This window comes from Rhamphochromis longiceps, linkage group LG22 (assembly GCF_057381845.1).
Source record: "Rhamphochromis longiceps isolate RC_006_pf linkage group LG22, R_longiceps_female_GT1.1, whole genome shotgun sequence".
In the NCBI taxonomy this organism is placed as follows: domain Eukaryota; kingdom Metazoa; phylum Chordata; class Actinopteri; order Cichliformes; family Cichlidae; genus Rhamphochromis; species Rhamphochromis longiceps.
Genome location: NC_140577.1, coordinates 9,419,089 through 9,995,804, shown reverse-complemented (window position 1 = coordinate 9,995,804; position 576,716 = coordinate 9,419,089). Strand labels below are relative to the sequence as shown.

General features: G+C 40.9%; 27 protein-coding genes and 2 long non-coding RNA genes across 69 annotated transcripts; 14 read left to right on the top strand and 15 right to left on the bottom strand.

Moving 5' to 3' along the window:
- Positions 1-41,928: 41,928 nt before the first annotated feature.
- On the bottom strand, positions 41,929-44,685 carry LOC146643411 (uncharacterized). 2 transcript variants are annotated; one of them, XR_014909291.1, is made up of 4 exons: positions 44,662-44,685; positions 43,658-43,810; positions 43,200-43,287; positions 41,929-42,598 (listed from the first exon to the last, which is right to left on the bottom strand). It is a non-coding gene; the product is annotated as an uncharacterized LOC146643411 (long non-coding RNA). The 2 variants fall into 2 exon arrangements; XR_014909290.1 differs by lacking the exon at positions 44,662-44,685 and adding an exon at positions 44,184-44,636.
- A 1,427-nt stretch (positions 44,686-46,112) lies between these two features.
- Positions 46,113-50,624, bottom strand: cdca8 (cell division cycle associated 8). Its single transcript, XM_085396089.1, has 11 exons — positions 50,525-50,624; positions 50,098-50,190; positions 49,445-49,573; positions 49,206-49,246; positions 49,014-49,089; positions 48,859-48,926; positions 48,662-48,744; positions 48,426-48,524; positions 47,656-47,785; positions 47,194-47,280; positions 46,113-47,053 (listed from the first exon to the last, which is right to left on the bottom strand). Exons 2-11 carry the CDS (start codon positions 50,186-50,188, stop codon positions 47,018-47,020), a joined length of 840 nt encoding a protein of 279 aa, XP_085252215.1. The 5' UTR covers positions 50,189-50,190; positions 50,525-50,624; the 3' UTR covers positions 46,113-47,017.
- Positions 50,625-50,707: 83 nt separating this feature from the next.
- Positions 50,708-53,141, top strand: airim (AFG2 interacting ribosome maturation factor). The gene is made up of 4 exons (XM_085396090.1): positions 50,708-51,153; positions 51,416-51,595; positions 51,672-51,790; positions 52,537-53,141. Exons 1-4 carry the CDS (start codon positions 50,885-50,887, stop codon positions 52,575-52,577), a joined length of 609 nt encoding a protein of 202 aa, XP_085252216.1. The 5' UTR covers positions 50,708-50,884; the 3' UTR covers positions 52,578-53,141.
- Positions 53,142-60,086: 6,945 nt separating this feature from the next.
- On the bottom strand, positions 60,087-61,356 carry cldn35 (claudin 35). Its single transcript, XM_085395466.1, has one exon. The coding sequence runs from the start codon at positions 60,939-60,941 to the stop codon at positions 60,252-60,254; it is 690 nt and encodes a 229-aa protein (XP_085251592.1). The 5' UTR covers positions 60,942-61,356; the 3' UTR covers positions 60,087-60,251.
- Positions 61,357-67,975: 6,619 nt separating this feature from the next.
- ago4 (argonaute RISC component 4) lies at positions 67,976-91,140 on the bottom strand. Of its 12 annotated transcripts, none has more exons than XM_085395162.1 (21): positions 90,885-91,140; positions 83,729-83,900; positions 83,490-83,610; positions 82,580-82,761; positions 82,057-82,193; positions 80,445-80,579; positions 79,772-79,859; positions 79,455-79,602; positions 78,873-78,992; positions 78,431-78,592; positions 76,684-76,758; positions 74,716-74,757; positions 73,716-73,849; positions 73,104-73,288; positions 72,849-73,008; positions 72,427-72,598; positions 72,127-72,270; positions 71,880-72,014; positions 71,693-71,794; positions 71,270-71,469; positions 67,976-70,984 (listed from the first exon to the last, which is right to left on the bottom strand). In XM_085395162.1, the coding sequence occupies exons 1-21, from the start codon at positions 91,111-91,113 to the stop codon at positions 70,876-70,878; spliced, it is 2,952 nt and encodes a 983-aa protein (XP_085251288.1). In that variant the 5' UTR covers positions 91,114-91,140; the 3' UTR covers positions 67,976-70,875. The 12 variants fall into 12 exon arrangements, with proteins under 12 accessions (XP_085251288.1, XP_085251289.1, XP_085251296.1 ...); XM_085395163.1 differs by having other exon boundaries at positions 78,464-78,592; XM_085395170.1 differs by lacking the exon at positions 90,885-91,140 and adding an exon at positions 89,948-90,142.
- Positions 91,141-92,279: 1,139 nt separating this feature from the next.
- Positions 92,280-107,155, top strand: clspn (claspin). 3 transcript variants are annotated; one of them, XM_085396121.1, is made up of 24 exons: positions 92,280-92,526; positions 93,270-93,387; positions 94,360-94,769; positions 95,555-95,698; positions 95,964-96,020; positions 96,100-96,172; positions 96,635-96,737; positions 96,899-97,494; positions 97,983-98,171; positions 98,368-98,531; positions 98,616-98,818; positions 98,939-98,991; positions 99,107-99,300; positions 99,602-100,133; positions 100,255-100,288; positions 100,483-100,579; positions 100,688-100,839; positions 101,358-101,519; positions 101,639-101,760; positions 102,154-102,284; positions 102,499-102,625; positions 103,442-103,521; positions 103,861-104,019; positions 106,523-107,155. In XM_085396121.1, the coding sequence occupies exons 1-24, from the start codon at positions 92,503-92,505 to the stop codon at positions 106,646-106,648; spliced, it is 4,050 nt and encodes a 1,349-aa protein (XP_085252247.1). In that variant the 5' UTR covers positions 92,280-92,502; the 3' UTR covers positions 106,649-107,155. The 3 variants fall into 3 exon arrangements, with proteins under 3 accessions (XP_085252247.1, XP_085252248.1, XP_085252246.1); XM_085396122.1 differs by lacking the exon at positions 92,280-92,526 and having other exon boundaries at positions 93,243-93,387; positions 100,486-100,579; XM_085396120.1 differs by lacking the exon at positions 92,280-92,526 and having other exon boundaries at positions 93,243-93,387.
- A 5,772-nt stretch (positions 107,156-112,927) lies between these two features.
- On the top strand, positions 112,928-115,936 carry c19h1orf216 (chromosome 19 C1orf216 homolog). 2 transcript variants are annotated; one of them, XM_085396217.1, is made up of 2 exons: positions 112,928-113,055; positions 114,418-115,936. In XM_085396217.1, exons 1-2 carry the CDS (start codon positions 113,051-113,053, stop codon positions 115,487-115,489), a joined length of 1,077 nt encoding a protein of 358 aa, XP_085252343.1. In that variant the 5' UTR covers positions 112,928-113,050; the 3' UTR covers positions 115,490-115,936. The 2 variants fall into 2 exon arrangements, with proteins under 2 accessions (XP_085252343.1, XP_085252342.1); XM_085396216.1 differs by lacking the exon at positions 112,928-113,055 and adding an exon at positions 113,062-113,360.
- Positions 115,937-132,876: 16,940 nt separating this feature from the next.
- cdca5 (cell division cycle associated 5) lies at positions 132,877-134,644 on the bottom strand. The gene has a single exon (XM_085396101.1). The coding sequence runs from the start codon at positions 134,506-134,508 to the stop codon at positions 133,720-133,722; it is 789 nt and encodes a 262-aa protein (XP_085252227.1). The 5' UTR covers positions 134,509-134,644; the 3' UTR covers positions 132,877-133,719.
- Positions 134,645-134,651: 7 nt separating this feature from the next.
- On the top strand, positions 134,652-154,936 carry psmb2 (proteasome 20S subunit beta 2). The gene is made up of 6 exons (XM_085396102.1): positions 134,652-134,871; positions 136,328-136,450; positions 136,587-136,657; positions 152,120-152,282; positions 152,582-152,631; positions 154,700-154,936. Exons 1-6 carry the CDS (start codon positions 134,781-134,783, stop codon positions 154,799-154,801), a joined length of 600 nt encoding a protein of 199 aa, XP_085252228.1. The 5' UTR covers positions 134,652-134,780; the 3' UTR covers positions 154,802-154,936.
- Positions 154,937-160,660: 5,724 nt separating this feature from the next.
- Positions 160,661-173,979, bottom strand: tfap2e (transcription factor AP-2 epsilon). Of its 2 annotated transcripts, none has more exons than XM_085395757.1 (7): positions 173,844-173,979; positions 170,482-170,925; positions 168,679-168,733; positions 165,178-165,409; positions 162,693-162,811; positions 162,048-162,186; positions 160,661-161,737 (listed from the first exon to the last, which is right to left on the bottom strand). In XM_085395757.1, exons 1-7 carry the CDS (start codon positions 173,880-173,882, stop codon positions 161,476-161,478), a joined length of 1,290 nt encoding a protein of 429 aa, XP_085251883.1. In that variant the 5' UTR covers positions 173,883-173,979; the 3' UTR covers positions 160,661-161,475. The 2 variants fall into 2 exon arrangements, with proteins under 2 accessions (XP_085251883.1, XP_085251884.1); XM_085395758.1 differs by lacking the exon at positions 173,844-173,979 and adding an exon at positions 173,052-173,294.
- A 1,218-nt stretch (positions 173,980-175,197) lies between these two features.
- On the bottom strand, positions 175,198-180,853 carry ncdn (neurochondrin). Of its 2 annotated transcripts, none has more exons than XM_085396555.1 (8): positions 180,796-180,853; positions 180,368-180,585; positions 178,097-179,162; positions 177,533-177,702; positions 177,129-177,367; positions 176,819-177,034; positions 176,545-176,681; positions 175,198-175,775 (listed from the first exon to the last, which is right to left on the bottom strand). In XM_085396555.1, exons 2-8 carry the CDS (start codon positions 180,569-180,571, stop codon positions 175,354-175,356), a joined length of 2,454 nt encoding a protein of 817 aa, XP_085252681.1. In that variant the 5' UTR covers positions 180,572-180,585; positions 180,796-180,853; the 3' UTR covers positions 175,198-175,353. The 2 variants fall into 2 exon arrangements, with proteins under 2 accessions (XP_085252681.1, XP_085252680.1); XM_085396554.1 differs by having other exon boundaries at positions 180,697-180,839.
- Positions 180,854-181,488: 635 nt separating this feature from the next.
- On the top strand, positions 181,489-223,280 carry kiaa0319l (KIAA0319-like ortholog). Of its 5 annotated transcripts, none has more exons than XM_085395681.1 (25): positions 181,489-181,626; positions 183,706-183,842; positions 188,355-188,525; positions 189,412-189,518; positions 194,120-194,388; positions 194,579-194,665; positions 195,167-195,413; positions 208,318-208,407; positions 208,831-208,928; positions 209,062-209,149; positions 211,033-211,125; positions 211,208-211,340; positions 212,518-212,623; positions 212,743-212,865; positions 212,962-213,085; positions 215,169-215,301; positions 215,525-215,673; positions 217,418-217,569; positions 217,698-217,836; positions 219,218-219,377; positions 219,511-219,653; positions 221,035-221,157; positions 221,409-221,499; positions 221,607-221,698; positions 222,429-223,280. In XM_085395681.1, the coding sequence occupies exons 4-25, from the start codon at positions 189,425-189,427 to the stop codon at positions 222,623-222,625; spliced, it is 2,931 nt and encodes a 976-aa protein (XP_085251807.1). In that variant the 5' UTR covers positions 181,489-181,626; positions 183,706-183,842; positions 188,355-188,525; positions 189,412-189,424; the 3' UTR covers positions 222,626-223,280. The 5 variants fall into 5 exon arrangements, with proteins under 5 accessions (XP_085251807.1, XP_085251806.1, XP_085251804.1 ...); XM_085395680.1 differs by having other exon boundaries at positions 183,706-183,866; XM_085395678.1 differs by having other exon boundaries at positions 183,706-184,300.
- Positions 223,281-227,303: 4,023 nt separating this feature from the next.
- Positions 227,304-241,936, top strand: cap1 (CAP, adenylate cyclase-associated protein 1 (yeast)). The gene is made up of 13 exons (XM_085396942.1): positions 227,304-227,459; positions 233,098-233,202; positions 234,167-234,267; positions 234,804-234,881; positions 235,304-235,447; positions 236,699-236,784; positions 237,310-237,415; positions 238,014-238,197; positions 238,677-238,858; positions 238,994-239,117; positions 239,299-239,381; positions 239,721-239,864; positions 240,725-241,936. Exons 2-13 carry the CDS (start codon positions 233,100-233,102, stop codon positions 240,806-240,808), a joined length of 1,419 nt encoding a protein of 472 aa, XP_085253068.1. The 5' UTR covers positions 227,304-227,459; positions 233,098-233,099; the 3' UTR covers positions 240,809-241,936.
- An 11-nt stretch (positions 241,937-241,947) lies between these two features.
- Positions 241,948-251,885, bottom strand: ppt1 (palmitoyl-protein thioesterase 1 (ceroid-lipofuscinosis, neuronal 1, infantile)). 4 transcript variants are annotated; one of them, XM_085396946.1, is made up of 10 exons: positions 251,669-251,885; positions 249,806-249,928; positions 248,522-248,631; positions 246,288-246,415; positions 246,034-246,104; positions 245,123-245,225; positions 244,942-245,032; positions 243,840-243,938; positions 243,335-243,406; positions 241,948-242,408 (listed from the first exon to the last, which is right to left on the bottom strand). In XM_085396946.1, exons 1-10 carry the CDS (start codon positions 251,682-251,684, stop codon positions 242,286-242,288), a joined length of 936 nt encoding a protein of 311 aa, XP_085253072.1. In that variant the 5' UTR covers positions 251,685-251,885; the 3' UTR covers positions 241,948-242,285. The 4 variants fall into 4 exon arrangements, with proteins under 4 accessions (XP_085253072.1, XP_085253071.1, XP_085253075.1 ...); XM_085396945.1 differs by lacking the exon at positions 251,669-251,885 and adding an exon at positions 251,125-251,264; XM_085396949.1 differs by lacking the exon at positions 251,669-251,885 and adding an exon at positions 251,060-251,199.
- rragcb (Ras-related GTP binding Cb) lies at positions 251,029-260,832 on the top strand. Of its 2 annotated transcripts, none has more exons than XM_085396943.1 (7): positions 251,029-251,208; positions 257,524-257,727; positions 257,817-258,016; positions 259,042-259,156; positions 259,245-259,387; positions 259,465-259,610; positions 259,759-260,832. In XM_085396943.1, the coding sequence occupies exons 1-7, from the start codon at positions 251,029-251,031 to the stop codon at positions 259,914-259,916; spliced, it is 1,146 nt and encodes a 381-aa protein (XP_085253069.1). In that variant the 3' UTR covers positions 259,917-260,832. The 2 variants fall into 2 exon arrangements, with proteins under 2 accessions (XP_085253069.1, XP_085253070.1); XM_085396944.1 differs by lacking the exon at positions 251,029-251,208 and adding an exon at positions 253,162-253,442.
- A 2,624-nt stretch (positions 260,833-263,456) lies between these two features.
- On the top strand, positions 263,457-288,573 carry fhl3b (four and a half LIM domains 3b). Its single transcript, XM_085396162.1, has 6 exons — positions 263,457-263,635; positions 277,680-277,863; positions 281,877-282,051; positions 282,910-283,079; positions 285,062-285,248; positions 287,999-288,573. The coding sequence occupies exons 2-6, from the start codon at positions 277,708-277,710 to the stop codon at positions 288,148-288,150; spliced, it is 840 nt and encodes a 279-aa protein (XP_085252288.1). The 5' UTR covers positions 263,457-263,635; positions 277,680-277,707; the 3' UTR covers positions 288,151-288,573.
- Positions 288,574-299,519: 10,946 nt separating this feature from the next.
- On the bottom strand, positions 299,520-304,748 carry meaf6 (MYST/Esa1-associated factor 6). Of its 2 annotated transcripts, XM_085396320.1 has the most exons (8): positions 304,641-304,748; positions 303,866-303,981; positions 303,443-303,530; positions 303,310-303,355; positions 303,021-303,213; positions 301,414-301,443; positions 300,517-300,550; positions 299,520-299,978 (listed from the first exon to the last, which is right to left on the bottom strand). In XM_085396320.1, the coding sequence occupies exons 1-8, from the start codon at positions 304,728-304,730 to the stop codon at positions 299,964-299,966; spliced, it is 612 nt and encodes a 203-aa protein (XP_085252446.1). In that variant the 5' UTR covers positions 304,731-304,748; the 3' UTR covers positions 299,520-299,963. The 2 variants fall into 2 exon arrangements, with proteins under 2 accessions (XP_085252446.1, XP_085252448.1); XM_085396322.1 differs by lacking the exon at positions 301,414-301,443.
- Positions 304,749-304,755: 7 nt separating this feature from the next.
- On the top strand, positions 304,756-308,217 carry stpg1 (sperm-tail PG-rich repeat containing 1). Its single transcript, XM_085396319.1, has 8 exons — positions 304,756-304,902; positions 304,976-305,086; positions 305,180-305,281; positions 305,868-306,038; positions 306,129-306,237; positions 306,316-306,484; positions 306,569-306,759; positions 307,251-308,217. The coding sequence occupies exons 2-8, from the start codon at positions 305,018-305,020 to the stop codon at positions 307,322-307,324; spliced, it is 885 nt and encodes a 294-aa protein (XP_085252445.1). The 5' UTR covers positions 304,756-304,902; positions 304,976-305,017; the 3' UTR covers positions 307,325-308,217.
- Positions 308,218-314,541: 6,324 nt separating this feature from the next.
- Positions 314,542-371,436, top strand: LOC146643393 (uncharacterized). 12 transcript variants are annotated; one of them, XM_085395291.1, is made up of 17 exons: positions 314,542-314,882; positions 339,225-339,443; positions 344,602-344,670; positions 347,520-347,683; positions 351,890-351,998; positions 352,787-352,891; positions 359,320-359,439; positions 361,620-361,747; positions 362,624-362,766; positions 363,255-363,508; positions 364,318-364,630; positions 364,942-365,122; positions 368,007-368,111; positions 368,222-368,272; positions 368,366-368,420; positions 369,318-369,596; positions 370,787-371,436. In XM_085395291.1, the coding sequence occupies exons 1-17, from the start codon at positions 314,816-314,818 to the stop codon at positions 370,795-370,797; spliced, it is 2,373 nt and encodes a 790-aa protein (XP_085251417.1). In that variant the 5' UTR covers positions 314,542-314,815; the 3' UTR covers positions 370,798-371,436. The 12 variants fall into 12 exon arrangements, with proteins under 12 accessions (XP_085251417.1, XP_085251416.1, XP_085251418.1 ...); XM_085395290.1 differs by having other exon boundaries at positions 359,320-359,445; XM_085395292.1 differs by having other exon boundaries at positions 314,543-314,882; positions 363,255-363,502.
- Positions 371,437-384,277: 12,841 nt separating this feature from the next.
- thrap3b (thyroid hormone receptor associated protein 3b) lies at positions 384,278-405,950 on the top strand. Of its 2 annotated transcripts, none has more exons than XM_085395155.1 (11): positions 384,278-384,579; positions 393,203-393,357; positions 396,683-397,507; positions 399,619-400,224; positions 401,405-401,571; positions 401,716-401,827; positions 401,935-402,010; positions 402,602-402,783; positions 402,897-403,128; positions 403,570-403,719; positions 404,684-405,950. In XM_085395155.1, exons 2-11 carry the CDS (start codon positions 393,236-393,238, stop codon positions 404,909-404,911), a joined length of 2,700 nt encoding a protein of 899 aa, XP_085251281.1. In that variant the 5' UTR covers positions 384,278-384,579; positions 393,203-393,235; the 3' UTR covers positions 404,912-405,950. The 2 variants fall into 2 exon arrangements, with proteins under 2 accessions (XP_085251281.1, XP_085251280.1); XM_085395154.1 differs by having other exon boundaries at positions 384,278-384,650.
- Positions 405,951-406,922: 972 nt separating this feature from the next.
- eva1bb (eva-1 homolog Bb (C. elegans)) lies at positions 406,923-416,502 on the bottom strand. Of its 2 annotated transcripts, XM_085396476.1 has the most exons (4): positions 416,115-416,502; positions 415,913-415,968; positions 411,312-411,452; positions 406,923-410,699 (listed from the first exon to the last, which is right to left on the bottom strand). In XM_085396476.1, the coding sequence occupies exons 3-4, from the start codon at positions 411,376-411,378 to the stop codon at positions 410,266-410,268; spliced, it is 501 nt and encodes a 166-aa protein (XP_085252602.1). In that variant the 5' UTR covers positions 411,379-411,452; positions 415,913-415,968; positions 416,115-416,502; the 3' UTR covers positions 406,923-410,265. The 2 variants fall into 2 exon arrangements, with proteins under 2 accessions (XP_085252602.1, XP_085252601.1); XM_085396475.1 differs by lacking the exon at positions 415,913-415,968 and having other exon boundaries at positions 406,931-410,699; positions 416,115-416,498.
- A 1,253-nt stretch (positions 416,503-417,755) lies between these two features.
- On the bottom strand, positions 417,756-422,854 carry lsm10 (LSM10, U7 small nuclear RNA associated). Of its 2 annotated transcripts, none has more exons than XM_085396765.1 (2): positions 422,766-422,854; positions 417,756-421,381 (listed from the first exon to the last, which is right to left on the bottom strand). In XM_085396765.1, exon 2 carries the CDS (start codon positions 421,373-421,375, stop codon positions 420,962-420,964), a length of 414 nt encoding a protein of 137 aa, XP_085252891.1. In that variant the 5' UTR covers positions 421,376-421,381; positions 422,766-422,854; the 3' UTR covers positions 417,756-420,961. The 2 variants fall into 2 exon arrangements, with proteins under 2 accessions (XP_085252891.1, XP_085252890.1); XM_085396764.1 differs by having other exon boundaries at positions 422,721-422,835.
- A 1,039-nt stretch (positions 422,855-423,893) lies between these two features.
- oscp1a (organic solute carrier partner 1a) lies at positions 423,894-431,955 on the bottom strand. Its single transcript, XM_085396080.1, has 11 exons — positions 431,844-431,955; positions 431,629-431,658; positions 430,148-430,302; positions 428,279-428,446; positions 428,112-428,192; positions 427,908-428,011; positions 426,853-426,981; positions 426,714-426,768; positions 424,567-424,712; positions 424,420-424,480; positions 423,894-424,166 (listed from the first exon to the last, which is right to left on the bottom strand). The coding sequence occupies exons 1-11, from the start codon at positions 431,953-431,955 to the stop codon at positions 424,041-424,043; spliced, it is 1,167 nt and encodes a 388-aa protein (XP_085252206.1). The 3' UTR covers positions 423,894-424,040.
- A 34,372-nt stretch (positions 431,956-466,327) lies between these two features.
- On the top strand, positions 466,328-478,266 carry zc3h12ab (zinc finger CCCH-type containing 12Ab). The gene is made up of 6 exons (XM_085395841.1): positions 466,328-466,607; positions 467,372-467,918; positions 473,169-473,308; positions 475,107-475,341; positions 475,435-475,535; positions 476,002-478,266. The coding sequence occupies exons 2-6, from the start codon at positions 467,407-467,409 to the stop codon at positions 476,946-476,948; spliced, it is 1,935 nt and encodes a 644-aa protein (XP_085251967.1). The 5' UTR covers positions 466,328-466,607; positions 467,372-467,406; the 3' UTR covers positions 476,949-478,266.
- A 7,239-nt stretch (positions 478,267-485,505) lies between these two features.
- Positions 485,506-488,757, top strand: smim13 (small integral membrane protein 13). The gene is made up of 2 exons (XM_085396603.1): positions 485,506-485,967; positions 487,601-488,757. Exons 1-2 carry the CDS (start codon positions 485,892-485,894, stop codon positions 487,789-487,791), a joined length of 267 nt encoding a protein of 88 aa, XP_085252729.1. The 5' UTR covers positions 485,506-485,891; the 3' UTR covers positions 487,792-488,757.
- Positions 488,758-490,931: 2,174 nt separating this feature from the next.
- Positions 490,932-493,482, bottom strand: LOC146643386 (uncharacterized). The gene has a single exon (XM_085396979.1). It carries the CDS (start codon positions 492,726-492,728, stop codon positions 490,932-490,934), a length of 1,797 nt encoding a protein of 598 aa, XP_085253105.1. The 5' UTR covers positions 492,729-493,482.
- A 16,396-nt stretch (positions 493,483-509,878) lies between these two features.
- Positions 509,879-516,863, bottom strand: LOC146643385 (uncharacterized). The gene is made up of 2 exons (XM_085396978.1): positions 514,930-516,863; positions 509,879-511,736 (listed from the first exon to the last, which is right to left on the bottom strand). The coding sequence occupies exons 1-2, from the start codon at positions 516,711-516,713 to the stop codon at positions 509,879-509,881; spliced, it is 3,642 nt and encodes a 1,213-aa protein (XP_085253104.1). The 5' UTR covers positions 516,714-516,863.
- An 11,274-nt stretch (positions 516,864-528,137) lies between these two features.
- LOC146643384 (uncharacterized) lies at positions 528,138-530,687 on the top strand. The gene is made up of 3 exons (XR_014909442.1): positions 528,138-528,234; positions 529,232-529,317; positions 529,486-530,687. It is a non-coding gene; the product is annotated as an uncharacterized LOC146643384 (long non-coding RNA).
- Positions 530,688-540,462: 9,775 nt separating this feature from the next.
- Positions 540,463-576,444, bottom strand: nedd9 (neural precursor cell expressed, developmentally down-regulated 9). Its single transcript, XM_085395230.1, has 7 exons — positions 576,198-576,444; positions 559,756-560,166; positions 547,861-547,959; positions 545,600-545,737; positions 542,658-543,833; positions 542,420-542,509; positions 540,463-541,443 (listed from the first exon to the last, which is right to left on the bottom strand). Exons 1-7 carry the CDS (start codon positions 576,207-576,209, stop codon positions 540,898-540,900), a joined length of 2,472 nt encoding a protein of 823 aa, XP_085251356.1. The 5' UTR covers positions 576,210-576,444; the 3' UTR covers positions 540,463-540,897.
- Positions 576,445-576,716: the final 272 nt, after the last annotated feature.

The following is a 576,716-nucleotide window of genomic DNA, read 5'->3' as shown; positions in this document are numbered from 1 at the left end:
TTCCTCCTGCGCGTCCAATCTCATTGTTAAGTTTGCAGATGACACTACAGTGCTCGGACTTATATCCAACAATGATGAGACAAACTATAGGACAGAGGTGCAACAACTAGAGTCATGGTGCCACGACAATAACTTGGTCTTAAACACCAAAAAGACCAAGGAGATCATTGTAGATTTCCGGAAGAGGGGCCATAACAACCATCTGCCTCTCTTCATTGGCAGTGAGGCGGTGGAGAGGGTGAGCAGTTTTAAATTCTTGGGGGTAACTGTGACCGAGGACCTGTCCTGGGGCAACCATATCACCTCAGTTGTACGGAAGGCCCAACAGCGCCTCTACTACCTGAGGAGACTGCAGAGCGCACACATTCCCAGATCTCTGATGTTGAACTTCTACAACTGTGCCATCAGCAGCGTTCTGACGTATGGATTTCTAGTGTGGTTCCCCAGCTGCACCAAGGCCGATCAGCAAGCACTCCAGCGGGTGGTGAAAGAAGCTGGCAGAATTATTGGAACAAGTCTGCCAGAGATCAGTAATATCTTCCCCACTCGCTGTCTGAGGAGGGTGCACAGTATCCTGCGGGACCAACATCACCCTGCGCGCCACCTTTTCCACCTGCTGCCCTCAGGGAGAAGGTACAGGTCTATACAGGCCAGAACATCCAGACTGGCCAACAGCCTGTATCCACAGGCTGTGAGGCTCCTGAACTCTCTGCCCCCCTCTCACGGACAATAACCATATCCAACTTCTTAATAGCAATGAACTGGTCTGCATTGGTGCATCATATCTTTATTCTCTTCCCCCTCCTGCCCCCCCCCCCCCTCTTTCTTAAATAGATAACTATCATATCTGATATCATATCTCACAGTACAATAATATTGAATGGGTTGCATTGTTGTATTTTGTCATGTTTCTCAGGTCTTTGTCTGAATTTCTACGAACATTATTGCTAAGGATTGTCTTATTGCATTGGAGTCACACTGGGTTAAATATGTACACTTGGGTTTTAAGGGGTATTTATTATTTTCTTCTTTTTTTGGGGTTGTATGGAAGCCCCAAACGCAATTTCATTGTTCTTGACAATGACAATAAATAAATAAATACTAAATACTAAATACTAAAGAACTGCATGTGGTGACCTATAGTTAAACACTCATGGTGTCCTGTGGTGACTCAAGCTTGTGTGCAAGGTTGCCTCTTGCTTCAGCTTCTGATTGGTCTGTTAGGGTAACTTGATTTGTGGCTGCTGCACGCCACACTTTTTTTTTGCAGCTTTTCTCATTTTGTTTTTCAACTCTGGGAGAGGATCCGAAAAGACTCAAGAGGGGCTTATTCTTAATTTATTTCGGGCTCCTAGAGGAACACTTCTGAGGTGTGAGGTGTTATTCCCTCTCTATAACCCTTATTCTCCTTGCAGTGGCAGCGCAAAAGTATTTGGGTGTTGTTTGGACTTAACTGTCGATTGTTTGTTTCAGCTTAGAAGTGAGACACAGGATCTTGCCAGACCACGTCATGCTCTCCTGGCTGTCATTCTGTGAGCTGAAAATATTTTAAAAACGTAAAATAAAAATGTCACTTTACTGCCATAACAGGTGTTAGTTATTAAAAGCAAAGGAAATAAGATATGACCAAATAGAAAATAACATTAACTGTATAATGCACCAGACCATAAGGGGAAAAATGGCACAAATATAAGGAATTACAACACCATTAGACAACAATGCCGTAACTTTTTGAGGTTAAAGTAAAAATTGCCTTAATGAGATAGTTGTGTCACAGAAGTATGGCTGAAGTGGGCTTGCAGATTAAGACTGACAGTGGAAGGTTTCATTAAAAAGCATAAATGAAGCCACATTCGTGCCAATTTAGCTCAATTTACCATCTACCTTGTTTAACTCAACTCAACTTTGTTGTAACACCTCCTTGCTGACAGCTTCTTGATTCCGTTAATTTGAATTATTTTCTTGATGTAATTGCTATCACTTGTTAAAAATTCCGACAATAATTTACCACAAATCCACTTTGTGAATTTCATTCAAATTATTTATTGAGGTTTCAGGGTACAGCTTAGCTAAACAGGTCAAGAAGGCCGTGAGGCTTATCTTACAGCCCAGCACTGAGTCTGCCCTGGGTCATTTGTTGAGCATCTCCCTGCCTTCCTGCCATGTCCTCAGCTGTTCCCATCATGATTGAGGTGAAAAAGTCATGTGCACATTGCTCAAGCGTTGTCACTACCACGCTAGTGACCAAAAGAATCTTAAGGAGGTTTTTGTCAGCCTGTTGTGGAATACATGTTTTTCCCTAGCAATGGGTATTTGCCAGGGGGTCACCGACCAGTCTTTTGGCCTGTGTGCTGGGACTTTAGCAGTCATTTTCGGTTGTTGCCAGATAGTCGCAGACCCTTATTCACTTGATCCGATGTTGTCACCATGACTGTCACCCATCCAAAAGGCAGACAAGTTAGCGTCACATATCTGCAAAAGCTTGATAGAAGTTGTCATAACTCTGTTATATTAATCTGACAGAGATCATAAAATACCAGGTTTAACTGCCCTTGCTTCAATTATTTGCTTGGAGTGATAAAAGTCCCAAAAATATGAAATATTTTGACAAGCAAATAAGCAGATCAAACTTCAGGTGGACTGCAGCAAACAGAGAGAAAGTAACAGACAGGCAATCCAGCAGTATGCCTCCTCATGTATTGACAGAGCAGATTCCTATCAAATTGCCCTCTGCCCTCTGTAAGGAAGGAAGAATAAATGAGCAGATAGCTGTCACCACCAACACCTGCGTGTCTGTCCATCCACTGACAGGCTGAATAGGAAAGATGCGGTGTGTGTGTGTGTGTGTGTGTTTGCATGTGTAGGCAGCTCAATGAAAGAGGATGGGGTCAGACAGGCAAGCATTACTCAGATGCAGAAGAATGTAATAGCTCTAAAGGAATACTGGGTAAAATAGCCACAGACAGAAAGGTAGGAAGTTGTTCGTGGAAAGTCGAGCCACAGGTGAGGAGTTTGTCTGGTAGCCAGACACAGAGAAAAAAGATCATACTGCAAGCAGCTAAAAGGAGAGACAACCATTGCTCTTGTAACGATGCAGATCAAAAGGAGAAGGTCAGATAGAGAGGATTCAGGTGGAAGGAAGTGGATAAAGCTGTGATTTTTTTTAGTATCATTTTCTTCTTTTGAACTGTAACAGACAGATGGGCTGTCTGAGGTAATTTTGCAGGAAATAAAGTCTTTGTTCAGATGAAGAAGAAGACAATCTGATGTGAGGAAGGCTGCGTTGAGCCTTGTAGGGTACTGGACTGCTGTACAATGATAACCAATATGCTTGAATAATTCAGAGGATGGACAGGCAGCAAAGTTAAAGAAATAACAAAACTCAGCAGTCAAACGGAAAGAATATACTTTGTAATGATACAAATCAATACAGTGGAAAGACAGACTTTTGTTGTTTCTCCTCTCTAAGCCCTTTTGTGATGTTAGGCAGTTTGTTTACTTGTTCTTGTTCTGGTATGTATGGTCTTGTTTTTGTGGCTATTGTCTTGTTTTTGTGTTTTATGACAGTTAATGAGTCTTCAAGCATTTGGTGCCTATTGTTTTTCCAGATACTGTCATAAAAGAGGCAAAAGCAGAGACGAGATGGTATATTTTTTCTGTATCTGTGCACAGTGGAAACCCCTTGAGAAAACGATTTCCTGCGATTCACATCTGTTGTTTACCAAGTCGCATTAGTATAATGAAGTTAAAGTTTTATTATTGTACAAAAAATGTAACTATAGCAATGAATCTTCATACTTTGGTTGCAAATTTTCATGCAACTCCCACAATCTGTTATGCTTTCTCGAGGAACTCCAACAACCCGTGCTTTGTGCTTGTACTCTGTGCTCCTGACTGACTAATACTTTGAACTGGGGATGTCATGCTCTTCCGGATCTAGGCCAGATCAGTCCACACAATCCTTTGTGTCTATGTAGTTTAAGTAATTGGTTGAGGTCTGGGTTGCCTCTCTTTATAAAAATACAAGACTTATAAATCTGTGCAACAACAAAAAACGTCAGCATATGGATCAGTAATCATTATGAGCCAAAACTCAGACTACAAACTGCTTTGCCCACACACTTCCTTTATGATTTCAAAAGATGCCTAAGCTAGTCATTTCAAGCACACAGCTGTGTCCCTGTGAGCAGAAACTCCAGCCACCCACTGTTCAAAGTGTTTATGAGGGCCAGCCAATCAGAAAAAAGCTGGCTTACACTGAGAGGAGGTAAAACTGTTTGTTTCAGGATAAAAGGAGGAGGATGAACCAAGGGGCTTCACCGATGTCCATAATGATAAATAAAGGTTATTAAGAATGAGTTTCAGATTGAGAAAGAACTGAGGGATTGCTCTAATGCCCAATATAAAGTGAATAAAGATTATTCTGAACTGTGAATCATGCAAAGCTACTGTAAATATGCTAGTAGAGTCCAAGTGTCGTGATTTGTGTGGATGTGGACCCCAACTCCAGACTCAAACACTGACAAGCAAATTTAAATTAAAGCATACCTTTAAAGGAACCTCCAGGAAACCACAAGAGCCAAGAATAAATGCACTTCTCACAGGGTGGAAGTAAATTAAATTTTTCTGTTAGTCTTATTAGTTTGGTTTTACTGTTGCGTGTTTTTACGTTTCTTGCATGCCTTTATTTTGAAAAGTCCTTACCTCCTACCCACGTTCTTCTGATCTAGAAAATTTTTGACACCTGCTCACTCACTGTATGAATAAGGGGGGGTCAGCACAGTTGAGAGGAGTCAACAGAGCAGGGACACAGCAGAGTTTCAGCAGAGCAAGTGGAAGCAACAAGATGACCGTTACAGACAAATGCCAAGAATCCTGGGATTGGAACAAGGAATTGCTTTGGAACTAGAGTTGGATGTGGAGGAGGAACTGGGCCCAGTGAAAGACTGATTGCCATGATGGTTGGTTTTAGAGCATTTTTTGGAAGACTGAAGGTTTTACTGCTAGCCTGGTTTTTGTTTTGTTTTGTTAAATGTCCCAGACCGAAGCAATTAACATGAAGCAATTAACAAAACGACCTGGGTCAATGACCCAGGACATAAATGGGAATATGGAGCAGGAAATGGGCAAACGTTAGTAAACCTGTGGGTTCAAGAGCTCAGGGAACACACTGGGGCCAGGTGGCCTTCGAGACAGGCCAGCTAATTTGAAATTTATCAATTGCACGGTTCAGTACAAACACACCGACTGTGTGTGGCTGTGTGATTTTAAAACATTTAAGAACTCCAAGCACCATTCCTCTGCAGTGTAATACAACAGTTGTCCTAAAATTCCTGTAATAAGTTAGTAAACTCCTCCGTATGACAGTGCAAAATGACAACTAATCACATGCTAGCAGCTTGATCCTCAAGCTGTCCATGCATTTAGATTTTCATTAAAGGCATTAAATCCCAAACTGCTCATGATGTGGGACAAACATAAGTCAGTTTGGATAAACATTCCTGCCCAAAGACACGTCAAACACCACCAACCTCAAAGCACACAAGTGGGATTTACATACAATAATACAACCTCTCAGAAACATTTGCAGCACACTAGATCAATTTATGTTAATGTCACAAAGCATCAGTTCATTCATTTTAACACCAAGATCTCCCCTAAATGCCTGATTAAAGTTACATTTTCATTATAATACTCATATTTTAAAGGAAGATGTAGATGTAAAAGAAGGAACTGCCAGAGTTTCATATTTTCCAGCAAGTAATAAAAACATTTTAAACAATATAATATGTACAATATGCAATTTTTTCAGACCAAAAGCCACAAGTGTTTTACTGAGAAAGGAAAGTCAAATACTGAAACAAAACAGGCAAACAGGCAGAGGATGAAATGTACTTAGTTTAGCTGACGCTGGAGCACATTCTCCACCTGTATGTGGGTGAATTAAACCATTTCCATATCTCAAAATATCCCACAGGAAGCTGATGGCAGTGAAACAGTTTGCTGGAAAATGTGTTACTGAAAAACAAGGGAATTAACTCAGTGTTTCAGTGAAATTATATGAAATTATACTGAAATAACTTTTTTATTTCTTTGTTAGAATTTAGATCTTTAATTTCTCACAGTGTCACAGTGGACTGCAGGTGGCTGCGTTTGATGATTGTTTTTTAATTAACTTCACCTGGATTCCCCTCACAGATTACAGGAAAACCAGCCATTAAAATGAGGAGTGCTGTGTCACACGTTTGAAGACATCATTGAAAGCCATGCATTAGATAAAAGATGGGTTATATCTTTTAGCATTTTTTGCATACTTGTGACTTAGTTTTCTTTGATTCTTGAGAGAAAAAAGGGGCAAAATGGTCAGGACTTCTTGAGCAACTCAGGGGGTTGGAGAGTGAATGAATAGTGGAATTGTAAAGCGCTTTGAGGGTCTCGAAAAGTGCTATATAAATGCAACCCATTATTATGATTATTAACAAGGTCACCCACTATGGACCACCACTAGAATACCCTAGTGCCCCAAATGCCTCTGTCTACTGCAACAATAATTAATAACTCTTTTATGAGCTCCTCACCCAATCTCTCTTAGAGAAAGGGTGAGGAGTTTGGTCATTCAAGAGGGACTTGGAGTAGAGCTGCTCCTCCTCCACATAAAAAGGAGTCAGCTGAGGAAGTTCGGATATCTGACTAGGATGCCACATGGATGCCTCCTAGGTGAAGTACCCTAACGGGAGGATACCCCGGGGCACACGCAGGACTGGCTGGAGAGATTACATGTCTCAGCTGGCTTGGTGTCCTCCTGAATGAGCTGCAGGACATGGATGGACACTTGGATGGATTTCTTCATAAAAGATTTAAAGTTCACCTTTTAATTGCCCCTACTCCGAAAGGTGTTTAGCTGGTTCATTGGGAGGCTGTATAGTTTGTGGCGCTACTGAGTTGTGTCTTACTAAGAGGGAATTCTAATAGCATTTTCCAAACCATATTATATTATTGAAATTTTATAATGGCCATAAAGTTGTAGCAGGAATGTTGTAATTAACCCAATAAACTGGCGAAGTACACCTCTAAAGACATTTCTCCAGAGTTAATTTAACATCTCTGTTACAGAGTCCAAAAAAAAAGGTAATTAAAAGTTTCACTTGCAAGGCTGCATTTTATTGCTCGAGTAATAATGATGATACTGCACATCTAAGCTGTGTGGATTATTCTCACTGGCATGGAAGACAAGCCTCTACTCTATCACCTGTTCTTATTAGAGATGAATGAGTTAATTTAGTGGTTAATGTAGAAAATAGTGAGAACTATCCATCATTGGATATTTGCACTGTGCTGGATATTGATACCCAGAAAGTTAAAAATGATGAACATTTTTTACTTGATAAATGCTAATTACAAAAAATGTTCCTAATTAATTTTCTTTTTGCTTATTTTCATCCGGTCTGTGTTATTCATAAAATGCCCATTCGCAATAGCATGAATGTCAGGGTAGCACGTTGTTGTTTTAAGTTAATAGGTCTCGAGCTGAATGATTTATAGCAGGCAGTCAACATTTTGTTTGACGAACCAATCACATTAGAGATCCCACCCCAAATCCCCTGTTCCCATTAGGCTGAATGACACACAGTTTCACACCACGCAGGCTTACTGTCATTCTCAGAGGTTAGTTTTAGTCACAAAAGTAAGTCAGAAAATGAAGAAAGTCCCTAGAGCTGTTTTAAAATACCCTGACATACCCGCCAGATTCATGGACTTTTAGATCATTCAGAATTATTTACATCATGTTTACCCCCTCACAGCATTTTTCAGTCAGTATCTTAAGAAAGATTTTCTTCCCTGTTGTAAGGTAAAGACCTTATAATAATACAGAAAGAAGCTCAACAATGTCCATGGATCGAGTACTTGGGGACAGTAACTGTTCAGTCGATATTAATGCCTTCTCTTTTTCTTTGTTTTCTTTGTTTTTCTCCCTTGCGACCACATTCTTGCACCTCCTCCACATCTCCACCTCTCACATGTTGCTCAGGCTCCATCCAAGCCTCCAATTTTATCTCCACCACCAGCATCTGGACTCTGGGTGGTGATAGGGATCACCATTGGGATCCCGATACTGTCTGCTATCAGAGTCTAATAACCAAATAGCTTAATTGAATTCTGTATGTCAATAAACCATGTTCGATTCCTTCTAATTATCTCTCCTTACTGAAATGATTTTAAAACTGCTTCTTTTAAAGATACTTCCATTCTTATGACAAGACTTTATCTGATTACATTCAGTCTTAACCAGTGTTGGTCAAGTTACTTGAAAAAAGTAATCAGTAACTAATTACTTCCCCAAAAAAGTAATCCCGTTACTTTACTGATTACTTATTTTCAAATAAGTAATTATATGCAACATTCTCTGACTGGAAGAAATTTGTTTAACATTTAAACCTATTTTCTGCACATTCCAGCACATAAAATAAAATATTTTTTTGTGTTTACACTCACTCTTTCAAATAGATGCAAGTGAAACACAGCAGAAAATAAATAAAATAAAAGACTCAGCGGTCCTGTTGCTCTATTTTCACCTGTAAAGCAGGAGTGGGGTAGGCGGAGGTTTGCCCTGGTGCAGGTGTGCCGGAGCGGTCAGTTGAAGAATCCGTGAGTTTCTCTGTGAATTTCCCATTACGTGGTAGTGTACTGTCGGTGCTTGCTTGGAAGTTTAGGGGGTTTTTTCGCTGTAAAAAGAAGTTTTCTTCCCATGCACAACTAATGTTTTTGTCACTTTTTATGGAATCGAACTCAAAGTAAGGTCAGTACTTCCACGCTTAAAACGCTGCACGCTCATACTCTCTCCCTCACTCGATATATTATCCATTGTTGAATGCGACTTTTCCCCTGCTTCAGATCAACCACAGAATCTTTTCAAGTATGGAGCAGATTGCTCATCAGGTTTATCACAGGAGACTAGTGTGTGTTTTAATCAGCCTTAGTACCCTCAACAACTCTGAATGCTAAGTGAGAAGTTTTCAGAAAAACTTTGTTGTAATTTATTCTTGTTTCGGTGAGCCATCATTTTAATCTTCTCCAGTAAACTTGGTAAAAACAGTAAAAGAAGTAAGAGAACACGATGAAACTTTCCAGCATCTGGAGGAAGTTGCTGAAATAGCTGGACAGTAATGAGATAACAACATAGACATTTTGCTGAGGCAGGTAGGAATCTTCACACCAATTAATAATAATTACACCTACACACCCAACCCTGCATATCCCATGCTCTACTTATTATGAAACTGATTTTAATTCATGCTCAGGGGGTGTTGAGCTCTCATAAGAAAACCTACAACAGTTGCCAAAAAAAGGTCAAAGAAACTTGAAAGGGCATCAGTCCCCAACCTTATCCACTCACAGATGATTTAGTTCCTGTGTCTGTATGCAGGGGCTACTCCACAGATCAAAGTGGGACAAGGGTAAAGGTGCTGTGGCAATAAAGTCAGATTGGTAGTTTATTAGAATAATAAATGATCTGAGGTCAGTGAAAGGGGACACGTTAATGATATGCAGCGCATAGAGTCCATGTAGGAGAAAAATCTGTGTAGGAAGTTTGTTCGAAAATGTGTACGTTTGCATATATTTTGCCTTTATAAAATTTCATCAGTATATGATCCTGAGTGCTGAAGGCTGAATAGTTCTGATTTATTTTGAAAATTTACAACTATTTGGTTTTACTGTTTTATTAAAGAAGCTCCACACGTGTGCACTTGTACAGGCACCATTTAGAGGTAAAAGATGAAAGCCTGTAAAGTATTAGAAAAATACCCACTACCATTTTTGTCTGGATTTGTTTAAAGCCATGTGAAAAAAAAAGTTTTCAAGGGCTCTCTGTAGTCTTCCAACTAAGTACACCCTATGATTCAATAGCTTGTAGAACCACCTTTATCAGCTATACCTTGAAGTAATCATCTTTTCTGTGACTTTATCATCTCTCACTGCTCTTCTTTACCATGTTGCATCAATTCATTCAAGTTTTTCCAGGCATTTGTTTATGCACAGCTGTCCTAAGATTAAAACAAAATAAAAGGCTTGCTGCTAATTATTTAAGGCTCATTATTCTACAAGCAGGAGACAAAAGTGAGAATCCTTTAATATGTGCATTATTATAGGAAAATTGAATATGCACTTATTTCCGTTCTCGCTAAGAGCAGGCTAGGAAGACCGATATCGTGAATTGTAGGTATTAAAATTTTATATAAAACTAACGCCAGCAGCTGTTTACCTTCAATAACCTTGAACATAGGAAGATGAAAAACAAGTTGGCTGTTTGCAGTGGTAACAGTTATTCTTGTAGGAGTGCACGCCAAACTTTTTCCTGGAGTGTTCTCATCAAATTAAGGTTGCAGATATCAAGCAGGTGCAGGTGACTAGGTCTAGCCAAGAAGTATTCCAGCACATAATCACCATTATAATAATGATTTCTTGGGTTTGCACAGCCAACATATTCCCACAACGTCCAGTCTACGTTAAGCCTGGAAAGGGGTAAGCTAAGAAATCAGCTCACATAACCCCAATAGGAAAAAATCGATGATTTGATGATGTAACAACTAGATTGTGTGTATAGAGGCTATAATATATGCTTTTCTTCAACTTTTTATCCGCTACCATTATCAAGATTCCTTTAACAGATGCAATGTTTACCTTCTGCGAAAGACCTGCAGGGAAAGTGAAATTCATTTAGAAGCACCAACATTTACAACTGCTGACTTTACTGAATTTATTGAGCTAATTTACTTCGCATGGCTGCTTTGTACTATATTCAGTTTTTCACATAGTACTTTCATGGTACTGTTTGTTTTCATAGTATTGTTTGTTGATGTATATTTATAGAGCACTTTTATTAAATTTTTTTCAATTTAACACATTTTTTTCCTTAAAAATTTAGTTATAAACTATATAATTTAATCCTTTATAAAATCCGTAAATCTTAAGAGGAAGTGGTGCCAGAAGATATTGCTTCTTTCTGGTTGTAGTGTGAACACCTGAATGACGTACAAGAAGAAATGGTCAGAGACCACATACTCTGCAAGCGGAGGTCAAAGAGCAGTGTGTGTGTGTGTGTGTGTGTGTGTGTGTGTGTGTGTGTGTGTGTGTGTGTGTGTGTGTGTGTGTGTGTGTGTGTGTGTGTGTGTGTGTGTGTGTGAGGCTTGGTGAACAGACGTTTAGAAAGACAGGAATTACTGGAAGTATTTGTAACATTAGAGGTGAGAAGAGGTTATGCAGCCTAGCGAGCAGCAGTTTTGAGAAATGAGCAGTGAACTGGCTTAGGTCAAAGGTTACTAGCTCTGGGCAAAGTAACCTCGAACCTGTTCTCTAGCAGATTTGTGGCTTTGCAGAGCGGTAAAAACCCCACCCCGCTAAATCTTTAATACCTGCTGCCTCATAGAATCAGAGGTATGATAGATTGGACTAGTGCTGAGCAGGTGACTGCCATCTGGGAGTGTGTGATACAGAGAGGAGTGATTGACTGGAATTTAGAGGAAACTGGCCCGGCTGTGTGGTCTGACAGGGACTGATAGCCTTTGTAACATCATTCTGGGTCACAGCAGGGGAGGTCTACACTCTGCCTGGGAGGTCAGGAGGGAAGTACAGCAGCAGTGCGGGTGAAGGGACATAGATGGCTGTTCTGAGAGGATTATAGAGAAGTTTTTATTAACGGAGTTTTGGCGCATTTATAGAGGTGAAAAACATTTCAAGTGCAGAGTGCGAGCAGCTTATCACAGATAGGTTTCATCAGATTAGAGACCATCATCAACAAAAATGTGGACTTTAACTTCAGAGGCTGTTTCTACTCTGATACTGAATGTTTAGTTTAACTCTCATTGTTCTACAGTCCTAACCACAAGTGCATGCAAAAACTTTAGCATTGTATCCAAATTTTTGACTCCGTTTACATCCTGCTCTTCATGAGATCACATTATTAGCTAAAAGTTTGGAAGGAAAATGCGCAACGTCAAATCTCAGTTGAGGACTTGAAATCATCTGGTGCTTGAGCTCATACTCGGATTAACAGATTATAATTGGTTAATACAAATGTATTTCAATCTCACAAGCTACCACAGAACAATATAAATACACCAGAGTGCACAGTGAAGGTAGAAAGATTTTGTAAAGAGGACTGTCAAGTGGAGGCCAAGAAATGCCTAAACACAGAACATGCTATCATTAACCCAACCACTCCAAGGTAGCAGTTGCTTCTTTTGCCTCTGGCTCTCTTCAGTGGTCCAGCTGACTGATCACTCGGGTTGCATTACCACCAGTCACAGCAGTGAACACTGGAACATCCACAGGTTGTTCAGTCTTACTCAAGTGTCAAACCGTTGATAATTCAGTTGCTTTGGATTCCAACGTCAGAGATCGTGTTAAGATTCTGGTTTTGACTTTTAGAGCTGCACGGACAAGCAGTTTGTACATCAATGAACTTTTACATCCAAACATCCCCAGGAGGTCCCTGAGCTCTTGTGCCTGCAGCTGGCTGTGCAACTTACAAGGCTGGGAGTGTGGCTCCCAGAACCTGAGACTCTTCCGCAGGGGCTTAGATGTTCGAACTCAAAATTTTGCTTTTGGCTCATTTTTTGATGCTCAAATATGGGATATTTATCTTGAAAGGTGCTATATAAATACAAATGTTACGTACTTACACTGTACACACCTGTTTTTCATCTTCCCACTTACATGCTGTACTTAAAGTCTTTTCTGTCCACTTACCCCAGAGCATTTCAGCTGCCAAAGTGATAATGTCAGGCTTCTTAGGATTGCACCTCTTTCATCCATGTGTATTAGATTACTTACCTTTCGTCTTGTCTGTGCTCCTTATGACCCTTCCAGTGTGTGTGATTGCTGCTTTGTAGCCTGCCTGGAACTGTCTCACTGCAATTCTGTAAGAGGAAAAAGATGTTCATGAAAATGATAGCTCACATGCCTATGCAAGTACATTATAAATACTACTTTGTTGCACATCCCCCTTATTATAATAAACCTATGATAATTTTACAGCACGCAGTCACTGAAGTGTCAGCTCCTAAAGCAGACGCTGTGTAGTTTGTGTGTCGGTTTTGGCAACAGGGTGCTTCTGAGAGGCATGAATGACTTTGCAGTTCTTAACACAGGGTGCAAGATGCCCCTCATTGGACTGGGAACATGGAAGAGTGAGCCTGGAAAGGTGAAACAAGGAGTTATTTGGGCACTGGAAGCTGGGTATCGCCACATTGATTGTGCACCCATCTATGGCAATGAGGCTGAGATTGGAGAAGCCCTGCAGGAAAAGCTCAGAACCAAAAAGTCCCTAAGAAGAGAGGATGTGTTCAACAACTCACACTACAAACTGAATTTGTGCCTTCAACAACCCCATCAGCACACCTTCACCTTCCCATATCACTGATAAATGTACCTGGGTCCTGCCATCGAAGTTTGTCTTTAGATTTTGTTCAATTCTGCACTTACTGTTAGAGTAATTCAAGTTACTATTGGATGGTTGAGACTGAAAAACTAGTAACTGTAAACACACCGTACAGTATGTGTTAATTTTTTTTAATAAACATTTTGTTACTTCCCTTGCAAAAAAAATTAAATAAATAAATAAATAAATAAATAAATAATAATAATAATAATAATAAACCTATGAAATTGTCTCCCGTGTCCGTCTGCTTTAGAGGTCTTTCTGTCTCGGTGTCAACATACGCAGTGAGTACAGTCCATTTATATCAGCTGTTTTGCTTGTGTACTACAGCGAGGTCACATGTCAAACCACAGAAGGACTGTAAAAATATTACAGTTTTAAGATGAGTATAACTTGATTCATTTGTTTCGGTTTACCACCTCTCTTCCACACTGCTCCTGGCTTCCCTTTGGTTAGGACCCAGGAACTGCCAAACCATTCGAGATCCTTACAGACTCCTTTTGAGGTCAGTGTCCTGTGCAGGCTCACCAAGTGTCATGTGAAAGAGGGAGAGACTTGATGTTTAGAAGGATGCATTGATTTTAAGCAGTTTAAGGTATCTTAATTTTTAATAAGACTTGGATATGACTTTTTCTTCTGCTGTTAGCTTAAAACAGTTGGCTCTAAGTTAATTGAGTACTAGTAGTACTAGTAGTTATTTCCTGGAGTAAAATGAGCTATACAGGCAGGAGATGTTGCTCCTCTCAAGATTCATTGTGTACCAGGTAATGCTGATGAGCAGGCCACAGTGGCTGTACTGCCAGAAGCCCAAATTAAATGTGATATAAATGTAATACATTTTGGATTGTCATTTTTAAGTTGGAGTTTCCGGGTTGTTTCTCGTTGTTATTTAGTTTTCACTCCTGCGGTTTCTCTTGAGGTTATCTTCATTATTTACCAAACTGGCCTGCAGAGTAAATATGCTACATCAGTCCACTGCTGTAAAAGAGCTAAAAACATTTCTCTGAATATAGTCAGGCACAATGTAAAAGAAAAAGAGAAAAAAAAAAAGAAGCTAAAGACAGCTTAACAGCCCTGCATTTCTGCCTTCAACACTCAGGTATTCTTTACAAGGACAGCATGCCACACGAGAAGATTATGTCGAGAGAAATTTTAGTAGATTAAACCTGGATTATTCTCAGGTTGAAATGAATCATAATAACCCTGAACAGTGTAAGTGTCATGGATTTGGGGGGAAATTCATGCACTAAATGTTGCATGCTAGATAAGATAAGTGATGTCAAACTTTTCCCTAAAATCGCTATAAATCATTGTCTTGTAAGCTAGTAAAGTGGAAAAATATTGTTAATGGGAGTGATAACATTCTGTGTGCTACACAAGAATCGAGGATATGGATTGCCATGTGTCAAATGCGAGTTATCTCTTTCTATTATCATGGCCAGTGAGCATAAAGACTATATAAAAATGCTTTTGGAAACAAGAAAAGCAAATAACCATTTGTTACAAGCAGTGTCTGAAGACACAAGCATTAGCATGCGGTGGGGACAGGCTCACCGAAATTGGACACTGAAAGATTGGAAAAACACTGTGTGATGTGATGGGTTTCGATTTCTGCAGAGACATTCAGATGGTTGGGTTAGAATTTGGCCTAAACAACAATAAAGCTTCAACAAAGATTCCTGCTTTGTATCAGCAAGTCAGGTTGGAGGTGATAGCATAAAGGAGTGGGGCAGATTTTCTTTGGCAGACTTTGAGACCCAATTCAGCAACAACTAATGTTCTTGATTGTCCCGGAGTTAAAATTTAGTATAACCACCTTTACTCTTCAACGCAGCCTGAACTCTCTTAGGCAAGCTTTCTTGTCATTTCTTAAAGCAGTCTTTAGGAACAGTTCTTCAGACTTCTTGAAGGACATTCAAAGTTCTGGATATTGGCTGGTTTTTAATCTGTTCTCTGTAAAGGTGATCCCATGTTGCTTCGACATTGTCGAGCTCTGGGTGCTCTTCTTCTGTCCTCCACTTGTCCAGTTTCCTTAGATTTAGTAAGGGCACACTGCCGAGATGTTTTCAGCTAGAAGTTCTTTACAAATAACCTTTTCTCTGCAAAAACTACTATTGTGTCTGTCAAGCTATTATCTCTGGTAGATTCAACAAAAGAATTATGTGTTTATATGTGCTAAAAAATAATATTTACTTCACTAAATTGTCTGGTATGTGTATATAAAACATTAGTTCATCCTTTGAGTTTGGTGTCTTTTTATGCTTGAATGATTTATAAATCAGTTTTAAGTCATTTTAAGTTGATTAAAGAACAAAAGATAAAGCTAAAGAAAAGCTTCAAAAAGTCCAAAGAACTACTGGTCAAGAGCACTTTGAATATTTCTGAAGCTGAGATTCAAACAGGGGTTTTCAACTCTTTCTTTTTAGAGGTTTAAGGGCAGAACCTGCAGGTCAGTGTCAATAGGTCGGGTAAGGACAGATTAGCAACCAAGCAAACAACGTATCAAAGGTAAGAGACCCGAATTACTCTAACCCTGTAGTCTGGTAAAGACTGCTGGTGACAGTAGATGTGCCAGAGGAAATTGGGGCAGCCACGCCTAATCCTGGGTGGATGCGAACATAGTTAATCACTCGCACATTCACATGTGCAGAGGTAGAGAGAGAGAGTGGCAGTAAACACCTGAGAGGACAGGAGGACCATGACAGTTATGTCCAATATTGAGCCATTAAACTTCTCCCTAAACAGCAAACTCATTGCATAAAGTGAAAGTTTCCTCATTACTATCACTGGCTCCATATAATATCTAAATGAACAAACCAGGCAGATAATGTCAATCAGCATAAGCCTATTAGTGCATTTAAGCCAATATGCAATTAAAAGCTGCAAGTGATGTTGTGATGCAATGAAAGAAATCAATCCAACATTACCAATTAAATTGTGTGAATATGATGTCATTGGGACATTTTGCACTAATTTACGGCCATGCCCTTTCAGTCTGAGATGTTAATCCATTTGTAATAAAGCTAATCAACAACGCAGTAATGAATGAGTGGTTATTGTAGTTTCTCGTGTGGGAATTAAAAAATCGTCTCTATTTCCTCTCTCTCGTTCTTTCAGCCCACTTCCTTTTTTTTCTTTTCTTACCTACATCTGCATTCCCGCTCTCTACTCCTTCACTCTCCCTCTCTCCTCCACACCCACCGCGTAAAGCTTATAAATCACACAGTGAAAGACTGACCCCTTTGGGAATGTCTCAACCTGAGGCTCGGAGCAAGGGTAGCTCACCAGAGATGCTAGTCTTTGTTCTGAAAGCACATCACCAGGGAATATTTACATGAAGGGCACAGATCCCTATCATCCCAACTTGAAAGAAGGGAAGAAAGGGGTATACTCAGAGAAATAGTCCAAGGACAATAAAAGGCTACAATAACAGATATTTTCAAGGGACCAAATTGCAGGTTATATTCAGACTGAGACCTCTGGAGGGACAGAACACAACGATTGTCTCTATTTATATTTCAGCTGTGTGACTTCACTGCCATTGAGGCAAATTGTGTGTCTTCGTTCAAGAGGAGTAACTCAGAAAGTGAAGCACATTGGTGCTGTTTGAAAGCCGAACTAGAAGAATATGAGCCTGATCTGTTATAAGTGGCTTATTAACAAGGAGCAAGACACTCTAAGCATCGATGTTTTGCTGACAAGGGCTCAGGTTAACTCCTGTTTCACACAGTAAATTTGACACTTCAGTTTCAAATGACCTTCATCCCTACACGCTGCCTCACTGCTTTCTCTTGCCAGCGATCCACCACGGTAAGCTTGCGAAAATGACACGCTGCGAGGGGCTCGCACCATCCATCACACCTCGCAGGAAACAGTGCGGTAGCTGTCACACAATCCTAGACACACGTTTTACTTTTAATGCATTTATATCTGTACGGGAATGCCAAAAGCAACAAGGTGACCTCAAGTCATCAACACAATTTGCCAAAAGCTCCCTCTGCCATAAGTCACTCATCCCAGAATTTCAGCACAGGCGTCCTCTCTCAGTAGGATTAAATATTTATACAGCGCAACAGGGGTTCACAGTGAGCACAGGAGGAGCAGCACAGTTTAACACAATGTCAGGTAGTGTTATCACCTTATTGTTAATGACTATAGACCTTACAGACATCCAGGCGACAGAAAGTTGCCAAGCAGAAGCACAGTTGTAGGATACAGCCAAGTTTCTTTGCAGAACTGCCAGTTGGATATTTATGCCTGGCTCCTCCTACAGTATTCCCCCCTTAAAAAGTCCAAGAAGTTACTACTGTTGTTAATATTTTTGCCATTCAAAGCAAAATTGGCAACTGTTCCATCATTATTGAACAGACCTAAAGAAAAAACACATTTTGTACAATTGGAATTGGGATTGTAAAATCATATTTAAGTGGTCTTGACTATGTTTTGTATATAAAACATATAGCCATTAAATTGTGGACTGGAGTTACTTACATCTTGGTTTTTTAAGCAGGATGAAAACACGTTTGGAAAAAGAGGGTTTCATCCTCATGGTGAGCTTTCTGTTAATGGTACTGTCATAGAGGATATAAAAACTAGACATAGCAACTGCTTTCTGAAGTTGCATTGTGAAGTCTTGAAATTAGTATTTCTGTGATGCCATCTTGTGTCATGGTTGTCCAGTCCTCCTGTGCATCTCTCTCCTCTTTTGTTTACCTCTTTTTCATTATGAGTGTGTGGGTGTGTTTGTTTGTGTGCCTCTAACCAACCCCTTAATTTGCAGGGGTGGGATCCTTCAGGGATTTCCGCCCTCCGCTCCAGCACACCTGAAGTAATCAAGCTCCCCTGTTTGTCTGCTGATCTGCCTGCCACTACTTATGCTGGGAGAAAATCTTCAGTCTTTGCCTGACCGTTGAACTAATCACGTTAGTGAGACTGTCTCCAGTCTGTACGTCCTGTTGCCTGATGACCCCACTGATCATTTACCTGCTCCCCTCTTCTGTGCACTGTCATTTCCTTGGTGAGAGAAAACTGTGAGAGAGAGCGGTAGAGGATAATTTGTTCTGTTCATGTGCAATTGGAGCTCAGGGAGCTCAGCTCATTAACAGACTTTCCTCTCCAAAGGACCTTGCAAATAGTGGATTTGTCTCTTTATCAAGATTTGGTGAATTGTTACTTTTCAGAAGCACTGTAAATAAAAGCACTGAATCTGATCTCCTAAGACCCGCATTTTGAATCTGACCTGCTTCAATGGTTATGACATCTTGATTGCAGAATAAAACGGAGGCATGAGTCTAGGCAAGGATTGCGTGGTCTCATACCATAAATAGTCCTCCATTCTGAAACATGGTGTGACCAGGATTTACAAAATAGACTATTTGTCGTTTACTCTGACCAAAAGTATACAACTTTGCCCTTAAACACCAAAGTATTTACGGAGGCCAAGTCAGAGAGCTGGCTCCTCACAGACTTGCATATGAACATGTCTTTTTACAACCACAGCTATCGCCATCTGGTGGCCTTTAGATAAATTGCAGGTTTAAGGCACTTCCACACTGGTTATTCCAACCCAGAAGCTATGTCGACCGTTCATAAACTAGTTTGTTTAATAAGGCAGATCCTCATCACATCACTGTGATATTTAATGGGATGCTAACTAGGTGTGACGGCCAAACCCATGGACACAGTATCAAGTCGGTAACTCTTGTGTATTTTCATTTCTTCATTTGAACACAGTAACACACTTTAGTTTCTCCAGTTTCAATAAGTTTATTGATTGGTTTGGATACACTTGTTCTATTTTTAAGCGCGCACATTTAGTTTACTTATTACTTTGATTTTTGACTAACCTTTGTTTCTTTTACTTCTTACCTGCCATGATTACATGCGAGTTGCCAGGCAAAAGGTGTTGACCGCACCACCACTTGCTGCTGACGGGGAGAATGTGTGTTTTCTTTAATTAAGGAACAAAGTATTTGTACTTAGTTAATTATTGAGTTTAGGGTTTAGTAATTTTGATTTTCTTCTTTGATCTTTAGATTGTTAGCAAACCAGACTGTACTACTGTCACGGTCTGGCTGGCAGACCGTGGGGATGTGGGGAAAGGAGGACCCAAAACGCAGACTCTGCGATGCAAACAGTGCTCCTTATTTACAGTGAAAAGGCTGTAAATACAATAACTCCCCGTTGCTCCCTCGAACCCCGTGTGCGTGCTTCCCTCCGATATCTGTGCTCGTGCTCCCCGCTGTTGTGTTTCCGCACCCCCGTGCGTGCTGCCTCTCCGGACCACTCCTCCTCCTGTAGGGAAACCAGAGACGCAGCCATCAACACTAACCCTCGGCGGGCATATACGCACAGCACAGACCTACGCTAACACACACTGACTTGGTAAGATAACTCAATGATCCCGCGTCGGTGGGAGCTCCAAGACTCTCCTAAGTAGCTCCCCCGACGAGCCCTGATCAGCGGCAGGTGTGTGGCTTCGGGTGTGGCCAGTCCCTCCGCAGGGCCACACCCCTCAGGCCTGCAGGTGGCCGAGCTCCATCCTCCAGGCACACCCGCAGACATACACACCCATACCTCGCCTAAACATATGAGTGGGACACAGACTAACACAGCACAGAGAAACACACATATGTACACGCACAGAGAAGGGGAAACGACACCAAAAATACATAATAATAATAATAATACACAGGTCCATGACTGCCCAGGGATCCTGGGTCGCCCAGTCCCAGGACCCTGACAACTACATTGTTTGTTTACGATTGTATTTTGTTTAGTTACCCCCTCATGTGTCATAGTGGTCTGATCAGCCATTATATATTATATCTGTGTCATTTCATGTTCAGGTCAGTTATGATTTTTGGGCAGTCATTGGGTTTGTCAGGTTTGTAGTTCTTTGCCTGAGTTCAGTTTGTTTCTTTGACCTCTTTTATGAGCTCAAATTTATTGCTTTTGTAAATGTAATTTTTGGTTAAATGAATGGCAACCCTTTTTTTCTAATAATTCCTGTGACTCTTGCTTTTTTTTTTTTTTTTAACTCGGCCCATCACACTAGGCATAGCAAAAAAACAGCAATAGAAAAATTTAATAATTGAGTCCTTAGATCAGGGGTGGTCCCCATTTTTCTCAGGGACATAGATACATTTTTAAAATGGTGATGGTGTTGTTCATCAAAGAAAACTTATTTAAATTATTTTTATTTGAGGGAAGTTCAGGTTGTTGGACTTCAGGGGCCCAACCATACTTTGCTCATGTGTGCCTTTGACTCTCTTTTAGTATAAAAGATAAACATGGGATGAAGTCACACTTCTCACTCAAAGTGAGTGGCTTAGTTATATATATATATTTTTTTTTTTTTTAAAAACACCCCTTACAGAGCTGTCACCAAGCAAGACATGCTACAGAAACCTTGACTGATTTGCTTGGGCAGCGAGCCTCAAGTGGCAATTTAAGGAACTGCAGTTTTTAGCATCTCTACTAAGATTTAATTTTTGATTCGCGAGGGTTGCCACACCAGGTGTGTCTCAGTATTTTAGTGCCGCTAGACGCAGGGCTCTATGGATGGCTGTGCTGAATAGTCAGCAGTCACATTACCTCTTTGGTCCAGATTAAAATTAGTCAGTCAGCCGTAAGATGTTCTTTACAGATTTTGCACAGCTGTCACAAAGAGCGTCCCAAGCATGGCCGTAGATTATTAGACAGTAATGTTTCTAGCTGCAGGAAAACATCAACACAGAGTGGCTTTGCAATATCCAGGGTTACATTTGGTTTACAGATTTCAAGTTTATGGAACAAATATGCCTCTGTGCAGACATATTTGTTTGTCAATATCCTTTTGAAGTTTGAGCAAATGTCTCTCGTTTATATAGCCAATCAACGGGCCGACTTTTAGCTTGCATCTGGAGAAATATAAACATTGCACAAAGATGCTTTGAAGAAACCTATAAAAACTGACACTGAAGTCAGTGGAACTATAAATTAGAAGTCACTTGCTCAAAACTGCCCTTGACAACATGCATTAGGCTTCCAAGACTACTGGGGTCTCAGATAAATAAAGAAACAAACTCCCTTGCCAAGCCTGCCTGCAATTGCTTTTCTTTATTAAGTGGTCAAAAGCAAGACCTCATTTAAAAGCCTGAAGTTTCATTCTTCCTTTCCTCAGTGCCCTCCCTCCATTAGCTCCAACATCTCTTGGGAGAAAGAAATCTGGTGCAATAATGTACAATGCACGGTGACAAGAAATAGGATTTTTAATAAACAAAAATAAGAAGAAAATCCTGCCAGGAGACAGGACCTGCAACCTTTCACAGGCTGTCTGTTGAAAGTGTCCTGATCTGTATTATACTGTAGAGTTTTCAGGGGGTCTGCTCCAGATAAAGGTAAATAAAGCCTTTTATTGCCTTGATTTCTTCAAAGATAGACTCAGCTGTGTAATATAGCGACTGAGATACCAGGGGATTGAAGCCAAATAAGAATAGCAGCAAGGTAAGGAATATATCATATGAAGATTTTTTTATTATTATTTTCTTGTGATGATATTGATGCAAAGAATAGCTTGGCAGCAATATTGGAGTATTTCTTTTACTATCCCAAGGCCCAAAAAATCACCTAAAAATCATGTTTTCTTCTGTTATGTAATACACAGGTTTTATTAAGAAATGCACAGGTATAAAAATACACTTGTATAAACTCTGTGTTCGGCTGATTATCTGAAGATTACATTAAAAGTGTATTTTGGCTAGAATATAGGTTTATCCCCTGCTGGCTGTGCCAAATTTAACAATTACACCTTATCTCATAACCTGCAGCCATGCTGACCTATCTGAACTTGGCTTGGTAATAAGGTCATACTGTATCTGACAGCAGCTTCCTTTCATTACTTCCATCTGTCACTTTAAGCACTGGTTCACATACAGTAGCTCCAACACATATCGATCGGTATTGAAACCGCCATAGGACTCAGCTGCCGATCAATACACAAATACTCTAACAGCTCTAAGATAATTCCTTTACGCTAATATGAGGTCCTCAAGTGGTTCAAATACCTTCTGTTGGCACAGGTGAATGTGCACCGAAATTCCTCTTTTATTTATGTCTTATTACCAGTTATGTAGTCGTATGGCCTGATTTATTTCTCAACTTGGACTCGCTATTTATTGATATTTTCTGAGAGAGCGCCTTGTGCAGCACCTGTCATGAGGAAGGTCACTGAGAAGTCAATGTTTGTGTCAGTTTAGTGGCTCGCTTGATGTGCAAGCTGCTGTGTCATATGGATGACTGATGGGTGCTCCCCCTCTCCTTTAACTAACATGGCAGCTGGTCTGCAAACTTTCAAAGTGTTTGGGCAAGCAGACATTGATGGAAATTTCCTCACAGACCTTTTTGAAAGGAGAGGAAGCAACCGGAGAAACACATCACCTTTCAGCACTACGCTCATCACGAGGCACCAGAGGCGCAACCGTAAGAGTGGAGGTTAAATTTTAGGTGACTTTCAAAAGAGAAATGATGGTTCTTCACAGATTCACACCCAAGATGTAATAATAAGGGGGATGTTTACATTTGTTCTCCTGGTTGTTCAGTATGAGACATTTTAAGTGAAAATACTCTGATGTAGTTTTGTGTTTCATGTTTAATTGAAATAATAAATTATTCAGTAGACACTATACTGCCAAAAGTATTTGCTTGTCTGACTTCATATGCACATGAACTTGAGTGATGGCCGCCTACTTTGCAACTATAACAGCTTCAACTCTTCTGGGATGGCTTTCTCTGACGTTTAGGAGTGTATTTCTGGGAATTTCTGAACATTTTTCCAGAAGCATTTATCAGGTCAGATGTTGGATGAGAAGGCCAGTCAACTTCTTCCACACTAAACTCATTCATCCATATCTTTATGGGCCTTGCTTTGTGCACAGAGAACACGTCTCCACGGTTCTAGAGTCCAGTGGTAGTGTGCTTTATGCCACTGTATCTGACAGTTTGCGTTGTGCTTGGTGATGTGAGGCTTGGTTGCAGCTGCTCGGCCATAAGAACCCACTCTGTGAAGCTCTATGCACTGTTCTTGAACTAATCTGAAGGCCATGTGAAGTTTGATCACTGTGACCGTGATACTGTGTCTAAGTTGCTTATCAAAATTAACCAAGATCATTCTGATTGGTAGTTGAAGTGTGAGGCAGAGGAAGATGTGCAGGGAACAGGAGAGTAAAAAGTAATAAAGTAAAAGATACTAGATAAAAGTCTTGGATTTTCTGAGTTCCGTGTGCTTCCTTATGCTGCGTGAGAATAAAGAAATGTAAAAAGGATGATAAAAGGCTCCCCCAAGCCTACAGCAAAGACTTTTTTGCTGTGCCTGCAAAGGCACTTGGTGCCAAGTGGCCTCCATGGGGGTCACAGCCTGAGGACCTTTTTCCTCCTCCATGGGACACCTGAGGACATCTGCGTTTCAGCTCATCTTTCATCCAACTTTGCTGCACAAAATCTCAGGAGATCGTGAAGTGGAGCAGGATGAGATAAACTGGGACTAGGGGTTGATTCACTTTTACTGATTTTATTTCTAACTATTGAGGGATTTTTTTTTTATTGATTATTGCTGTTACTTTTTGCAAGAATTAATAAATGCTTGGAGTTAAACTTTTCTGTATGTACTGTTTATTTGGGTTTCTTCAAATGTGACTAGTGTGTGTCTATGCCAGATCCTTAGCTGAAGGTTCTAAGAGGTCATCTCTGGATTCTGAAATTAACATCTCATTAGCAGTAAATGCATCTTCACAGTAAACCACACTGTTTTCAAGGGCATTCCTGGGTTAAGCAGTAGGGTTAGTGATGAAACAGAGAGGCTTTGAGAAGAAGACAGTTGGCAGCTGGATGGAACTCCTTTAACTCAGTCTTTTTCTATATTAAAGACTGTACATGTAACATATAATGTAATTGTAAGGAGGTATTTCTGTAGTCTATCAATTACTAGATAGTGGAAAGGGGGTGGGATTAAATAAGCTTATGCTTCTTCCTGCTCCTTTTTGAACATGAAAGTTATTTGTAGTTGTGGTTGCTCGTTTTCCTTTTGTTGTGCTTTGTTTGTTTCTCTCTTTTTAATTCTATGTTGTTATACCTTTTCAACATGTTCAAAATAAGGATTCAATCAATCAATTCAAATCTTGCACTGTTGCGTAGTCAAGTAAGCATTTTGATATGAAGGCTGAACTGGGCCCATGTACTGAGCTGCTGGGGTAACAAACAAAACATTCCAGTCAAATGTATTTCTGACAGAATTCAATTGAGAAGTATGAAATGTGTTAGATATAAAGACTAGATTTAAAGTTTTTTCTAGAGTTTCCATGGAGTTTTCACCAGATGCCCCTGATTTGCATAAAGAAGCCTTCCAGACTTTATGCAAATAAGTAACAGGCGACTGAATACCTTAGCAGCCCTGTTTGAAACAGTGCAACATTACCTGCTTCCTCTTAGAGAATAAATGGAAAAGAAAAAGAAATCTGTATGTATGTTGGCTTGTTGTGTTGAAGCTAAACGCATTTGGCAGCCTAAAGGTGACTTTTAGAATGTAATGTTATCAGGGCCAATCAGGGTTTAGAAATGAGTTAAGTCCAGCATTTTTATGTATTTCTGTATCATATTTATATGTCCTTTCTGAAAAGTCCTAAAGTTACAAAACAATCATAACCAGAAATTGAAACTATAACAGACAATATTTTTCTCAGCTGTACATCACATATGTATACCATTATGTAAAGACTCTAGCATACTGAACCACAGGTAACATCATCATCATCACACATCCATTTATGCTTGTCTATATGGGGGCAGCTAGTCGCTACAGTATTCTCCTGAACCACAGGTGTCATCACTCAGACGGTACCTTCACATCAGCGTTGATGTAGGAGGAGAAGAGATCAAAACCAGAAGCAAAGAAAAATTTTGTAACCCTTAAGTCTCATCTTTTCAAACTGTTAGAACATCTCCCTTTGTATAACTTTGTATAATCTGTAAAACGCTGAGCTTCTGTGCCGATATATTAGGCACAAATTCCAAATGTATCTTAACAGTAGATTGGACTGGTCAGAAAACACTCATGCTGTGTACAAGGGCAAAGTTGGCTGTAACTGCTGGGCAGGCTGAGGTCTTTTATGACACAGTGATGGCTTCTGCAATCTTTTAGGCAGTTGTCTGCTGGGGAGGTGTCAGCATGACAGGAAGCGACTTAATAGACTGGTGAAGAGGGCCAGCTCTGTCCTGGTCAGTCCCCTAGACTCCACTGAGGAACTGGGTGAGAGGAGGATGTTAGCAAAGCTAATGTACATAAGGGATGACATCTTTTAACCTGCTGCATGAGACTTTGGAGGCCCTGAGCCGCTCTTTCAGCAGGAGACTGTTAGAGCCACTGTGTAAATGGTGCACTATTGTAACAGCAGTCAGACCTGCTCATGTGTATGTACAATAAATATTTATGTATATACGTATATGTTATCACTTGTTTTTTGTACACTATTTTGTCTCCCCCCCCCCCCCCCCCCCCCCCCCCCCCAAAAGGGAGAGAGTATGTAATCAGCAGTCTAGATATCATTTAAAATTTTTGAGTGTTTGCCGACACTAATAACTGCTAGAGCTCGTTACATTTTGATATTAATCGGGTCAAGGTCAAGCTCAAGGTCACACCAAATTTCAAACTCAGTAAAAACTTTTTTATCACCGCCAATTTTTCTATGGATTTTCTTCAAACTTCACAACAATATACTTGGCCTCGGGAGTCATGAGTTCCTAGGTTGGCCAAGCATTTGACCTTGATGTTCATTGTAAGCCTTCAAGGTCAAAGTTGAAACCATATTGAGTAATATATCATATAAAAGAGCGCGAAGAAAGCTGCACAACACTTTTTTTTTTCAGTACGACGCCTATGTGACATTAACTTTGTCACACGATGGCAACTTGCCAGGCGCCGCGAAAGCCCTACCACCAACTCAGTATGCATTCTCTCACTCATTTCTTATTTTTTACTTTAATACTAGTTATTATTAAACCATTTTTTTCATCTTCAGTCTTGAACTTACAGCAGCTGAAAGTAAAGCAACCAGTCCTAACAGTTGGAGAAATAAGACGTGGCTTTAATTACAGCAGCTGCCACATAAAGAGCCAACTGAGAAGGACAGAGAGATGGTGTGATTCATTTATGGCATAATATATTTGCAGATGGCCATATGACACTGCATATGGGACCATCACTCTACTTTTATATATGGAGTCGCTGAAACAAGCGCACGACACACTGCAAGCAACTGTAGAATGAATCCACTTTCTTCACAAGGTTTTAACCATGAGGTAAGCATCATCAGCACTTTTTTCCTCCAAGTTTGTTAATTTAATAAAATTTGAGAACACATTACAATGAAATACACCAAAATAAAATGGATTAAGGTTGAGTATTCAGTTTACTGCTGAGTGAGAGTGACGAACAGACTCAGAGCAGGAGCCACCTGAGACTCCACACTACCCTCAGTCAATTTAAATCACATTCTACAGAATCTGTCTTTCTGAGCACTAAATTGAAATAAAGATTACTTAAACTTTTTTCCCCACAGTGTTTTTATTCTTTTTGGTTCTTCTGCAAGAATGTAGAACTTGTTTTACGTGTAACGGACTGTGTCAACTGTCACTACTTGAAAAAGGAGTACAAGACGGGGGGGCGGAGAGAGAGAAAAGTGTCTTTTCAGCAGGATACCAGCAATAATCTGTGTTAAACCTGCTGAGCCGCTGTATTACTGAGGCTTTTGGCAGGTGCAACCACAATGTAGCCTTGCTCAGTCAGTTTGAATAAGCTCTGAGATGATCACCGTGAAACTATAGATTAGCATGACTGGCGCACAGACGTGCCAGGGGAAGGCTGGATCTGCCTCTCTTGCCGCTGCGATCTCAGAAGAAAAAGCAATCACAATGCAAATATGACGGCGTGGTTTTTTTGCAGCACCGGAATCTGCAGTGGTATTGTTTTCATGGGAGCAGGTGACACACGTGGAAGGGGAGAGGATATTCAGAGGCATTAACATGAGCTAAGCGTGTTGTTTAAACCTGAAGTCCTTACTTTGAACTCATTTATTCCCATCATTCAAATGAGATTTCCATAATCTGTTCCATCAGCAGTGGCTGTCCTTCTTAGAGGCCGCACAGTAGATTACACTCAAATTAATGCACCCCAGTCGCCGCTGTTAATGTGATCTACTGATTATGCAGGAGGGAGAAAAACAGCAATTCAGCAGCTTACTATAGCAGCCATAAAATGCTTCTCAGGCTTTTTAATGTTGTGTTAAACATTAAAAACTCTATTTCCAGGGAAATAATCAAGAAGACGGGCACCTGCTACTAGAGACTTGAGACCCAAGCACTTAAAAACACTTTGCACATTTTTTTGCGGCTGACCAGTCAGAAACAGGGGTCTAAGGGGTCAACAGCTTTGTGATGCATGACACTGGAACAGGGTTTTCTGCTAACAGCACGTCAGTGTTACTTACAGCGAGGTCAGCATTTTACTCACTTCCCTCTGCACACAATCTCAGGATTTCTGCTCCAAGACCTCAGACACACATCAGCAGGCTGATGGGCCAGCAGTCTGTCTTCACTCAGTCGGACGTGCGTTCATGTGTCTGGGTTGTTGCTCACACTGCGTGTCCATATGGTCGTACATTTGTTGTTGATGATTAGCAACTTGTAGAGAAGAAGGAAAGTAAGATACACTATGCAATATTTTATATTAATGACTGATCAACAAGAAGTTATGAGCACACAAACAATTATCACCTAATTCTGCAGGTTTTCTGAGTTCGGGGGACAATTTTAGGCCCTTTCCGATAATTGTTTTGATTTTCTGACCTTTAAGGAAGCATGCTTTTTCATTGGTTTCTAATGGGAGTGACAAGCAGCTGGGTTTCTTTTGCATTATGAGGACTGAAAAATTTTCCACTTCAGGAAAAATTGTGCACCCATTTCTTTCACTTCCTACCCAGCTGGTCCAGTAACAGTGGAGGAGGGTCGGGATAGATGCTACATCAACCAGCCATCACATCCTACTTGTACAAGTGGTAAATGGTAAATGGCCTGTATTTGTATAGCGCTTTACTAGTCCCTAAGGACCCCAAAGCGTTTTACACATTCAGTCATCCACCCATTCACGCACACATTCACACATTGGTGATGGCAAGCTACATTGTAGCCACAGCCACCCTGGGGCGCACTGACAGAGGCGAGGCTGCCGGACACTGGCGCCACCGGGCCCTCTGACCACCACCAGTAGGCAACGGGTGAAGTGTCTCGCCCAAGGACACAACGACCGAGACTGTCCAAGCCGGGACTCGAACTCGCAACCTTCCAATTACAAGGCGAACTCCCAACTCCCACAGTTTCTTCAATTAAGCAACAGTTAGCTAGAGTCACTAAACATCAAAGCATTTCTACTGATAAAATCCTGCCAATTGGGCGTTTTCCTGCTGTTTTCAGCTGGGCTTAAAAAATAAAAAATAACATACAAATACTTTGGTATATATCCCCCATATCTATTCTCTTATGAAATATCACCAGTGACTGGCTGGTGAACATGGTTACAGCATTTAAATGCTGTCTCTCACAGTGGTAATGCACCTACAATGTGAATCTAGACCCCTCCATGATTTCTAAGTGGGAGAACTTGCAAAATTGCAAGGTGTTCAAATACTTGTGTTCCTCACTGTGAATGTGAAGGCCCAGATATTTATTTTGACAATTAGTGTGATGTAAACACAGCTTGTACTGGAGTAAACATTGGTCTTGAATGCTTCAGGTTGACATCAGCTTTGAGCGTCCTAAACAGGACAGTATCTACACCCATCTTTAGTCCTATCTACGCCCTCCCTCTACTCAACTCTTTCGTGACGCCATAAAATTCCCTGAAAATATTGTGAACATTAAACGTGTATTGGCTATGAAAAGACTCAACTGATGCACTTTGATTTTAGTGGCCCTGGTTTTTAAATATCTAATCTAATACAGTGAAGGAGAATGAAAACTAATTGTCTAATTACTTAGTTACAGAAAACCAAAGACAGCCTGTGGATCATGCAGGGAAAAACCCATCCAAGGTGTTCAATCGCACTGGAGCGGAGGCGTTTTTTTTAAGATAAGACCAAACCTTTTGTGTGGATAAATATCACAGGGTGGAAAAATGTGTCTGGTATTTGGGTGGTGAAACGAGCTGAGCGATGTTGTTTATAAAAACTTCTTTTGACAATCCTCAATTCTAACTCATTCCCTCTTTGAAAGGCAACTATTAGAAAGGAAGAGACTGGATCAATGAGTTCACAATGTTCAGCTAAAAAGTTAAACATCTTCTTTCATGGGGAGAGATTTATTGATGGAAGACGTGTACCATAAAACTACTTTCCAAAGGGAGGTAAAGAGGAGTTTTCAAAGTTGCCTGATGCCATCCTTCAGAGGCAGAACTGTTGTCAGCCTTTCCTCTGTTTTTGGCTTCATTTGATCTCTTTCTCTAGAGTGTGACTGCTTAATGAAAACAGCTCTGATGTTCCCCGGTGACTCAATCTAGTGGCACAAATGCAATGTACTCTCAATTACATGGAATTAGATGCTGGCTTAATGGTGCTTTATTATCTCACTTCTTAAGTTTGCACTTTCTGCCTCCTGTCTGTATAGAAATGCAGTGTAGCTCATTTAAGTAAATGAATGTCACAGTGAAATTAAAATTTCATTAGAAATCAATAAAGTAAGCACCCACTTACATTAGTGTTCTTCAAAGGCAATGAGGTTTTGGTTCCAACTAATAAAGTCGGTACTGTAATTTGACTGGTAATATCTTGTATTGGCACTAAATATATTTGTAGCTCCAGTTCCAACAAATATTGCAGTTAAGAAACACCACACTAACTTTTCTATCAACTCTGGAAGCACTGAGATAAATATTTTATATGCAATATCCATAAATGATATTAAAAATTGAGATAGCTACCAAACGGTGCCCAGTGTCACCCACTGGGTTTTGTCTCATTCAAAGCGACAGTGTTTACCAGTTGATTAGCTTGGTTAGCAAGGTGACTGCGTGGGTGCATCACAAATACCTGCTAATTAGTGCTAACATATTTTTAAAAATTAATTATAATTAACAGTTAACTACAACATTAGATACTTGCATTAAAACATTGTATAAGGCATCAGTTGTCGTGATATCTGGTAATGGGTATGTCTTTTTCACAAGTTTTGAATTGTGAACCTTTTGTCTGGGTTTCTGGGTTTTTTTTCTGTATTCTTGAAGCTTTGATTTATGTATTTGGTATGTTGAGTTTTGGAATCCTGTTTTGTATATCCTAAGTTTTTCAACATTCACCAGCCACTTTATCGGGTAGTGCTGGCTTAGACCCTTAGATTTTCCATTCATAACTGGCTTATTTCTCCCTGATATTGATTCAACAAGGTGCTGGGAGCATTCCTCAGAGATTTTGGTCAATATTAATGTAATAGTATTCATCCACATCCATGATGTGAATCTCTCACATCCCAAAGGTGCTCTATTGAAATAAGATTTAGTGACAGTAGAGGTCATTTGAGTACAGTGAACTCATTGTTATGTTAAAAAAACAGTTTGAGATTATCTGAGCTTTGGCCTGCCTAAATCAGCCGTCAGAGGATGAGTACACTGTTGTCATGAAGGGATGGCCATTGCCAGAGACAACTCAGGTAGGCTGTGGCACTTAAATGATCCTGAGGCGTCCATACTGTGCCAAAAATTAATCACCAATCAATTACACCACCACCTTTTTGTTCCCTTTTCATGAATCTATTATCAGATTTTGGATAAAGTTTTACTTTGTGTCCAGTTTGCATTTGGGTCTACCTTTGACACTAGTTACTTTCAGGAGGTCCATTTCATTGACTCAAATTAGCTGAGCTGAAGCCTGTTAGATAGCATGGGGTTAAACCTACTTATGTCTCTACCTGGCTCAAAGCAGCCATATCGCTAATAATGCATAACGCTAAGCTGTATGGAAATTAAACAATAACAAAAAAAGAGCAATAACAAAAACAGATATCACCCTGTATACAGTCGTTAGAAAGCAGGAAACTGTTTTTTGTTGGGGGGTTGTTGTATGAGACTGTAAACATGTCTATTTCTGCTGTAAAGTTGGGTATTTTAACACTGGACTCAATGACAGTGGTCCCCAACCCCCGGGCCACGGACCGGTACCGTGCCGCGAGAGTTGAGGCTCAGGTGTGAAATGCATGGTTTTCGGGGTTTAATCAGTTTTTATTGTTATTTTTTTATCGTTTTTAACATTAACTCGATTTCCCTGGGTCTTTCCCGTGTGTTATGAGTACATCTTCTGGTTTTTTGGTACCGGTACTGGTTTTATTTTGTTGTATTTATCCGCAACACCTTGAAGGCCGGTCTGTGAAAATATTGTCGGACATAAACCGGTCCGTGGAGCAAAAAAGGTTGGGGACCGCTGGTCTATGAGGACTCACTTTTGGAGTTATCCTTAAGTGGTGATCAGAGGAACTGCATTTTCTGGCTCTTTAGCATCAGCTTAATTCCTTAGCAGCAGAATTAATTGTTCTGCTTGAATTTATCACATAACTGTCTCATCCATACATTTAACTGGTAATGAAAAAACACCTTCAATAGATCATTCAAAAGCAAATATTTATTCATATCCAACTCAAAGAGAGAAAGGAATTTGAACCAGTAAAGATAGGCTCTAGTTGTTGTTGTTGGTAGGAAAATTTGCTAGCTGTGTTCTTCCATGTGTTTGTGTGTTGTGAAAAATGGAAATCAGCAGGGCAAATGTGCAGTAGCTCTTGAAGCAGACCCCTTAATCATATCACTCATCACTGCATCTAATAAAAAGACAGCCTAGAAATGAAGATAAATTGATCCCCCTACTTATTTTATAATGTAGGTCTGGTGCTGTGAATCCAAGAGAGACAGGTGTTTCTCAAACGATCCAAGAACCACTGTGTGTGTGTGTGTGTGTGTGTGTGTGTGTGTGTGTGTGTGTGTGTGTGTGTGTGTGTGTGTGTGTGTGTGTGTGTGTGTGTGTGTGTGTGTGTGTGTGTGGTACACACATTATAACCAGCACTGACTTCATCTCAGCATTGTTTCTGCATCTACTACACACCCGGACAGAAGATGCCGCCACAACTGTCTGCCTGTGGTGAGCATGCAGACACAGTGTGGTTTTTCTCCAGGGCTGACCAACTTAGCAACTGCTAGAATAAAAAGACTTTTGTCTTTGGTGGGTGTTATAAAATAAGCATACACCACATATGTTTTATTTAGGGGAGACATAGTGGCTGTAAGTGCATCTAATAAAATCACCCATAAGGGACCAGTTAGAGGAATACCGCAGAGCAAAACTCATAGCTGAGCAGCAATCTCAAGGCCTCTGTGACAGCAGCACTTTGGGAAAATCTTTTAGACGTAACCTGAAGTAATAACAGAAATGAAATCTCTGAACCCAGCCCTGCATCAAAGTTGAAAACCATCCAAACAGAGTGTCAGCTCCATTCCTTTTGCTGTTCTGTCTCTAAAAATGCAGCTGAGTGTCCCCAAAAACTCAATAAGAAACTGTCAGCTTGGCTTTTCATTTATTTTCCCACCATTTGATGCACCGCACAGTGTTTCTCCTAACCTCAAAATATGAGTTAAGATGTAGAAGGGGGTAAAAATGTTTGACTTTTGGCTGAAACTGCCCGATCTTTGTTTTGTTCCTGCTTGTTTTCTCACAAAAGAGGTTTCAGAACATTTTCTCTTCATTCCACTGAAGTCCTGTTTTTTCCTGTGAATCGACTTCTCTGTACACCTACAAGACAATATGAAAAATTATGTATGTGGCTCCATCGTGTTGTAACAACTGAAAACAATCAGAGAATGGAGAGAGCAGAGAATGTGTTCGTAAAAAAACTACTGGTCTCAAAACATAATGTGAAGCTTGAAAGGTAGTCCAGAAAGAATGCCCCCCTATGGAGCTGTTGTCCAAAATTGTAACTTTCATGGAATAGAAAAAAAAATTTCATTATGTTTTAAATAGGAGTCCAGACAATAGATCAGATTTCATTTTATAAAAATGGAAACTTCACAAGCTGTTTTCCATCATTTCAGTTTTCCACTTGCAGTTTTCCTTTTCTTATAGTGATCCCAAGCAACATGATTCAAAGACCCAACTCTAGTGCAACAGAGCCTGCCACCTCCTGAATTGGATAAGCATAAGAAAATAATAGGATGGATGAAAGGTGTGTGGATGCTACGATTCCTTCTTTGGGAACCAAGGATGTCTGTACCAAATTTCATTACATTCCATCCAATAATTATTCACACATTTAATCCCAAATAAGTATTAAAACCGCTCAACAACCATTGTTTCAAACCTGGAGGCTTAAAGTTTACAGGCTTTCTGTCTACTAAATGTTAGATATAGAGGATATGTCAAAACATAAAAATATGTTTCCATGAGGTACTCTCTGTCTCACCACAGCCACTTCAGTTCACCAACTTGAGAAGTTATTTAGATTTAACAACTTTTATAACAGATGTCCTTTCAGAAAGGCAATAGTTTGACACTAAATCTAAGCCATCCCAGTGAAAGACTTTTGCCTATACTGCCTCTGCCATAGACTGTACATGAAAGACAGACCTAGAAACCTTAGTCTCACCTATTGATTAATGAAGCATCGCTCTGAGCATTTCAGTCTCTGCCATGTTGGACAAACAACAATCTGACTGAGATGCCAAGAGATACTGTTGACTCTAAGGTAAGGCATCAATTTATCAATCACAAGGGAGAGTCGTCCTAAAGCAAACCCTGCTTTTTTCTTATTATTTACAGTAATGAGGGCCATATTTAACAAAAATTAAGTAGTGAGACCATAAAACTGCTTTCTTCTTGTTTCTAGAGGAGACAGGCCCCCTGCTGGTCACTATAAAAAATGCAGGTTTAAGACACTTCCACGTTTGCATTTGTTCCCACCTGGAAGCTACATCATTTATTTACAGTCTATGGTCTCTGCTGACAGTACACGTCATCACTATCCTGTGATGTGACCTTTATTTGTTGTTAACATTATGTGCTGTTCTGAGCCGAGTGGCTGAAGCTGTATGTATCCAGTTTGATTAATATTTGTCTAACAGCATTGTTTTGCACTAACATATAAGATCAAACTCATCAGTCTCCTCACTCATCATCTGTTAGTGCAACCTGTTCTCCCAAACAATATATATGAGTCATACTAACTGATAAAAGAAGCATTCAAACACAGCCTGTGACAAGGTGAACAGTAAGGCATCTGAACTTAATGTAGGATTTTCTGTTGGAGGACAGAAACGGACCCTTTGTCTCCTCCCCAGTCTCCTAATAAATTGGTTTTAGTCTGTTTTGGAGCAAATTATCCTTCCCTCTCCCCCTAATTTTCCAATTTGCTGTGTCATTTATACCTAATTGAGGACCGCACTGGGCTGCATTACTCTCACAAATTGGGTGATATAGTTTATTGAAGGTCTGCTTTATACAGAGGGGCTGGTAAACCAAACATCAATTGTAGACCATACAGAAGATGGGGATTTTTCCTGCAGGCTGGGGAGCATTGCAAAGAGGCTTTAATTATTTCTCAAAGGCAATCCTGGCCATTGCTCCACCACTCATTTTATGGTCACTTTCTTTTTCTTTCTTTGATGGAGGTAATGAATGGGGTGAAAATTCACTTCATTTCATCCCTGCTCTGTCGCCCTTCCTGGTATTTGCATCTCATATTCTTCTAACCAAATAAGAAAAGCTTGTTTTCAACCTGCTCAGGCCAGGTCCAGCATAGGAATGAACGAAAGAATAAAGCACAGGTTAGTGCCTCCTCCATTAGCGTGTGACTCCTCCTAATAAGGAGGTGTAGGTTTGTGCCCTTGACTGTCAAACTATTTACTGGAAGAAATTCCCAACAAAGTTTTGTATTTATTTGCAATACAGAAACACAATTTATTGGTACACTAAAGTGAAAATGTAGGAACATAATAAACAAAAATGTGGTTATTAGTTAAATTCATGTGATGATAAAGGAAATACTTCAACAGTTTAAGATCCTTTTTTTTTTTCACTTTTAAAGATGTCACAGAAAGAAAAAAAGGAGTTAACAGCAGTTAAATACATATTGTATCTCCTGCAGGTTTTCCAATCAAGCCTAGTTGACTCAAGTCAAGTACAACATCCACACAGAAAACTGTAATGGTTTTGAATAGCTAATCAGCTAGCATCATGTCTTATTCTTCAACTGACATCTCAGCCTCTTTCGGTACTAACCAAATATTCAGCTGCTGACTTTCTATACATAAAGCACCACGAGACGTGTGAACTATTCAGAGTGCACGGCTTGACAAATGACAGTTTGACTGCTCTTATCTCTTACACAAAGTGTCTACATAAACACGTCTCCAGTGTAGACTTTACTCTTCAGCTGACAGTTCAACCTCCTTCTGAGCTTCGACATTACCTGGCACTTTAGCTGTTTACACTTAGGCGTTTGTTTTTTTTAACTCCAGTTGTTACAAAGTGACAGCTCCACTTCCCACAGCACTTAAACTGAAATCTGACAGACTTTATGTTATTGCACTTCTGCTCATTAGCAGTTCTGATAGTGTAAAGGCATTCACTTCTTGAGAGTCTCTGAGTGCGTCCGTGTTTTAGAAGGGCAAACTGCAATCCTGGAGGCATCTTCTGTAGCAGGAGCTATACCACAAAGGCCGTTTTGTGATTTTTGTCTGTATGCTGGTTGCTAGAGTGGTGCTCCTTCCAGCTGCTTTCAACTCACATTTGAAGTTCAAGATGGTTTTTCCCCTTTGTTCAGTTTTCATACTTTAAGTGAAAATATCGGATATTTCACTTGCTTTTATGGCGTAGACAGTGATTGCTATTATATGACTTCAACAAACATGTTAACTGAAGACCTTCAAGTTCCTGGGTACAACCATCTCCCAGGACCTGAAGTGGGAGACCAACATCAACTCCATCCTCAAAAAGACCCAGCAGAGGATGTACTTCCTGAGACAACTGGGGAAGTACAGTCTTCCACAGGAGCTGCTGATCCAGTTCTACACTGCGGTCATTGAGTCTGTCCTGTGCTCCTCCATCACAGTCTGGTATGGAGCAGCCACTAAACAGGACAGGAGCAGACTGCAGCGGACTGTACGGGCAGCAGAAAGGATCATCGGCACCCCCCTGCCCTCCATCCAGGATCTGTACCTCTCAAGAACCAGGAAACGGGCAGGGAAAATCATCGCAGACCCCTCACACCCTGCACACAGACTTTTTGATCTGCTGCCCTCTGACAGACGGTACAGAAGCCTGCAGACCAGGACCACCCGACACAGGAACAGTTTCTTTCCCCTCGCCATCTCCCTTCTTAACAGTTGACCTGTCACACTGCTCCCACTGCCAGACTGCAACTGCACCTTATGTACATTTTGTAGTATTCATTCCACCTCATTCATTTCTGTATTTTATGTATATACGTTTAGATTCGTTATTTATAGTTGGTTTACATAGCTTTGTGTATGTATGTGTAATGTGTATATATAGACACTTGTGTGTGTGTGTGTGTGTGTGTGTGTGTGTGTGTGTGTGTGTGTGTGTGTGTGTGTGTGTGTGTGTGTGTGTGTGTGTGTGAGATTTACATTGCTGTGCTTGAGAGCCACCATCTACCGGAACCAAATTCCCTGTATGTGTCTGCACATATACTTGGCCAATAAACACGATTCTGATTCTGATTCTGATTCTGAACTGCTTACAGAGCTGCTCTACTGTGACATAAAATTATGGTGAAAACCGCTCCTACAGGACCTCAAAGTGAAATTTCACATGGTTCCAGAGGCCACGGTTCAATTGTTTTGATCTGTTTTCAGCTCTAATACTTGAAATCATTGCCAGGGATTCAACGACTGCCCTTCTGACATTTTACATATAAATACAAGCTGTCCTGTGGCTTTGCTGACTGTCCCAACTGATCTATTACAAAAAAAGATGCAGGTCACGCTCTCACCTTTTCAAATATGGACATTTGTAATGAACCCATTGGCACCATTTAAGTGTCATTTTTCAAAAGCATGATTATCACCCTAATACATGATCTTTTGCTCAATGTTACTAACTAGTTTTATGTCTAAACCTAACCAACTAGGAAATGTGAAATTAAAAAGTGACTGAAAACAAAGCTTGAAAAGTGCAAAATAAAGCTTGATCAAATTACAATCTCTTACAAACTTGTGGTTTAATTTATTGGCACCCCAACAATCTTTAAATGCCACTCTTTAACCTCCTGCGGGTTACAGGTGAGAACCCTGTTTTGTACTGAAGAAAACAGTCACAGCAGCAGTCACCTCAAGGCACTTTATATTCTAAGGCAAAGACCTACAATAACGCAAAGAAAACCCAACAATCATATGAGCAACTTTGGGCAAGCAGTTGGCGGAAAAGCTCCCTTTTAATAGAGAGAAACACTCAGTACATCATGGGAATCCCCTATCAGCCCAGACCTATTGCAACCACAAGATTTATTTAACAAAAAGGAAAGTTTTAAGCCTAATCTTAAAGTAGAGAAAGTGTCCGTGTCTCAGTTGCAAACTGGGAGCTGATTCCGCAGACGAAGGGCCTGAAAACTGAAGGCTCGGCCTCCCATTCTACTTTTAAATTCCCTATGAAAAACTACATGTGGTTTTCCTGGTCAAAAACAAATCATTTGATAAAATGAAAAAGAAAACAATGAAGGAAAAATTTGATATTCTGATTGCGTAGAGTTGGGGTTAGAGTTGGAGCTGGCACTGATGAGTTAAATAGCACAGTCACTGTCCAATAATGCCACTACTAGTGTGCCAAAGCACACCTCTGCAATACCAGAACAGCAGTATCTGACACTCTAGCACGAGAAAGCACTTGACAACTATACAGGTAAAAATGTTTTCTATCTCTAAATGGCAGAATGGGTTTAATACTTAGGTCTTGTTTTTGTATTTAGTGCAAATAGATATCTGAATTTCAAAGCCATCAAGAGGCTTCTCAAGCAAAAGTTTGTCTCTGTGCAATCAGCAAACAGCATTAACTTCCCACCTCTCCTCAGGGTATCCTGTTATTTTCTTTCCACAGGAATTTTTTCCTTTTTTTTTTGGCAGCAGATGTTCCTCTCCACCCTGCCCATCGTTGCAGGTGCCTGAGTGACGGAGAGGCCGCCCATCAAAATGCCATCAGGACCCTGCTGGCCACCAGATGAACGCATGCCCAGAATGCATCATGTGGGGGCTGTTAAGTCCCATTTACCTCTTCCTCCCGTCTGCCACTTTACCATCAGCTTGTGTCCTCGTAACTCTCCATCACCGAAGCAGACATAACAAAGCATTCAGCGACACTTTTTCTGGTTTGTGCTGACAAACCAACTTAACAAAAGATGAGTCTCGACCCCTGGCTGGCTCAGTATAAAAGACCGCGGCAGACGGAGGTGTGGGCATGTGAATAAATCGATTAGCAGAGCGCTTGACGGATGGGATTTACAGGAGGTCTCGACGCACCAGAGAATTAATTTTGCTGGGAGAACATGGTTCTGCCAGGTTCATTCGTCTTGGCGGGGAGTTTGGCAGTTTCCCCAGGTCTGGGGGCTCAATTAACGAACGGCTGCAGCGGTTTGGGGAGGAAACAGCTTTGTTGAGGAATATGCCACATCCATGTGTCAGGCACATTTTAACGATAACGGATTTTGGGAATGCAAAATGAGAAAGGGAAAGGGGAGGTTAGGTGGGTGAGGTTAAGCTTTCAATGCTGGATTGGTGGGGGATGGGGTTTTAAGAGGAACTACAGGACAAAGAGAGAGGTAAAAACATCTTGTGGAACATTAAGCCAGCACGATGTGTATGTGTTATTAAACAGCTGGCTAATTTACACAGCATTACACCATGGACCCAACAAATACACTGTACTGCAAAAAGCACTTGCTTGTCTGCCTTCACATTGCCTTCAGTGGCATCCCATTCTTAGTCCATAGGGTTTAATGCGATGTCAGCCCACCGTTTGCAGCTATAGCAGGTTCAACTCTCTGGGATGGCTTTCCCTGAGGTTTAGGAGTGTGTTTATGGAAATTTTAGGAGCATATTTGTGAGGTCAGACACTGATGATGACAGTGATGAAAGCCTGGCTTGCAGTCACAGCTCTAATTCATCCCAAAAGATGTTCTATCAGGTTGAGGTCAGGACTCTGTGCAGATCAGTCAAGTTCTTCCACACCAGACTCACTTATCCATGTCTTTATGGGCCTTGCTTTGTGCACTGGTGAGAAGGAGCCATCCCCAAACTGTTCTCACAAAGTTGGGAACATCAAATTGTCCAGTCTCTTGTTATGCTGAAGCATTAAGAATTCCTTTCACTGGAACTAAGAGGCCAACTCCTGAAAAACAACCCCATGCTATATAAATTAGCGACCTGTGTGTACTATGCGCCTCAACATCTGCTGACCCCGCTTTTACGTGGCCTACCACGTTGTGGTTGACTTGCTGTCATTACCAATTGTTTCCACTTTATTATAATACCACTAGCAGCTGACTGTGGAATATTCAGCAGTGAGGAAATTTCAGGAATGGACTTCTTGCACAGGTGGTGTCTCATAAAAGGACCACTCTGGAATTTAGTGAGCTCCTGAGAGCAACCCATTCTTTCACAAATGTTTGTAGAAGCAGCACGCTTCTGTACTTGATTTTATGCACCTGTGACCATGGAAGTGATTGAAACACCTAAATTCAGTGATTTGGATGGGTGAGTGAATACTTCTAGCAGTATAGCATATAAGGCCAATATTCATTTTACTTTTGATGCTGCCTCCACCACCTCTACACTCATACAGTATGTCAGTCGCAGAGTAGTTCACTGTAAAGCATCCAGTGTTTTCTCCTCCTTTTGCTGTAAATGGAACCATAATGAGAAGATGGAAATGCAGATTTAAGCAACTTAAAACAAAAGATGGGGTTTTTTTTATCTTCTGTATACAGTCAGTTATTTATGCAGTAATATAAAATATTAAAAATTATTAAAATTATAAATATTACAATTAAATTACAATTTTAATATAAATTATAATTATGAATATTAAAATTATTTGAAGCTTTGTCTTTCAAAAAAGAAAAAGATTTTCCATATGAAATTTGCACAAATGTTACTTTAACAGGATGTGGTCTGTTCATTTCAAGATGAGTATTTTCAGTGCATGGGCTCTGCAGAGTAGCTTTGGATGATTAAAAGGTCAAAATAATCTTCATTTACTGGGCCTTCAGTTAATCTATTGTCTAAAACAATCGGTTTTAGCACCTCTGCCTTCAGCCAACTTTCTTCTGACTGGAGGAGTTAATTGAAAAGGCCTCTGTGGTGACCAGATTGGGAATATCTGCTGTCTTTGACATCATACAGACATCCAAAATCAAGCTTCTAAAGCAGCCTCAGATAGCCTGAAAGAAGGGATTCTTTTTATTATTTGAAGATGCGCTTGAACATGTATATGCATCCACCATTGTTAAAGTATAAGTAAATATATATATGTATATATGACAGAAACTAAGGATAAATACACTGAAAAAAATATGTTGTTGGATTTACTTAATTCAATGGTGGACATTTGTTGCACACAGATGTTTTGCTTTGGCAGCAACTTAAACAATTGAGTTAAATTAACACAATTTATTCATGTTCAATAAACCTGTGCAATTTGTGTTGATAAAATGTGACTTAAACATGTTTTGATGAAGTAATTTGAGCTCTTGGAATATTTTAATCCTTCACAATTTTTTCACTTTATCCCAACACCATTCAATAACTTTTACCCAATACTACTTGGTCACTTAAATACTACATGTTATCTTCAAATTACATTTTGCTATTATATTCTAGTATCAAATACACAATTTTCAAATGGAGGCCTTATAACAGATTGTATTGTTCTCTTCCAAGATGGTTGCTGGCATCCACCAGTAACCTTTAAAAACAAAATGTCTAATTTCACTGCATTGACAGAAGGTAAAGAATTAAACTGACATTACTCCTCCACTGAATCTACATAAATCAACAGTTAAATAATGTCAGTTCTTCCGTGTTCTCTGGAATCAATCACAGCAAAGAAATTAGACTGTTTCTTTTGAAAAATGTTACAGGACAATACAAAACATTCTATTTAAGGCCTCTGACGTCAAGATTCAGTTAAACAACAATTATAACTAAACAATTTGAGGAAATGTTAGTTTCCATTAACATTAAATTAGGTTACTGAATTGGCAAACACCTTCCTATTAACATTACCCATTTTACCCCAATAACTAAAGAAATTAGCACTTGCAGGTCAAAACCTTTATTCAAGAGACGCAAAAAAAACATTGATACAGTGACTGTCAAAAATTACAGCACTGATCATACTGTGACATCTTGGTTCAAAACAAGCACACTTAGAAATATTCAACGTTCTTTACTTCAACTGAATGAAACTGAAAATACCATTTCACACGACCCATATGGGATATTTAGACTGTATAACTGTTCACGCTACATCTCTTCACTAGTAAAAGAAAGAAAAAATACAAACAGAAATTGAAAAATGCTGCCAAACAGACAAACAGAGAACTTGTACAGAGCAAAAGGAAAAACAAACAACAACAAAAAACGGCTCGTCCTCATGGCAGTTGCAGAGTATATAAAAATGAACCCTGCGATCTGCTCCTGGAATTGAGCTTCAAAAATGCAGCAGAACAAGTGTGAGATTTAAATGTCCTCTCACCTAGAGCTGATCAGCTTGCATGCATAACAGTGAGCTTTCCTTGCAGGAGCAGTTTTGTCTTAGTTGTGAGCTTTTCTTGAGAGCTGAGTTGCATCCAACTCCATTACCACCCAATGAATCACCTCAAAAGTGTAGCAGAGTTGTGATGGGTAACTCATATTGAAGGAATAAAAAAGGTCCAAACAGCATGGCTACTGCAAAGGTCACGTTATCCAGATCTTGAAGAACTACTATACCCTCGATGATGATGCCAACATCAGAAAAGTCATTGCCTGGCGCATCTCTGGAGACAGATGTTCATTGTGGTTTTCTCAATCTGTGCAGTGGCCTCAGTCAAGTCCTGGTTAAACACAAAACATTTTTTTAAGATTCCCTTTTAAACTCATCTCTTTTGAATCTACCAGTTCTAATGTTAGAGTAATTTAAACCAATGCAAGCAACATAGTAAATAGCTATAGCCAAAGAGTGGCCTGCCATGCTGCCATTCATGGTCTAACAGAGTTTCTAAGAGAGGGTGAAAAACATAATAATTTCAAATGCTTTACATTAGTTTTTGTTAGAAAGACACCGGCCCATCAGAAATCCAGGTTATGTCACTCAGAAGATGTTAGAATTTAGACTTTCAGCCCCACAATTTGGTTAGCTGTTGGTCAGTTGGTCTTTTTTTTTTTTTTCAAACAAAAGCTAATGTAAATATTGGTGGGATTTTTCTTTGTTCACTAGAATGACAAATTTAAAGTTTTTTCACACTGATGTGACCCCTAATACAGGGGTAGGGGTGGGGCCTCAAGGGCAGGCGGCCGAGTTCACTACCAGGCCTCATGTGAACTTCAAATTATTAAAGAGGACTACTGGTCCTAACCAGTCCAATGAGGATCAAGTGGATAACTAAATGCATTTTTAAATGTTGCAAAGCCACAATCTACTCATAAAACACTCACCATGAACTCCTGCACCAAGATGTTGCAATTGTCTTTCACACAGATGCGGAGCACTTTGATGAGACTCCCTTTGAGCATTAATGTCATCCTAAAGTATTATAACAAAGAAAACAGAGATTTGTGAACTTTTCAGTAGCACAGAAGAAAATGATCCCAGACAAAAACTTGACTTTTTAAACCAGTCAACATGCAACACCAGCATCTACAAAGCAATAGCAAAAGTTCCTGTTTGACATCAACTTTATGGATATATAGTTTCCAGAACATTTATTTTTTAAAAAAGATAATTTTTTCTCAGTGGGCCAGTAAATGCATGACAAAAAAGAATGGCATCCTTTCAGTGGAATCAGTACTCACAGGTAATAGTTGACTGTTTCAATGGATGCAGCATAAAAATCTTTTACTGACCTAATGCAATACATATACACTTTGTAGTTAAAGAATTTTAAAGTTCTTACTGTCATCATGGCAGCTACATCCTTTAGCTTTGTGCCCTGTTCCCCCGATCACTTTGCAAACACTTTCAGCAGACTGTCAGAGAGAAACTCAGCTCCGTCAGAAACCTTGACTGTAAAGGCATGGTTGGGATGCACTGGAATGCTGCATTTTATCTGAAATAACATTTTGAAATTTTGAAATAACAGCAGGCACTGTGCTTGGTTAATCAGTAATGTTTTGTTGAATAAAAACTGTGTTTCCAGATCTTATGGGATTAAAAAAATCCAAAGATGTTTGTTTCTGATTTGCAACCCAAGAACCCACAAGTTAAAACCTCATTTTAGTTCAAGTGTGCATTAATGTGAGTCCAGTAATCACCTTTCTGACAATACATACAGGTATAAGTTAAACCTATGGCAGATTTTGGATTTCTCAGTTGTATTAATAGGGTGGTCTATTTGTGTATGCATGCACCTAATAATTATACAAAACCTATTATAATTAAGTTACAGAAACCTTAAGCGAAAATAGAATATACTTTCTTACCATAACACCTTGAACCCACAATCCATCAGCTGACTCCTGGTGAAATGCAGAATAGATGTGGTCTCTCAATGTGCAGCAAAAAAAACAAAAAGAAAAGGACAGCAGGTGAGGGCAGGAGGGGTAGGGATGTAAGCTAGCATAATGCCGCTAATGATATTAGCTAAAGCTGTTCAATGTCCAAAATCTCACTAACACCACGGTGCAGTAAATACACAATGTAACTGAAGAGTCAGTTGGCAAATCTATTCACACAGAAAACCAAATTATGTTATGAGTGCCTCATAATTAGGTTTAATGTGATATTACGGCTCTTGTGCCAAAGACAAATTCAAATGAAAAAGCGCCAATTCTTTGACAACAGATAAAACAGCAAATAAGCTAATGGCTCTTTTTTAGCATGTTACATGGCGACACTCTAGACGTTTAACTACATTTGGCTGAAATATGGTAAATATTAATTAAAAAAATCAAGACATACCAAAAACGTAGAGTTGGCTGCTCGACTTGACTGAGATGGATGCCTTTTTTGAACCACGATCCAAAGCCCGCGAGATGAAATCACGCGTGGTTTCACGAGATTTAACGTTGCTATCTTATTGACTTACTTCACCTGAACATGATATGAACAATTTAATACACCCTTTCTGCATATCATGTAGTTTTTACACTATATAGTTACATTTATCTTTAAAACATGAGGTAATTGTGTTAAATACATGCAAGATGCTTACATAAATCCAAGAGATGGCCAGTCCCTTTTTTTCAGTGTATGATGGGCCTGCTTTAAATTCTTAAGTACCTTTCTTTGGAAGTAAAAGGCAGGTGAATCTAGACTTCCACAGACTGAGCATTAATGCAGAGTTGCTTGTTATGTTGAAGCATCTTTGCACTCACTCTTCCCTTCCCACTATCTCAGGTTCCAATCCCTCAACCTGAACATTTCAGTGGATGATTTATGTAGTAGTGTTGCTCTGTGACCTCAAAATCCGCCCCATCCATACCGCACCTGTCACTGCGCCACAGCCTGCATGCTTACTGAAAAGCAAGCCATCCATGCAAAATGGCAATTTTCTACTCACCTAGAGAATAAAAAAAGGATCCAATCCATTCAGAGGCAAAACAAGGAAAATTCTATGATATATAGAGCAGGTGCGCGAGGCCTTGGCCCACTGCTAACGAGGGAGCTGAACTGCATGCACCGTTGACCACAACATCTGTCGTTTTCACTGATGCAGAGTTTGGTTTTACCTTTGCAGCACAGTTTGCACGGCAAGAGACAGGAGATGATAAAGTACATAAGATGGATACAGATGGAAGAGACCCGGCCCGATTTCAGTTGGGGGGCACAAAGTTCCCATGCTGTGCCTTGGTAGCATATGATGCATGAGAATCCACCACGAGCAGCAAAGAGTTATGCTTGTCTACCTGGGCCCAAGGTGAGGCCCGGCCTGACCCAGTTCACCATCCCAGGTGGAAACCCTAATGAGCTCATCAGGCCTAACGAAGCTTAACAAGCTTCTAATTGGCAGCGTTATGATGTCCCCGAAGGTCAGAGTGCAGGTTCCTGTGCCAAGAGCAGGAAAGGCTTTCACTTCCTGCCAAGAGCAATCACGTGACTGACTAATATCCCTTTGTGTAAACAAAGTCGGGAAAGGGCAAGAGGAACTTCTTACATAAGCAAAAAGAGTGCGGTAGCTTACAGATAAAAAGTTGTGGTGAGGTTTGAAAACAACGCTGCAGCCTCACAACTGGAAAACAAAGATGTAAAATAAATATCACCAGTATAAATCATGCTTGACAGTGTAATCTAATACAAGAGAGAATACAGACACCTATAACTTTACAGATTATAAAATAAAAATCAACAAACATATAAAAATTTGCTACCAGTAAATAACAAGCAGTTAAAAAAGTTTGATCAGATACAGAAATCTTTTTTTTCCTTTAACAATAAAAAAAAAAAAAAAAAAAAAAAAAAGCAGAGGCTGTTCAGGTGCCTGACAAATATTTCTGTGGTGAAATGCTGCCACCTACTGGTCACTATGCACAGATACAACTTAAAAAAAAATCTGTCCACTGAAAGAAAGAAAAAACGAATTTCCACATTATGGCATAATTAAAATAAAAATCAAACATGCCATCTGCTATATTTAAGAATACAAAACCCCAATAAACCAGAAAATAGCCACATCACACAGTTATGAAGACAGAGTGCACGATGTACACGACGTATACATTTTAACTATTGATGTAACTACAAGGTTAGTGATAGAAACATGGAGGGGGTTTATTGCAGCAATGACAAACCACACAAATAATATCAGAAAATGTACTTTTTAAAAAAAAAAAAAAAAAGAATAAAGAGAAAGTTGTATCTGATAAGCACATACTGCATGTTTCTGTTGGATATTATCATGCAAGTCCTATTAAGATCCATTAAATCCAGACTGGCCAGGAATAAAAGACTGGAATAGCACTAAAATCTATCCAATTTCCCCTGCAACAAAAAAGCATCTGAAACTACATAAAATTAAATTTTTTTAAGTAAAGAGATAATTTAGGAGAATGTAAATACAATGAAATGAACAGTTTAACTCCTAGATTAATTCCAGTGAATGTGAAGGATCTCAAGAAAACAGTGTCCAGCGCAACAAATATTAACCTTACACTGTATCCTAAAGTATTAGTTAAAGTATAAACTGTATAAAGGCAAAAAAAAGAAGAAGAAAAAAAACATGCCACATTGTAGAATGATGAAAGCTTTATAATAGAGATAAAACTTGTTTTTAAAAAAAAAAAAAAAGTATAGTACACGTCCGTGGCAGACTGTTTGGTCACTCTGATGTCCCACACAATGTTGTGAGTCGATTCTGTTGGGAAAAATAAAAAGAAATGATGAGAATCAAAGCATATGCAAATATTTCACATCAAAATTTGGCTAAAGCTGCAACAAAACAGTGATGAAAAGCTGATGAAACTGCAAGTAACGCTGTCCTGCTGGAATTTTTACCTGCAGCTGCCGAATGCTCCTCATGGCGGTTTCGTCCAGCAGTGACAGATCTACTGAGTCCATCTGACTGGCCAGCAGGTGAATGCTCTGGATCAATATGTTAAGGACACTTGTGTTAGTGATTTCGTTTTTGAGAATTAGCCTTCTAATCAAGAGTTTTGTTAGACAATTAATTACTCAAAAGCCATGAAGTCATCAAATGTAACTAAACAGTCATCAACATAAACACAGTATAAAATCAACATGAAAGCAGAAGACTTGAAGGCCGATTTAATGCATCTTTAAGCTCATTTTCAATAAACCATATATAACAAAGTATTCAATGTTTTATCTTCCTGAAAATAGACATCTAAATTTCTTCAGTAAATATCGTTTCCTCTGCTGCCTTGTTAAAATCATTTCTTAAACAACTGACTGATCAATAGTACCTGAAGCTCTGAGCCTGACTAAATGTGCACTCACCTCTCCATTCCCAACGGGAACATTGATGACAATATCCTCATTTCCTGCTGCAATGGGAGAGCCGTTGACTGAAATGCTATAGACCCTCTCCTTGTGGCGGGGAACTCTCACTGCGGGGGTCTTGGGAAGCCTGAGGTGTAGTGAGTAATATGAAGCCTTCTTTGTAGGAAATGTCAACATTACAGAGTAAATAGCAGGGGCTGCCAGATTACAGCAAGTCTCCAGTCCCCACACACTTTCTAACACTCAAAGACACTAGATCCACTTACAGCTCTATGAGAGCAGAGATTTTGCTTTAACGAGAAGCCTGAGCTTTAATACAATACTTTGAGCATTTGTTTGTCTGTTTGCCCATGTTTTCACAGAATCACTATCTATTCAGCATGAACTGTAAATGAATTTGTGCTAGTAAAAATATCTCAGTACTATGTCTCAGTAATAAATCACTGAATATAAAGACATAACAATGCAGAAGTCTTCAGTGAGCTGCACTGAATAACCACATTCAGCACAGGTGTAGATGTCAACCTGTGAGGACGACTGGTGCACTGCTAATGTTATTCACACACAGCAAACTAACCTGACCAGTATGTGAGTCTAGTATCTTATGCACAATATAAATCTGACCCGTCTTCATCTGTGCTCAATTTTGAATCCTTTTTTTAACTGTTTTATAAATACGTTTTCTCCCCTCTCAATCAACTAGAACACTAATTGCCATTGACACAAACACCATCTTTAGAGTGACACAGTATAATTCTAAGGTGTACCTTGGGTCAAAGCGGGGGGTAATAAGAGGAGTGGGTCCCATCATCACAGAAGAATCCAGCAAGCTTCTGGCAGGAGTAATCAGGGGGTTCCTGTTTGATCTGAATCCAAACAATGACAATGTGTTAGCATCACATTTGTTAGCCACCAAACTTGCTTCCAAAAGTTTTTAGCACGGGAGGAAAGAAGAAGAAAAGAAAGAAAGAAAAAGAACAATACAAAAAGTAAAAGAGCTTACCGTCTGATGGTGGAGCTCTGCTTGCTGATCGACAGCGCCTTTGCCCTCTTTGTTTTAGTCGGGGGCTTTCTGGTAGTTCTCCCCTAAATTATAAACAAGCATTTAAAACACCACAAAAGAAGCAAACAGAGGATCCTGCATAACAACAGCTGTATGTAGTTGCTCTCATGTATGACTGTATGAAAAGCAGTCATTACCTTTTTTGTTGTGCTTGGGACGTTTTCATCCTCAGAGCTCAATGTAGCCCCACCTTTCATCTTTAATGCTGTGGATTGGACAAAACAAATTGCATTGGCTAAAGGGAAATGGTTTTCTTGTTTCAAGGGAAATGTATAAACTACTTTTAACTCACTTTTCTCAATTGTTTTTAGAAGAGATGTATGATCCTTAGCCACAACACTTTCCACGAGTGCAGCTTCCTCTTTTCTCTATAAAAGCAAATATAACTGAGTGTTTATGCAGAACAGAGCATCCTTGCACAAGCATGAAACTTATATATACTTAACGTATATTAAGTATAATTTGAGAAGGCTAATCAACTGACCTTTGCATTATCGAGTTCTGGTGTTTGTGGTTTCTCAGACTCTGCAGAGATGTAAATATTCTTTATTTAATGCTGTTTAAAAATGAAATTCATCCAAGATCAAATGCACAGATTTTTGAAAATGTACCATTAGCTTTTTTAAAAATAGGAAGCAGAATGCTGTAAAAGTCTCTGTGGCTCAAGAGCATTTCTTCTTTATAGATTTGGGATTTGTTAGTCAATAATCTATGTATACTTACTCCAATGCTCCAACCAGTTCATTTGTCTGACAGCCTTGGGGAGCTTAATTATTGCCATGTTGTAGCTGTTGTCAACATCTTTCAACAGCTGGTTTATCTTCTCTTTCACCTGTCCAACTCTAGTCTTCACTGCAGAAACACAAATGTTGAGTTCCGCTTCAGTTATACATTGTCACTTCAGCTTAAGTTATACAGTGTCAGGGTGGGGTGGATGGATGTTAGCATCAGTGGTGATTTGTAGCAGTAGGTTAGCAGCAAGAGTGAAGGCAAGATTTCCATTGGTAGTGACCAGAAAGGACAGATTAGAAATTAGTACATGTGAAGGATGGTTGAAGTTGAGTGGTTTGGAGACAAAGTTAGAGAGGCAGGGCTCAGATGTCATAAACATGTGCAAAGGGGGGACAGTGGAAATACTGGACAAATTATGTTGAATATTGAGCTCCAAAGCTGGAGGAAAAGTAGAAAAGGTTCATGGATGCAGTGAAGGAGGACGCTCAGAGGGTTGGTAAGACAGAGGAGGATGCTAAGGATATAGTGAGCTGGAAGAAAATGTTCTCCTGTGGCGACTCCTAAAGTGAGCAACCGAAAAAAGAACAGGGAGTATTTCTGTAGCATTTCTATGGTGAGTTAAAAAAAATAGTAATAATAATCACCCTCGCTGTCAAAATCCTCCATAAAAGCTTCCAGTTTTGCCGTCTTGGGGTTATTCTTGCGTTGTTTGGTGGTCCTTTTCCTGGGAGCCATTTCTGACGGACACGGAGTATATTAGTAATTACAATATACCCTAGTACAGTACAGTGTAGTGCAGTATAGTGTGGTATATTAACACCCCATAGACACCATGAAATGTTAACATTGTGGCCTTAATCGGGAACAAAAGAATGCAAAAACAAAAAATCAGCCTACATGCGGCTAACTGTTGGTGAAGCTAACGTTAGCAAGTAGCTTTAGCTGAGTTAACGCTTATTTTCTGACCTTATTTTCGACAGCTGTGTTTACATCTACCAATATGTGTTATGGTCTTTTAAATAACTGTCCCGAGATGTATTTACATAAATTTTTTAAAGTATATATCATTACCTAAATGTGTTTTTCCTGTTCGTCCTCGAGACTCGCCTTCCTTCCTTCACAAAGCCGTTTTCAAATCTTCGCGCGGGGAGGGGCCAACACACCAGATCAGCCAATTAGGACGCGCATGTGCCATGCGTCGCAACAACTTTGTTTTCAGCCTATCGTAGCGCCAAACGTCAGTGTTTACATCAAGAGAACGGAAGTGGTTCAGGCAACATGGTAGAAATGTGATGTTCTGTAGCTGCGGGAAGAATCATTTAAAAGTCATTTTTCATAAAGTCGCCTTCATGGAAAATAAGACATAAAGCTGACTTAATGTATTTCGTGTTTTTCCCTTTGAACACCTAAGTACTGAAATCGTTTGCTGAAATGTCCACGCTTGCGGTAGCTACGCTTCATCAGGCTCTGAGGAAAAGCTTCGCGACACTTGAAAGCAACCAAAAAGTATGGAAGAGTGTTTTAGCCGAGTGCAGCCCTCTGATGGTGTCTCTCGGGAATTTGGCGGAGCAGTCGAGAGCACTGTCCAACGTGCAGATCTCCAACACACCGCTCAGAGGTTTTCCTGACCTGGAGGAGAGACTCCGCTTTAAGCTCCTTGAAGCAACGGATATAGTGCTGGGAAAACTCAACGAGAAGATGTGAGTAAATCGGCTATTATATCTGATGAGGATGCTGCGTTATTGGTATTCACATCCAACTATGTATGTTTGATCGGACAGGAGTACAGCTACATCCTTTTTAGTAATAAAGATCAGTTTATTTTTTTAGTAAGTAAATGGATCTTTGGAGAAGAACCTTATTAGTACCAGTTTGCAGAAGCTGCTCAGAGTATGCTTAAAGTATATATTATACTATAATTTTTATCTCACCCTCCCTTCTTTCCTTTCCTCTTTCTTTCAGGTCTTCCCTCCAGTCTGCGAGGGATGCTATCAGTAACCAGGTTGCTTCAATCCTTCATCTGTACGAGCAGAACGCACACAGTTTAGATCTGCTTGCAGTAACTGAGGGATCAACCACCACCCCGTCGGTTGCTGACATGCTCGAGTGGCTTCAGGATGCTGAGCGTCACTATCGGCAACAGTATCCTTTTCTCTCTTCAGTTTTGGATGTTTATGTTATATACTGGTATTTTTTTCCCCTCAACTCTTGTGTTCAGATTCCTGAGGAGGAAAACTCTGCTTCAAACACTGAGAGCAGATGACCTCTCTCTTCTGGAATCTGCTCCCCAAAGGTGGAACTCATTGGAGTCTCCCAGTGCTGAGGACCACATCACAGGTAAAATGTATATGACTAGTATGTCTGTGAAGGTTCTCAGTTATCCACTTCATTGTAGTCTAAGTAGCTTGGAAAGAAAAGCGTCTGGACTTCTTTAAGTTGCTTTGCCCCTCTTTGGGGGGATACTCCCACTGGGTTTAAATCTGGGACTCTCCACCATTTGACCCTTAGAACTGAAGAAGCTTCTCGGATGAGAGGTGAAACGTCTTCAAGCAACTTAACTTTTCTTTCTAAGCTCCTTAGATTATATGACCTGTACTTCACTATACCATTCAGTTCACATCTGTAATTAATGCTGTATAATGGACTAGTTCTTTCAACATAGAAAGAAGCTGAAGATGTTTATAAATGTACTTAAATCCAGAACAACACAAGTACTGACAGACTGTCGTCTAGCATATATCTAAAGTCATGTAAAGATTTGAAAACAATAGATTAGAAAACAACTGTAAAAACATAATTCGGGAAATATTATATCACGGCTTTAAACTTAAACTTTTTTCCCATTACACTACAGGGCGTCTTTAAATATTCTTTTTCTGTCACGTATAATCAATCATAAAGGGACCTACCTTTATGGCCAGTATTCATAACACTTTTAAAATTCAGCTCAAGTAGCAAAATTTAACTTGATATAATTTCACTTTTAATAATTGAGTACACATTGGCCAGAGACCAGTGCTCTGATGGATCTAGAAGTGACTGTTATTTATTAAACGAATTATCTTTCTCTCTTTTCTTTTCAGATACACTTTGCAAAGTGTCTTTCTTTGTGGAGTCGCAGTGAAGATTGTTAAGGACTTACCTAATCGTGAATATAACTGCATTTTAATGAAGACAATGAGAAGAAAGAGATCCACAAGAATGACTGAATCTAACTCCACATTGACTTGAACTGATGCACACAAACGTCGCTTGGAGGACAATGGTGCAGTGAAAGCTCCTGGTTCAAACCTCCTGGTTAACTGTTGGTTTTTGTGTGGAGCTTGCATGTTATTCCTGAGCCTGCAGGGGTTCCATTGGCTTCTTCCCACAGTCCAAAAACACAAACTTGTATGTAAATTGGATGCCTGGATGTGAAAGTATAAATAGTTCTGTCTTCCCTGATGAACTGTTAAGCCCAGATAGGATCAGCAATTAAAAATGGATGAGTGGACTTAAACTGCTTCTAGATCTATTTTGAAGGGAAATCAGGGTGGCCTAAAAACTACAAATAAGTATTTACAAATAATGGGGCCAATGTAAAATATTGATTTATCTTGAATTCAGTTTGGATGGATTGAAATGTTTAATCCAGTACGTATGAGAATTTTGAGCACAAGTGAAATTAAATGTATTGATTGAACAGAAATTCTTGGTGTGTGTGTGTGCTGTTTTATTAGCTACAAAACTAGCAGTGTAAAAGAGACTCAAGAGCAGAATAATATCAAGTATAACAAAATGTACAGTGGGGCAAAAAAGTATTTAGTCAGCCACCGATTGTGCAAGTTCCCCCACTTAAAATGATGACAGAGGTCAGTAATTTGCACCAGAGGTACACTTCAACTGTGAGAGACAGAATGTGAAAAAAAATCCATGAATTCACATGGTAGGATTTATAAAGAATTTATTCGTAAATTAGGGTGGAAAATAAGTATTTGGTCACCACAAACAAGGAAAATCTCTGGCTCTCACAGACCTGTAATGTCTTCTGTAAGAAGCTTTTCTGTCCCCCACTCGTTACCTGTATGAATGGCACCTGTTTGAACTCATCATCTGTATAAAAGACACCTGTCCACAGCCTCAAACAGTCAGACTCCAAACTCCGCCATGGCCAAGACCAAAGAGCTGTCGAAGGACACCAGGAAAAGTATTGTAGACCTGCACCAGACTGGGAAGAGTGAATCTACAATAGGCAAGCAGCTTGGTGTGAAAAAATCAACTGGGAGCAATCATCAGAAAATGGAAGACATACAAGACCACTGATAATCTCCCTCGATCTGGGGCTCCACGCAAGATCTCATCCCGTGGGGTCAAATCTAACTAAATTAAACCATATCCCACTTTTAAAGAAGGTAGAAGATGATCTGGCTAGATGGAAATGTCTACCCATATCACTCATGGGAAGGGTTGCCGCTATAAAAATGGTCTTACCAAAAATAAATTATTTATTCTCAATGATCCCAACTAAACCGCCACAAGATTGGTTCAGATCTCTAGATTCATGTATGTCCAAATTCCTTTGGAAAAATAAACCCCCACGTATAAGCTTAAAAACACTACAAAAGACCAAGGATAAAGGAGGACTAGAACTGCCTAACTTTCAGCACTACTTCTTAGCCAACAGGCTTCAGTTTATCTCAGGATGGCTAAAACATACCCTCTTAGATGAACCTTGGCTAGATGTAGAACAAGCACTTTGCAATAATCTAGAGATCTCAGACCTACCATTTATCAGCTCAAACATCCAACGACATGAATGCTTTAAAAGCATCAACATCAGCTCTTCTCTGACAGCATGGTGGGAGTTTCTAAAATTGACGGCGTCTTCATTAATCCCATGCAAACGTACACCTATCTGGAACAACCCTGACATATTACAAAACAATAATATGATAAACTTTTCAGATTGGAGTGGTAAAGGAATCAAATATTTAGAACATATACTAGAAGGAACAGAATTTATCTCATTTGACGGACTAGTTACACAATATGGGATCAACAAGAAAAGATTTTTAGAATATCAACAAATTAAATCCATAGTAAAAAAGAAATTTAAACCAGGTCAAGTTGAACTACAAACCCCACCAAGTGTGTTTCAATTTCTTACTCTTAAAACCCCCAAATTACTATCCAAAATATACAGAATGCTTTCTAAAACAGATGAATCAATATCACTTCCTATTGCAAAATAGGAAGCGGATTTATCAGTTAACTTAGACCAAAACTTCTGGTCTCAGATTTGCTTAAAAACCTTTCATCTAATTAGAAATCCCAGTCTTCAATTAATTCAATACAAAATATTACATAGAGTGCACTATACAGGTCATCGGATGTTCAAGATGGGCTTTACGTCTACCAACAACTGCTCACACTGCCAAACCAATTCACCGGACAATTATATCCACGCTCTTTGGTTCTGTCCACCAGTTCAGAAGTTTTGGCGCGAGATATGTGAAGACTTATCGAAGTGTCTGAAATGTAACATTCCAACTTCCCCCTTAGTGTGTTTGTTGGGCAGCTTAGATAATGTCACTTCAGAAAAGAATATCGCCCATATGGTTTTCACTGCCCTATGCATAGCCAAGAAAACAGTCCTCATGAACTGGAAAAATAAAAATAATCTTAATTCTAACCAATATAGAAATTATCTATTAGATTACATTAGTCTTGATACAGCCTCTGCCACCACATCAGATCAATTGCTCTGGGCTCCTTTGATCAGCTCCATCACCTAGTGGGGGTGGGGGGTCATAGTTTGGTCCCGCCTTCACTGTTGTGATTGGTGTGGGGGTAGGGACAGGCTTAGGGCGTCGGGGGGTTCCCCGGAGGCATCTTCCTTGGGGGGCTCAACCCGGGGTAGCGGTCATGTCCGGTTAGGGGCTCTGTTGGCTCTCAGGTGACTGTTTCCTCGCGGCTGCGTGCAGCGGGGCTAGGGGAGGGTCTGTGCTGACGGACGTGGGTTACTGACCTGGTAGCCTGGCTGCCCCTGGGTGGGTCCGGGATGGGCGTGAGGTTCTGGGGGCGCTCCGTCTCTGGGCTGGGGCCCGGGCCGGGCCTCGGGGGCTTGGGTCCTGGTTGGTGTGTTGCCGGGGTTGTGGGCGGGTGGGTGCATGGGGGCCCACCCCTGGAGCAGGGTGCCGCCGGTGCATCGAGCCACCTGGGGGGCTCTTCAACTGGTGGGGGAGATTGTCACATCTTGCAGGAGCTTTCCTCTCCTCGGGAGCTCTCTCTGCAGGAGGGGGAGATACAGGAGAGGTGGAGGAAGATCTCAGCCTGGGTGTTTATTGTCTTATGTAGTCTGGAAGATGAGTGGATGGTGGGGTGGGTGCAGTTTTCTCTGTGGTGGGGTTGGGTGGACTGTCCCGGGCTCTGTGGGGCCGGGAGGCGCTGCTGCACTGGGCCCCGGTCTGGATGGGCCTGGGCCCCCTTTCCCTGGCGGGTCGCGGAGTATGGGGGTGCCTACTGGGGTCAGCGGGGGAGCTGGCCCCAGGGAGGGGTCACTAGCCCCTCCCTTCCTTCCCTCCCCATCTCCAGCTGCCTCCCTCTTCCCGCTCCACCACAACCACCCACACATGCAGGACCTTGGAGTAGGGGTATGTCACCAGGGTGCAGAGGAGGCTACCCCCCCCCCCCCCCCCCCCCGTCCCCTTCTGGCTGCCTCTGCCTCAATTTTATCCCACAACTTGGACATTCACATTACTCACACTCTCATTACACATACATATAGGATCTTGGGGGTGGGCACGATACACGGAATCCAAAGTACCATCAGGGTGTACACCCCACCCCTGGCGTCGTTGCCCACCTCTCAAGGTTAAATACACGTAGTCATTGAGGGCTAGCAGGAGGGACTATGCGCTTACCTGCTGCTCTCTGGCAGGTAGCTCCATGCCCTCCTGGGTTTTAAATGCACCTTAGAACACACATGCATCAACACTACAATAAGCGGGTGGAGGGAGGTTTGGAGTCTTCTCTCACCCCCGTTCTCTGCGACCTGCTGGAGCAGGGGGGCTAGGAGGAGGAGTTGGCCGTCCGACTGCGGTCTGGAGTGTGGGGCCTCCCTGCTGCTGCGGAGTCGGGGTGGTCTGCCTCCCCCCACCGCAGGGAAAAGGGTAACACCACCTGGGTCTGGGTGCAGTTCCCCCTCCAGGGGTAAGGGTACCTAGACCCGGTTTGTAGAGTACGCTTGGGGAGTGTGATCGTGTGTACAGCGTCTCTTTATGTCTGTCTCCACGTTGGTTGAGTGTGGAGTAAGTGCATATGAGAGCATGAGGGTGTGCCTGTATGTCTGTGTCTATATGTCAGGTTGGGTGTCAGGCGCCACCTCTCTGGGGACATCTCAGGCCCTCCAAGGTTTGGAGGCCTATCTCCCCCTACCACCACTTCCCCTGCCAGTGGCGGACTCCCTCAGGTGTCGGTGCGTTGGTGGTTCTTTGTGTCCGGGGATGGGCGTCCAGGTACACACCGGCTCACTCCTTGGCGGCCGCTTATCGGGGCCTGGAGCCTGGGGCTCGCTCGGGCCACTTCAGAGGTGGGGTGCCCCCGGCCTCTCGGCCTGGGGCTCGGTCACTCAGGCACGGCTGGCTGCCGGCGGAGCTCACGGGCGCGTCACTGCAACTCCCCCTGGCTTCTGCTCCGCGGCTGCTGAGTGAGCCCTCATCTGGGACTCTCCTCAGCTCTTTCTGGGACAGTGGCGCGGCTGCCCCTCTGTTGGTCTTTCTTGGTCTCTTGTGTTCTGGGGGCCTCTGGATGTCTGGAGTTTTGTTCTCCTCCATACCTGCTTCACGCCCTGGAGGACGGGGCTGTGGCCCCCCCACACCCTCTAGCAGATCATTACATGAAGGAACCTTTTAAAAAAACAAAAAACAAGCGCGTCCATGCTCACAGGTGTACACACGGGTGATCACACCCACAAACTACACCCTTTTTGGCTCCTACCTCAAAGCACACTGTGTTCTGTTGATCTTATGTGCTGCACAATAATGTTTAATATTTAGTATTTACTGTCATATTCCCATATATCATTGTGATGCTGTTTATTCTATTACTCTTGTTCTCTTCTGCTTGTTTTCTTTTTTCTTTCTCAGCAGGTGATCCAGGTGATTGATATATGCATTTTTTTTCTTTCTTTTTTTCTGCTCATTCTGTTGGTTTTTGTCTTTTGCCCTTCTCCCCCGTCCCTCTTCTCAGCTGTTTCTCTTTCCCTCTTTCTTTCTCCCCTTCTTTCCCCCAGTGAAGTCTGTCCCGTATTCAGTAAGTGAAAATAAAATAAACAATAAAAGGTGAATCAAATGGACCATTATGGCAAGGCTGGGATGGTCAATTTGGTAAAGTAAATCCGTTGGGCATCTTTCTTTGCCTTTAGACAACAATTCTGATGGCAAAAGAGCCAAACGGGACAGGCAAAAAAAAAAAAGAAAAAAAAAGAGAGAAGTAAAAAAGCGCAGACAGCATAGGATCAGTGAAACCATCGTATTGTTACACATATATAAGTTAGGTCCTGTGATGAAGTCTGTTTAAAATCTTAATGATGATGGGTGTTAGAGTGAGCGAACCCTGGATAATCCTCCTTTTTGTTTGGAAAGATGACCAAAATTTACTAAAATAACTTCATGTTATTTGACATGAAACTCATGACTAAACCAGTAAAGTCATCTGGAGCATAATTACTGAGGTCAGAGAGCAAAATAAATTATAAAACCAGACGTCTTTTGGCAACCACAGGAGTCGCCTCCTGCAGGCCACCCCGCTTTGGCTTCAGTTTTCAGACCCAGAGACTATGGCCATCTTTTATACAGTGTATGTAAAGAACAGAGTGAAAAAAATGTTTAGAAAATGGTAGTGAGAGCAGGCAAAGTACATGGGTAACAGTGCTGATGAAAAGGGAGGAGGTGGAACCAATGGCTGCTCTGTTAAAGATAATAAATTTGCACTGAGAGTGACAAAGACTGACAGGATTAGGAATGAGTACATCAGAGAGAAAGCTCAGAGATGGACAATATGCCCCAAACCTAGCTTCAGGTGAAACATTACCTTAAAAGGGACAGCAAACCTCCCTAGACCTCTGATCTCTGAGTAGTATAATTCATTTTGATGTTATTAGGTTACTAAGTTGATACTTTGTTAACTCAGTAGACATTTTTTTGTAACTTAATAAATAGGGTGTTACAAGTTCACAGAAAGCTTTATTTATTGTAGAACATAGCTTGTGTACTGCTAAGTTAAAATGGGAGAAGTGTATCATTTATCAAACCTTTTTAACAAGACTGTTTTAGGGATTTATAATCAAGTATATGTGTTGTTCTTATTAGGATTTCGCCTACTTCAGTATCAGTTTAAATGTATTACTAAGACATACACAGAAAGAGAGAAAAAAAAGAGAAGAAAAGAAAGAAAAAGGAAAAAAAGAAAAAAGAAAAAGAAAAGAAAAAAATGTACAGGTATGTATTTTCTGCATCACCAAATTAATACATGTACATTTCCATGAGTATATAACACTTAATTTAGTGGTTTTAGTGAGGTACGGCTTAACAACTTACACATATTAAAAAGTATTCTCCTAGAAACTTAAAACGTAGTCTAATTTAAAGCTGAGCAAAAACATGATACTTTCTTTTACTTCATTACTGTACTTAAGTAGAACTTTGAGGCATCTGTACTTTTCTTACAACTTTTTACTTTTACTCACTACATTTTTAAACATATATTTTTGAATTTGGATTAACGGATCTGACGGGAGTTATTATTTCACAGTATTTCATCATCTAGCTAGCCCTACAGAAAACAAGCAGGTAATTTTAAATTAAGAGTTTCTATCAGCTCAGCTCAGCTCACTCAACCGTTTGTGTCTCCAGTTTGTGGCACAGTGTGTTGCTAGCTAAAGGTCCAGCTACTGTATTTGATGGAGAGAAAAGAAAGAAAGCTAATTTCGCTCAGAGATGGATAAAGGTAAGAAAGACGACACGAGAGGAAGAAAAGAGGTTAGAGTTAAAGGTAAGGAATGCTCAGTGGGGTCTGCTGCACTGGAAATGTAAAGCTTGCATGTAAGTCCTCGTGTTTTTAAATCAGATATTGGGTCTGTACATGCGGCATTGTGTGTTTTTCGTATTGTGAAACATGCTGCAAAACAAAACGGAGGTAGACTGTGTTATTTAAGGCTCAGTCAGCTTTGCATAAGAATAGCTGGTAGAAATATTCCTCAAGGAGCTTTTTTTACCTTTTTACTTTAAATACATTTCAGAGCTGGTACTTTTTCACTTTTAGAAGTTTAATTGGTGCTTCAACTTTTACAGGAGTTTTTTTTTTCAACACTAGTAGGTGTACTTCTACTTAAATACAGAATGTCTGTACTTTTTTTGGGTTTGTCATATGCATGTCGACAGAGTGACCCTAAATAGAACAAAAGTCCAGCACACACAAAGAAAAGCAACTACTTCAAAATACTTTAAGCACACTTTGCCAGATTTTTTTTTTTAATTTCACAATGTTCTGACTTAAGTAATCACTGCAATCTTCAAAACACAAGCCATCATTAAAGCCATCATCAAGTCATACTGTTACAGCAAAGACTAAAGGCTTTCTTCAGGCACTGCTATGACTCAGAGAACAGAAAACATCAAATCTCAACGTACTGAAGACAAACATGACAAAGAGATATACAAAATACGTATTCATAAATATATGTTTGAATTTATACCTTAAAATTCATGATCTTTGTACCATTTTTAAGAGTATCAGCTCTTCTGTCCTTCTTCCTTTCCTACACATACTCCTTCAGTGGTAAATTATTAGAAGTGATAGGCTTTGGGAAATCTGGTGCTGTAGCAGGTGAATTTGCAAAACTCCGCCCTATGTAGCCCCTCCGGTACCTGCCTCCCCTCTCCATGAGCGGGCAGGTGCTGCTCAACACAGCTCCGCTGATCATGAGAATAACCGCAGCCGCCCAGCCCAAATAAATAGCCTGGCCCAGCTCTCTTTTGTACATCACAGGCACGTTGGGGTTGTAGAAATCCTGGATGACTGTATTGGCAGTCCAGGAAACTGGAATTAATACGCACAGGCCTGTCAAAATGAAGAGAACTCCACCTGAGAGCGCTATACCCGCCTTGGCCTGGCGATCGTCCCCGGCACAAGTGGTGCACTTCATGCCGCAGCAGGACACGGTGCAGGAGAGCCAGCCCATGAAGATGGCCAGACACATAAGAGCACGGGCTGCCTGGATGTCGGGAGGCAAAGCCAGCATGGAGTCATAAGTCTTACACTGCATGTGACCCGTGGTCTGGTAGATGCAGTTCATCCAGATCCCTTCCCACTTGATCTCTGAGGTCAGGATGTTGCTGCCTATGAAGGCTGAGACCTTCCACTGAGGCAAGGCTGTGACAGCGATCGCCATGATCCAGCCGGTCACCGCACAGGTGAAGCTGATCAGCTGCATCCCGGTGTTCACCATGATGAAAAAACTGGATGTGAAGCTATTTCTTAATGTTTAATTTGTTCTCTGTCTTTAGCTTCTTTGACAAGATCTTTTCCTTATTATCAGTCTTCCAAGTTGTTTTTTATTTAAGTGTTCTTCTCTTTTCCTTTTGTTGTTTGGCCAAGCGTCTTATGGTCTTTGCCCTAATGTCACTTTGTCAAAGTCATGTTCTTCTCTTTTTCTTTTCCTTCTCAACATCTGCTCACAGTTTCCACTTCCACGCGTCTCAGTGCGCTGCGTTATCCAGAAGTAATCGCTTGCTTTCCCTCAACAGACACCCAGCTTTTCAGGGGATCAGAGGCTCGCGCACTTTCTCCTCCTTTTCAAGTTTGAGTCGGTGCATTATTGAGTAGCCAATACCTGTGCAGCCACCTGTGGCAGCCTGCAGATGTGGGATCAATCAGGCTTTATAATGCAGGACCGGTGGAAGAGAGATCTCTGCCAGGAGTTTTTCTTTTCTTTTCAGTGGAAGTGCTTCTTTTTTCCTTGAACTCAGGACTCCTGAGCTGCTGTTTACTTCAGTGTCACTCTTGGTTTTGGTGTAGCCTTACCTAGATGGATCAGACTGATATAACCTGATACCTGGATCCGAGGCTACTGATGATGCTATGAGTGTATCCTTTCACAGGAGGTTGAATATAGTGACTCTCAATTACACAGAATAAAACAGCGTAGCTTTTTACCTCCTGGTCATCGAAAGCCAGTTTCTACTCCTTATGCTTCCAGAAGGATGGACAAAATATGAACCGTGATCAACCTAAAGAGGGTACTCCAGCCTCCTTTTTCCTCCAAAGAATCCCAAATCCACATTAAGCCTCAAAGCAACGGGTTTTTGTAGTCTTCGTCCTCTGAAAGAACAGCTTTCCTGTAGAAAACAAGCTGCAGAATTTATCTTCAGACACCGCTGCTGTTGCCAGCTGAAGTGTCTCTTAGCTGACAATATATGGCGCTGGGGTCCAAGCCTTGATGAGGCCACTTCAGGCTTCAGCTGCTGCACAGCTTCACCCTCCCTCAGCCACTTCCTTTAGTAGCAGTGCAGCCCAGATGGGTCAGTCCAGATCTAACAAGGGTATAAATAAGAAATCAGGCCTGCAAAGTCAGACTTCTGGGTAAGTAGAGCATAAGATCCCTCCCCCTTACCTTCATCCCCTCTGATATCCAACCTGTGGAAAGCACCACTGAACCCCACAAAAAAAAAAAAAAAACACAATAAAACAGGCGAGTGGGAGGGAGAGGGCGAAAGAGGGTGAGACAACAAAAGGGAGGGAGGCATGGGCAAACTCAGGATGGAGCGGTGTCTGTAGGTGGATCAGCTAACACAAAGACAACATGGAGTGGGCTCCTACAATGGGGATTACAAACTCTATTGCTCCATACCACACGTAATTACGTGAATTTTAAAGAAGACAACACAAAAATAGCTTTCACTTGCCTCTTTTTGTCTGCAGCGAAAGGGCGAAGCAGCTTTTCATGGTTTTATTTTTTTGACTGTGGATAAAATGTTGTGAGGCTACACAAAAAATAAATAAATAAATAAATAAATAAGAGATCACAATTTGTTTGGGGTTTATTTTCAAATTCACTTAACTGCAATTTCTTACTAAACACTTTCATGTTTTTCAGTTAGACACAGACTACTGAAACATTAACAAGCTGAAATACCAACTGCAGTTATTATGGTGAATTGTTTGGCACATAAATAGCTGGGGGCAGTGTAACAGAAGGATCTGACAGCAGGTCTTTGTTTTCATTTCAACATATTTTCCACCCAAGAAAGAATCCTTATTCCCTCTGCATTTGGCCTTAGTGGTGTGTTGTGCTGATGAATTAAATATCGTGGCATCAAGATCTGTGGTTCAGGTTTCCTTTCTTCTGTAGCCTCCGCTCGCCTTGGTAACAGTGGTCATGACAACCAGCCGGGACACAGGAAATGCAGCGGAGACAGATGATACACAAAGGGGGGGCAGAGGAAGGTGGCACATACCGCTAATGGCGAGTCACAGTGAACAGATAAACAGACAGATGTGTGTGTTTGAGTTTTCCTTTAAGGGAGCAGGCGGCAGTGAAATTACTCTAAACTTAAATCTTAAATACACATGGGAAAGACAAATACTTTAGAGCTTAAATTTTGAAAATATGGTTTAATGGTGGAATGCTTCAAGTCCTAGCTTGGGACTTTATAAGCAACCAATTCACTATCCCAGGTTTATTGCTTGCGTTACAGGTTGCATTTGCTGACTGCTGACCTCTTTACCTGAGGTGCACAAATATAACAGGCAGCCACCTGGTTATTTGACCAGTTCCTTCTTAGTAAATGTTGTGTTGTTGTTTTTTCAGTATATAGTAATGCATCTTAAAAAAAAAATCTGAATATCATGAAAAAGTTTAATTCTTTCAACAATTTTCTTCAAAAAGGGAAACAATGATATAGTCTTTATTCATTGCATGCCTTTTAAGCCTGCTAAGGTGTTGTTGAAGGTTGATTTGATAGCTGCCATAACTTGAGATTTATAATAGTTGTCACTGTGGGCAGTGCTAGGTCCTGCTGGAAAAGGAAATCAGCATTCCCATAAAGCTTGACAACAGGTGGAAGCAGAGGTGTGGACTCGAGTCACATGACTTGGACTCGAGTCAGACTCGAGTCATTAATTTTATGACTTTAGACTTGACTTGAAAAAATGTTCTAAGACTTGTGACTTGACTTGGACTTTTACACCAATGACTTGGGACTTGAATTGGACTTGAACCGGTTTACTTGAAAAGACTTGATATTTTACCCCAAATACAAAATTTAACATGCATATTATATAGAGATTGAAAATGTGACGTCATTCACGGGTAGAACCGCAAAGGATTCTGGGAACTCATGGCAAGCGGTACTAGCGTACGCAGGCTTTCAATTAAAATCAGTTATACAGCGATAAAAAGAAACACAAGAAGCTGTTGTATTATTAACTGCAATAGCCGGTCGCATGACAGCCATGGGAAGCCGACGGGTAAAGAGATCGGTTGTTATCGGATTACCTCGTTGAAGAGAAATTGTTCGAGCCATGTTTCCGAAGTAACAAAGAGGCGACGGATGGCCTGGATTGCAGCCATTCAAAGGTCAAATATAACGTCCCAGAACCCTCCAGCTCACAGGTTAGTCTGCTCCAAGCATTTACACAAAGGTCAGTGTTTTTTAGTAGTTAATACGTCACTTTCATAACATAACTGGTGATATAGGTTACAAGCAAGTCTGGCGCTGAACAGAAATTGTCGCGCTATGCTCCTTTGTTTATTGTGCATAAATAGTGAATTGTCCTGACAGAATATTGTGTTTCGCTTCTGTTATTATGGTACATTGACAAAAACATATACTTTTATTCACAGGATAAAACAGTTTTTTGTATCACTAATTGCCCAGTACGATTACAGCATACAATATTATTGTCACTGCTACATTTCTGTGATGCTACCAGAAATTATTTCCACTACTAATTAATTACCGTTGAGCTCAAAGGTCCTATTAATAAACGGTTAACGAATGTGTATTTATGACGACGATTTGTGAGACTGGTAAACTTATGATACGTACGATGGTCTTTCGTTCTACACGGTGCATTTCAAGGTCCTGTACCCATCCGTCGGTAAACTGTACCTGGGCTTGTTGCAGTGACCGGAAGTTACTAAACTTCATGAGTGTATGCACTCACTCCAAGAACCGTATGATTATAAATATGCATATAAATATGCTACGATGAGATAGCTGACTTCATCTAACTAGCAAATGTTGTCCAGGCTACGTTGGTGATACAGTTTTTTTTAATGTGTATGATATTTTTGTCATGCGATTTTAAAGCTGGTCCTACAACCGCATCCAAGAATAACATGCAGCTTATCTCAGAACTGTCGGTGAAAATTATTCTTGGAGCTAAGTTTAATTGAGCTGCATTTTAAAGAGGTGCAATTTCACAATTTGTGTATATTTTCTAAGTTCACTATTTTGTCATGTGTTGAGAAAAACACAGATTTTAAAATTACATGGTCTAACATTTACATTTAGCATAACTGCAACATTCTTTTTTCGTTGTTTTTTTTTTTTTAAAGACTCGAAAGGACTTGAAATTCAAAGTTTCAGACTTGTGACTTGACTCGGACTTTTACACCAGTGACTTAAGACTCGACTCTGACTTGCCTGACATTACTTGAGACTTGACTTGAGACTTGAGGATAAAGACTTGAGACTTACTTGAGACTTGCAAAACAATGACTTGGTCCCACCTCTGGGTGGAAGCATAAAGTGCTATAAAATCTCCTGGTAGACAACTGCATTGACTTTTTGATAAAACACAGTGGACCAATCAACCATCAAAACCCACCAGCACTTGATACACAGACCACACTCTCCACTTTTCCTCCAGAAAAGCGTGGGCGATCGTGGCTCAAGAGTTGGCAGTTTGTCTTGTAATCGGAAGGTTGTCAGTTCGAGCCCCGGCTCGGACAGTCTTGGTTGTTGTGTCCTTGGGCAAGACACTTCACCTACTGCCTTCTGGTGTTGGCCAGAGAAGCCCATGGTGCGATATGGCAGCCTCGCTTCTGTCAGTCTGCCCCAGGGCAGCTGTGGCTACAACTGTAGCTTGCCTCCACCAGTGTGTGAATGTGAGAGTGAATGAATAGTGGAACTGTAAAGCACTTTGAGGGTCTTGAAAAGCGCTATATAAATGCAATCCATTATTATTTGAAAAGGACTTGATTTCCAAATGTAGTTCAAAACGTACTTTTATCTGAAAAGAGGACCACAGAGCAGTAGTCCACTTCTAAAGTCTCTGGTTCAGGGTGGTTTGACAGCAGTAGTAAAGCAACAGCTATACCGCCTGTTATGAAGACGTCTATATACACTGACACCAGCCTCCGTTCACTCCTTGTGATGTTCTTGAGTCAACTTTTCCTGACAGTCCTCTCAAGTCTGTGGCCATGCTCTTTGTCTCCCTCATACTTTTTCCCCTTCAGCCAACTTTATTATTTACACACCTCCATACAGCCAGCCTTTTCAGCAAGACCTGTGGCTTATCCTCCTATTAGAGAACATCAATGATAGACATCTAAACAACCATCAAATAAGCAGTCTTCCCTCTGATTGTGTTTGCAGGTATTTACCAAGGTCTGCATACCAAGACAAACATTTATGTGAATAGTTTGTTCTTTAAATTTAAACTGGCTTTCTGATTTTCATGAGCTATAGGCATGGTCATCACAACAACAAAAAAGTCATAATGCTTGCATCATGTATAATGAATATAAAATATAGTTAAGTTTGTAGTTAAAGGTTTTATAGTTTAAAAAAAAAAAAACCAAAAAAACCAAACTATTTACAATAAAGGACAAAGCGTCACATTTTTTGACAATGAAATCATTAAGAGAAAATATCCTACTTATACTGTTAAATATGCCCCCACAACAATTTCCATTAATCTTTGGACCCTTTTCTGTATTGTACAGCATGTATTTTGTTTGGGTTTTTTGTTGAGAAAAATAAAAATTTATCCCATTACTTGCACTACATTCTTAAACTTTCAATTTCCAAAACTGCATTCTATTTTTTAAAAAAAAGAAAAAAAAAAAAAAAAAAAAAAGGGATATTTGTTTAATTTTTTTTTTTTTTTTTTTTAAAATACTCAACATTTCAAGTCACTGTTCACATACAGGACCCCATCCCTACACTCTTGCCAGGACTACTAACTTAACACCTGCTTTACTAAAGCAAAAAAAAAAAAAAAAAAATTAAATGTGTTCAGATTTCTTCAGGCTACTTAAGACAGAATATATCTGATATTGTTACACTATTCAGCTGCATCCAAGGACAGGAACAGCTTACATCATTAATATTTTACCAAGTGCCATCATCCTGTAATCTGATTTACTTTGGTAAAGAATGCCATCTAGTGACAATAAATGCATATGTAGGCTTTGGTGTCAAGTGCAGATCTAGCTCTGTGGGCATAAATCCACCTTTTAATCAATATTACAGGCTAAATGTCAATGACGAGCGCACACAGTTATGTTATAGGCATGAAATACCCATTTATTACTTTGCACATTAACACAAGAATTCCCTGCAGGCGAACAAAAACAACAAAAACCAATTCAACATGTCACATAATAGCAATAACAGCAAGTGAATGGCCTTCTGAGGGCAGGGACAGAACGAACCCTGCCCCTTTACAACTTAAAGGATTCCGTTCATTCACAGAATCTGAACCACCAGATTCCCAGAATCGGATCGCTCAGATTCTGTGATTCTATTGCTATTAGACAATCACACAGTTTCAGAGACCACTAGCAGGAAAAAATAAAAATAAAAAAATAAAGCAGAGCTATAACAAACCTAAAAAAGAAAAAAAAAAGTGGGAAAAAGGGTAACAAAAAAGGGGGAAAAAGACATAATACACAATGTCAAATTACAAATCTGTCAAGATATAATATATCAAAGTGAGAGGAATTTAAAAATAATTCATGCTCTTTCCATTGGGGCACAGAAAGAATTATGGATCTTGTTTTAAAAAGGTTAAAAAGAGGTAATCCTGCTCCGTCAATGCCTTGGGGACCTCTACACAAAAGAGGAAGTATATCTGTGAAGGGTCAGCGGAGTTGCCATGGAAACAGGAGAGCGCCCACCAATAGGCGTGGCAATAGGTACAAACCAGGAGCGAGAAGACGAAATGGATGCTCTCTACAGTAACCTGGCTCAGAGGAAAGGAGTTCGGTCTTTAACGGGTCCACGTTTGAAGAAAGTACCTCGTTTGATTTGGAACACGACGCAAAGCGCAGAAGCCCTCACCTCAAAAAACAGCTTGTACCTCCCAAATTACTGACATTTGTGTAGGAATCTTTAAAATACATCTTAAAGAGAGACAGACAAATATTGCTAGCCTAAAACAGTCCCACTAAATTGATAAACATTTACCCCGCCCCAAAAAAAGGAAGTTTATATTTTTTTTTCTCTCATAATAAATATGACTCCAAAAAGGTTTTCAGTTTTTTTGTTTTTTGTCGTTTTGTTTTTTTTAAAGGACAATACTCTGGCATGCAGGCGAGCAAAGTCTACATTTTGTTACTTGAAAGAAAGAGTCTAAAGCCTACACAACTACTCCACCGAATGCACATTCCCACTGATTGATACAAGCAAATCATGTTTACAAAAAAAAAATAAAAGTAAAATTAAAAAAAATAAAATACAGAGATTTGATAGCGAGTGACCAACAATCACAATGAGTAGAATTATATCTTTGTTTTTAACCATATTTGAAAACTTGGGTTAATATTGCTTTGTAATATTTATAAACAGGGAGTGAGCCTTTATCTGACTGGATTTTAATGACCAAATATTGTGATTTAAACATTCCCCCTTGGAGATCCCAGATGAATATTTAATCAAATCTGCTAACAGAACTGCACACTGTAAAAACTAATCTGCATCATTTAAAACTTATTGCAAGCAACGCCTGGAAAACATCCTCCCCAGTCCCCCTTCTGCTACTCATTTCCTGCTTCTCCACTTGATGCCCACGCCCACATCAAGACGGAGCTCAAACTCATTCATAGTAAACCTGCTGCTTTACGGGTGGTTTATTACAAAAGGGTTTTCACTGAGCTGTCCCTCTCGATGAGGCGTGCACATTTCTCCCAAAGCCTGCTGTCCTGCATTATTATCCAAAAGCAACATTAGGGGGAGCCAATTGTACGTCTGTCACCATTAGTTTCCATGTTAAAAAAGGGAGGGCGGGGGGGGGGGTTCCCAAGGGCAGCGCTTCTATTTACCGTCAATTTAATCCAGTGTTGAAATGCATAAAAAGCACAAAGAAATACTGTTAAATAGAGAATTGTAAGATGGATATAACTGACATACACGCCGAGTAAAATTGTTTTTAAAAAAAACAATTAAATTCAATTCATTGCCTACCATAACAACATTTCCCGATTGTCTCCATCTATCGGATCAAAACCAGCCAACACCCGGTGCGGGACGTACACCACCATGGCAGACCTGTTACACCAGTCTGACTGCTACAAGACAACTAGAGTCGGCCACCGTTACATCAGAACCTGCAGAAGAGGCGCGAATTCATCCATCCTGAGAACTACCTCTCACCAGAATGCTACAAAAAAAAAAAAAAAAATTTCCAATCTGAAAACTCAACCCCTCAACCTGCAGCTCAACAACTGAAGTCTATTCCTGAAATCACACTAGTAGCTATATAACTGGCTTCGCTGCAGACCTTAAAAATTTGATCACAATAGTAACAACAGTGACAACAACGAGAACAACAACAGTAAACTACTAGGTCTAAAACAGTTTAAGATAACCACAAAACATCTTATATTAAACTTTTACAAATCTGCTTTGTTGATTCGTATGTATAAATGCATAAAGGTAAGAGATTGACAGTGCCCTCTGGTTCCTGCTTAGCATCCCTGGTCAGTGCAATGAATTGGCCAACATTAGCAAAGGAGACCTTAAAAATCAAAATTAAGTTGGTTCCAGGTTCCTTGAAAACAAATTTAAAAATGTCCAGCAGTGTCATAACCCTTCTTAAAAAGTTTTAAAAAATTGGATACCACTTTTCACACAGAAAGCAAGACTGATAAAAACATACTGTGTTTAATGCCTTCAGCTTTTTAAACAGGTCCCAATGCTGAACCAGTCACAGGCCAGACCATGGTTGCTACTGCTACACATCAGTCCTGGCTTCAGTTACTACTTGAAATGGACTCTGGGATTCAAGGATGTTTAGAGGCACAAGAAAGCAGCCGTCTCCCAAAGGTGCAAATCCCTATCCAGCCTGTGCAAGCAGCAGGCTAACACAACCACTAAATGTAATAAAGCATTTCATTTAATAAGTGACCCAGGACTGCTACAAATACCCACACGTGCCTCTATGAGGCCTGTTTAAGTCATATGTCTCAAAGTTGCTCTATAGATGTAAATATATGCTTATATGTACTGTATGTGTGAATATAAAACACAACAAATCTGAGGCATTTACAGCAGTTATCTCCTTGATTTCCCTTTACAATTCAGTGGCCTGCCATGAAACACACACAAACACTCTCATACAGCAGTAAATGTATATACAGAGATGCGCGCGCACACACACACACACACACACACACACACAGACTTGCGTATTCTTCGCTAAGATGGGAGGAAAGTCGCAATGGGTATGGACACCCAGGTCACCTCGCTTGTAAAAGACCGAAAAAGGAGAAAAAGTTAAAACACACGCTCATAAAAAGGAAAATATATATAGATATAATTCTCAAAAGGTCAACCCCCCTCCATCTCTGTTCATGTAGAGCTCCCTCCCCACCACCCGATAAACCCAAGACCTTGTGACAGATTTTGCCCAAAAGGGCTTTGAGGTAAAAGTAGATAAGAGTCCTGCTTAGCTGGGAGAGCTAAAGAGCTGTGCGGGCACAGTTTGCGCCTGCCCACTCTCTCGCTCAGTGTATCTTATAAACACATGAGTACAGACATTCAAATAGAAAAAACAAAAACAAACGCAAAATAATGGCTCAACTCGTAGATGTGTGTATGGTTTGTTTTTGTTTTTTCGCGTTTTTCTCTTTTGTGCATTGTAAACCCCTGTGGGTTCGCAGTGCTGGATTGCTGGTTAAAAGGGCGGCTCGATTGGGAACGCTGGTTGGAAATTGTTCCATGAAACAGAGCCTGCTGGACGTTGGGATGTAGATGAATCCCCCTCCACGAGCCGCTTTGGTGCAGATTCAGAAAATGTAGAGTGAGTATGAAGAAAAGACTACAAGGAGAGAGGGAAGAAGGAAAACGGGGAATGGGGCAGATGGATTTAAAAAGAAAAAAATATATATATATATGGGGTAGATCCACAAGTGGACTGGCTGACAGGCTAGTTCAGGCAAAGTACATGGTGTGCTGGGTATCATAGTGGATTTGAACTGCCTTTGCCAATGCCTGGGGGTCTCGGCCATTACTCTGGCCTGAGACATGGCTGCCTTCGGCGCTGCAAGACAAAAAAGTAGTGTCAGTACGGTTTTCCTTTCTGTACCATCAATACAGATTAGAAAGCCATTTAATAATTTAGCTTTTAGGTGCTTTAGAGTTTTAAACTAATAGGTTAAAGTGAGTTGATGCACAGACTTCTATATTAAAAACCAATTAAAAAAAAAGTTTTACATTAGAACTTAAACAATGTGGTTAATTTGAAAGGTTTTAGAAACATCTTAAACACTCATTTATGTTTTATCTGATAATGACATTGTTGTAGTTACATACGAGGCTCCCTTACCTGTCATGGTCTTTGTCCACCAGGTGGTAGCGGGCTCGGAAAGCCACCAACCTGGCATAGTAGGCTGGGGCCGGGATGGAAACTGAGCGTGTGCAGCGAACATAGGTGTGACACAGCTGGTAGGTAAGGAGCTGCAGTTCATCGGCCGTGAAACAGTTGTCATCCCACAAGACGTGGTAGTGGGAGGGGCGACTGGTTCCCTGAAAGAGAAAGCAATGCAACAATGTCAATACTGCATTACAACTTCATGAAATGACTTCCTGCTCTATTCCAGCTCACTCACAACCGCAGATTTGCCTGGAATCTGTTTGTTGCTCTAATCTTTGTCCACCCTCCCAATGCTCTGGAAGCTATTCCACTGCAAAAAGTTAATAACCTGGACACAAATTTCACTCATTTTCCTTTATTATCATGTAAGCTCACCTGGATCCCAGCATGGCTGCACAGGTAGAAATCAAATTCGGACGGGTGTGTGATGGTGCTGTCCACTGTGGTGCCAGCTGGAACGTTACCACTCTTCCCAACCTGCAAGGGGTAATAAAGTCAGACTTAGGGAACAGATTGACCAATAGATATCCCTTAAATGCACACATCTGGGTAAACTGCTAACCCTCTCAGCTTTGTCAGAGCAGAAGAGACGAGTATGGTGACGTTTCTGGACCACAATGTAGGTAATGCCAGGCCTGTAATCCTCCTCCAGACTGATGCAGGCCTTCCTGATGGCTATCAGCTCGGGCCATGCTACCTGAAATACCAAAAATAATTTAATGAGTTTACACAAAACTCAAAGGCGTTTGATTTTACATATCATTCTGTTAGCTTTATGGTTTGTAATTTCTACATGCTGCCAGTATTACCTGTTTCATTTGTCCCTCTGATACACCACCACGATAATAGATGATGCGTGTGGGCTTGAAGCGTGTCGACTTGTAAAACTGGATTAGCAGTTCTCTGACCATGTTGGTAAGGTCTTGGATAACTTCCTGGCTGAAGAGCTGCTCCTGAAGATGCAAAACAAATCTGGAGTTAGTACAGGAAAGTATTAAAAAGTGAGCAAACTTTGGTTTAATGGACGTGAGCTGGGTCATACTGAGGTAAAACATTAGATCTGTTTTATAAAGACCATCTGTGTCAGTTTCAAGCACATCTGTAGTTACCTGGGACATGTCTTGTCGAGACGTCTGGACTCGCACCGTGGCGCAGTACCGGCTTGGGTGGCCATCCATGCTTCCCACCACTGCTGCGATGGATGGTTTTTTCCCGTCACCCGCTGGAGGATGTGTGACATCAGCACCCAGGAAGATGACAGGCTGCTGGAACACAGAGGGCCTGAAAAAAAACAAATAGGAGTATGCTTCATTTTTAATTTCATACTGCATAAACAGCACTAATACTGTAACAGTATAATTAATAATCCTCGCATGTTTGCAAAAAAAAAAAAAAAAAAAAAAAAAAAAAAAGTCTTTCTGTCCCACATGATTACCAAGGAAGATTTCATTTTCCAGAGAACATTTAAACAATCTTCACCATTCAAGAGAAGAAATTGCATCTCTGTGACCAAATTAGAATTCTTTCTGACCTCTGATGAGGCACCAAGACATTGTTGATGCCTCCTAGCTTGGCGTTAATCTTGAGGCAGAGGTTGGAGAGGGTCTGAGGGGAAGTCTTCACCACGTTCTTCACTTGCACGCACTGGGTGGCCATACCGAGGAGGGTGTCTCCCACCCGCTTTACCTCAGCTGCACAAGACAACCAACATGACCAAGATTACAGTCACAATATTGTTTAATCCATATAAGAAAGAAGAAAATAAAAATGAAGAAAAGTTCCTTACCGTAGACCGGTGTTTTGCCAGGAAGGATTACCACAATCAGCTGCAGACCAACGTAAGACATCTTAAGGTGTTTAAACATGGGCTCCACGCTATCAGCTCCTTGGGCATATTTACAGAAACAAGGCTGGCCTTGAATGGGCATCCCAGCATCCTTTGAAATTTTTCGCAGCTGGTCAGTGAAGCTCCTGTTAAAACCCCAGAGTTTATTATAAATCAGTCCCTTATCCAATTCAAGGTCGTGGGCAATTCCCATCTACTGCTGTGAAAAACCGCTTGCATATAAATATTCTCGATTTGTAGTTTAGAGTTAGTAGTAATGGCAACATGTTATATCAATGATCGTTAACATCATATTTAAAATCGTTGCACTCTTCAGAATCTGGGTTTTCTCATGCTGCACCCAAACAGTGATGATGCCGTGGGGGGGGATTTGAGCAGCTTAGTCTAAAGAGTTGGAGTATTAAAAGTGAGTTCTCATTTACAGAACTTAGTTTCATATTTTTGTGCACAGAATTAAATCCAGACATTTCACTGTAACACTGAGTGTTTAATATAAGCGTAAATGTTAGATATTTCTTTAAAATGTTGCACTAACAGCTGTTAAAAGCTTACTTGAGCAGGTCCTCACGACATTGTTTTTGTGGAGCGAAGCAGGCCACAGCCCAGACCTTGATCTCTATGCCAGCGTAGAACTGCTTGCCCCTCATGTCCCACACGCCCTGATTGGGCGTCGCCACTGTTTTATTCTGCGGAGAGAGCCCCTACACTCTTAGTCAACCCTGCAGTTGGATGAGCCAATACAAAAGCTGCAACAATTACAAGCAAACAAAGCATTAACCCTCTGAAGTCCAATCATCCTTAAGGTTAACACTAACCCTATGTTGAAGAGGGGAAAAAAATAAATAAATAAATTAAAAAAAAAAAAAAAAAAAAAAAAAAAAAGGACTTTGTTTTGTAAAAATGTGTAAAAAAAGTTTGTGTGTATGAGAATTTTGTCCACTGGTTGCCAAAACATGTGAAAACATTTTTTTTTAATCCAAAAATGTAAAAATGAGATAGGGTTAGAGTTATATGCACACTGACCACTCAAAAAATAAGGGAACACTTCAAAATTACACATTGGCACTCAAATGACATTTCGGAGCCAAAATCTTTCACTGTGTAAGTTGTTGAGAACATGAGGATGTAACAGTCAGTGAAAAATATAATTTATTCCCTTTAAGGGCTTAGATAGATCAAATATAAGATTTTCAAAGTGTTCCCTTAATTTTCTTTATCCACATCCTTTGACCTCAGAGGGTTAACACACAGCTGAACATGCCTGTAAACACTGTACATTGGCTAGGAACACTGTACAAGTGTTAAAAGGCTTAAATGTTTGATACCTCAATACCAGTTTTACCATTGCTTATAGAGGGAGGGAGGGGGGGGGGGGGGGGGGGGGGGGTGTTAACACATGACATTTATTTTGGCATCACCAGACTTGTGTAAGAAAAAAAAAAAGTCTCAGTTTTGAAGGCTGCAGTCAACCGAACAAAGTCCTGGCCGACTGAAGTATACCTACTCTTCAACCAAGTGTTTGGGGCAGTGGGTGTGGTGGGATACGCTTTACCTCTACATTTAGTAAGTCTGCCACAGCTGCTTGCATTTTATCCTAAATGAATTTGAAACAGACATAGAAAGTCATTATTTGCAACATATTCACTCTGTAATGGTTCACTTTTAGCTAAAATCTGGGAAACTGTCAGTTTAGATAGGAGCAGGAAGCCCATCCAAATTGGTCTGGGTTCATCCTTGCTGCCTCTGACAGATGATGGGGCTGTTGAAACAGTGGTCAAGTACAGATACATAGTTAAATATCTTCCTTCTTTTATGCTAAAGCTCAATGTGTTAAAGGCAAATGTTGAGACACTGTAGTACAGACTAGTTAACCATTTCTAAAGATATCATGCTGTTGAGCTGTGACATGCAAATTACTGACAAATTTAATGAGTTTAACTTAATGTGGCTACAACTGTAACAACATCAGTTGGTTTGCTGCCAATTCTGAGTACAAGTTCAACAAGTTGATTCACCAATTAAAGCTAGCAGTATCTAGGTTTGCCTTGAAGTCACCAGGGCTGGGTGAGTCCATAGTTGTGGTGTGGGGGGTGTTTCCGAGGTAGATTGTTACCCTGCTGCCAAAAATAATGACTTGGTCCCTCAAAGGCTAGTGCCAATTTGGTCAGTCATGTAAACGTATTGCGCGCAAAAAAATATAAATAGATTTAAAAAAAATAATAAAATCAGAACTTTTGATTCTTTTTAAATTGCCAAGAAATAACCGGTTTTCTTATATTGCTTCATGTCAGGGGTCCTAATGAGTAATATGAGTATAATGAGTATTGCATCCACTTAAAGAGACACCGAGCACTTCCAGTTTCAGTTGGGTTGCGACTGGAAATTCAAAGGGAAGCTTTCAATTAAGTTAATAAGATTTGCCAAAGGCCATTAGGAGCTTTGTTCTTCAAACTGAGTGGCCACATGGAACTTCAGTCAAATGCCAAAAGTTTAGTGGTTCTCCATCTCTTTTCAACACAACCTGAAAAATGTATTTAAAAAAAAAAAAAAAAAAAAAAAGAAGATAAAAATACATATTTACAGGTTGTTCAGACTAATAAAAACTTCAGCGCATATTACACAGAAAAAAGGCGGCACGATTATATCACATTGAATAGAATGAAATGTGCGCATTTCATTCATACAAAGTGATCACAGAAATTGGAAAAAAGCTTTCTGTATGCATTAAGGGCACTTATGCTAGAAGCTGATTAGACTCAATATCCCAGCAGGCAAATGGCCAAATCATTCAGTGTTCTTTCAGGATCTTGGGTTTATGACGCAATGTATAGTTGAGGCAGTCAGAAGTGGATTTAAGCTTGGCACAGGTACTCCCCCCCTCCCAAATGAGAATATGCCTCTTTTTTTTTTTTATAAAAAGTTTAAAAAAGGCGCCAGAGAACTCTACGAGAAAGCTGGCCAAAGACTGAGCCAATATTTCCCCACAGGGATGATTAAAATGTAATCTTATCTTAGCAGAATCATTGCACACTGCCAGTGAGTGGCGAGTTTTAATCCAGCCCCTGTAGTATTTATATTAACCTTCTAATTTTCATATGAAAAATAGATTCACATTCACTCCACAGGCACAAACAGTGGAAGTGAAGACTAATTTTACTTTATTCCTGCATGGATAAGAGTCTTATCGTCTTCCGGTTGGCAGCATTTCCATTACCCCCCACCTTTACACACAATCCTTGAATCCCAATTCAGCCTCACATGCCTTCCCAGGCAATAGTCAAGATATTGAAGGCGAATAACTTATTGCTATATGGCTATTTATTAAATTCCTTATTTTAGCTAGGTAGATGCAAATGATGCCATCTAGCATCACAGATCCTAACAGAGCGGTAAACAAATTGAACATATCCAGGCTTTCATTGCATTAGCTGACTTGACACAACCTAAAACACCAGTCAGAGATAACAAATATCCCGACGGTGGGTATCAACTTTGTTAACTCAGGGTTTTTGCGCCTCACATAAAAGGGGTCGTTTGATGGGTCATTTGACTCTTCCTCTGCACAAAGTGGATCAGCTGAAGCACTGTCTGAAATCTATAAAGAACAAAAGAAATAAGTGAAATGACACACTTGCTACACATGACAGTAATGTGGGAGAAAACTGCTAACCTTGTGATGTGATCACCACAAGTGCACAGAGTGCTAAAATGTATAACCTCAAGTTGATTATTTTAACCACTCAGTGCATTGTTACTGCAGCCATTTACTTCTAAAAAGGCAGCTGCACATTAGAGTTCAGAAACTTTAACATGCATACATCTAAACAGCCACATTTGACTGTCTTAACCTTTAAAAAAAAAAAAGAAGAAAAGAACAAAAAAAAGATGTGGAAAAATCACTTTGATTTGTGAAATCAAAGTGAAATTGAAACAGCTGAATGTTCTGTGATTAACAGCCTACAAATGTGGCTGATTATTTTAACTACTCCAATAGCAGCTAATGGAACAGATTCATTCAGTGGTGTTGGTTAAGGCACAACTTAAAGCATAATTTATGGTCGAGCAAATATGTCCGTCTGTGTAGACGTTACCACTCGTACAGCGGGGGAGAGGGGCTTTCACTCACTGCAGATGGGCTCCCATGCAGTTCTCCAAAATTCAACTGCACGTCGCTGGAAGCAGATGCTGTATGCCACTGCCAATGCCGACTGCTTGACAAGTGAGCCGGAATAGAGAAGTGAGCGACAGCGGAGTTCACTGGGAAAAACCGCAAAACAACAACATTTTGCTCTATATTCATGCTGTACTTTTTTTAATTAAAGACAAAAAGCATGAAGAGTACCGACAGTGGCTGCAGTGGAAACTTCATGTTTAACACTCCGTTTCACTTTAGCAGTTTGTATGTTGTAACTTCGCTCTTCTCCACTACTGGCTGACGGACCAACAACAGCACAAGCAAGAGTGGCCCGCAGACCGGCTGTACCACATACTTTGTACACTGCTTCCATACACAGAGCCCTCTGCAGGCAGATGGGCCATCCCCAGACCGCCCGCTGTCTGTGAACACGCTCTCCCTGCTGAACCATAAATTCTGCTTCAGTTGCTTATATACACTGTGTTCCTCCAGGAAACAATCAGTTACAGGATACAGCAAAAAGATGACAAAATGAAGATTTAAAACCAAAACTAAATGCTTCTAGCCAGGTCAAAAGAGCCACCTTCGTGACACTAAAAACTGACTTTAGGCTTCTCAACTTTAGATCCTCAAATGGCTGATTTGAAATTCAGTGGGCATATCTCAGTGGTCCACAGGCTCCTCATCTCATTTCTTCCACTTACAAAAAGCAGTCAATGCAATATCATTTAGATCTTTACATCCTGAAGCTGTCTTAATGAGGGGAAGAATATGCAAAAGGAGACACTTAATAGACATCTGAGATGCACCACAGGATTATAACATGGGAAAGGTCCAGGTCTTACAAGTGTGCATATGTTAAAGCCGACTACTGTATCACCTATACTTCCAGTTTAATGTATATGTAATGGGTATACTATTCAGCATGTACTCAAGTCATTAATCACTTTGGATATTTTAATTTAACTGTATTTACAAGATTATAAGCATCTCAATCCTTAGCTGTAAAACCTCTGCAAACCTGGAACATCCCCATGTCACAGCATTCACTCTGAAGCCCCGTCCCACGCCCACCCTGTGCATTCCCAACGGGCTTGCGCCCTGAGAATGCAGTCCCCTGCCCAGTACTCACCCTGCCACAGTCCCTCCCTGTGTCTGTACTCACCCGGCCCCCATACTGTAGCATGGGCGCTGGGAGGACACGCCCTGTCACCTCTGTCATGTCATTATGCACAACAATGCCAAATTCCTTCAGGTAAGGGTCGGGGCCCCCGACCATGCTGTTACTTTTGACCTGAGAAAGAGAAAGGAAGACCAGTTCACAGGAATCACAATACAATCAACCTGCCAGGGACTGGCATTTGAAAATGTACAGATAAATCTAGTATACTGACAATGACAACTGTGTTTATTTATTTAAAAGGGACAATGCACTCAAGTCAGACACTCAAATTTCTAATTTTCCTTTAGACATGGTTGGGTTTGAAGCAGTTGCTATAACTAAGCAAACAATTAAAAATACAGCATGATGATCCAGCCCCCAATGCCTCCTCAAACAGGGAACCAACTCTCACCAATCTGCTGATCTCTTCCTGTCTGTCGGGGGCTGAACGAGCTGTAGCTTTAATCATGGTTGATGTCTGGTTGTCGGTCAGTTTCTTGATACAGCGCTGGCCTGCTACTATGTTACAGACCTGCAGGAGGAGGAATGGGCATTTCATTAATTAAACAAAAATCAGATAAGAGGAGCAGCAGTGGGCAATCTGAAAAGGAAAAAATGTCACAACTTTTTATTAATTTTATTATTATTATGGGGCAGGGATAGCTCAGTAGGTAAAGTGGTCGCCCCATGATCGGAAGGTCGGCGGTTCGAATCCACTTAACGGCTACCCTGAGGTACCCCTGAGCAAGGTACCGTCCCTACACACTGCTCCCCGGGCGCCTGCTTAGTGGGCTGCCCACTGCTTCACTGAGTGAATGGGTCAAATGCAGAGAAAAACAAGTAATTTCCCCATGGGGATCAATAAAGTATCCATTATTATTATTATTATTATTATTAAAGGTATACTGCGTGAGAACATTTTCCATCTCCCCCCCCCCCTCCAAAAAAGGGAAAAAAAAAAAAAAAAAAAAAAAAAAAAGGGGGGGTTTCTCACCTCTAGGGGAAGGTAGGTGTGCTTCTGTTCCTGTCCTACTTGCAAACAGGGTAAGTGTGGATACTTGAGCTGTAGATTGTACTTCTGCTTGAAATACTGAGCTACTGTGCACTCCATGGCCTGGCCGTTCTCAAGCTGTAAGGGGAACCTGTGCATAAATGGAAAATGTGTGCAAGCCACATTGAAGTCTCCGTGAGTATGAATAAATAAGAAAATGTTTGCCTAGTTTAATTCTACATTTACAACACTTATAAGGGTATGACTTTGGTACACTTTACTACAGTGCCTTTGCTGATGAGTGCAGGATTGCTACTTACGTCTGATGGCTGGCAGGTCGGCGCGTGACATTGCAAACTCGATACTTCCTCTTCATCTGACCACAGTGTGTGACCTCAACTTTCAAACCTGTTTAACAACACACCAAGAATAATTGCAATGTCTGGATAAAAAAAATAAAATAAAATGTAAAACACATTACTGTGTTTGCCTTTAGCAGGTTTAGCAGTCTGGTTTTTTGAGGCCATAATATCAATGCTGACACTCCAGCTAGCTATGCCTTTTCTTTAGACAGAAAAGTGTGCTTATACAAGCCCCACAGAGGCTAGAGAAGTGAAGAACAAAAAAAAAAAAAGTTTAATTTCAAGTTTAACTATCTGGTTCTGAATTTCAACAAAAACATGTCAGCAGCTTCTGCTCTTTGTTGTGCAACTACCAGTTACAACATGTGAGGCTAAAGAAAGATCAAAACTGGTCAAAGAAATGTTTCTGTATTTTTGCTTAAAGAGAAAGTACTTTGATTTCCGCCAGTTGATTTAGATATAGCAGGACTGCATGACCCAGTTACCAGAGTGGATTTCTTTGTAACTTTTTATGGAGTGTGGAAGAGTTAAAGAGTCTAAAGTCATTCATAACGTGATAATGTGTGTCACTGACCTCCCCGGTCTGGCAGATTCTAAGCTCTTAATTCAGTTGGTGGTTGTGAGTGCTCACCTCTTATTTCCTTGGTGAACTTGACACGTTGTGAGTCAGTCAGTGGTTTGGTCTGTTCATTGATGTTTTGTATATCAAGCACCTCGCACATGAACTCGATCACAGGCTGAGCACGGTAGAAAGCAGTAGCTGAGACTGTTAAGGAAAAAAGAAAGTTATTCAACTGGTTTTATAAATCAGTAACTGAGGAAAAATGAATAGCAGTCAATACAGAAAAGCAAAGATGAACGAACCAATTAAAAATCCGGACCCGACAGAAATTTCTTTGTCAACTTCGCTATTTAAAGACCAAACACATAACAGCCTTGTGCGCTTCTGTGACCCAATACCTTGAGCTGTACTTTACAGGTGCAAAAGTTCAATGGAGATACTTGTGTTTAGGGCACCTTTCACTTTTACCCTTAATTATCTACCTTTATTTACCTTTTCAGATTCATATTATAAACACAACATGATTTGTAATGCATCTTATAAAGCAATATATTATGATGCTTTGCTAACATACTGAAACTTCATATGAATTGCATTGTAATACTTACGACTGTTTCCGCCCAATCATTTCTTTACAAGTTTTTACTAAAGAAAGTCAGTGTTTCTAGTCTAATGGGAGTCATGACACTGTACGAAATATTAAAGAAAGTATTCTAGTTGTAAGCACTTTCTTATTTCATTAGGCACATCTTGCTAGTACTGTGGTGGACCCTGTTTTTAATTCAGAACTGTTAATTCTTGGTGGCAAAGATTCAACAAGGTGCTGGAAATATTCCTGCAGCATTTTCATCCATAGTGACATGATAGCATTGCACAGTTGCAATTTGTCACTGCATCACATCTTTCTATTGGGGATTGGACTGAGACCCACTAACTGAGGCCATTTGAGTACAGTCAACTCATTGTCATGTTCAAGAAATCAGTTTAATGCAAGATTCGAACTCTCATTCAACTGTCACGGCAGAAATTAAGATTGATTGATCAAAGCAACATTTTTCCAATCTTTTGTACAGCTTCAGCAAACCTGTGTGAACTGCAACCTCAGTTTCCTGCTCTCAGCTGACAAGAGTGGCACGGTGTGGGTTTTTTTGGCTGCTGTAGCCCATCAGCTTCAAACTTTGAAGTGCACTTCCTGCTCTTGTTTGATAACAAGTGGTTATTTGAGTTACTGTTGCCTTCCTCAGCTCAAAGTAGTCTGGCAATTTTCCTTTTACCTCTGGTATCAACAAGACATTTTCACCCAGAGAACTGCCATTCGCTGGATATTTTCTCTTTCAGACCATTTGCTGTAAAACTAGAGATGGTTGTGTGGGAACATCACAGTAGATGAGCAGTTTCAGAAATACTCAGATCAACCCGTCAGGCACCAATAACCATGCCACGTTCACTCATGCTTGTCACTTTTCTCCATTCAGACACTGAACTTCAAGAGGTACTCTTGACCATGTGTACATGCCTAACTGCAGTGATATGCTGTCAAGATTGGCCAGTTAGATATTTGCTTCAATTGGCAGTTAACTGGGTGGCCAGTGAGCATCCTTACATCACATAAAAATCTCATTTTGGATGTTTTCAAATCAATAAAATTTCAAATCATAGCTGCAGAAAAATCTGTTTGTACCATCGATGTTGAGCATCATGTTCCACATGGCAGGACGGACAGACTGATGGAAACCAAACCACACCTCCCTGCCTCCACCAAGAGGATGGTAGTAACCCTCCGGAGGAGAGAAAAACGATCGCCCCACTGGAGTGTACCTGTGTGTAACCGAAAAACAAATTTTAGGTTTTATATTATCTAATTTTTGTATTTATTAACAAACCAGATGTTCACTTAACCATTAAGGTATATTTTTAAAACATGCAATAAAAAAAAAATCCAGACGCATTAGTCTGAAAGACAAAAGTGGGCATATGAGCATGCTAATAACTGCTCTATTGATCTGGATATTCGTAGTACAATGAATTCTTGATATGTTTAAGTCCTTCTCTTCTAAATACATCTGTGTTTACATTACTAAGTTATAACAGCTTTCAGGGAAAATTTAAGCCATTATTCTGACATTAGATTACATCAACAACACTGCAGAAAAGACGTGAATAAGCTGGTGATGCGTTTGTAAGTCATGGGTGAAAAGCCGTACCTCATGGAAGGCAGATGCCTTGTGATGACATCCAGAGCCTGAACGGAGTCCTCTGGCACCTCGTTAAGGTGACCCGACAGGGCTTCCAGCAGCATCTGAAGACTCACCACAGAAACCCACTGCAAGGACACCTTGAACGTCTGATCTTTCCCCTCACCAGGTAGGGTGACCTCCAGATCCACCTGAGGGCAGAAGAGGGCCAAGAATGATGAAAACAAAAGCTCAGCGAAGGGACATTGGTTGTAGAATGTGTGACAAGGGGTGATCAAAAAACCCAGAAATGCAAAACAAAGAATGTAATCATTTTTTGGATTACAAATAGATGAGCTAGAGTCACCAATGAAGAATCAAGGGGTATAAACCAGACAAAAACTGAAGGAAAGGACTTTAAGTTACCAAAATAAAGCAAATGAAATGTCAGTAAGTCATAAAAATGGCACCAAAACACTTTTTTAACTGGTCATGCAGATATTAGTAACCCACTTTGTATTACTGAGATCTCATTTCCACATATACTGGCCAGATACAAACAGATTAAATTATTGGAGTGAAATTTATTGTTTCCTTTAAACATAAATTTTCATCATCAGGCTTTTTTGTCAGCTTAAATTACATAGTCGATGAAATATGAATGCCTGCATACTGCATTTTCTATTAGAGGTCCTATCTAAAAGACCCCTCAGACCAGCACAGATCGCATTCCTGTTCCAGACTTTCCTAGAAATCCAGTTGGAAACCTTTCACTCAATTATGTAGTCTGCCTCCTTAAGCTGAGCCAGTAACCCATTTAATACGCCTGCCATTTCCTTCTTAAAATATGATCTACAATCACTGAGGTATGCCATTAAATACAAAACTTATCCCTTTATGGTGCATTAGAGCTGACAGTTTATGTGCCTGAAATACCAACCCTGTCCCTCCCTATTGGCAGTGGATGTGCTGTGTACATGTTCCTCTTCCCATCATAGCCAGGCTGTCGGTCACCAAAAATCTGCATCTTGAAATGCCGGACCATGGTATCCACCACCTCCCTACAGAAGCGAGGTCCAACAGGATAGTCAGGGCACATAATCAACATTCAGAGACATTTAGGCAGTCTGGTTGCAAAAGCAACAGATCAAAACGATCAGTATCTTCATGAATCTTTACCTGTTAACCCTTCGTGGTCGTTTCTCAGGCTTGATCTCAATATCATAGTGATAGACATCAATCTTGGGAATCTGCACCTGGAAGTGGTTGGCAAGGAGCCGGATGGGTTTCCCCACCGTGCCAAGGCCGGGACGCCGTGGAGGCTGAAACAGAGAGGTAGGGGCGGGCGGGCCTGAAAGGAAAAGAGTAATAATTTGCAACACAATAACAATAAATTGATTCCCTAACGTCCACATTTGAGACAAGTCTCATTTTAAACTTCGCATAAAGCACATTTGGCATTTAACTGTTTATAAAGGTGGTGACAGCTTGTTTAGCTTGCCATTAAATGTCATGTCTGATGGATGAATGTGCACTGCGCAACGCCAAGCTCATTGGAAACTCTCATTAGTGACACCTGCTTGAATGCACTAAAATGGTCTCGAACCCTGAAGGGCACATGCATGCTTTGATTGATCCGTAACTCTGGCCCCTGACCTACATGGGTCAACAAGGGGCTGGCGAAACAATGACCTCCAATTATCCTTCAACCCGCCCACTGCTCCACCCATACACACAGGGTGCCCACCCTTTACGCCGAGACAAAGACAGCGCTCTTCTCAGACAAACAGCAGTGGGACCATATGGAGGGGTGCCATGCGGACAGTCTGGGATTACCGTTACAGTCCGCATCCAACTCCCATACATACAGAAACGTACATATACACAATTTACGCTAGTACATGAGCCTCAATTTTAATCATAAAAGCCGCAAGTACCGAGGAACACAATATATGCACATATACGTGCACAAGACCTCAAGCTTCCTGTTACAGTGAACCCAATAATGATTCATCTCTCAAATATCAACACTACTGATTTGCATCAACACGGGAGGAAGGAGGGAATGTGGTGCTTATTCTGTCAAAATCATCAGCTGATATGGCTAGCCAAGCATTACTTGGCACAAGAGCGCCTAAAAGGCTTAAAAATCAAATATCCTAATACAACTCTCTACAGGAGGGGAAAAAAGCTTTTGAATGCTTTAGCCAAACTAAAGCATGCACAAAATTTAAGCACTTAAAAGGAAATATATATACTTATGTGTAAATATAATAAGTGCTGGTAGCACCAAATGTTGCCTAATGCTTTTGTCAACTGCCAGCTAAGGGACTGCGGGGGTCCTCCTAAACTCCGTGCACCCACACGCTCCAGTTAACAACTGAAGCGTGAGAGCACAGACAACTGAGACCCTCCCCATCGCTTCCTAAAAACACGCTTCCCAACATGCCCTCATCTAGCCTGCGCACCCCAGATCACCCTCCTCCTCCCTCCTCTATTCTACCCACTCCTCCTCCATCACATGAACAAGCCATTAGTTCTTATGAAACATTATGTTTGACGATACGTGCTCAAGTAAGAAGCCATTTGTTGCACGTCTGCTTTTCTCTGCCACGATCTGGAAATACTCTGATGAGTCATTTAAATTTGTCCTACTGGCCTTGTTACAGATAGCAACAAAAGGCATACCAAAAGTTCCACATTATGCTTGAAGCTACACGTCTCTGCATATGTTGTACTCATCATTTGTGTTGGTGTATGTCACAACTTACAGGCAGGATAATTTGCTTATGTAACATTTTGTCTCCAACGTGGGATTTTGTCACACTTGATCCTTCAGTTCTGCAAAACCAACACCTTTGATGCAGCTGTGTTTTACTAGGGAAGGAATAGTCCTCATTGAGGTACTTTTATTCATTGCTGCCTTATACTATCATTTGGCAGCTCCAGCTTTTCAGATTTGTTGATGCATATATTCTAAAGTCAAACCAATGTAATAAAGTACAACTTTTGTAATTTAAAACAGAAAAATATGAATGACTTGGCAGAAGTAAAAATGGATTTGGTGAATCTTATATAGCACTTTTCTACTCTGACTAACCCAAAAACTCTATGCTCTATATAAACGCTATCTAACAATCACACACATTCACTGTCCGATGGACACATTGGAGAGCAACTTGGGTTAGCATTTTGCCCAAGGACATTTGGCATGCAGACTGGAGGGATCGAACCAACAACCTTCCAATTAGCAGATGACCTGCTCTAACACCTAAGCTACAGCCAACCCAAAGACATTGTAAGGCATGTACAATAATTCTTTTAATGCAACAAGTAATAATGACACATTATAACAAACACAGCAATAGAAAATGGGCCCATTTGCCAAATTATTTTAGTGCAGGCTTAGCATGGACTAAATTTCAGCATTCAGCCATCTGCATAAATAATCCACTTTGTGTCTATGCAGCTAACAGACGACCTGCAGTCAACTGCAAAAACAACTTCTATTTCGTCTACCTTTGTGCATATGCGCAGATACCTTTGCACACAGATTTCTTTTGTTTTCAGCCCACTGTGTGAAAGTAGCAGAAAGTGTTTTTAGTATAGACATGATGCACAGCAACTTTGAGGGCTTCCTCTTCCACCAAAAACAGAGCTGTGCCTATATTTAGCCTCCTCAGCTGCTACATTACTACACTTAGAAATGTGTCTCAATGTGAAATGCCTAAAGTCATCCTTCCTCCACAACCACTCTTCTCTCCACTAACACCCCCCCCCCCCCCCCCCAACTTGACCCAACATGAACTTTAAAATTGTAAAATATGAAAAGCACCCAGCACGAGATAGAAACTGATAGTTTTGTCTGACCAACTGTCTAAAGCGCAGCTATTTTCCAAGTACTTGTAATCCAATAACTAACAACTTATAGCAAATCTGAGTGTAACTGCTGGCTTTGCTGCCACAGGCAAGAAAAATATAGATCTACTTTTAAATTTAAACATAAATAATTAAGTTAGTATTGGATGACAATCCTAAAGTAAATCCGTTGGGCATGTTTCTTTGCCTTTAGACAATAATTCTGATGGCAAAGGAACCAAGCGGGACAGGCAAACAAAAAAAAAAAAAAAAAAAAACAAGTATTGGATGACAATCCAGGCGACTGAACATTATACAAAACTTAAGCCACACATGTGGATAACACATTTCACTTTAAAGAACTTCTAAGTAAACATGGTCTTGTATTTTGTGAATGTCACAAGCTCATTCTCAGTAACAGCACTTTCAACTGCACAAGGGGTCGCCACAGTGGGCAGCTCCAAATGTTTGATTTGGCAGTTTTTACACCAGACGCCCATCCTGACACAACCCCGACGGGATCCGTCTTTCCTCCTGGGATCACACTGGGGTATCTCTCTCTTGTCTGGCAAATATGTAAACCACTACACTATGGAGCTACGAGGCACAGTTTCAATAAAAAAAAAAATAACTCAATATTTAATACAGAGCCTACATATTTTAGCAAACCTGTCAGCTGCACTAACACAAGACAGCAGTGACAATCTGCACAGGTCTTTTAATTCATTTTTTCAACCAGAACATTAATGAAGTACTTAAACAGTGCTGAATACCATATAAATAGCAGCTCTCACATTTACAGCGAGCTTCCTCCATAATTTGTGCTTCTGCTCCAAATGAGACAGAGTTGCATCTACTTTGAGTCAGAGGAAGTGAAATTAACTTTCCCCCCTTACACACAAAATGACAGATGCACTAAAGGCAAACAAGCCTTCCTTTTCAAAACTTAAATCCAAACTGACCATAAACATTTCGGCCTCCCTATCTTACTGTAACACCCCACCCCCAACTCTTCACTGATCTAATTTAGACAAACCATTAGATCGTGTGCAGTGTACTCACACTTTCTGAGTAGGGTTTCCTACTAATGCACTGTAGAGCCTACTAATGCTATGCATGTCCCTGGTAACCACAGTGGAGCATAGACAGCTGGGCTTAAAGCTAAGCACGAGGATGATGGCTTGGCCCTGCGATGAGTCAGAGACTAAGAGCACCGAACAGGGAGTACACTGACGCCCACACCTGAAAATCACCCGGATTAAGGTACTACACCGAACAGGAGAAAGAGGAGATACATTAAGAAAGGCTTAGTGACCATTCACAATGTAGAAATATCCACACATCAGTGTAGAGATGTGCAGAAGAATCAGGCGAGCTGACTTAGATGATTTTAAATGTAACACAGGATGTCTTACTGACCATGTTTACCATTACGAATTAATGCATTTTCCAAATGGGATCTTATACTTCTACACTTCCTCTCAGTTTCACTCAGTGTCCTCCAGGCTTTTGTCTTTTCACTCATCTCTGCATACTCATGTTGTGTGACTCCACCACAATTTCGAGACAACAACAACCCAATTCAGAATTCTGTCACTGAATAGGCCACTCACTGCTGCATTTCACACCTCTAAGAACAGACAGTTGACCGTCTGCTTTACATCTTTCCTGTGTTTGAAGACATCCCCACCACTGAACAAGAGTATTGTTGAAGCACGACTAAACGTGAGACAGCAGACACACAGACTGGGCTACAAGACATTACTGTAACTGTAATTTAGAAGAGTTAAAAACTGCAACTAAGGCCGTCACAATATTAAAGCTTTGCGTTTATTTTGGTCATAAAGAAAAGAACGCGATTAGATATTAAGCATGTATAGAAATTTTGAAAAAGAGTCAAACTTATTTCTAATACATTCAGATTTACTTCACACCTGCACCGTGGCCAGTTTGCATTATATTAATATTATATTATTATTAATAATTCAATATTAATAAAGATTAAGCACTGCCTTTGAAAAGGGCAGCAAAGCTTTACAAACATGCCAAAAAGAGAAATTCTAGAGCAGTGTTCACAGATCATATTTATATTCATCACAAAAAAATCTCATTGTTACGTCTGTATCTATGAACGTGTAAACAAAGGCTTTGATAGAAAATCTCAATTCAAACTCCACAACCTAAACACTTGCTGTAGCAAAGTACACACAGCAGGCACAATAAGCAATCACTAATGTATAATAATAAATGCTGATTACTTGGGAGTCATTATTTCATTTCATTATGTGCAGCAATGATCCAAACACACCCCTGAAGGATAGATAGGATGCATTGTCCCCAATAAGCCTGGACCCTCACAGCTTCTTGCATCCATTTAACATTTTCTGCAGGAGCACATTTCCTGTTTAAATAACACATCTAGTGCTTCCTAATGCCACTACCTTTCTTCTGATTCTTGCGGGGAAATGTGTGGTCATTTAGAAAGTCAATAAATAAATAATAATAATAAACCATGTCAATGCTGTCGCATGAAGACTTTTCTGTTGAAAGATGCTTCGTTTATGAAAAGGCGCGTTTCCCACACACAAAAAAAAAGAACACAATGTCTCCAGTGGGGTGGGGGGGAATATGACCTAAACATATTTTGCAGCTTTGTGACAATAACACTGCATATTGGACTGATGACCGCACAGGTGCATGATTTGACTTCCCACTGCATGCCTTTATTGCATCAAAATACGTGCCTTTGTTATCATATAGGAGACTATAATGGAGCTGGCCTGCAGATCTGATCGATAAGAGCGCCATCCATCCCTGCTGTGCTCTCACGGGCGCATGGCTGCTGCCCAAGGAGAGGCGCGCAAACCGATGACCACCTCACATTAAAAAAACCCACAAAATCACCACATCTGCAGAGTAAACGTGTTTTGTTGGCATTCATTTTGTCTTCCCAAACCATCGCTGTCATCTTGGACGGGCGGGGAGGGGGGTGTAAGAGACGAGCTTGCCTGCTCCTGATGGCGATGCAGGCAGATTTATATGATTTAACTGAGAGGGGGATTTTGCAAAAACACGTTACATTCCGCCGTATTTCGACGCAAACGCGCAGTCCCCTTGAAACAATCGGGTCGTAAAGGCGTGAAACGCCGAATAAACACAGCGAAACCAAACAACGTAAACATAGCACGACGCGGAAGGAAGGAAGGTCCCAGTTAAATCCCCACTCACACAATGCCAGCCCCGACACGACGAGTAGAGCGTGCCTGACATAAATATAACCCTCGGACACGGCGGGAGAGTGGATAAAAACAACCCCCTCCGGTACTAACAGGAAGAGGAGCCCCCCTTGGTTCGATGTAATTAACGTACTACGAGTACGTACACAAACACGGGCTTGGGCCTCGGCTTGTTTTCCCGTCACAGCGAGGCCTCGCTGCAGCCACGGCCCCCAGTGAAGCGACGCATTTGCGCACACGCGCCCCACACACGGCTCGCGCTCACAGCTCCTCGCTCCGCTCTCGCTTTCTTAAAAATCCTTACCGGGTCCGAGCGCTTCCATGGCCGAGGCCTCTCTCTCCGTCTCTGTCCCGGCCTGGCGGCTCCGTACCGACGCTGAAATTGGGGGCGGTATCTCGAAGCTTGAAAGTGGCTAAATTTAAGAAACGGGAGTATAGATAGACGCGTGGACGACTGCTGACTGGGCTGACCTGAACTGAGCTACCGCCGCTGCCGATGCTGCTGACGGTTTAGATATGCGCATGCGTCGGTTACAAGTGGCAAAATACACCGTAGGCTACCGCAGAGATGCAAGCAGTTGTTTTTACTAGTTATACTCAAAATTTCTTTGTTTGGGAGTTAAAATTAAATACAGCTTAAACAATATAGCATCAATAAGTATAATAGCATTTTTACACTATACAAATTACCCTTGTATTCATTCATTTTTCTATTATATCTTCAATTCATTTTCTCATTCATTCGACGCCTGAACGCCTCCAGTGTGGGATTAATAAAGTTTCTGTCTGTAAGCAGAGTATATACTAAATATTTGTTACACCAAATAAAAAAGATCAAAGTTTCTTAATGCTTAATTGTGCTGTGAGACATCAAAACATTTAAAGCAAATCTTGTGTAAGTTTTTTTGTTTTGTTTTTTCAAACTGAGAAGCTTTTTAAGTGATACTTTCCAAGCAAGGTGCACATGCCCTGCTTTATTTTATCTGAATAAAGCAGAATAAAAGGTAGCAGCTTTTCATCAGTTTGTGTTTTTGTTATTTACTTGGATTATATCATAAGAAATCTTATTTTTTGAGAAGGGGTTAAGACCCCCAAACAGGTTGCTGTTCGAGTTTAAGATTTAAATTTGAATGTTTTTGTTTTTCCTTTGAAGATTTAGTTGGGACTTGTAGAAACATGGTCACAAAATAAAAATAAAGAAGAGAAACCCAAGGCAAGATATAAAATCTGGGCATCCTTACCTCTTCTAAATCCAAACCGGTCTTCATACCTCCTCCCTTTTCCGTTGCCTTGCTTTGGTAGTACATAACGCTCCAGGAACCGCCTTAAAATATAACCGTATTTTTTCTGCAACAACTCCCAGTTCATGGTTTCTGCTGTCAAGACGCTATAATTGGACGATACGCTCAATAACAGCCCCACACGATTCTCGCTCCGTGGTACCAGCTCGTTGCTCTTAGGCAGTACCATTGTTGCTACTCTACCTCCTCCAGTAGGATACCTCCACACTGAAATAAAAACCTGCGCTTAAACCCCTGCTATATACCTTTTTTCACCTGGACACGCATGCGCAGTTGTCTTAAGAAGTCACATCTGAAAAACTTTGTGTCAATAAAACTGAAACAATATTAGAATGATAAAATGTTTTTTTTAAATGCTGTAAATTGGAAATAAAAACCTAATGGCCAAGTATGTGCATTCAAGAAGTAGGACTCCAGTTTGGTTCTTGCTCTCTGTGCAGTGGTTCAGAGTGCAAGATGTTGAAATAAATTCGCTTATTGGTAAGTACATTTGGAGTGGAACATTGTGTTAGTGTCAGTTGTTGATTGATCATTACGAATCATCTGTTCAACTATATAGCAGAGCTGAAAAAACTGATTAAAGAATCAATGTCGCTTGTTGATTAACCTGGAGTATCAGCCTTTGGGTGGGGATGTGGGGGTGGGGGTGTCAGTTTCGGGGGTTATTGTTTGGTCTAACAAATGAAACTGTGGGATACTGCTAAAAATCCAAATGTTTCATTCAACCTTGCAAAAGACACAAATGTATTAAGCTGCAAAAACCTGGAAAAAATACTAGTTAACAGAAGTCAAGGTTATGCAACTAATTTTGAGAAACAGACAACTCTTGGATTGGATTAATTAGTATCAACAAAGCGCCGACTTTAACACTTGATTGGGGATAGTGGGTTTGTAAGTAGAATTGCACAGAAAAATCTGTGTAGATGGACAAAAATGTGGAGAAATTTAATGGTTTTGAAATGTCTGGGTAGTAGGTCTTTAAAGAACAAATAAGCGATAAATGATTAAATAAAGATATCACTCCATTATGCAATGCCATTTTCCTTGCAACGGGACAATGGAATAGTTGCAAAACGGTGCATTTTCAATAACTGTGCTTTATGATTAATTACCATTACAATAAGTGTTAAAGTTGTTCTGATATTTGGAATTTTTTCCTTTTTGTTTCTTCTCCAGCAACAACCCCCACCCGCCGGAGAGGTCCCGGGGATTAAGCAAACGCTTTTGCATTGCAGCGTAGTCAAATTAGGCGGGACAGCTGCGCCAAACAGACCAATAGGAAATCGAGAACACTGTGATTGACGTTCCGGTGACGAAAAACTGTGGGCCAGCTGTCACGGCGCGCGAAACATCAAAATTTCTATTCGGTGTGTATGGAACAGGCGGGAGGAAGATAACTTTTCCGGCTAAACGCTAACTAAATGTCAATTAAAATACAGAAGCACCACTGGTCGCTTTGACTTGTCCACGTTTTTCTGTGGCTAACACGAGAGTACGAGGTACCGTCTGAGCCTGTTTATTTTGCAAAAAAAGAACGTAAACTAGCCAGCGGACAAAGATGAGCTTGCTTTCTCAACAACAGGTCAGGCAATGCTTTGGTTTGTCAGTGATTATCTTGAACATCTGCCTAACCTTTCTAGACTTGCATATATCGCTCTGTTTGATTGGGTCGTTTTTGTTTGGTGGAGATTGGCAAGATCGAAAGAAATATGCTAACTGCACATTTCGTTAGCCACCTAGCTTCCTGGCTAGGTTAGGTTTAGCTCAGCTCTTTTGGATAGTGATAACTGGCCTGGGCCTTTAAAGCGTGTCAATTTGACATTTTAATTTTAAATCCTTTTGTTAAAGTAAGACCTAGGTGACGGACAGCCTTATCTGTTGCCTGAATGGTGATAATTAGAAACGTCGAAAGGCAGACATGCTGCTCATTGTTTGGTTTACTTCAAGGCGCCAGTCCTGTCAACGAACAAGCGTTTCGCTGCTCAAAGTGACAAAAGTGACACCCATCCTCTGTGTAAACACCCTCTCCTCTGTGTTTTTGTCAAATGCAGAAACATGCTATCCTGGGGTACTTTTTTTTTTAAATTAGCTATGCAGCAATTTGGGTTGCCCTCCATTTGAAACGAATTCCTAGTGTTACTAGATTTAACAAAAGCAGTCCCACACTACATGGATCTCAATCAAGTAGCCTAAACTGAACTTCTACCCTTGCCTTAGATGAACTGTTTTTCAGTTGATACTTAACCTCAAGTTTTTTTCCACTAAATACCTTTTACTCCCCCCATGCAGCAACAATTCATGTGTATTGTCTGCTACTGTATGCAGGCTGAGGCACTCCCAGTTGTGGCCCAGACTGCAACAGAGAGTGATTCAGACAGCGGGGTGGGCTCACCAGCAGAGGAGATGGCTACAGACACCTCTAACAAAAGAGAAGGTCGTTCAGGTAAAGCAGCATAACAATGAGCCACTCTGGCTGTGTAAATGAGGTATGCATTTATGCAACTGCCTGTGACACCAGAGTAGGCAGAGAAACACTAGTTATCATAATGAGCCAGTCTGACCAAAGAATCAAAGCTGCAGTGCTTTAGAAAATATACATTCAAAGGTTATAAATGAAAGCAAACCAGTATCTAAAAGATGTCCAGTTTCCAAAGGACCAAATTTATTTGAAAAATAATAAAGACAAAGAGTAACGTATCAGTCCAAGGGAAATTCTGTAGGAAATAGTATAAATACTTTAATAATGAAGTATTTCACTCTCCCTGGACTCATATTTGTTTTTCTTCAGAAGGGTTTATATCAAGGTGTTCTGTATATAATTGTCCTGCATATAAGAACTCTTGGTGCTCACTGAAGATGTTTTTTCTCTTCCATCAAAGAAATTTCATCAGGGCTGTGAGCCAAACCACTCTCTGAGGACATATGTTGTTTTTGACTTCTGCTTTTTCTCCTGCCTTGAAGCTCCATTTCCCCCTTTTTTATTTTGTGACCAATATGTCCACTCTCCCACTTTAACCACATTAAGTTTGCTTTACCTGTCTCTTAACTTTGTCTCCAAACTACTCAACTTGCAGCTTATCTGTTTAGTCACTCCCAGAGGCCTGTTTCATGTTGAAAATCTCTTATTTAAATTACAAAAAGACATTACCGGTACATTTTTAAAAATACCTTTTATGTTTTGGTCTTCCTTTTTTATTTTTATTTCATTTATTTATTTATTTTGGTTAAACAAAAATATGCATTAGAATAAAATTCTACTTGAATTTATTTTTCTCACTGTTTAGTGCAAACTCGAGTATTTTGTTTCATTACACATTGATATGAGCTGGGATTACCACTCTACCATTTTCTACCATTTTCATTCTACTCTATTCTAATTTTCTAAATTGGTTGGTTTTGCTGTCTTATTTATCAGATTCTGATGACGACGAAGACATCACGGTGCACAGAAAGCCTCACCGTAATGCCATTAGAGACAGTGACAGCGAGGAAGAGGCGGCAGCTGCAGATAGCAGCGTACACATGGCAGAAGCACTAGTCTTATCTGCTTCCAGTGGAGAGGAAATGGAGACTAAGAAGGAAAAGGGACGACAGAAGTGCAAGAGAATAAGCCGAGCTCCTGTTGATAGCGAGGACAGTGAGCCTGAGGAGGAGAAAAGTGGAAAAATGGAGGAGGAAGAGGGGAAAGTGGTGAAGAGGAAAGTGAAATCCACAAAAGAAGTGAAGGAAAGAGAGAAGAGCAGGAGACATCATGAGAAAAAGGAAAAGCGCAGCAAAGCGGTGGAAAAGCTGAAGAAGAAGGAGAGGTTCTCTGAAAGGGATGAGGTGAGTTCTTTAGTGTCTGAACTCTTTTTGGCTGGTGTTTGATACATCAAGGGTTCTCACACACATGGGCAATAATCCGTCCTGTGGACTGTCTCAGCCCGGTCTATAACATATTATTAAAAATAATAAAATCAATAAAAGGTAGAATTATGTTTTTGAACCGCAAAGTGAATGATTGTCAGCAAAGTGGACTACGCTTACATAGGTGAAGAAAGATTTTATGTCAAGTACGTTACATGTTAAAAGTTATATACCATTTAAGTAGATTTTTTTAATGTAATCATGTGGCCTTTCGATCACTTTATTTAAGTCAGTGTGACCAGAAAAAAGACAAAGATGGCGCACTCACAAATCCTCAAATGATTGTGTTAAATGTGTTGTCAAAATTAGTTTTTCAAACATTATTTTATCTCAAAATTGGAAACCTTTGACATTTAAAAAAAATGTATTTATTTTTTTTATGTCCCAGTCAGATGATGCTTTTCAGTGCATGTCCAACTACTAGGCCAAGTAAACAGATCTGCTTCTGGAAGAACTTTGTTGTCAGGAAGAAAGGGGGGAAAAACACTTCCTACCACATCAGTGTGATGGTCAAACTACTGTTGTGGAAGCATTTGTGTTTTGGTTCCCCGAGCACTATAATAAGGTTTAAACTGCAGATCAAACTGAACAAAGTTTTAAAATTTAGATCTTGTGTGTTGTGCAAAATGTTGAAGCCATAAAAACAGCATACAATTTGGGTAATGTGTGTGCAACTAAAATCAGCTTTACTCCCATTTCCTCAGGAAATGCCTCATCCTGGGACCCTGAATGACAGTGGATGTCCGCTCGGTGACACAGAACTTTTTGACAATGGTCTGGATGATGAGGAAGAAGAGTCTCTGGATGCGATCCGTGCTGCGGTCAAGCAAAAGATGAAAAAACATAAGGTGCAAAAACATCAAGTAGTTTAAAAGAGGGGCTCTCCACCCATTTTCCATCACTATAAAAGATAAACATTTGGAATTGGTATCATTTATGTTTGGCCTTTGACTTATTTCCTTAAGAAAAATTAAAACAGCTGTTGAATTTATGTCAGTGACTTGAGATAAATTTAAATCCTTCAATTTTATTGTAACACTTTGATTTAATGTTGTGGTGAGAATAGTTGGACCATGTTGGGCATTGTGTCCTTTTGTTTCTATGTTACTACAGGATCCCCTCTCCAATGAGGAGGAGGATGAAGAGGTGCCAGAGAAGCCCCAGCGTGCGGTATGCAAAATCAGAAAATAAATAAATAATTACTTTAAATTGTAAGCAGTTTGTCATTGCCACTATGTGACTCTTTCAGGAGAGAAAGGCTGCACGTGCCAGCAAAGAGGCGATGAAGCAGCTCCACAGTGAGTCTCAGAGGCTGATCAGAGGTCAGTTGATAAGACACGTTTATTTAACCCATAAAGTTTTATTGTGGGTAATAATTTGAATAGAGGATGGTATTCTAGTTTTCTTTCCATACTTGCAAACATTTCTGGTTTTTCTGGTTTTCCCGTACTTTAAAATCTTCTCATGGTGCCCATCTTGCTGTTTCTCCTGTGTATTTACACTGCAGTGCAGACTTTATTATAAATAACTGAAGTAGATGCATCTTTAAGGTTTTAGTTTATTCTAAACCTTAATTGCTAATTTCATTTAAAGAAAATGGAATGAATTTCACCATCTGATGTTGACTTTGGTAAAGGTGGATAATTTTTCACTTATTCAAGCCACTAGAATCAATAACAAGTGAAACATTGTAAATATTTTCTGTGGAGATTATTGCATAGATGTTGACAGGTGTAATTTAATGACTTATCTGCTACTAAAACTGCATTCTTCTGCCTTTTTAGAGTCTTCTCTTGGCCTGCCCTACCACATCCCCGAGCCAAAGACCATCGACCAGTTCTTTAAGAAGAGAGCAAGGCCAGAGGGTCCTGTCATGGCATTGTTGAAGTAAATACTAACATGACATTTAACACATTTCAGGTCAGACACAAGTCATGTAAGGATGGCCGCTGGACCTGCTCATTTCACACAAGTGCAGATTTAAGTAACTGTACTTTGATTCTGTCAAAGTAAAATCTTTACATTTATAAAACTCTTTCTGCTTTTAGATCTGCAAAGTACTCAGAAATGATGTTGGAGACACCGTCAGCTCCTCCACCTTCTGTAAACCCACCCAGCAAACTGCCATCCACTGAGCAGGACTGTAACTCTTCTTTGGATATGTCGCCCAATCAAATCCAGCCTTTACTTCAGCCAGCAGCAACCTCATCCCCGCAAAAGCAGAACCTCAACCAGGCCGGAGAAACTTCGGTTACCTCGGATCCTGAGCAGGAGTCAGGCCCAATGCTTTACCTCTCTGAGAGTCTGCAGGACTCGGTCACAGCTGATGCTGAAGACAAGCCTGCATCTGACTCAGGAGAGGAAACCTCAGCTGCTCCTTTACCACAAAATCCAACTGCAGCAACATCTGACTCTGAAACCCTGCAGAAAGAGACTGTATCTAGGGCTGTGGTTGATCCTGCAGCTCCTCAGTGTTTGAGTGCTGATTCAGCTACAACAGAGCCCTCGGTACAGCAGCCTACCAAACCGAAGAAAGACAAATTGACCAGACTAAAGGAGTTGGGACTGGATCCGCCTCCTATTGCAAAATTGTGTCCAGATGATGGAGCTTTTGTACAGCTCGACCCTCCACAGCTTAATCCTGGTGAGTCACAAATATTTCCCAATCTCAGCAAGAAGACATGGAGAATCAAGCCTTTTGATCCTTTGCCATGGTCACTGTGATAAATTAGGTGATTTGACTTCAAAATGTGCATAATCTCATGGGGGAAAGAAGTACTAGCAGGCAACTTTTCCCAGGAAAAATATGTGCACGATGTTACTTCATTTCATCTAGCTACACTGGCAACATCCTTCCTCTTTGTTTTTATCATGTTTATTGTTCTGAGCAGCAGAAATCTGAACACATGGCTGAGCGCTCTATGGTTTGGGAAGGCAGAAAACAATTAGAACATACTGTCCTTCTCTCAGGACCTCATAACATGTCCCAGATGCAGTTTTAAATCCTTTGAAACATGATGTGAGATCAAACGAAGTGTTGTGCACTACAAAATTTTTGTCCTCATCAAAAGCAAGGCCCGATGTCTTCTGTGCCAAAGAAAACCTCTCTTACCTCTCCTCTTCTTCAACTAGGTGTGGAGGCTCTGAAGGAGCGTTATCTGCGTCACATTATTGCACCCACACGACCCCAAGGGGAGCGCACTTTGCAGCTTGACATCATCCGTAAGGACAGCACCCCATCTGGCCAGGAGGAGCTGCACACGGAGTCTCTCACTGTGACTGTCAAAGAAGGAGCAGAGGAGCCTGTGACCACTAAACCAGGTCTGGATATGTAGAAGAGATAGAAATTATACAATTTTAAATTGTTTAGCATTTCTGTGAGTGTCATCATTTCACTTTAGATTATATAATTGATTGAATATAAGTAGTTATGATGGGCTTACGTTTACAATCATTAACCACAACTACACGTGGATCAGCTGGAAATGATATGACTCCCTTGCTCATCTCTGTGTAGGAGAGAAGCTGCTGACTCTGAAGCAGCGCCTGCAGCTCGCCATGGCCCAACGGAGAAAAGAGGAGAGGGTGCGCAAGGCCGAGCTGAATCGCCTAGACAACGAAGACTGTGGGGAGGATGAAGAGGAGGAGGAAGACATGACGGATGAGTCAGAGGAGGAAGAAGTACGTGGATGATTTTGTTACGCTGCACAAATTTTTGCTTTTACCCTCTTTGCACTTGCATCAAGCTGTTCTTCTGTTCCTCAGGGTGTCGATGACTTATTGGGAGGTGGTGATGGTGAAGAAGACGATGTGAAGGACAATGAAGATGAAGAGGAAGAAGGCAGCATGGCTCAGAGTATGAGGAGCCCTTCTCCAGTGGCACTGATCGGACCCTCGCCAACTCCCGACCTCATTAACACAGATGGCACTCTCATGCTGTTCCCTGGAAACTCTTCCTCGCGCACCAGGTATGTTTGCAGTTTTGTAGAAGCACTTTTAAAGTCTCTTATATTTGGCTGCAAGATGTCACCTGCAGCAGCTTGTTTAATGGATAAAATTAAAAATATTTTTGGTTTTTCTTTTTTTAGTGATGGTGTAAGAAGGTCTGGGCCTTCTGGACATGACAGTGGCAGTAAGATGGGTGGGTAAAGTGGAAGAGCTCCATTTAGTTTGACCGTATTTCCTCTTTTTTTTGTTTTGTTATTGAGAGAAATTGAAAGTACACTCTTTTCCTCTCCTCTCCCGCTCGTCTCCAGAAGAGGATGACTCCCTGTCCCTGGTGAAGGACAACAGCCACAACAGCAGCTTTGAGCTCCCAGGGTCCATGATTACATCATACCAACCAGTGAATAACCAGCGTGGCACAGGACGAAGTGTCCTCAACTCGTCCATTTTCCGCTCCCCTTCACCGTGCCTCTTCAGGCCGAGCTTCCTCGGCTCCGCCTCAAAGGTGAGAAGAAATGTTTTTCATTCACTCTAATTATTGCAGCATCAGACAGATTTCACGAGGGGTTTGAATTTGGGCCAAACATGCCCTTGGTTACATACATGCATATGTAGTTAAGTCCAAAAAAATTGACGAATCAATAAGGCTCAGAGAAAATCCACGAATAAGACTGTATCTGCAAATAACCAAGAGCTCATCTGCAAGTGCATTTTATACAAATAGAATAAAAGAAAATAGAAACCAAACTACACATTCAACATTAGAATGAGTACTTATATTTTACTTTTAAAAAATTCTCTTTCAGAGTTCAGGCAAGCTCTCCGAGCGTTCTCTTTGCCTCCCTGTTGAAGACTCCCAAGACCTGTACGCACCTTCTTCTCCCAGTGCAGATTCAGGCCCCCTGGATGGAGCTGCTTCTGGTCCTGGTCTAGCAGGTGACTCTCAGGGTCGTTTTTCGCTTGAAGATGATGCTCAGTCCCAGTTACTTGACGCAGATGGTTTTCTAAATGTGGGGCCGCGCCCCGGTGCACCCACCTCTCACAAGAGGCAGCTGATCTTGGGCAGCCTGGATGAAAATGCAATGGATGCACACATGGGGGAGTTGTTGGGGTTGTGTTCAGGTGGTTTTGGATCAGGGAAGAGCAACTCCATAGGGGGAGAGGGCGTTGGAGCAACACAGGAGGATGAGCTGCTTGGGCTGTGCTCAGGAGCGTTTCCACCGACACAAGCTGAAGGGGAGCATACAAAGAAAAGGAAAGAGGGAGAAGACGATGAAGACTCTGAAAATACTATGGATCAGCTGCTGGGTCTATGTTCAGGCAAATTTTCGAGTCCAGGTAAGAGTGGTGTGCATTTCTGCTTTTTTATAAATGACATTGCATCATTGCAATTTTTTTTGTCACTTCCTCTACAGCTCATGTTTTTACACAATCCTTTTTCATTTGCTGCCAAATTTAGGTTCTACTCACACAGCTTCACCATCACAAGACAGGTACGGTACAAATATCGTCAGTATCATTTTCTGGTTTTGTTAATAATCTCTAAAGTTTGATTAGTTTCCGTGATCCTTTAAGCTGCTCCTCTCCCTCATTACCCCCAAACTGCTTTGATTAGAGGATTATAGGAATAATAACTGAAATATTTACTTGCAATGTAAGATTTTCACTTTGATTTTACACTATTAAGTAGAAAGAAGTTAGAGGCTAGAGAGCAGCAGGAGGAGGAGGAGGAAGAAGAGGAGGACTGCGAGTTCCGGCTCCTATCAGATGTTGAGAGTGAGCAGGTAAACAAAGAAACAAACAAAAAACACTTCAAGTGCTTTGGATTTTTTTTTTGGGTTAAATATATAATGCAATTACTAAAGTATTAAAAATGTCTTGTGGGTGTAAAGGACGACAACGAAGATGATGATGGTAATGATGAAGAGGAGGAGGAAAATGATGAGGAAGATGAAGCAGATGCCAGCGAAGAGGAAAACAATGAGGTGGAAGAGGAGGAACTGGAGGGTGTGTTCGCGCCACGGGCGAAAAAAAAGAAGAAAATGTAAGTGAAAGTGCTTTCATGCAACGTGATCGATGGAAAGTGGCAGAGTGTTGTGGCCAAATCCTGCTGTGGGAAGATTTTTGGTGGCAGTAAAATACGTCTGTATTTGGATGTAATCCAGCAAACATGATGCTTTGTTGAATAAAGCAGCCCTTCTTATAAATAAGTACAGAATTGAATAATACTTTTCATTGTGGCCTAACTAAATGTCTGTGCAAAATTGATCTGAGCAGCAGGCCTTTTTATGCAGTTTAGAGACCAACAGATAAATGTGTTGGATGTTGTTTCTGGCTTTGAAAGTTGTTTAAACTTCACTGACTGATGGAAAAGAGTGCTTTTTTTTTTTTTTTAAGTTAATGCAAAGATTCTCACTTAAAAACTATTAGATTTTATTTTTGCCATTTGAATTAGGTCATTGGCCGCTAACCATCAATTTGCAAACTGTAGAAATGCTTAATTTTCACTGCTAATCCACACCTGCAACACAGCTTGAATGGTTTCTTGGATCTCCTTGGCAGGCGACTGACCGACTATGTGGACTCGGAGGCCGAGCTGTCTGGTAGTGATCTAGGCAGCGATGATGAGGACGGCGACAGAGGGAGCGAGTATGAGGAAGAGGAGCTTCTGGAAGACCTTCCCTCTGACGAAGAGCTGCAAAACCAAGTCAACAAGATCCACATGTGAGCAAAGACTAATTGATTTATAAGATGTCTTTTGTGTGAAGTACATCAAGCTGGAGATGAACCTGTGGCACAAAAACGATGTAAAAGTTGTTAAAATGCGTCTCTTGTTCTTACAGGAAGCAGATTTTGGATGATGACAAGCGTCGCCTGAGGCTGTATCAGGAGCGCTACCTGGCTGATGGAGACTTGCACTCTGACGGTCCTGGACGAGCGCGTCGCTTCCGATGGAAGAACATTGGTGAGTTTACAGGATGAACGATTAGATGCCTGGATTACCAAATACCGATAATGAGTGTTGGTAGGACTCAATTGGAGTAACCGCAGTAATAAAATGCACAAATCTAAATGAATAAAAACATTATTAGCTATTTGTTTCAGGTTTTATAAGAATTTAGCAGCATTATCTGTATTCAGTTAATTGCAACTTTAATACTGTCAGGACAAAATATTTTTTTAGCATCTAGCACAAGACAGTGGACGCAATATAGAAGAAAAGATAAAGTAAAAGATAACTAAATTACTTATTTTAATCAAAGCATCCTAAATATGACAAGTGATGATTTCTTCTGATTATTGGGTCTAACTGTACACATTTGTCATTGAGAGATTTTAATTGTAATTTTTGGTCCAGATGATGGTTTCAGCATGGAGAGAACTGGAGCCGAGGGCGAGGAAGACTGGGAGAAAGAGGATGATGTGGACCAGGCTGAGGTCCAAAGACGGATAGAGAGACTGGAGAGAGAGCAGTGGCTCAGGGAACAGGTGGGTTTTATGGTTTGCAGTTTTTTTGCACACACACATGAAGGAGGTGGCACTAATGGAAAAATATACATTTGAAGAAAAAAAAGTGTGATGGTTTTCGCCAAGTTCTGTTAAAAGGATTTCTTAGAAATGGGCTGTGTGCGCCTTGTGAATTGGCCTCCTCTGTGAGGGCTGCTGCTGTTTTGTGTTCATTCTTTTGTCACTCTTCTCACAGTCTGAACAGAAAGCCAAAAAAGGAGAGGATTTGGAATTGGATCCAGATGATGAGAAGATTGGAGAGGAAGACAGTCAATTCATGAAACTTGCCAAAAAACTGACTGCCAAGACTCTGCAAAGAAAAGGTTAGTTTGATAAAAGTCCCCATGAATAGAATCCCATCTACTTAAAAACACCCAGAGGAGCTTTTGTCCAGCAGTTATTGGCACAACTGTCTTGCATAGCAGGAAAAATAAAAGATTAAAAAAGAAAAATATGTGAATTAATTAATGGTAGTAGTTAAGACACACAGTCAAACTGTAGAATAAAGCCAAACAACAAGAAGCCAATCTGAGGACTTTAGGACCTATGAAGAATACAGAGGGTTTAAATCATAAAGTCAAGAAAGGTTTTAAAGTTGGTATTTTAAACTATTTCAAAAAGGATAATTTAATGACCCCCAAGATTAGTGTAGTTTTTCAGTTTGTTGCTGAATTGTTAATAGAAAATATAAGAAACATACATTTTCATCTACTCAGTGTTGAAAGTTGGGAGTACAGTTGGATAGATGGGTAGATTCAGATAATGTGCTACATGGCTGTAGTAACGACGGCACTAAAAACACCAACATGTGTCCCAGCAAACAAAACTTGACCATTCGCAGAAACAGCTACAGAAATTCACGTTCTGTAAAAGAAAAAAAAGGAATGTAATCAGTAGCTAGATCTTTTATTTATTTAACTGGCTGCTTCGTATCGTCACAAAACAAAGTTCTACATTGAGATATGAATCATATTTAAAGGGTGTTTGAACTGTTTGCACTTAAAAGTATGAAGTTTTTCTGTACTTAATTCAACATGAAAACACTTAAGGAATTCATATGCAACACATGCACAACCACGTCATTCTTGTTAAATAAACTGGTGCTTTACTTAAGCTAACTGTGTAACTGTTTAAACCAGAGCCGCCTGTGGCACCACAACCAGAGAAGAAGACAGCAGCAGCTCTCAATCCCTTCCAGAGGCCCTCTCAGCCTTTACAGGTAATTCAAACACCCTGTGAATAACTTTTCTTTCTTTTAATTTTTTTTAAAAGTCTAAATAATACCTGCTTTTTGTTGTCTGTGTAACAATGTACAAAGAATTCAACATTAATCACGGCGTGAACAGTGTTGGAGTCTGCCCCACTCTGTCACTGCTTTCTTCTCTTCTCCATGCTGTCCTATAAAGAAAAGGCTAAATGGCAAAAAGATGTTTAGTTATTGCTTTTTACTAAATAAAACAAATATTTTAAACTGTCACACAGTGGGTGTTTGCAAGACTTCATCATGTGTTCGTCCATAATCTGCACAAGGCCGGTCTAAGATCTGTGTTTCTCCCAGGTGAGGAGAGGTTCTCTCCTGAGTCAGCCTCAGTCCGTCCTCCAGAAGCTGGCTTCCATCTCAGAGGGAAATCCTCTGGCCCCCAGAAACAGCCGTGGATTCCTCTTCCAAACACTCTCTCCTGAGAAGGTTAACTCATCAGAGGCTCCACAGAAACAGGTGAGTCAGAATTATGATGCTAAAAAAAACCCCAACTATTAATAAAACCCATTTCATGAGTACACGTGACAGAAGTTCAGCAGAATGTTCAAAGAGTACTTCATTTTACACTCCCAAACACTCAGCCCCACTCTTCATGTACACTGAATAGGCTCAGTTGTGTTATGTAAGTTAATATGGCTGCAGTTTTACTGCTGTAGTTATTTTTAGTCATTTATTTTTTTTTAAATAATCATGGATCAGTCATGAATAAAATTTTCTGTAAAATTCCCCCAAAACTGTTAAAATGAGAATCTGTAGCCTGCGGTGAAGCCTTCAAACTGCTTGTCTTGTTTGATTTTTAATCAGGTTTAAACAAAACCGGAGAGGTCAGTACATGAATAAAAATAACTGTTTAAATAGTTGAAAATTCAGGTTGAACCAAGGTTATACTTGTAAATTAGCAGAACTAGAGCTGAACTCAAAATCTCACTTAACAAAAGGAACTAATTTTTAAATGGATAAAAAAAAGCAAAATGTAAAGCACTTATTCAGATTAAGTATAAAAGTGCATGTCTCCACTATATGCACTGTTATGAAGTGTTGCTGCAAAAACAATGAAACTCTGGGAACCAGTCCTGTCCTGTGTGACCATTTAATGAGCATATGTCCTACTGATGAATATTCTGCCTGACGTCAAGGATCAGTGGCCCACAGCAGCAGCATGCAATGACCCTCACTGCTAATTTGTAAAACAATAGTCCAGCATTCCTGCAGGCCCCTCTGGCTTCAATCGGTTCAGTCTTAAAATGCAAAATAAGGCTTGAATTGCTCTTTGCAATGATTAAGTACTTAAATCAACCCTTAAACTGCCTTTAAAAATAAAACAAATGAAACACAGAAGACACTTTTTCTTGCATTGTGAAATCTTGTTAATAACCATGAAAGTCACATGACCTCCAATCGATGTCTTTTTCATGAGACATTAGTGACTCCCGAGGAAAAATGTTGTAAATGTACTAAGTGGAAACTGGAAAAACAGTCGATTAACCTCTCCAAAAGTTGATTCTGTTCATCTGGACGTAGCGTTTTGTGGGAGAAACGTTTCGTCACTCATCCAAGTGACTTCTTCAGCCTCAGCTGACTGCAGGTTTCCCCAATCTTATAAACAGTACATTTGCATAATGACTGAAACCAGCCCACTGAGGAAATAATAGGCTGGGAGGTCAGTTCCTTGATCTTAACTCTATCAAGATTAAGGAACTGACTCAATAGTTGAACAGAATCAACTTTTGGAGATTTACTTACCTGGATGATATAGCATGCATCAAGAAGTCGATTAACCTCTTTAAACCACTTTAACTCACAGGCTGATTAATGTAACATACAACTAATTATAACAATAACAAAGGTGGTTTTAAAAAAAATTAGTATTAAATTTAACTGACATCGTGCATTTCAATTTCCAGAGTCCAGAAAACTTTATATTCAGTTTGGGAACTGCAGGGTTTAGATCTCACCCTGGGTCAACACAACTGAATCAAATGATTAGTTCATTACCAGTCCTCTGGAGAACTTCAACACATGTTGAGGAGCTAATTTAGCCATTTATATCAGCTGTGTTGGGTCAAGGATCTAAAATCTGCATGACACCCCACCTTGATTTGACAAAAATCTCTACAATTTCCTGTAAATTCTGACCATTTGATAAGCAGAGATGTCTGTTACAGTTGAAGCCACCATGAATAAAAATATGGTCAAATTCAGGGGGAATGTTTACTCAGCCTTTAGAAGCTTTGGGGAGGCCACCAAAGGTTTAGATGGATGGACAGGAAATTGTATTGCAGCAGGAATCACATCACTGTGGAGGAATTTTGTCCCACTCTTCTTTGCAAGATTGTTTTAATTCAAGAAATCGGGAAAGGCAGCAAATGCGTTATTACCTCAAGGAGTTCAAAAGATTTCACAATAAGTGCGACTGGTCTAAAGTCGTTGGCGCCTGAAAGTCTAGGGGAACTTTAGAAGAGGAACAATTATGGACACATTTCAAATAATTCTTATTGTGTGATGGTTTAAAAAAAAATCTAGAAATTTCAGTTTTTAAAAAAGATACTTTTGTCTTCTTTTAATAGTCACACAACAGCAAACTTTCCCATCTCCTAACAAGCACAGGTGGCCTTAGAAATCAGGCTGCTCTCCTTAAAGTGTCATTTCCCAACTCTGTCTGCTTGTCTCTTTAGTGAGGTCTCGCTATTCTAAAATAAATGCAGAAACGAAATGTTTTCCACAGAGCTCGGGGCTTCTCTTAAGTATGAGAGTCATGTGAATGTGCTGGGTGAAGTCATGGTATCTGGTGTATTCTCAATATTGGACACTATGTGGCGGCAAAGCCCACATTTCTAACAGTAGATTAAAGGCTGACTTTTACACTGTCAGTCCCAGTGCACATGCAGTCACTAGCCGGTATATTGTTTTATTTTGTACGGCAGTTTTGTAAAAAGACAAACTGATGTTTGTTCCTCAGACGATGAAGAAGAGGGGGCAGATGGGGGCAGCGAATCCAGCAGCAAAGAGGGTCTGCAGAGAGAACAAACCTGCAGGACAGACCAAAGGGTCTCAGAGGAGCATCTTCAACTTCCTGGACCACTGATGATGCAGCGCACTAACTGAATGAAGATGAAAAGCTGGCTGGGAGTCCAAGTTTTTCTCCCAGCTGCTACAGAGGCAGTGAGGAGGCAGAACTGACCTTTAACTTTCAGTGTTTCACTTCACAATAAGACTGAGAAAAACGAAGCTAGTGGCAAAACTCTGGGTGGTTTCAGGATTATGAGACGTCTCCCTACCTGTGCCCATTTTGTGGTTGAGCATAAATCACCAGCAAAACACACCACTGAAGATCCTGCTACTCTTTTACTCGATGACTTGCACACTTAATCTTCCCTTGTTCAGCTCGTGTGTTCAAATATTTAATCCGTTACGCCACTAGCGACATTCATCTGATATGACTTGACCTAATTTGGACCACATGATTGAGGTCTATCTAGAAATGTTTTATCATGTACATATGGTTTTTCTTTTTAAGAAGTAGGGAATTTATTTGTGTGATGTTTTAAATGTATTTGTTTTACAGTGTAAATAAAATATTTTAAGACATAAATCTGATTCTTTTCTTGTCTCGTTAGACCAGATTCTTGTTTTCAGTATGTTTTGAACGTCCTAAGAAGATTAAAGGAATTGCAAAGATGTGCATGTTAGGTTACTTGATTTATCTAAACAGAAATCAATGCATGGCCCTATGATAGACTGCCCACTTGTCCAGATTGTACCCCACATCTTGCTCTACAACAGCTTGGATAGACTCCAAAATTGGAGGAGCTGATTCTGATCTGCGGGGGCCAAACCTTGGTAAATTTCTTGGAGAAGCCCCTCCAGTGTGCTAATATCAGTGCCAACAACTTTGGACCAATCGGCTTCATTGTAGCATGCTGTTTCCAGCTTTTTAAATGTATCTATGTAGTGGAAATCAGTTCTCCTTGGATATTGACACTGTCTGAGATATGTGCTCCGAATTTCAGAATTTGGGAGGCCTTTTTTTTTTTTTTTTTAGTCTTGTGCTACATAAAGTTGTTAGTAGGACTTGTCTGGGTTTAAATATTTACAAAAATGTTTCATGATTTTTTTTTTAAAATGTGTCCATGCACAGCATCAGTTGTCTAAAAACAGCAGCTAATTTATCATCTCGCAAGAGTACTGGCCGGAGATGCGTAAGACGCAGGGTGGGTGATAAAGGCTCTCTTCTACTTTATAAAACATTTACTTACAACACTGAATTCCTTACACAATAAACCCATGATTTTGGCAGCAAATATGATTGCCCTTCCTCGAATGTTCAAATCCATTTAAGCTGAACATTGAACTAAAAGGTGGAACACACTGTCAGTCATATCTATCTGTGACAGATTTCCAGTCTTTCAAGGACTCTTTTTGACTCTTCTTTTCACTTTTTCCTCCTATTTTAAAGCATAATTGCAATTTGGAGACTAATGATTTGGTAAGTGGCTAATAATAGGCTGGCATTAAAGGGATGGTCTTCTAACGAGCCCTTTCATGTCTCTCCATCTCATTAGTAGCCACGGTGATTAGCAGGAGGTCCTGGGGTTAGGATCGGTCGCAGGAGGCCCCATTACACATCATTAGGGGCCAACGCCAGGAGGGTCTGGAATGAGCCCCGCCTGCAAAGAGCTGCTGTATACCTGCAGGCAGGCTGGCTTAATCCTGGTGTTGTTATGGCAGAGAAGGCATCTTTTCTCTTTTTTTAGCTTTTGTCAAAACATTAATGGTAAGTTTGAATGTTAAAATGTAAAGGGCAGAGAATCACTGGATATATTTTCAGCAGTGAGCAGCATCCATCATCATTTCCGTGTCATTTATATGCAATTAACTGACATAAAGACTTGACTCCAAGTCCTGAGGCCCGATGAGCGGGGGTCAAGAAATCAATTTTAATTAGAATTTAATAGGAATAATGTCTGCAAGTCCTTTCTTCTTTTGCATCAACACCATAGCCTCCTCTCCAAACTGAATTTCACAACTTTGTTTAACCCCCGAGAGGGAATTACGAGGTCAGCGCAGTGAAGCCAACCCCCCCCCCCTCTCCACCCTGAACTCCACATTCACTCTACACTTGAAAGAGGAGGAAGGTTACATGTTTTGGCATGGAGGCCCAGCTTCTAAATATCTAGAGGACATGGATCTGGCGTTATTCAGATTATGAGGAGGAGAAAGGGCAGAGGGTGGAATAATTGAAGAGAAACATGAGCTGTAGCACCCAAGGGTTTGTGTGCTTGTGTCAGCACTGTACGTGTATATGTGCGTACTCGTATTTAAAGTAAAAGTGTATAATTAGAGTGCAAAGCGACCTCTGTGCTGGATTAGTGGTTCAATTTAGCACGTCTTGGGTGATTTGGCTGATTTTAAAGAGTGCTGGCTGTGAGCTGGAGGTCCAGCGAGCTTCTCTTTGCAGATTCTCTTTGCATCTCAGGACCAGGGATCTGACAGCGTAGCCCATGGGTGCTGCCGGCTGCCCTCGGCCACTGTCACAGCCGAGACTGGTGCCGGAGCAGATGTGGAGCTGAACTGAGGGAAGTGGGTCATGGTGCTGCAGGCTGTGTACAATTCAAACAAGGCCTTATTATGCACAAGGTAAGTCACGCTCCTTTTTTACTCTTTTCGTGTGTTTGTCTGTGTGTGTGTGTGTGTCAAATGAAGGCATGGCTGCTGTGTTAACATTACAATAATCTTTCTTCCCCCAGGAGGCCTCGCAGACGACCCTCAGTCAGCCGAGTTCAGTCTATCGCTCTTTCCATCAGTGTCCTCTGCAGTTGTCTTTTGTAACTTGGGTTTTTTCTTTCTTTTCGAGAGAGGGGAGATGGAAAAAGAGATGATTTTGCGTGTGACGAGGCCTTGGGCACACGGCTGTGTTTGATGTATTTTTTATGTGCTTAGGCTACTGGTGAACGATGGGGAGGGCGAGGGATGGGGAAGGAGTGAGAGAGGATGCCTGAAGCTGATGCAGTTGAATGGGAATGTTGTTGAAGGAGAAAAGGGAGGGAGGAAAGAGATAGAAGTGTGTGTGCGTGCGTGCGTGCGTGCGTGCGTGCGTGCGTGCGTGCGTGCGTGCGTGTGTGTGTGTGTGTGTAGGGGAGGGAGGGAGGTTGAGTTTTTTTTATTTTATTTCTGCCGGCAGCAACATTATGTCAGGGGGATGAGTGCAGGGAGGAGAGAGACAGCGAACACTTGTTAAGTCTGTCTGATGTAGCCTCTCTATACCAGACACACACCTCCAGAAAACACACTTACACACACACACACACATATTCAGACACACAGAAACCACTGCCATGCCCCTCTGATCTGACAGTTCCAAAAACATTCAGTCACCAGCTTGGAGAAAATATCACATTGCAACAAATCCTGCAGTCCTCCCTTTTGTGAGGACCGGGGGTATGATGCCGCCTGTCGGTGTTGCATTCTCCGTAACATTTTGCCTTAAACACACCTGAGACTGTAAATGATGAAGTGTGTTGTCCTAAGACTAAAACATCCCCTGTTAGCTTTATATAATATGCACTCTTATCAGCCCTGATGATGACGGTGTGTTCGGTGACTAACTGGAGGATTTGGGATTTACTGACGTGATTCTACTTACCTTAAATTCGCTTGAGTGATTTCCTCCATTTCCCAGAAAGTATTTTAACAACCACCAGAAGATGGGCATGGCTTTTTTCTTGTTGAATCCAACAAAAGGGAGATAAACTGATTATACAGTTATCACAGTGAAAGCATCACATGATGATTTGTGTGTGTTTTTGGTGAATTTAAATTCCCCAAAGCCACGCAGGGAAAAAAGTTGTGATTGTGTTGATATGCACGGTCACAAGTAAAAGTAATTAGCACTAAAATATACTCAATAAATCAGCTTCGTCATAGTATATTCAAGATAATTGTGATTTATGCACATTATTGTTGTTGCAGTGGGTGGTTTTGGTGTAGCTGATTACATCATATTGACACTCATCTGGGGAAAACCAACCACAGCATATCAGCACATATACCTCATACCAGCTGTCAAACACGGTGGAGGAGGGATGATGATTTAGACTCGTTTTAAAGCCACAGATTTGGGCACTTTGGACTCATGATGAACTCCTCTGTATACTAGAGTATTCTAGGCTCCAGCGTGTCTGCCAGTAAAAGCTAAACCCAAACTGGGTCGTGCAACAGGACAATGACACCAAGCAGAGCAGCAAACCTACAACAGAATGGCTGAAAAAGAAGAATCAAAGAGTTGCTATAATCCAGGTAAAGTCCAGACCTCAACCCAGTTGCCGTGTGGCAGGCCCTTAAGAAAACTATGCATAAATCAATTCCAAAAAACTTCAATAAACTGAAAAAGAGTAGTCCAAAAAGTGTTTTTTCAGATGGTGAAAGGTCAGCCCTGCAGGTCAGTTTAGCACCCAGACTCTTCTACTACAAAGTCCTGCTGTTGTAATAGCCATAGGTCTTGCATATTTTGCTGAAATATGCAAGACCTTCCCTGGAAATGTCATCTAATGGAAGTATGTGAGATGTATATGTGATGATGTCTTTCCAGATGTACAAGCTGCCAATTCCAATAGGCGCTAATACCATCAGAGATGCAGGCTGTTGAACTAAGCACCGATAAAAAGCCAGATAGTCCCTCTCATCTGTAGTCCAGAGGATGCAGGGTCCATTGTATTTTCAAAAACAGTGTCAAATATTACAATTATACTGTTTTGAGATTCCCACATGACCCTTCAAAGGATAGCAGCAAGTGCCTGAGTCTGTGGGAAGCTGAGTAAATGTGTTGGTGACAGAGTTCTCATGACGTTATCAAGGTTCCCCTTGACTTCTGTTACCACAAACTTCTTCGTTTCCCTTAAAATGAATCTAAAATCTATCTCAGTAGATATCATATCGTTATATCTGACAGAGAACAGAATGTGTGCACAAACATTTAAACAAAAGTATAAAATTTTCATTTTTGTGTGTTTTATGCATTTCTGGCAACGCATCAGGGAAAAAAGAATAACATTTATGGTAATTTTAATGCTGTCCGATGTCAAAAGAGGTAAAAATGTGACCTTAACGCTGTGCAAAGGTTATGTATGAGTGCAATTTTGGTGTCAGTCACTGATCCAGTTTGCATCTGTCCTGCAAAACAAGACAATATGGAAACTTAGAACATCCAGCATGTGGAGAACTGACTTTTTAAAGTTTGGTATGAGACACAGATTTGTCACGGGGAGAGATTAAATGTATTTGCAAGACTTAATGAATACATAACTGTTATACCGTGAAATTCCACCAGGCCTACAACTGTAAATTACATCAATGTTAAGCTTTTTACACACTTTATTGTTTTTGTGGTTTTAATTTTGACTGAATAAAACTGTCCCTTTCTCATATACTAAAAAACTAAATATAAAACAGTGAAAGAGAGTTAGATGTTCTCTAACAATTAAAACCCCCATATCTCTTATTTTATATCTCACATATGCATAGCTATATATTGTGACTCATGTAGTTATTATGTATTTGCTGGGTGATCTCCCCCACCGCCCCACCCCACCAGCCAACCTGGAAAAAGTAAAGTGACATCATAACATAAGGGAGTTTAAACCATGATCTAAAACAGTTATAGCATGTAGCATAATACTATTTCAGCTGATAGTGCAGTTTGACCAGCTTCACATTGACATGATGTCAACAAAATGTCATTTTAACAAGAGTAAAACCACCCCCTCCAAACTCCAGCTGCAGCCAGATGTAGAAAGAGGGAGTGAATGGCACTACAGTAAAACCGTGTTGGTTATATTAAAGAGATCCTATGGATGGATTATAAACCACTTTTTAAACTTCTACATTGTGTTTATGAATGAGGATTCCCATAAAGGTACCCAAGAATTATTATTCTTTTTTGCCCATTTTGAGATGCTTTTATTTCTTTTTATTTGTTCATTTATTTTACTTGCTGGATTTCCTCTATGGAAATAAGTTTGGTAGCTACCACCCACAGAGTTACAATCCATTGTAATAAAAAGACGCTCGTTTCTGGGAATTCAGACCCATTGTTGAATAAACAACAAACACAACAGGCTTTCTGTCCGCGCACCGATTCATTCTCCACTGTTTCCTTTTTTCTTTTTCAGCCGCAGCCCAGTTTAGGAAATGCTTTTAGTCACCCAGCCTTTTCTTTTTTCTAGAGCTACCGCGTTAGACTGAGAGGAGGAGGAGAGAGGAAGAGGAAGATAAACATCACACAGAGGAGGGTCAGAGGAGGGGAAAAATTGGGAGGGCGCAGTGTCCAGCTTGTCTATCGAGCAACAAACCGGCAAAATAGGTAAGAAAAAACTGGAACCTCGTGCAAATAGATTCACATGTCTGACTTATGCAAGCGGTGAAAGGGAGATGAAGGGCAGGCTCTGAGGTTGTTTTATATGAGAAGGGCTAGAGTGGAGACTGCACAGATATGGGGTGAGCGTTACATAACGCAGCGCAGATTAAATATCCCTGCTTTTTCCTCTACATTTCTGAGTATATTTTTATTATTATTATTGTTTGAGGATGAAACTCTGAGGCGTTTTTGAGCTTTAGCAAAGAGCAGTGCTCGGATGAGGAAGAAGAACTGTCGCGTTTTAGGCTTTATCATCCTGATATTCTCCAATAAGCCGTAAAATGCAGCCACTGGGCGGCATTGGACGCCTTTTTCACGTTTTCTACAGAGCCAGGCGTCCTCATTTCAAGATTATAGGCATCCACCCAGCAGCAGGACTGCTTAGGTATTATTTTCCTTTATTTCCATCGCGCTTACGGCAACAAATATGGTGTTTTTGCACTCAGAGCGAAAAAAATACAAACCACTCGTTATCAACATGAGAATTATTTTATTCTCCCATTTCAAGCGCCAGCACTGCGGCCAAAAACGCGTCGATTTCGGGCGGTTTGTCCCCGTTCCTCTCGCCGTGGTTAGAGCTTCAGCATGCGCGCTCGCGACACCGCCACCATCGCTGTCCTTCAGCACCACGTGAGCGCGCGTGCATAGGAAGAGGAGAGGGGACTGATTGACAGCAGCCTGGAGTCAGGATTAGAGAGATTTCCATTCTGAGGAGACATGTAAATATTTGACGCTAATAGAAATGGAGTGCGCAGACCAGCCTGTAGTTATAGACGTTATAAACAAGGAAAGTGTGTGTGTGTGTGTGTGTGTGTGTGTGTGTGTGTGTGTGTGTGTGTGTGTGTGTGTGTGTGTGTGTGTGTGTGTGTGTGTGTGTTTGGCCCCAGTGGGCTAGGCATTGAATTTTCCTGTTTTTGTTTTTGTTGCTTTAGCTCATGACTGCATTTTAGCTGTTTTGATCTTTTTTAATCCTCCTCCTTTCGCCCATGAAGAACTTTTCTTTGTTGCTTTGTTCTGCTGCCATGTGATGACAGGTTTAAGCAGCTACACACTGTGCAGGCCTGCGACACAGATTTTATTTATTGTTTCACTGTGATTTGGCTTGACTTTCTTTTGTTAGAGCATACTGCACATTTCTCAATGCAACTTCTGATTGATGTTCTGTTTCTTTAACACACTAAGATGTTTTTCTGCAAAGGAAGCCAAAAACCTTAAATGTTATAGACTGAAGCTATAAGCACTAGAAACTTAACTATGGATCTCAAGTAAGTCATGTCAAGTAGATTTTCATCTTCTATCTAAATTTTTGGCTCCAGGAAGTTGGGAAACATTCAAAGTGATGTACACGGTGGGCAAATGTCCAGCGGTGCTGTGTGTAGAGGTTATTTGAAGTAAAGAATGGCACTACCAGTACTTTGATGTTATGTTCTTTGTCATTTCAGTGAGAATCAGTCGAGGCCAGTGATGCTTCATCATCAGGACCAGCCTCTGAACTCAGCCTATGGAAGCTCCAACAGTAGTTCCTCGTTCCAAAACAGGAAGTGCGACAAAGACGGCAACTTCAACTTCCTGCCAAGGAAAGATGATGAGGACTACACGGGCAATGTAGAAAGAGGAGGAGATGAGAACCGAAACCAGGTGCGGCCCCGAAACTTGGGCCCACTTGGGCGTGACCCCCCAAACTCAGGGGTTCTGTCGCCGCGCTCCCGCATGTCCTGCTGGAGCCGCCTTGAGCCTCTGCCTGAAATCGAAGGTGGGGACGATGGTTATGGTAGAGTGCCCCCTGATGGAGCGGAGGAGAGGAGGATGGAGGAAGAGGAGGGAAGGATGATGATGAACCAGGATGATGAGAAGCAAAGAGAGAAGAGGGAGCAGCAGAGGAGGAAGGGCAGCACAGACTTCAGAGGAAGACAGGAAGAGGATTATGATGCACTGCTGGACGACGAATGGGGAGACAGTGACTCCGAGTCGGAGTACAGCTACCGGTCTGGCGGCAGCATGTCTTCCCTCAACATGGAAAGCAGGGGAGAAGGGATGCTCATGGGAGGCCTGGACCGCATCGGTGTCGGGGAACCAAAATCGAGTCATCCGGAAAGTGGCCCAGCAGGAAACAGAGACCCAGCCACGAGACAAAGAAGCTTTAGCCGCAAGTCCCTCCCAGGAAGCAACCTGGGAAATCTGGAGGAAAGAGCGGAAGATCAAGACGATGATGACGATCAGTCCTCCGACTCAGACGGCGAGATGCCAGAGCTGATGGACACCGTATGGACGCTGCGGGACCGTGAGCGCTTCAAGGCTCAGGAAATGGAGAAGCACCAGGTGCAGCTGACCATGTATCGCCGCCTGGCGCTGATTCGCTGGGTCCGCACCCTTCAGGGCCGCGTCCAGGAACAGCAGAACCGCCTTCAGTCCAGCTTTGATGTCATCCTCACTCACAGGAAGGAGTTGCTGCGAATGGGCGCCGCCGCTGCCATAGCCAACACTGCTCCCGCTGCTGCTGTCAGCCAATCGTGAGAGGAAACAAGTGTTTATAAAACTGCACTTTTGCTCATAAATTTCCCCTGGAAAAAGGAAAAAAAATCTCCCATCATCCCGTCAGACATTTTTAAGCTTTATGTTGCTTATTGTTGCTCATCTTCCCCGTTTTCCCATACAGAGCATCAATTACTGTATCAAACTCATCTTTGGGCTGCTGAAGACTGGTTTTAACTTCAGCTTCTACACAAAAACCAAAATGTCACATGACTTAGGATATATTCTCATTAAAGCAATGACTGTATGAACTCTTGAGTGTTGTTATAATATGATGTTTATATCAGAAATGTCCTACATGCTGTTGTTACCTGTCTTGACCTCTGCGTAAAAAAAAATCCCTAAAAGTGTTGGAAAACATCCATGTGTTAGAGATGATTTCTACCAGGAGATGCTGTATATAATTATGATCGATTAAAAGAATAAAGTATCCTTCTATCTAATGTTTTGTGTGGATGTTTTTTTAATTTAACTTTTAAACAGCTTAATCTAGATTGAGCTCATTTCTAATAGACACATCTGAGAGAAAGACTAAGGCTGATAACTCCACTTCAAGAGCACAGAGGCTTCTTTTGATTCCTGAGGAACATTTTAAGAAGCTGGTTTATCAAAGTTCCCTCAGAACAGATATGACTAAAGAAGGCCAGTTTTTATCTTCTGTAGCTGTACTTGCTGTACTTGAAGCCTTGGGCCAATGCCCTTTGAGCTCACAATTGCCTCTTTGTCAGCTGAACAAAGTTGTTTTGTATCTGCTCATCACACGGGGCTGGGAGCGTGTGTTCTGCAGGCAGTGTGATAGCCGTGTGAGGGCTCAAGCCTCAATCTTTACGGGCTGGGCTTCCGCCGCAGGCTTTCCGAGATCATCTCACCTCTTTCTAAGTGCGTGTATGTGTGTGTGTGTGTTCAGAAAGATACCAGCCACGCTGCCACCCTGTAATCTCCGTCCTGGGCGAGTCGATGGGAGTCGCTGGAAGCCCTCGGGGAGCTTCAGTCTGCGCCCCGGGCCGCTGCGGGTCCTATCCGGCCTCGGTGAACAGACGCCGGTCCGGTTGCGCGCAGGAGCCAAACCCCGGGGCAAGTTTGGGATAATCCCCAGCTATGCCTCCAAACCAATTCCAGTTTATTTATTTTTTTCCTAGCTTATCGCTTTTCTTGGACGCGCAGGCACCGCACAGAAAGTCTGAGTCCATTTCCATATTGATCCGCTGTTCGTTGTGTTTGCGAGGCGACAAATCTGAGCGGATAACATGTTTACAGCAGAGCAGTGACTTGTATACAACGTGATACAGAAAACATCCTCAAAAAAGGGACATCTGGGAACAAACGTGCCTTTGATGGGGATTTTGTAAACCGCGGAGACTTGATTTCAAGGTAGTTAGAGGTTATAAATGAAGTGAGACAAAGCTCACGAAGATAAATGAAGCTGCAGGGGCGCGAAGGGGAAAAAAACACGGCTGATCAGTTTTACCTCGGGATAAAGGAGGGTTCCAGTATCTTTAGAGCATATGACAATATTTTAGATGTGTGGTTCAGTATTAAAATATCCGCTGGTGCTAAGCTTATTAACTGTTTCCTCCATTTAAAAAAGAAGGAGGCTTTGTGTAGATTAAATGTAACTAGTGACTTTATTAATGGTTAATAAATGACTTATTATGCTTTTATTAATGCGTTGTAAGCAGTGATTAGCACGAGACAGGTTTATCTTGTCGGCCTATATAACGTTTCAATAACAACTCAAAGACGTTAAGGATTAATACAAACATTATTTAATGACGTCATTTTAACAGTAAGTTAACCAATAAAGATTTGTAAACTGTTTTTAATAGTTAGTGTTAAAATCTATCTATGACTTGTTTTTATTGTTAAACTGCTGAAAATTTGATTTAAAAAAAAAAAACTGCTAAAAAAGTTTGTAACAAATAGACTCACATGTTCTCATTCAGTATTTTTCCAGAAGTTCAGAGGTCAAAGTGTTCAATGAGATCTCCAATGAGACCATTAGAGTGTCCACGGCTGGAGGAGAATAAAGGCCACGAAGGGACCTGGAAAACTCAGTAAATTGTTTATTAGAGACAATGAGGGCTTTATTTTCGAGTTTCCACCGCTGTAAATAGTGGCATCATGCAATATTTCCAGGATAACGACTATTTATATCCGACTTTCATGAAAAACACTATGTAAAGTATGCAGGGTTATTATTATTATTTTTTAACTTACATTCCTTAGACTAAATACGTTCTTCGGCGTGACCGTCGGGGCCCTGCTGCGGGCGCATTGCGCACATCTTCTGCAAACTCGGTAAATCAGTCGGTTACTAAAAATAAAAAATAAATAAGTAAATAAAAAAAAACCCTACAAAAAAACGAAACCCTGGAATGACAGGTATGGCGTTAGATGACTTTTTTTCAGAGCAAAGCTTCCCGGGGAGCAGAGAGGTGCGCACAGCTGGGCCTTGTGGCACATCCCCAAGGCGAGTGGGAGCGCCAAGAGGCTCATCTGCATTTTTCTGTTTTGTAACACACCACTTTTTTTTCAAACAACCAGAGCACCCAAATCCAAATGTTTTAATGTCTGATGGAAGGTTTCAGGGTCTTTGCTTTGCGATATATTTAACCCACAGAGAAAGGGTTGTAACACTTCTCCTTGAAGTTTAAGACGCTTAATCGCGAGTGTTGTTAAAAGAATTATACTGTTTTCTTCTAAATTGTATTTTGGTGGTATCATCATGTATTCTAATAGCAGACATGTGGTTACCTATAAAATACTGACTGTGAAAACAGATTTTTTTAAATGAGCTTTTTTACGCTTACATTTAAAGACGAATGTGCACTAAAAGAAAATCTATCGATTGTTAAAATATATATTTAAAATATCAATTTTGCGGCCTGATTTTCATGCCCTTTGGTGATATATTCTTTCTCGTGTAGATTTTGGTAGCTGTGCATGTTGTGCCATCGATCAGTGGTTGCAAACCTGGAATTAACTGATGTATTTGTTGATACTTGTGTATTTTTTTTTAATCGATGCTTTGCAGAAAACATATCCAAGGTTGCCAGGTTTGCTACACTACCTTGTGACGTTTTTTCCCTTCGAGCAACGGGCACTCAAAGTCTTTATAGCTTCCACAGCGAGATTCTTCACACCTGCATATTTTTTTGTGATGAATCATTTACAGGAAACAGAGCCGCATGTAACCATTCACAAATGTATTAGATTAGCCAACTTCTCAGCACAAAACGCGTTAGAACCTGTTAAAAATAGTATCTAATCATCAAGATGGCGCAGGGACGGAGGAAAACATCCTCCCTACCAGACTATGAAAGAAAATAGAGCTACATATACTGGGGGGGGGGGGGGGGGGATAATTTTTGAAGGTCAGTTTAAAGATGCTCTCTAATGTGATTAACTTCAGCTTTGAGGGAAGATTATTTTAATGAAGTACAGCAGATAAAAGATGTGTGATGATGAGTCATCAGCCAGTATTAGGATAACTGGAACACTACAGACTAAATGTAGGGATAATGTGAGACACATTACTAATAAATGTGCAACTTTACAAACAATCTATGTGGGCTAAATGTTCGACATGTTTTATTGTTGTCTGTGTGTCTTTATATGCTTGTGTGTTCATCGTTTCTATCCTAATAATTGTTAAGACTGTTTTTTCAGGTTCAGCTAAACATCTTTGGGTTTCACTAACGATCTTTCTTGAAGGTGTTAACTTCATTTTTCTTTTAAGGAGGGGACACAGGGGACAATATTAATACTTAAACCCCAAACTAAGTGTACATGCTACTGTGTGGTGTGAGGGAGTGATGGAAACTGTGCATCATTCTATTAAATCCAGAAGTAATTAGAAGGAAGAAATGGAACAGCAGAAGATGGGGAAACAGTACATGTAGTACAAGACAGAATTCACCACAGGGGACCATGGCAGGTCACGAGGGCAAGGTTTCACAGGCCTGCTTTAATATCCACCATTACTGTTGTCCATTTTATTTGTTTAGACTGGTAGCAAACCCACGGCATGACCCCCTGCAAAGAACAGCCTCAAGACTCTAAGGAGGGAGATTTTTTGTATTGAGATCACGAGTCTCAGGACCTTGATGTTAACTAGCAATTCAAAGAGTGGAGATAATAACCCAGCTGTCCTCGTATCATGCTGACCATTCATGAGGAACACAAAGTGTTTCGTATATGTGTTCCACTTGTCTCACAGAGGGGGATTGTGAACAGAAAGGAAGGGGGGAGAGAAAAGTATTTAAATATGTGTTCAGTTTTTTTCATCTTGAGCCAGTTACAATGTGAGACAAGGGCTAAAAATGCTGTGCAGTCCCACAAGAAGTGGGACACCTGATCACCCTGGTGGGATGTTATTAAAGGAGACCTGAATGGACTGACTTTAGATTGCCTGAGCAGGAACAAGGAGGCTCCAGCATCCACTAGGGGGGGATACTCCATCACACACCCACTCGGTTCAGACCGTCACCTCCTTTTGTTTCTGTGTTCTGACACCAGAGGTCAGCAGCGTGCACATGGATGGCTCATGCAGCGGTGTGTGCAGCAGTGGTGCACTTAATGGGGGACCACCAGGGATCTGCAAAGGAGGGTTTCTATTGGGACATATTTTCAAACAACCCCCATTTTTTATTCTTTTTTGTGGAACAACAACAAAATAAATAAATAATTAAGATTAAAAGCTCTCTTTCTAACCTTTCTACAGTTTGGGTTTAAGTTTACTTAAAAAGAAAGAAAAGAAAAAGCACTAAAATTATTTTGTAGCCAGTGCTGAATTTAACGTGTTTGCTCAGGAGGTCATGGGCTCAAATGTGGAGAGCCACACAGGAAATGCAATACCAAAAATAAAAACATTTGTGACTTCTTCTTCATCAAAATCATACGTGTAGCACAATCTTCTACTGTGTGTTTTTTGTGTTTCAGCTTTATTTTAAACATTTTGGAATCTCGAGCTGAATAAAGTTACAGGATCTGAGCCAAACTCACTCGACACACAGAAACAATGTAACACCAAAGTTTGACCCAGGATTTTGTGTCATTATTTGAACACTGTTGTTCCGTCACTTATCCAAACTGATGCTCTCGTGCAGATATTTTTTGGAACTTACTTATCTCTGCTTGTTGTTGTTCGTTAACACGTATTTGTTTCGGCCCCTCTTCATAAATCTGCCACGCGCTTTAAAGTAAAACTGCATGGATGTACCCAACAAAAGGTCAAACTCATCATATCTGATCTTGAATAAAAAGTCAGTCCAAAAAAAAAAAAGGATGTCAAAAGTGAAATGATGAATTAAACCAAGATGTACTAACCAAGTGGAGAGCTATTAATTGAAGCACTGCCTGGGTTATTAATCCCATTTTAGATCAATAGGCTGTTTTGGTGCTATCATCTGTGCCACTGTTGGTTGTTTACTCAAGAATATGATATGGGTTTGCTCTTTTTTATTATTATTTATTTAAATAATCTCTTATATGTTATACTTTTTTAACTGGTTGTTGTCTAGAAGGTTCATATCCTAAAACATACCATTTTTTCTTTCTTTAAATAATAAAAACAAACAAACTGTGGATCCAAGATTTTTTTTTTTAAGGAAATAAAAGCCAACACAACAGCATTTGTCCCCCTTGTTGTCCTCATCAGGCCTGCAGTGGATCTGCGCCCCACAGTTTGAAAACCACTTGTTTACCATCTCTTACGAATTTACTATTGTTGCATTTTATAAATTGAAATGTAATTTTTACACAAGCAAATATTAAATTGTATCATGTTTAAAGGGAACCTGAGCTTGTTTTGTTTGTCCATTCGGTTAAATAAAAAGTTATATAAAATTAAACAAATACCAGTGCTCTTGAATACAGTTACATTATAACACTGATCCAAACTATCTCAATTTAGAGCCAGTGACGTTAGTGTGCTGTATTAGTTAAACAGTCCTTGTGATTTATTATCTGATGGTTACAAAATCTCTGTCAATATAAGAGCTTGTCAAATATCAACAAGACACTGATAAAAACAAGTAAAACACTGTGTCTTTTGCCTGGATTCACTTTATTTCTGGACTCTACTGACAGCAGCCCCCTGATGTTTTGTTCATTCATGTCTGTGTAAAGCTGTAAATCCTTTCCTGCTGTCACATTTACCTCCCTGTGTACGGTAGCTACAGAGACTCATATCTCTCTTTCCCGACACTAAAATTCCCCACAGATTAAGATTCCTCAGGACAGGATCTGCAGTCTTGTATCCAGATGCCCTTGACATGCAAAAGTTCGGGAGTCCCTGCTGCAGCCACGGCTTTAGCTGTTGCATCGGGCTTTTTTTGAACACAGAAATACATATATACCCTATCATACTCTCTCTCCCCTTCTTCCCTCTGCCTGATGTAGTGTGACAGTGTGTTCGCCCGCAGCACTCTGCTGGCGTGGAAACAATCAGCTTTGACAGAAAGGGGGTGGCGGTGGAGGGGATAGAGGGAGGCAGAGGAAGAGGGAGGGATGGTGGGTGAGGAAGGGTGGAGGGGAGGCTGCGGCCTGAGGCCTGTGTATGATGAACTGGATAGAAAGACCCGTCATGAGAAGAGAAACAACACACAAACATAATAGATAGATAGATAGATAGATAGATAGATAGATAGATAGATAGATAGATAGATACTTCCTGTTTTTGTCTTTTCCTCTGTCCTCACTGTTGCCTTGATTGAATTCACCTGTGCCTTGTTATCCCTCTTTGTGTGTTTTTGTTCTGGTAGGTAACTTTAGTTAGTCTTCTGTTTTTGCTGTTTCTCTGTATTAAATAAAGTGTCTTCTTCTTTTTGTCAACACTTGGGTCTCCATTATGGACCTTATTGCCACCTTGATATTGATATAAAGAAAAAAGATACACTCCTGAGTCCAGCTTATTTAAGACATAAAAATACTTGTTTTATGTTTGTCCCTTTTATAATCCCTTCATCTCTTTTCTGAATGTTTATGTTGTCCCAGCCTTTTCTGTTAATTCGTTCATATGGGTACTTTCAAAGCAATATTACTCTCAAGAGACCCACACCTATGCGTAAATTATCAAATACCCTAAAATGTGTTAAGTATAATTTAATGAGTGTGGAGAAACTCTCTGTATGAATTACAGCAGAAGTTTAATTAAATGTCTCAGTGTGTTTAACTATCAGTTATCATTACTTTACTCATTCCTGCAGAGCCCAATTATTAAATTTAAATAATTTACAGTCTCATTAACAATAGATTTACTACATCTAAATGTTCCTGGCTAAGTTCACACTGCAAACCTTTGTGCTCATTTCTGATTTATTGCTCATATACGTTTTTTTCCCCCCTTTTGCTTTGCTCTTAATGTTGTTCTTGTCCTGAACTATTCTGCAATGTGCAAATGAGCAATACTGTCACAGAGATCATGCTGCTTTGCAGAAGTCAGTGTGCAGCGCTGTGTTTGTAAGAAGCCAGTGAATTTGTGAGAAGGTGACAACGAAGATGTTAATTATGGCTTGGTGTTCCGGTAAGCAGGTGAGTGGGATCATCACATGAATGGCTGCCACGGCCAATCAAAATTGTGGATTTGATCCAAAATTTTAGGATGTGACTTTCAACAAGATTCAAAGGAAAACTGTCCATTCAGACTTTCCCTCGGCGATGATGGAGGACACAACAAAGAACGTAAGTAAACTGAAGGTTTACATACACAAGGAGATGAGGGTGGAGTGGAGACACATAGGGAGAAACACACAGCAGAACTGAATCTAACTGAGGCAAGGGATACACAACTAAACATAATGCACATTAGCGGCTCTCAAAAGCAGGAAGTCTCAACACTGAGACAGACAGCGACACAAAATTGACATCAGTAAACAGACATGACTGACTACACACAGGGGACGCTGGGGAGGACACACAGAGAGGAGAATTAAACAAACTGGACACGAAAGGGAACAAAATTAAACAGAGAAATGAGATCTAGAAACATGAATAACTAAACTAGGAAACAGTGGAAATACTGAACCAGGAGACTAAACAATGAAAACTAGAATGCAATCATAATAACTCAGAAACAGGAGAGAAAAAACATAGGAATCATAAAAATTCACAGAGGTGATTCAAAGTGGTTACCATTCATCTGTTTTATAAAATATAAAATATATTGAATACACAGTGATAACAGTGAATACAAAGGACAAAAAATATTCTAAAGAAGAATATTCTTTATCCACTGCTTCAACAGTGTCAAAGTCCGGGCACTGGGGAGGCCAATTCATGACTGATAATGTTCCACTGTGTGTTTTTCCATCCAGATATGCTTTTACTGCAATCGCAGTGTGTTTGGCATCTCTTTCATGCTAGAAAATGAAGCTGATGTCAATCAGAGACTTCCCAGATGGCATTTCATGCTGGAAATCTGATAATACACTTTTGCTTTTACAATTCCATCAGTTCCAACAGATCCCCAACACCACTGACTGAAACATAGCCTCAAACCATGATAGATCGTCCACCGTGTTTTACAGATGGCTGTATCTTTCTCTAACGATTGAAACCAAAATGTTCCAAATTGGATTTATCACACCGAGAGACCTGTTACCACTGATTTTCAGTTCAGTTCTTGTGTAATTTCGCATACCCCAGCTTTTCTCCCTCTTTCCCTTCCTGTTTCCCTTCCTCTTGACAGCCACCCTTTTTTTTCCTATTTCTTAAAGACATGACTTTCAGATACTGTTTACCTGCTGTAGGTAGTTTTTAAAGGCTGTGTAGACACAACACTGGGTTCCTTTTTACACTTGAATGAAGAATCACAGCTACACATTCCTCCGAAAATGGTGACCAAGGACTGGACTGAAAATAAGTGATAAAGCAGCCAATGTCTAAGAAAACCTTAAAAACTTTTGCTCAAGACCACTTAAAAACATTATAAGAATGCCTGCCTCTGTAAAAGCAAAACACATAGAAATGAGGGGTGGCTTAAGACTTTTGCACAGTACTATAGCTGGATGGATTGACGAGTTAAGTTTAAATATACAAATAAAGCATGATCTAAATCCTCTGCACTACATATTAGCAAACAGTAAACATCTACTGATGTGTTGTAACAACCTGTTGAAAGGCGCAAAAAACTTCAGATCATTTAAGGCCTTCCTGACCTGAGTGTCGCTCTCCCACTTGACTCTCTTTTCTGATTTAGTTAAAGCCATCAGGTCCTTTAAGAGGGTCTCTCTCAACCTCTTCAAACATCTTGTCAGGCTCTGATTCCAGGACTTGAAGCTTGTGTGTGAAGAGGGGTGTGTGCGTGTGTTGATGGTTCAGCTGCCTCGTCTGCTATAACCAGCTAATAAATATGAAAACAGCAGGTTAAAACTTTTTTATTCGTCCCGTGCCTGAAAGGATTATACCCTTCTATAGAGTCCCGTGAAAAATCCCCCAAACCTCATAATGCCCAATGTTGTCCCATAAAACTGTGTTGAACAAAAGATGGAGAAAGGGGGCTTTTTCACGCATAAGGGGTTTTCTCAAGAGCGCATTGAGAGGAGCCCCGGCCGGGATCCGCCCATAGATTATCTGGCTGTCGGTGAAAGCCCGGCTGGGAGAGGCAGGTGCGTGTGCCAGGCACAGGGGGGTCGTGGGGGCCCGGTGACCGAGCAGAGGGTGGTGAACTATGGGGAGTGCTGCGCAGCTGCCAGCAGGAATGTTTGCAGATTGTCACTTCCATTTAACTTGCTCTTTTTCTCTCCTCTCCACCCACCCACCCCAGCCTAGAGATGGAGCTGGTCTCCCAGGTTTCCCTCCCACCTCCGAGCCGCAGAGATCGGACTAAACGGTGACACCACGGCCACAAAAGCGACAACCGGCGCGGGTCGTCTCCGCCCCTGCAGCGTGAAATTGTGGATTAAACTGATAAGGAGGAAGAATGATACTGATCCCACATTTTTTGAGGGCGCTTTAGAAGGCTAAGCGAGTGCGATGTAACTGGTAAAGCAGGGTTAACACACTGTAGTCCCCAGAGGCTTCTTTCATACAGGTTATTGGATTTTAGGCTTCTTTTTTTTTTGAAGTGCAATCTTCAACATATGGTGGCCTGTAGACAGAACTGAGGCTCTTTAATAATGCAGCTCATAAATTTATCTCTGCAACTTTGCCAGAATTTACCAAAATAAAATAAAAGATGCAAATTGCATGTCCCCTGAACTCAGAGAGCATTCATTTGTCACGTGGAAGCATCACCTCTTATCTTTACTTTCATGCATTCGCAGGAAAAGCCTATATGCAAAATTAGGAAAATGCATTTATCACAGAGGATAGTCGTCCGCCATGTTGACCCACACAGGCTGCATCTTTGCCTGGAAATGGCCCTCTTTGCACCCTACCTTAGTCTCTAATCTCTTCAGTCCAAACTGTGTCCTCTTTCCAAACTGTGGCCTGAGGCTACGTGTGGGTCCTCAACATAATCCCCTTCAAAACTCTGCAGTCCCTGTTATTCCACTGGGGTTTGGCAAAAGTGCTTCATGTCAGAGCAGCACAAAGCTCAATGCTTTTTCACACCATCTTCCAGCAAAAAGGGATTAATGTCCTCACCATTATGAATAATGAGAATGAATAACAAACAGCTCCCTATTTATCCCACTCGATTAAATAAAGGAAAGAGTGTCCTTGTGCTTTTTTATTGAACTGTCTTGAGGGTGCGTATGGAGGTCGCATATAAATAAAAGAAAAGCCTAAAAGCCATAAATTTAGTCAGCATGTGATGCTTCAAAGTGTTTGCACTGATTTCATCTAGTGACTAATGTCTCAGCCAAGAAATTTGATTTCTCCATATTTCTGTACACAAAGAGCTCAAGAAAATGTTACGTAATTCATTGTATTTAATTTGATAATTTGACCCTGAATTGGATAAGTGATGGAGAATGGATGGATGGATAATTTGACCTTGCTGTGTATGGCTTTTAAAATAAAAAAATAAAAAAATAAAATTACTGATGATTATACTCGTATTTTTTTTTAACTTGTGTTGTTTAATTTTGAGTCTAGCAAAATGGCAATATGAAAAAAAAAAATGCTGGGCGCATGAGTGCGCATGAGAATTTTTCAAATTAGTATCAAATAATCAGGTCAGTGTATGCTGAAGTAATCTACCTGAACCAAAAGCTCAGGCTCAGACATCCTTTCTGCTCCTGACTCTGTTTGGTGTCAGAACGATGTGAAAGGAGATATCCCTAATATAGATATCACTGCAGTAATGCAGATATCACTCAGGCACAGCGGCTCCACCTGTTCAAACCTTCTGTTTGTGAGGAGCAGCCAATCAGGAAAAAAGTTCTCTTAAAGGCAGAGTAGTTTAACTGAGGGCATATCTCAGAAATAAATAATAATCAATAAGATGACAACCCATAAAACTAAAAAAAATCCCTAATTTTAGTGTCAACATTTGCCGTTTGTTTTTCCTTAAAGTGTCTCTTCTGTATCATACTTATATTACATTTATCTTTCACTTATGGTCTCAGATTATCCAACAAGCACAACTCTGCACCAACATCTGCCAAACAGACAGTGATTCATGGAATAATGAATGAGAGAAGCATTTCTCTTAGGAGACATAAACGATGATCAATGTGACAAATCAGCTTTAATACCCCCCCCCCCTCCCCCACCCCACCCAAAAAAAGGTGGAATAATGAACACTTTGAGCCGTGAGTGACAAAACATCTCCTCTGCATCTCCTTAAAGTGCCCCCTGTGCATCGTGACCTTAACATTTCGCTTCTTCGCATCTGTTCCTCCTCTTCTCCTCCGCACGCACTGGATCACAGCTCCTTTACCACAGCTGCCAGAGCGGACAATGGCGGCTCAGAATGAGAATATGAAAATGAAATATGAAACAGTGGTGTGATAAACTGGTAGATAATCATCTTTTCATTAAACTTTCATCCCCAGTGACTTAAAAATTCAAGAGCCCAATTACAGAGCTTGTATCTCTCTTTCTCTCTCTCCCTCTCATTTCTCCCTCACTCTTGCTTTTCTTAACAAGAGCAGTCAGGGAGAGGGGGTGAGTGGCTTAAGGGATGAGTGAGAGCATCATTATGAAGCGGTCACGGGGAGGATGGGAAGGCGGGGGGTGGGGTGGGGTGGTGGGGTGAGATGACCCATCGTCCTGAGTGGAGGACAGGGAGCAGCAGGCCTGATTTTAGCCTGTCCAAACATGGAGGAAGAGGAAGAAGAGATGGTGAGAGAAAGACAGACAGACATGTGGAGCGTACAGCCATGCGGGTCTGATGGATGGATGGATGGATGGATGGATGGATGGATGGATGGATGGATGGATGGATGGATGGATGGATGGATGGATGGATGGGTGGTGGTGGTGGGAGGCAGACAGGCACACAGACGAGCTAAGAGGAGTATAGATTTTCCAGGCAGATAGTGGAAAGATGTGTGCATCCTGATGAGTGCCACAAACAGGGCGCATGACTCTCTCGTCTGCCTGTTTCTGTGTTGTGTGTGTGTGTGTTGTGTTTATGTGTATATCTGTGTGTGTCAGTGTATTAGCAGTCAGAGCACTGAAGCCCACGGGCGATTCCTGTGTGTGCTTGCGATAAAGGGAAAAAGGGAGGAAGTATAACGGGGGGGAAAGCGGGGCGTAGAGGCGGGGGTGAGGGGTGGGTGGGTGAGAGTAGAGATGAGGAAGTTGGATGGGGGTATGGGAGGAGGTGGGGGGGGGATAGAGAAAGAGAGAGAGAAAGAGAGCATCTAGCAGAGCATTGAGCTTCCTCTGTGCTGTCAAAGCCTCTGGATCATGTCCCCATCGGTCTCTCGCTCTCTCTCTCTCACACACACACACACACACTTTCCCTCACCCAATTGCTCTCTTTCCCTCAAACCAACCCCTCCTCCCCTCCCTCTCATGAAAAGAGTGTCTTGGCAGGGTAATTAAGAATGGCCTCTAAACACAGGAGTATGGCAGGAAAGCTCCAGATGAAAGTAAATGATTAAAATAATTACAGGCTGAGAGCTGACGAGCCGGAGTGTGGGGTGGCCGCCGGACATTTGTCGGTAATTAGATAATTAATCTGAATGCAAATGATGAGCCCTAACGAAGCAGTCAAGCTGAACCAGCGACAACTGCCGTGAGTGAAATGTAAGGTGGGGGGGAGAAGAGAGAGGGAAAAGCAGGGGAAGAGATTTGGGCTGGGTGGAGAAAAAAAACAAAAAGAAAAATATGAATTTTAGTATAAAACCTCCTGAAAGTCAGCATGAGCAGACTCAACTGCAAGAAGAAGAAGCAGCAGCAGAATTGCAAATCAATAAGTGTTTCTGGCAGTGACGGCGGAAAAACACCCCCCACACCTCGCCTCACTCTGTTTGTAACTTTCACTCCTAATGACAAGTAGACATGAATATCTTGTTAAAAATATACAAAAAGGCACAAGCCATGTGTTGTGCAAAAAATAAATAAATAAAAAATGTCTGCACTGAAACACCAAATGAAGGGTACGAACATGAAATGGCACCTGAGGAAGAAAACAGAGCGCGCTTTGCACACCCTAAAATGCGTGAGCAAATTGTGGATTTACTCACTCGCTGCAACACATCCAAACACACACTCGTTATATCTCCGCACCTCTTCCTCATACACACTCTCAAATACTATCAGCAAGTGTATGTGCTCTAAGCGGAGGTAAACACTGAACTTCAGAGCTTATTCGGAGGCAGGGTTGTGTTTTTTTTCTCTCTCCAAGGTTGGTATCTGTGCAAGAGTGTGGATCACATCTTTAAATTTAAATAAAGATCTTCGGGGTTTATTCATCGCAATTCTGAGCAATAAAGCTGAAAGTCTTACAGAATATAGCAAATATTATATATTGCTAAAGATGTGGCAATTCTGTCTTCATTAACAGCAGTGGGCATTAAAGCACCCCACAGTATTATAATAAATAACTTCCTGAGTGGGCAAGAAAAGAGCTTGAAAAGGTAAAGCTGTGATTATTTTAATGGTATTAAGAATCTCATTTGAAATCAAATAAATAAAACAACTCATGTGATGCAAGTGATGGTGATGGTTTCACATTTTGCAAATTCCACCACCAAGAAGAACACAAACACGCCTTCCTGCAAAACCTTTAACTGTCATAACTTGCAGGTTTTACATAAAATATAAATACAAACAAATCTTTATTAAGGCTATACAGGTGAATCAAGAAGCAGCAAGAGATAGCATAAATTTATAGGGTACACACACACACACACAAGTGGGAAACAGGCACACAGTTGGAACTATTTAAGATGATAACAAAAGAAGAAAAGCACACAGCAAAGCTACAGAGACAGATTACTAACAAACTAAAACAGCAACTAACTAAATGGAGAAATTACATGGCACAGTTGAATACTTGACATACTTGAGATGCTAAAAGAGCCTAATAAATTAAAGCACGAGGGATTAAATATCTAGAACTAAAGAGAACTAAACTAACCAAGCAATTCAAAAACTAAAGCATAAGAACAATTGAGAAATAGAAGACTCAAATTAACAACAAAATAACCAGAAAAGCACAGACCATGGTGTGAATTTAACTGAAAAAGCCAAATTTGTCTTTTATTAATGGTTTTCTAAACTCAGTGAGCACAACAAGGGCAAAAAATGACTCCAAAATTGTGGCTAAATTGTGGTTCACATTGAAATCTAATGAAATAAAGAACTTTCAATCCCAACTGTTAGTGTTCAGCATCTATCAGTAATCCAGGTTTCGGTGCTAGGTTAATTCTAATACCTAAACACCAAAACATTTCAATTGCCATCATGTAGAAGGGGACATGGGGGAGACAGAGAGACATGTTAAAATAACAAATAACATCCACATGAATACTAAGACTCTTTGAATGGTAAGTTTCCCATCAGACTCCATTTGGAATTTTAAAAAATAAGATACTGTTTGGATTATAACATTATACAGAATACTTTTGTGTTTTCCGACAGTCCTTAAATTACATATTTGGCCTGCTGTATGTGTCTAACACAACTACACAATATAAGTCATCCACCAACTCACCTGCTTGATCTTCTGTAGAAGCCACACAATCTCTGTCTCCTGCAAACAACCAGGTCTCCAGTCTTCACTGTCGTCTGATGTCCAAGGGAGGAGCCGCATTTACCTATGCATTCATATCTGCTTTACTAAATAAACTGGAAGCAATATCTATTGATATCCTTCATTATTCTAGATTCACCAATTAACCTGAAACGAATGTATTTGCACTGTGGAAGGAAGCCAGAGTACCTGGTGAGACCCCACCCATGCACAGGAAGAACATGCAAACTCAACACAGAAAGGCCCGAGCCAGCCAGAACCTGAACTTGCTGTGAGGCGACAACGCTAACCAATGCACTAACTTACATATAACCTAAAAACAAACCCTAACTTGGCAACCCTCATATTAAAAACTTCAGCTTCTCTTTGTGGGTTCCTTTCCTGACTGCCTTGACAATACTACTTTTTTCTCCTCCGATATTTAACTAAAAGAACTGTTGATGGGTTTTCTTGCTATTTTGGGGTACAGAGTGGTACTAAATGAGAGCATGGGTATGTGCCAATTTTTTAGCATCTAAAATCAGTAGCTATCACTGCAACATAGCAACAGATATCTCGGAAATTTATATTTCACATTTTGGACAATATCATTAATGTTTTAACCTGAAAGTCTCACATGTTGGATCTGTATGCAGCAGTAGGCTGATGTGTTGGGGTAGTGGGTAGAACAGTGGTTAACAGAGTTGCCTCACAGCAGATATATCCTGGTTTGACTTTTTTGACTTACTTGGCTGTGTGAAGATTGCATATTCTCTCTGTAATCCTAAGACTGGTGATTCTAACTTGTCTTGTCTGTCTCTCTGTGATAGGCTGGCGCCCGGTTAAGGGTGTACTTCACTTTTGAAAATGTGGATGAGGATACTCATCTATTCAAAATCTCCCATTGGTCAGCTGTTAAATGTAAATATATGGACTTAGATCGGTTTAATACCAGATGAATCAACTTGGTGATCTTTTGTGTCCTCTATTCAAACGAGTGTGTCTGTCAGCAACAAATGTGTCATTTTGTAAGTCAGATCTTCTTATTTTAGCTGCTCCCTTTAGGGGTCACTACAGCAGATAGTCTAATGCCATCTTGTCCTATCCCTAGCATCTGTCACACCAACCCTTAACTCACAGCCATACCACCTTGAACATGCCTGGTCTCATGGCAGGTCCTGGTTAGTACTTAGATGGGAGACTGCCTGGAAATACTATGTCCTGTAAGTTTGTGGGGTGACTATAACTCAGGAAGTAGAGCAGGGTCATCCACATATTGGAATGTTGTCACATGGATCCCTGGCTGCTCCAGTCTGCATACCAAATTATGCTTGGGGAAGATACGTAACTCCAGTGGCTTTCTGATGTGCTCATTGGAGTGTGAATGTTAACTAGAAAGTATTTTTCACACATTGGCTCATGTGATGAGGCACACGATCAATAGTCGGTCAGTGACCTTCTTAAGATACAACTCCCACTAGGGCTTAAAGACCTGGGACTCTCCAATATTTGGTTTTAGAAGTGAAGAAGCTTCTTGGATGAAACGTCTTCACAAATCTTAAGGAAATCCAGTTGCTTTTCTTTCTGAGCTCCATGACCTAGATGACAGAGAAACCTACACAGACAGCTCCTTCTAACCTTTTTTATACTTCTCTAAAGCAAGCATCTCACATATATTGCTCTTTCTCAGCATGAGGCTGCTGCTCACCAATCATAGCTTCAACAACTCTTTCCCATATCTTCATGGTGTGGCTCACCACCTTGATCCCTCTGAAGTTACTACAGCTCCTCACGTCACCCTTCTTCATTTTTAAGTGATAAATAAATCAACAAATCCTGACATGTTTTCAAGAAGCACTGGTTACTCACAACATAGCTCCTTGTTAGTGCAAATTATCCTCTCTATCCACTCCTTTAAAAGACTCTGGAGGAAAAATGTCCACCACTCTCATTAAATAGAGACAGTTTGCCCACTCAGTCATTCAGTTCACCTCATCATAACCACTGGAGACCACCTCTTTGCTGTCAGCATGCTTGGTTGGCACCTTGTTAGTCTGTTCTGGCTAATCCTGAGTGCCATCATCAGGCAATAACTTCAAAACACAAAATACTAGTGACAGATTAAATAAACAGATTTCTGTGAAATATTCATTTTACAGCTGGAATAAGATGAAAATACCATTTATAATGTTGCTAGTCTGTGATGGTCATCTTTGTTATTTTTTATTTCTTCTTTTGTTTTATAAATTAAGATATTGTGTGTAATTTGGGGAAAATAAAGGATAAAACACTATACTTTGACTCAGACGTCAGATCTGGCATTAGCATTTATTTACATGAAAATTTCCAAGAAAAGACACATAAGAAAACAGTTCAGGACAAGAGTATTGGCAACTGCTATTGAACCTTTGTGTCAATAAATGTGGATTCAAACACTCTATAAAAGAGAAAATACCCTGGTTTTAGATATAGAAAATAATACCAAAATCTTTTGTTTGCAGCCTCTATTAAAAACATTAAAAGAAACAAAATGTACTCTACAGGGTAGAAAACTGGCCCTTTGAAGGCTACAACTCCCCCCGTATTATGCGTCCAGGGTGACACAAGATTCTTTTTGTCTTTGTTTTATTCTTATTTATTCAACCCTTATGCCAGGGGAGATAATGAAATATTCATAATAAGATTAAAATAAGAACACAACTGTTTTAAAAGCCTTTAAGATCCCACCAGAGTAAAAGCGATGGTCACACACCAGATAAAAATCAGTGAAAGGCATCTTATTTGAAAAATACCAGCACCAGTCAACAATCCTGATATATTTGTGCATCCTGACTGATTATGCTACAGGTGAATGTATCTAAACATTTTAATTTTGGTCTTGTTTATGTAACTATGGGGCCATTATAACATCAAAAACTATCCTGTCTGTAAGCATCCACAAAATGACTAGCAATCACATTAAGAGCAAACTCCAAAATGATCAAACTTTACAATAAGAACAAATAGAAACAGATAAAACTTTAATGTTTTGAGTAAGAAAAGCACATTTTCAGCAGAGTCCTCCCAGAGTCAGTGTTTGTATGCATGTCTGTGACAAACACAAGCATGCTGCCAAGTCTTTCTTTTTTCCCTTGAATATTTACTCCACGACCAGTTCAAACTCCTCAGCCTGGTCAAACTCTGCATTCATCTTTGCAGCCAGAGCGTCCAGTTCCGTGGTGTCTATCTGCTGGACCTTCTTCTTCCTCCTCCTCCTCCTCCTCTCCTTCACCACAGCCACTCCGGGGATGTCTGGGTCCGGCTCGGGGAAAGCTGAACCACCGCAGTCATCAGCCTCAAGCAAAGACGTGAATGAGTTCAGTCCTGTAAAGGATCCTGCAGAAACCTCCAGGCCAAACTTGGACACCCCGGCTCTCCGGACCTCTGGGGTTTTCAGCTTCTCAAAGCCGAATAAAGTCTCACGAGACTCGGGGCTGTTGAATGAATTCTCGCTGAGCTTGCTGTAAGATCGGCGTACCTTCTGCGACCACACCGCGTCCTCTGGATCCATCTGCGGGGTGTGAGAAGCGGGCGGCGGTGATGAGGGGAGGATCGGTGAAGGCATAGTGGCCTTTTTCTTCTTAGCCGAGGAAGAGCTGCTCTCTCGGCCCGGGACGGGACCGGGCGTGGAGACCTTCGGCTTTTTCTGCTGGATGCCCTCAGAGCTGGACGGCCTCGGCGTGTTCTCCTTGTTCTGTTCCGATAACGCGACTGTTTTTCTGGGCGCTATTTTTCTTACGGTGATTGAGCGTTTAACAGCGAGAGACGGCAGCGCCATTTTGTTGTCACTTTGAGCTTGCGGAGAGCTCAGCCGCGGGGAGCGTCTCCGCTGCGAGCTGTCAATGCTATTAGAGTCCGTCATTATGCTCCGAGGAGTCCCTTCGTTCATCCCAACAGTCTCTTGAAGAAACTCCAGATACTTTCCCCTTCTTACAGCAGATCAGACTGTAACTCAACCAACACAGGTCACACAACAACAGCGAACGTTCAAATTGCCCGCCCGCGTCGCGTGAAAAATATGAGCTTCCTTTGCTGTGACGTAAACACTGTGCGCCGGCTATCACAAACTTTTGCTGTGTAATCCATACAGGCGAGGCTAAGAGACTGCTCATAATTTAATCTGTTTTATATAAATACTCCAACTTGTATCAGGTCAACAGAATGGAATATTTAATCGGGATACAGGGACCGGATTTTGTCCTCGTCGCCGCTGATAATGTTGCAGCAAGCAGCATCATTCAGATGAAACACGGTATGACAACGCGTTAGCTTATAGCGTTAGCCGCATAGCCGGTTATTTTAGACAGATTTGCTAACATAGCTACATTTTAGAGTCTCTAAATGCATTAAATCGGCTTTCTGCTTCTAATAAGTACTACTTGAACCAATTTTTTATTCATTTTGCTAAATATTTACATGTAACTACACACTGAATGTGACTAAAGCTAGCCAAGCTAACAGTAAGGTAGCAAATAATATCTTCTATCGCAGTTTGATGTTTTTTCTCAGCATTATCATAACCTTTTCCTAGCTAATAGATCAACTCTACATTTCATTCGTAACTAAAGTTGGCAACCTTAGCATGAGTTGCCATAAGAAGGTTACTGACAACGAAAGTGAAAGTCACTGTATCACTGTGGAAATGGAAGTTTACTTACACTCACCATGGATAATTTTAGCCTATTAATAAGATTTGTTTGATCTGTTCTTTTTGCAGAGTGAAATGATTGTACAGCATGTGTCTTTAATGAATATAAAAATGAGAGTTGGGAGAACAAGTTTGAATTTACTTCGTATTTGGTTCACTTAGCAAGTTGTACCTTGATCTTATATTTTTGGAAGGCATCAACAGACTTCTGGCATAATTCTGACTGAGTTTTGACCACAATTCTTGATGCTTCAACCTGCAAGCTGTTAAATTGGGTTGAGGTTGAAGAATTTGGAGGTAGTCCTTCATTATTATTCTGTGCACTTTGTTTAAAGTACCAGCACCACTGCCAGCAAACTGCCCCAGAGCATGATGCTACCACCAGGCTTAACAGGTCATGCAGTGTTTTTACATCTGAAAGCCTCACCTTTACTCCTCCAAACAACATCTTGTCATTGTGGCCATATACTTAAATTATTGTCTTGTCTGGCCGTAATACTTTGATCGTTGAGTGATCCATGTGGTCAGCAATTTTGGAGCACGGGCTTCTTTTCTGGTGGGCACCCTCTCAGTCCATGGTGATGCAAACACCCTTTGCTGTGCATTGTGCCACCAGCAGTTTTAATTTCATGGTTGGCTTGAGCCTTGGTGGTTCCTGAACAGCCTAATTAGTTTCCTCTCATCTGAAAGTGACTATTTGGGTCTTTCCCCAGGTGTTTGCAAAGTGGTGACACATCCATACAACTTGTACTTGCATTCATTTGTTTCAACTGATGATCTTGGAATCTGTAGTTGTTCTGAGATGGCTCCAAGAGATCTTCCTAACTTGTGTAAATCTATAGTTTCTTGGGCTTTTTCATTGTTCTGAGTATTTGCCAATCCAAATAGTGGTGTCAGTCAAATCCTTTTTATGCTGGAAAAAGAACAGTTCAAAGAAATCATCAATAGCCCAAAGTTACCATGGTCATGATTAGTGTGTGTGTATAAAGGTTTGACTACAAACTATAAGACAATTTAGGAACAGACTAATGAATTTGTGTTCTTCCTTATATTTTTTCAGACTATGACAAGATGTTCAAGCTCAGTGAGAAGATTTTGCTGCTGTGTGTGGGAGAAGCTGGAGACACAGTGCAGTTCGCAGAGTACATCCAGAAGAATGTGCAGCTCTACAAAATGAGGAACGGTAAGAACCTCAGACATGATTGTTGTGATGCTGCTGGTGCTTATAGGTTTTAAGTTTAACTCTAAAATGTTTTTGGGAAACCAGTTTGCTTGCTAAAAACATTTATATTCAAAGCTTTGTGCCTTCTTTTTCTTAGGTTATGAGCTCAGTCCATCAGCAGCAGCAAACTTCACGCGAAAGAACCTGGCAGACTATCTTCGGAGCAGGGTAAATGTCCTGATATATTTATTAAAAAAAAGAATAATATAGTATGGCTACACAGATATAAAGTCAAAGTGATCAATTTTATTTTAATCTTTGTGTCTCATTAATTTTTGCACCGGCTAATCGAAGACGGTGTGGTAAAGAGTTGGAAAACTGTAAAGTATTTAAGTTTGTTTTTTTTTGTTTTTTGTTATAATGAAGTTTTCTTTATTTCTTTCGCACTGAAGAAGTTTGGAGGTAGCACATAACAGAAACCAGATAAGTAAGAACAAACTTTTGACAGATTTTACACATCAACATTGACCTTGAGTGGAATGGAGATGATCTGTACATCCCCAGATACTACAGTCCATTTTACTGTGTGCTTTTTTTCTTTTTTTTAATTGAAGAAGAATGGCTTCAAGCATTGTCTTTTAATATAAGAATTAGCTTGAAATTATAGGTGTATTCGTTATTTCGCCAAGTAAAAAACTTTGTCTGAGTTGTTAATTTGTTGGCACAGTGAAGATTACCTGATATATATAGTCATTCAATGCTGAAAACAATAGGGTTGCGCTTGAATCCAAGTTATATCAGTAGAATCAGATTTGATCATAATATTCTCGCGTCTTTTTTTGTTTTTGTTTAGTCGGTTTTAGTTAATTGTATTTCTTTTGCAGTGACCAGTCATTCTTCTTTAGTTTGTGGTTCCTTGTCCATCCACTTATTAGTTGTTTGTTATAAGTAATACTTTAGGAAGATATTTTTTCTTAAATGTACAAATCAGTTAATATATTACCTAAATGTCAAAGGAAGCTAAACATTTTTAAGCACTGACTTGACTAAGTCAACACCTTTATGTTTATCTGTGGAGGAAAGTGTTGAGTTTCCAGCAGTATATGCCACACCATCAGGACCCCACTCTCTATTTTGGGTCCATTAATGTGCCAATTTAGACTTGTGAAAAAAGAGATCCTTAGAAAAGTGAAATTCACAAACAAGTTCATAAGTTTGGATAGAAAAAAGATTAAAAAAAAACAATTAACAAAGTGGAAAAACATTTTTTTACTTTACCTTGTGTATCAGAAATCCACACGTTTTTTATTATTATTATTATTATTATTATTATTATTATTATATGTTTGATATTGTAAAAAATTATTTGTCCCTGTTGAATGCGGCCTCACCTAAGTGCTATTTTTTTTTTAACTGTCACAGCCACGAGCTTGATGTAAAGCAGTGGTCGTAACCTGTGTTTTGTGAGAGCTGCTTTCTCTTGCCCCGGGGAAAATGTGGTCTGTTGAGACTAGAGAGCAGAGACTACAATCATAACCAGCATAATTGTTTGACTTCAGGTGCCTCATACACACTATGCAGACATAAAGAAGTGATATCTTTTGTAGATGAAAAAATTTCTCCACTCTGCTTATTCAGAGTTTGATCATTGTAACTGATCCTTCGCAGGTGAGTCTCCACAAGTCCGTTAAGTTTTGTCTTAATGAGTGAAATCATAATTGGTGTAAGGGTTTAACGTTTCAAAAATGAGTGCAGATAAAACAAAATAAAGAAATCAGCAAAATAATGCAACATATATCATATTTGGTCTTTTGCTAAACATTTTTTCGTCACTAGTTTCAGATGTGATTGAGCCCAAATGACTATCATGTCTAACAGAAAACAACCTGCGCTCGCTTAGTTTCCCCACACATATGTCATCTTGCAAAGATGCATTTGTTCTGCCTTGGACTCTCTGTCTTCCTCCATATTTTACTTTTTGCTTCAAGTATACTTCTACCCTTTTGCCCATTTTCAAATCATCTCAACACTAGTATCCTTGTATATTTTCTCTGTTAACAAAACAGTTGCTAATTAATCCCAAGTTCTAGTGGTCACCGTCTGAATTAAGCATATTCATCCTGGAGTAATGAATGAACATACCTATAAATATTTTAATTTCTATTTTAAATTTATTACACTCTTCTGCCAGTATTTGCAATCTCATTTGGCTTAAGGGAACAAATGATAAAATCACCAACTAATTCAAGTAAGACTAACCATATAAGGTAGGTTTACTCATCCAATTTAAAAATGTATTTTAGTTTCTACTTGAAATTCATTTTCTTTGCTCAAAATGAAAACATAGTAACAGAAGCCCTAAGTGTGTTGATGACACGGCAGTGCTGTGGTGGTGCTGAAGAGGTGGTATTACCAAGGAGCTCAGGTGGGAATGAACTCCCACTTGAGTTGGCACATGTGTTTGTATCATTGTCAGCTTGAGACACTCATGTTAAACCAGCAGATGCATTTTGACAGAGCCAGGTACATTTGTCAGCTTGTTGTGAAAGGTGACTGAGGGTTCTCCCTCTGAGATTTCCTGTAACACCTGAGCCTGCAGGCCTGTCTCTCACCCTCACTACGCAGATCTGCTGAATGTCTTATCAAAAAATTCTGGTTTTGACCTTTAGTTCTTTATTACATCTTTTACACAACAAGACAGCCAAGCCTGAGAATGAGAAACACGCAAATTACTGCTACTTTATCTGTGTTACTTCATGCAGATGTTATATTGCAATATATAGAGCTGGGGGGGGGGGGTCAGTACCTTAACACTTTAATGTTAATTAACCATTTTATTTGTCTTTGTGTTAAAAATGTTCCTGGTGACTAATTTACTAGTAGCTAAAATATTTTAAAAAAGACTAGCCGAGTAGTGACTGTTCATGCACAGTGCAAGCTATTGGAAGAATGAACACTTGAGCTCAGTCAGGGTTAAATGCAGTCTGTAGAAAGATTGCATGTGTTTTTAAGAGTCCTGAGAAACTATTTATCACTTTCTTCTGTAGTCAGTTTATCTTTTCACATTCTTCAATTATCAAGTTCAATTTTAAATTCCAATGACATATGTGGCACTTCGGGCCATATATAATGAACCAATCCCAAGTTCAGTCTCCTGATAGCCTTATGAGTAAAGCGGGGATTACAGGGCAATACTTAACGCAAGTGCACTAAGGTCCATTTGGGTTCCAGTGACATAAATTTCATCAGTCAGTTTTTGCAAATGTCCCTCCAACATCCATTTGTCTGCTTTTTTTTTTCTTGACTGCACAGACTCATCTGCAGAACATTTACATTACAGTGCACCAACTATGCGGACTTTAAAGAAATATAAGAGGAATGACCGCTGAGCCATCAGGTCTCCAGCTGACCTAAGCTTAAAGCTGTTCAGCAGTCTAACACCTGGTTTCACTTCTTTTCACTTCACAACTTAAACCAGTTGTGGAACATGGTTGACAACCCCTGAGCCTGATTCTGTTGGAGGTTTCTTCCTGTTAAAAGGGTTTTTTCCTTCTCACTGTCACAAAGTGCTTGATCATAGTGAGGGGGTTTCGTATATCATATCTTCTCTGTGGCTAGGCGATGGACCAACAACAGCACAAGCATGACTAGCCCACAGATTGGTTGTGTTTTGGCATGGCCCCCCATCTTGACAACAGACACTCTAAAGGTAGACGAACGGTCTACACGTTACCACACCCGAATCATCATTTCCCCATATGCACCAGATCTTCCTCATGCAGGTTGTAATACCAAATTGACTAAAACAAAATACCTTTACTACCCTTTTTTTTTTTTTTTTTTTTTTTTTTTTTTTTTTAAATTACAGTTTTGTATTTTTATGTATTTTCTTGCATATACAATATGATGTCAGTTAGTTCTGGTTTTCTAGTTTTATTTTTAGTTCTGTTACCTGAAATTTTATTCCGCACATAGCCAAAACTAAATATTAACACTAACCATAATAATCCTGCTTGTTCATTATTAAGTCAAGAATGATTAGTTTAACTAACTGTGAGGGCAGCATCCCACACTCTTACTTTTGTGTTGGGGGGGCGTTTATTTCTCATTTTAAGAAGTTGACAAACATCTCTCTGATTGGCCTTAAGAGCTTTACAGTTTATCGTGCACACAGCCTTCCCTGTCCTTAAAGCCTTAATACTGATGTAGGAAAACTTTTTGACAAGAACAAAATATGCCAAAGGGTTTAACTCATCAATGTTACAGACTTTGGCCTAAAGTTAAAATAGTGTCCTGATCGGGAAATCGTGAAATCAAAATATGTCTGTTTCGATACTTGATGCGTGGAAACTTCTCTAACTCTTCACAGAAATGTTTGGATTTATAAAACCTGATATTTTTTTTTCCCCTGTCTCTCCAAAGGGGAATTTCTGACATCCCCCTAAAGAAGTTTTAGTCAGAGCTAAAAAGTTTTATAAATAAAGTAACATATTCTTGAGCATACTTTACATTTTTGTTCTCAGAAAGTCAGAAATGACAGGCAAATTAATAGGTGCTCATCAGATAAGGTCACACGTTGCTCTTATGAGTTACTGCGACTTTTTTGATTTTACAAAAACAAAATCATTTTTCTTTATCGAGTTTTGATTGTTTTTCTAAAAACATGCTATTATCTCATAGCATTTAATAGATTGAGATTTCATTCATGGTTGTTCGTTTGTAGCCCATTCAACCAAAGTACAGTTGAGCTCATGCCATTCGCCTGTCCTTCCATAGTTCACAAGAATCACTCCTACAGTACTGGTCAGAACTTAATCGAACTATAGCCTGCTGTAGGTAGGAGGAGGTAGAGAAGGTCATGTATAAGGTTGGTGGTTCGATACCTGGAGTCTTTAATCTGCATGTTGGACAAGAAACTGAACCGAGTTTTCCCATCCATTGATCTGTGAATGTTATAAAAGTGCTTAGGCAGAGAAAGTGTGGGTACGAATGGCTGAATGAGGTGTTTTGAGTGCTCATATGGAGTAGAAAAGCGCTATACAAGTACCGCTCCATTTACAGTTGGGTCTTCAGCCAAACTGCTCATATTTATTTTCAGTGTTGCCAGATTTTATTTGTCCTAGAGATGACTGTCTGTGATGTGATGAGAGTCGTGGACTACTCATTGGAGTTTAATTCTCCTTTGTTTTTGCAATACAGCCAAATGATAACAGCAAAACTTTTCACTTTCTTTCTGTACTTCACATATTACAATAACATGTGAATTGCAATATCTTTCCTGAGAATGTTTTAATCTATGTGTCAAGTTCTTTTAGCACAGTAAGAGGAGATGCTGAAGGTTTCTTCCTGTTAAAATGGAGTTTTTCCTCCCACTGTTGCCAAAATGTGTTTTGTAGGCTCCCGACCTTGTAATATAAAGCACTTTGGGGCAACAGTTTTTGTGATTTGGCGCTATATAAATAAAATTGAATTGAGTCAAATTACAGTTTATTTTTCTGCAGAGATTGCAATGTCTGAATCTTTGTTTTATGCATTTAGCTTATAATGTGAATTTTCCTATGAAACCAAAGCATTATACTTGAGTAGCTGGAACTAGAACTGCATAACATTTGGATCTTTGGTTTGAACAGTTGCTTTGAAGTTCAAACTAGTCTAAAAACTAATGATTTAATTTGTTTTAACCTGCAGTACACATGCACAGCTTCGTTCTTTTTCTTTTTTCTTTTTTTAAACTCTCTACTGAAGACATCTGTATGGTCCTCGATGCATCTCATGCAGTAATTTGTTAAGAGTAGTGTAGCTGCTGCCTGTCACAATAGCAGGAGGGTGAAAATAATTACAAAAAACAATTAGTGTGGCAGAGAAGGGAATGTGGGACACATCGAACGGGGGATAGGGGCAGAGGAGCAGCAGCAGGAGGAGTAGAAGAAGTGGAGGTCTCGAGGGAAACGGCTAAACCCAGTAGACAACAGCACACTGACTGGAGTGCGAGAAGGAGTAGGAGTCAACTTACTCACAAAATACAATATACATGCACACAGAGGGACCTATAGGATCGAGATGGTTTTATTCAGTCAAGGTTGTGCATGTTGTGGGATAACATTTATATTCATGTCTTGCCATAAGCTGCAAGTGTATCGTTATTTTTGTGCCTCACGGATATGAATTTGGCTTTATGAGTGCAGGATTTAGTAATGCTGCGTTCTCAGGAGTGCTCAGAAACTGAAGCAATAGCACTTTCTCTTCTGCATCCCACACCTTCCTCCAGCTATGCTCTCCTCACATTCATCAACCTCCAGAGTACACGGACATTTGCAAATTATGTTGTATAAACAAGTTTTTTTTTTCATGCCGCTACCCACCCCCCCACCCCCCGCAGAACATCTTGTATATGTAGAATAACTAATGTGTCTTGTCTTTTTGAGAGTGAAACCGAGAAAGAGATCCTTGGCTGAAGTCTTGAACAGTCTACTGGGTGGATGTTATGATACATATTGCCATTCTGTGTTGGCCCTGAAGTTTATTTTTGGGTCAGTAATCGCTACCTAAAATAAATCTGAGCAATGCAATTAATGCAGCGTTTATGTCAAGACTTCAGGTCATTGATTATTTGTAAACAATTTTTCTGTTTAATCTGCCTTTTTTATTTTTTTATTTTTTTTTTTAAGATGAACAAAAAATCAACAGTGATATACAGAGGAAAGGTCAAGTTTCACAGAGGTATAGGTATAAACAAATGATTCGGGTTATTAAGAAAGAAAAGGAAATTTGAATATCATTTGACTATATGAAATCAGGGAATTTGGGATCATTTACCTGAAAAAATAAAACAAAATAAACAGATTTTTTCCTTCAGTAAATTTGGCTGATATTTCTGCCCACTATAATTATTAGTCAGGATTGTTAATCTGGTATTTTTGCTTTGATTTGATTTGACTAATGTGTTAACTCAGTGCCGACAGATGACCAGTTGTGTGTCTCTGTTTGGTCATTAACGTCCACAAAACCATATGAAGATAGACATTATTTTGATCCTACAGGCCAATTTCTCATATGTGGTTTGAGAACCCATTTGTTGACTAAATCTAAATTAGATGTAGATTAAGGTGAAAAATGCCAGGAGTCCAAGGGAATATGCTGCATATGTTGAAATATATTTTAATTAATATGATTAAATCATGTATAGCTATTTTTTTTCTCGTTATGCCATCTTTAAATTATCTTTTTACCCTCCTAAAAAATTTGTGATCCCACTTCCATGTCCAGAGCCCTAGGTTAAAAACCAGTGGCTGATAAATTAATCAGTGGTATATTGTTAATTCACATGGCTTTATTCCTGCAGGATAAATTAGAGATGAGTCCTTGAGTCTGAAAGATGTCATTCCCCAGTGGCCGCAGACCTCCGGGAGGTATAGTTAGCTAAAGTCAGCAGAGCATGTCGGCGCAGAGACATTGAAACCCTGCTCATATACGACTATGTGCTTACCAACCCGTTGCATAGAAAAAAAACAACCCTGGTAACCTCTAGAGTACTGCGTTCACTCAAGCTATAGAGAGGAGACAAAGGAGGGGGGGAAAGCAGCATAATCACCTGAGGCCTCGGTCTGCTGCATGCATATTAGCAATGATATGTGTGAAACTCACCGTAGAGCAAAGATCCAGGGCTGAATGCTTTGCCTCTGTTTGTTTTGCTGTTCCTCTTCATGTGCTGTGATGCACAGACAGGTCTCAAATTAAAGGAAAAAACCTGACCCTCTGACACAGTGAGAGGATCCAATGGCTCTGCCTTGATATGAGGAGTGGTTTACAGTCCACTTGTGCCTTTTATCAGCAGTTTATACTCACTTTTGTCATCCTGTTTTGATGTTGTGTATCAATCACAAATTAATCACCAGGATTGTTCTGGATGGACATGGACACTGTGATGTCACTCACTGATTTCGGTTTCTGTGTTTTGGCACATCACAATTAATGAATGTAAAGGAGAGTCAGGCTTGGTGAGATTTAGCTTAAATAGTTTCTAGATTGCTTTTAATATTTACAGCTATGTGTGATCCCGGCTGTTCAGATCTTTTGTAAATAAGAATTTTCCCATTTTTGTTTGCAGTAAAAGTGACTAAAAATGATAAAGTTAGAAGGAAATATGGTTGATCTATTGCTTTATAGAAACAAAAGGCAGGCTTATTTGACAAAAGCAAACTAAGTTAAGGAGGAACATGTTTTTAGTCCCAGGACAAAATAGAAGGAAATTCCTCAATCATGGATAAAGACACTGCAGATTGGGATTTTTGATACTGGTAGCTACAACAGGCCAAGACATGATGTTAATTTAATGGAGGGAACATCAAAAGGTTTGTAAATACAGCATTAAGCTGTTTTGAGGCTGATGAGGAACCTTAAATGTCCCATTTGAACAAGTAGGTGACATTCAGTCTGTTAATTTTTTTTACCATTTTCTATAAGACTGCTGCAACAGTTAGATCGCTGCAGTGCAGTGGTGATCTACAGCTCACCCCGTATGGGTTTGTAAAATATTTTTAAGCATGGGCACACAGTGGGTACAAATAATTACTGGCACCATATTGCACGCGGCTCCCCTGCTCCTGCACAGATGAACAATTAATACAGCAGATTGAGGAGAAATGCCAATAAAGAGAACATGCCCCGGGGCAGGGTGCAAAAATAAGGGGAAGGGAGGGAGGGGGGAGAGATGGCAGGAAGGGAAGTGCTGGAACGTGGCAGAGGAGTGTTTAGGGATGACTTTGTGATGGTTTTTTAGAAGCCTGACCTTAATTTGTGTTCACAACTACAGAGAAGTTTCTTCGTGGTTTAGACGAGAAGACGGATGCCTCTCTCCTGCCTACAAAAAATAGTTTGCTACGTTTAAATCGCACAAAGACTGGAAATTGGTAGGAAGAGCCAGATTAGGGCTTTGGAGTATTTATAAAAATGCAGATATCTGTAGGCAAGCTACCAGAAGTTTCCTGGTTTGTGTGTCTAGAGCAATATCAACCAGTCAAAAAAAGTTAAGTGTTTCTACATTTGTAAATAACCACTGCCACAGGATTAGGAAGTTTAGGGTCAGATATATGATGCCTAACCCTGGGAACTCACAAAGGGTGTTTCTATTAGGCCGTGTGACCAACAAAAATTTGGTCGATCATCTTCTAATCACACCAGGAGTGTTTCAGAAGTTATTTTACTACAGGTGAGCAGATCTACCCAATATTCATAGTATCAAAACGAAACATGCACTATGAAAGATGTCTGAACCTTTTTGTGCTGACTGTCACGTCTATTTTATTTATAGGCTAAAGAACATTTACATGAAAGGTGTGCTTTGTTGGTTAATAAGTTGTGGAAAGTAAAAATCACATTGGTTTAGTGGTGATTGAAGTGTCCAGAATTTCAAAATTGACGATGATTCATCTCATAAATCGTGACACACTGTTCTCTCCTCACTATCGGTAATACTGGCCCTCTATGTACTTGGTATCAAATTGATACTGGTCGTGTTCGTGTGGTTGTTGCGGGCTGATTATTAGACCTTGCGTTGTTTAGAGTGAAGTACACCTTCTGAAGTGCTCTGCAGCACTTTTGGTAGAAATGCAAACATTGTCTTGAGTGGTGACTGATTGGTTGGAGAAACGTAACACTGCCCAGGCTGTTCTCCGGATTTGTCTTCAGGTTATAGCCAGCTGGTACCCACTTGGTTCTATGTGAGCAAAAACCATTTTAAAGCTCACTGAGAAACACTAGAGCTGTTGATTATTTTATTTTTTTTAGTAAGGTGGTGGACACATTGGGGAACATGCTGTTAGGGCTGGGCCATATTATACCGTTCACGGTAATACCGGTATAATGTTAGGCAACGATAGGAAAAAGAAATATCGCGATAGAATATGAGTAAAACGCGCATGCGCAGTGCCTTTGTTTTCATACGCACATGGCCGATTGTTGAGTGAAACAGATGAACCAGAATTGGTTTGTAAAAATGGTGCAACTTCAGTGATGTGGAACTGGTTTGGTGTTTGTCCGTCAGATACATGACAAAGCACATTTTTTTGCAGAACATGCAAGCGGCCGTCGTTATTGTCGGACTAAGATGCTCTTAAATCTGGGAGTAATCTGGGTCCTAAACTCCATATACTTCAGGTCAAATGAACACTGCAACATCACTGAGAGTTAAAAACTGTCTAAATTCTTTCATCTTTAATAAAACGATCAGCATTGCTGCTTTACCAGGTGTAACTATGAAGTTTAACTTCCAGGCATCCATGAAAACAAAATTTATTACATTTAACGAGTTAGAAGTTAGCAGGAAGCTAGCGGAAGCTAGCGGAAGTTAGCTCGCTAGTTTCGCTAGCATGTTCTGACTGAGAGACAGAGATTTCTGAAAAAAATCAAACGTACAGCTCTGCTATCACTTCCTACATAAATGAAGACAGGAAACTAAACAGCAGTGACGTTTATAGGGTTACTGAAGTTGGGCTAGCTGGTATTTAATGATGTGCTACGTGATCGCTAGCAACACAGCTATGTTAGCATAATATAAACAGTGAAGCTGGAGGACGAACACTAACACTTTTCCACTTAAAAAAGTTAACGTTAAGGTTTCTGATAGTTAGAGACAAATGCAATCGCATGGCAGGATGCTGTAAACGGACCAAACTTCAGTCAGAAGAACAACTGAGATAATCCATCCACAATACGAGGTCAGTCATTAATATACTGCAACAACATGGGAATAGAGAAGCTGCCAGAGAATTCAACATTAATGAATCAATGGTACAGAAGTGGAGGAAGCAAGAAGAATGAGTTTAATAAAGTTTGATTTATCTGACTGCTTTGTTTCGCTTAATGTGCCTTATAATCCCGTGCACCTTATGGTCCGAAAAATACGTACTGCACACTGCAGTTTAATGTTGCAAAGCACCTCTTTTTAACTTCAGTGGATATTATACATGGTTATGCTCAGGATATGTCAGCCCATTTCTACTGGAAATGCCTTTTGGTTAAACTTTCAGCAAGGAATTTGCATTTGCACTGTTACATTTTTATAAAGCTTTAATGTACATAAAAACCAGCTTCTTGTTTAAGTGAAAATAAATGGAAGGTTGTGTTTTTGCGCTAGTAATGTTGTGGAGTTGTATTTTGTCTCGCCACAATTATATCGTCAGTTATATCGTTATCGCAAATTTTCAAATATATATCGTGATAAATATTTTTGGCCATATCGCCCTGCTCTACATGCTGTCGAGTCTGCTGACTTGGCCTGACTTGGGGAAAACACCCAATATTTTACGACTTCCTGAACAGCCGCCTTTAAATAGCAGATAAGAGATATAAGCACTTTGTTTTAATGGTTTGTTTGCCGTTGTTGTTAAGGAACACACATAAATTCTTAAAACCAAAAACACTGAGCGAGAGACTAAAAATTATAATTAGCAGATAGCCTGTGGCATTTCCAGATATGGATTAAGCCCATTTGTTGACTAAGGCTGAATTAGAAGTAGAAAAGGTGAAAAATGACAGTCGTTTGAGGGAACTACCTCCATATGTTAAAATTTATTCTAATTAACTAGATTCAATCGTCACAAATTAAAGACCAGTTAATGATCTGCTATGACAAATACTCATGGTTTTGAGACTGAAGTTCAGCAAACACGTGGACTCGTTACCTCAAAGCAGGTAAAGACCGCTCAAACATGATTGGTCAGTAGAACTTGGATTACAAGCAGGAACCCGAAAACGTATCCCTTGACTACAGACCTGAATATTATTACAGTTACAGTAAAATCCACCATAAGTTTGTAAAGTCTGTGTTGAAGCCTCAAGCTGAGTGTGTTCAAAGAGCGAGGGACAGATGTGACCGTTAGATCAACTTCATGTGTTAGTCAGTATGACCTGAAACTATCAACTGAGCCCTTAAACTCTGAGGTCACAGGACAGCCGTTTTACCACAGATTTTTACATAAATAAGTGTTTGCAGTCAGAGGAGTCGCCCCCTACTGGCCAGTAGATAGAACGTAAGTTTAAAGCACATTCACATTTGTTTACTTTTCACTTTCAGAACTAAAAGCTACATGTGTCTTTTATACTCTCTGATGATACTTACAGGGTTTGTTTGTTTGTTTGTTTGTTTTTAATTATTGCCTCTTGAAATTTTTGTGCATGCTTTAGCCTGTAGGTCACACACTTAAATTGGTCCTGCAAATGAAAATGTGCAGTTTCCATGTTACTGTGTCACTCGCAAAAGCCAAATTTGTAAAGTTACACATTGGAGCTATGAAAGGAGGGGCAGTGTTGGAGTAATTCTTGGCTAGCTGTTCCTCCATCTAAAGCAGGTTTTTGTCTGCTTAAGGCGATGGCATGGGTTACGGGTGAAGCCTTTTGTCTCATGGCCCAACAGTCGCCTTGCTTGGCTGTGAGCAGGAGTCACGGCAGGGAGGATTAAAACATATGATGTGTATTGTTTGCGTATTAACTGAGGTGTGAGTTCAGGTGGTAGGGTTAACAAGGTGCCTGTTCCCTCCGAGGTGACATGGGAAAGGGAAGGTTATTTTGATGCCAAGACTGTATCATTGTTACATGTAACCAGTGAGACAGCTGTCTGGTGGGCGGGGGTGACGCCACTGGGGCGTTTGCAAGCTCACATAGGAGTTAAAACACACACACATAAACACACACACATTAAGATATTCATCCTGAGATTCACGCTCATTGTGCACTCCTGCAAACACCATTTCTCAGTGTGTGTGTGTGTGTGTGCGCATTCGAAACCATCGTTAAAATACACCCACATTAAAGCCTGCTCCCACAGGGAGCGCAGCGATCATCGTTGCCCTCATGGCACACGCAGCGCCAACCCACAAGTCACAGAAACAAGCAGGTTGTCTCAGACATGAATTAAAGCACGAGGGCAGGTGCCTGGCGTAATGCGAGTCTTATTGTCGTTAAGACTCCCCATTTTCCTCCTCGTGCGACACATTACCCTTCTGCTTCTACTTCAGTCAAGAATTTAGGCCACAAGTTGTTTTAACCCCCTCCCAAAAAAATTAGTCCTGGTTTAAAGGGATTTTTTTTTTCTATTGAAAATGAGAAACAAGAGCTTGCAACAGCGAAGATAGAAAGTTGGTGTTTTGGAGGAAGAGAAGGGAGACGAGGCTGGGAGCGTTAAAGATGTAATTTGAAAAGAGAGAGGGGGTAGGGGCAAGAGAAACGACTTTAGAAGTTTTTAATGAGCCCTGGCGCTACTCCAGGGCACAGGGTGAAGGCAGCAGAGAGAGGAGGAGGAGTGGGGGGGCAAGGGAAAGAAGGGATGAAGACAGAGGGAGGGGGTAGGGATGGGGGGCGCTGGCTCCCAGCAGATGTCACACTGCCGATGACACCCTGATTCCTTTCCCCCCCCCCCTAAACACACAAAACACTCACCTCCTCTGTCCTGTGACCCACTATCACCTTTTCCGCTCCCTCCGTTGCACAGCCGCTCTCTGACTCCTCCGCTAGCGTGTCTCTCTGTCACACTGCTGCTTATGTTTTCTTAATGTTGCCGCTGTGTGCAGCACGCCACGTCTCTGCTAAGTGGAAAAATCAAAGTCGATAATTAGGAGCAATTTATTTGGGATAAGTTGAGAAAGAGAAGTTGCACTTTTCAAGTGCCGTCTTAATCTTGTGAGCTGGCTCCTGGAGTAAAATCATCTATGGAAGTGTTAGCACCTCTAATTGGAGCAGAGAAGTAAACTTTTTAAATGGAGACAGTAAACATAGCACCGTGTTTAAAATCGTACCACATGTGATGCCCGATGAGAGTAGAGGCCTGCAGCTGGTGGATCCAAAATTCACTCCTCAAAAAATATCCGAAAGCTTCTTAAGACACTTGTATTGTGTCTTCAGTGTTTCTGGAGCAGCTTTCCAGTATCTGAATAAATGCATCCAGTTGGCTTGTCAGAGGATTTCGATGGATGAGCAATAAAAGCAAGGATTAAATGCAGTAACCACTCGTAGGGCTGCTCAATTAATCGAATTTTAATCACGATTACGATCTGGGCTTTCAACGATCATTAAAAATGACTGAGCCGATTATTAGCCCCTCCCTCATTTATCCGCGACACCTTAAAGGCCGGTCCGTGAAAATATTGTCGGGCATAAACCGGCCCGTGGCGCAAAAAAGGTTGGAGACCGCTGATTAAGAGGACCCGAGGGAAGCTCGGAAAGCTAAGCAGAAGTTATTTGGAGAGTGACTGCCGTTGGTTGAAAAGAGAGTTAAAAAAAAAAACTTCAGTGGTGTTGCACACTATTTTATATTATTTTTTAAAGTCATTGTTAACCCTTTAAAGCCGGTCAGAGCAGCATGCTACGTTTTGCGTAACTATTTTTAAATCCCTGTAGAACCTGAACCGTGTAAGCTAGCGCAATAATTTGTTTTGCATATGAAACCGGAGGAGTTGTACTTACATCTGATGCCATCAGCTTGTCCTCGGTCACGGTTTCGTTCCACATATAGCTTTGCAAAAATTGCATAAAAAGCGCTTGCAGGAACAAAAACATAATATTCCAGAAACACGCTTTGCCGTTCCTATCAGCTGTTCGTAACACTTCCCACAGTGAAATGATGCACATGCTGTTTTCTTTGCAAATTTGCATCATAGGATTGTTTTTTGTTTTTCCTGCAGTGTATAAAAATTGCTGTATCTCCAAAATAAAACTATGAAGACACTCAAAATAAATTTCCTGTGGTGGGAAACTATTTTTTGCAACTTTATTGTATTTAAAGTTTTGAGGGATAAACCTCTTAAATTTCTCCAAGTAGAAATATATGTAAACAAAACAAAAGCGATTTTCAATTTTTTTTGTAGTTTATTGCACTTTTTTGCAATTTATGTAATTACTATGGACTTAATGCATACATATTATTAAAATATGGGCTATAACAGTTGTATTGATGTATAGCAACTTGAAATGCTCCCACAAATGGCACTACAGCATGTAAAAAAATAATATAAGCTCTGGTGGACTTGGTTCTATAGTAGGTCTTAAAGGGTTAAATAAATATCGTCAAATAATCGTGATCTCAATTTCAGTGAAAATAATCGTGATTATCATTTTTGCCATAATCGAGCAGCCCTAACCACTCGCCCTTTTGATGCTTTGGTTTTAAGCACTTTAAGCAATAAAGTTAAAAAAGGAGGAACAAATATGATAGAAATATTAAATATTATTGTACTATTCTTAGTTAGCGTATTGTCTGTCTTGTCTTAATGTTGGTTTAAAATGGAGCACTGTAACAAAAAATAATTTCCCCCAGGGATCAATAAAGTATTCTGATTCTGATATGATATCATATCTCATATCTGTCTTCCAGACTTACCCATAAATCTTTTAACAATCAGGCAGTCTAAACGAATCATAAAGTGTCCTTGACAGAGGTAACTGAGCTTATAGTCTCTGCATTGGTTTCTGACAACTTTGAGCTGCACGCGGGTGAATGTGAATGTGAAGTCTTCCTACAGGTGTTCATGAGCACTGATTTATGACATTTCTGATCCTGCAGCTCTGAACTAAATCGCACGTAGGAACCTGTTTCTAGAGGTGTTGCGTTTAAAACTGAACACATTTAGTTTGTTTTGTTCACGGTTATAAACTTGAATATTAATCCTCGGCTGCCTCCTCCTCCTCCTGCGTCTCCAGACTCCATACCACGTGAACCTGTTGCTGGCGGGCTATGATGACACAGACGGCCCGGGTCTCTACTACATGGACTACCTGTCTTCCCTGGCCAAGGCCCCCTTCGCTGCCCACGGCTACGGAGCCTACCTCACTCTTTCCATTCTTGACCGATACTACAGACCAGGTCAGTGCATACGGACGCCTCGTATCTTGTTGTTTTCTCTTCTTCTCATTGTTCCTGTGAGACAGAGAAATGGAGAGGATGATGAAATCACCGCGGAGGTTATAGAGTTTGTTCACACTCGGGTCAGGAGATTGGCTCGAGGTGTGGTGATAAACGACTTTTTCCTGGTGGTGATAAATGACTTTTTTTTTCCTCAGTCTTACAGCTCAAACTTTTTATGTTAATTCCAGCGTTTGTTAAAGTAACCTGTGACCCCTGTATAATGCACCACAAACTGTATTTTCTTTTTTTTGTTCTAGATCTGAGTCGGGATGAAGCGGTAGATCTGCTGAAGAAGTGTGTTGAAGAAGTGAGTTGAAGCAGTTTCTTTTTTCATTCGCATAAATGAAAGCCGATATTTATTCAAATATTTATTATGTCAAGACTAACGTCTGACAGTTCCACACATACTCTTGGGTATTTAATAGCCATACATGTATCTCCGCAGTATTTACAGCATCCATTTCCTGTCAGAGTTATAATACTTTTGTGAAGTTATTTCTTATTTCTTCTTCTTATTTCTTAGATTTTTCTTGTTTCCAGAGTAGATATACTTGTTAGTTTTTTGTTTCATTCCACATTTTTACTTATTTCACTCTGTTTTTGGTGATTATTTAAGTGATGTGGGAGTACTACAGTACAACCTCTTGACTCACAGTCATGTAGCTGTCTCAGCCTCGTACTGATGGTTGTGTTGAAAAAGACTGAATACAAGGACAGATGTTTTTGAGTTGACTGTAATACCTCTGATGTGGATTACACCTGAGAAAGGACAGCTGTGGAAAGTGTCCCGATCTAATTTCTGTGTGAAAAACATTTAAAGTAGCATTAGACAACTTCTACTACCCCCTGTGCTAATGTCCCAAAGCTCACACTGTTGGCCATTTTTAAAACACTTAAAACATTTTTAGTTACTTCGATTGTTCCAGTGTCCACAATTTCAGCGAGCTCGGTAACCTGGAAAGGCCAAAGCTCTGTCCACCTCCTGATTTGATTGGTTGAGATTTCTTACATGATCACAGACTGATTTTTTTTAAGATGTCAGTATTGTTTCACAAAGGTAAATCAGAAACACCTGATAATAATGTATTCTTACTTTTGATCACTCTTATGATCATAATCCAGTTTTTACATGAGAAAGCTGTTTCTGTTCTACTTATTATTGATTATTTTGCCTCTGTGGCCTCTAAGTGTTGCACCTGGAATTAAGATTCCAGGTTATCCGCCCATCCCAATCTTGTGGTGGTGATATCTTAGGATATAAATGGACTGATAGCGCTATTCTACTCTCCTGGAGTACTCAAAGCGCTTAATACAACATGCCACATTCACCCATTTAAACAAGCACTTTGTTGTACAATTTTAAGTTCTCACTAACATTCACACACATTCATATTCTGATGGACGTATCAGAGAGCAACTTAGGGTTAATATCTTGCCCAAGGATATTTGGCCTGCAGACTGGGGGGAGCCAGGGATCGAACCACCAACCTTCCGATCAGTAGATGACCTGCTCTACTGACTTAAGAGAAACTATTCAAATATTCCACAAGCTTACTGTCAGCTTAGCCTGTCATATTTTGGGGATGACTTATGAGTCGCACATTTATGAGTCAAGTCTTTTTCCTTCGGGAAGTCTGTGCATTTACTTATAATTTCTGGACATCTGATCGACGGTTATATTTTATGCATGAATAAATTAAACATAGTAATAAACTGGTTGGGAATCATTTTATTACAATCCTCCTAACTGTCTTATGTGACCGCACTTGTTCTCGTCCATAAATGAAGAAGAGATGAAAATATTGTGTGTTGTATTTACACTATAACTCAACAACAGAAGAGGCTTCTGACCATATTATTACATCTGCGTAGGTTTAGATTAGATCTGGTAACCCATGTTTTGGTGCCCACGCTCGAAGCTGTGACGCAGCGTCCCCATTTTAAAACTCTCTTTGCAGAAACATTCATATTTAAAGCTTTGCATATTTTCGTGGCTACAGATCAGAATAAAAGAGGAAATGCACTTAACACCTTTTACTGAAATCCTTTGAAACGTTCGCGTCACGTGTAATGGCAACTTGGGAGCTTTGATCAGTCTTGACACATTAATAGGTTCACATCATACAAACAGCAGGATATTTGAGTTTTTTGAACAGTGGCATGTATAGATTATTAAATATAACAGAGGTAAAAAAAATAGCTGGAGTGTAAATTATGTCACTTTTCACCTCTTTTCTTACCCTGCTTCTCTGCATCTATTTTTTATTTTATTTTTTTTTTAATAAAGTTTGATTTTCTGTAACTTCACCCCAAATCCTTTCATCTTATTTTGTTGTTAAATTTCCTCCTGTGTCTGCTCTCTCTCCCTCTCACAGCTCAACAAACGCTTCATCCTGAATCTCCCCTCCTTTACCGTCCGTTTGATTGACAAGGAGGGCATCCATGACCTGGAGAAGCTCACCCTCGGCGCCAAGTGACCGCACTGCAAAACTACCCACCATCACAATCGCTTCTCTCTCGTTCTCTCTCTCTTTTTTTTTTTTTTTTTTTTGTACCAGTGACCTCCCTGCTTTTTCTGTTCCAATAAAAAGTGACACACAGTTGAGATACAAGCTCTTTGTCCCTGTGGTGCTTTCTCGTTCTCTCGTGTGCTCATCTGCACATTGAATGAGAACAGCCTTCTGGCTGTGTACTTTGCACTTGTACTCAGTGAGAGGGCATGTGGGTAATGTACACTTGCTTACACTCCTCGTACACGTGTATTAAAACACGCGTGCACATGTAAAGAGAAAAGCAGCTTTCTTTTGATTGTGAGATTTATGGTAAAGACAAACACGTGTAGCACAAGCGAGAAGTAGTACGATCACACAAGCTGTGTGCAGGGTGACCACATGTCCTGCTTTATGTGGTGCTACACGGCATTTTTTATTCCTCGTTCGACTTTTTCACATCTCGAGACAATGTCGTACATTTTCACTGATTATGCAAGACGTACATAAAGTCTGGCTTTTACCCAGAACATGTGAAGGGAAAGCTTTTTATTATTATCACCTAGCACCCTGCCCTTTAAAGCGCCAAGAAGTCACAAGCTTTGCAGATTTTGTTGGACGTGATGAAAATGAAGCAACAGTATTTTCTGAGAAATAGATGGGTTATCTATTTTGTTGTTAGACATATTATGAACAGAAAAAGTGTAAAATAAATAAATGCATTTGGCAGTCTGGGTGCATCCTCTATTACTGTTGCCAGGCTAGAAAGCAGCTAAGCTTCCTTTTAGTTTTAATGCATTCACTTAGCAAAAGAGTTGCAAAAGTTGCATTTAGATCAAATAGATGTGCCTTCCTCCCACCACTGTTAACGTGTCCCACACAAACACTCGGTTTGTCCCACATGTTTTTCACCCCCCAAAAAGACTTTCAGGGCAGGGGAAAAAGGTCAACAGCAAAAATGGATGGTTACAATTATGTTTTTATTATTATTATTTCCCTAATTGCAAGCTTTTAAGAAGAATTAAACACACACACAGGACATATTCTATTATTATAGGGTTCAGTTGACCACCAATGATCAATTTGACTTCACATGTTTAAGAGAATGAAATGAACAAGAGCCCAGCACAGACATACAAACAACAAACTGCTCCTTCATTTCCACACGTTACAGTCCACATACCAGAAAACAAAAGAAAGAAAGAAACAACAACCTGCAGGGTTACAGCAAACTATTCTGACACTCAATAAAATCCAAAACATTCACTTCTTTAATAAACCTTCACAATCATGCACTGTTTGTCTGTCGCTGTCCTAAATTTCATTGAGTTTTTCTTTTCTTTTTTTAAGTAATGGTATTAACCTTTAAAAAATGCTTATTTTGTGGTAATTCTTTCTTCTGGATACAAATACATTAAAAGTAGTCTTTTTAAATAATCTTCTCTTTCTGCCAAACACAAACTTTTCCTTTATCTGCACACTTGTGTTCATATCTCCAGTATATATTTTTATTTTAACAGCTTAACTTGGCAGATGTTAAATGTGCTCAGCCAGTTATGGTGTGTTAATCTCAGGTGTGTCTACACAATCCGAGCTGCAGCACAAGCTGATTTCCAATCCTCTGCTGAGATTTCACTCAAACATTATTCACTGATTTAATTATGTATGTCGGTAAATGTATCGCCACGCGCATCTGTTAAATGATATTTACCTTTGAACAAGCTGAAATTGTTTGCTAGTGAGCCCTGTGTGTGGTTTGTTAAATATGAGCTGCCACATTTTGATTTACCTGTCAGGAAGAGATTAAACATTAATTATCAGTCAGGTTACATTTTACAGGTGTCCTGATTGATCACGTGAGCAGGTATTTCAAAGCTAGCACAAAAACACAACTTCCCCTGAATCTGATTCCATTTAAGATGATATAACAAGGTTATACCAGGGCAGCTACTCTGGTGTTAACAGAGAGACCAGTCAAACCAGTCAATGGGCTTTCAAAATAAAGTGTTCATATTGTAATCAGAAGAAGGGTTAACAACAAAGAACAACTGACTTCACAACCTCACATACAAATAAATTATAAACTACATTTTCACTTGAAATTTGAGAAGATTGCATACGGCTGATTGGTTCAGTTTGATATATACACCCTGAGATTGTCATTTCAAATTTTAAAGAGAAGTATTCTCATCCAAAGGCAATTTCGTGCATTTGTATAAAATAGTTATGAAGTTTTTTAGCTATAAATTTCCATAAGAGGACTTAAATTTAACCAATTCAGTCTACATCAAGGTCCGAACAGTAGATAAAGTTTGGGTTTGTTTTTTTTAAAGAGGGGCACAAAGAAAAAAAAAGAAGTAGATGAACCTCGTAAACTTTTGCTACAATAGCTAAAACAGTTTCAGATCGATGTTGGTCTGCTCAGTCTCAGTTTTTTCTCTCCCTAAATATTCAAAGATGGTGTTTAGAAAGGCTAAAAAAAGCAGTTTATCTGCTCAGAGGACGGTGGTTTATGTTGCTAATTATCTCCACTGTCCTGGTTTTTAGTTTTTCACTGGTATTGAGGAAGTGGTTACTTTTCTGGACATCAGCTGAGTTTTTAAATACTTTTTTCTATTTTTTTGGCAAAAATACTAAAGAGAAATACATCCTTGGATCATTCTGTGCCGCTGCAAAAGTATAAAATATCCTTCATTTACACCAAAAGTTTAAGAATTTCTGTTACAGTAGCCAAACCCCCAAACACAGCCTTAAATATAAAAGCTTAAAGAATAGCTCAATAACAGCAAAGTTTGGCAACATAAATACCTCAATGAGGAAAAACTAAATCATGAAATGCATTTAACTAATTAGAGACAACAAAATACAGTAGAAGGCTTTATCAAGTGAAACAGCTCAAATTTATATAAAGAAAAACAGATTAAAAATGGATTTCTAACTGTAAAAGTTTAATATAAACTGAGAATGAATCAAGTGTATTCAGGCTTGCGTTCAGTAAGCATTAAATGGTTTAGAGGGCCACCACTGGACCACGGTCCACACTTTAAACCCTGGATATGTTTATTTTTACCTTTTTATATCTAATTTAAATCCTTTTATTGCTAAAAAATTTGTCCAGTACTGAACCTTTAAGTGGAAATAAAAGAAAGGAATCTTTGTGATTCACTAACAAGAAGCTGAAACAAGAAGTTCATCGGTTTTGTCTGCGTATCAGAAGCATTACAGTAAACGAGCACACTTGCATGCAGCTGGAAATAAGAAAACCAGGCCAACCTCACAGCTGAGCTGGTGTGTGTTAGAGCGACTGTAAACCCATGTGTATGAGAGAGGGAGAGGCAGCGTGTGTGTGGCTCCATCATCCCATCTCCTCTCTCCGCCACAGACAGGTGATTAATAAACATTAAACAATCCCTCCTCTCTCAAACACACCGGAATCTGACGGGAAGAGCAGCATATGTTTGCCTGGAGGCACAGAGAGAGATGGAGAGCGGCCCTGCTGAGTGTCACATAGAGGGAGAGAAAAGGCGTGGTGGGGGGGGAGTTAGGTTACAGAGACGGAGATGAAGGGATGGGGTGGGAGGGGTGAGGGCGCTCACACAAGAGGGTAATGAGATGGGAGGAGAGAAGGGGAGATACGGCAGGTAGAGATGTTTGAGAATGTATGAGCAGGCGACATGTATGTGTGCGTTCCCTGGAAAGCAGTAATTGTGCTTAGCGTCTCATTCTGGTTAAATAAAGTGAAGGACTGAGCATGAGCGGTGGTCTGTGGGAGACGCGTGGAACAGACAGATGGGTTGAGGGGAAGCTGAGGTGTGCCTAGTTGGGCGCTGGAGGTCGTACTACTCCCAGGTACAGCGCTCAGGGCTGCAGCTGTGACACTGCTGTCTCCACAGGGGCCTCTGATGGAGGCCTGCATGCAAAAGAGGGTCACTGACGGTTTTTGGGGCCTTTGGGGAGCCATAGAAAGTATAAAAGATGGACATAGCTTCCAGGTCCGAAAGTTATTCCAAGGTATAAGTGCCTTAAATCTGAATTTTATTGAACCTCCACCAGAGGCTGAATCCTCTTGAAAGGCTTGGAAGTCTTTTTGTTGGAACGGTCTTTGGCTTCCTCTCTCTGTGATCTCAGTAAACAATTTTTCGATTAGTTTATATTCTCATTTAGGAGATTATGTACATGTACAATTGGGGAAAAAAAGACATTTATTTTGGAAATTACTGTCATTTTTAGAATCAGAAAGGAAAATGATCCAGAATGTGGTTTTAGAACAAAAGCTTCGAGGATTCAGATCAAGGATTTAAAACATGGCTTCACTAACCAAAAGCTCTCTCTGGCTTTTATTAATAATAATAATAATAATAATAATAATAATAATAATAATAATAATAATAATAATGGTCAGAGACAGTCACAACAGTGCTGCTGGAGGCCATTTTTTAGGTCTGGCAATTCAAATCAATTCAATTCAATTTTGTTTATTTTGTGCCAAATCACAACAACAGCTGCCGGAAGCCACTTGTAAATTATAAACTCGAAAATAATACAAAGAAAATCCCAACAATTAAACAACCCCCTTTGAGCAAGCACTTGGCAAGAGTGGGAAGGAAAAACGCCCTTTTAACAGGAAGAAAAACCTGGCAGAACCAGGCACAGAGAGGGGCAGCTATCTTTTGAGACCGGTTGAGGTGAGGGGAGGAAAACAGGTGCAGTGCTCATCATTTTCCTCTTTGGACAAAGGAGCAGATTCCGGTGCTGCTAATGGGTTAACAACATTTCCCTCCCCTCTCCAGCTCTCTTGGGTAACTGTCCTTCTTTTGAGACTGTGGTGAGACACAGCTAAACTTGTGGAAATGACCTCTATTTATGTGCCATCCCAGAGGAGCCAGATTACCTAACACACACTCTGTAGGGTCCAAGTATCGCCTCGTGCTATAGGTACGCTGACCCCTAGCCACTGTTTTGGGGGTTGTCTAATTGTTGCCCCTCAAGTGCACCTGTTTTTAATTTCATTAACACCGAAGCAGCTGAAACTGATTAACAACCCCCTCGTCTACTTAGCTGACCACATCAATATCCCAGAATATTTACTGACTTGATACTCTGATTAAAATGTTTTCCTTTCATTTTCTTTTTTTCTTTTTTTAGCAGTATCTGGCTGCTGTTGAAATTTGTCAGTGACAGACTGATCCTAACATCTACTGATTTTCTGTTTAATAATGTAAATGTAACTTTTCTTTTGGGTTTGGGCTTTTGGTCCTAACGGCGTCACTTTGGGCTCGGGGTGATTGCTTTGTGACATTTTTTCTGAGAGTGAAGTAGACTCCTGCATCTCCTCTGGGCTCTGCTTTCAAGCTTTAGAAAAACCAGCCTGTAACTGAAGATTTTAGCCAATTTGGTTTGACACTCTGAAGACTTTCACCTCTGAGAGCAGGGTCTAAGTCATGCGTGAAGCCAGGAGTCAGTATGCTCTTATGCGTTACCTCTTATAAAGCACATACATTGTCCCTGTGCTCATCTGGTGGGAGGTAGAGGAGCACAGGCTGGTTTTTTTTCTTTGTTTCTTCCTCAAATTTAGGATTTATTGTGCCTCGTGCAAATTTTTGCCTACTGCAGCTTTAGGTGTTGGATGCAGTCCTTGCTATGACATTTCTGTTGGAACTTTGCCCATGGGGATCAATAAAAATAAAAGGCACAGAGATTTACAATCAAGGCAAATAAAAGCAGTGGCCAGTACCATTCAGCTGCACCTCAAGGTGCTGTTGTTGTTGTTTTTATACTGTATCAAAAACGAGAAACTCCACCACTCAGTTCTTAATTCTTTAATAATATATTACATTTATGCTGTAATACAATAATAATAACAACAGTAATAACATTAATAATAAACATACACAGAAAGTACAAAATGATTTGTGTTATTTTCTTAAGTTACCAACACGCAGTACTTCAAAATAAAAGAAAACAAATCTTCTTTAGCTGCCTCTCGTGCCTTCCTTCACCCTTGCTGCTAGAGAATCCAGAGAACTCGATTTCCCATGACCACCCACCATGAAGGACTGCAAATGGAAGCTGGGTTTGTCCAATCGGATGGATCAAAAAGGCTTCCAAAGTTCCAGAGAGGGGCAAAGAGCAGGTTTTTGTCTCGGATATGGCTTATGGCGCTTCCCAGATGAGTTCAGTTAAAACTTTCTTTGTGTGTGTGTGTGTGTGTGTGTGTGTGTGTGTGTGTGTGTGTGTGTGTGTGTGTGTGTGTGTGTGATGACAGCGGGGGCTTCTAACACACACATAATAGTGGCATGTTTACCAAAGTAAATAAAAGGCAGGGGGAAATAACCAAAAGCATACTGCCATAAGTGAAAACTCATCCTGAAAAGACGCCATCGTGACACCAACCAGCTACTGAGAAGAGAGGTCCATGCGTCATTTTGAGCGAGGTGGCTGTGGACACACATTACAGTACAGATATCATCATAAGCCCCGCCTCCTCAGTGAGAGGGGAGGGGCTATAGAGGTTTCGAGGAGGTAAAAGTCTCAGTTTGTATCCTGAGGGCAAAGGTAAAGATGCAGAGGGTGTCAGTCAAGTCTTTTCTCCCTCTTTTCTCTTCCCTTCTGCCTCTCATCCATCCATCCATGCATTCATCCACACATGTGTTCCCCTCCCTCTATTTGCGGTGCTTCATCTCCTTGTCGTGGTGGCTCTTCCCTCCACCCTCTCCTTTGTCCAGCAATTTGATCGCCTCCATCAGGTAGCTCTGGAAGGCGGAGAGCGCCGCGCAGATGGCGGGTGTACCGAAGCCATGGGTGAGCAGGCTGAAGTGGGTGAGGCTTCCCTGGACGCCCGGCTCCAGGCAGGGGGTGGGTCGACTGGCACCTAGCGGGGAGCGGTCCTGGGACATGAGGTCCACAAACTCTTTACAGATTTCCCTGAGAAGAAACAAGATCAGCCTTTTAGAAGCATTCGACCGTGATCTGTTAGACCTTCATACCTAACAGGAGTTCTCTTTAAATGGCAACTATAATGATCTCATCATTCTTCTTGCAGTCCACAAACAACACACAAACTAACTTTTTAAATCTTCATGTCTGACCACTTCTGAGAAACAGAATGGCGCTGGTTTTTGTTAGTTGAAAGCAAGAAGAAACGCTGAATATCACCAGCCTCATGCTTTAAAAGCTATTTCATGCAAGATTAATTCAAGAGTGAAATGAGCAGAAGAAGAGACCAGCCACTCACTTGGTGGCGAGCAGCATGCTGCGTCGCGTTGGGAGCTGGTCCGGCTCGCTCTGCCTGCACAGATACTCGGCCGTGGCTCTGGCTGGGAACTCTGTTTCACACACGTAACCGAAATCGCGCGCCAGATGGACGGCCTCACCTGAACGAGGAGAAGAGGGAGTTTGGATTAAAAAGAAGCTCGAGCTGAAATTTGCACATGGATTTATGGGTTGTTGTTTTTTTCACGTTCAGGGCTTCAGTTTAGTTTAAATCAAGTAATTATTCAGATAAAGACTTTTAAATATACACAACTGACTGTTCGGGTCAGGTCAAGATAAACTCACTAACCACTTCGCTCACTTTCACCACTCAAACAGTTCACTGCTCTCTGGCTACAGCTGCAGTTTTTTAAAGGACACCCTCCATGTGTGTGTGTGTGTGTGTGTGTGTGTGTGTGTGTGTGTGTGTGTGTGTGTGTGTGCGTGCACTTGTGCGCACGCATGCAGCCATCCATGCTGTGGCTGTTTATTCATGTGTGCTCACGCAGGGATTTTGCTGTGTGAATATGTGTCTCTATCTGTCAGGATGTATGCAGGTCACTGTATATGTGTACGTGCCTCTGTGTATATATGTGTGTGTGTGTGTTTGCATGTGTGTTTTTCCTACCCTCCACTAGAGATGTTAGCAGAGTGACGTTGGCTGCCTTGCGTCGCCCGGCGGGCAGGTTGAGGCCAATCTTCTCCAGACGCTCTCTCAGACAGCGGCCACCATTCTTTGACTTCGCCCTGAGGGGGGGACAGGGAAACAGAGGGAGCAGTTTTAGGAGATGCTTCTTGTGTATTTGTGTGTGTGCGTGCGTGCGAGTGTGTTTGTCTTTATGACTTTTGTTGTGGTGTGCTTCTTTGTGTCCCTCTGTACGTGTGTGTGTGCACGAAGCTAAACTCTCCCTATGTTCCCTGTCAGCTCTGATGCTATCCAGTATTCTTCTCAATGTTTTTCTGCTTTGCCTCTTTATATTCAAGTAAAATTTAAAGCCAATGAATCCTGCTCATTGTTGATTTACTAAAGCTCTTCAGACCTCAACACATAATTCATATAGACTTTATGTTTGGAGACACATACGATTTTCTTTGCAATAACCTTTAAATTTAAGGTAGATGATGGGCAGTAATATATGAAATAAGTAATTCTACAGTGTAAAAAGATATTCTGCATTAAAAATACTACTTTAGAAGAAGCATAGTAAGGCAGTGTTATCAAAAAATCCCTTAAATATTTCTACATTTCATATTAATATGAAATAGGGACTGATTTATGCATCATATGCGAGTTTAAGCCACTTTACAAACTGTAATGTTTTACACGTTAAAATATTCATTTCTCATAAATTCATTTATTCATAAAAATGAACCAAATCATAACAAACATACAGAATAAAACAAATATCTTCAAAATCTGCAACACTGCACCAATTTCCAAAGTAACCAGGTACCAAATAATTGGAATAGGGTTCATTTCTTAATCTGCAAAAGCATAAAGTGGATTAAGCAGCGGTACCTCAAAGTGATAGGCAGCGATGTATTGTTATCACTGGGGTATCTGTATCTCTCTGCAGGGGAGGCACTGGGTTTTTACAGCCCTTTAGATCTTTTAATTATGTCCTCTCAAAGTATTTCAGCCTGCAACTCAAATCATGAAGTTGTTCTCTCGCCCCGAGGCCGTAGTTCATTAAACCGCATTGCTTCTCTTGTGATTTAGTCTCATGACCTATTTTGGGTCCTCGGCGCTGGTCCTGTAGTTAGACTAAAATCAATCTTATTCTGAAAAGCTGAAAGCAGAAACGTCCCAATGTATGGCGTGTATTGTAAAGAGTGAGACCGTTACAATAACTAACGCGACATGATTAATGTGGCCAAAAAGAATTCACAATAGAGATATTAATGAAGTGCAGAAGAGAGAACTGAAATGACAGCTGTGTGATTCATAATTCATAATATCATAATATTAAACATTATTAGACTCTGTTTATTATTGCCATTATATAAATATTTCATTTTTAAATATCATGGTCATTGTTGGTCCTCGTTTATTATTTCTCCTCTATTTGATGATAAAAGAGCCTGACTGGAGTGGTAACTTGATCCCACGCTCAAAGGTCAAAAATACGGAAAATGTAGTTCCTGTGTAGTTTTCTTGTGCTGTTGTGTTTCTAGACTACATTTCCCATAAATCCTGGTTATTGTTTGGTTTTTTATACCTCTCTGAAGAAGATAAACAAGTCACATGTGCATTTTCCTGCTTTGTGTTGTGTCATAAAGCAGCACCTAGAAGGTAAAGCGTATTATATAGCAGGGGTACCAAACATAAGGCCCAGGGGCGAGAATGGGTCCAGCAAAGACTTCAATCCGGCACAAAGGGCGGCCCATGAAAATTTAGAGAAGAGCAAATATTTTGGACTTTAAACTGTATTTTGTATCATGTTTTAGAGCTTTTTCCTACAGATGAAGATCTCCTCCATGGACACTCATACTATACCAAAGAAATTTATTAATTATAAACATTTAAATGACAGAATAGTTCTTGTTTTTTCACCGTCAAATGCAGAAATTTATTATTATATACAGATTTTTTATTTTTATTTTTTTACATTTTCTGTGAATTAACAAAAACTTTCTGTTTTATAATTACCTAACAGTCTTGGACTTGAAAGCTACCAAAATCTTTTCTGTAATTTTACATATTAATTTCTTACAAATTAAGTCCAAAGAGTCGGGCTGTCGGAGCGTCTTCTTATCTCTGGGATTAAATGTGTAGTTGAACTTCTTTACACTGACAGAAAGAAGAGTTTCACTGGCCTGACGCCTTACTTAAGATCAAACTAGGTTTCATGTAGCCCATGATGTAAAATTAGTGTGACATCCCTGTTACAGAAGATCAAATTCAACCAGTTCAACCAGTAACAGATGCTCCTGCTGGGGACTGCTCCGTTTTACCGCATTTTTGGGTCCTAATGAGGTAAAGTTAGCATTTTTCCATTCATTAAAAAAAGAAAAGGTTTGTATTTTTCTTATGCTTTAATCTTTAAAGCCCAACTAAATAAAAACATCTTTACATCTAAGTCGCACCCTCTCGTTCCCCGTCTGCTTCTCACCTGCGGAGGACTCCTCCCAGCAGAGAAGCGTTGAGGCACTCAGGTGGGGAGAGGCGTCTCTGCACCTCCCCAACTGTCACCTTGTACTTGGAGGTGGAGCTGAGCAGCGACAGGCGACCCGGGACTGAACAGAAGACCTCTGCCGGGTTGGAGACACACCCCACTCCGAGACCCTCCTTACCGATGGACAAGGCGGACAGGGACGAGCCGTTCAGCTTGGACGGGATGGGAACTGTGGGGCAAAAGGGGGATGAAAGGTGATTATTAAAGCAACAAAGACTGGATGAGGAGGGATAAAAGGATACAGATCATCAATCTTAACATATGTCATGTGTGGCGACGATTGTGTTGTGTGAATGACTGTGTGACAGCGTGCTCCTCCCCTCCTGATTAATCTATTCAGTGCAATGTTCTCCCCTGCGTCGACAGCTCTAATTCTGGAGCGCTGCTTGTTGATTCTGTTCCTTAAGCTGCAGGTGGTTGCATTTTAACTGCGCATTCTTAAATAGCTTCACTTCGCACCTCGAAGAGCTCAATTTGCACTTAACTATTTTAAATCGAGCTAAGAAGTTACACAGAGAAACCTTCAGGTGACTGGCCAGAGTCAGCAATCGAAGGCTACTCGGGTGTAACACTCAGTGTACCTGTTGCTACCTGAGCAGCAGGGGCAGGGGCAGATTTTGTTTTCTCCAATGTTTATGTTGGGCGATGATGAAATTACTTTCTATTTGAGCAGAAATCCTCTGAATTGAGAAGAGTGAAGGAAGTCAGACGATTTGCTTTAAGACTGCATTTCCTTGGAAGGATACAAAGAGTCCTTAGATCTGCTCCTCGTCTGTTTAATGTGTTCTCATTGTGCTTTAATCTTTAGTGTTTTCAGATTTATATGTCTATAATTTTCGCCTCCTGCCACAGATTCAGTTTTCTCCGTATTCACACACTGTGGCCAAATGACTTTTAAAACATCAGCATGCTCCTTTAGAAACGATTTATGTGCACAGTAATAAAAACTGCTAACTATATGTCATCCAGAGTTATGAAGAGACTGTCTTTGGTGAATTATTTTGCTTTTAAATTTGAATATAAGCAGCACAGACATATTTCCATCCTCCTTCACTGCAATGTTGTGCGTGCAAAATCAACAATAAACTCAAACTGTTGGGATTTAGTGAAGCGATGTGAGAGAGATAGACATGTTTATATAGAGTTAACGGTAGAGAGAGGACAGGAAATGAAGACAGAGAGAGCGAAATGAGGGCTGACAGGCTATAAAGGTCCCTGGATAGTCTCAAAATGGGGATTATGTGGTTTGTGATGAGCGCTTTAAGTGACCAAAGAACATGGAAATATGTTGTTTTATTTTATTTATTTTAATTTAGGAGATCCAGTCCTTTAAGGTGAGATACACACAGTTAAATCTCTAGTCTGAGTATCACCGATGACGATGATGATGACGAGAAACTTTAAATCCTAAGCCAATATTTTTGTGGAGGGGAGCATAAATAGATTTTGATGCTCATCCTTTTGAGTCTTATAATTATTAATAATTATTCAAAAATCTCATATTCAGATACCAAGGACATGCAGAGGGTTGGTGTGACAGAGGATGAGATGGATGCAAATCAGTCAAGCAGGCAATCCCTGAAGGGAACATCCGAAGGAGGAGAAGAAGAAGGCATACTGCGATAACACACAGTGTTAGGCTTAGCTGTCCTCAATGATCAGGACTCAAAATTTTGAAGGTTAAGGAATAAAATGAAGCAGTCAAAGATCTTAGAAATCCAAAAGAATCTCTGGTTAAAGAAACCTTGAATCAATCTGCACGTATGTCTCTTTCATGTGAAAGAATCAGATCTTTTAGTTGAAGGTTGAAGTTGAGGACTTATTTAACTCATGTAATAATAATTCCCTCAGCCTCACTTCCTGTGGTCGTTCCATGCCTCATGGCTCTGCAATCTATCTTCTCCTTTCAGTCTTTTGAAAGAAACATTGTCTGTAAAACTGTACTAACGCTGGCATGCCAGCTCCCTCGTTGCACTGAGAGGGTGCTCAACGGCGGGTGGCCTCTTTGCAACTCCCTGCTGTGCAGCGCAGATTCCCCCAAACTGCACACAATCTCTAAAATCGCCTCATTCACAACGAGCCGATTAGCCAGGCGACGAGGCCGCAGAGCAGCAGAGTTTTTCTCCAAAGCTCCCCTCCTTTGTCATCTCCCTGCCCCTCCCTCTCTTTCTCTTATCATCTTTCACTCTCTTGCTTGACTCTTTCGTGTGCCTCCCACTTGTCGTACCCCCCCCCCCTTCTCCCTCCTTGCTTGTCTTCTTCCCCCCTTATACTCTATCTCATTTTTTTCTCCCCCATGGATTTTCTTATTCATGAGGGCTCTAGGTTTGCTCTGCTATCTGCTGCGAGTGCTCGCCGTGGAGAGTCTCGCTGCGGTAATTGATCAATTCTAAGCGTTTGGCAAACAAGTGGAATCACTGTCACTTCATCAGATGACTGCAGCAGAGAGCTTCAGGCAGTCTGAATGAAACCAGAAATGTGTAAAGCCGCTCCCAGGGCTTGATTTGGAGAATTACACCAAATCAAGCAGCAGTTTCGGGGGAAACTTTAAGGTGTGGACGGCCAGACCAGTTAGGATTTTTAAGGTTTTGTGCAGTAAAAGAAGCACAGAATGTTTTTGTTTTGTTTTTTTATTGTGCATGCATGTTTAAATTTGAAGTTTTTCTCGTTCTAAAGAAATACAACAAAGAACCAATGTTGCTTAGTGTTATTTCTCTTATTCTGTCAGTCATTTCATAACACAGTGGGTGCCATCTTTAGCCTGTTTTTGTGCAAAACCTCCCTTTTTTTAAAAATGCACCTGAGCAGGGCGTCTATCTGTTTTCAAAGCATCGCGCTCGACACCAGCTACAAATCCAACATGAATTTTCTAATCGCGCCCCTGTGTCTTCTGCCACTCGGAGTCGGTAATATTAGTGTGATCGTACTCTGCAAATTTCTCCACAACTCCTCTTTTATCATGTTCCCCTCCCTTTTCTTCCTTGCCCCACTTCTCTCTGCTCCTCACTCTAAGCCTAACACACACACACTCACAGACACACACGTACACACTCTCATATGACCATGAACAGTTCATTAAGAATGTGTGCCTTTGGGGTGAAGTCTGCAGCTGAGTATTAGAGGACTTCTTGACTTCAAATGAAATAGCAAAACAGAATTATTTATAGTGTGTGAGAGAGTGTGTGTTCATGTGTGCGTGTGTGTGTGTGTGTGTGTGTGTGTGTAAGAGAGAGAGAGAGTGCAAGAGAGTGAGAGAGGCTGGTGTTGGAGTGCCCCTAAACACAAAATCCCCTTCAGCGTGTATGGCACAATTATATAGGTGCACACTTAGACACAAATGCACACATACACAATTGATCTTTTCTCTCTTGCTCTCTGACACACACACACACGCACACGTGCACACACAGACGCACACGCAGCTCTTCTACCTCTTACCTTTTTTAATGACAGAGTGGTCGAGGATGCCCAAGGCTGATCCTTCCTCCATTCCCTGTGTCAGACAGACAGACAGTCACTATCATTTATCCACCGGCCTCAGAGCCACCACACACTCACACACAGAGACACACACAGAGATATACAGCTTGTCTCTCTCAGGCCAAAGCAAGATGGAAGGTCCAACATTTACTTTCCCCTCACAGCACATATGAGCACCATCAATATCGAAGTAAATAATAAAAGCAAATTTGATTTAGTGCAAGTTGTTTTGTGCAACAGAGAAAGTAAATGAGTTGAAGTTGTGACGCACAAAGCAGTTTACATTTCTGTTTAATCAAAAAGAAGACATGTCACTTCATTTCAATTCTTTTAAGCCTAAAGCAATAAAACGTTTGGAACAAAGGCTATTTTTTGGACAGAAAAAGCAACATAAAGCAACATAAAAATCATTAATACATCTGCATAATATGTGTTAGGTAAAAATAAATAAATATATCTTTTTAAATCTTAAGAAAATGCGATTTACTGATAAGTGAAGTGTGGCTCAGCGATTCAAAGACTAAATTAGAAACATTTGGAGTTTTCTCTGATTGAAAGTAAAATCATGTTGCAGGGCCCGAGTCTCATGTTGCCTCCTTTGTGCTGACACTATGAGAGGGTTCAAACGCGGAGGATATAATCCATTAATCAAATAAAAGTCCCTGTCAAGTGGGAGCGTTTAACAGCAACATGCCCGGGTTGACTCCTCGCCCGGCGCTCCTCTCAGACGTTTCTTTTCTATTAATGACCGTGCAGATCAATTGGTCTCGGTGTGTGTGTGTGTGTCTGTGTGTGTGTGTTTTTTTTTTCTTCTGCGAGGAGGCAACAAACAGCGTCTGCAGCTGCACCTGCTGCAGGGAAGCTGACTGCTCAATAAACCATAGAAACTATTCTTCTCCCCCTAAAAACCTGCAGAAGGCAAAAAGGCTGCAGAATCACTTTGTGTCTGCGCGAGACGGAGGATAATGCTGGAGTGGATAATAAAATGGAGTGAGGCCAAATTGCTATCATTCATTTAACGAATGCAGTTTTTTATATTCATATTTTAGGGTATCGTTTTTATTGTGGATAATCCATTAAAAAAAGCTTAGAAAAAAAACGTATATACAAAAAGATTTCAAGTAATAAAACTGAAACATTAACTGATATAAAAACCATCTAAGACATGTCGTTATTGATCATGTCCAGCACAAACGGATAAAGCAGGAAAACAGACAACTGTAAGATGTAGAGATTTAGAAATTTAAAGAATATTTTTCTCTTGTCTTGAGAAATCAGCGTGCTGCTGTTTCCTTTGCTGTTTTTGTGTCAGACGCTAAAATTAAAGTATCAATTTTTAGGGAAAAATATAAAACTGCAGCTCTGAAGGTGTTTTAAAAAATAAAAAAACAAATAAATAACATAAAAAATACTTTTAAATTAATTACCAGAGTTGTAAATTACACGTTTCGCTTTTTATGTAGATGTTTTAGTGTGGCCTGCATCTTTATAAACTCTTATTTGGAATTAAAGATAAATTGCCCTGAGGCCTTTTCGCCGCACTGCGCGTTTTCTAGTATTTAGTAGAATTTAGTAGTATTTATTTACATAAGCTAATTTTAAAATATTTCATTGTCGTAAAGGATAATTATTGAAGCACAACAAATACGAGCGTTTTAAGAAAAAACGCGTGCGTCTTTATCGTGTGCCGATTGACTTTTACGCACGGACTTCTCGAGCAGCAGTGCCAACGCAACACAAGCGGAAAAACAAAAAAGTCACCTGAAGATCATCCAGGCCGTGATGTCCCAGGTGCATCCCGAGAGGACCGTCTCCGAGAGCTGCAGCCCCTTCCCCGAGACCGTGCAGCAGCCGCGGGACAGCTGGATACTCCCGACGGGGGTCCAGGCTCAAAGCCCGGTGAGACTGTGATAGTAGCCCCCCTTCCTCGGAGCGCGACCTCTGCGAGTGCCACGCTGCTTGCTGGTGCTGATGGATGGAGTTGATGGAGGGGTAGGGGTCTGACAGGTGGGAATAAGCAGAGTCCTGGCTCTGAGAGTATGGCAGTGAAGACTGTGGATAGGGGGGTGGAAAGTAGGGAGGCTGGAAGTCTGAGGCCGGAGTGTGGCAGAGCGGGGGAGCCGAGGAGTAGGCGGCCTGGTTCAGGGAGGACAGCTGGGAAAGGCGCCCGCTCGGCGAAGAGCCGCTTAGTCCGTCTGCGCGGTCCTGCAGAGAATCAGAAAGTTTGTTTCATATCAGGAGCTCAACGTGCTCAGAGTTTCAGGGTTAAAAACATTGAGCTCAGAGAAAAAATATTTTAAACCAAAGCGTTATTTCCATAAAGGAATCGAGATTTTAAAAAGGAAAAATAAAAGAAACAAATAAGTCACAAAAACGCAAAATTAAAATATGAAAAAAAGTTTTAATGTGTCCAAAATAAAAGTCGTGAATCCATAAATAAATATTTCCATTTCATTAGGGAGGGATGGAAATAGCAGCTGCGCTTGAAGTGATGCGCCGTGGCAGAAGACGCCCTTGGCATCGCTGTTGAAAAGTGTCAGAAAGGTCACTGCCACCAAGGAACTGCACAAAGGACAGGTAACGCACAGCAACAATAACAACCGCAGCACGTCGCTCCGGGAGGAGGCTCCATCTGTAAATAATCAGGGACTGCGTCAACAAACACAAACTGACCCCACGAGTGAAAATTAAAGCAAAAGAGGGGTTCATTCAGGCTGGCAAGGCGCGCGAAACCAAACGATAATTCAATGTGACTTCACAAGTTTGACCTCTCTTATTAAAAGAGATGCCAGTATGTTCACGCTGTGTGTGTGTGTGTGTGTGTGTGTGTGTGTGTGTGTGTGTGTGTGTGTGTGTGTGTGTGTGTGTGTGTGTGTGTGTGTGTGTGTGTGTGTGTGTGTGTGTGTGCGCGCAAACATGTAGTCCCCTAGCCTACATTTGGGCTCACACACACACGCATCCCGGTGAAATTTGATTTTTTTCTCAAAGCTGGGTCAACCTGATCGATGCTGTTGTGGTGGAAACAATGTCCATTATCTCCCTGCCAAAAATGCCGCCTTAAAAGCAGATATCGGTCAGCCCGGCACAGCTTTATTCGTGCACCGCCTTTCACCCACAGATGAATGAAAAAGTGCATTTCGGGCAACAAGGAAAGAATGGGCAAAACAATTAACAGACAAACAGATATTTGCAAAAGTTTTATAACAACAAACAGCAAAATGTTTTTTTTAAATTAAAAAATACACTGTAAATATCGAAAATGTCAACAAACGAGAGTCATAAATAATAAAGAAAAAATAAAGAAAGAGAAGAAAGGTAAGATTATAAGGTAACTGATGGGCCACAAATGAGAAGACACCTTAAGTAAAAGTGAAAATAATTATGTCTTCGGGTTTCTTCTTCTTCTTTCTTTTTCTTTTTTTTTAAATCTCCACTGAGGTGCAGTCCACCATTCCCTGAGGCAGACTGTTCCTGAGACTGGGACCACAGTGGCTCAGGGATGGTTCCCCATGCGTTTTTATTAAGATCCTTGGGAGAACCCGGAGGCCGGCTGCACAGAATGTAAGCCGGGATCCGCTTTGGTACATAACTATAAAACATGTCAGAGAGACTGACTGCTGCCAGGCCATTAAAACCCACTCAAATCATCTCTCAAAGAAATGCAACCTAATAACTTTAAATTAATATTATTATGGGCTTTCATATTTGTGATCAAGGTCGATATTCAGTACTACAATTACTCATACTGATTGTGCGTACTTGTGCATTTCAAATTTTATTCCCCAAATTCTCTCTATATAAAAAAACTGCAAAACACAGAAAAAGATGAGCATCTTTCCACCGTGTGGACTCCTCATGGTCACTGTCTCAGCTGCTGTGACCGTGTGCAGACAGACAAAGAGCATCTCTGGGACAGATGCGCGGTGCAGTGTCAGTAAAGTCAAATTTTTTGAAGTATCTGTGATTCTTTGGAACCACTTCTACAGGAAACCGAATTAACAGCAACGGTTGAACCACAAATCTTATATGATTTAGAAAACAATAAACATGAATTACTATTATTCTGTAAGCTGACAGCTGCTGTAAAGAATTCAACGGACTGTTTAAGTCTTTTTCTGTATCTTAATATACTCCAATTTTGTTAATTTGTTTTACCGCCAGCTGCAATTGTTTTACGCACGTTCTATAAGGTTTACTGACATTTCTAATGCAAAAAACAAAATCCTTGTAAATTTGTGTTACAGTAACGACTAACAGACACCAGCAGCCCTGAAAATACTAAAAAAACAAACAAAAAAAAAAACAACCCAGAACGACTCTGTCCAACTTACCATAGCTGAATAGGTGTGGATTAACATCTGGACCAGTCTGGACAGATCCCCAAAATTTAAAATTCAACGGGAGTCGAAGGCTTCCCACGGCTCATAAGGTGTCACAAAAAATGTTCCCAGATGTAATCCAGGCCTTTATTAAAGGTCCATTCAATTCAGAGGTGCTGATATTTACTTTTCCTTATCTCTCTGTCTGCCGGAGCTCTTTACGCGCAGATGAAAAGCAGCTGCCAGATACGAACACGCGCGTACAACACAACACAGAGTCCTGCAGCCTCTCCATGAGCGCACTACTTATAGGTTTTGCGCGCACCCGGCAGAATAAGGGGAGGGGTCGAGAGGAGCCACTTCTCTTAAAGAGATATATTCCTTCGCTTGCTTGTTTTGCCCCACGCTGATTGTACCGTTAGCCTTATTGTTGCCTTTTAAAATAGCATCATGCAGGCTTTGCGCACGAAGTAAGACCCCAGATGGGTTTTATTAGTAGTAAATATCCCTCAAAAATTCACATTTTCAACAAGGAAATCATCTCCCGTGATTCTTTTAACGTCTACGTTAAAAAGTTAGTCTTTTTACGCACGAAATTTTAGAGGGATGGTTTAAAAATCTAAATTATTTTAATTGTTTCAACTTTTTTAATACACCTTGAGTATTTCACGGTTTGAACCGACTTAAATTATCTTCTGTCATAAAAAAATAAATACATTTTAAAAAGACGTGTGCACCTTTTTACGCGCTTCTATATAAAACATAACAGACTCACAGAGCCCACCAATGAAAATAAAACTTTACCTGCGCGTTGTCAGTTTTAGTTCGGGATTTCCAGAGCATGATGGCGCTCGGGCTGTACGTCAAGCTGCAGCTGAGGGGTTAGAGATGGATGGAGAGAAGAGAGGAGACAGGCTGAAGGTGCAGAGGGGAGTGAGTTACTTTGAGAGACGATGCAGTAGTTTGTATGGATGAGTCAGAGAATAGAGCCGGGTGTGAGGAGGGGGGGGGTGTTAGAAAAAACACAAAAGAGGGCGGTAGGTGACACGAGTCGAGGAGGGGGGCAACTGAAAACTTTTGTCACGGTTGGTGTGAGGACCATAGGATCAGCGGTGGAGGGGTTAAACATAGCTGATTGGTGATAATGGCCTGACAAATTATCAACCTAATCAAAAATTCACTTTAATACTTAGAAATATTCCAGAACTCAAATAAAAATAAAATTTTCCCCGCATTTCTGAGTAAGTCTAACATCCGCTACAGCATTTAATTCTTGTTGCTAGATGACTGATATGCGCCAATTTAAGACTTTCAGCGTCCAGTAAAACGATGTCATAACTAAACACTTTGTTCTCTGTGCTGAGGTTTTTTTTTCCCACCACATATTGTTTTATTAATAGCTTCACTATAATTTAATTACCAGCCTAATAATTGAAACAACTAAAACTCTGGAAATGTGGATAACGGAAGAAGTTTGCCAGTAAACAAGAACTTCACCACACATTAAGTGTCATTGCGCCATCTAGTGGAAACCGACTGAATGCCTGTTCAGTGATATAAGGAAAATGTGCTTGGTATAAATGTACACCAGCCCAGTTCGCATTACACTGAACGTTTGACATAATACTTAAATTACAAGATTCTAATCAAATGATTTAAATTTAGCATTATTTTAAGTTCATGTAATGGCCAATGCAATAATATGACCTTTGAACAGGAAATTTAAATGTTCACATCCAACCTCATAATGCAGACCTGCATCATATTTAATTTATGATGCAATTACGGCACAAAACTGTCCTCAAAGCAGCAGCTAGTAACAGACAAAGCTGTAAAAACAAAAAAGCAAACCCAAAACACAGCGTTCTCTAACAAAAATAGTTCTTTATTAAAGGCATTTACATTTTCAACAGTTGCATTTAAGAAACAGCTTGTGTGCATTTTCAGCTCCTTGTGACAGGTATAGCCGTCTCTGTAAGGATTTACCTGCAGAGCTCTCAGATGTTTTCAATGATTTATGATGAAAACAATAAAGTAGGTCAGTCAAACGGGGCACATTCAGAGAAATGTGCACAGAAATGCATGATCCTCCTCATTCCTATTAAAACTAGACATTTCGGCAGACATCCCCAATTTATTAATAAAAAAAAAAAAAAAAAAAAAAAAAAAAAAAAAAAAAACATCAGAGCAAACACATTTATAATACGAGTTTGGTTTCAGCAGTTTCCCTGGTTTATTGGTTTCATTGTGCGGTTTCACTAAAAGTTAAAAGTACTCGATTAGAGAGTACACCATTTCTCCAGAGCAGCTGGTTTTACTTCACTCCCACCGACTTCTTCAGCTTCTTCATACTGCTCAAAGCTCCTTCGCTGGATCTCGTCATCATGTCTCCGATTTCTTGTTTGCACACCGGGCACCGCTCTGCCAGGGCACACAGAGCCTCCTGCAGCGCATCCTGGGTCAGCTGGTCAGGCAGAGCGCTACACTGATGAAGCATGGCGAGCATGTGTCTGAGCCAACCCTCCTCTCTGATCAGGGTGGTGATTGAGGGTTGGGCACGGGCACAGCCTCCCAGGGCCTGCAAACTCAACCTCCAGAGCTCTGCAGCGTCGTCCCAACTGTCCTCCCAGCTCAGGCTCACCTTCGCTGGACCTGGACTAGAGCTCGAGTCCAGGGCGCTGCGAAGGAACCGGAGAGCTGAAGAAAGGAAACGCCGCTGGCCCGCTTCCACTGAGCCTGCAGAGAAGAGCTTTGTTGAAAACTATTTAACAAATAACTAAACCATTAATTTATTTGTTCATATCTAAATGGGTCACATTCGTCATGTTTCACATCATAGACCAACATTGTGCAAGGCTTAGGAATCTTGCAGGACCACTACGAGAAAGACTGCAGCTAGATTCTTGCAAGTTTTCCTTCTTGTAAATTTCCAGCAGAACTGCTGAGCAGAAGCAGAAGGAGCTTTGGGCCACATCTGCCTGTGTGTGCAAGAGTTTGTTCTGTGGGTGGTGGTTCAAAACAAAGAAAACTGCACAATGTCAACAACTCAAGGTTACTTAAGTTTGTGATCACCTTATCGCAAAGGATTGAGATGGGAACATTTGTTGGCTAGCTTGCTAGCATTATGGTGACACAGCTTTGCCAGTCAGTGCAGGGTAATCTCTATAAACTGGTTCTGTGTATAAATAAATACAAACTGTAGGGAAGGGAAAATTTACCATCTTTAGCCTTTTAAATACATTTACACTTGTAAACTATGAGCAGTTTGAGCCAACACTAAGTGGAGGAAAACCGAGGTCATGGCATAGATTCCCGTGGTTACACTGGAAAGCCCTGAAAAACTAGCTGTTGTTCCAGTAGCTAATAGCTTTAAGCAGTGTGCAGATATGTCAATGGAGAATCTCTATACAGAGCGTTTCTAGATTAAATGACTTGAAGGTTATGCAAAAATAAATTACACCCCCCCCCAAACCTAAGAGTATAAAGAACCAAAAACCACTTTCACCTCCTTCCTTTAATCTGCCAATCATGAGTCCCAGAGTGCAGCAATTTGCTGTTAGGACCAGGAGGCGGGGCTTATTCACCAAGAGGGGGAGTGCTTCACTCAGAAGGACCTCAAGGCTTCTGAAACACGAGTCCTTTCTAGAAGACAATAAGTTTACAGGTTTGCATTTTTAAACACAGATTGTGTGATAAGTACTGCTCATAAACATTTGGCAGACACTCAGAAACAGACGGTTTGCTTGTCACATTGATGATTATGATGATAAACCAGCTACCTGACTCTCTCTGGCTCTGTAACAGTGAAGTTGAGCAAAGCAGAGCAGGCTGTCTCCATGCTGGGATCCCTTGTGGATGCGACACTGGTTTTTCCCCTGAGGAAAGTCCAGCTCTGAGACAGGAAGTCCACCAGCAGGGCCGGGGTGTCGACATCGAGCAACACCTTCCTGGGAACTTCCTCTGCTGACAGGTGGCACAGAGCTGGGAGGAGATACCTAGGGAGGAGGGAAAAGGAAAAGAGGCAGTGCAACATAAAACCAGCAGATTTTCTCTAAATGTTACCAATCTCCTCTCAGACTTCATCTTTACCTGAGAGCCTCTCTGCCCGTCCACGCGCCCCTGTCCTCACCAATAGACATCTTGACCATCCAGTCAGCGAGGCTATGCTCTAAGATACCACCCTGCAGGTGGCTTCGGGTGTAGTTTATCAGAAATGGCAGGAGTTTAGTCACTTCCTCCTTAAGACAGGAAGTCTCCTCAGCCAACCACGAGCACAGAGAGCGGAATGTGGCGAAAACGAAAGGGTCGCCATAGCGGCTCGGCTCCACCTTTAATATCATGAATAAACGAGTCATTTATTCACATTTAAATTTTCTCTTTACTCCTAGGCTCTACACGTCAGCACAACAGAAATAATTTTGTGCACAATAAATGATCATATTTCTAGTATCACCAACAGATAGCTTGTTATGTTAGTTTTCTCATCTCTTTACCTGCTGCAAGAAGTACATCAAGCCAGAGAAGGCCTCCTCCAGGACCCCGAGGACCTGCCTGCTCTGCTGCAGACTGAGGGTAGCAATTGAGCTCTGAGAAGGTGCAGCAGCCTGCGGGACTCCCGGACTGCAGGCCTGCTCTATGGCCGCCTCCATGATTCGGTAACAGCCTACGAGGAGCACAGTTCAGATTAAATGACTGAGGTGGTTAACTTTGATTAGATCTCAATACCTAGAAAATGACTTAAGGAGTCAGATGATGCCTGTTTATTTAATTAAACTTCAATTGTACTTGCTCCCAACAAGAAACACTGTTACATGACAACCAAAACATGCAAATGAGGACACCAAGATGACTACTTTAAATCAGCTGAGTGAACAGTTACATGCAAATCATACAGCAGAAATGAGATTCCAAGTCAACTTCAGCTCTAAGATTAAACTGAAGTAAGAAAGCTTTACAGCAAGATTTAATCAACCTTTTTCCTTTTTTATGAAGTGTCATCCTGGAAAATAATAAACTTAAAGTTCCAATCAACATACTATTATGAGTAAGTACACTACCTGTTATTGTGTGTTGCACCTCAGGGGTCAAATCATTACCAGGCAGTTCTTCCAAACCCATTCTGACCTCCACGCAGGCCCGGTTCACCAGTAAGCAACAGAACTTTGGAGGTCCCGCCATCTCCCAGCCATATAAATCCAGCAGGCAAGCACTGAGGACCAGGATTGATCCGATATGTCTCGGTGTCAATTTAGCCTGCACCATAGGTCTCAGTATCTCCCATAAACTGCCCACGACTGCCTTCAGCTCCTCACTCTCCACTGCCACGCCTGCTGGGGGCAGAAACTGCGCCAACTGACCACACATGCCTAACCTGGTTTCGTCTGTGGACTCGCAGAAATCTTTGGAGAGTCTGACCAGCAGCGAGAGGAGCTCTGGAGTGTGTTTGCTCCATGCTTTGTCCTTGTTTTTACCAGAGAGGAGCGAGCCCAGCAAGGTGAGCCCTTTCTCGTGGCTCAGAGTCTGGTTCAGTTCCACCGCTTGGCACAAAGCCGAGATGGCGCCCCTGCTCAGGAGCTGCTCCGGGCCTCTGGGTAAGGCACACACAACTGTCAAAACCAGGTAGCAGTCAGCAGCCAAGGCCGCATCAAGGCTAGACGAGGGAGGGTTCTCCTGAGACGTTGACACTCTGTTTGCTTCACTGCCATCATCGCCTTTTTTCCTGCTGCTCTCAGTCTCTTCTGCAGATTGTGCCACACTGGCAGGATTACAGTCTGGGTTTGAAATGATTGCTGACTGGACTTCACCGTCTGGACTCTGCCCTACTTGGTGCTGCTCCCGGTCTTCCCGTTTCTGCTGGTTAAATACAGGACCATTTGCTAAGATGCCCAGCAGGAGGGGGATGGTGGTGAGGAGCTGGGGACTGGAGGCCATGTCTGGCTCTGTGCTCAGGGCAGCCAGCAAAGCCGTGCCCAGCGAAAGGAGCTCATCTGGGGGTAAGCCAGAGTTCTCGTCCCCTCTGACTGCTGTGACCAGAAGCCGAGCTGGAAGATTGAGGCCCACCGCCTCAAAGATGCGCCTCAACGTGGGTTTGTCCAGTTCACTGGCTGGGCACAAGCGACTTATCTGAGGATGTGAAGATAGAGTAGAATTAGTCTTTGTTGAGGCACAATTTAAAATATAACATCAGTAAAATCTGTCTACTTAAAAAAAAAAACAAATAAAACAGTGTTATAGCGCGCAATTTTTAATGATACTTTGATCTGTTTGCAATTCCTTGTTGTCCATTCATCCATCTGGCATGCCAGCTGTTCCAGTGCAACCTAAAGGTGTTTGATGGTGAAGGCTTTGTTCCAACCAGTCAAGTTCTTGCCCACCAAACTAATCCAACCATGCCTTTATGAGACCTTGCTTTCTGCACTGGGGCAGACATGCTGGAACAGAGGAACCTCGATGCTAACTAGTCCCACAAAGCTAGAAGCGTAGTTGTCCAAACCTTCTTGGTGAGCTTAACCATGAAGATCTCATTCACTGGAACCAAATACTCCAAAGCAACAGCCGTCCAAACTTTACAGTTAGCACAATGCAGTCAGGCAAGTAACTGCTGTGGCATTTGCAAACCTAGACCCGTCCATTAGATTACTCACCACTTCTCCAGAGCAAGATTCCTGATTTCCTTGGAGTAACAACAAATATAAATGTCTTGTTTCTGTTCAGTTCTATAAAATAATATCTAGACATCCAGCAGTTAATCTCATCAGTGCAGCTCAGTGTGTGAACAGGGGCTAGATTAGAGGGAAAAGATAAGTACAACTGTGTACCATCTGTATAAGAATGAAAGGTATTATAATTCTTTATGACAGTACCAAACAGAAGCTTTAAATTCAATCCAAGAAAAGACCCTTGAGAAAACACTGTTTCAGCTTTTAAATTGGCTGGTTCCTTGATTTTACACACCTGTGACGATGAGACTGAAAACCCCAAAATTCAAAGATTAAGAGGTGTGATCCAATACTTCTGCCCATTCCTCTGCTGCAGAGGTAGTTTTAAGGGGAAAAAAACAACAAAAAAACCCCCACAATGTTTGCAAATAACCATTAGTTTGGTAAACGCAACTGTATTTATAAAAATAAATAAATAAATTTAAAAAAAAAAAAAAAAAAAAAAAAAAAAAAAAAAGGGAACATGCAAAAAGCTCCCATAATTTCTTAGTTTTATTTTGGGGAAGCTTAACCCCCAAATAGTTGAAAATCAATTTTAAAACAGTTTTATATGAACTCCTTTAACAATATTTGTTTTTATCTCGATTCTTAAATTAAACGAATACTTACCAGAAGAAGAGCAGCCAACGTTTGACTGTCGTTTTTAGCGTGCTTCAGCGCATGCACACACTTCTCCAAGACGCCTCTTTGGGCATCAGTCAATCCGTCTTTTACATCCCCTTCTGAGCCTCCTCCACCTTCACCTCCTCCCTGCTCCTCTTTAGCAGGAGACTGGCTGTTCACGGTGGGTGTAAAGGCAGCACTGTCAGCCATTATGAGCCCGGTAACTATGCGACCGAGAGAGATGTAAAGAGGAGAAAAACTTTTTCAATGAATTTCCAATCAGTCTTTCGAGCACTGATTGCAAGAAACAGCGCCACATCGCTGGGCCAACTTACCAATTTACTGGCTGTCAGCTGTCCCGCTAACGGCTGACAAAAATGTATATGTATATCAATTTAACATTTGAACAGGTGAACGTTAACAATGGAACTTACTTTGTTGACAACCCTCTTGCACGCCGCAACTGCTCGTGCTCACTCCCCCCGGAAACACACTGTCAAGCTAAAGATGTCACGAGCCAATAAAAAGGCTCGAAGAAAATCAGGCAACCAATCATCAGGCGGATTGTTGGAAGGCGACACCGCCATTTTAGCCCGTGTCATAACGTCAGATAAACGAGGTTATCCAGATTTATCGTTTTAATTTTATTTTTTTAAAATGTTATTATTTTTTTTAATATAAAAGAGAAAAAGTTTATTAGCACTCGTTGAGTTGAGCATTTACCTTTTTAAACGGCTCCTCGTTAGGGGGCGTAAACCGGAACTAGCTGGATGAACGTTGAACGTTTTCAGCTTAAGACAACAAATTAATTTAATTTGTATTGTGTTTTCATTACGTACCAAAAATCCACGTGTAAATAAATAAATAGATTAAAAAATAGAAAATGATAAAGAAATGCCAACTGCTTAAAAAAGAAAAATTAAGAATAACCTGTATCGCAAGAAATAAAATGAGCTCATATCCAGGTTATTAAAACTATATAGCTATTTAGTTAGGACTTTCGGTTTTACTTACAGATGTACCACGTAACTGCTCTAGCTAACCATCGCATAACTGCTGTTTTCACTGCCTACTTTGTTTTGAAAATCTCATCACCGGAACCTTGCGTAAAACGTATTGCATTGACAGTCAAGCACTCACTCACGGCATATCAGCTGTATCAGCGAGAGGAGTACTGACCTAATTTGGAGAGCAGGGGACAACAAGAGACAAGGCTACACATCGGAACGAGCAGCTGAAGAGAAACTCTACCATTTTTTGTTTGTGTAAGTCCGTGCACGCATTCTCTCTCTTGTGTTACTGGGGGCAGTTGCCGTTAAAACGCATTGTGTAGGGTCCGATGAGAGATGTCAGCAGCTGTTAGCCTCAAGGTGCCTTGGATGCGAGTGATCCCGGGATTAAACAGGTGAAATACCTTACGGTGCACTACTTCAACCTTCCCGTGTCAGTGCTTGGACGTCGACATGCCTTGTAAAAACATAACATCTGCTAAATGCGCGCAAGTGGCACTTGGGTTTATACATCAACCCCCCACACAGTTGTTTATAATATTATGACAGTGCAGCAGACTGTGCTGTGGGCAGATACCGGCCTGTATTGAATTATCTGACAGCTGAACACGTCTTGTCCTGTCTTGAGTAAATCTGAGTGATTTGTCAGTTTCGCAAGATACATAATGCACGAGCCCACCATTTTGTCTTAGTAGTGTGAGGGTTTTTTTTTGTTTCTTTGTTTTTGTTTTTTTCAGTGCGTTTACTCACGCGTCTCATTTGACTTGACAGACTTTCATTCATATAGTCAAACATGCACCAATTTGCGCTTTAAGCAGTCCATTACGCGCTGCACGGGAATAAGAAGAGACAAGAGTGGAGCTTAGTCAGCAAATCAGGGTTATTTTGTTTGTTTTATCAGTCATTTAGTTGACAAAATAAAATAGGCCAGCAGAGGCTGAAGTAATGTTCTTTATTTAGTCCCTCTACGTTTCATCTCTGATATGAAGCTGGCAGTTACTGAACGTCTTTTATTCAGTGAGGCAAATACTTGGTGTTATGAAATTACTAAGAATGACTTTTAGTTGTTGTTGTTGTTATCATATGATTAAAATGTGTACACATGTCAATAAAAAACCTAGAACAGGCAAAATAGACCATAAACAAAATAACTGAAAGCAGATAAACGGACAGTAAAAAGATATCACTGATGACAAGACATAAAAGGCCAATTTAAAAGTATGAAAAGGACTTTTTAAGGAGATTAGCAAGCATTCTCTCCTCAGGCTGGTCACTCCAAAGCCAAGGGGACTTGATGGCAAAACCATTAGATTTAAATCTAAGGAGCAACCAAGAGCTCAAACGGGGGTCAACATTTCTGCTATGTAACTTGAGACCCAGACCCAGATGTACTTTAGAAGTGAATCCAGTTTCAGTTGCTCCGTTTAAAATACATGATAATTTCACGGAAATCATATGAGTGCTTGCAAATGGCACACGTTTGTTACCCAAGATTAACTTGAACTAGAATGATGTGAAGAGAAAATTATGGAATATGATCCAAAGCATACATTATCTGTCTAACATGATAGAGGCAGTGTTGTGGCATTGGTGTGTATGGCTGTGGAACAAAGTCACTAGTGTTACCTGAAGATGTGACTGCTGATAGAAGTAGCACCCTAACTTGATCTAAACCCAACAGAGTGCGCTTTTTCCATTGTCAAACACAAACAAGCAGCAAGTGAAGGTGGCTATAATAGAGATCTGATGGAGTAACTCAAGCAAGGAAACTCAACATTTGGTGTTGCCCACGGGTTTAGACCTCAGGTGAAGTTTTTCTTTTCATAAAGGTATTAAAAAGAGTGTTTAAATTTATGTTCATTAATTTTGAATCTCAGAATTTGGGGGACTGTGTATAGCAATCGCTGTAATTCTTAAAAAGTGCATGTAAAATTGTTATAAAGCTCCTTGAATTAAAGCTGAACGTCAGCACTTCAGTCACATATTGATTGATTTGCAATCCGCTGTGATTGGGGCAGAACTACAAACTGTCTTTGTCCCAAACATTATGGAAGGCGCTGTATATGCAATAAGTGAGAAAACCCTAAAGCCAAGATCTTGGCAAAGAGTAAAGTTTAAAGTGAGTTAAAGACTAATGTGATGTACTCGTACTTTCTGTTGGGTCTTTGATTTGTAATCTTATTTTAGGATTAGTGTAGTTATTGCTCTAAGGATATTTGTAGAGTTGTCACAACAAAATAAGCAGTTTGTCATGATTATTCATTTTATTAAATGTTTTCCTGGGTATGCTGCCTGAAAGAGACATAAAAACTTGATTTTCCTTCCCTGTGGCAGCCGGAGGAAGCTGTGCGTGGGACAGAGAAAAGCTACATCAGCCTGTCTGCGGAGAAGCCGATGCAGAGCTGACTGCTCCTGCTGAGAGAGGAGGAGGAGGAGGAAGAAACAAGTCAAAGGGAGAGAATTTGCCAGATGTAAGAGGAGGAAAGAGAGAGAAGGTGGGCGAGGGTTTCGGTGACAGAGATCATTGTTCTGCAACAAACCCCTCATGGGTGAACTGGCCATTAAAAAGTCAGTAATGGCCAAGCTGTCATCAGCCCAGGTGACCGTGTGCACCTGAGCGTTACTGCTGCAGCACAGTGAAAGTCACCACGTGCCTCGGGGCAGCTGCTGCATGGTTAAAAAAAAAATCCAGGCTGCCGGATCCTAACTGATTCCTGCACGTTTTCTGCACTGGATCATTTTCACCTGGAGCTTTTTCCCCTTTTGGGAGTTCACTAGGGAGAGAAAAATAAGCAAAAGCGGGATACGGAGCAGTTTGGATATTTGGACAGACTGAGCCAGTGACTACAGCAGAGAAAGAGACTGCTCGGTGCTCCAGTGTCACGTGCAGGAATGCAGATTTGAATAAGGAATCGGACCAGCAATCCAGGTTTGATACTACCACGTTTTCCTTTTAAAAAATACAGTAAGTAACATAGTTGTAGGTTTGTCTCAAGAAAACAGTGCTGCTTAAGCTTTTAATGCTTGCCTTTGTTTAAATAAGATCATTATCAGTTTAGTAAAAGCATCAGGACATTTGTAACAGTGCCTTACACAAACATGACTTCTTTCTCTCAAACTATATTTTCTGTTTATTCAATTTTTGCAGAGGCTGGCACCGATGGCACAGGGTAATTACTAATGTGGAAGATTAGGGATGTGCTTCCAGCCATATGGATACAGCATCTAGCTAACCTCTTTAGAGTGTGATCATAACAGATAGATATGAAAGCTTGATTTATTACTATATTGCCCCACAGTAGTTTCCTGGTGAGGCCATGTTGAGAAGAGGCCTGGCCGTGCCTTAAACATTGTGTTTCAGGAGCTTTGGTATTTATTTGACAGGGACCATGCACAAAAACACTGACCTCACAAAACAAAGCATGCTTCATACCTAATTTCCATATACAGTCCCCAGAGGATGGCAAACACAATATTAACTAATCCAGCAGTTGAGGTGGGCTCGAGTCCAACTTGGAAGGGACCTTAGGGCACACCCAGGACACACTGGAGTGATTATATCTCGGCTGGCATGCAAACTGTTATCTGGGTATCTCTGCTTAGACTTTTGCCAGCTGTTTCCTGCTGCTTATCCAGCAGAAGGAAGTAGGTGGATGTTTGTATACATGGACAGACTTATCCAACTTAACAGTGAGGATGAACCTAGCCGAGCTGTCACAAGGCAAGAGACGTGGTACAGCCTGTCTCCTAGAACGTTGAATTAAACTAAAGAATGCTCAGGACCGGCCAGGAGGTTTAAACTTCTAACCTTCTTCCTGTGGGACACCAGATACAACTTAAAAATGTATATACATACGTACCTCCAGCCCACTCCCACTCCCACACACAAACACATACACACTGTAAAACCTTCCTATATACACCCCCCTCATTCAATATTCAGGATGTTCCATCAGTGTATATAAACCTATCATAAAATGAGGGTATTATAAGGAAATCTTAGCTTCACTGGTTACCTACAAGCTTTTTTTGGATCATGAGAAAACATACAAATCTGCACCAAACTGTAAGGGAGCGTTTCCCATTGATTTCTTAAATGAAAACCATTTTTCCATAGCAGAACGTCTTTTAGGAACTTCACGTCCACGTTTCCCTTGAAGCTCTGCTCATCTGTAATCATCTGATATGCACACAGAGGTCTTTGCAGTGGTGGAGGTGCATTCATTTTTATATATTTTGCAGACAAGAACATCAGAGTACAAGATTAGGCTTTCGTAACTGAACATTTTGTACCTACTCAGGATATCACAGTGGTGATAATGCTGTGGTTTCCTTGTAGAAATGTTAAGGAAATTAGTTTTAAAGTTGTCACACCTTCTTGACACTAGCAATAGACACAATAGTGTCAAGACTATTGACACTAGTCTATTGACACTATGTTCCCAACATATCTGAAGATAACTGTTTAGTGTTTCAGTGTGCTACCACTCATGCTTAACCCTACTTTTATGATTTCTGCTGCAATAACCTAAAGGGAACCATGTGTACCAACACAGCGGTTAAATATTGCGCATTCTCAGATTTTTATCTTTGCATCAGACGAAAACCACCGAAGCTGAACAACATGAGGATTACACCTTCCCTTCAAGCAGCACAGTAATCTGAGTCTTGCCTCTTTTTTGGTGACTCATTTAGTCATTATTCTGGAGGTAAACATTAAACTAAAGGCTTCCTCCTCACACTTCCTGCACAACGGGATATTAAAGATGAGGAAGTTACTCGGGGTCCCGAAGGCCTGTGACTAAGGGTATTTGTAGCTTGAATTTTGGGTCATGGTTTTGTTCTTTTTACAACAGAAGGGCGTACTATGAAGCAAGATTATTGGGTTAGCAAGCTCCGTCAAGTTTAAAGTCAGAGTTGTCTCTCTCCTTTTACCTGGTTAAATCACCATGGTAACTTACGCTGAACACATGACCTAGCCAGAAGCAGGTTATGCTTTGACTTTCACTTTAGAATCCGGTTGAAGTGCCACATTTATGCTTTTATTTGCAGCATGTTGTAAAAGCAGTACAGATTCTCTGCTGGGGCGAATGTGTTTTATATGTGCACCCTTTTAAGATGTACCTTACTAACACCACTGAATCAAACTCATATTGTCACAGGAAGGTGCATGTATTAAATGTTTTCATTCTCGATTCTAATCTGCCGTTAAGTCTCTGTTACACTTCTGTAACCGCAGTTACTAGAACAACAGCGCACACACCAAGAATACCTATCCAGTCAGTAACATTAATTTGAATTAATGTTCAATGAATTTCTTTGCTCCACCAACAAAACAAAGCAATTTCCACATCTCCTTCCTTATGCTGTGGGACAGGAGCACATAATGTTTATCTCTAACCAGTTTAAAGCAAAGCAGAGAGAGCACTCAGTGATCAAATAATTAACTTGAATTAAAATGTTGAGTTTACTACTCTAATATTAGTGATTTTCTGCAGCATTAAGCTATTGCCGTCAATGCAACTTTGTTGCTTAATCTTTAATGTTCTTTATAGAGTTTAATCCCCCTTTTATCACTATCTTCATCTGAGAAATTGTCTGAATGGAGTAGGTGGCACTCAGGGATCTCATTTTGTGTGGAAGAAGAATCCAGAATCTTACATCATTATTGGAAATAAATAAATAATGTGCTTAGTACCAGTTTAGTCAGAACCTGAAGGATTTTTAAATATTACAACTTCCACTAGACTGGCTGAATTTAGCCAGGCTTTGGGAGTGCTACATGACGTCACAGTACGAGATGATGCAACAGCAATTTGTCTCTCTTTAAAGAATTGTTTTAGCCCTTACGTGTTTCTGTGTCCCAATCATAGATTACCATACGATACATTGTTTTTATATTTCTGGTGTTAATACCTTTTAATATATTGTACTGATGAAATTGTCTCTCAGAAAAGGTCAATGTGATTTCTGCAAGTTGTTCGTTTAGACGGGTCCTAAATGAAGAAAGGACAGAAAACAAAAAATGTCTGTTGTTCCCAATAACAAAACCTTTTATCACTTACAATCCTCTTTGGTTAACAAACTGGATTCTTTGAGTTTTTTCTTCAAAAAGTATAAATAAGAATCTGTATAGTTCAGCATGATTCAGGCCTCTGTAGCCTCCCTGGAATTGAGCAACCTTTTCTTGGCCTGAGCTGAAAAACAAATGAACAGTGAGAGGGTCAGTGAAGACTCTAGTCATGTACTAAACTTTTCCCCCCTTTTGGCATGTAGAAATTCTCTAGTTATTGCCAGATATTAACCAGTGTCTACTTTCATGTTCACATAGGCTAAAGATTTGCATAACTCATAATGTTATCAAGTTTGCCTTTAGGCATACAGAAGGAGTAAAGAACTGTTGTATAACTTCAGAAATTTGCTTATGATTAATTTTCCTGTTTCAGTTCTGCATAGTTACAAGGACATAGCCCAAAACTGTGTGAATCATTTTACACCTCCTTAGGTGTTGCTGTCAACAGGATATTGACAGAATTGCTGTGTTAGTTACACCCTCAAACCGATGACAGATTATAGAGGCAGACAGAAAATTCCTAGTAAGTGAAATCTGCTGTGTATTTATGGTAATAGAATTTGTGGCTTGTTTGTTCTCTTTTGCAGAAAAGGCCAAAAACAATGAAAGGTCCCTACAGTTTCAGTGAAGGTGCCTTTTCTTTAGTTTCTCAGCACAGTATCTCCCGGTAAAGAGTCTCATTTTCATTAGCTTTTCTTATCAGATTTAGAAATTACAGACTTAAAATTCTTCTCCTCTAAAAAGCCGAGGCAGCGTTGGACATAAGCAATCAAAGAAGAGAAGGCACAAGACCTGAATAATTTAGAATACAGATGAAATTTCAGAATATATAATCGTGTATGTCCACATCCATGTGATGTGAATGATATTGAATGATCAACAGCTGAATTCATTTCTCTCTCTAGCTTAGTGTTGGAGCAGCTGAGCCTGTGAAGGCCCCTGAGGCGGCCATGTTGGATCTCTTCGTCAGAGTGCTGGTGTTGGCCCGTCTTCACCTGTCACCTCACAGCACCTTCCTGCCAACCTAACTCCTCACTCCTTTCTTCCTTCACCTTTCTTCCACTGCTGGATTAGGGGAAAGGTAAATCTGACAGTTTTTGGTTTCTTTTGTTTTTTTTTGTTTTTTTGTAGCTATACTTTTTTTGTTTGTTTGCTGTTTTGTTTTTTGTTTTTCTCAGATAATAGTTGACTATATCTGTGATTCTGGTTCTGTATTGATTTGGGTAAACATAGTGAGTCAGACATCAGCTCTTGTCTAAAGATAAGAAACAAGAAACTTGGGAAATTACTGTGCTACAGTAGCAAATTAAATAGAAAACACCAAAAATGTGGAGTCCAGTGAATCAAAATCTTTGTAGGTGTATTGTCAGCAGAGCTGAAACAGATGTTGGAGTAAGCATTCAGCTGCATGTGCAGTTAGTGGCGCAGAGGGCAGTCTGAATCCATTAAATAGCTGATGCAGAGGTCATCCAAATGACCTCTGCTTAGAAGAAGCCAAACAGTGAGTTGCACTTAATTGATAATTATACAATGATTAATTCTCTTGTCAAATAAAACAGATGCATAGTAACAACTGTTTGCAGTTCAGTATTTAGGCCACAGAACTTTAGACAAATGTGCAGGATTATACCACAAACAAGTATTTCACCTTTGCAATATCACAAAGAACAAGAACAAAATCAATGTGATAAGGTGATAAAGTCATTTAAAATAGCAACAGCATCAGCATTGGATTTGGGAAGTAAAAAAGTTGGGGTATATCCAATGGATACACTGAAAAGGCTATAATCTACCTTTTTAAAATAAAAGAGTGGTTTTATTTATCCCACACTGTCTGACAAATCCAGTTTACTCTTTCAACGTAAACCATAGACATTTGACCAAAATTCAGTGTTTTGTGGGAGTCAACCATGTTAGCGTATGCAATGACTGAGCTGCATTTAATTCTTCCTCTGTCTGCTTCCCAGGTCCTTGTACAAAATGTCCTATGCACACCACAAGCTGCTCACCTGGTGCTTACCTCACCTCCTCCTCCTACCGCTGACCTACCTCTGGCTCCTGGCTCTTCCCACAGGTAAAGTAAACCAAACATCACCCTGGACTCAAAATACACATGGCGTGAAACTGATAAAGAAAAACATGTGTGCGTGTTTTGCTTCCAGCACTCATCTTTACACGCCTTTGATTACTCAGGGTGGGTCTACATCCTTCTTAGTGTTATTATAATGCTAGGGTACTTTTAGCTTGGTTGGTGTTTACTGTCCCTGTAATCTTAGGCTGAGAGATGGACGACTGTTGGCATCCCTGCTGTGTGAGTTCTTTCTGATGCCACTCTGCTCAGTGGGTTACAGTGTGAAAGAGGACAATAAAGGCTCTGTGAGTAGACATAGTGTGTGTGTGTGTTGAGTGGTGGGAGACAGAAGAAAAGAGGACAAGGGGTAGGATGACTAAACAGAGGCCAAAGGGGGGTCCTTCCTTTCTCAGACAAACCACAGAGCCTTTGTGTGTTGTCATATGAGGTAAAATCCGTTTTTTCCAGACTTGAGTTACACTGATGCACCACAAAGTCACCCTTGCCTCTCGTGTTGCTATGGTAGCAGTAGTTGCCGGTTGCTGTAGCAGGGTCTAATATGATCTGATGAACTGTGTTTTTGTTTGCTTTTGCTTTTGATGCTACCGTAATATATTAATAGATATGCCAAGCTTTCACTCAGTCAGTGCACACTCAGCTGAATGTTATCTTATAAACATCTAGAAACATTGTTTTTCCTGTTTTTGCACAACACCGGATTTTAGAAAAGGGTACTATTATACTTCTGATCATTTTATGAATGTGCTTTATTTTTTTCATGAAAGGTCCTGTTACCTTTAGGTATTTTGCATTCTTTAATTACCTCTATATATTACACTTTTTATTGTAAGTGGTGGAGTAAAAAAAAATGGCATCTAACTCAAATGATCAAACATTGTTATTTGCACATAGTGGGCATTCTTGGCAAAGAACCAAATTTAAATTGTCTCAACAATATATCACTTTGTTACTAGATAATTAAATGGATACTTTGATCCCACAAAGGGAAATGTTTTGTTACAGCAGCATGATAAAGAGTAAAAATAGTACAGTCTACTGTAAACTGTGAATAATAAAGATAAAATAGTGCCACTAGCACCTGGTAAGGACCTTATAATATGAGATAATACAAATACAACAGTGATTAAAAACAAAAAATATATAGTATAAATGAAGTTAGTTAAAATAGAAAAAGTAAGACTGACATTGTGTAAGAGAGAAGTGGAAATTGCATTAATAAATAATATGCAGCCTGATGCAACAACACTTAATTTTTTGCCCATTTCTTCAGTTGAACCTATGAAATTCTACAAACCTATAATAATTCTACAAACTGACAGGCATTAAAATTGTGTTTTTACCTCAACAAGGTGATTCCCAAAAACTATTAGGTGATAACTTGGCACATGTCGACATGATGTGCAGTGTGTTCTACAAAGTTTGAGGAAACTGGAGAAGCAGAGAACAAAAGAAGAATCGGCAGACCTAAAGATCTATCTACAACAGATTACCAGTATTTGAAAGTCATGTACTTAAGAAATACTACTGTTTCTTAAGTACTGTAAGAGTGGCTGTCAAAAAAACATTCTTCAGTAATGGAAACTGTGGAAAAAAGGGCCAAGGCATGCCAAATGACACAAAAACCAAACTGTAAATCAGTGGCAACAAGTCTCATGGAGTGATAAATCCAAATTTGACTTCTTTGGTTCAAATTGCCATCAGGATTTACAACATGGGTCAAGAGAGAGGTACAACAGCCATCTGTGGAACACAAGGGTGTGTCATGATTTGTGGCTGCATTTCTGCCAGTGGTGCTGGGGATCTAGATTTTGTTCTGACATCTGGAATGCATCTGATTGACAACTGCTTCATTTTTCAGCATGACAAGGATCGTAAACACACTGCTAATGTTGTCAAATGCATAGACCGGCCTACCCAATGCAATTGAACAACAGGCAGCCAAAATAAGACAAGTTAAAGACATTACGAGAAAACCTGCCTAACAGAGTTCATGCTGTGTTGAAGAATAAATGTGGGCATTCTAAATATTGACTTTCAAGCTCAAAAGAATTGTACAAACTGTTTTTGCCTCATATACTTCATTTTCATACTTTTGCACAGTACTGTAGATTCTCTGCTGAAAGAATCCATTAAGGTGTAGCATACTAACACCACCGATGGAAGCCTGGTCATCACAAACTGTATGTGTTGCATTTTTCCACTGGAAATTGCAGTTAGTAATGGAGATTGCATATCCACATGCTTTTATTCTTGGCCCTAATCAACCATTTGAAAATTGGTCAGTCTATTTGAAAGCTGATTACCAGGAATATTCAATCACTAAAAATGATTTCACTTTAATCTGGCTGCAAACTAAAGTGATTTCCATGTCTTCGTCATTGGGCTGTGGGACTGTGCAAGTCCTGAGCACACAGCATAATCTGTAATACTTAAAAAATGATCTAGTTTAAATTTTCAGACCTCTAATGTGCACCTGGCTGTCACGTTAGAAGTACATGGCAGCATCTTTTACGTAAGCACACACAGCCTGAAGCGGAAATACTGGCTTAACAAAGAAAGTTGATTAGCTTAAGCCATCCACTGCAAAGAGAGCCTGACTGTGTTGAACTTGCAGCTTAGTGCACTGCTCAGAAACCAAATCTTATAGACCGTAACTTTCAAAATGCTAGCTGGTGTGAACATGAGCCTTAAAAGCATCAGAGAAGATAGCATTAAACACAGCGTTTAACAAAAGTGAATTTAATGATATGGACATTCACATTAAGTGTGCGCAGTTGGCCTCAGTAAATAGGAGCATGTTTGAGTTATGTCTGTGAGTGGTGTGCCTCGGAATATTTCTTGTATATCACAAATATATTTTGGCATGGCACGGACCTGCTCATGAGCGTTTACTGAATAAGATCAGTAACAGAAAAATATTTAGTTGTCTCTTTATCGTGTGTTGTACTCTGCAGGCGGAGGCTTATAAACAGAGGCCACTAAGCATAGTACAGTAACCAGTTCTTGTGCTATATTCATTAACAAACCTTTGCAGAGGAATGCTGTGGGTTTCAGATAAATTACACTGGCGTGTATGTGTGTGTTTGATCTGCTGCAGCAGTGAAGAACTTACAAGACAAGATTTAAAAAGCATTTTTATTATGTTGTAATGCCGCTTAGTTCACAGTGACTTGGCTGTACCATTTTCGTTGCTCGTTTGGCCTCTTTGTGCTGGTGACATATAAATTCCCTTCGCTCCCTCTCTTACTTTAACAGTCTGTGGTATTTTAAGGGTTGTGCCCTTTTACTGTACCTGGCTGCAGAGTAAATCGCTTGTCAATGATAATGGATGGATTGACCTGAACCCATTTGAGACTATAAAAGGTGTAGGACAGTAATGTAATGCTCTTGAAAACAAATGCGCGCGCGCACACACACACACACACACACACACACACACACACACACACACACACACACAGGGCAGCTAATCAGCTCACTGCGTTGCTGATATTAGTCTGATAATGTCTGGCTCAGAGGGCAGACTTTAGTTTGTACTGAACACTGTGCTTTGGTTTTTAATCAGCGTCCTGTTTTCTCAGGGAAAAGCTGCACTTCCTCTCTCCGCTGTAGCCTTGGTTGGCTCCTCAAACTGCTGCCTGTCGACTTTTCTAAGAAATGTTCAGTCAAAGCTGAATCTGAAAGTCTCAGTAGCTGTGGCTGGAAGCCACTACCCTTTTCCCTTTTTTAACAATGTTGTTGTAGTCATAAACATGTGAAATGGTGAAAAGAGTAGAGGTAGCCCTATGATGTCACCTTCGATGCCGTTGATTTATTTAATAAATTTTTTTAATGAAACAATCCATCAAGGACTAGATGTCCATGAAGGTTGTTTTTTCCAGGCTAAATTCAGTCAGCTAGGCATGGCCTTTATTAGCCCCAAACTACTTTTCCTGATCTCTTAGCAACTTTTAAAGGTGAGAAGTCGGCTTTTCTTGTTCTTTAAGAGATGCTGTTGTTCACCTATATTGTACTGAAAGGTGAAGTGATTTCATCATTTCTGCTGTCCCTGTTGGTTGTATAATAATGTTTGGGCTTAAACAAAGCTTTCTTCAGCCTTCATTTCTGTCTTTCAAGAAATCGGGTTCAGATTTACATATTCGGTTTCTCTGTGGTATTTTCGATTGGCATAGTGGTGTAATGATTAGCACAGTTGCTTCAGAGAGGTCTTTTTCCCTGAAGCTTGCAGAAAGGTATGGACACGTTGAATGATTTCTGTCTCTCCAGGTTAAAACTGTGATATATCAATCCAGGTTCAATCGGGACAGGATAAGTGGTGAAGAAAATTAGGGACGTCCTTTCAATTTGCTGTCCAATATAGATGTAAGAGAGAGGTGTTGTTTTTCTATGTTACGAGAGGTTGTCTTATTACCTTTCCTTTTTAAACCAAATGTCATCTTCTTTTCTGCTAAGTCCTTTCCAGAATGTATCTGCAGTGAAACCTTCAGTTGGTATTTCAGAAGAATTTATCTTCTTTCCTCAGTCTGATTTTGAACATGGATACAGTCCATCATAGATCTCGACTTCCTTCTGTCCTGGTCCAGGTGTGTCAGCAAATCACTGCCGGGTCACCGGTGGAGTTCTGGGCATCCATTGGAGCAGCATCATAAGCCTGGGTTGGTACCCTCTAGCAGATGGGAGAGCCGGAGCGAGGTGTTGGGAGTTCTGCTGCCTGGAACCAAAGTGCAATGCTGTTTGGAGTCTCGGCGGTCGCTGTGTGTTTCTTAGCTGCTCGCGTGAAGGAGGCTGCCCCATCTCCATCCTGCCTCAGCCCCACGAGGAGTCCCTCGGTCTCCTACAGCTGCTCTCCAAGGTATGGTTGTAAAAGAAGAGATTGTCTGTTCTAAGAAAACAGCATCTGTCTGCCTTTTTTGGATGATACAGTCATTGATTGTGATACTGCTATCAGATGAGAATTTTTTTTATTTATTTATTTATTTATTTTAAAGACAGATTAGGGAACTTTTGTCTAAATGCCACTGTTTTTGTAACTTCACTTTAAGGTCCCTGTCAGTGTGAGGCGGAGAGCGATTCGCCGTGCACCACCTACAGGAAGCCACAGAATACACAAAAGACCCCATATCCGCTCGGTAACGTGACAGAAAACTGTTGTGAAACTCATGTTAAAAAGTTTTCATATGACTCAATGCAGTTCTGTACAGCTGCATTTTCTGATTTCAGTAGAACATTTTCAAATTTCATAATACATTTGGAGATGCTTTTCCTATTCTGTGATAGCATTTAGTATGTCCTACTCGTAAACTGTATAAGTTATTTGTACACAGGTACAATTTCAATGAGACAAAATGTTAAAATAAAGTACGTAGTTTTTTTTTTTCCTCCATTAAAATTACTAGCTAATGCACTCTCAGTTTTATAAAGCAGGCCATTCCTCCTACTCTTTTTGACTTGTCACATTTCTACCCTCTTCCCTGCAGTCACACTTATTGGTTAATTTGAATGATACATACATATCTGCAGATATGAACCCATACATTTCTGATGTGATTCCTCAAATCTCCCCAATTCCAGACACAGATCTGCTCTGATTTCTGACTTTATAGCCTGAGGTTTTTACTTTCTGCCTACAGGGAAGCTCCAACACAGAGGCAGCTCAGCCAACATCAGCAGCACCCAGCACCATCGCTCTCATCCAACTCTCCCAAAAGAACATAAGCCAAATAACGAATGGGAGTTCAGGCACGCCTCCTGCTCCATCGCCGCAGAACTCAACGATCAACGTCGCCCTTGATGCTGCTGCGTCGTCTTCCAATGACAGCGATGTCAGCACGCCCACAGCAGCTTCTTCGACCATCAACACAACCCCGACACAGGCCGGTAAGTGAGGAATCTGTGGGTAGCAGTGGGTGTCACGTCCCCTGACAGCCATCGCCTATTTTTGGCTTGTTCAGTAATATGTCTTCATGTATTAACTATGAATTAATTAATAATGTAACAGTACTGAACTGGTGTGAAGTCAGACGAAAATTCCTCTTCTAAATTTGGTTTAAGCTTTCAGCTTGTATATTTCAGGCTCACATACTCATAATGTACAGAAGACGCTTCACCGTCCTGTTTGAAATAGTTTAACAGAATGCAACTGTTTACTTTGCCCACACATTTTATGGTAGACTGCTCACATGTTATTTTTCCCAGATGAAATCGGTGTGCTCTGTGGGTGTGTAGCTGAATGAGAGTAAGCTGGAGGAATGTGTTTTGAGAGAAAGCGGCTGGGCTTCTACAGACAGGACTAACTTGTATGATCAGTCTGTCCTCACTTACAGAACCGTCTCTGTAGAGAAACTGGAAAAAGAGCAACAAACCAATCTCTGCATGTCCACACTGAAAAAGCCTTTTGACTTTAACAATAGAATTGCTACACTTTAAATGCGGCTTGTGGTTTTATAGCCACAGTCAGTTTATTTGAAATTCATAGTAGTTACACTTTTACACAGTCAGTGTATTATTCCTGGAGAAAACTAGCAAAACATTTTTGAAAATTGATATTATAAACTCTCCAGTTTCCCTGGAGGAGCTTTAAAACATCTGAAGAAATCATCTTGATGATGCCACCAGAGTTTTAAAAAAATAGTGTTTTAAATACAAAGCCTGTTGTGTAAACTGGGCCGGTGGATTGAAGGGCAGAGGTGTTTACCAGGCAGGGAACATCTAGCACTAGGGTTCGTAATGCTTGGCCTGGGGGCAAATGGCAGCTTTTGGTAAATTTTTGTGTGCCCCGCGGGCATAACAAGGAAACATTTCACTGCTGATCATTAATTAGGGTTTCTCCTGGTGTCTTATTTCCTTGTATTTTAAATAGGGCATAAAAAATATGACTAATTCATTTACTCAAAATTGACCCTGATTCTTCAGAAAAGATTCTCTGTGCAAATGTTGTGTATCCATATAGTGAGTGTGCCACAAAGAAATTACAGTTTTTCTCAAATGCTAAAACACATGTCACAAACGTTACCACCAGGTCCCCCAATGTCCAAACACAACACCCTTCTCTAAAGCTACATAAACACAACCACACCTTCCCACTGCAAAACTCAAACTCCCACACCAAGAGAGCAGCTCGAAGCTGTCAAAACTGTAAACACTATACACAGCATTACACACTACAGCAAAACAATTGAAAACACAATGCTCAATTTGTGAGAAGGTTCTTTGGTTCATAACTGCCAATGCATATTTTTATAAACTGTACAGTAACAGATCGTCATAGAACCCTGCAGAGGATTAGGCATTTAGATTTGTGAGTTTCACATGAAGACTATAAATCTATAAAAACATCCTGCATGTACGTACACTACTGTAACACAACTCAATGCAAAAACAGAATCTATCGCACACAACAGTACTCTCGGAAACATGATCAGGGTGTGAAGTCTTTTTTATTGTCTACACGGTCTTTTTACAGTATTACACACAGTCACTGTGCGGCATCATGTCGCCGAGCTGCATTGGGCCACATCACCTCATCCACATCACAGGCTATATTGTCCCTTGCTAGGCACCGCGGGAAAAACGCCCTGGAATGGCGAATCCATCCCTGGAAGGCCTCCACTGGGATGTCAGCACAGGCCAGCTCCATTGCCCGTACGAGGTTCTCTCTTGTGTATGGCTGTCTGTCATACACCTTCCATCTCCATGATGAGAAGAACTCCTCTATAGGGTTCAGGAAAGGGGAGTAGGGTGGCAGACAGACGTTTAAAAAGTGGTCACTGTTGGTGGTGAACCACTCTCTGATTTGGTGTGTTTTGTGGAAGCGGACGTTGTCCCAAATGATCACATACATGTGATGTGCTAGCCTAGGATGGTGTTGTTGACGGTCCAGGAGGATGTCTTTTAGCTCCTCTAGGAAGGTGAGGAGACGTTGGGTGTTGTAAGACCCAAGGACAGCATGCCGGTGGACAAGCCCCTCCGTACCCATAGCTGCACAAAGAGTAATATTACCCCCCCGTTGGCCAGGAACCTCAGTGATGGCTCTTTGGCCAATGATGTTACGGCCTCTTCGCCTTCGTTTCTGGAGGTTGAAGCCAGCCTCATCCAGGAAGAGGTACTCATGGGGTCTGGCCATCGCGTCCAACTGCATTATCCTCTGTGAACATGGAAAAGCGTACAGGTGTTCAGAACGGTCAATCAGGTAGCACAGTATTGTCCAGAAGTAATGTAGGCCACTAAGCAACACAGTATGTCCACTAACTGTACTGTGGACATGGATGTATACGTACTTGCACATACTCGTAACGTTGTTCTATGTGTCGCGCAGAGTTGCGCTCAAAGGGAACCCTGTAGACCTGTTTCATCCTCATCTGTTGGCGCCGGAGAACTCGGTCTATTGTGGACACGCTGACAGCATCAATGTTCTCAAAGTTGACATTATCTGCAATTAGAGCAGGGCGATATGGCCAAAAATATTTATCACGATATATATTTGAAAATTTGCGATAACGATATAACCGACGATATAATTGATGTGAGACAAAATACAACTCCACAACATTACTAGCGCAAAAAGACAACCTTCCATTTATTTTCACTTAAACAAGAAGCTGGTTTTTATGTACATTAAAGCTTTATAAAAATGTAACAGTGCAAATGCAAATTCCTTGCTGAAAGTTTAACCAAAAGGCATTTCCAGTAGAAATGGGCTGACATATCCTGAGCATAACCATGTATAATATCCACTGAAGTTAAAAAGAGGTGCTTTGCAACATTAAACTGCAGTGTGCAGTACGCATTTTTCGGACCATAAGGTGCACGGGATTATAAGGCACATTAAGCGAAACAAAGCAGTCAGATAAATCAAACTTTATTAAACTCATTCTTCTTGCTTCCTCCACTTCTGTACCATTGATTCATTAATGTTGAATTCTCTGGTAGCTGCTCTATTCCCATGTTGTTGCAGTATATTAATGACTAACCTCGTATTGTGGATGGATTATCTCAGTTGTTCTCCTGACTGAAGTTTGGTCCGTTTACAGCATCCTGCCATGCGATTGCATTTGTCTCTAACCATGAAGAACCTTCACGTTAACTTTTATAAGTGGAAAAGTGTTAGTGTTCGTCCTCCAGCTTCACTGTTTATGTTATGCTAACATAGCTGTGTCGCTAGCGATCACGTAGCACATCATTATATACCAGCTAGCCAAACTTCAGTAACCCTACAAACGTCACTGCTGTTTAGTTTCCTGTCTTCATTTATGTTGGAAGTGATAGCAGAGCTGTACGTTTGAATTTTTTCAGAAATCTCTTAGTCAGAACATGCAATATCATGCTTAGGTAACTAGCGAAACTAGCGAGCTAACTTCCGCTAGCTTCCTGCTAACTTCTAACTCCGTTAAATGTAATACATTTTGTTTTCATGGATGCCTGGAAGTTAAACTTTATAGTTACACCTGGTAAAGCAGCAATGCTGATCGTTTTATTAAAGATGAAAGAATTTAGACAGTTTTTAACTCTAAGTGATGCTGCAGTGTTGTTTGACCTGAAGATACGGAGTTTAGGACCCAGATTACTCCCAGATTTAAGAGCATCTTAGAACGGCCGCTTGCATGTTCTGCAAAAAAAATGTGCTTTGTTGTGTATCTGACGGACAAACACCAAACCAGTTCCACATCACGGAAGTTGCACCATTTTTACAAACCAATTCTGGTTCATCTGTTTCACTCAACAATCGGCCATGTGCGTATGAAAACAAAGGCACTGCGCATGCGCGTTTTACTCATATTCTATCGCGATATTTCATTTTCCTATCGTTGCCTAACATTATACCGGTATTACCGTGAACGGTATAATATGGCCCAGCCCTATCTGCAATGACTTTGTCTCTGATCTCTCGGAGTCTAATGCAGTTGTTCTCACGGACCATATCCGCAATGAGGATTTCTTGTGCCGCTGTGAATATGGCAACCCTCCCACCTCTATGTGGCATTCTTTCAGCTCTAAAGAAAGAAACATGTGTTGTCAATTGACTGATTTATATGTAAAACTACATGTAAAGTAACAGACCACTTTCACAGGCCTGTAAAACTGTAGTGTGAAAAAGAAAGCAATAGCGTACTATACCTGTTGTGTTGTCTAAATGCCTTGATAATGGTGGCCACGGTGAACCTACTCAGGTTTGGATGTACTCTTCGTCCCGCTTCAGCCATTGTCATGCCATGGACAATGACATGATCAATTACTGTTGCTCGCATATCATCTGTTATGATGGTGCGAGGTTGTCTTCTTCTCCCACCTGGACCTTCTCCTCTCTCTTGTTGGCCTCCTTCTCTTCCTCCTCTACTCCGAACTCCTCTTCTTCTTAGGCCTTCACCTCTTCCTCCTGTTACACACCGGCCCGAAGCCGGGGTGCAACACAACAAAAAATAAACCCGATACATAACAACGACAAACAAAAAAAAAAAAACACACCACGGCAGAATGACGAGTTTGGTTAATTTATTCACTGAACAGGTAGCGAGCTTCAGGGTGGGCGATGCCAAAACAACAAACAAAACACACTAGAAAGAAAAACAGAACTAACTTACCTCCCACGATTCCAAAACAAAATACAATTCTCTAACCTGTCTCCCTACCCGAAACAGGAAAAAAGAGGGGAATAAAAGAAACGGCTTCCCACCCCTACAGCTACCAAGCCCAGGTACAACCCTTTTTCAGCATTAATATTGCAGCCCCGTGCAGTCACACGCCACGACGGTCCCCAGCCACACAGCTCACGGGGAACCAGGAAAAGTCTCCTCACCGGCCCAGTCCAACCCCTTTTGTAGCTGGCCTCTTTCCTTCCTCCACCAATGGGCGGCCTCCACCTGGAAACAAGCATCGCTGAATACAAATACAAACAATAACAACCCCGTACCACAAATAATGACCCTGGGTCATAACACCCCCCCACCTAAAATCAAGCATCTCATTAGAGAGATGCTAGACCTAGGTCTCCACCCGGGATAGGGCATCGGCCACAATATTATCAGCCCCTCTAAGATGATGGATGTCAATATTAAAGTCCTGCAGCAGCAAAGACCAACGCATGAGACGCTGATTGTTATTCCTCATGCGAGAGAGGAAAACCAAGGGGTTGTGGTCCGTATACACAGCAGTTGGAGCGGGGCTGGAACTGACATACACCTCAAAATGTTGGAGGGCTAAGAGTAACGCTAAAGCTTCCTTCTCGATGGTACTATAATTCACCTGATGTTTATTGAATTTTCTTGAGAAGTAACACACGGGGTGATCAATACCCTGGTCATCCTCCTGCAGGAGTACAGCACCCGCACCATGCGCACTGGCATCCACCTCTAACTTAAACACCCGAGTGAAGTCAGGGGCACCTAACACTGGGGCACTGCACAACAGGGCTTTGGCTGAGTCAAAGGCATCCTGACAATCAGAGTTCCACAAAAACAGGCACGACGGACTTGTCAGGGCTGTCAGAGGAATAACCACGGTGGCGAAATTTTTGCAGAACCCTCGATAGTAGCCACACATTCCCAAGAAACGGCGAAGCTGACGCCGCGTAGTTGGTATAGGGAAATCCAAGACGGCCTGGACTTTGGCCATGAGAGGGCGTACCTGCCCCTGTCCCACCTGCTTCCCTAGGTAGGTAACCACAGCTTTGCCAAACTCGCATTTGGCCAAATTGACTGTCAAACAGGCACCCTTCAATCGGACAAGAACCTCCCGTAGCGTCTCCATGTGCTCTAGCCAGGTCAGCGAGTAAACCACAATATCATCTAAGTAGACCTCGCATCCCTGAACACCCAGTAGCACCATGTTCATCAGCCTTTGAAACGTGGCGGGAGCATTTCTCAACCCAAACGGCATCACCGTGTATTGCAGGAAATGGTCTGGTGTCACGAAAGCTGAAATCTCCGCCGCCCGTTGCGACAGGGGCACCTGCCAATAACCTTTCAAAAGATCTAGCTTGGTGACAAATCTGGCTGAGCCCACCCTATCAACACAGTCATCCATACGGGGGAGCGGAAAGGAGTCTGGCTTGGTGATGGCATTTACTTTACGGTAATCATTACAAAAACGTGGGGTTTGATCAGATTTAGGCACCAAGAGGGTAGGAGAGCTCCATGGACTGAAGCTGGGCACCGCAAAACCATTCTCCAACAGGTATTCCACCTCCTTTCTCATGATTGCCCGCTTTCCGGGATTGACCCGATAGGCATGCTGCTTAATGGGCCGGTGTTCGCCAACATCTATATCATGCTCAAGCATAGTGGTCTGAGTCGGCTTGTCACTAAAGAGCACAATATGACCACAGATCAGATTGTAAATATCCTGCCTGTGGGGCTCACCCAAATAAAGCAAATGAGCCTCAAGGTCCTCCAAGATCTTTGAATTCTCCAAGCGGGCCCCTGAGCTGGGTCCCTGGGGTTCACGCAACCCATCCACCTCCGGTTGGTAGGAGGGTGAACCCACCGTCACCACAGGGGAAACAGAGTTAGTCTGGCTCTGGTTCCGGTCCACATATTTCTTGAGCATATTAACATGACAAACCCGGGACTTCTTCCGCCTATCCGGGGTTTTAATCAGGTAATCCGTGTCACTAACTTGGCGCTCGATCTCATACGGACCACTAAAACGAGCTTGGAAACATGAACCCACAATGGGTAAGAGAACTAAAACACGCTCACCAGGCAAAAAGGTGCGCTTGAGGGTCTTCCTATCATACCTCTCTTTCATCTTCTCCTGAGCACCGGAAAGCGACCTGCGCGCCAACTCACATGCAGCGTGCAGCCTCTCCCTAAACGAACTTACATAGTCAAGCACGTTGTGCACGGGCCGCGGCTGGTCGGGCTGCGCGAGCCACCCCTCTTGGAGCAGACGTAGGGGTCCACGCACCGTATGCCCAAAAACCAACGCCGCCGGGCTAAAACCCAGGGACTCTTGTGTGGTCTCTCGAATGGCAAATAGCAATAACGGCAGGCCCACATCCCATTCGGACTCAGTTTCAAAACAGTACTTCCGTAACATGGCCTTCAAGGTCTGATGGAATCGCTCCAAAGCCCCCTGTGTTTCTGGGTGATAAGCACTAGACACCCGGTGCTTAACCGACAACTCAGTCATCACCTGAGCAAAAACCCCCGACAGAAAATTAGAGCCCTGATCGGTCTGAATGTACTTCGGTAACCCAAATATAGAAAAGAACTGTACTAAGGCTTTCACCACGGCCTTAGCCCTAAGCGATCGCAGGGGAATAGCTTCTGGAAACCGTGTGGCCGCACACATTATGGTGAGTACGTACTGGTAACCCGCCTTAGTTTTCGGTAAAGGCCCTACACAGTCCACAATAACATGCTCGAAGGGCTCCCCTATTGCAGGAATTGGATGTAACGGGGCGGGTGGAATGACCTGATTGGGCTTACCCGACACCTGGCACACATGACAGGACCGACAATAGCACGCCACATCAGACTTAAGCCCCGGCCAAAAAAAGTAACGAAGCACTCGGTCATAAGTTTTTTTAATCCCCAAGTGGCCTGACAGATGATGCTCATGGGCCAGACTCAAAACCTGGGGTCGGTACTCCGTCGGCACCACCACCTGAGTGACCACCTCACCCCCCAACCCACCCACCGGAGCCCAATTGCGTAACAGAACCCCGCGATCAACCTCATAAGAAGCAGCACCAGGCACCGCCCCTGGCTGCAAGGCAGCAGCTCGACAGGCAGACAACGTATCATCAGCCTGTTGGGCCGCAATGAGCTGCTCCCTGTTTACCGCCAGGCGCAAATCCTCCGACACCACACTAAAAACCTTCGCCGTCCCACCATCCACCCCCGGAACAGAACTATCATGCGGCTCAGAGCCGTCCGGAAACATTCCGGATATGTCCACCTCCCCACCCAAGCGACGAGCTTGAGCACGAGTAACCACACATGCCGGAAAAACCGTGGAGTCACCCAGCTCCGACGGAAAGTGGCATAACCGATCCGAGGTAGGACACTCAATAACTTCCGGAGTAGCCGGAAACACTTTTCCCCCGGCCAAGTCATTCCCCAAAATAAGATCAATACCTTCAATCGGCAGCTGATCTCGAACCCCCACCCGCACAGCGCCCGATACAAAAGACGAGGTCAAAGTAACCGTATGGAGAGGCATGCGTAGAATACTCATCTGTATACCCCACACCAGTAAGTCAGAACCACAATACGACTGCTGAGAGAAAGGCACGACTCCACGCCGCGCCACCGAATGCTTCGCCCCGGTATCCCTCAAGATAGTGATCGGAACCCGGTCCCCCGCATCACCAGACAACGATAAAAACCCCGACGAAATAAACGGTCGAAACACCTCATCTATCCCCCGCGGAACGACGCCAATCGGCATTAAGCTAGGGCGGGTTACCGCGGAGCAACACTGCACGGCCCCCCCCCCCCGAAATGTTGGCCCGCGCCCCCTCCCTCGCCCTCAGCACGGGACAAGAAGCAACGAGATGACCGAGCTCATGACAAAAAAAACATCGGCGGTCCCCAGCGGCCACCGTAGGGCTACGCCGCGAGAGCGGGGGAGAACGCCCCCCCCCCCACCTCCGGCAAAACTCTAGAACCCCGACGTAACGGAGGGGAAAAACCCCTCCTATGCGTCAAAGCAAACTCATCTGCCAGAACCGCCGCTTTCGTGAGGGAAACGACCTTCTGCTCGTTCAAATAAACAACCACCCGCTCTGGCAAACACCCTTTGAAATCCTCCAATAACACTAACTCCCTCAGCTGTGCAAACTCCTTAACCTCACTAGCCTGGCACCACCGATCAAAGAGCAAACCCTTCTCGCGCGCAAACTCCACATAAGTCTGATCCCCCCCCCCTCACACACTGCCGAAACTTCTGACGGTACGCTTCAGGCACCAACTCAAAAGCACGCAATACAGCAGCCTTAACCACACCATAATCCAAGCTCTCAGATGCCGACAGGCTAGCCCACACCTCCTGAGCCCTACCCACCAGCCGACACTGCAACAGTAAAACCCAGACCTCCTCCGGCCACTGTAACGCGGTAGCCACACGCTCAAAAGCAGAAAAAAACGATTCCACCTCCGATTCACAAAAGGGCGGCACCAATTTAATGTGCCTCCCAATATCAAAATCCTGACGGAGAGCCGGGGCGGGACCAGGCGCCGGCGGCGCAGGGAGCACAGAGGGCGCAGACGTGGGCGGCGTAGAGACAGGGGCACGCGGCGTAGAGTCAGGGGCACGCGGCGGAGGTCCACGCTCCAACTCCAACGCCCTCACCCTCAGATGCATCGCTTCTACCTCCAACCGGTGACTACTCAACTCCACCTCCTTAATGCGGAGCAACAACTGGAGCTCCTCCGCCGACGACCCCACCACCGGAGCCGGAGGAGCCACAGAGGGGGTGGCCACAGGAGGAACAGACACCGGAGCCAACGGCTCCACAACCGCCCCGCCCGTTCCACCAACAAGCGGCACGCCCGACAATAAACCCCGCTCGCTCAAAGCCACCGCGACAAGCTGCCGCAAATCGTCCTTCTTTACCCCCGCCGGCGCTCGCACATCAAAACGGCCCGCAATAAGCAACAAATCCTCCCTCCGACACCGACCCAACTGCTGCAAGGAAGGCGCCTCGGCAAACTTGTCCACATCGAACTCCATCCGCGGCCACCCACACCAACAACCCCCAAACACACAAAAAACAACCCCACACACCCACACGAGCCCCACGACACACAAACGAACCCGAAATCCCTCAAACGGACGAGCCCCCATTTATGTTACACACCGGCCCGAAGCCGGGGTGCAACACAACAAAAAATAAACCCGATACATAACAACGACAAACAAAAAAAAAAAACACACCACGGCAGAATGACGAGTTTGGTTAATTTATTCACTGAACAGGTAGCGAGCTTCAGGGTGGGCGATGCCAAAACAACAAACAAAACACACTAGAAAGAAAAACAGAACTAACTTACCTCCCACGATTCCAAAACAAAATACAATTCTCTAACCTGTCTCCCTACCCGAAACAGGAAAAAAGAGGGGAATAAAAGAAACGGCTTCCCACCCCTACAGCTACCAAGCCCAGGTACAACCCTTTTTCAGCATTAATATTGCAGCCCCGTGCAGTCACACGCCACGACGGTCCCCAGCCACACAGCTCACGGGGAACCAGGAAAAGTCTCCTCACCGGCCCAGTCCAACCCCTTTTGTAGCTGGCCTCTTTCCTTCCTCCACCAATGGGCGGCCTCCACCTGGAAACAAGCATCGCTGAATACAAATACAAACAATAACAACCCCGTACCACAAATAATGACCCTGGGTCATAACACTCCTCTGATCTCAACCCCTCTTCCTCTTTGGCCTGCAGCTCTTCTCCTTCCGCACGCTCGAATGCCTTCATCCATTGTGATTGTTTGGCATCTTCACCAAACTATGCTTTTATAGGTGGGGTCACATCATTAGCAACAGGTGTCTTCAATTTTGTGTGTAGTGACTGACGCCAGGTGTGTTCCCTGTGTTCAAAGATTGGTGACTGTGGCAAGCATTTTGCATCACATGGGCTTTCATTTGAGAATATGAGCAGAGTTGTTTTGCAACATGTGTTTTAGCAAGGAAAAATGTGTTTAGATTTATGAGTACAGAGGGTTGTGTTTTGTGAATTGTGTCTTCATGTGACATGTGTTTATGGTACTGGAATATGGTGGCTACATTTAGTAAATGTGTTTAGACTACTGGTCATTTGGGTTACAGGATTGGCTTTTGTGTTTTAACATTTGAGAAAAACTGTAAGCAGGTTTTTTGGGGGAAAAAGGGCAAATTTGCAAGAACAGAACTCTAAAAAAAAGAGTCCAGGAGCAATATATTTGAACATCTTCTATCAGAAAACCAAAATCACCCATTTTTACGTACATCACTACGACAGGAACAAACTACAGGCTTGATTTCATTGAAATGAGTCATCCTCAGGGTGTGCAGGAACTGTCAGCATTTCACAAAGTTGGACCTTTTTTCCTTTACTCGTTAGATTAACAGCTGTTAGCTCATCTGGTTAAAGGATCGATGAGCTTGTGGAATGGTGATGCATCTTCCACAGTTCACAAAATCTGTCCACAGTTCACAAAAATTGCAGGCCTAAAACCTAATGGGTCTTCACACAGATGTGTGTGACTCAGGGTCAATAGATGTTCATTCGTTTGTGCCTTAAAACTAACCACTGTTTTATGCCACTGTATCAGACTAAATGCAGCATACAATAATTAATTTTCTTCGGGAAAGAAAGTTTCAGAGTCAGTTTTTAGTCTTTAGAGTCAACAGATGTAACAAACTGACAGTTGTTGAGTTAAAATGGCAAACAGTTGCCGACATGCACATTAAGTTCAAATATTACAACTGATTTTGAATCTAATGTTTCTATTTGTCATGCTTAACTCCAATATTCACCCTCCTTTTAGTTCTTTATGTGGTCTCCATCTGCTCTCGGGGAAATCTTTGTATCTTAAACTGCTAAATGCTCCAGTCTGTTCAGCAGCGAGTTAATCGGCTCGTTAATCTTTGTGCACTTGGTGTTTTGTGTACAGTTTGTGTACACAGTTTTTGTCTCTGCCTGCTGCTTCTGCAGCAGTTACTGCTGTCAGCATTAAGAGCAAATCGAAATGAAGACAAAGACACTGAAATGATTAATAAAGCTGTCAGAAGCTGCGCAGTCTGTGTATCGCTGTGAGTTGTGCCTGTCACATCTGTTTATTGCCTTCATTGTAGATATCTGATTACTGATAATAGCAGTTTTAACCATTGCAAACAGTAGATAACACTCGTTTATGTCGTCTATGGTACATGTGTAAACTCATATATATTCATCTCTTCCTTGAAGTGACTGAGTGCTGTCCAAATCACTCAGAAAGGAACAAAGGAGGGAAGTTCATCTATATTTGATCTATATTTTGGTGTTAAAATGTCTAATATATGGCCACGTTACAGTACTCTGTGCCCTGTTTGAGCTGTTAGCAAATTTATTTAGTTAATCACATTGAGAATATTTTAATGTATTTGTTTTTTTAGGGGGGGTTAATGTAAAAATGTATTATTTAAAAAAAAAAAAAAAAAAAGAAAAAAAAAAAAAAAGAAGGTAATTTTACCCCATTGCCAGGTGGTTTCTAGGCAATGTGATGAAAACTTGTCATGCGCAGTTTTTTGTGTGGATTTTGTGAATATAAATATGATTCTGTTGTCGGGAAATAAAAATGATCCTGTCCTTTTTATCAAGTGTTACAGGCACATCATGTCATAATATCTGTTACATATAAGAACCTCCAGGGTTCTACGGTGTGCCCGAGTGCCAGTTCAGGTTGCTTAACCACTGGTTAGAGGGGTTCACAGTCAAAGAAACAAACCAACACATACACAAAGTTTGTTTTGCAAGAAAGAACAGATAAGGATTGTGTAAACAAAGGCAGTGTTGTTTACACAATTTATTTTTTTAACTCCTTTTTGCATGAAAAAATGTTTGGAAACCATAATTAATGACGTTATAACATTATTAGAATATTTGTTACAACACAGAAAGAGCCAATGGAAAAAAACGTTCCTGTGTAAGATAAAACTGACCCTACTTGGGCATTTCTGTCACCAGTACTGGTTGGTTGCTTGAGGGTTAATTCTATCCATTTCAGTATTCATTTTCTAATTAAATATAAGGTTTTCGATTAAGTGACTGTTTTTTGGGGGGTTTTTTTAATGTTAAATGTTCTGTTTTTTATCACAGTGAGGGAGCTGGTGGTATCAGCAGGAAAGAGTGTGGAGGTAACGCTGCCCCTCAACGAGGTCAAACTTTACGCCTATGTGGTCCCAAATGGTGAGACCAATGGAACGCTGTATGAAATAATGCAGTCTTTTCATCAGTTTCCTGACACCTGAGGAAAAATGAGTGTGTAGGAGGAGCTAATTATGCATGGAGTGGATTTTTCTATGTGTACCAGTTACTAATTATTATTAAACTGTGCGTTATTTGTGCTGTTCAGTAATGCATGGACTAAACTGCGCTTGACATGAGTCTTAATCATTTTGTACGTCATGCTGAACGCTTGTCAGAGAATTTCAAATCTATGCTGAAAAAGATTATAGAGTTCAGAAGAGTAACACACATCATGAGTCTGTTAATCCCTTGAGCCCTCCTTAACATGCTGCAGTGTAAAAACATTGTATCTAGTAGATTTTATTTGAATGCGTACATTTTTATTACACTTGGGTATTTATTTTTATGTATTTTTCTCTACAGGGACAAACTATGCATTTGACTGGCGTCTAAAAACTCATCCCAAAGATTACAGCGGGGAGATGGAGGGGAAGCACAGCAAGACTCTGAAACTCAGCAAGGTGCAGATCACAGTTTCATATTCATGTTTGCTATAAATAAAATCATGCAGGTGGCACTCTGTTGACCATGTAACCAAAAAGGATCACTTCTTCTTTCTGGTTGACTCGATTCCTTCTCTTTGGGTCTCCTCAGCTGACCGTGGGCCTGTACGAGTTTGAGGTGACAGTGGACGGGGAGGGCGCCCACGGAGAAGGTTACGTTAATGTTACAGTCAAACCAGGTATGAAAACTCTTTAGTTCCTGTCATGGCTCCTGATTTAGCTTCTTTTTACACTTGTTCTCAGTGGAATATTTATGATTTACATTTTTTTTTCCCTCAATAATATGATTTTGTAAGACTTTTGGGGTCTCTTCCTCCAGTTTATGAAGTGACTGTTTGTCTGTGAAGGTTCTCAGTCATCCAGGTCATCGTAGTCAAAGGAGCTTGCAAAGAAAAGCGTCTGGACTTAAGTCCAGACGCTTTTCTTTGCAAGCTCCTTTGACTACGAAGTGACTGTTTATTCTACTTTTGAAACCACCTTATAAAATCAAGGTCACGTGAGGACTGTAGCCAACTGTCACAGAGTAAAAGGCAGGGTGAATGTAGTGTTCACACCCACGGGCAGGTCAGATTTACCAGTTAAGCTAACGAGCATGTCGCAGACACTGGAAGAACGTGGCACCGCCACGCCGGCTCATCACTGTGCAGCTGCTGTAAATCACAAATGAGAAACGGTGTCAAATAAAGCTACACAGGAGAGCGATGTTTTAATGCTGAAGCTTTTATATATTAGTTGCAAAATTATGTAGTACTGTTAAAGGGTGTGGAAAATTAACTCTCTTCTGTAGCACCAAAACATCTCAAAACAGCTCTAAGCAAGTGATAATTCACAGCAGGCGCGTTCTCACTCCTGTAAATTAATCCTTTGTGTGTGGTGCTGCGTAGCTGCAGAGCAGTCAGTGTGGGGTTTGGGTGGGCGAGTGTGACTACACCAATCAGGACAATTCACTTTTACCTGTGCTACCCCCACACATCATCAGCAGGTTAATGTTACTGTTAATGTAATTGTTTAATGTGTCAGACGCATGCTCACGGGCACCTCCATGTGGTGACGTGTAGAAAGTTCGTGGTGTGAAACCCATAGACCGTATACAAAGTTGAGCAGTTAGAAGCAGGAAAAAATGGAAAGCGTAATAATTTGAGAGAGTTTGACAAGGATCAGAGCATCTCCAAAATGGCAGCACTTCCTGGGTCTTCCCGGTCTGCAGTGGTCAATATCTATATGGTTCTGATAGAAAGGTGTCAGAAAAACCTGTGCAAAGCAGATTTATGGGCCTGCATAGCTTCAGACCAGTCAGGGTTCCTATGCAGACCCCTGTCAATCGCAGAAAGCCCAAAAAATATGAGACATTTGAGCATTAGAACTGGACTTTAAACAATGGAAGGAGGTGGTTTAGTCTGATGGACCATGTCTTGATGTGGATGGCCAGGGTGTGTGCACTGATTACTTGTGCCACAGCACATGTTTGGGTCTAGTGGGTCCAATGGAGCTTTTGCACATCTGCATTCGCTTAATTTTGCAAAAGTGGACATCAGGACTTGGTGGAAAAACACTGGCGTGAGAGATGTAAATGACTGTTCGTGTGTGTAGTAAGATTATAATGTTGATGCTGCTTTACATAGCCATATTTGATTTGCAAATTACATGTGCTTTTGAATTATGCCAGGACTATTTTAATGTAACCTGTTTAGTTTATTTTAATTCATATCCATAAATCTTCATTGTGTTTGTTTCTTTTATAAAGATTTGCAGTTGTAATGATCTGCATGTTGCATCTAATGAAGCTAAGCAGTCATGTAAGGTGGTTAATCTTCTGCAGTGTTTTGAATGTACTGGTCCCCCCCCCCCTTGAATTAATACAATTGCCCGCTAAAAAGCACTCATTAACCACTTATAAGGAAAAAAAACCCTTATTGCTGGAAGACAGCCCGGCTTTTCTCCCACACATGGTTGTATTTCTGTATTTGCCAGGGTATCCTCTAACCTGTTCTTACTGCCTCAGTCACTAATGCTTAATGTGCAGCTCAGTAAGCGAGTTAATTCCTTATTTTCCACCTGACAGAGCCACGGGTAAACAAGCCTCCTGTTGCCGTAGTTTCCCCAAAGTTCCAGGAGATCTCCTTGCCAACCAGCTCTACGGTGATAGACGGCAGCCGTGAGTCTCCCACATGGTACACACACAGTCATTTAGCACCAGTTAAAGAAAGGAAAACCAAATCCTTGTCTTCCCTTTACAGAGAGCACTGATGATGACAAGGTGGTGGCGTGGCACTGGGAAGAGGTCAAAGGTCCTCTGAGGGAGGAGAAGGTCTCTGCTGACACCCCTGTACTCACCCTCACCAGCCTTGTGCCTGGGAACTACACATTTAGGTAAACAGAAATCACACTTATCTCAATGAGATTAGTTGTGAAGTCTGAAAACGCACACCTGTTTTGTTGAAGTGTTGGCCTGCAGACAAATGCAGCTGAGTAAAACTGACTTTACAGATGTTACAGAGGTGTTGGGAAGCTGGAGGAAGTAATTATGCACAACCCGTGTAAGTGAACAGGAAAATCCGTAGTTTGATGTGAAAACATTTGGATACTGTAGCACATCTCTAAATACACTGGGCAACTAAAGGAAATCCTTTTTGTGATGTTCTTTTATTTAGCATGGACATAAAAAAGAAAAAGAAAATTCTCTCCTTGTTAAATAAATAACAGAAAAAGCAGTCCCTTTTGAAAATATCTGATTGATTCTTTGGTACTCAGCTTAACAAGTGCATTTTAGTTTCTCTAATATGGCCTCATTATGTGGGCAAGTGCGTGTCTTCATGACCTACTCGTATTTTTGAAGTGCCTCCATCTGGATCATTTTCAGAGAGAGATTTATGATTTACTTGACAAAGTGTTCTTCTTTTGATATGCTGGCAGCAGCAAATAATAACAGTGAGCTTTCTTTAAAACAAATTAAGAAATATAGACCCGGAGCACAGCTTTTAAGTTATGGAAGTCCGCTAGAAACCTCTGTGTCTTCTAAATTTATACAGTGGGAAGGTTAAATGTGATGCGACCAGTAAGTATAACCTCAGAGATCAGTTTTGTTAAATTGCTATTTATTTGGGTTTATATTTGAGTAGCATATTACAAATTGTGATATTTTTTTAAAATATAGTTCAAAAAGCAAAGAATAAATACTAAATACTTGTTGTGTAATTGACCTAAAAGCTAAAACAAAAAAAACAACAACCCCAAAATAGTGATGCGCTGGTTCTGAGTTAACGTCCATCATTTCACTGCTTGGCTTATCTGGGTTGACATCATAAATTTGTAGGTTTATATTTGTGCTATTTCAAATAAGGCTTGAATAAGGGCTGAAAGTCTTCAAACAACATTGTTATTTATTTATGGTAAATAATGTTTTCCTGGCAGAAAAGTCGAGATGAATCAGAAAAGAAATGCAAAACTAAGCATCTTCTATGAAATTTTGGCAAAAAGATTTTAATTTCTGCAGCACACATGTCTATGGTTGTCCCATAAATGCATCTCCATCTTCCTTTTGTATCAGTTTGACAGTAACTGACTCGGACGGAGCTACAAACTCGACACAGGCCACTCTCTCCGTTAACAAAGCCAAGGACTATCGACCTGTGGCCAACGCCGGCCCAAACCAGGTTTGTCCTCTCTGTTGTATGATGCCCCAACCTGCAGGTGCTGCTATCACATGAAAATAAAGTAAGTTATTTACGCCAAACTGCGGCAATCCTAATAACTTTTCTCTTGCCTCTTCCAGGTCATCCAGTTACCACGCAACTCCATCACTCTGTATGGCAACCAAAGCACCGACGACCACGGTTCTCTGTCCTATGAGTGGTCCCTCAGCCCAGAGAGCAAAGACAAAGTGGTGGAGATGCAGGTACAATACTCCACACAGCTGAATTCACGTGTTTTGGGTTATTTTTCTGTGGATAAGATCATCGTAGCTAACAGTGGCGTATACTGTGCTTTTCAGGGTGTACGGACTCCCATCCTACAGTTGTCAGCAATGCAAGAGGGAGACTACACCTTCCAGCTGACTGTGACGGACTCAGCTGGACAGCAGGACACTTCTCAGGTCACCGTCATCGTGCAGCCAGGTAAACAGCTGGAGAGTTCATGCCACCTCAGCAGATATCACTTCCCAGCCATCACAGATGTCACACATTAGCTCAGGATTTTTCAGTGTTTGTTCAACTCTGAGCTATTGTTCACCATATGGAGCGAATAAATCTCTTTAACTTGACATTTAAGAGATGCCGTATCTGAACACAGTGTACCCTGTGTGGCTTCTTGCTCGCCCCTTGTCTCTTCCAAATTTACACATCAAAGAGCAAATTGAGCCAGTGTGTAAGTCGCCATTAATTTGTGACCTTTCATGACGTGTGAGGAGAATGTCGGCACTTAAACTGCTCCTGTTTAGCAAACAGTGACGGGTAATCATATGAGGGAGCAGAGTGCACTCAAGGTGATAAGCACTTTGTAGACTGGAAATGTACTGTTTTATGTTGGACCTCGAATGCGAACACACAACAAGGTCAAGGTCTGCTAGGTTTAGACCGAGGCTATCTTGTGAGTCATCGCACCTGAAAGATATGACGATGTTATTAGTCAGAATCTAATTCCAGGTACTTCAGAACATAACTGCTGTGCTTTAGTTACTGTCAGAAAGACACTGGTCCTTTATATCATAGAAGGGTTTTCATTACAGTGATGTTATTAGCTGTGTTATACAAATATTGGGTTTTCTTTCGTCTCAAGCTAGCTCGGCTTGAAATACTGGTCAGTCTCTCCAAATCACTGAAAATTTTAATATTGACCCCCCTGAACGCCCAGAGCTTCCTAGTTTGAGGAGGCCTGCTCCCCAATCCAGGTTTTTCGGACAGTAATTGTAGCTCTGTGCTTTAGTAGTTTTCTCATAGTCTCATTATATACAACTGGACTTCTTTTTGTAACCAATGGAACCGGACTCTTCTGGTCATTAGAGAGATTGCAGATACAAAGCACTTTGTAATGCCTTCAGTTTTCTGATTTGGATTTCCATCTTCTACAACCTCAATTCGGAAAGAGTCGGAAGTCTGTGCAAAATGTAAATAAAAACAGAATTGAATCATTTGCAAATCTCATAAAACCAGACTGTTGTCACAATAGAACATAGAAAACACATAAAATGTTTTAACTGAGAAAATGAAATTTGATTTAGGTAAAACATCTAAAAACGAAATTGTGTCTTTGTTTAAATGTATTGCCTCTCTTCTATTAAGAGTCGGTGAACATTTGGTGACTTTCAGCATATCTTGATGGTGCCTTCCCAGATGTGCAAGCTACCAATTCGATTGGTACCGATACACCTCCGTACCACCAGACTTTTGAAAAGAGGGTTGATAATTTTCCTCTTTCGTCCAGAGGATGCAGTGTTTGTGTTTCCCAAAAAGAATTTCAAATTTGGATTTATCTGACCACAGAATAGTTTTCCACTTTGCCTCAGTCCATTTTAAATGAGCTTTGGTCTAGAGATGACAGCAGCATTTCTGGCTCATGCTCACACGTGGCATTACAGACCTTTAATCTGCAACCTTTGACCTGGCACACGATGATTTCTCCAAGTCTTCCTAAGTCCATGCAGTGATTTCATGACATAATCATGTCTGTTTTTGATGCAGCACTGAAGGCTCAAAGATCACAGAATTATAGATATATAGATAGAGCCTACACTTTTGATCATATTTTGTAATACATTAGATATTTTGCAGTCTTTGCAAATTTATGTTGAGAAAGATTATTGAAGTTTCACAGTTTGTAGATGTACCTTTTTGCCAGTTAACCTAATGAGCTGCAAAATGTTCCCCCAACTCTTACTTTTCAAATTCAAAACAAACTAAAAATTTTCATATAACACTACTGGTTTAAATAAATTCGCTTTGGGGATCTGCTGATACCAAGAGCAGATCCAATGTTAAGTCAACAAACTAAACAATTCACACATTTGCAAAATAACCAAAGCACTGCTACAGATGCATTGTAAACGTGGAACAACATAGATTTAAATAGAATGGTTTGACCCGTTGAGGCCTTGCCCAGTCAAGCTGATCCAAACACTAATATTGAATCTGTCCTTCTATACTGTAATTTAGTGTGGTCCAAATAATGGAGTTGTGTGTGTCATTTTCACATTTCATTCAGAAAATAATAAACCACCAGTAGCAGATGCAGGACCTGAGAAAGAGCTGACGCTGCCCATGGATCACACCACACTGTATGGCAATAAGAGCCACGATGACCAGAAGATAGCCACCTATCAATGGACAAAGAACAGGTCAGATGAATATGGATTAATGCAGTTTGTATTTTTTGTTGTTAAAGTCTAGAATAATAGTTTACATGATACCTCAATCATAGTTACTGAGAGGTTTATAATATAAAACACTTGAATTCACAGGTTTCAGTCGCTGTCACTAACATTTCCACATCCTCTTTAATTCCCCTTGTCCCTCCCTTCATGTTTCGATCTTTTTTTGGTCCGTCTGTTCCTCTACCAGTGGTCCCGATGGTGTGAAGATTGAAAATGCAGACAGCGCCGTTGCCACGGTGACAGGTCTCAAGGTCGGCACATATGAGTTTACCCTGACAGTAACTGATGAGAGGAAGCTGGAGAGCAGCGACACTGTCACAGTCATCGTTAAGGAAGGTACGGAGTTGTGTGTTTGTGTGGGTGTGGAATAAGACTTTCCCTTTAAGCAAAATAGCTGCTTTATGTCAAAGTCAGACAGCTGAGTATTACGGATGTTTTGAAATTTACATGTTAATTACAGAAGCAAGAGCTCAGTTATTATCTGGAATAACATAAACACACTCGGATATGTAGACAAACGTATGGTTTAATGCATGCACATACACACAGAGATCGATATAAATATAAACTAATTCACTCTAGTGCGGTATTTAAAGTATTTGTGCTAATGCATGCCTTATTGCATCAAATGCCTTAGCTTTATCATTATATTGAATTTTAAATTTTAAGCACTTGGTAACAGCAGAAAGGAAGAACTCCCTTTTAACAGGAAGAGACCTTCTGTAGGGCCAGTCGGTTACCCAATATGGGATAAATATGATCTCTCTCTTTCTAGTCCCTATCCAGCTCTCAGTGTAGCCTTTTGGATCTGCTGAAGGCTTTCTGTTTAGAACAGCCTGATTAAAATGGAATTACAAGAATGATTGTCCAATATTACTAAAATTAGGAGCAATCTGTTTATAAGCATTATCTTAGAATGCTTATTGGTCCTTCAAACGTAGGAGTGTTGTCCAACTATTACCTTAGGTGCCATTCAGAGGCCTGTTCTCTGTATATTTTTTTAAAAATAATCCCAGTAATCTGGATTTTGTTCAGATCTTTGAACCCATAAGAGAATTTGATTAGGAAAGCTGGAGATTATTGTGCACTCCCATTATCGGTGACCAGAGTATAAATATCAGTACTGGAAACCATAATCGGGTGGAGTAATGAGTGGAGGAAGCAACAAAGAGGGGGGAGTATATTCAGATGAAAGGTTAAAAGCAGCACAAATGTGACACACTCATTCATTCATTGCTTGGAGAACAATAGTAGGAAACTAAATGATGAGTTACTTTTGTCAGTTACTCCCTCTTGACTTATGCGCTAACTCTAATAATGACTCACAATATTCAGCAGTTTTTCCTGTCACCTGTGCACAAAATGGAACTGGTCCCCACCCTTCCTCCAACCTTGGTTGAGCAATATTTGCACAACCAAGGTTGGGCTGATTTCCGTTAAACAATTCTGGTAATTCTTGATCTTGTTTACAATGAACAGACCTGAGACAAGCAGGTTTGACCTCATGGATGTGTTGCAGTAAAATCCAATCCTATAGCTGAAGAACTGAAATATTCCACATCAAACCAAATCATCAGCAGTTTAAACCAAATAATGTGCCGATCTATGCGCTAGAACAATGAGAACAAGCCCTCTGTGAGCTCATCCTGTTATATTGTATAAACAAAAGACTGTGCTATTAATGGGAAACAGTCCAGAGGGAGTGACAGCTGCACAACAATCATAAACATGTGAAAATGGTCTGGCTGGAAATGTGCAGTGAAGTGGTGTAGTTGCATATAAGCTTTTGATTCTCTGAGTATTTAGAGGGAGAAGATATAAGGTCTCCTGTAGATCTGAGTGATCTGAATGTGCCTCAGTTTGAATGAGAAAAAGCATGATTGTGTTACTGAGATGCTGTTTTTGTTTGTGTGGTGCTTTCAGACAAACTGTAGGGGTTACAAAAAAGATGTATCCTGTGTCTTTGAAAGTGTGGGATTCTCTCTAAAATACTGTAGCGCATGTACCAGTGACCAGCAGGGGGCTCTAACAGAGACACATTGTAAAGAAGTTTATGAAATTTTAATGTTTTTTTCTCCAGAAAAGGACCAACCGCCAGTAGCTCGTGTTGTGTCGAGTCCACCCATCTCTTTGCCTGTCAGGACCGCCACTTTGGATGGATCTCAGTCCACTGATGACAAAGGTGGACTCAGCTACCTGTGGACCAGAGAAGACACCAGTCCTGCTGCTGGGGTGAGACGGACCTTTATAATCAGGCCTTTAACTGATGTTAGTTCTGGTTTAGTTTATTGCAGGGACCATGAGATTTATAAATAAATAAAAATGTATTGTTTTTTGTTTTGTTTTGTTCTGTTTAATAGGATGTGCTGAACAGCTCCGACCACCAGGCAGTGCTGTTTCTTGGAAACCTGGTGGAGGGCAAATACAGCTTCATCCTGACTGTAACTGACAGCAAAGGACAAAGCAGCAAGGGGAGGGGCACAGTGGAGGTCAAACCAGGTAAGCAGACCTACAAAAACATGCATATGAACACATCCCCAAGATATACTCATTATTTTTAACAATACGTTTCTTTATTTCATATAAAAATTACTCTTTATGTTCAACTAAAGAGAACACACATTCTCAAAAACAGTTCAGAAAACACATCGACATTCAAAAACGTCTCAAAATGGGCTCAGGTGTGACTACATGTCATTGGTCCACATATAGTTGAGTCAAGAAGCCTGTGCTAACTGAATAAACAGAAGGCTGCTGGATAGATGGACGGGCAGTCAGTCCATTTTAGACTTTAATAAGTTAAACAGCCAACTGTTAAAATATTCACACAGTGATGGTGATTTTTTTTCCCTATGATGAAAGGAAAAAATTATATCAAAATTGATATGAAAATGGATTCATATCAACCAAAAACACCACTTCTTTCTTATCCAGTCTGTATCATTTGGTTTACTTTTTTTTAATCCAAAAACAATCCTATAAGCTACTTGTGTAGAAAAAAAAAAAGAAAAAAAAAAAAAGAAAGAGGTTCATCAGTGTTTTATCACAACTTTGACCTTCCGGATCCAAACCAAGTAGAAAATGCTTTGAATGAAGTGAAATTTCTTTTGAAATAATCTTCTTATATGCCACTCTGACCCCTTCCTAAAACGTTTTAATCTTTTTCCACTAACTAAGCAACCTATGCATTTGTCTCTCGACATACAATTTGTCTGGTTTATTTCATACTGATTTAACTGTTTTACCAGGAGTGGATATCTAGGTATTAACCATTTATAGTGTTAGAGTGAAGGATGTTGAAGTGTAAAAGCTTAAACATTTAAAATATTTTAAAACTTCCCGGTTTGGGGAAAAACTATATATTTATTTGTATAGTGTAGCAACGTAACTTGATACTGATGCACTTAAAACCTAATAAAACTGCTGATTATTTTCCAGTGATCAGTTTTTTGTGGTGCAGTGTCCCAATAAAAGACCTGTGGTTTCTATTCAGGCTTTTATTTTGTAGCCAGATAAAGATTCAAACGAGGGGAAAATAAATTCTTGTGATCGTTAAAAGACATTGTAGAAAAATATACTGAAACACAACTGCTGCATGGTTTATTTTTTCTTCAAACGACTCTGTGCATGCAAATGCTTTCCACACAGCAGGAGCCTCAACAACCAGCAGCAGAAGGTTGAGCAGGTCAGCACAGCATACGGTGCACAGACACACACTCGGCCAGAAACTAATCCGTCACTTGGCGCTCTGGACTCTCTCCCAGATTTCAGGGAGTCAGATGGATCCTGCAATCTGCCCGTTTTCCTCATGTCACTTTTTCCGTCTCACTGTCACCTCATGTGTCTTCCCTCTTCCCTATTTTTCCCATCTATCCATCAGACGTGCGGGAGCGGGACCTGGTGGAACTGGTGTTAGAGGTCTCCGTATCGCAGGTGTCCCAACGTCAGCGCGACATGCTGCTGCGACAGGTTGGGGTTTTACTGGGTGTGCTCGACAGCGACATCATTGTGCGAGAGATCAGTGCGTTTAATGAGCACAGGTGACTTTGTCTCCAGATTTTAGACAAGTGTGCAAACCTGATGATGAAAGTCATGAAACCAACTGTGAACAGAGCTGGAATTATCCTTTGACAGTTTGTTTGTTTGTTTTCCACCCTCTTCCTCCATTCTCAGTACTCGTTTGGTCTTCCTGGTGTCCGGAGGCCCAGGGCGCCCTCCGCTGTCGGGCCGTAACGTTGCACTCGGCCTGCGCAACAAACTGCGTAAACAGAAGAATGACTTCCTCATCTTCAAGGCCCGACGAGTGGATACAGTCAGTGAGTACCACATAAACGTTACGAAATGGAACAAGGAAAGGGGGAAAAGAGGTTTGATGCTTCTATGTTACAGCAGACTCTAAAAGCCTTGGTTTTTGGACATTCAAGGTCACAGTTGCATTGATTAATTTCTGATAAGCTCTTGAAATCATCAAGACAGTGTCTCCCAGTTTTGTTTTGTTTTTGCAAAAATGTAAAAATTTGTCCTATTATTAGATTCCTCCTAAAAATTCCTGGATCCATATTTTGATCTGCATTGACTCCTAAAATGAATCACTGCTAAGATGGGCCAGACCTCACTTCGGCTAAAAACTCCTCCTATGCCTGAATAGCTCTACAGCTTTGTCGCCAAATTGTAGCTGTGGGGAGGTTTCTCTCTTTAAGTTGATGAATTTTCTTTCATTAGCTGTCAACTGACTAAACCAATCAGTCGTTGCATGCTGTTTTTATGATGTAGATAAACCATAGGTTTAATGCAGAAGAATAAATCTCACCGGATTCATCTTTGAAGACTAGATGTAACCCTGACCCATAATCTTATGTTTTGGGGGGTCGTTATTAGAAAAAGTATTTTGATGGGAGTCAGTTACAATGTCTATTCTTAAAATATCTATTCTTGTCTTTGATTTCCAATCTTTTGTCTTTTTTTTCAAAAGCCTAAAATCACAAATTTTGTCAGCAAAAGGTTAAAATAAGGCTTCATATCAGATCAATTTGATTTATCTCAAAAGTATGGAAATTACTTTTACAGCAGCTAAAATAATAAACACAGTCTGTAAAAAAACTAATGTAGCTCAATAAAACAGAATATAACAAAAAAGCTCAGTTTGATCAAACGGAAAGATTAAAGAGCTCCATTAAACAGAATTGAAACCAAAAATTCAAATAAGATTGATCAAAAAGTAAATAATTGAATACAAAATAACAAAATGGCTCTATAAGGTAAAACAAATGCACTAACACAAATAAAATAAAATAAATTAGAATGAAAATAAACTTACTAAATGTAGCAAAAATAACAACAGTAAAAATTTTCCTTGACATTAAAGTGTACACAGAGTGTAAAACATGGTGTATTGATCACAGAAAATGACTCAGTTCTCACAGGGTTATGTTTTTGAGTAATCCCACCTACAGACAAACTGAACTTATCACAGACACACTGTTTAATGCATAAACCATAAAAATCAGACTGCTATTATTCAGTCATGCTCGTGCAGTCTGCAGTCTTTGGCTCGGTTAATGATGCAAGGTCAAAGTTTTAGATTTCTTAGCTATTTCTAAGTCATATAAGTATTTCTTTAGCACTTTAAATCTGCTGTTTACCAAGTTTTAAAGCTCTGACGGTTTATTGAACATTGCTGTCGCTCTCCCTCCTCAGTCTGCCAGCTGAACTGCTCCGGCCACGGCGAGTGTGACTCATTCACGCGGCGCTGCGTCTGTCACCCTTTCTGGATGGAGAATTTTATCAGAGCTCAGTTCGGAGACGCAGAGAGCAACTGCGGTAAGAAGGGAGGCATTACAGTAAAATATAGAGTCGATAAACAAAAATCAATAAATAATCAATTTTATTGTTGTGAAAATCTGACCCAGCAGATTATTATTTTAATTCTGTTTATAAGAATCAGAATAAACTCTGTCGCTGTATTCAGGGACGCACGGCGAGTCTTTTGTGAATTTGTTGTCGAAGCTGCATTACTTTAGAGCTGTTTTAATATTACACACTTTTTACCACATCATTTTTTCTGTTTTCAGAGTGGAGCGTGCTCTATGTGACGATAGCATCCTTTATGATTGTGGTTGCTGCGGCAACATTTGTATGGGGGATAGTTTGTTGCTGCAACAGGTGAGTTTTTTACCTAAATTCTTTTTTAATATTCTGTCAGGGTTATTGTTAAATAACTTTATGGGGGTAATGGTCATTGATTCCCTGTGTGTTTATTTTCCTGTAAGGCGTAAGAGCAAAGTGCGCAGGAGTAAAAGTCGATACAAAATGCTAGAAGCTGACGATCAGGACTGTTTGGAGCTGCAACTGCCAAGAGCTGGTAAGATGGACGCGTTCACGTAAACTCGCACCACCGCCTGCATTTAGCCTGTTAACACTCACAGAAACAGGCAGACAGTAAATTCTGCTGCGTCTGTATTTTGACTGGAACTTGAACATCTTGAATCAAATTTTATAGAGATAACAACGATACCAGTACTTCCTTACTTTGTAATATGATTGCATGCACAGCTACGGTTTTTCTTTTGTGTATTTTTCTAAGATTATTTGTTTGGGACATTTTTTTTTTCCTTTATTAGATTAGATTAGGAAAGTATATAGACATGAAAGCAAGGGAATATGCAGAGCAAAGGCCTGCAAGTTGACCCGAGTCGATGCTTTTGGCCTTTGTGGCACATTGCAGCATGAGCTAAACACTGTTTTCCAACTTTAGCAAAACTTTTTTTTTTTTTTTGTAAATGATGAGTGTGAATGTTGTTAGGTTAGTCATATTTACAGTTAATTTACCCAATGCCATTCAAAAATAACTGCCCAAATAAACACTGAAGGTGTTAACAAATGGTAAGACTCGACTTTTTTCTTGTGAAGATTTCTTTTGATAATTAACACTGATGTAAATGTTTAGCCAATGTTTCTATTTTAGCCACAATACAAAAAACTTGATGTTTCAAAGACGTTTCAAAGATGTTTTAAATTTTCTGCCTAGTCGATGTTTAGGACAGCTCCATCACACTGTTTCTTTCGCTTCTGTTCTCCTCTTTCTCGTTCAGCACGCCTGAAGCCTGTTCCTGCTCCCACTTCCTCTGCCCTCATGCACTCGGACTCTGACCTGGACAGTGACGAAGGGCAGGGCGGGATCCCGTGGATGGATCAGGAGCGCGGGCAGCTCCTGAGGCCTCAGAATGGCTCCCTGAGGAATGGCCAGGGGCCGGTGAGGGCCAAGAAGCAGAGAGAAGAGCAGCTATAGCAAGAGAGGAGGGGGGAGCTCACAGCTGCCCTCACACAGCTCTTCCCCTTCACGCCTCCTCTTTCCCCTTCGTTGGTCTTCAACACAAAAACCTCACACTTCTCCTCTGTGAAGACAGACTGGGAGATACCTGAGTTAGGAAGAGGGAGAGAGAAGGAGATGTTGGGACCGTGTTGTCCCACTGTCACAGAAAAAACACCACGATACTGAAGCTTCCCTGCACCCACACTGAGCCAGAACGACGTGAAAAAGAAACTGCCATTACACTGAGAACCAGGGGTGAGCGCTGTGTTTTGAATGATATAAAATATTAATTAGACCCCTATTATTTAACACAGAGACATAAAGAATGTAGTGCTGCCCCTCTCCTGCTGCTGGCTTACAAAGGTTGGGAGACTGTGTGAGAGGAAGTAGCTCGAGTGACTTTTTAAGATGAGGAAAAACAAAACTGCTTCAATGACACGAAAACCAGCCACCTGGCACGCTAACACCTTGCCTCTTGTAGACACGCATGTACAAACACGTTGTATTCACGCCGTTTCAGGTCGACCTGATGCTACCAAACACTGCCATTTTTAAATTAATGGTTAACTTTGCTCTGATTGTTTCTGTTCATCTGAAGCATGACGGAGAGGAAAAGAAAAAAAAAAGACAACCAACCAACAACCAAAACTGATCTGAGCTGCCATCGGCTCGGAGAAACCACCTCAGAAAATATTTTAAATAATTTATGTGCATGAAGAGCGACAGATTGCAGCTCTGGTACAACCTGATACGATCGGCTGCATGTTTGTATGTCAGCTGTATGTGTGGATTTCTGTGGCTGCTGTGCCAAAAGATGTTTCCTCAGAGCAGTTTGTATGCTTCTTTTTTGTTTTTTGCTTTTTTTTTATGTTTTTATGAACCCACAGAAGAGTCACAGTGTTGTAAGGTTTTATTCTCAAGGCTTCTCTGTGGATTAAATAACTGGAGTACACAACTGTAACAAAAGTGGTCTCAGTGAGGAAGGCAGTTGGGAGAAAGATGAAGAACAGGAGATTGAAGGACAGACCGCTGCTTCCTCATCACCTTTGGTAATGTGATGACTGCTTCAACCCTGAAGACCACAGAGTTTTTGTTACTGTTTTTACAAACAACCTTTTGGCTGTGATTAGACGTGGATGCACTTTGATTTTAATGTCTGCTGTCTCACTTTGTCTCTTGTTGGTTTAAAAAAAAGGGAGAGGTTCGTATGTGACGGTTGGAAGTTGGGAGGTTCAGCCATAAACGCAGGACTTTGCGGTACTGAATATGTAGGAAGAATGTCCATCAGTAATGTAATTCTCATGCTTTACACTCATCTCCATGATGCAAGCAGCTCTAAATTTTGCAGACTCGCAGCACACTTGGACAAGCATGCTCATTTTTTAACAAACTGAATGTTTAAATCCATCAAAAAGCCAAGTCACAATATCATTTTTCTGGATTTAATGGTATTCATCCTCTTCAGTCTGACCATTAAAAGATCTTCTTTTAAAGTGATTTTGATGTTATGGAGTTGGAGTAAAAATCCACAGGCCCTGTGCTGTGCAAAAACATAGAAACACAGTGGGGTTTTTTTTTAGCAAGGTTAAAACAGTTAAATCAGTTTATTTCTTCCAGAGTTTTAATTTTTTAATTATAGTCAACTCTGTGTTTTTTGAACAGTGTCATTATTAGGTATACAGAAACATTAAGAGTTTGTACTCTAATGGTTGTAAAATTAAGATATCTTAAAGTTGATGGAGTGTTAAAGTTGGCCGGGAGATGCAGATTTCAAGCTGACTCGGATGTGAGGAAAATCTTTGAAAAGGTAAAATATGTTTTCTATTTTCTAATGCAAACTTACTGTAAGTATACGAGTGAGCTGCGCATCCGATCGGAGATAAAACTGTACTAAATCCCGAAAACAAATTATTTCTTCCCACGGACAGGACATAAGCAGGAGGTTAATCTGAAGGATGTTTGCGTACGCTTTGAGCAGATTACCAGAAATAAACCACGAACGGGGCCCAGCAGGAAGGCTTTGTTTGTTCATCAGCAGTAATCTGAGGTGTTTCTTGGCTGGACCGTACCGACAGACAAACTTTAGCAGAACGACTCTCCCCGACGTATCATCTCACAGTGTGATTGCTTTGCATGCAGAATGTGAAACAGACACATGTAAGTCCTCATCTGGAGGCACACTTTTCTATGTTCGTTGTTGAATGTTAAAAGGGTACATCATTGATTCAGTTCAGCTTGTACTCTGTGCGAAATAAGCTGGGGTTTGTTTTTGGGTTGTTTTTTTTCTCAAATTACTGCAAAAAGTCATCTCATGCCGATGTTGGATCTGCTGCACTAAATGTGTTTTATTCGCACCTGCTGAATTTATCGGGCCATCTTTTTTTGACCTCCTGTGGGAGGCAAATTAAAATCAAGCACACCCAGGTGCCAGCAACGTCAAACCACTGAAAAAAATCTGTTGTCTTGTCTTGTTTTGGTTTTCGTTTTTTGGGTTTTTTTTTTTTTTTTTTTTTTTTGGAATAACAGCCAAATTGTTCTGATGGACTCATCTTTTTTTCTTTTTCTTTTTTTTTTCTTTTTTTTTGTCTCCAAAGCTCCTTTTACAGTTAAAAGGAGGACACAAAAATGTTGCGTTGTCTGCTGTTACGTTTGGGATTTGTTTAGATGCAAGTGAACTGACCTTGAGTCCACTGTGAAGGCAGAGATAAATGAGGAGAAACTGTTAAATGAAAGGGGTGTAATTGTTTTTGTTTTTAATATTTTATTATTAATAAAGTTTTAGTGAAGGATGACCCCTTCTTTTGTTCTGTGATCCTGCTGATGCAACTGGATAATGTGTAAATTAAAGTTAAAAAACAAAAAAACAGTGTTGGCTTGTTCTTGCTTTGTGTAATCTGAACAAAATTACCTCTGATTAAGGTAAAAAAAAAAAAAACTTTTATTCTTTTTTTTTTCTCTGTGCTTTCTCTGTGTCTTTGTATTAGTTGTTTTTCTCCACAGCCTGCACAATTCAAAGGAAACTCCTTTGTGTGATCTGAGAAAACTTTGTGGGAAAAAGTTTTGCCTGGATAAAACTTTTGAGGAGTTTGTTTTACTCTGAAATGGAGATGAGTCATTTTTTTATATTACACAAAAATTCTGCTTCATCACCTGGTTGGGGAAAAAAAATCTAATTTCTTTGTTGCGCGTTCATTACATATTATAGGGTTGGTATAACATTTACTTTTCTGATTACAGGGGATCCAAACACCCATGTATCGGACTGATCCTCTGGTTGGTCTTTTCATTTACTTTTATAAGCCTGCTGCCCTCGATGGTTTGTCCTTTGCACATTTTGGGAGATAATGGAGTCCTTAAAAGATTATAATCGAGATCTCCCTTCTCTGTCCTGTTATTCCTCCTCACTGTGGATCGATGCCTGTTTATAACACTTCCTATCACTGGATGGATATTTATTTTTAAGACTAGACAAGTGACATGTAAGATAAATACAAATGTGCTTTTAGGTGATCTCTGTGAAAATGGGACTTCTTTTTTGAAATCTTTATTTCGGCCAAAAAAAATAAGGTAAATAAGAAGACAGGATAAATATTTGCATGTTTTCAACGTCTCTGCAGTCAAAGTTTTGCTTCTTTTCTCAACTATTCGCAAATACAGTGTCTTAAACATGAAATGGGACAAATCATGAATGTGCAGCTGACAAATCTGTGTGATGCTATCATGTCGATATGGACCAAGATCTCTCAGGAATGTTTCCAGCACCTCCAATTTCACATGAATACAGTGTCTTAAACATGGGACTATAGAGAATTTATATTTATGTTATCATAATGTTTGTTTGTTTGTTTTTTCACTTAAATTTGAGTTAATTCGCAGAAGTATGATAGTGACTCTGACCACCAGCTTTCTTCAGTGAGTGAATGAGTGTGTGGTGCTGATGATCCACAGCCACACTCCAGGATGGGGGCCTCTCAGGAAACCTGGGAAAGACTCAAAGAGGCTCCAGCTCCAGCAACACTTGTAGTGTAAAGAACAGCTTTATCACTTGACCAAGTAATAATTAATACTTGGCACGACAAGTGTTGCTGGAGCTGGGCCTTTTCAGATTCTCCATTCACACTGGAAGCAGGTGAAGTGCTAAAAGCATCTTTAGTGACTCCACACAGACCATATATAAATATATTTGTTTGTTTGAATATTTGTGGGAATAACTAAGGGGGGTTATTATATCCCGTTCTGTATAAAACAAACGCTAGATTGTTTGGTTATAACAATAAGAACCCTTAGTTGTCGCCCTTATTTGAATCAGTGAAGTCACTTCATTGCTTTTGTGCACATTTACACAGTTGTGTCCATGTTTTCTGTATGTGTGACAGCTTTTTTCCAGTCTGTAAAGTGGGGCAAACATGCCCAGACAAGAAAAAACGCACCACATGAAATACACAACTCTGCGTGTTTTTCCTGCAAATGTTCGGAGGAACATCTCCTTTAGAGGCGCTGCCTCTTCTGTTATTTTTATGATGTCATATCTCACTGCCTGCAGATATGTTGTTACGAGGGGAAGAAAAGTACTTAGTTCTTCTATGTTTTCCCCTCTGCCTCTCTTCGTATATTGCTGCCCTCTGCCTCTCGCACTCCTTATATGGGAAAGGAATTAGTTGCGCGAACAAGGGCGGAAACGTGGCGCGGTGAGCGCTGGGTAAATTCAGCGACATACAGGAAGAAAGAGACGAAGCCCAGTCTGCTTACTGCACACTCCCACAGCAACGACAACATAAAGGACCGAATCACTGCTCGACCAGTTTAGCAGGTAAGCAGCCGGTGTGCTGTCCTTTTTGGTATTTGCACTGCGGGGTTTGTGACTCGATTTACGGCTTTCTGCAGAAGCGGAAAATCAAATCTGAGACGAGAGAGAGAGAGAGAGAGAGCGCACAGCCGCTTCCTCCTTCACCGAGAATCATTCAGAAATTACATCTTGAGTTCGGTGTGATGCTAACGCAGCCGGCTAGCCGAGGTTAGCCGCAAAAGCTGACGCTGGTCTGACTTAAATCGTTAACATGTCTGCAGCCCTGTAGTCAGCCTTTACTTCGTCTTGCTGTGCTCTCTTATTAAAAGTGGAAACTTCTCTTTTTAGTCTTTTTTTCTTCCCTTTCCTCCTCTGCAGAGTAGTGCAGCATTAGCTGACACAGGGAGGGGTGTGTGTGTGTGTCTCAGAGGAGAGAGAGAGGAAAAAAATCCAGGAAATAGTCAAACTGACAGCAGACGCTCAACGGCAGGGAGGGGACGTATAAAAACACCACCCCAGCTTTTTTAAATATGTGTCGACTTTGAATAAGGTGGTGTAATTAAAAAAAAAAAGAGGTTTATCTGGGGTTACGTTAGCTAGCTCTGGTTGTCGGCGTTGGTGTTGTGGCACATTTTGTACCCCCTTTAAATAATTTCTAAGCGGTGTAACGGCTCTTCAGGACGGCTTAACGCTATTTCCTAATCTGTAACTCTTCAGGACACTATAACGTTACTTGAGAAAGGTGTTTCTTAACCTCAAGAGCCACGAGTACACAATAAAACTGTTTAACTGAGGTTTGAGTGGTGGGGCTAAAGTTGTAACGGCTAGCTTTAGCCGGTGATCGCATTATCAGCAGCGGCTTGAGCGCGATTTGTTTGAGCTTTGAGCCCACCGAAGTAGGTCTGGGAGGGCGCCCTGCTTTCCATGTCTGCCACGGTTACAAACAGTGTTTCCCTATGCAAATAGATTTGGAAGAAAAGCTAAGGTTGCAAATGCAGGAGTGGACGCTCGCTCCTTTATGTCTGGACGTCTTGCCCCCAGGCAGACACACAAACCCTCACACAGGCCTAACTAACCTACTTCACTGCCCCTGCGTGCTGATGGGAGCTCTGTGCACAACATTTCTTCCATATAGACAACAAATGAGGTCGATGAGATCAGTTTGATAGGGTTATAGGCAGATTTCAGATTTTTAGTTACAAAGGTATTATTCATTAGTACAATACACTAGAGGACTAATGAGAGACTGCCACTCCTCATCTAAAGACTACTTGGAATTTGTAGTCAGACGTTAAGATTTTGCATAGACTGGGGTCACTATTTGCAAGGAGACAGGTAGATTCATTTTAAGCTAATTTCCCATAGTGCACTGCGTGGAAATGTACAAAAAGCTAAAGTTGCTTAAGGCAGGCTTTTGGCCACACCTGCTCTTGTTTGTGCAGTGGTTTGTTCTGAAAAACCAGCCCAAAAGGGAATAAAAAGGGGAGTAAATGCACCTGTTGGTTGTTGATAGTACTAATGTGTTTGAGTTTTAATATTTGCATAAGTTGAGACAAAAAAAAAAGAAATGCAATATGTAAACTACGTGAGGAAGACCATGCTGATTGAGCTTTATGATCACTTTACACCAAATGATTGAGATAAGAGCATGCAACAACTTTACAAAACTCCCAGTTTTATTGCAGCATCAGTCATTTGTTTGCACTGTTTGAAAGTGTGCCTTCATACTCCTGGTATGAACTACAAGCTTCTATAATTGTACATGCTACAGATTTAGCTTTAATCTAAGGAAAACAGAACTGAAGGAATGACTCCCTGGCTGCCGTCACGTCTCTGGTTTTGTCTTTGTCTGTAGCGTTTCCTTGGTGGTCAGCACTTGGCCCGAGCCTACGCCGCCACTTTGCTTTGGTGCACATAAAAATAAGCATTTGAAGTGAAGTAACTGGGCATAAAGTAAACTCAAATGTGCTTTGCTCTGGGATTTGCAATTTGCTAGATATGGATAAAGTTTGTTAGTGTTGGTGTAAACAACAGTTAGCCATCTACAGGGCTGGGTTTGTGTTGTTGTTGTTTTTTTCCAGCTGTTACACCATTTAGGGGCCGCTCCCTCCCTGTGCTGCAGGTGAGTCATGTCTCATGAGACCAGGAAGTGCTGGACTCTGGTATATGCAGGTATAAATGCTCACTGCCGTGGTGCTAAACAGAATGTGGGTCAAGGGTAGAGAGGGCTTTTGTTTCCTGCTGTGATCTAATTCATCTCAGAGTCTGCTGCACAAATTAATGCGTAACTCTCTGTGAAAGACAGAGGAAAAGGGGAAGTTTAGGTATTGTGTGCTTCTTATTCAGTCTGCTGTAAAAGGAAGAAATAGTGCAGTCTTTTAAAAATAACTTCATGTAATGTCTTGCCACCTCACCTGCTGATAACTCTATTGAATGGATTCACCTAACAGCCTCAGGGTTGATATAATGCATAACTGCCTCTCCTATTTAATGATCAGAAATCAAGTCGAAAGGCTGATTTTTAGTGATGCAGTATTTTACCTTTATTTAACCAGGAAGTCTGACTGAGGTAGGAGTCATGCAGACTCAAAGCATTATTAAAACTGCAACAAATGCAACATAAAATATCAGATCCACACATGATACACACCCACATACACAATAAGTTGGTTCTTAAGGAAAAAGACCCATGCATCTTGTTCACCATGTTCCTTATGATGGTTTTAAACTTAAACAAGCTTTTGCATTTATTTATTTTTTTTTAAGTTTAAGATGTGGGGTAAGAAAATGCTGTTGTCATCAGATCTGTCTAAAACCTCAGCAGATGAACAGTCAGCTGTTTGGAAGGGAAAAAAGAAGTATACAAAGTTAAACTAAATGGCTGCTTGAGTGACCATAACTCAAATCTCAAAATAGTTACTGATTATTTTGCTGCTGATAAACCGATGAGTGACTGTGGCTAATTGGAACAGTATTGAACACCCATTGATATGACTTCAGAGCATCTTCAGAGTGCCGCTTCTCAACATGAAGGATTTTATAAGCTGGTCACAGCCAAAAATTTAACATCTCGGTCATTTGATATGTAAAGATTTCACTGAGGAGTGAAAGTGAGATGTTGGCTGCAGCATTATCTTGCTCATTAGTGAGAGTGGTCTGTGTGGATCCATTCAGCGACAGCCAGGTATAAGGACCCGAGACTGGAGGGGCTCTCAGTGGCCCAGGTAAGGGCAGTGTCAGCTTTCAGCTGCCTCATGTAATGTTAGCCTTTCTCTTCAGGTGTGCGTCTGGATCTGTGAGTACTCCTTTATGTGTTAGACTTGGAGTCAGTTACGGTAATCATGTCTTTTGAATAGTTAAATCAGGAGTGTGCATGTTTTTTTGCTTCAAAGGTGCTGCTGACCTTAAGTTGTTTTCTTGTGCGATGTACCTGGATGTTTAAAACTCATAGCTGGGATCTCTCTGTAGTAACTCGCAACGATCTACATAGCTTTACGCAGCAAGTTCTGGCCTGCTCTTCCTCTTTTGTTACTCAACCTCAACACTAATAGGTGGATTTTTCTGTGACTTCCTTAAAGCTTGCAAATGAGCATATTTACATCTTTTGGCTCAATTTATTCAAACAGTCGAGGGTTCTGTCCTTGTGGCCGATTCGGCACAAAACCTTCATTATGTCTGTGCAGACGGTTTGATTCCCAGCTGAAATTCACTCTGTGCTGTTTCTTAATGGGAGGATTTTATCATCTCATGACATCATTGTTAGTAAAGTAGTCATTACTGTTATACTCCAAAGGTGGAAATGTGGGTGTAGGGTTGTCCAGAAAAAATGTGCCAAAATCACATTTGATTGTGTGATGCCTAAGCATCAGGCAGTGTTTTGTTTTTTTTAATTAAATATTTAAATAGCGCTCCGTTTCGGAGGAAGTAAGACAAATTAAAACAGACAAAACTTAAGAGTTTACCTGAAGTTGTTGAGCTACATGTCATCACTAATGAAAGCGCCTAACCTTTCAGAGTCCTTTCTCGTTGCCAAAGAAAGAGGCGACAATGTAACCCTTGTCATAAAAATGCTGGACAATCGGAAGCTATCTGGTGGTTGCCAGGTAGTGACTGACTGGTCTTCAGACCTGACTGAAGCTTCAGTATATGTGCAGGTGATCTATGTGAGCCAAAAAAATTCAGGCTTTAGAGTACTCTAAATACTCAGTTTTTCCTAATATTGGCTCTTGGTGACATCATTGGCTTCATAGTGTAGTTAACACATTCACCTTACGCACAAATGGTCCTGGGTTTGACATCCAGATTTTAAAATCACAAATGGTTGTGATTTTAAAGTCACAACCATAAAAAAAGGAGAGGAATAAAATGTTAAAAGTTTAACAGTGTATAGGTGTTGCTTTAGCAGCTGGTGCATTTTGGAGCAGTGACTCCGTGGATGTCCCCACAGAGCCTTGGGCTCAGGACTGATGGAATTTACACCACATGAACGCAAGCAGACAGTCGTGTACTCATGGAAACTTTAACCTGTGGTTAAAGTAACCTAGGGGTTAAGAGTAGAGGCTAATCTCTTTATCTAGTACTCCTGTGAAGCTAGTACTGTCTGGTTTGTAGCAAGACAGAAAATTCATGATTACAATTTAAATCTGTTGTTGTGGTCATTGATTAATAGTGGTGTGGAGGGTACATTATATTGAGGATGAGGTCTAATTAACTTGAGGGATTTATTTATTAAATGAATAAATAAATGTCAGCACTATGTCAGATGGGGGAAGGATCCAACTGTTTGCCGTATGTGGTTGAAATGTTAGTTGTGACCTGTAGGAGGTTGTTATGCACGCAAAATGTTGTTAAAGCTTTTAAAGTTTCTGCAAAAGCACCTGTTGGAGACCTGTTGGATTAAGCAATAAATGCTTTGTTTAGTTTTAGGAGAAAAAGAAAAGCTTCAAATGATCCGCCACTGATTTTATCCTATATTATAATTATTAATATTGATAATCAGAAACATCAGTTTTTTTGGACTGTTTTCCCCACACAGTTTCTGGACAATATTGCTATGAAGGAGTTTAAGAGCAGCAATAGAAGAGCCCTTCTATTCTATTGCTGATATTCTATTGCAACATGATCTAAACCTGAAATATGGGACTTGTTGAAGTAAATGCACACATGTAAACTTGTTTCTGGTACAAAAGACAAACATGGGCAGCATTCAGAGCACTGTTGCTGTTTTTAATTTTTTTTAAAAATTGCATTGTAGTTTTAACACAACAAAAACAGGTTCTGGGATCGCAATACTGAATAAAGTTGTTTTTTCGAATCGAAACTGATGAAGGATAAACTGAATGGCAGTTAGTGATTCAGTTTAATGTAGTTCTGCACTACAGAATTTCCCAGAGGAACCCACCCGAGGGATTAATAAAGTTCCATCTAATCTACTTCACTAATGTAGGTTCAGATTGATGCAAGCAAGCACTTCTAAAGAAATGCATCCTCCTGTCTATGTTACTGTTGACTGTATATAAATAGGACGGATCAATGATCATTTTCTATCATGATTTCTTTCTTCCTGTGTTTTAGTCCCTGGGACTTCTCTCCCAATAGTGGTAGCCAGCGTGACACAGCTAACCTTTTTATCAAACACAAAAATGTCCTCTCTTTCTGACAGGTATGGCAGAGTTGGCGAGTCTGGTGCAGCGGTTGGAGGTGGCGGTGGGCCGCCTGGAGGCCATGTCAGGCCCTGGAGGCAGCGCTGGAGGTTCAGATGGAGGAGGTATTACTGTTAAAGAATACACTGAATAATATGTGTAGAGATCAGTGAGTGAAGTTTGCATTAATACATGAAAATGTATCACTGCGCTGAAGTCAGCTTCTGGCAGTGTGGACAGCGAAACCGGAGCCTTTTTGAAAACGATGACAGATTTTAGTCATGTGATGCAGTCATGTGACCAATTAAACTAAGATAGCGGAGGGCATTATATAGCTGTTGTTTTGTTTGCGCTCAATTTTGACAGCCCTATTAAAGATTAATATCAGTTTGTAAATGCTCCAGATAGCTTTTCTTCAAATTCTTTAATTCTCACTCACTTTTGCAACTTTGTACTTTTGTGTTACTCACAGCAACAACTCCACCTCATTGTTAGTCCATTTAAAAAACTGTGCTGAAGTCAGCTTCTGAGCTCACAAAAGCCACTAGATTATTTGACTGAGTGGGGTCATTTATCACTAAAATGTTCTGATGTTGATAATTATGGCTTTCAGTCAGTTACTGTTGGCGTTTGCAGCTAGGCTTCTGCAGCGGTAGATTTAGCTGCTCTTGGTGTGTTAGCCATGGTTCACTGCAATGTGTTGCTGTGCTGAGCGTTACTTGGGGAATTTCATGCAGATTAGACCCAAGTAGTTGTTAGTAAAGATATCAGTTCCACATTAATGTAATGTAAATGGTAAATGCACTATAGCGCTTTACTTAGTCCCTAAGGACCCCAAAGCTTTATACTACATTCATCCACCCATTCACACTGGGGATGGCAAGCTACATTGTAGCCACAGCTGCCCTGGGGCGCACTGACAGAGGCGAGGCTGCCGGACACTGGCGGCACCGGGCCCTCTGACCACCACCAGTAGGCAACGGGTGAAGTGTCTTGCCCAAGGACACAACAACCGAAACTGTCCAAGCCGGGGCTTTAATCTTTACATGTATTTCTTTTTAATCCCCGTGGTCTTCTTTATCTTTGCAGCTGTATCTGCGCACGTCGAGGGCTTCGATGAGATCATCAAGGGTCCTCTGGCGGAGTACCTCTCCCTCAGCCAGAAGATAGGGGGCGACGTCCAGAAACATGTAGGTCACAAGTTCAGACATTACACATTTACATGAGGCATTGGTCACCAGTCCTACTGGAGCTGAGTTTAATTCTTTCCTAGGAAAGATGATTCCTGAAAGGTTACTTTAACTGCAGCAGCCATTGTAGAAATATTTACTGTCTACAAGTAAACGTTTCTTCTTTCCTGATGAGCACATTGCAGTGTATCTTGGTTTTTTGCCTCCACCTGCAGATCAGAAGAGCAGGTGCAGCCTGTGGAAGGACTAACGCAGCCTTTTGTTTGTGCTTCATGCAAAACTCTGCAGGGAATCTCGTAATTGCAGTTGACGCTGCTGATTTAATCGCTTCTTTTATACAGCATTGTTTTACATTTACAGTGATATTCCTCATTTTCCAAGTCCATGATTTTTTATTTTTTTTTTCCCCTGCTGGCAAGACTTGAATATTTCTAAATATGAAGCCCCTTGAAAGCAGTTTCTGTTAAGTGTTCGTGAAAGATGATTAAAAAATGGCACAATGATAAATTAATGTAACATTTCTTTCCCTCTTTTAGGCAGAAATGATGAAGCAGGGGTTCACCACTGAGAGACAGCTTCTCATCACAGCCTCCACTTCCCAGAAGCCCTCTGATGTGAGTTAAACACACTCCGTAAAACTTTAAGTTGAGCAAGCACCGCATTGATTGATCAATTTCAACTTTGTGCATTATTTATTGTGTTCGTCTGCAGTTTAAATGGACGAACCCTTCTTTCTTTTTCCCTCTCTGTACAGGTTCTGTGTTGTGATATTTCTGCCTCATTTTATTTCGATTTAAAAATCTGCTGTAAAGATTAAATATTCAAGCTCGGCTTAGTTGTGATGGAGAAAGCTTAGTGGGATTATTGGCCTTGTTAATTTGCTTCAGAAGTTGGAGAATTTGAAGAGGGTTTTTTTCTTTCTTCTTCTTCCTTTTTCTTTTTTCCTCGAGTTGTGACTCAATTCTATACAAATTCTTAAGTTTCAGGTATCTGCTGATATCGAGTGCTAAACTTTTGTCCTTTTTCGACTCTTCAGGCAGTTTTGACGACTCTCCTGCAGCCCGTGTCCAGCGTGATCCAGCAGGTGCAGGCGTTTCGGGAGCAGAACCGCAGCTCGCCGTTGTTCAACCACCTCTCCGCTGTCAGCGAGAGTGTGCCTGCCCTTGGATGGGTTGCCATGGTGAGTCCAGGGGCTGAGAGAGGTTAACGGGTAGGAAAAGAGCCGTTTTGGCACCACTCTGTGTATGTGGATAAATGAGTGTATAATGGGCGGAAACAGGCCTCTCTTTGATTCTGTCAACAGTCTCTGATGAGCGACGGTTTCTTGGCTGACGTTAAAGCACCAACAACAGAGCTTTGCTGTTACAGTAAATGATTCATTCATTGTTTGCTGTTGTGTTTTTTGAGACTTATGAATAATGGATCAGATTTTCAGATACACATGATGAATGTCTTCATTCTCTGTCCGCCTACCTCTGTATCCTTAAACTTCTCATTTGCTTTGCAAAACATTTGTGACAGCAGTACATATTTCAGAAGAACAGTCATTCTTTTTTCTTTATTGCTAATGAGAGCTAGACAAGGAAGCTGATTAACTGATTAATACGTCTTTATCTTAGTTATTTATTTTTTTAGTCATGTTGAGACTGATTTTTTTTTTACCTTTGGACAAAGCCTCTTTTTGCAAAGATTGTGGGTGTAGCTTTATAGCAGTAGGATGGATTAGTCTTTAATTAAAGGCTTCACTTGTGGGGAAGCAAAGATTTTAAGTTCTTAAAATGTTGAGCTTTAGTTTTATACTTCCCCTTTCTTTAAACATACCTGACTCCTCTGCATCCATTTAATCCGACTCTAAAAGACAGACAGGAAAAACCTGGCCCACAGAGTCCTAAAGGAAAACAAAACATTAAGGGGCAGGAGGCATGTCAAAGCAAATGACTGCAGTGATTCTCCACTGCTGTTTAAGTTGATTTTAATACTGTTTATTTCATCAAGTGACCTCTTTAGTGGTACATGTCAGGTAGGGATCTACCAGCAATCTAAATGCTGACATGGTGCTTGTGCTTTTAAATTGTTAGCTACAGGTTACAATTAAAATCTTACTAAGTTCAAACTTAGTTATCCAGTGTTTGCGGTTTTTGTTTGTTTGTTTTTTGTTTTAACGTTCTCTGTGGACATTTGGACTAAGTGGTTTCCCACCCATGATATACGAGATAAGACTGGCTCTATTTATCCCAAAATTTGGGGAAGTTCCTGTGTTACCGCAGCCAAGAACACTAAGTACAACCTAGATCAAAATGCTTAAACAAAGTGGACTGGACTGCTCAATATAATAAAAGCAATATGACAAAACAAACTGGCTCAGTTAGGCAAAAACTACACACAGGGTATGTTTTACGAAATGAATCTAAACCTTTTTACTTCGTGTCAGGCTCCCAAACCAGGCCCGTACGTTAAGGAGATGCAGGACGCCGCCACGTTCTACACCAACCGTGTGCTGAAGGACTACAAGGACAAGTCAGTAAAACCTCCACTATTAAAGCCTGTTTCCCTCATTGTCCGCAGCAGATGGGCCGTCCAAATTTAATTTGTATACAAAGCTGCTGGGATTTCTTCCAGTTTGTTCTTATCATTTTAAACTGTATCATATGTTTTTATTTTTTATGTTGAATCTAATAAACAAAAGGGTCAAAAGAACTTTTAAATGCAGCCAAACAGTTTGCTCGACCCATCTGTCTTCCATCCTTTCTTTTCCTTTTTCAAGTTATGGTGCCCCATGGTTTTACTGAGTCAGCACTGCCACATGATACACTGAAGCATGTCGGTGGCAGACTTCCTGGGTTTAAACTTGTAATAAAAGCCTGAAAGTGAGGCAGACTGTTTGTGCTCTCAGCTCGTGTTCACATGTCATACAGCAGGCAGGCAAATTGCACAATGAGAAAATCTGAAATAAAAAATAAAGTTGTGTTGAGTTCTAAGTAAAGGAAGAAAAACTGCTAGAGCTAAAAAACGATGCCATAAAATCATATGTCGTCTTCACAGGGACAAGGTGCATGTGGACTGGGTGAAAGCCTACATCTCCATCTGGACTGCGTTGCAGCATTACATCAAAGAGCAACACACCACCGGACTGACCTGGAGCAAGACTGTGAGTTTCCAAAGGAAGGAGGAGGAGGAGAGAGAAAAAATAAAAAAAGGAAATTACTGCAACTTGAAACATAAAAAGCAGCTCTCAAATGATCAAATGCAACCTGACTCATGAATTAACACATTTACCTTAGGGCCAGTTTTACTAATACTTTGTGCCAGAGCAAACTGGTCTTTGGCATTAGAGAAAATTGTACTGTCTGTACTTAGAGTTATAAGGTTGCATGATTTCTGCAGCTTGCCCTGTTGCATATGTATTTCTGGGACTTCCTTTCTTGTGGTGCACAATGAAGGAAAAGCAGGAGCTTTTAGGGTACAAAACAATCCTGAAACTGAACTTGAGCTCTGTTTTTGCTAAACTAAATTTAGCCCTTCAGAATAAACTTTATTTTTGTTTACACACAAAGTTGAGGCAAACACAGGGAGAAGTGGTGTAACTGCCCCTGATATGCAAACAGTCCTGTTTTAAATTATAGAGGGGAGAATTACTCCAGAGTTTGTCTCGTGAGTGTGCTCTCCTTTGTCTGCTTTAAAGGCTAAAAGTGTGTCCTTCATGACCTCATTCACCCTGTTAACCGTTTTCTTCTCTTCTTCCTCAGGGTGCAGTAGCTTCAGCCGGTGCTGCTCCACGCAGCGCTCCTGCTGGCGGTCCTCCCCCACCTCCCCCTGGACCCCCTCCTCCCGCTGACCTGAGCGGACCCACTGGCGGCGCTGGGGACGCCGGTGCTGATAATCGGAACGCCCTGTTCGCCTCCATCAACAAGGGGTCTGACATCACCCGGGGTGGGTAGCTACAGCTCCAACCAACAGTGATGAGAGGAGCTGATACTTTTTTTTTTTTTTTTTTTTTTTTTTTTCTGGCCTCAATTTTGAGGATTTGAGTGCAGCAGTAGTCATGTAGCAGAGCTACATGAATCAATACAAAAAGGCTTTGTTGATGTAAATCATATAAAGGAGTCTCTGGTCCTTCGTTCCTTTTGTTAATCATTACTCTATGTGAGGAGTAGTAATCAGTATTGATGAACCTCTCTGGACAAATAAGTTGATGGGAGAACGTGGTATGAAGGGCAGACAGTGTATTAAGACGGACCTTTTTATTTCAGTTATAATCTTTTATGCTCATTTACACTTACTAATATATGGGTTCCATTCCTTTTATTTATTTATTTTTGTTATCACATAAATTAGATGTGCTTTGGATTAAGTAACGCTCCCTCTCTCTCAGACTAACTGCATGTTTCATCTCTCCCTGACCCCTGCAGGACTAAAACATGTGTCCGATAACCAGAAGACCCACAAGAACCCCAACCTGAGGAGTCAGGGCGCTCCAGTGCGCTCTGGACCAAAACCCTTCGCTTCAAGCGCCGCCAGACCTGCTGCATCCGCCACACCAACCCGTACGCTCCCCCCTGTGCTGGAGCTGGAAGGAAAGAAGTGGAAAGTGGTACGTTGAAGGGGCCAAAATGACCAGAATAGATTTTTAAACTTGCTTCTGGCTCAGACAAACAGACCTTCTTTTTTTTTTTTTTTTTTTTTTTCTTAATTCTTTTTCTCTGTTTTCTTAACTTGCTTTCTGCAGGAGAACCAGGAGGATGCTCAGAACCTGGTGATCAGCGACACTGAGCTGAAGCAAGTGGTTTATGCTTTCAAGTGTAACAAGAGCACCCTGCAGGTCAAGGGCAAAATCAACTCCATCACTTTAGGTAAGAAAGGAAACTCACTCCTCAGAAACACACACGTCGAGGGCTCTCGTATTGCCCCTGATATAATGCCCAAACATTTATTTATATTTGCCGACACAGCCGCCATAAGTGAATAAAAGGCAGAAGAATGAGCTCGGTGCTTAGAGTCTCTTAAATATACTTATTTATTTTTCTCTGACAGACAACTGTAAGAAAATGGGCCTGGTGTTTGATGATGTTGTGGGCATCGTGGAGATGATTAACTGCAAGGATGTCAAGATCCAGGTGTGATTATTTTATTTTATTTTGTTTCTTTTCACTGTTTGTTGCATTTCATGAGATCACTGAATGATTTTTGCTGCCCCGTCATTCTTCGGCTCTTTGTAGTTTCTCTGCTGAGGATTTATACATTTTTCATGAGCTCTGTTTATTATTCATGTAGTTAAATATTGGAAACTACAAGCTGCTCAGTTTTTGGCAGCTTCACTGTCAGCTGGGTGCAGTGTTGGGCTTGAGGAGATTTGTAGAAGCTGATTGTAGATCGGCATTGTGTATCATCTACCTGATAAAGTTACTGGCTTTTAGCCAAAGGGTCTACTGTTTATTTTTTCCTTTTGTTTCCAGGTTATGGGGAAGGTCCCAACTATCTCCATCAACAAGACAGATGGCTGCCACATTTATCTGAGCAAGGACTCTCTGAAGTGTGAGATCATCAGCGCCAAGAGCTCAGAGATGAACGTGCTGGTACCCAACAAAGATGGAGAGTTTGTGAGTATCTCTGATTTCATTTGTTTAGCAGAGGAAGTTTAACGTGACACAAACAGGACCTCACCTGACTGTGATAAGAAACCTTACTGCTTCTGTAAACCTTATGGGGTATTTTTGGCTTTGTAAATGCTGTCATCACTAAGTTTTCAGTGCTGCTGCTTTTATTTAATCCTTATTTCAACCAGAAAGTCAATTGAGATTAACATCTGTTTCTCAGGGAAGACCTGGACAAGTAGGCACATACCTCAAGTTAAAAATCAAATATACTATGAAAATAAAGTGAAAGAAGTCAATCGAATAATACAAATAGAAGGAGCAGTAAGTCTTTATGAGAGCTTTGAGCTCTCCTGGGTAGACAAACACGTTCAGCCTCGTTAGGTACTTGTTAGTGTCTGTGAGGCAATCGTCACATCAATTATGAATTTCTCTATAAAAGGTCTTGGATAAAAGTCCAGCCTTGCAGAAGTTTGAAGTCAAAGTCGTTAACATGCAAACGGTCACATTGGTCCAGCGAGTAGTGTGCATTTGATCTTTTGAGCTGCTTTCAGCTTCGCATGCACGGCATGTTTAATTAGACCATGAAGTGTTCCTTGAACTGTGCATCTTTGAGCAGGTTTGTGGTGTAGTTGCTTTTAGGATTTTTGTTAAATAATGAGAACATGAGGTTAAGAGCAAGGGGGCAAAGCTCTCCCATCCTCGTTTTAGTGCTGCTAGGAACCTTTGACCAGAACAGCCCGTTTATCGAGTCTTCATCCTGAGCCGAGCTGATCAGCTGCTGACTATAAACGACAAGAATTCAAAGCTGGTCTGAAAAAGCTTGTTGATCTGACAAAAAACCCCCGTGTGTCTCTCCCTTTCAGACGGAGATCCCTGTACCCGAGCAGTTCAAGACAGTCTGGGACGGCAGTAAGCTCGTCACCACAGCAACAGAGATCGCCGGATAAACTGGGGCAGCATATTAAAACGGCCGCCCCTCCTCAACGCCATCCCCACTCGTCTATTTTAATTTTTTTTTTTTTTTGCAGAGTCCTGTCTGACTGATCGACAACCCCACCAGCTAACTCTCACACTGTACACTGAGATTCAGACCTTTCCCCTTCTTCCTTATCAGCCAATCACAGTTTAAACTGTTCCTTCTGTAAGCCAATTAGAGGGCTGCTTGCCTTATCTGGAGCAGATCCTCCAGCCAATCAGCAGGGAGCAGCTTGTCATTCAAATTAGGGTTTCCCTGCAAGCACTTGAAAAGAGTTTTGCCAACAGCTGGGAAGCTCTGTATGCTTTTTTTTTTTTTTTTTTAATTTATCTGGATGATGCTGAGCAAATTTTAGAATAGGCAATGTTGATTCCTCTGCAGCCAATCAGGCTCATTTCTTTCCCTTCTTCCTGGTCAGCTGGGGGGCTGGCGTGTTTAAGTTGTGGCCTCAAGGTTTCTCTTCCATTATATGCAATTCACTGGTGAAGCACTCGTCAAAAAGAGCCCTCTTTAAAGAGGATAAAGGCATCCATATCATCTCCACTGATGACTGCAACCATGAGACTCATAGTGGATAATGGTGTAAAACAAGTTCTCTGAGCACATAAAACCAGAGTAAAAGCAAGCTGTGCAAAAACATTCTCTCTTAAATCATTTTTAAAGCATAAATCCATCTAGATGATGATGTTTGAACGGTTTAAAGTACGTTTTCACTTAAATCTACACAGGACATTCCTGAATGAAAGGAAAAAAAAACATTCCATGTTAGGAGGCATTTAAGAAAAGTGTGATAAAGAGCAAAGATGTTGGAAGTCGGTGGAAGTGAATTTTAAAAAGTAAAGGAAAACAGACTGGAGTAAGTGATTGGAAACACCTGCTGTAATCACCTGTACAGCTATGAATAGTCTTTGAATATCAGCCTGACCATCAGCATCCTGCTCCTTCTCATGTCTGCAGCTCGCGTAGCTGTGGAGCTCTTCGCTGAATTTTCTTGTGTCTCTTGTTTTTGTTTACCACTTTAATTTCTCTTTTTTGGGGGGGTCCAAACTCAAATCTGCTCATTAGTACTGGAGACATCATTAAAAATATATAAATCCAAGTATATGGGTGTCTTTATTTTGATGTTTTATTTGTACAGAAGCATTATTTCACAGTTAAAAGATCCAAATGAGGCAAAACGAAAGTGGCTTAAACCGCCCCCCCCCCCCGTAAAACCTGCCAACAATGATGAATAGTGTTTGACCTCATCAGTAAACTGCACCTGTGACTGCTAAAATTATGATGGCATCACAAGACACAGATTAAAAGCCAACACGCTGGAAATGATCAGTGCAAAAAGAGTAAATGATGCTTTCTGCTAAGCTTGAGCGTCCTGTTAAACTGGCGTTATATTGCTCTTGATTTCAACTGCAGCTACAGCAATCTGAGACTATCAGTATGGAGCTGCTTTAGTGTAAATAAGGCAGCAGGTTGGCTTTGAACCACTCTTCTTTGAACTGGAGGTGGTCGCCTTCGGTGGCCAGAAAAACCAGCTTCCCTGCTTTGTCCATCGCCGCCAGACCCAAACGATCCTACACACACACACGGGGTCTGTTTTACAACCGGCATGTGCAACAAAGTTTGATTAATAAACATTTGCTGATGGAAAACCGAACTAAGATATGTCCTACTACATGCAGAACCATCGTAAGGTGGTTAAGGCAAAAAAAAAAAAGAATAGCTTCTGAATTTTTGGAAAGGCGAAATAAAAGCAGAGATCTATACTTATCAAGGTAATCCTAAGTGTTACAAAGGTGGTTCTTTTCCATTGCCATGGTAACTTGTGCTGCAGCTAACCTGCTCCAGGCCTTCCGTGTACTACAAACCAAGTTCACCAAACCCAGTTAGGCTCAGTGCTCGCCTCAACTCGATAAGTCAACCCAAGGTCCATAATCTAGCTATAAGTACGTTCATAAAAAACATTTAGCTTTAGTTGTTGTTCTTGAGTTAATTGTAATTTTGCAGCATTTTAGTCACTATCTGTTGAGTTTCTACGAGTCATAAATAAATTGACTTGACAAACAGTCTGATACCAAATAATGAATAAAAACAGGGTTAGTCTGTGCGCAGACTTGCAGTATAAATATGTCCTGTTCTGGATTCTCACATTAATGCCTACAGAACAATAAAAGTGTAAAATTGCAACCAACGAGGGAAAAAAAAAAATAATTAAGGAATAAAGTTGCTCCTTTAAAAAAAAAAGAAAAAGAAAAAAAAAAAGTCTATATTGTTGGAAATGCACACATATCTTCCGTGTGTCTCATTGGCAGATGCTGCACACCAGCAAACAAATAAATATACTCAGATACAGACTGAGACTACGTTTTGACAAATAAATCTGATTACCACCTTCTTGTGACTGCTTAGCCTTCACATTCACAGGAAACACTGGATAATAAAGTGTGTACTGCTCACACCGTCAGCTCTCTTCCCTCATCAGAGGACCTGCAGTGATTACCTCCTTGTAGAGAACGCTCTCCTGTAGAGTCTCGGTCTCTTTGGCTTGGCCAGTTTTCAGGAAGCCGAACCACTGCGAGAAGAATCGGGACAAGACTGTGACTGGTCTTTAATCAGCACCTTTTTTTAATAAAAGTATTTTTTGAAACTGACTTGTGCAGAATTTTGCTAAAACTTTGGCCATCAGGGGACAGAATTTTACCAGTGTGTATGCTGGGATGATTTCAGTTAAGTGCTACTGCTCTTTCCTTACAAGGTGTTTCACCAGACCACTGGTATTGTACTTAATGGTAAAATAAAGGTTGCACTGACTCACTGCACCATCTTGTGGTGTAAACTGGTATTACATGAATGTACAGGCTGGCTCCAGTTCATTCAACTTAAACTTACATCTCTTCAACACATTACACAGACACTTTCAATAAGAAGTCGCTGAAGTTTTTTCTTCACATTGTGTTTTTAGTTCTGTTCATTTTTAAAATAACTACGTGCATTATGTTTGGTACCTCAGTATCGACAGGATCCACCACAGAGTCCTGCAGGAACTTGACCATGACGAACTTCTCTAGCTGCTGAAGATTCTTCTTGTAAGTCTCGTTCACCGCCTTTAGTAGAAAACAAAAAAATTTTTCAACAAACAGAAAAAGAACTTTGCAGATGTGCACGAAGAGTTAAAAAAAAAAAAAAAAAAAAATCAGATTCAGGAATTATATAAATACAATTAAATGTCTCCATGTGTCTTGTGTGGCTTTCTCTACCTCAAACAATCCCAGGCTTCTTCTTTAAAATGAATTAGCACCCTGCTCTAATAAAGAACCCTTAAAGAGTTTAAAGGACATAATTAATGTGAACAAATCATTCTCTTCTGCGTCGTAGCTCAGTATGAAGAGAACCAAATTGTGAAATAGCTCTTTGACTGGTTTTTATTAAGCGATTATTCAGAAGTTGATTGATTTATGGATCGGCAGAGATAACCCTGCAGGTCAGTTTGTAGCCACACAGTCTAATCCGATCCTGTCTATTAATGAAAGGTTAAGCTCTCGATCTAAACAGCAGTTTACGTCAGTGGGCAAACTTCAGTTTGATGGCACGACACAGACTTTCTTCTTTCTGGAAATGTTGACCCTGGAGCAGACTGTTAAGCACTAATAGGGTGTAATCTCATTGTCTTTTAATTAATACCTTTCACTGGACTTAAGTATCTTATACAGTAGCAGCAGCCATCTTCCTTCTGTGTTGCCTTCTGTTTTTTCACTTGTTTATAGTTTTAATGGAGAATAAAGAAATCTAAACGTGTATAAAGGTGTGTTGTACACCGAGAACATTGCATGGTTATAACTCATCTTTGAGACGACAATAAATCATTTATTAACGATTAACTAAACTCCTTAGGCACCAAAGTCCACTTCTATAGTTATTCATAGCTGCATCTCTTTGTCTCCGTCAGCAGATGGCAGAGACAGAGTAGATTCAGTCCTCCAGCTGCCGATAAACACCGAAATGCTGAAAAAAAACCCACAATCTCCCTTTTGTTTTCCTAACACAGTCACTGTTTACACTTCTGCGACCTCGTTGTACTGACTACAGGGCTGTTCTGGCTCTACCGACCCGCTCTTGATTGATGTCGGCCAGGAAGCGGCTGTACTTCTTGTAGAGATCATCGTTCAAAGGGTCATGCCAGTACTGGGCCTGCACCAGGCTGATAACCACAAACACAGAAACGATTCGTCACAAGATGCTTGACATGACTTAACAGGAACAACAGGCTGATGCAAGACGGAAAACTTACTGCTTTTGAAACCAGCCCAAGTAAGCTTCCTTATTCAGAGCTTCACGAATCATGTCACAGATTTTAGAGCTCTCCCCAGGACACCTGGGCAGCCCGTACACACCTGAGGATTCGAAAAACACACGGGGTTAGGTGCCAGCTTGTTTGGAAGCTGTCAGGAATTAGTAGGCAGCATAGAAAACTGTCAGGAAATAACCTGGACCATTCACTCCCATAGCTCCCTGGTCTGGCTCACAGAGCACTTGAGGCTCTTAATAAGTCTCCAGTGGGAGACTGAGCTGTTTACATCTTTACATAGAGGCTTGAATGTGTTTAATTTGAGGAGAGGAGTTCTGTTTTCAAAGATCACCTGTGATGTGTAAATAGAGCAGAACAGAATAACAAGTCTGACGTCAAAGAGAAGGACCTACAGAGTCAGGTTAAACTTTTATGTGCAGCTGATTTAATGACAATAGACTGAGTTTTATTTTACAAGTTAACTACATCATAAAAGAGCTTTTAGTTTTGTTTTCAGTTTAACTTTCTTTGCAACTACTGAGTTCAGCTCTGAAAGCGAGGCCCTTCAGCCTCCTGGTAGATGCACTTATCGAATAAGTTTGAACATAGTAGGTAAGTTCCTTCGTTAGTTGATGTCCGACCTTGACATTTATATTAGGGTCACTGAGATTTAAAGCTGATACACCTGTGGTATCAATTTGAAAATCCTACGTCAACCTGTTCTCTAGTTATCATGTTCACGGCGCCAGCCCGCTTGGCAGGGTGATGGCAAAACCTCAGCCTTTTTTGGCTGAAGGGTAAAAAAAAAAAAAAAAAAAAAAAAAAAAAAACCCTAAACACTACTTTTACATCAGAATATATCTGGTCAGCTCTGCTCACAGGGAAGTGAGCTAAAGTTATCATTATAGTATCACCTTGGTGCTGACCGCCAACAGAGATCAGGTTTTTCATTGGTGGAGAGGCACAGCGCTGAGCCACAGCCCTCCTGCGAACAGAGGAACCGGGTCAAAGAGTCAGAGCGAGCTTCCTCATTTCAGTCAGGAGACAAAAACTACGAGCGGGAAACATGCCGAGGCCCGAGAGTTGGTTTTTTTTCAAACGCACAAAGCTTCCAATTTCTCTTGCATAACAAGTAAGAAAACCAGAGTCCAGAACAGGAGTTACATACAGAAATTGCGCCCCCTGGGAGAAGCCCATCGCATTGTATCCTCCCTTCAACTTGGGGTCCAGAGCCAGCTGATTGCACACCATGGACACCTGCTCATTCACATCTGAGAAAAACCCATTTTCTGTGTCCTGCAGGAGGAAAAACATGAAAAGTTCAAATCACAAGTGACAGATTAAAAGAAGAAAATGAGCAGAGAGATAACGTTACGGCGTCACCACGGATCAAAGCCGTACCCGTGCAGGTTTGGTATAAATATTAACACAGAGGAGTCACACAGTGAAGCTGCAAAGGAGCCATTTTTCTGATGTAACTTATGTCACTACTACTGCAAATACCACAGAATAGGAGCCATCACACATGTGGAAAGCTGCTGTGGGACTGTTAAAGAAAGAAAAAAAAAGGCGTTCTTTATTAAACATGTCATATTCACTTTTACTGTGTGTTTCTGTGAGAAGACGAGTGGCCGTGAGTCATCTTCTGAAGGTAGTGAAGCAATGCTACGTCTTAATAGGATGACAGCGATTTTTTTTAGCTGCGAAATAGCATTACAGGAAGTTTTATCTATGCGTCCAGTCTGTACAACAGCTTCAGCGTCTTAAAAAGGTACAGGAAGTATGTAATCTTTTGAAGTTTTTTAATTTAAAAAAATAAAAAATAAAAAATAAAAAATAAATAAATAAATAAATAAATAAATAATAATAATAATAATCCATTATCATTCATTTAGAATGAATATCAAAAATACACAGGAGTGGGCGCTTGTTTGTGGAAGCTGCCGTGTTGCCTCACCTTGTAGAGACTGACATATAATACAGAGGGCGAGATGAACATCCGCCAATATTTCACAATTACTTATCGTCACCAGATTAAACATGTAACCCTCCCATTGCTGGACAAATGAGCCAGCTAAACAACAAGAGCTGGTTTTAAGCTAACGTTACGCCAGCTAACGTTAAGCTAGAGTGTCCTTAAAAAATGTAATTGTTTTTTTAAAGTTATCGCATTTTCCCTCTGATAAAAAAAACTTGACATTGTCACATCATACGAGTGTCTGACACAATAAAAACATTAGATACATTTCAAAGAGTTTAACTAATGCCAGCTAATGGCAGCAAATGCCAGGTAACAGCACTTAACAAAGGCTAACAGCAGCTAATAGCAGCAAAAACAGCAGCACTTACTGACAGAAAAGTTCAGCATATCCTCAACAACTCATCTCGGTATCGCTGTCAGTGGACAGAAGTGGGCTTCACTGACTCGTTTCGGACTCCTTTTACTAATTTTTACAGAATCATCCAATAGTAAATCGTAAATACATATGGACATCCAGTATATTTCTAAGGTAAAGTAAAGACTAACAGCCTGCAGTCACTGTGAATCATGCACTTTAATAGGGAAGGTTAAGAAAGGTTAAGAAAGCTGAATTCTACAGTCTGCAATCTATTAAATCTAGTGGTGAGATTTCACACACTCTACCTTTAATGCCATTTAAATTTTTACTTTCATACTATTAATATTCCACTAATTACAGAGATGAGGGGAAAATTTTGCTTTTTAAAAATTGCACTTTTCAAAAAAGTGTGAGTCTTCATAACTTCTTAAGTACAGAGCAGAAAAACAGAAAACACATTCAAGCTCTGTTAAAATCTCTCTACCACTGCCACAATCTAAAGCTAAGTTATTGTTTGTTGTTTTTTTTAAATCAAAAAGAAATATTCTTTAATGAGCTCTGAGCATTAATATAATGAGAAATATCATTTTTTCAGGCACAAAGCTGCAAAATTTAATGTTTATGATGTAGAATTAAAAAAGCAACGATCGGTATTTCGTCTGTTTCCTGATGATTCACAGGAGAAAACTTCATGGGGTGTTTTTGGGTTGCATGCTCATATTAAATTAAAGCTTCCAACAATGAAATCAGATATTTCATTGTTTCTCTTCGTGACTCTGTAATACGGTCATCTCTGTCCAGAAACCTTCTGTTTATGAGGGGCAGCCAATCAGAAGAAAGTTGTCCTTATATAGGGAGGAGCTAAACTATCTTATTTCAAAGAGATGCATCGAGGTAAAAATAAGGATTATTTTGAACAGCGCAAACGTAGAGCCCAAAAATACAAATTCATACCTGAAAATTCCTTGAACTGTTCTAACATTACCATGTGACTAATGCAAAGACCATTTTATTCACAGAAAATATTTTCACTTTCATAAATGTCTTTACAGCGTGAGGTTACCTCCACTATGTTTTTCCCAATCATCACTGAGAACACGTAAACTCCTGGGATCTCCTGCTCAATCATTTTCTTTATATAGCCCATGCTCAAAGGGTTGCAACACGAGTCACCTGATGAAGAAAATACAAATAAACACAAGCCTTATCGTCCAACTTTATTGAAGGGAATCAGGCATATCCACAGTATTTTTATGGCTTATTTTAAATACATATAAATCAGGTAGAGGCTCAGTGCAGAGCACAGTCTTCTTTGGTTTAAGCTCTAAAATCTTCTGCACTCTGAGTTAGAGGTAGTGTCTTTTTTTGCCTGAGGAAGAAGAGAAAGTGTTTTTCTTTTCACTTCCTCAGGTGGGATTTCTCCATCTAGTATAGGATTTAATGAGCAGCCTATCAGTTTTAAGCACAATCCTCATCTCTCACATTACAGCTCAGGTTTTTATCTCACTGCAGTGTTGCTGTAAACATGTGGCTTTCACTTTCGTCAGCAGGAAGTGACGTGAATCGATGAATCACATGTTACCAAGGTAAGTTATTCAAATGTGTACTGAACAGTGGGGGCAAAGGCATCACAGTTAACCTTTTTTTGTACTATTCTAGATTATTTTGTGTAAAACACAACACAATCCCAATAACTACACATCTGTGGATGCATCTTTTAAAACAAACAAACAAACAAACCAAAAAACAGGATTAATTACCACACATGAGATTTTAAAGATCCTTTTCATGGCAGGTTTACATAAAAACATGCAAATTATTCAGTTCTATTTACATATTGTGGAAAAATGAGCTGAAGATTAAATGTGCATCTCAGTTTAAACATAATAGAGAAACTATGTACAGTTGGGTGAGTTTTTTCAATCTTAAAGCTTCTTAAGCCAAAATAAAAGAGGAACACCGGATGTTTCATGGTTTCATAAATCAATCTGGTTGTGATTTTGTCCACAATAAAATTAATTTTCGTTCATAGTTTTGATTAAACAACTTGCAGTACTTGAATTGAAAAACTGAATTAGAAAACAAATGACACAATTGCATGGGCCTCTACATATCAGACCTTTAACAGTCAGCAACCCCTTATATATGTCTCTGGAACTTAAAACACTCTGCATCAGCTCATAAGCTGGTGTACTGTGTTTTTATGGTTATTATGAATACTGGTTTGTAGTGTGGTTTCAGAAAGGTGGCTTATGCTTAATTTTTTTTTCTGTGAAGACTATAAAGGTGCCATTTTTAAGATTTTTTCCAATATATCCCTACAGTAACAGAGAACAGAGTCACTTACCCATCCCATGCCAGAGCACTAGTGGTACAGTCCCATTGTCGGAGTCATGAATTGGGCTGGAGGTAACAAGCAGCACTGGCGCAGCCAGGAGAAAACACAAAAGGACAGCTGCCATTCTGAGTCCTGACACATGGAAACAAAATGAACTAGTTTTTCCTATTTTATCAACATCCAAGAAATAACAGACCCCTGGAATCTCTCGGCAATATGAATTTATTAATGCTATCTCTATATAAGCAATATTTGCTGTTATTCAGTTAAATGCTGTATGCTTTTATTTATTACAAATCCCCTTTGTCATTTAACCTTTTTTCTAAACCCCTGTATGTCATGGTTGCTAATTGCACTGGTCCATGTTTGTCAAAAGATATCTGCTGTATGTTTGTATACAGTCAGTGGTCCTTGCATGTGAATGAATATCAAATAAATGGGAAAGTACAATAAAATGTTCGACAGGAAATCATCCCTGTGCTTCCTAGTATCCCCAGAGCTTCCAGTTTATTAGAGCTGGTCATCCCGGGTATATTTATATCTGTATTAGAAACTCAGCTCACTATAAGTGCGTCTATGAATTATCCTCATGTCACTTCGAACAAGCTAACTACAAACGAAAGAGCACATGATTTACATCAAACGCATACTTATTACGTACATTTTGGAATATGCAGTAGCGCATTGGTGCTGTACCAAAGGTTTAAATCTACGCAACGTATTCTTTAAAATATGTATGTAAATATAGTTAGATTAAATTAAATAAAAGATGTCCAAAATTCCCCCAAAACACTACTCACCGCTTCCGTATCCTTACTGTTTGTCTGTTGGACTGCTTGTCACATGATAATGTTTGGAGCGTGTAACCAATCACGTGAAAGGGGAGGGGTTAAAAGCTAAAGGGGGCGGAATCTCCAAGTTACGTTAAAGTTAGCCTTTTTTTGTCATTTCTTATCCATTTAGTTTGATTTAACCAACTTTACGCCTGTATTAGGATTGCTGAAGATTATGTCCACTTGTGTAGCAAGCTTCACATGGATACTCTAACATCTGGCCTCTTATTTTGAGACCTAAATACCGCACTCCAGCTACCTGCTAACGCTTAGCTTGCCATGCTAGCTCGTTGTGAAATTCCTGGACAACAGCATTCCTGCTCGGATTATTCAGCGAGTTTTCTGGAGGCTTGAGGCGGAATTGAAGAAGAACGAGCAAGTGAGATAATAAAGGACAGGATGAATATTCAGTACGAGGATACGACATTACCGGGGAGCTACGGCGTCGTGGGGTCGTTCCCCAAAAGTTTTGGTTATGGAGTGGAAGTGTCAGACCTTGAGGAGAGCCCGACATCAGCTGATAAACCCAGGATCCTGCTGATGGGGCTGCGGCGCAGCGGCAAGTCCTCTATACAGAAGGTATGGTCATTTATCTGTCCCCGAACACCATCCAGATCACCACAGGACAAGAACATTCTGAGTTCATAGTAAACAAAAAGCGAACAAAGGAAACAGTTTGGTTACATGTACACCTAAAGGAGATATCACCGTGGGTAGGGCTGCTCAATTAATCGAATTTTAATCACGATTACGATCTGGGCTTTCAACGATCATTAAAAATGACTGAGCCGAGTATTAGCCCCTCCCTCATTTATCCGCGACACCTTAAAGGCCGGTGTTCCAGATCTACTGGCGTTTAGATCAACTGGCGTTGGTCGAACAGATGTGTGGCAGTCTTGCGTTTCAGTAGCTCCTACCGACAAACCAGCAAAAAAACGCCAAATGTGTCACCTGTGACACTTGTGAGGTTATCTCAAACACACTCCGTCAGTCTTGATGCTGTTGAACAACAAAATGTTTAAAAATGTGGCGAGTTCACCTGGTGATATCCTCATGCGCGACGCGATCGCGAAAACAGCAAACAAGTAACACCACGCCGTTGTTGTTCACGGGACAGCAAGAGTAAACGATCGGGAGACTCTTGTCGTCGTTATCGTTCCCCTCGCACGGTTTATTCCTCCGAATTCAGCGTTTTTGCTTCACAACTACAGCGTGCTGTTTACTTTGTGCACTAACATGGAGTCGAGTCAACCAGCGCCACCTCTGGCCAAGTGCCACAGCCTACAGCCAGATCAACCTGTGACACACATCTGCACCACGTTTGAATTCGTGTCATGCACATTTGTACCTTTCAATTGTGTCTGTTTGTGCGTCATGCAAACAAACCTTTGAAATGAATGAAATGATATCATATATTTATTATCAGCCTACATTTGTACAAAATGCCAAATGACATACACATAAGAATCACCATCCTGATATCAATACTTTTGCCCATACGAAAAATGTCGTGAACACACTAATATTTCACCAGTGTTGTAACATCACATGTCGTTAGCATAGTCTGTCTGTGTCTGCCCTCTGCAAACAAACATGTTAGAGTTGGTTGTGATATACAGTCTGCATAAGTGTGGTCAATCTAATAAACATTTATAAGGAGATGGCAGTTACTGTGAATGTACAGCAGGTGATTAGTAATAAACAGCCAGACAATGACTCTGACAATCTCATTCAATCTTGCAGATTGCACCTTCTGTGGAAAGTGGTACCACACGGTGTGTGTGGACTTCCCTTGTGCAGAAGGCGACTACAAATGTTGTGGGTGCTAAATAAACAGAAAAAAGTGATCCCTGTTGTCTTTGCTTACTGATTGTTTTTAGTGTTGACAATCCACATTGCTGGCATTGCATCTTTCAACATGTTTGTGGGCAGATTTGGATGTACCAGGGGTAAGTGCAGCCACTCAGCCTCTACTCACTGTGATCATAGCAGCAGGTGCAGATGTGTCACAAGTTAATCTAGTAGTGGGCTATGGTCATGTGTTAGTGGTGGGAACAGTCATATCCACTCACTCTCACTGGCTGTTTATTACTAATCACTGTGTAACTGCTGTGAATTCACAGTAACTGCCGTCTCCTTACAAATGTTCATTAGATTAACCACACTTATACAGACTGTATATAACTCCAGCCATGTTGATGAATTGCCTATATTGGCTGGAAATATTCATTTTCAGGGTAAAGACACAGACAGACTATGCTAGCGACATGTGATGTTACAACACTAATGAAATATTGATGTGTCATATTTGTCCAAGGCGTATTTCATTGTTATGGAAAAAGAGAATATCAAAATCATGATGACCAATTGGAGTGGTGATTTCTATGACTTTGTGTATATAATTTGGAATTTTGTACAAATGTAGGCTGATAATAAATATATGATATCATTTCATTCTTTTCAAAGGTTTATTTGCATGACGCACAAACAGACACAATTGAAAGGTACAAATGTGCATGACACGAATTCAAACGTGGTGCAGATGTGTGTCACAGGTTGATCTGGCTGTAGGCTGTGGCACTTGGCCAGAGGTGGCGCTGGTTGACTCGACTCCATGTTAGTGCACAAAGTAAACAGCACGCTGTAGTTGTGAAGCAAAAACGCTGAATTCGGAGAAATAAACCGTGCGAGGGGAACGATAACGACGACAAGAGTCTCCCGATCGTTTACTCTTTGTGTCCTGTGAACAACAACGGCGTGGTGTTACTTGTTTGCTGTTTTCGCGATCGCGTCGCGCATGAGGATATCACCAGGTGAACTCGCCACATTTTTAAGCATTTTGTTGTTCAACAGCATCAAGACTGACGGAGTGTGTTTGAGACAACCTCACAAATGTCACAGGTGACACATTTAGCGTTTTTTTTGCTGGTTTGTCGGTAGCAGCTCCTGAAACGCAAGACTGACACACATCTGTTCGACCAACGCCAGTTGATCTAAACGCCAGTAGATCTGGAACACCGGTCCGTGAAAATATTGTCGGGCATAAACCGTCCGTGGCGCAAAAAAGGTTGGAGACCGCTGATTAAGAGGACCCGAGGGAAGCTCGGAAAGCTAAGCAGAAGTTATTTGGAGAGTGACTGCCGTTGGTTGAAAAGAGAGTTAAAAAAAAAACTTCAGTAGTGTTGCACACTATTTTATATTATTTTTTAAAGTCATTGTTAACCCTTTAAAGCCGGTCAGAGCTGCACGCTCCGTTTTGTGTAACTATTGTTAAATCCCTGTAGAACCTGAACCATGTAAGCTAGCGCAATAATTTGTTTTGCATATGAAACCGGAGGAGTTGTACTTACATCTGATGCCATCAGCTTGTCCTCGGTCACGATTTCGTTCCACATATAGCTTTGCAAAAATTGCATAAAAAGCGCTTGCAGGAACAAAAACATAATATTCCAGAAACACGCTTTGCCGTTCCTATCAGCTGTTCGTAACACTTCCCACAGTGAAATGATGCACCTGCTGTTTTCTTTGCAAATTTGCATCATAGGATTGTTTTTTGTTTTTCCTGCAGTATATAAAAATTGCTGTATCTCCAAAATAAAACTATGAAGACACTCAAAATAAATTTCCTGTGGTGGGAAACTATTTTTTGCAACTTTATTGTATTTAAAGTTTTGAGGGATAAACCTCTTAAATTTCTCCAAGTAGAAATATATGTAAACAAAACAAAAGCAATTTTCAATTTTTTTTGTAGTTTATTGCACTTTTTTGCAATTTATGTAATTACTATGGACTTAATGCATACATATTATTAAAATATGGGCTATAACAGTTGTATTGATGTATAGCAACTTGAAATGCTCCCACAAATGGCACTACAGCATGTAAAAAAATAATATAAGCTCTGGTGGACTTGGTTCTATAGTAGGTCTTAAAGGGTTAAATAAATATCGTCAAATAATCGTGATCTCAATTTCAGTGAAAATAATCGTGATTATCATTTTTGCCATAATCGAGCAGCCCTAACCGTGGGTCAACACACCTGAATGAAATGATTAGTTCATTACCAGGCTTCTGGAGAGCTTCAAGACATGTTGAGGAGGTAATTTAGCCATTTAAATCAGCTGTGCTGGATCAAGGACACATCTAAAACCTGCAGGATACCGGCCCTCGAGGCCCGGAGTTCGACACCTGTGATTTAAAAGATGGAGAATGAGACCTGCAATGCTGTATGATTTAGAGTGGCAGGCATGTGCAGAGGAGGGCTGGAAAAGGGTGTTGAAGGTGGAGCTGCCAGGCAGGAGGAAAGCTTCATGGATGTAGTGGAGGAGGACGCGTTGGTGTGACAGACGAGAAGGTTAGGGATAGGCTGAGATGGAGGCCGATGATCCACGGTGGCGACCCCAAAGTTAGCTTTGAGAGGTGGATAAACCTTTAGATCCAGGGTAGTGGTGAGAAATGACTCTTAATAAGTCACATGAAAATTTTGATTGTCAGCTTCATTTGTTATGGATTTAGTCAACTCAATTCAACAAGACATATGCAGAAGTTTAATGTTTTAAGTATTTCAGCTTCTTTCTGATCTCTAGGCAGTGTAAAGCTGCAACAAAAAAGGGAGCCTTTAACTCATGAAAGTAAAGAGCATAATCAGCTGAGCCTTGTTGCCTTTGATCAAGAACAACACAGCCTGCTCTGGATCAGTCTAACAGAATCCATTATGTAATGGATTTGTATTATTATTATAGCGCTTTTCCAGTATTAGTGACCACTCAAAGTGCTTTAGACTACAAGTCACATTTTAACCATAGATACATATATCTGTTATAAGTCCAAACAGGCAAACTCGACACAGAAAGGCCCGAGCTGGGGTTCCAACCAACAACTTTATTGCTGTGAGGGGTCAGTGCTGACCACTCATAATAAGGATGTTGATAACTGATAATTCAGGATGTTGGAATGCTGTTCCACGTCATTCTTCCCACTTTAACCTTTCTCTGAACTCCATCTTCCTCCAGTTTCACAGTCATTAAAAGTTTCAGTCTTTGTTGTTGCTGCATTTCCGTTTATTTGTGAAAGATTTCATCACAGGCCTCAAAAATCAGCATAGCATGTGACTTTGTGGTGACTTGGAGTTTTTCACCCAGGATTTAGCGGACGACATGTTAGAAAAGTTTGTGACTTCTGAGAACTAAAGCCAGTCGAAATGTGGGAGTTTGTTTCAATATGATATATATATATATATATATATATATATATATATATATATATATATATATATATATATATATATATATATATATATATATATATATATATATATATATATATATATATATATATATATATATATATATATTTACAGCGAATAAAACAAGTATTGAACACATCATCAATTTTCTAAATATATAGATATTTCTAAATGCCATTATGTCAGTAACAACCCATCCAATTCAGACATGTAAAGACATGAAACCATAGATGTTCATCAATTATGTGTAATAATGAGAAATGACCCCAGAAAAGATTATTGAACACGCTTACTGAAAATGATTTAGTGTTTCGTACTGTTGAATTCTCCCAATTCTTTGAATCTTTGGGCTGAAGGAAGGACAATACTCGGTGTATAAATGCTCAATCAACAATCATTTATTTCCATACAATTCAACAATAAGAGCATTACAACGTCCGGACGGGAGAGATGCTACCAGAGGGTCAGGCACATGTCTCAAAATGGTGACTGGTTGCTCAGCTTTTTATAGTCTCTAGTGGCCCCCAGCTAGTCGTAAAAGCCAAAACATCACATTTTTTCTCTGTTACAGCGCCTAAGTTATGACCTCGGCAGTTGTTTCTCTGCTTTCTGTAAGGTGGGGGTGTGGAATGTGGTCTATCTATCTCCCCTGTCTTTAGACACAGAGTCTCCTGCTTACAACCTTCTCTTCATGATTCAACAATTAAGCATGTCAAGAAAACAGTGTAACACATTCCCAGCAGATCAAGGATACAGAGTGATGCACATTTATCTAATGAACTACAAATGATTATGTTTCTTTTATTCAAGAGTATAATAGAGACTAAACTACATACATAGCACACCATTAGATCTAAAGGATAATATATGGCCTGCAGCTGTTAAGCTAATTTACTACATTGACTACTGGTCATAAAATGGCATATGTTTAACTACTAGTCTTTAACAGTACAAAAGCCTTTATCTGTGACAGTTTAGGCGCCTCCTGTGTGGAGAAACCAGTCACATGAATGAGCCAGAATCACGCCTGAGCAAACAGTCTTCAAATCCCGTGGGCCCCTTCTATGACCTCTGACCTTTAGTTCTTTCCATAGATTTTCACTTGGATTCAGGTCAGGTGTTAGGCTGGGCCATTCTAGCAGCTTTATTTTCTTTCTCTGAAACCACCTGAGAGTTTCCTTGCTGTGTGTTTGGGATCATCGCCTTGCTGAAACGTCCACCCTTGTTTCTTTTTTATCAAGAATGTCTCAGTACATTTTTCCAACTTTGATTATATGAAGCATGCCAGAACACCATGGTGTTTCCACCACCAAACTTTACTGTTGATATGGTGTATTTGGGGTGATATGCAGTGGCGTTTGACAAACATGGTGTGTATTATGGCATCCAGAGAGTTCAGTTTGCCTCTCATCTGAGCGGACTATATTCTCCCAGTATTTCATAGGCTTGTCTAAACGTTGTTCAGCAAACTTCAAACGCGCTTCAGCATGCTTTTTCTTCAGCTGTGTGGTGAGTGTGCGTACAGTTCATGGTGGTTGAGTGCATTACTTGTCGTTTCCCAAAAAGTTGAATCTGTTCATCTGAATGTAGCAAATTGGTGATGTTTAAATTTCTGAGAGTAACTGTAATCTTTGTGCATCACTACTCAGGTTGTTTTCCACAAGATGTCACCCAACGAGACTTTATTCCTCGAAAGCACCAACAAAATCTACAAAGATGACATCTCCGGCAGTTCCTTTGTCAACTTCCAGATCTGGGACTTCCCCGGCCAGGTGGATTTCTTCGACCCCACATTTGACAGTGAGATGATCTTCAAGGGAGCTGGTGCTTTGATCTTTGTCATCGACGCTCAGGTACGGTGACTTAAGTGTGACTTGGTGCTTTGGGTGGTGAATTAAATCATGTGTTAACTAAATCAGCACATCCTGTCTTCTGTTACCAGGATGACTACATGGAGGCTCTCAGCCGGTTACATCTAACTGTATCCAGAGCCTACAAAGTGAATCCAGACATCAACTTTGAGGTGTTCATCCACAAAGTAGACGGTCTGTCAGACGACCACAAAATCGAAACGCAGAGAGATATTCACCAGAGGGCCAACGATGACCTGACAGATGCCAGCCTGGAGAAGGTTCACCTCAGGTGAGAGTCTGACGTGTCTACACAGGTGAAATACTACAGAGCTTCTTGTCATGGTTAAGGTGTAGTTTAGCATTCATACTAGTAAGTCAGACAGCTAAGACTGATCCCATTCAGTGATAGACTGTCCAGTTAGTCCCCTAACACAGTCATTCCTAAAGTGTGGGTCCCCCTGGTGGATTGTAAAAGGTACTGCAGGTGGGCTGAAGTAATAACAGAAATTCAGTTTTAAAGTGCTCACATGTATGAACAGTTACATGTTTATATAAATGTGTTTATTTATATAAAAAAATGAATTAAAACTGGTAACAGGAGGTGGTTAGTTTGTAATATTATTCACTACTCTGACCTAAATTTACTGCTTTTGTATTTTATTAAAGTTTGTGTCCCAGTGACAGGTCGGTCACACATTGGCTGTAACACTTTACATATGACTGGGTAGCATTAGCTGTTTATGGCCAAAAGCTGGTGATCATGTTTCTGTTTTCTGTTTGTTGTTGTTGTTGTTGTTGTTGTTGTTGTTGTTTAAATAAAATTTTCAACTAAATGAATCACTTTCTGTTGTATTTTCAATAGAGTGAACATTTAAGATTGGACAAGTACAAATACAGATACAGTATTTGAGATTTCTCAAGTTATTAGTCAGAGCCATCGTGCAAATATTCAACTATTTTAGGGGTAGGTATTCAGTTTTCAATTTTGGGATTCTCTGTTGTTGAAAGTACAGCACAGCCAATCTTTTAACTGTGAGGTCTACCAAACCTGACCCTCATCTCAAACCTGACCCTAGTCCTTTCTTTCTAAATAGTTCTTTTGTAACCTGATTGCCCAGTCCTGGGAGAACATTTTAAAAAGAACAGATGTTATATATTCTGATGCTTAGAGTTAGAGTTACAGTCATCTGTGGTGATAATTAGGCCTCAAAGGTTTTAAGACACCCTTGGAAAGCAGACGTGCTCAGAAGCTAAAATTAAAGCTTCTATCTCAGTTTTGGTAACTGTCTCGTCGTCTTTATTTTGTGTCCTCAGCTTCTACCTGACCAGCATCTACGACCACTCCATATTCGAGGCCTTCAGTAAAGTCGTCCAGAAGCTTATTCCTCAGTTGCCAACACTGGAGAACCTTTTGAACATTTTCATATCTGTATGTTTCATTTATGTTATTTGAACCACAATAAGAAGCCTCATTGTATTTTCTTTTTCGTATAATAAACATCCCTCCTGCTTTGCAGCACTCCGGGATTGAAAAGGCCTTCCTATTCGATGTCAGTAGCAAGATTTACATAGCCACAGACAGCGCCCCCGTGGACATGCAGTCCTACGAACTCTGCTGCGACATGATCGACGTGGTCCTCGACATCTCCAGCATTTACGGGTGAGAAAAGCTATCAGATTTGTTTTGAGCTTTGGCGAAGAGCAGCGTTTAGAGGTGCTTTTGTCTTTGCCTGCCAGGCTGGAGGACGGCAGCGGCTCTGCCTATGATGAAGAGTCTTTGGCGATCATCAAGCTCAATAACACCACAGTGCTTTATTTGAAAGAGGTCACGAAGTTCCTCGCGCTCGTCTGCATCCTCAGAGAGGAGAGCTTTGAGAGGAAAGGTGTGTACTTTTATTTTTTGTAATTGCTAGTGTTGGCTTTATCAGGAAAATCTTTCTACGTAAATGTGTAAAAACCTGAAGAAATTCACATAATAAACACACAAACACTATACACAATTGTAAACATGCTCACTAATTTTCTTTGCAGGTTTGATAGAGTACAATTTTCACTGTTTCCGAAAAGCCATTCACGAAGTGTTTGAAGTCGGCAGTTCGAACGACGGTGCCGCCTGGAGACCAGCGAGCTCGTCCAGCAACAGCCAACCAAGCCTTAAATATGCTTCTCTGAATGGAAGTGATGTTTAGAGGGGCCGTAACTCTGCGGTTTACATGAAGTCCAGTGAGGCTGATGAACGATGACTCTTACGTTTCACAGAGTCTTATCTATACGTGGTTCCTCCATCAAACGCGAGAGTTTTTCTGTTGTACCAGCAAGATTGTGAAAAAACTACTCGGCTGAATGTCACGAAATTTGGTGGAGAGGCCGAACGAGGGCAAAGGATGTAGAGGATTTACTTTGAATCTGAATAATTTTCTGGAAAACTGTGAGAGAACGCATTGGCCATGATTGAGAATGCGCTCTGCCCAGTGCGGGAAATACTGTCGCGTACGAATCGTATTTTTTCTCTGCCATCCTGCAGAAATGTTCAAATTTTCAGTCAACTGTGTTTACCTTCTCGGCCAGTACTCTGGAACGTAGAAACACTTGTGGCCCAGTTTAAGTAGAAATGCTCTAAAGCCATCTGAATGTGTATTTCCTCCACATCCCGCAGGAGCACACACACTCCTTCCTTGTTCCTCCTCGCTTTGCTGTGAAATCTTGAATTCTTTAAGTAATCCTTAAGTTTAGGGGGGGGGGATACTCCTGTGCCTGTGGAGCACCATGTTCATTCTTCTGTGTGTTTCCTTGATAATGACATGTAATGGATCTCCTCCAATCAAAACTGTGCCAGTTACACCATCGCAGCCTTGGGTGATTAACAGAGAGGGTGATGGTGTTTTGGTCTTAATGGAGTCTGGGACTAACTTACGATGGTTTCACTCGGACAGCCTGCCAAACCTTTGGACTTTTGTAGCTTGATGAGTGTGTAGGCCAAACTGTTTGTAGCAGATGTTGAGGTTTTCTGTGTGAGCGCTGAGTGGGACCTGAATGATGTTTCAGAAGCCATGCAGATGTGTTTTCATTACTGTACATAAATCTTTAATAAAATATGTTTTCATACTTTGCTCAGTCACTGTTATCTTTGTGTAAGAGATGCCACTTCACACAAGACATTTAATTATAATGGGGAAACTTAAGCTTTATTATTATAATGTAAACAGACTCATAAGCTACTGGGCTGCACTTGTGTTTAATCCTCTACTAGCAGCTGCTTCCTTTAATGTCGCCACCACAGATCATCTCACTCTATCCCTACATCCTATTGCATGACCTCCTTCACTGTGTATCTCCTATACCTCCTCATCATGCATGTCCAAATCATCTCAGCCATGCCTCTCTGACATGCTACTCTGAGCACTCTCCACACTCCTCAGCCTAAGCTGCAGTTTTCCACCTCCTGTGTGCTAACATGCCTCACTGAGTGAGCCTTCCACTTAACTCTTGCTGTCTCCACCCAGCCTGCACTTTCTTCTTCACCTCTCTTGCTTTGGATGGTTGACTCCAGGTGTTTAAACTCCCCTACCTTCACTATCTCTGCTCTTCATAGCTTCACTTTTCCACCTGTCTACTGACTTCTCTACAGAGCATACCTCCACCTCTCCAGGCTCTCTTTCACCTACTTTCTACTCTCACGACCGATCGAAATGTTATCTCTAAACATCATAATGCGCAGAGTCTCCTGCCTGACCTCATCTGTCAGCCTGTCGGCCTCCACTGCAGACAAGAAGGGACTCTGACCCGATCTGCATGAACCTGTCTGTCTGTCGGTCCTTTTGCATATCCTGCACAACCCTCACATACTTCTCTGCCACTCCTAATTTCCTCTCTTGGCACGCTGTCACGTGCCTTCCCTAGATCGACAAAGACTCGGGCAGCTCTTTCTGACTTTCGTTATACTTTTCCATCAACTCTCTCAAAGCAAACATCACATCTGTATTGCTCTTTTTTACCACAAACAATTCATCGTCACACTATAACATGACGTCCTATTCTTATGATGGCACATGTGGATGAAGGAGCTGGACTACAGGTACCATGTTGTGATACCAGTAGCAGCAGAAATAGGAAAAAAAATCAAGCAGGAGCGGCAAGGAGAGAGCAATGGTCTGTGGACACCACCTGCAAAATCTACTTGGGGGCTTGTCTTGTTGCCTCTCTGGTATACCAAAGCAGGTGGTGGGGAAAAAAAACACACGAATTTAATTTATTTCTCATGTGTTTTTAATTTAAATGGCAGTATTACGCTTCCAGAGACTTGAAGTTAAGAAATATTAGGTGAAGACAGGTTTACAGGTATATTTTCCAGGCTTTTAACTTAATTTATTTTAAATTTAATGTCACTTCTCCTGAAATGCTGTAACTATGAAGCCTGAACAGCAGATGGCATCATATTTGCATCTAAGAGTTTCATCCTAATTTAGCTCGGTCAGTTCAAATTAAATGAATGATAAAAAGCCAAAATGTCTGAGGCACAGAAATCTTTCAACAGGTCCAGTAAATAAGTAAAAGCTTTCATCATACCATGCTGTGTACATCCTGATGTAATGGGTAATGGCAGGATGGAGCCACAGCTGAACCCTCTAATCGTCCCCAGACCTCCTGCTCACCACTGTGAAAAGTGAAGGTCAATGAGAGGGAAAATGATATCATGCTGTCCAGGATTTTCCTCTGTCTTTTATTCCAGGACCCTGCAGTTTGCTTCTAACCACAAATTAAAAAAAATGCATCAAACCGAGAAAACTCAGAAGAAACCGAATACTGTAAGGTGAAAGATAGCGCAGAGAGAAAGTGTGTGTGTGTGTGTGTGTGTGTGTGTGTGTGTGTGTGTGTGTGTGCAGGCTTTAAAGCTGATCTCAGCTCCTCATTTGTGTTTGATGGATGAAAAGTGTGCAGAGAGAGGACAGCTGTGGGGGTGATGCTCAGCTTCTCGGTAAGAGAAAATCACTTCCAGAGTTGAGATTAAGCCCCAACTCTGACTTTTACTGTGGTATTAAATCCAATAAAAGTCACAATAAAGCGTTCCTGCTGGAAAATTTATATTTAGATAGTATTTTATATGATCAGCAGGGCAAGGGAGTGTCCAAAGGCAGGCACAGGGTGGCACTGCCCCTTAGTGTATTATATTGATTTATTGATTTTAGATAGCAGTGTATAAAGAAATAAAGCACCCCCAACTACGCTGAAGTGACAAATAAACACTAAGTAATGAATAATTATGATCCAAAGGGGTACTTTTACTTTGGGTCTTGTAATTAAAAGTTAAAGTTTTTTTATTATTAAACAGGACTGTAGTTTTTACGTAAGTCTAAACGCGTTTCGTCACTTTTTTATATACATAACCCTGAAACTCTTGTGCAGTATCACTTTTCATGTAGTAGACCTGTTTGAGGACACATGGGGCTGCTGCACATGAGCCTGAAAATCGTGCCCAGTTTTCTCCACAGTATTTATTTCCCCGCTTTTTGCCATCCCAAACAATCCCGGAAACGCCCCTGCACTAGCCCGAGGATCCCTTAAAGTCTACCATGTATTTAAAATATTCAGTTACGTCCAGAAAACACATGGAGTCTACCGTCTTTCAGCTCCCCGCAAAGTGAAATAAAGAGGGAGTGTAAGGACAGAGGTGGGTGGGGGAAAGGGGCGGGGTTTTGGAGGAATCGCTTTGGTTTTACGCACCAGAGACGGCGCAGATGCTTCTGTCAGTGGAAAGCCGTCAGCTTTCAGCTCGCTGGAGTCCACGGTGGATTTAACTATCTGTCATCTCAGCAGAGCAGAGCAGAGCGGCTGGCTGAGGCTGCAGGTCCTGCAGAGGCTGTAGAGTCTCCTGTGAGCATCTCCAAAAACTGCTGGTGCGCCGAGAGCGGTACGTGTACATTTACTGACAGCTTCACAGCATAAGGAGGGGGGTAAAGGAGCAGCTTTAGGTAGCTTTACTGTGTGAAAAATGAATGTTTTTGTGAGGTCTAGTTTTATCCGCGGAGGCATAAACACCTGTCTTCGCCTGCTGCAAAACTAGTTACTGACATGTTTTAGTCATCGTTAAATATCTGCGTGGATTGAGGCTTTAAAATGAAAGGTTCCACTCTTTATGAAGACTCTCTTCATGACCCACTCATGGCTTTACTAATAGTTAGTAATTGATCAATTAAATGAGAAGCTTGCAGGTTGCCAGGTTGTAATAACTCACTCTAGTAATTAGGTTTAAAAGTGAATAACTGCTTAGTTGAATTAAAATGTGATAATTCAATGTACTCTAAAGCTGCACTGTTATCTTTAAAATGTGCCTTATTAGAAAGTGGACTCTAAAGTTATGTGGGACCGATATAAACCAAATCTTTGAAGCCAAAGGAAGTTCTTTTAGTGTGAGGAAATAATGATGCTATTTGGGGGTTTGGGAGCCTGAACATGGTCCAAATGAGTAACTGATACTGTGAATAAGTGCTTTTGAAGTCAGATTTATGAGAAAAAGAACAAGGAGACCCTTGAGGAAACACTTCCCCCCTCAAGAGCTGAACTGGCTCAGATGCCGGAGGCACACAAAGTAATATCTGGCCAATAAAATCCCACACAAACAAACATGTTTTGCACTCTAGTCTGTTTCGTGTTAACGAGGCCCTTCGGTCCTGTTCTGTTGGAGTGATGTCATGTCTCCATCAGATTACAGATTTTGTTCTGGAGACTGAGCAAACAGCTGCCCCCCCTGCCTCCGGCACTCATAGTTTCCATCACCGCACACCATCCCCATGTTCCAATCCATTAGGTCAAATTAATACATTCATTGAAACAATCATCTCCGATTGCGCTCTCACCCTGAAGAAAAGTGTTTTTGTTTCCTGCTGAATGGAATTCCTGACCTTTGTCTTTTTTTTAGAAAACAGAGGGCAGAAGAAGAAAAATGCCTTTTTGTTTTCTTTTCTTTCCCCTTCCCTTCATGGTGGAACCACACAGTGTTGCCACGTTTTGACCACAGTCACATTCCTCTGAAATTCTTGTGTTGGGTGAAGGTTGGTTGGCTCCAGCTCAGTGGAGATAAACCCCAGACTTAGAAAATAAAGGGAAAACTGTCAGAGAGGAGATGATTTTTACGACTGTCTGCCACACGTTCAGACCGTCAGTGTCATCGTGAGTCAGTCTCACACACATGCCTGTCTTTTCCATTTCCTAGTCCTGTTGTGCAGCTTGTGATGAGTTTGTTGGAATTTCAGGAAATTCTTCTTGCATAGCTCTCCTAAAAAAAAGGTTAAGCCAAGAGGCAGCTATCACTGTCATAATAATAAAAAACATTTAAAGTGTTTCACATAGATACATTAAAGAAGTGGACAAATCTCTCCATAAAAAAACACATTTAAGTACATGTTCATACATAAATTCATAGAAACAAGAAAGTGTGTGAAGAAGAGCCAAAAGTAAATGGTCTGGTTCTTATATAGCGCTTTTCTACTCTATTTGAGAACTCAAAGCACTTTATATAACTAACTCATTCACACAAGCACTTTTTCTAATCTGTTAGTGCGTATCTAACATTCATACACATTCACACTCCGATTGATGCATCAGAGAGCAACATGGCCAAGGATAGTTGACATGCAGACTGGGGGGAAGCCAGAAATTGAACCACCAACCTTCCGATCAGTGGATGACCGCCTGAGCTCCAGCCACCCCAAGTAAAGCGTGAATTATTTGGAAAATATTTGGTTCACCTGGACGCAGCGTTTTCAGCAGGAGGAACATTTCCTCACCCATCCACGTGACTTTTTCAGTCTCATCTAACTGCAGGCTTCACCAAACATAACTAGATCAAAACCAGCACCGTCACATACAACGTGAGCGATGAGATCAGTTTCACATTTGCTGATCAATGGCCAAGAACTGGAGGATGGATTAGCTCAATCGTTCTAAGATGGTGAAAGATACACTTTCCCTTGGTTCACTCCCATTTCTATGGCTTCACTCACTGCTGAAACCAGTGTTTGTCCACGATGTGTACAACCCCATCACTGACAGAGTGGCCCCTTGGCTGTAGGTGTAAATAGATATCTGGGGAGTCCTGACACAATCAGGCATCTTTTCAGTGTTGTCCCATTTGTTTAGCGCAGAGGTGTCAAACTCATACAGCCCACTTTCACCAGACCAGTGAAGCTCCCTTGACTGTCAATGTAAAAGAGTTTTTAACTTTTTCGTTAAGTTGCTGGAGAAGAGAAAGAAGTCCAGTTTTAACATTACGTCTCAATGTTGCTGTATTAAAGAAAGAAATCTGTGAGCACATCTCTTTTGGGCTTAAATTATAAGAAACCGTTGTGTACAATAAAGCAAAAAGTATCTGTTAATTCACAGAAAATGGCCTTTTTTAAAAAATCATTTTGAAACTAAAAAAATAAATAATTTATATGGAAGATAGTAGAAAATAAAAAAAAGATTTTTACTGTCATTTAATTGTTTGTCTATTACTCTGATGCAGTATGGCCATGGGTGAGGCTTTGACAGGTGGATTCTGGTCCCTAGACCTTATGTTTGACACCCCTGGTTTAGTCAGTGGTTGCTTGATTTCTCTTTTGTATAATTCAAAGCAATTCTTCTGCCACTTAACCACACAGGTATTTAACAGTTTACTACAACAGTTGCCTCATGGCAGTTAATATCATGAGGAAAAGAGGCTAAAATATCAGAGAAGGAGCCACAAAACCTGTGAGAAAGGAACTGGTGACAGTGAGAAGGAAGAACTGGCTTTTAACAGGAAGAGGCTTCAACCAGAACCAGGCTCAGAGAGGGGCTGCTGTCTGCTGCGACCTGTTGGGCAGTGAGAGGAGAGAGAAAAGAAGAAAGGAGGGTGGCAGCATTTCAATCAGGTTCAGGACTTTGACTGGAGCTTTGTAACTTCCTAATTCTTTTCATTTTCAGCCTTTCTGTTTTGTTCCTGCTTAGGATCATTGTGCAGTAGGACGATCAAATATGAGCCAAGCTTCAGCTGTCAGACAGATGACCTCACTGTTTGTTCAGTCTTTTTCTAATTGTTCTGTAACTTTAACCTTTAACATGCTAACTGAGGCCTGCAGAGTCTGAGATGTAGATCTGACCGGCTGCTACTTATCTTCTTAATTCCTGTGGAAACAGTGAAAGTATACTGAGTTTATACTGTCCTGGCTGTATTTAGTTAAGTGATGCGTATGACATGCACTTATGCATCAATGCTGCAAACAGCTAGCTTTGAGGCTGTGAGACAGAAAAAATACTTTTGACTATAACTGTCTCTACTTATTTACTCCGCAACACAAAGATGGAGCCCTGAACAAATAAATCCAATCCGTTTTCTTTTAACTGCTCATCCATCTCAGAGTTGCAGGCGTGGCTGGAGCTTATCCCAGCTGTCAGAGGGCACAAGGAAAAGCTAGACCGTGGACCGGCTGCCAGTCCATCGGGACAAATAAATCAAACAGTAAATATGAAACAGAGACAGCAGCTTCGGCACTCTGTCAGAAAACAGTTGTTACATTAACACCCAGGACTTGAACTCGATGTCCTCTGCTCGCTGACAGCTGATGGGAAAGTGTTTACTCGTGTATTTGTGTTGGATTATAGTCTTCTGTAGACTATTTAAGATCAAGCTTACTGTTTATTTTTTTTTCAGTCTTTTTCCAAGTTAAACAACCGCGTTGCCAAAACAAACCTAGTTTTAAGAGACTCCACAGGTCCACTTGATTGTAATCTTTGTTTTGAATCCTTCTTTCTACTTTCTTTCCTTTCATCTTTATTTCAGTGTAATATTTAAATGTTTTAAGTCGATTTTGGGCCGTACTGCTCAGCTCGGGGGTTTGCAGTTTCAGTACAGACACTGATGTTTCCTGAGGGATGAATTATAATGTCTCTTTGATGATCTCCTGACTGCTGTACAGTCAGTTTTAGTTAAATATCTCACAAACTGTTCAATTAATTGTCAAGACATTTGGTACAAACATTCATTTCCTCTCAGGATGAAGATTCCTCAGCTTTCTTCCAACTCATCATTCATTGTTTTAACCGTGTACTGAATATCAGAGGTTCACAGGTACTACATCAGGAACAGGTTTTGATACAGGTGAGACTCAACAAAATGATGCGGCAATGGGAAAGGAATGTAAGCTGCACCTTTAGCAGGTGGTGCGCAGGTGGGTTGATGTAACTGGGATTGGTGAAGCCGTTTGTGGGCATTTGGTGGTGGATGAATGGGGCTGTTGAAACATCCATCCATCCATTCTCTTCTGCTTATCCTTGTCAGGGTCATGGGGAGGCTGGAGCCTATCCTAGACCCTGGACAGCTGCCAGCCTGTCACACGGCTAAACAACCATTTGCACTCAGTTTCACACCTATGGGCAATTTAGAATGACCAGTTAACCTAACCCCACTAACTGCATATCTTTGGACTGTGGGAAGAAGCCAGAGTACCTGGAGAGAATATGAAAACTCCACACAGAAAGGGCCCAGCCAGGTGGTGGAACTCAGGACCTTCTTGCTGTGAGGCAGCAGCGCTAATCACTGCACCACTGTGCTCCCCACACCATAAATGTACAGTTATTTAATCGCAGAGTCATTTAGTCCATGTGGATCCCCAGTGATCTGGAGCCTGTAGCCACTGGGTCATAAAAATAATTTGGAATAACTCATAAAAATTGTTTAATTTTATTAAATAGTGCAAAAGTCTTGCACCATCCCTAATTTCTTTATATTTTTCTTCCAATTACTTTCTTGTATTTTTGAAAGTGTTGTTGAGAAATATGTTTCTTTCTGAAGTCTTTAACACTTTTTCTTTAGACGCTGGCTGTTTTAAGTCCAGGCCGTGTATCTGACCGCTGATCCCTGACAGATGAATTATTCAAACAGAAAAAGGCACCTAACACAAGAGATGAACCAGTGTGTCTGCAGTTTTAAATGATATCTTTAGGCACTTTGTTAATAGCGGCCTGATGCAAAACAACAACAACACATGTTCCCATTTCTTTAGCTTCTGTAAAAACAAAAATGTCAAAGTTAACCCATTTAGACAGGAATGAAAGAGTAATTTTGGACAGCTTGACACGATTGTGACACATCACATCATTCTGTTGTCAAATCCTTCTCAGGGTGGAAAAAAGCTTTCTTGCTGTGTAGCAGTAAAGCTCTGAGTCAATCGACAGAGACGATGATGCTAACACTTAATTGGTGTTAAGCTTTTGAGGGGGACCTTATAAGGGATCCCTGGCCACAAAAACTTTGAGAACCCTTGATTTAGTCTGGCCAGCTGTAAAATCTCCAGAGACACCAGCAGAAGGCTAAAAACAAACTGATGAATTGAACTTAAACTGCATTTTTCCACTGTTCAGCAACATTTCCAGAGTCTTGTCAGTGGTTAAAGTTTGCTTGCGTGAACTTAAAGGAACGGAGTGGAAAATGTGGCTAATTTAATTTTTTGAGTAAAATTTAATCAACAGTGCTCATAAAATAAAGCACTTTAAAGGTTAAACTGGTTAAAATCATGCAATATTTAGCTAAATAATTACAAAAGGTTTGATACAAATATATGTAATATATATAAGTATGTGTATCAAACACCTCTTAAGGAGTGCAATCCCTGGAAGCACTCGTGTGGCCGTCACAGACCAAACAGAGTCACTAAAATCTGAAGAATTAAAGCAAAGAGAGGTAAAGTAATCTTTATGAACAAGTGATTTTATGTGACTGTGAATGGCAGCATAACACTGAGTGGGCTATGACAGAGTGGGAAATATAGAGCCAGAGCCTGCACCGTCCTGCGTACGTGGACAGGACCGCTCCTTTGTGTGCGAGTCCTTCAGGTCCGAGGGTGAAACACGTTTGCAGTAGTGACTCTTTCAATTGTTTGACTGTGAAATGTTTGTCAGCTGAGTCGACAGTAGCAGCTGCAGCCCACATTGTTTCCACAGATAAACAAACAGCCAGCTGGAGACTGAAAACTAAGCTACACACATCTTTAAAAGAACTTTATTTCCTCGTGTTTTTGGATTTAATGACGCAGGCTGGGTGGCATTAATATCTAATGATGCCTAATTAAATCACAGGTTTGAATCAAACGAACCAGACAAAGTTTACCTCACAGGAAATGTAGCTCTTCAGAGTTTAGCTGGAACTAAATGTATGATCTGCAGAAAGACAGACATTTATCATCCATACCGATCGTGTCGTTTTAATGGAGTTTAACCGATTACCAAAGACACAGTCACAGTTTGTTTATAATCCCCTTGAGTCGCTGATATTGAATCTGACCTTTCAAGGATTTCACAACTGAAACTGCAGCTTTTTTCCCTTCTTCTTCTTCTTCTTCTTCTTCTTCTTCTTCTTCATCTTCTTCTTTTTTTTCCATGTGCAAGTAACCAAAATACTGTAACCGATCTGCCAGCTCAGTGTCTCAAAATAACATCAGTGTTTACAGCAGCAAGGAGCAATTCATCCTGATGAGCTCTTTAATCAGAGCCAACACAAACGACAATGTGTGTTCATGTTGATTTGTGTGCCTGCAGCCGAAATTGGCCATGTGATCTGCAGGAAGCCACGCCACATTGAGCGTCTTTGTACTTGAGATGAAAGGAAGCAAAGTCATCTGACGGCCTTGAGAGACCGGCCTTGTTCTTTTTCATTTTACTTTCTATCGGGCTATAGTTGAAACCAAAAGGGTGTCGCTTTGTTTCCGTGCTGCAGGGCTCTATTGTGGGTGCTGTCAATATTCTCATTCACCTCAGACAAATCCAGGTTGTGTAATGCAGCAGTCGCACAATATGAGGACTGTTTGGAGTTTTGCAGGCCGTTAAAGCGCCCTAATCCATTTCGGGGGGGAATAAACACTGAAGTGGGGTGAGGTAATTGAAAACCAACTTTGTCACACACTTTCTTATAGTCTGTGGATTTTTAAAGGGTGTTACTATACAGAAGAAAGAGGCTATTGTATTGTTAAGTTTATAAGAGGAAAAAAGGCAAACCTGATATATTTAGTGAACTTTCTTTAGGATTATGAGACAGGACTATATACACTATATTCACATGGTTAGTTGCTGGTGAGACACAAGTGTTCACAGTTAAACCACTTGTGAAACTGATGAATGTGGGGTAGGAGATCACAAAGGCGGGAAAGAGAGAAAAGCAGGAAGTAAGACCCATGAGAAAACTAAAAGGAAGTAGCCAAAAGAGAAATAAGTAAATAACACCGAGTCATAAAGAGTACAAGTGTACTCACACTTGGGCTACCTGAGCGTGTTTAACCTCTAAAATCTAAATATGGTTAAATTATCTGTTCCGTTAGGATGGCTGTGGCTCAGGAGGTACAACGAATCATCCATATTGGAAGGTTGGTAGATGTATTCCCTGGCTACTACAGTCTGCATGTCAACGTACCCTTAGGCAAGACACTGAACCCCAAGTTCCCCCAGTGCATCCATGTGAGTGTTTCTGCGACTGACAGACAAAATGCTTGGGGATAGAAAAAAGGCTCGCATTAATGTGTGTGTGTGACTGAGTGAATGAGGCTTGTAGCTTTTGAGCGCTATGTAAGAATACCAGCCCATTTACCATTTACCACTCCATTGCCTGCTTCAATAACTGGACACGAGCATTGTTCAGCTGGACTTGGGCACAGTCTGCAGGACGTGGCATGATCGCTCCAACTCTTCCTCAACTCTGGCTGCCTCTAAAAAGTTTGTCCCCACTTATCCAATCAAGTGACAGCGTGCATAAAAGCATCATAGCATAATCTTTTATATTCAGCAAAACGACTTTTCAATGTTAAGATTCTGCGGTGAGCGGAAGTGTTTTTGGGTTGTTGCAGTGCAGCTGGGTGAGGCAGTCGAGTGTGAGTACAGCCTAGCACTAAACATTATAACTCAGATAGGAAAGAAAAGATACACAAATATAACAGGGACCATGGCAGGGTCAGTTTGTTGAATTGTCCAGCAGACAAACACTGTCACCCTAATGTTAAACCAAACTCAAAGGTCAACATTATTTTGGTGCTAGAGGAAAAGGCACCCGGGTCATACTCTTTAGCTTTTTTTAAAGACCTTTTGTCTGTTTGGCACAGCCTAAAGAGGTTTATGTATGAGCCTTGATTTGAAGGGAAATATTCTTCCAGTTTCTGAAACTGTGCTTGTTTAGTGTGCGACTAAAACAGAACCTAAACGCTGGCAAACTGTTGGCTATTAAAAGGTTAAAAATTTTATGCGCATTTTAGTCTGGAACAGTTTCTCGACCATCATCGTCATCTCTGGAGCCACTAATTTAAAAAAAAATTGCCTGTTTTCTTAGCTGCTTACCAGTTTGAACTGTTGAAAGAGGCTCTGTTTTCAAATGTGGAGAAAGCGGCGACTGTAATTTAAAATAAAACACATTAAAAACATCCTTCTTTAGACACACTGGAGGGTGTGCCGGTGAGTTTCAGGTGGCTGAGGGGAAAAATACCCAAAAAAGGCTCTGAGCCTCTTTTATATGGCATGACTTAATATTTTTGTGCCTGTGACAGATTTAACACGTTCCTCATATATGCTTTGCTTGATTTTATTGCATGTGACAGTGGTTTTCATCATGGAATAATCTGGTTTGAGAACCCCAGACATAAGTCTAAATTCCTCCGCAGGGAAAGTAAACACTAACAACCAGACGAGCAGATTTCCTGGCTCCTGTCGCAAGAAACCGTCACATTGCTGAGGAGTAAAACGACAGAAGCAAGCCATGAAGGGACTTTAGACAGGCGGCTGATCCTCTACAAAGTGCCGCGAGCCGCGAGCCCGGTAAATCTCTCTCCAGGGCAGACGGCGTATCAGTGAAAAATTCAACATGTGCAATCACCGAGGTGAATTGTGGGTTTAAATGGTTTAAGCAGATGTGCTACTTGAGTGTGAGTTAGAGTACTCAGACAGGATGGATGACTGTTTGGTTTAATGTGTCATGAAGAGAACAGCGTGACATGAATTCCCGGGTGCGGTTGCAGAGGACACCTGTAAATTGATTACCTCTTAAACAAGGTAATTACTACGAAGTCAGTTGGTGTTTCAGACAGCTGAGTGTGTCAGCCTGTCTGGATGGTATGCAGATAAAGTCATTCTTGTCTGATTGGTTATTGCTACATAAGCATGGCGTTTCTGGAGGCGTTCAGAGGAATCTTGTCTCACACCTCATTCAAAATGGTTTGACATCACTCCTTATGAGATATCTACCTGCTTTCATTTTATATAGTTAATTTGTCATTTTGTGTCAATTTTGTGTCAATTTTGTGTTCAGTAAACGAGGTAAAAAAAAGAAAGAAAGATAAAGTATGTGTATATCTGTGCAAAGGCAAGAGACAAGTCTCTGCAGTTCACAAAAGAAGGGAAAGGTCTGCGCGCCCACAGCTTCCGTTTGATGACGTTGAATCCCTTTTTAAAAAGCCTTGTGAAGGCGGCATTCCAGTTCATGGGCTCTCCTTCAGGCATGGAAAATGTTATCTGTGTAAATCAAAATCCGCCTCTTAAGAAATCAAAAGTTACACAGAAAAAAAACCCTCCAGGTTTTACTTTGTGGGTTTACTTTTCTTTACTTGGCTTCTCGTTCTATTTATATATGACATATAAGGTGTACTTAATATACACTTATTTGCATTAGACTAGTGATTTGGTCACTTGGTATGTTGGTCAGCTCTGGTGCCTCATAGCAGGAAGGTCCAGGCTGGAGCCTTTCTGTGTGGTGTTTAGATCGGTTCTCTCCGGGTACTCCAGCTTCCTGCCATGGAAACCAAGACATGCAGGTTAATTCTAAATTGGCTGCAGGTCTGAATGTGAGCGTGAATGCTTCTCTATCTCTAGAGTGGCGACCTGTCCAGGGTGTACTCCGCCTCTTGCCTTATGACCACTGGGATGGGCTCCATCCCACTTTGAATTGGGTAAGTGGGAAAAAATGGATGGGTGAATGGACTAAAACGATAAGAAGTCCAAATCTCAAAGCACTGACTCTGTAATGTTGCTGATAATGGCGCTACTCAGCTCTTCAGCTCTGCAGCGTTATTGGAGACTGAAATTAAAGAAAATTAAACTTGGTGGTGTTGCTTTGCATTTATGCCTGATGCAAAATGCACTCGAACACTGAATTCAGTCTTGGTTTGCAGTTATAATCCTCTGCATTTTTCTTTGCTTTTGCTGAGATGATGGTACCAGCCATCTTTTGCATTTTGTAAAAACTTATTCCCATTATCTGCTGTTTTTATTTCACTGGTTTTTGCTTCTTTTCTGGACACATAAATATAATGGAGTGCATTTATATAGCGCTTTTCGGGGCCCTCATAGCGCTGTACAATTCCACTATTCATTCACTCTCACACACTGGTGGAGGCAGCTACAGTTGTAGCCACAGCTGCCCTGGGGCAGACTGACAGAAGCGAGGCTGCCATATCGCGCCATTGGCCCCTCTGGCCATCACCAGTAGGCGAAGTGTCTTGCCCAAGGACACAACGACCGAGACTGTCCAAGCCAGGGCTCGAACCGGCAACCTTCCGATTACAAGACAAACTGCCAACTCTTTGAGCCACTATCACCCTAAATATGTATGCAGCCATGATGATGAGCATCTCCTGTAGTTGCTAAAAATCTTGCATTTCTATAGAAGTCTACACCCTCTGCCCCTTTGATCTGTGACCTCAGTGAACACCTTCATAATGACTTTACAGGCTCAGTTTCTAGTTTCAGGACACATTGCAAAATTAATTTTATATCTTATCATCATTAGAGTGGCACCCCATGTGACTGACAAGACTGTGAGTTTCCAGTCAGGTCTGCCTCTGGCTCATCACATCTGGCCTTATGATACCAAGGCGGCGATGGTGATGGTGAAAACATTCAGGTTGAGGCTTCACTGTGGGTCACTCCAGTCACTCCAAATTATTCTGTGCCACTCTCATGTTTGTGTGTGGATCTGGAACAGAAAGATAATACATTCACTAAAGAGACCGGTTGTGATGCCCCGGCAACCACTAGTTGCTAGGGAAAGATGAGTAGTTCCACACTGACCACGTAATGCATGAAAATGTGAATTTGAGTCACTTAGCAGTTACTGGACGTCTCTAAGCCTGTGTGAGTGAGGCTTTAAATATTGTGAAATGGAAGCAAGGCAAAACATGTGTCTCATTCTGTATTCATAGCTTGTTTAATCCACGTTTGATGGTGTTTGACATTTCTCTTAGTAAGGAGATATGCCCTAACAGGTTAGCTTTAGGCATGTTCTAAACTTTATTTGCACATGCTCCCACTAAGCTGAACTAATCCTGCTGGTCCCACGTGCATTCACAGCCTGTCTCACCCTGTTTTCTATTGTATAGATGACAATACAGCTTGAGAGTTGTACTGTCCTACAGGAGCCATGAAATCTTGTTTCAGCAGTGATGCATTTGAACACCGGTCCCATTAGAATTCCCGACTGGAAGCCTACAGGAGAATTTGATGAAAGACAACAGCTGGAGACTACAAATGTGTTCACAGATGTTGTGGTCCAGGAAGAGAAACATGAAGCGCTAAAATGCGGAGACTATGTCCGGAAGGAAAGCTATTGTTCTATCACTGCATTCAGCGCAGACACGAACGGACGAGAATAGAAACTAAAGCCTCTTTAGACGATTTAGGAGGGAAGTTGAGCTGATTTCTCCATCCAGACAGAAATGTGACAGAAGCCAGACGTTGGGATGTAATGGTTTTTTTTTTATCAGTTTGCTTTTCCTCCATGTTTTGTTGACCCGGCTTGGTGGCCTTTAAGAGGAAGCGGCGCTGTTATCTGCGAGGAGGGAGGGGGTCCTCCACGTTCCCCTCCTGGAGAAAATGTCCTGGAGGAGCGGGAGTTTCTGCTTCTGGCATCTTTGCCGACCATGACCGAGAGCAGACAGTGTTTATTCTTTTCATGTTTATCTGAAATTACTGCATCGCTGGTTATTTGAAACAAAATGTTTGATAGCGCTGGACACGAGGAATGTAAACTGCACTTCCACCATCACTCCTTAACAGACCAGATGCAAATACTTGGAGGTTACAGAGCGTGAAGCAAAAAGCTTCAGAACAACACTTAGTTCATGCCAGCCGAACACTAAAAACACTTGCGAGCGGCCTTCTTTAGTTCGCGTGAGCTCTGGGTCTTCTCATCGTTACGTCCGAGTCGGTGATGAAGAGAGGAAGAGGGGGGCTTGGCTCATTCCTTGATCCCTCGGGGAGATTTGAAAGTCTCTCAGCTGCACTGTGTTGAACCTTTCCGACTTTACAGAAACATGTCAAAGCCACTCTTCGCCCAAAATAGGTTAGGCCTCTTTAAGTGTTTTTTTTTTTTACGTGCAGTGATCCTGAACACGACCATATCCCCAAACTGGAGACCTTTTCTTATCTGTGATCCTCATTCACACCGCATATATCTTTTCAAGCCCATGTCTGTCCTGTCTTAAATGTTTTCAAGAGGATATTTAAGCCTCCCGCACTTCATTTCCTCACTCATTTCCTTTTGCTGCTGCAGAAAATAAGGGTCACATGCCCTCCTAATGCCTGTCTGTGTGCTCAGTAATGACAGCGGGATGTCTGTGTGCCCGGCCTTATTTCCACCTGTTCTTCCTCTGCACTACGACCTGCCACTCTAGTCATTTGTAGATTCAGCAAACGGTGAATGTAAGTTCATCATTTAGGGACTGATGCAGAGCTCAGAAAAGCCGGCTGAGCACAGCTTTAAAGTTGGAGTTGAAGTTAGAGGCTCATTCCACACAAAATCCATCTAATCTGAACAAAAATCCTGAACTGAGCCCTCCGAATAAGCCAGTTTTTTCAAAATTACAACAATTTTGGTCTATTAGATAAAGCCAGGTAGGACCTTACCTTCATACTGTGAGCATTTATCATGTTACAGACCCTCAAATTTAACTTTGGAAACTTTGAAAGCTTCATGCGGCTCCTGTGCTTATGAAGTTAGGAGGGCTCAAATGTAACACAAACTAAAAACGGTAAAATTTCAACCTCTTCAAAGGCTTGCAACTGAGGAATATTCACGCTGAATGCAAAGTTTTGCACGACTTTATTAAATATACTAAAGTTCTTGCTGATTTATAGAAGTGCCAGGTATATTTTTAACATGAGACGTGTCACATTTTCCAATGATGATTAAAGCTTGTAAAAAGATCAGATTTATTGCAGGAGTGCTGCAAACCCCACAGTTTTCATGGTTCACTAAAGAGCCAAACATAGAGCTTTGCAGTTTGCCAGTGTCTTGTCACTCATTCTTTTCTGCCTTGTGTGTATTTTCCTAGTTTCTTGCGATAGATGTTGCGTGTCCGAGTCTGCAGAAAAACAGTGTTCATGAGGAAGCTGTTGACAGAAGAAACAGACCGGACAAATGAGCTGTGTGGCCCTTGACACACAGTTCAAACGCAGATTAAAAAAAAAAGGGCTTGAGAGCCTTTGAAACTGAGAATGTCGTGTCAGTTCGCCTCCCAACAATTAATATTGTTTAGTCCCTCTTTTGTCAACGCCAAAAACGCCACAGGGGGTTTCATGCAGGAGCGAGTTGGGAGTGAGCTTTTACTCTCTGTGAGTAATGATGAAACGGGAGAAGCTTGTATATCATTACGGCAGTGAGTTACAATATATCAACATTAACTGTGTGCTTATTCAGCCCATTCTGTGCTTATAGCAGCTGAAGCACGGAGAGGTTCCTGAGTAATGTTTAACCTCAGACTGCAGTCTAACATTTTTCAGTAGATTAGCTCTCTCCTGTTGGCCTTTATTTCCTCACTGTATATAAAAAAATTAAAACCTTCTTCCTGCTTTCTCTCTGTGGCTTCCTAATCTCACTTCTCCTCCTCCTTCCTGTGCTGCATTCTTGCTGATATTGAATCCTAAACTGCGTCTGTGAATCATCTGTTTTTTGTTTCGTTTTTTTGCAGGAGGTCGGCTTAAGGAAGAGGCATCATCATGAGTGATCGGTTCGACTGTAAAAACTGCAACGAGTCCTTGTATGGACGCAAGTACATCCTGGCGGAGGACAATCCCCACTGCATCCCCTGCTACGACCGCCTGTACGCCAACACCTGCCAGGAATGCAAAGAAATAATTGGACACAATGCAAAGGTGAGCTCGCATTATACACTGTTGAAAGATTTAAGTATATCTGCTCAACCTTGTACTGTTATTTTAACTGCAAGTTACCATCAGACATAATTTAGAAGGACTTTTATACTGCCTGACTTTACTTAGATGGAGCATTAGGCTTTTAAATGGAAAATATGAGAGTATTTTAAAAGGCAGAGCTGCAGCTAACTAAATGGATTGGTTATTTAGTCTGTTAAACTCCCATCACAGTTTCTTGGAGTCCTGGAGGAAGACTATCTGAAGAAAAGAGAAACAGGAGTTATAGCTGTGCATCTTTGTCCAAACTTTATTGGATCTATGTCACACGGTGTGGATTGGAAAGAATTTATAAGTCTGCTGAAATTGCAGAGTTTCAGGGTCTATGCACATACTCATAGAACCGAAGTTACATCCAGTAACAACTATGTTTCTTGCTGAGCTTTTGTTAGGTATATTTTCTTTTGTTAGGAATATTTTTTCCCCGTTACACTACTTCAGGTAGGCTGTGACATCATTTAAAGGCCAATGCCCATTCCATCTGATGGTTGCTTCCTGAAGTTCAAATCACCTGAAACTGATTCCATGAACATGAAAATGAATTTACCAGAGTTCACCAGATCTCAATCCAATAGAGCACCTTGGGGATGTGAACAAGAGATTCACATCAAAAGTTAAGAAAAGCAACTCAACCTGCTCTGTATGCTCCCAGTTTGGTCTATCCCTCCATCACTCCCTGCTGTTTCAACCCCCTCACCACCCCCACCATCCACCCCTAGGCTCCATCACTCATCACTCCCCAATTTACAGTGTAACATACTTGTGGGAAATGATAAGCAAACATCTCCCTGGAGCCGGCAGGCAGACGTTTGGGTGGTGGAGGAGTCATAACTCCTCAGTTTACTGTGCATCAGGTTTGTGGGAAGTGATGGAGTCTAGATGGTAAACTATAACGATGTAATGTCGCTCTAATAAATCAAGCATTTGATCTACTATTTTCAATCTGCTCTGTCATAATTAAGATGCACATAAAACCTGAATATGTACGTAAATAAAACAATTTATATATGTGAAAAAACTGTCATACTATCCAGTAAAAGTAGTTTTTACACTGTAGCGTTGCCGCTTTTACTTAAGCAAATGTTTCTTCGTCCAATAAAAATTGTGCAAGTCGGAGTCCTTTACAATAATTTTTCCAGCTGCTGTGCCTGGAAAACATAACTCTAGTTACAGACCACCAAATTGTCAGTAATCCCCTTTAAGTTGTCCAAAAGCTTTAGCTGAGTGAAAATTAAAAACACTGTCCTGAAGGAAACACCCACAGACGCCACCAGGCCACCAGTGTCCTGTGAGTTATGGACTCCCTGTGAGGGAGCGCAGTAAATTACAGTCCTGCTTGCTTTGGCTGCACAACACGTAACAGCACGCATCGCTCATCCCGTTCCCTGCTGTGAAACCCCATGCCTCAAAAATACGTTTTTCACCCACCGTTCAATGGAGCCATTTATCACAGAGCTCGCGTGAACTGCATGTGAACTGGAACACAAGCAGCTGTTACGGAGAGAAAATACAAAGTGAGTTATTCTGATTTTTAAGAAAATAATGATGAAGAAAGGGGGAACGCCTCTGTTAACTCTTCTGTTTGGAGACAGCGGGGCGCTGTGGGCACATGATCTCTTGTCTTTTTATAAGAAACAAAAACAAATCAAGTCTAAACTTGTAGCCTACATTGTTTTAGTTCCCTGCTTTTGAATCAAACAGTGAAGCGGGACTACTGTATGTCCAGACAGGCTCAAGAAGTACAATTATTTTCAACTTAGCTGCTGCTGCACACTTACATCTATAAAAGAGTGCAGAAATACACTGTGTCACTTGCATTAAACGGTAAATAGTTTAGCACAGATAGTTGTAACCAAGACAAAATGACTCATACCTCCATAAAAGTATGTTTTGAGCTCTCTTGGCTATAGTGAGGCATCTTTCATCTGTCCATCCACAGTTTAAAAGAATAATTACTCCTCAGCATTTAATCAAATATGCATGCAATGATAACATAATGCAGAGGTGTCAAACGTAAGGCCTGGGGACCAGAATCGGCTCGGCAAAGGCTCCAATCGGGCCTCACTTCACAGCTGTGGAAAACGTGAAGAAAAGAGCAAATTTGAGACTTTTAACAGTATTTTCATAAGTTTTAGAGCTTTACACATTTATTTCTTACAATTTAAGAGTCAGAGTGACAGATTTCTTTTGATAACTACCACAGCATTTTGTTATGGTGTAGAAACACTGAGATGTACTGTTAAAATTGAACTTCTTTTCCTTATACAGTGGAACCCTGGCTTACGAAGACCCCATTTAACGAAAAATTCAAGTTACGAAGGCACTTAACGGCAATATTTCTGCCCATGGTACAGCAAAATGCCCGCGTAACGAAATAGATAAAATAGAAAATTAAAAAAAATTAAATTCCATAATGTTATGTACATATACACATACATATGTATGCATGCATACGTATGCTTTCTTCAACCTCCGCCACCTCCTCCTCCACCAAGAACTTTGTCTTCAGCCAGCATTGCCTCACTCAAAAGGCGATGGAAAAAGGTGCTTCGACTTACGAAAATTTTGACTTACAAATTAATTTCGGAACGAATTAATTTCGTAAGTCGGGGTTCCACTGTATTGACAAATATCAAGGATTAAATGTATAAATAACACTTCTGTACTCTGATAAAAGGGGAGTTTTGTTGGTCTTTCCAATTCAGGATCAAAGTGGGATGCATCTGGCCCATGACGTAAAGTTGTGATCGAGATCAAGTAACATTTTTAAGAATCATCCACCCCTGTCCACACGTACCTCACTGTAGATATCCAGACAAAAGTGTTGTTAAGAATCTCAAGTTGAAAAATCTCTTTTTTTCTTTCAAGACAGACCTGACCAACAGGGCTGGACAGTAAATATAACACAATATAACACATTTACAGTATCATATGCAGTATTGTGTGCAGTAACAAGAGCAAGATCAAAAGCAGTCACATTAATGAAGAGAAGTGTTTTCTCACTCCTTGAAAATGGGCTCAAACTCCCTCGTCGAGGCCAGTTCTCACAGTTCCAGCTCCTTCTGTAGAATATTCCTGGGAGAAAAAGCGGAATATTTAAAAGTCTTTTTTCCTAATTCTGTTCTGACTCTGCAGACAAACATTTACAACATATTGCAAGACCGTAGGTAGTACTGGATGTGGTTTTTACACTTACAGGCACACAAATAAGCAGGAAACAACCCAAGCAGAGATTTAAATGCAAAAACCAACCAATAGGAAAGAGAGAACAGGGATGTTCATAGTTTTTACAGCCAGTAATAAAAGATAAAGCAACATGGTAAACAATATCCAGCCTCTATAGGTACTGGCCATGTTCATTCACAAAGAGCAGGTCCCTGTAATCCAATAAAGGTAAAAACACTGCAGACATGCTTCTCACAGCACCTAATTTGAGCTTTTGGGACATCCATGTGCCAGGAAATAAAAGTGGAAGCTCATTTCATGCCCAGATGCATTTCTTGCCACAATAAAAGCAACAATTTTCCCTTTGGAAGAATTCATACTGTTTATTGTGTGCAGTTCAACAAGCAAGTGAAGCTTTCTGCAGAAAGCTAAGGGCCATATCATGCATAAGAAATGATCACTGAAACTCTTTTTTTTGGTATCCACTTATTTGAACTTTTCACCATCTTGTTTTAAGTAGAAATGTTCATCCATCCACCTCTGTTTATCCAACTCAGCCTATCCCAGCTACCATAGGGTGAGGCGAAGAGCAGGTTTAAACCCAGTTCATCATCTTCATCAGGTTTCATTTTAGCTTCTTATTGTGTGCCTTTTTAAGCAGATAACCAGCAGATGTGTGTGTGCCACAAGAGCAGAACAGAAGAGAACAAAACTGCATTTTCGATACCCCGAGCTTCTTTAACCAATGACACGCTTTAATCTGAAGCTTCACATCTCTCGTCTTCCCTCAGGAGCTCTTCTATGAGAACAGACATTACCACGAGCATTGCTTTCGCTGCTTCCGCTGCGACCGCTCTCTGGCAGACGAGCCCTTCACCAGCCAGGATGACGCTCTGGTGTGCAGCGACTGTTACCGCAATGAATTTTCCTCCAAGTGTGTGGCCTGCGACAAGACAGTCATGCCAGGTAGAGACAATGTAGACAGGCTGTATCACTTTTTTTCCTTTCCACTGAACCATGTTCATAAGCCGCCTCCTCTGCAACAAATCGCTCAAACTCGAACGTTCACTGCCTTTCAGAGCCGATACCGGAAAGTTCACACCCTCTCTTTGCAGTAGTTATCAGGGAGGGTGACAGCTTAGATGTGACAGCGTGATTGTTTCCTCGCTCTGCTGAAATCCTCCCAGCAGAGTTCCTGCCGCTGTGAAGAAAACACGCAAAGTATCGGTGTCAGATGACTGAAAATTACACGGGCTTGTGGGTTGTGGATGTTACACCAGTTCTCTTCTTTAGTTTCTGATCAGACTGGTGTGCCTGCCCTCTTACCCCATTTCTTACATGTGCGGCCAAGTTCATGTTCAAAACACCGTCATGCTTTTGGGCTGCCTTTCAGGTCCCAAAAGTTGTAAAACAAGCTCAGTGATTAAAGGATCTGATGTCCAGTTTCATAAGCATAAGCATGACTGGCTGCCAGCTTCTCTAAACCTCAGTGGTGAGTGATTCTGAACTAAAGGGCGCTTACAAAATGGGTAAAACTGTGCTAGAAGGCCGGGGACATGTACGCAGCGGCTACGTTACTGCTTATCACGCTGTTTTGATGCACTGGAGCTGCAGCAATTTACCAGTGCCAAAAGAGGTTCAGCCATCACACCGAATCACCACTTTTGGTTTTCACAGACTTCGTATGAATGTTATCAGATTTCATTCCAGTTTGTATTTACAGCAGAGATCAAAGAGGAGCCAAGAGTTACACATGGAAAAACAACAACAAACGATCAAAAGTTTTTTGCTTTCGGCGTTGATTTTTTTTTTCCTCTCTTACAGGATCGAGGATGCTGGAGTACGACGGCTCCACGTGGCACGAGGACTGTTTCGCGTGTCACGGCTGTGAGAAGCCCATCGGTACAGAGGCCTTCATCCCAGACAAAAACAACTACTACTGCGTGCCCTGCTACGAGGGCAGGTTTGCTCCTCAGTGCAGCCACTGCAAAAAGGTGCAAAAATAATCTTATCGTTAAAACTTTCCTTTGGAAAATACCAGAATACACCAAACTATATCACTACAGAGTCCAAAATTACATTTTTTTCTCTCTTCCTGACAATTTAAACTCCTAAAATGTATAATCTACCACAAAAAATCTAGATGATCCAGCTTCCTGAGTAATCAACGCTACACAACCACTACACAACGTGTTTACAGAGCACCTGATGTCAAAAGGTTATCTGGAATGAACCCAAAGAAGGTGGATCATACAAAATAAACAACATAAGGGAAAGCACATAGAGTCCAAAATGCAAAACAGGAGAATACGAGACAGCAGGAAGCACACAGTACAACACAACAAGTAAACACAGGCAGCCTTAAGCTACTTAATCACACACGGTAATGTGGGAAGTGGAGTCAGCTGGGACAAACTAACACAGGCGTAGGTGTTTGCAGAAACGAGATGAAGACGGGTAAAAGTAACACAAGGAAACAAACAAACGACCATCAAAATAAAGCAGGAAGTGAAACGTGATAACGGAAACACAGACAGAAATGAACCTAATACAGGGGTACTGACAAATTAGGATGAAACTAAACTCTAAAACAGAGAATGAGACTGAAAAGGAAAAAATACACGAAGAAAACAAAAACTATAACCAGGAACTAAGAAAAAGGGAAAGTAAGACGCATAGTTTAAAAGGCTGTATGTAGCGCTGTACAGCAGATCTATCAATAGAGATCAGAGGTCAAATATATGATAGTTTAAATCTTTATGCAGTCCTTTCTATATTTTCACTTTATACAGCACACTCGTAAGAATCACAGTTTCTATGCAATGCTTTTTTTGTTGACCAATAAATCATTAAGTTGACCTTGAAGACCTCAGTGAATGTCTGTCAGATTTTAATGGATTGTTAACAGGATCCCACTCTACACCTCTACAAAGTTTTATGAGAATTCATTCAAAGCTTTTTCTGCTATTGTGCTTATAGACAGAATGCATGCATGCAAACAAAGGAACATAAGAAAATATTCAAATAAACAAAACTAGAAAGTCATAACTCAAAAATACGTTGTCAGCAACACACGACGCGACCATGAAAGCGCAAAGAAGTGATTGCTTATCCTGAAAAATGTATGTAGTGTGAACAAGTTTGTTAAACAAGTTCGCTTAGATTGAATTGAACAGATAAATGCACATATGTGTACACAATACAGCTAATCTAAATCTAGCTTGTTACAGTGAAGTCAGTGGTTTACATCCACCCATCGTGGGCATGAATATCATGGTAATTTTGGGCTTTTGAATTATTTCTTTGAACTGATCTTTTTCCAGGATGGAATGATTGTACAGCTTTAATGACTTTAAAAAACAAGAATCGGTACACAAGTTTGATTTATTTTGGATTTTCTCTAAATGTTTCTCCAGGCCATACAGTTTCTCACAACTGTGTGGCCTGAGGGCCACAATCGGTCTGGCAAAGAGTCCAAACCCGGCCACTGGACGATTTTGCAGAGTATAAAAAGAAGGAAGCCAAAATTTTGGACTTTTTATTGTATTTTGCGTCACACAGTTGGAAGTTAAGAAGGAATAACATCTTGATCTGTTCTTAAGTGGTGGTCCAGACTCATTTGTTCCCAATCAGAGGTCTTAATTACGCTAAATTTTACAGCCCATTTACCGACAAAGACATTACCTCTGACGTGCCATAATACAACAGCACCCAGTGATGCACGCTGATGGGTTTCTTTCATTTACTGTAGAAGCATTTCTTTGTAATAACATTAAATGGGCTGAATGTGGAAAAACTGAGATGTATTGTTGAAATTCCACCTGTATGTAATCTTAAAAGAAGCATAAACCCAATTAAAAACAAAGCCCACAGAAAAAGTCCTGAGCTATGTGCCAAATGTGTGGCAGGATCAGGAGCTTTAGAAGCAGGATTTTAATGTGTTACATGTCTTACTGACCCAGTTTGTGTCTCTCAGGCTCTGACTAAAGGAGGGGTGACCTACAAGGACGAGGTGTGGCATAAAGAGTGCTTTTTGTGCACGGGCTGCAAAACGCCGCTAGCTGGCCAACCCTTCACCTCGCAGGGGGAGAGTCCGTACTGCGTCAAGTGTTTCAGTAACCTGTATGCTAAAAAGTGCGCCGGCTGCAACACGGCCATCACAGGTTAGTAATAAGTGCATTCCCCCAGAGCTTACACAACGAGTTGGGGACTTGCGAAACGATGTGCATGCAGTGCTCCTGGTTTCATTTCTTTCAGGTCGGAGATACCGTGCGCCTCTCCTTTATCTGTTTTTCGTGTGTCTTCATGATCTTCTGTCAATAAAGGCCTAAACAGTTATCTTTAGCAAACAGGTTTCAGCAGGTCTGGTGACTCAGGGCTTAAATTCTGAGCCTCTCTGTGTCCTCTGTGTGGATTCTCCCTGTTATTCAAACAAATTAATTCACAGTGAATGCTTTTAATGTCAGACAGCAGCAGAAAAAAAGTCCAGTTTCCATTAGAAATGATTTAAACACATTGGATATAGCTGTGGATTGGAGAGTGAACCTTCAGCAGAGATGCTGATCTAAGGCTGGATGCTCCACTGGAACGGGAATGCTGCCATTGCGGAGTAAACTAAATGCTGTAAACACTTGTGATGGATATAAATGATAAAATTGTACTATAAACACCAGTAAAAACATGATTTTATTTACTTTAATCTTCAGAAACTGATTTTCTTGGCCAGTTCCACCAAGATTTGATCACATAGCATTCTTATGATGCTCATTTTGAGCTCCATGTGTTTATTCTTGGACTCTACTGGAGTAGCTTTGCATGATTGATCTTCTAAAGTAGTCCTCATTTATTCTGTGCTGAGGTCTTTTGGCCTCTGTCTAGCAAAAGCTTTTTAACTCCTCTCCCTTTCATCCAGTGTGTAACCCGTGTGCCTAAAATCACCACATTAGTAGCATCCTCTCTCTGTGACATCATACAGAGCCAAGAGTAGATAAACTGTGCAAAACTTGGCGCTTAGAGCAGTCTGAAGCCTGAACGTTTGGCTCACAGGGATTACATTCACATAAACTGAGCCATAATCACTCAGGCCTAAAGAGCAGCCCGCTCTCAGCCACAGGTGACCATGGAAAACAGTGATTGGCAAGTAGTTGCTGGAAGTTGCTAGCAGGTGAAAGTGGACATAAAGAGAATGCTGCAACAAAAATTTCTTTGGGATTTCTTTGGTCACTGGAAATATGGAGCAATCATTTTCTTAGTAAAAGCTGCACCTTCTGACATGAATTGGTTTCACTTGTAAATCACACCAGTTAATGTGAAGGTGAAAAGCTTGCATCACACTCAGCGAGTACATGGCACATTCATTTTTCCTCCAGCAACAAGAGGTTGCCAGATGATCCCATTATTTGAAACTTTGACCATCTATAATATGGGCTTCCACCACTGGAACTGTATATAAAGAAGAAATAAAGAAAAGTGTCCAGACAGTTAGCAAACACTAAAGAGCATCTCACACACATCTGATTTATTTTGTTTTCTCATGATTAATGTAAACAGTCATTTCCTTTAGCTCTGCTGTTGGCCACTACTAATTCATAAGGGAAATATTTCTCAGTTAATTGCAGCATTATGTTTTCTAGCTAGGCCAGCTCATGCTTTGCTCCATGTGTGCAGGAGTCTGTATATACTAAACACATAAATGCCTATTTCTTCAAACACCATCTCCACCAATGATGCCAAAATTTTCCAGAATTCCTGTGCTGTCCGAGCACATTGGTTGAGATCAAAATGCAAAAAATTATGACACAAAATTTAATGAGTCTTTGAGTTGTCTATAAAATTATGGCCAGAAAGCAAAATATTAACTGAAACTTATCATAAAGCTTGGTAAATCTAATTAAAAAGCTGCAGATTTAGGTGCTAGTTCTCTGCAGTATGAGTCAACTCATTGACTGTATTTAAGAGATGTAGCAAAGCTGTTGTGACGTCACCCACTGGTTTGAGATGTGGTATTTTGAAGCCTTACATTAGTAAATGAAGCTGTATTCAAAAGGCCTCACATTGACCTAGAGGCTCGTTTGTGACCCCCTAGCAACCTTGGGTTGTTAGGGAAAATATATATTTCCCAACCTTTTTGTGAGTGGTTGGTTGCTAGGTTAAATCAATGAAAAGAGAGTGATGGAAAAACTGCCATCACCAGTAGCTTGCATGGTAGATGCTGACTTGTCTGCAGATACTTTCAAACTAAAATGGAAATGGAGACTTTCCACCTTCAAACTAAAAGTTGAAGATGAAAAGTCGCTAGGTTGTTGTGGTTGCTAAGGGAGGTCACTGACTGGTCTCTTGGCACAGGGGAGTCTGTGAGGACTGACTCACTTTAGGAGTCAGCCCCAAGTGGCCACTAGGGGAACTGCATGTTTTTTTGGCCTCGGCTTAATTTTTCCAGCTCGGGAGCTTGCCTCATAATTTAACCTTGGTTATGGATAATGTACACAAGCAATCCAAAAACAAGCTACTGACTGAAGCGTCTTCATTTTCTCAAAACACACATTTAAAAATAATTTTAGAGACAACCACAAAGCTAAAAAAAAAAACAAAACAAAAGATCTACACATGGTGGAAACAAAGTACAAGAAGACTCATTATGAACTTTATCTTTTTCCATCATTAACTAAGATGCCAGAGATAAATGAGGATTTCAATTAAATGCTCTTGACCGCAGCTATGAGCTGCAATACTTGAGGGCACACAGAGCTGGCAGTGCTTTCCTTGTAGCTGCCAGCTGCTGATGTTATCACGAATTCACGAACGTTATTTCCGCAGTTTTACGAGGCTGTTATGAAAGCCTGCTTTCCACCCCGAATGAAAGAAAAAAAATCCTTTCATTGGTTGCTCATGTGCTGCGTGTTTGTATTTGCAGGGTTTGGAGATGGGAAGTACGTTTCTTTTCAGGAGCGGCAGTGGCACCAGCCGTGCTTCAAGTGCTCGCGTTGCTCCGTGTCGCTGGTGGGCTCTGGCTTTTTCCCAGACCGAGATCTGATTCTGTGCACAGACTGCAACAACGAAGACTGACCCTGCAAGGCCACGGCGAAATATCAAAGTCTGCAGCCTCCAGCAGAAGAAAACTTCTAACCCTCAGCTTTGCACATGCAGTTTCAACCATCACTCAGCCTAAAGCTGGACCAAAGCTCAGTTTTTACAACTGAAACCAGCTCTTAGCACACGGATGTGTATGTTTAGATGCAGAAAGTCTCGTGTATTACTTACTGTTTTTTTCTAAATGTTTCTGTTTTGCACATTAAAGAATTGAAAATATGCAAAAGATCTATGTAAACATCTAAATTAATGTCCCGTGCTTGGCAAAATTGTTCCTACTTTTTTACTGATTCTTTTTTAAGCAGTCAGTCTCTCACTATGTTAACACCTTTTCTTTTCAGCTTATAAAAAAGTTTTACTGCTGTACATGCAATAAGATGTCATTAAATAAACAGTGGATTGTAATTGGTCGAGTCATCTGCATGAATACACAGATAGCTTCAGACTGTAGAAAATGAAGGGCATCCTCATTCCTGCAGCTGTTTTATTCTGATCTGAACTGGCTAGTGGATAACAGGGGAAATTGTAGTAATATTTGTACTTTTCCAGGCAATTTTATTCATTTTAGGGTCCGTTGTTACAGTTTGTGTATTCTGCACGTCTGTGGTACTCTACTGCATTCCCAGAATATAAAGCATACCTATCTATGGGAAGGCATTTAGCTCTGACATGCAGCTGGTCGGTGGGTCAGACTGTAAATGAACCGTTCTGGAGTTTATTTTGAACCACACTGACACCACCTCCTCTAAAGGGTCTCAGTGCTGCTGTTTTAGACAGGAGGTGGCAGTGGCAGAGCTGAAGATGATGACATTTTCATTGGACGTCAGCAGAATAGTCAGGATGAGAAAAGAGTGTATCAGAGAGATGGGTCAGGCCAAGTTTGGATATCTGCAGAGGAGTAAAAATGGACATATTGGATAAAGGATGCTGAATATGGATCTGCATGGGCAGGAGGAAAAGATGAAGACCACAGAGAAGGTACATGATGTAGTGACAGAGGACAAGCAGAGGGTTGGTGGTGACAGAGGAAGATGCCAGGGTGGGGTGAGATTGATGACTTGCTGTGGGAGCGGCTAAAAGAAGAACACCTGAGTTCAGTTATTATTCACATCTGCACAAACAAAGCAGTATTTTTCTATTAGTTTCCATGTTACAAGGAAAAGAAAGATTTGTCTTCATACTTAATGAAAACCATTACGTCATCCTAAAATGTCATGGCAACCCGTTTCTTAAAAAAGCACAAAACAATCACAGAATAATTTTCTTTTTGAAAACTCCACCCATTTCCCAAAGAAAGGTTCACGAGGGTCATCCCAGGAAGACTTTCCCTCACTATTACTTACATAATTTGGATAAATATTTACAGTTCTGAGCTCATCTGCTTTGATTGTGTTTATATGAATGCTATGCCAAGCTGGTGTTCATGGCAGGGGAAGCAAACACAAGACCTCCTCACCAAGCTGATTATTTCCTGCAAGGTTTTCTACCTCACCGAAACCCCTTTAACTAGAAATCTTCAGTTTTGACATTGAAAAGATAATGATCCAATTTAAAAACTCCAAAACTTAAAAATAAAAACGCAAAAAGACAAAATAAACATGTGAAGTCCGCCTTAAGAGGCAGTAATGTGAAAATCTGACTGCACTTGCCTCTCCACGCCTCTGATTTTTCTCCATAAACTGAGACATTTTAGCTGTCATCCAATGATAAATGTTCCTATCACTTCCTCCTTTTGATCATCGTTTTGTTGACTTGCTGCGTCAGATCACAAGATCAACTCCAGATGAAAATAAAAGGGCCATGCGTGCTGTTATTTGTTTCAGCTTTTCCCATGACTCTTCCTGAAATATGTTTGACCTTGTTTTCGGGGATGTAGGAGAGTCTTGTTTGGTCCCAGGAGGAGGAGGAAGGAGGCCGAAGGATGGGATTGAAGCTCCTCGGTGAATAGTCAAGATTTCACATCACCCTGCTCAGCCTCTGCTGGGACTCAGGCTCAGCTGGGATCTGCGAGCGGAGGCTGCTAAAGTAATTAAATGACGCTGCGCTGATGGATGGACCACAGAAGAAGAAAGCGGGCTACGCCTTGCGCATGATCCTAAAGTATTTTTACTGCCGACTTCTTCAAGTCATCTGAAGTCCTTGGATGACTGTTTGTGTCTACGGGGATTGATTTTTAAACGTTTGCCAGCTCAATACATTCTCTGTTTCCTCAGAATTTCCCCCGTTTGAATTGTGGGGACAATTTTAACCCTGTTGTGACATATCCAAATTAAAAATGGCTGTGGCGCCTTAACCATAAGGCATCCATAAATCTTTCTCAAAAGGAAACGTCCTCGAGTTTATTGTGAAATTATCTGAAACACAGTGGCTGAGGAATAATGTCAAATAACTATCTGTGGGTTTATAGATGTCATCCACATCAGTGCAGCAGTTGACTGACTGACTGCTGCTCGCTGAGGACGGCTCTCGACTTCACCTGCTGAATAAGCTGAGTTTGGGGGGCATCTTATGCCCTTTCAAGTCATGTGCCGAGGCAATCCTGCTCAGTGGGTCTGACTCATGAACCCTGACCGTATCACAGAGAGGGAAACTGGATGGAAACTACAACTGCATGCTTTGTCCCTTCTTAAATGCTTCCTGGAGGAGCAACACCGCCAGCATGCAGCTCAGCAGCCGCCTACAGAAGATCTCAATCGTCATCTGCGATCACTGTCTTGCTCTTCCTGGTCATGTGATGTGTCAAGAGGACATAGCTCCTGCTGTGGGAGCCAGACGCTAAGAGGAGGTGTGGTGTACCATCCCTGAGCCTCTAAAAAGACATCAAAGAGAGCTTAGGACTGCAGAATGAAGGGCTGCTGTCTGGCATGCTTAACAGAGATGTATGGAAGGATCTCATAGTGTCACCAGCTCTATAATGATTATATAGATATTGACATTTTGTGCCAGAACAATTAAATATATGATTAAACACACGCCTCTGATATGATAACAGTTATACGCAGAGTTTAAAATCATATAATCTGCAAATAATCAGCATCCGTGTAAACGTGAAAATCAGAATAAACAGTCACGGTTAGGTTGCTGTTTGTAAGATGTTTATCTCTCGTTATGCCTCGTTGACTCTAACATGTAGACGACATGACAGCTTCTAAAGAACCGAAGCCAAAATATCTTGAGCAACCCCCTGGTTGCTTTATGGGCCATGGGCTCCACCCTGTCTGTGTTAGGGGTTGGGACACGAGGCGCCTGGGATGGATGAGTGGTTAAGAAAATGGATGGACTGCAGTCTGTACTTTCAGCTATGAGATAACAAGAGTAACAGATGCTATTTTCATTTAACATGTTGAGCAGATTGACTCATGAGATTCATGAGAAGAAATATAATTTCAAAAAGTCTTTATCTTTGTTTTAAATCAAGCATAGTCTGTGAGTAGTTTTTGGTTCTGGCTGATTCATTGTAGTCAAAAACCAGTGCATGCACGTCTTCATCAGGGCCCAACTGACTGAAGCTGATCCAGGCTGGGATACTGACATGCTGGAAGCTGGCATCCATCTCTGAGCTGCTGGTGCTGGAGCCTTGCAACATCTCTGATCCCCATAGTGGAAATCTGTTCTTGTTCTCACACATTCTCCCAGCAGCATCCAACCTTGCTGTGTCAGCAGGACAGAGCCTCCCCAACACTGCCAGATTAGTGTAGACTTTTCGGGATCAGGAGTATAACCAGACACCTTTCTGGATAATATTTAGTCCCAGTATGTCTCATGTTGAACATGTCAGGGTCCTTGCAAGCATCTCCACAGCATGCTAACACAAAGCTAGCCAAGAGCCCAGAGTGATGTGTAAATGGAGTGAATGCCAACCCCAGCCCAGCGGCCAGAGCCTGAACTTCAACAGGAACAAAAGCAGTGATGAGCAGTCAGGCTACCTGTTTATGTTTGTACTCTAGAATCACTGCGGCGATCGCCTTGAAGTCTCTTCAGGCTGTTTTTCTTTCTTGCTTTATGCGTCAGCTTTGTGTTGATGCCTAAAAACTATTTCTGTCCTCATTAGGATAGGAATTTAAACTGTCAGCTGGTAATTATGTGATAATTACCAACTGCAACCGCTTCTTTCTTCTTTCACACTTGCAGGTTTTTTTCATCATTTCCAAGCATGCACTCTTCAGGCCCAGCTGGCATTCACCCAAGCACATACCTTTGTGCAGCTTTTCACATACGTGGTTATACAAAGGTTTAAATGTGATGTGTCGATAAGCCTGTGCAGTTTGAAACCTCCTCGCAATTCAACCTTCAGTTCTCAACAGACTGTATCTGCGATTACCTCATGGTTACATGAGTTTTACTTGGTGTATCAACCTTAAGAGAGCACTATTTTATTCATGGTTCTTTAAGTATGCATTCGTATCATCTAAAACTTTCTGAGTAATCCTGCAAACAAACAGAGATAAAGCAAAAATAAACAGATAAAGCGAACCAATTACATAACCTGGATGTCAGAGATAATTTTACTCCCTGTAATAATAACATACTTTATGTGGCTTTGCCTGTGAGATAACAATTTAACCCCAAAACGCAAGAAGATTTAGATGCATGTGAAGAAATGCCTAAAACTTTTAATTAAGTGTTTCACGAGTAGTTTGAACTAATGCTGTACTTTATCTGTGTCTTAACTGTGTCTGAGGCTAGTTTCCATATGGAGATGCAACCACAAGCCCATTGTTTTCACTAAGCTCTGACAGGCCGCCTTCAGGGAGCAGAAATGGAAAGACAGAAAACAACGCAGCAGATAAGAAAGGCTCGATTTCCAGCAGAGGTCAGCAAGGTTGAAATTAAGCTTCCAGCAATGCTTCACTTTCTGCTAAAGGAGATGTTATTTAACACTTGACACTTTGACAACTTGCTGGTTTATAACAGCACAACGAAATCATTCATTCAGATCTCGGAGCGGCCCAGGCAAGCCACAGTTATCCACATTTGGACACGAATCATCCCGTGTCGATCGTTTTTAGGTTCAGAGTTGTAAACCAAATCCATTTAAGCCCCAAACTGCACTCTCGTTGCTGTAAATCACTAATCTAAAAATCAAAAGTACAAGAGATTGCTGTAGAACAGCCAGGCCTGTTTTGTGTAGTAAGACCGTTATCTCTCACAATAAAAAACACCACACTGCTGAGTTTAACTTCAGGAATCCAGCTCGATCTCCAGCAGCTGAATTAATGCTTCGCCTTGGTCCGTATTTCCAAATCGTTTCCTGAAGTGACAGGAAATGAAGCTCAGATATGCTGTTAAGTGGCACAGCACACATTGCTCATTCATGCTTCATTATTCACACACACCCCAAGGTTGAACATGTGGAATGTATTCTGGTGCGAGCCTGAGTTTCCAGCCAGATCGCATTACGTACTCTGAAGTGTTTCTGGATGTGACTCTGGGCTGAGTCATGGGCTGACATGTAGCCCAGGGCCCAGACGCAGTCACTTTACTATCTATCTGTCAGACAGCTCATGTAGCTCATGAGGGAATAACACTGCTGGGAGAAACCTGCGCGCCATGTCTGCAAACTGGTGCAAAAGCATGTCATTCGTCATAAATCAGCAGCCCAGGTACGGACTGAAAAACAGGAAATGAAACACACGCCTGCAGGTATGAAGCATGGTTTATAGTAGCTGTCTAATGGTAGTGCTAAAAATAAGAGACATTCTCACTGCGTTCACTAAGAAAAGGTGAGTGAACGCAGGCACCACATTGGATGAGTGGGCGACCAATATGCCAAAGGTCAGTGTAGGGGCCACTCCAGACCCCTACCCCCACTCTCTCCCTGCCTTCCTGTACATTCACTTTAATGTTCTATGAAATAAGGGCAGAAATATCAAAAATAAATCTTCATTGTGCTGAAAAAAATGTGACTAAAGGGTTATTATATGGAAATGTCTGTTTTGTTGTCTCAGGCCTTCATAGAAATATTACACTTGAAATAAACTTTGTAGATTATAAGTATATCAGTTGTCGGGAGATTTGGAGTCAACAGTATCCATGACCCACAACGTAACGTTCGATAATGTGTCATGCGCAAAAGCAGCAGTTCTTGGAGACTGTTTGGGATATAATATATCACATGTAACCCTTCTGGAGGATATCCAACAATTTTGAAGCAGAAATATTGTTTCAGTGACAAGATATAGGCGGCAATCACTTTTTGGCAGGCTGAAAATGGCATATTATCAATGTTAATGTTCCTTTAAAAGTTATTCAGCAGTTCTTGGAGAGTGTTTGGGATATAATATGTCACATGTAACCCTTCTGGATAATATCCAAAAATTTTGAAGCAGAAACATTGTTTCAGTGACAAGATATAGGTGGCAATCACTTTTTGGCAGGCTGAAAATGGCATATTATCAATGTTAATGTTCCTTTAAAAGTTATTCAGCATTTCTTAGAGACTGTTTGGGATATGATGCGCCACATATCATCCTTTTGGATGATACCCAACAGGTTTGAAGCAGAAATATTGTTTCAGTGACAAGATATAGGCCACAATCACTTTTTGGCAGGTTGAAAATTGCATATTGTCAGTTTTATTGTTCCCTTAATGGTAATTTAGCAGTTCTGAGGGACTGTTTGAGATGTAATATTTGACATATGACCCTTCTGAATGACATCCACCAAGTTTGAAGCAGAAATAGTATCTCAGTGACAAGTTATAGTCCACAATCACTTTTTGGAAGGTCGAAAATGGCATATTATGGGTATTAATGGTCCTTTAATAGTTATTCAACAGTCCTTAGAGACTGTTTGAGATATAATGTGTCACATGTAACCCTTTTGGATGATATCCAACAATTTTGAAGCAGAAATATTGTTTCAGTGACAAGATATAGGCGGCAATCACTTTTTGGCAGGTTGGAAATTGCATATTATCAGTTTTATCGTTCCCTTAATGGTTATTCAGCAGTTCTAAGGGACTGTTTGGGATATAATGTGTCACATAGGACCCTTCAGAATGACATGCAGCAAGTTTGAAGCAGAAATAGTATTTCATTAACAAGATATAGGCCACAATCACTTTTTGGCAGGCTGAAAATGGCATATTATCAAAGTTAATGTTCCTTTACAGGTTATCCAGCAGTTCTAAGGGACTGTTTGAGATATAATGTGTCACATAGGACCCTTCAGAATGACATGCAGCAAGTTTGAAGCAGAAATATTGTTTCAGTGACAAGATATAGGCCACAATCACTTTTTGGCAGCTTGAAAATGGCATATTATCAGTGTTATTGTTCCTGTACAAGTTATTCAGCAGTTCTTGGAGAGGTTTTGGGATACAATATATCACATGTAACCCTTCTGGAATATATCCAACAAGTTTGAAGCAGAAATATTGTTTCAGTGACAAGTTATAGGCCACAATCACTTTTTGGTAGCGCTAAAATGCCATGTTCTCAGTCGTTATTCTGCACAAACAAGAAAGAGTCATGGTGATACTGGCACAATAGGTCTTTATTGTTTTAACTACTATTCGACAGTCTTATAACAAATATGAACAACGAGAGTAGACATACTAAACCTGTAGGCATTAATTAATTACTCCTCACTTAATTTCCTTTCGCTGCTCAGCTCTCACACAGTGGCACAGCTATGCTCCAGTTCCTCCATATTGTGGCCAATCACATGCGAGGATATATATCATTATGTGAAAAACAGAGAGGGTGAGAGACGCGACAGTCAAGTGGAGCGTGCGTCTGTCCTCTCAGTAAGTGAGACAGTAGACAGCGGTGAGGAGGGCTGTGCGAGTGCATCGCAAAAACACATAAATATGCCTGACACCTGTAAATGAAGCAGCATCTGGCTGCAGTTTAAAGACTTTTTTTGTCTCGTCTCGACTTTGTTTTGGTCTTGACTCGGTCTGTATTGGTCTGGTCTTGGTCTCGATACCCTCTGGTCTTGGTATTGTCTTGGTCTTGGTTTAGGCGGCCTTGACCACAAGTCTACATATACGTTCCAAGATGGTGAAGATTTTTGCTGGTGTTGCTCTGTGTGTGTGGAATTTTTTTTTGACAAGATAATAATTCAAATAATACATAATGAGTTCAATAATTTGCGTTCAGTAATTTTTTTTATATGTAAGAGTTAAGATATAAAGAATTACATAATTTTTACATTGCCAAATGTTCAGGTAGTGAGATTAGGGAGGAGATTCTTAGTGGGACTGAACAGGACTGACAAGATTAGAAATGAACAGATCAGAGGGACAGCTCAGGTTGAGTGGTTTGGAGACAAAGTTAAAGAGGCGAGGTTGAGATGGTTTGGAAGGATAGTGGATATATCAGACAAGGGATGTTGAATATAGAGCTCCCGGCCAGAGAGAAAAAGGAGAAGACCACAGAAACCTCTGAAAATGTGGGATTGTGCATAAAAATGGTTCTACTTCTTAAATAGTTCATGCAGGATTTTTGTAAACCTCCCTGAATCATACCGAAGGTCAATCAAGTTTTCAATCACATTTCGATTGTTCGATTTCTAATCCACTGTGGTGGTGTACAGTGTTTGGACAAAAAGTATGTCTTTGTGTCAAACATAATAGAGTTTCAGCATTTTCAGTCTGAAAACCCTAAATGTCCTTTATCGAAGTGGGACTTCCTTAAATAACAAGTCGTGGGTCATCATGACTTTTCCAGGATTTATCCTCTGAGAACAGAAAGGAGTAAAAAATAATGCCAATCCATCTGGTAGATGTTGAAGTATTTAAGTCATGAACCAAAACATTGGCTTGGCACAGACCCTGGTAAACACATTCATTTTCCATCTAGTTTTTGTTGACCAGAAAAGAAGTGTCAGCTTCACAACAGCACTGAAGAAAAAAGTCAGCCGCATAGTTTTCAGACTATACGAATGTCTCTGCAAAAAATATTGATATTCACCTAGCAGATGTTGAAATATTTCAATCTGGACCAAAGTGGTGGAACGACTGGCCATCGATAGCCGGCATCCAGAGTCCAGCTAAAAAACTGCCCGTTACAGGAACGGAGCAGTAAAAACAGTCAGTGTGTCATTTCTACCAGATGAAATGTGACTGTGGGATGGAGCTGTGGTGGAAACCGAGGAATGTATTCCAGGAATCTTCCCAGTCGGTCTCTCCATCATATGTGTTTGTCAGCAGCTCTGTTTCCTCAGAACGCCGGACTCCATCTCTCCCGTGATGTTTCAGTAAAGCATGACTAATAACATTGTCACAGCAACACTCAGGTATCCAGCTTTTGAGTTACTCATGAGGTATTTAAATGTGTGTTTTTAATCGAAATATCCATATAGGGAAGAACTGAGTGGAGGCTCGCTAAAAGAGCCTCAAAGGACCAGTTTTGTTTGGTTTCTACAACAACAAAAATCCATGACGCTGAAGGTAAAGGAGCTCAGATTTGTGCAATTCACACAGTAAAATGTAACGAATGTGGTATTAAGCATGGACTAACTCCTTCAGAGGCCCAAAATAGTCTGTTAGGCTAAAATGTTTCAGTTTTTTACTTGGGAGCAAACAAATAACATCTCAGCATTTTTACCAGAAATGCTGAGATGTTATTTAAAAGTCATACGCACAGTTTCCTGTTACATTAAGATTCCCTTTGACTGGAAGTATTTTTATTGCATTCCACATGTTATTATCATGAAATCATAGACCTCAGTATGTCCCTGCAGTTTAATCCAATGATCATGTTCAAACAGAATCATGCTGATCCTGATGTTTTGCCTCGTCCTTAACCAAACACCTGTGAAGCACCCAAGGGGCTAAAAGATGACACCACTTAAGGGTCGTTCTAAAAGACAGTGAATCCCCTATGACTCCCATGATAAAATATATTTTCTGTAAATACCTTAGACGCTGTTAAATTGGCTCATGCCAATGAACTTCTATTTAAGCCTTCAGTCACACAGGCCTAGGACTGGTCAGCGATTCCCAGTTGCTGGGAAAACGTGTGCATTCCATGACCAGTTGCGGAGTGATTACTGAAGGTTGCTGGCAGTCACTAGTATCTAATTAGTCAATAAGAGGTATATGGGGCTGCACCCATACCTTCTTGTGATTGCTTTTGTTGCTTGCACGAAGTCGTGGTTATCAGTAGTTTGCATGGAAGACGCCAGCTTGTCTACAAACCTCTTTCCTGTCTGTAAAGGTGTGTACTTCAAAGGTGAAAATTCTCCATTGACTATTTGCATGCACTTCTTTAAGTTTCATTCCTCTTCAGAGAGTAAGTAGCGAGTGTTTGCAAGCAAGTCGGTATCTTCGATGCACACTGTGGGCGACTGCGACAGTCTGCTAGCAACCAAAGCAATCCCAGTGAGGCTTTTAATGCAGCATCCTCTTCACCTGGTGGTAACCAGGAGCCTGCATGGGAAACGCGCATTTTTCCTTAGCAACCAGAGGTCAGCAGGGAGGTCGGAGAGTAGTCTTTAGGCCTGCATGGCCTTCTGTGCATTTTGAATCTAATTATATTACAAATAATGTGGATGACACAGCCTGTATAAGTTTGTGCTTATGGATGGCCAGAATTCATATTCATAGACATAGACAGAGGAATTTGGGGACATTAACACAAACAAACATAAGAGGATGTGTGTGGAGTCTTCTAAAAAGACAACAGCATGTCGCTTTATAAAATGCTGATTAGTTGAACCGGAAAGAGAAGTGATCAATGTCAGATATTTGCATTCAGCCATCTCCCAGCAATGCATTGCTACAGCTTTAAAATATATAACAAGGTGACTTTACTTTACATTCATAAACTTAATTAGCATAACGTGAACTTGTCTGGTAAAAGTAGCAAGTGAAAGCTAATTAATGTTTAAATCCTGCCCTCAATTTCCAAAACTTTCTGACTGGTTCTGCACTGACCCCTGGATATGGAGTAATTGTACAGCATTTGCTCAGCCTGGTATGTTTATGTATAAAAGCCCAACCTTAACAGGGAAATAACCACGACAATGTCAAGTGTCACCCTCCTCCTGTCTTCTAGCACCACCCAGTGGAAAAAAGGGATGCTAGATGGTTCATCTTTCAAACATTTCACAAAATACCTTAAAAGTATTCAAGTTTAGGACTAAGACAATCTGAACGACCATGTGCCCGACAACCACCAGACTGTGCTCTTGTGTACTTAAATAAACATTTTAAAACAAGCTGAGAACTGACAGACGAAAATGTGCCGGCTATTTTATGCACTAGTCACATAAACACTGTTGATATTTGCACTCATGTATGTGCTGTATGTGTGGGAATGTTAGGCTAAACGAAGCTTCCCGTCATGACATTTTAATAACAGTCGCATACCTCGATAGTTTTAAAAACCAAAACATATTCTTGAAGTATTTTATTTTTTTGTCAAACAAACAATGTCATAAAAGAATTTGGGGGATTTGAGGGTAATCCGACCATGTGATGCTTAACAAAAAAAGATTTTCTTACAATGGGAAACAAGAAAATTAGCTACACAATAAATACAGTCATTTTCTTTAAAAAAACAAAAAAAGAAAACACTATACAAGATGATGTGTTACTGGCAGAGAGCGCCAGTAGGCGACAAGTAACAAGCAACACCGTATATCTACTGAAGGTAGATCAAAAAGTGAACCCCATCCAGTGGTAGGCGGTGAGGGGAATGTTTCAACTGATGTACACAGTACAGGCTGAAATATGACGACAACAACAACAACAACAAAAAGTGATTAAAAAAAAAAAAAAAAAAAAAAAAAGTCCAGAAATCTCATGTATCCTCATGTGTCCAGGTCCTCCAGGTGTTTTAAGTCGAGTAATCCTGCACATAAAAATAGGAGCCGAGTCACACTTAACAGTTATTCATCAATCAGTCGACTAAAGTAATTATTACTTAAATTAAAAGAAATACCTCTTTCAGTTATTTTTAGGGTAAGGAAGACAAAAACGTCATAGATGACAGGAATCTGGATTATTTAAGGTTTCAGGCTGTTGGTCAGATGATCAAAACTTCTGAATTTAAACGATCAGCTGCCATTTTATTAAAAGATAAAATGATTAACATCATTTTTTTTTTAAATACCCAAATTTGGAAAATTCATGTCGCAGCTGCCAAAACGATACAAACACAACCTGTAATGTCTAAAACATATTTTATTGACCTGAACTTTCTTATTTATGTATAAATAAATAAGAAATAAAAATACAGCAAGGCATCTAGCCTCTATAAAACGAAGAGCTCTATCCAAGAGATTCAATAAAGCAAAAGTAAAGCAAAACAGTCACTACAAGTAATAGAAGCAGCAAAGTAAATGTCAAAGACATTAAAGTGTCTCAGTGTAACAGAACAGTGAACTTACAGCTCTGGGTTTCTTGTTAACCTTCATGTCAAACCTGAAACAAGAACAAAGACAGCATTAGTCATCTTACATTAAAATCCTGCTTCTGATGGGAATTATGGAGAAAAGCAGTACCACTACTGTACTATGAAGAAGCCTAAAAATGAATAAATAAATAAATAAGCCTGGTAACAATAAAACTACATGACCGCATGATCGTTCTTGCTCATACAGAACCTCCTAACCAATCCGTCATCTAACAAGCAACCCAGCAAGCGGAGCTGAAGAAGCAAAACTGAAATGAATCTGTGGGAAAACCCATCAAGAAGCAAGAAAATTTACTGACGCTCAGAGTGCTGGATGCTGGCATGCATTTAAGAAAATATGTACATATCAAAGAATGAAGTGTTGGACATGCAGTGTGACTGAGTAATAAAATAACAAGCAGGCTTCAATTCAAACTAACCGTACAGAGGGAGAAGATTAATAATTAAAGTCAAATCATGCATAAAAAAGTGAAAACGTAAAAATAAAAAGTAAAAATTGAAATGAAAAATTAAAATTAAAAAGGTTCGAAGTTAAAATAAAGCTTAATTAAAACATGCAAAAATAAGTAAAAATCAGAAATTAAATTAAAACTTAAAATAAAATAGATGTAAAAATAAAGTAAACATATGCAAAAATTGAAGAATAAAAAAATATTCAAATCAAATAAAAGAAGAAAACTTAAAAAAATAAAATAAAATAAAAAGTTGAAATCAAAATTTAAAAAAGAAAAGCAAAGATTTAGAGAAGAATATACAAATAAAAATAGTAAGAGGACATAGAGGAGAGGAAAACAGTGGATACTTTGATGATGGGCTTAGTAGCAGGCAGGATGTAAACGTGACAGGAGCAGGAAGTAAAATTCAGACTTACTCAAAGTCATAATCAAACATGGCAGAAGGACTGAGGGAGCAGCATTAGGGGAGGGAAGAGAGCAGCAGCTGTTAGTTTACCAACCTGAGCCTAAAGCCCTATGAGTATATAAAACTGCAGTCCAAACTTTAGAGAGTGAGAGCACCACCCCATCACGCTGTGTTAGGAGGAGAACCTGCTGTGTTAATATGTAGGCATGAACAGTGAGGCCCGAGTCAACAAAAAACACGTCGACATGACACGTTAAACCTAATTTGTCTTAACAAACTTATCATTTATTGACCCTCTGATCACCCACTTTGAATAAGTCTAATTTTGGTCAAGCACAGTAAATTTCTTTAAGAAAAATAAACAGACTTTTGAGTAATGTTTACTAGTGAAACCATGTACACTCCCTGTTGGGGAAAGTAACACCAAGAAGCTAAACCCAATCCTTTTTATTTTAGAAGCTCAGAAGTAAAGAAAAAACAATAACCAGGTTATTCTGAGATTGTAAAGCTTGGTGATGTGGACCAGAAATCTCTCAACATATTTTAGGCTGAATACCAAAATAATACCCTCCATTCTCTCTGAAAGCAGAAGCTCAAATGTCACAAACACTTCAATTAACCTGTTGTAAGACATCTGTGCAGTTGTCACACTGCAGACGAAAGAAAAAAAAAGAAAGAAGAAAAAGCAACTTTATCTCAGAAAACATGTTATTCATCTACTGTTGCCTCAACTGGTTAGTCTGTGCTATATCACGACTTTGGTTTTTTCTTTGCTTTATGATTGCTTTTGTCATGCATGAGAACGTCAGCACATCCAAAATGTCTTTTTTTGGCTTGTTGTGCACTGACTAATTACGACCAACTCTCGTGTCTCCAGCACAGCTGTGTGTACTTGGGCTGGATACACAAGTGTACAAGCAGATCTGCAAGTGTCAGATAACAGAGGGAGATGCTGAAACAGGAGAAAAAAGTGATACGTTCAGTAAAAAAAAACAAAAACAAACAAGCATTCATTTCCCTGCTATTACATTTTCCGTTTTTTGATTTTTTTGTTTTCCCCTCAACTGTGACATCTGTAATCGAGGAGAAGACTGGATTGCAAAGTGTGAATATTTCTTCACAGCTAAATCTGTCCAGGAGAATGCTCATTCATTCAACCGTGAGAAAATGTAATAGTCTACTGGAAGAGAAAATACTCCTTTTATACTGGCCTCCCCCCAAAATACCTTTAAATACCCCCCACTGTGTACACACTCACACACCAAGGCAGCAAAAAAACAACACGGGAGCTTCTGGAATCCAAGTTGCAAACTTATTCTAGCCATACTAGATCACTTTTTGTGATCTCTCTGTGAACAACGCAATTCAATGAGCTCTTGCAGGTACAGGCAGTAAAATGAGAAATAGATTCCCTGGTGTCTCTGATTGAAGCCACAGGGGTTTCCTTACTAGTAGAAACTCTGATGTATACAGAAATTTTGCGCAAACATGTTCTGTAACCTGCTTGTCAAGAGCAGTCTACATGAACGGCTATGGATGTAGCTCTGTAATCCAAAAAACGCAAGGATATTTTAACAACATGCTGATCCCACCGTGTCTCATTCCTTTATTTAATACCTGTGTCTGTTTTTGTTCTTCCTCTTCTTGTGACTCCCGTGGTGGCTGCCTGAGGAGGAGGAGGAGGCAGCCTTCTGAGGCTTCAGGTCCTGCAGTGTTGAGTCCACATCCTCCGTGTCCTCCTGGCTGGGCTCGTTTTCTTGGTTCTGGAGATCTGGAGAGGTATCGCTTTCTGTGCCGCTGCCTGCCTCACCTGAAGAAATCAAAACAACAGCATAAATGACAAAAATTACTACCAGTCCACAAAATACAAACTTTTAATGCTGCTTAGCTCAAAAGCAAAACTCACGCTTTTCATTCATGTGATCTGGTATACCACCGAGTGCACACACGGCCTGTAAAAATGTCACCGATTGAACAGTTTAGTAAATGCTTTTTGTTATTATACAGCATACCTGTTAAATAATAAGCAAAAGACTTACTGCAACCGATGTAACAGATGACTTGCTGAATAAACGCTCTGCTTCTTTGAATTTCCTATTCCGTCTGTCAGTCTTACTATTGGAGTTCCTGTTAAATTAAAACAAGCAAACAGAAATGTAAAAAATTTAAACAATGGTTTGGTCCAAAAGTGGCTCCAAATGCCCACACTGGGCCTCAGAAAAAATGGCATATTTAAAATTATTTTAAGTTTTTCCTTACGAAAAGAGAAGAAAGTTCTTCAGACTTTTTTTTGCTTCAACATCAACTAGATGTAGTTTTTTTTTTTTTCTTCGTAATTTTACTGGAACTTTATTTCAGCCATCGGCTGTACTCTTCCTCCTCCTGCTGGCTTGTATGTAATTAATATTAGTCAATGGCTCACTTTTCATTTAGTGTAAATGAATTTCCACAAAGCTGCTTACTTTTGGTTGGTGAGGTATCTGTCCCATCCTCTGATGATGTTGCCATACATCTGGGTGTCTTCTAGATAGCTGCCTTCAAATGCATATATTTGTCTTTCCAAGTTCACCAATGTCTCCTGTGACAGTGAAGAATGTGGAGGAAAAGAATAAAAGTTAGATATCTGAGTTTTAGTCATTACATTAATCAACCTGGCTGGTAAACTTTTAACAGACATTTATTTATATACACACAAATTAGAAGAATAAAATATGTCTCTTTTGAAGTGTTAATTATTCACTTGCATTTGCAGAAAGGATTCAGAGAGCGCGCAAAAGTGAAGATAGCGATGTCTGTCGCAATGCTGATTTATTATTCCTCATGTTAGAGAGGTAAAAATATAGGTATCTGGCTGGATGTACACAATACACATGTGACACCAACTTCTCGCGAGAACTTGGCCAAGCAGGGCGGCTGCTAAAATTTAGCTACGCTAAGTTGTTAGAATATTTTGTCAAAAGCGCTGCTGTGAAGTCGGTATACGTAAAAACACTTAAAAGAAATATTCAGAGAGCTCGAACGGAGTCTTGTTACTACTAACACTACTCCTAATCAAACGTTGTCAGCCAAACAACGCTGTCGACCCGCTAACTAAGTTAGCTGCTACCGTTAGCTCTGGCTAACATTAGTTTAGCATGTAGCGAGGCCTCGGCTAGCAACGCGCACGAGAAATTTTCCCGCGGTGAAATATTAAATGCGACTTTTATTTTTAAGGAAACCACCTTAACGTCTACTTACGGCGAGTTCTTGTTTCCTCTTTACGAGCTCAGCGAGCTCCCGGCGAGTGTCCGGGATCTGCGGCGGAGTCGCCTTCGCATGCATCGCCATGACGGATGGCCGATTAATCTGGAAACAAACAGAAGAAACTCGGTACAATAAAGAAGCCCGCCTCCATTTCACCGACAGGTGGCGCTGGAGTCTCGCGATAGATCTGTTTTCACATCACCATAGCAACTGCTTTAAAATTCCAAGGAGCTCGAATAGCGTCAGATGGCTTCGAGTGAGTCCAAAGTGGAAATCCTTATAAATTCTTAAGCTGAAAACGTGACATAATGGTTTCTTTTATCTTGTAGCTAGTAAAGGTTTGTTAAATACAAGCTAAGTACCAAATAGCGATGACAACACATCAGGAAAAGAAGGGCTTTTCCACCCAGGCTAAGAGGTTTGCTTCTCAAATCAGTCTGGTAGGAAGTTTAACTCCATCAAAATTCAAAGCATTTTAAAAGAATAATAATAACAGTACCTCATAAATAACGTGAATGGTGTTTGTGTGTCAGAGTGAAAGTCCAGGACCGGGAACCTACGACTGCTTTACCAGCACTGAAGTCAACTGTCCTTCCTTCTCAAAGAGGGGCACCACCGGCTTTGTCCCATCCAAGGTCAGGAAGTCCACTAGGTATCATCTTGAAACGCCTTTGGGCATTTATTCTGAAGTCTTGTTGATTATTTATACTTTGTTTTGTTTTGTTAAATCATACTTCTTGCCCCAATGGGGCTTTAGAAAATCCTTACTTACCCAGTAAGTTATTTTTCTACAGCATCATTGCTAGTGGATTTTGTCTGTGTGCCTTTTTATGTATTGCCTGATCCAGGATGAATTTCTCCTATGGGAGACAATAAAGTTATCTTATCATTGTTAGATTGGCGTATACACCCTGCCATTCATCCTATGTTAACAGACTTAAGTTTCACTGCAACCCTAATTTGAATAATCTGGCAGGAGTTGGCAACATTTAATGTCAAAGGATCCTTTTCTGAGCAATTTGTGATCCAAAAAAAAGAAAAAAGTATGGAGCCACAAAACATATTTGAGCCTTATAATGAAGATGACACAGAAGAAATCTTAAAATCAGTGTTAGTTATGGCTCCAGTACTTAGTTTAGATTTACCTGATTGTTTTTAGTCTAATAAATTTTAATCCCCTGCTGCTTTTAAATGTCTTCATCACTTCATCCTCTTTCCCAGGTTGACAGAAGGCCACAGAGACCCACTCCAGGCCCAAATGCATACAACCTACAGAGTTCCTTCATAAATAAATATGACTTCAACACTGGAGCCTCCAGGGTCTTCAGGCTGCCCATAGCTGTGCAGATGGATGGTCCTAAACATATAACTCCAGCTCCAAATCAGTATGATGTATGTGTGCTGATTATAAAAGCTGATTCAGGGTGTAATCTCTGAGATCCTGTTGTGTATTTTTTTGTCATTTTTTTTCTTTCTATACAGGTCATTTGTGTGAGGAGAGTAAGCGTCTCCTCAGTGGTCGGTACATCGCCTTTCCTCTCAAGAACCACACGGGATTCATTTTACCCCCCCAAAAATGTGCCATCACCAGGTCTGCATTGAAGTTTTGTCTTTTTTAGCTTCTTATTAAATTTGCACTCAAATTTTTAATATTAAAAACTTCTCAAAGGCCACTACGAGGTGAACAGCAGCTTAATCCAGCATGGTTCAAAGGCGGTCTTGTCACCCTTCAGATCAAAAACTCAAAGAATCCTTCCTCCGGCCGACCACTGTGTGCCAGGCCCGGGGGCCTACAACCCCCATCAGGCACCCACCCCAGTGAAGAAGACAATCCTTCCGTAAGTAACCATACAATGTTTAGGTTTTGCTACTTTTTTTTTTATTATTATCTAAAATTTACATCCTTTTATGTGTGTTTGAAGGAGAAGATATTTTTTGGCAATAGCAGCACCTCCTCAGACTGTACCTAAGGATCCTCCTTTGCCGGGTCCTGGGCACTATGACATAGGGCAGTATGACCGGCCATCAAAGCAGTCCATACCCACTGCTGCTTTTGCATCCAGAACTCAAAGAATACCCCAAAAACCGGTGGCTGATAAGATCCCAGGACCAGGTAATAAGATAAATGAGGCAGTTTTCTCACATGCATTTGATCTCTGATTTTCTGGGACTTAAATAACACTGGTGCGCATGACAATATAGATATCCAGTTTCTTCCTGTTAAAAGGAAGCTTTTCCTCTCCACTGTCACCAAATGCTTCCTCATAGGGGGCTTGTGTGATTTTTGGTCTTTCTTTCTAATACTGTAGGGTCTTTATGTTAATATATACGTCTTGAGGCAACTACTGTTGTGATTTGGTGTTGCATAATTAAAATGGAATTGACGGAATCTGATTGAAACAAGGCGTCATTAATAAATTGGTTGCATAGCAGTTTACACATTTGCCTACTAGCACAGATCCCTGCTTTGATCTCAGGAGGAGATACAAAAAAAGATCTGCCAAACCAAACATGTAGAGCAATCCCTTATGAATAAAGGAGCAGCTAAAGTAGTTGTTATTGCATTCATGAAAGCATTAAGTAAAACTTTCTCTCTCCTTCCAGGTTTCTATAACCCACAGCTCTTGTCAAAGCATTCCTTCTTTTACAACGACTCCAGAGTCTGGGTTCCTGTGTAAAGCTTCCAGCTCAGACTGCACTGTAGATACGTACACCTTCACTCAGATGAACTGTGATTGCTGCCATTCTTAGATCGGCACTTTTAGAGTGAATTGGATGAAAATTAAATGTTTGCACCAATTTAGTCTCTAGTTCCATGTTTATGTTGGCCAATCAGACCTAGGAATGTTTGGATGTTTTCGGAAATGAATCATAATCAGTATTTATCCACTGTGGTGGTGGTCAAATGCCAGAATTCTTGAAAAGCCATATGTTTTGTCCTTGTGGATTTCCTGATGCTCTAAAGTGATATAGAAGAAAGTGTTGGCACAGTCCCCAGCAGCTGCCGGTCCAGCCAATGGTAAGCCACAGTAACAGCTGAGAGCTCGAGATGACACCACTCTGCCAACTGCCAGAGGGCAGGCGAAGGGGTGGAGTGACTGTGTATGTGAGCAATGTGACTGACTGGGCATGAGGCAGGGTGGTGTTTAACCCAAAAGACAAATGGACGCATCACTCAGTTCCTGTATCACGTTGCATTGGAGCTGACTCTCTCACAATGTTTAAAAAAAATCAAATATTATTATTATGTTATTAATGCACATATGATTGTAAATGTTCTTTTTGTAAGGCCTTGTGCAGCTCTGGTCCCAGATTCTCTTGTTACTTCAATTTTTTAATAAAATTTTCCAAAACAGAAAACACAACAAAGTTACACACGCCATCTTTTCCATGTTTTCCGTGGTTATTGTGATAAATGCCATTATAAACTTATGTGTCCACAATAATCATGGAGCGGGTCCTGAGCAGGAACAGCAGCTTTGTGGTTCAGATAAGTCGAGAAAACGAATGTAAAACCTTGTGTTTGATCTCTAAAGCTGCTGTAATCGGTATTTTGATAATAAAACTCTACCTAACAACTACCTGAAGCAATGTGATGCTTTGAAAGAAGGTAATTGTATGACACCAATATAGAAGAATTATCTTAATACCTCATATGTCGAGGTGATTTAAAAACTGTCTGACTAACCATTAATGATCTTGATCTCTGTTTGCTCATATAAGTGTTTAACTGTTGTTTTGTATGATTATGCTCACTTTTTTGTTACGTTGTTTAAAAATACAGTGTTTGTATTTGTTTGTAAACTTATTGGCTTACAAATTCCAAGCAATTTTAGGCTGCAGTCACAAAGCTAACCTAGCAAAGTAAAGACCTTCAAAATACTCCGTGATTTAAATGCCATTAAAACTCAGACTTTACATTAATGACGGTTCCCCTTGAAATAAATATGTGTCGGGCAGTTAAACGTCCAGATATTTCACGAAGCGTGGATTTGAATCAATGCACCAGGATGATGTGTTCGACCGCTATGGAGAAGATAATTGGCATTTTGGGTCAGGGGCAGGACATGCGTTGTACAATGGGCATCTTTTGTGTTGTTCAACCCTGACCTAGATTTCCACTCAGGATACTTTAACTGGTGAGTCTTTTCATTATAAACTTTCTGGTATAGCGGTGTTTTTGGAGATGGTAGAGGCTGTCAAATCAACTTATTTACAGACTGGTAAATGAAAAAAGTGTTTAGTACCTCTTTGGACTTTATTAAGGCTTGAAAGCTGGGGAGTGGCTGGTTTAACTGATATGACAAGAAAAAAACCTGCAGATAAACAGAATTAAACCAAAAGCAAAATAGCTGAAATATTTTTGCTTTAAAGTTAAGTCTTTAAAATCTTACAAAAACATGCGCATATTGTTCACAGGTGTTTGGGGGACTGCTGATTAAGTAGTGATAAAATGTTGGTATTTACTTTGACTATTTCAGGGGGTGGTTTCCAAATTGTCACACCCACTCCTACCAGCAACTTTGTCCATCCTCATAGGTGATGCTTCGTCCTTGTTCTGGATCCTTAACTCGGCATAAATATTGGAAACAATTTGAAAAGGCTTTAAAGAAATGAAGTGGCAATCAGAGATGTCTGTTTCCAGGTTTTCTGCTGAGCTAACTACATGTAGCTTCATTTTTGACATAAACATGAAGTGTTATTACTCATCTCATCTAACGCCCTGTGTTTTCCAAAGCATTCAGTCTGAGACATCCTTCCAAACTTTGACGTGGCATTTTGTGTTCAGCAGATGCAGCTGTTAATGTGAAAATTAATTTCATGGAGACAAATCTGCCCCCTGACTGACTTCGACGTGAAAAACATTTTGTCTCAGAGCTGTTATGGAAACCTCATGCTTATTTCCATCTGCACACTCAGAAGACGCGATCCACTTCAGACCTCAGTGTCATCTGCTCGCAAGGAAATCAGTTGGAGATTTTTTCCCCACCAACTGCAGACATGCTTGACACCCACATTGTGGCAGCTGTAGTTATATTCAGACTCTGACTTCAGCAGTGTGCTTTCCAAATATGTGCACTCGCCCTGTAAAACCAAAGCATTGTGTTCTTGTGGTTATACAAAGAGAAAAGCAATTTAAAACTCTGCTTTTGCTGACATGAAGGTTCTCTCCCACTCGGGTAAAATGCACAGGGAGTATCCAGACAAATGCTTAAAGTGTAACTGCAGGCACGAAGCTTGATTTGTAGCACTTTTGTGGTGTTGTCCCGGACGGGTCATTAACAACATGCCTTTGTGGGTGTATGGGACTCTCTTTGAACCTCGCCACTTCCCCATCAGGTGCAGGCGAGTGTGGACATGCATTCCCCCAAAGAAAGGCTCAGTGAGAAGGAGCATTGCTATAGAACAATGCTGCAGGCACACTGAATTTGAATTTGCTCACTGATCTTTTCTTTAGTTCATTAAGTGCACTTACCAGGTGTGTTACCTAGCAAAGCAAGCACATATATAAAGTACATTTCACCCAAAAAGCACGAGCTACCACAGAATGAGCAAAAAATCAGTAACAGACAAATGAAAACCAGTTATTAACTTAAAAAAGCAGCAAAAGAAGCAGAAATGAAATTACATAATGACTAAGATCAACAGGAGACCATTAAAAATGATGAAATCTCAGAATTAAAACCAATAGAAGAAGCAGAAATTGAATAAAATGCTAATGAAGGATCAGGAACTAGGCCACTAAAAGGCTCATCTAAACAGGAGTGTTTTTAGCTCCGTTTTAAATGCTGATTATGACGCAGCACACCTAATATGATTCAGAACAACGCTCCGGTGGCTTCAAATATTAAAGGTAAAGGTTAGATTTGGCTCTAGGAACAACGAGACAGGGTACAGCACTGCTTTCTGCACCAGAGTGAACAGCTAATTGTGTCATGTTGTGCTTATGTCTGCTGCTTGGCAGTACACCAGTGAATTGCAGGCACGTTTTGTTTTGCTGTAATTTCATGGGCCTGCGTAAAATGTTTAAAGGCACATGGTGTATTTATAGAGTTGTTCGGGATCATAACATGAGAAGACGACGGGCCTGTTAGTCCATTTTATTTAGATTTTTAGTCCCACTGGCGAGGCTTTAAGGACGACAGTTTGGGTCATTCACTCAGTCTTGTGCCACAAAATATATATATAGATATGTGTCTTTGTATATCTAAAAAAATATATATATATGAACACACAAATGCCTTAAAACTGCATTCTTCTTAAAATGGCCCCCAGGGGTTGATTCCTGAGGAAGTCTGCGGGACCTCACATGTACCATTTTGACCTTAGTTAAAAACTTTCCTGATGAATTTATAACCTCAGTCACTTATGCTGGGTCATACTGTAAAAAGTATGTACATGTTGGTTATTCCAGGAGTCACAAAAGTGTATTACCCATGGTATGATCCTTGTTTAATGACTTCTGCTGTCAAACCTGCCCCCTCTCTCTACACATCTGGTTTTAAAATGCCAAAATGGCGACAGTCAAAAATGCTCAAAACCCTGCAGCCAATATTTTATGTGTGGTTTTACTGTGACACACATGGAGTACAAACACTGAGCAGGAATGAGTGCCTAGGGTAAAAAAAAAGAGCCTTAAACATGAGTATAACTAAACCTTTTCTGTGATGGCCAACTCTGACAAGTTAGCCCCTCCCTGCACGCTGATGGGATTTCTTCCTTAGGTTTGTTATCAGGCTTTAAACACTAAAGTCTGATGTAGCCGTGCAGGAGTGGAGAGCTGACTCATGTCAAAACAACTCCCAAAATTGATTCATACTGCGTTGGATAGGTTGTGAGATCAGCTGACCTGTGTTGTCAGCTTATCACATACATCCAAGTGGAATTTGGAAAGTGATGCAAAAGAGCAACGTCAGCTTATGCATCCAAATTATTGACCAAACCAAACAGTGATCATGGAAACCACAACATGGGCTGAGATAGAGGATTCAGAATGAAAGTGTCAGGATTTTCTTTACGTGTGTGTTTGTCTGTTGATATTACTAAAGACAGACATTTGCAGTAGTTACACAGCGCTTTAGTAATAGTTAGTGTTGCGTTTGCAATGATCAAAGCAAATCTGAGCAGCTACAACACCTCATTAATATGCTTTACTTTGATAATAGGCGAGGTGCGCTGCAGGCTCTCAAACATAGTAAGACTGCACAGATGTTTGCGGTTACCTGCTGTCCACATATAAAATGCTCAAAGTGTCTTAGTTTTAATGTTTTTATGTCCAGTATTCTCACACAGCCTTTAAACAAAAACACAACGAAGATACTTCCAAAGAACATTACATTAACCAGATAACTTAGCACATCATTTACACATCCTATGTCATCTTCCTCTTCTGTCCTCACATTTGTCATATTTTCTAGTTTAACCTGATAACATAAGAAGATAACAAGATATAACAAGGTAACCTGACTAAATACAAAATGCAATTTTTAAATTGTGTTTTTTAGGGAAAAAAGTTTAAAAAAAACATGTAAGTATGACAAGTATGCAAAAAACTAAGAAAGCACGAAAGAGCCAAATACTTTCCCCCAGACATAAAAAGCTACACAAACTTGAGTGAATGACCTGGATATTGAGTCTGTAGCTACATCAGCAGCATCAGTGTTTAGAGTCCTGAGTGTCTTCACCTAGCTAAGTGGGTCATGCATATTTTATCTCTCCGGTAATGCTCACATACATTTGGCCCTTTAGTACGTCAGTATGTGCTCTGTCACCATGTTGGATAATGTGTCCAGCTCTGAAAAGAACCTCAGATGTGCATTAGGAGGATGTTTGTGTGTCTCTGTATTATATTTCCTATCACTTCCATCCATCATGAAGCGACATATAATGATGACCTCAATCTTAATTGTTAAGCAAAAAAAGCAAAAGGCTTTTTCTAATCAGACTTTTTAAAAAGCTCCTCTTTAAAAAATGTATGACGCTTATCTTTAGCCTCACATAAGCCAGATGGGTTCCTCTTCTGAGATGTGTTCATGTGAAAATTCCCCACATTTTCCAAACTTTTTTTTATTATACTGCTACTGCTATAATTTCGGGTTTGTTTTCTTTCTGTTTTCTTTTTTTCAGCCTGGATCACTGGCCTCCTGCAGTGACAGGGAGGTCACATTAATTGTTAATTAGCAGCAGATAAGTCCCTGTCATCTTTTAAACAGGGGAAATATGATTGAAACAGTGGGTGTGCAATATGTAGTGCTCTTCATGTTTGTAATATTTTGTATATTCATGTTTATTGGTAACTTTAAGATTACTTTGGTACTTTTTAAACCTGTTTTTAAGTGTAATCTCTATGGGATACTGTTTTCTTGCAGACATATATGCTTAAATAATACACGCTTATAAAGATATCACGATGTTTAAAGAAAATAAAGCTTTTCACTGTTACAAATGGTTAATTAACATGATGATAATTGCTGTAATTACACCGACAGTGTTGTTATGACAGCCCATCCCACAGCAAGCCGTTTTCAGCTGCTGAGGAGTCATCTGATGGGTCAAACCATTCAGCGGCTCCGACAGTTAAGGGGACACTAATGTCCTGCGTCTGCGGATAAAGCCAAAGAGAAATTATTGTAAATGTGAAGTTTGACCTTCAGAAGACTTTCGTGAAGTATTGGCTCTTCTGTGGCGTATTTTTTACACTCGCTGTGTAGATGGTACAGTCCAGTTGTCCGGCATGCGGTTTTTCGCTGCCAACGAGGTTAAGCCAGAGCAATGCGAAGAGGAAATAACAGGAAATGACACAATCCTGCCTTCAAAATAACAATCTTTAAGCTTTTAGAGTTCGAAAGAGGAGATTAAATTAAATTGAAAAAAATAAATTAAACGAATTAGGACATTTTTAAAACGTCTGTTACAAACATAAATAAAAATTTAAGGGCTCAAAAAATAACTGTAGGTTTCAAAGTAATTGAAAGTGTACAACACTAATAACAATAATCGGAAAAAGAGGAATTTTAAAAATGTTTTTTAATCACTAGTTGTAAGATCCTCACTGGATTTGCCTTATTAATCATTACTTATTGTAATAATACCCTGGCTGGAAATTAAATCATAAAAATAACAACAAAAAACCCCAGTAAGAACCAAAAAAACAAAAACAAAAACAAATTAAAAATATGCAAAAGAAGCCCCGCACTAAATAATCAAAAAGTAAATAAACCCAATAACCTTTTACCTGCTGTAAGAAATGTATTTCCTGTGTTTTCATTATTGTATCTATTGTAACTAACTAACTCACTAACTAACTAACTACCAACACATAACAACCCGCAGTTAGAAACACCCTCCAAATGTTTTTCTTACTCTGACTATAAAGAAGTATATAGATATTCTGAAAATGTTCTATGTATACTCATTAGACCAAAAAATAAAACGTGTTTTCTTTTTTCAGTGGCAGAAACAAGCTTCCATGGTCATCACATGTACATTACAGTTTATATAGCACTTCTCTACTTCTCTAACTTAAAGGTAATTTTACTGTAAACCTCATTCATCTACCCAGACAATCACACACATATAAAAGTGCTTGTTTCTATATCTAAGCATCTTGTCAAATATTTCAAATAGTTGCATCTGTATCTAATGTTTGCACACACACTGTAAAGGGGAATCTCGGGGTTCATTGTATAAGGATACTTCAACCTGCAGACTGGATTAGCCGGAGACCTAACCCTCTTTGATTGGTAGATGACTACTCTACCACCTAATGCGCATAATAATTAATTTTGGAAAACTGAAATGCCACTGAAGTAAAGCGTTGATCAAGGATGTTTTATTTTGAAAATCCTGACCGGAAATCTTTCCTTCTTATGTCTAACTTACCTACAGCTTTTTATTCTCACACTGTAGATTTTCCAGCAGAGACCCACAGGCTCTCCGGACGGAACCGAGTCTCTGCTTTTAAAACAAACCCGGTAACATTTTATCACTTCAGAGACTCGGCGCTGTTTTTCCAGCCGGATCCGCTTTTATTTCCATAGATTTTTTTGGCCACTTTTCCCTTTTGCTCGGCTTGGATTTTACAAAGGGCGTGTTTGGGAGTTTCATCTCCTGTACTTGTGCGACTCTGAGGAATGACAGCAACTGGAAAGGGTCTGCGATCCGCCTGAATGGAAACAATGGATTATAAGGACCTCGGACATAATTTCGAGGAGAAGCTGACACTAACAGACAAGAGTGAGTATTTTACAGTCAGCATAAGGAAAATGGGGGTTAGAATAACGGGTGGCAGTAGGGTGGAATCTGATTATTCATTACATTAATGTTATGTAAATAAAAAAATGTTATTATGATTATAATTATAACCCCTGTATATGAAGCGTGGTTTCCCGTCTAAAGACATGGTTGGATAAAATGTAAACTCAACAGCTGAAGCAGTGTAGCCTATCAGATGTCTCCCTCTGACATCTTAAAAGAGGAGATGTGTTTGTCCGGCCACGCCAACAGGCGGGTCCTCACCAGCAAAGATCCGGGAAATGCTGCACTGAGCTGTGGTCTTCATTACCAAACAAGTCAGTGGCGGTGTACTGGGTGAAAAATGCCCCACGCAGATATATAGCAAAAATGTATAGTGTAGACTCACAGGAGAGAGACGGTGCAGGTGAATGCATGCAGCTCAAACAGAAAATAAATAAATAATCGAACGGGAACTCAGTGTCATGCTCAAGAGCACCCCGGATACTGGATGCTGCAGAATTTCTCACACATCTGAGCTTTTTACTGGTATATGTTTATAACAAGCAGTTGGAATTAGTGACCCCAGCTGTGTCGTTTACTGTACATTCATATTGATGCCAGTTATCAATGAACATAATCGATTAGGTTGCTTTTTTTGCTTAAAAATCCAGAAAAAAGGTATTTTAATTAGGCTTATCTCACCATGACTCTTTTGTGCTGTATTAAATGTGTTCTACACATTTTTTCAGTAGACTGAGAAGAGAGATTCAAGTTTTTGTTTTTTTTTACTAATTTTTAGTGCAGTTTTGATTTATATATGCAACAACCCCACACACTATAAACACATGAATAATTCATCCAGCCTATGTGCTTTTAAGATATAAAAGCACTTAGGATGAGCATCATGCTGCACACCACTATCATACATATTTGCCATTGACCAGTGCTCACTGGCAGTAGGGGACTTTCTGTTCATTGGCAGCCCACCCCCATTTTCCACTCAACGTGGAGAGCTCTAGATGGATGGAGCGAAGGAACGTCTGCCGCAGCAGCTCTTTATCACTGCAAAAGGCATGGTGCTCGCTCCCTGGATGTGTGGGTGTCTGTTTGAAGAGGAATATGAGCGACTTATTGAGCAGACATGAAAGTGGTTGTTGATTTGTTATAGTTACACTCCTGAAATCCTGGGGCCACTGTGTGTGTGTGCGTGTGTGTGTGTGTTTGCCATGGTTGACAACTTTTAAGTAGCTGTTTGGTGCCTTTTCTTTTGGACATCATACATGCGTTGTTTTGAACTATTGTTCTGGAGCAAATTCACCCATCAGTGTGTTATCTAAGATGGCAACACTAGATGGAAAACAAAGAGTGTTTTGGTTCCAGGCCCTTTGCAGAGACCGCCGCACGCAGCAGGGTTGACCGGCATGTGACGTTTATCAGGAATGTTAGACACCGAAAAAGGCAGGGGCGTTAGATAAACAGAAACATTCTTTCTCTCTGACTTCTATCTGAGAGATGGGAGTCTCATTCTTGCGCAAAGAAAGAGCCAAAAGAAAGGCCTGCCGGGGATTGTTTGTTTATGGCGGCCTGGTGCGCCTGCAGGGCTGGGAGAGGGGATTGTAATCCCTTATCAAAGTGGTTTATTCAGGTCTGAGGTTGGCAGACCTTTGGTTTAGCCCCTAATGCATGTTGACCATCCAAATCCCTAAAACACACCACCCTGCACAGCCCTCCTTACCCCTCCTGACCTCATCTGCTCGTCATTCCCCATCTACAGTAAAACCAGTCAGCCAGGGACATTACGCCATATATCAGAGCCTTGTTTCTGTGCCTGCTGGTGTTTCAGAGAAAATGCTAGTTTGGGGAAAATGAATCACAGCTACCAGACTCATTCGCTTACCCAGGGAGTGCTGGAATCAAGCTAAGCCTCTCCAAGACATGACATGTTCAAAGACTCTCTGTTTGTGGCTCACAATAGGAGTGGCACCAGTTTCCTGCAACGAGTCAATTCACTTTTTGTGCAATGTCTTTCTAAAGGAGTTCACACTGTACATGCTACAACTCCTTCCTACCTAGTTTTAAACCTCTTCTTTCCTGATATCTGCAGTGCCATCACGTTGACTTTTTCACCCCCTGTTTAACAGTAGTGAGCGTCTCTGTTTGGAGTTAAATGCTCCTCTGTGGAAGTAATCATGAGACGTGGACTCCCTGTGGCACTGTGAGCTTTCCCAGTCATGCTGACGTTATGTTCTTGGAACGCTTTCAAGATCGCAGGCAGCCTGGAAATGTAGATTTCAGCCTAGAAACCTTTCACTGCCGGCTTTAGATTTGCCTCTATCCTCCATAATTTAGCAAAGAAATAACCCTTGTGTTCAATTTCCAGGTTGAAAATAAAGTGTAATTGAATGAAATTTAAATTTAGTTTTATTTATAAAGTAACCATTCTTGTCTGAAAGAGGTTTAAATTGTGAGTAAAGACATTACTTTACTACACAATCAGAAAATGAGCAGGACCTAGGAACTATGGAGGAAGAACTCCCCTTTAACAGGAGAGACCTCTTAAATGAGAGACCTCCAGTCGAGACAGGCTCAGGTAGGGGCAGCCATCTGTCTTTACTGATAGAAAAAAAAACTTAGAGAGATCACAAACAACAATCAGAACAAAACACAAACTGCAAGAGAGAGAAGACAAGCGTTAATGATATGCAGTGGTGAAAAAGACTTTTATTAGTCCAAAAATAATAAAAAATTGTGTTTGTTTTCTCTGAGCAACAAGTCAAAAAACACATTTACTATAACTACAAAATCAATAAGCTACAGAAAATCAAGGTTTTTGCAATAACCCTTTAATCTAATCAAGACCATAAACAGCTGCTGCTGTGTGGAGTGGTAAACCTTTGTCACACAGCTAACATAAGCTACAAACATTAGCCTGTTTGGCTTCCTAGCTTGCTATGATTGCTACAGTGGAACTAGATCCTACAGTATCTGAATTTAGTTTTATATAATTACCAGTGCTGTCAGTGTTAATATCGTTAAAATGACGTTAAGGCCATAACCGCATTAGCGCGGCAAATCTCAGTTAGCGCGGATCGCCCTGTGCGTGGGTCTGCACAGCGCTAACACGTTAACGAGCTAACCATGCTAACACGTTATTGATTAATAATATTTTGGGGGTAAATCTGTTATCACTGTAAAGAGTATATGCTCCATAACAATGAAGGTTTACAGGAGTAGCAGTGCAACTACCCACTCAATTTTTTTATTTGGTCCGTGTCTATTCATTACAGTTTATCTTGTTTAATATCTACATTAATACAGAGCAAAGTTATTTCACCAGGAGTAGAAAAACAACCCCAGAGGACAAAGCTCCTCTCATCTCCGGCATCCAGACGGGGCTCAAGTTCTCACAGCTCTGCCAACTGTGTCTCATTTATGTCCCGGGGGCTTGAACGCTTGTAACTGCAGGTGGGAGGGATGCGTGTGGAGGGCAACGGCTAGGATGACTCTGGGAAACTGGATTGGGAGTGTTGTTGTGGCTTGATCGTCTCCTTGAAGAAGAACGGAAGGAAGGAAGGATGGAAGGAGGAGACTAACAGGAGCGCTAACCTCTGCTGTCCACGTCAGCATCCTAGTGACCAGATGCTATAAATCACAGCCGTCACTCGGGAAAGCAGAGGAAATGCTCCTTTCTGCTGCTGACTATGAAGAAGGAGAGGGAAGCAGGTTCCTGAGAGCTTATGCACAGATTAGTCATGTTTCCATCCATATCCGGCATTCAAAAAAGCCGAATCCATGAATGGGTCATTGATATTAATAATCCGTTTTGCAGCATAATCCTTTTAGAGAACGTGTGAGGCAGGGTTAGTCATAAAGGAGGCTGTCATATCACATTTAGATTAGAGTCAACGAGGTAGCAACACCTACACTTCTGTACACATCTGAGACTATTTTAGAGATAATGTGGGAGGAAAAGAAAACATATGCTTAATTTATATGTTTTAACTTAATGTATGAGCAGTCAGATTTCTACCAGTAGTTGTTACAACTAAGAGAAATAACTGCCTAAGGCACAGCTTTGCTAGAGCAATATATAGTTAATGGCTGTGGCCAAAGTTGTATATATCTATGAGTAAACAACTGCTTTCAAACGTTTAACAGCCAACCTACCACCCATGTAGATAAATAAAACGTAAGAACCATCCCTTAGCTATGTTGCCATAGGCTCAGGCTGATGGGGGACTTCCCAAGTCTCTCTTTCCTGTCTCCCCGTGCTCTCTTTTCTCTTTGCCCTTATCCCAAAACTAGCAGCCCCGCCCTGATCCTGGAGGGGCTTGCTGTCTGATTCGAGATTCAGTTTTTTAAATATCATAGCAACAGTTGCTTAGATGAACTTCATATTGTAAGTAAAGACCTTACAATACTACAGAGAAAACCCAGCAATAAAATCAGATATTATGAGTAAGCACTTGGCAACAGTGGGAAGGAAAATCTCCGTTTTACATGAAGAAACCTCTAGCAGAACTAGGCTCAGGGAGGGGCGTCCATCTGCCCAGATACACTATGGAAGATAGTCAGAGTTTATTAATAACTAATGATAAAATGCAGAGTGGTTTATAAAAACATAGTGAGTGAAAAAGGTGAGTGAAGAAGAAATACTCCTGCATCATGGTAAGCCCCAAGCAGCCTAGGCCTATTACAGTGTAACTAAGGGTGGATTCAGGGTCACCTGACACAACCCTAACTATATGCTTTATCAAAAAAAATTAAGCCTAATCTTAAAAGTGTATGCTGCTTTCCAGATACCTCGGAACACAGATGTCAGAACGCCACTCCCCAGTTCAGAGAAAGCTATCAAAATCAGACCTTGTTTTGGTTTTTAGCAAAGTCAGAGCCATTCAGGTATCGCAGTACAGCATAATACTTATTTTTTGCACTTAAAAAGCACATCAATAGATATATACCTGATCAGTGCTATGCATATGGCTTGATTTTTGAGTAAAAAATACACAACAGTGGCAGTACTGATTAAAAGTTTACAGTTTTACTACTGTGTGCGTTCAGTGTCCATCGTGGTTTGCTAACTCAGGGTATGTTCGTCTGCTCCAACTTTAGAGTGGGAAATCCAAGTTGAGGGGGCGTTTCACAAATAACTTCCAACTGGGAACTCATGACTTCCAACTTATTCAGGAATGCACCATCAGCATAGAAAACATAACTGCTTCTGTGAATGGGTATCCATCCATCCATCCATCCATCTTCTTACACTTATCTGGGTCTGGGTTATGGTGGCAGCAGTCTAAGGCCAGACCTCCCTCTCCCAAAGTCAGCAGAGAGGTGTGATCTCTCAGCATTCCTGCGTCTCCTCCAGGGTGTTGTCCAGTAGGACATGCCTGAAACGCCTCAACTAGGAGGTGCCATTAGCAATCCTAGCAGACGTCTCAACCATCTCAATTGGCTCCTTGAGACTTTTTTGTCTTGTCAAACAACAAAACAACACAGTGATCTGCTACCCAAGTCCAATGGATTAACCCTATGAGCCCTAAGTTATCACAGTTGGAAATCCTAACACCAACTCCATATTTTGGAAAAGAGCATTCAGAATGATTATTGTTTTGTTCTTGGATTTCAAAGCTACTAAAAAACAGTTAATTAAAATAAAAAATACACATGCTGATTGCTTAGAGGCAGAGCTAGTGCTGGAGTTGGCACAAATCATGACTTAGACCTCAGGGAGTGACACAGGGATATTGTTTTCCAACTTAGCAACATAGGACAAGGCCACAAAGTGGGCTCGTGTGGCTGGATATATGTCTGAAAAGACTTATATTTATTTTTCTGTAGATTATTGATTGTTTGTTAAAAAAATTCATGAATTTTTCTTTACTCTGCAACTCAGAAAACAATCAAAAGAGCTAAGCCAGATAATTTCACTGAACTTTTCTCAGTTTTATCAAAACTATAACTTTTTAGAAACCTCTCTTTGATGAATAACAATTTCACACATTTTTTGCTTTTTTATTTGATTTTAAATGTTGTCCAAAGATACATGGAAAATAAATAACACAGGCAAAAAAAAAACAGTCAAAATTATCATTAAAACATGGAAATGACTTTCCAAAGAGTAGTAACTCCTTTTATATTTCTTGTTAATTTTCAAAATAAAACACTAAAGCAGTATTGAGCTTTGATACCTTACCCTAGTTTTAGTTGAAATTAGCCTTTCCTCTCAGCGCTGCTCTGCACTTCAATGTAGCCTAAATACTCTGAAGACTCCCTTTGATGTATGAGAAGGAGCCTACAGTATTGATTGTGTCCTCGGGGCCTTTTCAGTGAACTCAGAGGTGCCCAAGGCAGAAAAAAACTGCCTTGGGCACCGGGACTGTCTATTAACATTTAATAAATCTGTATTAATGGAGCCAGATTCATCTCTGATGCCAAAGAGTAGTTTTTTTTAAGGGGGGGGAGGGGGGGTTATTTATATTTCGCTTCATGTGCTGCAAAGGAAACCTAATCTGCTCAATCCCTTCCTTCAAATAACATATGTCTTGTTTTTATTTTAGATAAAAATCTCATTCAGCTGTATCCTGTATTTTACCCATGCTGCTTTGCAACATATCCTGGATGCATTTGTGGATGTGCGATTTGGACCTCGGGGAAATCACTAGCAGATGCAGCTCCTCTCTCCTGCTTTGAAGTGTATGTGTGTGAGGAGATAACAGCCCTGTTGTAGCTCCGCTTCATACTCACTTTAGCAAACACGCACACACGCACATATAAACACACACGTGTCCATCACCGTGTAACGTCCCTGTGACAGGACCCACAGGCTCTAATATCAGAGTGCAGATGATGTGATGGCGCATGCTGTAAGACTGCAGATGATGATAATAAAAACACATGTATGTGGGCAGCCATCTTTGCTTTGCGATGGTCACCAGACAAAATCTTTCTTTTTGATTTTGTGAGAAGCCACGATCATGAGGTTTGTCAGATGCTTCCCTCTGTTTCTCGGGTTTTTCTGCTCTCCGCATAGTTATTTTGGAACTGCAGCGTTAAACCAGTCAAACTGCAGCTTTTTCCTGCTGCACCAGTCGATTGATTATCTCCGCAGCCTCCTACAGTTTCGTAACACCGCACCGCTTCTTCCGTTACCCACTGCGAGCCCTGGCACTCCAGCTAGGAGCTCATTGTGTTTTTCTGTTCACTGAAAAGATCCTTGAAAAGCCCTTCAGTTAAGTGGAAAAGGAAGAGCTGCAGAAGGCTGCAGAAAACGAATAGCGGACGGGTTTTCTTCTAACTTTCAACTTTGAGTTTCAGCATTTTGTTTGATGTGCCTGACGCTCAGAGCTGCAGTAAATCACGTAGAGGCTTTGTGGCCTCACTGAGGCATCTTTTGTCCTCAGGCTTGTTGATTTTTCTCAGAAATCACTAAACAGCTGATGCTTTTGAAGCAAAACAGTAAAGCGTTGATGCTGCAGCACCAACTTCCTGATGATTTCATTCACTCATGTTCATGTCATTTATAAGATGAAGGATTCATTCAGTTAAGTATTGTTGGCTCATATATTACAGCAGTTGTTATGGAAGGGATGCAAAAAGTGCATTAAAAATTAAAAGATCCATGAATTATTTTTACAACCACATATGCATCCTGCTGTTTTAACTGGTTTCCATTTTTACTGATTTACAACCGTATATGTGTCAGTTTTTCATCGTTAGCTCGTCTAGCATCTTGTAGTGCAGGATTTTAAATACTCATTCATTCATTTATTATGGATTTAAAAAATGCTGAAATATACCAATTATCTTATCCCTGCAGCTCAAACCCCAAGCGTATGCAGTCTGGTTGTCTTTGAAGACTAAGAAATCCAGCTAATATTTACACTTTACACACCAGAATCACTCACACATCAGTACTCTTGCTCAAAAACTGCTGGAATTGTATTCAAACAGCTGCTTATTTAATTAAAGGGTCAATTTTAACCAATTTTAATACTTAAGGAGAAATGAAGCTCTTGTACAAATAGGTGTCCTTTGTTGACCTGCTTTTACTGGGCCAAACTCGCACCAAAAGCGGACCTCAGCTGAGATTAAACTTGGTCTGTCATCACATTCGCTGTGCTGCCAGGCCAACATGAGTCAGCCAGTCAAAGTTATGCCCTACTTTATGAGTCCAAAACAAGAGCGTGGTGGTGGGGCAGCTGGGGTCTATATATGCTTGTGTTGGGTTGATGTTTCCAACAGAGGTTTCCACAACAAAATGATTTTCTCAGCTTTGACTTTAAACTACAAACTGCAAGAAAGTTCCCAGTGAGTAGCTGAAACTCTTAGAAGAGTGCAGAGTAGGAGTGTAGTGACAGGAAAAGCTAAATAAAGAAAACTCTATGTGATATACAGACATGATATCAGCGGCCGTGTGACTCGTCGTTGATCCTGATTTGTTTCCTTCTTACTTCTGCCTTGTTTCACTTGTCTCTGTCAGAAACGACTGATTGTCTGGGATTATCTTCACTTTGATTTGGGTGTATCCCAGATTCCTTTATAACCTGTTTACACTTGCACAAATGGAAGCAGTGTCCGCTTCCATGTAAATAAAACAACACAGTCAACACAAACAGTTCTGTAAAACCGCAAACAATACGACAACAACACGAAAACAACATTAGCAGCTCATAAGTGGTTAACATGCTCATCTTTAGTTGCTTGCTAGTTTTTGCATTAGCAGCGCTGTTTTTGCTTAGAGTTTGGTTTCCTCCAACTCTGGAGGTTAAAAAAAAGCTCTGTTCAGCTGCTAAATGCTCCACTGTGTTCACATCAAAGAACCATTTTATTAACCATTATTTTATTAAAACTAGTTTTAATAAAATAAATCTTTAAAGATGACCTGTTATGCTTCAGTATTTTTTTCTGGACTGCACCAGAGTCACTTTGCACAAGCCTTGAGCCAGCCCCTCAGTTCATCATTTGATTAAAAGCTTCCTGCTTTAAACCAATTTTCTTCTCATTGGCTGCACCTCACAAACAGAAGGTTTAAATAGCATGTGGGTGGGGCTACTCTGCTCCCAGCTAGGGTACAAGCCTGAGATGACCATATTAGGATATCCGCTCTCTTTTATATCATAAAGAGCGAGACTGAAGGCTGAGGTTTTGGCTCACAGGGATTACTTGTACACACACCAACCTCGTCATTTGAAACTTTATCAGTGATTAATACTGAGCATCCATCAGTTTAACAGTATATATATATATATATATATATATATATATATATATATATATATATATAATATATATATATATATATATATATATATATATATATATTAGGGGTGCAACGATACACAAAATTCACGGTTCGGTTCGGTTCGATACTTTGGTGTCACGGTTCGATATTTTTTCGATACAAAAAAAATGTTCATGCCTTTTTAATTTGTCATTTATTAAAATTATAAATATATATTTTAACTCAAAAGTACAGTTTTTAAATTTAACCCTAACCCTTGTGCGCGTTTTTTATTTTGACAGCGAATGCGCACCTGCGGACCACTTATGTGCAGCCCTGGTTATTTAGCTCGTCATATTGCAGCCACAGAAATTATTTTGTCCATGAAACCATAAAGCTGCACTTTCTTTTTGCCTTATAGTCTGATTTGTCATAACTTCTCCGTTTTGTGGTAAGCTTTTCTTTGGCTGTCACTTCTTCACCCTGACCTGTCTTATTTGGCTCAGCAGAACTGAAATGCTTTTACACGCACTCACATAAGCTCAGCGATTCTCTGCGCGATCAACCTCTCACATGTTTAAGCTTGCTGCGGGAGATTTCACTTGTCATGTTTGCATAGTAAGCTAACGATTAATAAGACGATGTCAGAGGAATTGGTGCACAAATTATCATCACTCACAGATCAGTGCTGTCGCTCTCTATACACAGTTCGCACGATTGCAAAGTGAAAGCAAAAAAACAAGCGCAAATTCAAACGCGACTTCAATATGTCACATATTGACAGTGGCTCACCGATGCCAATGACATAATTACCCAGCTACATTTCTGAAAGAATGCAAAAGCATTGACATATATTTTTCCTACAATAGCCCGACGGGCAGGGAAGAGATAGATTTTGGTAGCTCGACTGAAAAAATCGCTAGCTCCGGGACGTCGGGCTAGCGATATTGCAAGCCCTGTATCTGATTGAGGAATCACTCATCTTTGGAAAAGAGAGTTTATTACAGAGAAATGTCTCTTTCCAAAATAAAAGCTATACTATCCGCTTCTTCTGGGCTATATTCTCAGCAGCATAAGGAGAATCATGTGCTAACAGCTGTCTAAATGACTCGGCTAAAGTTAGTAGCATGCTTGCTTTTTTTTGTCTGCTTCCACTTGTCTTTGCACTAGGATGATGTCGGTGTAAATGTGCAGTCATATTCATTGTGTTCCCACTAGTGCTTTCAGGTTAATCTCGTTGAAATGACCTTAACGCCACAACACGGCAAATCTCCGTTAACGAGCTACCGCCGATCGCTCCGTGCATGGGGCTAGACGGCCAACACGTTAACGAGCTAACTGCGCTAACACACTAGTTCACACCAATGTAATTGAGCATTGCATGGCACATTCAACATACTGTTTTACTTTAGTCCATGACTCGCTTACCTTCAGGGTCATACGTCACATGAAAACCAAAATAATTCCAAACGCCAGATCTGAATGAGAGTGGGGGAGGTCCATGTTGCTGAGAGCTTAACTTCTGTCTCGCTAGCTTGCCCTGCGCTCTTCCTTCTGACTATGCTGTCTGTGTTGAGCGCTCAGTGAATCTGCGCTGGACAGTGCAGCCTAGGCGGAGTAGTCGAACGCAGATTCACTGAGCGCTCAACACAGACAGCATCGTCAGAAGGAAAATTGATAAAATAAATTACAAATGTTGTATTGTTCGATACATATGCGTACCGAACCGAAAGCACTGTATCGAACGGTTCAATATCGATACGAATATCGTTGCACCCCTAATATATATATATATATATATATATATATATATATATATATATGTGTGTGTGTGTGTATATATACATATATATATGACAGGAAATATGGAAACCTGTACTGTACTTTTTTTGCCTCTTGTCTTATTCCTGTCAAGACTTTTTGAACATGGACACTGTCGTAACACTACGACCGCCCCATGCTGCTCCTGCAGTCATTATTATTGCCTAATCTATATTTTTTACTGTCATTATTATTAAATTTTTGCCTTTTCATTAGCCCAAAAGCAGCCGTCACACTGCTGTTTGACCTTTCATGTCTTGAGTTTCTACATCATCACATGAAAAGTAAAAGAAGCATAGTTCAGCCACTTCAGTACACCATTGCCAAGTCTCAGTTTGACTAAGACAGAGTCTCTTTATTCATTTTCCTTCTGATTCTCTCCCCTGCCGTGTGGCTTAAAACGCTAAAGAAAAACATCTTGTGGTTGTTTACATCGTGAGCATTGCTCATCTTTGCGATGTCGTGGAAGTGATGTAATGATGAGGTCATTGCTGAGGAAGTGAAACTCCCTGACTAGAGCCTCAGGCATATCCTCTGACCGTCTCAAAGAAGAAAAAAAAAAGCTTCTCTCAGCATTAAAGGATTCAAATGTTCCTCTCCCACTTTATCCTTTTTCACTGTCTAACCTTTGACCTTCTTTTTACTTTGAACCTTGTGATGGTGAATAAAAATGCAGGGGAAAACTGAGTAATGGATGATTCATGTATGATTTATTCTTGGCTCTGTTTGAGGCTTTGTGACTGGGTAACGGACTTGTTGTGGTTAAAAGCATCTGGAGTTCGCACTGGTTTGCAGAGGACTGACATCCTGTTGCCTGCTCTCTTTAGCTCTCACACCAAAACATGTAATGGCTCTGTGGTTCTTAGTTTATACTTTTATTAGACAATTTTGCTTTGTTTTTTTCATGCACTGACTGGCAGGTAGGGTCCCAGACACTTACACTTGCTGTTAAAGTCTCTTGCGTCTCAATCAATTGCATTTTTTGTTTCTTTTGACCTACCCAGCAAACATTTCTGTGCTGTCTGGCGTCAGAGATCTAAGTTGACTGTCTGCTGGAAGCACTCAATCAATGCTTTCTGAATTTTTACCAAGAGAAGACTTGTGTTAAAAACAGTTTGCGCTTTTATTGAATAGAGGAAAATGAAACAAAACATTTGCGATTTAGAGATGGGCGAGAATGCCAAGACAAAAAAAAGCATAAACTAAGAGGCACTTGAACTCTAGTGTTGAAGCATCGTTTATATTGACATAAATAAAAAGATCCAGTAATGGTCGCAGAGCGGTGGTTGTGTTTCAGTCTGCTTTTGTTTCTATTGTGTTATTTCTTTCATGTGTTCAGTGTAGAAAAACAGATAAAGTAAAAACTGACACAATCATTTAAATTCTTTCTTGAAAAAATGTGAACAACTTGTCTTGGTTTGTAAGAGGTCCTCTGTCTGTCTGTCTGTCTGCATGTTCTGTTTTACCATCATACTGAGACAAGTTTTGCTAAGCTAACTTTCTAGATATTCGATGTCAGGGGTCAGGGAAAAAATCGCTACGTGATAGGATTGTGTGGTGATATCGTGTCGATACAGAGACACCAAATGCTGATATTTTGTTCAATAAATTAAAATACTCTAGTAGTACTACGATCCTTAGGGGTTATCTCATGCACCACCATCCAGAGATAATGTTAGCTGAACACTGGACACACAGAAATGTGAACAGATGTGCGATTTTTGGCATTTTGGCACAGATAACTGCTGTATTATCAGAAACAGATTGCATGTAATTGCTAACTGGACCCCATTCAGCTGCTGACTGACTCCGTCCCCGTCAACATTTGGCAGGTTTTAGTAACAAATTCATTTTGCAGTAAAGAAATAACTGAGATACATTTCTTCTATCTGTAAAAAAACGATATTGACAATTTGGCAGTTTAACTTTGGGGACATAATTTGGCGATCTTATAAATGACATGAAAAGGCGATAAATCAGAATATACATTACGGCAATACTCTTGCAAAAATCTTAAAAATTGCAATAATATCATGATGTGGGGTATCTGGTGATATTGAATATATTCTGCATAACTAGTATGAAAACAGGTTTAACTTTTTGTAAATATGTTTGTGAAAAAGCAAAATAATGGATTTCAGTTTGGGTGAATTACTGTTTTAATAGGTTAAAGAAGGTTAAACCATTCAAAGAATAGCGTCACCTTTACCAAACCCCAAAACACAAGAGCTCCTTGTGTTTGTAATTGCAGTCTGTAATTGAAGCCTTGCTTTAAGTTAGAGGTTTCTCCTCTTTGATCAGGGGAGGGGGGGAAGTGGCGTTTATCCACGTGTGACAGTGATTCATAGCGCTGCATTTTGTTGTCGCTTGTTGCTGCAACTTTGAACTGATTACAAGCACAGCTGTCGGTCCTCTGACCTCTCACGGCGTCGACGGGATAACCCGACGGGTTCAAAGGTTCGTGCAGTATTTGTTTGTGAGGCCTCAAGTTTTCCTGTGCTGTCAGAGCCAGTGGTACTGCTTTTTTTGTGCCACGAATATTTGATTTTAGGTCCAGTGACCTTTCACCTCACTTGGTCGTGTTGTCGGTTGTCATGAGATGAATCTAGGGAAGTGAATTTTTTAGTTTAGTGCAGTCGTTGAGAAGAAGCTCTCCTAACGCTCAGAGTGGTGATATGTTTGGAATGTGTTTCCTCTGCTTTCCCTGGGGGCACAGACCCTTGTTTTTCAAGAGTATTTCCGTTTTTTCCTTCCACAAAGGAAGAAGAGGTGGAGGCATCCGTCAAGGACTCGTGTTCTCTGTTTTTGGGTGAAATATTGAAAATTCCTAGAGTCAGTCAGTCTTGTCATGGAGGTAAATGCAGTGCGATATTATCATTGTTTCTTTGAATACACAGGGAATATTTAATCGAATCCCTCGTGGGCTTTGCAGATAATTTTATCCAGGTCCCTGCGAGCCCTCGGCACACGCAGGCCATGGAGACACATGCAGAAGACGCGCATCTGCTGTTTGGATACATGCAACGCAAATGTGAATGCCAGAGATTCCTGAGATCGGGCTGACCCAGATCTGACATGTCCCACTCATCACTAAGACACAAACACACACGCATATGTGTGTGTTCACATACTGGCTCTTTAGTTCACGTAACTAACAACAGAGTTGACCTGCTTCACACAACGCAGGGCTTTAACTTTTAAAAGAAATTTCAAATGCTTTATGTACAGTAAATGATTCTGCTATTATATAATAAAGGTTTTGCCAGAATATACACATGCATCAATGAATAATGAAAATAGAACCTTAATTCCATCCATCCATTCGCTTCCGCTTATCCTTTTCAGGGTCGCGGGGGGCGCTGGAGCCTATCCCAGCTGTCATAGGGCGAGAGGCAGGGTACACCCTGGACAGGTCGCCAGTCTGTCGCAGGGCTAACACACAAGAACAGACAACCATTCACACTCACATTCACTCGCACATTCACACCTAGTGGCAATTTGGATTATCCAATTAACCTATCCCCACAAGTCTTGCATGTCTTTGGACGGTGGGAGGAAGCCGGAGTACCCGGAGAGAACCCACGCAAACACGGGGAGAACATGCAAACTCCACACAGAAAGACCCCGGCCTGATGGTGGAATTGAACTCAGGACCTTCTTGCTGTGCGGCAACAGTGCTAACCACCGTGCCACCCTTAGAACCTTAATTATTACAGAAAACTCTATCTTTATACCACATCATGTGCTCTAGAATGAATTTTGGCTGTGCAAACTATTTTAATGTCTACCACATGTGTGGCTTTAGGTCATTAACTAACCTTATCGTTGGTCTTTGGCTGACTTGAGGCATCTGTATTTGCGCTGCAGTCGTGTTAAGCACAAAATTGGAAGCATTTGCTGTGTGAATGGTATTTACAAGTGAGAAACTGGTTATTACCAGGACTTTATTACCAACGCTTCAGAATGTGCAGCTGAACAGCAGCACCTAAAGCAAACAGGTTCACCCAACATCAATGCATCTGTCTGCAGTGCTTTGTTTTTGCTTGCCCAGTTTGTCAGCAGCCTCAGGTAAATAAGTAGGTGCTGCTCAGATTTTCAGCCAAATGCATTGTTTTGTTTCCCTGCTGGAGGCAGGCAGTCCTGCAGTGTGAGCTAATGGCTTTCACCCGAAGACTTTTTTTTCCACCTTTTGGACATTTTTCCAGCTAGGGCTCTCCAGTGTGGGGATATTGAACACAGAATATGTTACACATCTTAAGCCCCTTTGGTTAATCTCAATTACCCAGTAAGTCTTAAAATGCACACAGAGACCATCTTTCTTGATTTGGCCATTTTATTGTTTGTCTTTGTTATGAAAAAAAAGGTAAAATCTCCAAAGTTTATTAAAGCAAGTGTCCATGCTATGTTGGTGATGGCAGACTGAATGCTAACAGACATCAAAAATCTCTTTATTTACCTGTTTAATGCCGCTTTTAATTTCTTGTACTGTAATTCGTTTTTGTGTACAGGCCACCTGGGACCCAATTTAAAGGACATTTCTAAAATAAAATAAACATGGTTACCAAAATTCCCAGTACTCTGTAGCCAGTTGGCACTGGGGGTCATTGGTGTATTTCATTGGGGTTTCCTTATTCTCCCCCCTGTACACACTTCTCTGCTGGTATAAGCAGGTGTCTATGGGGGACATTGCCAGAGATGCTGGCCGCCGCAGTATTACTGGTAAATTTCAGCTGAAATTAAATTCGGCTCCCTGTTTGTCAGGTTACCAGCACTCATTTCCGTCTTCCTTGTTTTATTCTGTTTATTCCGTTTGGGTTTTACCAGCCAGCATGTCCCACACACAAACAGTTTCCTGTTGTGTCTCTGCAGTAAATCTGACATGCCAGTCTGTGGTCACTGTGAGAGAAGCCAGCCCCTTTTATGGGCGACACTCTCAATATGGTGCTTATTGCTATTTATAAACCCAGAGTCTGTCACAGTGGCACAGAAACCTGAGACGGCGGCGGAGGAACGACGAGCCGAGGGGGTAGCGGCGGGTGAACATCATGTTGAATTTGTGTTTCTGTGTTAAATGGAGCTGGTCACATGATCGATGATCACGTGGTTTCTACCAGCCAGCATGGGCTGCACGGCAGCTGTTTCTTCAGGTGAGAGAGGCGGAAAGAGCATGGCTCGTGTGCCAGGAGAGCAAGATATCAATCCACAGCAATTTGATGCTATCCATGGACACCACCCAGCTCTCTGCTCTCTAAAAAATTAATTCTAAAGTGACATGAAAAGTGGGTAAATCTAACCTCAGTATGATGAACTGAAACCAACGATCCCTGCTGAGTGACAAGGATGTAAAGGTTTATATAACCACATGAAAACCCCAATGAACCTATCTGTGTAAAGCCCGGAAGTTTTATTTCTGAATTTCACCTGCAATCACTATTAAATGTAGCAAATGTTTAAAAACCTTAAAAATCCTACAAATTAGAAACATAAGTGTCCATATGCATGGATTTCATCTTTCTCTTATTTACATTTGAAGGATAATCATCCTGCACCAGGCGTGTTTCCTGGAATTTTTCAGTGAGGTGGCACATGGCGGGTCCAAACAAGTTGAAATTTCAATGTGGTATAAGAAGAAGAAGTCATTTTCATGTGCACAGACCCCCATAAACTAGCATTAGGACACATAGCTGTCCCACTGAAACATATAATTTAACTACAAGAGTTAGGGGAGCACCTCGGGCCGTAGTTTTAGCCACACTCCTGTCCAATACCCCATGGAAATAACCTTCACTAAAATCAGTGACCTAGAAGCTTCTACGGCAGTTTTTAGCCTTCTTTTCTCTTTTTCCATGTATGCCAAATGATCTTTTAGTGGTTACTGTTTGCGGTGTATCCATAGATGTTCAGGCAGCTATTGCAGTAAAATGTAATAATGAAGAAAACAATAAAATGTTATGATTTTTAGGCAACTTCTGAAACATTTAGAAGCATTTTCATTCTCAAACCTTTAAGCACACGTATGGTTGATGATGAGGATGAGGGATGAAGAGATCATTAGAAAGCATAAAGAAATATGATTTCCACCAATCTGCTACCATTGCTGACTACCTGACATTTACTGTATCTTTCCTTCACCCCGGTGTGGGCAGACAGCTCCATTTTATTTACCGTTTATCCAATTAAGGGTCATGGGAGGAGCTGGAGCCTGTCCCAGCTGTCACACGGTGGACACATTAGCTTGCATTTGATAAATGGTGATTCTGCAGAGCACAAAGCCTTTTCAGACACTTTGTTGAAGCTCAAATCATTTAATAGTGACAAGTGAGTCATCTCTACTCTCTTTTGTCCACTGATTAAAGTCTTGTACAGATTTAGCTGGTGGCAGCTACACAAACCTTAACACTAATAAACATTGTCTAGTTTTGCAGGATTTATTACAAAAGAGGTATAAAAAAGTTCTAGAGTTAATTCTTCCCTGAGATTTCAGATGGTAGTCCCATCAGAAAGCAAAATCCAGCTCCTCTCCTTTCACTGCTGTCAGAGATGTATAGAAACAGCCACACCCATGCTGCACTTAAAGTAATGAGTACTCTCAGTCAGATCTGCAGCAGAAGCCAGTCCTCTGCCATAGCTGCTCTTTGTTTTGCCATTTTTGCTGTGTAGCTTCTCGCCGTGGCACTCTGTGATAATCTACAGATGCAGTAAAATTTATTTAAGACTAGATTTTCCTCCAGAAAAAACTGGAAAATACTTTATCTGAGTTTTCCTGGAACTGTGTGTAAGAGCCCTAAAAGAAAGAGAAACAGGCATTTGATCATGAGATTAGAAAAATTGACATGTAAGTGAAGCACTCAGCTGTTTTTAGTGCTGTCCTGCATGGCTGGATTTAGTTTAGATCCTTTATAGACTTTTTAGGTAACCAGGCAATGAAAAGGATTCATGGTTGGGGTAATCCCTTGGTAACCCTGCACCAGTAGCAGTACACAATACTTTAAATAAAGATATCAGACTAATCTACTATGTGTTCTGTGCTATTTGAGTAATGTGTCCGAATAACACACATTTAGTCAGCCCAAGTTTGCAAGTGGCCCCTGCAGACGCCTCCATGTTTCATGCGTCATATAATAATAATGGATTGGATTTATATAGCGCTTTTCAAGGCACCCAAAGCGCTTTACAATGCCACTATTCATTCACTCTCACATTCACACACTGGTGGAGGCAAGCTACGGTTGTAGCCACAGCTGCCCTGGGGCAGACTGACAGAAGCGAGGCTGCCATATCGCGCCATCGGCCCCTCTGGCCAACACCAGTAGGGTAAAGTGTCTTGCTCAAGGACACAACGACCAGGACAGAGAGCCCGGGGATCGAACCGGCGACCTTCCGGTTACAGATACGCTTCCCAACCCCCTGAGCCACGGTTGCCCTATCTTTGTATCTCTGTGCTGTTTTTCACACATCCTTTCACATTGGCGCTCTCTTTTGCCTTTTTCTTTGAGTCAGCGCTTCTTCTTCAGTCAGGAGGTGTTCGTTGATTTTTATGGATTTATTGATGAAAAGCGATTTTGAATTAGCAGTTTTTCACGACCTACCTGCACGTCCAACTCACTTCTGCAGTTATAGGTCCACAGAGCATTGCTCCTTGTTAGTTTGCTTCATAGTAGAGATGGTGACTTCCTTTTTTTTTTTTCTTTTTTTTTTTCTTCCAAAAAAAAAAAAAAAAAAAAAAAAAAAAAAGAGATGGTGACTTCCTGTTGGCACACATGAATGAGCCTAAATAAAATAATCATTCAGCTTCCCTAGACTTTACAAGTTACTGGGACAGATGGAATAAATTCTGATCATAAAGAAAAGCTTATAACAGAAAGTAAACCATTCTCCTTTTTACAATCCTCTCCAATAACCACGTTAGGTCACACTGATATAGCAGTAGCTTACAAAGGTAACATCTAACTGTATTAAATAAGACTTAAGACTAGCAGTTGAAAAAATAGATTTACCAGGAATGTGTTTACTTGGAGTCATAGAGTGAGGAAGCAGTAGGGTTGTTTTACCTGAGACCTTTAAGTGTCTTAGGCCTCAGTCACACCGACCGGTTGTCAGTACTGAGTGTTTGAGTGGTTGCCGGAGGTAAAAGTCTTCTTGTGATTACTTTGGTGACTAAGAGATGTCTGTAGTTTACGTAGAAAATGCTGACTTCTGCAAAAACTTGCCATTTGCTTCCCTGAGTTCTGGCAAAACTTGAAAATCTGTGATGCAAAGCAGAAGAAGAGAACATTCACCTCAAGAGTAAAAGTTGTGTCTTACTGGGCTTGACGTAGAGCTGGGCGATATGAGATTTTTTTCATATCACGATATGTTTTTTTCATTTCAGGCGATAGCGATATCTATCACGATATAAGCCAAATAACTATATTTGTAAGATTTAAATGTGCCGTTGCTCACAAGTAAAATGTGAAATAATCAGCAGCTTGTTTTTATTTAAATATTTATTTCCCATAATAAGTTCAACAGGGTAGATGTACTTAAGGAACATGAGACTTTTTCAGATAAATAAAGGCAAATATTGCAAACTACACAAAAGGCAGCCGCTAAAGCGTTTAAGTTTCAAAATAGAACAAACGAAACAGACTAAATTGTCAATTCCACTTAGAAACAAAATATTAATTCTAAAAATAAATCTTAGTTTGTTTTACAGAAGATCAGACAAAACTGACTAACTTTTGTCAATATCAAATAAACTGAGAACTAAAAGGAAATTCTCAATCTCTCCTTGTTGTATAGCTTAGCTTTTCAAACAGTTTTAACAGTTACTTTAGTCTGACAAAAGCCGAATGACGAATCAGCGCTTCCAGTCAGAGACTGAGGCTACGTCCACACGTACACGGGTATTTTTGAAAACGGAGATTTTCCGTTTCCGTTTTAAAAAATAATCCCGTCCACACATAAAGGGAGAAATGAAGGAAAACGCTGCTATGAACATGCCAAAGCAGCAGGTGGCGCTAGATTCCTAACCGTGCAGAAATGTTGGCCAATCAGAAGTCTAGAAGCCTCGGTGGGAAAAAGTAAACAAAGCTGCGGCATAGAAGCAGAACCGAGTCGTATGTGTGGACGGACAGTAACTGTGTGTATATGTAAGCATTTAAACACTGCAGAGAGTAGAATTAACAGTAACAGTATTGTAGAAATTCATTTCACCGAAACAATAATGTGGCGCACAGTGTGATGCATGCTCCAGTTTATTGTATTTCCAGACTTGCTTTCGGCACAATTTACAGTGCACGTTACTCTGTTTTTTGTCAGACTTGAAATAACCGAAATACCTTCACACTACGGAACTTCTATGGCTCTTCCGTTCGACAATCTCTCCGGCATTGGAACCATCATCTGTTTTCTCTTCGGTCACGCTCGGTTGATTTTTCTAGTCGGCACACTCATTTCCTCCATTATGTGCTGGCTCCATTACCCGCTGGCTGCTTCCCAAACAAACACACGTGCGGCTTGGCACTTGTGCTGTACACAAGCCACGCGACATGACGCTGCGGCTGTGATTGGTTCGGCTCTGCGCTACTTAATTTGGATTGGCTGACCTTTTTTTTTTTTTTTTTTAAGAGGACAAGAGCGGCGAGGTCTATCACGATAGCTTAATTTCTCTATCGAGTAAAAGTTATATCGCGATACATATCGTTATCGTTCTATCGCCCAGCTCTATCTTGAGGTATATTCCAGTTGTAATATTTGCAGAAGCATCTACTGAAATGAGTCCCCAGCTGTCTGCAGAAACTGTGAATGACCCTAGACTTACAGTGCTGTTAATGCATACAGTTATATATGCAGTATCTTTTGAAGCTCCTAGCACCTGCAGTTTAGTGTTTTTCCCATCAATATTTTAAATTCCAGGAATCCTGGCTTCTTTTTTAGCTATATAAGGCTGTTAAACTCTTTCAGTTCAAGTCAGCCACACTTATAATCTCCTCGTGGAAGGAGGAGCACTGCAATCCTCTTTTTGCCAAATCCTAATCCTTTTTTTCAACATCGAGTAGTAGCATTGCTGCCCTGTTTCAACATGATCCTGCATCCTTTTTCTTACAGTTGCTTCCTTATCTAAACACACAGGGGGCTTAATTCACATCCCATTATTCCCCCATTAGTATTCTGTGCTGTACTGTGCATTAAGGCCTTTGTTGAATACTGTGGGGATAGCTGGAGACGAGCCCAGTGTTAATCTGTGATTTATGTGGTTCGGTGAGCGTTTGGACCGGCCTGATGAGAGCGTCATGCTCCATCTGCCCATTGTTGGCTGACTTGAGTGGAGAGCTGCCCTCAAGCCTCCAGCCTCTCATCTTCCTGCTTCACTCTGTCTCAGCTCCTGTCTCATTATTCCTCTTCTCCTCAAGTCCACCTCCATTGTGACAAAAACAGCCCACTGCACTGTTTCCCATTGTCCTCCAGCTCTCCTTTCTCTATAAATCTTTCTTCTCAATCTCCACATGTCCTTGTAGAAGAGCACAAAATGTACCTTCTTCCTGCACCACCATGCGTCACTGCCGCTCTGTGCACAGTGTCACCGATTCCTCCAGCGTGACACACAGGGAAGGAGGGACAAGCAGCTACTGAGCAGATCACAGCGACAGCATCAGCAAGCCGCCCAGTGTGGACAGTCAGAGCAGGGATTTCAACAGGATGATGGGTCAGTTATGATCTTCATGACCCGACTGAGAATATTAGTCATTTTTAGAAACAACATAAAACACTGTTTGGTTGGGTTGTAACTAGAAATATTTCTGTTTGTTTTGTTTAAATTATTGATTTTACGGAGGTGTCTATCCAGAGAGGGAGGAACGGGGAGTACAGCAGAGCCTGTAAAGCCAGTGAAAACAGCTGTATAATCACTGAGGCGTCTGACTTTGCAGACATTTAACAGGCTACACTACAAAGTGTGACGTGGAGTTTGAGAGATGTTGGTGTTGAACGGTCTGTGAGGATCTTGTGCTGCTTCTACATGGGATTGATGAGAAAACAACTAAACAAAATACCTCTCTCAGTCCATCACAGAGTCATCCGAAGGATACTTTAAATCCTTTTCATGTTATCTGCATTCCCAACGAGGTGACACTTTACATTGTCAGGTATGGATCTTGCAATTAAGATTGAAACCCAAAGATTTAGTGCTCTGCTATAAGAAGTCACTTGGTGACAGTGGGGAAGAAAAACTCCGTTCTTACAGGAAGAGATCGGCAGAACCAGGCGCAGGGAGGGGAAACCATGAGCTCGGACTGGTGAAGAGACAAAAGAAAAGCCTAGAGAGATGACGAACATCAAACAGGACAAAACTACAGAGGGAGAGGACAGAGCAGTTAATGGCTCACAAATGCATCAGAGCTCAATCTGGGACAAAGATAAAAAGATTTTTTATATTTCAAAATTCTTCAAAACATGTTTGTTTGTTTTTTCATTTTTCTTAATTTGACATAACAAATTTAAAAAAAGAAAGAAAAACTACTAATTCTGATACTAGCAGCAGAAATAGCAAATGGGCTGGTTATTATACCGCTTTTCTGCTCTGCTCGATATACAACATATACAACATGCCTTATTTACACATTCACACACATTCATACAAACAGTTTTTCTATGTCTAAGTGCTTTCAGTCTTACAGTCACACTCTGATGAAGAGCAACTCAGGTTTCAGTGTGTTGTAGAATGATGCAGCCAGGGATCAAACCTTCCTATTAGTAGAGAGACAAGGATGTTATGGTCTGCGGTGGTTGGCTGGAATTTCCATAAGGCTCCTGAACCTACCTGGGATCCGCCCCTGGGCAGGGCCACCTCCTCCAGCTCCTACACACCTGGAGCCAATGGCAGTCAATCAAGCCAGGGGGATTTAAGCCACATGTTGCTGCGCATTCACCGCCAGTTCGTCATCAACCTATTTGCTGGATTCATCTTGGCTCACGCGCTACCTCCGGACTCAGGATACAAAAGCAATCGTTTTAAAAACCACTCTGTGCCTCAACTGCCTGCCCTCCTGCAATCACACTCCATCTGAAGAACCCGGATCTCAGGTCAGCCTTGCCACGCCACTCAGCTCCCTGGATTCTCGTCACTCCCCTCTCAACACTCTGTGTCCCCTACTGCAATGTGACCGTTGCCTGCTCAGCTCCACTCTGCATCTCAGGCCCCGTTCCCTCGCCCTAGCCACGTTTCCCAGGCCACGCCACGTCAGACTCTACGTCTTATTGTTTTTTGTCGTTGCTATGTTTCTAGCGCTTAAGCCTAGAAACGTAGCCTAATAAAATATTGTTAAACTATCTGCTCTCTCTCCTCTGGGTTTCTCTGGGTTTCTGCGCTCAGTTCAGTTCAGTACAGACCACTCGGTCCCGTGACAAAGGATGTGTTTCCACCTGGTTTCCTAGGTTTCCAGTCTAAATGCAAGTAACATTTAATTTCAGTGAAACAAAACCCAGAGCAGCTGTGGTTCGGGGGTAGAGCGGATCATCTGAAGGTCGGTGGTCTGCATGGTGAAGTATCCTTGCAAGAGATACTGCTACGTAAATCCAAGGACTTTTACTGCTTACTGTTGTGAAAAGCAGGGAAATAAAATGCACCTAAATTATCGCACAAACTCTTTGAACAGTAACATGTTTCTGTGTAAGCCCTGAAAGTGTATAGTTAGAAGTATTAGAGTCTCAGATGAAGTCGAGAAACTTGCCGAGCCCCAAACCGGAGTGAGATCATCGTTTTCTGTGGCTCCGTGGGGATGTTCAGCCTGATTTAGTATTAATTACTCCCGTGATTATAACTGTGCAAACATTTTCTTTATTTTAGGGAAGCAAGTTGAAGCAGACTTACACAACCATCTCTAATGTTTTCCTCTCTGTCTTAGCCTCCAAGCCTCATTATTAATGTGTGTGGTGGTGTCTTTAAAAGCTTTAATCTCCACGCTGTGGCTCACCTGCTGCTCCTGTGTTTATTAGTGTTGACAGGAGACTTTTTACCTCTTTTGCACTGAAGCCATCGGGGACTAAATGCAGGATTTTTTCTAATGAAGCTGAAGTGTTGCGTTAATGAAGCTGTCGAGGGCTTCACGGGTTCTCAGGAGCTAGATGGAAAGCTTTTACTGGAAGTCTCACCTCGGAGATTGCACAGTAATGATGACTGACATGACAGCAGGATATCACGTATTTGACAAAAAGCAGCAGTGACAGCATGAGGAGAATCATGTGCAGAGGTTTTTGGGATAATTACACGCTAATAAGCATCACAACTTTATGTTGTTTTTCTCCTTTGTGTGTTGCAGCTCTGCCCCTGCAGACAGACTCCCAGTCCATCCAGAATGGGGACAAATCTTTGGGGAAAGACCTCCTGACTCCAGAGGACTCAGCCGTCTCAGACCTTTCTCCCAAAACAGACTCCAGCTCCAAAACAGAGACCCCCGTTAAGACAGATGCCTCCTCCAAGACAGACGCTCGGCCATCCACGCCTGGCTCAAGCAGCAGCAGCCCTCAGCCCAAGAAAGGTAGACTGAGCTGTCTGGAGCCTTGTTTGTGGCAGCGAGGACAGAGAGTCAGTCTCAGTTTAGCAACTGAGGGGACTTTTATGTCTCTACACTGAAGATGTAAATGGAAAGGTCAAAGAGAGACGGGAATGATGTACAGCAAGGTGGCGGTTTTGTGGACTGTGTACAGAAAAATTTATTTTATACAAGACGACCTTCTAGTGTTACAGGCCCTGGTTTTAGTGGTTTTGGAGTATTTGAGTTCTTCTTAAGATTTTTGTAGGGGTTTGATTATATCTAGATTGAGGTTTTGTTTCTTCTTTTGATTTCATTTTCATCCTGGTAAGCTTGGCTACTATTACTCGTGCTATTTGACTATTTGAGCTGCAGTCTTTAGGAAGTATTTAGCAAGTTTTGCCTCTTTTTATTTTAATCTCTTCATTATTATAACAGTGAGTCTGATTTCTTGTATTACTGGGTTTTTTTTTTAAAGTTTTACTTACTTTTGGGTTTTCTGCTAATGAGTTTGTTTTGTGACCTGTGTTTTGGGTCATGTTTTCTTTATTATTTTAGTATCTCGAGTTTAGTTTATGGTTCCTGTCTAGTTTGCATAGTTTTGAAAACCTGTTATGATGGTTTATTGTTCTAGTGCTTGTGTTCTTGGTCTTTATTTAGCCAAAGACAAAGACGACAAGAGATGATAGCGACTTATGAGCCTGTTGTGAGCGGGTCCAGTGGTTTCCAGTGAGTGCTTTTTAGTCTAAAACCAATGATGTACAGATGATGTCTTTAAGTTACTTCAGAGTGGTATGAGCCCTCACAACTAACAAATATAGAAGAGCAGGCTGTAATTCTCCCTTCACAGTACATGGATAACACTTAAACTGTGAATTATCTTTAAAAAGAAGAGAGGAAGTGGTAAAAGCATATCTGTGGGGGTGATGGGATCACCACTGCTGACTACCCACTTCCTTCAAAGGAGTCAACTGAGGTGAAACACCAAAAACCACAGAAACAATTGTTTTTGGTGTGTAAACAGCTAAACAATAGTTCTAGACAGAGTCCAACAAACAAGGTAACAAAAGCCTTTTTGTATTTGTTCCAAAGTTGGATCAGACTGAAAGTTTTTCTCTTGATTAACTGTGACTTCATAAATGATGAGAGGTGGTTAAGGAAAAATTTAAGGAAAAATTGTCACTGCAAATGGGGAGGCTGCAGAGTTTGTCCTTCAGCTTCCTTAAAGTCAGAGTCTCCTGAGCTCCTGCCTCTGTGGACGTATCGTTGCTTGTTTGTTTTAGACATAAAGGGGAATTCCAGTGATTTTACACATCAAAGGCGGTTTTCGGGTCTTCTGAGAGCGCTGCTGCTCATGTGAAAAAAAGTTGTTTAAAGCGTTTTGTGTCTCCTGAGGGAGCTGCATGAAGTCTGCCTCTGAAGCTGGTGTTGTACAGGCACAAAGAAGGGAGACCTCTGTAGTCTGCTGCATTAGCTGCTTGTGGCATAAATCAAAGGCTGCCAGGTCTGTAAAGCTGTTGTCCCACGTGCACTTTGGCTCTTAATTTTTCAAGAACTTACCTGAAAGATGGTGAGAACAGAAATGTCCAATGGACTGAGATCGCACGTTATCTGGTCTTTAATCTGCTCTAACCAGATCCCTCACTCACAGTTAATCTATATGTCAGAATATTACAAAGTAAGAAGTGTTGACTTCTGTTTACTGCAAAACCACGCAGTATTTGAAGTACCGCAACCACCATTGAAGCAGACAGCTTCCTGCTAATTTGAGTTGTGAAAAATATATTTGCCTTTTCAAGAAATTGTGTGCATGTGCACACAATTGTGTGCTAAGGGGCAATCAAAAATAGCCCAGTACTTAGAGGCGATATCAAAAGAGCAACAGAGGACATTTCAGAGTGTTTATGTGTTCATGTAGAGTCAGTTTTGTAGGACTTGGATGTAAATAAATTCTTTCATTTTAAATATATGAGACATATATTATTGGAGATGCATGAATATCTACAATTTAGACTTTAAAATGAAAGTCTCATGCAGTCTGTCCATGCAGTGGACCTGCCAACCCTGCCTGACACATCTGACCCTGTTCATGTCGCATGGTGAGTAATGTACGACGAGATAATGTGTCTCGCTTTGCAGCCCACTGAGAGTCAGATGGTTTTGCGCCTTCTGTTTTTCACATGAAGATCGTTGCTGGAGTATTTTTAGCCCATCCCACACACGTTGAACAGTTAATGCGAGAACTATTGTGCTTCTTTACAAAGTACAACCAAGATCTGGGATTAACGCTCTTTTCTCCAGCCCTTTCCGTGTTTCCTTCTGTCTCGGTATAAAAAATAAGCTGTACCACTCCAGCTGCATATAAACAGTCACAGTAATACTCTGCTTCTGATTGCTGGTGAATTCAGGAGAATCCACAGTCTGTGGGAGAAACTCAGCTCACAGGCTTTCAGGACACAGCATCAAGCAAATAGGACATTATGACCATTTAGTACAGTTTATACTCGCTATGAAGCCTCTGCAGATCCACCTTTACCCCTCAAAGCACACTTGCACATGCTCCTTACACAGTTTCAAGGTGAATGTCATTGATCTGTGGAAAAACAGGCTGCATTTGGGGTGCTTATTATTACAGTCGAACCCCAATTTCAGGCAGTGCCATTTAAGTGCGAGGTCAGAACTGCTTTAATATAGTGTTAAAATGACAAATAAAAATGAGTTAGAGCTTCAGCATTAGCAGAACTGAACCCTTTTCTTCGCCTGCTGTGAGGCTTTTATTAGTTGTTAAAACAGGAGTCAGCATTTTCTCTCTGCGTCGGCTGTGGGGTTCATTTGTTTTCTGATCGAGACCGGCTCTTCGTGTTCATCATTCACTGCAGAGAGTGGACTATTCATGCTATCCGTTTTTCTCATGTGTGGACATTCACATGCTTTCTATTGTAATGGAAGTTTCACTCTGTTAGTGAGCCATTCCCACAGGACAGCTGGTCGTGGATGAAAGCCGAGTTGTTATTTGTTGTGGGGATGTGGAGTACAGTATGGGGTGGAGGTGGCGATGCATTAAGTGACGTCTCGGCGATACGAGACCTGCAGGCTCACTCTGGAGATTCGCTCTTCTCTGTTCTTATTACGCCTGCATACAGCTATGTAGGATGCTCTCTGCAAGGTAGTGTTGGGGGGGGGGTTGCCATGGAGATGGGCTGAAGTGGTGCTAGGTCCTCTGTGATTGGTTTAGAAGACGTAGCATACATATTGCATAGCACAGAGAAGAACCACAAAAGGAGATGGGATCGGCGAGCACCCCAGGAGTCCCGTTTTTTTTCCAGCAGCTCTTCAGTCACGGCCTCTCGGAGTCAGAGAGAGCTACGCAAATCCTCACGTTACACCAAAGTGTATCAAGATTCAGGCTAATTACTGCTTCAGATGAGCGTGTCTGAACAGCAAATCACACACGGGAGTTTAAATGTTGACCTTGAAACTGAATCACCTCCTTTTTAGATGTTAAATATTCCCAACATTGTTCAGAATTCATTCTAAAAATCATTATACAGCACAAGATTGAGAGAAACTGCTCTTAAATCTGGTGTTACTGCAGGGGATAGTCATGGATCACTTGGCATACTGCAGCAGGTTGAAGACGCTGTATCTGGGGCAGTTATTGTTTTTGGGCTCTGTACAGAAACCTTATCTCATCTATTTCACTGACCCTCAGTAGATCTGTGTCCGGGATATTCTGGGCATATTCTTTTATAGAGATGCTATAAAAAGAGGAGCTGCGGCAGTCAAAGCATCCTGAGCTTAAATCTGTTCTGAAACAGCAAACTTGGAGGGAAATGCGTAACTTTTAGGGAAAAATAAGATTTTTAAAACCTAATTTCTGTCAGATTTGACTGGTTCAGCAGTTCAACAGGAGTGATTATGTCTGAGTGATCAATGAAATTAAAGTTAAATGAGATAATGCTTCATAAAAGCTTCCTAAATGCTTTTCAAGATGAGTGATGAGACTTGTTTTGGTTTGACTTTCTATTTTTCTGGTTACAATGCTTTCTAGAATAAATTTCAGATTTTCATAGATTTTCATAGTGGAGAAGTATGACACAACAACAATCAAGCTCTTTCCTTCTTTGACAGTAAGGCCTGAATTATGCTTCAGCTTTAAATCTATATTGTAACTAAGGGCAACACTGTAACCTTCCACTTAACCTGACCTGCACCTCCTGAGAAATGTAACCACATGTCAGGTCTGCACGACTTTAATAGCGTGGAAGGTTGTGGTGTAAGGTCAAGAGGGGTTTCCAGTTCTGTCATAAGTTTGGACAGAAAGTCTAAATTAAGCTTTACCGTAGGTTGTTCTCTGCTCTCCACACCAGAGGATTGTTGATTCACTCTCAGTATCAGCTCCTATCATTTGAAACTGGGCCACTGCTTGATTAATTGATCAATTGATTGGTTAATTTTTCTACATGTCTTGGGTGTACTGCGTGAACAGGAGTAGCCTGAGCACAAAATCCTGAGGGACTCCAGTGCTGAACATCGAGTGGAGGAAGCGTGACATCCAAACTATTTCTTTATCTTATAAATCTGTAACATAGTAAGAGAAAGCGCATTAAAATAAGTAAATACATGTTTCTTTTGGTGTTGTTTTAAAAATAAGTTGCGTTTTTTATATCACAATCATCATTACGACTCTCAGGATGGCTTTTTAGAAAACAGGTTTCTCATATACTCAAATAAAGTCCATGAGTTGCAAGAATTGTGCCATTTAGTGTGGGTCTGCTTGGGGTTAATAACTCATGACTTTCTTCACACAGTAGGCCAAATGCTGTTTTCTGGGATTCAGATTTTAGCCATTTCAAAGCTGAGACTCCGTAGCAGTAATCAGCTTTTTTCACTATAGCTCTGCCTCTGAAGCTGATGTATATATAGTACTGTAGTATTATACACACAAAATCATAGTAATACTACAATTTTTAGTATGTAGGAAACCAGAAATGTTTTCCTGCTCTCTTAAGTCTTGAGTCTACTTCTCACATACCAGAAAATGATCAATAACTCTGCAATCTTTTAGCTTATTGTTTATAAGTTTAGTGAAGATGAGATGATAAATACAACTTGATGTGAAAATATGCATGTGTTTGTGAAGTAATTCTTTTCTCCCTTACAGACTCAGTGAGCTCGGAGCAAAGACAGAAGCTTGCAAAGGAGCGGAGGGAGGAAAGAGCCAGATACATCGGTAAGAAATGAGAAAGCGGATATAAAACACGATGGACTCAGCTGTCAGCTCCAGAAACCACTGCTACTGGATGCATGAAGCAGGGATTTCTTGTAACCAACTTAATGTGTCGACATCTTTTATCTTTTGTATCCCTCTTTGTGAATCTGTCACTCTGCTCTGAAGTGACTGACGGTTATTGACGTCTCTTATTGTTTCTTCCTGCATGGCGCTCAGAACAGCAAACTCAGCTGCAAGGTAAGGGGCTTCACTAAAAGCTTTCGCAGCAGTCATGCCATGTGGGAGTAATCAGCATCATTATGTGGATCCTTTTTCCTTTCTGCCGTGCCCGTTCTTCTCCCCCCCATCACCGATCGCTTTGGTTATCTGTCGCCACTCGGTGGAAACTTTTGAACTCCGTGATCGGTCTGCAGCCTCATTTTTGGTTTAAATGTATCTGCTCCTATCATGTTTGAATCTATTTTGGCTTTTGTGTTTTGCATTCCCACCCAGCGTGCATGCTCCACACCTATAATTTGAGTTTTACTTTGTGGCTGCAGAATGAAACTTCTCCTTATAAAAACACAGAGGCTGGTCCAAACACATGAGAAGCTGAGGACGTCTCCGAAGCGCAGGCGGCCAATCGGACCAGAGCTTAGTGGGCGTTTCCCAGCAGAGACGTCCCATAGAGCCCAAGGCAGTCGGCGTAAAAAATGAGCAGTCATTACCATAAACTGAGACCAGGCCTCGCAGACAGATTAGATTTAATTACTGCTTCCATTAGTATCAGTTATGTGGTCATGCTGCAGCAGTTAAAGTTAAACGTCGCTGCCTTTTTATCGAGAATATCCCAGGTTCAGATACTCGGAGCTAAGTTTCGTTTTCAGCCGTCTGCCCCTGCGCGTAATTATGTGGCAGTGTTAAGCCTTTCTTCAGTGTAGAGCCTGCAGTTTGTTGCACACAGTATGCAGGTGATGCCTTATATATGACAGCTTGTTATGTAACTGCAACTGTGCTCTAGATATTTCGTGCAGAGATGAGCATGTGAAAGCAAGTTCCGAAGCGTTAACCTGACACATATTTTTCAGTCCTGCTATGGATAATTAGATTTTTTCAGGAATGGGATTTAAGGAGGAGTGAAGACGTCTTTCTCGCTGTTGATGAAGTGCAGACGTGTGCGTGTCGTTGGCTCATTAGCGAAGATGAGCCGCAGAAAACCGAACTAAATATAAAACACGTATTTGTGTCAGACCATTGCTGCATCCTTGCATAGCTTAGTGCAGTTTTCCTGTTGCTGGTTGACTCATAAACAAAGACATTTCATGCCGTTCCTTCAGCTGGATCCAGCCTGTAACCCTCCCGCATCTTCACCCATACTTACCCGTCCATCTTTTTTTCATTCTTTTCATATAAAGTATGATATGGAAGCTGATTGAAGACGAGTAAATGCTGCGTAAGATGAAGGCTCTTAAATTGAGAAACGATTGATTGCAGTCTGATCGTTACCCGGAGAAATGAGCCACAGCAGTGTGTGTGTGCACAGAAAAACTGGCATATGCTGGAGGGTGCTGTAAAAGACAGCAGGGAACTTCAGCTTATTTACTGTTATCAGGATTAAAGTGTAATGAACACAGTGTCTTCCGTCTGTTTTACCCGTTTTGTTTGGGTGCTGCTGTTAGAGGCCTTTAAAGATCTTTAGCTGATTATATGCTATTACAAATAAAGAACTGACTTTCAATAACAGGCATAAATTACATTTTCTTTTCCAAAATAACATTTGAAATAATATATTAATGATACGCTGGCGTCTAATGCTTATGCTTTAGCCAGGCATGAGGCACAGCTCCAGGGATTTTGGTCCAGACTGAAATATTATGACAACAGATGGATGGATTGCCATGATATTATCTCCCAGAGAATACCTTTTATAATTGTGGTGATTCCCCTCTTCTCCCTCTTGCACCAAACGCAGACAAATCTTTCAGGTTACTGGTAAAACATCTCCACAGAGTTTGTATACAGAAATCTGTGGCTCCCGAAGGATGAGCTATTCCTCAGGATGAACTTTAATAACTTTATCAAGCTTTTTATCTGGCACCCTCACAGCTTCAGACGCCTGTAGAATTAATCAGTCTTAGCTCTATTTCATGTTAAGCACAAAGCAGTAAAAATTAGCATTCTAACCCACCAAATAACAAACATACGATAATCAATGGTAAAATGCATTATCCATAAATGTTCTGAAAGAGTTAAAATCACTGTAAACCCACAAAGCACCTTTTTAAAGTGGACTTCTTATGCTTTTCCTTATTTTCTGTCATATAAAGTTATACTGATGGAGTGTTGGATGCTCATATTAATCATGGCCGAAGATTCAAATAATGAGGTCAGCATATGTAGAAGGAGCCCAAAGCTCAAGCTTAAGACAGTTTTTCTAGTCTTGGCTGTGTTTGATGTCAGTGAGAGCACTTTTTCTTTAGCCCCACCCACATACTGTCCAAAACGTCAGCTTATGAGGGGCAGCCAATCAGAAGAAAGCTGGCTTAAAACTCGAGGAGCTAGCGCAGTTTGTTTCAGACAGATTATGAACAGAGGGTTTGAACCAAGACTCAAAAAATTATACATTTTGACTATTTTTAAACTGTAATTAATGCAGAACTACTTGAGTCCAAGAGTAAAAAAGATTAAGCCATAAAAGGTCATAGTAGCTCCCCTTTAAGGTGCCAAATAAGGAAAAGGGAGTCATTTGTTTATATAGCAGTAATTCACAGCATTGCAAAAGCAGCTAACACGTGAGACCTAAATAAACTGTTTCAAACTGATATTGTTTTTTGTAAACAATTCTCTTTCTTTCTGTGGTGACCCTGCAGCTGCAAAGAAGGCTCAGTGGCTGCAGAAGGAGGAGAAGGCCCGGCGTCTGAGGGAGAATCAGCTGGAGGAGCGCAGGAGGAAGCTGGAAGAGCAGCGGCTGAAGGCGGAGAAACGTCGAGCGCTGCTGGAGGAGAAACAGAGACAGAAGCTAGAAAAGAACAAGGTGAAAAAGTCAAGCTTCCCATTTATCTGTTTGGTTCTTAAAGTTGACATCTGAATCGTCCAAAACTAGACTCTGTAACAAACACTGCATATTTGAACCCTTTCATGTTATTTTATAGGTTGATTTTGATGATTATCACTCAGCTGTTGGAAGAAGCAACCAATACTCAAAAATAATATTTATGTCCAGTCACAGAATACATTTCTGCTCTGCTTAAATTGAGCGCTAAGTAGGGTAAGGGAGTGTTTATGTAACTAAAACACTCTGCTGTACACAGTTTTTAGTATTCGGTGATTTCCCCTGGGACTTCAGATTGATAAATTTTACTATCTGACTGTGGAAAAACTGCTTTGTTGGATAACAGCATCATACAGCAGTAACTAGTCGTGTTGCCATCACAGAGAGGATGCCAAGCATTCAGCAAACAAGCTGCACATAAGTGTTGGGTGGACAAATTAATTGCTGACATCATAAAAATATTCCCATTATGTAACTAATGAGCTTCAGGGCCTTTTTGCACTCGATCCAGTTAGGTTTGGCTTCACATTGCAATTATGCACAACCCGTTCTCACTCCCAAAGCGTAACATTTTACGCTAGGTGACAAATCGTCACCATATTACGTTTTCGGCTACCCACCACGTTCCTAAATGACGACCTCGGAAAAAGAGGAAATATGAGAACCGTCTGGACTGAACCTACACATGTTCGCTCTTTTTCTTCAAATCGCTTAGAAACACGCTATTTAACATCATTAAAGTCCTGGTTAAGGTCAGGAATAAGGTTATGGTCAGGGCTAGGGATAAGGTTAGGTTTAGGGCTGGAATACAGGGCTGGAACGTCTACTACCGCGGGAGCGTCATTGCACTGGATTCCAGCCATAACCCGCCGCGTACCATAAGAACGCCGAAGGTCTCCTTTCGCGTTCCTCAGGAACGCCGCGGGACGTGACAAAACGTCGACATGTTACGCCTCGGGAGTGAGAACGCTCTGTTATGCAAGTGCACTAAGGAACCCTACGTGACATCTAAGCCTCCTGTCTTCCTTGCATATGTTGGCTGCATCTCATTATACTTTTGTGACCTCATTTACCATGCTTTTGCATGCTGTCATTTTGAATAGATTAAAATAAATGAAGAGATTCACTTTTTACAGGTTTACACACTGCTGCTGTGATTTAGCCTCTTTCATTCTACCTGAAAATCCCTGTTAGGGGATCCTACTACACTCATTTAAAGCTCCTTATTACTTTCAGAGTGGCTTTGTGTGACTCAAAATTCAAAATGATCCTTATTTACTTTACACTGGCCCTAGTTGTAACTCCCAATTACATTCACTGTCTAAAACAAGCAGTTTAAGCTATATTTCCCCTGCCTTTAAACCAGGTTTATTTTGATTGGCTGCTGCTGCCAAATGGAAGGTTTTAACATCAGGTGGGTGGGGCTTCTGGGCTCACACTCAAAGTGCAAGAGATTATCATATTAAAGATATCTACTCTAACTGACGTCACATCGGGCCAAGAGTAGAAAGAAACAGTGATTAGCTCGTAGTTTTAACCTTTGGGCATGTTTTAAAAGACTGTGCAGCATTAGTATAGTATACAGACAAGTGACCAATAGCCACGTGACATTAACTTGTCCACTCTTTTGGACATGTGACAATCATGGTGACAATTGTTACACCCCGGCCTAGGCAACCGGGGTGCAACGTAGAAAAATAAAGATAAAGAAAATAAAACCACGAAGGCTCTCCACCAAAATCCCAAAACGAAAATATCCCATGACGAAAGTATTTACAACAGACTATTTACACAAAACACCAAACTATTTACAACACGGGGGAGATCGCGACCATGACACACTGAAACACAAGGCTTAAATACATAGAGGGAGCAATCAGGAAATGGACCACAGGAGGGAAACACAGCTGGGGCAAATTAGAACTGACGAGACAGGGAAAACGTAAACTGAGCACACTAAAATAACACAGACTTTCAAAGTAAAGCAGGAAATACATAACAGTCACGAAAAAACAAAACACTGACACACCGAAACGTAACATTTCCCCCCACCCAAAAATCAAACATTTAACACCAAGTGAAAAGTTTGATCCAGACAGATGAAGCCGATGAAGGCTGGAGCGGTCCCACTGACCCTCCAGCAGACGACGAAGGCTGGAGCAGTCCCACGGACCCTCCAGCGAAGGCGGATGAAGGCTGGAGCGGTCCCACGGACCCTCCAGCGACGACAAAGGCTGGGGCGGTCCCACGGACCCTCCCCTCAGCGAAGGCAGACGAAGCTGATGAAGGCTGGAGCGGTCCCACTGACCCTCCAGCAGACGACGAAGGCTGGAGCGGTCCCTCGGACCCTCCAGCAGAAGCGGATGAAGGCTGGAGCGGTCACTTGGACGCTCCAGCGAAGGCGGATGAGCAGCCCGCCAGCTGCACACACGGACACGCAGCCCGCCAGCTGCACACACGGACACGCAGCCCGCCAGCTGCACACACGGACACGCAGCCCGCCAGCTGCACACACGGACACGCAGCCCACCAGCTGCACACACGGACACGCAGCCCACCAGCTGCACACACGGACACGCAGCCCACCAGCTGCACACACGGACACGCAGCCCACCAGCTGCAGAAGGCTGGAGCGGTCCCTCGGATCCTCCAGCGAAGGCGGACGAAGGCTGAAGCGGTCCCTCCAACGGACCCTCCAGCGAAGACGGACGAAGGCTGATGAAGGCTGGAGCGGTCCCACTGACCCTCCAGCAAACGACGAAGGCTGGAGCGGTCCCTCGGACCCTCCAGCGGAGACGGACGGCTAAAGCGAAGGCAGATGAAACTGATGAAGGCTGGAGCGGTCCCACTGACCCTCCAGCAGACGACGAAGGCTGGAGCGGTCCCTCGGACCCTCCAGCGAAGGCGGATGAAGGCTGGAGTGGTCCCACGGACCCTCCAGCGAAGGCGAATGAAGGCTGGAGCGGTCCCACGGACCCTCCAGCAGACGACAAAGGCTGGGGCGGTCCCCGGACCCCCCAGCGAAGGCAATCCCGGACGAGCCCCCCATATGTTACACCCCGGCCTAGGCAACCGGGGTGCAACGTAGAAAAATAAAGATAAAGAAAATAAAACCACGAAGGCTCTCCACCAAAATCCCAAAACGAAAATATCCCATGACGAAAGTATTTACAACAGACTATTTATTTACACAAAACACCAAACTATTTACAACACGGGGGAGATCGCGACCATGACACACTGAAACACAAGGCTTAAATACATAGAGGGAGCAATCAGGAAATGGACCACAGGAGGGAAACACAGCTGGGGCAAATTAGAACTGACGAGACAGGGAAAACGTAAACTGAGCACACTAAAATAACACAGACTTTCAAAGTAAAGCAGGAAATACATAACAGTCACGAAAAAACAAAACACTGACACACCGAAACGTAACACAATATAGGAGGATCAAGTGAATAAGACCCCAGCCTCACAGACATACAGACCAGTCAGTAACCCCATTGTACCCGCCTGCTGCTAGTGGAAAATTGTTGGCAAAAAACATTGTGATTAGCTTGGTTGTTAGCATTTTGCTGCAATCATAGCTTGAATTGAACTCATGGACTTGCTGAACTGAAAAGTGTGATACAAACTGGAAATGGAGACCGTTTGCCTTCAAAGTAAAAGTTTAAAACATGTTGGCCACAGGGGTGAGGCACAGCTTTTACTTTGAAGGAGAACCTTATCCACTTCCAGTTTCCTTTGCACTTTTCTCAAGTTGTACTTATGCTGGGCTAGTAATTACCTATTAATTCTTACCAGCAGCTGTCAGACTCTATAACACAGTTAAACATCCTTTTGGTTATCGAACACATCAGCTTGTTTGTTCACTGCACATTTTATACATGTCTCCGTACAATATTTCTATACATATTTCTGTACATTGTTACCTGTATATACGAACTTAGGTTGCTTATGTATATAGGACCACCTTGTGTCTTCCTTTTATATTTTATATTCCCCTTGCTATAAGAGCTGTGTAAAACCCAAATTTCTCATCTGTGGCATAATAAAGGTCTATTCTATTCTATTCTATTCTATTCTATTCTATTCTAATAATTAAGCTGTTAAGCTGTCATTTCCGGTGCATATTTACTATAAAGATGTCATAGTTTAACACTGACTGTGTGTTTCTTCATGTAGGAGAGATATGAGGCAGCTATCAAGAGATCGACCAAGAAGACTTGGGCCGAGATCCGCCAGCAGAGGTGGTCCTGGGCAGGCGGACTAAACCAGACCTCCCGCAGAGAGAGTGAGTTTCAGATGAACCTAAACTATAATTATAATGATAATAATAATAGTAATACAAGCACATATGTATGATTTTCTCTCTGTTAACTCAAGTCTTTGTGCTGCACAGACTTGTGACTCACTGCTTCAGCTGATGCAACTCAAGGAAATAGCTCATGAAGGGTTTGCTGTCACAAGGGTGGGGTACCAGAGGCAGATGACCTACTCAGTAATTTATGATTATACCACTCGTAATTCCTCACTGTTGTTTGGGCAAAAATCAGTCCTGAGCGTCACAGTTGTTCATTTAAACTCAGAAGGACGAGCTTGAAGGTAGCCGTCACGCTCACGTTTCATTAGATCAGAAGTGTGAAGTGTGTTTTTTCAGGGAGCTGTGAACTTATTTCCCCGTTTTCAAACTTCTGTTAATGCTGTGTGACGGGGTGGTGCTGAGGGCAGCACAGTTACCTCTCCTCCAAAGTGTGAAAGGCCCTGATTGTGTGTGGAAACGTGAGTGATATTTTAGTTTTGGTAGCAGGAAGAAAGCTCGAGGTATTTACTCTGAAATGTGACTTCTAACTACACCCCCCCCTCCCACGCTTTCCCCCAAATTTCCTCCCCATTTCCCTCCAAATCTGACTCCAGATTAGATGATAGTGAGTCTAATCTCAGAAAACGGTGAGTCCCTGTTCACAGCTGCATGTTCCAACCAAAGCAGCCCCGTCTCTTGTCAGCCCTCAGCTGGGGCCGCCGCCTGCACCCCGGCCGCCTTGTGAACAGTTGTTGTCTGTTGCGTTCTCTCCGGTGCAGGCAGATGCTCGGCCTCCACGGTCAACTTGCCGAGACAGGTGGACCCTGTCATTAACAACAGGCTGTCCAAGTCCTCTGCCACGCTCTGGAACTCCCCCAACAGAAGTAAGGACGACCCGACGTCAGTGTCCACCAGGCTTCCTCTTCCCTCTCCCTTTCCCTTCCAGTTCATCCCCCTCCTTTTCCACCTTCCCCTTCTCCTCTTACCCTAATCTGGTTTTGTTTTATTATAACTGTCGTCTCTGGTGGCCTGCCTGCCTGCCTGTGCTTGGTGACTGGTCATTTACCACCTACTCCCTCCTCTTAATCACGCTCTCGGTCTCGTGTGCATCGTGTTTTTGTTTTTTTTACTTTTTTCTTTAATTTCAGTTGGTGGCTTGTCATTGATTTGAGTCTCCTCTGCATTTTTGATCAGCCTCCCTTTCACCTTGACATCACTGAGCCATATTTTGTGGTATATTTTGGTGTTTCATAGGCTTATAAGTTCACATCTTGTCACCTCCTTTTTGGTTGTCCCCTCCACTGTACTGTTGGTGGTTGGCTGTGCTGGTGGTGGTGGTGATGGTGATGGTATAGGTGGAAGGTATAGTGTGATTGTTGCAAGTGAATCAAGTTTAGCAACTAAATGCAAATATATATTTTTATGCTGCCTTAAACTATACAATATTGGATTGTTTCCTTTGGTTTTACATGTTTATCGATGTAATGGCTCAGTCACACTAGAGTAAAAAAGGACAGAAACTTCATCGCGAATGAGAAACATCAGTAGTGGTCCAGGGAATCTGCAAGTAGTTTTGATCTCAAGGGTTTGACAGTAATAAACACAGACAGATTGCCAAAACATTGCAATCAATCTGTGCTGATGAGTGCTAATTAGCTGGGATGCATCTCTTTGAAATAGAGGGCGTTACTCAACTGGTTGTATTCTGATTATATGAGTGTAAACAAGCAAGGTTGCTGTGCACCCATGTCATTTAAATCGCCATCCAGCAGCAACAACTATTTGTAGAGGAACTTCTGTTTCAAGCCTGTAAGGTTATGGCTGGACTCTCACCATAAGTAGATACTTTGAATTTCTGTGTATGCTGACAGCAACAGCTTTGCAGCTAATGGCAACAGATTTGTTCATAATCACTGAATTGTTACAAATAGATTGCACATAACTGCTAGCTTGACTCTATTCAATCACAAGCTGGTAGGAGACTAATATCAGACTGACGCTGTTTTATTTGTTTTATCGCACCAAAAGCCACTTTAATGATGGCATCTGACTGCAAGACTAAAGCAAATGTTTCAAAGGCAACAAGCTCACAGGGTTAATAGTTTTGGTCATGCCACAGTCTCCGGCCATTATTTTCCCTGCACAATCTGATATCCCTGTGTTGGTGTTATTCTTTTATCATCATAATAATATTGATCCAGGATCAACATTGCCATGACCACTGATGATGTCTGAGCATTTAGTTTAGCATTAGCCAAAATTTTTGAATGACCAAAATGAACTAAAACCAAGCTGAACGTTTGTTTTAGAAGAGTTTTATATAGACAAATGCATTTTTCCCTTTTCCCCACATTGAAAAGCTATGACATCACCAATGTGATTAATCTGTTACAATTTTGATCCTGGACAGACGTTATTATAACGATGCAGCTACAACACCAGCACGCAGATATCAGATACAGTTTTTTGACTGTAGTATAAGACATTTTCTTACTTTTAGGTTTATGTAAAGATACTTTTCAAGTATATATTACATCATTCCTCTTGTTCAAACAGTGCATAAAATTAAGCAACAAGCCCTACAGTTAAAATAAGAAACTCATCATGAAACTGTGCGAGCTAGCTCTGTAAGGTTCAACAACAAGTTGAAAGTTTTTCCTCCAAGATCGTGTTTATGCTTAGAAGTGGATTTTCTAATTTCCTGAATTGTTGGTATAACTTAAATAGGCGTTAGCACGATTATTTCTACACCGTGTGTGGACTGTGCACATAAGTCAAGCTAAACAGCAACATCAGCATGCTAACATGCTCCCAATGCTAACACGCAGACTTTTAGCATATATAAAATTCCCTTAGTTTACTGTGTTAGCATGCTGGCATGTTTTTATTAGTACTTAACACAAGGTTTTGCTTCAGAGGGAAAATGATAAAATGGAGTACTTGGAAGCATAGCCATCAACCTGAGTTAGTATGACAGTTTCACTGTAGCTCATCAGTAACATGAAAAAGCTACTCAAATATTTCTGTCATTGCTGTTAATTACATTGTTGTTGTCACGCACAACTTGACAGATCTAGGTTTGCTATATATATATTTATATAAAGCTCTTGCATATTGTCTCAGACTTATATCCGTTATATGTGTACTCAGCTGAGATTTCAGAGACCTTTTACTATAAACAAGCCACATTCACGCCGCCGCCAACCCCTCCAGCATCAAAATGCAAACTTTTTTCACTCTTTAAAAGCAAAAAATAATCATAGACACAAAGTAGTAAATTGAAACAAATTGCCACCAGAATTTGATGAAAATGCACAACAGATTTGGATTTTTCTTTTTTTGCTTTTATCCATTTGTTAAATTTGAAACATTGCTGTAGGTAATATTTTTTCATTCCATTAAAATAATATTTCAAATATCTGAAACTTTTGTTTGAGGTTGTAGAAAAGTATAAGATGATTTTAGCATGCCACGTAACAAATATATAAAAATATTTCACTAAAAATTCTTCTAAAAACTGGATTTTCAGGCCAATTGTAATTGTCTTTCGATTATTTAAGGAGTTAGTTAATAATAACAAGAAATGTTATTTTACAAGAACTGAATAATTTCAGGTAAATGCTGACAATTAGACATTTAATCATAATAATAAATAGAAGTAGTCGCTTTAAGATATTTTTCAGCTTGTAACAAACTGAGCAGTTGTCTTTTTGTCAGCAGTACAATAGTATGTCTAAATTGCTCTATCAGACTTCTTTTATCAATCTCCCGAGTTCCCACATACACACACTTAAGCGACACTGTCTTCATCTCATTTCGTCACGCCTCATGACGTGTTATTATTGATCGTATCACCCACGGTGCAATCACCAGCTCGGTTATCGGCTCGCTCGCGAACACAATACAGATTCAGATTTTGTGCTTGATCATCACTAATACAGACACTCCGATACTGCAGGCACATGAAAGGACGGTCGATAGCAGAGCTGCTGTCTCTGGGCCAGTTTGCAGAGGGTGGCGGGATGGTGACGTTTACAGATGCAGGTACCTCGAGGTGAACGGTCGATCAGCAGGCGGCAGCTCAGCCTCCCTTTGCCGCATTGGAGAAGGAAGAGGAGGAGGGAAAACACTGTTGCTTAGCAACAGGAGGTAGTCGGGTTATCAGTTTGTCATAAAACATGCTGTGAGAAGGATCTGTCCTGTGTGCAGCAGAGGTGACTGCCTTTACGGTGGAGGTTTAAGAGTGGCGGCATCTCGAATGAGTCGTAGCAGCTCTGATCACACTGACCCTTGTGTACATGTGGTGTTTGTCTGTAGGTGAGGTGTCTCACACTCTGGCTGGTGTGTGTCGTTAAAACAGAGGAATGAAAAGAATCTGAACTTCATCGTCACACATGGACGCTTCTATAAAAAGCATGTTGTTGGTTAAAATTACCGGACAACAGACAGGAAGTCGCCAAAAACCCGACCGGCTGTCGTAAATTGACAGACGTCACAGTGAGACTCTGTCTGGCTGTGGGGTTTTGGACCAAACAGTGAAAGCAAGACTGTCAAACTCATTTTAGATCCTGGGTGTGATGTGCAGCCTAATTTCATCTCGAGTGGACCGAACCTAAAAGCGTTTGCTTAAATCTTTAATTTTTTCCCAGTTTTTGTAACAGTAGCCAAAAAAGCTTAAATTAAAGTTACCACTTTTTACATTTAAACAACTGACAACAGAAAGTATTTCACCCAGCTTTTCTCATTTAATAATGAACCACAACAACAACTTCTCTATATCTAAAAATACTTTTAACCTTTCAGACATTTCCACTGTTGAGTATTCGGGTTGGCATCACCACAAAAGGCTTACCATGTTTTTGTACTTTTGTTTTTTACCATTATTGAAAAGTAACAGTAACTAAGGGGTTTACTCCAGTTTTCACACTTAAATGATACAGTTTGCTGAGCTGTTTTTGGCCCCCGGTCTGCATGTTTGACACCAGTACGTGATGTTATTGAGACAATAACAATATCGAATTACCAAGTGATGCTGGTAGAAGTGAAAGTACAAGTTCTGCTTTCTTCTGTCATTTGTTAAATGTGGCATCATGTTTTTAAGGCTGTGGTTTTACTTCAGTTTCTTTTAGTTTAATAATACTATTCACAGAAAGTTCTCTGGAAAAACAGCTGAGTTTAAGCCAGGGAAAATACAGAGTATATTCATCTTTTATTTATTGTGGAAAAACTACTTAAAGCTTAGCTCCAGGAAAAACAGATACATTTACCACACTCGTGGCAAACGAGCACAAGCTTCATGCTTCGTCCTGCTTCTTTACATTTCTCACCTGACCCTGACGAGAGTCTAGTTTCCTCTCAGACCTCTTTAATTAGCAGCAGTATGCTGAAAAAATAAATGTTCTAGAGTTCTACATATTGTTACAGTGTAATAATATGTGTTAGTCATTTAGATAAATACTAAAAATACATTGTTTTTCTTACAATATGCTGCATGGATTAGAAAGAAAACCATCTAAGAAGCAAGGAGGGCTAAATGTTAAAATGTTAACATTAATAGTAGAAATTGTCATTATGTAACTGATTAGATATTTAGATTGTTGTTATTGGTGCTTTAACGCCACACTGTTTACTGCTTTAAATATTGTAAATCATCATTATCTATAATCTATAAATCATTAAAAATGTTGTATTCAATGTTTGCTGTTTTAGTTTCAGCATATACATACACCGCCCAGTTTTACTTTGTTCTGTATGTATTAAAATGCACACCCAGTTATCTGTATACGTCTTTATCGTCAAACCTTGACTCAAACCACGTGTACGTGCGCTCCTGTGAGTGCCATTTATTCTTTCTTTCTCCCACCCTTTATTACAATCTGTTGGATTATATCCTCCTGTTGTTGCACGCTGACCCTTTATCACATGAGACTCGCTAAAGAAGCACGCAGAGCCATGTTCAGGTCGGAGGAGTGCGTCTGTGCTTGCAGGACAAACAGCACAGAACCCAGAAAACTCTGAGGGCCCTTAGCAGTTAGTGTGGGGTCGTGTAAATGGCCAAAGTGGGTCTTACCTTTGTTTTTGAGTGGTAAGTCGTAAAAATGAACTGGGGACACTCCTCTGTGTGTGTGGGTTTTGTTTTTTTTAATATTTGATGTCTTTGTGCACAACATGTTCAGGCGTTCACCCTGTACGACTTCTCTTCAGTGTTGAGTCTCATCATGTCTGAAAGGCAGGCTGGAGTTTGACCAAACATTTCTCAGCAGCAGTAAGACTCACTGGATGAGTTAAACCTCAGCGGTCAGAGCTAAAGAAGCACTGAGCTCAGGAGTCTGGGGATTTCCTATTTTTCCTATTGTTCACAAATCCCATGAATAAACTGCTTTATGGGGCTCCATTGTTGCTCAAAATCTCCGTGACATGCAGTTTTTTTTTACCGTCAGAGTGCTGCCACAAACTATTCCCTCCAGAACACCAAATGAGTATTAATCCGCTGTTGAAAATAGTTCCTACAGTTGCTCTATTTCTTCCTGTTGAAGTTTTACCTTTAAATCATATATTAATTCTTAGGCCTCCAGTTTATCCATTATTATCTACTCTTTGGAGAACGTTCTCTGATTGGCTGCCTGTTGCAAACCAAAGGTTTGAACAGCAGGTGGGTGGGGCTTCTGCACTCGCTTATAGGTGTGTGTGCAGGTGATCGTGTAAATAATATGCCTGTTTGATATCATACAGAGCTTTTGACTCACAGGATGCTGGGAACCAAACCCCAACAAAAAAAACAGATTTTATTGTACAAAGCGATTTGGAATAAAGTATTTATAAATCAAATAAAAATTGAATTTTAATCATATTTAATTTCTTGGTTCCACCTGCTGATATTCGAATCAACCAGTGAGCGTTGATGCTTCCCAGAAATGTTTCCGTAGCTGAGCTTGCATTCAGGTGCAGGTGGAAACTCGTGTAAAATCCTGTGGACTAATCTGCATTTTATTCCTGTCTGAGAATTCAAACCCTGAAGACACAAACACATTGACGGTCTGAGGGTTTGTCTGGCTAAATAAACACACGATGAAGGTGTTTATTTACAGGTGTTTACATCATAACCAGGTAACATTTCCTCATCCGGCTTCATGTGTGTGTTTTCGTGAGGTTTTCAGCAGCACACGAATGCAGCATAAAAACTCCACTCTGCATCGGATGTAGAGAGGGTGTGTGAGTGTGCGTGAAAGTGTAAAGTGGGAGGTTTTTTAGTGTGTAAGAGGAGTATCTGCTGTAACACTAACTCGACACTGACAGCGCCCTCTTGTGTCAGCCCGCAGCCTGCGCCTCAGCCCGTGGGAGAGCCGGATCGTGGAGCGGCTCATGACGCCGACGCTGTCCTTCCTGGCCCGCAGCCGCAGCGCCGCCACCCTCCTCAACAACAGCGACTCTCGTGAGTGTAAGACACCTGCTATACCTTTCTACCCTTACTCTGCTTAACCTCTGCTCCTGTGCACACACGTCTTATTGTCTGTAGTGATTTTTTTCATTCCTTTCATAAAAGGGAAAGAGTTTGTTTGCTGTGAATCAAACAAAACGGAATAAGATCCTAATCTTCCCCCGTTCTTTTTATCCTTTGTGGAGCATGTGGTATGTTTGTCCTAAACTGTGCCTTGGTTTACTTCGTGGCACATTTATGCCGAGTTCTACACAATATCATCACAAAAACTTCTCAGTCTGAATGATACAGACAGAAAAATGAACGATGATGAGGTCGTAAATCCCTTCATGTCAACCAGTGCCAACAAAACACAAAGCTGTTAGATTGTTTTTAATCCTTGCCATAGCTTGGAGTGTGAGCTGCTCCTGCCGAAACATACAAATCCAAAAGTGGTAACATCTGTTGGAGGCCTTGTACTGTTGTCATGGATGTAAGCAGTCCATGACACATTTGGAATGACGGTGTGCTGGAGTGAACACAGCAAGCAACAAGATCACTGACAGTCTCTGGGACACATCGACAGGCAGAACTATTTTCCAGGCAACAATGTTACTTCAGACTTTTGAATAATATCAGCAGATTTTACAACAGAGATACTAGAGCACTATCTGATGAGCTTGCTCCCATCAGGGATGTATGGGAAAGATGTGTGCAGCTCATTTCACGGAAGGTCAACCCAGAGCCTGAGGTGACAGTGGGTGAAGATTTTGCCCCAAGGAAAATGCTCCTTATGGCGATACATGTCCAGCAATCCAAGCAAATACTACATAATCTGATTTGATATGAATACGAGCTATGCATGGAATTGAAAACATGGGTCAAGATTGACCCGTAACACCACAAATGTAACCATACAGTAGTTCATGATATTAAAGTAAAAAATAAATAGAACAAATTTATTTTAGAGAGCTCTATTCTGATACTTCTCAGTAAAAAGAAGTTAACATAACAACTTTTTATAGATCTTTTAGATAATTCCTGTGAGATTCCAATTACCATTTTGTTAGATTGAGAACGAGAGGTATGCTGTAAAGAAGGCAAAAGAAAAATACTAAAAGCAGCCTTTTCATGGATAAAAGACCCGTTAAAAACCAACCCATTAACATAAGAGATAGTAATAGTTTTGTAAGTAGGTACTTAAACAAAGTGAAGTAAAAAGCAAACTCGCCTCTCTTGCGATATTTTTTTGACTGCCAGTATCTGTCACTTGTTGCATAATTGTTTATTTAGTTTGTTTGTCCCTTTTTTTTCTGCCCAGTAACATGACATGAGAGCCAAGCTACGATTGGTTGGAGATCAACATTAATTTATGATGTAACATTCACCTAATCGGACACAGTGACAGAAAAGATATATTCTGTGATCTGAACCTGACATTTATTGTTTTCTTTCTGGAGCTTTTGGTCACACAGTTTGGTCCACAGGGTTTTGGACAGAGACAGTTTGTAATTTCCCCTCTGTACACCACCGAAGTCAAACAACCAGGATATGATCCTTCTATTTAAACATAAGTGAGTTTTTCTACGTACTTTTGAACCTCTGGAAATGAAGGACTACTTATAAAAATGGCAGTAATTGCTTGACAGTTAGTTTTATTAAATGTCTTTAATTAAAGCTGAAAGTCTGCACTTGGCTCACATCTGGGTTGGTTGATTTAAAGTCCACTGACTTGGTGTACAGATGCAAAACTACCAAACATGTGTCATTGTCCAAAACCTTCTGGAAGACATGAGCTTTAAGACATGGCCTCCATCATCTGTGCATTTCTATTACTTTTTCAGAATTTTGTTCTATTTTTAAGTAAAACTCATATTCAGTGTTGATGAGGCGAAATGTAGCTCGAGCTAGTGTTGTCTCATAAAGTGCAAAGATGCTTTAATTAAATATAAAGCTACAATGGAAAGCAATAAAATTTGATTGTGTTTTGAGTGTGATCAATCCGTCACCTTCAGCTCGGCTTCCGTCACTTTGTCGGTCAGCAGGGTCAGCATGTCGTGTTCGCCGTGTGGCCTCACCGTGGGGTTTTTACCACCCTGCATGGTGTGTGTTTGTATGTGTGTGTGACCTCGGCCCTGCTGCCGCTCTCTGCATGTTTGTTTGTCACTCAGACTCTCACCACTGCTCCCGTTCAGCCTCGGCCAGCCCGCTGAACGCCTGCTCCCATCATCACCCGCACCAGAACACCGCAGAGCGCTGGAGGGTCTCCTCGGCCAGCACGCCGGACATCACCCAGCGCCAACGCCGCCGAAACTCCACCCCGGTAGGAGAGCGTGATTAGGATTAAACAGTTTTTGAGTATATTATCATTTTCACTAAGTAGCCCTGATATCCTGCTATGGTAACAGAAATCTGCATCAGGATTAATCATATTCTAATCAATACTTCATATAAATAATTGTTGTGTGTTGTTCATCGTAACAAAACTGTCATAATGGACCAAAGTTTCAGATCAGGTCAGAGGTCACTAGTCATCATCTTCAGACAGAATTTTCCACTCTAGGATTCGAATGATGAGTGACAGGAGTGACAGCCCTATTATGGTCATCTCAGCCATAGAGGCCACACCCACCATCTGCTTAAACCTACTTGTGAGGGGCAGCCAGTCAGAAGGCAGTTGGCTTAAAGGGGGAGGAGCTAAAATAGCTTGTACAGAGTACACAGAGTAGTAAAAGTTTTAGTTAGTTTTCAGTGGAGTAAAATTAATTTTAACGCTCCAGTTAATGCCATAAAAACAACAGCTAACGAGACATTTTTTGTCCAGGAGGTGATTCGATGAACATGGATGGTAAATGAAGCCCAGAAATAACAAAACTTCCTTTTATAAAAACATCACTGGATGGTGTCAAACATTACATGCAGAGAAAACCTTGAATAACAAATCCAACTTAACAAATAACGAACAAACCCAAACAGGGGAAAGCAAATTGGAAAAAGGTGACTGATTCTATTGTTGAGTCTTTCTACAGCACACAGCATGAATCACACACAAACCTTATGAAAAGTATTATACCTAATAACATTCAGAAGACTGCAGCTATAATGAACTGGGTTTCATTTTCCAGCTCCAGCAGGATTTAAATTACACGATTATATAATAAGGTAAAAACTGGTTATTTGTCTCATCTCTTCCTTCAAGGTGGATAAAAAGAAGAAAGAGAAGAAGGACAAAGAGCGAGAGAATGAAAAAGAGAAGAGCGCTCTCACAAAAGAGAAAGTGCAGAAGAAAAGACAGACGGCATCGCCTACGACCACGATCCAGAGATCCAGGCCAGAGACCAGGTATCGCAGCAGATTACCTGCTTTACATCAGATAAATATGTCCAAAAACTGTGGTTTATTAAGCAAACGGTTAATTAACTCTGTGTTAATTTAGGCGAGAAGCTGGGAGATAGACTGCTTTAGCCTTGGAGCAGATTAATGTGTGGCAGATGGTCGAAGGTGGAGTAACCTAACGTTTAAAAGAGACGCTGCTGGACTCTAGCAGCAGGTCTGTTAGAGTGAGACTTGCAGTTCTCAGACAGAATCGGGTTTTCCTCCTGAATGATCACAGGAGGAAATGACGGCTCTCTGCAGAGATTCATGACGGCTGAATGTGGAGTTTCACATTGAGTCACTCCCAACTTCCACATGACCTAGTTTTGTTTTTTTATGTAGAGCGCTGGGAACCTTTTTACCTTTTCCTGCACTGATCTGAAATGTCGTTTCTCCCCTCTCTCTCATCTCTGGTACTCGTTCTGCTCATATTTCACCTCCTGTCTGCTCCTCAGCACCCTGAGGCCCAAAAACAGACCTCCGTCACCTGCCGCCCCCAAAAGTCGCCCCCTGTCCCCACTGGTGCCAGCAACAGGTGCCGCGAAGACCGCCTCGGGCAAGAAAACGCCTCCTCCTCCTGGCATCAAGACCCGACCGAAACGGGCCCAGACGCCTGCCAGAGTGCAGCCCCAGGCGGTTTCTGCTGTCACCGTGGAAACGGGCCATGAACCCCAGCAGCCCGACACTTCAGAGGAGAAAAAGAGTGAGTGTGGGTATCACGCTGATGATGTCTGTGGCTTCAAGGTGACCTGGAGGTTTTGGCTGACATTCACCATGCAGTAATCTGTGTGTGTGTGTGTGTGTGTGTGTGTGTGTGTGTGTGTGTGTGTGTGTGTGTGTGTGTGTGTGTGTGTGTGTGTGTGTGTAAGCTCAGCTTACAGTGACCTGAATGCATCAGGAACTGAACTTGACGATTAATTTAGTGACAGTTTTGTGACTCTTCCGTGAAACGTGCAAAAATAAAACCACAATCCTCACCCTAGAGTGTTCACCGATGTCCTGTCGAAATCAAATGCTCAAGCCTGCATCCAGGAGGATGTTAATAAGAAGTTTTAACGTGCATTTCTGATTGAAGCATCCAAGTCATGCTCAATTTGTAGGCAAATCTATAATTCCTTCATTCCCGATTGCATCTATTCAGTGAAAACGATAAAGAAAACAGAAGCTGAAACATGCAGCCATCTTTAAATTCAGCTTTAGTTTTGTGATAGAACGTGATTCAGCTTTGTGGTGACAAATAAGATGTGTGTAAATCACAGAAACAACCATAGATCTAGAAAATGTCTGGAGAGGACTGTCAGTACGCCGTCATGTTGAAGCTGCTCTTTTGTTTAAAGAGGAGGAAAGTGGTGAGGCGTGATTGACGTACTCGCTCATGGTGTCTGACAAAATGTCTTTTCACGCTGTCGCTGTGATCTGTGCTGTGTGGCTTCCTTTATAACACTGGAAGCTTTAAAATTGATTAAATGCTAAATCAGACCTTACTGTTAAAACGTCTCTTTCTCGCCTCTCTATCAGCCCCGGGTAACGTTCCTGCCATCGTGGTGTCCTCCGCACCGGCCACTCCTCTTTCTCCCAGCCCGCCGGTCGTATCAGCAGCGTCTCCAACTGTACCGAGCGTAGAACCTGCGGCGACCACCGTCAGCAATCCCGCTCCTTCTCCTGCACCTGCTGCCGCCTCCACCCCGGCCGCACCGGCCAGCAGCAGGCCGTCGGCAGGCACTAACGACCCAGAGGAGGCCGCTCGCGTCCTCGCAGAGAAACGCAGACAAGCCCGAGAGCAACGGGAGAGAGAGGAGCAGGAGCGTCTGGAGCAGGAGCAAAAGAAGAAGTGAGACCTGCTGTCCACACAGACTGTGTGCCTCATAAAATATGATAACACAATGCATGACAGACCATGTTTTCCTGAGTTTGTAAGGCAGATTTTGGATAAACACTTAACATTGTGCTGTGATCTAAACCCAAATAGACACTCACTAGTAAACAAAACATTAAAGCAACACAGTTGCTTTAATGTCAGCAAACCTACAACATAATAAAATGCATCATCTCAGGCACACGTTCAAAAAAGATATTATTTAGGAGAGGGCGCCACAGACCGCTGATGCGAATGCAGCTTGTAACGCAGAACCTTCTCCTCAGGATCCTGCAGGAGGAGGCAAGGGCCCGGGAGGCAGAGGAGAGGAAGCGCAGGGAGGAGGAGGCTCGCTTCATGGCCGAGCAGCAGCGCCTGAGAGACGAAGCCAGGAGAGCTCAGGAGGAGAAGGAGGCGCAGGAGAGAGCGAAGGTCGAGCAGGAGGAGAACGAGAGGCTGCAGAGACAGGTGGGTGATGACAGGAGTTATTAAGATGCTGCAGATTATGTCATTCCAACTTGAATAAGACCAGTGCATACGTGAGTCCAGGAGGTAGGAACGCTGGGTTTAATGGTGGTTTAGTCCCGGGCTTTAAGCTAAGTCAGTAAAAAAATTAATAGATTCTGGTATAAATATGCTTCAGTACATTTCATTTAGTCCACACAAAGGCTTCAGGAGGGGAACAATGATTCGAGTTGCCTTCCATCACACCATGATAACCGTAATATGATAAAATGCACACATGGGCCAAAGTTTACCACTTCTCTTGAGGTCTCTTGTCTGCCTTCAGCATTGAGCTGTTTCTTCATACTTTGAAGGGTGCAAAGGATCCACTTGTGCATCCTCGATTATGGCTCCTCCTGCAAGCCTCCTCTCCCCTCTGTCCTCCACATACATTCAAGGATTTCAAGACATCCTTTCTGAGATTGATTTTCAGGTCACAGGCAGTAGGGCAAAGGAAATGAGAAGGTGCGACTTAATGAAAAAGGAAAAAGCCAGAGGACATGAGGAGAGAAGGCAGGGATGTGCGAGTTAGGTGCAGAACAAAGCTTTAACATGATGGGCAAAAAATAAAGTGTTAGGTGGGGTGTTCATGAGGAAATAAGCATCACAGTGCAAAAAGAGAAACTTAGAAGCTGATCAAAAAGCAATAAGGCAATAAATTAAAAAATCTCAGTGCTGTGCTGTCTGATTGAGAGCTCTTCTCTCCCTAAATTTAAATGCTCAGAGGCATAATTACTGAGAAAAGTCAAAGGGGAAAGTATGGAAGTCTACTGGATGTATGGAAGCTTGTTTCCAAAGGTTTCGGAGTAATAACTCAAAATTTCAAGTTATTGTGTCAGTTGAAATTTTGAGATCACTGGTTGAAACGAGCTTCCATGGACTTGGGCCATCTGAAACATCAGAACATTTTTATAGTATACATCCAGAGTGACCCACAGAGCTACAATGGACACATTAGTGGGAAATACACTTCGTTGAAATAAACCAGAATTATCCTTTAACCCCTTCGGCGTGTTTGTGGTAATCCAGTGAGAATCAGACACCCGTTCCTGACAGATCATCAACTCCACTGTAAATACCCTTTGCTGTGAAACCCCACTTTAATTTTCCATTAACCACCATGAATCCCAGTGATCCCCACATGCAGTAAGCCCATTTACCATCTGGGCAGATTAATGTGCAGGAAACTGTGCTGCTGTGAGCCCAAACATCAGCCTCTGTGACTGTCTGGCATCTGGGCAGATTAAAGAGTATGAGTATGTGCTGCTGTCACTCATGAGCACTAACAGTCAGAGGGCCCTTGTCTGCTGTGGGCACATTCCAGCTGGTGACCTCCATAATGGCGATGAGGGAGCCATTGTGATGGTGGAGGGTAGCGACGGGCCTGTGCTGCCTCTGTCTCGGTCGCTCGGCTCTGGATAAGCAGCGTCAGTGCGCGCCATGCCTGAAGCACTCAGCTCGTCTCGACTCCCCTGCTCCTCTCAATCAGGCCATTGTTCCACCCTGACAGCGAGCTTGCTTCACAGTGGAGTGGCCTCATATTTTTTTAGAGGTCATTTCGCTCAAGTGTTCAGCTAAATGGTCTGAAAATGCGCAGGGCTTGAGGAAGATGCAGGCAAGATTTAAAAAACAGCTGGCTGCACCTCACGACACCTTGTGTTGTTTTCACTGCTGCATTTTAAACATATGTGTGTTTAAATATCCAGTCAAGTATGTAATGGGGGTTAAATAATATGAGGTCAGACCTGAAGGCTGCAGACCTGCAGACCACGCTGAGCAGGTGCTGCCCCCTGGTGGTCAGTTGGTTTCATTTGCATGTTTTTTAATGGTGTAAGGAGCCCCATCTCACTCAACATATGATTGCTGATTGCAGCACACATGACAAGTGTCAGATGGTTATAAGAAGTCCGTCTCATAAATATTTTTGAAGCAATTATTGACTCAAAACTGAAATATTTTAGCAAAATGTAAAGATGTGTGCAAGAAAGGGCCTCAAGCATTATCTGTCATGCTCGAAGAAGCTTTTTTCTTTCTTTTTTTAATTGTCTACATATGCAACAGGTGGCTGGTTTAATATTATTTGACAGCTCACAGCCTTTGCAGAGGGAGTTTCTTTCTTCTGGATGAAAGCCTCAAAGTGCCGAAGAGTCGGGTTAAAAAACAGCTTTGTTACAGCCACAATCACCCAGATAAACCGCAGCGTTTATAGCACAAATGAGCTTGTTTGCTTATTTCATTTGCTATTTTCATTATGTTGCATGGTGGCACGGTGGTTAGCACTGTTGCCTCACAGCAAAAATGTCTGAGTTCAGGTCCACCATCAGGCTGGCGTGAGTTTTTGTGGAGTTTGTGTGGGTTCTCTCTGGGTACTCTGGCTTTTGCTTTGGCTTTGAAAATGTCCTTTCTCATGGCTGTCTTCAGAAAGTGGGGATCTTACTGGCCCAGTAGGCACTGCCAGTCCTCTCCGAGGCCCTCCCCAAACTGCAGCCGTATTATCACAGCTTATTCCAGCTGTAGTCACATCAAAAAGTCATAGTGCATTGTTTTGTAAATACAAGAAAATATGTTTCATATATAGCCTCTCTTTTATTTCTACCTGTATGTTACTTTATTAGGTACATTTAAACTAAAGTTTTCTTATTAAATCTACCTTTACACTACCTATAATATGTTGTACAGCTGTGTGGACAGTGTTAGGCTAATATCCCGTTCCCTTTTGAACCCTCGGTCACCTTTAACTTTTACTTGGTAAGATTTAGAGCAGGAGGGACGCTTATTCTTCTTTTTCTTTAGTTTTACTGTGAAAAACGTTTAAACTTGCTTCATATTTGTATCTTCTTTATTTCAGAGGGAGGAAGCTGAAGCAAAAGCCCGCGAGGAGGCCGAGCGTCAGCGCATAGAGAGGGAGAAGCACTTCCAGAAAGAAGAGCAGGAGCGCCTGGAGAGGAAGAAGGTGAGGCCAAAGAGAGAAAAATATCATCTGTAGAGAGTTCAGAAAGTCACAGACAGTTCACAGTCGAGCTGAAAAACAAGAGCACTGATCTCTCTGTCTGATCTGCACAGCGCCTCGAGGAGATCATGAAGAGGACTCGGAAGAGCGATGCGGGAGATAAGGTCGGTGTGATTCATTCGAAACAGGCTCCAGACTGAACACTTGCTCGCCTTTGTGGAATAACACGAGTCTTGTTCTGCTCTTTGCAATCACAGAGGGATGTCAAAGCGTCTCCTCAGGTCAACGGAAAGGACGCAGAGCCGAGTAAAGGTAACCGTCACCCCTCGTCAACCTTTAAATCAGTCACAAAAGAACACATGTACTCATTCACACGTTTCTACTTTGGCTTTTTCAAAGATTATATCCACCTTTGTGAGATTGTCACCTGGGGCTTTTCCAACCCAAAGGTCTATTACTAACCCAGGAAATATACTGTATATAATAAATGGGCATTCTTTCTTTGGCTTTGAGGTTCCACCAGACAATGGAGTGCTAATATAATGCTAGTGCATGCCACCACAGTAGGTTAGTGTGGTGAAACCTGAGATGACCTTATAAAAAGGCAGTTTATTCCTTCTGTTGTGACACGGGAGGGTGTGCTGTTGTTTCGGCTTGTCGTGTACCTCCTCTTTGTTGTAACCGGACACAAAACACAGACATTGGCAGATTTCCCTGCAGGAGATTCCTGCAGATATATACTTTGATAAAACCTCCGGTATCTGTTTCCTGCATCAGCTTCTTCCCTTCCTGTTCCAGGACTGGACTTTTGTCTAAGCTGCGACACCTTAGGCATGAGCAGAAATGTTTTGTGGGCGGTATGTCCACCAGTATGTCCAACCTAACTGGATCATTAGGGAAAACTACTTTTACTGACCCAAAGAAATCATAAAGAGCCAAAAGTAGAAAAAAACTCTCTAAACTTGACCTCTTAATGCAAAAGGAAGCATGAAGTTTTGTCTCAAAGCGATTAGCTGCACATACAATAATCTTGTTATTTGAGATTTTGGTAGATCTTGGCTATTTTAACAGTTTACATATGACAGAGACTAAAGAATATTAAAGAAAAGGCTGCATTTAATAAGTAGATGTGTCCAAATGTTAGACTGATTCTGTAAACATCTGAAAAGGTTGTTAATGTCCTTTACTTGTCCACGAATTTCTCTGCAGCTCCTGGAAACCTGCAGGCCCCCAGTGCATCGGTGCTCAACCCAGCACAAAACGTTTCCAGCCCTGTTGTTGTAAACGGCGTCCAGCCCTCCGTGCACCAAAACGGCGTCTCAGCCAACGGCACTGACTTCGAGGAGATCATTCAACTGAACAACAGCGGCGGCAGCGGTAACCCCAGCCAGCAGCAGAGCGGGCTGGTGAGTGAGCCGATCATGGCGTTCGAGGGAGGAGAGCCCTTCTTGATGAAAACAGGCCCCATGAAGCCTCAGCATGTCGCAGGTACAGAAACACAACATCAAACAGGAATGTGAGCAACAGGGTGGCTGCTTATCAGTCCTGCCCATCTACTCTAAGACATATGGTAAACATTAGCATGCTAATGTAACAAGGCTACAATTCTGTATCTGCCCAACAACACTGTGTTATTGTTGCAGGAGTAGGTTTACTTTTACAAATCAGCTGCACAAGAATGTTTCTCATGGTAACAGCAGCTCCATTATTAGCTAAACTTTACAAGAAAACACGCCACCCTCGGATAAGAATCGAGGACCAAACCCAGTGTGGCAGAAGTGAGACATAAAACCACTGCTAGCTTAAGAACATTAGAATATTAGAATATAGAAGGAGTTTAATATGAGGTACGGAATTCTCTGAACGTGATGCACATCATCTGCACAAGCGTCCGGATCTATTTTTGAGGAATTCCTGGATGACAGTCGCCTCTGATGAACATGTTGGGCCAGCATGTGCCAGAGGAAATTAAATTGAGGTTAAGTTAAAGAAGAGTAGAAAAGAAGACTGAGGTTGGGCAAGAGAAACATTCAAATGACATTAATAAATCATATTTACACATAAATCTAAGAAGCAGCTGCACAGAATTGTGTGTGAAGGGTGAGTTCACCTGTCGCAGAAAGAAGAATTATTGTTCAGTTATATGGAGAACAGGAGGAATGATTTCCTGAAGCAGTGTGGAGTGGAGTGGGTGTGTCTTAGTTAGGGTCCTTTAGGCAGCATCGTCCTGCTGAAACCTGCCACAGGGCCAGAGGTGCTGGGATAAGTGCAGGCTGGAGCACGTCATCTCAGCACCTCTGTTCAGCCAGGTTTCCACCAAGAACGATCAAGTCAGAGATGAGCGTGCAAGGCTGCAGCAATAGCTCAGTCTCAGGCGACTTCAGTGGCACTAATGAAGATTTCAATAAGCAGAGATCATTTGGAGGACTGACCATGATTTATTGAGATAGAGAAATTCATTAATTTGACGATTAAGCTCCTGTGATCGATCATGGCAGAACAGAATCCCAGGATTTAGGACCTAAAACCTATTTTTCAATCTTTGAAAACTTGTCCCCTCATCCGAAATCAATCTGGCACCCTTCAACAACGAGTCTCATTTTCATCGAACATATTAAACATAAAACGAACGATACTCACACTCAGGCTTCTGGTTTTGTTCTTTTCCTCCTCCGCAGAGGTCCTGTGAGTCGCCACACATCCACGAAGACGCGCCTTTCGTCTCTGCTTGAGCTATGAGATTCATGCCACACCACAGCGGCTTATAAAACAGCGTGCCAAACAAAACAACCAGCGTTCACCTGCGCTGATTCCACATCCACGGTATCCACAGCGGTGGGACAGCAAGGAGGAGCAGAACTGGCTGGAAAAAAACAAACAAACAAACTCATCTGAAACATTTAAAAAAAAAAACATAAAAAGCTTAAGTATTCTCTGTCTTCACCGCGTGTTCTGGTGCAGCATTTTTGTCAAGTTTTACCGAAACGTCACATGCAGATTTTATGGTGCACCTTAAAGATGACTGACTGTGTAACAAATTTTAGAAAATGCAGTATAAAATCCTGGAAATACATAATATTTGACAATGGTTGTTATTATTACCATCGCTATGATATTGTTATTGTTACCTTAAGTTGAGCATTGTGTGTGTGCGTGTGTGTTTTGCTGTTTTTTGTCTTGAATTACTGAGTTATTTAACACGGGGAGCATCGGTAAGGACTGGCCACAGTGTATGTAAATGAATAATGAGCCCGGCTGCCTCGGCCTCCTGTTACGGGGGATCTGTGAAATAAAGCTTTATGAAAGGGAGCGAGGTCTCCGTGTGTTTGTGTGCGTCTGTCGGCGATACACAAACGCTCGTCTAACAGACATTTACAGCCCTCGCCACACTGGACTTGAACTTAACTTTTTTGTCTTTCTTTCTGGAGCAAGTGGAAGGGAAAACCTTTGCAATGACTTTATCATTTGTTTAAAAGTGCTGACTTATGGCAGAAACAACCCTTCATAGGTTTGGGTTTTACTATTTTTATGTTCTTTAAGTGACAGGACTAATACAATTTGTGAGAGCAAGATAGCATCCTTTCTAAGCTGACAACTGGGCAGTTAACACCCAGAGACTTGGACTGCAACTGCTATGGTAAAAGTTTAGAGTTTAGAGCTGAATGAAATTAGATTTGCTTACAGAGAGGCCAAAGAAAAACCTGCAGTGATGAGATGATCCTGGATCCTTTCAGTGAGACCTGTAAATATGGATGAAGAAATCTAAACTGTTCTCCCACAGTCCCACATGCATGTTCAATTAAGTGGTGTGAATGTTTGGCTCTTTTGAAATGTAGCTTTATTAGAAGCTGATAAGTCTGAAAGACCAACGTTAACTGAAAGTTAGCAAGGAATCAGACTGCTAAGGAACTCTCCTTCGACCGCTGCTCCATCCTACAAGCACCTCCAGACCCATTTATTTGTTCCTTCAGGAGGTGATGGGAAGACAGGGGGGTGGTGGACACGTAGCTGATTCAGGCAATGAGCACTTTTTCTCCACCAGGCCAGGCTGCAGGGTGGGACTCCAGTGTTCCTGCTCCAGGTGAGATCACTTGGATCCAAGATTTCCTCTTGAACAGGATCATCTGAATCTGGCTCCTCACCCAGGACCTGTGACCAGAGGCAAATTGTCCGAGAAAACATAACTCCTGGGATCGCTAAGGCACAAACCCCCTCCACCATGGAGAGGACTAACATACTAAAAAACATGACACATTTCACTTCAAACTAAAACAGGAAATACTCAAAAGGCAAACAACCAACACAGATATGAAGTCTAAAAATGATAACACAGAAGGCAGGAGAAGAAATTAAAACAAAAGACTGAGTAAGAACTCAAATACAGCGCAGGGGTGATTACACAGCAAACGTCACTGTGACCCCAGTCACTGACTTAAAGGTGAAGAAGGTCTGAGCGAGGAATTTGAACCATCACACATTTGTTTAGTGCATTTTGGTGACATTTTATCCTCCAGTTTTCACCTTTTCAGCATCAGTTACTGGTAGAGATGTCTTCATATGGCACAAGATTCACGAATTTAGATAGAAGACGCAGCAGACTTGTGGTAAATACAGTTTGGTGGTGATTCACATTCAGCTCCAGATGGGGGCAGCATTGAGCCTGAACCACAACTGTGATGATTCTCTTATTATCATCATCATCATCATCATCAGAGGCTGATTTTCTGCTAAGTCTAAAATCCATTTCCGGGTTTGGCCTTGCCCTCAAAAGGAAAAAATCACCAGTATCATAGTAAAAAGGTTTGTTTTTTTTAATGTGAGGTGTTAATTATCTATGTTTTTCTCAAATGGCTAGATCTGGCTGCTTTTGTTAGTCAAGGAAAGACATCCGTGGGGACCAATTCTGGTTAAGTGTATTGTCACAGACTAATTCTTCTGAACACAAGCATTGACTCAGATGCACATCTTAAACTTGAGAAACTAGACTTACTGTATGCAGCTTCTCTGATACATCTGAGAAAATCTGAAAACTCACTACAGTAAAACCAGGCTCCAACTATCACTATCCCACTGTTTATTATATTTCTGTCCCAGCTCGGGAATCTGTCTCGATAAGATTAGATAATAATAATTGTCATTTTTCTCTGTATTTGATGCAGGCTGGGATTCAGGAAGTCAGTTAAGCCTTTATGAAACTGAACATAGAAAAATTTTAAAACAATTTCAACTCAAAAAATTTAATAAGCTAGAATATTTTAGTGAACACACGAGGACCCACACCAGATTCAGATTGTATTTTTTGTTGTTTATTATAGTGTATACAGTGGTTTTAATGTTCCTCAGCTCTCCAGCTCTCTTCCCCCCATCACTAAAAGAAGGAAAAACCCTCATTAGAGTAAATATCTCCACCTGCTCCATCCACCTCCCGGGCACTGTGCCCCTTGAGTCCTCCGCACCACCCCTCCCCTGCAGTGGAGCCAAAGACAACACCCCTGCCACAATTCTCTTCATTTTTTGCAGGATAGAAAGAGCTAAAAGAGCTTTTGGACATAAAGTATTTCGTGTTTGTTATCTCCTCCTTCAGATAATAAAAACTCTGATATGGGATATGTCACGTGATCAGTCCGCAAAGCGCAATAAAGGTGCTGCACAGCTGGCAACTACAGAGAAACTACAGAGAAATATGTGATTCAGTCCTCTGTGTCAGGTGATGTTAAACCCAAACCAGTTAAAATACTTTTAAAATGATCAGAAAGTCCTTGGAAGATTTCCCCCCTGGCTGTAAAAAGTCAGACAACCCAAATAGAGGTAAAAGATAAAACTATGATGTCTGCGCCTGAAATATTTATCAGTCCTGAATTATTTTAGGATCCAAACAAATCCATGAATTCAAGGCTTTTTTTTTGGAGTAGCGTTTTACCCTTTGTGCTTTAATTTGATAGCCAGCAGACCTTTTTCAGTCAGGTTTCTGGGAAAACTGGATTTTCGAGTGGGTGTTCAGTAGCAGCTCATTTGTTTGGCTGTGGCTTGAGGTTGCACAGAAGGGAGAAGTGGCCGCAGACGTTTCTGAGGTGTAGACCAGCCACAGGATCAAAGCTGTTCACATGAGGCTTGCTGCCCACCTGCTATAATGCACTATAGCAACCAAATATTAGAGACCTTGTGGCTGGAGTTTAGGCAACTTTGTTCTCAAACAGCATCCTTATTCTTGCAGCAGTCGTACAGTTTGATCACAGTGCATCTGTCGATGTATCAAATGTCTAAGTAAACACACTGGACCTTGTTACGCTGTGACCACACTGCCATTTGGCTCAGAGATGTGAATCTGTACAGAGAATCAGGGCGAGGACACTCTGTCTCCTCTGGCCTGGTCATGATTTTATAATTAGAAGGATTACTCACCAGATAACACAGCCCTGCATACAAAAGACTGTGATTAACGGGACTCTGTTTAGTGCAACTCGTAGTTCTTTGTGTTTTACTGTCAGCCTCATTGGTGGATTAAGTTGTTTACTTATTGGTGGTGATGTCTGATGAAGCAGATTGAAGCTAGGATTTCTAAACATCTACTGAATGAATCTACTGCTGTTGAAAGTCTGTAACACAGAGATGATAAGCCTGAGCCACAGGGGAAATTTTAAATGTAATTCATTATATGCAAATGCCAGAAATAAGGTGGAAACAATCTGTGTCCTAATCACAAAACAGGAGATTCAGCATACAGTGTGTTCAGCACCAGGGATTGCTGCGCTACAGACTGGCTCATTCTTACTCCATGTTGTTTCAGAGCCATCATTTTTTGGGGGACAGTGGTGTAAAAAAGCAAAGCATCATCCCGCGATCTGTAGAGACAGCTGAGAAACATCCATCAGTCTGGAAAAGCATTTTCTAAAGCTTTGGGACTCCAGTGAACTATAGCGACAGTAAACTTTTACACAAAAGGAGAGGAGTGGTGAAAACTAACACAGGATTTCAGCAGAAAGACGTTTGCAGAGACAAAACCTACCTGTGTTTAACTTGAACTGTTCCCAGATCAGTGTAAAACCCCTGCCTTTCCTCTTTCCTCCTCTCCACTCCTGTTGTGTTTAAATGCCACCATTACACACCTTACATTTTTTTCTTCTCCTGTCCATGATCTGTTTATCCTCCATGTTCATTTCTCTCTGTTCTTTCCCCTGACCTCCCAACTGGTCATGGCCAATGTCTGCCCCTCCCTGAGCCTGCTTCTGCTGGAGGTCTCTTCCTGTTAAAAGAGAGTTCTTCCTCTCCACTTTCACCAGTATTTTAGGATCTTCCCTAACAATATAAATTACCTTCAGGCCACTGTTGTTGTGAATTGGTGATGTATAAATGAAACTGAACTGGTTTGAACTCAGTCAACACGAAGGTGAGGCGGGGGTATCCTCTTACACTTTGTCAAGGCGAGGACCCAAATAAAATGAAAGGGCATTCAACTAAAGGAGATCGAACTGCTAAGAAGACAAAGCAAAAGTCCAACCAACAGGTTTACTGATAAAACCAGTAGGAAACACGAGAGGCATGAATAGAAGTGGGAGAAAAAACAAAGTGTCAAAAAAGTTGTTTTCACTAATGCACTGCAGAGCCGACAGAGGTCTGTTTGAGAGCGTAAAGACCCAACACAGTCAGACTGGACACGTGTGCTTCCTCCTCTGCTCTCACCTTCTAATTTCTGTATATATAGATTGTTTCCTGTTATTTGCTACATATGAATAAGGGGAACTGAGCAAAAAATACTGATGTATGAGTGAAAATGGCTTCAGACACTAACTGATCAGGGCAAAGCCAGAAAGTAAAATCACAGAAAGCCAGATGAAGATAAATAAACAAAGATAGGAATGAGGGACATAGAATAAAGTCACAAATACCAACATGAAGATAGACCAGTAGGTAAAAGCACAGGAAACTGTGAATACTGAGGGAAAAAAGGGGAGGAGAACAGAGTCAGCGACTTGGATCATCCCCTCACCTCGTAAACCTCCCAGCTACAACCTGGTAACAGGAGTAAGAGTAAAGAAAATGGCACAGTGTTTGACTAGAGTCGCAGATAAGGTGTGTCATCACTGCAGAAGCATGAGGAAGGAGTGATGCAAATGCTGATGTGGATAGTCAAAGCATGGCTAAAAAAACCTGCCGCACACCCGGCTCTGGAGTTATTAAGAAGATCGACTCTGAGAAAAATGTTGCTTCTATTAAACTAAATAACTTTTTTATGCTAAAGTCTTAAACTAAAACTCCTGGCTTTGATATGGGATAGACTGGCATTTACAGAGCACCTTTTCGGTCTTACTGAACACTCAAAATGCTTCACACTACCAGCCACATTTTCTTTTTTACACATTTCAACTCAGAATTCTATTCTGTGCATTTATGTGCATAATTGATCCACACAGGGAGGCCCAAAGCGAGATATTTGAACCAAGAGACAAACATACTTTTGTCTATTTTAACCCTTTGAGATCACAGTCACAGCTGGTACACTAACATGACCGATACGCTGAAGAATGTAAATAGTTTTTGATCCGTATTAGTTAGAATTATTATTTTATTTGCTCCCTGATTGCCTTGGGATTCTCTGGGGGTCGCTACAGCATGCAGCCCTGCATTGAGAACAAATTAACAAAAGCAGTAAACTGCATATTCTGACTACCCAGGTTCAGCATTCGGCCTTTCTGGTATTTTCCGTATTTGTGAGTCGACTATGATCCGCTTGGTCCTGAGTGATGCAAATGTTGTAATCAGGTGGCGAGTGCGAGGGCCTGAGCAGATGTCTGTGTGTCTGCCGGTTTTTCAATCATCAGTGGAGACTCCATTATGGTCCATTTGTGCTCGCCACATTGGTCATTTTGTGTGTTAGGTGATGTCATCATCACACAGCCACATCAATTTATGCATTTTATGCCACTTTGTGTCCACAGCAGAGTTTCATCAAGGCTTTAGTGTTAGGATTGGGTCATCACTGATAATAATGGGATTTATACTTCTCAGATAAATCTATGTCACAGCTACACTGTAAGCCTTTGGTGCAGCTTGTGCCGTAACCTGATTTCGATGTAACCCCCACAGGTATAAATTCTGCAAACAGTGAACACGCAGCTAGAAATGGCTCACCAACAGGATCCAATCTAGCCTACTGGACGCTTTGGCAGATAGAAAAGGGATAGAAAATGAGATTTTTTGTTTTCAAAATAATTTAACAGGAAGTGTTGTGTAGCAATTGCTTATTTCACAACAGGAGATTATCATCTTTAACCTTCTCATTGAGAGAGACTGTTGTAGTCCGCCATAACACAGTGAAGTTCATCTTTGATTAAGGTGAGGATTTTCTCTGATTTATCAGAGTAGCGTTTAAATTTGAATAACAGCAGATTGGCTGGATGTGGAAAAGCTGATTTTCTGAAGAAATTTCAGGCTGTTTATCATAAATTTTGTCGGTGAATCATCTATTAAGTGTGAGTGTTTTCAGGAAGGAAATGGACACTCTTGTCTTAAACTGATAATGCACTTCATAGCTGCTAGACATGAGCATGCTAGCATTTATATCAAAGTGACTCAGTGCCTGAGTGCAGCCTCCCAGAGCTGCTGCCTTTCCGTGAACTCTTTCTCCTGTTAAAGCTCATTTTTGTCAAGATTTCCACCTTTAGGTAAATAAAGCGTCCATCAACGCCCTTCTCAGGAATATTTAAATATAGGATGTAACTCGGAGAATAGAGTCATAATAATAATGTGCAAATGCTTTTCCTCCTAATGCTCCAGGACAGTTTGATTTTTGCATAACCACTTGGCGACTGTGATATGAAAAGCATCACGGTCTGTCCAGGTTTGTGTGCTCGCTGTCAGTTTGTTATCTCCGGTGCCACACAGACCCATGTCTTTATGGCCCAAACACTCTGTGAGCTGAGATAAAAGACGGACGCTTCTATCTAAATACGGGGATAAAATACGACCACTAGCTGCTCCGTCATGAGGCAAAACCTTAAACACAAGTCATCTACTATCTGCAGCTCAGTGACTCACCCAACTTAGCTTTCACATGAAAAATAAAGTGATATCATTATCATGTTTATGTGATGATGACCATTTGATCCATAAGTGTGCTCACTGAAAACAACACATGCAATTACATTTGCCTTTTTTCAAGGTTTTAACACGCCATCAGGCTCCGCAGGAAGATTTAATGTGTGCCGGCAGAGGGTGAAAATCATCATAAGCTGCAGAAAACATTTTTGAAAACTCTTTCAGAGGATGAACTATTTATAATTCAGATGCGATTTCTCCAAGTGGCTGTCAGACGGTCACAGGTTGTTGGAGTCTGTGCACGTTTCACTGAGGTTTCTTCTTCAAGCAAGGATACACAGATGTCTCCCGCTTGTCTGTTTTAAGCAACTTTCACTCTTCGCTGCAAGGTGAGCCCTTTTTCTTTCTCCATCTTTATTTTTTCATGCCTGAATGAATTAAGATGTATTGAAGACCCGCTGCTGTTGTCTCTGGTTGATGCACAAAAACAAACTAACCCTCTTGTGAAGAAAAAGTAAGAAAATTCAAATGAGTGATTTCATGTGTGTTTTTAAGTTTTCCTGCTGCTTGAGTTCCTCTGTTTTGGAAAATGACACAAATGCTCCAGCGGGTAAACAAATCCCTATAATCTCACTGACTTTACATGAATTTCATGAGCTCACTGGTCAAAGGTGTCCTCTGTCCCTTGGAATTTAAACCTCGACCGACACCATAAACAGCTCGTAACAGACGGTGACAGACAAGGAGCGTCGTGTGGTCTCACATTGTGGCCGAAGCAGAGATTTGTCAGGTTTAAATTTAAGTCCGACACATATAAATGTCCAGCACCTGTGCTGCAAAGGAAAATGACAGTGATTAGGACGTGTTTGCATACCTTTGTGGAAGGTCAACGAGGGATAAAGGGATCTCAGCGTGCCAAACTGAGCTGTAAAAATTCAAACCAGGTTCTTTGTGCATGTCGAAAGACACACAGTTGGCTTTGAGGATCAGAAGTTCATAAGACTTTGATAAGACCGCAGTTAGATCAGCGATATAATCCTTATTTAAATTGTGTTATCTGTGTTTAAACTTTGTTTGTTTACTGAATTGTTATTTTGTTTTTCCTTTTCTCCCCTCTCCGTATTTCCTTTCTTGGACTCTATTAGAGTAGCTTTGCATGATTCACAGTTCAACATAATCCTTGTCTAAAACAAGCTGTATTATTAACTCCTCTTCCTTTAAGTCACCTTTCTTCTCACTGGCTACCCTCACAAATTGATAATGTTGCAGGTGGGTGTGGCTTTTGTGTTCAGAGCCATATTAGTATATCTGCTCTTTTTGACATCATTCAGAGCCAAAAATAGGAAAACTGCCTGGAACTGAGTATTTAGAGCAGTCTGAAGCCTGAGCTCATAGAGATTATTGCCAGATGCACCAATTATGCACCTCATTATGTGAGTTTTTGGCCATATTTAATATGACCAGCCACCATTATAACAGATTATAAATGACAGAAAGGAAGGAAAAGCTTGAAATGGGCCATTTAGAGCCACGTGTTGCTTTTGAGAATGTGTGGAAGAATTCTTAAAGAACAGTTTTAAATAATTTAAATACAATAGATGGTAAACAGCAAGTGTCATCAGATAAAAGTGATGGTTTAACAGTCACAGCATTGACATCCACATCAGAATCAGCTCAAAGACCCAAACTTTGGATCAATACTGTTCATAGTTACAGAATAATTCAGCAAATGCTTTTTTTTATTCTGTTATGATGTACCTAATGTTGATGCAATTCAGTTATCCATTTGCAGAAATGCATTTTTAGGAAAAAGTAACAAAGATACAAAATATGCAAGAAAAAAAAGACAGAAATAAAAAAAATAAATGCAAAAATTCAATTATACACAATGACAAAATGAATACTGTCACAAATGTACAATAACACTGTATTTTGCCAGACCTATTACCATATTATATTCCTGATCCAATTGCTTTTTCAACCCATCCACCCATTCATCCATCAATTTTCTTAACTGATTATCCAGTTCAGAGCTGCACCATCTATCCCTAGTGCCAAAGATGGGCTACACCCTGGATAGGCTGCCAGTCTGTCACAGGGCTAACACAGAAAAACATTCACTCAAATGTTGTCTGAATCACTAATTAACCAAACATCCAGCATAACTTTGGACTGTGGGACCAACCCACGCTGTCTCAGGGAGAACATGCAAACTCCACACAGAAAGGCTGATGGCAGGTTTGAAAATAAGAGCCTTTGTGTTGTGAGGTGACAGTGCTCAGCACTGCCCCACTGTGCCACCTAAACCCATAAATAATAAATTAATGGACTTTTCTTGTTGTCACCACCTGATATTTCAAGTCCAGCAGGTCACAAATGGTCCAACAAGAACATCAGGATCAGCACTGCTCAGTCCACAAAATCAAATATGATTACTTTAGACACAGTTTTAACCAAAGAGCTTAAAACTGACCTCAGAATAGAAAATTGTTGTTCTTTAACAGAAAAGACTTTAAAAATCAGAAGTAAACTGTTATTCAATAAGTGCTAAAAACATCTTATTATCTCAGCAACTTTATATCTTTTTTTCATGGTGCTTTTGATTAGCTGTGACGCCGTGATATTTAACATGCACACTTCAAAGATATAAAAGCCATTTTTATTTGAAAATTATTACTATTATTGTCAATGCTTATATCCCATACAGTGATGTCATGCAGTATTCCTGCACTAGCAATGAGGTTTTGTTGTGTGTTTTCTCATGTTTGGATTTTGGTCTTGAGTTTATTATTCTAGCGTTCCTTCTCCCACTATCTCTCGGATTATTTCCTGTTTCACTGTGATAGTTAGTTGTCTCTGATGTTTTGACTCATTGCTCCAATTACCCCATTGTGTATAAATAGTCCTGTGTTTCCAGAATCTCTCTTGATCTTGTGCTTGCATTTTAAGCTTTGCTTGCACTTTACATCACCCGTGTCCTGTACTTGAGTCCTCCCTCCTGTACTCCACACACACAGGGACGCTGTTAGTGTTGCTTAAATTAAAGTTTCTCCAATTATTATTGATGCATGCAACGGATTCTTAAAGACACCTGAACACACTGCAGTTGTAAACATTACATGAACATTTCAAAATTTGTGAAATTAAGGTCAATAAGGTTCATCCATCCATCCACTTTCAGAAAATGGCAACTCCACTTTCTTCCATACTCCACTATCCCAGCTTGAGCTGACTGCAGTTCCAACTTCAGTACCATCAACCCAGACTTCCTGGTTTGGGACTTTCACATCCTTTCTGTCACTGGAGAAAAGACTTTCAACTAACCACCCCCACGTGGTTAGGTTATGCTCCTGCCTCTCTCCCTTCCTAAACGTTGTGTGCTGAGTCCCTTTTTTTATGTTCTCCATACCTAAAACTGTGTCCCTTCTATGCTATCAGTTACAGCATCGTCTACTGAGAAGAACCTTGGACCGAACGCCACCAAAACAAAATAACTCACAATACATTTATTAAGATCACAACCCAAAACACATCAATGTTTTTGGGCATGTTGCATATTATCAGTCCTGATCCACTAAGCTTACAGTGGTAGTTAAGAGGGCACAACAGAGACTCCACTTCATGAGGTTTCTCCAGAGAAGCTCATGGTGTCTTTATATTGCTGCTCCATTGAGCACGTTGTCAGACTGCATCTCTACGAGGTATGCCAGCAGCTCCGTGGCAGACAGGATAGCCCTTTAGAGGGTCATAAAACTCTGCCCAGAAAATCACTGGCTGCACACTGCTGTGTTTGGAGGAACCTTTCAGTTCTCACTGCCTCAACGGAGCTGCAAGAATCACAAAAGATCGTCCCAAACCCATGGTTCACTACCAACTCTGACATCTCCAGCAGAAAGGACACAAGAGAGAATCTAACTTTACTGAATGTATTTGTGGAAAGAGGCTAATGGTCCACCAGCAGCTGCTAGCTGTCTTTATGTGGCTCACTCTGATAAAAATAGAGCACAATCTGCAACCAGTGTTTACTTCACTGATATAAACATGAACCAGTGGAAATGCAAAACTGATTCATTTTCATCACCTCATTGTTTTTAATTCATCGTTTTGGTCGCTCAGTTGTCATCGTCTGAAATAAAGTTAATCAGATTTTCAGTCTTACTTTTTATTTTCATATTTGATGGTTTGATTATATTTTGTCATCATTTGTTTATTTACATTCAGGAAGAATAGCTACTCCTACTCAGTATTAATCAGAACTTAGTCAAAGTTGCAAACAATTATTGTATTTTTAACAGCCAATTTCCCATTTTTAATGAAATTAGATTCATTTGTCCTGGATCTAATTATTTGTGAACCTCGATGACTACTTGGTGGATTTAAATGCTAATTTCTTTGTGCAGTGAAGCCAAATAGCGACAACAGAACTTCTCACTTACTGTACTATTACATCAGCGATGTTCGCTTTTTTAATGTTTATTTTCAATCTTGTTGTAAATCATGTTTGATGTTTGTTCTTCAGATCAGCTACAGTTTGTTGTTGCTGTTGCTTCCATGGTAGCACTCGTTTTGTGCAAGACTTCATGCTTCCACCAATTTAAAATGTTTAACCAATGTTTTAGTGCGTGTGAATTTTAACTTTATTGCATGTGGACTGTTAGTGTTAATTTACTTTAGTTTCCCCCGTATCCTCAATGTGCATAGAGTATATTTTATAAATGCAGTTTACAAGTTTAGGTGAGGTAAATGTGTAAAGGATTATGCTGCTAATAAATGTTTAATAAGGTTTTTATCTGAAGCACCAAATAAAATGATGCAGCGAGATCATGACTTTTGATTGAGTCCTTTATAAGGTCTTTATGTAGGGGGTTCATGAGCACTTTGGCCTTTGGTTCTTTGCGCTTCTCTCTTGCCTGTCTTCTGGTAAGTGTCAGGCGTTTTGGTTACTGTGAAAGGTTTTACATATTTGAGTTTCATGAGATGCAATTTCATGCTACATGTACAGGCAGGTAAACACAGTGGGCTCAAACTCTGCTACAGAGAAGCAGACACATGGACTTAAACAGACACACAAATCTAGTAGACATGTTTTCCATCTATTTGTTTTCATTTTCATCTCTTTTTCCTTTGACCAAAGTTTTTTTTAATTAATTAATTCATTCATTCATCCATTCATATTTTTAGTGATTTTGCAACTTTCTGGTGGTTTTATGTGTCTTTGTAGTCCTCTTATGTAATTTTGTGTTAACTTCACATGTCTTTTGTGTTGCTTTGCATCTTAGTCATGTTTGTCTTTGTGTCTTCATGCAGTTGTTTTGCCTTTCATTTGCATGCAACTCACCAAGGCTGGTTTTGCTTTAAAGTTATTATGGATTTATCTCTTTTTCTGTTGTTTTTTCTTATTTTTTGGAAGCTACATTATTACTTTTGAAAGTGCAGCCTATATTTATAGTTTCTTGTTGCTTTCCCCCATCATTTTGTATTTCTTTTTAAACTGGGGACTGGAGACACTCCATTTAACCTGTTTTAAAGCATTATTTGGAACATGGTTATAATAAAAGTGTGTTCGTTAAATTTCCAGTAAAACAAGGAATACGTGCAGAACATGCAAGGAATGCTTTGTGACAAGAAAAAGAAAAACGTGTGAAACGTGAACTTATACAGGAGGTATAATTAACTGAGTGTCCAAATGATGCTTTACGTTTGCAACACATTTGTTTTGTTTTCTCATATTGTAGTTTATTTTATTGAGCTACATGCTATTCACCTTATTTAAGCTGTTATGAATTTTATATATATATATATGTATGTATGTATTTATTTTTCTTAATTAAATAATCTTATTCAATTTATTTTATTTTTTATTCTTTTGACGATGTCTTAATATATAAACAGACATCTACTGCTTTCCATGCCAAATAGTAGCGTAATACTTTTATAAATATTTTATTAAATTGTGTCTTTAATCTTTCTTCATATATTTGTGCATTTTGTGCACTTATTTAATTTTTATATATTTCATGTATTCACTGTATATATAATTTTTAGATATAGTACATTTGAATTTATTTTTTATATATATTTATATTTTATGTTCTACAGGTTTCTCTGCGTTTATGCATCGTCACAAAAAGTCTCGCGTGATCTGGACTCAGCGTTAGCGTTAGATAGCGTGAGGTCGAGCGTTAACTACCCGTGAATGTCGACAAAGCGCACTATTTAGCACAATTAACAGAGAGAGAGAGATGTCTCCGAGTAAATATGTTATGCAGTGTGAGCGTGTAGTCCGAGCGCCTTGCCTCTCGTAAAGGTACGGTGGGCCTGTTTTGTTCGCTAAGTTGGTTTCGGTGCCGCTGCTAACAGGCTAGGTGGCTAACACTCGGTCAGCGCACTAAACCAGGAAGGAGGGACCCGACGACCAGGCAGCCTGGCCTCAGAGGTTGGTCTACTTCTGCAGACATTTATTCTTAAAAAACGCTTCTCGTCCATTCGTGTGGAAACGCGAACAAGGTAAGCGAGTTTGATTTTGTGGTTGCGCTAATAGGTGGCGAAAAATGAGTAACGTGTTCATTAACGTTGTTGCCTGCAGGGGAAGTATCGATAGCTGCAATCGGTTTTTACTGGACTCCACGGTTGGGGTTGTACATTAAAACAAACCAATCGTTAACACATCGATGTTTAATGTCATTTTGTAAAGATTTTTCTTTCTTTTTTCCATCTCTGTGACACCTGCTCTCCTAACCTCAGGCAGTCTTCTTGCTTAAAAACGCATTCTTAAATGGTAATGGTTAACAAAATTAGTGAACCGATCGAACTCGAGGTTAAAGATGAGTGCTAGTATCCACGCTGACCACGCTTGTTCAAGCGCAAAATGAAATTTGGCTTTTTATGGAGTAGTTATAGGGCTTATTGGTGCATATTGTATAATGCAAAGAGTGACACAAATCCAACACTATTTAAAGGTAACTGAGCATAGACATATAAAATAAATGGCTATAGGCTACGCCTAAGGGTATTTTAGTGCAATCTTACCAACTTGCATTACTCCCACAAATCCAGCCATGTTGTGAAACCCCATTAATTCTCGCCCCTGAACAGCTAACAAGGTGAGGAGTTGACCCACAGTAACATATATTCAGGACTTACCATGAAGTCCTGTAATTTGGCTCATTTTCATGAAAGATGCCTCCCTTTTTTCCTTTCTCTATCTAAAAGCAAAGTTGAGCCACACACTGTAGCTCCTGCAACCTCAATGGTATTAATAAGCTTGTCCTCCATTTCTTACCCCAGCTTGTAGGTTTACACTATACATAATGAAATAGATGTTTTTTTTACTGAAGTTCTAATATTTTAACCCACACTAAATGCGTATTCACCTCTATTGGAGTCAGCCGTCATGTGACACCAATACAAATGACTACCAAATTTGCCTCAGTTTACATTACTGCACATACATGCATTGCATGCAACTGCATTGTCTGCTAGTCTTTCAGTTGCTGCCTACATTGGATCTACATTGTTGATTTGACACAAGTTTTTACGCCAGATGTCCTCATTCGTCAGGGCTTGTCGAACCAGGTGTTTCATGTGTAAGTGTTAACTATTATAGGTTAAAAGACAAAAAAAAAAACCCCACAGAAAACCGAGAACAGTCAGTTCGACAAAGTTTAAAATAGGGAATGCAAATATTGTACATGTCTTTAGGATGTATGTGAAACCATTAATCACATTTTGCATGTCACTGTGCATGCCAAATATCCTTGCACAACATACTAACTAGAGATGGCACGATACCACTTTTTTATGTCCGATACCGATATCATAAATTTGGATATCTGCCGATACCGATATGAATCCGATATAGTGTTTTTTAATCAACAAAACTGTTTTTTAAAATATCTTGCTGCATTTTGCAAGTCTGCAAGTTCATACTCAAGTTTAAAACAACAACTACACTAAAGCTATTCTGTTATACCTGTATACAAAAAAAATATTTCATAATTCAGCAATACTGATCAATCTAATAAACTTAAACCTACACCATCCTCACTATTCTGGTATTTTAAAGAGTACTTAGCGTAAATATTAAGCAACCTAACTAATAGGGTTCCAACTCCCAGCAACAACAAAAATAAATAAATAAAAAATAGGGAACCACCCCTCACGCTCCACCTCATGATGCTTAATCGACGTAATCAACCTTAATTTGATGCAGTGTGAAAAAAAATGCACAGAAATCAATTATTTTTCAAGAAATATTAAATAGATTCAACATCTTTCTTCAACAAAATTGCAGACTGCACAGATGGTACCTTCCCAAAGTAAAAAGTACTATAGCTTACTAGGGTATATATATTAGACTTAATAGTCACTATATACAGTAATTGACTTCTATTCATTTTACATCAAATTAAAACTTTGGGTGTCAGATAATTATTTATTAAAAGCTCGACATTTTAAATGAGAATAAGAAAGAAAAGTATGTCTTTGTGCCCCCTTTTCCCTGTTAATGCCCTATCGGCCCCCCTGGCTAAACTTTGCTAGATCCGCCCCTGCACAGTTACCAGCGTCAGCTACGTCAGCTATGTAGAAAAAGATCCTGGTGTAGAAAGTAATATTAAATAAATTCTAACAACAGCTTATCAAGCTTAAACGTGCTGCTGTTGTTCAGCCGCTGGTTTCCTCTTTCTGGTGCAAAGTGGGCCAAAAACAAACAAGAGACACGGACTCGCGACAGAAAAGCCGATCAGCTGATCGTTAAGCAGTTTCACGATTGAAGTAGCAGCTGGAGAGCGAGAGGCAGTCGCTTGTTAAGCTTAACGCAGGAATGCTTTACAAACATTCAGAGATGGACTTACACACTTGCTTTACTTCTCTCGGGATAACTTTGTCGGAGATGAAATGCCGGGTTGCTAGCGAAGCTCCACATGCTATCCAGACCACCGACAGGTCCCGCATGCCACAGCCGCTCTATCACGTGATGCATACTGCTCCGACGTGCTAACGTTCTGAGGTGAGTTACGGCGTGTTGCAAGTTTTGTGAGGTGCTTTCGTGATATTTAATGGATCGGATTACATTTTTTATTTTTCTCCGATATCCGATCCAGTAATTTAGGTCAGTATCGGACCGATACCGATACGTAATATCGGATCGGTCCATCTCTAATACTAACCCCACGTTGCTTTTCGATGCGTCTGCTGGGGTATGAATGTGTGTGAATGTTAGCTAGAAAGCAGTTGGTAGGAAAAGGCATAGAACAAAGTGCTTCTATGAAGAAGTGAATGAGGCAAGTTGTGTAACACGCTTTGAGTGCTCAGGTAGAGTAGAAAAGCGCTGTATAAGAACCAGTCTATTTACCATTTACTTTGTATTTAAAATTGCACAAAGTCAGAAAAGTTTACCGAGTGCGGTTAAATGGTTTATTATCCAAGTTTCTGTGCAGATGGTGATTATGCATCCCTTTGGTTGTGCGGTACCGTTGGATCAGTATGACAGAGCCAAACCTTCTGATCTTTTTCTTTATCATAGTACAGCATAACAGTTGGCATGGCTGCTATCATTGCCAATGAGAGAGGGAGGGGCTTAACCTGTCTGGTGTTGCGTTTGGATTGTAATATGTGTGAACCAAAAGGTAACTGCTGTTTGCGAATTAATAAAATTAGAATCAGTTATTTAACAAGACTAGTGTTTCTTGTGTTGACTAGTAACGCACACATCCCTAGTTTAAAGTAATGGTGAATAAAACATGAAGTTTATTTAGTTACTTTTTATTAGAGTCAGAAAATAGGATGGTATAAGATTTTCTCGTTGGTAAATATCCTGTCAATTACAAGTTGTTAGCCAATAGTAATGTCGTGTCTTCAGTTATACAGTCAGAGCAATCCCATGCACGTCCAGTGGCGTTCAACAGCGCCAGGCTTCCTTTGCTTTAGCTTGCTTGACTCCAGTTGGAGAGAAGAGGTATCACAATGGTTGTTATCAGTTTTCTTTCTGCTTCAGGCTCTGTACATGCTCACATAAAAAAGGGTGCTTTGCGGGTCATGTGACCCTTGTTCTGAGCAAAATGATCAATGTGAGTGTCACCGCCACCAGTCAGATATGTTATCAAACGGTTATTACCAATGAAATTCAACTCTGTTGCAAATAAGACAAAATTAATGCTGCTGAAAATTGTTAATCTTGAAATTTATCATATAGAGTGGTAAAATAAAGCTTTTGATTTAAGTATTTTTGTCACTGACTGCTCTCTCTGCTGCTGCTGTTGATTTCTAAGTGGTGGCTGCAACTTAGATCCCTGAAACTTAAAAAGTTGTTTTCTCTATGTTTTTTAGGAGCAGTAGCTGCAGCAGTGTTTAAAAGAAAAAGAAAAAAGACGTAGCAGCAAGTTAGAATCAAGTATAAAGGCATTTATTCATTTGCTCCTTCACCAATTTAACACCTTGTCACAGCAAGACGTCATTCAGTGGTTTTAGTGATGTATTGCTCAACACTGAAGCTCAGTACTGAAATACTTAAGAGTGAAGACGCCATTTTGAAATCACCTAATTTAACATGATTTGTTATTCTGGTTCTTCCAGTTTTCACCCATGGATATTTTCCCCTCGCAGCTTCAGTTAGTTTCATTCTTCGCTCATCGTGCTTATAACCGTCAAGCAGCACTTTTTGCTTTTCAGAGTAACCCCAAACCACTTCTACATTATTTATTGCACATTATCTGATAGTTGAGTCGGGGCACGAGAAACACTTTGACATTCAGAGATGGTGTGCGGTGAAAGAGCTGAAGTTATTTGTGCTTGTTTTCACTTCCTTTTTTTGGTCTGGGCCAGTGTGGGTGACGCTTTAGTAGCATACAGTAGGTAATGTTGTGAGAGTCACCTTGCTTTAATTATCATTCAAAACATACATAAAGTCTGCAAAGGGGGCAGACTCAGGGGTGCTGCTTCTGTGAATATAAACTCTTTATAAACTCGCAGCTTTTATAAGCTTAGATTTGCATAAACAGTTTCTTAATGAGAGACTCACTGCTTACACAGGAACCCTTTCATGCAAGGAGATTGTTTTCTTTCCTTGGTATTAGTCTGATTTTTTTTTTTTTTTTCACTGAAGGAATTTTTTGGCTGACCTGAATATTTATCTTTGTTCGAACCGTGGGGACCTCCCCTGTAGGATTTCCTTCATAGGTTTATTCAGGGGACAAAGAAGTATCTGATAATAGGTAGATTCTTCTGAGCAGCCTTGAAAACAAAGCATGCACCAATATCTGATTTGGATCGGATATTACTCAGATTAGGGCTGGGCGATATGACCCAAAATTCATATCTCAATATTTTTTAACTAGATGGTGATATACGGTATATATCTCGATATTTTTTTAAAGCCATAAAGTAGGAACAAAAAGAGGGTTCATAGTCAAAGCTGTGTCCCAGATGTCACACAGGCACTTTTATTAACATACAGCATAGAAAAAACTACTCAAAAATAAATTGTGAGCATTTATTAAATAATAATCCTCCATAAATAAAAGAAAACTGCTGTTTTTGTGTATAACAAAGAGCTCACAATTGTGCAGTTAAAATGTAAACTAAAAGACGCTGAGCATAATAACATAGGCAGATTTCACAGCTGCTCTGTTCCCAACTTCTACTGCGTGACTGACAGCCTGGAGTTTGAAATCCGCTTCGTAACCATAACCATATAGTAACATAGACTATATCGATATAAAGGATATTGTCACATCTTATATCTCGTATAAAAATATCGATATTTTTAAAAGAACTCGATATATCGCCCAGCCCTAACTCAGATCCTGACTTGGAAAAGTAGATCAGACATCACTGTCAATATGCTGATCTTTTAATTTCCGTTCTGTGTTTACTGGCCACCAGCAGCAGGACATTGGTTACTTGTAGGAGAGCTCACAGCAGCAGTTTGGAGGTACTTTCTGCCTGCTACACGGACAGCTTTTCACATTTTTCCTAAATATGCTCATCTTTCTCTCCTCCACAATGTTTTCCACCAACAAAAACACTCCATGGGGAACGTTGAGGCGAGCGAGATGAACAAGCATTTGTTCAAGTACAGTAAAATTAAAAGCTCTGAATTAAAAGTCAAAACCAGCAGTCAGTTTTCTCTCACTTGACGATGATGATGATGGGTCAATCTAACCACTCCCCCACACACAAATAATTTTCAAAGCAAGCAGAGGTCCAGGCATGAACCTGTATTGATTATATGTATTGGGTAGATTCAAATAGGAATTATGTTAAATTTAACACGTTAAAGAGAGGAAGTGACCACCTTGATTGATGAGCGATCTCCAGTCACTTTGATTATTTGGATCATCATACATCGCTGCAAGCTGTTGATTGACTAAACTGCCACAAGCAAAAACCCAGCAACCTCGTGGTAGCCAGGGGTGAAAAACAGGGCAAATGGAAGAGATGAAAAATGAAAGTCAGAAATGACTCATTGACTCAGTAAAGGCTTTATGGGCTTATTGCCATGGTTTAAGCCCTGAGAAATTTAACATGAGAAAAACAAAGTAGTGAATCAGAGAAATAATGCGCCAATAAACTTCTCCTCCTTACAACCCTGCAGGAAATTGCTGCTTTTAACTGAGAAGCAGGCTTTGTTTCATCTGCTGTCTGTCCCACAGACAGAAAAAAAAGACTGAGACAGGCAGCCTTCAACCTGGTCACTACTTTTTACGATGGCCTGTGTAGATAAACAATAATCTTTGTTTCACAGACAAATGGAAAAATGGAAACAAAACAAATTGCAATTTGAAGGAACCCTGAAAAGGGAAAAGGCATGGGTTCTTTTGAAGTAAAATCAGCCATTGAGCATTCTCAAGTTTGGGGGAAAAAAACAAGTGAGGACCTTTTGTGCCCTAGATTTGCACAAATGAAGAAAACTCAAGTGGTCTGCAGTGGTGGTCTAAAAACCTGCATGAAAAACCTTTGTTTAGCAGGTAGAAAGTGGCGTCTCTTCAAACCACAACATTCGGTTAAACCCCCCCCCCCACAGTTGTCATTTCATTGCTGTCTCAAAGTGAGATCTTAAAGGCTTCAGACTTTAGAGATGACAGTTTGACGTCATTATCACCCAGGATGCTGCCTCTTAAACATCCTCCTTAGTTCCTGTTGCTGTAAACGAGTTCTCTGCGCTTTACTGCACAAAAGCAGCTCCGCCCGCTACATGCCTGCTGCTTTCTGAGAGTTTGAAAAACACTTGAAACACCCCTGCACCCAATTTAAAGTTAGTGGAGGGTAAAAATACTTGTTACTTTATCAGAAACTGGCTTGTAGATGAGTTAATTCACAATTCACAAAGTGTGGGCTGAGAGAGGTGGATTACAAAAATCTTTTATGTTGTTGATTAAATATTTACGTCTAAAAAAATACTAATGAAAAGTCATAAAACAAAAGCAAAGCTGTTGATTTTTTTTTTTTAAATTTACCAATAATAATCCTGCTTATTGATAGGAAAATGGAGAGGTGGCTATCAGCAAGCAAAAAGAGCCATAAACGGGGAAAAAAACTGAAAGAAATTCATCATAACATCACAATAAAACTGTGGCTTGTGATTAAAGTAAATTGGGACACGGCGTACTTAAGTTTAGGAATTGTTGCTGTAGATAAAGAAAGTCTCATCGTCTTATCCTGCAGTGTTGGGATAAAACACCATCTGCATCCCCCAAAGGCTTCTTTAATCCCTCACCTCCTCGGAGGTTTCTGTCAGCGTTGATTAATTAGTTATTTTTGGAGTTGAGGTTACTTAACAGGAGACGGCGTCTGTTTACGTCACTGCTGCTCTTTAACTGTCGCACAAAACAATGTTTAGTAGAAGTGGTAAGATTAAAAAAGAAAGAAAGAAGTAATTCAGCGATGAATAGTGTTGGACAAGCTGTCTTAAAGAAAAAATCTACTTGTTGAATTCAGAAGCATTAAAAACCCTTGTTATTATTGCAGTAACTATGGCAACAACCTTTAGGGGTGCATGATTAAACTACCAATCAGTTATTTTGGGGCAGTCTCGATTACTGAACATGATTTTTCATTAACTCAACAAAAGATTAATTTTCAAAGCGGATTTTCTTGAACTTCAGCTCTAACTCGAATAAAGAAGTACTGAAGTCACAGGTTCGCAACGCCACTCCCTCAAGAGCAACCGGTGCTCTCCTGGCCTGCAGCTGCTGCACGAAAATTTTAAGAGCAGGTGGTAATCATGAATTTCCCTCTGGCTTTCGTAACCCTTCTGATAGATCAGTCGTGTTTGAGATTAAAATCACTGTGTGTTTAACTGTCAGTTAAGACAAACCTTTAAAGGGTTGTTATACATCTAGAAATTTGATCCTTTATTAGAAAAAGGCGATGAAGGAAAAAAAAAAAGAGCTTAAAGTTTGGAAGGTCTTAAAACATTTTAAATGTCACCTGTTATTTTTCAAAATTTGTAATTTGCAGTCTTAAATAGCAGCAATATTTATATTTGTAGCTAGTAATGATTAGCATGTTAGATTTTAAAAAGGACGAGAAACTTAAATAGTGATCAGTTGATGTTGATTTACTTTCTTTGTATAATTATTATTATATCGTTATAAAAAATAATTTTGAGTAATTTTTTAACCCATCCATATGTCCCTTTTCTGCTGCTTATCTTTCTGCTCCTCTTCAGCAACAGCCTGAATATCTTTTGTGCACAGAAGCTCTTCTCCTCCTGTCTCATATTGCTGCTGGCTCTTGTGTATATGTTTACACCTTGATCCTGCTGTCTGCTGCGGTCTTTAAGCTGGCCCATTGGCCTTGGTTTGTTGCCACTGAGTTGGTTGTGATTTATTTTCATGACAGTTCAAGGTCATGGGGGGCCGCAGGGTCTTGGTGATGGGTAAGAAGGTGTTGCGCACATTATTCAGTGTCTATCTGTCAGCAGGTTTTGAAGTGTTTAGCTGCGTAGTCCTGATATATGTTTGTTTCATTTGATGTTTGCCCGACATTCTGTGTTCAAGCAGCTGTGTTCTGTGTTTTTTTTTTTTTGTTTTTTTTTTTTTTTTTTTTTTTCCCAGGAAAGCAATACTTTTACTGGCCTGAGATCAAAGATGTCAAAGCCTCCAAATTCTCCTGCTCGGTCCCGCTCCAGATCCAGGTCTAGGTCCAGATCCAGGTCCTACTCCAGATCCCACTCTAGAAGCCGCTCAAGATCCAGAAAACGTCGTTACAGGTAAACATTTGACTGAACCTTTGGGTCACAAATATCAGTTTTTACATACTTTGACCTCATAATTAAATAAATAATTGATGGATGGATGGATATCAAAAACAAGGAAAGCATATATTAGGTTGAATATAAATAAATATTTCAGTATGGCTCAGCAGGGTGGCGTTTTTCTGATATGTGCTGCTTGTGCTGGATATTGACACTTATATGACTCCAAATTGACACATTAGGAGGTGCATATGCTTGCTGCCAGCTGAGTCAACTAGTAAGAGTATAATATATAAAGAGCATACTGTAAATGTAGGCTTGCCAAGAGGTCACACACATAAATTACGGTATATTAAAAAAAAAAAAGTTGAAGTGAGATGAAATTAAAACTTATAAGATAAAAATATTAAAAATAAGACCACTCTTTCCATTCCGGCTGCCAGATAAGATCAGTTTTAAGTTATCAGAGGCTAAAGAAAATAAAAGAAGAGAGATCCAACAATGAAGAAGATAATAGAATTATTAAGATGAACAAAAACAAAATGGAGTAATTTTAACCCATGAGAATTTAACAATACCTGTCCACAGGAAATTCATATTTGTGTTAGTTAAAGGTGTCTGATTGTTACTAAGTAGCTTCTAAAGTCACACCATAAGAGGTGTGGTTTCGTTTTGATGTTAAACATAACTGATAAGCGTATAAGAGGAGCTTTCTTTCATTTTAAAAAAAATTGGCCTGGTGGTGTGAACATTTTACAAGAACTCCTTAAATGGCCATGATTTGTTCAAAATTCAAGTGGTTTCAGAAAGAAGAGAAGATGAGCTTTAGGGGACATCATGGTAGCACGACGCATTCACAAGATACATTGTCATACTCAGACACTTGGTGAATAAACTCTCAAACGATGTGTGAATACGATCACTCGAGTGATCACTTGAGTCTTAAGATAGCTGGTATTCTCTTAACTTACTGGTTGTAAGTTAAGAGCTGGTTTTGTTTAGCTGGCTCTTCTCCGCTGTCGAGTAAGTCAACCAGTAAGATTGCGTGTACAGTAATTATTGTCGACAATATCGGGAATAAATAAATGTATTGTGTTAGAGCTCTGACTTAAAAGAGGAGGAAGAGGAAGAAGTGGAGTTGAGTAAGAAGAGAGCGCAATGAGGAAGAAATACATGATAAAATATACAAACGTTAAATGGTCGAATATAATTTAAAAGGGGTGATCTTTAAATTAAAAACGAACTCATAATTAACACCTTACAGCATTTTTTTAAAACTATATTTCGTGTAAAGTTCATCAGATCTCATTTATCCTTCATAATTCTCGGGTATCTGGACTATCCCATTAGAAATCCATTGTGGTGTAGAGGGTTAGATGATAGAAGGCTTAGAGGGGAGTGTCTGCCCATTTCTAAAGGAGGTCAAAGCATTCATTTCCAGTAATCTTGCCTAGTTTGACAAACTGGACCTTGTTTGTTTTGGAACATATGATGTTTGGCATATGATGCAAGTAATAGTTGCTGTCATAGATTTTGGCATTTACTATCTAAAGAAAATTCAGTCAAAAATGAGTGCAAGTGGAGTGTATTTGTGTACAAAGGTCTTTGTGGCTTTGGTGTTTACTGAGTACGAAGTAACAAGGAAATGCTCGGCTCGTGTTTCACTCACTATCTGATTCGGCTCATCTTTCAGTGAAGCACTCATGCAAAGGGCTGAGCGGTTTCAGTGAAGATCGTTTCTTCCTAAATTATCTCTCACAAATACAGATGTTTTGCAGCTGCATGTATTTGTGTAGTATGCAGCATTTGCTCAGGTTCACTCTGTGGGTCCTTCAGCCTTGACTCAACGCAGCTCATTCTAGGTTTGATTTGCATGATTTGTTTTTAAGCAGTTTGCATCAGCGCACCTTCACTCTAAAAATCTACCGGCGTGCCTTTCTATTTCCAGTCTGCCTGTTTTTGGAGCCAATAAACACATTCAGAGACAGTTGTTAGATTGTTTTCTTTTTTCTTCTTGCCGTATTGAATATCAATGATTTTTCAAAGCAGGAAATAGAAGATAAGTCACCACTCTTGGCCTTGTTGTTATCTCCCTCCCTTTCTGATGCCTCCTCCCTCTGGGTCTACTCGTTTTTCCGACACATTCATTAAGGCCCTCGTGTGCGAACAAGTGTTGTTTTTTTTTCCCGTCTTGTATTTGATGCAGCCGAGTCCACAACAGCTCTGTTTCAATGAAAAGGTCCAAGGGGTAAGCAGAGAAGATTTGTTTTCTTTTTCCAGGAGAGATAATCTGTGTTGCATGAGTAAAAGTTTGACTTTGATTTTATCTGGAATGTGTAGGTGAAGTTCCTTAAGTAATTTTGTTGTTAATGTAACCGTTTGCTGAAATGGAACTCTTTTAATCACGGAGATCTTTAATGTCTGTTTTAGTTTACATGTGAGCAACCTGCTGCTCCTTCCAATCAGGCCACAGTGCTCAGTAACTGAGCTCCTGTTGGAGTGTGCACCTACATTAGGGTCTGTGGACCACTATGGTCCGTTTTGTAGCCTCGGAGATCCACGAGTGAATAAAGGTTTTGTGTGACATCCGAGTCTCAAAGGTTACCAGAGCAAAAAGACCTGTTCTTGATTTGGGCTCCATCTGCTGGTCAGGCTGCTGAGGTGTTACTCCTGTATTATGAATCAGTATAAATTTAAGCATTTAACTTGGAGGGCTTCAACTTATTGCTTTCAATGTCTATTTTCTGAGTTGGTTGTTTTTGGCTTGTAAGATGATGATTGTTGCTTAATTTGTTCAGCAGCAGCCCAAACAAAATATAAAGTTTTAAAGCAGACCAGGAAATAATCACATTAAATAATAATTTGTGCAACGGTGACAGTTTTTCCTGTCTTAGAATGGGACTTTGGGAATGTCTATTTACTGTGTGTGTTGGGATGATTCAGTCCTCCTTTTTTATTCCCTGTTTCTCAGACCTTTAGTTTTTATTAACTGGTGAAAGACCTAAACCTCTTTGGTGGATGCCATTTTTTTTTTTTTTTTTTTTTTTTTTTTACGTGCAGGAATAGATGTTTGTTTTCAAAGCTTTTTGTAGCACCCACAGACTACTAATGCACTAAGATTATAAACCTTTAGGTTTTCAGAAGTTTTCATTCAAATCTTGTATCCACATGTCAAGTAGACCCGGTTGAAATGTGTGATACTTTCCTAAGAAGACAACAGTTTGACAGTGATCTTTTTGTGTTTGGTGTTGTGTGAATTACCTGTACTGACTTGTTCTTAATGTTATGAACAGCTTTTCACATGTATCTCCTCTTCTCTCTCCCCCCTCCTTTTATTCAGTTCTAGGTCTCGTTCCCGTTCTCGCTCGCACTCTCCGTCCTATAGAAACTATCCTTCTCGGGACTATCAGAACAACAGAGGTGGCTTCAGAGGTTACAACAGAGGCTACCGTAGGCCGTACCACTACCGAGGTAGAGGCCGAGGCTATTACCAACGCGGCCATTACCAAAACAGAGGTGGAGGAGGTTATGGCTATAAGGGTAATTGGCAGGGTGGTGGTGGTGGTGGTGGAGGAGGAGGTGGCGGTGGTGGCGGGGGCGGCTGGCATGATCGGCATCATGACCAGGACCACCATTCTCACAGCCCCAGGAGGGGCCGCTCACGCTCCCGTACACCCAGGAAGCGCTCGGGCAGCCGGAGCCGCTCCCGCTACTCTGATCGTTCGTCTTCTGGACGATCCCGCCATTCTAGGCGCTCCAGCTACTCCTCTCGGTCCCGCTCCTCATCCCCACGCCACCGCAGCAGCAAGGGAAAGCCCAGCAACAAGGATGCTAAAGACAAGCCAGTTGAAAGTCAGGTTGAGAAGTCTACTCCGGAACCAGATGGCAGCGTCATCGAGAAGACTTCTGGAGGCAAATGGATTGACTACGACGCAAGCCCCAAACCAACCAGCCCAGAGACTAAGAAAGAGGACGCGCCTTCTGGTCCTGAGGTCAAAGGGCCCACCAGTGGTGGCACTATGTGGAAAACCATCAGCAGTGCATCACCTCCAGCAAAGAGCCCCACAAAGTCTGGACAAACGGCCTCGTTCAGCGGATTTGGATTCTTCTCAAAGGATGATGTCAAAACTACAGATAAGACTGTGATCTCTGCTGCCTTCAAAAAGTATGTCCAGTACTTTATTTTAGATATTGAAATGTAATTATATTATTTTCTCTTTTTATTTTTCCTAACAAATCATGAACGTTATTTGTCTTTCAAACATGTTTAGCTTTTTTCAAAGATCCTTGGAAGAATACAGTTTAAAAAGGAATGAAACATAAGACTCCTGATTTTAAGTGAATTGAAAATGTAGCCGGCTGTTTTCTGAGAGGAAGTTGTATGAAATCCCACTTACTTAAGACGATGGTGTTGACGTGAGTATATAACCATGAAAATGTGAGTCATGGTCTGTACTGTTTGCATTGGGGATGGGCTTTTTTTTTTTTCCATAAGGTTGTTTAAGTCAAATGATGACAAGCATCCTGAAATTTGAATTGGCAGGTGATCTCCAAATTTGGTTGTAGTGCTTGTGTTTGTCTGCCTTCAGTCTCTTGAGGAAAGTGAAGGGTAGTTCAAGCTTTTATTTTAAAAAAAAAAAACACACTAACTGGGGAATTAAATTAGTGGTCCTGGTTCTTAAAAGCAAATGTAGAAGTGCCTTAAACCTGTTTTAAGGCACTATTTTTCTAAATGGCCAGCAAAGGGTGATGTTTAAGGTTGCAATAGACTTCTGGTTCTATAGAAATATGTGAGAAAACAGCCTCAGCCTCCGTTATTTTGTGGTGACTTTATGATCAACCCTCAGGCCATGCTGTTTAGAATATGAAGCCAATTTGTAAATTATAATAATTTTTGAGTTAGAAAGGACAATTGTTCAGGATTTGCATGTTGGGTCACGAGTAATTAGCCCCAGGTAATTAGCAAATGAGCATGCTGTCAGATCCACCCCTTCACAAACCAGTGGGAGATGCTGCTGTCTAAAACCCTTTAAGCCATTTTTCTTCAGAAAAAGCAAGGTCTGCTGATGGATATTTGAAAATGAAGTCATGAAATTCAGTAATTATAGAGCTCTGAAGGGGCTTAGTAAACAGCCTAACTGCTAAAGTTGATCTGAAATTAGGTGCTTTAGCTCCTGTCCCTTTAATCGAGGAATTACCTTTTCATATTCTGACCTCAATGACTTTAAACTTTGGCGATGTATATTTGAGCACTGACCATTGTAAAAACAAATGGAGACAAAAATAAGGCCGTACCGTACCAATATGCTTTTATATTGTAAGCTAAAGACCCTACAATAACAGACTCCACTTTGGTCATGTAAATGGAGAGTCTTTTTTTTTTTCACACATTAAGGTTAATTATGGACTTTGACCATTTCTATTTACATTATATATTCTATAGATAGATAGATAGATAGATAGATAGATAGATAGATAGATTGATAGATACAGAAAGAAGGCATACATTTTCATTGCTATGCAGATGACACCCAGCTTTATCTTTTCATGAACTCACACAAGTTAGCTGAACTACAGGAATGTATTAAAAACATTAAGTTTCTCTATGACCTCCAATTTCCTGCTTAGAAGCAGTACAATAACCTCTGATAACTGAGGTTTTTGTATGCGACTCTAAAAATCCCTAACCAGATAGTTACTCTGGGTGGCATTAGCTTGGTCCCCAGTAACACTGTGAGGGATGTTGGAGTCGTTTATTAGACAACTAAACAAATGTGTAGGACTATTATATAATTTGGGCAGTGTATCTAAAATGAGCAATATCCTGTCTCAAAGTAATACTGACAAACTAGCTCATACATTTATTACTTCTAGTCTATTTCTGCCTATAAATACACATTCAGATTCATGATTCTGTTTTATTAAGTGTCATTAAGCGATTTTTCTTTCAGAATAAAAGGTAGTTTCAAGATTATTTGTGATACACAAGTTTGACAGAAATGAAAATGAAAACATTAAGGAAGGACAGAAGGTTGGGTAACAGGAAAATGTCTAATGTTTCAGTAAATAATCTTTTTACAACCTGGTTTTAAGCATGCCCATCCCCAGTGTGTATTGTACCTTTCACTTTCAGCTTGTTAGAACATGTTGCACTTGTGTGGTCTTGTTTTCCCTCTTGCATTATTCATCCCAGTCTGAAATTATTAATTTAAATCGTATTATTGGTTCACTTGGAGGTGCGGGTGCTAAAGTTCACTTTGAATTTCTCTGTTTCAGGTTTATGGCTGAGAACAAAAACAAAAAGCAGGCAGCTGAAAAGGAGAACAGTCGTGAAAAGGAGCAGATCACTGTAGATAGAGAACAAGAGAAAAGTGGCAAAACTGGAGAGCTCTTCAACCTCTCGTCCTTTGGTGACATCAAGGAAGACAAGACTATGCCTTTCTTTGAGGCTGGAGAAGAAGAGTTCCTCAAATCACACGGGATGAAAGAGAGGGACCTTGAGGAGGATGCTGAGGTAAAACCTGCCCTCGTAGCTCGGGACATGTTCGGGAAATGGGGGGACGAGTCAAGCTATTCAACATCTTACCCGTCCATTAAGGAGAAAGTCCGTGTAGACCCCGAAGACATAGACCCCATTGATGATGTGGAGGAGGAGTTGTACCGAAGCCGCAAACATAAGAAAGAGGAGAAGTCCAAGAAGAAGGAGAAGAAAGAAAAGGAGAAGGCCAGAAGGAGTTTGTCCCCACCAACCACTTCAAGAGAGAAAGACCGGCCACTGTTCCCTGGAGCTTTTCCTCCTCGTGAACAATCGCCCGCACCGCGTCTGTTTGCATCAAAAGAAGACTTTGAGCTCAGAATCGCTTCTTTAGATGAACTTCCCAGGTATGTGCAAATAAACTACAAATAAAATGCGACAGCAAACGCGCTCTAGTGTGAACCCTCATGCGCAAAAGAAGACGTCACACACAACGCGCTCTGTTTAGACGCAGAGCAAACAATATTGTTTGACTGATGGCCCTTAATATAAAGACTTCGGACTTTACGTTTCCCAATTTTTGCTTTAAGTTATTTTGTTATTTACATAATAATGTAAATAACCTAATAATTATCCTTATTGCTGTTTTAGAGGAGCGGCGCTTCAAAGGTTAGCTGCAGATTTCTGTCAGAATCTGCAGATTATACAGTACAAATAAAATGTTCACGTTGTCTTCCCAACAGTTTCACTGACATCTACTCTGGATGGCCAGGAAGCGTTCGCGATGTCTTCTCGGGCGCTTCTCCGGAGCTGATAATTGGCGTCTGTCTTGTGTCAGTGATGTAAAAGACGGATTAATGCGACCTGACTGTTCAAACAGCAGTCGCTTTCTAAAACATCAGATATGTATCGGATTCAGTACCACTTATGAAAGTGACCCAGATCGGATTTGAAAATATCGGATTTGTGCCGTTCACACTGTCACACCATGATCGGATATGGGTTGCATAGGGTCAAAAAAAAAATCAGATTTGATGCGCTTTCGCCTGCAGTGTGAACGTAGCCTAATGCTCACGGGCAGTAAAGGTGGCACCAGTAATCTTAAAGCTTAGCTGGACACTTTTCTATTTTTAAGATTTCAAACTACCAAACTAGCAAATCTCTCAATAAGGAAAGAAAGAGATGATTTTTATCGGTGTGACGTTTGCATTTTAAACTTCACAGCTTCTTTAAAAACAAAAAATAGCGTCTGTATTTAACACTGATCTCGAAATTTGGTGATTTTAAAAACACAATATTCCAATGCCATTTTTCTTTCTTTCAGACACTTGAAACATGAACAGACTTCCCTAACATTTGTTAGATGTAGTTATTTATTTACTGTTCAGGGAAGTAGTAGACTACCATCTGGTGGACACGCTGTGCATCGTAATTACATGGTTGAAGGGTGTTTCTCTCTTTTTTTTACTCTTGAGTTTTCATTTGTCAGCCATTATAAATGCAGATACCAAATAGCAAACATTTCATCATATATTTGTTCAGCATGTTTGCATTAATCTTTGCTCCTTCCTTCCTGTTTGCTCTTAGCTCCTCCCTCTCTAAAGATCGCCACCTGCCCCGGGAGCTGCTGAATACCACTAAGAAGGATCCAGAATTTCGCTCCATTTTCCAGCACATTCAGTCCACACAGCTCCGTCGCAGCCCGTCTGAGCTGTTCGCTCAGCACATAGTCTCTATTGTGCACTACATCAAAGGTACAGTGTGTTTGCAGTGTCACGTCCGCGCAAAGGTTTGGGCAAGCTGATGAGCTCCGACGATTCATTACTTGCATATTAGCGAGTTATCAGCGTTAGTCTTGTGTGTATTTGGAATAATACCTTTCTGTGGTTTGTCTGCAGCTCAACACTTCCACTCCTCTGACATGACTCTAAGTGAGCGCTTTGCCATGTACCAAAGAAAAGCTGCAGAGGCAGAAATGATGAAGCCAAGGAAGAGCCCAGAAATCCACAGGTAGCCTCCAGAAACGACTATCTGATCATTTTTGATTAATTCATCCAAGAATCTCTGTTCTGAAAACTTCCTACAATCACTAATGAGGCTTTTCCCTCGTCTTTTAGGAGAATCGATGTTTCCCCCAGTGCTTTTAAGAGGCACTCTCACCTGTTTGAGGATTTGGAGGAGGCAAGCTACAAGGTGACGAGCCCTTTTGAAATTTGACGTATGTGGAACAAGCAAATCTGAGACAATCCAGAGCAGCAGTGGTTCAGCTTTGTGCTTTTCTTTCAAAGGATGCGTATTTCTAAATCAAAAGAGCCCAATTGTGTTTTATAAGTGCCAAGCAAGCCCCCCAGCCTATGAGATATGGTTATTGATTGGGTATGTACGAACCCAAGCAAAGGCTTAAAGGAAGTGAATTAAGATCCCGAGTCCAAGCCTCTCAAGGGACGATTATCAGTGCCTTTACCTTGTAAGTATTTTTCCTAAAAAGAAAAAAAATCAAGCCACAAAACTGTAAAATTCAGTTTATTTAAATAAGCTACATGCATGCTGCTGGTTTCCACAGATACTTCCACAAATAGCTGTAAGATATAAACATTTTGTTATCATAGTTTTTCTACATTTGTAACAGTTGCAGATTACGGTAACATGTTTCTTGACCACCTGAGGGAACGCAGTATTTGTATAAGTTGTATACAGTGTGGTGCTCTGTGCATTCATTCAAAAATTTCCCATCAGCCCTGTGAACGGCTGCTTTAACTGTTTGCTAAAATCGAATCTCTGCAGGACCCAAGTAAAAAGTTCAAAGGCGACGTGATGGACCTTCGCCTGGATATTGAAAGACGTAAGAGGTTTGCTGGGAAGGAGCGCGACTTCAAGCGTGAAGGGGCCAGGAGCCCGGGAGGCTCCCAGGGACTGAGTAGAGAGAGGTCCTCTGAGAAATCTGGGAAGCACCACAAGAAATCCAAGTTTGTTGTTATTTATTTGACACAGATTCATAACAGCAGTATCAGTATATCCACTGATTCATAACTTAGTTTTAATGACGCACGTCCTTTATTTTTTGTCACCTGCCTTACAGGAAGGGTAAGAAGAAGCGGGATCGCTCTCCTTCCTCTTCTTCCTCCTCATCCTCCCAGTCCCCTTATCCTCCGCCATTCCGAGGCAAAGAATACATGGGGGAAGGGATGGAGCACCCTGAGGAGGGCTTCAGCCACACACGCTATCCACCGCGGGACTACGCTGGCCCTGGTGACCGAGGCCCTCGAGATTATGAGGGCCATGGCATGGAGAGAGGCCGAGGCCGTGGATTTGTAAGTTCCCTTCATCTTTGAATGTCTCCTTGGCTGTTTTTGTTATTGACATGTCATCTTCTTGCGATTTCCTATCCTAATGGCAGTAGACAGTAGACTGCGCTTGTCTGCTCTGTTCCTTCCTCCTAATGCTACGGATCATAATGTGGATGATGACAATAAATGATGATGATGACAGTCTATCATACATATTCCATGCACTACATGGTTTTTATAAAGGTAACGTAGCGCCAGTCAGTGGAAAGTCAGCTCATCACTAAACTCTAATGCCTGTAGTCCGTGTGTGTGTGTGTGTGTGTGTGTGTGTGTGTGTGTGTGTGTGTGTGTTCTTGTCTCATTGTCACAGGACCTAGTTATAATCTTCTCCTCCATCTCGTTAGATATCAAAGAGTTTGTCTCAAGACTGCGAGTTTCAGTCCTGCCTGTTGTTTTTGCTTTCAGTTCCCCAGAGTCAGAGGAAGAGGTTGGAACAGGGGAAATTACCCCGGCAACAACAGCAATGGAAACCCTGCCAACATAAATCCTCCAGTGCGGCCGCCTGACGAGGAGTGGGACCCTGAATACACCCCCAAGAGCAGGAAGTACTACCTGGTGAGTCTCTGCAGCTGCTAATTGATTTACTGGTGTATTTGAAATGGAGGACATGCAAAGCCGAAAAAGTAGTCCAGTGAACAACAGCTGTTCAGTCAGTGCAAGGCATAATCCAAAATATATACTCACTGCTTTATTAGGTACACCTTTCCAGTATTGAGCTGCACATTCTTTGGCCTTGAGAGCTGCTCTGCTGGATTGTGATTTGGTGACTGGGATCATTTGAGTACTTCTGCCGCTGCAGCCCATCTATGTCACGTGCATTCAGCGATGCTCGTTTGCACGTCTTGTGATTGCTTGAGTTATTGTTTTCTTCCTGTCAACTTAACTCACCAAGACCATTCTACTCTGGCATCAACATGACATTTTCATCCAGAGAACTGCAGCTCGCTGGATGTTTTCTGTTTTTCAGACCGTTCTCTGTAAAGAAAATAGTCTGTAGAGACAGTTGTGTGTAGCTTCTGAAATACTTGAACCACCAATAACCATTTAAATTAAAGTCACCTAAATCACTTTTATTCCTTATTCTGATGCTCAGTTTGAACTTCAACAGGTCGTTTTGACTATGTCTAAATGCCTAAGTGCATCGAGTTGCTGCAATGTGATTGGCTGACTAGATAAGTCTTAAAAAGAAGTTGAGGTTTGCCTAACAGAGTGAGTGCTATTCCTACAAAGTTGATTCTGTTGATCTGGATGTCTAATGTTTTTTATTTGTATTTCTTTTTAAGTTTCTGTTTTCAGTTCAGTTTGAGTGAGTTTGCTCGATCCTGTTCAGCTTTTATTGTTTTCAGCGGTTCAGTTGGTTTATAAATATGATGTAGGAGTAATTTGCCAGAAATTCACTGGAGTTTGTCTGAAAATGTTTTAGCTCCTTCAGAAAAGATTTCAGGTGCTTTGGACTTCTTTGATGTTTAAGCGTGTGTGAATGTTGTGGGATAAATAAATCACATCTTTACACTTTCAGCACGATGATCGCGATGGAGAGAAAACCTGGGTTGATAACCGAGGCAGAGGCCGCGGCTCCTTCCCCACTCGCCGAGGCCGCTTCGTGTACCGGAAGGGAGGCAGCAGCCCGAAGTGGACCCACGACATGTATCAGGGAGGAGAGGAGGGGGAGCTGGCAGACGACAGCCTGGAAGTCGACCATAAAGAAGCCAAGGGCGCCGGGGATGCGCCGAGCCTGAAGCAGTAAAGCTCTCGCTCCATCACCTACATGTAGAAGTCCTATCAGAGCGGTTAGAGTGGTGATGAAGGGGTTAAATTTCTGTTTTTTCCATCTTGCTTCATCTCATGTTTTAACGGTTAACATGTTCAGTGAGTTCTCTGTGTAGAAGCGAAAAGAGGAGCGCAACTGTTACTGTGATTGTTTTTTTTGTTTTGTTTAGGTGTTAAATGGTGAGTTTTGATTTGTGTTTATCGCATCGGCAAAGATTCGAAAAGGTAAAAAATGTTTCCGCGGACACGGCAAAAAAGAAAAGAGATTGTGCCTTAGGAAATAATACGGTCACGTGTCCGTCTGATATGTTTGAAGGTGAAAGCGTGTAGGAGAAATCTGATTAATCTGTTTTGGGGGTTTTTGTTTTGTTTTTTTTAAATGCATGAGACATTTGATTCATACGTTGCTCAACGGGACCAATCGGAGGCAGCTGCCCGGCTCGCTGATTCGCAGACGTGGCGGTCTCCCCGGGCGTTCGTCACTTCTGCTTTCTGAGCTTTTACACGCAGCTCATCAGCAGCTGCTGCATATTCTCGTTGGTTTGTGGATGTTTCCATAGTAAGACGGATGTGTTTTAGACAGAAAACGCGTGAACATTTTTCCGGCGCCGTCATATCTGTTTAGATAAGAGGCCATGTTTGTCTAGATTTTTAATTAAAATAAAATCAGTAGTGTTACATGACATAATCCATGTATAGAATTAGATCTGAAGCTTTGTAATCCTGCAGTTTTACTTGTGTAAAAAAAAAAAAAAACTAACTGAAGAGAAATGTGAAGATTTGTGGTGAAAAAAAACAAACATGATGTGATGATTTTAAATGGAATCGACCTGAACTAGCAGAACTAGTTTGGCCACATCTCGCCGCGCCCTTCTCGTCCACGTTCGACTGTACATACTGCATGAATCAAACAGGACTGATTTTGTTCGGTCTGATGCTGAAATCTTTTTTACTGTTCAAGAGCTTTGAACTACCCGTCTTTTAATTTTCAATAAATTTTTCTTTGATTCGGGGCATTTTTGTGAGTGTTTTTTCTTTAGAAAAAGAAATAAATGCAGTTTCAGGGGTATATGTTATTACATGTGGGTTACAGATCACATTGAATATACAAAAACACAAAATCTTCACATAAAGTGTATTATCCTAGAGTTATTTATCGACATCTAAAAACATGTTAAGATTTTTGCATATTTTCATGCCTCTGTGCTAATAAATTATTGTAATTGCTGTGCATTTAATTTAAAAACTATAAGTATTATTCACACGCAGCTAACTCTAAAAGCAGTACAGTAATCAATCTAAAAGAGACATCAATAATTAAAAACTGCAAAAAGTCTCAAATGACATTATAAAGCTTCTCATTTTTCATGAACACACCCCCGTCGTTATCGATGGTAACTAACAGCGCTTAAGACTTTAAATCTCATCTGATATATATATTTTTTGCGTAAATATGTTTATTATAATTTTAAAATTAGGATGCAAGATTTCTGAGCTCATTGAGTGCTGTTTATTTTTGCCTGGAAATTAGCACCACAGTATAATTTGCAGAGTAAATTGTTTTCAGCAACTAAACGAGAAGAATGAGGAGATGGAGCCATCTAGTGGTGACAGTGGGTCAGCTCCTGAAGAGTGAGGGTGAAAATACGGAACGCACCAAAGAGCAAATGTATTTTTTTGTGGTGACCCTTGTGACAAGGGAGCTCTCAGTGACAGATCTAGGACAGGACCAGAAGGAAAAGACCTGACAGTAGAAATCTTGTCTTAAAAATGTTTTTCAGTAAATGGAGACGAGGGCACAAAATACATCGATTTATAAGAGAGTTATGTGTACTAAAAAGAAAGTGACGTTTGTGGCTATGATTTGATACAAGTTTTGACAAAAAACAATAGTGTTGTGTTGCAGCTTTAACAGGTACTTTAGTAGGCTGTTTTTATAATATCTAATTAAACGGTTCCACCTTCTCTCTGCGCATCAGCCTCAGAGCAAGAAAATGTCTTTAAACTGCCATTAACACAAACATCCACAAAAAATTGCTTACTGTGTATTAGGATAAAAACCTGAAATGGATGGGAAATGCTCATAAAATCAGTAAAATACAATACAATTACAATACAATACAATTTTATTTATATAGCACATTTAAAAACCCGAAGGCACACCAAAGTGCTTCACAGTAATATGGAGAGTCAACATAGGTCAATAACAGGGTACAAATCGGGCACAAGCACAGACAGGATAGAGGCACTAACAGACCAGGAGAGTTAGATAAATACAAAATATGCTAAGAAGACAAAAACAGCAGTAAAATTAATAAAAAATAATACATTTAATAAAATCTAATAAAAGATTTAAAAGTTTAAAATTTAAAAGATTTAAAAGGGTATTAACTGGTCGGGAAAGCAAAGTCAAATAGATATGCTTTTAATCTTGATTTAAAGGAGTGGATAGAATCCAAGGCTCGAATAAGGTTGGGTGCAGCTGAAGCAAAGGCACGATCGCCTCTGGTCTTCAGTCTAAACTTAGGTTGGGCCAGGAGTAATTGACCTGATGATCTTAATGCACGACAAGAAATGTACAATTGAGGAGGTCAGTGAGGTAGCTGGGCGCAATGTTATTCAGGATTTTAAAAGTGAGTAGCAAGATTTTAAACTCAATGCGATATTTGATTGGTAACCAGTGCAGATCAACAAGAGCCGGAGTAATAGGGTCAAATTTTCTAGTGCCAGTAAGAAGGCGAGCCGCAGCATTCTGAACGAGTTGCAGCCTTCGAAGAGAGAAGGCTTGGAGACCACAGTAGAGAGAATTACAATAATCTAACCTGGAGGTCACAAAAGCATGGATAAGTTTTTCCAGGTCCCTGTGTGCTATATAATGCTTAGCTTTAGAAATCTGGCGCAGTTGAAAAAAACCAGATTTAACTACAGATGATACTTGCTTATCGAGCTTAAAGGAGCTATCCAAATAGACACCCAGGTTACGCATAGAATCGGAGAGAGAGTTAGCAAGGGGCCCCAGCAGAGCAACAAGCTGGTCTCGAGGAATATGGCTGTCGAACACCATAACTTTAGTTTTTTTCTCATTTAAAACGAGAGAATTTTCTGCCAGCCAATCTTTAACCTCTCTCAGGCAATCGTACAGGGAGTTCAGTGGTGCTGCCAAATCATCAGTCAGTTGACAATAGATTTGAATGTCATCAACGTAAAAGGATGAAGAAAAGACCTAAATGAGTGCCAGTTGCCAGCTTGTGGAAAGCAGTTTTCCCCCCCATCCTAAAACAATCTCCAGTTCAGGCAGTGCCACTTAAAACATGACAGCTGACAGACACGGGACACAAACTCCCCTGCTGTAGCATAATCGACCTTTTCATGGCGCACGAGAGAAATTCAGCCAGCAAAAAACGAACGGATCTCCTGGGAGTTTACTGGGATCCACTCTGAGACCATCTGCATTGGTAAAACCTACAGTATTTTTGAGCTAAATGGTTTTATTCATACCTCCAAACAGACACGTCTTTACCAGAGAGAAGGTGCTGTTGCTCAAACTGGGAGGCAGGGAAAATGGGCTCGAAAGGTTCCGAATGTCTAAAGACGAGTTCTTTAGAGGTGTGTGAGAAGCTACGTTTTTAGAAGTGACTTTTGGCTGATTTTACTTATAGTTCATTCTCATTAGAATTAACCCAAAAGGATTATCTTCTGATTCATCTTATATATATGTGCATCTTATCCTAAAACACCAGCTATCAGTTCCCTTTAATGCAGTCCCAGGCAGATCAGCCCCCATTTCAACCTTGACCCATCTGATCTCAACAACTCGCATGATGGTGACCCGTAACGACCCATATGATTACTAGTGGGTCAAAAACCCTTGGGACCGTCTCTAAGTCTCCAATAGTCTCAATCAGTTGCTTTACAAGTGAAGAAGCGTCTTAGACTAAACATAAAACATCTTCACAAACCAAGAAGTCCAGATACCTTTAGCTTAAGGATGTAGTCTAACATGACCTGGGATTACTAAGAGCCTGCATAGACTCATCCTATAGTCATGTAAGAATTCAGAAGGTACCACTAAATATATCTATATCTATATATATGTAGTTAATGGGTTCTCAAGACCAACCTGCAGTACCATCATTGCCCACTACAGGGGCCACAGCCTAGCATGAAGCAACCCCAGAGCTGAAAAGCCTGGTAGCCTCTGTGGATTTTCTCCTTTATAATAATCATGAATAGACTGGATTTAATTGTATTTTTCTTACAATCATCTGTCTAGATAACTGAGTTTAAATCAATAAACTCTTCGATGTGTGTGTGCTGTTGGAGTGTTTTGGAGCATTTTAACAGCTTACTGTATGTGACTAATAGTGTGGATGCTGTGGGGTACTGACGATCCCAAAACTGATTGAAGCTTCATAATGTGTGGGAAAATCAGAGGCCTTCTTTTATACTGACTATGTTTTTTTAATCTCCCTTATTTCACATCATTGTGATATGGAAGCTTGTTTCTACCACATAAAGAAATGTTTTTTGCCATCATCATTTTGGGTTTTTATATCAGCTTTGACTTATTAACTTGAAATGTGCAGATAGAGCAAGATCAGCATATTCTTAACAATTTTTCTTCATTTATTCTTTCTTTCTTTTTAAAAATTGTTTATTCTTCATTTTGGAAAACAGTGACTATAAGACCATTTGTTTATTAAAAAGTGGTTTAGCTTTAATTATTCACATTCCAAAGATGAATACACATGAAGCCAACCTTCCCCCCAAAACAAACACTTGTGCATAAAATCTGTGATAGTCCACATTTATGGAGGCCCAAAGTGTCCGATTTTCCATAATAATAAATTAAAATAATGAAATAAAAAAATTTATATGAGGAGATACGCAACATGCAACCCCAAACCTCTAAAATAATTTGGTGTGCGTTTGTTTGTTTTTGTAATTTTTCATAATGCCACTACATCTTGACTGAGAAACACTTCAAGCATGAAAAAAAAGCTGATTAAAAATAACTTTTATGAATTTTTAAATGGTTAGCTTGCATACATATTTTCTCTCTTATTATTCATATTTATTTTTGTAATACTGCAATTTATTTAGGGACTTTAAAAATACTAGTATTTTGTTTTGAGTAGAGTGGATTTTCTTCTAAATTTCATTTTACATGATAAAAGTTAAGTTATTGCAAACTCTTTAATCGGTAAATAATATATATATATTTTTAATGTTGCGATTAGTTTGCGTCCATTTTTGTGCCTCCATACAAGGCACGTTTCTCTCCATTGGTTGTCCCTTACAGGTTTTTTAAAAGCTCAGTCCAAGTCTCTCTTAGTGGTAATGAACTCGTCCAATCGTCCCGGTCCCCGTAACCAGGATGTCCGGCTGCCCGTTCCTCCAGATCTCCCTGACGATTCGCTCCCTCTCCTCCAGCCGTCGAGCCTTCTCCAGCTCCTCGGCCGAGGTGAAAACGTTCAGGCTCCTCAGAGTGCCGTTAGACTGGCTGCTGCGGTCACTCAGAGGACCCACTGTCACTTTAGGGATCTCCGTATCCACCGCCCTCTCCTCTCCTACACTCTCCTCCTCTTCTTCCTCATCCTCCTCCTCTTCACTGGACTCCTTGAGCTGTCTCCTCGATGGAGACGGAGGTGGTTTTCTGTGGCGGCGAGCCCTGCAAGTGATGCCGGCCACCAGGAGGCACAGCGCCATGAAAAGCCCGAAGCAGACGCCCATCATGAAGTAGAGGGCAAAGCTCTCTGGATTGGCTGCACAAGAAGAGGGAAGAAAAACGAATTTACTGAAATAAAAGCATTAAAAAGTGGATTTATTAAGCTTTTCTTTATTTTCTGTCATCTCTATACTGTTAGAGTGGTGGATGCTCATATCAAAGACAGCGAAAGTTTCAAATACTCAGATCAGTGTATGTTAAAGTAAACCCTGTGAGCCAAAAACTCAGGTTTCAGACTCTAAACGCTTGATTTTCACCAGATTTTCTACTCTTGGCTCTTTGTGATGTCACTAAGAAGGGATATCCCTAATATGGCCGCCTCAGGCAGAGCGTTATTAAAGCAAACTATTATGGCTCTAGGTGTGAGCACAAAGGCCCCACCCACTGTTGTTAAACCCTTCTGTTTGCACGAGGCAGCCAATCAGAATGAAGTTTAAAGTATAAAGTTAAATAAAGATTTCTTTGAACTGTAACATGCAGAGTTACTCGTGTAGGAGCTTAGAAAGAAATATTCATGTACAACCTACGTAAAGTCATACAGTGTGGTGTAGCAAGCTGCCTGCGGTTTTATAGATTCATCTAATAACCCCTTGAGGTTGTCCCCAACTCCATGGTGGAAGCCACACTTAAAGCCCTGCTACGATTTTACCTTTGATGTGAGCGTAGGTCGCCATGCTGTTACTCAGCAGCTCCATATCTCTCTTAATTGGCTCCATCTTGGTTCACTGTGGGTTCAGACACGCACCATCTCCTTTTACACGTTTACCTCCTGGATAACCCGAGGCAGATCCTGTCAGAAAAACAAGAAAAACAAATGCTTTCAAAGTCATCTCAAAAGAAAAAAAAGTGTTTTAAGCCTAAAAAATGCATTGCTCCAAAGCACCACCCGTCATTCTTCTGATCTAAATGGGTGTCAGAGGTCAGGAGACATTGTCTTCCTCTGACGACACTCAAGCCAGGCAGAGAGGACGGCAGCGAGAGGTCTGCTGAGACCGATGGGGATGTTTATATTTATGAGAGGGGCGCCTTTCCGGCTACGCAGTTTTTATTTTTTTCCCACAGAAGAAGTGGCATGTCAGGTTTCACATGTTCACTCCAAGAAACTCACACTCGTGATGGGAGACCGGCAGGAAGTGAAAAGGTCGGGTTCACAGAAATGTAGCAGTGAATTTCTAATTTCTGCCTCTTCCCCAAAACAATGGAGCTGAGAGGAGTTGTGTTTGTTTTGCACACAAGGTTTCACAGCAAGTTATTTCATTATTTAATTGGTATTTATATAAAGTAGGAGCATTTCTCTATTGTTAGCTTGTGATAATCTTTTGGCAGGTGTTAGATTTTAGTAAGTCATTAAACTGGATGTAATATTCTTTTGTTTATTATCTGTCATATGCACTCACTGGCCACTTCTTTAAGTACACTTGTTCAATGCTCTATAACATAAATATCTATTATATATCTAAATGGTCAAGATGACCTGCTTAAGTTCAAACTGAGCATCAAAATGTGGAATAATGGTGATGTGAGTGACTTGGAATGTGTCATCATTGTTGGTGCCAGACTGGTCTGAGTTTCTCAGAAAGTGAAAAAGAGAAAGTATGCAGTGAGCAGCAGCTCTGTGGGCCAAGATGTCTTGTTGATGTCTGAGGTCAAAGGAGGCCAGATTGTTTTGAGCTGATAGGAAGGCCACAGTAACTCAAATAACCATTTGTTACACCAACGTATGCAGAAGAGCATCTCTGAATGTTAAAGCAGTTGGGCTACAACAGCAGAAGACACAGATCCACCTTGGCTTGTATCATGGTGCAATGGTGGGGTGGATGTTTCCTTGACGCCTTCCCTTAGTGACCACAATGCACTCATCTTCTCATCGCTGCTTCCAGCAAGACAATGCACCATGTCACAAAACTCATGTTCCCTGTACTTGAATGACCTCCACAGTCAGCAGACTGTGATCCAACACAGCACCTCTGAGATGTGGTGGAACAGGAGATTCTCATCGTGGATGTGCAACCAACAAATCTACAGCAGCTGCGTGATGCTGTCATGTCAGTATGGACCAAAATCTCTGAGAATGTTTCCAGCACCTTATTGAATCTGTGCCACAAAGAATTAATTAAAGTGTACCGTGAGAACACAGAGTACAAACGTGGCAAACACGCCGTTGTCCCTCTTTGCAATGCATTGAGGAAGTAAAGAAGCTGCTCACAGCTGCAAAAACTTAAAACTAATTGTTTTAATGGGGGTTAAACAGCCTCAGGGATGCCTACAAAAACATTAAGAAAAATGGCACCTAAATCTCCGGTAGAGACATTCTGTTTTTTGTTAGAGATGTTTAACAAGTATTTCACTGTTAGCAAATTTAATTATCATTCAAGAGAGTAATCACAGTTAAAAAAAAAAAAAAAAAAAAAAAAAATATATATATATATATATATATATATATATATATATATATATATATATATATATATATATATATATATATATATATATATATATATATATATATATATATATATATATTATCCTGAGGACAGCCACGGATGTCAGCACAAAACGACCTGACATTTCCCATACAAAAAAAAGCTTCTCAGAGCGACTGCATCCTTCTGTTATTTGGGTGAATCGACCCTTTAAGAGAGCGAGGGGCTGCATTAGACCGCGGTAGATGGATTTGCTCTGGACCCGTCTCGCAGACGGTCCCACGGTTACAGTAAGGATTGATGTAAACATGATGACTGATACTTCCCACCCCCTCACATTCCCTGTCACTACAAAAACAATTTCCATGGGAGCCGAATGTTTTTCTTTCTCCTGCTCTCTCTCTGGGGAGGACCAAACCGTGCCCCGTTCCAGTTGCTGCTGCTGGGGGTTTGGGTCGCTCTCCCACCCTGATCTTTATCCCAGCGACTTTTGGCAGCCCCAGTGTGCTCTCAAAGGCTTTCTTTAATTTGCTTTTGGGCAAATTAAAGTTGTAGTTGCTTTGTGGCTGGCTCGGGGTCCATTTACTCATGGGAACTGGTGGTTCCCAACCAACACTGCCTTCTGTTTGGGATTTAATCAAAGAAGAAGCGTGACTACTTCTGCACCCTCAATTTGCTGCCCCCAGACCTTAACAACATAAGTGAGCAATTTAGTTTTCAGCTTAGCTCGATTCAAACGATTAAAGACTGACTTTACACCCTGTACTTTTACACAGCTTATCAAGACTGCAGCATTTATCACAGCAGCACATATCACCTCATTCTTTCTAAGTTTTTTTTTGTTTGCATCAACACTCACGTGTCTGTAGGCAAAAATATCAAGCAGATCTCAGCTTAGGTTAACTTGAACTCCATCTGCACAGAGGTTTAACATTGAGGTTACATTTTATTTATTTTTTAACTTAAATTTTAAATAAAAACGAGGAAACAGTTATAAAGTGTTATGCAACAGCAGGGAGCAATTTGTCCAGGGATTGGGGGAGGATTTCCTTCAGTGTCTGCTTAGTTATTTTTATTTTTCCGGTGGGGATAAAAGTTCTTTCCATAATCTGATTTTTATCATTGCATCTTGAAACAGTCCACAGCACAAACAACAATCCCAAACTGACTTTCACTATCAGCGCTGGGAAAGTGAGATGACACTGCAGGAGGCCGGATGATCCAGATCCACGCTGTTCCAACTTTTCACGATGCTGCCAAGCACCGCTTAGAACAACAGCTAGAATGAACTTAAATCTTTAAAAATGATCCTTTATTTTTTATCTATTTAAATTATTATTATATTTTTTTATTTTATTTTGTTTACCTATTCTTATAAACTACCATTAATGGAATAAAAACAGAGAAAATCAAAGACTCACAAAATTAAAAAAAATTTATTAAAAAACATCCCCAGGCCTTCCTGCTCAGTTCATGTTTCTACTTTCAGGTCATACAGAATAAAATAGTTAATTTTGTAAATTTGGGGATTTGTAGGTTCTCAGTTGTCCAGGTTGTGTGAGTCTTGAGCACAGGGAGGAGCGTCCCCATGGGGGTGGTCCTGAGGGTTGTTGATCATGTGAGCAAATTTGTGACAAAAGGCGTGGGTCATTACGATCAGACGTTTCAGCTCTTGAGACTAAATGTCTTCACAAACTTAAAAAAGTCCATCTGGTCATTCTAAGAGTCAGAGAGGAGGATTATCCAGGGTATGTACAACAGGCTGTCGATTACAGCTTGCATTCTATAAGCCAGCGAGCTTGAGGTTTCATAGTCAAATTCACAATATGTGGTCGTTTCACCAGTCACTATGTTAACGACTGCAAAAACTTATAGGCTTTTTGTTAGGTCTATCTTTTGGAAGTAACCATGAGAAGACTAAAGGAAAGCTGCCAAAACTCACTTAATTATATATTGAATATGACCTGAAGTGAGTGATTGAGGCCATAAACTTAGTGTTTACAAAGGGCTGTTCTCTGATAGAACTAGAAGTCTTTTTCCAACCACACATTTCCCCCCTGGTGGTCATGAAAAAGAATGCAGTTTTAAGGCACTTTAGTGTTAGCATCACCTTTTAAACCTTCATAGTTTCAACTGTCTGTTTGCTAATCAACACACATCGCATTTGTTCACTTGGCTAGGGTTTTGCAATTTATGTATGAGGTTATTTTTAGGGCAGAGACCTTTTATCTCAACTTCACTTTAATTACAATTTTTTCTTTTTTTCAGTGCAGCATTCAGACTTTGTACGTTTTTTGGAAAAAAGTGCCCTCCATGAACTTTCTCATTTGTTTTAAGAAGGCGACGTTTTTAATACTTAATTATAAGGAGAAATGACACAAAGAGGCGCCTCTTTTTCTGTTTTCTCGATTACAGAATGAAATCGTGTATAAATATTTTTTTCTTCATGGCTCCAGGACTGGCAGTTTGTGGTGAGCTCGAAGCACCACACAAATACCAGAGGGAGGGACACATTTTGTGCAGCCGCAGTCTCGGGCAGACAGATTTAACACCTAACATTTCCAGACGAGTCCAACAACCTCCACGCAAGCATAGCCCGGCAGCTGTTTATGTGAAACCCTGTAAATGCACTCCCGCTCGGCCCTTCCTGCTTAGATAATCCTGTTTAAGTCCAATGAGGAAACTTGAAACTGCTGAAAAAAATCACTTTTTAACAGTAGTCAAAAAAATGAGAAATGAGGTGGAGCTGCTGTCAAAAACATTTAAAGAGAGTGAGATTAAGACTGATGGAAAATACATGTGACAGACTGGGTGACAACATACTCACTGTGCTATAATTTTGGGCATGTTGCAGCTCCTCAGCTTGTAAAAACCTTTAATTGTCTGTGGTGTTGTAAAAAAAAACAGGAGGCCATGCTAATAAACTACTGAGTTGCATGACAGTAGAGCTTTATATTTGTTAAGGGGTGTAATAAAATTTAAAAAATCTTTTTTCCCAGCAAAGATAAAGTTAAATAAAAGTCACTCACCTCAGTCATGCACAGATTGACAGATTTAAAACTTCCGTATGCAAAACAAAGAATTCAGATCCACGTTTGGAGCCGGTCACTTAGATAAGACTCCCATCTTCTCTCGGGCAGAAAAGCAGCAGCGAGAGGTCGTGGGTCACTCGGCATACGTGACAGCTGAGCAGACGCTGCTGGACTGAAGAGCGAGCAGCTCTCCACTGTGATTCACTCCCTCTCATCCCTCAGAGGGAGGAGGACCAGCCAGTAGTGGTCCACACTTGTGTTTTGGAGGAGGTCTTTCCTTTTCCTGAGAGAAGTGAAAGCCATGCATGCTTCACTGCCATCGAACTCCAAAATAAAAATTCCACACTGCTCAAGTCTTTTATTTTAGCTATTCTATCCTCTCCAGGTATGACCCACACACTCCTGACCAGAGGGAGGTGATCTCTCTCCTGCTGGATGCCCAACACTGAGGTCTGTTCACAGTTAAGCCAGGAGGGTGGAACAGGAAATAGCTAGGTGGCAGCTGTGGGCATGGGGCCACGCTGCTGTGGGGGCTCCTGGATTAATTGAGCTCTTTGTGTTTTAATCTGAGCCTGGAGGGGAGTAAAAAGAGCTCAGAGTGAGGTTTGTGGAGCAGGAGAGGAGACCGATGAATAGATTGATACTTCATGGGGAAATCTGACTTGGACTTTACAAAGCTGGAGCTTTCCACACGACACCAGGAGATACAAATTTTAAAACCTATCAAACAACCGAAACAGGAGGTGCTCATAGTTGATTTGAGCTACACTGCAGTGTCACACAGCCGACACATTGTTAATATAACTGATCAAAAGAGCAAAATAGTTCTTAAACCAGTCCAGTTTGCACCTTTGAACTCAGTCCAGCAGTCCAGAACACCCAATCAACATTACATGCCAGGTTATTGTGCTTTAAGGAAACTATATGGTCACTAAGATTTTTGTAGGGCTGCACTTGAGTAATTGAATAACCATGGGACTGTGGTCGTCAATGTGTGTGTCAAAAATAATCTCCTCTGTCTTTTATTACATTTAAAAACTCATTTCACTTTCGCTGCTTGATTTGAGCAAAACCATACAGGCTTGGAGACCCTTGGAAACCACTGGTTGCTAGGGACAAATAAGGATTCCACAACTGGTTGGCAATTGATTGCCTACAGTTGTTAGGTCAAATGGAAATTCTCCTTGCGTCAGGTTGCTAGCAGTTTCATGGAAGACACCAACTCATCTGTAACCACTCACCAGCTACTTGCAGAGCAGCAGTGAAACTTGAAAAGGTGCGATGCAAACCAGAAATGGAGAACGTTAACCTTCTAAATAAAAGTAAAGCACTATTTTGCTCTGAAGGTCAAGTTTGTGTTGCACTTTTCCAAGTTTCATTACAACTCTGTGAATGTTTGCAGACAAGTTGGCATCTTCCATACAAACTACAGGCAACCACAGCAATCTACAAGCAACAAAACGCAATCACAGGCAGGTCTTTGGTTCAGCACCCTGTTGGCAACCATTTTCAAATCAACTAATACTCAACCACTGGTCTGGGGAATACACACATTTCTTCTTAGCGACTGGAGACTGCAAGGGGGTTGCCAACTGGTCTATAGGCCTGTGTGACTGAGAGCTTTGTCAAAAGGCAAGGCAAGGCAAGGCAAGTTTATTTGTATAGCACAATTCAACAACAAGGTGATTCAAAGTGCTTTACAGAGACATTAGAAACAAGAACAAATAAAAAGCATGATTTAAAATTGAATAAAACAAGCAAATTAACTAACTAATTAACAAACAAACAAACAAACAACAGTATATAAAATCAAAACAGATAAAATCAGAACAGTAGATAAAATCAGTAGTTAAATGTAAGTTTTGAAATTTAAGCTTAAAGTGTGGATTTGGTGCTTTATTCAAATGCAGCTGAGAATAGGTGAGTCTTCAACCTGGATTTAAATAAACTGAGTGTTTCAGCTGATCTGAGGCTTTCTGGGAGTTTGTTCCAGATATAAGGAGCATAAAAGCTGAATGCAGCTTCTCCGTGTCTGGTTCTGACTCTGGGAACTGATAAAAGACCGGATCCAGATGACCTGAGGGATCTGGATGGTTCATACTGGGTCAGGAGGTCATTGATGTATTTTGGTCCTAAACCATTCAGAGCTTTATAGGCCAGCATCAGAACTTTAAAGTCTATCCTCTGACGGACAGGCAGCCAGTGTAAGGACCTCAGAGCTGGACTGATGTGGTCCACTTTTTTGGTCTTAGTGAGGACTCGAGCAGCAGAGTTCTGAATGAGCTGTAGTTGTCTGACTGATTTTTTAGGTAGACCTGTAAAGATGCTGTTACAGTAATCAAGCCTACTAAAGATGAATGCATGGACTAATATAGGTAAATCTATATTTTTCCATTCAATTCAACTGAAGAAACTAAATTCATTTAAGTGAACTGAAGTGAACCTGACTCTGTGGCCTGCTGGGAGTGAATTTAAACCTCAGCCGAAGCCAAAATATGAATAATTCCACAGAACTGGATATGAGCGCATTCATCATTTTAACAGTATGTGCGACAGAAAATAACAAAAACCAACACAGCCCCCCTTTAATTTCTAAAAGTACGAGCATATAATTCTACAGACTGACTACAGCGATGAAAGCAGGGCTTGTCTTTCTTATTTATACTGGTGCTTTTTCCTGTAACACTAACCCAGACTCTTAAGTATTGCAAAAGACCTGTTTATGCGGTTGTAAAGTACTATTCTGAGTCTAGTGAGCGTTGATGTGGCACTCGCTGGTGTTTTTAGCACAGCAATAAGCGGTTATTATGTGGTTGCTGTCATTCAAACACTCAGGGTTGGTCAAGAGAAAAATATGTCCCTAAAATCACTCTGAGGCTAAAGCCCAAAACAATGATCCAACTGCTGAGGGACATTCCTGCGTGCATATTCCTCCTAATTTAATGCACTCAGTAACGGCTGGTGAACCTCCGCCCTTTTTGTCCACAGTGCGGGGTTTATCTGCTCCAGCTGCCTGTGTTATGTCAGGCCTGTCCTCTTCCTGATGCTGTGTAGGAATAACATAGCACTTTGCAAATTCCCCAGATTCCCGATCGCAACTGCGCACGGGTAGAACACCAAGCAAAACACTACCTTCCTTTCACCCGCCACGCTTGTCTCCACTGGCTAAAAAACAAGAGTGGATGTCACTGTTGTGACTGAGAGTGACTTGCTCGCTGATGCAGAGATGTTTGTGGAGCTGTGGAAACAGGTCAGCTTGTTTTTCCCCACCAGTGACTAATGTTTTCCTGCATACAGGCAGTGATTAACTTAGGGCTGTTTTTTTTTAACACACAGAAAGATGGGCTTTGTGATGCTCACCATTTACCAGTAAATACACTGGCCCTCACACCACAACCGCATTCAGTGTCAGCTGCAATATGAGCTATTCAGTTCTCATAAAACTGAGCTGGAGCAGAGAGATTAACTTTGGGAATAATTTGGTAAGAGAAGACAAGTCCCTCAAAGTATTTTTACAACTAAATTAAAATGATAACGTACTGAAAGACAGACAAAAGAGATCTTTAATAATGCGATAGCACAAAAGTTAGGATAGTTAATTAAGTTGCTGGCTGGAGGGAGCTATTAGAGAGCGACACATCAAAAGGCCCAGAATGACAGTGAGGAGCTTAATAAGTTGAGTCATTTTGTTGTGGGGAGCAAACCACAACTGTGGGAGAAGTTAACTAATGCTTAAATCCCGCTAAAGGGAAACCTACTTAAAAAAAAAGAAACATGGGCCAAAATAAACAAGCTGCAACCTCTGGCGGTGGAAAAATTGAGCCTGTAGTTGCTCCAAAAGCGAGTCAAATCTCATAAGACCCCCAAGTTTAAATTTCGTCCTTTATAACAACAGTGTGGAGGTGACTTTTGTTTTTAGCTGATCCGTCTGGTGAGTAAAAAGCATGGCTGCTTACATTGACAGGTGTACCTCACTGGTGTTATAATAGCAAAAAATGTAGGTGTCCAGATTCTGCAAATGAGGTGTAGAAAATACTATAAAAATTAGGAGAAATTTATGATAAATGTATTTTTGCTATTTAGTACAAATATGAGGTGCAGCACCTCAAAAGGCACAAAAAGTGACTGCTTTAGGGTATTCTCTATGTTTAAGAGATAAGACTCTTCACTGTTTCTAAGTCAGCAAAATATGAGAGAAGCTGTGGCGTCGTTTAAGTTAAACCCTTTGTGCAAAAGAGGATCTATCATTTAGTTGTTATAATTATATTGAAAAAGATTTCACTTTATTCTCAGATGGATTTTTTTTTTAGCATTTTCATCATATCTCATTTAAAAATCCCCCTAAATAGTTTGTCTTTTTTTTTTTTTTTTATCTCAACCAAAGAGCTTCTTTGAGTTGATACAAGGAAGATGCATCAATTAATCCAAGAAATAATCCGCAATGTATTAAAAAGAATTGTTACAGTGTTTACATAGGGAAACAAATCAATCTGTGGAGTTTTATTTTTAAACATTTAAACAATTTACTGATATCAGCCTCCAAATACTCCAGCCTTTCGAGTTTGTGATCCTTACAAGAAATCAAACCCAGATTGTGGCCTTTCATCCCAGGTTCCAAGCTGTTCAGTTTTTATAGCACTAAAGACAGTTTCCAGTATTTTACAATGAAAAGGAGAACTGTAACTATATCTTACTGTACCTGAGATCTCTCTCCCTGTTCTTGACCCTGGAGTCACTTTGTGGGCCCTCAGGATGTAAACTACTGGTCTAGACTGGTGTTTGTCCTCTAATCTCTGAACCTTACACAAGCAGCGTCTTTTCCAAATGTAAAAAAAAAAAAAAAGTCATTTTGTTTTCTTGGCAAACTCTTTCCTGCCTCCGCCTTCACTGCCAAAGTTCCGGACGCGGTGAATCTTGGCCAGCTGGCTCTCTATGGTCTTCATTATGTCCATATGGTCGGGGATGTGGACATAGCGGATGTTCCTGCCAGTGATGAATAGGTCCTGCAGCTGTGTGAGCTGACCCAGCCGGTCCCGGTACAACACGTCCTCTAGCCGTACGTTCATGAAGGCATCTACGTTGACCACGCGTCCACGTGCCGTGCTCTCGTTCCTCAGGTCCACCGTGGTCACCTCTCCCTGAAGGCCCTGCAGGAGGATCACCATGCTGTTCTCTGTGATCGTTCGCTCCCGAATAGAGTTCACCACCTCAACCGGCCCCACGCCGGATGGCTGAGACTCAGCTCCCTTGGGCTCCATAGTAACCTGCAGAAAAGCAGAAGATTGATAACTCTGGATTAGAGTCTGTCATGCAGTGTTGGTACCTGAGACGTGTTTCTGTGGTTTACTGATTCTGACCTTGAAGCAGTAAAGCAAAAATTAGCAAAACCTTGCACACTTTGTGGACAGAACATTAGAATCAGAAAATGAGAAAACACAGGAACATGTCAAATAGAAAATGTCCTGCACAGCTTAAATGCGATTGATCTCATCTGTCACAAACCAATCCTGCATTTAATAAACGTCAGACGACGAAGAGGCTGTGGTCAAATCGTTAAAAAAGATTTCCCTCCCTCCATCTTTTCTTAATCACTTTTCTGATTGAAAATAAGGTAAAGGAAGAAGAATTTCTGAGGACTTAGGAAAAGAGCACCATGCCCAGACAATGTGACTGCATCAACGTTAGATCCTCTTAGGCTGTTAATGGGGCTCTACTGAAACTGCAATGTAGGGACCAAAAAGGCTGTCTTAGATACTTTCTTACTGCGTTTTTTTAATGGAGCTCACAAAAAACACACATAAAAAGAATGAAGTGAATTAAATGTTTCCAGTCTTATTTTCTTTATCTGCTGGAGAGATGATCCAATGTAACTCTGGAAACTGTTACAAGTTCTGAGGAAAAAACAAAATAATTTTATTCCACTGTCACTTATTAAAAATCAGGGGATCAATACCAGCTGACTTGACGTAAAGTCAATTAATGGTAATCCTAATTGCCAAAACAACTACTTCTTCTCCTCCTTTTTTCAGCAGCTCACTGAAGGTTGCTAATCTGCCTTCATCTCATCCTAACCCTAACGTCCTCTGTCACCACCAACCATCTGCATGTCCTCCTTCACTACATGAATCCTTTGAGGTCTTCATATTCAGCATCCTTTCTGCACATATCCAAACCACGCCAGCCTCCTCCTGCCTCACTGTCACATCAGCATCTCATTCAGACACACGTAGTCTGTTTTGCATCTCGTGACTATCATATCCCGTAACCGCATTTTCTTTATTGGTCCAAAAAACACTTTCATATTTGGCTTTCAAAGTAACCCCCGTATATGCACATTACAGCCGAATATAAATGGTAATACAGAAGATATAGTGTCATATACTGCAGTGTCATCTTAGCTTTAACTAAACCTACAGAAAACATAAAAACACGTTTAAAATGACACTCAAATTTGTATCTGAAAGCACAAAGTTAGTCTTCTCTGTTAGCTTTTCTTTTTTTAGCGTTTCCTTAGCTTTAGCAGCGACTAAATAAAGCTCCAAAATGCGTAAAACATGACTGTAAATCAAAGCTTCTCCCTCCGCTGATGTCTGTAACATTTACCTGAATTATTTAAACACAGGTTTCATGTAGAAGCGAAACACCGACCTGCTGAAACCTCTCAAAACATCTCAACACGTTCGTTTTCCCGCAGAAACCCGACAGAGGAGCAGCGACGTGATGACGTTTCACCGTCGTCTTTGCGTCAACCGTTTAAAAAAAATAAAAACTTTATTCACAACCAGCTTTAATACAATACAATCCAGGACATAAATGAGGAACCCGAGAACAGGACGTCATCACAGCAACATTATTTTTCACATATATGCTGGATTTCAAAGCTGCAAAGTATATATTAAGATTAACAAATTTGCTCTCTGGAGTGTAAAATTTTATTAATTAAGCGAAAATTCTACTGACAGATTTAGAACATCATAAAACACCCAATATGAAACCACACAAAAGAAATACATTAAAAATGTTAATCTTATATGTGTTTAAATTGGTGTTTTTGTTTGTTTTGTTTTTGGATAAATTCAAGTTATACATAAAATCTTCTAAACTACTTAAAGGAAATAAACCAGAAAAATCATACGATATTCTAAACTGTTTTTCCCACCATTGCCATTGTATTGTATGCATGTATGACTCTTTTATTTAATAGTACACCTTGTTGAAAGGATGATGCTAAATGATCTTATGCCTACATGAACGTTTATACTCACTGCTCTGTTCCCTTTTGTACCTTATTGGATTCATACAGTACTAGTTGTCATATTTAAAATATAAGTATTAAAATTAATTAATTAATTGATTAAAAGCCGGATAAACAAAGAGCAAAGGCTCCGAATCAAAGAAACCTTCATGAGATTGTTCTTTTCTTACAAAGCGAAGACAACAGCACCCCCTACAGGTTGCTGCTGCAGAAACGAAATCGTCTCAATGAACATTTATTTTCATTATCCAAATATTAATTTATAGCTTATTTAAATTAGTACGTGTCCAATTAGATGTCATATTTAAAAATATGATCAATCCTTTTCATTTAATTTCTTCCCTGCCTCACAGCAACATTTGCAACTCATTTTGTTTTACAGCATGTAAACACGAGCCAGCCTAATCATGTAAATATAAATAAATACTTTTATTTAACATTAAATTGTTAAAAAGAAAATGAAACCTCAAACACAGCAGGTGTTACCGTTTAACATCCAAGTCAGTTCAGCTGCAATTTAAACATAGAAAATAGTTTCTGTCTATTGTAACTGTGTTATAATGTTGAGTTCTTGCATCTGTTTCACTGAATACTGCATATTTCAGATTAAAGTTCACAGTGGAGATTAACCATCCGATCATCAAACAACCACAGACTGCATAAATGAGTCAGAGGTCGTCCATCATGGCCAGGAGCTCTTCTCCCTTGTTGTTGCTGGGTTTTTCGGGTTTCTCTTCTTCTTCTTCTTCAAACTGTCCGGCGATGCGAGCCAACTCCGATGCCGCCTGCTCATCCTGAACCAAAAACTTGGATTAAGTTCATCACAGATGTTTTAAGAGAGACATGGCAGTCATAACAACAGTCCAGAGTGTAGCCAGACACTCACACTAACACACTTTTTTGCCAGATTTTCTGTTTATATTGTTAGGTTTGTTCACGTGCTCAGCAGTTGCCTTTTTTTTTTTTTAAGTCAAACTAAACTGTTTTCTTGACTGTGGTTTAGTTTTAGTTCACTGAAATACCCCAGAAGAGTCTGCATGATCATACCTGCATTGCTTGAATATTTATCACTCCATACAAGGACTCCTCAGCACTAGCTGATGCTCCTCTGTGAAACAAGATAAAAAGGCCTTGATGAGGAAATTTATGTTAATGTAACAACAGGGAATTAAAATAGAAAAGAAGAACACCCACGCTTCCGCCTCCTCTTTGTCTGTGTTGAACAGGTTGATTCGAAAACCTGATTCGTCTTTGGGCTTGTTCTCTGTCTTCATGCTGCCCATCAGACGAGCCAGCAGGTTCAGCTCCTCCTTCGCCAGCGGGTTGGGAGAGCCGTTTGCCTGCAGCACGATGGAGGTGCAGAGGCAGGTTATAACAGAGCTGTGAAAATAGTATTTGCCCCTTTTCTGATCTTTTTCTATTTATTATAGTTATATGTTTCAGGTCATCAAACAAATTCTAATAATAAAGAAAGAGAACCAGACTAAATACAAGATGCAGTTTTTAAATTATATAATTTATTAATGAAAAAAAGTTCTCCAATGCTACCTGGCCCTCTGAAAACTCCCCCTAAACCCAATAACTGGTTGCACTGCTGTTGGCAGCAAGAACTACAATCAAGCGTTTGATTGAAAAAAACATCTTCCTTACAGAGATGTTTTTAATTCAGCCAAACTGGAGGGTTTTTAAGAAAGAACAGCCTGTTTAAGGTTCAGGGCAAGAAATGATAGCTGGAGATTCTCCTTCAGGTTTCTTTTAGTAGAAATCAGAATTCATGGTTCCACCAGTTTTTGCAAATCGTCCAGCAAACCTGCGTCAGACCATCACGCTGCCACCACCATGTCTGACTGTTGGCATGATGTTCCTTTTAATAAAATGCTGTTAGTTTTACACCAGATGTAACGGCATGCAAAGCTTAAAAAAATTCCAGCTTCTTTCTCATTATCAAGATGTTTTTGGCAAATGTGAGATGAGCCTGCGTATTCTTTTTGGTCAGTGGTGTTTTTCTCTCATGGATGCCACTTTGGTCCACTCTGAAACAAGTGAGCCCTGCAGTTCTTTAGATGTTGTTCTGGAGTCTTTTGCAACTAATGCGCTCCTGGGAAGCTTCACAACTGTTCCAAGTTTTCTCTATTTGTGGATAATGGTTCAGGAAAGGGAGGGGTGCAGTGGCAGCACAAGAGTTACTACAAGTTTTCAAACATTATTAATGTTAATATTGACTAATTAAACATTACACTGTCTAACCAGCCGTTTGATGTTGATATGGTGATAATATAAGCAGACACAAACATTCACAGTTACTGAGAAACACTATTATTATTATTTTTGACACTTCATTAATCTGATTACCATCTTCTCTTTGTACAGCAGTAGCACTGGGGTGTGGTTTTCTGGCTCAGCTGTAGAAGCCAGGAAACTCAGTAGTGTGGTTTGGGCACACCTGTCTTACACACCCAATTAAGCTCTTCTCTTATAGAAGGTGTGAGGCTGTAGAGACACACACAATGATGAGCCTACACCAGTGAGATGTTTTGAACAGCGGGGCAAGTGAGGTGAGTTTAAGTGTATATGCAAAAAGTGTGTCAATAAAGAGCTGCGTGTGCAAACCACAGGGAACGGGCCACTGCCATAACAGCATTAACGGCTTTTACTATGCATCAATGTCCAGGCAAGCAGGAATTTCTGGGGCTAATATACGAAGCCAACACAGAAGTACAAAACAAACTAAAGTTCCTTGAGTGGCCACTTGAGGCAAGCTGCAAAAATGAGTGAATCCCCGCAGACCTCCATTACAAAATATCCAAATTTACAGCATTTAAATGCATGTTCACAGCCTGGTATAAAAAGTGATTTGGAGGCACATGGACAGTTTCCCACTCTATAACAAATGTATGTTGGGTTCCTTTGGCGTAAGAAATATCTAAAAATATGTTAATATATCAAGCATATGTCTGTTTTTTTGGGTTTATTGCTGCAGCTAGATAACCTTAGCTAACTCGGTGCCCTACCATCTGATTCAAAAATTGTCACTTCTGGCTCCAAACAAACTAGGAAGCATCAGGTTAGTGGAGTGAGTGTGAAAGTGGTGCAACATTTTGAGCCCCTTGGTGCCACCTGAGCATCCTTTAAACACCACTATCAAAGGTAAATATCACCTTGTAGGAAAAAAGCTCCATATGATATGATTTGCTATTATTGCTTAAACATAATTTCATGGTTTCACAACAGCAAGAGCTCAGGTGTAGTTCAGGACAATATTAAGTTATATATATATATATATATATATCACCAACCATAACTGTAAAATGAAATCTGTGACCTCCCTGACATGTTATTACCTTTACAGAGGGAGCCCTGGACGTGTGTGTCTCCTCTGGATGATCCACAGTGTACCTTTAAGTCATGAAACGCAGCAGTGTCACCCACAGGTTCAGTGTGTGTGTTCACCATGTAGTGTCCAGCAGCATATTTACATACATGTTCATGCCGAGTCTGATCACTCTGTTTCCATGCAGCTCGAAAGACCCCTCTCTGATGGAGCTGGTGTAACTCCCTCCAGAGGGGAACTCCCTTCGTCTCACTTCTCTGCCGCGACAGTCAAATATCCTTTGAAAACAGGAAACAGATGGCGACACTCTGGATTGTGGACACATTTTTTTTAAAGAAAATTGAAAGTTGGGATTGGTCAGCCTTTTGGCGGTGACTTCAGAGTTGCATCAGACCACCAGGCCACAGAGTGGCCACATCTAGTGCCGTTAATGAAGTGGCAGATGTTAAACCAGGTTCAGTGTATAAACATTGACAGTAGAAATTAATTCTGCTTATAATGTCTAAACTTGAATTAGAAGCAAATATGTGATAAAGACACTGAGAATCTGACAAACAATGGCAGACTCATTAATGACAGACATTAATAAAGTACTCGCATGTGTATTAGTTTGCATGAATGATGCTTACAGCACATGCTTTTAATCAGCACTTATGTAAAAATATCACATTGTAGAAGTAAAGGGATACGTGGTACAGAGGCAGGAGGTGCTTTTCTGATTCAACAAAGACAAACAAAGGTTAAATTTTGGTCTTTTCTGTGCTTGTTTTTCATTGTAAACAAAATAATCCAAAGAAATTAGTGAAAGACTGATGAAATGACTGCTTTGAATTCTTTTGATATGGTCACTTTGGCACACTTAAGACACATATGGGCCAAAGCACAGATCTGATACCGTTGTGGATGTTGTGGATATATTTGAAACAGGCAGTATGTGCAAAAATCCCCCAGAAATCTTACAACTGAAGAATGCATGTATACAAAATGTATTTCTGCTTAAAGGGGGCACATCTGAGCGCTTACTATCAGGGGAAGGATAAATGCGCTGGCCATAGCTGACCTTTATTACTTTGCATAAAATGCTCTATTACATTGACAGTGACAGATATGACTGAGGACATATTTTTGATTTACATTTATGGATTCCTTGAAATTCATTTCAAAACTATATGTAAACCATCTGCACACACTGTAACCTACATACCTAATAAGCCCAGGAACATCAGTCCCATGAGGCACTGGGCCTGACGTCGTCAGGGCGAACCGTCCGTTGGGATTTTGGATCTGATCTTTTAGGAAAAGTGATACCTTAAAAAAAGAGAGAGCATTAATTGAAAGCAGAAAAATGAAATGTTTAATTTGATATTAATATGTTTGAGGAGGATGGGATTTCAAGCAGGGGACTCACACGAACGTGCATGTCTTGGAAAAATGTGAGGAGAGTCTGTCTGAGAAGCTGGAGTTCACCCTCTGATAAAGACGAGTATGCCTACATCAAAGAGAGACAATGGCTGCAGAGGATGCTTGCACCTTATAAATACAAGGTTTATATAACTTCAGTTATCTGAGTCATACCTCAATGATTTTCCTGTGTGTCTCATCGACTTGGTTCACGGCCATGGGAGTGTCTTTCACGAATTCCCTGATGGTGTCCATGTGATTGTATGAGATGAGCAGCAGGTCTTTTGGCCGCAGACAAAGGAAGACTTGATATTTGAAAGCCATGACCATTAGCTCATAAAGCTACAAGAACAAAAACACAAATCTACACCTTAAAAAATTAACAGAGCTGTAAAATGTTTACATTTTTGTCATGTTATGTATTAATAAGATACCAGAACAATCTGACAATCAATTATCAATCAATATCTGAGAGAAAGCAATTTGTGTAGGACTTTCCGTGAGGTTAATGCACTTCAAACTGCTTCACATGACTAATATGACAGAGAAAGATGCAATTAAAACAATAACATTAAAAGCTAATAATAATAACAAAGAAATTATAAGACAAATCAAGAAAGTAACAAGTAAAAAATCATCTGACCCTCAATAAAAATTAAGAACTATCAGAAACAAATAATACAATTATAAAATATATGTTGAGTTACAATCCTGTGAGAAACTAACTACAACCCACAATTCATTTGCTCGTTGAACTACCTTTAGAAGTAATAAGAAGTAACTGCTTGACTTCATCAGTCTCTCACATCGTTGTGGAGAAGTTTCAGCCCACTCTACTTTACAGTGTTGCTTCAGCTCAGTAAGGATTGTGGGAATTTGCTTGTGCAGAGCAGTTCAGTCACCTGAGATTTAGACTTTGACTGGACCACTGCAACATTTTGATTCTTTTCTTTTGCAGATTTGCTGCTGTTCTTGGAATCATCGTTCTGTTTTATGACCAAATTTCAGCCAAGCTTTAGGTAATGGACAGATAGCTTCACATTTTACTCTAGAATACTTTGGTATACACAGAAGTTTGTGTTTGACTCAATGACTGCAAGCTGTCCAGGTCAAGCCCAAACGATTACCCGTCCACCACCGTGCTTAACAGTTGATGTCAGGTGTTTTGCTGGTATGCTGCGTTTGGCTTTCCCCAAAAGCCAAACGCAGTGGTGCTGTGGATTTTACCGAAACATCTCCACTTTGGCCTCATTCGTACACAGGACACTTTCCATCTTGTGGTTTATTCAGATACAGCTTTGCAAACCTGTGCTCTGCTGCCATGAATGATTTATAGAGAAGACGCTTTGTTTTGGCAACTCTTCTAAACAAACCACTTGTTCAGTCTTTTTCTAGTTGTGCTGTCATGAACTTTAAAATTTAACATGCCAATTGTTGGCTGTAAAGTCTGAGATGTAGCTCCTGGGTTTTCTGCACAGTCTGACTTCTGAGTGAATTTTCTAGGACATCTCATCCTGAGAAGATTGTGGCATTGTGTTAACACACACCTGAATGGTCCTGACCTGCAAACTGTTGTTTTCCAAATGCATTTTGTTAGACTTGACAAGTGGACATACTTGCTCACATTAAGTTTATGAAATGCATTTGATTAGCAGCACCTGGCTGCTACATACAGTATTCCCTATGGAAGCAGGAAGGTTTTACAGGACTGCTTTCTTTTTCACATGACTATAAGTCCCTAATGACTCGGGATGTGTATAAAATCATTGCTCCATTAAGTAAAGTAAATTTTATGGGTGCAGGTTTGACAGTCCTGCATTATAGGGAGAGGTAATGAGTAAACTGTGGAAGCTTATTTCTGAACTTCAAGGACTGAGTCATAGGTTTGAGATCAATGAATCGACTCTGTTTTTCCTGGCATTTTTTTCCAGTAAAGGGAAAAACTTTCACTGTGAACAAGGGGAAGATTTTTACTTTAAAAAGTTTTTCAGTTCACTTGCTGTTTATAATCTAGTGCTCCTGTTCCTGGTATTTGGTATTTACCCTGTCCATGCTGGCCGGGTTCAGTCTCATGATGGAGGCGTGCGCTAACCGAGTTAGCACCGTTTTCATTGTCCTGTGAGAATACAGCTGCTGAGGTTTGAGAAGTTCATCCATGAAGGCTTTACTGAACATGGTCCCAACGATGTCATTCATGACTGTGAAATGGAGAAGCAGCCAAACAGAAAGGTGGAGAATTTTGCTTTTGAATTGAAGCTACTTCTTTCTTAGTGCGGTCGATAAACACAGAGGTCATGAAAAAGGAAAAAAATGGTAAATTTTTTTTTTTTTTTTTAAATGGTTGTTTACCATTGTTTTATGCATTTTTTTTAATTTATACAACTCCAAATATATATGGGAGACAGTCTAAATAAACTCACTGGCCACTTTGTTAAGTACACCTATTCAAATGAAGCTTAAGTATAAGTTAAGGAAAATCTGTATTAATTCATCTGCCTGAATTGCTTGGTGTTTGGGCTGATTGTCTATTCTTTACATCACTTCCTCTTACCCAACCTGTCAAACTGGTGACATCATTGCTCTAGTCCAATCATTTTCTTGTCCACCTTCTGTGAGCAAATAGCCTCATATGTGTTTTAACTCTGAGTGCTCTTTTTTCAGACTCTCATTCATGAATGGCAAATGGGCAGTATTTTGTATAGCACTTTACTTAGTCCCTAAGGACCCCAAAGCGCTTTACACTACATTCAGTCATCCACCCATTCACACACCCATTCACACACTAGTGATGGCAAGCCACATTGTAGCCACAGCTGGCCTGGGGCGCACTGACGGAGGCGAGGCTGCCGGACACTGGTGCCACTGGGCCCTCTGACCACTACCAGTAGGCAACGGGTGAAGTGTCTTGCCCAAGGACACAATGACCGAGACTGACTTAGCTGGGGCTCGAACCGGCAACCTTCCGATGACAAGACGAACTGCCAACTCTTGAGTCACGATCGCCCCTTATGCGCATAGATTGATCCTTGTGTCTAAGGTTCAGGTATACCAATCTCTTTTTATGGCTGCTTCCAGCTTTGTGCCATGTCTCAAAGCTAAAATCATGCCATACTTCACTTACTCAAATAGCCTCCACAGTCACCAGATCTCAATCAGATAGGGCACCTTTGGGATGTGGTGCAATGGCAGAGTCATATCGTGGATGCACAGCTGACAACTCTGCAGCTACTGTGTGATGCTATCATGTCAATATGGATGAGAATCTCCGAGGAATGTTTCCAGCACTTTGCTGAACCTGTGCCACAAAGAATTAACACAGTTCTGAAGACCAGAGTGCAAAAGTGTACCAAATAAAGTGGCTGGTGCACTGTATATACAAATTTGTGGTAGGTGTCTAGCTACTTGTCTGGCTCTGTGTGACAATTTCACATGTGTTTTCAAGAAAATTATATATTTTCTGACTTGTTAAGAGAGCTCAGAGATGCTGGAGGAGCTGACTAAAGAACATTACGCTCAAGTAATACCTCTTTTCCTGTCATTTTCTGACCACACTCCTGCAGCCATGTTGGGTTTCCAACAAAAGAAGAAAGAAAAAGAAGGAAAGCAGATTTGTAATTTGGGTAGTTATGCATCTGACATAAGAAAAGCACTTTTTTTTAAGTTTATAAATTGGCATCAGACTGCTACAGCTTGACACAAACTGGGAAGACACATCTACAAAGATGTCAGCTGCCTCTACCTTTCTCTGAATTGTCCTCTGAGGTGTTGTGAGCTCGCAGGCGTTGGTCCAGTATGTAAAGCATCTCTCCACCCAGATTAATGAAAACCAGGGGGAGAGTTCTCATAGACATCTTGCAAAGTCAAAAGAAAAGGAGGATTAGCTCCTTAGCACAAAGCTGTCGCAGAGGTAGGCGTCAGAAGGAGAAAAATCCTTTGCAGCTGAAAAAAACTCTGCTCATTTCCACCCAGTTAACTGATTGTTCCTCTTGTGGATTGCCACTGTTAAGTGAAATGTTCATGCTAGGTCTTATCTGATCATTCTTCTGCTCACTAAGATGTAACAGGTGGCCAACAAGAGGATAAGGAGTGTACAGACAGAAGCTTATTGGACAGGATAAGGATGACGTTACAGCACATTACAACCAAACACAGAAGGTAAATGGGTATGCCATGTGCAAGATTAAACAGACTAACTAACTAACCCTTTATAAGCAGGTTACATTTAAAGGGCTATTCAGTGAACCAAAGTCCAAAAGTGCTAAAAGAACATATGTGTACGTGTAATTGTTAAATTTTATTCTACACTCTCCTGTGGAGACTTTCCACCACATCTTTTAACCTTCCAGCTTGGATTTGCTCCCATTCAACCAAGAGAATGAGTGCGGTTGGCAACTAATGTTGAGAGATGAGGCCTCTCTTCATTGCAAAGCTCTCAAAACCTCATGTAGACAAGTCTCCCCCAGCACCAAACATGGAAACAAAACATGTTTGTAAACAGTAATGATAAAGCTTTACCAGTCTTTAATTGTATCTTTTTACCTCATCATTTAGGTGTGTAGCATAGTCAGCTTAGCATGATAACTAGCCTTAGCTAGCTTAGCGTATTTGATCTGGGACATCTTGTACATTCCTTGTACAAAAATCTAGTTTCCCCCGTTATTTCTTTATATTTTACTTCAAGTGAGCCACAGTTTCTTGTAATTTTTTAAAGAAGTCTTGAGAAATAGTTCTCCTGACTTTCTGAAGCTTTTCTTTTGGACATTGGCTGTTTTTTCACTCATTTTTATACCCACGGTGCACTTATGTGTATCTGCACTGACCACAAGCTGAAGTGGAAGATCAACACATAGGTTGTGTACAAAAAGGAGATGAGCAGGCTCTATTTCCACAGTATTCTGAGTTTTATTCACATTCTGAGGCAGATGATTCATCCACAAAAGCATCGTGCTCTATACTCCTCCTGCTGCTCATCACTAATACATCCAAAAGAGTAACACAAGAATTTCTCTCCTTCCCTCTCCTACACTACTCTAAATAAAAGATAAGAGAGCAGAAACATGCAAATCAAAGTTTATCTTCATGTTCACTTTACCAGCAGCTCACTTAAGTGCACACCATTGTCTATTGTTACAGTCATGTCTGCAGCTAACAGCTTTTTAAGTTTTTGTGAATTATTTCCCTGCTGAAACAATAATTTAAACACATTTTGGAAAGAAATTTGGAACTCAACTGACAAGCCTAAAACCTTATTATGGAGTTCTATCATTTCCTCTGGTTTTTCTCTATGTAAGTAAAACATAAAATTATAAATTGTGCTGTGTTTTTAATAGTTCAAACTAGTGTTACTTTTAAGACTAATTTGTTGTGATTGCAAAAACATATATAAATAGCAAATATTGCTAATATGCCTTAGTTTGGGGGGGGTTCTGAATGAAAAAGAATTAACAGAGTAAAAATGTCTTCCTCTCATCAGAATAACCTGCTCAAGTTCACAGTCAGCTTTCAATGAAAACCCAGTCCTGAGTCAAAGCTCTTATAACCGGGAGTGGATGAAGTCTATACCTGAAGAGACCCCACTATCTGCTATCGCTATCCCTGGAACACATGAAAGCTTAACATTGTACAAAGGACTATTTGCAAGTTATTTGCAAAGTCAAGTTTGGAATTTGAAAGACCAACTTAATGTAGGAGTACGATATTTTGACTTGCATTCTAGAAATTGGATTCCTAAAAAAACCATTTATGTTGGGGATAGTCACTGGTTGATTGGGAAAGAAATTCCCTTAGGTGAAGTTCTTAGAGATATTCTTGATTTTTTAGAAAACCACAGGAATGAGACTGTGATTCTAAAAGTGACATTCCATAAGTTAGTTTTTCATAATAACAAGGATGCTGAAGACTTGATGAAGACAATAATTGACAAGTTCCGAAGTAAAATATGGACAAATACACTAGCACCAAAAATGAAGGATGCAAGGGGTAAGATTGTTTTTCTCAAGACTGATGTGTTTCGAGCTGGAACAGAAAGCCATGACTCACATTTCTTTGAACATAATAGGCTCACAAATGTGGAAAAAAAAATAAAGAATATCAAGTCAAACCTCTGTGAACGTCACATTATGGTGACTGGCACGTCAGCATCAACTACTGAGAAACCAATAAAACTGGCTCAAAAAGTTAACGAACAGCTTTACAACTTTCTGAAGCAACACAATACCAGTTCAGAAAATCATGGTTGCTTAGGTGTCATAAGTATGGACTTCCCCAGTGCTGAAATTATTAAAATAATCACTGAGCTCAAACCATGTAAATGTGGACACGGAGATGGAACAGGACAGTCTGGAAAGAAGGGACCAGCACCTGTACCAACAACTAAACTGACAACGTCACCTGTAACCACAACTTCACCTGAACCAACAACTAGAATAATAATCATACCCAGACCTTCACCTGAACCAACACCAGGACCTACAATTTCACCTGAACCCACAGCTTCACCTGAACCATCAACTTCACCTGAAGCAACAACTTCACCTGAACCAACAGCTTCACCTGAACCATCAACTTCACCTGAAGCAACAGCTTCACCTGAACCAACAGCTTCACCTGAACCATCAACTTCACCTGAACCAACAGCTTCACCAGAACCATCAACTTCACCTGAACCAACAGCTTCACCTGAGCCAACAGCTTCACCTGAACCATCAACTTCACCTGAACCAACAGCTTCACCTGAACCATCAACTTCACCTGAACCAACAGCTTCACCTGAGCCAACAGCTTCACCTGAACCATCAACTTCACCTGAACCAACAGCTTCACCTGAGCCAACACCTTCACCTGAACCATCAACTTCACCTGAACCATCAACTTCACCTGAGCCAACAGCTTCACCTGAACCATCAACTTCACCTGAACCAACAGCTTCACCTGAACTAACAACTTCACCTGAACCATCAACTTCACCTGAACCAACAGCTTCACCTGAACTAACAACTTCACCTGAACCAACAGCTTCACCGGAACCATCAACTTCACCTGAACCATCAACTTCACCTGAACCCACAACTTCACCCGAACCAACAGTTTCACCTGAACTAACAACTTCACCTGAACCTACAGCTTCACCTGAACTAACAGCTTCACCTGAACCTACAGCTTCACCTGAACCATCAACTTCATCTGAACCTACAGCTTCACCCGAACTAACAGCTTCACCCGAACCAACAGCTTCACCCGAACCAACAACTTCACCTGAACCAACAACTTCACCCGAACCAACAGCTTCACCTGAACCAACAACTTCACCCGAACCAACAGCTTCACCTGAACCAACAACTTCACTTGAACCAACAACTTCACCCGAACCAACAACTTCACCTGAACCAACAACTTCACCCGAACCAACAACTTCACCTGAACTAACAGCTTCACCTGAACCAACAGCTTCACCCGAACCAACAACTTCACCTGAACCAACAACTTCACCCGAACCAACAACTTCACCTGAACCAACAACTTCACCCGAACCAAGAGCTTCACCTGAACCAAGAGCGTCACATGAACCAACAACTTCACCTGAACCCACAACTTCACCCGAACCAAGAGCTTCACTTGAACCAACAGCTTCACTTGAACCAAGAGCTTCACCTGAACCAACAGCTTCACCTGAACCCACAACTTCACCCGAACCAAGAGCTTCACTTGAACCAACAGCTTCAGCTGAATCAAAAAAAATGGGACCAACACATTATTCTGTGCTTCCTGAACCAGTAATTGATTCACATCCTGTTGTTCCCCCTGTCACACAGCGTAAGAAAGAGCACAAATTAGATACACACTGGAGAAGGCGCAAGTGCTTCAGAGGATAAGTGGAGTAATAAAGGTAACAATAAAAGTAATACTTAAGTAATAATTATTTGTAATAAGTTACAGAAAAGGAATACAATTGTCTGTAAACAAATGTCTTAGAAATGGGAAAATGAAAATTCCGCATATTATAGTGTCAGTGATGAATTAAACTATCCTTGTTTACTTTACGGTACAGTAGACAGAATTTAAGAGAAAATTTAAACATTTTGTAAATAATCAGACATGTGGTCATATAATTACCACTGTACTTTAGATTTAAGGGTAGTTAAGTTGCTTTCACAGTTCAAGTGCATAATTTTTTCACAGTTACTTATGTTATCAACAGGACTCAGGATGTTCACAAGTGATCTTTAACATGGTAAAATATAAATTTGCTGTCATACTTGACCTTTCCTAGCAAGGCTAACAAGTGAGGTAATAGCTTTTAAAAGTTAGAAATATTATTAAATATTAACCCATAAAATATAGAAAAAATATACCATCCATATTTAATTACAGAATATTAAAGCCCAATTACAGCAAATGGAAACTTTACCACAAATCCATGTGAAATTTAACAAGAAGCTTTTGAGAGGCAAATAGACCAATTATTATTGGAGAATTTCACGTTTATTACCATCTATTTTTTTCTTCTTAGTAAGTAGTTAGTTTAATGATCAACATTTGATAATAAAACTCTTAAAATTTTCAAAATCTACTAGTTAAATAATCCTAAATATTAGGAATAGAAGCTTTACTCTGTTTTATGTCATTTTAACTAATATGGTGAGTATTAAATTCACCATTTAATGGATCTTAATATGAGGAATATAAGCTTTTCTATGTGTCTATATTTAATGCCAAACAGCATTAGAATAGTCTAAATAAATAATATCAATATAAGAAAATGTCTCAAATGTTAAACAGTCAGCAGGAGTGATGAAGCTTCAAAACATTTGCTTAAAAGAATGGAGCTAAACTCATTATATTATATTATTCCAGCTCAGGACAGATGGTCAGCCTGACGCAGGGCTGGTATAATATAATATAATATAATATAATATAATATAATATAATATAGGCAGCACGGTGGTTAGCACTGTTGCCGCACAGCAAGAAGGTCCTGAGTTCAATTCCACCATCAGGCCGGGGTCTTTCTGTGTGGAGTTTGCATGTTCTCCCCGTGTTTGTGTGGGTTCCTTCTGAGTACTCTGGATTCCTCCCACCGTCCAAAGACATGCAGTTTGTGGGGATAGGTTAACTGATTAATCCTGGTCCGGCTAAAGAACTAGAGTATGTCAGCTAAAGAGTCTTTATTCTTACATGTAGTGTATGTAAAATATGTAAAGGATAGAAAATTGAGCTGACTCATCACCTCCCTAACTATCTTTAAAGTCATATTTTACTAAAACTGCTACAACATGGCCTTCACATGTCTTTCTCTCTCAATTTTTCTCAGTGTCTCTCTTTCTCTCTCCTACACTACTAAAAATAAAAGATTAGAGAGCAGAAACATGCAAATCACCGTTTATCTTTATGTTCACTGTTACAGCAGCTCACTTTACCGGAGACCATTGTCTATTGTTACAGCTATATCCGCATTAAATGTACAAGCGTTTTGAAGTTTTGGGAATTCTTTTACAAATTAGCCGGTGGGAAAAAAATGTAAAGGCATTTTGGAAAGAAATCTGGACACATCCTGACTGTCTGAGCTCAACAGACCAGCCTATAAACGGATTATGGAGATTAATCACTTCCTCTGCTTTTTCTCTATGTAAGTAAAACAAAAAATGATGGTAACACTTTAGAATAATTCACACTATAAACCATTAGTAAGGTATTAGTAAGTGCTTAATTCAGTGATTATGTTTTAGTAGTCATTTATATGTTTATTAGTGATTAATGAGCTCATATATAACGCGTTCATGGTATCATTAGAATGATTGTGTTGCACATTTATATATATAATCCTTAAGATATGAGCTCATTGTTTGTAAGTGTGTTAATAGAGGTTTTATACATACTTATTTCATGCTGTAATCCATGGCTAATTTAGACAGTTTATAGTTATTAGGTAAGTATTTTGTGTGACCTCATCTAAAGTGGGAACTGTTATTGCCTTATAAAACATTTATAAATGAAAAGAAAAGTATGTCAAGACTCAAACAAGTATTAGCTATCTTCACAATAGAAAAATTACAGACAACCTATAAAGAGATACAGAATATATTTATATACTGATAGCAAAAAACAACCTATCTGAGAGCTGAAGAATACTGAAATGAGTTCGTAAGAGCAGTCTTCCATTAAAATAAAAATTGAATAAGGTTATCAGAAAACTGTGTGTCCATCATATTAAATTGATAATATAGGAAAAAGTCTTTGGAATTTTTAAGAGTTTGGAATACCTTTGGTTCATTTCTGAGTTTCAGCTTTCTTCTGGTTTGTAGTCTGTTAGCTAGATTTAGTCAGATAAGTCAGCATCGAGTAGCTTCACTTGCAAAGTGCTCCTGAATTAAATGAAATAGAGTTATCACAGAGGTGAACTCAGCTGGAAAGAAACGTGTACTGGATGATCTCCTTCTTCTTCTCATTTATATAAAACAGGGATGGTACTGCATTAATATCAGTAAATACCAGTATTTAATGGTCATAATGACAATAAAATCTGAATTCTCAAAATACTGTGTCAACCTTTTTGGTACAGCAATGCTTACGCAGTATTCTACCTTTTTATATCCATCTTCTTTTTATTCTCTTTTTAGTAGCAGTGAATCTAACCATATTAAATATTAGTATTATTAGCACTAATGGTGAACAAAAGGCAGCCCCTGAAGATGTACACGGTGTAACAATAACACAGGAATGAAGTAAGCTAGCATCAAAAACAAAGGTAGAATTGTGTAAAACAACCATAACAGCATAACAGAGACTGTGTAAACAGAGACTGTGGTGCTAATGGGTCAAAAACATGGCTAAGGGGCTAGTTAGCCATGTTAGCTTAACTCAGCTATACTCACAGAGAAACAGTTCCAGGACAGTTACAGTGGGATGCAAAAGTTTGGGCAACCTTGTTAATAGTCATTATTTTCCTGTATAAATCGTCTGTTGTTACAATAAAAAATGTCAGTTAAATATATCATATAGGAGACACACACAGTGATATTTGAGAAGTGAAATGAAGTTTATTGGATTTACAGAAATCGTGCAATAATAAAAAACAAAATCAGGCAGGTGCATAAATTTGGGCACCACAAAAAAAGAAATGAAATCAATATTTAGTAGATCTGCCTTTTGCAGAAATTACAGCCTCTAAACGCTTCCTGTAGGTTCCAATGAGAGTCTGGATTTTGGTTGAAGGTATTTTGGACCATTCCTCTTTACAAAACATCTCTAGTTCATTCAGGTTTGATGGCTTCCGAGCATGGACAGCTCTCTCTAACTCACACCACAAATTTTCAATAATATTCAGGTTTGGGGACTGAGATGGCCATTCCAGAACGTTGTACTTGTTCCTCTGCATGAATGCCTTAGTGGGTTTTGAGCAGTGTTTCGGGTCGTTGTCTTGTTGAAAGATCCAGCCCTGGCGCAGCTTCAGCTTTGTCACTGATTCCTGGACATTTGTCTCCAGAATCTGCTGATATTGAGTGGAATCCATGTGTCCCTCATCTTTGACAAGATTCCCAGTCCCTGCACTGGCCACACGGCCCCACAGCATGATGGAACCACCACCATATTTCACTGTTGGTAGCAGGTGTTTTTCTTGGAATGCTGTGTTCTTTTTCCTCCATGCATAACACCCCTTGTTATGCCCAAATAACTCAATTTTACAGGGAGTGCAGAATTATTAGGCAAATGAGTATTTGATGCAAATGAGAGTGATGCAGAGGAAGCCTTTTCTCCGCCCACAGCACAAACAGAGCCACTTGAGGTTTGCTAAAGCACATTTGGACAAGCCAGCTTCATTCTGGAATAAGGTGCTGTGGACTGATGAAACTACAGTGCAGAATTATTAGGCAAGTTGTATTTTTGAGGAATAATTTTATTATTGAACAACAACCATGTTCTCAATGAACCCAAAAAACTCATTAATATCAAAGCTGAATGTTTTTGGAAGTAGTTTTTAGTTTGTTTTTAGTGTTAGCTATTTTAGGGGGATATCTGTGAGTGCAGGTGACTATTACTGTGCATAATTATTAGGCAACTTAACAAAAAATAAATATATACCCATTTCAATTATTTATTTTTTACCAGTGAAACCAATATAACATCTCCACATTCACAAATATACATTTCTGACATTCAAAAACAAGACAAAAGCAAATCAGCGACCAATATAGCCACCTTTCTTTGCAAGGACACTCAAAAGCCTGCCATCCATGGATTCTGTCAGTGTTTTGATCTGTTCACCATCAACATTGCGTGCAGCAGCAACCACAGCCTCCCAGACACTGTTCAGAGAGGTGTACTGTTTTCCCTCCTTGTAAATCTCACATTTGATGATGGACCACAGGTTCTCAATGGGGTTCAGATCAGGTGAACAAGGAGGCCATGTCATTAGTTTTTCTTCTTTTATACCCTTTCTTGCCAGCCACGCTGTGGAGTACTTGGACTCCACTCATGTTTTTCTTGAAGGATGCAGACTTCTTCCTGTACCACTGCTTGAAGAAGGTGTCTTCCAGAAACTGGCAGTAGGACTGGGAGTTGAGCTTGACTCCATCCTCAACCCGAAAAGGCCCCACAAGCTCATCTTTGATGATACCAGCCCAAACCAGTACTCCACCTAGACCTTGCTGGTGTCTGAGTCGGACTGGAGCTCTCTGCCCTTTACCAATCCAGCCACGGGCCCATCCATCTGGCCCATCAAGACTCACTCTCATTTCATCAGTCCATAAAACCTTAGAAAAACCAGTCTCGAGATATTTCTTGGCCCAGTCTTGACGTTTCCGCTTGTGTGTCTTGTTCAGTGGTGGTCGTCTTTCAGCCTTTCTTACCTTGGCCATGTCTCTGAGTATTGCATACCTTGTGCTTTTGGGCACTCCAGTGATGTTGCAGCTCTGAAATATGGCCAAACTGGTGGCAAGTGGCATCTTGGCAGCTGCACGCTTGACTTTTCTCAGTTCATGGGCAGTTATTTTGCGCCTTGGTTTTTCCACACGCTTCTTGCGACCCTGTTGACTGTTTTGAATGAAACGCTTGATTGTTCGATTATCACGCTTCAGAAGCTTTGCAATTTTGAGACTGCTGCATCCCTCTGCAAGATATCTCACTATTTTTGACTTTTCTGAGCCTGTCAAGTCCTTCTTTTGACCCATTTTGCCAAAGGAAAGGACGTTGCCTAATAATTATGCACACCTGATATAGGGTGTTGATGTCATTAGACCACACCTCTTCTCATTACAGAGATGCACATCACCTAATATGCTTAATTGGTAGTAGGCTTTCGAGCCTATACAGCTTGGAGTAAGACAACATGCATGGAGAGGATGATGTGGACAAAATACTCATTTGCCTAATAATTCTGCACTCCCTGTAAAATTGAGTTATTTGGGCATAACAAGGGGTGTTATGCATGGAGGAAAAAGAACACAGCATTCCAAGAAAAACACCTGCTACCAACAGTGAAATATGGTGGTGGTTCCATCATGCTGTGGGGCTGTGTGGCCAGTGCAGGGACTGGGAATCTTGTCAAAGATGAGGGACACATGGATTCCACTCAATATCAGCAGATTCTGGAGACAAATGTCCAGGAATCAGTGACAAAGCTGAAGCTGCGCCAGGGCTGGATCTTTCAACAAGACAACGACCCGAAACACTGCTCAAAACCCACTAAGGCATTCATGCAGAGGAACAAGTACAACGTTCTGGAATGGCCATCTCAGTCCCCAGACCTGAATATTATTGAAAATTTGTGGTGTGAGTTAGAGAGAGCTGTCCATGCTCGGAAGCCATCAAACCTGAATGAACTAGAGATGTTTTGTAAAGAGGAATGGTCCAAAATACCTTCAACCAAAATCCAGACTCTCATTGGAACCTACAGGAAGCGTTTAGAGGCTGTAATTTCTGCAAAAGGCAGATCTACTTAATATTGATTTCATTTCTTTTTTTTGTGGTGCCCAAATTTATGCACCTGCCTGATTTTGTTTTTTATTATTGCACACTTTCTGTAAATCCAATAAACTTCATTTCACTTCTCAAATATCACTGTGTGTGTCTCCTATATGATATATTTAACTGACATTTTTTTATTGTAACAACCAACGATTTATACAGGAAAATAATGACTATTAACACGGTTGCCCAAACGTTTGCATCCCACTGTACTTCTGATGTGCACGTTTCTGAATCTCCTCTTTCAATCTACACGGCTGTTGTTCCAGACTACAGTTATCCCCAAGTAACACAACTTGTTTTACTCAGTGAGTCTCTAATCTACTCTAATCTGATTTCTCTTCCTCACGCTAACTTCTCCGAATGTTTTGAATGAGGAGGCCATGAAGTATTTTTTTCATTCCAGCCGAGTTTGCCTGTGTGAAAGCACAGAGCTGGATATTCTGACTAATTAGTTTATTTCAGGAGCACTTTAGAACTGAACCTGACTGGCCAATGACTTATTTGGCTAAAGTTAACTAATAGAGGATTTGGATCAGTGTTGCCAACTCCTCAGTAAGAAAAATCACTATTGGTTGTCCTAAAAGACACTAGAAGTCACTAAATGATGTCATCGCCTAATTTGCATAATTGGTCATTCTTATAATTATAATTGTAACCGACTCTGTAGGAGAGAGAAATAACATCATGGAAGAGACATAAAATGAGTAAAAAAAACACCCTAAAAGCATTTAGAATATATTTAGAACTACACATTAAATTTCTTTTAGCAATTATTGTTTTTTTAATGTCACAGTTCCAACTTTCCTTCTTTATCTGGGCTTGGGACTGGCAAAAGTGACCCGAAATAGACAGCCTGGGACACTTTTTTCGTGTGTGTTTTTAAGTAGTTTTAAATCTTGTCACCCACAAAAAGTAAGAGTAAAAGAAGAATTGACTGCGTTACAGCCAGGGTGTGATTCATTTGCAGTTTGGAAGCGTATGGGTGAACATCTTCTGCTCTGACAGCAGCTGGGGGCAACTGCTGCGTGAGGACTGTCCCCCGCCTGTGAGCGTTTTGGCACTGGCGAGCAGCCCACAGCAGAGTTGAGAGTAAGAGCGATATGTGCTTTCACATCAAAAAGTCATCATAAGTCTCCAATAACACCAGTAAAAGTCACCAGATTTGTCGCTAGTCACTTTTTAGGAAAAAAAGTCACTAAAGGGGGGCTGAAAACTCGCTAAATATAGTGACAAAGTTGCTAAATTGGCAACACTGATTTGGATTTTCTCTATTTCTTTGTGCTTTGCCTGTGTTCTTTTTACATGAGCTTATACTTTATATGTTGAGGTACTTTTATTTTAATTTTTAAATCTTTATAAGGCAAAAATAGTCCTGGTTACACAAAATACTTAACAACTAGTAACTGTATGAATTAGCCATGGATTACAGCTTGAAATAAGTATGTATAAAACCTCTATTAACACTCACGAACAATAAACTAATATCTAAAATCTTAATGATTATATATATAAATTCTTATCTAAATACTTTGTTGATCACTTATTTAGACTTTCTAAATTAAAAAATGAACATGCTGTATATGAGATCTTAAATCAAAAATAAACATTATATCTAGATTTATAAATTCTATAAGTTACATACTAAGGAGAAGTAATGCTTCATAAATGATGCATTAAGCACTTACTAATGCTTGATAGTGTGACATTATTCTAAAGTGTTATCAGTTGTGAGCTTTATATTTGTTCTACTTACAAGTAAGACTTGTTGTGATTTGAAAACATATTCAGCAAACATTTCTGTCCTTCTTTTGTTTGGTATAGAAATAAACAATTCAAACTTTTTTTCTGACTTTGAAAGAACAATGAAAGAATTAAAAATAGAAGTAAAAATGTCTTCCTCTCACCAGAATAACCTCCTGCTCAGGTTCATGGTTAGGTTTCAATGAAAACCCAGACCTGGATCCAAGATCTTATAACCTTGACTGGATGAAGTCTATACCTGAAGAGACCCCACTATCTGCTATCTCCATTCCTGGAACACACGAAAGCTTAACATTATACGGAGGACCACTTGCTATATGTCAAGTTTGGAATTTGAAGCAGCAACTTAATGTGGGAGTACGATATTTTGACTTGCATGCTGGGATTTGGTTGCCTACACAAAAAAATGTTTATATTCGGGATAGTCACTGGATGTTTTGGCAGCATACGGAATTAGATAATGTCCTCAGAGACATTCTTGATTTCTTAAGAGATCACAAAAGTGAGACAGTGATTTTGAAAGTGACATTACATGGTCTTTACAAGAAACAAGTTGTGCAGTTGACAAAGGAATTAATTGACAACTTCAGAAATAAAATATGGACACAGACGATGACACCAAATATGAAGGACGCAAGGGGCAATATTGTTTTTCTCCAGACTGATGTGTTTCATGCTGGAACAGAAAACCATGACTCACGTTTCTTTGAACGTAATAGGCTCAAAAATGTAGAACAGAGACTAAAGCAAATCAAGTCACACATCTGTGAACATCACATTGTGGTAACTGAGACATCAACGTCACTTTTTAACAGTCCAAAAATGTTTGCTCAAAATGTTAACAAGTGGCTTTACAACTTTGTGGACCGGCATAAAAAAATCTCTAAAAACTATGGTTGCTTAGGTGTCATAAGTATGAACTTCCCAAGTGCTCAGCTTATTAAAAACATCATTCAGCTCAAACCATGTGAATGTGGCCAAAGACCAGGAAGAGGAAAAAGTGGAAAGGAGCAACAAAAACCATTTGGGCCAAAGATTAATACAGAATCACCATCATCTGAGCAGCATACCACCAGTTCACCTGAATCACCACAACAACCTGAACCAGCAACTGAACCAACTAAAGCACCAGCACCAAAAGGTGCACCTCAACCAGTCACTGCACCTGAACCAACAGCTGCACCTGAACCAGTAGCTGAACCATCCACTGCACCTGAACCAACAGCTGCACATGAACCAGTACCTGAACCATCCACTGCACTAGAACCAGTAGCTGAACCACCGACAACACCTGAACCAGCAGCTGCACCTGAACCAACAGTTACACCTGAACCAGTAGCTGAACCATCCACTGCACCTGAACCAACAGCTGCACCTAAACCAGTACCTGAACCAACAGCTGCACCCGAACCAGTACCTGAACCACCCACAACATCTGAACCAGCAGCTGCACCTGAACCAACAGTTACACCTGAACCAGTAGCTGAACCATCCACTGCACCTGAACCAACAGCTGCACCTAAACCAGTACCTGAACCAACAGCTGCACCCGAACCAGTACCTGAACCACCCACAACACCTGAACCAGCAGCTGCACCTGAATCAACAGTTACACCTGAACCAGTAGCTGAACCAACAGTTGCACCTGAACCAGTACCTGAACCAACAGCTGCACCTGAACCAGTACCTGAACCACCCACAACACCTGAACCAGCAGCTGCACCTGAACCAACAGTTACACCTGAACCAGTACCTGAACCATCCACTGCACCAGAACCAGTAGTTGAACCACCCACAACACCTGAACCAGCAGCTGCACCTGAACCAACAGCTGCACCTAAACCAGTACCCGAACCAACAGCTGCACCCGAACCAGTACCTGAACCACCCACAACACCTGAACCATTCACTGCACCTGAACCAACAGCTGCACCTAAACCAGTACCTGAACCAACAGCTGCACCAGAACCAGTACCTGAACCACCCACAACACCTGAACCAGCAGCTGCACCTGAACCAACAGTTACACCTGAACCAGTAGCTGAACCATCCACTGCACCTGAACCAACAGCTGCACCTAAACCAGTACCTGAACCAACAGCTGCACCCGAACCAGTACCTGAACCAACAGCTGTATCTAAACCAGTACCGGAACCATCCACTGCACCTGAACCAACAGCTGTATCTAAACCAGTACCTGAACCATCCACTGCACCTGAACCAACAGCTGTATCTAAACCAGTACCTGAACTATCAACTGCACCTGAACCAGTCACTGAACCAACAGCTACACCTGAACCAATACCTGAATCAACAGTTGCACCTGAACCATCCACTGCACCTGAGCCAACAGCTGCACATGAACCAGTAACTGAACCAATAGCTACACCTGAACCAACAGCTGCACCTGAACCAATACCTGAACCATCCACTGCACCTGAACCAACAGGTGCACCTGAACAAACAGTTACACCCGAAGCAGTACCTGTACCATCCACAACAACTGAACCAACAGCTGCATCTGAACCAGTACCTGAACCAACAGCTGCACCTGAACTCACAACTGCACCTGAACCAATACCTGAACCATCCACTGCACCTGAACCAACAGCTGCACCTGAATCAACAGCTGCATCTGAACCCACGGCTGCACCTGAACCAACAGCTGCATCTGAACCAACAGGTGCATCTGAACCCACGGCTGCACCTGAACCTATACCTGAACCATCCACTGCAGCTGAACCAACAGCTGCACCTGAACCAACAGCTGCATCTGAACCCACGGCTGCACCTGAACCAATACCTGAACCATCCACTGCACCTGAACCAAAAGCTGCACCTGAATCAACAGCTGCATCTGAACCATCCACTGCACCTGAACCAACAGCTGCATCTGAACCCACGGCTGGACCTGAACCAATACCTGAACCATCCACTACACCCAAACAACCAGATGCAACTGAAGGAACTGCTGCACCTGAACCACTATCTTAAGTCTGGATAAATGTGGAGTTTTTGGGATCCTCCTAAAGAGTCTTAAGCCAGAGCGAAAAGAAAATCACAAGCATTATGGGTTTTACTTACTCAATTATAATTGAAAATATTGTGTTGTCAAGTCACAACCCCCCCCTCCCCCCCCCCCCCCCCCAAAAAAAACCAAAAAACAACCATAGATCTTCCCCTGCATAAGAAAGTGGTTCAAAGCCCCCAAACTCAATCTGAGACAATAATTTGAGTAGATTAAAGCCCAACTGCTTCATATTAACACACAGCAAATGAAAACTTTACCACAAAACAAATGTGTGAGAAATTTAACGAGGACCCAAGTTTTTTCTCTGTTAAGCCAACTTTTGAGCGAGAAACAGACCTATTAGTAATGGAGAAGAATTTCACTTTTATTTATTGAATTGTAGCAGTGATTGCCAGTTATTTTTCTCTTCTGTTTACTTATGTGATATTAAAGTTAGTAAACTGAAGTTTTCCCAGCAGGAATGCCAAACATTGCCTGGTTTCAACTTTTAAAACTGAATGTTTTGATGCATGCTCAATCATCCAGGTAGATAAATCCCAAAAGATTGATTCTGTTCATCTGGACATATGGTTTGTAACTTGGATGAGTGACAAGACGTTTCTCCCGCTGGAAACGCTATATCCAGATGAACAGAATCAACCTTTTGGGGTTTTAAAACTGAAGAATTTTCTCCATCTTGTTTGATTATTAATTTAAACATTGGGATTCAGCTATGATTATCAAACCATTTTTTACCATAATTTTAGTCATTCATTGAAAGGAAAACAAAAAATACCAAAATAATTAGCTGTGACTGTGAATATAAATAATAACGAGTAGCAGAACATAAAAAATGATAAAGAAATATGATTTATGACATGAATATGATAGCTTTTCTTAATTTATATAATTTAGATCATAAAACGCTTGAAAAATTTCCAAAATCTACTAGTTAGATAATCATAAATATTAGGAATAGAAGCTTTACTCTGTTTTATGTCATTTTAACTAATATGTGATACTCAGGTAATTGTTGTACCCAGTATCATGTGCATGAAAACTAAGTTTTCATGGAAAGATTCACTGGCTAAGGGTTCTAAATATGAGAAAGATATGCTTTTATATGTTTCTACATTTATGAAAAAAACAGTATTAACATAGTCTAAATAAATAATATCAATATGAGAAAATGCCTCAAATTTTAAATGGTCACCACATTCCACATTAGACTTTAAAACTTTGCTTAAAAGAATGAAGCTAAACTGTTGGATTAGATTAGATTAGATTAGATTAGATTAGATTAGATTAGATTAGATATTTATCGTGTCTTTATGGTGAAGTAAAGGTTTATTGAAAATTGACTCTGCTGTATGTATCTCTAATCCAATTGCTGATGCTGATATATGTCTCTGCAGCTGATTTGAGTAGTCATGCTCCCCTGAACTTCCTGAACACCTGTAGTAATCTTCATTTAAATCAGGGCTGAAAACTTTTAGCCCTGATTTAAGTCCTTTTATTCTGAGTGCCCTACCAATTAAATAATTTATGTGACAAAGTTGTTTGTTAAGTTTGAATAAAGAAAATCATTGTCTTAAATTCATATTGATGACTCTTACCACAATTCTTCTAGAAACACTTCCAGGTACTCAGCAGCCACACTAAATCCCATCTAGGCATTTTTTGTAATTTTTTTGAAGCACTACCTAAGTTAACTTTAATTTCAGTGGTTAAGGTTAATAAAAAACAGAATATACAGAACATTCAGTCAAATAAGATTTGATGAGTTGACAGATTAAATCAGGCAGGAGTCTCTGTGGCCTGTAATGTTTGCAGACAACATTGTGATCTATATTGATAGTGGAGAGCAGGTGGACGAGAGCCTGGTGTGAAAGAGGAGGGATAGGGTGAGATGGAAGCAGATGACCCCTAAAGGACGGAGCAAAAAGAAAAGGCATTGTCCTTTTGATGTCATTAAACAGAATAAAGGTTTAAAGGAGAGGCTGAATTCAACATTCTAAAACTATGTTCATCAAGTGACCTGGCTGATGTTTAGAGCTCCAATTTACAGTTAAGACAACTGTATCCCACTTTTCATGTAATTGTATTCTTATATTGATCTCCCCATTAGCACAGTGTTGTGGCTTTGATGAGTGTGGGTGAAATGATGAACCAATCATTGAAGATTTCCTTATATAACTCACAGGCTGAATCCAAAACTATTAAGGTGTTCCAGCTAAAGAACGTAGGGGATGCCTAAAAACAGATATTCGGTGAAGGAATACTCTTACATGTAGTGCATGTAGATATGTAGTCTATGCAAAATATGTAAAGGATAGCCATTTGAGCTGACTCATCACCTCCCTGACTGTCTTCAAAGTCATATTTTACTAAATAAACTGCTACAACATGGCCTGCACACCTCTTTTACAACGTCTCACTCTCCATTTGTCTCAGTGTCTCTCTTTCTCTCTCCTACACTACTCCAAATAAAAGATTAGAGAACAGAAACATGCAAATCAAAGGTTATCTTTATGTTCACTGTTACAGCAGCTCACTTTACCAGAGACCATTGTCTATTGTCACAGCCATGTCCGGAGCTAAATGTAAAAGCGTTTTGGAGTTTTGTAAATTCTTTTACAAATTGGCTGGTGAGAAAAAAATGTAAACGCATTGGAAAGAAATTTGGACAAATCCTAAATTCCTGAGCTTGATGGAACAACCAGATTATGGGGATCTATAATTTTCTCTCCTTTTTCTCTATGTAAGTAAGACAATATTATTGATTTTATAATAATAGTTTATAATTGCTTTACTTTTAAGACTGACTTATTGTGATGGGAAAGAGTATTTGGCAAATATTTGTCTTCCTTTTTCTTGTTGTAGAAATAAACAATTAGAATTGCTTTTTTGACTTTGAAAGAACGATGAAAGAATTAAAAATAGAAGTAAAAATGTCTTCCTCTCACCAGAATAACCTCCTGCTCAGGTTCATGGTTAGGTTTCAATGAAAACCCAGACCTGGATCCAAGATCTTATAACCTTGACTGGATGAAGTCTATACCTGAAGAGACCCCACTATCTGCTATCTCCATTCCTGGAACACACGAGAGCTTAACATTATACGGAGGACCACTTGCTATATGTCAAGTTTGGAATTTGAAGCAGCAACTTAATGTGGGAGTACGATATTTTGACTTGCATGCTGGGATTTGGTTGCCTACACAAAAAAATGTTTATATTCGGGATAGTCACTGGATGTTTTGGCAGCATACGGAATTAGATAATGTCATCAGAGACATTCTTGATTTCTTAAGAGATCACAAAAGTGAGACAGTGATTTTGAAAGTGACATTACATGGTCTTTACAAGAAACAAGTTGCTCAGTTGACAAAGGAATTAATTGACAACTTCAGAAATAAAATATGGACACAGACGATGACACCAAACATGAAGGTCGCAAGGGGCAATATTGTTTTTCTCCAGACTGATGTGTTTCATGCTGGAACAGAAAACCATGACTCACATTTCTTTGAACGTAATAGGCTCAAAAATGTAGAAGAGAGATTAAAGCAAATCAAGTCACACATCTGTGAACATCACATTGTGGTGACTGAGACATCAACGTCACTTTTCAACAATCCAAAAATATTGGCTCGAAATGTCAATGAGCAACTTTACGACTTTGTGGACTGGCATAAAAAAATCTCTAAAAACTATGGTTGCTTAGGTGTCATAAGTATGAACTTCCCAAGTGCTCAGCTTATTAAAAACATCATTCAGCTCAAACCATGTGAATGTGGCCAAGGTCCGGAAGGAGGAGGAAGTGGAAAGGAGCAACAAAAACCATTTGGACCAAAGATTAATACAGTAGTACCGTCATCTGAGCAAAGGACCACGAGTTCACCTGAACCACCCACAACACCTGAACCAGCGGGTGAACCAACTAATGTAACTGCACCAAAAGGTGCACCAAAAAGCACAGAGACACTTGAACGAGTCACTGAACCGTCCACTGAACCTGAATCAATAGATACTTCTGAACCAGTCATTGAACCAACAACAACGTCTGAAATGACAGCTGATGCTGAACCAGTCACAGAAACATCCACTCCATCTGAATCAATGGTTACTTCTGAACCAGTCACTGAACTAACCACTCTGTCTGAATCCATGGGTACTTCTGAAGCCGTCGCTGAAGAAACAACCACATCTGAAAGAACAGTTGAAAATGAACCAGTCACTGAACCATCCACTCCATCTGAAACCATAATTACTTCTGAACCAGTCATTGAACCATCAACTCCACCTGAATCAATGGTTACTTCTGAACCAGTCCCTCAACCACCTAACCCATCTGAATCAATCGTTACTTCTGAACCAGTCCCTCAACCACCTAACCCATCTGAATCGATGGTTACTTCTGAATCTGTCACTGAACCATCCAGTCCTTCTAAATCTGTGGTTACTTCGGAAGCTGTCACTGAGCCATCCACTCCATCTGAATCGGTGGTTACATCAGAACCAGTCACTGAGCCATCCACTCCAGCTGAATCAATGGTTACTTCAGAACCAGTCACTGAACAAACAACCACATCTGAAACAGCAGTTGAAACTGAACCGGTCACTGAACAATCCAGTCCATCTGAATCAGTGGTTACTACTGCAGTTGTCACTGAACCATCAACTCCAACTGAATCAGTTATTACTTCTGAACCAGTGACTGAACCATTTACTCCATTTGAATCGATTGTTACTTCAGAACTAGTTACTGAGCAACCCACTCCATCTGAATCAATGGTTACTTCTGAAGCCTTCACTGAACCATCCACTCCATCTGAATCAATGGTTACTTCTGAAGCAGTCACTGAACCAGGAACCACATCTGAAAAACCAATTGAAACTGAACCAGTGACTGAACCATCCACTCCATCTGAAACACCACTTGAAACTGAGCCAGCCACTGAACCATCTACTACATCCAAATCAGTGGTTAATTCTGAAGCTGTCACTGAACAATCTACGGCATCTGCATCAGTAGTTACTTCTGAAACACTCCAGGAACCATCTACTCCATCTGAATCAATGGTTAGTTCAGAAGTAGTCACTGAGCCATCCATTCCATCTGAATCAATAGTTACTTCAGTCACTGAACCAACAACCCCATCTCATACACTAGTTGAAACTGAACCAGTCACTGAACATTCCAATTCATCTGAATCAGTGGTTACGTCTGAACCAGTTACTGAACCACCCACTCCATCTGAATCAATGGTTACTTCAGAACTAGAAACTGAACCATCCACTTCATCTGAATCAGTAGTTACTACTGAAGCAGTCACTGAACCAACAACCACATCTGAAACACCATTTGGAACTGAACCAGCCACTGGACCATCCAGTTCATCTGATTCAATGTTTGCTTCAGAAACAGTCACTGAGCCAACAACTCCATCTGAAAAACCAGTTGAAACTGAACGACCCACTGAGCCATCTACTCCATCTGAATCAATGGTTACCTCAAAACCAGTCACTGAACCAACAGCTGCATTGGAAACACCAGTTGAAACTGAACCAGTAACTGAGCCATCCACTCCATCTGAATCAGTGATTGCTACTGAAGCTGTCACTGAACCACCCACTCCATCTGAATCAATGGTTACTTCTGAAGCTGTCACTGAACCAGGAACTGCTTCTGAAACGCCACTTGAAACTGAACCAGTGACTGAAACACCCACTCCATCTGAATCAATGGTTACTTCTGAATCAGTCACTGAGCCGTCCACTCCATCTGAATCAATTGTTACTTCTGTACTAGTCAGTGACCCAAGAATCGCATCTGAAACAACAGTTGATACTGAATCAATAACAGGGCCATCCACTCCATCTGAATCAGTGGTTACTTCTGAACCAGTGACTGAACCACCCACTCCATCTGAATCAATGGTTACTTCAGAACCATTCACTGAACCACCCACTCCATCTGAATCAGTGGTTACTTCTGAAGCTGTCACTGAACCATCCACTCCATCTGAATCAATGGTTACTTCTGTACCAGTCAGTGAACCAACAACCACATCTGAAACACCGGTTGAAACTGAACCAGTTACTGAGCAAACCAGTCCATCTGAATCAATGGTTACTTCAGAATCAGTCATTGAACCATCCACTCCATCTGAATCAGTGGTTACTTCTGAAGCTGTCACTGAACCATCCACTCCATCTGAATCAATGGTTACTTCTGTACCAGTCACTGAACCAACAACCGCATCGGAAACACCAGTTGAAACTGAACCAGTAATTGAGCCATCCACTCCATCTGAATCAGTGGTTACGTCTGAAGCTGTCACTCAACAATCCACTCCATCTGAATCAGTGGTTACTTCTGAACCAGTGACGGAACCATCCACTCCATCTGAATCAGCGGTTACTACTGAAGTCGTCACTGAACCATCCACTCCATCTGAATCAGTGGTTACTTCTGAAGCTGTCACTGAACCATCCACTACACCTGAATCAATGGTTACTTCAGGACTATTGACTGAACCATCCACCCTATCTGAATTAGGGGTTACTTCTGAACCAGTCACTGATTCATCTACTCCATCTGAATCAATGGTTACTTCAGAATCAGTCACTGAACCAACAACCACATCTGAAACACCAGTTGAAACTGAACCAGTCACTGAGACATCCACTTCATCTGAATCAGTGGTTACTTCTGAAGCTGTCACTGAATCAAGAACCGCTTCTAAAACGCCACTTCAAACTGAACCAGCCAGTGAACCATCCACTCTATCTGAATCAATGGTTACCTCAGAACCAGTCACTGAACCAACAATTGCATCTGAAACACCAGTTGATACTGAACCAGTAACTGAGCCACCAACTCCACCTGAATCAGAGTTTACTTCTGAACCAGTGACTGAACCATCCACTTCATCAGAATCAATGGTTATTTCAGAACCATTCACTGAACCACCCACTCCATCTGAATCAATGGTTACTTCTGAAGCTGTCACTCAACCATCCACTCCATCTGAATCAGTGGTTACTTCTGAAGCAGTCACTGAACCATCCACTCCATCTGAATCAATGGTTACTTCTGAAGCAGTCACTGAACCCTCCACTCCATCTGAATCAGTGGTTACTTCTGAAGCTGTCACTGAACCATCCACTCCACCTGAATCAATGGTTACTTCAGAACCAGGCACTGAACCATCCACTCCACCTGAATCAATGGTTACTTCAGAACCAGGCACTGAACCATCCACTCCATCTGAATCAATGGTTACTTCAGAACCAGGCACTGAACCATTCACTCCATCTGAATCAGTGGTTACTTCTGAAGTTCTCACTGAGCCATCCACTCCACCTGAATCAATTGTTACTTCTTTACCAGTCAGTGAACCAACAATCGCATCTGAAACACCAGTTGATACTGAACCAGTAACTGAGCCCTCCACTCCATCTGAATTAGTGGTTACTTCTAAATCAGTCACTGAACCATCCACTCCATCTGAATCAGAGTTTACTTCTGAACCAGTGACTGAACCATCCACTCCATCAGAATCAATGGTTACTTCAGAACCATTCAATGAACCACCCACTCCATCTGAATCAATGGTTACTTCTGAAGCTGTCACTGAACCATCCACTCCATCTGAATCAGTGGTTACTTCTGAAGCTATCAATGAACCATCCACTCCACCTGAATCAATCGTTACTTCAGAACCAGGCACTGAACCACCAACTCCATCTGAATCAGTGATTATTTCAGAACCAATCACTGAACTATCCACTCCATCTGAATCAATGGTTACTTCAGAACCAGTCATTGAACCATCCACTCCAACTGAATCAGTGGTTACTTCTGAAGTTGTCACTGAACCATCCACTCCACCTGAATCAATTGTTACTTCTTTACCAGTCAGTGAACCAACAACCACATCTGAAACACCGGTTGAAACTGAACCAGTTACTGAGCCAACCAGTCCATCTGAATCAATGGTAACTTCAGAACCAGTCATTGAACCATCCACTCCAACTGAATCAGTGGTTACTTCTGAAGCTGTCACTGAACCATCCACTCCACCTGAATCAATCGTTACTTCAGAACCAGGCACTCAACCATCCACTCCACCTGAATCAATGGTTACTTCAGAACCAATCACTGAACCATCCACTCCATCTGAATCAATGGTTACTTCTGTACCAGTGACTGAACCCTCCACTCCATCTGAATCAGTGGTTACTTCTGAAGCTGTCACTGAACCATCCACTCCACCTGAATCAATGGTTACTTCAGAACCAGGCACTGAACCATCCACTCCATCTGAATCAGTGGTTACTTCTGAAGTTGTCACTGAGCCATCCACTCCACCTGAATCAATCGTTACTTCTTTACCAGTCAGTGAACCAACAATCGCATCTGAAACACCAGTTGATACTGAACCAGTAACTGAGCCCTCCACTCCATCTGAATTAGTGGTTACTTCTAAATCAGTCACTGAACCATCCACTCCATCTGAATCAGAGTTTACTTCTGAACCAGTGACTGAACCATCCACTCCATCAGAATCAATGGTTACTTCTGAAGGTGTCACTCAACCATCCACTCCATCTGAATCAGTGGTTACTTCTGAAGCTGTCACTGAACCATCCACTCCACCTGAATCAATCGTTACTTCAGAACCAGGCACTGAACCACCAACTCCATCTGAATCAGTGATTACTTCAGAACCAATCACTGAACTATCCACTCCATCTGAATCAATGGTTACTTCAGAACCAGTCATTGAACCATCCACTCCAACTGAATCAGTGGTTACTTCTGAAGTTGTCACTGAACCATCCACTCCACCTGAATCAATTGTTACTTCTTTACCAGTCAGTGAACCAACAACCACATCTGAAACACCGGTTGAAACTGAACCAGTTACTGAGCAAACCAGTCCATCTGAATCAATGGTAACTTCAGAACCAGTCATTGAACCATCCACTCCAACTGAATCAGTGGTTACTTCTGAAGGTGTCACTCAACCATCCACTCCACCTGAATCAATCGTTACTTCAGAACCAGGCACTGAACCACCAACTCCATCTCAATCAGTGATTACTTCAGAACCAATCACTGAACCATCCACTCCACCTGAATCAGTGGTTACTTCTGAAGCTGTCACTGAATCATCCACTCCATCTGAATCAGTGGTTACTTCTGAAGCAGTCACTGAACCAACCACTCCATCTGAATCAATGGTTACTTCTGTACCAGTCACTGAACCCTGCACTCCATCTGAATCAGTGGTTACTTCTGAAGCTGTCACTGAACCATCCACTCCATCTGAATCAATTGTTACTTCAGAACCAGGCACTGAACCACCAACTCCATCTGAATCAGTGATTACTTCAGAACCAATCACTGAACCATCCACTCCATCTGAATCAATGGTTACTTCAGAACCAGTCATTGAACCATCCACTCCACCTGAATCAGTGGTTACTTCTGAAGTTGTCACTGAACCATCCACTCCACCTGAATCAATTGTTACTTCTTTACCAGTCAGTGAACCAACAATCGCATCTGAAACACCAGTTGATACTGAACCAGTAACTGAGCCCTCCACTCCATCTGAATTAGTGGTTACTTCTAAATCAGTCACTGAACCATCCACTCCATCTGAATCAGATTTTACTTCTGAACCAATGACTGAACCATCCACTCCATCAGAATCAATGGTTATTTCAGAACCATTCACCGAACCACCCACTCCATCTGAATCAATGGTTACTTCTGAAGCTGTCACTCAACCATCCACTCCATCTGAATCAGTGGTTACTTCTGAAGCAGTCACTGAACCCTCCACTCCATCTGAATCAGTGGTTACTTCTGAAGCTGTCACTGAACCATCCACTCCACCTGAATCAATGGTTACTTCAGAACCAGTCACTGAACCATCCACTCCACCTGAATCAATGGTTACTTCAGAACCAGGCACTGAACCATCCACTCCACCTGAATCAATGGTTACTTCTGTACCAGTCACTGAACCCTCCACTCCATCTGAATCAGTGGTTACATCTGAAGCTGTCACTGAACCATCCACTCCACCTGAATCAATGGTTACTTCAGAACCAGGCACTGAACAATCCACTCCACCTGAATCAATGGTTACTTCAGAACCAGGCACTGAACCATCCACTCCATCTGAATCAGTGGTTACTTCTGAAGCTGTCACTGAACCCTCCACTCAATCTGAATCAGTGGTTACTTCTGAAGTTGTCACTGAACCATCCACTCCATCTGAATCAGTGGTTACTTCTGAAGCTGTCACTGAATCATCCACTCCACCTGAATCAATTGTTACTTCAGAACCAGGCACTGAACCACCAACTCCATCTGAATCAGTGATTACTTCAGAACCAATCACTGAACCATCCACTCCATCTGAATCAATGGTTACTTCTGTACCAGTCACTGAACCACCCACTCCACCTGAATCAATGGTTACTTCTGAAGCTGTCACTGAACCATCCACTCCACCTGAATCAGTGGTTACTTCTGAAGCTGTCACTGAACCATCCACTCCACCTGAATCAATCGTTACTTCAGAACCAGGCACTGAACCACCAACTCCATCTGAATCAGTGATTACTTCAGAACCAATCACTGAACCATCCACTCCACCTGAATCAGTGGTTACTTCTGAAGCTGTCACTGAATCATCCACTCCATCTGAATCAATGGTTACTTCTGAAGCAGTCACTGAACCCTCCACTCCATCTGAATCAGTGGTTACTTCTGAAGCTGTCACTGAACCATCGACTCCACCAGAATCAATGGTTACTTCAGAACCAGGCACTGAACCATCCACTCCACCTGAATCAATGGTTACTTCAGAACCAATCACTGAACCATCCACTCCATCTGAATCAATGGTTACTTCTGTACCAGTGACTGAACCCTCCACTCCATCTGAATCAGTGGTTACTTCTGAAGCTGTCACTGAACCATCCACTCCACCTGAATCAATGGTTACTTCAGAACCAGGCACTGAACCATCCACTCCACCTGATTCAATGGTTACTTCAGAACCAGGCACTGAACCATCCACTCCATCTGAATCAATGGTTACTTCTGTACCAGTCACTGAACCCTCAACTCCATCTGAATCAGTGGTTACTTCTGAAGCTGTCACTGAACCATCCACTCCACCTGAATCAATGGTTACTTCAGAACCAGGCACTGAACCATCCACTCCATCTGAATCAATTGTTACTTCAGAACCAGGCACTGAACCACCAACTCCATCTGAATCAGTGATTACTTCAGAACGAATCACTGAACCATCCACTCCATCTGAATCAGTGGTTACTTCAGAACCAGTCATTGAACCATTTACTCCACCTGAATCAGTGGTTACTTCTGAAGTTGTCACTCAACCATCCACTCCACCTGAATCAATTGTTACTTCTTTACCAGTCAGTGAACCAACAATCGCATCTGAAACACCAGTTGATACTGAACCAGTAACTGAGCCCTCCACTCCATCTGAATTAGTGGTTACTTCTAAATCAGTCACTGAACCATCCACTCCATCTGAATCAGAGTTTACTTCTGAACCAGTGACTGAACCATCCACTCCATCAGAATCAATGGTTACTTCAGAACCATTCACTGAACCACCCACTCCATCTGAATCAATGGTTACTTCTGTACCAGTCACTCAACCATCCACTCCATCTGAATCAGTGGTTACTTCTGAAGCTGTCACTGAACCATCCACTCCACCTGAATCAATCGTTACTTCAGAACCAGTCACTGAACCCTCCACTCCATCTGAATCAGTGATTACTTCAGAACCAATAACTGAACTATCCACTCCATCTGAATCAATGGTTACTTCAGAACCAATCATTGAACAATCCACTCCACCTGAATCAGTGGTTACCTCTGAAGTTGTCACTGAAACATCCACTCCACCTGTATCAATTGTTACTTCTTTACCAGTCAGTGAACCAACAACCACATCTGAAACACCGGTTGAAACTGAACCAGTTACTGAGCAAACCAGTCCATCTGAATCAATTGTAACTTCAGAACCAGTCATTGAACCATCCACTCCACCTGAATCAGTGGTTACTTCTGAAGCTGTCACTGAACCATCCACTCCACCTGAATCAGTCGTTACTTCTCAACCAGGCACTGAACCACCAACTCCATCTGAATCAGTGATTACTTCAGAACCAATCACTGAACCATCCACTCCACCTGAATCAGTGGTTACTTCTGAAGCTGTCACTGAATCATCCACTCCATCTGAATCAATGGTTACTTCTGAAGCAGTCACTGAACCAACCACTCTATCTGAATCAATGGTTACTTCTGTACCAGTCACTGAACCCTCCACTCCATCTGAATCAGTGGTTACTTCTGAAGCTGTCACTGAACCATCCACTCCATCTGAATCAATTGTTACTTCTTTACCAGTCAGTGAACCAACAATTGCATCTGAAACACCAGTTGATACTGAACCAGTAACTGAGCCATCCACTCCATCTGAATCAGAGTTTACTTCTGAACCAGTGACTGAACCATCCACTCCATCAGAATCAATGGTTATTTCAGAACCATTCACTGAACCACCCACTCCATCTGAATTAATGGTTACTTCTGAAGCTGTCGCTCAACCATCCACTCCATCTGAATCAGTGGTTACTTCTGAAGCAGTCACTGAACCATCCACTCCACCTGAATCAATGGTTACTTCTGTACCAGTCAGTGAACCAACAACCACATCTGAAACACCGGTTGAAACTGAACCAGTTACTGAGCAAACCAGTCCATCTGAATCAATGGTTACTTCAGAACCAGTCATTGAACCATCCACTCCACCTGAATCAGTTTTTACTTCTGAAGCTGTCACTGAACCATCCACTCCATCTGAATCAATTGTTACTTCTGAAGCTGTCACTGAACCATCCACTCCACCTGAATCAATGGTTACTTCAGAACCAGGCACTCAACCATCAACTCCATCTGAATCAATGATTACTTCAGAACCAATCACTGAACCATCCACTCCACCTGTATCAATTGTTACTTCTTTACCAGTCAGTGAACCAACAACCACATCTGAAACACCGGTTGAAACTGAACCAGTTACTGAGCAAACCAGTCCATCTGAATCAATTGTAACTTCAGAACCAGTCATTGAACCATCCACTCCACCTGAATCAGTGGTTACTTCTGAAGCTGTCACTGAACCATCCACTCCACCTGAATCAGTCGTTACTTCTCAACCAGGCACTGAACCACCAACTCCATCTGAATCAGTGATTACTTCAGAACCAATCACTGAACCATCCACTCCACCTGAATCAGTGGTTACTTCTGAAGCTGTCACTGAATCATCCACTCCATCTGAATCAATGGTTACTTCTGAAGCAGTCACTGAACCAACCACTCTATCTGAATCAATGGTTACTTCTGTACCAGTCACTGAACCCTCCACTCCATCTGAATCAGTGGTTACTTCTGAAGCTGTCACTGAACCATCCACTCCATCTGAATCAATTGTTACTTCTTTACCAGTCAGTGAACCAACAATTGCATCTGAAACACCAGTTGATACTGAACCAGTAACTGAGCCATCCACTCCATCTGAATCAGAGTTTACTTCTGAACCAGTGACTGAACCATCCACTCCATCAGAATCAATGGTTATTTCAGAACCATTCACTGAACCACCCACTCCATCTGAATTAATGGTTACTTCTGAAGCTGTCGCTCAACCATCCACTCCATCTGAATCAGTGGTTACTTCTGAAGCAGTCACTGAACCATCCACTCCACCTGAATCAATGGTTACTTCTGTACCAGTCAGTGAACCAACAACCACATCTGAAACACCGGTTGAAACTGAACCAGTTACTGAGCAAACCAGTCCATCTGAATCAATGGTTACTTCAGAACCAGTCATTGAACCATCCACTCCACCTGAATCAGTTTTTACTTCTGAAGCTGTCACTGAACCATCCACTCCATCTGAATCAATTGTTACTTCTGAAGCTGTCACTGAACCATCCACTCCACCTGAATCAATGGTTACTTCAGAACCAGGCACTCAACCATCAACTCCATCTGAATCAATGATTACTTCAGAACCAATCACTGAACCATCCACTCCACCTGAATCAATGGTTACTTCTGTACCAGTCACTGAACCAACAATCGCATCTGAAACACCAGTTGATACTGAACCAGTAAATGAGCCATCCACTCCATCTGAATCAGTGGTTACTTCTAAATCAGTCACCGAGCCATCCAGTCCATTCGAATCAGAGTTTACTTCTGAACCCGTGACTGAACCATCCACTCCATCTGAATCAATGGTTACTTCTGAAGCTGTCACTGAACCACCCACTCCATCTGAATCAATGGTTACTTCTGAAGCTGTCACTGAACCACCCACTCCATCTGAATCAATGGTTACTTCTGAAGCTGTCACTGAACCACCCACTCCATCTGAATCAATGGTTACTTCTGAAGCTGTCACTGAACCACCCACTCCATCTGAATCAATGGTTACTTCTGAAGCTGTCACTGAACCACCCACTCCATCTGAATCAATGGTTACTTCAGAACCAATCACTGAACCATCCACTCCACCTGAATCAATGGTTACTTCTGTACCAGTCAGTGAACCAACAACTCCATCTGAAACACCGGTTGAAACTGAACCAGTTACTGAGCAAACCAGTCCATCTGAATCAATGGTTACTTCAGAACCAGTCATTGAACCATCCACTCCACCTGAATCAGTTTTTACTTCTGAAACTGTCACTGAACCATCCACTCCATCTGAATCAATGGTTACTTCTCTACCAGTCAGTGAACCATCCACTCAATCTGAATCAATGGTTACTTCTGAACCAGGCACTGAACCATCCACTCCACCTGAATCAATGGTTACTTCAGAACCAGGCACTGAACCTTCCACTCCATCTGAATCAGTGGTTACTTCTGAAGCTGTCACTGAACCACCCACTCCATCTGAATCAATGGTTACTTCTGAAGCTGTCACTGAACCATCCACTCCACCTGAATCAATCGTTACTTCAGAACCAGGCACTCAACCACCAACTCCATCTGAATCAATGATTACTTCAGAACCAGGCACTGAACCTTCCACTCCATCTGAATCAATGGTTACTTCAGAACCAGGCACTCAACCACCAACTCCATCTGAATCAATGATTACTTCAGAACCAGGCACTGAACCATCCACTCCACCTGAATCAATGGTTACTTCAGAACCAGGCACTGAACCTTCCACTCCATCTGAATCAATGGTTACTTCTGAAGCTGTCACTGAACCACCCACTCCATCTGAATCAATGGTTACTTCTGAAGCTGTCACTGAACCACCCACTCCATCTGAATCAATGATTACTTCAGAACCAATCACTGAACCATCCACTCCACCTGAATCAATGGTTACTTCTGTACCAGTCAGTGAACCAACAACCACATCTGAAACACCGGTTGAAACTGAACCAGTTACTGAGCAAACCAGTCCATCTGAATCAATGGTTACTTCAGAACCAGTCATTGAACCATCCACTCCACCTGAATCAGTTTTTACTTCTGAAACTGTCACTGAACCATCCACTACATCTGAATCAATGGTTACTTCTGTACCAGTCACTGAACCATCCACTCCATCTGAATCAATGGTTACTTCAGAACCAGGCACTGAACCATCCACTCCATCTGAATCAATGGTTACTTCTGTACCATTCACTGAACCTTCCACTCCATCTGAATCAGTGGTTACTTCTGAAGCAGGCACTGAACCATCCAGTCCATCTGAATCAATTGTTACTTCTGTACCAGTCAGTGAAACAACAACCACATCTGAAACACCAGTTGAAACTGAACCAGTTACTGAGCAAACCAGTCCATCTGAATCAATGGTTACTTCAGAACAAGTCATTGAACCATCCACTCCACCTGAATCAATGGTTTTTCCTGAACCAGTCACTGAACCATCCACTCCATCTTTATCAGTACTTCCACCGAAATTACCAAAGTCTGGGGAGCCTACATCTAAATTGCCACCTCTTGCGATACTAACAGCGGAACCCACAACTGTACCTAAGTCACCAACATCTATAACAGATTTCCTACACCCCTATGAAATAGGACCAGGAAATAAGTCCCCAACACAGTATTCTGTTCTTCCTCAACCTGATCATGATGTTCCACCTGGACCAGTACTTGAGATACATCCTGCTAGTTTCCCTAACATGCTGCCCAAAAAAGGGCACAAGCTACATAGACCATGGGTAAGGCGCAAGTGTTACAGAGGTTAAATGATGGTGATGATAATGAATATGATCAAGTAAATCAATCACCCTCCAAAATCCTAGAAAGCAAAAATGTCTGATTGTGTTGTGTTATAAAAAATAAATTACAATTTACAATAAAATTGTTTTGTTATCCAATGTAATCGCTTTATCTAACAAAAGTTTTGGAAATGTGAAAGTATAATTCAAAAACACATAACAAACCTTTTTTCCTCTTTCTTTTATTTAAATGTAATTAAATATGGACAAATGGTAGACTACTTAAAATAAAGTATTATCCATATTATTTCAACTCTTTTATAAGTTTTGCTGCTCTGGTTGCTTGATTGAATGATTATTCTTTTAGGGATTATACAACAATTCCTTAACTGACCTATAAAAGGGTCATTATTAGAGTTATTATTGTTTCAGTATTGAAATATCATCAGTCTCTTAATTACTGTATAGGCAACTTATCAAAAATACAAATAATTGAATTAATTATGAGGTTTAAAAATTATTTTTTATACTAATTATTTGGTCAGTATGCAGTCTGCATGGTCAGTGTTTATGGTCAATATGTATCAGCCTTTAGCGTGTCAGTGTGGTGTCACCCATTATGACCCTATGCAAAGAATCTGCATATGGCAAAAAATAAATAAATACAAAACTTATATGTATTAACAATTGTATGTGAAAAAAGATGATCAAATGATAACCGTTAAAACGTCTTAATGCATTCTTAATCATCCAGGAAAGTAAATCTCCAAAAGTTGATTCTGTTCATCTGGACGTAGCGTTTTGTGGGAGAAACGTTTCGTCACTCATCCAAGTGACTTCTTCAGTCTCAGCTGACTGCAGGTTTCCCCAATCTTATAAACAGTACATTTGCATAATGACTGAAACCAGCCCACTGAGGAACAATTCACGGATCACATTGACTCGGTGGACCGACACATCAAATTCACCAGGGAGGATATGAAAAGTGGCAGGTTAGCCTTCTTAGACTGTGAGATTTCCATCAGTAATGGGGGACATCTAAAAGCTGACATGTACCCTAAACCTACGCATACGGATCAGTATCTAAGGTTTGACTATCATCATCCACTGGAGCACAAACTGGGTGTTATTAGGACGCTACAACACAGAGCGAACACCATCCCCACTGACACAGCGGCCAGGGAGGCAGAAGAACAGCACATCAAGAAGGCCCTGAGTAAATGTGGTTATCCCAACTGGACTTTTGTCAAAGCTGGGAAGGCACCTAAAGAAAGATCCAGCCGATCCAGGAGAGAAGAACAACCAAATTTTTTCTAAACACCGGGTTTCTGTGGCTTTTAAACCCCAAAACATGCTGCGCCAAAAATTGGTCCACCCCAAGGATCGGGTCCCCCGATACAAACAGAGTAACATAGTGTACGCTGTTAAGTGCCAGGAGGATTGCCAGGATTTATACATCGGGGAAAACAAACAACCTCTGGCAAAGCGGATGACACAACACAGAAGAGCTACCTCGTCAGGCCAGGACTCTGCAGTCTATTTACACCTACAGGCCAGTGGACACTCTTTCAATGATGAGGATGTGCACATCCTGGACAGGGAGGAACGCTGGAGTCAAGGAGGCCATTTACGTGAAAAGGGAAAGACCATCTCTGAATAGAGGAGAGGGCCTAAGGGCACATCTTTCGCCATCTTACGATGCTGTGATTGCAGCCATTCCCCAACTCTCTGTGAATGGTACGCATGGCCATTGATCAGTGGTCTTTGATCAGTGGGTTTTGGTCAGTGGTTGTTGATCAATGGTCATGAGAATTTGCATAATTAAGATTAAGGAACTGACCTCCCAGCCCATTGTTCCTTCAGTGGGCTGGTTTCAGTCATTATGCAAATGTACTGTTTATAAGATTTGGGGAAACCTGCAGTCAGCTGAGACTGAAGAAGTCACTTGGATGAGTGACGAAACGTTTCTCCCACAAATCGCTACGTCCAGATGAACAGAATCAACTTTTGGAGATAACCATTAACAACATATAATCACTGGCCACTTTTTAGGTCAAACTGTTTTGCTAACATAACTAAGTAATGAGTCATATTCAGACATGCAGACAATAATGGGGACAAAATGTGATTTAAGTGACTTTGAACATTGGTGCGTTACAGGCTGGTCTGAGTAATTCTGAATCTGCTGATCTGCTGGGATTTTCCCACTCAGCCATCACTCATGGGTTTAAAGAGAATGGTGTGAGAAAGGTAAAATATCCATGACGTTGCAATTTGCATGGGCTTACCAAAATTGGACAATAGAAGACTGGAAAAACATTGCCTGTTCTAATGAGTCTCAATTTCTGTTGTGATGTTGTGTCCTTGTCTTCGCGTTACAGCCTACCTAAGGTTGTCACCCATTTCTATCACTTTATGACCACAGCAGACACATATTCTGATGGATAACACCCCATTTCACAATCATCTCAAAGTGGTGTCTTTAATATAACAACTGTACTCAAAATAAATAAATAAATGAATATATGAATACATAAAAATAAATAAATAAAACACAGTCCCCAATTTAATACAGCACCTTTGGACCTTTGGAGGTCGCAGTGGTTGTGGATGGGGGCTTCACATGTGCAGCTGACAAATCTGTAGCAACTGTGTCACACTATTATGTCAATATGGACCAAAATCTCTGACGAATATTTCCAGCACCTTGTTGAATCTATATGAATTAAGGCAATTCTGAAGGTCAAAGGGTCTCCAACCTGGTATTAGCCAGTACCTAATAAAGTGGATAGTGAGTGTATACAGTATGTTCACAAAAAGCCCTGTTAGGTTTTCATATGGGATACTTATTAATCTACAATTAAATCGACAAATATGCCCACAAACTTATTTTTGTCACATGGCGACTGGCACACAGGTGTGTCCCTGAGGCCCTCTAGTGGATCTTTTGGGAACTGCCTAAGCACAAATAAACGGGGGCTACATGTAATATAGCCTATTAGGAAAACTCAGCGTATTGTATTATAACTATTTATTGACTTACCTACTACGTAACGACTAATATCCGAGTGGGTAATATGTTTTAATACTATATTTCTTGCACACTGGCCTGGCAGGTTAGTGTGCTTATTACCTGTATTTCCTGGTTTGCTCTTGCATAATTAATCAGACGAACACGGATGGAGTCACATTTCGTCAGGTTGTAACTCGCTGGATTCCCAGCATGTGACTCCGGCACGCTGGTCGTCTGCTGGCTGTTTGCTGTGTCAAGAAAAGAAAAACCCGAACTTCCTTGTATCGACTCACTACTCAAACAGAGAAAGCTTCGCATCAGCCGCGACAGCTGCCGACAACCCTGTTGTGTCTTCACGGCAAACCCGAGAGGGATAAAAGACGCATTTGGCACATTTTAATACACCGGTAAGTTTCTTTCTGTGAACTTGTGAAAAAGTGAAAACGGAAAACTAAACTAAACCTCTGTGTTCTCATCTTTTCCGCACCGGCAGATAGACATTTCCAACAGGAATGCCAAACGTGTGGTAGAAGTGCTGCTTTTCTTTGTTTTACCTCAAATTGTAAAGTAACTTTTTTTTTGAGATTCACCCAGCTGTAAATTTAGTGTCATAATATGACGAAGTCATTCAAAAACAACAGTAACAAAACACAGGATTAGTGTAAGAACACCTTTAATAAGAACACAAAAAGTAGTTCGAATACAAATAAAGTCAGTCTGAGATAAAGGGAAATGTAAGGTTAAAGTGTTAATAGTTTAAAAAACGATCACAACCGAAATTCACCTCATTAGCACAAAATATTTACAGGAATAAGAGAAGAAGCTAAACAGTTTGTTAACTGTTAATTGCCTACAATAAAGGAAATGTTTACTGTTGTTTAAATCATTATATTATATGATATTATGTTATAATATATTATGCTTTTAATCCATAACTGTAGTAAATAGTTACACATTAAATTTAGCTATACTGAACTTTCTTACAGCAACTTCTAAGCTCTGCTTTCATCGATACTCAGTTATGACACTGATATTGTACTGAATTTATTACTGATGCCCAAATAATAATAATGCTAATGTTTAACTGGTTCACACATTTTGCTGATTGTGTGTATTTACAGGGCTCCGGTTTCTGTTGATCAATGAGCTGACTAATCTGTTTTCCAAATAGGTGTGACATGAGTGGGCTTCACCCACTGAGAAGAGATGAATACTGATGTTTTACTCTGCCCAGCTGTGCAGACGTGGAGTAAAACCCTCATTTCAGAGCCACACCGCCACACACACTGCCACACATCTGCATGGGTCTCTCCTTCACTGCTCCCACTTCACGACTCTTGCCGTCCTTTCTGTGAGACCATGTACCCAGGTGAACTTGACCTGAACACGGACCCGCAGCTCTTGGAGTCCAAGTTGGACTTCTTCCACAAGCTGGGCTACTCCACGGCTCAGGTACAGGCTGTTCAGCAGAAGTTCGGCCCCAACATGGACACGGATAAAGTGCTGGGGGAGCTGGTTCGGATCGGGCCTGTTCAGGAGGCCAATCAGGGGCCGGTGACCACAATGTCGGTGCTGGTGTCCAGAGGAGAAACCCAGCCATCGGGCCCTACACTGCTGCTGCCTGTAGCTGGTACTTCTCCTCAGAGCAAAGAGGAGACTGGCGAGGAAGGAAAGACTTTGAGACCCGTCGTTATAGACGGCAGCAATGTGGCCATGAGGTGAGCAAACTAATCAGTAGCTAGACTGATACTGAGTGATTGATTATGATATCGGTTAAAGCTCATGAATATGCCACCCAAGTCCATTTTCTAACAGAAATCTCCCAAATCCACTGTTTAAAGCTCCTGCGTGCTCCACCGATCATCTGATTGATCCAAAATTGAAAACAGAATCATTATTGTGTCTCATGACTTGTAAATAATGTTTTTTATGCAGTATTGTCCAAAATTCACAGGTTAAATGTCAGAGAATTTCTATTTCTGCATTATGGAGTTTCTATCTATCAGAGCTGCAGTGATTATATGATAAGGCAATAATACTTTCAGTTGGTTTTCACTCAAAAAGCAGATGAATGAGCTGCTCTTGTCTGTTTTGAATAATGTAGAACCACAACGATTAATCAGTTAATCAAAGTTTAATATGCAAATAACTGTTTATGCTAAATGAGCTATTTCATCTTCATACTTGAGAATACTTAGTGCCTCTGTTTATGATCCTAAGCTGTATTTTGGGGGTTGAACTGAGGAAAATTAGATATAACAGGCATTTACTAAATTTTCTGTCATTTTACAGAGAAATCCGTTAATTATCTTAGAAAATAGTCTGTAGATTTATTTCTAATGAATATAATAATACATTTCTGCCCTAACAAAACCCTTTTTTCTGCTGTAAATAGGATAGATAACTTATGTTTTCAGTCAAAGAAAGTAGATTGGTTAATTTTTGGTTTTATCGTGATTCTCACAGCAGCTACACAAGCTATTTTCAATCTTAGTGCGGCTTTGAGGTTACCAGGCATAAAGTCCTTGACATTTAACTACACCACAACTCCCCCACTGATTTAATTCAGTTTTTTTAAGAGATCCAATTCCTTCTAATTGTATGACAATCAGCTAAAATCAGGTCATTGTGACAGTCAGCTTCCATCTGCAGTTTCATTCACAGTTTCAGTTAGGAGTAGGAGTTGACTGAGTGGGAGGTTGTCTGGTGACAGCCTGTGCGCAGGGGTCCAGCAGCGTTAGATGCTTCATTTACCTTTCAGCACGTTTAAACCCAGAACAAAAGCAGCTTTTTAAACACAAATAGGTTAAATTATGCTCTTCAGGTGGTGTCATATCTCTTTATCTCTTTTTTTCTGGTTTGGTTTTTTAATCAAAATGTGGAAACAGCGTGGATTTTAGAGTAGAATAGAATAGAATAGAATAATCATTTAATTGTCCCACAAGAGGAAATTTGGTTGTAACAGCAGCAAGAAAAACACATATACAAATAAAATGGACACAGGACACAGAACATATTTACAAAGATTATTTATAAATGAATTGTTATTTTCTCAACTGTAAGGGTAATAAATCATTGTTATAACTAATAGATGCCTCTATGAGGATGGCAAATAATTGTTAAAACCTGATACAAGATTATAAAGTCAAATGTTAACAAGCTGGTGTAAAAAGCATTTGTTAACATGGCTGTTAAACTCATTTTACATTGTGGGCCAAATACAGCCCACTTTAATCTTAAGTGCGTCAGACCAGTGAATGATGAATATTTTTTTCTTTTTTGTTTTGTTTTGATGTTTTTGCTGTGAACCCACCGTAAATTTTTTTAATTTTTTTTTATTTTTTATTTTACAGTAGATAGTGAAAAAACAAGATCTATGTGGTGGGTCTTTATCAGTGGGGGAAATGAAATATGTGAAACGTACATAATACGAAAATGCAATTGTAAAAAGTGTAAAATTGATGTCCTCTTTCACATTTTCTGAAAGTTGTGCAGTGATTGGAGTCTTTGGAAAATGTAAAAAGTTTTGTGAAATTCTGGCCCCAGGGCCTTAATTTGACACCCCTGATTTAGAGCAATGCTCAAATCTCTCTCTTTTTTTATTACGAGCCAAGCTTTCCTTTCTCGTGTCATGTTTCTGTGACTGATTAGTCAGTTCTTGGGACTGCAGTAGCCCGAGTAACAAAATTTTTTGCAGATTTTCCAAGTTGTTTTCCAACTTGGTGGACACTGGCAGAGGGATTTGTCAGTTTTCCCTGCCAGGAACAAACCCAACATTCCAACATGTTCTCAGAAATATCTACAAAAACTGGTTTCTACCAATACCACAAAATTTCTGATTAGCAAATATGTGAGTTCCAATTTGAACTAAATGCTGACATTAGCATGCTAATATGCTAATGGTTTTATGAACTGTGTGCTGCATTTTATTAGATTTAAAACGAGCTGTTAAGCCCATGAGGTCAACAGTTTCACTGAAGTCATAGAGTGAGTGAGTTGTACGGTATTTTTCTCACAGACTTTTCTCATAGCGTTCTTTGTAAATAATGATAATACTGCCCCATAGTGTTTACTGTGTCAACATTAGCACCAAATCCAGCATACAGGGAAACTGTAATACTGTTAGACATTTGATTCAAAACCAATATTCTTCGTCGTTTCGTATCGTTAAAAGTCTTGAACTTTATCAGATACATTTCTAAAATTATTTCATTTTATTTCAACTATTCCAACAGTCATTCCAATATAAGTTGCTAATCATAATATTAAATATTTTATATCATAAATTATGTATATACTATTTTAGGTTGAAGATTTAAATACAATTTCAGTGATTAGGCCCATCAGAGATTATACTACACACTCACTGTGTGTTTTGTACTTGCGTTGTACATCAACTGAGGAATTTTTTTTTTCTTTTTACTCAGAACACAATAAACCAGTTCTGTAAACTGCAGCTTCCAAGACTGCTGCCTTTTCCCAAGTAAATTACCTAAAAGCATGCAGGTACTGATCTCTAATTACTGACTGTGATTTGGGAAGTTTAGTTGTGCTAAGCATTTTTTTTATTATACACCGAAGCGTCAGAAAGGGTGAGAGAATTAGGGTATACATCTGTTTTAGCACAGTATACACCCCATCTGTCATTTGCCTTTCCCAGCCTGGCATACAGGTTCAGGCATGCAGCTTCTTGAGTATGCAAATCAGATCGTACTTATAATAACGCTCTCTTTTTTAAGACGAATGTCTCTGGAGCAGGTCCAACAGCATTTCTTCAATGTCATTCAGAAATTCCCCAAGGACTTAAATCACTTACATCGTCACAGTCTATGTGACGATGTAAGTGTCACATAGACTGTGACACTTAGACTGTGTCACATAGACTATGACACCTAAACAAAAGGTGTACCTTTTTGTTTAGAAACAGCTATTCTGGCAAGTTGATGATAGAAGTGTTGCGAAGCAAAACAACCAACTTTGTTTAAGCCACACGATTGCCAGATGTTTTTTTTTTAATAGCTGTGAACATCCATCAAGCCACTAAAAACCTGTCTTGGGTTAGGGCGGGGTTGTGTTTTTTTAAAAGGCAAATTTTTACCTTTCAAATAAGGTCTCGCTTTTAGCTTTACAGTTTTTTAAGCTTTTCTTTGAGTACTGTAAATATTTAAATAAGTGAAAATTTTATAAAACTGCTGGATAACAACTTACCTTTAACCTTAGATAATGAGAAAGTGGATGATAAGAGCCAGCTAGAAACAAACTAAGTCAAAAGAAAAAGTTTTTCATATGACTCTGTGCCGTCCTGTGAAAAACTGAGTACACCCTTACTACAGATCACCTCTATAAAAGTTTTTGCAGTTTGCTTGCCTGAAACATTCAGTTGTGTCAACACAATACCACAATCTACCCAAGAGTGGACGTCCCCAAAAATTCACCTGATAGAAACTGCTACTTTCTACAGGCATCAATTAGCATGGTAATTGTAAATGGTGCCACATTAACGAATGTCTTGTACAGGCATCGGTAACTGTCATGTAACTGTCATGTAACTGTCATGTAACTGTCATGAAACTGTCATTACGTTCATCACAGTACAATTAGAAGAAGGGTTGCCAAAGCAAAGACTATTCCTTCTCTAAAAAAACAAGCAAATAAAAAGTATGGCTACAGGGCTTGAGTTTGCAAACAAACTCAAGACTAATTGGTCAAAATCAAACTTGGCCAAAACAAGACATTGGCTATCAACACTTTGTGCTGATAGGCACAGGAGGGGTGATGATTTGGGCTTCTTTGCAGAGTTTTCTAGAGACAAATGTGAGGCAATCTGTCCAACAGCTGAAGCAGTACTCAGTGGTTAGTACAGTTTCTTCACAGCAGTCTTAGAAGTCATAGTCAAGTAGGGCAAGTCATAACCGATACAAATCATTCTCGGGGAAATCCCTCGCATAAACACTAACACTAGTAATTCAGTCGTTTACCTCGTTACCGCCAACTCGGTGCCAATGCTGGCACGGAGCCAATTCTGCCTCATGCTTTTTCCAAGCCAGTTCACATTTCTGCAGAATAGAGGAAAAATAATTGTGATATAACAGATGATGGGGTAGTTTTGAAGGAAAATCATAGTGGGCAGAATCAATCCGTCTATCATTCGTGAATTTCTTAAGGTAGTTCTTTCCATGGTCATTGTTTCCTTTATTGGTACTACCACAAATCAAATAAAGTGGAACCACATCTAGATTATGAAAGGGATATATAAGCATCGATTTTTCTTTCATGGTACTGTTCCAGTGACAGCTTTTTTTTGCACTGTGGAACTAGTTATGGATCAGATGTCAGTGTGTCACTGACCACTTTTTTTAAGCAAACCTTTTGGGTCGTATTGACATGATAGCATCACATTGTTACTGCACATCCATGACGTCCATCTCCTGTTCCACCACATCCCAAAGGTGCTCGACTGGATTGAGTTTTAAATGATTTGAGGTTTGTGACATGGAGTGTTTTCAAAAGATGGGAACATCGTGTTCACAAAGAGATGAACATGCTTAAATGATGCTAAATTGGTACTAAGCGGAAATATTCCCCACATCATTACACCACCATCACCAGCCTCAACTGTCGATTAATGGAAGGACAATTCTATGCTTTCATGCTGTTCATGTCAAATTCTGACACTGAGACTCATCAAATCAGGCTTTGTGTTTCTAGTCTTTTATTGACCGATTTTGGTGAGTCCAAGTGAGGAGGGCGGCTACTTTCTGGATAGTTTCTCTTTTTGGACCGTTCTCTGTAAACTCTAGAGATGATTGGTTTCAGTAGATCAACAGCTGATACTGAAACGTGGCCAACCAGGTCACTTAAACCACTTAAACTCTTGTTCTAAAGTGGGTCAGGAACGTTTCCCTCCAGCTGTTAGTGTGTGGGCATGTGTTCTGGTTTCTTATTCATTTTTCCTGGTTTTCATTTAGCCATGGCAACAAGGAAGTTTTCTCTTGTCTGGGAATCCAGTTGGCTGTGAACTTCTTCCTGGACAGAGGCCACACTGAAATCACTGTGTTTGTTCCCTCATGGAGGAAGGAGCAGCCCAGGCCGGATGTTCCCATCACAGGTACAACACTGGGAATTCACGTGCTTTGTTTTGTTTCTCTACTTCCTTCTTTGCCCGACTGTGAAACCTGCACAGAAACCTGAAAGTTGTGGTACAATTTCCATGACAGAACTAGTGAAAATATATATTAAGCTGAGAGAAAGTTGACGCCTTTGATGTTTTTTAAGCAAAAATTTCCCAGAATGTCCCAGCACGTGTTTTAAGCTTTTGATGGGGATTTTAAAAAGACATTTACATTTTTTTTCCCGAATTGCCTGCTATGAAGCTTTTAATGGCAGTTAAAGCAAGAACTCTCAATGTAATCGAGTAGATTACTAGTAGATTTGAAACTAAATGGTAATATAAAAAAGCAGAACAATAAATAATTTGAGAAATTATTTGTAAGTAGTGAACTTAAAACCCAGGCATGTAACTGGCAGGACATTGTTTGACAGAATCAGCTGCTGATTCTCAGTTTACTGTAAAACTCAAAAGGGGAAACTCCACAGACAGTTTTTCCCCCATGCATAAAGCTTATCTGCAGCATGTGCTGCAAAAAAAAATTTTTTCTAATTTTTTTTGTCTTGCTTTTGTGATACCAAATGATAATCATCATTTCAGTTAGCCTGTGGTGACCTATATTTGGAAGTGACTGCTGATAATGTAGTTAAATAGATAGCTCATGCAGATAAACGGTTTTGTGTTAGGGTGTAATTTCAAGTCTGCAGTTATTATTCAAGATGTTTAAACCTGCCTCCTGGGAAAAAACACAAACTAATATGCAGTCGGGACTTGCTTTATTATAGCTGAATGAGTTAAATAAAGATCTGAATGGGCATTTAGTGATGACCCTGAGCTTAATTTGCGGCTCCTCTCGGCTCCACAAAGATTAAGCTCTTTGTTTTGTTCCTCTAGCCACTCCTTTAGGGTTAAACTGTGCTCCTTCTGCAATTTTTCTAATTATGGAGTTCCACAGGGCTCTGTCCTGGGATGAATTCTATTCACATTATACATGCTTCCCTTGGAAGGCAAGGCATAGCATACAGTGTCATCACTATGCAGATGATACCCAGCTTAATCTATCCATGAAGCCAAATGACACACAGCAGTTAGCTGAACTATAGGAATGTCTTATAGACATAAAGCTGGATGACTTTTAATTTCCTGATTCTAAAACTGAGTTATTGTACTCGGCCCTGAAGATTTTAGAAAAATAGTGTCTAACCAGATATTTACTTTGATGGTCATTTTGACTATGTCCTTGTGAGCACATTAAAAATATGTATGATTGCTGTCTTGCACTTCTTTAACCTCCTAAGACCCAAACTCTTCCACGACATGCATTTTTAATTTCTCTTTGATATTTGGGCATATTGGGGCTCGATCAATGTAAAAACAAAGAATTACCAGGTTTTTTTTTTTACCTTATAATGTCCTCGTAAGTGGATATCAGGCCCATGTAGAGCAAAATTGAGTACCCAAAATGTGGTCCTAGGAGGTTAAGACAGGATGTTTGTAAAATTAGAAATATGCTGAAAACTAGTTTGTTCACTTATTCTAGGCTTGACTATTGTAAGTCATTATTATCAGGTTGTCCTCAAAGCTCCTTGGAAAGCCTTCAGTTGATTCAGCGAGTATACTGACAAGGACTGGGAAGTGAGATCATGTTTATCCCATATTGGCTTCCCTTCAATGGCTCCCTGTTAAATCCACAGAAAAAATTCAGAATCTTTCTCCTCATATTCAAAGTCTTGAATAATCAGTCACTGGCTTTATTGTAGTGGCTCATCATTTCTCTGACTTAATGTTTGGCATCCAGATCAGCAAATTCTGCGTGAGCTGGAGAGGAAAAGGATTCTGGTGTTCACACCGTCGCGGCGCTATGCAGGCAAACGGGTGGTCTGTAATGACGACTGCTACATTGTCAAGCACGCCTTCGAGTCTGACGGCATCATCGTGTCCAACGACATGTACCGTGACCTTCAGGGAGAGAAGCCGGAGTGGAAGCGCTTCATCGAAGAGAGGCTGCTCATGTACTCCTTTGTTAATAACAAGTGAGTTTTGCGTTCCTGATACACAAGATCCCTACCAGCTAGTAACCTGAATTAACCAATGAGTGATGGTGTTTGCATTTCACCCCGATGCAGGTTTATGCCCCCCGATGATCCCCTCGGTCGACATGGACCAACCCTGGAGAACTTCCTGCGGAGGGTTCCAAAGACTCAGAAAAAACAGCCGTGTCCTTATGGTGAGAGAGCTTTTTTAAGACATGTAGCGCCATCAGGGGTCACAGTACAGCAAACATGGATCCAAAATACACAGTCAGGGTTAAAAAGAGAGATCTTGATGGTTTCAGCCCTCACAGATTTCAGATTTCAGAATCCAGTATTAAGGAGGCGACACTAAGACAAGTTAAACTTCACAGTGCTTGAGACAACCTACCTGCCAAGTATAGTGGTGCAGTTTTAATTTCAAAGAATGCCCAATGTTGATCAGATTTAGTGTATTTTGTTGCACTTTGTGTAAAATTGATAAAGAAAAAACTATTTTAAGCAGTATTTTAGAAAAATTCCTTACTTTAACAAGATTATGTGCAGACTACTATACATATAGGGCTGTTATTCGACTGTTGCCTAGCCGAGACATTTCTCTGCATGAAAAAAGAAATACTGCTTTGGTGGAGTTATAAAGCCTGCTGTTTATTCATTTTCCAGGGAAGAAATGTACTTATGGAATCAAATGTAAATTCCACCATCCCGAGCGAGCCAAACAGTCCAATCGTGCTCTTGCAGACGAGCTTCGAGAGAGTGCTAAGCAGCCTACTCCTTCTCAGAAACAATCTTCAGCTTGCTCCAGTCCTGTGCCTGGACTCAGCCTCCTGTTGGTGGAGGATATGGCGAAGAAACTGACTCTGGGAAACGAGAGCAGCTCCTTAAAAAAAGCTCATAAAAATGAAAAGGTAGCTCAGGTGAAGGCAAGTCACTGCTCCAGCAAGAAGGCCTCATCAAAGAAGGAGAAGTCCAGCAAACACGCGTCGTCTGATCACAACTCGGTGCAGCACAGCCGCTCTCAGGAGCAGCTGGACTCTGGTTTAGGCTCCATAGACAGCCAGCCGGTGGAAGCTCCTCGGAGTCTGAGTGATCACCAGTTTGGGCTACCGTACAGCAGCAGCCAGCAGTACTGCCCTCCAAAAAGTTCCCCGTGCAGCTGCTGCTCACATGGCACTGCCTCTTGTGGGAGTGCGCCGGCTTTCCCAACTCACAACATCGGGCCAGTGAGCAGCCACAGCGCTGATATGATGCCCTACAGTCTGCCCCACTATCCGAACTATTGCGCTTACCCACTTAGCATGAATCCATACAGCCAACTGACAAATTTCCAGCGCAGCCAAACCCACAGCTTCCAGAGGCCACAATGGTCCGATCCATTCTGCGGTCAACCGGCGGTGGTCCGCAGCCTCCCGGGAGATCCCTCACACTGGGAGCCTCCTCCAATGAAGCAACCAGGTCCCAGCAGGGAGGAGAGAGAGGTTATACGGAAAAAGCTCCTCGCTATCTTCAGCGCCCAGCTGGTGGATACAGCCATGGACATGTTCCCTCAGATGATGGATCCACAGATGCTCGTGGTCGAAATCCTCAAGTTGCAGAGTCAGCTGAGATGAGACGAATCCAGTCCGAGAACTCGTCTTTCAGTGGAAAGACTGAAGGTTAACATGAGTTTGTGTGTTTTGTATTGTGGTATCCACCTTGATTAAAAACTATTTGAATTCTTTGGAGTTGCCTCGCTGCAGTCTCACGTTAGAGGCAGGATGCAGTTGATACAAATTGTATCTTTATTTATAAATTTTAGCAAACATGTGGCTTTTAATGCTACTTAATTGGATTAACTGACACTCTTGAGGTCTACCTTTCATAGATACACTTATATAGTCAGATTCAGTCACCAGTGTGTTGTGTGGATGAGGAACACGTTCTCGATATTGATGTCTTTTTGGAAGAACCTGACGTCTGAGAATGACCAACAAGCTCGGAAATGACTGCGAAGGTCGCCTTGTGTGTGTCTCAACAGTATTTAAGAACCGGCTGTGCTGTGCTGAGCTGCGTACTGAAATACCTTTTTGTGTCATATTGGCACTATGCATCTATTGTTTCTAAGACATCACTGTGCAGTGTTGTCAATCAACGTGTCAGGATAAAATATTATGGCTGCATTCTCACATACACTCCCTGCAAATGGTAGTTGATCTCAATTGTCAGAGTTGTTTTTGACATGGTCTTTGAGCCAGAGTTTCTCTGTTTCTGGACTTAATAGTTTTTATTATGTGTGGAATATTGCATGTGATTCCTAGTTTCATAATTATATTTACATCATGTATAAAGTATGCATCGGTTAGCGTTCAGTTTTTAGTTATCCTAGAGTTTTTCTGCTCCAGGCTGTTAAGTCATCCTTGTTTTCAAGGTTCTTTATCTATTGTCCCAGTGTTTGTTGCCCCCCTTCTGTCTCCTTAGTTGGTCATGTCCGTGTCTGCAGTGTGGTTTTGTTTTTGTGGTTAGAGTTTTATTTTTTGTATTTCCTTTGAGCGTCCAAGTACGGGAATAAAGCTGCTTTATAGTTAATTCTGTCTGTCACCATGTGCTGCACCTGGGCCCTGCCTAACCTGCCGTATAGCCGATTATGACAGTTTTATAGTCCCAGAAATTGGATTCTGTTTGCCTGGATGAAGCGTTTTCAGTGGAAGAAGCTGAGCTGCATCCAGATGAACTGATTCAAGTCTGTACTTGGATTGCTGCAAGTTTTATGATGGTTAATGTTCTCAGTTTAGATTATTTAATGTGTTTTTTGTGATATCAAGCTAACTGGAATTTAAAACACACCTCGAGTAAAACAGTAAAACGGTTATATTTATTCCACTTTATTTTACTACATATATTCTGTTCTTTTTATGCTGATACAATGAAAGTTGTTGAAATAAAAATAAACAATTAGCAGTCGAGCTGTTTACATTGTGCTTTATTTACATGCATTTTAAAGACTTGATATATATACACCACTCACTTACCCAATGTGTTTGTAATAATATGGTGAATAACTGTGATAAAGTGGCAAACTTCACAAATACAGTAGCTCTGCAGAAATTCCATTAATCCATTAAGTACTAACGTTTGGAGTCCAACCAGAACTACAAAGATCTAAAACATAAATTATTTCACCTCTAGCTGCTGCAAAACAGTAATTTACTTGCAAAATGACATGGGTACAATCAGATGACAATCAGCTGAGTTAGGTCCCTGAGTTGAACTGTAACTGTTGGGAGACAGGTTGGCTCCCACCAACCAACATGTGCAACTGCATTGCAATCGAAACTGGCTGTCCATTGAAGAAGTTGGCGCTTCTGAGTGAGCAGTTCGTTGGCGCTGCTACTTTTTACCAAATTGGGAAGAAAAACCAGGATAAAAATGCAGATTTTTCCTATTTTTACTCTCAAGTTGCCCATCAGAGGTATATATGTCTAAAAATCTGTGTTCATGATCATTTAGATAATGATAGTTCTTGCTTCTTTAAAGAAGTGGTTTAGTTCAGTTTGGTTTTAATTAGATGAGGTCACCAGGAGGTGAATGCAAGCCAATTTAAGGTTCTTAAAAGTGATGTAAATCAACTGCGTGTGAGAGGCTTGTCAGCACAGGTAAATACCCTTAAACACACCCTGTCGAGTTTTGGAACACCTTAAATTTTACAAGTAGAATCTCACTATAGAAACACAAACATCTAGAACCACAGTGCATTTAGAAAGTCTTTAGACCCCTTCACTGTTCCCATCATTGTACACTCTGTAACCTGTTATAAAGTGAAAAAAACATGCTTTTATATTCTTTGTGCAAATGTAGAGGAAATCATTTACTCTCATTTACAAAAGTTAGGCTCTTTCTTTCATCTCTCACACCCCTTGGCATCATTTATAGCTTTGAAAATTCTCTGGTAAGTTCCTCCAGGCTTTGAACACCTGGTTTTGGCCAATTTACTTCATTCATTTCATTCATTTGGGGATGATGCCTTCCTGTTCCAATATGTCCACCAGTGCACAAAGCAAGTCAAAAAAGATGTTTGAGGAGCTTGATGGAGTCCTGACCTCAACCTGATAAAACAACTTTGGGGTTAATTAGAGAGGAAACTGCGAGCCAGGTCTTCTCATCTAACTTCAGTGTCTCACCTCACAAATGCACCTCTGGAAGAACGGTCAAAAATTCCCATAAACACACTTCTGAACCTTGGAAAGACATCCCAGAAGAGTTTAAACATGTATAGCTGCAACATCATATTCAACCCTATGGATTAAGAATCGGATGGCACTCAAGTTCATATTCTGAGCTGTATTTGTGGTGATGAGGGTCCACAACTGCAGTCACACGATGTCTTGTTTCACTGTGTACCGTACCACTGCGCTTGACTTGAGGTTGAGTATAGTCTGGAGCATGTTTAGCTTCAGTGTATATCACCAAGAGGACATTTAGATAAGACAGACAGCTATAGTGCGGAAAAAAATAAAATGTTTTTTCTGAAGCGGTACAAATGTTCTTTGGCGATTAGAAAAACTGCCGTTCTTGGTTTCATTTTGCAGCCACGCAGCTGCCGTTTACTCAATGTATATTTTGGAGTACTTTCTGAATGTGAATACCAAAGTGTCAGCAGTGCAGGTTAAAACTTGTTCTGCAGCACGTAACCACACTACTGCTTTTGTAGCAGAAAGTAAGGACAGAAAAACCACAAGTGAGTTATGGTTCAACAAAGAGAACACAAAGCGCACGTTGTTTTCTAATAAAGTCAATTCTGTTCGCAGGCGGACAAGATAAGAATCAATTTTCTAGGTAACAAATGCGGTTGTTGCTGAGACTTCCACCAAAATCAGCTTCAGGCTTTACCGCCCTTAAACAGGAAAACACACTTGAACATCCATCATTTGCATCAAGCAGGTGCTGAATTTAACGAGCAGCGTGGTTGTCCGTCCTTTCAAATGAACATCAGTTACACAGGGAGTTTGTTTGGCCACAGGACGTTAGGAAACTCAGGTAACAAGCTGCTGGAGAAAGGAAAACAGTAACCTCTGCTCTGACTATGAGGTCAAAGATTTATGACTCATTCAAGCCCAAACAGTTTTCCAGTGATGTGCTCGTGTTGTACTTTCCCTGCTTTCTTTGAAAGTTAGTGGGGATTAAACTGGTATTAGCTCCCACATATTAAAAATAACAAAAGGAGATACAGTTTGCTTAAAAGCAAAAAACAGCTGCACAGAGAAGAAAACAGACCGAAAAACAAATTTTGTTCACAACATACTCCCAGTTTGTTTGTTTGTTTATGTGATCAGGTGTGTAGAGTGGGGTTATCTTAACAATCCTTTAAATTCAGCTTACATCCACAGACGTGTTTAAACTGAATGTAATGATTTATTGGTCAAAAATAGACAAAAATATTAAAATTATAAAGCTACAATCTTACAAGTATATGTATAAAAATTACAACGTGTCACCTCCTCTCTGGTTTAAAGTTTTAAAGTTAATTCAGCAAACTTCATTATACAAATTGTAATCAAATACAGTGTAAAACGGCGCTTGTGTTGCTGCTACTAATGCAGTAAAGTAAACCTGCAGCATCACTGCTTTGAAAGTGACCAATCACATTAGGACCCCTCTTCCTTTGGGCTCCGCCCTCCAAACTGTCAAAAGTCAAGTTGATTCAGGTCTGCAGAATTCAGCTTGGACAGCAGAGTTAAGCTTTAAGAATTAAGGTAATATGAAATGATTTGCTTCTTTAGACATAAATAGAATTTTGTATAATTTCTCCAGCATGTCATTCGCGCCCTAAACCCCTCACCTAGGAACATCCGGGGAGCATCCCATTAAGATGCTTGAACCACCTTTACTGGCTCCTTCAACGCTGAGGAGCAGCAGCTCTACTCAGAGTCCTCCTCGAGTGACCGAGCTGAGTGGCCAGGCCTCAACTACTGGGGTTTGCCCAGGCTAAGCTAAAGGAGCAACTACCACCTGCAATAGAGACCGTAAGGGTCCACGAGCATCAATGTCCTCACATTGCTTTGTGTCCTTACAGAGTGGAAACACTGGTAGCAGAGAGCAACTTGTAGCTACATTATGGGACACGCTCATTCAAAAGACCTCAAGCACACACTTAATTTGTATTTTTATATATATATTACCCAAAAGATTTGATGCGGATGGTTAGATTGAAAAGTTCACTGCCCACCATGGGACCCTGTACTTTTGATGACTGGCAAGATTTTTCATGCAGCGCTCCACTTTCCCTTCACTGTTGCACAATTGCAAAACAGAGCTATTCATGGCATATGACCTTTTTGGTGGGTTTTGTTTTTTTCAATTTATGTCTTGCTAAGATGGTGGTAACAAGGTCATGTAGTGATAGCTAATAGGTCATGTCATATTAAAAGGGTTTTTGGGTTTTTTTGTTTTTTGTTGTTTTTTTTTAAAAAAAAGGGGAGTTTCTCTTTATCTGACTTGTCTCCTTCCTTCCTGTGGAGAAAAAACTGCATCTGACTCATCAGGTTTGTTGGACTACAGATGACAGAAAACTGTTTTTAATCAAGTTTTATTACCAAGTAAGAGAACTGTTGATTTGGTTGCTAAAAAATACAGAATAATGATGTGAATAATGTGAATAATGACGCATGTGAAAGGCCCAAGTAATCTATCATGCTTACATGACAGCGTTACCTTGGGGCTTTCAGTTAATTGTAAGAACTTGCACCATCCTTCCAGTTTTAAAATGCCACCATGTAGCATGACTCATGTTGTGTCCACGTCTCAGCATAATATGCAAATACTGAGGCTTCTTTAAGTGAACGAGTGAATACAAGTATTCACATGTCAATGCATGGTGTCAGATGTCTGCTGAGAGACAGACTGGCAGCAGTAATGGAGCTTTACGTGTTTAAAGCCTTCCAATGTGGAAATGAAAGTGTAACTGAGGGGCACAGGGCCAAATCTGATCGCTTCTGACTTTCTGCACCCACATAAGAACGTGGTGGGGATTAGATGCTCCAGATTAGACGCTCGACCTCGATTAAATTAAAGTGCAAGGGCGTAACAAAACATAGGTGGGGGTTTCTTACCAAACTTCACAGGATTTGATCTGCTAACGAGGTCGCCTGACCTTTGAGTTGGAAATCTTTTATTGCTAACAAAGACTGAATACGCCCACAGACAGCTGGCTGAAAATCTTTTATCAGTGGGCTTTCATGTCTTTCATGAGGCTGCTCATGACTCCACCTGTTGGGCTTGTGAAGAAATGCTGCACAGCCTAATCCAGGCCTTTATCAAAAAAGCCGTCTTTGAGCGTGGAACGGCACATTTAACCCTTATAATGAAACAGAGTATGAAAATGTCTGCCAGCACGTATAGGCCTACATAGAAACAGAGCATCTGTAAAGCTGTGCAGGCCAGGTATAAGTCATCAGTGTTATAGAGGTCAATGGAAAAAATTATTCATTGAGTCATGTAATATTAATCTTTTTTGTGATTTAACTGGGGGGACAAAAGGATGTGCAGTAAATATCAGGGTGAGGTGTCCTTTTTATTCTTCCTGAAATACACGATTATATGTTTTTTGTGCATCTCATCACAGTTTCTGCTTCAGAAAGGCCTAAAAAAATAAATGTTGTTTTTCTTTTGCACATTTCAGAGGGAAATATTCAACATTTTTATAGAACAGCATCTGTAAAAGTTGTCAAGTTTGCCAACAGAACGTACAAAAAACTCCTAAGTGATATGTTTTATTACCAGTTCAACGATTCTGGTCGCAAATGCTTTACATTTCACTTATACTGTAGTAATAATAATATAATATTTACTAATGATCTAAATATTTGGCAGGTTCATGAGAATATAATTACATGCCGTCTGTTGCTAAGTATACTCTGCAGTGATGGTGGGAAATTTACTCTATTGTATTGGTTACTCTATAGCTGTCAGCCTGCACAACCCAAACATGTCATGGGTAAGTTTACCCAGCATTTTTTATTTTTCTTTATTTAAATAATCCATTTGATTTCAGTTTTTTATGTGTGTGTTTACTTTCATTTACATGATTTGTGTTTTTCCCCATTCAGGGAGCTCATTTCCTGCTTTATTTTAAGCATTACTCAGTCTTTGTTTTAAGTTTTGCTTCCTGTGTCTCGTCTTCTGTGATTCAGTTCAGCTGTGTGCCGTTGTAAACAGCCATCTCACCTTCTCCAAACACATATAATATATATAATTATTGTTTTCCTTTGTCCTTCATCAGAGCGTTTGTTCACCTTGAAGTGGTTTCCTCTATGTTTATGGTTTATAGTTTCCCAGTTACCCCTTTTAGACTTTGTATTTTTTCCTTCCTGGATTTTGCAGCAGTCCATTAATAAATGACTCGCTTTAGGTTCATCTCTGCCTACAGGAGAGTATGCATCTTTGCAACTCACAAACCCTCACAATGAAGCATAAAACAATATCATGTGATAATGTTTTGGACAGTTTTTATAACACACTATTAATCCTGCATAAATGCTAATAATGATCTTCAGAGGTTTATTTTTTTAGATCATGATCACCAGCACAAAAACCTAATTTCCACACAACAAATATGTTTTTAGCTGACATCGTGTTGTTGACAAATGCACATTTTGTGTTACTTTCTACAAACAACGTGTTAATTGAGCTAAGTGACTGGCTGCACAGGCCACGTGGGTCGCTCATCAACTTTTCTTTTTTTTTGTTTTTTGGTAAAGAGTCCAAGATGACCATTCCTGATTTGCATTAAAAAATTTCCCCGGGGAAAATACACTTCTTAACAGCTACTATGCAAAACATCAGATCCCTGCTATCATTTTTATCAATGCAAAAAATAAATAAATAAAAGCTTAAATCACTCTTAAGATCTGTGTATTTTTAGGCATTTATATAATATTTCCTTTTGTGGGGTCACTTTCCTTTTCCGGTACTATTTCTTTGTGAATATGGATTCTAGGCAGTGTAGCTCGAGTCAACATGACACTTAAAGTCCGGAAAATATCTGGACGCTCGATCACTGACAGTACACTCGGAGGTTTGTAAAAACCACCACTTGTAGGGAAAGTACTGATATTTTGATAACAACTTCTCTCATATATGAGGAACAGAATATTATTTAAAGCAATTCAAATCAGGTAAACTCTTTCACCGATATTAAAGGAATAAAAAATGATTTCACAGCATCAGTCAGATATTTCCCAGTTAGGACATAATGTACCAAATCCAAATTAACTTTATTAGAAAGACCGAGATTCTGTAAATAATAAAGCTGAAATTTGTGATGTTCCCAAAATAATTTTTAATTACTCATATTTATGTACAGCAGCCAAAGATTGTATTGTATTGTATTTGATTTATTTTTCATGAAATTTTTACATAAGTTTTAGTGAGTTTTTTCCTTTTTTGATCAGTTGAGATGGAATGATCTGTGTGTTAAACCACTGACCAATCACAACACTTCTTTATCCTCAATCCAGTCAGTAATAATAACATTAATGATAGGTTGGGTTGCATTCTTTTTCTTACCTAAGGAAGTTTACATATTCACCATGGCTGAAGTCAAAGTCAGCCATCTATTTGACAATCTATGTCCATGTATGAATACTTTACTTCAAAGTAGCTTCAGGATAAAGGGTGAGATCAGCCATCTCCCACCCGTCACCGCTTTATTCATCCCTCTGATACTGTGTCATCATCTTCTCCCCACACGGTTTAATATAATATTTATTATATTTTGGGGCCTGAAAATTGATGGCTTTTACAAAAGTAACCAGTTGAATTTTCGGTCAGTCAGTGAGAGTCACACACAGACTTTAGGGACAATGATTTTCTTGTTAAAGTATTATATAAACTACGGGAGCAGCACTCTTGTACAGTCTCCGCTTTACTTTTTACTTCCTTTACTTCACGTCATTTGGAGTTTTTTGTTTGTTTGTTTGTTTGTTTGTTTTTTTAACCACTGTTGTACATAAAAATGTTTGCACTGTCTCAAAGTACACTGTGTGCCTGTGGCGCTGTTACTTCAACTATGTTCTTTATTTATTAGACTACCTTTTTCCCTTTATCCTGCTTCTGTAACCATCGAGGAAAAAACCCCACGGAATTAAAGATAAACTACATCACCCAGAAGTCAACGTGAACCCGCGCATGCTCACTTTGAGTCGGCTCACGACGCCGATTTTGTTGTGGCTTACAGCACGTCTGTCTGGTCTGAAAGCGCAAGTAAATATATGTTGCAGTGATGTAGCGAACAGGAGGAGGACTTTACCCTGCTGTGATTGGCTACAGTCAGCTAATGTTCCACTCTTCCGGCCTTTACGATTGATTTTTAAACCGCTGCTAGCAGCTAAGCTAGCCAACGAGCTAGCAAAACAAGCCGCAGCGAACCTGCGATGCCCTGCTGTTTGTCCCTCTCGTCTCGGCCCGCTGCCCTTCGACTCCACCAACACAGCCAGCCACAGTATTGCGTGCGGTGTTGAGCAAACCCCTGTCCTCCTCATTCTCCTTATGCTGTTGTTGCTGCCGGACGTCCAGCTACGATGTGGCAGAGTGTCGGGCTCACAGTGCTGGTCATTGTGGCCGCACTCATCTGTGCGCTGCTCTTCATGCTGTTTGGTAAGTTTATATGAGAAAACCTTCGTTAGTCACGTATGTAAATCTCTTAATTGGTGTCCCAACGTTATGTTAAAGGGTCTGGTGTTTTGTTGGTGGTCATTCTCGGTGGCTAACTTGGCTAACAAAGGGCTATAGCAGCTGGGTGTAAAGTAAGAGACTCTCATAATGAAAAGTCTCCTTTAAAAAAGGCAGAACTACTCCTTTAAAGTCTCCCTGCGTGCCTTTCTATTTTTATCTACTGCCTCCTTCGCTTTACTAACTGTGGCTCATATGATCTGCAGACTACAGGGAAGAAAAATGCTGTTTGCCTCATTCTGGATTTTCTTATTTAGCTCACACTCACTTTTATGTGTGTTTACCTTAAACTTAAACTCATGTGCCTACTACTGCAGCCTTTAACTCGTCAAATGTTAAATTAATCAACGACTATTCTGATAATGAATCGCTTTTAAAGAAAAAAAAAAAACTGTAAAATTCTTTCAGTAAGTGTGAATTTTCTCTTGTTTCTTGTCTCCTCTGTGAGTTAAGAAAGGCCAAGAAGTGCCTTCAACTGCCGAAAAATGCATAAAAAGCACATGTATATGAAGTAGGCTGAATCTGATTTTCAGGAGTTTGCAGACTTTGCCTTACATTAAAGTTTTAAAAGCTGTTTTTTCACCTGCTGCTAAAAAGCCCTGCAGAGTTTTAATTCAGGATCCTTTGAAGAACATATTGCTCTGTCTGCTCCTTTAGTAAACGCTACACCACTCGCCTCCTTTTAATTGTACAATAGAAGTTTGAAAAAAGGCTTTTGTGTGTTTGAGTTAAAAATTTTTACTCTCAGGCATCCCCACTCAGGTGACCCCTCACACGTTGGGGTGAGGCAAGGTCTCAGAGTGGGTAATGTCCCCCGCCTTTTTTTCACACCTAGGAAATGTGATGAGGCACGTGATTAATAGTGGGTCAACAGCCCTCTTAAGGGACAACCCCCACTGGAGTATAAATACCTGGGACTCTCCACCATTTGGTTTTACAACTGAAGAAGGCTCTCAGATGAGAGGCGACACCCCATCACGAAACTTCAAGATATTCAAGGAAGCTTTTATTGTCATTCGCATCATGGGGTGGAACGAAATTATGTACAGACGGTCCCGGAGCGAAAAGAAACAGGATAATGAAGAAACAGTCCAGTCGCTTTCTTTCCAAACTCCTTAGGATTACTATGACCTGAATGACTGAGGACCTATACATACTTGCTACAACAGTTAGTTTTTAGGACTGTTTTTTTTCATACACTGTCAGCCCTTTTTCTTAGGTAAACCTTGCTAAATTAAGCGGAACCAACCTTTGCATTTAGAGCTGCCTTAATTTCTCGTATCTGACTTGAAATTGTCAGAGAACTGCTACAGATTTGCAGATTTGACGTCCACAACGTGAATCCTCCGTTTCATCACATCAAGGAGCTCTGTTGGCTTTAGATCTGGTGACTGTGGCATTTATGTAAGGCTCAGTTGGTGTTAAAGAGCCCAAAGTGTGTCAGTGAAATCTCCCCACACATAATGTGTAGTTCTCAAACCATGTGTCAGTGTGTAAAGGCATATGATAGGCTCATTAGATATTTGCATTTACACTTTTTTTTTATTTTACCTCTCAGGTTGGTATGTAGTCTGGCAGCTCTTCCTGTCCAAGTTCAAGTTCCTGCGTGAGCTTGTCGGTGATGCCGGCACCCCGCAGGCTGAAAGTCAACCGTCCGAACCCAAGAGCGAACGTACAGCCGGCGCCCCGGCACGAAATCGACCCCGGAGTGCACGCCAAAGAGTCGCCTTTCCAGAAAGCGCCTCGTAGAACATCCAGACGACTGCTGCTTTTCCTCCACATCTTCACATGAAACCTGTATGCGATCATCAGATATTTCCCGCTCACCTGACACTACACAAGGACCTCGTGGATACTCGCTAGTCATCCCTCCACCTCCTCGCTCTCACAGGACACTTTATACTGACCAGGCAGATCTCCTGGCTTCAAAGGGAAAAGCCATCGACGTACATAACTGTCCATTTCTTTATGTAACCTGTTTGTATGCTTGAAGAAGCAGCAACATCATGGTCCTCTGGTTATCTGTAGTAGTGATGCTGTTTCCTGCCACCGGTGTGGAGTGTTTTGATTGTGTATTTTTTAGCAGAAGAACGCACTACTTTGAAGAAAGTAGGCAGAGAACTTTTTAAAGAAGAACAGGAGAAAAAAAACTGAACAGAGATTTGTGCAACTGACAGCTTTCTTTATAACATGACGTGCAATGAAAGGAATGTCTTTGCTGAGTGTACAGTGAACGTATTATGGACTTGCAGTAGCATCCATGAGGTAGAAGCGGTTTCACCCAGTAGATAATGCCCAAAGCCTCTGAGGAAGTTAACGAATGATGAGGCTTCATTCCAGCTGTGTAAAATGTGACCTTTATTTCTTCTATCATCTTCTTTTATACTTGAAGAGGCAGGAGAAAGTTTCGAGGAAATGATGTTGAAGAGCAGAGTAGTTAGCAGAAAACCTGCCTGAGTGATGTCTGAACCTCCCCGCCCAGATCCCCGTGCCTCTGTCTGTATTAGTGCCTGTCTAGATGGCATCCACTCTTAATCGATGGCCTCCTTTTCGTATTAAGTAGCTTCATGTCCGCTTCAGGGCAGATCAAAGCTGACCAGGGCCTAGTAAATATTTATGTAATACAATTCTCCTACATGTAATCCTTGCACCTTTTTACGAGCAGTCATTTTTTCTTCTTCTGTGTAGCTTCAAATAAATAATGCCATAAATATATGTGGAGCTCTTCCCTGTTTGCCTCTTTTCTTTGGAAATGTTGCTCATTTAGAGTTCAAACTTCTAATGAGCTTTGACAGAAAGTTCTCAGTGAAATAAATACACACTACACAAAATATCTGATTCTGGAAACATGGATGACCAATGCATTTAAAAAAAAAAAAAAAAAAGATTCGTAATCATTAATTCCTTTCCTCGTGAAGTAGGTGTAAACTCGTTTCTGTTTTCTGAGCACAGTGGTTTCTGTCATGCATCAGAAGTTAATGCGGATGATCAGCTTACTAGCCTTGGAAAAATCTAGAACCTATTCTAATCATCACACTGTCTTTATTTATATATACACTGAAGTGTCAAAACTTATCATTAAGGGTGCAGAGGATGTCAAATGACATGTTTATGGAATAATGTGTATAATCAGATAGGATTAGTTGTAGTGTCTGTAAAATTTAAGACACAATTTTCTCAAATATGTATAAAAAAATTAGTTTTTGTCTTCATATTTCAGTAATTCATTTTTTTCTAAGTCATATCCTCAGTAAGCTAAAGAGCCTACAATATTAGAGAGAAAACAATCCCCTCTGAGCAGCAGTTGGTGACCGCAGAGAGGACAAACTCAATTTTAACAGGAAGAGGCCTCCAGTAGAGCCAGGCTCAGGCTGGGGGAGCCTTCATCGGCGGCGACGGGCTTGCTGGGCTTAAGCCTGGGTTGCTGTTTCAGAAGCCCAGGATCTTCGAATTTGTTTCATAGTTAGATGCCTGACTGACAACTGTATAAAACAAAAACGACACAATATTTGAAGCACATAGCGCACAGTCGTAAATCCCCCCTAATTTTGGTATAATTCAAGCTCAGACACTAGGCGACTGAGCACAACACTAACAAATGTGAGTGAGGGGGGAGAAGCTGCTGCCTGCGAGTTTGCTGCAGACAGAGTAGAGCTTAAGTTTGACCAGGTACCAAAGCAAATCAAATCCTGACAAAGATGAGCTAAAAGGAGCCAACACAGAGCAGCAACCCGGAGATGAGGTGGGATTTTGCATGTTTGCAGTTGCAGAAAACATAGCAGACCACTGTCCGTCTGCCCCATCAGCACACTGCAATAAAAGAATGAGGAAGCTGGCCGAGAACAGGACGACTAGAAAGAGACCGAGTCATGTAGAATGTTTTATAAAGATCACGTGGCTCTGTTTTGTAGCACTCTGACCTTTTGTCTGATTAGCCACAGATATATCTGAAGGTATTACTCATTGTAGTGTGGAGATGAATTTGAATATGCACTTTCTGCTGTGCATTAAATCATTTCAGTGTTTGGCATTTCACTATTCAAAATTAGAATAATTAATTGTCTGTAAATAATATTGTTATGAAGGCTAGATGCATTTCCAGGAGTGGGGATTTATTTTTCTTCTTATCCAAAGTCTTTAATCTTGAAAACTGCATGACACACTGGCAGGCAGAAAAGACCATTTGGTGAAAATATCAATTCTGGGGATCTGGAACACGGAGAGTAGAATATCTAAACAAATGTAACCAGCTAACCTCAAACACCGGTTATACTTTGAGTGTCTCCCGTGTTTTTCACACATACAGAAAGACATTACTGTGACATCCACTTCAAATTGAACTACAGGGTGATGCTACGATACATGATATTGAGACAAACAATTCTAATCTGATATGACATTCTTAGCAAATTTACAGCAAATAGAACAAAGCACAAATTCAAAGTTTTTTTTATTTTTTATTTTTATTTTATTTTATTTTGTGGTTTGGTGCTGTTTCTGAACTCAAAATGTCCTGTTGTAATTGGACATTTTGAGCTAAGAAACAGCACCAAACTCCAACAACACTTCCCTCATGGTGCTTTATATTGTAAGGTCAAGACCCTACAATATTGCACAAAAAGTCCAACCCCCTAGAGAAAGCACTTTGGCGACAGTGGGAAGGAAAAACTCTCTTTGAAAAGAGAGAAACCTCCGGCAGACCCAGGCTCTGGGATGGGGTGGCCATCTGCCTCGGCCAGTTGGTGATGAGGGAAGGAAGTTGGGAGAAGAAGAGGGGTTCTTTTTAACCACCTGGTTTTAAAATAAAATTTAGATGCCCAATTTAAATGAATATTTTAAGCCACTTTAAGAGTTTTGCCACATAGTGGCATGCACGTGTCAGTTCAATTTTAGCGTGCACACGAGAAAGCCCTAAAGATGATGTTTTGGCTCCTCAGTTTGGCGTGTTTTTTGAAGCTTTTGACGATTGCTTCGTCAACCACTGGGTTGCTTGACTTCAATAAGAGTGCTGGAGAATCCCACCTGTCATGGAGTTCGTTGTACACCGTCAGGGCGAGTTGTTCAATGTTCTCCAAGGTCATTTTGTAGTTTTTGGACAGAATTTTGTTCCAGATCTTATGGGAAAGCTTCTGTATAATAAAATCTGATGTTCCTGGACGCCATGTTGTCGTCTCATTTTCTTGGCTCATAGCGTGCATTACCAGATCTTTAGTGACGTTTTTCACCACTTCCTTGTACTCTTCTCTGTGTTTAGAGACACTGAGGACTCTTCTTGGTAATGACAACAGCTTTTCGGTGAAGGCTGGGACAGTAATATTATCAAGCTGTTCCCTCAGATTAAAAATCAAATATTTTTCCTTGCAGTTATGTGCTTTGCAAAGATCCTTGAGAATGGCCTTGTCTAGATTTTTCAGCCGTTTTGGGGACAGATCCAAATGTTTCTTCTCAACATCAGGCCAGATTTTCTCAATCAGGCGATCGCTGATGCAGTCGGGAGTGAGGCGCTCTGTGAAGAGCTTGTATTTAGAGGAGACTTTTTCTATGGCCTGAAAAACCACCGACTGGATCAGTCTGTTGACGCGCAACTTATCCTCCATTTTCAGTGTTTTCTCCAGTGTTGGTGTTTCAGCCTTTGTCTCCAGTATTTGTTTGGTCTCATCTGCACTGTGATACACCTGGAGGGTTTCTGATGAGGGCGACTCTGGGGTTGCCGTCTCTACTGTCTCAGTCTTTGCCTCCACTAATTCTTGGGTCTGCTCGTCCAGAATTTTCTGAATTTCTTTTGTGTCCTTCACCACTTTCTGCTCTTCCAGGACTTTACTTTCTTCCTCCAGCACTTTCTTCTCCTGCTCCAGATTCTCTCTGTGTTTTTTCTCATTCCACAGAGTGTCTGCCAGAGAGGCCTGGTGTTTCTGAAGCTGTGCGAGCTCAGCAGACAGACTTTCCTTCTCCTGTTTCAGGATCAGGATTTTGCTGTCACTCTGCCCAAGCTGCTCTTTCACACAGTTCATTTCAAGGTCAAAGGCGATGGTCTGTTCCTCCTTTTCTTCTCCAGCTTGGATCTTAAATTGTTCCAGCTTGGTACCCATCAGGGAAATTTGGGCCATCAGCTGTTTGATTTGCTGTCTGGCTGTCTTTGAATCCTCTTTTAAACGTTTATTTTCGGACAGAGCTTTTAGGAAGGCTTTCCTAACCCGAACAAGGTCGTCCACTATACTCTTTGGCAGCGTGCACACAACTTTGGGATTCTCGTGTGTCTGAAGCTGTGCAGGTTTGGGAGACAGACTGTCCTTCTCCTGTTTCAGGGTCAGGATTTCGCTGTCCCTCTGCTGAAGCTGCTGTTTCAGACGGTTCATGTCAAGGTCAAAGTTGTTGGTCTGACCTGAACAAGTCTGATCCCCTTTTTCTTTGGTGGCGCTGCTCATTTCCACTTTGCGTGACACTGATTCATCAGTGAGTTCTCCAGCTTGGATCTCATACTGGTCCAGCTCGGCACGCATCAGGGAAATTTGGGCCATCAGCTGTTTGATTTGCTGTCTGGCTGTCTTTGTATCCTCTTTTAAAATGTTATTTTCAGAGAGAGTGTTTTGGAAGGCTTTCCTCACCTGAATAAGGCTGTCCAGTGTACTCTTTGGCAAAGTGCACACAAATTGTGGTTTTGCTTTTTGGTTGCTCATTTTTGACATTTGAAACAACGCTACGGTGTTACAATGAAACAGATATTCAGATATGACTGAGGGCAGCAGAACAAAAGTTCATCCAGTGAATCGCTCGTGACTGTAAGAAACGTGCTTGTCCTGTGTGGGTCTCACCTGCTATTTATAGAGTTGGGTTGACTGTGATGTCACAAGCCTGATTCTCTTGCCTTTCATCTTTGAAACAGGCCCCGCCCACAACAACGTTCCCCATTGTCTGATTGAAAATAGGTAACGCCCACAAAGAACAGAGCTTCTGACGTCATGGCTCGATTAATTTGCATTTTGGTCACTTCATTGAAAAAAGAAAAAACTGTCTGATAAATTTTACTGAGGTACTGAAAACTTATTGTTCCCTTTTGAGAGCATCTTCTTTAGGTGTTTATACCTTAGCACGTTACAAGTTTCCAGTTAATTTAATAACAGACATCCAGTTCACTTTATTTGTTCCCTTCTTCCCCTATGGCAGACTTACATTTCAGTTCCTTAAAAATACTATCCCTTAATGTACGAGGTATTCGTGACAGTACCAAAAGAAAGTCCATTTTCATTTTCTGTAGACGGAAAAATGCTGGTTATTGACTGATAATGACTGATATTTGCATCCTCTGTGCTGTGTGGTGCTGGAAGATGAGCAAACATCTTCCTGATTTTGTGATACAGCCCATGCACGCTTTAATCACAGCTGCCTGTGTTATTGCAGTTTACGTCCTCGGTCTAATACTTAAAGTTATTTATTATAAAGTCTTCCATCCAAATCCTGACAAAGATGAGATGAAAAGGACCAGCGCAGAGCAGCAACCTAAAGATGAGATGGGATTTCGTATGTTTGCAGTAGCAGAAAACATGCCAGTTAACCTTCAGTTAACCAAATATCCATATAAGGTTCAAAACAGGGTCTTAAAATGTTGTTTCTTTATTTCCATGTATGTTAAGACAACAATGTTATTGAGTAATTTTATGTTATTTCTTGTGCTATTTCTTTTGTTATCTGCATGTTATCTGCATGTTATGTGCACTTGAACCTGTTAATTTTATTGGTTTGTGTAGTTACATATTGTGGTCACGGGGGGAGCAGTGCTTAAGGCTTTACCTGCAGTTTCCCCAAAAAAACTTACCAAGAAATGCATCTTGGGACTTCCTGTTTACTTTTATTTGTGGATGTGGATCGGATTGTTGTGAAGAAGTTAAATTGTTGGTAAGGAATTGTTAAATATGCACATAACTCGTTGAAACATATTGGTATAATTGTAGTGCAGTGGTAAAACATCAGTATTTTAACAAGATGATGTGTTTCTGAAATGGATGATGCAAAGGACCTGTATGTGTATGAGCGGCTATTTTCTGCATGCAAGGGATAAGTTGTGAGCTGTGTGCTGCAGTATTCCAAGTGAGCTGAGATTGCTGTGGAATATCAGTGTTTATAAAAAATGTATGTAACACTTCCACTTTTTTTTTTTTAAAGGAGCCTTGTGTGATTTAGCTCTTTGTATTTTGTTCTGCACAGACAGAGGCCACTGCCGTATTTTTGTGTTTTGTATTTTATTTCATTTCCTTTCTTCCTCATATTGTGCCGGCACATCTTTTTTTAAAAATCGTTTATTCTGTTACTTTGCCACGTTACCTCTCATGTTGTCAGTGTTCAGTACAAGTCCACATGGTTGCTGTTTGACAAAAGTAAAGGTCAAAGGACATTTTTGGTTATTGACAATAAAAACTGCACGTTAAGAACCCCAGTGTTTGTGTCCTGTGTGGCTAACCATTTTCCAGGCTACACTCATCTTAATGTGGAGATGAATTTGAATATGCACTTTCTGCTGTGCATTAAATCATTTCACTGTGTGTCAAACCATTTCAACATATCAGTCATTAAATTAAAGGGGAAATGAGGAATGAGCTGTTTTGTATTATTACTATTGTTTTTGTTGTGATATATTTGCATATTTATTTTTTGTATATCTGTCTATAAACTCAGCATCAACTTAACATAAATAATATATTTATTTTTGGGCTCTATTTCTGTTTCCTGTGTTTTATTCAAACATTCGGCCTCCGTAGGCGAAGCAATTCTGATTAGCTTATTATTTATCATGCTACAGTCAGGCGCCCTGGTCCTTCACCGTGTTACACCTATTCTACATCAGTGAATTGCATGCAAAGGGAAGATGTGTCCAGGAGAGAAGCCAGCATCACTGAGTCAGATCAAAAAATTATCACAATCAAATGATCCCCCCTGTTCCTTAACCTTATGTCCTGTTTCTACACGGACTGATCTGCTGCTCAGTGTCCTTTTAAATCCTGTTTATCAGTTTTAATTCAGATGTGTCAGTCTGAGGGGGAACACAATCTAAACAAATCTAAATAAAACCAGGTTGAAGGCTTTCTATTCAAAATTAAAATAATTAATTGTCTGTAAATAATATTGTTATGAAGGCTAGATGCATTTCCAGGAGTGGGGATTTATTTTTCTTCTTATCCAAAGTCTTTAATCTTGAAAACTGCATGACACACTGGCAGGCAGAAAAGACCATTTGGTGAAAATATCAATTCTGGGGATCTGGAACACGGAGAGTAGAATATCTAAACAAATGCAACCAGCTAACCTCAAACACCGGTTATACTTTGAGTATCTCCCGTGTTTTTCACACATACAGAAAGACATTACTGTGACATCCACTTCAAATTGAACTACAGGGCGATGCTACGATACATGATATTGAGACACACAATTCTAATCTGATATGACATTCTTAGCAAATTTACAGCAAATAGAACAAAGCACAAATTCAAAGTTTTTTTTATTTTTATTTTTTATTTTATTTTGTGGTTTGGTGCTGTTTCTGAACTCAAAATGTCCTGTTGTAATTGGACATTTTGAGCTAAGAAACAGCACCAAGCCCCAACAACACTTCCCTCATGGTGCTTTATATTGTAAGGTCAAGACCCTACAATATTGCACAAAAAGTCCAACCCCCTAGAGCAAGCACTTTGGCGACAGTGGGAAGGAAAAACTCTCTTTGAAAAGAGAGAAACCTCCGGCAGACCCAGGCTCTGGGATGGGGTGGCCATCTGCCTCGGCCAGTTGGTGATGAGGGAAGGAAGTTGGGAGAAGAAGAGGGGTTCTTTTTAACCACCTGGTCTTAAAATTAAATTTAGATGCCCAATTTCAATGAATATTTTAAGCCACTTTAAGAGTTTTGCCACATAGTGGCATGCACGTGTCAGTTCAATTTTAGCGTGCACACGAGAAAGCCCTAAAGATGATGTTTTGGCTCCTCAGTTTGGCGTGTTTTTTGAAGCTTTTGACGATTGCTTCGTCAACCACTGGGTTGCTTGACTTCAATAAGAGTGCTGGAGAATCCCACCTGTCATGGAGTTCGTTGTACACCGTCAGGGCGAGTTGTTCAATGTTCTCCAAGGACATTTTGTAGTTTTTGGACAGAATTTTGTTCCAGATCTTATGGGAAAGCTTCTGTATAATAAAATCTGATGTTCCTGGACGCCATGTTGTCGTCTCATTTTCTTGGCTCATAGCGTGCATTACCAGATCTTTAGTGACGTTTTTCACCACTTCCTTGTACTCTTCTCTGTGTTTAGAGACACTGAGGACTCTTCTTGGTAATGACAACAGCTTTTCGGTGAAGGCTGGGACAGTAATATTATCAAGCTGTTCCCTCAGATTAAAAATCAAATATTTTTCCTTGCAGTTATGTGCTTTGGAAAGATTCTTGAGAATGGCCTTGTCTAGATTTTTCAGCCGTTTTGGGGACAGATCCAAATGTTTCTTCTCAACATCAGGCCAGATTTTCTCAATCAGGCGATCGCTGATGCAGTCGGGAGTGAGGCGCTCTGTGAAGAGCTTGTATTTAGAGGAGACTTTTTCTATGGCCTGAAAAACCACCGACTGGATCAGTCTGTTGACGCGCAACTTATCCTCCATTTTCAGTGTTTTCTCCAGTGTTGGTGTTTCAGCCTTTGTCTCCAGTATTTGTTTGGTCTCATCTGCACTGTGATACACCTGGAGGGTTTCTGATGAGGGCGACTCTGGGGTTGCCGTCTCTACTGTCTCAGTCTTTGCCTCCACTAATTCTTGGGTCTGCTCGTCCAGAATTTTCTGAATTTCTTTTGTGTCCTTCACCACTTTCTGCTCTTCCAGGACTTTACTTTCTTCCTCCAGCACTTTCTTCTCCTGCTCCAGATTCTCTCTGTGTTTTTTCTCATTCCACAGAGTGTCTGCCAGAGAGGCCTGGTGTTGCTGAAGCTGTGCGAGCTCAGCAGACAGACTTTCCTTCTCCTGTTTCAGGATCAGGATTTTGCTGTCACTCTGCCCAAGCTGCTCTTTCACACAGTTCATTTCAAGGTCAAAGGCGATGGTCTGTTCCTCCTTTTCTTCTCCAGCTTGGATCTTAAATTGTTCCAGCTTGGTACCCATCAGGGAAATTTGGGCCATCAGCTGTTTGATTTGCTGTCTGGCTGTCTTTGAATCCTCTTTTAAACGTTTATTTTCGGACAGAGCTTTTAGGAAGGCTTTCCTAACCCGAACAAGGTCGTCCACTATACTCTTTGGCAGCGTGCACACAACTTTGGGATTCTCGTGTGTCTGAAGCTGTGCAGGTTCGGGAGACAGACTGTCCTTCTCCTGTTTCAGGGTCAGGATTTCGCTGTCCCTCTGCTGAAGCTGCTGTTTCAGACGGTTCATGTCAAGGTCAAAGTTGTTGGTCTGACCTGAACAAGTCTGATCCCCTTTTTCTTTGGTGGCGCTGCTCATTTCCACTTTGCGTGACACTGATTCATCAGTGAGTTCTCCAGCTTGGATCTCATACTGGTCCAGCTCGGCACGCATCAGGGAAATTTGGGCCATCAGCTGTTTGATTTGCTGTCTGGCTGTCTTTGTATCCTCTTTTAAAATGTTATTTTCAGAGAGAGTGTTTTGGAAGGCTTTCCTCACCTGAATAAGGCTGTCCAGTGTACTCTTTGGCAAAGTGCACACAAATTGTGGTTTTGCTTTTTGGTTGCTCATTTTTGACATTTGAAACAACGCTACGGTGTTACAATGAAACAGATATTCAGATATGACTGAGGGCAGCAGAACAAAAGTTCATCCAGTGAATCGCTCGTGACTGTAAGAAACGTGCTTGTCCTGTGTGGGTCTCACCTGCTATTTATAGAGTTGGGTTGACTGTGATGTCACAAGCCTGATTCTCTTGCCTTTCATCTTTGAAACAGGCCCCGCCCACAACAACGTTCCCTATTGGCTGATTGAAAATGGGGAACGCCCACAAAGAACAGGCTATCAGAGTTTCTGACGTCATGGCTCGATTAATTTGCATTTTGGTCACTTCATTGAAAAAAGAAAAAACAGTCTGATAAATTTTACTGAGGTACTGAAAACTTATTGTTCCCTTTTGAGAGCATCTTCTTTAGGTGTTTATACCTTAGCACGTTACAAGTTTCAGTTAATTTAATAACAGACATCCAGTTCACTTTATTTGTTCCCTTCTTCCCCTATGGCAGACTTACATTTCAGTTTCTTAAAAATACTATCCCTTAATGTACGAGGTATTCGTGACAGTACCAAAAGAAAGTCCATTTTCATTTTCTGTAGACGGAAAAATGCTGGTTATTGACTGATAATGACTGATATTTGCATCCTCTGTGCTGTGTGGTGCTGGAAGATGAGCAAACATCTTCCTGATTTTGTGATACAGCCCATGCACGCTTTAATCGCAGCTGCCTGTGTTATTGCAGTTTACGTCCTCGGTCTAATACTTAAAGTTATTTATTATAAAGTCTTCCATCCAAATCCTGACAAAGATGAGCTGAAAAGGACCAGCGCAGAGCAGCAACCTAAAGATGAGATGGGATTTCGTATGTTTGCAGTAGCAGAAAACATGCCAGTTAACCTTCAGTTAACCAAATATCCATATAAGGTTCAAAACAGGGTCTTAAAATGTTGTTTCTTTGTTTCCATGTATGTTAAGACAACAATGTTATTGAGTAATTTTATGTTATTTCTTGTGCTATTTCTTTTGTTATCTGCATGTTATCTGCATGTTATGTGCACTTGAACCTGTTAATTTTATTGGTTTGTGTAGTTACATATTGTGGTCGCGGGGGGAGCAGTGCTTAAGGCTTTACCTGCAGTTTCCCCAAAAAAACTTACCAAGAAATGCATCTTGGGACTTCCTGTTTACTTTTATTTGTGGATGTGGATCGGATTGTTGTGAAGAAGTTAAATTGTTGGTAAGGAATTGTTAAATATGCACATAACTCGTTGAAACATATTGGTATAATTGTAGTGCAGTGGTAAAACATCAGTATTTTAACAAGATGATGTGTTTCTGAAATGGATGATGCAAAGGACCTGTATGTGTATGAGCGGCTATTTTCTGCATGCAAGGGATAAGTTGTGAGCTGTGTGCTGCAGTATTCCAAGTGAGCTGAGATTGCTGTGGAATATCAGTGTTTATAGAAAATGTATGTAACACTTCCACTTTTTTTTTTTTAAAGGAGCCTTGTGTGATTTAGCTCTTTGTATTTTGTTCTGCACAGACAGAGGCCACTGCCGTATTTTTGTGTTTTGTATTTTATTTCATTTCCTTTCTTCCTCATATTGTGCCGGCACATCTTTTTTTAAAAATCGTTTATTCTGTTACTTTGCCACGTTACCTCTCATGTTGTCAGTGTTCAGTACAAGTCCACATGGTTGCTGTTTGACAAAAGTAAAGGTCAAAGGACATTTTTGGTTATTGACAATAAAAACTGCACGTTAAGAACCCCAGTATTTGTGTCCTGTGTGGCTAACCATTTTCCAGGCTACACTCATCTTAATGTGGAGATGAATTTGAATATGCACTTCCTGCTGAGCATTAAATCATTTCACTGTGTGTCAAACCATTTCAACATATCAGTCATTAAATTAAAGGGGAAATGAGGAATGAGCTGTTTTGTATTATTACTATTGTTTTTGTTGTGATATATTTGCATATTTATTTTTTGTATATCTGTCTATAAACTCAGCATCAACTTAACATAAATAATAGATTTATTTTTGGGCTCTATTTGTGTTTCCTGTGTTTTATTCAAACATTCGGCCTCCGTAGGCGAAGCAATTCTGATTAGCTTATTATTTATCATGCTACAGTCAGGCGCCCTGGTCCTTCACCGTGTTACACCTATTCTACATCAGTGAATTGCATGCAAAGGGAAGATGTGTCCAGGAGAGAAGCCAGCATCACTGAGTCAGATCAAAAAATTATCACAATCAAATGATCCCCCCTGTTCCTTAACCTTATGTCCTGTTTCTACACGGACTGATCTGCTGCTCAGTGTCCTTTTAAATCCTGTTTATCAGTTTTAATTCAGATGTGTCAGTCTGAGGGGGAACACAATCTAAACAAATCTAAATAAAACCAGGTTGAAGGCTTTCTATTCAAAATTAAAATAATTAATTGTCTGTAAATAATATTGTTATGAAGGCTAGATGCATTTCCAGGAGTGGGGATTTATTTTTCTTCTTATCCAAAGTCTTTAATCTTGAAAACTGCATGACACACTGGCAGGCAGAAAAGACCATTTGGTGAAAATATCAATTCTGGGGATCTGGAACACGGAGAGTAGAATATCTAAACAAATGTAACCAGCTAACCTCAAACACCGGTTATACTTTGAGTATCTCCCGTGTTTTTCACACATACAGAAAGACATTACTGTGACATCCACTTCAAATTGAACTACAGGGTGATGCTACGATACATGATATTGAGACAAACAATTCTAATCTGATATGACATTCTTAGCAAATTTACAGCAAATAGAACAAAGCACAAATTCAAAGTTTTTTTTATTTTTTATTTTTATTTTATTTTATTTTGTGGTTTGGTGCTGTTTCTGAACTCAAAATGTCCTGTTGTAATTGGACATTTTGAGCTAAGAAACAGCACCAAGCCCCAACAACACTTCCCTCATGGTGCTTTATATTGTAAGGTCAAGACCCTACAATATTGCACAAAAAGTCCAACCCCCTAGAGCAAGCACTTTGGCGACAGTGGGAAGGAAAAACTCTCTTTGAAAAGAGAGAAACCTCCGGCAGACCCAGGCTCTGGGATGGGGTGGCCATCTGCCTCGGCCAGTTGGTGATGAGGGAAGGAAGTTGGGAGAAGAAGAGGGGTTCTTTTTAACCACCTGGTCTTAAAATTAAATTTAGATGCCCAATTTCAATGAATATTTTAAGCCACTTTAAGAGTTTTGCCACATAGTGGCATGCACGTGTCAGTTCAATTTTAGCGTGCACACGAGAAAGCCCTAAAGATGATGTTTTGGCTCCTCAGTTTGGCGTGTTTTTTGAAGCTTTTGATGATTGCTTCGTCAACCACTGGGTTGCTTGACTTCAATAAGAGTGCTGGAGAATCCCACCTGTCATGGAGTTCGTTGTACACCGTCAGGGCGAGTTGTTCAATGTTCTCCAAGGTCATTTTGTAGTTTTTGGACAGAATTTTGTTCCAGATCTTATGGGAAAGCTTCTGTATAATAAAATCTGATGTTCCTGGACGCCATGTTGTCGTCTCATTTTCTTGGCTCATAGCGTGCATTACCAGATCTTTAGTGACGTTTTTCACCACTTCCTTGTACTCTTCTCTGTGTTTAGAGACACTGAGGACTCTTCTTGGTAATGACAACAGCTTTTCGGTGAAGGCTGGGACAGTAATATTATCAAGCTGTTCCCTCAGATTAAAAATCAAATATTTTTCCTTGCAGTTATGTGCTTTGGAAAGATTCTTGAGAATGGCCTTGTCTAGATTTTTCAGCCGTTTTGGGGACAGATCCAAATGTTTCTTCTCAACATCAGGCCAGATTTTCTCAATCAGGCGATCGCTGATGCAGTCGGGAGTGAGGCGCTCTGTGAAGAGCTTGTATTTAGAGGAGACTTTTTCTATGGCCTGAGAAACCACCGACTGGATCAGTCTGTTGACGCGCAACTTATCCTCCATTTTCAGTGTTTTCTCCAGTGTTGGTGTTTCAGCCTTTGTCTCCAGTATTTGTTTGGTCTCATCTGCACTGTGATACACCTGGAGGGTTTCTGATGAGGGCGACTCTGGGGTTGCCGTCTCTACTGTCTCAGTCTTTGCCTCCACTAATTCTTGGGTCTGCTCGTCCAGAATTTTCTGAATTTCTTTTGTGTCCTTCACCACTTTCTGCTCTTCCAGGACTTTACTTTCTTCCTCCAGCACTTTCTTCTCCTGCTCCAGATTCTCTCTGTGTTTTTTCTCATTCCACAGAGTGTCTGCCAGAGAGGCCTGGTGTTTCTGAAGCTGTGCGAGCTCAGCAGACAGACTTTCCTTCTCCTGTTTCAGGATCAGGATTTTGCTGTCACTCTGCCCAAGCTGCTCTTTCACACAGTTCATTTCAAGGTCAAAGGCGATGGTCTGTTCCTCCTTTTCTTCTCCAGCTTGGATCTTAAATTGTTCCAGCTTGGTACCCATCAGGGAAATTTGGGCCATCAGCTGTTTGATTTGCTGTCTGGCTGTCTTTGAATCCTCTTTTAAACGTTTATTTTCGGACAGAGCTTTTAGGAAGGCTTTCCTAACCCGAACAAGGTCGTCCACTATACTCTTTGGCAGCGTGCACACAACTTTGGGATTCTCGTGTGTCTGAAGCTGTGCAGGTTCGGGAGACAGACTGTCCTTCTCCTGTTTCAGGGTCAGGATTTCGCTGTCCCTCTGCTGAAGCTGCTGTTTCAGACGGTTCATGTCAAGGTCAAAGTTGTTGGTCTGACCTGAACAAGTCTGATCCCCTTTTTCTTTGGTGGCGCTGCTCATTTCCACTTTGCGTGACACTGATTCATCAGTGAGTTCTCCAGCTTGGATCTCATACTGGTCCAGCTCGGCACGCATCAGGGAAATTTGGGCCATCAGCTGTTTGATTTGCTGTCTGGCTGTCTTTGTATCCTCTTTTAAAATGTTATTTTCAGAGAGAGTGTTTTGGAAGGCTTTCCTCACCTGAATAAGGCTGTCCAGTGTACTCTTTGGCAAAGTGCACACAAATTGTGGTTTTGCTTTTTGGTTGCTCATTTTTGACATTTGAAACAACGCTACGGTGTTACAATGAAACAGATATTCAGATATGACTGAGGGCAGCAGAACAAAAGTTCATCCAGTGAATCGCTCGTGACTGTAAGAAACGTGCTTGTCCTGTGTGGGTCTCACCTGCTATTTATAGAGTTGGGTTGACTGTGATGTCACAAGCCTGATTCTCTTGCCTTTCATCTTTGAAACAGGCCCCGCCCACAACAACGTTCCCCATTGTCTGATTGAAAATAGGTAACGCCCACAAAGAACAGAGCTTCTGACGTCATGGCTCGATTAATTTGCATTTTGGTCACTTCATTGAAAAAAGAAAAAACAGTCTGATAAATTTTACTGAGGTACTGAAAACTTATTGTTCCCTTTTGAGAGCATCTTCTTTAGGTGTTTATACCTTAGCACGTTACAAGTTTCAGTTAATTTAATAACAGACATCCAGTTCACTTTATTTGTTCCCTTCTTCCCCTATGGCAGACTTACATTTCAGTTCCTTAAAAATACTATCCCTTAATGTACGAGGTATTCGTGACAGTACCAAAAGAAAGTCCATTTTCATTTTCTGTAGACGGAAAAATGCTGGTTATTGACTGATAATGACTGATATTTGCATCCTCTGTGCTGTGTGGTGCTGGAAGATGAGCAAACATCTTCCTGATTTTGTGATACAGCCCATGCACGCTTTAATCACAGCTGCCTGTGTTATTGCAGTTTACGTCCTCGGTCTAATACTTAAAGTTATTTATTATAAAGTCTTCCATCCAAATCCTGACAAAGATGAGATGAAAAGGACCAGCGCAGAGCAGCAACCTAAAGATGAGATGGGATTTCGTATGTTTGCAGTAGCAGAAAACATGCCAGTTAACCTTCAGTTAACCAAATATCCATATAAGGTTCAAAACAGGGTCTTAAAATGTTGTTTCTTTATTTCCATGTATGTTAAGACAACAATGTTATTGAGTAATTTTATGTTATTTCTTGTGTTATTTCTTTTGTTATCTGCATGTTATCTGCATGTTATGTGCACTTGAACCTGTTAATTTTATTGGTTTGTGTAGTTACATATTGTGGTCGCGGGGGGAGCAGTGCTTAAGGCTTTACCTGCAGTTTCCCCAAAAAAACTTACCAAGAAATGCATCTTGGGACTTCCTGTTTACTTTTATTTGTGGATGTGGATCGGATTGTTGTGAAGAAGTTAAATTGTTGGTAAGGAATTGTTAAATATGCACATAACTCGTTGAAAGATATTGGTATAATTGTAGTGCAGTGGTAAAACATCAGTATTTTAACAAGATGATGTGTTTCTGAAATGGATGATGCAAAGGACCTGTATGTGTATGAGCGGCTATTTTCTGCATGCAAGGGATAAGTTGTGAGCTGTGTGCTGCAGTATTCCAAGTGAGCTGAGATTGCTGTGGAATATCAGTGTTTATAGAAAATGTATGTAACACTTCCACTTTTTTTTTTTTAAAGGAGCCTTGTGTGATTTAGCTCTTTGTATTTTGTTCTGCACAGACAGAGGCCACTGCCGTATTTTTGTGTTTTGTATTTTATTTCATTTCCTTTCTTCCTCATATTGTGCCGGCACATCTTTTTTTAAAAATCGTTTATTCTGTTACTTTGCCACGTTACCTCTCATGTTGTCAGTGTTCAGTACAAGTCCACATGGCTGCTGTTTGACAAAAGTAAAGGTCAAAGGACATTTTTGGTTATTGACAATAAAAACTGCACGTTAAGAACCCCAGTGTTTGTGTCCTGTGTGGCTAACCATTTTCCAGGCTACACTCATCTTAATGTGGAGATGAATTTGAATATGCACTTCCTGCTGAGCATTAAATCATTTCACTGTGTGTCAAACCATTTCAACATATCAGTCATTAAATTAAAGGGGAAATGAGGAATGAGCTGTTTTGTATTATTACTATTGTTTTTGTTGTGATATATTTGCATATTTATTTTTTGTATATCTGTCTATAAACTCAGCATCAACTTAACATAAATAATATATTTATTTTTGGGCTCTATTTCTGTTTCCTGTGTTTTATTCAAACATTCGGCCTCCGTAGGCGAAGCAATTCTGATTAGCTTATTATTTATCATGCTACAGTCAGGCGCCCTGGTCCTTCACCGTGTTACACCTATTCTACATCAGTGAATTGCATGCAAAGGGAAGATGTGTCCAGGAGAGAAGCCAGCATCACTGAGTCAGATCAAAAAATTATCACAATCAAATGATCCCCCCTGTTCCTTAACCTTATGTCCTGTTTCTACACGGACTGATCTGCTGCTCAGTGTCCTTTTAAATCCTGTTTATCAGTTTTAATTCAGATGTGTCAGTCTGAGGGGGAACACAATCTAAACAAATCTAAATAAAACCAGGTTGAAGGCTTTCTATTCAAAATTAAAATAATTAATTGTCTGTAAATAATATTGTTATGAAGGCTAGATGCATTTCCAGGAGTGGGGATTTATTTTTCTTCTTATCCAAAGTCTTTAATCTTGAAAACTGCATGACACACTGGCAGGCAGAAAAGACCATTTGGTGAAAATATCAATTCTGGGGATCTGGAACACGGAGAGTAGAATATCTAAACAAATGCAACCAGCTAACCTCAAACACCGGTTATACTTTGAGTGTCTCCCGTGTTTTTCACACATACAGAAAGACATTACTGTGACATCCACTTCAAATTGAACTACAGGGTGATGCTACGATACATGATATTGAGACACACAATTCTAATCTGATATGACATTCTTAGCAAATTTACAGCAAATAGAACAAAGCACAAATTCAAAGTTTTTTTTATTTTTTTTTTTATTTTATTTTGTGGTTTGGTGCTGTTTCTGAACTCAAAATGTCCTGTTGTAATTGGACATTTTGAGCTAAGAAACAGCACCAAACTCCAACAACACTTCCCTCATGGTGCTTTATATTGTAAGGTCAAGACCCTACAATATTGCACAAAAAGTCCAACCCCCTAGAGAAAGCACTTTGGCGACAGTGGGAAGGAAAAACTCTCTTTGAAAAGAGAGAAACCTCCGGCAGACCCAGGCTCTGGGATGGGGTGGCCATCTGCCTCGGCCAGTTGGTGATGAGGGAAGGAAGTTGGGAGAAGAAGAGGGGTTCTTTTTAACCACCTGGTTTTAAAATTAAATTTAGATGCCCAATTTAAATGAATATTTTAAGCCACTTTAAGAGTTTTGCCACATAGTGGCATGCACGTGTCAGTTCAATTTTAGCGTGCACACGAGAAAGCCCTAAAGATGATGTTTTGGCTCCTCAGTTTGGCGTGTTTTTTGAAGGTTTTGACGATTGCTTCGTCAACCACTGGGTTGCTTGACTTCAATAAGAGTGCTGGAGAATCCCACCTGTCATGGAGTTCGTTGTACACCGTCAGGGCGAGTTGTTCAATGTTCTCCAAGGACATTTTGTAGTTTTTGGACAGAATTTTGTTCCAGATCTTATGGGAAAGCTTCTGTATAATAAAATCTGATGTTCCTGGACGCCATGTTGTCGTCTCATTTTCTTGGCTCATAGCGTGCATTACCAGATCTTTAGTGACGTTTTTCACCACTTCCTTGTACTCTTCTCTGTGTTTAGAGACACTGAGGACTCTTCTTGGTAATGACAACAGCTTTTCGGTGAAGGCTGGGACAGTAATATTATCAAGCTGTTCCCTCAGATTAAAAATCAAATATTTTTCCTTGCAGTTGTGTGCTTTGGAAAGATTCTTGAGAATGGCCTTGTCTAGATTTTTCAGCCGTTTTGGGGACAGATCCAAATGTTTCTTCTCAACATCAGGCCAGATTTTCTCAATCAGGCGATCGCTGATGCAGTCGGGAGTGAGGCGCTCTGTGAAGAGCTTGTATTTAGAGGAGACTTTTTCTATGGCCTGAAAAACCACCGACTGGATCAGTCTGTTGACGCGCAACTTATCCTCCATTTTCAGTGTTTTCTCCAGTGTTGGTGTTTCAGCCTTTGTCTCCAGTATTTGTTTGGTCTCATCTGCACTGTGATACACCTGGAGGGTTTCTGATGAGGGCGACTCTGGGGTTGCCGTCTCTACTGTCTCAGTCTTTGCCTCCACTAATTCTTGGGTCTGCTCGTCCAGAATTTTCTGAATTTCTTTTGTGTCCTTCACCACTTTCTGCTCTTCCAGGACTTTACTTTCTTCCTCCAGCACTTTCTTCTCCTGCTCCAGATTCTCTCTGTGTTTTTTCTCATTCCACAGAGTGTCTGCCAGAGAGGCCTGGTGTTGCTGAAGCTGTGCGAGCTCAGCAGACAGACTTTCCTTCTCCTGTTTCAGGATCAGGATTTTGCTGTCACTCTGCCCAAGCTGCTCTTTCACACAGTTCATTTCAAGGTCAAAGGCGATGGTCTGTTCCTCCTTTTCTTCTCCAGCTTGGATCTTAAATTGTTCCAGCTTGGTACGCATCAGGGAAATTTGGGCCATCAGCTGTTTGATTTGCTGTCTGGCTGTCTTTGAATCCTCTTTTAAACGTTTATTTTCGGACAGAGCTTTTAGGAAGGCTTTCCTAACCCGAACAAGGTCGTCCACTATACTCTTTGGCAGCGTGCACACAACTTTGGGATTCTCGTGTGTCTGAAGCTGTGCAGGTTCGGGAGACAGACTGTCCTTCTCCTGTTTCAGGGTCAGGATTTCGCTGTCCCTCTGCTGAAGCTGCTGTTTCAGACGGTTCATGTCAAGGTCAAAGTTGTTGGTCTGACCTGAACAAGTCTGATCCCCTTTTTCTTTGGTGGCGCTGCTCATTTCCACTTTGCGTGACACTGATTCATCAGTGAGTTCTCCAGCTTGGATCTCATACTGGTCCAGCTCGGCACGCATCAGGGAAATTTGGGCCATCAGCTGTTTGATTTGCTGTCTGGCTGTCTTTGTATCCTCTTTTAAAATGTTATTTTCAGAGAGAGTGTTTTGGAAGGCTTTCCTCACCTGAATAAGGTTGTCCAGTGTACTCTTTGGCAAAGTGCACACAAATTGTGGTTTTGCTTTTTGGTTGCTCATTTTTGACATTTGAAACAACGCTACGGTGTTACAATGAAACAGATATTCAGATATGACTGAGGGCAGCAGAACAAAAGTTCATCCAGTGAATCGCTCGTGACTGTAAGAAACGTGCTTGTCCTGTGTGGGTCTCACCTGCTATTTATAGAGTTGGGTTGACTGTGATGTCACAAGCCTGATTCTCTTGCCTTTCATCTTTGAAACAGGCCCCGCCCACAACAACGTTCCCTATTGGCTGATTGAAATGGGTAACGCCCACAAAGAACAGAGCTTCTGACGTCATGGCTCGATTAATTTGCATTTTGGTCACTTCATTGACGGCCGTATTTTTGTGTTTTTTTGTATTTTATTTCATTTCCTTTCTTCCTCATATTGTGCCGGCACATCTTTTTTTAAAAATCGTTTATTCTGTTACTTTGCCACGTTACCTCTCATGTTGTCAGTGTTCAGTACAAGTCCACATGGTTGCTGTTTGACAAAAGTAAAGGTCAAAGGACATTTTTGGTTATTGACAATAAAAACTGCACGTTAAGAACCCCAGTATTTGTGTCCTGTGTGGCTAACCATTTTCCAGGCTACACTCATCTTAATGTGGAGATGAATTTGAATATGCACTTCCTGCTGAGCATTAAATCATTTCACTGTGTGTCAAACCATTTCAACATATCAGTCATTAAATTAAAGGGGAAATGAGGAATGAGCTGTTTTGTATTATTACTATTGTTTTTGTTGTGATATATTTGCATATTTATTTTTTGTATATCTGTCTATAAACTCAGCATCAACTTAACATAAATAATATATTTATTTTTGGGCTCTATTTGTGTTTCCTGTGTTTTATTCAAACATTCGGCCTCCGTAGGCGAAGCAATTCTGATTAGCTTATTATTTATCATGCTACAGTCAGGCGCCCTGGTCCTTCACCGTGTTACACCTATTCTACATCAGTGAATTGCATGCAAAGGGAAGATGTGTCCAGGAGAGAAGCCAGCATCACTGAGTCAGATCAAAAAATGATCACAATCAAATGATCCCCCCTGTTCCTTAACCTTATGTCCTGTTTCTACATGGACTGATCTGTTGCTCAGTGTCCTTTTAAATCCTGTTTATCAGTTTTAATTCAGATGTGTCAGTCTGAGGGGGAACACAATCTAAACAAATCTAAATAAAACCAGGTTGAAGGCTTTCTATTCAAAATTAAAATAATTAATTGTCTGTAAATAATATTGTTATGAAGGCTAGATGCATTTCCAGGAGTGGGGATTTATTTTTCTTCTTATCCAAAGTCTTTAATCTTGAAAACTGCATGACACACTGGCAGGCAGAAAAGACCATTTGGTGAAAATATCAATTCTGGGGATCTGGAACACGGAGAGTAGAATATCTAAACAAATGCAACCAGCTAACCTCAAACACCGGTTATACTTTGAGTGTCTCCCGTGTTTTTCACACATACAGAAAGACATTACTGTGACATCCACTTCAAATTGAACTACAGGGTGATGCTACGATACATGATATTGAGACACACAATTCTAATCTGATATGACATTCTTAGCAAATTTACAGCAAATAGAACAAAGCACAAATTCAAAGTTTTTTTTATTTTTTTTTTTATTTTATTTTGTGGTTTGGTGCTGTTTCTGAACTCAAAATGTCCTGTTGTAATTGGACATTTTGAGCTAAGAAACAGCACCAAACTCCAACAACACTTCCCTCATGGTGCTTTATATTGTAAGGTCAAGACCCTACAATATTGCACAAAAAGTCCAACCCCCTAGAGAAAGCACTTTGGCGACAGTGGGAAGGAAAAACTCTCTTTGAAAAGAGAGAAACCTCCGGCAGACCCAGGCTCTGGGATGGGGTGGCCATCTGCCTCGGCCAGTTGGTGATGAGGGAAGGAAGTTGGGAGAAGAAGAGGGGTTCTTTTTAACCACCTGGTTTTAAAATTAAATTTAGATGCCCAATTTAAATGAATATTTTAAGCCACTTTAAGAGTTTTGCCACATAGTGGCATGCACGTGTCAGTTCAATTTTAGCGTGCACACGAGAAAGCCCTAAAGATGATGTTTTGGCTCCTCAGTTTGGCGTGTTTTTTGAAGGTTTTGACGATTGCTTCGTCAACCACTGGGTTGCTTGACTTCAATAAGAGTGCTGGAGAATCCCACCTGTCATGGAGTTCGTTGTACACCGTCAGGGCGAGTTGTTCAATGTTCTCCAAGGACATTTTGTAGTTTTTGGACAGAATTTTGTTCCAGATCTTATGGGAAAGCTTCTGTATAATAAAATCTGATGTTCCTGGACGCCATGTTGTCGTCTCATTTTCTTGGCTCATAGCGTGCATTACCAGATCTTTAGTGACGTTTTTCACCACTTCCTTGTACTCTTCTCTGTGTTTAGAGACACTGAGGACTCTTCTTGGTAATGACAACAGCTTTTCGGTGAAGGCTGGGACAGTAATATTATCAAGCTGTTCCCTCAGATTAAAAATCAAATATTTTTCCTTGCAGTTGTGTGCTTTGGAAAGATTCTTGAGAATGGCCTTGTCTAGATTTTTCAGCCGTTTTGGGGACAGATCCAAATGTTTCTTCTCAACATCAGGCCAGATTTTCTCAATCAGGCGATCGCTGATGCAGTCGGGAGTGAGGCGCTCTGTGAAGAGCTTGTATTTAGAGGAGACTTTTTCTATGGCCTGAAAAACCACCGACTGGATCAGTCTGTTGACGCGCAACTTATCCTCCATTTTCAGTGTTTTCTCCAGTGTTGGTGTTTCAGCCTTTGTCTCCAGTATTTGTTTGGTCTCATCTGCACTGTGATACACCTGGAGGGTTTCTGATGAGGGCGACTCTGGGGTTGCCGTCTCTACTGTCTCAGTCTTTGCCTCCACTAATTCTTGGGTCTGCTCGTCCAGAATTTTCTGAATTTCTTTTGTGTCCTTCACCACTTTCTGCTCTTCCAGGACTTTACTTTCTTCCTCCAGCACTTTCTTCTCCTGCTCCAGATTCTCTCTGTGTTTTTTCTCATTCCACAGAGTGTCTGCCAGAGAGGCCTGGTGTTGCTGAAGCTGTGCGAGCTCAGCAGACAGACTTTCCTTCTCCTGTTTCAGGATCAGGATTTTGCTGTCACTCTGCCCAAGCTGCTCTTTCACACAGTTCATTTCAAGGTCAAAGGCGATGGTCTGTTCCTCCTTTTCTTCTCCAGCTTGGATCTTAAATTGTTCCAGCTTGGTACCCATCAGGGAAATTTGGGCCATCAGCTGTTTGATTTGCTGTCTGGCTGTCTTTGAATCCTCTTTTAAACGTTTATTTTCGGACAGAGCTTTTAGGAAGGCTTTCCTAACCCGAACAAGGTCGTCCACTATACTCTTTGGCAGCGTGCACACAACTTTGGGATTCTCGTGTGTCTGAAGCTGTGCAGGTTCGGGAGACAGACTGTCCTTCTCCTGTTTCAGGGTCAGGATTTCGCTGTCCCTCTGCTGAAGCTGCTGTTTCAGACGGTTCATGTCAAGGTCAAAGTTGTTGGTCTGACCTGAACAAGTCTGATCCCCTTTTTCTTTGGTGGCGCTGCTCATTTCTACTTTGCGTGACACTGATTCATCAGTGAGTTCTCCAGCTTGGATCTCATACTGGTCCAGCTCGGCACGCATCAGGGAAATTTGGGCCATCAGCTGTTTGATTTGCTGTCTGGCTGTCTTTGTATCCTCTTTTAAAATGTTATTTTCAGAGAGAGTGTTTTGGAAGGCTTTCCTCACCTGAATAAGGCTGTCCAGTGTACTCTTTGGCAAAGTGCACACAAATTGTGGTTTTGCTTTTTGGTTGCTCATTTTTGACATTTGAAACAACGCTACGGTGTTACAATGAAACAGATATTCAGATATGACTGAGGGCAGCAGAACAAAAGTTCATCCAGTGAATCGCTCGTGACTGTAAGAAACGTGCTTGTCCTGTGTGGGTCTCACCTGCTATTTATAGAGTTGGGTTGACTGTGATGTCACAAGCCTGATTCTCTTGCCTTTCATCTTTGAAACAGGCCCCGCCCACAACAACGTTCCCCATTGTCTGATTGAAAATAGGTAACGCCCACAAAGAACAGAGCTTCTGACGTCATGGCTCGATTAATTTGCATTTTGGTCACTTCATTGAAAAAAGAAAAAACTGTCTGATAAATTTTACTGAGGTACTGAAAACTTATTGTTCCCTTTTGAGAGCATCTTCTTTAGGTGTTTATACCTTAGCACGTTACAAGTTTCCAGTTAATTTAATAACAGACATCCAGTTCACTTTATTTGTTCCCTTCTTCCCCTATGGCAGACTTACATTTCAGTTCCTTAAAAATACTATCCCTTAATGTACGAGGTATTCGTGACAGTACCAAAAGAAAGTCCATTTTCATTTTCTGTAGACGGAAAAATGCTGGTTATTGACTGATAATGACTGATATTTGCATCCTCTGTGCTGTGTGGTGCTGGAAGATGAGCAAACATCTTCCTGATTTTGTGATACAGCCCATGCACGCTTTAATCACAGCTGCCTGTGTTATTGCAGTTTACGTCCTCGGTCTAATACTTAAAGTTATTTATTATAAAGTCTTCCATCCAAATCCTGACAAAGATGAGCTGAAAAGGACCAGCGCAGAGCAGCAACCTAAAGATGAGATGGGATTTCGTATGTTTGCAGTAGCAGAAAACATGCCAGTTAACCTTCAGTTAACCAAATATCCATATAAGGTTCAAAACAGGGTCTTAAAATGTTGTTTCTTTATTTCCATGTATGTTAAGACAACAATGTTATTGAGTAATTTTATGTTATTTCTTGTGCTATTTCTTTTGTTATCTGCATGTTATCTGCATGTTATGTGCACTTGAACCTGTTAATTTTATTGGTTTGTGTAGTTACATATTGTGGTCACGGGGGGAGCAGTGCTTAAGGCTTTACCTGCAGTTTCCCCAAAAAAACTTACCAAGAAATGCATCTTGGGACTTCCTGTTTACTTTTATTTGTGGATGTGGATCGGATTGTTGTGAAGAAGTTAAATTGTTGGTAAGGAATTGTTAAATATGCACATAACTCGTTGAAAGATATTGGTATAATTGTAGTGCAGTGGTAAAACATCAGTATTTTAACAAGATGATGTGTTTCTGAAATGGATGATGCAAAGGACCTGTATGTGTATGAGCGGCTATTTTCTGCATGCAAGGGATAAGTTGTGAGCTGTGTGCTGCAGTATTCCAAGTGAGCTGAGATTGCTGTGGAATATCAGTGTTTATAAAAAATGTATGTAACACTTCCACTTTTTTTTTTTTAAAGGAGCCTTGTGTGATTTAGCTCTTTGTATTTTGTTCTGCACAGACAGAGGCCACTGCCGTATTTTTGTGTTTTGTATTTTATTTCATTTCCTTTCTTCCTCATATTGTGCCGGCACATCTTTTTTTAAAAATCGTTTATTCTGTTACTTTGCCACGTTACCTCTCATGTTGTCAGTGTTCAGTACAAGTCCACATGGCTGCTGTTTGACAAAAGTAAAGGTCAAAGGACATTTTTGGTTATTGACAATAAAAACTGCACGTTAAGAACCCCAGTGTTTGTGTCCTGTGTGGCTAACCATTTTCCAGGCTACACTCATCTTAATGTGGAGATGAATTTGAATATGCACTTTCTGCTGTGCATTAAATCATTTCACTGTGTGTCAAACCATTTCAACATATCAGTCATTAAATTAAAGGGGAAATGAGGAATGAGCTGTTTTGTATTATTACTATTGTTTTTGTTGTGATATATTTGCATATTTATTTTTTGTATATCTGTCTATAAACTCAGCATCAACTTAACATAAATAATATATTTATTTTTGGGCTCTATTTCTGTTTCCTGTGTTTTATTCAAACATTCGGCCTCCGTAGGCGAAGCAATTCTGATTAGCTTATTATTTATCATGCTACAGTCAGGCGCCCTGGTCCTTCACCGTGTTACACCTATTCTACATCAGTGAATTGCATGCAAAGGGAAGATGTGTCCAGGAGAGAAGCCAGCATCACTGAGTCAGATCAAAAAATTATCACAATCAAATGATCCCCCCTGTTCCTTAACCTTATGTCCTGTTTCTACACGGACTGATCTGCTGCTCAGTGTCCTTTTAAATCCTGTTTATCAGTTTTAATTCAGATGTGTCAGTCTGAGGGGGAACACAATCTAAACAAATCTAAATAAAACCAGGTTGAAGGCTTTCTATTCAAAATTAAAATAATTAATTGTCTGTAAATAATATTGTTATGAAGGCTAGATGCATTTCCAGGAGTGGGGATTTATTTTTCTTCTTATCCAAAGTCTTTAATCTTGAAAACTGCATGACACACTGGCAGGCAGAAAAGACCATTTGGTGAAAATATCAATTCTGGGGATCTGGAACACGGAGAGTAGAATATCTAAACAAATGCAACCAGCTAACCTCAAACACCGGTTATACTTTGAGTATCTCCCGTGTTTTTCACACATACAGAAAGACATTACTGTGACATCCACTTCAAATTGAACTACAGGGCGATGCTACGATACATGATATTGAGACACACAATTCTAATCTGATATGACATTCTTAGCAAATTTACAGCAAATAGAACAAAGCACAAATTCAAAGTTTTTTTTATTTTTATTTTTTATTTTATTTTGTGGTTTGGTGCTGTTTCTGAACTCAAAATGTCCTGTTGTAATTGGACATTTTGAGCTAAGAAACAGCACCAAGCCCCAACAACACTTCCCTCATGGTGCTTTATATTGTAAGGTCAAGACCCTACAATATTGCACAAAAAGTCCAACCCCCTAGAGCAAGCACTTTGGCGACAGTGGGAAGGAAAAACTCTCTTTGAAAAGAGAGAAACCTCCGGCAGACCCAGGCTCTGGGATGGGGTGGCCATCTGCCTCGGCCAGTTGGTGATGAGGGAAGGAAGTTGGGAGAAGAAGAGGGGTTCTTTTTAACCACCTGGTCTTAAAATTAAATTTAGATGCCCAATTTCAATGAATATTTTAAGCCACTTTAAGAGTTTTGCCACATAGTGGCATGCACGTGTCAGTTCAATTTTAGCGTGCACACGAGAAAGCCCTAAAGATGATGTTTTGGCTCCTCAGTTTGGCGTGTTTTTTGAAGCTTTTGACGATTGCTTCGTCAACCACTGGGTTGCTTGACTTCAATAAGAGTGCTGGAGAATCCCACCTGTCATGGAGTTCGTTGTACACCGTCAGGGCGAGTTGTTCAATGTTCTCCAAGGACATTTTGTAGTTTTTGGACAGAATTTTGTTCCAGATCTTATGGGAAAGCTTCTGTATAATAAAATCTGATGTTCCTGGACGCCATGTTGTCGTCTCATTTTCTTGGCTCATAGCGTGCATTACCAGATCTTTAGTGACGTTTTTCACCACTTCCTTGTACTCTTCTCTGTGTTTAGAGACACTGAGGACTCTTCTTGGTAATGACAACAGCTTTTCGGTGAAGGCTGGGACAGTAATATTATCAAGCTGTTCCCTCAGATTAAAAATCAAATATTTTTCCTTGCAGTTATGTGCTTTGGAAAGATTCTTGAGAATGGCCTTGTCTAGATTTTTCAGCCGTTTTGGGGACAGATCCAAATGTTTCTTCTCAACATCAGGCCAGATTTTCTCAATCAGGCGATCGCTGATGCAGTCGGGAGTGAGGCGCTCTGTGAAGAGCTTGTATTTAGAGGAGACTTTTTCTATGGCCTGAAAAACCACCGACTGGATCAGTCTGTTGACGCGCAACTTATCCTCCATTTTCAGTGTTTTCTCCAGTGTTGGTGTTTCAGCCTTTGTCTCCAGTATTTGTTTGGTCTCATCTGCACTGTGATACACCTGGAGGGTTTCTGATGAGGGCGACTCTGGGGTTGCCGTCTCTACTGTCTCAGTCTTTGCCTCCACTAATTCTTGGGTCTGCTCGTCCAGAATTTTCTGAATTTCTTTTGTGTCCTTCACCACTTTCTGCTCTTCCAGGACTTTACTTTCTTCCTCCAGCACTTTCTTCTCCTGCTCCAGATTCTCTCTGTGTTTTTTCTCATTCCACAGAGTGTCTGCCAGAGAGGCCTGGTGTTGCTGAAGCTGTGCGAGCTCAGCAGACAGACTTTCCTTCTCCTGTTTCAGGATCAGGATTTTGCTGTCACTCTGCCCAAGCTGCTCTTTCACACAGTTCATTTCAAGGTCAAAGGCGATGGTCTGTTCCTCCTTTTCTTCTCCAGCTTGGATCTTAAATTGTTCCAGCTTGGTACCCATCAGGGAAATTTGGGCCATCAGCTGTTTGATTTGCTGTCTGGCTGTCTTTGAATCCTCTTTTAAACGTTTATTTTCGGACAGAGCTTTTAGGAAGGCTTTCCTAACCCGAACAAGGTCGTCCACTATACTCTTTGGCAGCGTGCACACAACTTTGGGATTCTCGTGTGTCTGAAGCTGTGCAGGTTCGGGAGACAGACTGTCCTTCTCCTGTTTCAGGGTCAGGATTTCGCTGTCCCTCTGCTGAAGCTGCTGTTTCAGACGGTTCATGTCAAGGTCAAAGTTGTTGGTCTGACCTGAACAAGTCTGATCCCCTTTTTCTTTGGTGGCGCTGCTCATTTCCACTTTGCGTGACACTGATTCATCAGTGAGTTCTCCAGCTTGGATCTCATACTGGTCCAGCTCGGCACGCATCAGGGAAATTTGGGCCATCAGCTGTTTGATTTGCTGTCTGGCTGTCTTTGTATCCTCTTTTAAAATGTTATTTTCAGAGAGAGTGTTTTGGAAGGCTTTCCTCACCTGAATAAGGCTGTCCAGTGTACTCTTTGGCAAAGTGCACACAAATTGTGGTTTTGCTTTTTGGTTGCTCATTTTTGACATTTGAAACAACGCTACGGTGTTACAATGAAACAGATATTCAGATATGACTGAGGGCAGCAGAACAAAAGTTCATCCAGTGAATCGCTCGTGACTGTAAGAAACGTGCTTGTCCTGTGTGGGTCTCACCTGCTATTTATAGAGTTGGGTTGACTGTGATGTCACAAGCCTGATTCTCTTGCCTTTCATCTTTGAAACAGGCCCCGCCCACAACAACGTTCCCTATTGGCTGATTGAAAATGGGGAACGCCCACAAAGAACAGGCTATCAGAGTTTCTGACGTCATGGCTCGATTAATTTGCATTTTGGTCACTTCATTGAAAAAAGAAAAAACAGTCTGATAAATTTTACTGAGGTACTGAAAACTTATTGTTCCCTTTTGAGAGCATCTTCTTTAGGTGTTTATACCTTAGCACGTTACAAGTTTCAGTTAATTTAATAACAGACATCCAGTTCACTTTATTTGTTCCCTTCTTCCCCTATGGCAGACTTACATTTCAGTTTCTTAAAAATACTATCCCTTAATGTACGAGGTATTCGTGACAGTACCAAAAGAAAGTCCATTTTCATTTTCTGTAGACGGAAAAATGCTGGTTATTGACTGATAATGACTGATATTTGCATCCTCTGTGCTGTGTGGTGCTGGAAGATGAGCAAACATCTTCCTGATTTTGTGATACAGCCCATGCACGCTTTAATCGCAGCTGCCTGTGTTATTGCAGTTTACGTCCTCGGTCTAATACTTAAAGTTATTTATTATAAAGTCTTCCATCCAAATCCTGACAAAGATGAGCTGAAAAGGACCAGCGCAGAGCAGCAACCTAAAGATGAGATGGGATTTCGTATGTTTGCAGTAGCAGAAAACATGCCAGTTAACCTTCAGTTAACCAAATATCCATATAAGGTTCAAAACAGGGTCTTAAAATGTTGTTTCTTTATTTCCATGTATGTTAAGACAACAATGTTATTGAGTAATTTTATGTTATTTCTTGTGCTATTTCTTTTGTTATCTGCATGTTATCTGCATGTTATGTGCACTTGAACCTGTTAATTTTATTGGTTTGTGTAGTTACATATTGTGGTCGCGGGGGGAGCAGTGCTTAAGGCTTTACCTGCAGTTTCCCCAAAAAAACTTACCAAGAAATGCATCTTGGGACTTCCTGTTTACTTTTATTTGTGGATGTGGATCGGATTGTTGTGAAGAAGTTAAATTGTTGGTAAGGAATTGTTAAATATGCACATAACTCGTTGAAAGATATTGGTATAATTGTAGTGCAGTGGTAAAACATCAGTATTTTAACAAGATGATGTGTTTCTGAAATGGATGATGCAAAGGACCTGTATGTGTATGAGCGGCTATTTTCTGCATGCAAGGGATAAGTTGTGAGCTGTGTGCTGCAGTATTCCAAGTGAGCTGAGATTGCTGTGGAATATCAGTGTTTATAGAAAATGTATGTAACACTTCCACTTTTTTTTTTTAAAGGAGCCTTGTGTGATTTAGCTCTTTGTATTTTGTTCTGCACAGACGGAGGCCACTGCCGTATTTTTGTGTTTTGTATTTTATTTTATTTCATTTCCTTTCTTCCTCATATTGTGCCGGCACATCTTTTTTTAAAAATCGTTTATTCTGTTACTTTGCCACGTTACCTCTCATGTTGTCAGTGTTCAGTACAAGTCCACATGGCTGCTGTTTGACAAAAGTAAAGGTCAAAGGACATTTTTGGTTATTGACAATAAAAACTGCACATTAAGAACCCCAGTGTTTGTGTCCTGTGTGGCTAACCATTTTCCAGGCTACACTCATCTTAATGTGGAGATGAATTTGAATATGCACTTCCTGCTGAGCATTAAATCATTTCACTGTGTGTCAAACCATTTCAACATATCAGTCATTAAATTAAAGGGGAAATGAGGAATGAGCTGTTTTGTATTATTACTATTGTTTTTGTTGTGATATATGCATATTTATTTTTTGTATATCTGTCTATAAACTCAGCATCAACTTAACATAAATAATATATTTATTTTTGGGCTCTATTTCTGTTTCCTGTGTTTTATTCAAACATTCGGCCTCCGTAGGCGAAGCAATTCTGATTAGCTTATTATTTATCATGCTACAGTCAGGCGCCCTGGTCCTTCACCGTGTTACACCTATTCTACATCAGTGAATTGCATGCAAAGGGAAGATGTGTCCAGGAGAGAAGCCAGCATCACTGAGTCAGATCAAAAAATTATCACAATCAAATGATCCCCCCTGTTCCTTAACCTTATGTCCTGTTTCTACATGGACTGATCTGTTGCTCAGTGTCCTTTTAAATCCTGTTTATCAGTTTTAATTCAGATGTGTCAGTCTGAGGGGGAACACAATCTAAACAAATCTAAATAAAACCAGGTTGAAGGCTTTCTATTCAAAATTAAAATAATTAATTGTCTGTAAATAATATTGTTATGAAGGCTAGATGCATTTCCAGGAGTGGGGATTTATTTTTCTTCTTATCCAAAGTCTTTAATCTTGAAAACTGCATGACACACTGGCAGGCAGAAAAGACCATTTGGTGAAAATATCAATTCTGGGGATCTGGAACACGGAGAGTAGAATATCTAAACAAATGCAACCAGCTAACCTCAAACACCGGTTATACTTTGAGTATCTCCCGTGTTTTTCACACATACAGAAAGACATTACTGTGACATCCACTTCAAATTGAACTACAGGGCGATGCTACGATACATGATATTGAGACACACAATTCTAATCTGATATGACATTCTTAGCAAATTTACAGCAAATAGAACAAAGCACAAATTCAAAGTTTTTTTTTATTTTTTATTTTTATTTTATTTTATTTTGTGGTTTGGTGCTGTTTCTGAACTCAAAATGTCCTGTTGTAATTGGACATTTTGAGCTAAGAAACAGCACCAAACTCCAACAACACTTCCCTCATGGTGCTTTATATTGTAAGGTCAAGACCCTACAATATTGCACAAAAAGTCCAACCCCCTAGAGCAAGCACTTTGGCGACAGTGGGAAGGAAAAACTCTCTTTGAAAAGAGAGAAACCTCCGGCAGACCCAGGCTCTGGGATGGGGTGGCCATCTGCCTCGGCCAGTTGGTGATGAGGGAAGGAAGTTGGGAGAAGAAGAGGGGTTCTTTTTAACCACCTGGTCTTAAAATTAAATTTAGATGCCCAATTTCAATGAATATTTTAAGCCACTTTAAGAGTTTTGCCACATAGTGGCATGCACGTGTCAGTTCAATTTTAGCGTGCACACGAGAAAGCCCTAAAGATGATGTTTTGGCTCCTCAGTTTGGCGTGTTTTTTGAAGCTTTTGATGATTGCTTCGTCAACCACTGGGTTGCTTGACTTCAATAAGAGTGCTGGAGAATCCCACCTGTCATGGAGTTCGTTGTACACCGTCAGGGCGAGTTGTTCAATGTTCTCCAAGGACATTTTGTAGTTTTTGGACAGAATTTTGTTCCAGATCTTATGGGAAAGCTTCTGTATAATAAAATCTGATGTTCCTGGACGCCATGTTGTCGTCTCATTTTCTTGGCTCATAGCGTGCATTACCAGATCTTTAGTGACGTTTTTCACCACTTCCTTGTACTCTTCTCTGTGTTTAGAGACACTGAGGACTCTTCTTGGTAATGACAACAGCTTTTCGGTGAAGGCTGGGACAGTAATATTATCAAGCTGTTCCCTCAGATTAAAAATCAAATATTTTTCCTTGCAGTTATGTGCTTTGGAAAGATTCTTGAGAATGGCCTTGTCTAGATTTTTCAGCCGTTTTGGGGACAGATCCAAATGTTTCTTCTCAACATCAGGCCAGATTTTCTCAATCAGGCGATCGCTGATGCAGTCGGGAGTGAGGCGCTCTGTGAAGAGCTTGTATTTAGAGGAGACTTTTTCTATGGCCTGAAAAACCACCGACTGGATCAGTCTGTTGACGCGCAACTTATCCTCCATTTTCAGTGTTTTCTCCAGTGTTGGTGTTTCAGCCTTTGTCTCCAGTATTTGTTTGGTCTCATCTGCACTGTGATACACCTGGAGGGTTTCTGATGAGGGCGACTCTGGGGTTGCCGTCTCTACTGTCTCAGTCTTTGCCTCCGCTAATTCTTGGGTCTGCTCGTCCAGAATTTTCTGAATTTCTTTTGTGTCCTTCACCACTTTCTGCTCTTCCAGGACTTTACTTTCTTCCTCCAGCACTTTCTTCTCCTGCTCCAGATTCTCTCTGTGTTTTTTCTCATTCCACAGAGTGTCTGCCAGAGAGGCCTGGTGTTGCTGAAGCTGTGCGAGCTCAGCAGACAGACTTTCCTTCTCCTGTTTCAGGATCAGGATTTTGCTGTCACTCTGCCCAAGCTGCTCTTTCACACAGTTCATTTCAAGGTCAAAGGCGATGGTCTGTTCCTCCTTTTCTTCTCCAGCTTGGATCTTAAATTGTTCCAGCTTGGTACCCATCAGGGAAATTTGGGCCATCAGCTGTTTGATTTGCTGTCTGGCTGTCTTTGAATCCTCTTTTAAACGTTTATTTTCGGACAGAGCTTTTAGGAAGGCTTTCCTAACCCGAACAAGGTCGTCCACTATACTCTTTGGCAGCGTGCACACAACTTTGGGATTCTCGTGTGTCTGAAGCTGTGCAGGTTTGGGAGACAGACTGTCCTTCTCCTGTTTCAGGGTCAGGATTTCGCTGTCCCTCTGCTGAAGCTGCTGTTTCAGACGGTTCATGTCAAGGTCAAAGTTGTTGGTCTGACCTGAACAAGTCTGATCCCCTTTTTCTTTGGTGGCGCTGCTCATTTCCACTTTGCGTGACACTGATTCATCAGTGAGTTCTCCAGCTTGGATCTCATACTGGTCCAGCTCGGCACGCATCAGGGAAATTTGGGCCATCAGCTGTTTGATTTGCTGTCTGGCTGTCTTTGTATCCTCTTTTAAAATGTTATTTTCAGAGAGAGTGTTTTGGAAGGCTTTCCTCACCTGAATAAGGCTGTCCAGTGTACTCTTTGGCAAAGTGCACACAAATTGTGGTTTTGCTTTGTGGTTGCTCATTTTTGACATTTGAAACAACGCTACGGTGTTACAATGAAACAGATATTCAGATATGACTGAGGGCAGCAGAACAAAAGTTCATCCAGTGAATCGCTCGTGACTGTAAGAAACGTGCTTGTCCTGTGTGGGTCTCACCTGCTATTTATAGAGTTGGGTTGACTGTGATGTCACAAGCCTGATTCTCTTGCCTTTCATCTTTGAAACAGGCCCCGCCCACAACAACGTTCCCTATTGGCTGATTGAAATGGGTAACGCCCACAAAGAACAGAGCTTCTGACGTCATGGCTCGATTAATTTGCATTTTGGTCACTTCATTGACGGCCGTATTTTTGTGTTTTTTTGTATTTTATTTCATTTCCTTTCTTCCTCATATTGTGCCGGCACATCTTTTTTTAAAAATCGTTTATTCTGTTACTTTGCCACGTTACCTCTCATGTTGTCAGTGTTCAGTACAAGTCCACATGGTTGCTGTTTGACAAAAGTAAAGGTCAAAGGACATTTTTGGTTATTGACAATAAAAACTGCACGTTAAGAACCCCAGTATTTGTGTCCTGTGTGGCTAACCATTTTCCAGGCTACACTCATCTTAATGTGGAGATGAATTTGAATATGCACTTCCTGCTGAGCATTAAATCATTTCACTGTGTGTCAAACCATTTCAACATATCAGTCATTAAATTAAAGGGGAAATGAGGAATGAGCTGTTTTGTATTATTACTATTGTTTTTGTTGTGATATATTTGCATATTTATTTTTTGTATATCTGTCTATAAACTCAGCATCAACTTAACATAAATAATATATTTATTTTTGGGCTCTATTTGTGTTTCCTGTGTTTTATTCAAACATTCGGCCTCCGTAGGCGAAGCAATTCTGATTAGCTTATTATTTATCATGCTACAGTCAGGCGCCCTGGTCCTTCACCGTGTTACACCTATTCTACATCAGTGAATTGCATGCAAAGGGAAGATGTGTCCAGGAGAGAAGCCAGCATCACTGAGTCAGATCAAAAAATTATCACAATCAAATGATCCCCCCTGTTCCTTAACCTTATGTCCTGTTTCTACATGGACTGATCTGTTGCTCAGTGTCCTTTTAAATCCTGTTTATCAGTTTTAATTCAGATGTGTCAGTCTGAGGGGGAACACAATCTAAACAAATCTAAATAAAACCAGGTTGAAGGCTTTCTATTCAAAATTAAAATAATTAATTGTCTGTAAATAATATTGTTATGAAGGCTAGATGCATTTCCAGGAGTGGGGATTTATTTTTCTTCTTATCCAAAGTCTTTAATCTTGAAAACTGCATGACACACTGGCAGGCAGAAAAGACCATTTGGTGAAAATATCAATTCTGGGGATCTGGAACACGGAGAGTAGAATATCTAAACAAATGTAACCAGCTAACCTCAAACACCGGTTATACTTTGAGTATCTCCCGTGTTTTTCACACATACAGAAAGACATTACTGTGACATCCACTTCAAATTGAACTACAGGGTGATGCTACGATACATGATATTGAGACAAACAATTCTAATCTGATATGACATTCTTAGCAAATTTACAGCAAATAGAACAAAGCACAAATTCAAAGTTTTTTTTATTTTTATTTTTTATTTTATTTTGTGGTTTGGTGCTGTTTCTGAACTCAAAATGTCCTGTTGTAATTGGACATTTTGAGCTAAGAAACAGCACCAAGCCCCAACAACACTTCCCTCATGGTGCTTTATATTGTAAGGTCAAGACCCTACAATAATGCACAAAAAGTCCAACCCCCTAGAGCAAGCACTTTGGCGACAGTGGGAAGGAAAAACTCTCTTTGAAAAGAGAGAAACCTCCGGCAGACCCAGGCTCTGGGATGGGGTGGCCATCTGCCTCGGCCAGTTGGTGATGAGGGAAGGAAGTTGGGAGAAGAAGAGGGGTTCTTTTTAACCACCTGGTCTTAAAATTAAATTTAGATGCCCAATTTCAATGAATATTTTAAGCCACTTTAAGAGTTTTGCCACATAGTGGCATGCACGTGTCAGTTCAATTTTAGCGTGCACACGAGAAAGCCCTAAAGATGATGTTTTGGCTCCTCAGTTTGGCGTGTTTTTTGAAGCTTTTGATGATTGCTTCGTCAACCACTGGGTTGCTTGACTTCAATAAGAGTGCTGGAGAATCCCACCTGTCATGGAGTTCGTTGTACACCGTCAGGGCGAGTTGTTCAATGTTCTCCAAGGTCATTTTGTAGTTTTTGGACAGAATTTTGTTCCAGATCTTATGGGAAAGCTTCTGTATAATAAAATCTGATGTTCCTGGACGCCATGTTGTCGTCTCATTTTCTTGGCTCATAGCGTGCATTACCAGATCTTTAGTGACGTTTTTCACCACTTCCTTGTACTCTTCTCTGTGTTTAGAGACACTGAGGACTCTTCTTGGTAATGACAACAGCTTTTCGGTGAAGGCTGGGACAGTAATATTATCAAGCTGTTCCCTCAGATTAAAAATCAAATATTTTTCCTTGCAGTTATGTGCTTTGGAAAGATTCTTGAGAATGGCCTTGTCTAGATTTTTCAGCCGTTTTGGGGACAGATCCAAATGTTTCTTCTCAACATCAGGCCAGATTTTCTCAATCAGGCGATCGCTGATGCAGTCGGGAGTGAGGCGCTCTGTGAAGAGCTTGTATTTAGAGGAGACTTTTTCTATGGCCTGAGAAACCACCGACTGGATCAGTCTGTTGACGCGCAACTTATCCTCCATTTTCAGTGTTTTCTCCAGTGTTGATGTTTCAGCCTTTGTCTCCAGTATTTGGTTGGTCTCATCTGCACTGTGATACACCTGGAGGGTTTCTGATGAGGGCGACTCTGGGGTTGCCGTCTCTACTGTCTCAGTCTTTGCCTCCACTAATTCTTGGGTCTGCTCGTCCAGAATTTTCTGAATTTCTTTTGTGTCCTTCACCACTTTCTGCTCTTCCAGGACTTTACTTTCTTCCTCCAGCACTTTCTTCTCCTGCTCCAGATTCTCTCTGTGTTTTTTCTCATTCCACAGAGTGTCTGCCAGAGAGGCCTGGTGTTTCTGAAGCTGTGCGAGCTCAGCAGACAGACTTTCCTTCTCCTGTTTCAGGATCAGGATTTTGCTGTCACTCTGCCCAAGCTGCTCTTTCACACAGTTCATTTCAAGGTCAAAGGCGATGGTCTGTTCCTCCTTTTCTTCTCCAGCTTGGATCTTAAATTGTTCCAGCTTGGTACCCATCAGGGAAATTTGGGCCATCAGCTGTTTGATTTGCTGTCTGGCTGTCTTTGAATCCTCTTTTAAACGTTTATTTTCGGACAGAGCTTTTAGGAAGGCTTTCCTAACCCGAACAAGGTCGTCCACTATACTCTTTGGCAGCGTGCACACAACTTTGGGATTCTTGTGTGTCTGAAGCTGTGCAGGTTTGGGAGACAGACTGTCCTTCTCCTGTTTCAGGGTCAGGATTTCGCTGTCCCTCTGCTGAAGCTGCTGTTTCAGACGGTTCATGTCAAGGTCAAAGTTGTTGGTCTGACCTGAACAAGTCTGATCCCCTTTTTCTTTGGTGGCGCTGCTCATTTCCACTTTGCGTGACACTGATTCATCAGTGAGTTCTCCAGCTTGGATCTCATACTGGTCCAGCTCGGCACGCATCAGGGAAATTTGGGCCATCAGCTGTTTGATTTGCTGTCTGGCTGTCTTTGTATCCTCTTTTAAAATGTTATTTTCAGAGAGAGTGTTTTGGAAGGCTTTCCTCACCTGAATAAGGCTGTCCAGTGTACTCTTTGGCAAAGTGCACACAAATTGTGGTTTTGCTTTTTGGTTGCTCATTTTTGACATTTGAAACAACGCTACGGTGTTACAATGAAACAGATATTCAGATATGACTGAGGGCAGCAGAACAAAAGTTCATCCAGTGAATCGCTCGTGACTGTAAGAAACGTGCTTGTCCTGTGTGGGTCTCACCTGCTATTTATAGAGTTGGGTTGACTGTGATGTCACAAGCCTGATTCTCTTGCCTTTCATCTTTGAAACAGGCCCCGCCCACAACAACGTTCCCCATTGTCTGATTGAAAATAGGTAACGCCCACAAAGAACAGAGCTTCTGACGTCATGGCTCGATTAATTTGCATTTTGGTCACTTCATTGAAAAAAGAAAAAACAGTCTGATAAATTTTACTGAGGTACTGAAAACTTATTGTTCCCTTTTGAGAGCATCTTCTTTAGGTGTTTATACCTTAGCACGTTACAAGTTTCAGTTAATTTAATAACAGACATCCAGTTCACTTTATTTGTTCCCTTCTTCCCCTATGGCAGACTTACATTTCAGTTCCTTAAAAATACTATCCCTTAATGTACGAGGTATTCGTGACAGTACCAAAAGAAAGTCCATTTTCATTTTCTGTAGACGGAAAAATGCTGGTTATTGACTGATAATGACTGATATTTGCATCCTCTGTGCTGTGTGGTGCTGGAAGATGAGCAAACATCTTCCTGATTTTGTGATACAGCCCATGCACGCTTTAATCACAGCTGCCTGTGTTATTGCAGTTTACGTCCTCGGTCTAATACTTAAAGTTATTTATTATAAAGTCTTCCATCCAAATCCTGACAAAGATGAGCTGAAAAGGACCAGCGCAGAGCAGCAACCTAAAGATGAGATGGGATTTCGTATGTTTGCAGTAGCAGAAAACATGCCAGTTAACCTTCAGTTAACCAAATATCCATATAAGGTTCAAAACAGGGTCTTAAAATGTTGTTTCTTTATTTCCATGTATGTTAAGACAACAATGTTATTGAGTAATTTTATGTTATTTCTTGTGCTATTTCTTTTGTTATCTGCATGTTATCTGCATGTTATGTGCACTTGAACCTGTTAATTTTATTGGTTTGTGTAGTTACATATTGTGGTCACGGGGGGAGCAGTGCTTAAGGCTTTACCTGCAGTTTCCCCAAAAAAACTTACCAAGAAATGCATCTTGGGACTTCCTGTTTACTTTTATTTGTGGATGTGGATCGGATTGTTGTGAAGAAGTTAAATTGTTGGTAAGGAATTGTTAAATATGCACATAACTCGTTGAAAGATATTGGTATAATTGTAGTGCAGTGGTAAAACATCAGTATTTTAACAAGATGATGTGTTTCTGAAATGGATGATGCAAAGGACCTGTATGTGTATGAGCGGCTATTTTCTGCATGCAAGGGATAAGTTGTGAGCTGTGTGCTGCAGTATTCCAAGTGAGCTGAGATTGCTGTGGAATATCAGTGTTTATAGAAAATGTATGTAACACTTCCACTTTTTTTTTTTTTTAAAGGAGCCTTGTGTGATTTAGCTCTTTGTATTTTGTTCTGCACAGACAGAGGCCACTGCCGTATTTTTGTGTTTTTTTGTATTTTATTTCATTTCCTTTCTTCCTCATATTGTGCCGGCACATCTTTTTTTAAAAATCGTTTATTCTGTTACTTTGCCACGTTACCTCTCATGTTGTCAGTGTTCAGTACAAGTCCACATGGCTGCTGTTTGACAAAAGTAAAGGTCAAAGGACATTTTTGGTTATTGACAATAAAAACTGCACGTTAAGAACCCCAGTGTTTGTGTCCTGTGTGGCTAACCATTTTCCAGGCTACACTCATCTTAATGTGGAGATGAATTTGAATATGCACTTTCTGCTGTGCATTAAATCATTTCACTGTGTGTCAAACCATTTCAACATATCAGTCATTAAATTAAAGGGGAAATGAGGAATGAGCTGTTTTGTATTATTACTATTGTTTTTGTTGTGATATATGCATATTTATTTTTTGTATATCTGTCTATAAACTCAGCATCAACTTAACATAAATAATATATTTATTTTTGGGCTCTATTTGTGTTTCCTGTGTTTTATTCAAACATTCGGCCTCCGTAGGCGAAGCAATTCTGATTAGCTTATTATTTATCATGCTACAGTCAGGCGCCCTGGTCCTTCACCGTGTTACACCTATTCTACATCAGTGAATTGCATGCAAAGGGAAGATGTGTCCAGGAGAGAAGCCAGCATCACTGAGTCAGATCAAAAAATGACCACAATCAAATGATCCCCCCTGTTCCTTAACCTTATGTCCTGTTTCTACACGGACTGATCTGCTGCTCAGTGTCCTTTTAAATCCTGTTTATCAGTTTTAATTCAGATGTGTCAGTCTGAGGGGGAACACAATCTAAACAAATCTAAATAAAACCAGGTTGAAGGCTTTCTATTGATTTTTGTTTATATTTTTCCAGAACTTAAAAGGCCGTCACACTGTTTCTCATCTCGTCTCACTGCCCTCGCTCCTTTCGCCTCCGTGCTGCCCTGCTTCATCTTCGCCCACTTCATCTGCACTTGGCTGGTTTTATTCTTCTTCGTTAGCGATTCAAGACGAACTTCATGGAAAGGCCTTGTGGAGAATGGTTTTATCGAGCCGCTTGTCATTGCTGTGATTCCTTACGTTATATACTGATTTGGTGAGTAAATGTTTACTGTTATTCAAACTGCTTTTGTGCCTTCTCTCAGTTTAGCACCAGATTTATGATCTTGCTAGCTAGCTAGTGTTAGCCTAACGTTGCTGCTGCCTCTCGGCTCCTGTTACTTCAAATTAACCCCACAGTTTTAAAAAGTGAAACTTTATTTTGATTAATTGAAATAGAAAAGTGAGCAGCTATTATATAAGAGCCCAGAAGAAACCTTTTCGAAAGGTGCAGCCGTTAAGGTTGGGGGCTTGTTTTTAGTCCATATAAAACTTTCTAACATATGAACCGTTTATTCTTAACCCCTGTATTTATTTGAATGCTTTGAGGCAGCTTTTGAACATCTGTGGCATCTATTAATGTCAAATCTAGCCTTTAGCCATAAGCAAACTGCTTTTACATTTAACAAACATATCTGTGTAATTACATTTTAAACAATAAGAAGAAGAAGAACAACAACAGTATTTGTTTTGTTAAAACATGTGTTTAGACACATTTTTTGTTGTGAAAGTCCAAAGCCATAAACCAGATTCGTGGCTTGCTAAATGGTTAAAGTCTATGTTGGCTTTATAGCTTCTTCTATATTCTAAATAATGAAGCTAAATCCCACAGTTGAATCATCAGAACATGTTGGGGTTGCCTGTGTCACATATAAACACTGCCATATGTTTTATCTGGTAATTGTGCTTATTAGAGACTTTATATATTGAAAGTTAGCTTTTAACAAGCGTGCAATGATTACATTTAAGTTAGGTGGTCTTTTCTTTAAACACATCTCTTTAGGCCTAAACTAACAGTGTTAATGCCACAAATTCAGACACAGTAATAGAGGATTTTAGTACTATATGTGCTAGTCTAATTTGGTTGTATGAGGTCTACTACATTGACCTTCTGTGTTGTAAGTTATAACTGCTGCACAGCCATTAAGGATCAAATCAGTTTCTAAATAATTTTCTGTTTTTTCTCCCTCTGCTTGCTTCTTATGGTCTTTGAGGCTCGGGACCAGCACTCCCCAGGTTACATCAAACCCTTACAAGTCTGTAAGAAGAAGCAGTTGGACAGAAAGTCTTTAACTGAGTGGTAACTATTTTGGTTTTCCAATATATTAATAATTGTCAGTGACATTTATATTAATCAGGCTGAGCTTTAATTATACTTTAGATCAACCTGTTTTACTTATTGTTTCATTTGTGCTTTGGTTTGGGGAAGTTGTTTCTTTATTGATCTTTTCCTGTCTTCTGTTATTAGACTTGAGACCTGATTGCTCTATGCTGTTGCTGATGACTCCAGTTAATCCTGAGAGACATGTTGTGTAAGTGAATACAAAGACAGTTTAGTCTGCACAAACTTAGTTTGTGGGATATGATCAGTCCACACTGTCCACACAGTATATAGTTTGCAAGTTTTTGAACAGTGAAATTTGTTTTGTGCCCAAATCATTCTGCAGATCATCAGAATGAAGGTTATTGGCTGTGTTTGCTTAGCCATTTTTAAAAAATATGCTTTCATGACATGAATATGTTTCGGTTGGTGGTCAGGGCTGTCCAGACTGACAAGTGGGACATTACTGGGCTTAAGCCCGGGCTGTTGTTTCAGAAGCCCGGGGTTTTTTGGAGTGTAATTTGTCTCATAGTTAGATGCCTGACTGACAACTGTATAAAACAAAAACTATACAATATTCGAAGCACATAGCGCACAGTCGTAAATTCCCCCTAATTTTGGTATGATCCGAGCTTGGGCACTAGGCGACTGAGCACTTACGCATGTGAGCGAGGGGGGAGAAGCTGCTGCCTGCAAGTTTGCTGCAGACAGAGGAGAGCTTAAGTTTGACCAGGTATGTCTCTACCAGCTTTGCACATCTAGAGACTGAAGTGCTTGCCCATTCTTCTTTGCAAAACAGCTCCAGCTCAGTCAGATTGGATGGACAGCGTTTGTGAACAGCAGTTTTCAGATCTTGCCACAGATTCTCGATTGGATTTAGATCTGGACTTTGACTGGGCTATTCTAACACATGGATGTTTTGTTTTAAACCATTCCATTGTTGCCCTGGCTTTATGTTTAGGGTCGTTGTCCTGCTGGAAGGTGAACCTCTGCCCCAGTCTCAGGTCTTTTGCAGACTCTAAGAGGTTTTCTTCCAAGATTGCCCTGTATTTGGCTCCATCCATCTTCCCATCAACTCTGACCAGCTTCCCTGTCCCTGCTGAAGAGAAGCACCCCCAGAGCATGATGCTGCCACCCCCATATTTGACAGTGGGGATGGTGTGTTCAGAGTGATGTGCAGTGTTAGTTTTCCGCCACACACAGTGTTTTGCATTTTGGCCAAAAAGTTCCCTTTTGGTCTCATCTGACCAGAGCACCTTCTTCCACATGTTTGCTGTGTCCCCCACATGGCTTGTGGCAAACTGCAAACAGGACTTCTTATGGTTTTCTGTTGTGTGTGTGTGTGTGTGTGTGTGTGTGTGTGTGTGTGTGTGTGTGTGTGTGTGTGTGTGTGTGTGTGTTCCAAAATGATTAACCAGGATCAAACCATGAAAGAGTGGTTTGGGGAGCAGGAGGCATCATTTTCACACTTGGATCATCAAGTCCATATTTTGACCCCTTTGAGAATCTTTGGGATGTGCTTCATCAGTGCAAGATCTTGGTGAGAAATTAACCTGACTGTGGATAGACTGAAGTGAAGCAAAGGCATGGTGCCATCAAAGCTGGAGAAGATCCAAATTTCACTTTTCCCTTGTCCCCCCACAGTTTAAACACAAGGTGGCAGTGTTGCACTGATAGAAAACAAACCAACAGCAGAAGCGCCCCAGCTTAGATTCTACTTTACTCAAGTATTTCTATTTACTTAACTGTATTCTGCAATAAATGTTGTACTTTTGTACCTCCCTTGGTTTTATTTGGTAACATTCGTCTTTTTGATTCAAATTAAACCTTAAGATGTGTTAAAGGACTGATTTTAAAGCTCCATAGAGGGCTTCAGCTTTGCTGCAGAGCCTGCAACAAACTGTGCAGCTGGTTTGTTTTTAAGAACAGATGCTAAAAGACAGTAAAGAGACATGTCCTTCCTCCAGTGAACTCCTCCGTTAACCAGTCTCTGTAAAGTGTTTTAGACTCTGCTGGAGGATTTTAAATTGCTGACATAAATTACTGTCCACGACCTCAATGCAGTGAATTAATGCACCGCATGTTTAATCTACAGTCTGTCAAGCTCCAAAAGACCATTTTATTCTATGACAAGGCTTAATCTGTTTCAGCCACAGGGGTCATTAGCTTATTCCTGGATGCTCGCACAATGACTTTTACTGCAAACGGGCTGAAAGCGAAATTACAAATGAGCCATGATGTTGTCAGAAGGAGCTGAGCACACGTGAAGGGTGAAGCAGTGAATGAAGATGTGTCCTCACGCAGTGTTGTTCCTGCACGCTTTTTCTGCACTTCACTGATCCTCTTTGTGCAGTCATGACTGTGCATTTAAAGCACCAAGAGCACAGTGATGGAAAGTAACTAAAAAGATTTCATTAAGTAGTGAATTTCCTCATTTTTTTTCCTGCATTTGAGTGTAATTTCATTTGTTTGATTACTAATATTTACATGGAAGGTAACTGCTAGTTCTTACTGCACTGCATTAATCAGACATCCATGCGCTTAACAGCTTATCCACTTCAGGGTTGAGGGGACAATAGGAGCAGAGTACTCCTAGGACAGTCTATGGACAGTTGGCAGTCTATCACTGGGCCAAAATAAACGGATAATTTTATAATTATTAAAGATCGAGGAAGGATATAAAATAGTGAAGAATGTAAACATCTTGTAAGGTATATCCTTCCCTTTCATTTTAACACATGTTTAAAAACACTTAAGGGGAACATTTAATGATGAGCATATATATTTATTCAGTTTTATTTCTATAGTGCCAAAAATCATTTCAAGTGCTTTAAATTGTATGCTAAAGACCCCATATGACTGGAAAGAAACCCAGCGATCAGATCAAATCATAATCAAATCAAAATTTATTTATTTATATAGCACATTTAAAAACAATAGTTTTGATCAAAAATGCTTCACAAGTTAGGAAATAAATAAAATGAGGCAAGTGATGTGCCCCTTTGAGCAAGCACTTGGCAACAGTGGGAAGAAAAATTTCCCTTTTAACAGGAAGTAACCTCCAGTTCTGGGAGAGGGCAGCTATTTGAACTTGCTGGGGATTTATATCTTTGTCTTTCTCCTTTATTGACGGGGAAAGACGAGAAAATACCAGAAGAGGGAAATGTCGAGATTGGGCAGAAAATGAAGCAAAACTGCAGTTCCTCTGGTGGCCAGCAGGGGCCGACTCCAAAGGCAAGTCAGTCCCTATTGACTCACATGTTAAAATGTCCAAGTTAGAGCAGCAGAAATAAACTCAAGCTCACTGCTCATTTTCCCCTTCATATCTACTGTATGTGTTGGTTTCCTTTGTAACTCTTAGAATTATGGGTGTGTCAATGTAGTGTTCAAGTTCGCTTTATTTGTCATTCTAGTCATCTTAAAAGACAAAGAGATGAAATTATGTGTCTCACAGCCCAGGTAAGTGCAAAATTGAAAACCACCACCAAACAAGACAGAACAATCCATTAAAGAAACAGTTAAAGGTCATAAAGTGTAACCAGTACCTGATTTAAACAGTAATAAAATCGAGACATAAAATAATAAAATTAAAAAATAGACATAAAATTCTATAGATTTTTTTTGGGGTCTTTTGGAGCATTTTTAATGGAATTATCTGAGAAATATTTTGCTTGCTGTGCTGTTAATTCTGCCAACAGCTTCTCCTCAAAGCCTCTCTTTATGAAGCAGAGGTCTTTATTAGCAGGTGTCTGCTGCAGCCGTACAGTTCATGGATGCAGCATGCTAACCAAGCCAGTATAAAGGACGGCCATGGCTACTGTTATGCCACCCATTGGTTAATGAGCTCAGCCACGAGTTTTCACCATGACTGTCCTGGTGTTTTTAACTCACACATGATGGAATGGAAAGCCAGTAAAAGCCCTGAGAGTTACTGGACAATTCAAGGTTTGTTGAAATGTTAAAAAATAAGATTTTTAAAACTGATTCTAAAGCTAACAGGACGCCAGAGTCTCTATTTGTATCTTACAGTCAAAGCCATTGGACTAGAGTATTGTTAATCTTACTGTCCCCAACACCATTAAATAAAAGCACCAGTGGGAATGTAACTGAGTACATTTACTCAAGTACTTTACTCACTTTCAATGGACTTGTACTTTAAGTACTTCCATGCACTGTATATTTTTCTGTACACTGTACTACTTATTTTAAAACTTTGCTTTCCTTTTAGTTTGATTGAGCTACAGGGCAACTAAAATTATAACCAGCTGCAACATTAAAGAGATACAGACATCAATAATTATAACCCAATAATATTATGGACATGATTCACTCATGTGAAATGATACATGAGGTACTTTAGCTACTTTTTAAAAAATGTATTATTTATTTGAATATGCAACCTGTGAACTGTAATGCTACTTAAATATGATCATAACTTTTACATAGGTGCTAAATACTTTATTTTACTTTGCAAATTAACTAATCGTCATAAGATCGGGTTTAGATTCTTATGCAGCTCCACTTTTCAAGAATAAATCTGCATTAGGAACACCAATTAAAAAAATAATTTAAAAAATACTGGAAATTGCAGGAAGCCAGCGAAGACCTTTTAAAATCTGAGGGCTCTCTTCCTGGAATGAGTTAAATTATGTGCAGCTACATTTTGGTGATTTAAAGATAATTTATTAATAAAGGTCAAATATGGAGATTCAAAGAGAAATGATTGTGACTGGGAAGCCCCACTTTGATCGTACGTGGGCTGGACCACTTAAACTCCAACTTCTGTCAGAGTGAAGAAGTCTAACCACACATTTAATCAATGAGAGATCTTAATATAAGACAAAAGAGTGCAATTTCAACTGTCTCAGGTTTTCTAAGTCAGCGGTCTCCAACCTTTTTTGCGCCACGGACCGGTTTATGCCCGACAATATTTTCACGGACCGGCCTTTAAGGTGTCGCGGATAAATACAACAAAATAAAACTAGTACCGGTACCGAAAAAAAGAAGATTTATTCATAACACACGTGAAGAGACCCAGGAAAACCGAGTTAATGATAAAAACGATAACAAAATAACGCTGAAAACCAATAAAAACCCCGAAAACCATACATTTCACACCTGAGCCCCAACTCTCGCGGCCCGGTACCGGTCCGAGGCCCGGGGGTTGGGGACCGCTGTTCTAAGTGATAAAGAAATGCCTCTGTAGTAAATTAAAGTAATCTGTCAGTATGACTTTTGGGGCTTAAATTCTGAGACGTTTGTGTATAAAATGAAAGAAATCTATCATTTAATTACTTTGGTGCATCGTTAATGGGAAAAGTAGGAAAAGCCCCCGAGCCTTATGCCCTTTAGCCTTAACCCATGCCTGGCGACAGGTTTCTGTAACGTTTCTTTAAACTACCATAACTCTTGAACAGTTTGTGCAATGTAAAAAAATTCCAACGGATCCTGAAAACAGGGATATTAGAGGCATTATGGTAATCCCAAGCACCGCGTCACAGCAGCCCCGGGAAGATGAATGTGGAGAGAGAGCATTTTATCAGACATTTTGGTATTTTTTTGTCATTTTTTAAATATTCTTTTGTTCTTTCTCTGTTTTTAGCGTTTCATGCCATGTTTTTGTTTTTTTAATTCCATATATGAAATGTCACCATTAGCAAACATACACTACCCAGCCCTCTTCCAACCCCTGAAAAAGCAGGGCTTTGAGGGATTGTAGAGCAGAGTGGGTTTATGATCCACTCAGGAAAAATAAAGGTGAGCACAAGTGTCAGCAGTCCAGCGCAGGCCTTCGCCTACAGCTTTGGCAGGAACTGTTTTTTGGAGCTCTACCAGGGGGATTGTTTATCAGTCTATTATTCATGTAAGTTCTGAGGGTCTTATTCCGTAAAAACGGTAACATTTTAATTTTGTTTATTTATGTTCTTAATCACTGATTACACTCTTATAGTATACAGCAAAACATATAGAGCAAAACAACTTCCAGATGTTGAAAGAAGTAATTGTCCTGAAAAAAGAGACCAAATCTCATGCTCTCAGCTGATTTTTTTTAATGACAGTTTTACAGCTAAAACAAAATCATTCCAGGCGGCCTGCTGAAGATGATCGGGGTTAGCAGTTTGCTGGTGTCACAGAGTGAAGGAGCTGAGGGCTGCCCCCTGCTGGTCACTGGTGGCCAGGAAACTGTTTACATCTTCAGTTGCTAATGAAACAGCTTCAGCTTTCCACCCAAATATGGTCACTTCTGGTTTCAAGAAGCCGACACATCTGCAGCTGAGATGCACTCCAGAAATACAGCACTGAGGTCAGTGTGGCTAAAGACTGAATATTTTTTCTACCTGTAGGAAACTTCAGAATGCTTCATCCACTGCCGCAAAGATCATGATAAACCTAATAAAGAGGAAATAATCTGGATTATTTAGAGTAAAGTAGCTGAATGACACACTGGGTTATGCATGAGTCACATGCCGAGAATCTGCGCTGGATGCAGGTAAAGTTAAGAAACTGCTCTCACACTAAACCGACTTTGAGGAAAACCTTCGCCCTTAGCTGTGTTGGTAACGCTGATGCCACATCTACCTCAGATCTGGCTGATGACGTCTCTGCCTGCAGCTGGGGCACAAAGGGGCCCTGCTGAGCGAAGAAGCTGTAATTTCAGAGCCTGCAAATACTTCACAGGAAATGATTGTGGTAAGCCAAGGAAATGACACCAACTCTGCAACTCTCCTCTGTAACTTATAACGCGAGAGCCGGGCTTTGCTCTCTGCTCCTGTCGTTGGCTGCAGGTACTGCACGCCCCCTCTCTGATGACCTTTCACCCCGTTTGCTCGCCCACGGTTTGATCGCTCTTCTCCTGCACATTTCCATCTCGGCGGCCCAAACACCTGTTTGCTGTTTCTCAGCTCGGCCAGACGATATCTCATTCGGGATCGTGGAGACGTCTGCCCCGGGGAGCTGATGGAAGTGCAGCTTCTGCTCGCTCGTCTCTGCAGCACCTTACGTTGTTTTGCAACTGCAGTGAACCAGAGACAGTCATTTATAAGATGTCTGGCTCGCTGCCTCTGGTCACAGAAGCCGCCGCCGCTGCTGCTGCTGCGTCCAGGACTGTGTGTTCTGGCCTGAGTGGATGAATTAGAGCTGCCAAGACCAAAATAACTCATTGATTCACTGAGCTCTCCCTGGGTCTGAAGCATTAACATCACCCAGAAGCTATTTCTCTCACTTGTTTGGAGCCGCAAGTCGTCCAGAGGTACCATTATCCAAGCCCGGCGAAGGCAAAACGACTAAACAAAGAAAGCTGTGGAAGCTAAAAGAGTTCTTACATTTTTAATTTCACGTAATAGACTTTTTTTTTTAAATATATGAAAATGTAATTATTTTTTTTTTTAAATATAACAAACACCAATCTGCCAAGAGATTAAAAGCACAGGTGAAGTGCATAATTCATCTTGTGTTACAATTCAAAGGTATGCTACGGAAGAGGATAAGGGCCACTGGAAAAAAAAATCTGAGAAAAAAAGTCAGAATTCTGACTTTAATCTTAGGATTCTGACTTTTTTCTCAGAATTCTGACTTTTTTCACCGAATTCAGGAAAAAAAAAAAAAAAGACGTTCCCACTTTTTTTTTTTCCCAGTGGCCCTAATCCTCTTCCGTAGTATGCAGGGAAAATCGGGTGGATGTTAATGTTAAACTTAACACTTGCCAGCTGTCTTTGAAGCACCTCTGGGCACTTATTTTGGCAGTTTTATTTTCAAGCATTTTCCTAAATTAACTTGAATTTTAATGGTGACCAGGACATAAAGACAACACCTATAAAATCACCAAATTTCTAAAAAAAAGTCTGTTAAAAAGTTGCCGATTTCACCTTACCTCTAAATGCCACCTCCAAATATGACTAAATAACAATGGACTTTATATCAAAGATAGATGTAGCCACCACCTCTTTATTTTTGTAACCAGATGAATCGCCCCCTGCTGGCCACTACAAATACCGGAAGGCATGAGACGCAAAATCTGCTCGGGGAACAGTTTCGGCAGCAGGACAAAGAGCTCAAGTTTCTGACTTGGCTTTCACTTGTTTATTGATTTCACTTTATAAAAATAAAATTGATAAATCAACAGACATAAAGTGTCTTTTCTTATGCAGGTAAACAATAGTTTATAGTTAACTTTTGTGGTATTACTAAAGTAGTAAAGGCAACAAGTATAAATACTTAGGTTAGATTGTGGTCTTTGTGCGTTCCTGTGAGTTTTACTTCCTCGCTTTGTTGGCTCTCTTTGGTAATCGTCTGTCCCACCTGTGCCTTCTTCCACACCTGTTCCCTCTCTGCTCTCCTGCGTCCACTTGGGATATATTTACTCCTGAGCTTTCCCTTGTTTCCAGTCAAATAATCTTGTTACTCTTGCCTGTAGGCTTCCGTCCATTCCTTGGTTTTCTTCAGTTTTGATTTGTTAGCGTCTCTGTTTTCCTTTTGTTTCTATTTTAGACTTTTGTCTCAGTGTGTGGATTCAGACCTGAATTATAATTGCCTAATTTTGTGTTTTACTTTGCATTTGAACCTTAGTATGTCAGATATTTTTAGATGTTATAAAGCTCAGGGGTGCACATGAGCTTGAAAATCAAGTTTTCTACACTATTTATGATCAAACATTCAGATTTGCAGAGTCATATATTTTTGGATCTAAGGACAGCCACCGCTGTGCTTCAGGTGAAATGTTTTTGACCTTTTCAGCATGGATTTATTTTTAAAGTTCAAATAGTCGGACTAAAACAGCTTCTCTTTTTCCAGCCAGGCTAAAAACTTTGAGCCCCTTTTTTTTCTTCTCTGCCTTTGTGGGGCAGATTAACAGAGAGCACATCTCTGCTGTGGACAGACTCATTGCACCCTGCCTGCAAAACGGGAACCTTTTTAAAAGTCATTCTCCTCTCCCTGGAGAGCGCAGAGAGGAATGCAGTGAATAATAAAAACAGGGAGATTGCCTGTGAGTGCCAGTCTGTGAGAGCAGCGAGGATTTTTTAATGAGATTCTGAGATTGGAAGCTGAAGGGGGAGGCGGGAGTTTTGCTGTGCTCATGGACATCTCGCCGTTACGCAGTTCCATCTATCTATAGAGCAGCTACCCCTCAGGGAGCGGTTATAGTCACTCAGACTATAATGAAACACAGCGAAGAGGAGATGAGGAGAAAACAGAGGCTGTTTTCAGCTCTGCCGTTTATCTGATCAATTCACTGCACCTTGAAGCAGAGAAATGTGCTGCAGATTAGCCGGTGGCTCAGAGAGACGATTCTCACGGCCCGCACAACATCTGTAGCAGAGTCTTGTCCTCTACTCACCCTCATTACTCTTTGTGTCATGTCTAATGCGCTACAAGCAAAGTGAAGAATAGTTTGGCTCCTTCTCCACCTGCCCAGTCCCGCTCAATGAAATCCTCTCAGCTCTGTGTTTAATGTGATCAGATATGACTTAACGATGAGACAAGCATGCGATTGGATAAAAAATCAACCAGAACAATAACCTAAGGTGAGATTTTTATATTACTTAAACGCTGAGTCACGCTTCGGATGAATGAACCCTTCATCTAAGCTCTTAGTCTAGATCCTGGAATGATTAATCTACACCTTAAGATCCTTCTGTTAGTGTTTGCTCCCCATCAGTCTGATGAAGACTACGAGAGGCCGTTTGAAACAGTAGTTTCAACAATAATGCCTTTTTTCAGGGTTGTTGCACACCACCTATGACATCACCACTAGCTGGGCTTGCTGCAGAACGGCAGAAATGTGTCGCCACTCAGACAAAACCTCTGCATCAGTACTCAATGAGGAGTAAAACCAGTTGAAACCAGAAGCAAAGAAATCAGTTTTCCTCCGTATCTCCTGTGAATGTCTGAGCTCTTGTGCTGATATTAGTGCCAGACTTAGTGCCGCTATGCTTGCTGGCTTACAAAAATCAAGAGGTGCATGACACCAAGGTGCACCGGCAGTTGTTTTGGCACTTTTGGCCACCTTTAGACAAGGACATGACCTTCAGTGCTGCAGATATAGACCATGAAACACAACCGAAAGCCTTGGAAAAAGTCAACATACACTGTAGTTGACGGTTAATGTGGATGTTTTGTTTTTCTAGTATTGGGCTATACTAGTGTAGCTTTGCATAATTCACAGTTAGAAATAATCCTGACTGGAAGACACTGTTTAAGCTCCTCCCCCTTTAAAGCCAGATTTCTACTGGCAGGAGGTCTGAACAGCAGGTGGGTGGTGCTTGTGTGCATTATATGGCCATATTTGGGATATCCCCTTTCAGATGTCATATAGAGTCAATAGTATAACATTTTTAGATCAGTGGGAAGGCGGAGCTTTTGGCTCACAGGGATTGTGCAAACTCTGACCATGTTTAATATGAACTTCCACAAATGTAGCAGTGCATATGTGACAGAGAGTAAGGAAAGGCTCAACAGATCCACAAACCGTTTATATGGAGCAGGTAAAATTATGTCTATGCACGAATGTCTTCAGGGGAATGTGACTGGATAGTTTCTTAACTATCTGGTATTCCTCTGTAAGACTTTGAATCAAGCAATCAGCTGAGGAAGACAGTGAGATGTGGCCGAAAGCCCAAGAGGAGCTCAGCAAACAGGATTTATGTTGTAAATTTCACTTCTGACCTTTGAAATGAAAAAGCCGCCTTCAGCTGCTTTCTTATTCACAAGCGGTCACCACAGCAGGTTGCTCCGCATGTTTGATTTGCTGTGGTTTTTACACCGCACGCCAACCCCAAAGATGCAGGAGCCGTGTCCTCTCCCGGGACCTTAGGAATTTTAAACTAAATGTGTGCATACCATCTATTACCATCAGCCGACGGAGACCATGAGATGTATTGTACTGTAATATTTTTTAAGCAGCTTGGCGTAAAACTGGAGCCAGTGGTGTCTATTGATCAATACATGGACACAGTAAACACCTGAAAGTTTTTTCTATGCTCACATATAAATCTTATCATCTTTGCAACAAATATCATGTTTGACATGAAAATATATATATTTTTTAAGAAAATATCACTATTTATCATCCAAACCCCTCTGACTGCTTCACTTCTTGGACGACATAAGGATGACAAACCCCTGTGGTGAAGAACAGTCCTTTACTTTGTGGAGAGCTCCACACACACACACACACACACACACGGACACGGACACCGACTTGATTTACAAGGAACTTTTAACTGTCACATCCAGCAGGAAGACACAGAAACGACACTCTACAGTTATAAATGAAATAACAGGACATCTCATAAGGTGCTTCATAATATGCAATGGGAATGTTATGAAAAATGTCCACATGTTCCTACAGAGGCACCAGTACTGCATCTATATATGTGTCCATATCATAATATAGAACAATGTACATAAAAATAGAGCAAATATTTACAGAACACAGACTATTTACAACATCTTAAACGGGCTTAAAGATGGAGAGCGACATACATATACTGCAAATATATATATATATTTTTATGGCAGATGTACAAACGGAGTGATGTGCAGGAGCCATGAGGGTGAAAATCACAAATTAGCCATCTGCAGCAACTGTTCTTTAAACTGCTGAGCGTGGTGCGACAGGTCGGTGACTCTGTCCACCATCTCCTGGATGGCGGCTGTGTTCGGGTAGTTCAGGGCGGCCGTTTTAGTCGCGCACACCACCGTCTTTAACAGGTCGCACAGCACGTTGCTCGAGTTCATCACCCTGTTTGCCACCTCAGGCACCGAGGCCTGCCGGGACAGCGTGTCCCCGATGAAGACCAGTTTGTGGGCGCTGAGGATCACGAACTTGCTGTGTGCCACGAAGATGCGGGGGGGCTGGCCGGCGCTGACGCAGCCGAAGAAGGCGTCCACGGCGCTGAGGAGTGTGACGAAGTGCTGCTCGCACTGCTCCGAGTAGAAGCTGAGCAGCTGGCGGTCCCGAGCGCACAGGTGGGCGGACGGGGAGAGGGAGGTGGAGGAGGACGAGGAGTCTGAGGGCGGCGCCGAGTGTTGGTGTGAAATCCACTGCGTGATGTCGTTCTCCACCGGTTTGCTCACTTCCTGCTCCAGCTTCTTGAACTGATTGATCTGTAGAAGCAGTACAGATGTGAGGTCAAAGGGCAAAGGTTTAGCTTTAAATACACATAATTATTTATAATGGAAAATATTTGAAGTGAACATTTAAAAAAAACATCAGGTTTAACCCACAGATTAAAAATGGGGGCAGAAAAAGATCAACAGAGTTCCCTTTATTAACCTGACAGAGGGAAGTATAAACACGTTTTGGAGGAAGGACGCGTGTCTAAGCTTTGATTGCACACTGATTGTTCATTTCATTTCAAAGCAAACATGTTTCCCATTTGGCTTATCCATTTTCTTAACCACTTATCCTCCGGTTCAGGGTCACAAGGCCAAATTGCGTTTTATAAATATGTAAATTTAAGCAGAAAAATCAACATAAAAACACTTTCCTTTTTGCAAAGCATTTTATGGCTTTTCTCCTTTTTAACAGCAAACTTTTGCTGTCTTAAAAGTATCAAACTGAGTCTCTGAGAAAATGTTTAATGTTAAATTTACTGGAAAACGCTGTTACTTCGAAGAAATTAGAAATTAAATGACCAAAATGAAACAGCCACCCTTTACATTTCATCCTAAAAATGTAGAAGAAATCAGTTTCACACCAACAATCCCACCACTGCTGGCTGCAACTCCACATCCACAAACGCCTTCGTATGAAAATAGCACCACGAGATAAATAAAATAAACCTAAAACTCTAGACTCCATGTTTACATTTGTACGGCAGCATTTGTTTTATATATTTTTGCACATGTGGGTCACTTCAGGGCCGTGACCGCTCCACCTTGTAATCTGGCTGGCCTCCATCGAGAGAATGATGTTAGAATCAGATCTGAGCGCCGAGGTCTGCAGAGGCCTTCGTAAGAACCTCGAAGGGCCCCTAATCGCTCAGTGTTATCATCTGTTTTGTTTAAGACTGCGAGGTATTTCACTCCCCCGCACAGTGTGCGCTCCACCTGCGAGGCCCAAACAAACACAAAGCCTCACCTGTTCCTGACCCAGCTGAACTTGACTCTGCTTGATTATGTTTTCTTTCTCCAACAGCTCCTTCTGCTGCCGTTCAAAGTCTTCTTTGCCCTGAAGGGAGGTAAAAAAATGTTTTAAACAGGGTGAGAAACCAGACTCACGTAGGTCTGATCTTTGATATACGACACATAAATTCTTATCTGTTGGGTAAAGTCACTTAAAGTAAATAACTCTACTAACTGTGGATTTAATTGTTTACCTGCAAATGTACATAATCGTAGTCCTCCATCCAGCTTTTCACGCACTTCTCGCTATTGTTCATGTTGTCCTTGTCTGGGGTCGAGGGCACGGGGAAAGGTTTGGTCTGGCCCCCGTTGTTGTCGTTGTCCGACGAGGGGGAGGTGAGCGGGTGGATCACGTTCTCGTCAGGCGTGCTGCCCACAGAGAAAGATCCGTCCACATGCGTCCGCCTGAACAGCAGCTCGGCGCTGCTGCCTATCGTGGAGGCCAGCTGCTTGGCGTCGTCGGGAACAGTCCTGGAGACCATGACGAAGCGGTCCAGGTCGTCGGTCTTGTTGTGGTGCCTTCCAGACGAGGCCAGGGTGTTAAGCGCCCAGCTGCAGTTTTCCAGAGCTTGGTAGATCTGCAGAAGGATCTGCTGTGAGTCCTCCAGGCGTCCCAGCTGCCTTCGAAGCTTACTGTGCAGACTGTTGTCTGACAGAGACGTAGCGTTCACCGCGGCACCTCTGCCAAACACAATGAAGTCTCCCAGACCGGCCCGGACTCTGTCCAGAACTGTGCGGACGTCGTTGGCGTGGCGTTCCATGAAAGGAAAAGTCCTCCAGTGAGGGGAAGCTGCCATTGAATGCAAATTCCCGACTGAGCTGTCCACTGCTTGCTGAAGGCGGTACAGCTTCTGGATGGCGGTGTCCACATCCAGAGCGAGGCGGCCCTCAGAGCTGGAGCCAGTGGAGGACGAGGAGGTGGACATGCTACTGCGCGTGCTGCCCGTGCTGGAGAACGACAAGCGGTTCACGCCGTCCGTCACGTCCGCTACTGCGCGAGCATCCTGAGCGGGGATGTCGTAGATGCCTTTGCTGCCGTCTCTGTCGGCGGGCGAGCTTCTGTGCTGGGAGGTCTGCATGACCCGCGGGATGTCGTACACGTCGTTGCGAGATCCCGCCCCTGAATGAAAGGCAGGCGGTGGCACATCGTAAATGCCTTCATTGCCGTTGGTGTTCGGGTGCGGCTGATGAGCCGGAGGCTCCACGTTCGGTGGGAAGTCGTAATGTGACTGCGAGCTCTGGGCGGGCTTGGCGAGGACAGGTGGGGGTACGTCGTAGATGCCTTCCTGTTTGCTCTTGAGGGGCTGCGGGAAGTCGTAGTTCCCCTCCTGCTGGGCAGAGTTGGTCCTGCAGGGAGGCACTGAGTAGACCTGTGGGCGAGGACAGTAATCAGACTGTTATTATTTTTGTTAACATGTATATTATTATCAAACAGTGGAGCTTTCACCTAACCAGTGGCCTCACAGGACTATTTTTTTCCTTGTTGTGAAATCCCTGTCATCATACAAAATGCTCTGCTGCACCTCTACAGAGCATTTCATATCTCAGACATTCATTTATTTGCACTATTAGAACTGTGCATCCCACTCTCTTGCTGCTACCCTCCTAAACAGATGTGGAAACACCTGCGATATGACTCATTTTTTTTCCACCTCCTGCACACAAACACCTCCTCTGCACTCCTTCTGCAGTCACGTCGCGCCATCCGCACCTGAGAGGTGCTGTCACGCTTTCTCAACTTGAAAATGTAAACACTTATATCGCACTAGGATCGATCGTGCTTTGTGAAGCATCGACCGTGGGCTCTGAAAATAAGGGGCCTCTGAGGCATTCTTGGAGCTGGAGTGTGCACACGACTGCTTGGCCAGATGTGGATATAACAAATTCTTCTAAACTAAAGGCTTGGACGCATTTAGTCCACTTAATGTGAAAGAGTGCAGCACACAGCGAGTGAGCAAACATTTGCCTCTACAGTTGACAGAAACAGTCATAAACTGACTGACTGACTCTTTGCATGTGCATGCAGTCTCATAACAAAGTGAGGAACTATCACTGCTGCGGTACTGGTTTCCTAAAATGGTTTATGACATTTCAATTTTCAGCTTTGGCCTCTGAGGTCCCGTTTAAAGGCACAGCACTAAAATGTGCGCTCGGTCCCGCATTCGGGCCGACTAGTCTTCGGGGATTGGAAAGTCATCGACAAAGAAGGCTCCCCTTCCTAAAACACAGCTCGTTAAGAACTCACCAGAAAAGTGACATGTTTTAAATTCACGACCATCATAAGATTAGCAGTTAGAAACCTGGATTCCTGCAGAGGAGATCGTTTTCTTTTAATCCCCTCCCCCCCGGGAGACTCGAGTTTATGACATTCAAAAAATGTGCTAAACACAGAATTTGGACTGTAAATGCACCTCAGTGGGTTTTTACTGGATGCAGTGTGTTTGCACAGCAGTCCTGCAGTTAGAGATTGAGGAAGTGAAAGACCTTCTGGCTTGGGGAGATACTATATTTGAAACCTCAAACTTTCAGCCTCTTGATTCCTTCCTCTAATGCAACGAAGCTTTCACCCTCCCTCGGGCTCAACGCAGCAGAGTGTGCGCTGACGTGCATGGCACGGAGCACGATGGGAGCGCAACGGGGGCAATAAAACTGATTTCCATCAGCCTCCAAACGCACTCTTTACAGCTAGACAGGCCTGCCCAAACTGTAATTAGGAACGACGCAAATAACAGGTCCCAGCATATTTCAGGTTATTACAAACAAACTGGTGGCGCGCTGCCTGGTCAGCTCTGGTGAAAGCTTAGAGGGTCTGGCAAAAGAAGAGTTATGTCCTTGTCCTTGATTTTTTGTTTTTTTCCCCTGCTGGCGAGTTTAAACACGGAGCCGTTTTGGTTAAACTCTCCTGGCAGGCGAGGCTTTCATTTAAACTGGCCGCAGGAATGCAATAAATATGATATTTGACGTATTATTCATTTAATATAGTCAATTAAGAGAAATTCTAGGAGCTGTATCAATAAACATAAAAATACAATTTTCTGGACATACGCAGCCTCGTTAATTCAGCTTCATGTGGCTTAAACAAATGGAGTGGCTGACTGATGTGCCCTTTCATTTTGCTTCTGGAAGTTTCTCTTACCCCTTGAGAGGTTGGAGGGATGTCATAGATGCCTTGTGACCTAGGGTCCATTGGTGATGGGGGAACATCATAGACTCCTTGGTTTCTGGCTCCGCCTTGCTGACCAGGGAACATCTGACCAGGTGGAATATCGTACACCTGAAAGAGGGAAGTGAAATGATCACTACGTGTTTCAGAAAAACAATCACACAAAGTTTGGTCTTCATATTATTTGACTGTAGCTGACTTGATCTGATTTTGTAGCACACTATTAGTTTCTGTTTGGCCGTATGTGGGATGTCTAGTAATCAGAAGGTCGCAGTTCAATCGCAGACTTCTCAAGTCCACATGCCAAATTGGCTCGGAGGAAAATACTACTCGCCAAATTGCCCCTAAAGTCATTACATTTTTTTTTATATATAGTTGGCAACAGTGGGAAGGAAAAACTTCCTTTTAACAGGAAGAAACTTCGCCTGAACCAGGCTGAGGGAGAGTTGGGGGTAATACTCAGTGAAGTTTGATTGTAATAGTTAGGAAGCATTAAAAGAAATATATATGAACATGTATGAAGAAGCAAATGTGACACAAAGTAAATAAAATCAAATTTAGTGCTCAGTGAAAGGTGACAATAAGTCACTGCTAAGTTAAAAGCTTCATATTTCTATTTGCACAGGTGCCTCGGTGCAGCGCTCCTATCTAAAGTGAGAGTTCTTTACCACAAAGGTGGCTGTAAGGCCAACTTGCTTTTGATTGGCTGGCCTGAGGTAGTCACATTAGTTACAACTGTTCTCACTGACAGCTGAAGCCTGGGCTTCTTTTCTGACTCGTACGTACGCTGGCCTCATTATTTGAATCTCCGGCTGCGTTTAGTGTCAGCATCCAGCATCACAACAAAGTTTGTATATATGACAGGAAAAAATGCACGATAAGTCCGTTTGATATGGTGAATAGTTATAGAGCAACACGGTCACTGATTGGAGTTTTTCTTTGCACAGTATTTTCTCTTTTTGCTCCATTTTTGGTCTCCACCAGCTGCCCTTCAGATGCTAAATGCTCCACTTCCATATTTTGCTAGTTTCCACCTGTCTGTCAGCTGTTTTGAAGTAGTTTTCAGTGGGTTTTTGGCTAAAAACAGAAGGCTGTTTTGGCTGAGAACAAAACTTAAAGAGCGGTAAGAGTTTATGAAAACGGTGAGAACAGAGACCAAAGCTGAAACTCACTATAAAGCAATGTGAAATTGAGGCTAACTGCACAATCAGGTGATGACTTCCTGTAACTCCATCTCTGTAAGCAACTCGAGTTGTTTTCACACTGTACCTCGTCTGTAATTCTAAAAATATCTATTTGAGCATTTTAAAACAATACAGTACAGTTCTCAAAATGTGCAAACACTACTGCCGCACTGCAGGTTTCAACAGCATGAGAGAAAATGAAGTGTGAAGAATCCTCTCTCATCTCTGCACAGAACAGGAAATGTGGTAGGCAGAATAGCACGATGCAGATCAGAGAATTGGCTTTCTTGTTTTGAGAAATGAAATGCATTTGCCCAGGCACTGTGTGCTGCATCAAAAGCTCACCTGGATGGCTTGTTTTTAAAACGAAGATGCTTGATATGCGGTGAAAACATGCTAACAGATTCGATTGATATCAATGTGTAGGTAAACTAAAGATTATATTTGTACATTCTCAGATGCATGCAATATAGTGTTAAAGATATTTATCCATCTTATTTTTATGCTTGGCGTTTCCTAGTGTAGCTTTGCATGAGCCACAGTTCAAAATAATCCTTGTTCATAACTTTATCTGTACTTTGGCTCAGCCCCTCAGGTCATCCTCTTTTTGAAACCAGCAGCTTTAGCTCCACCCACATTTGCAAACAGAAGGTGGGTGTGGTTTCGGTACCAGAGATAACCATAACATTCTCTCTCTCTGACATCATACAGACCAAAGATTAGAAAAAAAGAGAGGGGAAAAACACTTCAAGCTGTGTTTTTAGTACAGCTTGTAACCTTAACGTATGCCTCACAGCTATTACTAGAAAATGACCTCATTACTGGAAATTAATGGGTTTAATGGCTTTTTTTGGTTTTGAAAAACAATAATTTTAAGGAGTTTTAGGAACCTATATTGGTTAATTTTAAACAAATTCCTTTATTCTAAGTCATAGAGTGCACTGTATTATTGGGTTCACTGTTTGGCAGATTATATCAAAGCTTCTTTGGTTGCTAAAAAAAAAAAAAGAAAAAAAAAGATCCTGGTGTTATGGTGCATGAGGAACCTACCCCTTGTGATCTGATGGGTGGGACGTCATAGAGGTCCTGCTGGTTATGCTGTCCTGGGCTGTAAGTGTAGGTCTGTCCCACTCTGGTTGGGGTCACCACCTGTCCGAAAACAGCAGGAAGACAAACAATCAGTTGTCGTCCAGGGTAAGAGGACAAATGCTCTGACTCACAACCTAGCAGCCCTGCTGCCACCCAACTCTCAAGCGTCTGTACATGCATGTGTGCCGACTTTTATTTGTTTTTCCTGTTTTCCATTTCTAGTCCCTGAATGACCCAGGGATAGTAAGTGATTACAGTCAAGGCAGATATTTTCTAACAACATCCTCCCTGTGCCAGGCTGTTTACAAAGGACCCAGGGAATGAAGTTATAAACACAACCCTGCAAAAATCTCCTTAGGCAGCTGTTTTGAAAGCATTGCAGGCACGGATGTATCTCTGGATTGAAAATGACTGGGGGCCATTTTCCATTGTCTATAGAATAGCAGCAAACTGCCCAAACTGCCCAAAACAGATTTCTAAAGACAAAAAGGTGACATAGATTTTACACCATTGTAAAATGACATGACAGCCAATTCAGTCAGTTTCCCTTATTAAAATCCTAACATGGTTACAAAAGTGCTGAAATATACCATAACAGCAACTAAGGTCATATATTTTAAGAAGTTGCGAATGGCTACGTTTGATCATGTAGCTTTCTAATTTTAAAACAGCGGTGTCTTTGTTTAGAAGCCGAAATAGTCAGGCCTAAAAAACAGCTTGAAAAACACAGTTAACATAAGCCTGCAGTACTAGCTAAACCAGATAAGGTTGCTAATGAGGATGTAAAACAGGCAACTACTAAACAGATCAATGGGTTATCTAAACATTGAGAAACTGCTTTATTATTTGTACCTTTGTTGTATAGTTTTTCTTTAAAAGCTTAAAGTTAAACTACTGATTATGAAAAAAAAAAAAAAAAAAACAGCAGCTAATATTAGCTTTTATTAGCCTGAATTAGCTTACTCATGCCACATCAAAAAAATGTAACAAGAAGTATTTGAATATAATAAACTCAGCAAGGCTGTGTTTCTCATCCATAAACTTCCCTTTTTATTCCCATGAAGCATGCTGTGTAGTTCAGTTTATAATACTAAAAACAAAATTAAATACTAAGGAAAGGTTTTTAGGGGCACTAAAGTTAAGTAGCCTTAGCCTAAAGCTACTTCAAAATACCGTAAAAGAAAGTCTTGACACAACGCTTCATTATAAAAGGGTTTATTTTTTGTTTGTTAAGATTTCAACTTTTTGCTTTAGTTTTCATAGAGATACATAACATGAAAGTAACGCTAGCTAATGTTACCCTGAAATAGCTACTTATTTAAAAACTGTAGGAGGGGAAACAAAATTATTAAACATATGAAACTGATTTTTGGCTCATATAAACAGTGAGAAATGCAATTTGTCCCATTAAAAATGTACAAAAAGAAGTTCGATTTTTTTGTTGCTTGAATTAACGCCGGCCATAGAGACTGGTTGGTAAACACTGCTATCCAGGGGAAAATGTATTTTGACTGGTTAGTACTGGAGGCAGTGGAGGTTGCTGCACAAACAACTTGTTGTTGTAATATAAGCTTTTCATTTCACTGTAACTGTTACTTATACCAGAAGAATTAGGCAATGGAAGCAAGACCAACTGACACATGTGAGATCGTTATATCTCTGCTCACTTGGAAAACACATATCCCACAATACTAGAGCTCAACTAATAAAAACTAAATAAAACTTAAAATAATGTGATTCAGTCAAGCAATAAAAATAGGTCAACCTTCAGCAGTGCTTTGGGAGAGTTTTTAGAATGGAAGATAGTTTTATAGCCGAAATGGCATTGGAGAAGGAATTTTATCGTAGTGCTGGCAGGACTGTGAGTTTCTAAATCCAGAAATCTCTGGTGAAGTAATCACCGGGTCACTGGTATTGATGAACAACACTCTTAAACTGAAGCATTTGGTGCTGTAGGATTTAATACACCTTTAAAATATTTTACACTGCGGTGTAGACAGGCTTAGGAATAATGGCACGATTACTGCTTGGGAAAAAAAAACGAAACAAAATACAAACACATGCTGCGAGCCTCACCTACGCCCTTGACATTTTTAACCCTGTTAATTATTTAACACATTTTTCCTCCTCTTTTCCCGTCAGAGGCAATCAGCTCCTTCACACCTCCTAATCCCCCCATTCTTAAACCCTCAGGCTGATTCACATCTCCTAAAAGCAGCAGAGCAGCCGACCTCCTTGATGCGTCAGACAGACGGAGGAATGCTGGGAATGTCCTTCCCTGAGCCCAGTACTCCTCTTTTGCCCCCGCGCAACGCTATCGTTACACTGGAACAAACAGGGTTCATTAGCAGGGCTCGAAAATAGGAACCATACGCACGGCTCCCTGGCAAAGGGCCGAGTCCCCAGGGACATGAAAGACCTCAGTCCCTGCATCCACTCATGAGTCACTTTATAGCACAATAACCTAATAGCATCTCTCGTCCTGAGACATTTATCGGAGCATGAGCAGTAGGAGACGTAACCTCAGAATGGGATTAGTGCTCCAGAGGAACTGGTTTGTAAAAGAGATTTATGAAAAAAGGTAACTCAAGTGGAAGAAAGGGAAAGAGAGGGGAACGGAAAAAGAGTTGCCTAGTATGGAAAGGAATGCCATTCATCTGACTAACAGTAGTCCATATGGTTCTTATGAATCCAATCTGAACAAGCCCGTGGTGATTTAAGGTGTTCACTGTTGGCGCTCGCGCCACAGCAGACATCATCCCGGCGAGGCCTTTGGGGTCAGAGCTGAAAACGTATACTGCAGGCTTTAAATACTCTCTGAAATAAACCAGAAGAGGAATAAACAGCTGCTTCTGGCTCTCCTCACTCTGGACTGATTATTTTTAAGGTTTTATCTGCTTAAAAGCATACACAGTCAAGTGATGTAAACCATTTGTTACTGCATGACTTAGATCTGAAGTTTTCAAATCTGGGCCCCTTATTACTCTCAAAAACTAGCGATACTGCCAGCAGGAAAAGGGTTACTGTTAATTTAACACTTTGTTTTTGTTTTGTGGGCTCTTTTGTTCATCTTAAACCTTGGTATTATTAAATGTCAGCCTACTTAGCCAATACGGGTTCCTGTTTTTTTACAGTGTACTTTAATACTAAAGAAACCTAAAGACCTGCCTATTTCTAAAAATCTAAAATGTAACTTTGGATACTAAATAAGACAAAAAACTGTTTGGAGGGCTAGTGAAGTTGTGCTCTTTGACATATAACGATGTGCTGCCTGCTGGCTACCTCCAGTGTTATTGTTAGGTTAATAAAAACACATCAGGACAGGGAAGGTGGAGGACGAGAGTTAGATTGTTCTCTCCAATGGGGAGAGACAAATGCCATCGAAAGGCAGGAAGACGACACTGAAAACAGGCAAACCTTCAGCTAATAAAATGTCTGAGGTTATTCATTAGTTTATTGTACTGCGAGTTTTTAAAAGCTTAGTTTAAACACACGCTACATATAAATAGTTTTATTATTACTTTTAGAGACGACACCTAAATGGTTTTGGGGACTCGTGACTATTCAGACAATGAAAGACGAGAGCTTAGTGGAGCGCAGTAGCATCGGTTAAAAAGATTCATCTGGTTTATCTGATTTATTGTCTTTCTATTGGCCCGGCTTGAGAGCAGCTTTAATGCCTTTTCATATTTTCTATTTTCTGCCCAGTGAAAATGTGCTGAAATGTGAAAAGCAGTAGGCATATTAAATCTCTCAGAGCAACCAGACTCAGGAGATAACAAGCAAGCCTCCTGCTTGTTTAAAAGGTCACTCAGCCGGGCTACCTTCCCTCTGGGTTTAAGGGAAGCCTGGACCCAGCTGTCACATGCAGATGACAGCGAGGTGTCCGCTGAAGACCTCGGTGACCTTTTCTACAGGTACATGTCATCGCTCTGAGCGCCCATCAGTGGCTTCTTTCAGCCTCTGCCAGATGCACACTGCTCATTTATTTCCCTTCTGTTTACCCAGCAGGCTGTTGCTCTGAGGACACTTGGCGCAGCTATAATTGCCGCCGGGCAAATATTTACCACATCCAATGAGGTTGTCGCTTGCATGACGGCGGTGCGTGGCCTTTCAGAAAACGATGACATCACGAACAGCCGAGCCAAAAGGAGGGAGGGCGCTGAGCAAACATTTGTTCCCACTCAGGTGAGGGGAGCTCAGGATGCCTTCATGGACGATGAAGGGCAACGTCGGCGACTTAAACGAGCGGCAAGAGGAGGCAAATAGATGGCTTGTTAACACTCCTACGCGTTGTGGCGAGTGACTCATGTCTCTTTCAGCAGGACCCTGTTTACTTAGCCTGCTGGCAGGATCAGATTTTGGAAGGTAGACCTTTAAAGCTTTACTTCAGGGTCATTTGAGAGGTCTTGTCATAGCATCAACAACTACCTCATGGGCTTGTTATATACTCTCTCAGGTTTTATGTACTGATGGGCAATGAATTACTCTGTATATATGTCAGGTTTTACTGGTATTCACATCCTAAGATATAACCAAACTACTAAGTACTAGCACATATTAATAGTTTGGTCTCCAAAGCATAAAAAAACAAAGCTGGAGTGAAGTTTTAGGTAAACTATTAACAGTTTAGAGAATAGCAAAAGAAATCAGCTTGTTAAAATGTCACTGTATTTCCTTCTCTTGAGAAAATGTGCTGCTACGGATTCAGATAAGGCTGAAACAGAGTATTTCTTCTCTAAAAGAAGAACAGATGTGGTTGGCGGGTAACAGGAAAGTAAAAGTATACGTTTTTAAGACCTTCTATAAAAGATCCATCTATTTTCTTAACTGCTTAACCAACTCGCGGTTGAAAGCAAGAGTCTATCTCAGTGGTCATGGGGGACAAGTGGGTTGCAGGTTACCTGTCCAAACAACTTTAAAGAACAAAATACACAATTTAACTGAGACCATACTTGCTATGCTATTTTAAAATGACTAGTAATTGACCTCAAGAAGATATCTTATTCCCTCTTTCCAGGCACAGACTTTAACCACCAGGAACAATAAGCTGGTTTTTAATTCTTCACATTTCTGCAGACTAACAACAAACAGTCTGATTAGCGTCATCTTCAACATCTTCGGGGATTCCACCAGCTAAATTTGTGATATTTTAAGGCCTTTTCCTTTTCCAAGTGAAATTGTAATCAAGATAACTTTAAGGGCCTGCAGACGGCCTAGAAGAAGAGCTCAGACGGCGAAGGTCTTCCCTCTTCTCCCATCTGGTTTTGAAAAGAGTTTGCTTCACCAGCTGGCTCCGCTGGTCACACTCAGTGATAGACAGACTGCTCAATCACCTGCCAAGTATTTTTTGAACGTGCCCGTCATTTTCCAAACGGTTTCCCAGGACGACTTCCCAGATGGTTCTGTGTTAAAACCATCTGGCGCGCAGAGTTAATCTCGACTCAGACAAACCCAAATAGTAGTTTTTGGACACCGCGCTCGCCACCGGCAAAGTCAAAACAACAAAGGAGGGGTAGGTCTTCTCCAAAAAATATGTGTTCCTGCAGCCAAGATCACATAAAGCCATTTTGGAAACCTGCCCAGGTTGCTAAGACACCTTATGTTGATTTGTCCTTCACTCATCTGAGTAAGTTCATTTCTTCTTGACTGCCTCGGGGTGAATTATGGCATCTTTGTGTGGCAACACTTCCCCGGATATCATCCTTTCACACCCTTTCATTGGTTACTTGCACACACACAATGCCACCCCCATCTGCACCCACACTAATGGGCTGCTGACACATCAACATCAACAACCCAAATGAGGCTTTTCACCACAGCGCGGCGTATAAAACGATGGTGACAATGACACCGCCGGTAATGTAGCAACAGCTTTATTGAATTTCCTCCACCCGTCTCCTCATTCACACCTCCTCATCTCCGCTCTGCTCCTATCTGCAGCTTTGTCAGCACGGCGCCGCTAGCTTACTTTTAAATGAAGGTCACCTGAGGGCACAGGAAGCATGCACGCTATCAGTCATATGTTAGGTAAGAGCGTGATTTTGTATATGACTGCATGTGTTTGGCTCCTGCTGATTCACAGCACAGAGATGTGTTTTGCAACTTGGTAAAGTTCCCCTCTGCCACGCAGAGCTGCACCAGCCCATTAAAGCGCCAAACGAATTAATGCAGGTAATTAAGCCTCGAATCCCGAGAGGCCGCCGTCCGTCTCCGAAGCACGTCCGAGCGACTAAACCCAAACAGACAGCGGGCTTAATGAGGAGCGTGAAAAGAGAATGGGCTGATTCTCAGTTCTAATAGGGATCATTGTTCATTCTCTGTGATCAAAGCGGCACTTAATCCTGTGGCACGAATATCTGAGAAGACGAAAGATGACTCCGACACTTCGTGTTTACTTTCTAAGAAAAATATACCGGGAAAAAATCCTCTGAATTCTGGGAAAAAGCAGGATAATGTGGAGTGAGGAAGCTTTTAAGCTCTTGGATTATCCAAGAGACATTTTGGGCAAGGGCCCACACACAACTGGGGCCCCACCCCCCCCAAAAAAATATCCAGAATTTTATCCTCAAACTTTAGATTTTGAAACCATACATTATCAAAAAACATAACAGTCCCTTAGCTCTTATTTCACCTGCCCCTTCCTCCCCTACACAGCTGAGGCTAAGGCTTCCAAAATGAATGGAAATAGCACAAGTGGACACATTTGTTTTTAATCAATTCGCAATAAAAATCTAAACAAAACACGGCAGTTAATTTTTAAAGTTGTTGAGACAACAAATGGTTAGCTGTAGCAGCACCTCACAGTCACAGTGGATTTATGACCTGAAACTTTGGTTGGATGTAAATGAAGAAGGCAGGTGGTGCTCACCAGCGGAAAGCTTTTTATACCTCACAGGTGAAGTAGTGAGTAGCCAGGATATGGAATACTTTTCACCTGCGTAACTTTATTTATTGACAAGGAAAAAATGTGTTTGCTCCTTTTTTAGAAGTTATGCGGCCCAAATGTTTGCTTATCGTTGTACTTTAACACTCTTCTTCTGTTGCACTTCTTCACAATCCCTCTCCGGAAACGAAGATCTAACAGGATCTAATGAGGATATAACAGGTGTGTTTTTGGGTGTGTGTGTGAGGACACTTATGTCAGTGTATTATCCTCATTTAAAAAACACTTTAAAGGTTTACTTGAAACTGTGCATCTATTTAAAACTCTTCTGTGTACTACTGAACCCTGGACTATATGAGTGTTTGTTGGTTCAAAAGCACTTGAAATGTAGTATAAATTATTATATGGTTGGATGCAGCTTGTAATAAAAGTGCTTTGACTGTTCAGTTAGAGTAGAAAAGTGCCGTGCAAGTATGAGGGTTCATCATCGAGGGGAGGCGAATGTCTGCAGTAGATCTAATGCCAATCATCCCGTGGTCGGAGAGATATTTCTGTCCAGCAGCGGAGTGACAGACCCACACTGTAAACCAAAGAGCTGCTAGTGTGGCTGAAAATGCCAAAATGAAACCAGCGTTGGCTTCTTAAATGTAAATACCTCCTGGTTTTGTTTGCCTTCTGTGATGTGAAACTGAATCTGTTTTGGTCTTTTGGATTGTTGGCTGGCTTAAAAAAAAAAAAAGAAGATAAAATATGTAAGCTCTGGTTTTTATAAATGCTTTCAAGAAAGCATTTCCTGTCTTCTCTTGGCCTTCCTCTGCAACTTTATCACACTGTCTGCTTTAAACTTTTCCAGAGGAGAAAGTCCTGTCAGTGCGCTCACCCCAGAGCAGATTACTTTTGGTGCGACTGATTTATGGTCGTGCCCTCTTGGTCGAATCTCGCCAGCCAGCGATTCATCACTAATGTGACAATGGCGAGCGTTTGAAGGAGCCGGCCTCCTCCAGGAAGAAATAACTCACTTATCTGCTGCTGAGACTGCCGTGCGCGTGATTAGGCAGAGAAAATATGGCCGAGGCAAACAAACAAGATATTCTTCTCACATAACCTGGTTACTTCAAAAAGCACAGCTTTATCAAGGTACACGAGCACACCCTCGCAGTCTACAAAGCGCTATCAGGGCACTTCCTTGAGTTGTGTGTTGAGTTCATTAAACCCTTTGTTGTGCTCTTTACGGCACCAATGAACAGATTGCATCTACGGCTACGACGTGGTGAGAGGAGGAAATGCCTATACAAGGAGCAGACTTCATGAAGGCAGGAAGGGAGGAATGAAAAGGCCGCCTGAAAGGAGCAGATAAGGGCAGATATTTGAACTCTGAACCCAGCCCATCACTGGGCGCCGTGACCTCAGCGCCTGAGTCACAACAGTGACCGGGGCGAAAACAGACACACCTTTCAGAGATGGTGAAGAAGAAGAAGGAGGAGGAGGAAATCAAGGCTGAGATGAAACACGGGCCTCTGGGAGCCACATGATAAAAGGCTGCTCCTGGCTTCCATGTGAGGAGGCTCTTTGTGTGGCCGAGAGCTCCTGGCGTCCGTCCCACACGGACCCAGCTTTAAGGCTATGTGAGGGGACGGGAGGGGGAGGTGGGGTGGCTGTAGCTCACCCTCCCAGGAGGGTCACCCAAGGACAAGGCCGCAGCACCAAACCGAAGAGCCAGAGTGGCAGCGAGCGCCAAACCTCAGTGTGCCTTATATACCGGAGCCCCACGCCACATGAAAGGGAAAACAGCCAGTCGCCAATCTGGATTTGCACTGCAGGCCTGGCACGCAACACCCCCCGCCTCCGCCCCCCACTCCGAGGACACATTCATGACATACGGGGGCCTCTCTCCACAGGAGGGGATGACGGCTTCGGAGTAATACGAGAGGGGATTATCAGTCTAGGAAGCCGGCATCAGTCTCAAAAACCATTTGGGAAACCAAACGCATGTTTGCGCGTGACGACATGAAAACGGCCGCCGTTAAAACAACACGAGGCCATAAGTCAGCGAGCCCGGCCTGTCATCAACACTGACGCGCTGTAGTAAACAAGCCTGCCTTTGCTTCTTTCAAGAGCAAAGGCCAGAGCCGGGGTTTCACATCAGCAACAAATATTTCCATAAATACTCTGACGCAGGGCGCACACCGTTCGACCGATCGGGATTTCATTGGTGCGCAACACCGTGGAGCTCAGAGCAAACAATCAGAGGCTCTTCTTTTTAAAACAGCGTTTACCATAATTTCATAATTAGACGCCCTTAAAAAGTGTGCTGTGATGAAAGTAAACGTCTCTGCTCTACCAAAAACATACAGTGACTCCAAACCTGAGGCCTGTATGTATATCCAGGATGGCTTAACATAACTATAGGTTTCTATCACAGCCTTTAGCTTTGAGAGATGATGTTTTTCTGTCACTTGGGACATAATAAATGGCTGCAAACACTGAGCCTGAGCTATTTTTCACTGTCAGAATTAAAGCAAATTTAAAACACAAACCACACACGAGTTTTGGCTTCAAAACAGAACATTAGTTCAAATAAAATTCAGTTAAACAATAGAGTAGCTTCTTAATTACTGCTAAGAAAAGGGATAAAATGGAGTATTTGAAAGAGCTGAACGCTATTTTTATATGACTGTAAATGGAGCATTGCTCTAATTGGTCAGTAACTGGTTGAAATGAAAAATTTTATAGTGAAAACAACCACCGAGGCAAACTGTTCTGTTTAGTTAGCCATAAACCTGAAAATGAACCAACTTGTAGGTTTTTTTGTGTGATTATTTCTATAAATGTTTTATGCAGGGTTAAATTAATCTGATTGAATCAGGAGAGCTTCAGGTCTACTCAAGCTTTGGAGATGCTCCTCCTTAAATCTTGGAAAGCTAATTGGTGAGCACGAACCAACAACATCTCTCCTTTCTTTTAGTGTTTCACTAGAGATAACCAGATCTAACAGAACAGTCTGTGGCGAATGAAGGCGATTGTGCTTCTGTCCAAGATTCAGACAGCACTGGAAAACAGCGGATCCTTGTCATGACGCACCGACACACACGCAGCCGAAATCTTTCTATTCAATAGACGGGAACAACCGCCGAAAATTGCAGCGCTTTGATAACCGCAGATTGGAGGACCAGTCGAACGTCCAAGACTTAATATAATCTCTCCAATAACATGATTACGGCACAGAAATACACTCTCATTAGCAGCGCATTTCATTTTCCATGTTATCGCAAAGCCTTGTTAATACCGCTCCTCGGCTAAGCCTCGCAGCCTGTTACGGAAAAAGAGAGGTGTTGCTTGACAGGTCTGCTACTGCTGTGTGTGTGTGTGTGTGTGTGTGTGTGTGTGTGTGTGTGTGTGTGTGTGTGTGTGTGTGTGTGTGTGTCTGATTGACAGGTCTCTCCCCACAGCCCCCTGGCTCCCACTGACTTTATCACAGCAACTCCTGTGCAGTGAGTCCTCTAAGCCCCTGGCGCCTGCTGCCTGTTTATCCACTAAAATGAACACCTTAGCTCATTTCTATGATGGCTGGGGCTGATTTGTTTTAAAGGAAATAGCCCTTGGGATATCAAAAGCTCATTCAGCATGTAATTACCATCCACCTCCTGCAGGGAAGACTTGGTCTGAGATGCTCGTACTAGTTAAACGCTTGAATAACCAGGGAAATTTCCTCCCGTCGTATTTTAGCGCACACCTGCCAGTGACTTCCATGTGTAAAGAGGTAATGACATGCTAACTGCTCACCCTTGTTTAATGCATTTAAATCAAGTGTACGAGACATCTGGTGGTGTAAAACAAGAGCAAGTAAAGAAGGCTTCAGCTGGCTCAGCAGTATCGGAGACACCGAACACAAGAGAAGACTTATTACCCCACAGTTAGGAAAGTGTTTGGTGCAGAAATTAAAATGACAATGAAATAATAATAATTCGATTATAATTATGAGTATAAACACTGATAAACTGATAACTAGGTGATTTAAGACTATTAAATGCTTTTTTCAGCAGGCAAATTAAGATATATACTTTAAATGATATACGATCTAGGCCATAAAATGATGAATACATGGATACGCTGTTTGGAGAATTGTGTATATATAGCTATACTGCAAATGACCAAGTCCAGTGTGTTTGCCAGTGACCATGTTTAAAGCATTTAAATGCAGCTGTGCTCCACCAAAATCCAAAAAACAGCTCTGTACTGTTTGCTTTTCCACAATTTCTCTCCATACTCGCAGCCTTTCTGCGGGTTAGACTGGCTCTGCTGAACACAGTGTGCCAATACAGGAATAAAGCCAAATGGGAGCCGTGCACAAAAACACTACCCTCATCTGTGGTGAGCGCCAGGCCCGGCACACCCTGCACACATTTCGCATGGCAGAGCTGCAATCTCCTCTTTGGCCTTTCTGCTTTCCGTGCGCGCGCTGGTGAGAGCCGAGCCTCACGGATCACGGTGTAAACGCGCAAATGCCATTTCCCATCACATCTCATTCCCACACCCGCCACAGCTGATGTTACCTTAGAAATCCAATGTGATCCCAAATATCCAGAGTTTGGGGAACAGACCAGACTCCATTTTCTGTTACTCTAAACCTTTTCCATTTTGTTATTTCCTCTTCTTCTGACGCTCTGATAAATATTAATGTGCGACCCTTTGCTACAGATGAAAGTGTGTAAAAGTGCATTTAAATGCAAAACATTGTGCGCGCATTAGGGGAAAAAAGTACGACTCAGTAATAACAGTTTTTCTCTCCAATCATCTTACCAGGTGGTTTCACTGGTGAGCCCCTCAACTTTGCTTTAAAGGAGGACTAATCAGTGAAATCAGATGGTCACTATTGATTGCTGTGCTCCATAGTGATGTATCTTTCTTGGGCTGAGTCAATAAAGGAAACCCAAACTAGCTGACAGATTGACTGATGAGCTCTGTCTCACCTTGCTTGGTGTGTTATCAGTTGCTAGAGTACTCCTCGGTGGGACCTGGTAGACGTCCTGTCCCGGTGGGACCTGGTAGATGCTCTGCTGACTCTGCTGCTGTGGGCTCTGGAGGGACGGGGGCACCTGGTAGAGGCCCTGAGACCCCGAGTTAGCCTTCTGCTGATAGCTCTGAGATGGAGAAGGGGCGGCGGCGGCGGCGCCGGACGACTGAGCCTCGAACATGGGTCCGATCAGCAGCTTCAAGCGGTTCCCGGGGGCGATGCCCTGGCGGCCGTGCAGGGAGCAGAGCCACCAGCCCTCCAGGCCGCCTGTGTTCTGCTCAATGACGGTCAGGATGTCCCCTTTCCGGAAGGCCAGCTCCTCGGGGGACTCCGGCATGTTGTCGTACAACGCTTTGGCCATCAGGTTCTGCGGGAGCAAAGGTCAGACTGTGTTTAGATACGTGTCGGCTTAATTATAACACAACAAGCACGTGGTTACAACAGCTGTTCGCTCCTGCTGCGTGCTGTTTGTCAGGTTTGAGTGGAAAAACAACAGTGGCGGTTTTACAGGCGGGTTATCTGCAGGACACAATGCTAAACCAAAGGAAAAAAACAACAAAAAACAATCACCTACATACACATACGCACCCATAAACCCACACGTTCATATAGAAGTTTTGTGGATTTTATTAATAAAAAGCTCCAGAAGAAGCTGAATTAACGAGCTCCAGCAACAATCATGAGAACAGTATCAATCACTTATTATCTGAAGCATCAAAACTAACCTAATACTACACATGACTGCCGTCTGCCACGCCAGGTTTTAAATACTCCAGTGAATGACATGCTGGTGAACTCGCTGCGCTGCCATTGGTCGGCAGCTCCACACCAGATGTCTTTCAAACCAAATCTGAACTTGATGGGATTTTCTCAGCTCAGCTCGTGCTTCAGGGCACAGCTATCTAAAGGTCTACGGAGGGTTGAGGGATAATGACTCAAAACAGCAGATTTTGGAGATAGAAAAAGCCCCGGAGCGTGCCACTGTGTCTGAGAGGGGCATTTAAGACTAATTGCCTCAGTCTTTCTTCCTTTAGCCTTTATTCAACCACGGAAGGCGTTAACTGAGCATGAATACTCCTTTTCAACTGCCTGATGCCCACAACTTTAAATCCTGGGAACTACCAGGCACAACAGCGATCAATGCAAAGTCCATGAATACAATTAGTGGATAAGCGGCTTGGTCAAGTGCGCCTTTAACATCTAATAAAGTGGGAAAGGAGAGTGGTTATTATCTGGTTTTTACTTTTGTTTTTAGCTTTTCAGAAAATCAACAACGATCACATTAGATTAGAGAATCTAGGATGTCAAGATCACAAACTCTTGTGCTCTTGACATCCTGGGCTGCATGATGGTGCAGTGAGGTTAGCACTATCGCTTCATAGGTTGATCGTGTTGGAGTCAAATTTCCTGGTTGAACTTCCTGTGAGGAGCTTACATGGTCCCAAGGTACTTTAGCTTTCTTCAAAAGTCCAAAGATATGCATGTTAGCCTACATGGGGATTCTAATGTGGATGTAGTTAAGTATGTAAGGCGGATAAAGTACAAAGACTAAAGCCCTACACATATGAATGGGTAAATTTAGCTTATGCAACACGTTTGAATGGTCAAAAAGATTAAAGGAGTACTTCATAAATGCCAATCCAACCTCCATTTTAAGCTCAAAGACTGTAGCAGTGCCTCTGTATTCTACAATATATCTCCCACCAATGAAAAGTACAAAAACTCAACAACTAGAGACAAACAAAGCCAGTCCACAACTTTCTATAACAGCTTAAAATAACTCAAAATCATCAGTTCATGAACAAAAACCTTCACCAGTCAGATGAGCCTCATAACACAGTAAGAAGAAGCAACACGCCTCCTATTTGTTCAGTCATGACTCTTCTTAAGCGATAAAATGAAAAAAATATGTAATGAATAACCAACAGAGGCACAGTAGCGATAAAGTAGCTCTGACTGCCTCCAAGTCAGCACCAGCTATAATCTTTCTGAGCTGGATTACATTTACATGAGATGAAACGAGCTGATTGGAGGATGAAAATGATATTTTTATTTGGATTACATGCCCATTTAGATTAAAAACTGACTTCAAGCAGCCAAACAGAGCTCCACACAGGACAGCCACTCAGTTCTTGTTTATCTCTCCACTCCACCTTTTTTCTGATCTGTTCTTTCTGTATCTCACCTTTCATCGGTTCACCGTGGGAATAAGGAAGCCTACTTTGTGGCAGTTTCTACTTTGGGGCTTTCTTGAACCTTCTTCGGCCTTCCTCTTTCCTATCAGCCCGATTCAAGCAGTTCCCATGTGAAACTCGCTGTTAGTAACATCGTTATCTCTCTCTCGCTCTCTGTGGGGCGGGCCTCCCTGGCTATTGTCTCAGTGTGCTGTCGGAGCCATTAGCCAGCAACACCCAGAGCACAGTTACACCCTCACTATCACCCACTGCCACCTAACTAGCTGCGAAGAGCTTGAGCATGAGCCCTAGAGGTCAATGCCATCCAACGGGAGCAGACCTGGATGTCCAAGAGTTGTCCAGAAGGAAACAAAAATGCTGATAACTGCTCCTGCTCCAATTAAAGTCTGAATATATGAGGAAATACAGCCGTCCAGATCAGCACAGATTTTGAACTGAAGCTTTTGATTACTGTTAGATTGTTTAAACCTCTAAGTGTTTGCTTTTTTTCATTGATTCACAAGGAAAACACACTATACCAGCATGCCACTTAAAAATAATGCTTATTTATTGCCCACTCCATCCTCTGTGTGTAAAAAAAGAAAGGAAAACTATCTAGCTTCATTCCTCCTCCTTTTAAGACAACCCTTTTGTGATTGGCTACCCCTAACAAACACAAGGTAAGAACAACAGGTGGGTGGGGCTTCTGTAAGCACAAACAGAGCAGTCTAAAACTAATCGCTTGCACGTGCAACGACCTCTTTATTTAAAACGAATGGCGACTGTTGTTTTTATGAACATTTGCTGTAACAGTGAATGAGCGTTTCCTCCACTGCCTTTGGCCTCTAAAACAGCCACACACACAAAAAAAAAAGAGTAAACAAGTGTCCCATAAGGACGACCTTTGGACACAAAGACAAGTCGAAAGCACAATAGAGTGCTGAATATTTACAGTTTTATTACTACTGAAAGTCCAGATTCCATAAAGTTAAGGTTTAAAATAGGATTATACAGGTTGCTCAAACACACTGATTTGAGTTTATCATTTTATTGTTGAGAGCTGTGAATATCTGATGAGCAGCCTCTGGAATCGTGATCTTTCCTTGTCCTTTGCAGATCTGTTTGCATGTTGCATGCCTAATATTCAAGGCCAGAGTAAAATAAAAAAGTGACCCCAGCAGGAAAACTAATCTAGGTCGTTTGTGGCTACTGTGGGTGTCATCTGCTCTATCAGCAATAGAAGGCTGTGGCTACCGTCTAATGAAAGATCTGATAGACATGAATACAGCCATACTGTGGTTAGATTTTTGTTTTTCTTTAAATTAGGTCACAGTGTAGATGATTTGGAAGCCATAGCAGACAAACTACACGGTTTTATTTAACTTAGATCTTAAATAAGTCGTCTTCTTTCAGCTTAAGGCCAAAGCTGTAGGTATTTGCATGAGGCCAGTTCTGCTGCTGTGGTTGACTGCTTTGTGTTTGATGCTCAGAAGAGAAATTAAATCACCCGACAGACAGAATTGCACGCATCGTGCTCCTTTGTCTCTGCTAATTAGTGATCACTGTGACCAGCTGCCGAAATGAAAGCACCCGTTTTGCAGACCGCATACGCGCACGATCACAAACTGAGCCGTGCCTTCACGTGAAAAAGGTACTAAAAACCACCAGTATGAGCACACCCAGCAATTTCAGTCTGCAGAGATGCAAGCCAGTCGAGGAAAATGTGCAACAGGAACTGTCACCCTGCATCTGTTGTCTAAACCACACTCCGCTGCCTTTTGTAGTTCGTACATATGCTTTAATAAGGCTTCGGTGCAGATTTAATACTAATCTTAGGACATAAATGAACCCTAACGGGAAATCTTTAGCAGATCGAAAACACATTTCACCACAAGTCTCTATGACTTTAATTTCATGATGCAAGCAGTAACCATCAGAGCTAAAAAACAAACCCAACAAAGAAGTGTGGTTGACTGCAGTTCCACTAGTGGCCACTTGAGCCTGGCTCCAAAGGTCAGTCCCACAGACTCTGTTATTAAAAGACAGTCCAACTTTACAGCAGAAATAAAAACGTTTACAGCCTGCTGCAAGAAACTGTTTTGGTCTCTGTGGCTGATTCGCTTCTCTGTAATAGCTGTACAGCAATATCCAAGCCCAAGCCCTGCTCTACTATTGAAAAGTCATTTTAGCTTGCCATTATATGGTTGCCTGGCAACATGATGGTATCATCATATGTGAAACATATCCTAATATTCATGTTTTGTAGATACAAATTAAATGTTACTGTCGTGAAATTAAAATAACATTATAGGTGCATAAACGCCACAAACTGGTCATTTTAGCCTACTGGTAAGAGGTCGCTAGGCAAGATGATGACACATATACCTGTGTGGCATCTTTGATTGTTCACCTGCTTTTGTGTATTATCGTTTGGTTTTACTGCCATCAAAGCTTAAAGTAATACAAACTTAGGGGTGTGGCTCTCTTGGATGACAGGTGGTTACAGTGTTTCTAAGGACTGCTTCTCATGTAAGTAACGTTGTGTTTTCTTAAAAACAAAGAAACTCATGACTGAAACAGCCACAAATACCAAATTGGAGGCTTCAAAGTATATTTCATACACCAAGGGGTGATAGTGTCTATGGTACTCCAGCCTTTTACCAAAAATGATGTTCACTTATCACCCGTCACAGGTGTTAGTGAAGTTTAAAACATATTGATTTTTCCCCTTCTATTTCTGTTCTTTCCAGTTATGCAAAAGTTCATGAGGAAGTAAAGGTAATATTAACAAAACAAAGAGGGGTAATAGTAGAAGCTACCACAATCACAGTACCACTGCCAGCTCCCAGAGGCTGCACAGGATCACTAATAGACTGATAAGCATTGCAAACATTTGCACTTTAATAACTAGTGATCAGTGGAAGCTGTGAGTAAACTTCTGCATCTGGATTCTGCGGAAGTCTGACATGACTGTGATACTGTAGAAAAAAAAGCATGAACACTTATACATTATATATAAATATATGTATCATCCGTTGTGGTGAGCCTGGTACCACAGAGATCCTAACAGGAAGCAGCCTGATTGACACATTTTCACACCCTCCTCTTCACACACACGCTGCAGTTTACTTCGCATTAGAGTGCCGCAGCTTGTCTGTAAAGATTCATGCGATATAAATCAATGAACAGTTAAAGAGCATCTGAGTCGAAAAACAGTGAGCCACAGCAGATTTCAAGCATGGTATTTGGGATGTGAAGGGTCATGCGAGACACCAAACATGACCTTTAATCACACTAAACAAACAGCTTGTCGGCTGTAATGACTGCCAGCTACACGCGGCCCTTTTTGAAGTGATACAGAAGGGGAAGAGTCGTGTTTTTGTCTTCACCCAGAGCAGGTGAACCCGGCTATTAAACCGGGCGTCATAAACAGCACTTAGCCGCAGCACGGAGACTCCATCGCTTGCCACTGATCCTCCTGTAAACACGTGTGTTTGCCATGTGTCAGAGAGGGGTGCTTCTGCTGCATCCACACACACATGTGTATGAGCTTCTAGGAAGTTATCACTCAGCGAGGTGAAAGGCGCTCAGCTGCTTCCTATTGCAAGTACCACATTTCTGCTCATGACCTTGAATCGTCTTGAAGCAGTGACTTAGATGTATTACTATTGTATCCATTTGTTTATGTAATGTATCTATGTTTACGTAGTTTCAGACCTTTTAATTGGCATACAGCTTTAGATGAGTCATCAAAACCTTGTTTAGGTACAGTCTATACTGATGACACTGAGAGCGGACCTAATGTGATGACCCCAACTCCACGTTTAGTTTTTCTTGAACCCTGCTTTGAATCATCACTTTAAGATAATCCTTATTATACTACAGCCCCTCAGATCATCACCTGCCTGAAACAAGCCATTTTAGCTGTCTTTCTTCTCATTGGCTGCCTCTTACAAACAGAAGGTTTGAACAGTTGGTTTGGTGAGTTTACCAAGTCTATGTATAAGATGATATAAATGTAAGATTAATGTAAAAAAAACAAAGAAAAAAAAAGCATCAGTGTCAGGTTTGACATCCACCCATCACAACTTTTCAGTGTATCTTTAGCTAAAGCTAGACAGTAAGCAGAAGGTCGCTGAGGGCTAATGTCCTGTTTAACAAGTTCAAGGAAGTAATCTGAGCCGCAACAACATTTTATGGGTGATGTCTTCGACCCGTGCTCCACCTCTTTAATGAGTTTTATGGTGTAACTTGCAATCTTGCTGACAAACCGGAATAATCACAAGCAGAAGAAATTGTATTTTAGTGAGCAAATTCTGGTCTGGACTCTGAGAAAACAGAGAGCTGCTACTGCATTACACAGGAGAATAAAATGTGAAGGACAAACAAAAAAGGCCTTAAAATTAAACTACCCTAAAATGTATCTAAAGTCAAAAGACTAAACCCAAGTAGAAAGACCAACCAGCTTTGCTGTGCCTAAACAGCTTTGACCCAGACGTCAGCTTCCATGTATCTGACTTGCTCCGGGACATTTCCAGTGCTCAACTAGATTGAAATCTGGGGAGTTGAGGGGCCAGATCAGTGCCATGGGATTCAGGTTTTAATGCATGGTGAGGTACAATGCCTTGAAAAGGGAGACCACTACCATTGGGGTGCGTCACTGCAATGCAATGCAAGGGTTGCATAGGTACGTAGATGGTTGATGTCTTTTCTTCACATGGAAGGTGTTTTAATGTTGAGGCTGACAGGTTTGTTTTATTTCCACATGTTTGTTTTTTGTTTACTGTCTTTTAAAACATGTGGCACTAAAACAGCTCTCCTTCCCATCTGGTATGTTTTATTAGTCTGTCCTGGTTTGTCCAGTCTGTCTGAATCCCCTCTGACTCAAACCTCTACATCACCAAGGCTTTTCTTTCCCCTCTTCCCATCAGTGTCTTGCCTGAACACAAGCAGTTTAAAACGTCATCCCGTCTGCGAGCCTGTTCTGACCTTTCCCGAAATTTAAAAAAAAACAAACAAACAAAAAAAAACCTTACGTAATTTCACCACTTGCTGAAAAGGGCCCCACCTTTGCTTTCAGTAAGAGCTCTCTGGGTGGTTTTGGCTCTGCCTCTCCGGGGTACACATCAGTCTAATAATAATGAAGGTGGCTTTGGCTAAACAAGCTCACAAATACTTGAATTCCCTTACTGCCACAGCCACACCACATAGAAGAAACCCGCGTCCCCACAGCAATGAGAGTGCCTCGGCTTTCAAAGCGACGAGGACGTTTTCAGCCCAAACAAACAACCTGCTCCAAAAAAAGTGGTACGCTCTGACTGTGAGAACACTGGTGCCACAATTAGGGCCGTACCACTGTAACACGTGTCCCGGGGTGGTTTGTACACGCTCATTTGGCCTCATTTCGCATGGTTAAATATAGAAAATAATTATAGTAATGACGGTAATGAGGACCTGATGACTTTTACAAGCCGTTCCTCAGAGTGCGGCCTGCTGCGGGTGAGAGCCAGTTCGAATAAATGGGCCGTGTGTTGGGTTCTGGGTAGGAAGGGCTCATGGGAAGCGGTTCAGAGCTCAGAGTACATGGTAATTTCTTCATTTGGACAGTTTTCAGGAAGGTTGACCCTCTGATTACAGCCTCCTTACAAGCCCTGCCAGTGGCCGTGTATTAACATAATTACACAGCAGGCTCGGTGAAATCTCACCTCGGCTATTTCTGAGAAAATCCTGTCGAAAAAGGCCGGTGTCATTTAAAGCCAGCACACAGGGGAACGTGACCCAGCACATTCCCTGCAGCTTCGCAATGATTGATATCTTATGCAAGCAAGTGTAAATCAATACACTGTTACGACACAGTTACAGTGCAACTGGGCGCTGTAGCTGCATGTAATCAATCGATAGCTTATTTTAGTTTTGTGGTTGGAACAAACTGTTTCAGGGGTTCTTTGTGACTGATTGTAAACATTCATTTTTCTTGTGTAAAGACTTTAATTCTGCCAGAAGATGTGGAAAGAAGGGTAAATTCAACCTGCCAAGCGCTGAATAAAAAGGACTATTGTATCCACAGTGTAAATATGACACCCCCACCACCAACACCTTCTCCTTCATTTATGATTCACGAGCTGCGAGGAAATCTCCACACCCTAAAACATAAACAGCAACAGCATGGCAGCTGCAGCTTTGATGGGATGTGATGCGCCATGATGCCGTCTGACCATGCCGCAAGCTCCAACAAACCTCAGATCCTCAAAAAATATCTCAGTTGAACTGTCTAGTCAGAGAATGATGAAAAGTGTGTCACAATCATGGCCTTCCCCTGGAAAATGTCAGTTTCACTCTTATTTAGGAGATTACGATCACATTCATAATCAACAGTAAAGCTTTTATATTTTCACTGCATTCAGCTACTTTCTCCTCTCTAGATGCATTTGCTAAGAATTGTGCTCGATATAAATCATTCAAGTGCTTCTGAACTGTGGAAAAGTAATAATCTTAGGATCTTGAAAAGAAAGAAGATAACTGGACGCCTTCCTGTCTGTGTTCTTAAGTTAAGGTGAAGAGTCCCAGATATGTAAACCCTAGTGGGGGTAAACTTAAGGAAGTCCAGATACTTGTTTTTGTTTTGTTTTTTTTAAACTCTTAAGACTGCCATGACCTGGATTACTGAGATGCTTTCCAGACACATTTGTAAATCGTACTTTTCCAGTTTGCCCAAAGCCTTTTGCCAAGCTAGTTTGATCCTTTATTTAAGTCAAAATCATCTTTCATTTCTTTCTACTATTAACTACTAGACACAATGGACGACTGCTTCTTGTACAAATATCTCTGAAAACTGTCCAAATGTCACAAAAACTGATAACCACATGAAGCTAAAGAGCTAAATAAAGCTGTTGGAGAACCAGTACACTTAGGAGTTGTCGATTTTGGGTTTCACTTCACCAGGTTTACAGAAATTTGACTCATCATTATAGTAATGAGAATGTTATTAGTTACTGTTATTAGTTGTTATTTGCTGCCCAAAGCAGATAAAAAGGTCACTGAATGCAGATTTGGGATTTAAGGGGGTGTGGCTTTCACCCAGCTTCTGCTTCTAATGTTAAGGTTATTAAAACAGTAATGCTTTGTTACATTGTTGTAGTCTCTTCATTCCTGCGGCAGTATGTCTGCCACTCTGTTTACTTTGAGTGCACTTACAGTAATTTATAGCAGTAAAAACTGTGATGAAATACAACGTGGGCAGGACTCAACTGCAACACTCAACCACTTTAGGTGAGGTCACAGGAAATGATCTAATTTGTGTAACGTCTTGGGTAAAATGACTGTTATCCCGCGGCTCCTCCTTATTCTGTCCATTCATCTCAGTCGTCTTTTTTTTGTTTTTGTTTTTTTACTGTCACGCAAACTATAAGGTAACCTGACATCTCCTGCGTTTCTGACCCACTCCTTAGCCTGCAGCGCTTCCTGGCTCCTGCACGACCCAGATAGATCCAGGCTACCACCGAGCTTGTGCTATCTTGTCACATCTTGGACTCCTTCGCTGTGGTCCTGGAGCCTTAACTATAATTACGACTGAAACTGGAGATATTCTCTCAAAAGTGTAACGGCTTGTGCAGCTTTTGCATTCTGCCAGGACAATCCAGGGCTATGAGAGGAAACTGATCCGTGAGTCTGGCTCAGCGCCTGAGCAAAGCGGTGAATAACTGCGAGCTTGACACCGACTTTTGACCTGAAAATATAATTTACTGCACCTAAACGGGTCGAGGAGCACCGGCAACACAAATGTACAACAGTCCTGTGAATACGAATGGTATTCACGGGGCCTCCAGCCAACAGACGCTCAGTTTTGGCAAAGGAGACTAGTGGATTACTTCCAAGCTTGGTGCTGATGCCAAGTGAGGGTACATGAGTGCATCATAGTAACCCCCAGAGACAAGAGCACTAATCCCTCCAGGGGGCATTAGCCGACATGTGAAATATGTTTCGGGGTATCTCTGCAGGGCCACATTGATTGGTTTTACATATAGGAATAGTCAATGAGATGGAGATTCACTCCAATGTCCCTTCGATTTCACGCCACACAAAGATCTCACAGCCCAAACAACAGAGGCTGCCATCTTTCCCCTTTGAAACATGAAGGGCATCACACACACACATATATATATATACACACACACACATTATACATATATATATATATATATATCCTTCAAGCTCGGGTCCTCTACCAGAGGCCTGGGAGCTTGAAGGATAAACCGCCCGCAGGGGCGTGCTGGGTGTTTTTTTTTATATATATATATATATATATATATATATATATATATATATATATATATATATATATATATATATATATGTGTGTGTGTGTGTGTATATATATATACATACACACACACACATATATATAGCGATTTTTTCAGTCGGGCTACCAAAATCTATCTCTTCCCTGCCTGTCGGGCTATTGTAGGAAAAATATATGTCAATGCTTTTGCATTCTTTCAGAAATGTAGCTGGGTAATTATGTCATTGGCATCGGTGAGCCACTGTCAATATGTGACATATTGAAGTCGCGTTTGAATTTGCGCTTGTTTTTTTGCTTTCACTTTGCAATCGTGCGAACTGTGTATAGAGAGCGACAGCACTGATCTGTGAGTGATGATAATTTGTGCACCAATTCCTCTGACATCGTCTTATTAATCGTTAGCTTACTATGCAAACATGACAAGTGAAATCTCCCGCAGCAAGCTTAAACATGTGAGAGGTTGATCGCGCAGAGAATCGCTGAGCTTATGTGAGTGCGCGTGTAAAAGCATTTCAGTTCTGCTGAGCCAAATAAGACAGGTCAGGGTGAAGAAGTGACAGCCAAATAAAAGCTTACCACAAAACGGAGAAGTTATGACAAATCAGACTATAAGGCAAAAAGAAAGTGCAGCTTTATGGTTTCATGGACAAAATAATTTCTGTGGCTGCAATATGACGAGCTAAATAACCAGGGCTGCACATAAGTGGTCCGCAGGTGCGCATTCGCTGTCAAAATAAAAAACGCGCACAAGGGTTAGGGTTAGGGTTAAATTTAAAAACTGTACTTTTGAGTTAAAATATATATTTATAATTTTAATAAATGACAAATTAAAAATGCATGAACTTTTTTTTGTATCGAAAAAATATCGAACCGTGACACCAAAGTATCGAACCGAACCGAACCGTGAATTTTGTGTATCGTTGCACCCCTAATATATATATATATATATATATATATATATATATATATATATATATATATATATATATATTTTTTTTTTTATTTTTTATTTGAATGGATAATTTGGTGTATGAAATGTCAAATAGATTCAATAACCAACAGCTATGGGTTGTTTTGGCCAACAAATGGGAAAAAAAATCCAAAAAGGCAATATCAGGAATATTTTCATTAATAAATATCAACTTTCCTAACTGATAAAAAGAAGTTTAATGACATATGAATATGTCAAGTTATCTTGCTTATCGATCGTAAACTTCAGATTGTTTTCCCAAAATGAGCCGTCTTTGCATTTTATACCAACTTTCATAGACGAATCTTGTGTACGAATCTTTGATTCTGCTTTTCTTCGTCCGCGTCCACGTCTCTGTGGACGTTGCTCAAGGGAAAGCGTTGAAAATGATGTGTGTGGAAATGAATGAGTAACTGTTTAAAAGGATGAAGGAAGTGGTTTAAGAGGACTTACTAGGTTTATTTCAACAACATGATTCATGCATAAAAAAATAATAATGATCTTAGACTCCACCATGGGGTAGCCCCTTAGTTCACCCACTGTCTAGAACAGACATTGGGTGAACTAAGTTATAACAAAGTTCTGATTGGCTGCCCCTCGAGTGGGGCTTCTGCACTCACAAACAGTTAAATTTACCTTAGATGGCTGTACTGGACATATCATCCTCCATCATACAGGGGGGGGGGGACAGCGAATAAAAGCCTCAAATGGGTTGTTTAGAGTACTCTGAATTCATGTAATTTATATACACTTTGACCTCTTTATTTAAAACCTTTAGCAATGTTTAGTATTCTTTTTTTTACCTGTATACAGCAGCTTCTTATAATTGCTTTTCCCCCAAACGACTGTCTACACACTGCTCAGCTTCGCCACATGACAAAGAAGACTAATGCAATCTCACATGCTTTAAAACTACGATGCTGTCGGCCTGCTAGAGGACCTTTGCTTCTACCCTACACATATCCAGAGCGCACACAGGTCAGCTCAGCTATTAAACAGACTCTCCGTGCAGTCGAACCGACTTGACGGGAGCCCACTAGATCTTGAAGGATGACCCTGTGAAATAGCTGGCATTCCTTGAGGGAAGGAAGGAGGAGCTCAACCGTGGAAATGGTTCTTTGCATTGTTGGCGAGTCTGTTTCTAAAACGAGTCCACATTGTAGTCTGTCTCCCCGCTGGCTGTTTTCAAATGTTAATGGCTGGCTCACGGTGCGAGGGCGCAGAGAGGGGAGGTTGGGGGGTCGCTATTCATTGACATTGGGGGAGTAGCTCTTTGCACTATCTGAAAATCTTACACAGGAGCAAAGTTGGGGAAAGGGACAGGAAATCGCTGACACACATGGGCTACAAAAGCTACATGTCACTGTTCAGACATCTGAGCAGGCACAGAATAATAAATGCTTTGAAGTTAAGATGGGAAAAAGCAATGTGAAATAATGCTTAAGTGCATATAACTTGCAGAGTTCTCTTGAAAAGGGCACTGGGTTCCTCTCAAGGAATTTCTTTCAGAAGAATACAAATGTCTCTTTCTGGAAGGACTACACAATGCCACCCCCTGCGTAAGCAAACAAGCTGAGAAAAGAAAAGAACCCCTGCTGTAAGGCTCATTATCAATGTGAAGGGCCACCTTGAAACAATCATGTGCATCCTCTGAACAACCTTCCCATGCACGATCGCCTGGAATGCACTCATTCTCACGGGGCGCTCCTCGACCTCCCCGACTCCCATCAACCCCACCCCAACGGCTCGACCCCCACTATACAGCCAACTCTGTTTGCCCTCTCGTTCTTCCCGCAACTTCCTCTCCTTTTCATTTTCTGCAGGCCCCTTCAGCACCACAGATCCTCCTCCTCACTCTTAGAACAATGTCTGCTATGCTCTCTCCTCCAGTTCCCTTCAGTGCTGGCTGACTGCCTAGAACCTGAACCCATTAAAAAAAATACAAACACTTTGAAAAGCACATTTTGGGCCAGAGTTTGGCTTCATCTAATCACTCTTCACTCTGGTTGTGGAGCTATTTCTACAACGGTTACATCAGCTACAAAGGAATGAGACCTGGGTGTTTAAAACTGTGTCACGACCCTTTAAAAGGACAGTTCTGGGCAAGTACATTCTCCACGTCCAAGTCCAACTTCCAGCAGGGACATCCTTCATTTAAGGCATCATATCGAGAGCTTTAACTCAAAAGAATTAAAGGAGTTGATCGTTTTTACCTGTTATCACAAAAGCAGCAGGTTAATTATGGAGCTTTAGCATTACTGTTGCCGTTTGTTAGCACTGGACAGAGCCTGGCTGGCAGTTTCCTCCTGTTTCCAGTCGTTATACTATGGTATGTGAAGTATCTCCAAGCCAATAAGCAAATTGAATCTCTCATAATCCTCTCTATCTCCATATTTTGTTCTTGAACTCTACAGAACAGCTTTGCTCAGTCTGAAACGAGCCGTTTTAGCTCCTCCCCCTTGAGGCCAACTTTGTTCTGACTGGCTGCCATTCACGAACAGAGGGCTCAAACTGTAGGTGGGTGGGGCTTTATGAACTAAGAACCATAGCTGTGTGACTGTGATGGCTGTAAGAGGAATATCTCCGCTCTATGACATCACTCAGACCCAAAGGTAGAAAAAAAACTGTCTGAATCTGAGCGTTTAGAGCCCGAACTTTTGGCTCACAGGGATTACTCACTAAACACAGACCTCATTAAGTGAAACTAAAAATATAACCATCCGCCTCTGTAACAGTGACAAGACAGAAAATAAGGAAAAAGCAAAATAGGTCCCCTTCATACTAATTTATGTCTCATCTTTCTTTGTCCTCCATTTCCCTGGAAGAGCTCCGCCTCTGTGAAGTTCATCATGGGGATTACACACATTTGGTGACCTATGGAAAAAGGCACCCCGTTTCACACCTGAACACCTGTTGGAAACTATCTCTAGAGGCGTCTGATCAGATCGCGGCGCCTCACCTCAGGTCACGTGAACCACATGAGGGGGAGGGGTCGGCCTCGCTTGTTAAGCATGTGTTGAAACACTACCACTCTGTGAGGACAGGGACGCTCTTAATATAGCTGTAAATATCGAGTGGCTGTCGGGATGTGATGCAGTAGAGCTGTGACCGGCTGAAACTAGATAATCGCAGTAGTGACGTGAAATGTGTCACCTAACCGGAGCCTTGGGCTGATTTCCCACCCTCCTTTCCTCTGCCACAGCCTTGCATAACGTGGATATGTTTATTGTAAACAAAGAGCGCTGTCTACATGATCTCTGTGCTCTGGCTATCTTCTGAATGTGACAAACAAAGGAGTCAGACGTCAGAGAGCGGAGTGTGTATACTGCACAGATATCCTCCCTACAGGCTGATAATGGCCTGAAACGGTGGTGTTTATCATATTTATGAGCATGCACTGATCAGTCTCATTGTTCAGGGTGAATACAGTGACCGTGGAGACATGCTCGAAGTTATTTCCCCACTTTCAAATCCTCCTCTGGCCTCACACCCAAACTATCACCCTTGGCTCTGTGAACTGTGTACTTGACAGGACAATGAGTCAGTGAGCATGACGCACATATGCAGCGAGCACGCCCTCCAGTCACAAATCTGCTGAAGAGTGACCAGAAGACTGAAGAAAAAAAGCCAAACCTCATAGCAGAGAGAATCCCAGCCAACACTGAGGCAAACAGCTACTTCACACATCAGAAAACAGCCAGTGAAAACTGAATCAAGTGCCCTCAAAACCCTCACAAAAGACTATTGCCCCTTTAACGGGGCAAGGAAGACCTCAGACCCAAGAACATGAAGCAAAGGAAAAGTGCTAAAATGCAATCACATCCAGAGTAAATTCAAAGCTTCCTCCTGATGAAGTGACATCCAGCTGTTCCATCCATCACTGTCGAAGCCTCCAATTGTCTACACCCTGATGTAAAGACCTGTGGTTGTAGCCGATGATGCAGAGGTGACTTTCCCTTTTAATCCCAGTAACTGCATTTGACAGCATTAACAACAGTCTTTTCTGTCTGTTTGAGAGCTGGTCTGATTTTACAGCATCCTAAACCACATTACAGCGAGCTTTACTCACAAAAGAAAACCCACTACCATAAAATATCCACAGCATCAAAAACAGGATAATAATCACAGATTTATAGCACTAAACTAAAGCTTTCAGCTGTTGTGGAAATGACCTGCAGTTAGCTGAGCATTTTCATCTCCAAGGAGCCAAGCCAAACAACAATGTAATGTCACTCCACATCCACTACCATGAATCTTCTCTAAAGATATATTTTTTTAATCTATTTTTTTTTTACAACCGCTTTCATAACCCAATACTCCTTTTTTAAAACATTTTAAACAATATCTCTAAGTATTTGCTAATTACACCTCCTATAATGTGTATTTGTCACAAATTTCTTTGTCATAACCTGATATCTTCAGGTTTTAGACTTCAAAAAAATACAATTTTCTGACATTGTCTAATCTAATGTTGTGGTGAGTCCAAGGAGGGGGCCTCAAAGTTGTTTTCATTTTAATTCCCTTTACGCCCCTGTGATGGAAAACGTAACCTGCAGATTTAAAGTGACGCATACTGACTTGACGCATATTGACTTGTGCAGCACATTTACACACACACACACACACACACACACACACACACACACACACACACACACATCAAGCAGAAACAAAAAAGGCACGTTTCAGCAAGTCATTAGTGCAGTTTCCCCTTCTTTTTTTAACCAGTTCATAAGAAAAAAGCAACCCGGATGTATTCACTGAAATAAGTTGTGATTACCGCCACGAATACAGAAGCGTTAACATTTCACATTCACGTCGACTCAAAAAGAAATCTCCGACAGCATCAAGATTTGTTGTCATTATCCAGGTTAAACAACACAACAAATATCCAGCCTTAATAACACAAAAAACTGAGATGTAGCATCAAATCCAGCCCGCGGCGCTTCACTTACTTTGTATTTCATCTTGCCGCTTCTCTTTCTGACTCCAGTTAAAGTGAGAAATATCCGCTTTACCGCGACACACAGCGGCACGTCGGAATAACCGGAGGCACTATTAAGAGTTTTTCTTCTTCTTCTTCCTGTGCGGTTAACCAGCCATCCAGAGATTCATATGCAGAGAAACACGCAATGATCTAGCTGACTCCAGTCCGCCGCTTTCTACTCCTCTACTCCGGAGAACCGCTCACCACACCGACTCCTGCAGCTCATTAACATTAGGCGCTCCTGATTGGCCCAACTAAAACCCTCTAACCACGCCCGCTTACGGTCGGCTAGAAATCTGCGACGTCATCGTCGTATCAAAATAAAATAAAGGAAAAAAATAGAGTAGAAAGAAAATATTTTAAAAATTAAATTGCCAAAAAAATAAATTAAAAAATTGAATTAAAACAAGAATTCTAAAAATCTAAAAATATTATATAAAAATAATAATAAACAGTAGAATATGAAGAAAAAAATTATTCTCTCAAC

Excerpts from the sequence above, each read along its gene's own strand:
- tfap2e (XM_085395757.1), bottom strand. The coding sequence starts at position 173,882 with ATGCTCTGGAAATCCCGAACTAAAACTGACAACGCGCAG. Across the intron at positions 165,410-168,678 it reads CCACTCTGTCATTAAAAAAG|TTCCCATCCCGTCCAAGCTG; the intron begins GTAAGAGGTAGA and ends TTTGCCCCACAG. Across the intron at positions 162,187-162,692 it reads GCTAACATCTCTAGTGGAGG|GTGAGGCCGTCCATCTGGCG; the intron begins GTAGGAAAAACA and ends CTCCTCGTTCAG.
- LOC146643386 (XM_085396979.1), bottom strand. The coding sequence starts at position 492,728 with ATGTCAAAAATGAGCAACCAAAAAGCAAAACCACAATTTGTGTGCACT.
- LOC146643393 (XM_085395286.1), top strand. The coding sequence starts at position 314,816 with ATGGAAACAATGGATTATAAGGACCTCGGACATAATTTCGAGGAGAAG. Across the intron at positions 352,892-359,319 it reads CTGGAACTCCCCCAACAGAA|CCCGCAGCCTGCGCCTCAGC; the intron begins GTAAGGACGACC and ends CTCTTGTGTCAG. Across the intron at positions 359,446-361,595 it reads CAACAGCGACTCTCGTGAGT|ACTCTCACCACTGCTCCCGT; the intron begins GTAAGACACCTG and ends TTTGTCACTCAG.
- LOC146643385 (XM_085396978.1), bottom strand. The coding sequence starts at position 516,713 with ATGTCAAAAATGAGCAACCAAAAAGCAAAACCACAATTTGTGTGCACT. Across the intron at positions 511,737-514,929 it reads ATCATCTTTAGGGCTTTCTC|TCTGCTGCCCTCAGTCATAT; the intron begins GTGTGCACGCTA and ends ATGAACTTTTGT.
- eva1bb (XM_085396476.1), bottom strand. The coding sequence starts at position 411,378 with ATGGAGCCAATTAAGAGAGATATGGAGCTGCTGAGTAACAGCATGGCG. Across the intron at positions 410,700-411,311 it reads GACCTACGCTCACATCAAAG|CCAATCCAGAGAGCTTTGCC; the intron begins GTAAAATCGTAG and ends CTTCTTGTGCAG.
- ago4 (XM_085395162.1), bottom strand. The coding sequence starts at position 91,113 with ATGGTACTGCCTAAGAGCAACGAGCTGGTACCACGGAGCGAGAATCGT. Across the intron at positions 78,593-78,872 it reads AGGAAGAGATCAGCAGATTG|GTCAAAAGTAACAGCATGGT; the intron begins GTGAGAGTTGGT and ends TCTCTTTCTCAG. Across the intron at positions 70,985-71,269 it reads GTGGACAAAGACCATGACAG|CGCCGAAGGCAGCCATGTCT; the intron begins GTAAGGGAGCCT and ends TTTGTCTTGCAG.
- kiaa0319l (XM_085395681.1), top strand. The coding sequence starts at position 189,425 with ATGTCCTATGCACACCACAAGCTGCTCACCTGGTGCTTACCTCACCTC. Across the intron at positions 211,126-211,207 it reads TACGGTGATAGACGGCAGCC|AGAGCACTGATGATGACAAG; the intron begins GTGAGTCTCCCA and ends TTCCCTTTACAG. Across the intron at positions 221,699-222,428 it reads GCTGCAACTGCCAAGAGCTG|CACGCCTGAAGCCTGTTCCT; the intron begins GTAAGATGGACG and ends TTTCTCGTTCAG.
- cap1 (XM_085396942.1), top strand. The coding sequence starts at position 233,100 with ATGGCAGAGTTGGCGAGTCTGGTGCAGCGGTTGGAGGTGGCGGTGGGC. Across the intron at positions 235,448-236,698 it reads CCCTTGGATGGGTTGCCATG|GCTCCCAAACCAGGCCCGTA; the intron begins GTGAGTCCAGGG and ends ACTTCGTGTCAG. Across the intron at positions 238,198-238,676 it reads GGGGTCTGACATCACCCGGG|GACTAAAACATGTGTCCGAT; the intron begins GTGGGTAGCTAC and ends TGACCCCTGCAG.
- thrap3b (XM_085395155.1), top strand. The coding sequence starts at position 393,236 with ATGTCAAAGCCTCCAAATTCTCCTGCTCGGTCCCGCTCCAGATCCAGG. Across the intron at positions 397,508-399,618 it reads ATCTCTGCTGCCTTCAAAAA|GTTTATGGCTGAGAACAAAA; the intron begins GTATGTCCAGTA and ends TCTCTGTTTCAG. Across the intron at positions 400,225-401,404 it reads TCTTTAGATGAACTTCCCAG|CTCCTCCCTCTCTAAAGATC; the intron begins GTATGTGCAAAT and ends GTTTGCTCTTAG.
- cldn35 (XM_085395466.1), bottom strand. The coding sequence starts at position 60,941 with ATGGTGAACACCGGGATGCAGCTGATCAGCTTCACCTGTGCGGTGACC.
- oscp1a (XM_085396080.1), bottom strand. The coding sequence starts at position 431,955 with ATGTCTATGAGAACTCTCCCCCTGGTTTTCATTAATCTGGGTGGAGAG. Across the intron at positions 430,303-431,628 it reads AGAAAATGACAGGAAAAGAG|TCATGAATGACATCGTTGGG; the intron begins GTATTACTTGAG and ends TCCATTTCACAG. Across the intron at positions 428,012-428,111 it reads TCCAAGACATGCACGTTCGT|GTATCACTTTTCCTAAAAGA; the intron begins GTGAGTCCCCTG and ends TCTTTTTTTAAG.
- rragcb (XM_085396943.1), top strand. The coding sequence starts at position 251,029 with ATGAATATTCAGTACGAGGATACGACATTACCGGGGAGCTACGGCGTC. Across the intron at positions 259,157-259,244 it reads TTTTGAACATTTTCATATCT|CACTCCGGGATTGAAAAGGC; the intron begins GTATGTTTCATT and ends CCTGCTTTGCAG. Across the intron at positions 259,611-259,758 it reads GGAGAGCTTTGAGAGGAAAG|GTTTGATAGAGTACAATTTT; the intron begins GTGTGTACTTTT and ends TTTTCTTTGCAG.
- cdca8 (XM_085396089.1), bottom strand. The coding sequence starts at position 50,188 with ATGGCTCCCAGGAAAAGGACCACCAAACAACGCAAGAATAACCCCAAG. Across the intron at positions 49,247-49,444 it reads GAACTGGTTGGAGCATTGGA|AGTCTGAGAAACCACAAACA; the intron begins GTAAGTATACAT and ends ACATCTCTGCAG. Across the intron at positions 48,745-48,858 it reads TCCCAAGCACAACAAAAAAG|GGGAGAACTACCAGAAAGCC; the intron begins GTAATGACTGCT and ends TTTATAATTTAG.
- smim13 (XM_085396603.1), top strand. The coding sequence starts at position 485,892 with ATGTGGCAGAGTGTCGGGCTCACAGTGCTGGTCATTGTGGCCGCACTC. Across the intron at positions 485,968-487,600 it reads GCTGCTCTTCATGCTGTTTG|GTTGGTATGTAGTCTGGCAG; the intron begins GTAAGTTTATAT and ends TTTACCTCTCAG.
- nedd9 (XM_085395230.1), bottom strand. Across the intron at positions 545,738-547,860 it reads CACCCATCAGATCACAAGGG|GTGTACGATATTCCACCTGG; the intron begins GTAGGTTCCTCA and ends TCCCTCTTTCAG. Across the intron at positions 543,834-545,599 it reads TCCCTCCAACCTCTCAAGGG|GTCTACTCAGTGCCTCCCTG; the intron begins GTAAGAGAAACT and ends CCTCGCCCACAG.
- ppt1 (XM_085396945.1), bottom strand. Across the intron at positions 248,632-249,805 it reads AGTGCTCTGGCATGGGATGG|GTGACTCGTGTTGCAACCCT; the intron begins GTAAGTGACTCT and ends TTTCTTCATCAG. Across the intron at positions 246,105-246,287 it reads TCCCAGGGGGCGCAATTTCT|GAGGGCTGTGGCTCAGCGCT; the intron begins GTATGTAACTCC and ends CTCTGTTCGCAG.
- clspn (XM_085396120.1), top strand. The coding sequence starts at position 93,243 with ATGTGTATTGTCTGCTACTGTATGCAGGCTGAGGCACTCCCAGTTGTG. Across the intron at positions 93,388-94,359 it reads CAAAAGAGAAGGTCGTTCAG|ATTCTGATGACGACGAAGAC; the intron begins GTAAAGCAGCAT and ends CTTATTTATCAG. Across the intron at positions 98,992-99,106 it reads TGACAGTGGCAGTAAGATGG|AAGAGGATGACTCCCTGTCC; the intron begins GTGGGTAAAGTG and ends GCTCGTCTCCAG.
- airim (XM_085396090.1), top strand. The coding sequence starts at position 50,885 with ATGTCCACGCTTGCGGTAGCTACGCTTCATCAGGCTCTGAGGAAAAGC. Across the intron at positions 51,596-51,671 it reads GAGCGTCACTATCGGCAACA|ATTCCTGAGGAGGAAAACTC; the intron begins GTATCCTTTTCT and ends TCTTGTGTTCAG. Across the intron at positions 51,791-52,536 it reads TGCTGAGGACCACATCACAG|ATACACTTTGCAAAGTGTCT; the intron begins GTAAAATGTATA and ends TTTTCTTTTCAG.
- meaf6 (XM_085396320.1), bottom strand. The coding sequence starts at position 304,730 with ATGGCGATGCATGCGAAGGCGACTCCGCCGCAGATCCCGGACACTCGC. Across the intron at positions 303,356-303,442 it reads CATCTGTTACATCGGTTGCA|GCCGTGTGTGCACTCGGTGG; the intron begins GTAAGTCTTTTG and ends ACATTTTTACAG. Across the intron at positions 301,444-303,020 it reads AAGAACAAAAACAGACACAG|TCCTTCTGCCATGTTTGATT; the intron begins GTATTAAATAAA and ends CTGCTCCCTCAG.
- lsm10 (XM_085396765.1), bottom strand. The coding sequence starts at position 421,375 with ATGGAGCCCAAGGGAGCTGAGTCTCAGCCATCCGGCGTGGGGCCGGTT.
- cdca5 (XM_085396101.1), bottom strand. The coding sequence starts at position 134,508 with ATGAACGAAGGGACTCCTCGGAGCATAATGACGGACTCTAATAGCATT.
- fhl3b (XM_085396162.1), top strand. The coding sequence starts at position 277,708 with ATGAGTGATCGGTTCGACTGTAAAAACTGCAACGAGTCCTTGTATGGA. Across the intron at positions 277,864-281,876 it reads TAATTGGACACAATGCAAAG|GAGCTCTTCTATGAGAACAG; the intron begins GTGAGCTCGCAT and ends GTCTTCCCTCAG. Across the intron at positions 282,052-282,909 it reads CGACAAGACAGTCATGCCAG|GATCGAGGATGCTGGAGTAC; the intron begins GTAGAGACAATG and ends CCTCTCTTACAG.
- ncdn (XM_085396555.1), bottom strand. The coding sequence starts at position 180,571 with ATGGCTGACAGTGCTGCCTTTACACCCACCGTGAACAGCCAGTCTCCT. Across the intron at positions 177,703-178,096 it reads GGTGCAACACACAATAACAG|GCTGTTACCGAATCATGGAG; the intron begins GTAGTGTACTTA and ends TGCTCCTCGTAG. Across the intron at positions 177,035-177,128 it reads ACGGGCAGAGAGGCTCTCAG|GTATCTCCTCCCAGCTCTGT; the intron begins GTAAAGATGAAG and ends CCTCCTCCCTAG.
- zc3h12ab (XM_085395841.1), top strand. The coding sequence starts at position 467,407 with ATGAATACTGATGTTTTACTCTGCCCAGCTGTGCAGACGTGGAGTAAA. Across the intron at positions 473,309-475,106 it reads GCCGGATGTTCCCATCACAG|ATCAGCAAATTCTGCGTGAG; the intron begins GTACAACACTGG and ends TTTGGCATCCAG. Across the intron at positions 475,342-475,434 it reads TACTCCTTTGTTAATAACAA|GTTTATGCCCCCCGATGATC; the intron begins GTGAGTTTTGCG and ends ACCCCGATGCAG.
- c19h1orf216 (XM_085396216.1), top strand. The coding sequence starts at position 113,257 with ATGCAGCCACTGGGCGGCATTGGACGCCTTTTTCACGTTTTCTACAGA. Across the intron at positions 113,361-114,417 it reads CCAGCAGCAGGACTGCTTAG|TGAGAATCAGTCGAGGCCAG; the intron begins GTATTATTTTCC and ends TTGTCATTTCAG.
- psmb2 (XM_085396102.1), top strand. The coding sequence starts at position 134,781 with ATGGAATATTTAATCGGGATACAGGGACCGGATTTTGTCCTCGTCGCC. Across the intron at positions 134,872-136,327 it reads CATCATTCAGATGAAACACG|ACTATGACAAGATGTTCAAG; the intron begins GTATGACAACGC and ends ATATTTTTTCAG. Across the intron at positions 136,658-152,119 it reads CAGACTATCTTCGGAGCAGG|ACTCCATACCACGTGAACCT; the intron begins GTAAATGTCCTG and ends CTGCGTCTCCAG.
- stpg1 (XM_085396319.1), top strand. The coding sequence starts at position 305,018 with ATGACAACACATCAGGAAAAGAAGGGCTTTTCCACCCAGGCTAAGAGG. Across the intron at positions 306,485-306,568 it reads GTGAAGAAGACAATCCTTCC|GAGAAGATATTTTTTGGCAA; the intron begins GTAAGTAACCAT and ends GTGTGTTTGAAG. Across the intron at positions 306,760-307,250 it reads TGATAAGATCCCAGGACCAG|GTTTCTATAACCCACAGCTC; the intron begins GTAATAAGATAA and ends CTCTCCTTCCAG.